The sequence below is a fragment of the Vicugna pacos genome, chromosome 18 (assembly GCF_048564905.1).
Source record: "Vicugna pacos chromosome 18, VicPac4, whole genome shotgun sequence".
In the NCBI taxonomy this organism is placed as follows: domain Eukaryota; kingdom Metazoa; phylum Chordata; class Mammalia; order Artiodactyla; family Camelidae; genus Vicugna; species Vicugna pacos.
The window spans coordinates 13,766,397-14,335,975 of record NC_133004.1 but is presented as its reverse complement, the minus strand read 5'-3'; the positions used below and the strand labels follow the sequence as shown (position 1 = coordinate 14,335,975).

Genomic DNA, 569,579 nt, shown 5'->3' with positions numbered 1-569,579 from the left:
GAGAGGGCTAATGTGCCCTGGAGGCTCTGGCGGGATGGAGGAAAAGGGTAGAGAGGCGGGAGCCCTGTCTGTGGGGGTGCAGGCTGGGCGGGGGATAGGATTTACTGTATTGAAGAAGTGAAGAAGTTCCAAAACAGGGCCGCAACATATTACAGTATATTTTTAAGCTTTTAATTTGACATATTATTTGCACACACCGCAAAATATAAGGCAATGGACCTGTGCCAATAACAAAGGAATTAGAAAGCCTTTTCAGAAACGCTAACTTGTTGCGTAGTAACTGGTCTGGCTGGGACACCATGCATGCATTTTCTGATGCCAGTGTTTTTTCAGTCCTGTTGGGGGGCTCTGCAAGGGAAGAGCCTCCTTGGGTCTAAATTAGAGATCCTTCAGAGATTTGAGGCCCCTTCCAAAGGACCACTCCATGCCCCAAGTCTTGAGGTTCCCCAGCTGGACCGGTGTCTGACCTGTCTGTCACTGCTCTTTTAATTCTGAAATTCTATGGTGAATCAAGACTTTCATCTCTCAAGGAAGAGATTCTTTGTAGGGCTGGAGAGGGAGCAAGACGATGTTCATTTGAACTAAAGCCCCGCATAAAAGGGGTGGGAAGTGTGTTCTGGCTGCTTCAGAGGAGGACCATGCAGGGCCCACCCACTAGCAGGGACAATGATACCTGCTTATGTCATGGCCACCGGGAGGACAGAGAAAACCCAAAAGGCTCTCCCAGAATGGACAGTTCAGGTAGAGGCTGGAGCAGGTGGATTTCTGCCCTTTGCTGAGCCCTCACTCTATGACAGTTGTTTTGCAAACATTACCATCAGTGTAACACTACAGCCCACGAAGAAACTAGGGCTCAGAGAAGCTACCTAAGTAACTTGTCCAAAGGCCCTGTATGAGTGTTGAGTGTTGGAGCATGGATTTGAACCCAGACCGACTGTAGCAACCCCACTCTCCTCTTCCCATTATACTGCTATTTACAAAATGCCAGCCAGGGTCAAGCCATGACTTCTGCCATAGTTACAGGCCACCTGAACTAGTGTTCACTTAATGTTTTTCTTTAAATCAACTCTGTTTATTTAACTATATTTATTTTTCAAAAGGAAGCCCTGTATCATCATGGTAAACAGGAAACCAATGCCAACCACCAAAAACAGAGGACAAACTTACAAATGTAAACACTATGCAGGGAAAACAGTGTTAGTACCTTCTAGCCAGAGACTATTGCTTGAGAAAGTCCATGAACCTAGGGTTTAGATTGTTTTAAAAAGTAAGGTCAGCAAGGGTACGAGGTGTCAGAGACACACTAGCACAGAAGACTTTCTCCTTCTTGTAATCAGAACTATTGCAAGATCACTGGAAAAAGGAATTACGTTCTCATTCCATGATTCAAGGCTGAGCGAGGCCGCCTCCCTGTACCACCTAAAATCACCTCCCATGTGCCTGCTGGTGGGGTGTGCCTCACACTGGGAAGAACCTGGCCCGACATCAAGATGCCTCTCTAGGACCCAGAGAAAGGAACGGATTGCCTCTCTCACTTGTTTCCAAACCTTCTTCAGAGCCCCACCTACCTGTGCAATTCACCTGCTACTTACACCCCTTGGTTTCCTCTCTATAAATACACACTTATCTCTCCAGGGAGATGGAGGCAGAAACCTGCCTGGTTTTTCAGTAATAACTGTTTCAGTAATAAAACACTCCTGGTGTTTCAGTAATAAGTTTGAAACCTCAACATGATGTGAGTGTGTTTGATTGCGTTCCGAGTCCCAGTTCTTCACCCCGCTATAGAATAGTGTATATCCACACCGCAGCTGTGGTCTCATGGCCAGGAGAGCACACTGGCCCCCTTGGCGTTGAGCTAAGCCATGTGACTGGTTTTACCCAATGAAATATTAGTGCGTGTGACACATGCTAAGGCTGGGAATGTGCTTGGGCAGTAGGGCTTGCCCTCTTGTGCTTTTCTCATTAGCATAAGCAGAATATACCTCCCATAGCCCCTCGGCCCCAGAAAAATGAAAGACACAGAGAGCAGAGCTTCCCTCCATGATGTGCAGAGCTTCCATCTGGGACGCGGAGCTGCTCCAGCCAGGCTGCAGACACATGAATGAGAAACGATGTCTATTGTTGCCTGTCATTGAGGCATCCTGGTTGTCTATTTCACACCTGTAGCTGGCGGATAAAAGGATTTTCTCATATGGGGAGAGAGAGGACTGTAAGGAAGGTGCTTGAAGGCATGGAAGGCCATGGAGAAGGCTGGGAAGTTGGTTCAGGGTTGGAAAGGGAAGGTAATTAAGAACTCAGTGATCTCTTGTGTGTTCTTTCTGGCTTGAACATTTTAAGGTTCTGCCACTTTCTTATGACCTGTTCATGTTGACTCTTTTCTGTTCTCAGAAGGAATGACTTGGAGTGTGCATGCCTGGGGGCAAACCTGGTCCCCAGGCTTAAGACAGCCCGAGAGAGCTTGGAGTTGTAGCAGAAGAGGGGATAGAGAAGAATATGTGGGCTCTGGTCAAAAAGGATGGACCTCTAAAAGAAAATGTGATCTAAATGCATAAAGTCATGATGGGAATGGATCAAATATGAATGTGATTCAACCATCGAAACCTGCTTTTGGTTAGTGGGCCAGTTTCACAGATGTCAGAAGTTTCCCTAACATCCATTCAATAACCATTTCCTTTGAAAACAAACTGGTAGATAAGATGACCCCATGTGATCTGCCTCCTGGTGTTTGCACCTTTGTGTACTCCCCTCCCCTTGAGAGTGGGTGGGACATAATGACTTCTAATGACTAGAATAAAATGAAAAAATGATGGGATGTCACTTCCATGGTTAGGTTATAAAAACTGTGACTTCTGTCTCAGCACATTCCATTGCCCTCTAGGCTTGCATGACTTCATAAAATAAGCTATCATGTTAGAGAGACTCACATGGCAAAGAACCAAAGGAAGTTCTGGCCGACAGCCAGCCAGGTACTGAGGCCTTCCGTCCAACAGCCCCCAAGGACCAGAATGTTGCCAACAACCATGTGATCTTGGAAGTAGATCCTTCCTCAGTTGAGCCTTCAGATGAGACCAGAGCTGTGGTCATTACCACGATGGAAGCTTTGTGGGAGGCCCTGAGGCAAAGAACCCCATTAAGCCAAACCCAGATTCCTGACCCACACACATTGTGAGTTAAATGTGTGTTGCTTTAAGCTGCTAGATTTGTGGGTTGAGGGGCTGGGTTCTATTGTAGACCTTGTATCAGTTAGGATAGGCTAGGTTATGGCGTGGTCCCTCAATCCCACAATCGCTGTGGCTTACAACACAAGAATGGATACACCTTGCGCATGATATATGTCCATCGTGGGTTGATTTTGACCATGTGTCCCTTTCATCTTTGGGATGCAGGCAGGTGGAGCAGCCTCTCCATGGACCGTTGCTGGTCTCAGAGAATTGGGAAGATAAGATGGTAAACCACCCACTGGCTATTAAAACCTTCTGCATGCTCACATTTCACTGGCAAAGCAAGTCATGAAGCCAAGCAGCGAAAAAAAAAAAATCTCCCACTAGCCATGTTTTCTTGGCAAGTCACTTCATCGCTCTCGGTCCAAAGCAATCTTTGAGATTGGCTTACACTCTGAATGCTGCTGGATGTAGGGATATAGCCAGCATATCCAAAGTCCTCACAAGCAACATTTTCTCTTGGCTGCTCCTCCAGATATGCAGTAGGATCCTCCAAACCACAGTTCCTGCCATCAGCACTTCTAGACGGTGCTCAGCTGGCTGCCCAGCTCGCCATAGAGAGACATCTGGGAAAGCCGCTGGTGCCTGCTGTGTAGAGGGTCAAAGAATCTGAATTCCCACAGTGGGATCTGAGAAATACGCTCTCTTGAGACCATCTCCTCCCTTGTCGCCCACCTCCACAGACAAGGTTGGGGGTGCGGTGGAGACAATGGTTCCCAGCAGGGGAACAGGCCCTGGTGTCCTCCCATGTAAAGCTGAGAGCTCTGGGTCCTACCACTTCTCTCTGCCATAAAATGTCCTGCCGGGGCAAGAAGAATTCACAACACAAATATTGTCCATTTGACTTCTGACTGATCACCAAAGACAACGGCCACAGAATTTCCAAGCCTCCGGAGATGCAGCCCGTAACCATGATCTTTGGGGCTTTCATGTCCCCCCCCAACCCTGTGTAATGAACACAGATGTGCTGTGAGCAGAACCTGAGGGCTGAGTGTGGGTTTTCCCCATTATAGGAATGTTTGGCATTGAGACTCCAAACATCTGGTTGTTTGACTAGGGTTCCCAGTTTGCACCAGGATTTTTGGCACCACAGGGACAGAGCTTCAGAGCACTCCCAGATTTGGATTTCCCCGAAATACAGTCAGAAAGAGTAACAGGAAGCAGGGGAATTTGCTCCCACCTCCAATGTCATTACCACCCAAATGTCTAGAGGCCAGGAGTCCTACGGGATGTTCTTGGCAAGTCGCAGAAGAAAGTCCCCAGGTGTCTCCCAGCACACAAGGTGAATAGAGGCCAGTTTTCTTGACCCATCTTCTGAAAAGACCAAGTACAGTTTGGCACTGAGAAGGGGAAGGAGAAGAAAAAATTTCCCATTGTTAATAGTGTCTCAGGGTGTGTTCTTATTTTCCTGGGATCTTAAGCACAATCATAAATATTCCTTCAGTCCATGAGAGCATCCTTTGTACTTTTCTGAATATCTTTAATTTTTCAAAAAAAAATCTTTTCCTTCCTTCCTTTCTGCCAAACAATTGCTCAGGGAAATAATATTTTTCCAATCATCCATTTAAAGTATACTTGGTGTGACTGCCCCGTGTGCCAGACACAAGTTGAGACAGCAGTGAACAAACTTGTCAAAGAACTTCTGCCCTCTGGAACTTCCTAACCAACTCTGGCCAGTTCTACTCATTATCTTGCTTGACCCCAATACAGGTTTGATTTTGCTTTGCTTTCTAAGACTCCTGGATATGTTTGTGTGCGCAGGTTGTCTCTTAGGCTCTAAGACCACGGAAGCATCCCCAACCAAGCGACTCTCAGCCAAGGAACCCCAGCCTCAGGACTCAGGCCAGACTCATAAAACCTTATGAATCTTGCTGTAATAGGGAAATAAAGAGGCCTTCTGTTTCCAGTGGAAGACACACACACACACACACACACACACACACACACACACACCCTCATGATCCCACATCAAAATTCAAAGAATGACAGGGCAGGAGGAGACTTAGAAATTCCTGTGCATTCTATGCCTCTGTGCAAGAAGGTATTTGAACCATTCCGGGCAAATGAGACTCTTGATCTTAAAGTCCTTACACCTGAACAGTCTGGAATTTCCTCCTTATATGGGATTATAATCCTTCTGGACACAGCCCATCTCTGTTTGCTCCCCTGCGTGACATCCCCTGAGAGGTGGTAGCTCTGGATAAGAGAGCCTTGGCCTCCAGACTCTGGCCTCTGCCTCCAGCAACCAGCAAGAGGAGATGCTCAGAGGAGAGGCTTTTCTCCCATCAGGCTGTTTACGATCTGTAATTGTATTTGTTAATTCTTTATTTCTGTGCTTTCTCATTCACTGTCTTCACTCCCCAGTAGAACACAGCCTCCCTAAGAGCAGAGGCCCCCTCTATCTTTCCCATGGCTTTTTCATCCATGTCTGACATGTAGCACATGATCAGTCGGGGTTTCTGCTAGTCTTTACGATGCCTTTATGAAAATTAGTGGGGGAAATGCCCCTTCCAAACAGATGATTTAGAAAAAGATGTCCTTTCAGCACATAGAGCTTGGTATAAAGATGGCACCTTCATGCAAAGAAAAAAAAAACGCCCCTTCTTCCGAGCAGACACAATCCCAAGCCAGGCATATGGCTTGCTGGATAGTCTGTAGGCTATAGATTTGACCCCCTTGTCTCTCAGCTAGGAACTCTTTTGCCCAAACTACATTAGAGGCAGGAGCGTTGGAATCAATAAATATTTGATGGATGAATCAATGAATGAAATTCAAGTCTTTGAGGATGTGTGGTGGTCTTAAGATATATCTGCAAATTCTTTGACACTCAGCTCATTGAGAGTTTGGGCTCATCAACTAGTGTCCAGTAACCAATGTAAAAGGGGGGAAGTGATGCTATGTCATGTTCAAGGATAGGTCCCAAATAGCCATGTGGGATCTGCTTGGTTCTCTGGAGCCAGGTGCTGGGAATACAAAGATGAGCAGTGTCCTCATAAGCTTACAGTCTGGTGGGATGGGCCCTCGCCATATAATTTATCACCCACAGTAAGACACTTTTAAGTGAAAGGGGTGCTATTAATAATTGCAGTGGGACAATAATCTTAAATAAGAACTGTTCCAGGGAAACAGGGGTGCACAAGCACCCCAACTGTAACAAATTAATGAATTTAATTAATTACTCAACCAAATGTGACAACTATGCTATGAAGGACAAGGAAACCAGTGTTCTTTGAGCCTTCAGTGAGGGAATCTGACCCAGGTAGAGACATCATGGAGGGCTTCTTTGAGGGGGAAGTGCTGAAGGATAAGTAGGAGTTGGCTTGGCAAAAGGGAAAGGCAGAAACAGCACATTCAAAGGCCCTGTGGGTGGGAACATGGTGGACAAGAGGGTCTGAAAGAAGCCAGTGTGGTTGGAAAGGGGAGCATGAGGATGAGGGTAGGGAAGACGGTTGGGCTAAGATAGGTTGGCGACTTCACTCCAGAAGTGATGGAGCAATGAAGTAGCAACAGGGCCTGATTGACTGTTGTGTGAAGAAGGTTGGGAGGGCCAGAGGGGGCTCAGGCAGAGAAATTAGGAGGTAAGACATGACAGTGACTTGGAATCCAAGATTCTATTCATCCTTTAGAATGATGAATAACCCAAAGGAGGCTCAGAAGTCCCTTCAGGGAGCTGCATAAGGGAAATAACATTATACAGAGGTCTGAAGGGTCTGGAGGTCACGTGTAATGGCAACTTCTCTTGGGCCAGTGTGAAGGGCTTGGCTGGTCCACTGGAGTGTCCGAGGGTGCAGGTGCTTTCTGAAGAGCTGGGGGTGATTCCTAAAGACTCGGGGACCAATTGGAACAACTTAGGTACTTGAGCAAGTGTCATTGGGCAGCTTCTGTATGAGCTGTGCTTTGATGGTGAGTTCACGGACAAAAGGAACATCAAAGGGGCAGGGGTGGTTCCCTGGGGCACCCAGTCACGTTTGAAATCTCATGTTATTTACTCTACTATCTGGCTTCCAAACGAAGTTAAGGCAACTTGGGATCAAAGACATGCACACAATAGAGCTGACACAAGAGGAAATAAAAACTACAGAGACTGAGGAGGAAGCACATATAGGAGCCCAGAGATTTTGAAAGACAACAGCACATATGAATCACCTGGGGGAGTCTACTAGCCATGCAGATTCCTGGGCTCCCTGTAGGCCCAGGGTGGATCCCAGGAATCGGCACATTTAACAAGCTCTTTTCCACCACACCCCAACTGCAAAATGTTTCTAATGCTGATGGTGTGTGGACCACATTTTGAGAAACACTGCCTTAGTCCTTTAACCTAGCATAGCCATAGTCACTGAGCATCGAATTTAACATTGGATTTCCTGACACCCTGGGCAGGTGTGAGTTGACATCCTACAAGATGGCTAGTGGAAGACCACCTTACTATCCCACAGAGGTGGGTCCCAGGAGAGCATCATTTTAACCACCTGGACCTGCAGTCGCATCTCTCTGCTGCTATAGAGGGCTTTGCATGAGCGCTCAGGTGGGTGTGGGCAGGTGTTGTCACCGAGGCAATGTGGAGCACCTGCCACTGGAATATCCAGGCCAGGTGTGTTCAAGTGCTGGGATGTGCGTGGTGAACTTGGCATTGAGAATGGAGACAAGCAGGCGAGGCAAAAGGGCTAGGTTTTCTGGCCCTGGAACAACTTTTCTCCTTCCCAGGAGAGATCCTGGGCAGGCAGAGTGGAACCATCTTTGTCCAGCTCCCCCAGGTCTAGACAAACCAGCTCATGTAGGCTGTGAAACCTCTTGAAGCCCAATGTGCTTTGCTCAGCTAAGCTCCTGCAGCATTTTTAATTCTGCGCTCCTTTGCAATTTCTCCTACTTCTCTGTTAATCCTTTCTTGGCTTTCACTAGCCACCTCCTTGCTTCTGAAATGCTTGAGACCTCTCCTCAGGTATTGAGCAATGAGAAAGGGTAGGCTGGATGGCTGATTAGGACAGACTTCCCTTAGGTCATTGCTGCTTAGGGTGTGATCCACAGACCAGCAACTTCAGCATCCTCTGGGAACCTGTAAAAAATACAGACTTTCAGGCCCCAACCAGACTTATTGAATTAGAATTTGCATTTTAACAAAATCCCCAGTTGAATCACATGCATGTTAAAGTCCTGGTGTCATTATTCCTTCATCCAACAACTATTTATTAAGGGCCTCCCGAGGGCCAGGCTCCATACAGTGTCAGGAGATGCGTGAAAGAAGGATGAATGAAAATCACATGGTCCCCAACCCAGTGGAAGGTACAATTTGGTGGAGGAGTCATGGGATAAAGAGGTAAACAAATAAACATATAATTACAAGTTGTGGCAACTGCTATTAAGAAAGTGGAAACATATCAGTGATCAAAAAAAAGTCCAAAAAAAAGTTATAAGACAAACAACAGATTTGGAGAAGGAGTTGTATGAGACAGAAGAGTCAGAGGGATCAAAGGGAGGAAGGCCTCTCTGAAGAGGTGTCTTTTGAGTTTGGAAGTTGGGTGATCCTCAAGGAAGGAGTTGGAAGATTCTAGAATGGATGCCCAAGTCTTGTCCAGGATCATGTGGTGAATTGGAACCTGGGATGTCAGAGGTCAGATTGTATGATTGCTGAAAAAAGAGAAGCCATTGAGATGGTTTGTTTTTTACTGAAATGGACTCTAAACATTCCCACTCCCAGGACTACCAACCACCTCCCCGATCACTGGGTTCCGATGCATGGTGGGGACCCATAGCATCCGTTGAAGTCTTCACATGAGCCCAGCTCCTGAGTCAGTTTCCCTCCCTGCTGGCAGCATCAGCATCCCCTGGGAGCTTGTGAGAAGTGCAGCATCTCAGGCCCCACCCAGACCTGCTGAATCAGAAGCTGCATTTTAACAGGATCCCCAGAAGAGGCACATGCACACTAAACTGAGAAGACTTGTCCTACATCATGAGGTCACATAGGGGTCAGTCCACATGTCGGATCCCAGAAGACGGCTTACGGTGGTCAAATCCACACAGATCAGGAGAGCTAAGTGCTGGCCTGGAGAATCTAAAGACACTCAGCAGTCAAGCAAAGGCCTGTGAGAGCTGACCGCTGGGCAACTGGGGACTATACCCATAGCCCTGGGTAACTGGTCCAGTTTGTATATTTCCCAAAGTGAGGGACATACACCCTGGCAGTCCTGGAGATGGTTTCAGGGGACACATGGGCATACACTTAGTAACACTAAATTATGGATTAAGAATGCCGTTCTCTCTCCAAGTCCTGTTCAGTCTCTCTGATGACCAGGAGGAGGAGGGCTCAGTTGGGTGCTAGGATGCCTTCAGCACCTACAAATGGAGCTTGGTTGTTGACAGGAACTCCAGGCTGCCTGTATCCACGTATCCACGTGACAGGAACTCCAGGCTGCAATAACAAACGGGCACAGATGGGTGACTTATACAACAGAAACCGAGTGTCTCACAATTCTGAGGCTGGTAGTCCAAGATCACGGTGTCAGCAGGGCTGGTCTCTTCTGAGGCTTCTCTCCTTGGCTTGTCGATGCGCATCTTCTCCCTGGGTCCTCACATCACCTTCCTTCTGTATGTGTCTGTGTCCTAATCTCCTCTTCTCCTAGGAAAACCCAATGGCCTCATTTTTACTTTAATTACCCTTCTAAAGACCCCATCTCCAAAGACAGTCACATTGTGAGATCCTGGGGGTTAAGACTTCAACCTAACCTATATGAATTTGGGGGATGGATACAACTTAGCCCATAATCATCTTCCTAGTTGTTGGAATTTTCACAAATTTATCAACCTCTCTGTACCTCAGTTTGCTCATCTGATAAAAGGGGATAATGGTGCCCATTTACAGGCTATAGAGGGAGTTTGACACATTAGTACAGATGAAATGTTTAGAACAATAATTGGCACCAAGGAGGCCCCCAAGGGCAACAGCAATTATAAGGCATGATACACTGTAGGCAGCCAACAGCAGTCTGTTGTATGAATGCGTCAGGGAGGAGGAAATTCTCCTCTACCATCCTAGGTCCTTTTTGCTGGTCTAGGAATTAAATTGACATCAGACAGGTTAACAGGAGAAAATCAAACAAAAGTTAAATAACATGTCTACATGGTAGAGACCCAGGAAATCTGAGTAACTCCCCCAAATGGCCAAAGCCCCTCACCTTAAATATGATCTTCAACTAAAGGCAAAAGAGGATGTTGAAGGTGGTGAGAGTCAGTTCTGGGTGGTGACCAGGGAGAGCATAGTAAACAAGGGTAAGGTTGTTATGCAAATTCAAGTCACTGCTTTCTCCACTGATAAGAGTTTCTAGAGATTTGGCCATTCTTCTTCCAGGTACAGAGATGCCCTTACAAACAAAGATTTCCCTTCCAAATTTTTCTTGCAAAAGGGTAACTCTTATTTGGTTTTCAGAGTTTTCCCCATGTCTTCTGTTTTCACAAAAAAGAACTAGCTTAAAAAAATTAATATGCCAAAGAGACAGATTTTAGGGTGGCAAATTCTGCTCATTTACAAATGAAAGAATACTAGCCCTTGGCCCAGCATGTCCATGGCTCCTGGAAGGATGCCAGGGAATCTCTGGGCTTCTTGGGTTGAGGGTCCCAAACCTAGAGTCGGTGCTGATGGGGGCTGGAGAGACTGTGAACCAGCTGTCTCCCTGGAGTCCCTACCCATCTCTAGGGTGGGGTCGTCACAGTTCTCTGGCTGGCACCCTTGCCAGCCCACACCCTGTCCTCGCCCAACCAGTCGGACCACACCGCCCACATGCCAGGCGATGTGCCTCAGACAGGCACACGGCAGGACCCAGCTCGCTGGCTGCCTGTCCTCCCATCCCCCCACCTCCCAGATGCCTCCAGTCTCCGTGTTCAAAGCTTCCTCCTTCCACGCATGTTTGTCTCAAAGAAGAGAAGCAAAGACTTCTTCCTGGAAGCTCGGGGAGAGGAGAAAGGGAGGCTTCTAGATGGGGATTCCTTGTCCTCGGGCTCATGAGTGTGGGAAGTGACCCCAAAGCCCATACAGGCGAAGTGGAGAAATTCTGCTCCCGCAGGGAATGAAGGCCAAGTGGACTGAGTTCTGACATGGCCACCTCTTCTCTTACTGGGCCCCAGTTTTCCCGTTTGAAAACAGAACAAAGAATTCCCTCATTGTCACATTCCTTGAAGTATTCCCTATGGGAATTCCCTGGGGTTAGACTTAACCCATGGTCCCATTCATTCAAATTCATTCAAATTTATTCAAACTTATTGAACACCAACCAAGTTCCAGGGGCTCTGCCAGGCCTGGGGTGGCAGTGGGAGGTGAGATACTCAGAGACGGGCTCTCGTGGGACTGACCACAAGTGAGAGGAGGCAGAGAGGAACAAGCCAACAAGTAAATCAGCAAAGCAAGCTGAGCTCTGATGTTGTGTACCATGAAGAAATCACAGCCGGAGAAAGTGGTAGACGCTGACCAGCTGGGTGGTGCAGGGTTCACCCTGGTGATCTTGGAAGGCCTCTCTGAAGATGCCTCTGATGGAGGCTGAAATGATGAGAAGAAGCCAATCGTGTGACGGAGCTGACTGTTTCAAGTGGCAAGAACAGCAAGTGCAAATGTCCCTGGGGTGAGAAGAAGCCTGGCTTTGTAACTGAGGAGGACACTCTGGGGCCTTCCTGGGACAGATCCGTCCCTCATATCCTCTGCCTTAGCTCCTCTCTGAAGCCCATAGATTATAGGCATGTTTCCTGAGTTGTTTTACAGATGCTGAAACCCCCCACCAAATGGAAGATGTTAACTACTTGATGACCGTGAGCACACAGCCTCCAGACCTACTGCGGTCTAAGGACTGGTAACATTAACCCCCACGACGCCCACCGCCTTTTACCTCACCATCAACCCATCAGAGAATCGCGCAGGAGCTGATCGCATACCCTGGGACACCCTTCCCTCACTTGGCCTTTAAAATGCTCTGCTGAAACCCGTTGGAGAGTTTGGGCGTTTTCAGCACTAGCTGTCCTGGGCTCCTTGTACGACACCTCACAACCAGCGCTGCACTTCCCTTCCCACAGCCCGGGGTCAGTGGACCCCAGTTTGGCTCCATAACGCTTTGCCTGGGGAGTAGAAAATTGACAGCGCTGCCGGAATACGGCAAGTGATCAGGAAGCGGAAGGAAATGAGGTCAGACGGGGAGGCAGGGATTTCTGAGGATCATGAGTGCAGCAGGGGGCTCCCCTGCCACGGGGGATGTACACGCTTTGGGCAGAGTCTGGAATGAGCAACGCCTTCCTCCTTCCCTCCTGCTTCCCTGAGTTGGGGTCCCTTGTTTGGAGAGCGGATTTGATTGGCTTCGGTTGGGTCACACGCCCACCCCATGGCCAGAGGACGGTGGGGCACCTTTTTGGACAGCCCCCTTCCCCCAACCTTCCCTCCACCCCTGCCAGGGTGTGGCTTCTAAATGAGAATGGGTGCTGGCAGCAGAGGAAGGGGGCCTGGACACTGTGCGAGCAGAAACTAGAGGTGTGCACCACACTCCACATCCCAGGTTCTGACCTGGATCTTCCTGCCTGTCCCTGCCATCCGAGCCCCACTCACTGTCATCTCCCCTGCCTGTCCCATCCTCTTTGCACTTTGGAAATGGGGAAACTGAGTCTGGGGTGCAGGAAGCAGCGGGGCTTCTGATTCACCCCACCGTGAGATTCTGCTGCTGCTTTTAGGAAATCCCTCATTCCCCTGCCCCCAGCCCTCTGCAGCCTGATTACACCCTTGTAGGGTGGCCACCTGCAACAAAATGGGTTCTCTCTGTCTTGTGCAACCCATCTAAGTGATTTGCTTCACATCTCGTAGATGGTACGTACGGCATAGAGAGCTGGCTATGCCTGGGTTTGACCAGCTCTGTGGCCTTGGGAGTTTACTTTCTAGGGGTAGAGACAGATCATGAAGAAAAAAACCAAATCAATGAAGAAGACACATATTTAAACTGAAGTATAGTTGATTTACAATGTTGTGTTAGTTTCTGGTGTACAGCATAGCGATTCAGTTATACACATATATGTTCTTTTTCATTATAGTTATTATAAGCTATTGAATATAGTTCCCTGTGTTATACAGTAGGACCTTGTTGTTTATCTATTTTATATATTGTAGCTTCTATCTGCTATTCTCAAACTCCTAATTTAGCCCTCCCTGCACCTTCTCCTTTGGTAAACATAAGTTTGTTTTCTATGTCTGTGGGTTCCTTTCTGTTTTGTAAATAAATTCATTTGTATCATTTTTTTTAGATTCCACATATAAAATGATATCATGTATTTGTGTTTCTCTGACTTCACTTAGTATGATAAACTCTAGGTCCATACATGTTGCTGCAAATGAAATTATTTCATTCTTTTTTATGGCTGAGTAGTATTCCATTACATATATGTATACCACATCTTCTTTATCCAGTCATCTGTGGATGGATATTTAGGTTGCTTCTATGTCTTGGCTATTGTAAACAGTGCTGCTATGAACATTGGGGTGATTGTATCCTTTTGAATTAGAGTTTTAAAGATGTCTGAAGGATAACAGGTACAAGAGAGGAATGACCAGCCAAGGGAATAAAGAGCAAATGCAAAGGCCCTGGGGGTAGGGGGGGAAGCCAAGTGCGTCTGAGGAAAAGGCCAGGCTGGAAAGAGCAAGGAGGGTCGAGGGGAGGAGAAGTCAGGGACCACACTGAGCAGCTCTCACAGGACATGGGAGGAGTCTGAATTTGATCTTTGGGACAAAAGGAAGCCCATGAAAAATTTCAGCAAGGGAGCGATTGATCCAATTCATATTCTGCGAAGGTTCTTCTGGCTGCTGTGGGGAAAACAGATTGAAGGGGACCAGGCTGGAAGGGGAGGGACTAGCCATGTTGAGATAGTCATCCTCAAGTCCCTGCAGAGCATAAGACTGGCACCTGGGCTGCTGCCATCGAAGAGCATGGCTCACCGGCCAGCAGGCTGGTCCTTGTCTGCAAGGCTGTGTTATTCCAAGACAGAAAGAGAACTCCCTACCTCCTGGGTGCCCTGGGCAGACAGCTCGAGCTGCAGTAGCTTTGCCAGGAACTCCAGTCCAGGATCAGCCCGCGGTCAGTCCGCCCTGCCAGGGCCACATCCTCTGGTCCTTCCCACCTCCAGGGAGTGCCCAGGGCAGAAATCCGGCCCTGCCCACTTTGGAAGTGGTCCGATAACCTCCCTGAAGGGGAAGCCGTTTGTTTGGAAGGAAATGGTGCAGAATGAGGCAGTGGCGACCCTGAAAATAGGGCTGCGGCACGTTTTCGGGACTGAGCTGGGAGAGTGAGGGCTGAGAGTGCAGTGGCTGAGAAATCAGAAGAGCTTCCTGGTGCCGGGGAGGTCTGATTCAGCTAGGCACCTGCTCCACCTTGCCCCAGGGAACTTCCAAGAGTTTCCGTTTAATGCCATTTTGGGAGCACTGCGCTAAGCAATCAGGGACATGACAACTTTTTAACCCTCAGTCCTGTGAAGTGGGCTCAGGAGGAAGACTGTGATCCCACAGAGGGGTCTTCGGGGCTGACCCAGAATGCAGATTTACCTCTCTGTCCCTGTCTCCTCCTTTAATCTGGGGTTTTCTTGCCTCCATCCTACCCAGTGTAGAGCAGAGGGAAGACAGAATGTGGGGAATTACAATCACCCAACTGCACTTGGCAGCCCCTGGGGAGATTTTAAAAGATGCAGCTGCCAGGACCCCACCTTAAACCATTCAGTTCGGCTCTAGGGTGTGGCCTGGGCCCTGGTCTTTTAAAAAAGCTCTCCCCAGGGGATCCTAGTGTGCCACCAGGGTTGAGAACTTCTGCTTTAGAAAGCCTCTAATTCCGTGCTTCTCAGCCCTGGCTGATCCTCTCAATCTTCTGGGCAGGTGTTTTTTTTTTTTAACAAAGCCGTGTCTGGGCCCCACCCTGGACCCATGAAGCCAGGACCACAGAGGATGGGATGTAAGCACTACAGTTTTTAAAAGCTTCCCCAGGTGACTCGAAAGGGCAGTCAGGATGGAAAGCCGTTGTTACAATCCTCCTGGTGTACGGATAGGGAGACCAAAGCCCAGAGAAAGGTGATCGGTCTGAGCTCACACAGCCAAGTAGTGGCAAAGGCAAGCTCTGAAACCAGGACACCCAGGGGTGGGGGGCAGCTCATCTATAGAGCACATGCTAAGCGTGGAACTGCTGGGTTCAATCCCCAGTACCTCCATTAAAATAAACAAATAAATAAATAAACATAATTATACCGCCCTAAAACCAAAACAAAACAAAATAAAATATACACTCTGAAAAAGTTAAAAAAACAAACAAACAAAAAACCTAAGACTCTCGAGTGCCATGCTAGCGCAGCTCACCCTGACGGGCGGGTCTCAGATGAGGTGCGCGTGGTGCGTCTGGGACCAGATGGCGGCAGGTAGGCAGACTCAGGCAGACTTGGGCAGAATTGAAAGAACGGCTCCCAAGGGCACTCACCCTTGTCTAACCCTTTAGCTGTGGGGGGGGGGCCTGTGGATATGATGAGCTATGACTCGTGTCTGTTACCTCACAGGGCAAAAGGAATTTATCTTTTTTTTTTCTGTTTAGAATGGAAGTATGTTTATTCAGGGAGATGCACACTCCATAGAGTGCGGGCTTTCTCAGAAGGCGAGAGGCCCGGACTTTGAGTTTTGAGTTCCTCAAAAGGGTGATTATCCAGGTGGGACTAATCTCATCGCACGAGCCCTTTAAAGCAGGCAGTTTGCGCTGGCTGGTGGCAGAGGAGGGAATCAGAGACTCCAGAAGCCCACAGCGCACTGCTGCTGGCTTTGACCACATGAGCAGGAATGTGAGGGGCGGGGGGCTCCAGGAGCAGAGGGCAGCCCCGCTGACAGCCAGCAAGGAAGTGGGGCCCTCGGACAACACCCACAGGGAACCGAATCCTGCCAGCAACCAAAAGAGCTGGGAAGCAGAGCCTCCCCTCCAGAGCCTTCCGATAAAAGCCAACACTCTGATTTCAGCCTCATGAGACCCAAAGCAGAGAACCTAGCCCTGCTGTGCCTGGACCTCTGACCTGCGAAACTGGGAGCTAATAAGTGCATGATTTTGGCTTCACAGTTTGTGGGAACGTGTTATGTACACAGAGGGAGAAACCAATTCACTTGCTACAGCTGGAGAAGGAGCTGCTGAGTCCTGACCCTCAGCCCTCACAACCAGGCTTCTCCCAAAGCACATGGAACTAGGGAGACTCCAAGAAGAGAACGAGGATGAGGTTGGAGGCCTGTTGCCAAAGAGACCAGGCAGACAGAGCAGCCAAGGGGACGGGTGCAAACAGGTGGGCAGGAGCATGGCCAGGGTCCCCCTGCCAAGACCACCCCACTTCCTGCTGCTGCCGCTCCCTGTTTCAGTGCATCTCAGAACTCATGTGGGCACGTGCTCAGAGAAGGCGCTCAGGACTGCTGTGATCTGCAGGTAGGAGGGGATGGCGTGGGGTTTGGGACAGATCAGTGCCATTCTATAGGCCACACCCCACACCCAGGGCGAGATCTGGGGGCCCTGGGAATGTAAGCGGCTGTGAGTAGGGCCACTTGGGAGGTGGGAGCAGGTCAGAGGGGGAGGTCCCCATCGTGCCTGTGGCTCTCCTCATAGAGGTGGCTGGGCTTCTCCAGGGTTGGGAGCAAGCAGAGAAACCAGGCTGAGCTTGAACTTGGGCAGGGCAAAGCCCCCGGCACTCAGTTCCTCATTTGCTGCCTGTCACATGGTCCTGTTTCATTTCTCCCTGAAATCACCTGGTTCACCCACTGATTTGTGAATTGCTGACACCTGCCCCAGCCATGAGGGCAGGGGCCTTGTCTATCTGGTACCTAACGCAGCTCCTGGGTCAAATTTATGGGACTGAATGAGGGAGTCACAGGGAGAGCCCCCATGAGGCTCCAAGGGGAATGAAAGGGGCTACTGGTAAAGAGGAGACCCCACAGCTAATTGCCCTCCTGGAGTCCCCTCTGTATCCTACCCCAGGCTCCCGGAGCTCGGCCCTGGTTCCCCAGACTTCAGCCGAGCCGTGCCCACTCCCCACCCTTCGGGGGGGAAGCTCTGGAGGGTCCCGATGCTCCCAGGGATCTGAGCTCAGAGACCAAGGGAAGGAGGGCAAGGCCAGTGGTCTTGCTGTCTCCCAGCGGAAGCTTTTTCCTGCCCTGTGGTACCCGGAGCTGGTCGCTTGGCAAATCTATGGTGAGGAACCATTTGGCTTGTTTGGTTTTGTTTGGCGATTCATCACCATCCAATACTTTCATAACATGGGACAATAATCACGTGCCTGCAGGTCGCAGCAGTGAGTATAAAGAGTTGGGCTTGGCTCTTTGAGGGCTGGTGTGAACACTTTGGGGACTTGGAGCACACTCTGAGCTGGGTAGTTCTGGACACACTGATGACAGTGATGACTGATGGTGGCGGGGGCTGTGCGCCGCTCCAAGGTCCCAGAGGCTGGGTGTTCGGGTGCTCGGGGGGCCAGCGAGGAGAAGAGACCAGGGGTGGGAATGAGGGGAAAATCTCAGGGGCAAGGCTGGTGGAGGTGGGGAGGGCTCCCCCAGGCCAGCCAGCCTCCTGGGCCCTCCCACGGTGCAGGGAAGCTTCTTTGGAGGAGGGAGCAGCTCTGCCCTGTTCTGTGCCTGCTGCCACCACACCACTTTGGTCTGGAGTCCTTACACTTCTTTCAAGATGTTTGTTTTATACCTTTTGGCTCAGATTCCAGCCCAAGAGGAATGCACACTAGTGGCAGGGCCGAGGGACAGCTGGTTCCAGTCCGTAGGCATCAGGGCGCCCTGACGGGGTGGGGTGGCCATCCTGACCCAGCCCAGCATTCGTTTGTTTGTGGAGATGGCAGCTCCAACCGCCCCGCCCTGCCCCTCCCCAAGCTCTCTAGGAGCCAGAGAGGCAGAGGAGAGGCAGGATCAAAACTCTCCCCACTCCTTCTAGAGGGGGCTGACCCCGCACCCCGCGGGCTAGCTGCCATGGTTTCTGGTCAGGGAGCTCAGGAATGCCTCTCCCCCGACGTCTTGCACACAGTAGGCACTCAGAGTATTTGCGAAGGCCACTACAGCTGGGCCTGGATGGAACCCTGCCCAGCATCACCTCCCTGCCCTGGGCCCTTGGTGACGCATTGTTCCGATTCCTCCATTCCTCCAGGTTTGGAATGTCTCTGTTTACCATCAATGTCAACCTGACTCAGAGAGCACCCAGCTCCGAGGGTCTGGGGGCAGGAGGGACATGGGGCTGAGTGATGGGATCCGGCCACACATGGAGCTGCTGGCGTCTTTCATGATCCGCTGTGTTGGAGAAGCCAACCCAGGTGTGTGGCCACTCCGGGCCCTGGAATCAAGGAAGCGATAGGTGTCAGGCAGCGGGAGTTTGTGGGTCTCTAAGCTCTCTGCCAACTCCCAGGTGCCCTCTCATTGCCCTTTTCAGCAGAATACTAGGAACAGCGTGTCCTCCTCCACGGAGCGGCCCTCTCCTGTACCTTTGACCACACAGGTCTCTCGGTGGGACACGACCCCTCCCGTCTCCGCCTGTTCCCAACCCTCGCTGTCCATATGAGCTCAGCTCTGCCACGAGACAGCTGGGATTTGAATCTAACCTCTGCCATTTCTAGCTGTGTTGCCTTGGACAAGTCCTCCAACCTCTCTGTGCCTCTGTTTTCTCATCTGTAACATAGAGCATTGGAGCCATTTCTCCTATTCGTGGTGCCTGGCATCTTGCAATCACCTTCTGTCCCTGGGGAAATACCCACAGTATGAACTGCACTCACCAACGCAGAACTCAGTTTCGAATGAGTTATCTAGGACCCCCGCTCTGGATCATAAACCAGATGCAGCCTTGAAAGACTTCCATGCAAACGAGGGGTGGTCAGCTTGGGCACCATCTGCTTTTGATGCACATGGGGGCAACAGCAGCTGGATCTTTAGGGACTGTGATGGCCAGGCTCGTGTGTCTGCCGGAGTTCTGGCATCAGGGCCACTGCGTGTTTGTCAGTGCAGCCCCCCATAGTATGTGTTATCTGTCACTACTATACAAATTCAGTTTTGTCTCCCACCCTGAATACAGAGAGCAGCCTAGTATTTCTTAGGAAAAGCTTTTCTGCCTAAATGAGCCAGAGTAGATTCTGTTATATGCAACCAAAATCCTTAACGAATTCATGGGGCCATAATAATATGTACCTCAGAGGCTTGGGGTGAGGATTAAATACCCCTACAGCCTTGGTGGGAAACCAGGAGGAAGCCAGTCCAGCAGTATGAGGGTCTTCCTTGTATCTGGGGCATCCAGCTTCATGGTTTGGGGACAATGTGCTATGCCTGTGTCCCAGAGCACACCTCCCTCACAGGCAAGTTGCTTTTCCCCTCCCAACCCATGCGTTCCTTCTCCCTTAGGAAGCCCAAGAAACACATCTGGTCCCAGGGTCATGCTGACCTACACTTACCTCCCAGTAAACCTGGACATCGGGCCCACGTGCCACAGGGCCCCACTCTGAGTCCAGCATTGAAATAAGACGTGTCGGCCGCAGAGGGTACTGCAGGCGCCAGGACTCCTGCAGCTGGGAGCAGCCCCTGTCCCCACGGGGACTTTGGTGCAGACTGGGCGGCACTGAGGCTCCTGACCTGGAGGCACGTTCCCAGCCCCTGAAATGGCTGACTAGTACTGGGTCCCAGCTGGTGGTTCCCACGCCCGGGTCACTGCCATGGAGGTCTGGAGGAGGCAGGTCTCAGAACCCACTGCCTGGCAGTCCCAGAACTAATGTCTCCCAATTTTCCATTCGTGGGGAGCTGCCACTCTGGGACTGAGCTGGCCTCCCTAGCGCCCTGAGAGTAACCTATTGGTCCCTGAAAGAGATGATGCAAATCCATTAGGGGCCGTGCCCATGATGCGGGTTTTTTCCCCTTTTGACTATTTTAGTCATCAAAACAGTCACCTTGAAAAAGACTTCATTAGCCCCACTTGAGTAGGTCCCTGTGCTAGGATGAACAACACCCCCTCCTCCTAATTCAGGTGTACCTGAAACCTCAGAATGTAACCTTATTAGGAAATAGGGTCTTTGCAGATGAAATTAGTGTTTAAGATGAGGTCACACTGGATTAAGGCAAGCCCCAATCCAATGGCTGGTGACCTGGTCAGAAAAGGGAAAGTAGGACGGAGACACACAGGGGCAGGAGGTCAGGGGACATGTGAAGATGAGGGCAGACTGGAGTAACGCAGCTACAAGTCTAGGAACGCCAGGGATGCTGGCCACTCCCAGAGCCTGGGAACAGATTCTCCATCAGAACTTCGAAGGAACCAACCCTGCCAACCCCTTGGTTTCTGACTTCTGGTCCCCAGAACCGGGGAAGAATAGATTGCTGTTGCTTTCAGCCACTTAGGGCTGCTGTAACAAGTTACCACAATCCAGGAGGCTAATGCAGTTCCTTTTTTATTAGCGTGGTTATGAGCAGGAAAGAGGGCATGGGAGCAAGTGCTAGTGGAGGTTCTGATCTGTGCTCTGTTGGCAGATGAAGAGGAATCACCTCTCCTCCTCCTGCGGTGTTTGCAATTTAAAGGTGGCTCGGATACAGTTAGGGCATTTTGATAAGAGACTCAGGGGCCATCTGAAAGGGAAACGATCGAGACACTGTCCAATGGGCACATTTAATTTTATATTTTCTAGTGGCCACATGAAAAAGCTGGAGAAACAGATGAGAGTAATCGTAATATTTCTTCTCTAACCTGGTATGTCTTAATATCACTGCCGCATGCAGCTGAGATAAAATGGATCAATAAGATATTTTATATCCCTCTTTTTTTGTATTAAGTCTTCAAAACCTGGTGTGTATTTTGTACCTAGAGCACTTTTCAGTTCTCATGGGCCACCCTTCTGGCTTGTGGCCCCTGTGTTGGACGGTGCAGCTACCATTTGGTTCAGTTCAAAGCTACTCAAACCTGCTGGGACATCCAGGGTGGTTTGACCAAGGCTGGGTGTCAGGGAAGAGAATGAGTCTCACTGAGACATGAGCCTTCATTCCCTTAATTAAAAATCTAGCACCACCCCCTGCAGGGCCTCTGATGAGCTCTGAGCCTCCATTTCCTCATCATGTGATGGGGCTAATTGCAGTATCTCTCTCAGGATGTTTACATGGAGGTCAGGATTAGGCGTAACACGGGTACTGAGTAGTGGAGAACAGAACAAATGAAATTTGTTTTATTTGTGGTGGGATTTATGTCTGAGCATCCAAGAGTGGCTGGAACAAGAGAAGCGTTAAGGAGAAGTGGCCCTATGACATCCTCATTCTCCTTCCCAGCTGGTGGCCAAACCCCGTGCCCAGGAGAGCAGTTCCTCATCTACAGAGGCTTTCCTCCTGGTACCGAATGGTGATCACACACCGGAACCCTGATGCCAAGGGCTGATTTGGACCTTCAGGGAGCAGAGTGTGTGCAAGAGCCCTGCCCCACCCCTTGGGGAGCTGGCACTCTGGGATCCCTTTGCTCACATGCCTGATGTGACTCCTTGCTGTAAACGAGGTGTGTTTTGTCCGGGGGTGGCTGGGACAATTCCTTGGCCCTACTTGTCTATGCGATTGCCCCAGATACCTGGCAGGGCAGGCTGGTACACCTGACTGCTTATCTGCAAGACTTTGTATGTGATTACACACCAGCCCTTTGTGTCACAAGAGGTTGGAGTGGGCTGCACGCAGGTTCCCTCCTCTAAAACCCATCCCATCCCAAAACTTGTTTCATCCAAACCTGCACGACATGCAGGGGAACAGGTTCTGCACATACCCGGCACCTTCAGCTGTCGGTGGGAGGTGGGGCAGGTAGAGAGAGTAAGGATGGGGAGGGGCTGAGGAGGCCTTAGAGCCTGAAGTCCCCGGAATGCAGGTGTGTGAGCCTGGACTAGGCAGTCTGGGAAGAACAGCCCCATGTACGGCTTTGGTGTTAGAAGATGTTTACACTCAGTAAGCTGAAGGTGGATTTGTCTGGGGTCACTCAGGATAAAACCTGAGGCTTTGGACTCCTGTTTGCTAGCGCGGCATCTAGTAATTCCGAGGGCCCAGGGACTAAAGCAACGTTTTCTCTAAGTATGGTCCCAGGCTCTCCACTGAGGGAATCCCCGCTGGGTGTGTGGTGGGGGGGGACAGGGGAGGGGGCAGCGGGGAGGGAAAGGTGGAGCAGAATGCCTGTTAGAACAGATTCCTGGACCTCGGGAAAGACTTACTGAATCAGAGCCTCTGGGGAAAAGGCGGAGGAATCTGCATTTTAACTACTTTCCAGGTGATTTTGAGAGGCAATGACATTTCACAGATGAAAATGCAGATTCTGTGTAATTTTTTAAATTGATACAGAGTTGATTTAAAATATTATGTTAGTTTCGGGCGTACAACACAGCATCACTGTGTTTCTAGAATGTACTCCATACAAAGTTATTATAAACCATTGACTTTACTCACCGTGCTGTACATTACATCCTTGTAACTTGTTTTAACCCGATCGTTTGTACCTCTTAATTTCCTTCCCCTGTTTTTCCCCTCCTGCACCTCCTCTCGCCTCTGGTGACCACTCGTTTATTCTCTGTACCTGTGAGTCTCTTTCTGTTTTGTTATATTTGTTCATTTGCCTTATTGTTTTAGACTCCACATATAAATGAAAACATGCCGTGTCTTTCTCTGTCTGCCTCATTTCACTAAGCATGATACCCTTTACGTCCATGCATGTTGTCACAAATGGCAAAATTTCATTTTTTTAAATCACTGAGTTAGACTCTGTTGTATGTGTATCACGCCTTCTTTATCCGGTCATCTGTTGCTGGACACGGAGGTGGTTTCCACATCTTGGCTATTGTAAATAGTGCTGCTGTGAACATTAGGGTGCACACATCTTTTTTTTCTTTTTTTCCCCCAAGGTTTTTGTTTGTTTGTGTGTTTTTGTTAGGGAGAGGTACTTAGGTTTATTTCTTTATTCTTAGAGGAGGTACTGGGGATTGAACCCAGGGCCTCATGCATGCTAAGCATGCACGCTGTACCACTCGAGCTATACCCTCCCCCCCATATATCTTTTTCAAATTAGTGTTATTCTTTTCTTAAATACTCAGGAGTGGGATTGCTGGATCATATGGTAGTTACGTTTTTAATACTTTGAGGCGCCTCCATCCTGTTTTTATAGTGGCTGCACCAATCTACCTCCCCACCAGCAGTACACAAGGGCTCCCTTTTCTCCACATTCTCACTAACACTTGCTCTTTCTTGTCTTTTTGAAGATCCCCATTCTGATAGGGGCGAGGTGACATCTCATTGTGGTTTTGATTTGCATTTGCCGATGACTAAGGATGCTGGGCACCTTTTCCTGTGCCTGTTGGCCATCTATGTGTCTTCCAGATTCGGAGTAATTTGTTGTATGACCATTGGTGGTTGCCTTCCAGGGACTCAGTTTCCATGTGTGTAAAAGTGTTGAAGCCAATTTCTGAAGGGCTTTCTAATGCTGCTTTCTATGACTGTATTTATCCAGTGTGTGTGTGTGTGTGTGTGTGTGTGTGTGTGTGTGTGTGTCGTGGGGAGGGAGCAAACGCAGAGCCCCTACCCCTGGAGCAGGCAACCACCGTGAGTGTGGGACCACGTGGTGTGCAGCCAGCTGGGGGAGACCTTCCCAGTAGCTGTTCTGTCCAACCGCTGCCACATGGAGATGTGGGTCCAGGGTTCCCACACTTACAATTTTCCAAGAGGGAGCCAGGAGCCGGATTTTTCTATAAATGGAAACGCTGCATCTAATTTCTAAATGTTAAAGCGTTGTGTGGTAGAGCTGGAGATGGCAGCTCGTGTCCTCTCATTTTTATGAAGCATGTGGCCCCAGGCTGTTGGTATACCTGCTTGTAGGTAGCTTTCCTAGTCTGTTCTCAGCCAAAGGCTCCCTTTCTGCTTTATTTGAGCAGTTCAACCTGTGACCTTGGGCCAGTGACTTAGCCACTTTGTGTCTCCGTTTCCTCATCCGTAGAATAGATGTAGTAGTTCCTACCTCGTAAGATTTCTGTGACGATGAAGTGAATTAATTTTGTAACGTGTGCGTGGAGTGAGCGCTTGGGATTTGCTCTAGTATTATTGTTGTTGTTGTTGTTGTTGTTAGCAGCTTGAAGGGGGGGAATATCTGTGTCTCAGGATGTGGCCAGCTTAGCCCACTCTGAGTCCCTGCGTTTCCCCTTACCCGCCATCTGATGGCTCAGCCAGGGAGACCCTGCTTCCTGATCCATTGCCACCAGCATGTGGGGAGCCCAGCAGGGCAGGCGCTGTCCTTGCAGAGACAGAAATTACATCCTACTTTCAGTACAGTCAGGACACAGCCTTCCCAGACTCTGTGCCCAAAAGTCACGTTTGCAAAGCGATTGTTCAAGACCAATGATGGGGAGGCTGAACAGTAGATGAGAAGGGCCCCTGGCTTCCCAGAGGAAGGGGGAAAAGGACTGTGAGTGAGGGACCGGAGAGCAGCGGGCAGAGGTGGGGGGCGGGGTGGGGGAAGTGGCAGCTCAGCCAGGAGCCCACTCGCCACTGTGGTGAGCAAGTTAAAATTATCCTCCTCTCCTTTGCTTGACATCATTCCATGACTCTTGGAACCCTCAGGGACCTTCCTCGAATGCCCCCTCTTCTCCCTTGACACCTCTGTCCCCTGGCTTTGAACTTAATGCTTAAAGCTTCCATTACAAGATACCCCGTCTCTTGCCCAGCAGCTTGCACCTGTTGTTCTTGTGCTGGGAAAGCTCTTCCCCAACGTCCCCACTCAGCTAGGATTCTTGTCCTCCTTATGATGCCTCCTCCAGGAAGCCTTCCCGATTCTTCCCAATGGGGTCAGCACCATTCTCGATAAGCGGGCAATTTCTGTTCACTTGGCCATTTCCCCCAACTGGGGCGGCAGCACCACACGGGGTACTGTCGGGGAGGACCCTGCAGGGCACCTTCCATCCTCTACTCGCAAGTCGTTCCCCATCCCCCTAACCTTTTACCAAAGTTCATCTGAGGCTCTCTGTTGAGCCAGGCCTGTGAGGGGTACAGGGGAAAGAGGCTCTTCCTGCCTTTGAGGGGTGTTATAAGCTGAATTGTGGTCCCCAGATTTGTCTGTTGTAGTCCTAACCCCCAGTGCCTCAGAATGTGACTGTATTCGGAGACAGGGGTCTTTGAAGAGGTAATTAAGTTAACATGAGGTCACCTGGGTGGGCCCTAACTCCAGTAGGACTGGTGTCCTTATGAGAAGGGGAAATTAGGACACAGACACGTACAGAGGGAAGATGATGTGAGGACGCAGGGGAAGACCAACAAGCCAAGGAGAGGGGCCTTAGAAGAAACCAACCCTGCCAGCACTGCAGTCTTGGACTTCCAACCTTCAGAACTGGTAGAAGACACGTTTCTCTTCTTTAAGCTCCCCATGTGTGATACTGAAACTTTGTTACAGCGGCTCAAACAGACTATTACAAGGGGCTTTTCGTTTTCTGTTTCTGCCTTTGTAGAATGAAGACACTCGTGGTCCACACCTTGAAAGGCGGCTGGGAGGACTGAATAAGTTAAATGCATTAAAGCTGAAACTGACAAATGCCAGCTGCTGTTTATTGTTGCTGTCATCGCTGTCACCCAGTTGGGACAGACAGGGCTTAGTGAGAAATAAGAGGATGTCGCAGACAGGAGCTTTGAGGGGCTGATGTTTAGGAATCAAAGGATCCCTGAATTAAAAAACTGAAAAGGCCACTTGGTGTCCCCCCTCTTTGTTTGATGACTAAGGAAACCCCAAAGAGGGGAAGGGACTTGCCTGAGGGGTCTCATGGTGATGGGAGAACATCAAGGCTAAAACACAGCCTCCAGGCTACACCGTCCTGCTGGTTGTGGGTTTGGTTGCTTGGCTCGCATCGGACAAGCCTGCTCTGGGATACAGGGTTGACCCTTCCCTGATGAAACAGACTTTGGGTAGGAAGCTAGCTGGCTGATGGGGCGGGGGAGTCAGCTGCTCCCTGTTCGCATCTGCTAAGATACTCACTCCAAGGGCCTCTCCACGTGTCCAGGCAGCCAAGAGCTCCTCTCATGTGGGAGATTTGCCCAGGATCTGGATCCGAGTGGACAGCAAGAGCCCTCCCTCTAGACAGTGTCTGGGAGCAGGAGAGAAGGGAGACCTCATGGACTGACCTTGAGCTGGTCTAAACCACAAGGACACAGAAAGCAGTCAGGGCCACGACCTTCCTCTGGCCAGTCGCTGCCCCCTAAGCCAACAGTGTGTCATGCTGGCCTCCTGTTTGGAATAGCTGAGTCTTGCAGTGCAGGAGTGAGGGCTGGTTTCTAGGCCACCTCCAGACAGACGGTCAGCCAGCCAGCCAGGCGCTGAGCTGTAGCCCCAGAAGCCCCTTGGTGACGAGGAGACTCAGGCTGAAGAAACCCGCAAGTCCCCAACTCTGAAGTCCTCATGTGCCGCCCCTACTTCCCGATCACCCATCTTCAGCTTGGAACACTCACATGACAGGGAGCTCACTACTCGACCAAGCATTGCATCCCATTGATGCAGGGTTCTGAATCAGTGCTGTCCAACAGAAATAGAATGTGAGCACATTCATGTTACTTTAAAAAGCAAAAAGAAATTAATTAAAAAAATTTTTTTATTGAAGTGTGGTTGACTTACAATGTTAGTTTCAGGTGCACAGCAAAGCAATTCAGTTATACATATACATATATAAATATATATATATATATAAAAGTTTATATTCTTTTCTATTGCAGCTCATTACAAGAAATTTAATATAATTCCCTGTGCCATACAACATTCCTTGTTGTTTAACTATTTTATACATAGCAATGTGTGTCTGTTCATTCCAAACCCCTAATCTGTCCCTCCCCAACCCTTTCCCCACCCTGGTCACCTCAGCTTGTCTTCTATGTCCATGAGTCTATTTAACAAGAAATTAATTTTAATGATTTATTTCCTTTAACCCAGTACATCCAAAATGTGATCCTATCAGCATGTAATCAACATTAGAAATTTAGTGAGATGTTTTACATTCTGGTTCTTGTGGGGATTTTTTTTTTTTTTTTTTTTTTGCAGTAAGTCTTGGAAATCCATCATGTGTTTTACTCATCAGCATTTCTCAGACGAGCTACTTCGGTTCTCCATGACCACGTTGGGTTGGTGGCTGTAGTATTGGACAGAGCAGCTCTTAGTCGGGGAGTTTTTTCCTTAGGCTGAATTAAAACCTAACAAACACCCTGCCATTTTTACATGTTGGTTTTGATTTTGTCCACTGTTTACAGACTTACCAGCTATTCGGTAATAATTAGCAATTGCAAATAAATAATTTTGTTACGTTCTTAACTCTGCGCCAGCCAGTGAGCTGAGCACCGTTATATGGATTCCATTTAAAACCCAAGCTGGGGAGGGGACAGCTCCGTGGTGGAGCACATGCCTAGCATGCATGAGGTTGTGGATTCCATCCCCAGCACCTCCGTTACAAATAAATAAATACCTAATTACTTAGCCCCCCCCCCAAATTTTTTAAATTAAAAATTAAACTCACACAAGCCCTATAGCACCATTTTTCAAATAAAGACATGGGAAACCAAAAAAGCCACACAGCTAGCAAGTGAGAATGCCAGGACATGGCCCCAAGTCTGTGGCCCATTCTCTTAGCCTCTAACACCTGGCTGCCCAGTATGGTAGCTGCCAACCATTTATGACTATTGAGCACTTGAAATGTGACTGGTTTGAATCGAGCTGTGCTGCACGAGCACCCCTGGGAGATACTGCTGGTTCAGCTCCAGACCACCTCAAAGGAAGCAAATATTGCAATAAAGCGAGTCACACAAATGTTTGGTTTCCCAGTGCATAGAGAAGTTATCTGTATACTAAGCTGTACTCTATGAAGTGTGCGATGGCATATGTCGAAAAAAACAATGTACATACCTTAATTTTAAAATACTTTACTGCTAGGGGGAGAGTAGAGCACATGATTCGCATGCATGAGGTCCTGGGTTCAATCCCCAGTACTTCCTCTAAGAATAAATAAATAAACCTAATTACCTCCCCCCGCCAAAAAAAGAAAAAAGAAAATAGATAAAAAGACTTTATTGCTAAAAAATGCCAACCATCATCTGAGCCTTCAGTGAGTTGTAGGAGTAACATCTAAGATCACCAACCACAGGTTACCATAGCAAATAAAATCACAATGACAAAGTTTGAACTACTGTGAGCATTACCAAAATGGGACACAAAAAGACAGAAAGTAAGCAAATGCAGTTGGAAAAATGGTGCCAAATTTACTTACTGCAGGGTTGCCACAAACCTTCAATCTATGAAACATGCAGTAGCTGCAAAGGACAATAAAATGAAGCACAATAAAACGAGGTATGCCTGTTCAGTGTAAAATACACACCAGATTTCCAAGACACAGTCCCAAAACCCAATGAATAATTTTTATTTTGATTACATGTCGACATGACGCTATTTTGTTTCAGTAAAATATATTATTAAAATTAATTTCACCGGTTTCTTTTTCGCTTTCTTGAAAGTGGCTACTGAAAACTATCAACTTCATACACGGCTGGTGTTATATTTTATTGGACGGTACTGCCCCCATCTATTTCCTTCTGGGCTAAATATTCACCACGCCTTCAGCCGCTCACACGTGACATCATTTCTAACCCCCTCCCGGAGCTGCTCCTTCTGATCAGTGCTTCTAGGAGTGAACAGCGGTCTGGCTGGCTGTTCCTCTGTGATTTGCTCGTTCATGTCCTCTGTCCAGTTTGGGTCTGAGTGGTTTTTCCTTTGGTCCTGTTGTCGAGCCTCTTTGTAATTAGAGGTATTTGCATCTATTTGTCCGTTGCGGTGTTGCAAATATTTTCTCTCGGTTGTTGTGGGTCTTTCCACCCTTTCTGTGGTATCTTTGATTATACAGGTTTCTGTTTCTATGCAGCCAGCCTGCAAATAGTCTCCTTTGGGGGTTTCTGGATTTGGTGTCAAGCCTAGGGGTGATTGTGCCCACTCCCAAACCCAGGGGAAAATACAATCCTACATTCACTTTTTAATTCCTTCATCTAACTGGAGTCTATTCTGTGATATGAGGAAGGGAGCTGACTTAATTTTCCCCTAAATGTGTAGCCAATTGTCCCATTTAGTGAACAATTCATTCTTTCCCCACTAATTTGAAATGCCACTGAAAAAATCCTCTTTCGGCTCTGTTTTCCCTCTGTTGGCTGGCAAGTCGGCCATCAACAAGTCGCAGTTTATGGCTGACCAGCTCAAGAAGCTCCATAAAGAGAGGTCTCCTCTTCTGTCGCTGTCCCAGCACAAGTCCCAGGGCTGGCTCTCGGTGGGCAGCTTGAACCAACATGGTGGCAGGGAGTGTGCCAACTGGCCAGGGCTGACCTACCTGTCCCCCTCTGGAGTGGAGGGGTGAGGTCACTTGAGAAAGTGGGGAGGGTGGTTCCTCAAAGGGAAATTGGGATGCTGGTCAGGCAGGTGTCTACCACAGCGTGTATTCTTCTAGCCTTTTCCTGGGTGCCTCACAGCCCTAGCTCTGTAGGCATTTAAGAAGGGGGGGGGGTCCTCAAATCCCCTCTGTTCTAACCTGCTTGTCCTTCAAAAGACCAGCTAGGGTTGTGTCTGCCCCAGGGACTCAGGTCTGACCCCAAGTGCCCTTGTAGGGGAATTCCTGCAGGCCTGGAAAGTCAGTCTAGCGAGGTTGGGGAGGACCGTCCTGCCCACTCCTGCCCCAGGACCCTTGGCCAGGTCCCTTCTCCCTGCCAAAGGAGGCAGAGCTCATGGCGGGAGGGGGCGGAGGTGGGAGAAGGAGGCCAGCAGGGCATAGCTACTGTTAACAAACAGAAAGTGCTCCATCCTGCCCTGAGAATGAGGCTGTCTGGGCTGGCTCAGGCAGCGGAGCTCCTGCAGGGAGGGTCCCCCAATCGCCTCTTCGAAGGCCACCAGGGAACAGCCTGAGAATCCAGAGGCTAGGCTCGTCTGTAGAGAGGTTTTGCAACACAGGCTAGAATGTTGACCTTGCGGAGCTGACGCCTATGTTTCTACATAAGGTGCCCCAGCCCTCGAACCTCACGCCACAAGGCGGCACTGCAAGCCCCTCCCTCTCGTTCTAAGCCAGCGGGGAGCAGGGTGTGATTTGGGGCGGAGTCAGCGGGTGAGACTGGGATCCCATTTCTCGTTTGGTGGCACGCCATCTCCATCAGCCCTCCCAGAGCCCCGCCCCGCCCCGTAATAATACACCGAGCAGAACTATAGTAAGTAAAAAGGTCACAGCAGACAAGAAGCAATGTCTCTTTATAAAACTTTGCTCCGCTCTTTGACATGGAATGGGACAACGGCAGGGAAGCAGGGTGCTCGCCACACAGAGCGAGGATGGCTGGGTTCAAAGCTCGGCTCTGCCGCGCGTGGGCTGTGACCTGGGCGGCTTTGAACCTGCTTCGCCTTTGTAGATGCCCCTGTAAAAGGAGGCTGAGGACAGTCCCCACCTCACCTCATGAAGCTGTTACGAGGATTCAAGAAACAAATAACTGTAAGAAATGACCAATAACAGCAGCAATGGGCTGAGCGGTTGCAGCACATGGAGGGAAATGAGTGGCAGCCACGTTGTAAGGAAAGGGCGGGAGGAATAGGGAAAACCCTCTGAAGCAGTGTAGTGCTATTTGAAAGTGGGCTCAGATTCGTTGTAATGGATACTGCAAAACCTCGAGGGCAACCACTAAATTTTTTTAAAATATATATATAATTGATAGGCTAAAGGAGGAAGAAAAAAAAGCAATCACATAAAACATTTAAAAACAGAAGGCGTAAAAAGAGGGGAAGATTTTTTTAAAAGGAAGAACAATGCACTGAATGGAGTTACAAACATGGTAGATATCAGCCCAACTACATCATTATATTAAATGTGAACAGTGTAAATACACCAATTAAAAAACAGACAGTCAGAGTGGATTGAAAAAAACAAGACTCAACCACATGTTGCCTACAAGAAACCCATTTTAAATGTGAGCAAATAGGAGCTCTGGCAGAAGGTGAAGGGCCGTGGAGCCAAGCCCAGGATTGATGGGGCTGCTATTTAAACCTCGCTGAGACTCAGTTTTCTCTTCTGTAGAATGGGGGCATAATAGTGATGATCGTGTGGAGATGTTGTGAGGATTCAATGAGCTAATTCATGTAAAGCATTTAGAACAGCGACTGGCACATAGTAAGCGCTGTAAGAGCATGCCATTTTGTTGTTATTTTTGTTATGATTATGGTATCCAAGCATAACCTCAGGACCAGTTGCTCAGCTCTTACTTCCAACCAGGTTTTCACTTCCAAGCTTCCCCTAAATAGAAACTCTAGAGCCACCACTTTTTCCTTGAATTTTAAGACCAAGATCACCTACTTAATTTTCAAGGTCCAGTGCAAAATGAAAATGCAGGGTCCCTCACTCAAAATACTTAAGAACGCCAAGCTGGGCCTGGCAGAGCATTAAATCGGGTGCAGGGCCCTTCTGTGTGTCCGCGTAGGTCTCACACCCATGAAGCTGGCTCTGCTTAAGATCGACAGAGCAAGAGGGCAAAGTGAGAATCCAGGACACCAACCATGCCACCCCTCCCACCCTTCCCTGTCCCCTGCCCCAGCCTGTTCCACCCACCCCTGGGTCAGGAACACCGTCACCTCCTGGCTGTGAACACACCTTACCCCTCCAGACACATGCAACCCTGGCCCAAATATGCTCCTTGCCAAAGAGACACTTTGCTGCATGCTTCCTTTTGAAATCCTGAACCCCAGATTCCTAGGAGACCTCCTTTCTAGACCCACCGGAGTTGGGTGCCAGGTTTGGGAAGGGGAATTGGGGAGCTGACACTGATTCTGGGAAACCTTGTTCAGGAGTGGGCTGAGTGTTCCTGCTTTCAAGGGAACACCTGCTCCAGGGAGCCCCAGGCAGGAACAAGTCATGGCCCGTCCACACGCTCCCCTCTCCTGTCACCCAGTTGGCCATACACAGGCCCCCCGCCAAGGGGGGGTTGGTGAAACTGGCAGAGACTTCTGAGTTTTTCTTTCCTCCCAGGGGCTATTTACCAGGCCTGGCGACGTCCAGAAGCTCCAGTCACTCTGATCCCTCCCTGCCCTGCCCCAAGTTCACCCGGAGGCCCTTGCCCTTTGAGTCTCTCAGAGCTGCCCCTGAGGATGCAGGCGGAGGCCCTTGCCCTTTGAGTCTCTCAGAGCTGCCCCTGAGGATGCAGGCGTGCAGGCAGGGAAGGGGAGGGACAGCTGACTGGCACAGGCAGTGGCGTAAGTGGCAGCCCCAGGGTGCCTAGCCATGCGGGCAGTTCCCAGCGAGTGTGGGCAGCAGGCGAACAAGCCTTCAGTGTCAGCACAGCCCACCCAGCTCTGAAACGCTCCTTTCTGTCTTCCTGGGGTGGGGCCTAATAGTAACCCCTCGGGGCCCAGTGACTGTAGGTCCCCGCCCCCTCCCCCTCCCGCTGTTTTGCATACCCATCCCTCCTCTCCCTCATCAAGGGAGAGGGACTCCCCGCCAGCCTCGGCGTGGGCCAGCTGGTTTTTTGATCTCAAAGATCCTGTCCGCCCCAGCCTGGGCGGGGCCCAGGGAAAGCCTCTAGCTCCTCCCACCCTGTCTTTCCATTCCCTGCCCCCTCAGAAATGAACCTTGCAGGCATCCTGCCAAGATCAAAATCCTGAAATACAAAATGCAGCCTCATGGATGCCCAGACTTGGGGTGGAAAGAGCTGGGATGGGGCCTCCTCCCCTAAACCCTACACTCCTCACTCTCGCATCAGACCGAGGGGCCCCACCACGACCCACACCCTTCCTCTAGGGCAGTGGCCATGTTTTCAGAAGCCAAAGTCAAGACCGTGGTGTGAGAGGCAGGCATGCCAGCGTGGAGAGATTGGGGAGAAGAGGGGATGGCGTGAAATCCAGGAGCCGGCAAGGTGGAGGGAGGGACAGAGCTGCTCCAGTTCAGAGCTTAACACTTGGTGGGAGTTGAGGGGGAGGAAAGGGAGAGGGGGCAGGGCAGGAAATCAAGGTACTTTCTCTGCCCAAATAGCTACCTGATTGCATGAGCTAACTTGTGCAACCTCAGAGCAGGGCTGACGCTACAGGGAAGCCAAAAATGCATGTCTTCATCATGATTACTATTACTGCTATGGCTCTGTTGTTCCCCTGACCTCTCTCTGGGGCCTCAGTTCCCCACAGGCCCTAAACCATTTCTCCACCTCCACCTGTGTTAGGGGCATATTGTCTTCCAGGAAAAGGGGGTGGGTTTAGCTACCTCAGGAGCATCTCCAGAACACTTCTGTCCTCTGCTGTCACAGCATGGGCAGGGTCCCCTGCTTGGGTTTATTCATGTCCTGTTCAGGCTCTCAGCTCGGGGGCACATCAGCCCACCTTGGGCTTCTCCTAGTGTGGGGGTCTTGTATAGGCAGGGTAATAAATACTCTAGGAATTGAATTAAAATTAGTCACCAGAATTAATCCCATTTGTTCTATAGTCATCCATTCATTTAACAAATATTTCTTGAGGCCAGTCGTGGACCAGACTCTGTGCTGGAGGCAGGGTTGATTGGAAAACGAGGTTGGTGCCCACCTCCGGGCCCTCAGAGCCAAGCGGGGGAGGGTGTACATGTATCAGCCAACCACCCGTGGTGATGGGGAGAATCACCCCTGGGGGCTTGCTCCTTAAACAGCGCCCAGTGCCCTTCTCCTGGAGTTGCTGTCTCTAAGGCTTGGGAAGGGCCCAGAAAAATACTTTACAAGGTTCTAATTATTGAGCGAGTTTGGAAACATTGCCCTAGAGAACAGGATTTATACACAGAGCTGGAAAGGAAAGGAAGCTGAGGACCCATCAGAGAGATTACATAAGGCTTTCCTTGGGGAACTGACTGAGAGCCGCGGACTAAAGCACAAGGCTGTTAACTGGGTGGAGAAGGAATGGGCTCATGTTCCTGGAACAGCATGTGCAAAGGTCCTGCGGTGGGAAAGTGAAAGACCAGTGTGGCTGGAGGCAGGAGGGAAGGGGAGCTAGAGAGGTGGAGCTTCTTTGAAAAGATTTTTCATTCTTCAGATACACACACTGAGCCTTACAGGGCCACCTAGCTTCTGGCAGAATCAGGCTTCTCTCCCAGCTGCCTGCTACGTGGGGCCCCCTAGCAGAGGGAAGAAGGGAGCACAGATAGCCTGGAGGCCCACCTTGGCGGGCAGGAGGCTCTGGACTTGGTTTCTGCTCTCACAGGCTGTGCCTACCTCTGCATCCCATCAGGCCTAGCAGTCAGGGGCAGCTCTGGAGAGAGGGAAGCTGTTTTCCAGTCCCTCTGCCAAGATCCACCTCTGGCTCCCTTGCCCCTCAGAAGGCAGTACCAGAACATATCCCCCCCCTCCCCATTGCACCCACCTCCTCTGCCCTCTGAGGTCACCTGCCAAGGTGCTAAGAGAGGGGCGCAAGGGAATGTGGAAGAGCAGACATTCAGGCCCTCAGGGGACCCTCCTCCCCAACCCAGCATCTGACTGAGCCAGTTCTCCCACCACCTACACACCCTACACTCTGGCTAACAGATGGGGAACGGAGGGGGGGGTCCTCAGCCCCTCCTCCATCCCATAGAGGCTGCTGGGTAGGAGGCAGTGGGAGAAAGTGGACAGTGCCCACAGGGGTTGGGCTGCCAAGCACGCTTGGCATGGAGCTGGCCTAGTGCCCTGACATCCACTCAGGGGCATGGGGGGTGGGGCGCGGGGCATGGGGCGGGGCTACGGACTGTGCCTTATTTGCCTACAACTCTGTGAGGTGGGGCCAGGTGGCTGTCGTAATTATTGATATCATCTCCCTACATCCACAGTAGCTGGACTTACCACCCCTATAGCCCAGGGGACACTATCACCCACTCATCCAGTGTCTTTATCTCCTCTTTGACTAGATTTAAAGTCCATGGACCAGTTCCTGGAATCCAGGGAGGGTAGAAGGGAGGAGAGAAAAGATGCCCATCTTTCAGATGGATGAAAACACTCTTGGGAAGATTTCTGGGAAAAGTTGAGACCACTGAGGTTTATGAGAAACCAGAATGGAGAGGCAGGGCAGGGCTGAACCAGCGTTTTCTGCATCCTTCCACCTCAGTGGTAAGGCACCCCCTTCATTTCCCTGCTGCAGGCCTCCGACTCTTCCCCCTTCTTCTGTTCCAGGGAAGCATGCGCTTCCCCAGTCAGCAAGCTCACTCCACACTTTGCTAAATTGGCCTGTGGATCATCAAGTCCTGGACTGGCCAGGCCTCTGAAGGATCCCCTGTGTTTGCAGCTCTCTGCCTGGCCGAGGTCACTAACAGATATTGGGTGAGCAGGACCAGCCTAACAGTCCCGACCAGCTAGGAGCCCCTGCAGTGTGCCAGTATCTGTGGCCTGTGTTTCATAGACATTTTCCCAAATAGCTAGCTAAGCCCCCGTGAGTATTTGTTGTTCCCATTTTACAGATTAGGAAACTGAGGCTCAGAGCAGTTAAGTGAGTTGTCGGAGCAGTTAAGAGACTGAGCTGTAGTGCCTGGTTTTAAACCCAGGCAGAGGGGCTTTGGACCCCTCACAAGGGGTGCTTTTACATGCTGACCCACAGAGAACGTAGAAGTTGTCCATCTCACTTATACCCAAGGGGAAAAGGGGTGACAATAGCCCAGAGCACTTCAGGAAGTGACTGGGGGCAGGGCCAGGACAGATAAGGCAAACCAGGAGCAAAATCTAAGCAGGCACTGGGGCTCCTGGGGGTGTGGACCCTGTACTTGTTCTTGTACTTGCAGGTGCCTGAGCCCGATGGCCCCTTATTAAGCATGTGTATTGATTTAGTACATAAATTTTCAAGATATTTTCCAGTTTTTCGATTAATTCATGTTCTTGTATCTAATGGAGATGTCCCAGCGTCCACACAGACATTTACTTGGGGGATGAGAGAGAACAGGGTTGGAAGGAGGGAACGGGCTGGGCCACACAGCTGTAACTGATTCTCTCTCCTTTCTTCTTATTTTAAATCGAGGCAAAATTCACATAACATGAAATGAACCATTTTAAAGTGTACAATTCAGTGGTGTTTGGTGCACCCCCCATGTTGTGCAGAATCACATTTCTAGTTTCAAAAAGATAACCTAAGCTCACTAAGCAGCCTTTGACTCCCCATCCCCTCCTCCCCCAGACCCTTAAAAGTGAGGAGACCCTGCGTGGGGGAGCACCTCCATAGAGCCCTGCCCTGCTACGGTGCGAGGTTCCCTGGCCTCCTTCGCGGTTCCCCTCAGGATGGCCCCTTGTTGGGATGGGAGGCTGCACGCCCCTTGGAAAGGCCAGTTCTCTGACTCACATCCTCCACTGATGGGTCTTCCTTATCTTCTGAGACCACCAACAGCCTGGGGCTGAGCTGTGGGGACCCCCTCCCAAGACACACACACACAGACACACACACACACACAGACACACACACACACACACACACACGGGCATGCACACTCTGCCAGACTCAAACCCCCTAGGCATGTGGCAGGGGAGGGGCCATGCCAGGAGCCCCTCATTGCCCCCCCAGCTCAGGCTATCCTGGGCTCCTGGGCTCTGCTCCCCATGGGTGCCCACACCCATGCCTGCCCGCGGAGGAGCGCCAGGAATCCCAAGCAGCATAGCTGGGTGGGGAGGAGGGAGGACCGGCTGTCTCTGGGACATAGAATTCCTCCGGGAGCCTGTCTGCAGTCACAAGGGGCCGGAGAAGGTACACAAGAGGCTCAGAGCCCAGCCCCCAGCCCAATATAGAGACCAAGAATGTTGTGTGTGTGTTCAGGGGAGGAACAGAAGGACTCCACATAGCTCCTTAGGAATTTTAATTGTGTGTTTCGAACCTGCCTCCCATGCCTGCCCCTCCCCCCTCAGCCTGTGTGAGGGGACACTTGTCAAGAGCTCCCCGGGAACCACAGGAACAAACAGCCAGGACTTTGTGTGATGGTGACGCACTGACATTTCTGGGCAAGGCGAAAAATGCAGCCGCCTCCCTCCCAGCGCCTTTGGTCTGATGCTGGCCCGGGTCGGGGGAGCCACCTGGGGGCCAGTGCCAGCTTGTCCTAGCTGGGCCACTGTGGACACCCCATAACATGTGGTCGGGAGCACGGACTCTGGGCCTGACTGTCTGGATGTGAGTCCTGGCTCCACCATCTCTGTAACCTTGGACAACCTCCCTAACCTCCCCATTCCTCAGTTTCCTCATCTGTGACATGGGACTAGTCACAGCAGCTACTGAGACAGAGGGGAAAGCGTTTGGCATCTCAAGCATTCAAGGTGTTATCATCAATTATAATTATTATTATTATTATTGCTATTTGTGAGCAGAGAACGGAGAAATGCTATTCCCCCAGGTCAGCTGCTTGGTGAGTAAGGCTGTAGGGGGCCTCTGTTCCCCTTCGACCACCCTGCAGGGGGTGATTTGCCAGCAGCCTTGCTAGGCCCCTCCGGGACTCTAGGTCCACCCTAAACAATAGCTTGTCCTTGATTTGGGAGGCTGGGGTCAGCAGTTCAGCCCCTAACATCACACACCTGATCTTCTGTACTACTGCCTCAGCCATTTATTCACTGTGTGACTGTGGGTGAGATTCTTAACCTCTCTGGGCCTCAATGTCCACTTCTATAAAATGACATGATAAAAAGAATCCATGTTCCAGGGCTGAGTGATGGTGAAAATGAGATAGTACTTTAAACAATTGCCTGGCACAAAGCCAGTACTCAATAAATGTGAGATGTCATTTGAAAAATACTACTGAATACCCTTTACAGGCAGAGTCATACTTAGCCCTAATAATCACCCTATAAAGGGGTGTTTGGGTAACAACAGTGAAAGAGTGTTATTGACCCCATTTTAGGGATGAGGAAACTGAGGCTCAGAATGGCTAAGCAGCTCTCCTGAAAGTAACATGGCTGGCAGGGAGTAGTGGAGTCCAAATTAGAATCCAGATCTAATTCGAAAGCCCTGCTTTTTACCGTGACATTATCCCACCACTCATTTTAAACATCAAAAGGCTCTCATCCCCCCATGAAAGAGTCTTTGTTTTCAGAATTTATCAAGAAAAATCTGTAGCAATGGAAGGCCAGTACCAATTCCATAATGTATTGGTTCAACACAATGGCATCGACAAACATTTAAATCGTAGTTTAAATGCTGTTTGAGATGTATTACGTATTTTTTCTACCCACGTCTTCATGTTCACTGGGCTCAAGGGACTCTCTTCTGATAGTGTGGAGGCTTCCCAAGGGATCTGCACAAAGGTGGACCATTATACAGATGAGGAGACTGAGGCTCTCTGAAGTTCGGGAATCTTCCCAACTCAGATCTCTGTGACTTCCAAGTTTATCTTTTCTGAAAGATGACCAACTGAATGTTCGCTGTGCCCTGTGTTCAGGCTCTTTCTCTCCTTGTGGCACCTGTAAGTCATAGGCAGAGGTGACTCCTCTCCATCCCCTATTGTACCCGTTGCCCAGGTGAGAGATGATGAGTGCTGGTGCAGGATGGTAATGCAGGAGGTGAGCAGAGGTCAAGTGCAGAAGAGGTTATGAAGGCAGAGCCACTGGGACTTGCTGATGGATTAAATGTGAGGCGTGAGAGGAGAGGAGCCCAAGATGGCCCCCAGGTTGTGGGGAGTGAGTTGGGGGAGGTACTTAGGGAGCGACAGGTGGTGGCACTGGTTCTGGACAGGTGAACCTGGAGATGCTTTCAGGCGGGGACACGGGTGTCTGGGATGAGGAGACTGGAATCTGGGAGTCAGTAGCGGGTGAATGGGATTAAAGGGGTGATACAGTTGAGATCACCCACAGAAAATGTGTGTGAGAAGGAGGACAGAGCAGCTCCAGGGCCTGCTGCTGTCAGAGGCTGGGAAAAAAATGTCTGAACAGACTCTAAATAGCCGGGGTCCCAGTTTCCCAAGTGGTTGGCTCTGGCTTCCAGAGTGGGAAATGAATCTTTTCACTTTGATTGACACCTGTGTGGGCCACAAAGTGGGCAGCATCAAACCTACAACTGAGGGAGAGCGTGGAGGTGGAGCTGGGGGTCCCAGGAAACGGATCCTGGGGGCACAAGAGCCTCATTTCTGGGATCATCTCAGTGGAATGAAGCCAGGCCTTTTGAGTACAAGACAGCCAGCAGTGGGACTGAATAAAGCCCTAGAACTGGGTTTGAGTCTGGGGAGGGTTCTGGTCTTTGGTTACTGCTTCCCGAAGTGGGAATTAAAATGCACGACTTGGTTCAAGTGTGGACATCTAACTAGATGTTCTGAAGTTTTTTCAAACTCTGTGGTTGATGGTTAATTCCATCTTTGTCTTACTGAGATTGTACTGGAGATTTTTTTAAACCTAAACCCAAGCATCATTCATTCATTAAGCCATCCTGCTCTTGTGGATTTCAAGTGGTGGTAAGTTCTGTGAAGTTTGGAAAATAAGGCAATGGGGCAGTCACAGAGATGGGAGGTGAGGTAGAAAGGTCAGGCAGGCTTCACAGAGGAAGCGGTATTTGAGCTCAGACCTGAATGACAAGCTGGAGCCATACACACAAAGAGTATTCCAGGAAGTGGGGACAGCAAGTGCAAAGGCCCTGGGACAGACATAAACTGGATGTGTTGAGGAATGGAGAAAAATAGAGGATGGTCAGCACAAAGTGAAGGGAGAAATGGGTAGGAGCTGAGGCTGTGGAGGGAGGCAGGGGGCAGATCATGCAGGATGCTGGAGCGACAGTCGGAGACTTGGGTTTTATTCAAGTCACAATGGGAAAGACAGTGGGCTACTCAACAATAAAAGGGAACCAACGACTGATGCATGCAACAACATGGACGAATCTCAGGACAAATATGCTGAGCCCAAGAAGCAAGGCAAAAAAGGAATGCATGGTGTATCATTCCATGTATGAAAAATTCTAGAAACCACAGACTAATCTATAGTGACAGAAAGCAAATCAGTGATTGCTTGGTTAATGGAGGATTCCCCAGGGGAGCGACGAAACTTTGGAGAGTGATGGAGTCATTCACTATCTTGATTAGTGGCTGTGGTTTCTTGCGTGAACACATATGTTAAAACTATCATATTGCACTTTAAATATGTGCATTTGCAACTTGTCAGTTACACATCCGTGAGGCTGGGAAAAGTTGTGTGGGAAGCTGCCGGTGGATTTCAGCGATGAAGGGGCGTGGTGTGGGCTCAACAAATAGACCTGGGGCAGAGCCTGGGTTGGAGCGGCGCCGGGAGATGCTGCCCAGGCAGAGCAGGTGGTGGATGGGTCCCTGTGGAGCAGGCAGAGCTCAGCTTCAGGGAATTTCAGAGCCAGGTGCCTCTTCTGACCCTGCCCGTTGAGTAAAAGAAAGGCCTTGCAAATTCACCTTTTCAAGAGATGAGAATACATTTGGAGCACATTGTTTAAAATCTCATTTGATTCCTCAGTGAAACAGAATTGTTTTCCCCTGGGATGTTTGACAGACAACTGTGGCTGTGAGTTCCATGAAGGCAGGACGCGGCTGGTGGGAGTCCCTGCTGGGGCCACGATGCCCAGCACAAGTGTTGGCATGCGCCAGGTGCTCGGTGAGTATTTCAAATGAAGATGTGAGTGAATGAATGAATGAATGAATGCAAGCTCATATCAGGTAAGGCAGCTCCCAAGGCCTAAGAGTTCTGAAAAGAACAGAGGACCAGCTCCACCTCTAACTTGCTGTGTGACTATGAGCAATTCACGGTGCCTCTCTGGGCATATGCTCTTCTGAAAAATGAGAGGTTAAAAGGCCTTGTGAGCTCCACCTATTTGTTCATCCATTCACTCAAGAAACATCCTGTAATTCTAAAGGTTAAAACCAAAAAGGGGTCTCTGATTCACCCTCATTAAGCAGAAAATGAAAAATCCCCAGGACTTTCACATCCCTAGAACATTGCTATTGAGGTTTTACTGTACTTTTCCTGGACCTGGTTTTGCTGAATTAGCGAAATGGGATCGGAAAGGAAAATACAATAGCGTTCAAATTAATAAGCATCTTGGCCCCCAACAGCTCCAGCCTTTATGTCTCAGACCCCACGCCCCTTCTTTTAATGCACCCTGATTGGGAAGTAGACTGACTGCGAGGACAGAGTCACTTTTGGTGTCAGGCCCAATAATAAAGCATTCTGAAGCATTCACATGGAGAGAAGCCTAGTGTCATAGAGAGTCAACTGGTCAGGAGTCAAGTGATCTGGTCCCTACCCTAAATCTGCCTCCTCTTTGGTTGTGTGGCCACACTTGAAGTTCTTCTCCTCTCCACCCCCTGGATCTCAATTTTCTAGGCTGGATCAAAGGGTCTTTCAGGAGCCTCAACAAGGTTGAGCAACAAAGTCAGCTGCCTAAAGAGTCAGTAGGTGACATATGTGAGTGAAGCAGGACTAGTGGACTAGTGTATGACAATAGGGAGTGGTGTGGACTGTAGCAAAATGACTGCTGCAAGCTCAGTATGTCAGCTACAGGGGGAGTGGGTACAGGGCAGCTAGATAATCCCATCTTTAAGAGAAGTGTATATATATATATATATATATATATATGCAGAATGTATTATTTAAATGTTGGCAATTAATTCAATACATTTTTGAAGACTTCCTATAAATTGAGACTCGGGTCCACACCCATCAGCCTTGCCAGTATTATGTCTTCAATTTCATCTCCTTTCTTGTGGTTTCTCACTTTGTCTCCAAAGCCTACTGGATTTGGAGCACAAGTCTGGTCTCTGAGAAATGCTGAAATGCTGGCTGAGGCCATGTAGGCAGGAGATGGCTACAAGTGTGAGCACATGCTAACACGTATGCACACACACACGCACACACACACACATACACACACAGCCTGCGTGGGGAGTGGTGTGTTCTGTGGAGCCAGCTGGAAAGCATCCCTCCGGAGCCCCCAGGGAAAGCAAGTTGATTGGGCTATCCTCCAAGTTCTCCCAATTTGTTCTCAAGCCTGGCAGGGAGCCAGCAGTGGGGGTTGTCTCCAGGATTTCCTGCCTGGGCTACAGCAAAGGAGCCACCCTCTGGAGCCGTGGTCAGTGAGCCAGCTTGTGAGAGACACAGTGAGATCCCACATTACTGGTCCCTCAGCTGTAAACAGCAGAGGGGTCAAGAGGCTTACCTTCCCCACATCCAAATGCAACTATACTTTTTCTCCTAAAACTCGAAATAACTCCCTTGTCCAAGATAGATACACATGCAATTTGTACACACTTGTTTGGCCATTTACTATTTGTCCAGTAAAATATTTACAGACACTCACTGTGTACAGGGACTGAGGGCACAGAGGTGACTAATCTCTCAGGGCATCCCCATTCCTTCTACTTTGCTTTCTGCCCCCATCACTCTGCCAAAAAAAAACTACTTCTTACAGCTCATCAAACCCAATAGTTTTTCTTTTTTCTTATTAAAAATTTTCTTAACAATGAGGATATCCAATATCACTAATCATTAGGGAAATACAATCAAAACTACCATCTCACACCCATTAGGATGGCTACTATACAAAAATAACATTTTGACAAGTTGTGGAGAAATTGAAAACCTTGTTGACGGAACTAGTATGTTGCTTCCTCGAAATATTAAAAATAGAATTACTATATTATCTAACAATTCCCCTTCTGGGAATATACTCCAAAGAATTGAAAGCAGGGTCTCAGAAAGATATCTGTACACCCATGTTCCCTGCAGCCCTTATTCATAATAGCTAAAAAGTAGAAGCAAACCAAGTGTCCGTTGACGAATGGATAAGCAAAATGCAGTATATCCATATTATGGAATATTATTAAGCCTTTAAAAAGGAAATTTTGCAATATGCAAAACATGGATGGACCTTGAGGACATCATGCTAAGTGAAATAAGCCAGTTACAAAAAGACAAATACTGTATGAGTCTGCTTATATGAGGTACTCAGCATAGTCAAAATCACAGAGACAGAAAGTAGGATAGTGGTTGCCAGGGGCAAGTGGGGAGTCTGCACAGTTATTGTTTAATGAGTATAGAATTTCAGTTTTATAAGATAAGAAAGAATTATGGAGATGGATGTGGTGAGGGCTGCACAACATTATGAATGAATTTAACACCAATGAACTGGATACCTTAAAGTGGTTAAGATGGTAAATTTTATGTTATATGGATTTTACTACAATAAGAAAAATTGGGGAAAAAATGTCGTAATGAGCATGCCCACCACCCAGACTTTGGTTTATAAATACCATTCTCCAATAAAAGGAACCAGTGCTCCTTGGAGAAATAGCTGATTCTAGCTCTGAAGCAGGAAAAAAAAAAATTCAAGATGAGCCTGGAGCATCTCATAGGACCAGAAAATAAGGAAGTGCTCAAAAAAACAAAAAGATGGGGATGGACGTGTCAAAGAGACTCAGGAACCAACCTGAAAGAGCTCCCAATGCCCAAAGCTGGAACAATCTGAGCAATACAACAAATAATGTAGTGTTGGATTGTAACCCAAAGTATAAAATAAATACCCATGAGTCATACTGATACAAATAAGTACTAGAAAAAACAAGGGTGAAGGGACATACTTTTCTTAGAAAAGAATTACAAATACTGTATCACCAAGAGGTAGAGCTTAATGACCCCTGTCCTTGATTGTGGGCTGGACTTAATGACCCAATTCTATAGAATGGAGTATGGAAAGAGAAGAGGAGTAAATGGGCAGTGGAGAAGCCTGGAAGATGCCACGTTAACCATGTGATCGTGTTAACATCACCAGGGATGTCATGCGGTCATCATGAATGCCCTCATGGCAGCAGATGAGAAGGGCGCTTCACCTCTGTGGTCTTCCCCCTCAAACCTGTAACCCCGCACTAGTCATGAGGGAAACAACAGACAAGCTCAAGTTCGGAGACATTTAACAAATACCTGCGATTACAAGTACTCTTCAAAACTGTCAAGGTCATGAAAAACAAGGAAAGACAGAAATGGTCGCAGAAAGAGGAGGCTGACAACTAAGTGCAATATAATACCTGGGACTGGATCTTAGAACAAAGATAAAGGGTGGAAAAACAAATTCTGAAGTTTAGTTAATAGTAATGGACTAATGTTAATTTCTTAGTGTGAATGAAAAATCTTGCCAGCATATCAGTAAACAGAGGATGCTGTAGCCATCGAGTCATCAGCTGCACCCTTCTTCCCACCCAGTGAGCGGAGGAAATTCAGGATGCAGATAAGCAGGTAGCCCGCTCTCTGCAGCCACCTCCAACGGCGCCCCCTGAGGGACCTCAGGATGTGAAAGAACAGGATACTGGCCCTAGTTAGCCAGATGCATATCAAAGGAATGATTTCAATGAGCCCAGACCTTTGTACCTTCCTATACATAGAAAGGCGCTGAATTCCTTAACTTGAGATACCTGGTTTTCCTTAATTAACAGTAATCTTTTGATGTTCTATCTGGTCTTTGTGGCAAAAACTCCTATATATCCTGGCTTCTACCTTGCCGCTTTGGATCAGCCTCTTAGAGCCATCTGAGAGGCTCTGTCCTGGGCTTGAGTCCTCAGGAAGTCTGCTGAATAAAACATCTCTCAACTTTTAGGTTGTGCAGTTTATTTCAGTCAACATTAGTTTTGACAAATACACCGTAACAAATGGTTTATATAAGATGTTAACATCAGGGGGCAGCCGGTAAAGGATACATGGGAACTCTCTGCATTGTCTTTGCAACTTTTCTATGAATCTAACCCTATTGCCCAATAAAAAGTCTATTTAAAGCAGCATTTCCTTCTTATTAAAAAGAAACACATGTTCACTGTAGATAACTTAGAATATAAACAAATAAGAAACCAGCAGTTACTTACCATCGACTCTGTTACTCTATTAACATTCCAGTGTATTTCAGTGCAATCTTTTTTTCCTGTGCACAATTTTGTACTCTGCACTTTTAGCCTCATAAGCATATTCCTTCAGCATTCAAGCATTTGATGAGCATGATTTTGGCAGCTACTTAGTATTCCATGACTTGGTTGTGCTATATTTTACTTAGCTGTTCTCTCTGCTGTTGGGCACAACTTTCCATGGTACCTATGATAAGTAACTCCTTAATGCATAATCTGGGTCTGCATTTGGGATGGTTCTCCAATGATAGTCTTCTCTATGATTCATAAGTTGAAGGGTGTGGATATTTTAAGGTTCTTGGCACTTACTGACAAGTTGCTTTCCAAAACTGTACACCCATAGGTATCCGGGTCCATGGTATGCTTAGGATGCCTGCTTCCAGAGGACTTTCCTTATGAAAATTCCCACTCTTGTAATTCTGCAATCCCCTTGACATTGCTTCTTCCAGGCTCTGTTTGCCTCTCTGTGTGCTCTCTCTGTCCCCTCTTGGTCCTCTGTTCACCTCAGCATCACATTACTCCAGTGAACCTCTTTCCCACTTCAGCATCTCCTGCACCAGCCCATCTGTTCCTGAGGCTGCAGATCCCCAGATGACTGATCCCAGATCACCAGCACAGCCTCGCTAGCCTCTCCCTTGAGCTCCAAGACCACATTTCTACTTGCCTGTCAGATATGTACCCCCGGACATCCCTCAGGCAATGAAACAAACTCCACACATGAAGGGAAGATATCAGTATTTCTCTGCCTCTATCCAGAGTCTCCACTGGATGCTAAGTGCTCCTTAACACCTCTTCAAGACTTGCTTATCTCCCTTTTGAACAAAAGAAGGCTTCAGACATACTACCTTGGACAGACAATAACTCCTAACCAGACACCATTAGCAGTATTTTGTTTCTTCAACAGCTGACAAAGCAGGTTTCCTATTTGCAGTCATGCTACATATTTGCCTTTAAAATAGATTTAAGTTTTTAATTAAGTGCAAAAATCTAAGAGATTGAGTGAATAGCAGTAGAGGTGGTACAGGCAGACCTCAGAGATACTGCGGGTTCTGCTCTGGACCATTGCAATAAAGCCAATATCGTGATAAAGCAAGTCATATGATTTGCTTTGGTTTCCTAGTGCATATAAAGCTTATGTTCACGTTACACTGTAGTCTATTAAAGTGTGCAATAGCATTATGTGTAAAAAAGTACATACCTTATTTAAAAAACACTTCATGCTAAAAAAAAAAATGCTACCTATCACCTGAGCCTTCAGCAAGTTGCAGCAGTAACATCAAAGATCGCTGATCCCAGATCACCACAACAAATACAATCATAAAAAAGTTAGACGCGCGAGAATTACCGCAGTGTGACACAGAGACACAAAATAAGCAAATGCTGTTGGGAAAATGGTGCTGATAGACTTGCTCGACACAGGGTTACCACAAGCTTTCAATTTGTGAAAAACACAAAACAAAAACAAAACAAGAAAAACGTAGTATCTGCAAAGCACAATGAAGTGAAGTGCGTTAAAACATGGTGGCCTGGACTTGGTCACGGCAAACACTGCAGAGGTGTTATTTGAGTGCTACTCAAAGTCTGATCCCTGCACTATCAGCATCATTAGGGAGCTTGGTAGAAATTCAGAATCTCAGGCTCCACCCAGACCTACTGACTCGGATTCTGCGTGTTAACAAGATTGCCAGGTGATCCGAGCATGCTCTTTAAACTTTGGGAAGCACTGATGTGAATAATGAAGTTTGGGAAACATTGATCTCGGGAAAAAAGTTGAAACTATTTGTCCTTCGTGATCTGGCCTCAGCTGACACTTCTAGATGATTCGCAGCCTCTCCAAGACTTCCCCATCCAGGACAACAGCTCCCTGCCTTAATCCACGCTGTTCCTCTCACTCTCTTCTGCCTCAGCCTCCTCATCATTCAAGACTCAGCTCCAACAGTACTTCTTTTTCCTCTTGTTTGAGATGAATTTCACATAACATAAAATTAACCACTTAAAGTGAACAGTCCTACAGCATTTAGCACATTAACAATGTTGTCCAACTACCCTTACCTCGTCCCAAACACTCTCATCACTCCAAATAAATCCCTGTACCCACTAAGCAGTCACTTCCCACCCCCCCTCTTCTTGGCAACCGTCAATCTGCCATTTCTATGGAATAGTCTATCCCGGGAATTTCACATCGGTAGAATCAGACACTATGTGGCCTTTTGTGTCTAGCTTCTCTTAGCGTAATGTCCTCGAGGTTCATCTGTGTGGTAACAGGTGTCAGCGCTTTGTTCATTTTTATGGCTGAATAATACTCAGCTGCGTGGATGCTGCGTGGATAGGCCACATTTTGTTTACCCACGCACGCACTGGTGGACATTTGGGTCGTTCCCACTTTGTGATGACTGCAATTAGTGCTGCTAAGAACGTTCGTGGGTAAGTATTTGTTTGCATATCTGTCGACAATGTTCTTAGTTCTATACCCGAGAGAATTGCTGGGTCGAATGGTGTCCATGTTTAACTTTCAGAAGCAGGGTTACATCTCCCTAGAGCTTTCCCTCAACCCCAACCTGCTTCCTCCTGCCCCACCCATAGGATGGATTTTGCCACCTCCCTCCCCCTACTGCAATTTCTGAAACACCCCAAAGCTAGGATTCAAACCCAGGACTTCTGTCTCCAAATCCTGTTTTTTTGGCACTGCCCCTCATGGCTGACAGCCACCTCCACCTCGAACTGACTTCATTTTCTATAACACGTGCAGGTTGGAAGCTTGTTCAAGGCCACTTGTCACCTAAGTGACAACTGGTCTCTGATGTCTAATCTTTGGACACCACAGTCTATGCTGTGCTTCTAAGTGGACAAACAGGTTTAAAAAATGTGGCCTCTTTCATTCCTGGGGATGCTGACAACCTTGCCCTGCTCCGTCCCTAAGGGAGTCCCACTCTGTCTCCTCCTGGGATCAGCCACGAGGTGGGTTCTGCAGCAAGGAACTCGAACCATGGTTTGGGCACGTTTATTTTGGCTCTTTATATATATATATATATACACATTTTTTTTCCATGATAGGAGGAAAGGGAGAAAATGACACTTTCTTTTATTTTGTTTTCCCACCTTTTCAAATTCTATGCTGCATAAGGAACCTGCTTGGAGCAGGGCGCCAGGGGCTGGTGGCAGCTCAGGGGCAGATCCCCATGCACGGGGTGCTGGGGAAGGTCTTTCTCATGCTCATGCACTTCTCCTTGTCGATGCAGAGCGTGTTGGCCTTGATGGCCAGCTCGTGCTCCAGTCGGCACTTGGTCATGACCAGCAGGTGTAGTGTGTCCCGCGTCTCCCGCAGCCTCAGCTTGAGGGTCTGCAGGGTGTCGTCAATGGTGAAGACCTCATTCACAAGCCTGCGGAGAGAGCAGAGCTGAAGGCACGGTTCATCCGGCAACACAGAGGCACTGCCTGTGTGCCAGGAACTGTGCCAGGCGCTGGGAGAGGCGGTGAGCTAGGAAGGCAAGGCTCAGCTGGCAGGGAAGACACAGGCGAACATCCAGCAGAGCTACCGAGGGTGATGAGCACAAAGGGAGAAACAGATGAGATGTTCAGGAAAATGATCCAGTGGTTCCTCAGCTAAATGCAGACTCACCACAGGACCCGGCAATTCCACTCCCAGGTACGCACCACGAGAACTGAAAACAGACACTCAAATACTTGCACAAATAATTGTACATCACTAATAACAAGAGTCAGGGGGCTTCAAGATGGCGGAATAGAAGGACTCAGCGTTAACCCTCTCCCACAAATACATCAAAAATATATCCACGGGGGGAGGATATAGCTCAGTGATAGAGTGCATGCTTTGCATGCACAAGGTCCTGGGTTCAATCCCCAGTACCTCCATTAAAAAAGAGACAGAGATCCATCCATGTTACTGCAAATGGCATTATTGTGTTTTTATGGTACACCAGAAATTGACATCTTGTAACTGACTACTGTCTAATTTTAAAAAATGAAAAATTTGGGGGGGAAAAGAGAAATACATCTACATGTGGAACAATTCTCACAATACCTTCTGAACTCTGGCAGAGCTTGTACAAGTGGAACTACAGGGAAAATCTTCACAAAACCAGGTAAACAACAAGGTCCTACTGTAGAGCACAGGGAATTGTATTCAGTACCTTGTAAGAGCCTATAATGAAAAAGAATAGGAAAAGGAATATATGTGTGTGGAACTGAATCACTGTGCTGTATGCCAGAAATTAACACAACATTGTAAATCAGCTATACTTCAAATTAAAAGAAAAAAGAATCAAAAGGTGGAAACAACCCAAAAGCCCACTGATGGATGAATGGATAAACAATGTGGTCCAGCCCCACACTGGGATGTTATTCACATGTAATAAAAAGGAGAGAAGCCTTGACGCAGGCTACGACATGGATGGACCTGGAGGCATCATGCTGAGTGAGAGATACCAGACACAGAAGGTTATATATTGTCCGATTCCATTTATATGAAATGTCCAGAATAGGCAAATCCATAAAGACAGAAAAATCCGTAGATTAGTGCTGCCAAGGCTGGAGCCGGGGGGGGGATAGAGAGTGACTGCTGATGAGGACAGGACTTCCTCTGGGGTCAAATGAATGAAAATGTTTTGGAGCTAGTTTGTGGCGGTGGCTGCACAGCATTGTAAATGTAGTAAGTGTCACTAATGGCGTGTTATTTCATGCTGTGTGTATTTTATCACTTTTTTTTTAAAAAAAAACCAGATGCCTGGGCCAGCCTCATGCAGATAAGATGGGCAGGGGTGGTATCTGGTCTTGGTCCTCGGCTCGGGTGCCCCAGATGCTGTGACCATTGGTCCACACGTCTCCAGGGACGCCAACGGCTCCCTGACACAGGGGTGTGAAAGGCCATCCCCTGTCTCGGGGTGGAACCAGCTCCGAGGTGTAACTCACACTTCAGGGGTCAGGATGAAGCTAGGCTCCCCTTTTCTGCCTCCCTGCACCCCTTCACCTGAAGCTCTGCTTCTTTGAGACCTTCCCAAGGCACCAGGAAAGGCCTGTCTGAGGAGGGAACTTTCGAGCTGAGAAAAATAGATGAGAATGAGCTGGCATGTGAAGACCCAGACGAAAGTGGTCCACAGCAGCTGTTCAAGAGAGCTCCATGCGATGCTGGTAATGGTCTACACCCGCACCGCCCGATCTGGTTGCCTCCAGCCACGTGGAACTCACGAGAACTTGCAAGGCGGTGAGATCAACTGAAGAGCTGAATTTTTCATTGTTTTTCACTTTAAATCATTTAAGCATAAATGGGAGAGCCACGTGCAGCTGGTGGCTACTGAACTGGACTGTGCCGTTCTGCAGAGACGCACACGTGTGATATCGACTGGGTGGGATTTTGTCCTCAGTGCGATGGGAAGGCATTGCGGGGTGTTGACATAGGGGATGAGGTGCTGATTCCAGTTTGGGGATGACCTCCAGGCTGCTGGGGTAGGATTGGATTGGACAGGGACAAGAGTGGAGGCCGGAGAGAGACCAGGGTTCTGTTGATATCCAGATGGAGTAGGTTGAAGAGCGCCCCCTCAAAGATACGTCCGAGTCCGAGCCCCAGTACCTGTGAATGTGATGCTCTTTGGAAACAGGTTTGTTGTTGATGTAATTGAGTTAAGGATCTTGAGATGAAATCATTCTGGATTTAGGATGGGCCCTAAATCCAACAACTGATCTCCTTGTAAGAGAAAGGAGAGAGAGATTTAAGACACAGAGAGACACACAAAGAAGGAGGCCAGGTGAAGACAGAAGCAGATGCAGTGATGCGGCCACAAGCCAAGGACTGCTGGCCACCTCCAGAAGCCAGGAGAGAGGCCAGGAAAGGATGCTCTCTCAGAGCCCCCAGAGAGAACCAATCCTGCTGACACCTTGATTTCAGAAGTCTGGCCTCCGAAAGTTTGAAAGGACACATTTCTGTTGTTGTAAGCCACCCAGTTTGCAGTAATCTGTCACAGCCGTAGGACATGGATAGACCTGGTGAGCTGTGATGGTGGACTGGTTGTGGGGCTGCCCTGGGGGTCCCGCCTCATGGGGGAGGGACAGTGAAACTGGGCTCAGGACTGGAGGACACGCTGCTGGAAGGACTTGGGTTGGTATCAGGGTGAGCATCCCCTGTGACAAGCATGAGCCAGAGAGAGGTGACAGGAGCAACTTGGAAACGGGTCCCTCCTTGGGGCTCTCTAGACCAGCACCATCCAACAGGACTTTCTGCAGTGATGGAAATACTCTGTTCCGTGCTGTCCAGTACGGTAGCCCCCAGCCACACGTGGTTCCTGACCACTGACCCATTTCCAGCCCAGAGGTGGCAAAGGAGGGGGTAGGGAGCAAGGAAGGTAATTTGTGGAAGAGGAAATTCAGCTGCTGGAGAAGGCAGACAGCTTGAGTCCTACTGCCTGCTCAGTTCCCAACACACATACACAACATACATATAGTTGTGCAGATACACACATACATAAACATAGTACACACACACGTACTGTACTGCCTGGGGCTCCAGAGCCAAATACGCCCCATCCGTGCTCTCTGTCTACGCCCCTTCGTGGCACAGCTGGTGGATAAGGACGCCAGGAGCGTGTCCCAGGCTAGCAGGTCCTCCAGGACAACATCTGGCCAGTCCCCTAAGCTCTCCCCGGGGTGGACCAGTGCGCTATCAGAGCCTCTGCCCAGGGGTCGCTGCAGCCCAGCCTGAGCATCTAAACACAGGGGTGTGGGTGGAGGAGGGGTCGGGAGAGCTCCCCTAATCCTCACCCAGGACTGGCCCCCCTTCAGCCCAGGCGGGGCAGGACCCGGGCCACCCTGCACCCACTTCCAGGGTGAAGACCCTCCAGGCCAGCAGCAGGCTGAGGAGCAGGTGGCCAGACCTTCAAGCTCAAAGCCTGGGGTTGCTTTGCACCCACCACACCCCCACCCCAGCCACACCCAGCTTTTCTGTTTCCTAAGTGATCATCTCGGGCGGTAACTGAGGCTGTGCAAACACCAGCAAGTGGCACCGCGCCGCATTTTCTCTCGGAACCTTCTTCCTCCCCCCTTCACTCCTCCAGCTCTCTTCTCCACATCTCAGCTCAGGAGGAAGACAAGCTGTGGGGGAATTTGTTACGCAGCAATCGAGAATGAATCCAATGCCCCTTGCATGGAGGGAACAGAGCAGCCGAGTGGCCAGCCCCAAGTCACACAGCACTGTCATGAGAAAATAATACCCTAGGTCTGATGACCATTTCCTTCCTTGCGTGGCCATTGTCCCACTCCCTACCCCAGGCACACACAAACCCTGCTCCTGGGCCCGTGCGAGCTTTTTACCCCTCTCCTGTGAGGAGGCCCTTTGGCAGCAGACGCAGCCCCTCCTGAGCTAAGCAGGGTGGACAAGGTGAGTCTGTTCCAAGGCTTGCAGAGGAGAACTTCACAAAAAGGGTGACGGAGGGAGAGGGAGGTGTGGGCTAGGCGCCTCTTTCATGGGAGTCAGGAGAAAGGTGGGGTGAAGCCAGCGAGGGCAGAGGCCACGTCTCTGGTCTGGGCGGCTCCTCTTGTTGACCTTTAGGGGAAAGCTGGAAGGTTCCCGGAGGTGAACAGAGCTACAGAACCACCCTCACATAGGCAGGGGAGAAGACTGCCGTGCAGAGGGGTGGCCTCCATCATGGGCGGCTATCGAGGGCAACCCCAGAACCCCAGTGACCTGTGGAGTCTTGGGCCTGGATGCCCTGATTGGCAGTGGGAACATTTTCCAGACCCAGGTTTCCTGGGAGCTCCTGAGACCCTCCCCCACAGCCTCCACCACTCACTTGAACTGTGGGATGTCCCGGCACAGCTCCACGTTGGGGCGCCGGGTCCGGCATTCCAGCCTCGTCTGTGCCACCTTCAGCGGGCACTCCTTAGCCATGATGGACCTTTCCAGCAGCATGATGGTGTTCTCTGTCTGGAAGATCTCCTGCAGCGTCTGAGGGAACATGTGTGGTATCAGAAGGAACCTGATCTTGCACTTAGCCAACCCAGAACTGAGTGTACTAAACAGACGTCACTTCACTGTGGCTGAAACATCCATTGTCCTCCCCACCGTCGCTGGCAGCCCTAGATCTGTGAGCAGTTCTGCTCTTCATGGTGTCCCTCCGCTGCAGGAAGGTTCTTTGTGGTGGGCTGTGCTGAAGTCCCTCCCAGACTTGGCAGGACCCAATGGCGAAGTGATGCATGCTCTGCTCCTGACAAGCCTAAAAGCGGTGCCCTGCCACAGTGCCCCCCAAAATCCTTCCTTTGGCTCTTTCTTTGCTTGTCTGTCTCTCACTCGCATATAAGCTCCAAGAGGTCAGGGGCTTTGCTTTGTGCGTGCTGTATCCTCATCTCCAGGAACAGAGCTTGGTGCAGAGTGATGGCTATTGGATAAAATACAGGATGCCAGTTAAATGTGAATTTCAGACCGACAGCAAAGCCTTTTTTACTATATGTCTCCACCACTGCATGAGACACATTTAGATGAAAAAATCATTTGTTGTCAATCTGAAATTCAAGTTTAAATGGACATCCTGGAGTTTTGTTTGTTAAATCTGGCAACTCACAGTAGGAGCTCAAGGAACATTCAATGAAAGTATAAGAACCAGTCTTGCTTTCAAGGACTTTACAGTCATGTTTTTTTCACTCTTTTCCATCAGCTATGAAATATTCACAAATCAAAACAGGTACTGGGATGACTATTTGGGGTCCATATTTTATGGGCACCTAGAAATTGCTTAAAGGACACTTTTTTCCCAAAGAAAGTCATAGCTTCCTCGTTAGCTCAAGGAAAAAACTAGAAAGAGAACATTTCACGACTTCGAGAGAACAAAAGGACGCCCTTCTCCTACTGGGGTTGAGATGGGGAGCCAGGGGAGCTGCACTGCCTCTTTCAAAGCCCACAGAGGCGGAAGGCTGGCCCCCTCACCTGGCCCCCAGTGAGCCCAGCACGTCGGAACGCAAACACATCAGTGAGTGGGGGGAATACCTCTCTTAGAAGCCCCAAGGATTTTCCTTAGAAACCTGCCCTTTGGGTATGTGGATATGCGAAGCTCAGAAAGCAGCACCCCAGCGTGACAGAGAAGGAAATTAAGCCTTCTAAACGCGAAAAATGCGTCTTAGTGCCACATTGCTCTGTGTGGAGACAGCCCCTGGATCTACCATCTAGATGCCCCCACTGGGGGTGGGGGGGTTACTGAGGGTGGGGCTGCTGGTGGTACCCAGCCCAGGATGCTCCGCTCACGCCAAGAAGGCTGCTTCTGGGAGAACCTGAGGTTGTACTTCCCCTTGGCTGCTTCTGCTTGCTCTCTCCACCCGCCCCTCTGGCCCCCAGCTCAGGGCCTGGCCAGCCTCACCGGGGGCCTGAAACGTTACCAAAATCCTATTTCTTGTCTGTAGGGAAGGGGCTGACACTCATTCACGAGCTCAATCATTTCTTCATTCACTCTCTCTTTAATTTATGGGTTCGTTGATTCACTCATTGACTTAAACGTTCACTCGGCATCCGTTGGGTGCCGAGCACTGTTCTAGGCGGTGCAGAACAGGCAGGAAACCCCATCTTCGCCAAGTTACAGCCTAGTGGATTATTTGCCCTTTCCTTTGCTCCTTTATGCAACATTTACTGAGTACCTACAAGCCCTTACTATGCTTGTGACCATCTTTAGCATCACAGAAGTTCAAGTTCTTTCCTCTCCGTTAAAAACAGGCATTGAGGTCCTACTGTCTAGCACAGGGAACTATATTCAATATCTTTTAATAACTTATAAAAAGTATGAAAAAGAATATATACATGTATAACTGAATCACCATGCTGTACACCAGAAACTGACACAACATTGTAAATCAACTATATTTCAATTTAAAAAAAAAAAAACCAGGTACTGGATGCCTTTAGTGTGCAGGACTTTGGTGACAGATGATGCCACCTAAATGGCATCCGATACATACTCATTTCAGTCTTCCAGGAACTCTCGCGGGAGAACAGCGGAGGGACAGGGACACAGCAACACAGTGAACGGGAGCTTCCGGAGAACTAGAACTCACTAATTATGTTTCAAGTCTGCTGATCCCTTCCAGGAGTGCGGTGGGGGCCTGTCCTGAGCACCGCCTCTCTAGCACTCATTCCTCTCTCTTGACTGACAAAGCGCAGCTGGGGAATTAAGAGCTCTGCAGGCAACAGGTTCCGGCTACCCTTTAACAAGCCTGCCCTGCTGTCATTTCATGGATCTTTCTAGCCGCCCTCCACGTACGGCAAGTGCTGCTGGTTTTCCATCTGTAGAAGTAATATAAATACATTTTCAACAACTTGATTGAAACAGCAACGTAAAGTAAATAACAGCCCAGGTGGCGCAGGAATATGGCAAAATCAGGAAGGCAGCTCAGGAGTGACTGCATCTGGGAAACAAGTGCGGCATCTCCCAGGCAGCCAGATCCAGCAGGAGAGAGAAGGGAGGGGAAGCTGGGGAGCTCAGCAGGCAGTGACAGCGGGTTGAGGATGCTAAGGAGTGGGGGCCACTGTGAAGTCCCTTGCCCCCACCCCCATCTCCTCCTCAGGGCTGGCTTCTGGTGGTGCTGGGGGAGCGGCTGGAACAGACTGCTGCTTTTTCTCCATGCCACCATGCCCTGTCCCGCGCCTGGCATTTCATGAGCAGGCCTGCCTGTGGGTTTTCCAGAACAGTAGGGGTTTTCCAGAACTGGCTGCTCTAGAGCCCACTGATGACTCACACCCAAGGCAAGTCTGCCCAGGCGTGTGCATATTCTGCCAAACTGGTCCCTGCAACCTCCTGTCCATCCTCTGTCACTCACAGCCAGGATCCTCTTCGCTAGAAAGTAGAAAAAAGATACACATACACATACACACACACTGTCCTGGGGGCAGCCCCTGACACCCACCCCACTCTTGCCAGCCTGTGCACCTCCAGAAGCCCCGGGAGTAGTGACTCAACCTCCAGAAGTTTGAGGAATGTGACCCCCAGGCGTTGGGAGGCAGAGAGCACGTGGGCTGACCAGAGGCAGGGGCTAGAGGCAGAGCAGCTTTGACCTTCGTGCTCAGAAGGAAGGGAAGGATTTGCTTGGTGCCAACACTGAACTCTGAGCTCCAGGTCTGTCTGGTCCCTAGACCCCAAATTCTAGGACACCCCCTAGGAGAAGAGCCTGAAGTCTAAGAGGCTGACCCGCATATCCCAGCACGCCCACTGCGGGTCTGTACTGTAGGAACCGAGGACCACCAGGGAGCATACACACTAAGGAGGTTCAGTGAGCTGGCAGCACCTGGGTGCCCGTGACCATGAGACAGACACGTAAGAGAATATAATTGAGCAGGTGGAAAATTTCAGCAGCCAAGAGATGAAGGATTAACGTCACCTAGGAACAAGGGTGGGTCTTTAAAATGATGCAAGGTGAGAAAACCAGGAAAGAGAACGAGCTACTTTACACAGTCCCTTTTGAGCAAACTATAACTCCGTGCACATAAACGGCCGTCCACCTTTTGTGAGAACACATTTAAATCAAGAGGCCCATATTCATTAAATTAACAAGGTCATAGTCATTCATTCAAATGGTCGTCTATGGGAAAGTCATCTATGGGAGAAAGGGAGTGACCACAAAGTTTGGGGATAAAAAAGGATAAACAAAGAAATGTGCCAGGAACTGTGGAGTGTGATAAACTCACCTCTTCACCAGGGTCAAAAAGAAAAACAAGTCCCCATAACCCTACCAGATCTAAAGTTTCCTTTTAAAATAATGTTTTTCGTTTTTTTTAAGGGAGAGATTTGATTAAACAAAAAATACTATCTAATAGTAAAGGATATTAATTCTTAAATTTGGTTGCATATCGGGATCACCTGGAGAGTTCTTAAAACTGCAGATGCCTGCCCCCTCCCTCAGAGGGTCTGATTTCACTGGTCTTGGGAACACCATGGGTGCAGGACGTTTTAGGAGCTCCCTGAGTGTTCAAAGGTGTAGCCAGAGTTACAAACCATTGGTACGAGTGATACAGAGATGTGTAAGTGTTAAAAAGTCTCAGAGGACTGCGGTTAGGGAGTTGGTTTGTAAATCAAGGCTGTCTGGGTTGGCAGGAAGCCCCAAGTGGAGTCAAGAGAGTAATTTCATCCCTAATCCTGGCGGAGCAAGTAGAAGATATTTTTGGAGATGTGCACGCGGGTGATCTGTTTGCTGCGGGCTTGAGTTTCCAGGAAGGGGCCCGGGGAAGGGGTAGTTGCCTCCTCACAGGGTTTTCAGGTTTCTGGGGGAAATCTGATGTCAGCAATTTGAAACCATGGTGCTCCAACCCCCAGGCCCAGAGCTGTGCCCTCATCCCACCATGGCTCAGGCAGTCCAGCCCCTGCCCCAGCAAAGAGGAAGCTCAGGGCACAGGCAGCCTTCCAAGGTGGGAAGGCCTGGGCAAGTTTGTACACGCTCCCCAGCTCAGGAGCCCTCAGACTCAAGGCGCCTGTCATATGCAAGTACGCCCGCGCACGCACATACACACACACAAAATGACTGTCTCAGACGCCTCCACCTCCCTTTGCAGTCACCCATCCACTTACCCATCACCTACCGCCAGAGCTGATGTATCTCACACATCCATATCAAACCCAGCATGCTCCCACCGCAGGACCTTTGCACAGACTATCCCCTCTGCTTGGGATGCTCTTTCCCCAGGTAGCCACATGACTCACTCCCTTGCTCCCTTGCAGTGGTGGCTAAAATGCCCAGAAGACCTTCCCAGATCATTTCCCTTAAAATTGCAACCCCCTTAAACTGGCCAGCACTCCCAATCACCCAAACCCTGCTTTATTTTCTCTATAGTCCTTACACCTCCTGAACACTGTGTTTCACTCATTGGCTCATCTTCCCCCACCAGAGAGTAAGCTCTGTGCGAGGAGGGGTTTTTGTTTTTCTTACTGCTGAATTTCCAGGGCCTAAACCAATCAATGCCTTCAATATTGCTATGTGTATGTATATATTACTGTACCGTAATAACAACAACCATAAGACTATCGAACACTTAAACTAGTGCTTACTGTGTGCCAGGCATTTTGCTAAGGGCTTTGCATACATCAACCAGTCAGTAAGTGCTCAATGAACACTTGCTCCCTGGATGAATCAATACAAGCCCCTGGTTAAGAAGAGACTGCCTGAGTGTCTCCAAATCTCAGTCCAGCACGTCCAAGCTGGGTGACCTTAGGTAAGTGTCTTAGGCTCTCTGAGTCTTTCCAGTAAAACGGGGATCACAACCATTCTCACCCCACAGAGTGGAGGTGAGGCGATTGGTGCCCGGCCTGGGAGGAGGAGCGCCTGGAAACCTTAGCAGGTGTATAAACCCCTTTGCAGTGAGCACGCAAAGCTAGTGACATTCACACCCCTTTGCAATCATGTGAAGAGCACCGGGGAGCCGTGTCCCCCTCTTCCCAAAGCAAGTGTGTGCATGTGTGTGTTTGTGTATGTCCCAAACACACCCTGGAAAGTGCCACAAGAAACTCATCGTGCCCCTCCCCCATCTTTCCTTGGCCAGCTAGAGAGAGGTCTCTCTTTCCCTCTCTCCCTCCCCAGTCTCTAAGCTGGGGAAGGGCCACCCTGAGCCAGAGAAGCACCGTCCCCTTCAGTCCCCAGAGGTGTTAAATTTCCTGCTCCCACAAAGCCAAAGCAAGGAAAAAGAGGCCCCTCCCCAGGGCAGGGCACAGCCTGGCTCAGCTCACTTGAGTGGCGGGGGGGTTGGGGGCAGGGTCGGTGGGTGGGGAGTCACCCCATGAGCGGAGTCTCAGCAGCTTTGGCTGGAAGCTGGAAGTCAGTTCGGAAGGAAGGGGTGGAAGTGAAAGGGCCCCTCACTCCGCTCCCTGGGCCCCGGCTCTATGCTCTGTGTGCCGCCGCCCGGGCATAGGGGGCGGGAAGGGCAGGTCACTTCAGCTCACTGAGCCCCTCTGCGGTCACACAGATCTAGGCTCAAGTTCCTGCTCCTGCTCTCCCCTGCTGTGTGACCTTGAATGGGTCACTTAACCTCTCTGTGCCTCATGCAATCATGTACTCAACATCTACTGAGCCCCATCTATGAAGCCAGATACTGTGCAGGGAACTGGTTCTCGTCTGTAAAGCCAACATGATAACTCATCCACCAGGTTGCCGTGAGGCTTAAATAAGATAACGTGAACAACAAGTTTAATCCGGTGCCTGACGTGCCGTGGGGCTATCCAGCCTCCCCACCCTCCTCCCAAACCCCCATCCTGCAGTGTTCAGTCTGCTAGGGGAATTGTCCTTTCGGACCACTGTTTTTTTGGGTTTTTTTTTTCTTTAATGTAGGACAGTAGGAAACTCAGATTCATTTGACAGAATTTGCCTTGGCAGGCTACTTAAATTCCCTCAGGCCTCCAGGGCTCAGGCTCAACCGCCACCAACCCACTTATTTGAGCATAAGGGGTCAAGGAAGGGGTCGCCCTGCAATGGAGGAGGACTGTCCTCTCGGCTTCTGGAATGCAGCTCAGAGAGGGAGTCAGCTCAAAGGGGCCACATCCCTCCGCCTGGGGAGCCAAAGATCTTTTTGTTACCTAACCGCTCCTCCAGGCAGATTCCCAGCCACAGGGGCCTCCATTCAGGGTGTCTTGGAGGGACGAGCCTTGAGTGGGCAGTCGGGAGACCAGGTTCCCATCCAAGCCCTAACACAAACCAGCTGCGGAACTGACACCTCTACTGAGAAACCTGGGCTGTGTGGGGCCTGATTTCCTTGTCCAGCAAATGAAGACTTGAGACCTGTGCTTGCTCACTGGCTGGGGCACTGCGAGTGATCTTGGACCATGTACATGGTCTAATCCATCATCCACCGCCCGCTCCATGTGCCCCGAGCCACTTCCTCCGAGCTCCAGCCTGAGAGCTGTTAGCTGCCGGTATGCCTCTGGGCGTGTGTGTGTGCGTGTGTGTGTGTGTGTGTGCGCGCGCACGCGTGCTTTTGTTTTTAAGTCCTCAGTCAACCCCCTCCAAATAGCCAGGAGTCCCAATACACATCCTTCCAGAGCACTTTGAAGATGTTGTAGACAGTGGACACATTTTTCTATAAAGGTCTGGGTGGTAGATAGTTTCAGCTTTATGAACCGTATGGTCTCTGTCACAGCCACTCAGCTCAGCCATTGCAGTGCAAAAGTAGCCATGGATAATACATAAACTATGGGAGGGGATCCGTGTTCAATAGAACTTCATTTACAAAAACAAGTGGCAGGGGTATACGTGGCCCGGGGGCGTAGTTTGAGGCCCCTACTATGCTGTCACGGAAGTCCTGATTCCTGTAAGCTGCCCATCTCACACAAAACTGCTGCTCCTCCGAGGTTTCCCGCCTTTAGAGAAGAGAATAATTTCTCTAGTGCCTTGCTACTCAAGGTGTGGCCTGTGGACCAGCATCACTGGACCCTGAGCACTTGTTAGAAATACAGCATCTCAGGCCCCACCCCAGATCTACCAACAGAATCTGCATTTTAACAAAATGCTCACGTGATCATATGCATGAGACGTTTTAAGGCAGGAGGAGGACGGGCTCAGGTTTGCAGTTGCAGCAAGTCTCTCTGGCTGCCATTTGGAGAGTGGACAGAGCGCCAAAGGCAGGGAGCAGATGGCCAGTGGGGGCCTGAGAGAAATGAGGGCCCACACCAAGGCAGGATAGACAGATGCAGAAGGAAGGTCACAGAAGTCTACAAAAGGCAAAATGCGGAGCACTGGGAATGGCTGGAGTGTGCTGAGGAGATAGCAGCCCCTAAAGTCAGGACGTGCTTCCTATTAAAGAGAGTCTGGGGAACGCCAGCTGGTGTGCAAATGCCAGCACCACACTGCGGAGCACGTGGCCTTGGCAAATTGCCAAACCTCTCCAAGCCTCAGTTTGCTTATCTATGTCATGGCGATAAGAACAGTGTCGACCTCAGAGGGTGACAGTGAGTACTGCTGTAGGTACTCTATGTTTAGCACAGTGGCTGGTACGTAACAAGCACTCCAGCCATCCGTCCATCCATCCTTTCAGCCATCCATCCATCCACGTATCCATCCGTCTACTACCTTTTATCCTTTCTTTTTCTTTTCTTTTTTTTAAGTCAAACCTTAATGCCAGAAGACCAAGGCTTTTCAGCCTTGGCACTATTGGCATTTGGAGCTGAGTTGGTCTCTGCCGTGGGGGTAGTGAAGTGCACGGTAGGGTGTTTTGCAGCATCCCTGGTCTTTATCCACTAGATGCCAATAGCACCCCTTGCCAAGATGTAACAATCAAAAGTGTCTCCAGACATTGTCAGACGTCCCCTGGGATAGAAAGTTGCCCCATTGGAGGGCGATTGATCTAGATATTACTATTGTTGTTGTTGTTGTTGTTGTTAGGCTGTGGTGGTGGGAGGGGGGAGATGTTCACATTAACTTGAAGAATGAACTCAGCAGGACACTTACATTCAAATCCCAACTCTGCCATTTACTAGTGAGGGTGGGTGGGGAGCTTGAGGAGAAACACGTGTCCTCAGTTTCCTCATCCGTACAATGGGGCTAATAGTAACCCCTTCTTCATGGGTTTGTAGGAGGGAAAGATGAGTTAAAGTTAGAAAAGCACTTGGCGCTCTGGCTGCACGGAGCAAGGCTAAGAGTCTTTTGTGGTGACGGCGAATTGTTTTCGCTTTCTCCTTCCACTTGCAACAGGACAGCAAGCTAGACCATGACCGTCCACCCTCAGCCCTTGTAGGGGACCAGCTGAGGGCAAGGCCCAGGCCCCAGCATGGGGAAAGGGTGGGTTCCGTGCTGGAGATGGTCTCTGGCCCTGAATGGGGAGTGAAAGGCAGGTGCCAGATTTGCCTCAGACGAAACCAGCCTCAGCTCAGCGGAAAAGCACGCTGATATTCCTGGCTAGAACAGAAATCCACCCAAAGGCTTTGAAAAGGGGGATGTGTTTGGCAGGGCTGTTTGCCATGTAAAACTATCTGCCTGCATCTTGTCTTGTGACAGTAGAGAAAGCCTCTGGGGCCAGGAAATTAGTTTGAATGTGGAGAGGGGAAAAAATGGATCTCGCAGTTCTAGCCGGCTTTGGGCTCCTGGATAATATGTGCAACTTTGCAAATGTATTGTTTTCCGAACTGTATGAAGCCAAGGGGTTTCCAAGGAGATGCCTGGCTCAGTGCAGCTTCTTCAGCTCAGGAAAGGAGAAGGCAGCTTGGAATTCTTTTCTGGTCAAATGGTAGAAGGGTTTCAAATACAGCCAAGCCCGGGAGCAGGAAAAGCAAGTTGGGGAGGGCTCCAGGGGGACCTGGCCAGAAACACAGGGCATGAATGCCCCAAAGCAGGGAGTCAAACTCAGCACTCTCGACGTTTGGGGCTACAACGTCTTCGTTGTGGGAGGCTGTCCGGTGCGTTGCAGTCCTTAGCAACCTCGCTGGGTTCTACCTACTGTCTCTTAGTAGCACGCCCCTCCGCCCTCTGCCCGCAATCTGCAACAACCCAAATGTCTCCAGACACTGGCAAATGCCACTGGGTGAGAATTACTGCTCTGGAGAGGAGACGTTGAGTCAACCCTGCTCACAGTTGTTTCTGTCCAGAGGCGGCCAGCTAGCTGCCTTCAGACAATGCCAGGCCAATACAAACATCGGCTGCTCAGAGGCCGTCTGGGGTCGGCTGTCCTGAAAGTTCTGGAGGGATCTGGAAAATCCTTGAGGGGTGGGGGCTCCCTGCTACAGAGGACATGTGTCTGATTCTGGGAAAATTCCTGGGAATCCACTCTCTCAGGCTCTCGAGGGGCTCCTTCTTAATGCTTATCACAATTTTTAATTAATTGTCTGTTTACTTATTGTTTTAAAATGTCTCCATCATGAGAACATCCTCCCCCTTAGGATCTAACTCAGAGTCTAGCACACAGGATGTGCTCGGTAAATACCGACCTCAGGCATTGGGGGAGGGGACTGGCAACCATTTGTTGCATGTCTACACCTGGAAGACACACCTGGAGGACTGGTTAAAATTCGGATGGCTGGGCCCAGAGTTTCTGATTCAGAAAGTCCGGGAGGGGGCCCGAGCATGTGCACGTCTAACAGGTTCCCAGGTGCTGCTGATTCTGCTGGTCCAGGGACCACAACCTGAGAACCATTAGCCTGAGCTCTGAAACTCTGGTTCTCAGTCTTGGCTGGGGAGTTTGAAAGGCTGGATACTCAGGCCAAACCCCAATCAATTAAATCAGAATCCCTTGAGATCGGGGTTGAGAACTGCTCAGCTGCACCTTTTCACTTGATCCTCGCTGCTGGTAGGATTACTCCTCTCTCAGAGATTAGGAAACTGAGGCCCAGAGGAGTTAGTTACTTGCCCGAGATCCTTTAGCCATACCAAGTTCAACCCTGGTCTTTTGATTCCAGGGGCCGTGTTCTTTCAGTCACTTTGCTTGTCCTTCTCCAGCAGCAGGTCACCAATCAGACCATGGCTTTGTACCATTTTTATAGCTAACAGTCACTGAGCACTTGCGAGGTGATCAGTGTGGATGGTCGTGTTCTCACAACGAATATTTGCCAAACACTATTGCTCCCACATGACAGAGGGGAAACTGAAGCACAGAGAGTTGGGGCAACCTGACCTTGGCCACATATTCAGGTGGTGCTAGAGCCAGAACTGAACCCAGCCATCCACACTGCACTTTGAGGCTCAGTGTGGGAGATGAAGAGTGTTGAGATGGAAGGGGAATCTGGACCAGAACAGGGCAAGCAGATGTAAAAGCTGGGAGTGTGAGGCTGGGCAGCGGGTCCCAAGCAGGCAAGGAGCTGAGGACCCAAAGGTAGACAAGTCACAACTTGGGAGAAACTAGGAGACTGCTGGGACACACCCATACCCAGGAGGTGCCAAGGCAGCCCTCTGCCTCGGCCAGGCTGCATCTTATATTCTTCTGGTGTCAGCAGTAACCAATCCCAGTGATTGTCTCATGCAGAGCTTCTGGTCAAAGCATATGATTGGCTACCCCGTTGCAGGGTGCAGTAATGGCTTCCTTGGTTTACAAAACGAACTCAGAACAGCTTCATCTGCACTGTCCCCAGTCCCTGCCCGTGCCATGCTGACCTGTGCTCATTTTCTGCCCCCTCTCCTGTCTGGTCCCTCCAACTTCCTGCATTTGTTGGCTACCTTCCCAGCTCTGAACCTTGGCTCTGTTTTCCTGATTCCAGCAGTTCCTTTCCCACTTGGCACTGTGTCATCGTGGACAGATAACTGGTGACACAGCACCCTCCCATCACCCCACCATTCGGCAAAACCCTAGGACTGCCCACATCTGAGCTCTCGTGGACCCCTCGTGCTGGGTGTCCCCAGGCACACACTGCCCAGGTACAGTGATGAGGCCTGAGCCCAGGTGACACGGGAAAGCCTTTGATTCCTCTTGGCGCTCAGTGAGCATCAGGCAAAGAGACCTACTGTGTGCAGCCCTGAGATATTTTTTTCCTGAGAATTACTCTGCCATACCTACATACCCACAAACCCGCGTATGTCTGTATAATTATTTAATCTGTTTCTTCAAATCAATTCTTTTATCAGCGTTGGACAAATATATTTGACATGGCATCTTTATATTATTGCCACATGTGGAAAACGAGAATGCCTTGCCACTAAGAGAGGTTACCATCATAATAGAGAAGATGCTAAAAAAAAAAAAAAAAGGGAGACGTTAATTCTAAGTTCTGTTGTCTCTCAAAGGTTCAAAGCCAGCCTGAGGCTTGGGGCCCGGCTGGCAAGGGGATCTCAAACCAAAGAGAGACAGCAAAGACAGGTTAGCATCATATCAAGTCTTGCTTGATGGAGGGAACTTGGAACGAGAACTCTCTCACTAGATGCAATGGTGTTTAAGGCCCTGTCCTGCCCCCTCCTCACCAGACTGTCCACTGGGGCGCAGGCAGGCTGGCTCCACGTCCCCTGGGCTGGGCCAGTTTTAGAAACCAGCCGTCAGGAGCTTGGCTGCGGGCACTGGTGCTGGAAGAGATCTGGCTGCTTGCAAAGCACAAAAGCATTTCCCACTCCACAAAGGGTTCCAGTCCTCTCTGGACAAACAGACGGGCTGACGGCAGGCACTGGGGCCCCCAGATGGCAACTGCAGGCCCTCACCCCGGGACCCCACGCCTTCCTGCTCTGGCGCTGCCTTCCAGGGGAGGGTGGTTCTGCTGGTGTTAAGGACCACTTGGAAGTCAAAACCCCAAAGAAATTTCACAATAAAAGCAAAAGCTTTCAATGTGGAAACTCAGAGGCCCCTCTGTGTTCTCTTCAGCTCTTTCCAGGCCAGACTGCTTTCCTGCGTTTCCTCCGACGCACAGAACAAAATGGGCCAAGGCACAAGCCTGCTGGAACCAGGCAGGGGGTGCAAATAAGCCAAGTGGCCCACGGGGGGTGGGTACCGAGGCCAGCTGGAGAGCCCGGGCCCTGGCCAAAGGGAGGCAGTGGCCACTCAACTCCTGCCCCCTGCTCCCCTGCAGAAATGTGGGCTCAGAGCTGTGAGAGCCACCAAGTTTTCAAGAGATTCTAGAAACCTGAACTTTTACCTAAAATCTCCACTTTTTAACCAAAATATTTTTTTAAAACTCTGCAAGTGCATAGAAATGGATGTGCACAAATCTTCAGAGCAGTTTTATTGGTAACAGCCCCAAACTAGAAACAATCCTAATATCCATCAGCAAGAATTGGGCTGTATGGACACTTTCCACACTAGGGTTGTCTATGTACAAGACTGTATCCATACAGGACATACAAGGCTCCCGAACAAGGGGGAGGGGATAGCTCAGCGGTAGAGTGTCTGCTTAGCATGCACGAGGTCCTGGGTTCAATCCCCACTACCTCCATTAAAAATAAAATAAAATTTAAAAATAAACCTAATAATTATCTACCTCCCCCTCCACCCCAAATTAAAAAAAAAAAAAGACTCAGGGATAAGAAGGAGGAAACTAACAATCACAACCACGCTGAATGAACAAAGCCCAGTGAGAAAAAAAGAAGGCAAAAGACATGGTCCCTTTATATAATTATTCTAGAAAATGAAAACAAATCTGTAGTGACAGTAGATCGGTGGTTGTGTTGGGAACAGAAAGGCAGGGACAGGAGGGAGAGAGGACAAGGGACACAAGGAACCCCCTTCATGTGTTCACTTCCTTGACTGAGGTGGTGGCTTCATGACATATGTACATCACAGCTGCTCCAAGTCTACACTTGAAATACCTGTCAAGCTAATTACATGTCAAGTAAAAATAAAGCTGTTAAAAGGAGAATGCCAAATAACATGTGGGCCAAGTTCAACCCCACGGACTACAAGTGTTTATCCTCTGACTTAAAAGCCACTCCATCCACATTTACTTAGACCTCACCGGGCACCACGCATTTCGAGAGGCGCTGCAGTTGCAAAGGCGAGGGGTGCAGAGAAATCCCCACGGGAGCACCGCCTGGCCAAGGTGAAAGTCGTGACCCAGGGACACCGACAGGGAGAGCCTGTCACCTGCCTTCTCCAGCTAAACTCTTCAAGGTTTTCTGAAGAATCTAAAGCAATTGAAATTTTTCCTCTCTGTGAATCTAGTCGGCCAACTCAAGGATCGAATGCCCTCTTAACAGGCTACCAGCTCATCAGTTGGCAAACAACAAAAACAGAGCAGTCAGGAGAATAGCAGCGAGAATCCAGGCAAGAGATGACGGACGGAGGCCCGGGTCAGGGTGGAAGCGGAGCGGAGAGTGGGAAGTGATGAGATTCTGAAAGTAGAACCAATCGGATTTGCTGATGGGGTGGATGTGGGGTGGGAGAGAAAGAAGCGTCCACGTGGACTCCAAGATTTGGGATTGAGTCCCTGGAAACTTCTGGAAGAATCTGGAAGTGAGAGCCATCCACTGAAATGGGAGAGGAGGCGCCAGGTGGAGTAGGTGGGATGGTGAAAGGTCTGGCCCCTCCTGTTCGCTCCCTCTGGCTGCAAGAAAGCCTTGCACAAAGGTGAGAGCAGTTGAGAGAATGCAGAGAAATCTCTCCGTCTCTCCCACAACCTGGTCGAGGCTGTGCTTCTGGCTTTTCCTGCTCCCCCAGCTCCTAATGTCATTTGCTCTGACCACATTCATAACCAAGATGGGAAAACGAGATTTTGACTCAAGGGCAGGCATTGCTGAGGGGTGACAGAAACCGCGGAGGGGCGTTTGCATCTGTGTAAATCGGACACGATCCGTGTGGTGGGGTGAGTGGGCCTGATCCCTCGAAGCTTGGCTCGGAAGCTTGGAAGCAAGATGCAATTAGAGAAAATCTGATTCAAATGGGAGGACTGAGCCTTGGCCTGTGGAAGGACTTGGTTCCCCCCATATTTGGAAAGGAGGAAGACAGAGAGGGTGGAGGACAAGGAGGAGGAGGGAAGGAGACGGCCACTTGGTCAAAGCCAACTCGCTCCACAACCTACACTCTGCCTGCTTCCCACAGCAACATTGGCAACCCGCTCAGGCTGTTCAAAATGCAGGTTCCCAGGCCCAGCCTCAGACCCGCTCAGTCAGAACCTGCACGTCGATGCAGCCCCCAGGTAACACGGGGGATTACTGCATACGCCGTAACGTTGGAGACACATGGGTTGACATTGCTGTTTTCCAAGAGTCAGGATTTCACCTACCATCCTTTCCACGCTGTCCACATCCCCTCACACCCCTCGTAACACGATTAACAATCTTTTCAAAACCATTGGCTTTAAAAAAAAAAAAACACCTGAAATACATTTGTTTAAAAACAAAGCATTATATCACTATTACCAGTGGAAAATCAGCATCATTTGCCATAATGGAAATAACCAAAAAAATGCGTGAACAAGATGAAGGTAAAACGGTGTGATTTAAACTCTGGCGGGATACAGCTGCCCACCCAAAGCTCTCAGCCTTTTCGGTTGAAAACGGAGATCAGCTGGTGTTAAAGAGGTGAGGAAGGCATTTCAGCATCTGACGGAGACTTTCCTCTTGAGAGCATCACAAGGCTTGAAAAAGGATTGAAGGAATAACTTCCTCCCTGTGTGATGCGATGCTATTAACGCTGCATGCATGTAACTAACACACCTACTGTCGTTTCCCACAACTTTAGAACAAGTGCTACCCTACAGCAGTGTCCCTGCCCCCATGTCTTCTCCCCCAGGATCCTCGCATCCCTTCCCCCTCCTCGAGTCTCCCTCTAAAAGTCACCTCCGACTGGGTAACTGGCTGCAGGCAGGGACTTATGATTATCCAGAAGACACGCCCCTCCCCCGGGCGCTGGTTCTCAGGAGCAATCAGTTTTCAAAGCCCATCAACTCAGTGGCCATCAACTGCTTCAGCCCAAAGAAGCCACCAGCCCCTCTTTAAGCAATCTGACAGAAAAGTACAAGGACCCAGGACAAGTTACAAGGTTTGGGGTGTGGGCTTGTGGACAGAACCCCAGGATCAGGGTGAAGAGCTAAGGCTGTCTATGCAGCCCTAAACCACAGGGGCATTCAAAGTCTGCGTGGGGAGCACTGTCGACCTGGTCTTTCAGAGTGGATTCCTATGGCACGTGGGCAAGAATTGCTTTGCAGCACAGGTAAGGATAGGGGCCTAGAATTTTCCAGAACCATCTCTTGCCAAGGGGAATCAGGCCAAGCTCAACAATTAACAGTAGACATTTAAAGGGAGCATTTCAATTCCTCTCGCTGAAGCGAGCTGTCAAAAGGCGAAATGGTTGCTATATGTTGATCTTCATTACATCAACTCCTTCGTTTACTATCTGAGAAAAACACCATGTGAGGTAGTCACCAACCAGAAGACACATCAAATGTCAGTCGGGTCATTTTGGGGTTTGGTACATTTCAAATGGGTTATGGCTTATTTGCAAAGCAGCTGGTGATTCAATGGCGCCTATTAATAATCCACGTGGTGGCAGAACACTCTGATCAGCAGTGATGAGGCTGTTAGTAAGCGTTCAAAACTTCCCTAGAGACGTGTGCAAAGGGAAAAGGTTTTGCTCCCCACTCCCACCCAAAAGATCCTTTTTCTCTCCATCAATAATAATGTTAATACTTACAGTTACCTTTTATTGAGTGTTTACCATGTGCCAAGCATGGCTTTAAGAGCTCCTCAGAGCTCAGCTCACGAATCCTCACAACAGCATCATCAAGTAGGAGTTCCTACTCCCCGTTTCCCAGGGAGAAACCAGCCGCCAAGACCCGCCACAGGAGACTTCCCAGGTCACCCCCAGGCCTCGGGCTCCAGGCTGTGAAACATGACGATGAACTATACTTCATCCACCACACGAAATGCCTCATGAAAAGAAAACACTTCGGCGACAGTCAAAAGGTGAAAGCAATCCAAGTGCCTCTGGAGGGACGAATGGATTCAGGGCATACACATCCATGGAGTATTGCTCAGCCTTAAACAAAGGGAGGACATTCTGACATGACCTAAACCAGCGATGAAACCTGAAAGATGCCGTGCGGAGTGAAATAAGCCAGACGCGAAAGGACAAATACCGCACGATTCCACTAGTCTGAGCAGTCAGCTCATAGAGACAGAAAGCAGAAGTGGTGGGTTGCCAGGGGAGAGGAGGATGGGGAGTCATTGTTTCATGGGCACAGAGTTTAAACACAAGGTTCTTTGCAAATGGGACGATGGGAAGTCCTGGAGACGCGTAACGGTGATGCTCGCTTGCTCCACCCCGTGAAGATGCGGAACCCTTCGGCGCGGTGCACTCAGTAGTGGTTGCTATGGCCTGAATGTCTGTGTCTCCCCAGATTCAGGCATTGACACCTCACCCCCTCTGTGACAGTATCAGGAGGTGGGCTCTGTGGGAGGGGATTAGGTCAGCAGAAGGCCCGTAAGTGGGATTAGTGTCCTTATGGAAGAGACCTCGGGGAGCTCCCTCACCCCTTCTGCCACGTGAGGACGCGGGGAGAAGACAAACCACATCTGTGAACAAAGCAGCAGGTTCTCACCAGACCGCTAATCTCCCAGGACCTCGATCCCGGACTTCCCAGTCCTCGGAATTGTGAGAAATAGTTGTTGTTGATAAGACACCCAATCTATAATGTTTTTTGACAGTAGCGCAAATGGACTAAGACAATGGCAAATGTTTTGTTATGTATAGTTTATCACAATAATAGAACAATTTTTCAAGAAAGGAAGGAAGGAGGGGAGGAAGGGAGGACCCGTGTGACCCACCGAGCCGGCCCCTTCCTCCAGCCTCACCCCACTCACATCCTCTCGGGAACACTGGTTGCCCACCCGCCCCCGTCCTTTGGCGACCCGACTCCCTGTCCATCTGCTCTTGATGTAAATGTCACCTGCCTGTCTCATCCGCCTGGTGTAAGACTTCCAGGAGAATCTCCGGTGAATCTCCTTGCTTCTTTTCTCTTAACACTTATTACAACCTTGCAGTTAATTTTAGAGAGACTTCTGTTTTATCTGCTTCCTCCACATCCCAGGCCAAAGGGTGGCCTGGGTGGGTGGGCTCAGCCTGCCCCCGTAATTTCCATCAAACCCTGCATGCAGCCCACTAAACCTCCCTAAATACAAACACAATAAAAAGGGGTACTGTTTTGCAAGTTCAAGTTCAAGGCTAGTCCCCTGCCTCCCCAACCCCTGCCAACCAGATTGTCATCCCCAAGTCTTTCCTGCACCTAAATTTCACAGCCGCCACTGCTCCCCAACCAGAACATAAATCCCCTGAACACAGGGACCAGGGAACTGTTTGTGTGGCTCCTCTTTTCATGCCAGTTCCTAGCACAGCATCTGGCAGCCAGTGGATGCTCTAAATTGAGCAGAGAGGATAAATTCCACGCAGAGAGGACTCCCCCGGAGGTGGGAAATGGTGTGACGCATTCAAGCATGGGAGTAGGGAAAAGGGCACGTTGGCGTGGGAGCAGCAGGAGAGACTGGCAGGATTAGGCTGTCCTTCCGGCTCCTCAAATATAAAAAGCACCCACCCCTCCCCAGGGGGGTCCTGATGCTGTTGAAGCCTTTGAAGGTCAAGGGTTTACACTTCAAAGATGCTGCTGTGGGTGGAGAAGGGCTGCTCAGACCCATTTCCTGGGGCTCCGATATCGACACGCACCCTTGCTGGTCACTCTCAGCCACTTGGCCCTCAGATGGAGTGAGGGGCTCTGGGGCCATGAGTAGCATCTTTGGGTGCTGCTGTGACAGGCAGGCCAAGCTCCAAGCTCCATCATCCAGTGAGCAAGGAAGATGTACCCCCAAGATGGCTCAAAGCATCTCTAGGAAGCTCAAAGCCTCTGCCTCCTTTTGGGGTGGACAGGTTCATAGACCGTGGGGTGGTGGGACCATCTTGGCAGTAACACGGTGAGTGGCACCTTGGCCGGGAGGTGCTGAGACCCCTGGGAGCAGGACGGGGGTTTGGCGGCATGGACCACGGTCCTCACACACATCTCGCTTACCTTAGCCAACTGCGTCTGCAGCTGGTTCTTAACGTCCGTCACCTCGGCGATGCGAGCACTGAAGGCCAGGTTGGTGTTAGTAAACTGCTTCCACATCTGGTCTGACAACACCTCGAAGAGGTTCTGGGCCTCCTCCCGCAGCCGGATGCAGTTGGCCCGTGTGTTCTGCGAGTGCCTGATGTTGTCGTTACTGAACTTGGCCCAGGTCTCGGGCACGGAGATCCTGCAAGAGGCACAAATGCGATTTAACCCAGGCGAGGAGCCCAGGGTTTGTGGCAGGACTTGGAGAGCTCTGAATCCAAGCTTTCCCAGCCTGGGCACTTTTGACATTTGGGTTGGATAATTCTCTGTTACAGGGGGCGTCCTGTGCACCGTAGGACGTTTGGCAGCACCCCTGTCTTCTGCCCACTAGAAGCCAGTAGCAATGCTTCTCCAGTGACAACCAAAAATGTCTCTAGACAGTACCAAATGGGGGGGGGGCACAACTGCCCCCAGTTGAGGGCTATTGAGTTGATCCAAACCCCTCACTTTACAGACGAGGCAACTGCAGGCTAGCAAGGACAGCTGATTTCCCCGAATGGGCACGTGGTGAGCTGCAGGCAAGGAGAGATTCACTGGAAGAGCCGTTTTCTCTAACCCTCCACCACCAGCACCAAAAACACAGAGACAGACCAAGAAGAGGACATTGGGCATGATGCTAGATGCAGGGCTCCTTCGATTCAGAGATGAGCCTGGGGCCAGGCTACTTGCACTGACATTCATTCTGTGAATGTTCTTTGAACACCTACCACATGCCAAGCCTTATTCTAGACACTTGGGATAGAGCCGGCAACATCCCCATCCTCATGGTGATAAATTTCCGGGGGATTGAGGTAGACGATAAATAAAGATGTTTACGCGAGGTGTTATGTTCTATGAAGGAATTTAGAAGCAGGGTGATGGAAGAGAGACAAATGGAGTGGGTCATTATGCGTCAGTCAGGATCGCAAAAGGAAATCAGTGGAATTTATACTCGGAGAGTGTTGAGATGCTCATGGATTTGCAAATGCAGAAAGCTGTCACCACCCTAGCTGTGAAAGGCAAGAGAGGGAACTCGTAAGAGAGGAGGAGCTGTGGAGAATAAATCCCCAACATCTTTCTCCTCCGTCTCCTGCTGGTGACCCTCCTATTGGCTGAACCCATCTGAGAACCAGATGGCAAAGAGCCGGGAAAGGCAGTATGTAGAGGGCAGACTCCCCTAGAGGACTCATAGCTGGGCAGCTGGGGAATGGATCTGGGAGGACAAACGCAGCTCAGGCTACATTAGAAAGGGCAGACTGGGGAAAGGGCAGACTAGGAGGGCTTCTTGGAGGCGGTGGCACATAAAGGATTCGGTTTAGGCAACAGAAAGTTGTTCCCGGCTGAGTATGTAAATCCCTGCAACAAGCAACCAACTTTTGTACAGGAGCTTCCTCCTCTGGGAAGCCTTTCTCTGAGCTGGCTTCAGTCCCCAGGGAGACCAGATGAGCTAACTTTTCCAGGTCTTTTCTAGCCGAGAAGTCTCTAGTTCTTAAAATAAAGCAGATTTTTATTCTCAGGCAGTAGGAAAAAAAGAGATTCAATTATCTGAAATAGAAGACTCTTTTAGGACATGTTAAAGCACCCTCAGATTGCAGGGTGAATAGAAATATGTTTAAAAACATACAAAATGTGGTTGTTTTGTCTGGCTTTTGCAGGAGTTAAAATTAAGCTTCTGGAGAGTCTTGGGGTTCTGGAGACGTGAGAGGGCACTGAATGTAATCTGGAGCTTTCATTCAACAAAGACCTGAGGCTCAGAGAGGTCAAGTGTCTTTTCCAAGGTCACACAGCTACTCACCATGGATCAAGGAAGGAGGAGGCACCAAAGGCAGCAGGGAGCGACCTGTAGATTTACTCTGAGGGTACCTCCCACTGCTCAATGGAACAATGTCAATGTCACAGGCAGCAGCCCCCAGGCCCTCCCCTGGAGCAGACAGCTGAGCTCCCCAGGGAAAATAACTCCTTATCACGCTCTCCCTGGGGGGAATATGCCAAGGCAGCCGGTCTCCTGGCAGCTGACATGCCTCAGTAGAGGGGACGTGCTTCCTGGAGCCCCTGACCTCTGAAAACAGAGGACACAGCAGGCTTTGCTGGCGAGGCAGGAAGACATCATGGCAAAACATAGGCCCAGTGTCCAATGTGGGCTCAGATGGAGACTCTGCCACTTGCTTTGTGAGCTTGGGCCAGTCACTGCACCTCTCTGAGTCTTAATCTCCTCATTGTAAAATGGGGATAAAAATGGGGATAAAAACCCCTCTGGGGTTGTTGACTGACTAAATGTGGAACCCCCATCACGGCACCTGACAATAGTAAGCATTTGATAAATGTTTATTATTCACGAGATGCTGTATAAGGCCCCAGCACAGTGCCCAGCCTACATCAAACATCAGGTACAAGGCACGGATAGCATTGTTATCCTCATCAGCAGTTAATCCACGGCAATGAGAACTGTGAACAGAGATCTGGCAAAGCAGAGTCCCCAGACGTCCTCTTCCCTGCCCAGACGTGGCCCCGCTTTAGGAAAACCCCTGATACAAAGCCCTGAGCTAGCACATCTTTGGAGCGATTAGTCGCCACAAATGGCAGCTCCAGTTCTCCAGCTGAATCACTGGACAGGGGGCTTTAAATAGCCAGCCCCTCCTGGGCATGGAAATCGGAGACTCCGCCAGCCAGCCGGGCTGCCCCACTTTCAGGGAGGCACCTTTTTGGGAAGGGAATTCCTCTTCCTCCTGTCCAGGTGGGCAGCTGGGGCTGAGGGGACTGGGTCCCCGGGGCCCACGACAGTGCCAGGCAGACAGAAGTTCTCCACCTTCATAGCCACTGTGACGAGAAAGTGAGGTCACACAGCAAGCACTCAATAAATGTTAGCCATTGTCATTCCCTACACGAGGCTCTGTGCTCAGTGCTCCACGCCCACCTTTCCGTGCTCACGGCACCTCTGGGAGGTGGCTGCTATTTTTATTCCAGCGGTAGAAGTGAGGACACGGGGCCCAGAGAGATGAAGTCCTTTGTCCCAGTATACATGTGGAGCCTGGATTTGAAGGCAGGCAGCCTGGCTCCAGAACCCACCACCAGCCTGGTTCTCCCCACTGAACCTGGATTCCTCCTCCTCCTGGTCACAGCTGTTTTGTTGTGGAACTTGTCTGGTGCGCCCAGCAGTAGTGGCCATGGGACCGTCGCAAACCAATCACTCATGCTCTCTTGCTGGAATATGGGTCTTGGGCAAAGTGGGGTGAGAGGGGAAAGACAGCGGTGCTCCAACCACAAGGCCGATTAGCTCCCTCACCCTGGCTCGTTCCGGTCACCGGAACCTCCTCCTCCAGCCTTCCCCTGGAACCTGTGGCTCCCTGACAGCCTTTTAGGAAATTCATTTCCGTCCTGTCCTCCGTTAGCCAGAATCGGATTCTGTGGCTTGCAACCGAGGATTTCCATTCAACCAGAATTGAACGAGAAGACAGAAGGAATAACTTTGAGCAGGTTGATGCCCCTTTGTGGTTCCTTGGCGGGAGCAGACCCAGAAACCCCATTCCCATCAGGCATGGCCAGGTGGGGGCCGAGAGCCGGGTACTTACGTGCCATCAATTTTCTCCACGCCGTGGAAGAAGCTGATGCAGTCTGACGTGTTCCTCAGGTTAAGGCACTTCTCGTCAATGAACTCGGCTGAGTTTTTGTCCTCAAGGTCCCTCTCCAGGGCGTGCTGAGCATCCCGGTTATCCCTGTGATGGCAAGGACGTGCCCCTGGGTTGTGCACTTACCCAGAGTCCCTCACCCAAGGTCACACAGGCGGTCAGGGCAGAGCCACTGCTGGAAGCCAAGTCTCTGGCCCCCCAGGAGGGTGCTCTGTCCACCCCCAGTGGCTTCCAGCCTTCTTCCACCTCAATGCCCTACCACATACCCAGGGCCACCCGCACTCCCCACCCACCCCCCAATCCAAGCACTGTTGTCACTTAGAACAGGGCTAGGCAAACATTTACTGTAAAGGGTCGAATGCTAAATATTTCAGGCTTTGTGGGTCACACGGACTCTGCTGCCACTACTCAGCTACGTGGGAAAGCAGTGCAAATGGTAACGTGTAAATGAGTGGCTGTGGTTGAGTTCCAAGAAAACTTTATTTCCAAACACAGGTGGTGGGCCAGATCTGACCCTCCCGCTGCAGTTTTCTGATAGAGAAGATATGAATTCATACTTTGGGTAAAGCCTGGAGTCAATTTAAACCGGTTCACAAATCACTGCGCCTGACCCTATGCCTGGCACAAAGGGAAGGAAAACATGAATAGGACCCAGCCACTACCTTCAAGTTGCTCACAGATTTGTGTAAGTAAATACAGTAAAAACAAACAGCCTAAAGAATGATACCCGGGACAGCACAGGTTTGAAAAGAATATAAAGTAACCCAGAGGAAGAAGCCATTAACTCAGGGTGAGGGGTGGTCAGGGAAGGCTTCCTGAGGAGGTGTCCGAGCTCAGTTTTCATAACACTAGGAGTAGATTATGGACAAAGTTGGGTGTGGGGTGGGCAAGGGCTGAGAATTCCAAGCTGAGGATGGGACATGTGCAAAAGCAGAGAAGCAAGAGACATCCAGTTGCTTAGGGACCCACAAGTAGCTCATTAAGACTGGCAGAAGCAGGGATTGGGCAAATTCAGGGACTGGGCGGGATCAGGGACTGGATGGAGTCAGGGACTGAGCTGAGAGAGGGGAGGACAACTGAGTGGGGCCAGGACTTGAGCCTGCAGGGCTGGTATCTTGGCTGAGACACTTAGACATAAAGGCCACTGTTGGCCAAACTCCAGACATTGGAGAACCACTTTCGTGATTCTTGCCATGTTCCCAGAGGACCTGTACTACTATTATTTACTTGCTACTTTTCTTTTTTCAATCATAAATAAATAAGTAAAACACGTAAATAAATGTATTTTAAAAGGAAAATCTACATCACAGTCTTTAAAAGAAAACCAGTAACCCTTTTTCCATTAATAGACGGTCACCTGAAACGTAAATACTAAGTGAACGCTAACAGAATCCTAGCAAGAATCTCTTGTCTCCAGGGGGTTCTAAGCCTGAACCTTTCTCTGTTCCTCTTTTGGTTGAAAAAAAGGAAATTAGGGTTAAAGACACACAAGCATCAGCTGGGACTTCCGCATTGGCGTGCTCAGAGAAATTGAACGAGAAGACAGAAGGAATAACTTTGAGCAGGTTGATGTCCAGACACAACCAAAGTGATCGGTGCACATCCCAGGCTGGTCTCTCTCTTTCCTCTCCTGCAGCTTCTCATTTTCTCCTTCTCTCCCTTCCCCTCTCTCTCTGTCTCTCTGTCTCTTTGATCTTTGTCTCTTCCTGCCTCATCTTGCTTGGTTTCTCTCTGTCTTGGGGCCTCGGTGTATGTCTCTTCTTCTCCCCTATGTCCTTTTTTTTTTTTTTTTTGCTACATTATTTTTCTGCTATGGATAGTGGCAGCTGGTGAGGGGTTTCAAACAGGCCAGGAGCAATGAAATTAAATCCTAATACTGGGTCCCCTCCCATCAGGATGCCCAGGGGGTCATGTTGGGGCAGGAGGAGCCATCCTGGGGCCCTTGGGGACTTCGGAATTGGCAGAGCCATGGATAAACGAGGGTCCATCTTGCCTAATGAACTGAAGTATGAAGCAAGACCAGACTGTGGAGAGAAACCTGCCAGAGCATCAGAGGGCAACCTGGAGCCCCAGAATCCTGGGTCAGCCGGTCCAGCACCCTGCTCATGAGGCCCCCGAGAGAGAAGGCGGCAGCCCCTGTCTCCCCCAGCTGGAGACCCTGGTCAGGGGCAAGGTTCGCCCCACTGTCAGCCCACCAGGAAGAGCCCGAACTTGACTCCTGCCCAGTCAGGAAAGCCCTATCTGCTTGGCTGGGGCGCCTGGTGAGGTGAGGACACAGCCTCACCCAGATTCGGGACTCAGGCCTCAGCCAGAAAACCGAGTATCAACAGCCCAGCGCCTGCCGGGGCCAGGGCGGCTGCCCAGGCGGGTCAGCGGCAGAGCCTCCCCGCAGGGCAAGGGCACTGACCTCCTCCCCTCTGCTGAGGCTCTGGCCAGCCCCAGGTCCATCAGGCTGCCCCAGCGGCACCAGCCGCCTCCCTGCAAGATGACAGGCATCCTCTGACAAACGGACCACTGCCCAAGGTCAAACGGCCTCTCTCCAGGGTGCCTGGGCCTACGGTCCTGGGAAAGAGGGGTCCCCCCTCCACCTGCTCTCAAACCCTCCCCACCTTCTCTGCCTCAGCTGGTTTCATCCCAGCCTCTCCTGCTCTTCCTCTTTCTCTGTGTCTGTCCTTCTTCATCTCTCTGTCTCTCTCCCCTCTTGCTTTCTCTCATTGTCTGCCATGTCTGTGTCTCTCTCTGCCCCTCACGTCTCTCTGATTATGGCTTCGTGTCTTTCCCTTTCTGTCCCTCCCTCCCTCTCACATCTGTGCTCACTCTGTTCTGTCTCCCTGTCAATGAGACTGTCTTGGTCTCTCTAGTTCCCCCAACCCTCCCCCTTCTTGCTTTGCCACCTGGGGTCACACAGGTAGCCCTCCACCCACCTCAGGTTCAAGATTTCTCTTCCAGAGTCCAGCGCCCCGATTTCAAGTCTGGGCTTTTGCTCCTTCTTTGGCTCAAACTGTCCCAAACTTCAGCCCTCTCATCACGCCAACACTGAGCTGTCATAGCCCCATGACAAACACAGATGGAAAACCATTGTCTTTTGCCAACAGCAGGTGATCATAAAAATAAGGGCAAGGAAAGTACAATCAAGGCATTCGCCTGCCCAAAGAACACCCTTTGTTAAAACTTTCCTGCTTAAATACAAGTATTTAAGGGTTTTTTTTTAAGTGAATTAATTTATAGACCAATATTAGGCAAACATAGTCCAAATGATAGGTTGAATTTTCAGAAATCAGGACAGAGGCATACAAATGATGGAACTCAACCCTGCTTTCATCCATTCAACTGCCACCTCAGTCACTGCTGTATCTGCATCTCATTTCGACAGGTCTGCACCTCTCGTGTCTCCCTGGACCTTCCCAGCTCATCTGCCCCCTGGCCACGCCCTTAGATCTGCTGGGAGCTTTTCAACACTGCCCTGGATGCTGTTTTACCTGGGTGATTCTCGCCTATCCCTGCTACCCCTTGTTACTGCCTCAGTGGAGTTGAGGGGCTGCTGTGTGTGTGTTGGATGGGGGTGATTGCTGTTTCCAGGGTACAACCAATCAGGGCACCAAGCCCCCAGAGCCTCTTTGCAAGCTTCCTGACCCCTTAGCATCCCTTGCGGGCTGCCCACACGCCCCACACAGCAGGAAGGGGCAGCTCTGGCAAGGTTGCCAGCTCGTCACCTGTGATCTACATCTTAGTAAACAAAAAGAAGAAACCAGCAGAGCAGTTTGCCCTACAAGAGTAAAAGGCACGCAAATTCATGAAGCATTCCACATTAAAAAGGAGAGAGAGAGAGTTAAAGGCCAGTACCCAGCTCAAAGGCCAGGAGGGAAGGCTGCTGCCTCCAGGGAAGCTGGGTGCCAAGGGCTTAGCAATGGGTCCCAAGCCCTTTAAAACTTGAACTTCCTTTTAATTACGGGGGGAGCCTCCTGGCTTGTCATGATACCAGTTACACAATCTTCCAAGAACAAAAAGCCGATTCCTTTGAAGACCCAAAGGAATGGCGGCTCAAGGTGTCCACTGGCTCCCCTCTGGAGATGCCCAGGCCCCTCATCTTGGTGCCCAAGGCCACCCACTCTCTACCATGTTCCAAGGTTCAAAACTGGCTTGGGGAAGACACCGGTTCAGAGGAGCCTCAGTGAGGTCAGTTTCTTTTGCCAAAACCCTCACTGCAAACAGGAACAACCAATAGTGTTTTGACTCAGGAAAATCAATCATGCACATCTCAGCAACACCATGTTGGCAGACTGAGATCAGTCATGACGGGAGCATTTACACCACTGAAATTGGCAAATACAGCAAATCAAGATTCTTTTCTTTTCCTGGCGAGCTGGTTGTTAAACACTTACCAGCACTGATCAAAAGAACCACGTGGAGATGTAGGACCCATCTGTCTTGCCTCCAGCAACCTGGGAGACCCCAAAACAGACTCGAAGACAGAGGAGAGAAAGCAGCTCTTACCGCATCTGGAGATCAATCCTTTGAGCTAGTTTTCTCATCTGTTCTTGGCAACATTTTAGCAAATCTACTTCCTGCAATGAAAAATGTCAGAGACAGCAGTGCCCTTTAGAAACTCACAGCATCCTGTCTCCCAGGCCAGCGCCCCCATCCCCATCTCTCTCTCCCCACCCTCCATCCCACAAGGTGAAATTCCATTTCCTGCCTCATCTCAGTGATCCTTGGGCCAGGCAACAAAGAGTCAATGGTGGAAGCTGCACCTTCTTTGCCCTACTTTCTTTTCTTTTCCTATCCCTCCAGATCAAAAGAAAATGCAGTATCTACTATGTGTCAAGTGCTCACTTATGCCTTATTTTATCACTAAATTAAACAATGCATGTGAAGCGGTACCGTATGTGACTCACAGTAGGTGCTCAACAACGCTAGCTTTTACTATTGTTTATTGGGGGTATTATTACGATGATGCCCATTTTGGAGATGAAAAGACTGAGGGTCCAATGACCTCATTTCTCACTGTTTCTGAATTGCAACCCAGGCCCCCACCCACACTTTCTGACCCCTGACTTTGCTCCTGGCAGGCAGCTCTGAAGCCTCTCTCACCTGCTGACCTTCCCTCCTCCCTCAGGGGGCTGGCCAGACCCAAGAGGCACCTTACCCGGATAAGATTTTTCTCCACGTTGTCATGGACCAAATCAATCCCGATCCTTTTCTCTCGCTGGTACAGACACTCCAGGGCCATCTACAGGGAGCAATGGGAAATCCTATGTTTTCCCTGCGGCTGTATGTAGACCCCAAGCAGAGGGGTGACTCACGTCTGCCTTTGCCATGGTCTGTTTCATTCCTGGGAAACCTGGATGCTTCATGTGGCCTCATCACTGTGCATTTGGGGGTGGGGGTGGGGCTTCTGCCTCCCCTTCTTCCTCAGTCAGGGCTGTGGGATGCTGAGATGGCAGATGGAAGCAAAACTGGTGCACATCTCCAGTTTGCCATGGCGGTTAAGTCAGCTTGACAGGTGTCAAGCACTTAGAATACTGTCTGTAAGTATTACCTATGAATATTTGAAAATCCTTTTTTGGAGATCTCTAAATGGGGGGAGAGCTTTGGAAAGTGGTCAGGAACAAGTGAGACCCAGGCAGCCCTGCCACATGGCCATGGACCTTACAACCATCAGGGGGACACAAACAGAGTAGAATAGATGCTCAGTGGAGCTCAGCTGAGAAAGAATGGTGACAGGCCATTAGCCTGTGATGTCACAAAGAGCAGCCAGAGTGAGAAGGAGGCAGGGGAGCAGAACATCTGGTGTCAGGATGCAGATGCATCTGGAAATTCAAAAAGGAGGCAGGGTCCATTGATTCACTTAGAATTTACTGACCTCTTCCTTCTCTGTATCACACTTGATCAAGGTCCCTGGGATAATGCTGTGAACTACACAGTCCCCATTCTTCCATCAGAGGAGAGAGGACACACACATGTGAACACAGGAAGAAACCCCATCATTTCTGACTGTGAAAAGGGCTGTGATGAAAATAGGGTGATGTGGGTGAGTGGGGAGGAACCAGCAGGGGAGTCAGGGAGGATTTCTCTAAAGAAGTGACAGACTGAGACCTGAATTGTGAGCTGCAGCAGAAATGAATGGGAATGATGTGCCAGGAAGATGGAACAGCAGGTGCAAAGGCCCTGAGGTAGGAGAAGCAGCAGCCAGGAAGTCATTGGGACCAGAGTGGAGAAAGTGAGGCCAGAAGCCATGACAGGGAATTCAGATGTGAACTAGGGGGCACTGGAAGCCACTAATGGGGTTTTAGCGAGGAAGTGCAATGATCTAGTTTAATATTTAAAATCATCCCTCTGACTGCTGTCTGGAAAATGGGTTGGAGGAGGCAGAAGTGAGGAGGCCAGGAAGGAAGCAGTCACCATTGTCCCATGAGAGGCACCTGGACTGAGGTGGTGAACTTGGAGTTGGAGACAAGTGGAGAGAACTGAGATGTCTGCAGTCCCTGTGCCAACATGTGGCTATCAGAGGAGGCGACACGTGATGAGGCAGAGCTGGGCTTTCCAGAAAGGTTGGGGGAGTGAGGAGAGAGCGAGGGTAGCTGCCATGGGTCTCTGAGAAGCAGCCCTGCCCACTTGCCTTCCCGGGGAGAAACCTGGGGACGGAGGGGAACAGTAGGGACCCCACCCCATAGTGATCAGAACCTGTCCCATGTCTCCTGCAGGATCTGGAGGCAGGACCTGTACTGTAGAAGTCCCCACACCAGACATGAAGCAGAAACAGCTACAGGAGGTTTCCAGGCAGGCAGTTCTGAGCCCTGACGTGCTCCAGGCTGTGGCAGAACATCAATCTTGTGTGGCCAAGATTACCTCCCATGAAGCAAGGCAGATAATGCCACTTCCACACCCAATGTCCACTCCAGGACCCAGTGAAAGATGCTCACTTACCCAGACTCCTCTGCAGCCAGGGAGCCCACGGAAGTTCTGGCAAATGGGCTAAAGATGGAATCACATAAAGGGCCTTCTGGAAAAGTGACAGTCCCTGGTAAAAAGGGACAGATACAGTAGGCACCTTGCCCCCCACCCCGCCCTACCTCCCTCTTCCTGCCTCAGATGAGACTATCCAACTGCTCCTTAGCAGGCGGGAGTTTGCAATGTGAGATATGAAACATCCTTGAAAGCAGTTAAGACAAAAGCCACACGCTAAAGATGGCCGAGCAGAAAGCTAGGAACCTGGGTCCCTTCTGGAATCAGGCAGAGGCTGCAGTAGCCTCATCTCTTTCCCTCTGGAGTTCTCATTAAGACAGTAAACAAAACCCCTATCAGACTGAGCCGCTGTGGGTCAGATATCTGTTCGCATGCAGCCCAAAGCCATTCCAGCTGCTGCAGGATATGACTGGAGACGAGGAGACCAAGGAAGGGTGGAGGATGTCCACATTCAGATATCCACCACTTATTCAGCAAGTGAGTATCTACTCTGTGCCACACCCTGTGCAAGACTGGGCGGATGTTCAGAGCATCAGTCTAGACAACAGGCAATCAGCACGGACACCGGTCCTTAAGGACCAGCATAGACGGACTGGTCCATCGCAGCTGACTAGCAGTCCTTGGTAACAAAACAGGCAGAAATCCCTGCCGTCACGGTGCTTATATGCTAGCGTGGGGAGAAAAACAATAGGTAAACACAAAAATTACAGAGTGTGTTAGCAGATCTTAAGGGCTATGAAGAAAAACAAAGCAGCTCTTTGCAGGACATCCTCTAAAGACCATCATATACACACATGCACACGCAAGTTTGTAATGTCTTATGAAACCCCTGTCATTTTGATGTAACTCCAAGGAGACAAGGAAATTCCATTCAGACAGAGGAACTGATTGCACTGGGATTATCTTGAGTTGACTAAGATTCTATATGTATAATCTATGTATATATATTTACTTAAAAATTGCTTATAGATGATGCTGCGGTTCAATCTGAACTGCAAAGTGCCTGTCACCTTGCTCTTCACCCAAGGGGAGGGCATGGGCCACCCTGCAGGGGTTGGGTGGCAGCGGCCGCCAGGCCCCCACCCCGCCCCACACTCACCTGCAGGGGACAGGTCAGCTCCTCGGCCGCGCACTCCAGCCGCCGCTTGACTGCGTCCATGCTGTGGCTCTCGTTCAGAAGCCTCTCCAGCTCGTAGCTCAGCTCCGACTTCCAGAAGCCGATGTCCGACAGCCTCTGGCCCAGGTTGCGGCAGGTCCCCTCCTGCATCTGGCGCGTCAGCTGGTCTTTGTCCTGCATCAGCCGCAGGGAGTCGCCGGTCAGCCGGCCGGCCCACAGCCGCGAGGCCTCTGCCCCGTGCACCTGCAGCTGGTTGGACTGGTCCCAGTCGCGGGGGCTGTAGCGACAGAAGAGCGTGGAGTGGACGGCAGGCAGGATGGTGGGCGGCCGCAGGGCGCTGCGGCACGTGGCCCCCTCGTCCCCACAGGTCTGGACATTGGAGATCTTGTAGAAGAGGCTGGGTCTCCATGAGTTGAGGTAGCGGTACCCAGGCAGGTAATAGGGCTGATAGCACTCCTGGATTACTGGGGCTGGCACCGCCGGAGGCGGCGCATGGACGCCACAGGCTTTCTTGGGGCCACAGTAACTGGCGGTCTGAGTGGTTCCAAGAAACTCCATCTTCCCCCATCAGCCCCGCTAGGGCAAAACTCCGCCCAAGGGGGCCAAGACATCACAGGAAGGGGAAGAAGCCTCTCCTGGGGACGGGCAGGACCTCTGTGACTCAGCACTGTTGTCATAAAGGCTGGGGGCCCGCGGGGCCATACTGGGCCCCTTGCTCACTTGCTCCATTTGGGGCCCAATTATCACCATCAAAACACACACACAAAAATGAACAAAATGAATGTGAGTGTTTCAATCCACAGAGCTGGAGGTGCAAGAAATGGCATTTATCTGTTTTTCCATAATAATCGAATCTGCCTTTCCTGACCTAACTCTGCCTCCATTGGGAGAAGATTTAATGTGCTCGGCTCCAGTAAACTCAGTCAGTTCGGGGCCAATTTGGTCACAGTTGTCTTCCTTCTCTTTTTGTCCCCAAGATGGCACCAAAGTGGTCCGTCCACAGCTGGGGATACTACTTTGCAGTAAAAGGGAATGAGTTCTTGGCACACAAAACAATGGGAGTAAATCTTAAATGGATTAAGCTAAGTGGCAGCAGCTAGACTCATGCATCCTGTACGATCCCATTCAGAGGACATTCTGGAAGAGGCAGATCCATATGGGCAGAAGACAGATCACTAGTTTCCTGTGGGTGGGGGGAAAACAGAAGACAGTTCACTGGTTTCCTGGGGGTCGGGGGAAGACTGACCGCAAAGGAGCAGGAGAAACTTTGGGAATGGTGACAGCGCTGCCCTACATCTTGATGGTGGTGGGGGATTGATTACATGACTATCGGCATTTGTCAAAACCCATGGAATGGCCCACAAAAAACGTGAATTTTACTTTGCATAAATTATACTTCAATAAAGCTGAACTTAATAAGGAAGGGGGAAGGGACTGAGAGCTCCATGGAAGGGCTCCGCCACGTTGAATCGGCTCTCGGACAAGTCCCAGCACCCAGCACAGTACTGAATGGGTGAATGGGCATCTAGAGTAAGGGTGTCATTATTCCAGAAAAAGTATTCAAGGGGGAGAGAAATAGCTCAATGGTGGAGCAAGGTCCTGTGTTCAATCCCCGGTACCTCTGTTAAAAAAAAAAAAAAAGAAAAAACAGAAAAAGTATTCAACCCTCTATTCTACCAGTATTTTTATCCCATCAGGAAACTTGCTCCCCTCCTTGGCTTGTGGGAGTGGCAACAAAGTCTCAAGATACAAAGCAGGCGGGGTGCTTAATGCGGGATGCCCTTCCTCCCTTTCGAAATGGGAAAGAAAATACTCTAACCCTCAAATGGTCCTTGTTAGCGGAGCGTGATGGTTAATGTGAATTTTCTCCCCAAATGCCTAAAACCAGGACTGCAAAATGGAGTGGGTGTGAGAGGACTAAGGCAGAGAAAAATAACGTTATTAAGCACCTTCTGTATACCAGGGGTTTTACATAGACTCATTTACTTAAACCTATAAAAAAAAAAGCAGCTTGACAGCCCATCTTACAGGGTAGGCTCTGGGCTCCTCTTTACCTACAATGTTCACCTTGCAGGATCCTTTAAGGGGCAAAGTCCCACACAAGAATTTCTTGCACATTGAGGCAGCCAAGAAATGGTCCAGAAGGACTCAGGGTATTTTTTAAGCACTAAGTGTTCATGGGAAAAACATTAATGTGAGAAATACCTAAGGGTATAAAGTAAAATTTGGATTTTCTCATTACTCCTAGCTACTTCCAGTCTTTCCAGATATAACTACTATTATCAGATTTTTGTATTTTTCTAGAGATAGTCTATGCATATACAAGCATATATAAATCTATATCTTTTTTATTAAAGTGTAGTTGATTTACAGTGTTGTGTTTCTGGTGTACAGCATAGTGATTCAGTTATACGTATATATTGTTTTTCATTATTGTTTATTGTAAGTTATTGAATATTTTTCCCTGAGCTATACAGTAGGATCTTGTTGTGTTTATCTATTTTATATACAATAGTTTATATCTGCTAATCCCAAACTCCTAATTTATCCTTCCCTCTTCCCCTTTGGTAACCATAAGTTTGTTTTCTGTGAGTCTGTTTCTGTTTTGTGAATAAGTTCATTTGTATCACTTTTTTAGATTCCACATATAAGTGATATCATATGATATTTGTCTTTCTCTTCACTTCACTTGGTATGACAATCTCCAGGTCCATTCACATCACTGCAAATGGCATTACTTCATTCTTTTTCATGGCTGAAAAAATACATGTGTGTGTGTGTATACACACACACACACACACACGCACATACATATATATACCACATCTTCTTTATCCGTTCATCTGTCAATGGACATTTAGGTTGCTTCCATGTCTTGGCTATTGTAAATAGTGCTGCTATGAACATTGGGGTGCATGTGTCTTTTTGAATTAGAGTTTTCTCTGGTTATATGCCCAGGAGTGGGATTGCTGGATCATAGGGTAACTCTATTTTTAGTTTTTTAAGGAATCTCCATACTATTTGGTGGGAAACTGCATTCCCACCAACAATGTAGGAGGGTTTCGTTTTCTCCAAGTCCTCTCCAGCATTTATCGTTTGTGGACTTTTTAATGATGGCCATTCAGACCAGTGTGAGGCGACACCTCACTGTAGTTTTGGTTTGCATTTCTCTAATAATTGTGATATTGAGCATCGTTTCAATGGGCTATCTAGATGTCTTTATTGGAGAAATGTCTGCTTAGGTCTTCTGCCCAGTTTTGGATTGGGTTGCTTTTTTGTTATATCTATTTTACATAAATGATAAACACCATACACACCATTTCCCTCATAACTGTAACTCTCGGAGATCATCTCATTTTGATACATAAGCATCTCTCTCTTCCATTGAGTAGCTGCACAGTGCTCCCTTACATGGAGGTGGATTTATTCGATCATTCTCCACGACCGGGCATTGAAGCTGTTTCCTGTCTTTTTTAATACAATCATCTCTGCAGTAACCATCCTTCCACCTGCCTTCTTTAAGCCAGGCTCCCGGACGTACGGTTCACCCTCAGTGCCCAGTCTCGTGGGTGCTCATGAGGGCATACAGACCCACTGCCACCACCAAGACAAGATCGTTCCCGTCACTCAGGAAGACCTTGGTGCCCTGCCCTCCAGCCCTAACCCAGCAACCACCAACCGGCCCTCTGTCCCCACAGAATGCCATGTAAAAGGGACCATGCAGAACACGGTCCTTTGAGCCCAGCCTCTCTCCCTTTGTGTTCTGCGTAAACACAATCACCATCTTCCACATACATTTCTGGGCATGTCTGAGCATAACTTCTAGAAGAAGTTATAGGATGGAAGAGCATGCATTTGTTTTTTTCACTTGAAAATATATTGTCCTGAAGATTTCCCCATCTCTGGGTCGCTGGGGGGAGTAGTGCCCTGGAATGGCTTCCGATTCAGACACAGACGGACATTAGTGGTGGCTCCTGGCTGTGTGAGGGAGCCCAGGCATGAACATCATGGGCCCCCCGCCTCGCACCACTTAACAGCGCTACTGCGGAAGGGGGTGGGGCCTTAGAAAAACCCAGACAGGTGGCGAAAGTGTCCCTTGGTGACTTCGAGGCTGGACAGCTTGCCGCAGGCTGGGAGTGTCTGGGGCCTCGCTCACCTGGGCTCTGGGTGGCTTGCTTGAATGATCTGGGGAGGAACCCCGCTGATACCTACCATCCACAAAGCGAAGCTGTCACTGGAGGAACCAACCCACCTGCCTGTCGGCCATTGAGGCTCTGGCTTGATTTTCCTAAGGCGGTGGGGGGGGGGTTCCTCGGAGAGAAGAATTCATCTCCAAGTCCTGAGATTTGACTTTGTGTGTTCTATCTACGTGTTTATGTGTATCATATATGCATGACCCATGTGCTTTTTTTTTTTTTTTCTGTAAAGAGAGAGAGGAATCTATGTCGGGGTAGAGAGTTAGGGAGAGATCTTATGTAAACAAATCATGTGCTCGGACCTGCGGAGCACAGCCTGGGCCCTCCTCTCCAGCCTGCATACAAACATGCCAGCCAGTGACTGCGATGTGACCAGGAAGCGCACATGTAGGGAAGTCTGTTCAGTGCTGTCAAGGCAGAGGAGGCCTTTCCCTCGAGTGGAATGCCAGCTCTGCCCCCTCGCCCAGCCTGAAAGATGCTGGCGATTGTGCATCCCTCACATGGAAGCTGTAAGAACCAAGTGAAGGTGCAGCAAGGTATTTAGCACATAGTGAGTATTCAACAATTGTTATTGGTGTTACTATTATTGTCATAGGCTGCTTTGCCCCATCATTTCATGTAATCCTTTTGATAACACTGGGAGGTGAACGTTATTCGTACCCTTCCTTTCCAAGGGGTCAAACGGAGGCTCAGAGAGGTGAATTCATTTGCCCAAGGGCACACAGCTAGTCCCAGAAGTGGCTCCAGGGATGCCCTCTGTTTCCCGCTGAGGAAAAAGAGAGATAAAAACCCTAGATGTGCTTCCTGCAGGGCTGACAAGGCGCTCAGGGAACATCTCAGTGAAGTCCGGTTCTATTTCTCCCCCAACATTTTTAAATGCAGTAGTCTCAGAACACATTCTCTGGTACAGAAGGTTGTCTTCAAATAAACTGTCCCACAGAAGCAGGCCACGGGGCACAAAGCCCGGAGGCACTCTGGCTGGAGGGAGTGGGAGGTGGGCGGACCCTTCCCCATGAGTCCCTAGGGCTCCACAAAGCTCAGAGGGAAGCCCCTGATTTAGTCCCCCACCCCCACCTCCCTTTTTCACAAAAGAAGAGGCACAAAGGTCACCTCACCAGGAAGTGGAAAAGCTGGACTCAGGTTTTCTAAAGTCACACTAATCAACTAGAGAAATAGTTCAATTGTGATGATAATCAAAAGGCATTCTGGGGGTAGCTCAGTGGTAAGAGTGTCTGTCTAGCAGGCACAAGAGCCAGGGTTCAACCCCCAGTACCTCCACTTAAAAATTAAGTAGACAAATAAACCTAGTTACCTCTTCCCCTTAAAAAAAAAAAAAGAAAAGGCATTCTTTCTTCTTTGGATGCACCACTTACTGTGGTGATCACTTTGCTGAGTATACAAATACCGAGTTATTATGTTGTGCATCTAAAACTAATATAGGGGGAGGGTGTAGCTCAAGTGGTAGAGCACGTGCTTAGCATGCATGAAGTCCTGGGTTCAATCCCCAGTACCCTCATTTAATACAGACTTGTGGTTACTGGGGTGGGGGGCGGGGTAGAGGGTGGGAAGGGATAGACTGGGATTTCAAAATTGTAGAACAGATAAACAAGATTACACTGTATAGCACAGGGAAATATACACAAAATGTTATGATAAATCAAAGAGAAAAAAATGTGACAATGAGTGTATATGTCCATGTATGACTGAAAAATTGTACTGAACACTGGAATTTGACACAACACTGTAAAATGATTATGAATCAATAAAAATGTTAAAAAAAATTATTAAATAAATAAACTTACTTACTCCCCCCAAAAACAAACTAAAAATAAATAAATAAAACTAATATAATGCTATATACCAATTTTACCTCCAAAAAATTGGAATCATGATGACTGTGGTATATTGGTTTCCTATGGCTGTTGTCACAAATCACCACAAAGTCAGTGACTTTAAACAACATAAATATATTCTCCTACTACTCAAGAGGTCAGAATTCCAAAATCAGCCACCAGGAGCTCAAATCAAGGTGTGAGGAGGGCTGGTTCCTTGCGGGGGCTCCTCGGGAGCTTCTGATTCCTTGCCCTTTCCAGCCTCCAGAGGCTGCCTACATCCTTTGGCTTGTGGCTCCTTTCTCCATCTTCAAAGCCAGCAGCTAGCATCTTCTCTCCCCCTGACCCTTCTGCCTCCTTCTCACAGGACCCTTAGGATCACCTCAGATTCACCCAGATAATCCAGGATGATCGCCCCATCTGGAGATCCTTAACTTAATCGCATCTGCAAAGTCCCCTTTGCCACATATCCACAGATTCTGGGCATTAGGACATGGATATCTTTGGGGAGCTATTATTCTGCCCACCAAGGTGAGCATTAAAAAGAACACTGGGTGATAAGAAAGACAGACAAAAGTACTGTGCTGTGGATTGTCCAAATGTGAAAGGACTCAGGGTTGGGGGTGAGAACTGGAGCATCTCCCAAACCATTGCTTTGCCCAAGGTCTCATTAATTTTTGGTGCATTTGTTTTATTCTAAAAACAATACTGTGTCTCACCCAGACTTAAGTTCCCATGTAGTCCTTTCAGTCTGCACCTCTCCCACAGGAATGGGTTCACAAACCGTGTGAGGGTTGTGTTCAAATACAGATTCTGATTGAGTAGACCTGGGGCAGGGCCAGAGATGCTGCATTTCTTACAAGCTCCCAGGTGAGGCTGGTCCACAGACCACACCTGGAGTAGCGAGGCCCTGAAATAAGTTCTATGAGGGAAAGGACCTTGTTTGATTTTGCTCATCTCTGAATCCACAGCACTTAGTAGAGTACCTGGAATATGAGGAGGTGCACAATTTGGGTTTGCTGAATGAATGAAAAATGGACAGATGGTTGGATGGATGAGTGGGTGTGTGTGAAGGTGTATAAGTGGATGGATGGGCAAGTGGGTGGATGGATGGATGAGTGGGTGGTGGATGGGTGGATGGAGAGATGTGTGAGTGGGTGGATGGGTGGGCAGGTGGGTGGATGGGTGGGCAGGTGGGTGGATGATTGGATGAGTGGGTAGGTGGTTGGATGAGTGGGTAGTTGGGTGGATGGTTGGATGAAGTGACAGAATTTCAGATGCCATTAAATGAGAAAGGTAAATTCAAAACAGCCGGCTATGGTTCAAAGAAAAATCAGCAAAAGGAATAGTAAAACCTGACAACTCAGTCCAAAAGACTCAAGGAATCAAATTCTAAAATTTGAGAAAATGAAAATACCCAAAGTAAGTCCCTTTGAGTATGGCTGTGAGGGAACCCCTGAGCGCTGCCTCCCAGAGGATGGGGCAGCAGGGCTCTGGGGTTCACCGTGTTGTCTCAGGTGTCACTGCTTCATCCCTTTTTATGGCTGAATGCTATCCCATCATAGGGCCAGACCACATTTTATTGATCTGTTCATCTGTTGATAAATATTTGGGTTGTTTCTACTTTTTAGCTATTACGAATAATGCTGCTGTGAACATTTCTGTACAGTTTTTTTTTTTTTGGACATAAATTTTCAATGTTCTTGAATCAATACCTAAGAGCAGAACCACTGGGTTCTGGTAACTCTGTTTTGGTAACTGTTGAGTTTTAATAAAATGCTTGCAGGTTTCATATCAGTGCATTTTATTACTTATTTATTATTTTTGTTTTTGTGGGAGGAGGGGAAGGTCATCTGGTCTATTTATTTATTTAGTAGTAGTTTGTTTGTGTTTTTTTGACGGAGGTACCGGGGTTTGAACCCAGGACTTCGTGCATCCTAAGCACACACTCTACCACTGAGCTATACCCTCCCCCCTTTTATTACTTATCTTTAAAAATAAATACTGTATTATCCACAGAAGTTAATTCGCGGAACTCTCAACTACACAGTCAGCCCCGCCATTCGCAGGTTTGGTCAGTCAGTTCCTCAAGGCCGGGAATCTCTCTGGGTGCAGTTCGTGTCTCCAAGCCCTGGGGCTGCTTTGTCTCCCAGAAGTAGACTCAACACACACAGGTGGGCTGTGATGGGAAGACGAAGGAACCAGAACACAGGCTACTTCCACTCGGTCATTCTATGTGACACTGGAAGCTTTTATTTGTGTCTGGAATGTAAAACAGTAAAGCAGCGTATATGGGGCCTGCGAGGCGTAATATTTTTGTTTGGACAGCAGACGTTTTAGTTCACACAGGAAATCTTTTACTGAACTCAGTATCTTTGACATTGAAATTTAATCTTCGCATCTGTCAGTTTTGTATCAAAACTAAAAAACGAACCAGGAATATCATTGTTATTGGCAATATTGTTGTGTAGAGGAGGAAGGTGTTTTAAAAAATTGTCTACATTTGGTGTCAAATACAGGAGGCGCACCACTGCTTAAAGATCCCTCATCCATCACTGAAAGATCTTTTTTTCAATCTCTTGTAAAGTGCACTGATGGAAAACTCATTCTCTTTCTGAAACCTCTGTGGGAGGTGGAGTAGGGGAGGTTGGGGAGATGGGGAAGGGAAGACCGGACTGACCCCAGGCGTGGGGTTCCCAATCCTCCACCAGCTCCACCACCCAACCTTTGGAGACTGCAGAGTCGGCACTGCACCATTTTCCTCTGCCTGGACCTTGCTGGTTTGAGATGGCTGCCTGACTCCCACAGGCTGTGAAGGGACCGCTCCACGTCTGTGAATTTAATGTGAAACCCATCTGCCTGCAGAGGGCAGGCAGGGAGATTGCCTTAGGTGATGGCCAGAGCAGTGCTGCCCAGGGATAGAACTTTCCACAGCCATCACATCGACTCAGCAAGCATCCCTTGGCTGCCCCCTGTGGGTGGGTAGGCATCTGTCACCTGTGCCTTCCCAGGGGCCAAAATCAGTGACTGGAGGTGGCCTCAAGCAGTGCTTAGGAAACCAGCAAAATAGGGAAACACGCAGGAAGGACAGAAAAAAGTCCAGAAAGAAGCTAGTTTCTTTCTTTCTTTTTTTAATGGAGGTACTGGGGTTTGAACCCAGGACCTCGTGTACACTAAGCACACGCTCTACCACTGAGCTACACCAACCCCTGAAATCTACTTTCCATTCAGCATCCACATCAGTTTGTATTATTCAAGAACACAAGTTACATTTTACAATAAAGCTTTTTTTTTTCCACTTGGCATTTCAGAAGATATACATTTGGGGCTTAGAGCCCTGGCCCTGGCTGGTGTCCAATGACCCAACAATCTTTCTGGAAATCTCCCTGTGGATACACACATACATGTGTGCTCAACTACGTGCATGCGTGTGCTCATGGATTATAGCAGTGGAAAAAGTGGAACGACATGTTCCTCAGTACAGGATCGCTAACCCAATACAGAACACCTACTGTATAGAGTTCTCTTCATCCTAAAAAGAAGTCAGGCCTTTATTTGGTGACATGAAAAGATTTCTAAGGTACAAGTGAAGAAGGCAACGTATAGAACCGTTTCTGTGCTATGATACCACTTAAGCAGGCATACAGGTAAGTGTAGACACACAAACACTCCTGGAAGGAAGCGCAGGACCCAGCGCCAGGGTCATCACCTTTGAGCTGGGGTGGGAGTGGAACGGAGACATGGAGGTAGACTTTTTTTTTTTTTAATTAAAAATTTTGTTTTCAGGAGAAGTAAGGATGCATTCCTTTCAGCAAGCAAGGAGAACAGCTGGGGATCTTTCCCAAAGTGTGTCACAGGCTTTCATTTTTGGATTAAGACTTCCTTACTGATGTATATGCATTTGGCCCTTGAACAACACCTGCATGAGGGGAGCTGACCCTCCACGTGGTTGAAAGTCCGAGGATGACTTAGAGCCTGCCTGTATGTGTGTTTCTCTCCATCTACGGAGTCAACCCACTACGGGTGCTGCAATGCCTTAGTATTTACTGTTGAAAAAAATTTGCTTGTAAGTGGACCCACGCAGTTCAAAGCCCGTATTGTTCAAGGGTCACCTGTAATTTTATTTTCGTGTATATCTATATATTATATATAGCAATGTATGTAGGATATGTAGAATAATATATATGTAATTTACTCATTTATATAACCTAATAGGACATCTACTTCTGGCCAAGACTGGGTAGTAGGGGTTGGCGGTACCCTCCCAACTGAAACAATTCAAAAAACACTCAAAATACATAAAGCAATGATTTTTGGTTTTTGCTTTCTTAAGAAGTTTTTTTATTCTAATTTTTTTTTAATGGAGGTACTGGGGATTGAACCCAGGACCTTGTGCATGCTGAGCACACACTCTACCACTGAGTTATACATCCCCCCCCATAATACAATAATTTGAAGACACCGGATATCAGGCCTGAAGGACAGTCCTCCACGAGAGATGGGAAACAAACAAAGTGAGTCCTACGACTGCCCCAGCTCACTGCCGGGACTGAGTTTCCAGTGCAGGGACGGGGAACGTCTCGTGTTTAGGAGATGGAGCTGGGAAGGTGGGTGTCGGTGTGTCTAGAGTCTGCGGGACAGAGCTGCCCAGAGAGAGAGCTCTGGACACTGGCAGAGGCCCCCCTCGGTCTCCAGCTGAGCAGGATCAGGGCACACCTGCCAGGAAACAATCCCGGGCTGGGAAAGAGCCACCGAAAAGCGTCAGAGGGAAGAATCCCCACGCCTCCCCCGGGCTGGGAACACCTCCTGTCACACCAACCTCAGGAGATTTCATTCTTTGTGCAGCATCAAGCCAAACACCCAGAGGGTGTGGCTCAGTATTAGGGCAAAATTAGCCCCGGACTTAATACCACTCTCGTCCTACCTAACAAAGCAAGACTCCAAAAGACTAAAATGTTTCCAGTCCATCTGCTGTGCCTCAGAAAAAAGATCTAGGCTATTTGTAGAAATACAAAAACTTTCAGCAGAAAATAAGGTAAAATTCACAATGTCTGACATCCCATGAAGAATGATTGGGCAGGGCATTGTAAACCACAATGGGCGTGGGGGCGGAATCCATCCATTGAAACCAAACCAGAAATGACACGGATAACAGAATTAGCAGACAAGGTCATTTTGGAAGTTACTACAGCTGCATGCTGTGTGTTCAAGAAGCGAGAGGAAAGACGGGACAGGTTAAGTGGAGACATGGAAGATATTAAACAACCAAACAGCTGAACTGAACTTCTAGAGATGAAAACCACAGTGTCTGAGGTGAAAAACACACAGGATGAGATTAAAGGCATGTTTTAGTCAACCCGGGCTGCCATTCAAAATACTATAAACACCGGAAATTTAGTCCTTACTGTTCTGGGAGCTGGAAGTCCCAGATCAGGGTGCCAGCTGGGTCAGGTTCTGGTGAGGTCTCTCTCGCCAGCTTATAGACGGCCTCCTTCTCATTCACTGTGTCCTTACAGGGCCTTTCTGTGGGTGGAGAGAGAGCAAGCTCTCTGGTGTCTCCTCTTATGGAGACACTAATCCCATCAGGACCCCACACACACCCCCACTCCCACCAATGACCTCATCACCTCCCAAAGGCCACTTCCCATACTATCACGTGGGGAGTTAGGGCTTCAACATGTGAATCGGGGGGCGTTGTGGGGGTCGGGGGCACATGACCATTCAGTCTATAATAAGGCAGATTAAATATTGCAAAAGAAAAGATTAGTGAAGTTGAAAAATACAGCAATAGAGGCTCCCCAAAATGAAACAGAGAGAAAAAAATAAAAAGACTGAAAAACAGAACTAAAAAATGCTCCCAAGAGAAATTGTAAAGGACTTAAATAGATATAACATGTGTGTGAAATGGGAGACTTAATACTGTCAAGATGTCAGTTCTTCCCAAATTGAAGGTTAGGTTGAATTTAAACCCAGCTGAAATCCCAGCAGGCTTTTGGGGATAGAAATTAATAAACTGATACTAAAATTCAAATGGAAAGAAGAACCTAAAATAGCCAAAAGCAGCTTTGAAAAGCAGAGTTGGCGGACTTAGACTTTCTGACTTCAAGACTTATGTTAAAGCTACAGTATGGTGTTGGCATAAAGACAAAGATCAGTGGAACAGAATAAAGAATCCAGAAGTATACCCACGTATTCATGGTCAATTGATTTTCAGCAAAGGTGCAAAGTTAATGGTGTGGAGAAAGAATAGTCTTTTCAACAAATGCTGCTGGAACAATTGGGGGTGTGTGTGTGTGTGTGTGTGTGTGTGTGTGTGTGTGTGTGTGTGTGTGTGTGTGTGTGTGTGTGTGTGTGTGTGTGTGTGTGTGTGTGTGTGTGTGTGTAAATATATATATATATATAAATGTAAAGTCTGAATCTATGAAAATCCTAGAAAGAAACATAGGAGAAAATCTTTGTGACATCGTCTTAGGCAGATTTCTTAGATACGTTTTCCGAAGTACAATACATAAAAGAAAAAAATCTGATAAACTGGACCTCATCAAAACTAAGAACTGCTCTTGAAACGACATTCTTAATTTTCATCCTTAAGTCACAGACTAGGGGTTACATTTAGAATATATAGAGTATTCTCAAAATTCAATACTTAAACAACCAAAAAATTTTTAAATGGGCTTAAAATTTCAACAATTTGGCAAAGAAGATATGCTGATGATAAATGACCATCTGAAGAGATGTTCAACATAATTACTCACCAGGGAAATGCAAATTAAAACCACAATGAGCTATCACTACGCACCTATTAAAATGGCAAAAACCCAAAAGACTGGTTACACCTGCTGCTGGTGAGAATATGGGGCAACAAATTCCTCAGACACAGCCACTCTGGAGGACACAGTGGTTTCCTACCATTGCACACCTAGGTATTTACTCTGGAGAAATGAAGGTGCGTGTGTCCTTACGAAGACTCACATAACGACACTCATAGCAGCTTTATTTGTAACATCTCCAAGCCAGGAGCAACCCAGATGTCCATCCCCAGGTGAATGGATTTACAAGCTGTGGTATAATTATACAGTAGAACACTACCCAGCAAGCAGAAGGAATGACTTCATACATGCAACAACACGGGTGAACCGGAAATCAGTATGCGGAAAGAAGCCGGGTGAAAAAGAGCACACACTGTGTGATTCCACTTACGTAAAATTCTAGAAAATCCACAGGAATCTATGGAGACAGAAAACAGAGCAGTGATTGCCTGCGAGGGGGCAGGGGGCAGGTCTGCAAAAGGTCATGAGGAAATTCTGGGGAGTGATATGTGTGTTTACTCCTGATTGTGGTGATGGTTTCACAGGTGTATACGTAAGTCAAAAGTTTGTACGCTTTAAATATGTGCAGGTTTTTTTCTATCAGTTATCCCCAAAAAAAGCTGTTTAAGAAATAAACTAGTAACTGCTAACACCTATGTACGGCACAAATGTGCCAGGCAATTTTTAAAAACTTATTTTACTCATATTAACATATTTAATCCTTCCAACAATAACCCTCTAAGGTAGTTAACATTATTATTGCCATTTTACAGAGGAGGACACTGAGGCATGAACACAAGATTTGAAAGCTGGTTAAGTGCAGAACTGGAATGTGAACACAAGACACTAAGCATTCAAAAAACCATGTTTTTAACCAGCACTCGAGTCAACTTCTCCATGTGTAAAGGATCCGAACCTTATTTTTTGACTCAATTATGTTAAGTGCCTGCAGTGTATGTAGTCCTTTGTTAGATATTTTTGGTGGATTCAAGGGGAAAGGTAAGAAATTATCTTTAAAATGTTTTCCAGTTCCTATTTTGATCATAAATAGGGGAAGACTGTCATCTAGTGGTAAAATACAAAACTGCAGGTACCTCCTGAGCATGTCACAGGGTCGTGCTTTCACCACCGGCAGTGTGTTTAAAACGCTCCAGCCCTGCTGAATCAACATCTCAATTTTTAACCAGTTTGTCCCAGGTGCTAGTCTCATTTCGTCCACTAGCCTGCTATGTGATTAGGGGCAACTTTCCCTGTCTAGTTCTCCCATCTGTAAACAGGGGTGCAGATCTCACCTCTGCAACTCACCTGCAACCCTAAGTTTACTTAAACACAAGTGCTTATTGGGTCTTTGCTCTCTGGATGCTCTGCGCTTGGTGCTTTGCATAAATTATTTTATCCCCACAGCAACATCATGGTGCAAATGCTCTTATTATCCCCAGTTTACACGTGAGCAAACTGAGGCTGGCCACGTGAAGGGAATTGCCTAGTGTCATTCAGCTCGTTAGTCAGGATTTGGAGATCCTTGGAATTTGCCAAGTGGTGAGAGCGATAAGGGTGTTTCTTGTTATGTAAATTAGGTGACTTTTAAACCTCACGTAAGGACGGTCAGGGGAACCAACCCAGTGATTGGAGGGTTGGAACTTTCAGTCCCGCCTCTCCAGCATTTGGGGAGGGGAGATGACCTGGCGGTTTAACCAATCGCCGATGAGTTAATCAATCGTGACTACGTAGTGAAGTCTCCATAAAAACCCCCAAAAAGACAGAGTTCAGAGAGCTTCCAGGGTGGTGAGAACTCGGAGGTTTGGGGGAGAATGATGCGCCTAAACAGGGCTTGGACTCTCCGCTCCCTTTCTTCATGCCTTGTTCTCTGCACCTCTTCCGTCTGGCTGTTCCTGACTCACAACCTTTTATGATAAACCAGGATCTGGTAAGTAAAATGTTCCTCTGATTTCTGCGAGCCTCTCTAGCAAATTAATCACATCCAAAGTGGGAGGAGGTCATGGGTAGCTTTGATGTATATAGTCAGTGAGTCAGAAACACATATAACCACCTGGGCTTTTGCGACTGGCACCTGGGGGCAGGTTGCAGTCATGTAAGACTGTGCCTTTAACCCATGGAATCTGATGCTGTCTCCAATAGTGTCAAAATTATTGAATTGTAGGACACCCAGCTGGTACCCAGGGCATTTTTTGTTGCTTTGGGGAACCCCCCGCATCACCTCCCACCCAGACTGGAAACTAGGTTCAGAACCTCTTTACATGCCCAGGCCACAGGCATAAGATTCTAATTTAACTGGTGTGGGGGAGGGGGGCCAGGCATAAAATATCCCAGGTGATTAGAATGTGTAGCCAGGTTGAGAATCCCCACTGTAGGAAGTATGTACATGGCGTCTCAACAGTCTTCATGCAGATTTAAGCTCTAATAATTTCAGAAGTATAAACAAAGTTTGTTTTTAGAGCAGTTTTAGGTGTACGGAAAAAAAAAAAAACAACCTTTCAGGAAGTTCAGAGTTCCCATATATTTCCCCGACCCTGTTGCCCCATTAGTTAAATCTTGCATTGGTGTGGTACATTTGTTATAATTGGTGCCCAATATTGATACATTATTAACTAAAGTCTGTTTTTTTTAATTGAAGTACAGTTGATTTACAACGTTGTGTTAGTTTCTGGTGTACAGTGTAGTAATTCAGTTATACATGTATATGTGTACTCTTTTCTATGTTCTTTTTCATTATAAGGTATTACAAGATTTTGAATATAGTTCCTATGCTATACAGTAGGACTTGCTGTTTATCTGTCTTATATATAGTTTATCTGCTAATCCCATACTCCTAATTTATCCCTCTTCCCTTTCCTCTTTGGTAACTGTAGTTTGTTTTCTATTTCTGGTTTGTAAATTCATTTGTGTCTTCTTTTTTTTGGATACCACATATAAGTGGCATCATATTGTATTTGTCTTTCTCTGTCTGACTTACTTCATTTAGTATGATCGTCTCTAGGTCCCTCCATGTTGCAGCCACTGGCATCATGTCATTCTTTTTTATGGCTGAGTAGTATTCCATTGTGTATATTCAGTCATCTGTCGATGGATAGTTCGTTTGCTTCCACGTCTTGGCTATTGTAAATAGTGCTGCTATGAACATTGGTGGGGAGTAAGGGGGAGGGGTGCATGTATCTTTTTGAATTAGAGTTCCCTCTAGATATATGCCCAGGAGTAGGATTGCTGGATCATAGGGTAACTCTTATTTTTAGTGTTTTAAGGAATCTCCACACTGTTTTCCCTAGTGGCTGCACCAAATTGCATTCCCACCAACAGTGTAGGAGGGTTCCCTTTTCTCTACACCCTCTCCAGTGTTTATCATTTGTGGATAAAGTCCATAATTAACATCAGGGTTCCCTCTTAATGTTGTACCTTCTGTGACATTTGGCAAATGCATGTCATGTGGCCACCGTTACAGTATTATACAGGATCGTTTCACTGCTCTAAAGTCCTCTGTACATGACCTCTCCTTACCCCTCCCCAACCCCTGGCAACCGCTAATCTTTTTACTGTCTCTGGTTTTATAAATTTTTTTTGTGTATATATATATATTTTTTTATTGAAGTATAGTCAGTTTACAATGTTGTGTCAATCAAATTTCTTTTTTAAAATCATTTAAAATTTTAGCTATTTAAATCTACATTGAAAACAACACATTTTAAAATTTGAATTTTGTTGTTTTAGTCATCATGGCCATCTTCAATCAGAGGGACTGAAATTTAAAAAATTAAATTTACAATCTATTGTTTCAAACTCACGCAACTGAATACGTGTAAAGGAAATGTAAACTTTCAAGTGCTGATTTTTGAAAGTTTGTAGCATTCACACTTCGGAAACTGGACTCAGACTTGCCAAACGCGCTGTACTTGGAAAAGGACCTGTTGATTCCACAGGCCAGGAACGGCATCTGTGAGAAGACAATGCTCGGAATTGTCTCCCGGAGGACTGGGTAATGGCTGGGCAGGCGAGGGCCTGGGAGGGGCGGGAGGAGGACATTCCTGGCTTGTGTGAGTGACGGAGTAGTGGGTTGGGGTCCCCGGAGAAATGCCAGCTGTTCAGTGGTTAGGGTCAGCATTCACACTGGCCCAAGGCAGAAAATGAGGCAGGAGGGGTAAGATGGGGCATAGAGGCCACTGAAAACCATATGAAGATTGGGTGTTAGGCTGTGGGCCATAGGGAGCCATTGAAGGTTTAAGAGCAACAGAGTGACACGGTCTGATTTGTGTGGGAAAAGGACAGCAGACTTGCAGAGAAACCACAGGAGGAGCTATGGGAGATGGGCCACTGGCCACCACTGTCCCCTTCCCTTCCAGGCATACATGACAGCACTGCCTGTGCCTTTCTAGGTGTGACCACAGGACTAAATCTCACTAGTGGAAAGTGAGCAAACAGGTGTCACATCTGGGTGGAAGCATTTAAGCAGCAGGGCACAGTTCACGCTCTGAAGCCTGGTGTTCAGACGGTGGCCACGTAAGGTGGTGGAGCCTCTGTTGTCTGTATCCCCGAGGCTTACAGTAAGCAGGGACCTCTGTCAATGAAGTGCTATATGTAGCAAGAGCCAAAAATAAACCTTGCTGCCTTGAGCCTCTGCACTCTGGGGAATGTTATTTTTGGCAGCCTAGCCTAGCCTGACTGACACAGAAACTTGCAGGCCCAGGAAGATGCGGGCCTGAGCCAAGGATGATGGAAGGTGCGACATGTCAATTGTGGGTGGCTGCCCCAAACTCAGTGGCTTCAAACAGTATGTGGTTTTCTTGGTTCTGTTTTTAGCTTGTGAGTCTGTGGGTTGGCTGGGTGGTTCTGGTGGATTATTCACTCACGCATCTGTGTCATCGGTGGGTCTGCAGCTCTTAGCTGGATGCTCCCATGTGTCTCAGGGTCACTGGGTGGGGATGGCCATGGCTGGCAGCACTGGGGTGTGGCTCGGCTCAGCTCCGTGCCTCACCTTCAGCAGGCTAGCCCAGAGAGGGTCTCCTAGCCATGGCAGAGGTCAAGAGTGAAAACAGGCGAGCACTTTTACAAGGTTTTTCTTCGGTCATGCTTGCTAACGTCTCATTAGCAAAATAAGTCACGAGCCTGAGCCAGGAGTCAAGGTGTAGAACAGAATGCACCACAAAGCCGGACAGCAAAGGGTACAGATGGAGAGAGAGGCGTGAAGACTGGGGCTATGACCCCCGGAGGTGCAGCTTCAGCACTCAATGCCTGATTGGATGTAAAGGGAGACATCACGTTGTCTCCAAGGTGCCCAGCAGTGTTCACCCCCATCTGTGTACCTGCCTGCCACTCCACTCATCAAGACAGGGCATCTGTTTCCCCACCCCCTGTGACTGGCTCTGACCTACAGAATGTGAGAGCGTGACCCTGTGCCAGTTCCCAGCCTGGTCCAGCTGCCATGTAAAGACCACTGGATAATGAGCGGCCATGTGGGGGCAGGAGGGCACGGGGAATCCAGGCAGCCATGCGAATGAGAACCTTGGGTCGCCTAGTCGACTCCTGTCTGAATGAAGCCACAGGAGTGAGTCCAGATAAAACCGGAGGAGTCGTGAGAAATAATAAACCACTGTCATTGGAACCACTATGTATTAGGGTGATGGGTTACGCAGCAACTGCTAAGTGATACAGGACAGGTGGAGGGAACTTACAAGGCTGGTGCCCAGACTGATGCGTTCTTCAGCTGTGGTGGCGCCACTCTGAGAGCTCCAGAGGCAGGAAGAGCTTCGAGGAGACAAGTTGTGCGTGTGAGTTCTGTTTGTGGGACCTCCACGCAGTGAGACCTACTAGGCGTCGATTGGGGGACACAAGTCTGAACTTACGGAGAGATGGGGGCTGGAGATGGGAAAACATTTCACACTGGACAACAGGATGCCGTGGACATAAAACTGCTCACAGAGAGGATGTGGAAAGTCCGACTAAAAGTGGGCCAAGAACAGAGTCTTGAGGAGTGCTCATCTTAAGAAGTCCTCAAATCTTATCGCGTGTAATTACTATCTGGTGAGAACGTGAAGATGCAGAGTCCCTGGCCCGACCATCTGCTCTCCGACTCAGGAGGTCTGGGCTGTGCCCGCGAATCTGCTTTGCCACCTGCTCCCACCCTTCTTCTCCCAAATACAACAGATGGAAAAGTCCCACCCCAGGTGAGACAGATTTGGCTGGGAGAGTAGGAGAGAGACCTGGAGCAAAGTTAAGAGAAGGTTGATCTGAGTTTGTTTGACTTTTTGGTGTGAAACATGATCATGTTTACAGCCTCATGAGGAGGCGTGTGTAGGGAGGGGAAGGTTCAAGAACAGCAGACATTTCTCCCTGCCACTGAGTGGGAGGGCCATGTGCAGTTAGAGACAGAAGAGCTCTTAAGGGACATCACCGCTGAAAACAGCTGGGAGGAACATGCAGGAAGTGTCTTAGGGGACATCAGTAAGGGACGACCTGAAGTGGGCCAGCTTCAGGCCTCTGCAGTGTGGCTGGGGGAAAAAGAGCTTGTGGTCAGAAGAGTTCGGTGGAGCCTGCTGGCTGTGAGACCCTGGGCAAGCCACTTAACTTCTCTGAGCCTCACTTGCTTCAGTGAGAGAATGATTTACATCCTGCCTCCCAATGTCATGCATAGTAGTTAAGAGCCCAGGCCCAATACCAGACGGTGCTGGAATCCCAGCTTTGCAGCCTCAGGGCCCCAAGGCCTGGGGCAAGTCATTCTCTGTGACCCTGTCTCTTCACCTGCACAACGGAGATCATGACAGTCCCTACCTTGTAAGGGAACTCCTCTGACCTCCAGGCTTTGCTCATGCTGTTTGCTCAGTTTGAAGTGCTACTTGGCCCCCACTCCAACCCTGCCCCAATCTGGGTGTCTTCTACTCAGCTTTCAGGAATTCTTCCCTGACCCCCATCACCCAGGTCCTCTTCTGTCCTAGCATTTATCACACTGTAATTACATAATTCATTATCTGTTGTCCCAACCAGGCTGGGCTCCAGGAGGCTAAGAACCAGGTCAGTTGGGTACCACTAACACCACCTGTGTGGATGCGAATGAAGGCTCTGGGGCCAGACAGCCTAAGTTCATCAGTCTGGCTCCCCCACTATTAGCTATGTGACCTTAGGAAAGTAATTTAACCATTGTGAATGTCAGTTTTCTCATCCCAAAATAGAGGTAGTAGGACCTAGAGGATAGGTTTGTTGGAAGAACATAAATTAGGTAATTTACATCAAAGCACCAGCAAAGAGCTGGCAAATAGTAAGCATTCAACAAATGCTAGCTACAGGTGCTGGCAGTAGTAGGCAACTGACACATTACTGTCTAATAAATCAATTTCTATATCCTTAGTGACTGAGGCTGGGGAAAATTTGTTCACTCATTAAAATTTGCCCCAAACCTATAAGCAATGATAATCTAGTAGCAATGAGCACACTTAGCATCCACATCTTGAATTCTCAACACCATTCTCCAGGAAAAGCAACCAGGGGTCCTTGGAGAAATGGCTGTAGCAAAGAAAGTAGAACTGGAGCCTAGAACATCTTACTGTGTCAGAAAGCAAGAAAGTACTCAAAAGAAGTCAGATTAGTGTCCAAGACACAGGAGCTGGCTTGACAAGGCTTCGCTGGCCAATTTGGAGGGAAATTAACCAGTAAGAACAATGATAATTATAAAATACAGAACTGGGTGGAGAGTATAGCTCAGTGGTATAAGCACATGTTTAGCATGCACAAGGTCCTGGGTTCAATTCCCAGTACACCTATTTTTTAAAAAATCCATGAGCCGATAGTGATTCTATAAAAAAGCGGGGGTGGGGGAGACTTCTTATTTACTGAGGGGTGCCAGTTAATTAATTGAGATAATAAATAATGGCAAGACTGAAGAAAAAAAGCAAAGTTTTGAAAACACCTATGTAACTGATACAGGTAAAAATGATGCTAAAACTACTGAGTGAAAGGTTGGTTGAGAACAGGATATGCACATGATCTCAATGGATCACCCCAGGAAGTCCGTCTTAATTACAAAGGGAAAGTGGTCCCATTCACTGGAGGAACAGGGCAGACACCACCTTTATCAAATGATCAAGCCCTCACACCTCCAATAATGGGACCAATTGGCATTACCTGCTTCCTGCTGTGATGCAACTGGTGTGTCCTGCCAAAAACTAACCTGAATCAAATTGAGGGGGAGGGCTCTTCTGGACTAAAAAGAGACTAAAGAATAGAGAGGGAACAAAAGGCCAGGTGCAACTGGATCCAGGATTGGGGTGGGGTTTTATTTGGAACAACTGAGTAAATTTGAATATTAACTGTATATTAGCAAATAATTTTGCATTAACGTTAAATATCTTGGATATGAAAATGGCATTTAAGTCATGTAGGATAACACTTAGTAGATACATGCTGAAATATTTATGCTAGATATCTGCAGCTCAGTTTTAAAAGGAACAGAAATCAATCCTAAGCTCCCGCCACATAGTTCGCGCGTGCGCACAGCCCTCTCTTTCTGAGACTTATTTCGCGAGGCTGGAGGGTTAGATTGGGTGCTACAGGGCGGAAATACGCAACGGGGGCTTCCGGTGACCGCGCAGCCGCCCAACGCAGCGGAATGGAGGAGGTCCCTCATGGTGAGCGCGAGCGGGGCGTGGGTGGTGGGTCTGAAGGGACAGGGGCGACTCTTAACTGTGACTTTGTCTCTGCGCAGACTGTCCCGGAACCGGCAGCGCCCAGGCGGGCCGAGGGGCCTCATGTCAGGGGTGCCCCAACCAGCGGCTTTGCGCATCTGGAGCTGGTGCCGCTCCGGACCCGGGTGAGTAACGGGCAAGGCTTGAACCGGAAGGGGGAAGCGCTGGCCCGGAAGAGGAGGGAGGTGCGGGGTGTGTTCGTGTGATGATGGTGATGGGGTAGGAGCCTAAGCGATGAATGACAGGGGCAGGGGCCAAAGGATACAGGACTTGGAAGCGGGGGTGTAAGGGGCGGGGCTTGAGGAATGAGTGACAGGCGCGGGACCCTGAGGGCCAGGGCATTTAAAAGGCGAGGAGCGGAGAAACCTGGCAGGATTGGGGTGGAGCCTGTGACTGGCTCGGAGTCAAAAGGGGTTTTAGGAGGGGCGAGGCATGGGAGAAAGTCGGAGGGTATGAGGGGTGGGTGGGGCCAGAAGTTTGACAGTAACTAGGAGTGATTGGGAGGAGGCCCTCACCAGAGGGAATAGGGTATAAATTTTTAAGTCAGGGAGCTTGGGCTTAAATCCTGGCTCCGCCAGCTGCTTTCTTTGGACAAAATTTTCTTCCTTTGGGAAACAATTCTCCAATTAATTCAACACAAGTATGTATTAATCACTTCCAGGCACAGTGCTTTGTTCTGTGAATGAGACAGATGAGGTCACTGCCCTACGGGAGATTAGTTGAATAGGAGAGACCCACAATAAACAAATCATCACAGTAGTAAATACTATGAAGGAGAAATTGGAGGTTGGGAGCCTGCGAAAAGGATCTTTAAAAGCAGAAGCAGGTTGGGAGAAGACTTTTGAAGGAATTCAAAGAGAAACTTGGATTTGGTTCTTCGGTCCACTGCACACAATGTGGCCCTGAGCAAAAGTCTTAACCTCTCTGAACCTCCATTTCCTCATCAAAAATGGGGGAAAATAGCTACAGTGTTGTTTAAAGGATATGAAATAGGATGAAATATTGAAAGCGTAGTAAATGTATAATAACTGATAGTTATAGTTAACTGACAGTAAGTGCCTGCAGTTTGTCAGTTTCTCAGTCTTGGCACGATTGGCATTCTGGGCTGGATAATTCTGTGTTGCACGGTGTCTGCCCTGTTTTTCTGCCCTGAGCACCACAGGACATTTAGCAGCATCCCTGGCCTCTACCCACTACATGCCAGTAGTGTCCTTCCTGTGACAACCAAAAATGTCCCAAGACATTGCCAAGTGTGCCCTGGTGGGGATTGCCCCCAGGCTGGAAATCGCTATATTCACAGCTCTGTCCTGGAGCTGGGAATATCGTGTGAACCCTCTCATGGAGTTTATTTTCTAGCTGGGGAGACAAGTAAACCAGTAAGTAAGGGAGTGTCAGATGTGCTGGCAGCGTTTTTTTTTTTTTGCAGCACTGACTACCATTGACAAGGTGCTCTTTCACTCAGTATTCCTTAAAATAGCGGGAGGACTTAGCTTCCCAAAGTGACAGTCGAGACTGACAGGGGCTTTGTTGTCTGAATTGCTTTCTTTGCAGCCATAGAGGAAATCAAAGAGAAGATGAAGAGTGTGAAACACAAGATCTTGGTGCTGTCTGGGAAAGGTGGTGTTGGGAAAAGCACATTCAGTGCCCACCTGGCCCACGGCCTAGCGGAGGATGAAAACACACAGGTGGGACCTTGGGGAAAACTGGGAGAGGCTCCTGTCTGAGGGCCCATGATGGCTCGAATTCATTAGAGTCAGTTGAGCTAGCCTCTTTGGAATCTAGGTCCCTGCAGAGAGAATGAGGAAGTGCGAAGCAGTCGAGCAGTGACATGCAGCGTCTCATTGGGTTCTCTAGCCACGCGCAGGAATAGCAGGTGTACATCTCTTTTGGCTTCTTGGTTATTCATTACGTTAAGTTCACACTTCTTGCTCTTTATTAACCCCCTTCTGCCTTTTTCTAGGCCAGGGGTCTGCAAACTGTAGCCCTTGGCCAAATCCAGCCCATCTCCTGTCTTTTTATGGTCTGTGAGCTGAGAATGGTTTTTACATTTATAAATGGTTGCTTTTAAGTTGTTATGTTAGTATCTACCTGTTATCCTTGATTTTGCCCACAAGGCCTAACATACTTGCCATCCGGGCCTTGAAGAAAGTGCTTGCCGACCCCGGTCCTCAGCCATTCATTTACACCCACTCCCCAGAGGAGCACGAAAACTCAGATTCCCCACGGCTGCTCTCGGGATTTCAGCTTTAGTAAAAGAGGTGGTAGGGTGAGGAACAAGAAAAATACTTTTACCAAAACAGTAAAATGGAAATTTGCAATACCTGTGACTTTAAAAACTACAGGTTATTCATTGGGACTCATGACAGTTTGGCATTGATCTTAGAAAATGACCCCAGTATTCACTTTGATACCATTTTATACCTAACAAAATCAAGAGGACTATGGTTTTTTATTTTTGTTAAACCCAGAACATTCAACTTTTTTGTTTTTGCCAAAATGAGGTTTTGCTCAAAATTCTAATTTAAAAAAAGAAAAAAAATATATATATATATATGCATGCAGGGTGGAAGATATAGCTCAAGTGGTTGAACACATGCTTAGCATGCATGAGATCCTAGGTTCAATCCCCAGTACCTCCTCTAAAAAAATTAATAAATAAACCTAATTACTCCCTACCCCCCCCAAATACATATGCATACCAGAAATTGCTAGAGAGACATGGGTGTCTCTCAAAACCCACTTCCCAATGCGTCGAACCCTGAAACGAGAGACCTCACGACTTGTGTGTGTGCGGGCTGGGCGAGAGAGCCCACCGTGCGTGATGCAAATCTCCAGCTCAGTGCTGGTTTTCCCTCAGAGCGCTGTTCGGGGCCTGCAGTGGAGTTCTGTGTAAGGTAGAAACGCTTCTGTTGTGTTCATGTGGAAAGCCGTTCCTGACCATTCCAGTTCTTTCCATGGTGGTCTTGCTATGTGCCTTCTTTTGCACATTGATTTATTTTTGAAAATTAGTTTTTTCTTTATGTGTTTTGAATGTTGGAGTTATTTTTGTGTGAAAGGGCTAACTGACTTTTCAGTTTACATTTCTGTTATACTCTTGACAAATGACCCTTCACTTTCGTTTGGCGTTTTTTTTTTAAGACAGTACTGGAAGGAACTGTAGAGGTATGTTTAATATGGAAATTTCAGAACTGCCACATGTTGCTGGTTATATTTTTTAAACTCTCAAAACTGGAGAAATGTCAATACTCTACTTGTGTGAGGTAAACCATTCTATTCCAGTATGAAATAGCACTGTAAGTTCTTAATAACGTAAAGACTTTATTTCCTCTACAGAAAACCAGCAAAGCTAGCTACAGTGGGCAGGTGGAGGGGATCGAGCCCACCATTCTGACATGCCCTCCAGATATGCACACGGATACACACACGTGCGCACAGAGACACGCTGATACATACAGATGCACACACAGATTCACAGGTGTGCACACATAGATACACAGATACACAGTGGCCCCTGAGAGACCTCACCTAGGACCTCCAAGGGTACATTTTTTTAAATCATTGGGTTAAGAAAGTAGAGTTGGCTTCAGGGGCAGCAGACTTTTTCTGTAAAGAGCCAGGTGGTAAGTGTTTGAGGCTTTGCAGGCTGTATGTACAGTTTCTGAAGCAGCTATTCAGTTCTGCCCTTGAACATGAAAGCAGCCATAGACAGCCTGTCCACAGATGAGTGTGGCTGTGTTCTAATCAAACTTTGAATTTCATATAATTTGAATTCCATGTAACTTTAACATGTGAAATAAAAATATTCCTTTAATTTTTTCCCCCAACTCTCTCAGAATGTGCTAACCCTTCTTAGCTGGGGGCTGTAGAGAAACAGGCGGCAGGCTGGATTTGGCCCCCGGTGGTAATTTGCCCGCCAGGAGCACTAGGACTGGCTGGGTAGAAACTTTTTGGAGGACTGAGACTTTGTGGAGGCCGAGGCCTTCTTGGGACATTGAAGAGCTGGTTAGGTGATCTGTAAAGCTTGGTGTTTCTCTCAGTCGCTCAGGCTCTGAATTCCTCTTGTAACTCACTTCTCTTCTGATCATTGCGTAACGTGTGGAGCTGCTCTCGTTGGCCTCTGTGACTGCTGTGCTCGTCTCTGGAATCCGGTGTCCACAACCCAAGATGTGCTCTAAGGACTTGGTAAAAGGGAGAAGTCCCCGGCAGGGGGCAGCTGGGCAGGCTCCTGGGAGAAGGCGGCCTGTGGACTACGCTGGGGGCGGTGGGTTGTGGCGAGGAGGAGGCGGAGGCCGAGGTGCAGAGCTGGGACTGCCTGGGCAGGCGTGGACGGGCCGGCAGTGAGGTGCCTCTGCCCCAGGGAAGGAGCGAGGATGAGGCTGAGCCAGACCTGGAGGCTTGACTGCTCTGGGAGGACGACGGGGCAGGAAAGAGGCACGATTGGAGCATTGCTGTAGGAGTGTGGCTGCACCAGCAGCCGAGTGCATGATCGAGTGTCCTGAAGAGGCGATGGTGAACCAGCACGAGGTGTTGCTCTTGTCTCCTTCAGAAGCCACGAGGGCACCACCAGGGCAGCAGCTGGAGCAGATGGCAGGGAACAAAGCTGGGGAGATGAAGAAGCAGGGCATCCATCTCTTGGAGAAGAGGGAGGGGTCAGAACTCCAGCTGAGCATGTAGGGCAGAATGTGGGTGCAGTCTGCCCACAATCACGTCCCAGCTCCGCCTAGACCAGCGCTGTGACCTTGGGCCTCAGTTTTCTCATCTGTAAAATGGGACACGGGACTGAGATGATGCACATAAATATAAAATGCTTAACTCCACACCTGATGCGTGGTGCATACCCAGTAAACGCCCCTGAGTTCCATCATTACTGTTACTTTATTCCATTAACTGGAATGTGGAGGGAGGATGATTATTTCTAATTTAGTGATCACGAGTTTGTAGCCTACCCAGAGTACAGTGCCAGGCAGATTCACAATACACTTGCGGATTCATTTTTCTGTTAGTCAACAATCTCTTACCATTTGAGGGTCAAACTTGTATTAGCCAGTGGGATCTGTTTTCTGAGATCATCCATGTTATCCAGAGTAATCTTTGCTTTTCAGAGCTGTCAGGCATTTTCTTAAACAGCCATCTGGAGATGTGTTTTAACCAGGCCAGCTGCAAGGGACCACTTGTGAGTAGACAGCTGTTTACCTGTAGTCACACTTCCGTGTGGTTCTGTTCTGAGGTCCCGCTGCACACACGTCAAGACTCTGCAGTGAGCTGAGGGGAAGCACATCACCTGTGTGGAAACATGGCTAGATAAGCCAGATTGCTTCTTGTAGTGGGGCTTTTAAAGGGTCAGCACTCAGGAAACTGTATCTTGCACCTACAGACCTGCTCATGACAGAAAACACCGGTGTCTTCAAACAGTGCCTGGTGTGGGCACAGAGTAAACGCTGAATGTCTTGCTGATTAAAGTCAGGTGGCGCACTTCCCTCCCTGCCCAGAATTCAGCAGGATGATGGAGACGACCCTGTCCTTTTCTCCCTGCCTCCTGGTGACAGCTCGTTAATAACTCCAAGCAGGGCTGTTCCATGATCACACTCTGAGACAGGCAAGTGTCTGACAGTCTGCAGAGGGCCCTGAGTCAGTGGGGAGCCCCTGAGTAATCATAGGCGGGCCCGGGAGTATGCATGTTGGGGTGAAGGGAGGAGGAGGAGCCTGAACCCTGTAGACCTGAGCCTGAGACATCCAAGGATCACACAGCTTCTTTCGACTGCAAAAGTCAGCAGTTCCCGCAGGTACCAACCAATCATCTTGCCGTGTGATCTGGAAGGCAAACTGTGTCATGAAAAAAGGTGCACACTGGGGGCTTCAGGGCTCTGTTGTCTGAGGCCCGTCTCGGGGGCTTGTAGACTGGAGGGCTGGAAGGGGCCTCATGACCTCCTGAAACCCTTGTTTCACAGACCATATTCTCAGACAGTTGGGAGGAGAAGCAACTGGTATGAGGCGATGTGGCCTCGGTGTGCCGAGTTAGGACAGAGCCCACTTCCCGTGACCTCTTCTCAAGGGGAAGTGTGGGGCGCTGGGTAGGGGAACGTGCAGATCCCGGCAGCCCTGCAGCACCTACTCTACCACTTTCTGACTGGAAGAGGTGTAGCCAAGCCTTCTCTTCCCATCAGGCTTCTAGCACCTTCCACAGAGACCCTGGTGAGGATTGATGCAGGCGTCTTTCTCCCAGCTAGGATTCTCTGGCTTCACTGGAGCAGAAAGGAGATTGATTGGATGGTTATGGGAATAGCGGCCAGTATCAGGAGGAAGCATGGAGGGGACAGGACACGGCCGCTGGGAGATCTGGATGGCAGGGGCGTGCTGCAGCCTCTTTGGTGCACCGCCGGAGTGAGTGCACGCCGTCTCTTTCTTGCATCATTTCACTCAAGACACTCCTTTGGTTGTGGGGAATGTAATTCCTCAAAAGGAAACTTATTAAATTGTTCTCCAGAGACAGTGAGACTTCCTAGACTGAGCGACTAGAAAGTGTTGATAAAAGTCTCTGTTAGGGTCGTAGTGATGGTATAATTTCCCAAGTTGTGAGTCTCTGCTGTAAAATGCCTGGATCATTAACGAACATCAGCCTGAAGCATCAAGAAGGGCAGGGAAGTCAAGTCTGCAGGATGAGCGTCATCCTGTTGCACTCTCCTCGACGTCCATTAGGGGGCGAGTGAGGCAAACAGCGATGTGCTGTATGACTGCTTTCCTGACCGCAGTGTGAGGTCATGTGAGGATTGTAGGAGGTCGGGGTTTGTTGAGAGGATTGAAGAGGAAAGCAAGAAATGGATTTGGGGCAAGTTAAAAAGTTACCCAGAGGGGCTGCACTTTGGATCTAAGACGTGAGAGCTTTCAAGATGAATACCAGCCCTGCTCTTCAGAGGGTTTCTGAAGGCTGTCTCAGACCTTTTCACTTCTCAGACGGGGAGAGCAGGGTGCAGGGGTGGAGGGAGTCATCTGCACCCATGGTGGGCTGCAGTTGTCACTGGCAAAGAACTTTTGTAGAGTTCCTCATTTTCAGTTTCTTTTTCAGAAGCTGAGGCTAAGCCATGATTAACCTTCAGCATCACGGGAGAACAGGGCTTGGTCAGAGCTCAGCTGGGGGTCTGCCCATGCTCTCCTTGCCAGGCCCCAGGGGCTAGTGGGAAGAGCCCTGGTGTTGGAGTCCGGAGACCTGTTCTATGTCCCAGATCTGCTCCTTGCTCAGTGAACAAGTCTCTGGGCCTCTCTGAACCTCAGTTTCCTCCTGTAAAGCAGAGATAATGAACTCTAATGACCCCACGCAGCACATGATAAGGACCAAGTAAACAGTAGCTGGACCTGAATCTTCAAGTGACCTGACACTCAAGTCTATAAGATCACCCTGAGCTAGACCAGACCCGGGGTGGCGGGACGGGGCAGCGGGGCAGGGAGGATCGCCAGTGGTGTGTCCTCCGCCAGGGTCTCATTAGGAGTCTGAAGGTGTCTGTCTGTGGCCTGGAAGCTGAACGTTGTAACCTTCCCTCACGAGGTTCCACTTGGTTCAAGTTTGACCCGGGTTCTCTTTGTCTTCTCCCCTCCCTCCTTTTCCCCAAACCCCATCCCCTCCCAGTCGTGCACACCTGGAGGGCTGTACATCCAGTGACATCACAGCCTGGTCTCTTCTTTTTCCCTAGGTTGCTCTTCTAGACATTGACATATGCGGGCCGTCAATTCCCAAGATAATGGGATTGGAAGGCGAGCAGGTAAGTAGCTACGTTATAAAACGCAGGGAAAAGCATTCTTCCGGCACGCTGGCCCCGTGCTCCTAACCCAAAGCCACGGGGTCCGCAGAGCCCATGCATTTTCACCTGGACTTGATGACAGCAGGTAAACGTTCCCTAGTCCATTCGTCCACTTTTAACAACAGCCGTGAATTTTGGAGGTGGCGGAATTATATTTAAGTCCATCCAGACCATCTGAGAAGTGTTAGTTTCAGTGCCTTCTTAGAAGGGAAGGGAAACAACACGTAAAATGCAGAAGTCAGACACAGAAACTCGGTCCTGACTGGGGAAGCTCGACCAGAGCTGGCTGGGGTCTGTACCCTGGAAGCAAGGGAATATTTCTACCCCTGTGGTCACCAGTGGGGAAGTGAGACTACGAGGCGGGCTAGTGACGCAGTGGGGGCAGGGCCACCGCGGTCTCGCAGGTGCTGGTCTCCGCTGTAGGCGGCACGAAGCCTGCCAGGAAGGGGTTCCACTGGGGTGGGGATGGCTGGAGGGGTGCCCTGAAGCCGAGCTGGAGGGCTAGGCTCTTCCAGGGGTGTCAACATCAGTTCATTTTTTTTTTTAATTTTTAAATTTTACTCACTTTTTGAAGCAGGGGAGGTAATTAGGTTTATTTATTTCAGTGGTGGTACTAGGGACTGAACCCAGGACCTCATGTATGTTAAGCATGCGCTTTACCGCTGAGCTGTACCTCCCTCCTTGTCAGTTCATACTCAACTGAAGCGCTGGGCACTGTTCTGGGTGCTGGGGTTCAGAGGGAACAAGGCAGATACAGACCCTGCCCTTGTGGGAGGGGCAGATGGGAGATAACAGGACGCTGAGCCGGGTCAGGAGACAGGCAGGGCAAGCTGCTCTTTGGGAGGGGGTGCTCCAGGGCACCCCACGTGGAGAACCCAGAGAAGAGCACCCTGGGCAGAGGGAGTGCATGCCTGAAGCAGGAGAGGCCCGCGGGGCTCAGGCAGCCGAGGGAAGCCAGAGGCAGGCAGGGTCAGTCCTGGAGGCCTCCGCTCAGGACTTGGGATTTGCTTCTGGGGGGCTGGGAAGGGGCGCAGCACCATCCAGGGTGGAGGCGAGACGGCAACCCTGACCGCACACCCATAGTAATGGTCTCGGTAGTCCTCCCCCAGCCGCATGTCCGTGCCCTGCCGTCATCTGCACGCACACCTTCCTGTGCCGGCACTTAAGTAGACCATAAAAATCAGAGCATTTAAATAACAGTGAGATTAAGCAGAAAGTCAACTATTTCCTCCTTCTGTGCCATAGGGTCACCATGTTTACCCCTCTTTTAAGACCAGTGATTAGAGAATGAGCATTAATAGGAATGAATGGTTTTTGTTTTAAAGTATGATTTCAAAGTCAGTGACAAAGAACCACATATTACGTGATTGCATTTCTGTGACGTGTCAGGAACAGGCATGTCCGTAGACACAGCAGATCCATGGTCACCGAGGTCGGTGGGGGGAGTATGAGGATAAGGGGGTGACACTTCAGGGTGCAGAGTGTCTAAAGAGTCACAAAAGTGTTCTTAAATTGGTTGTGGTGATGGATGTACAATTCTGTTGTGAAGCCATTTAATTGTGCACTTTAAATGAGTGAATTGTGTGGCGTGTAAGTTAAATCTCACTAGACTCTAAAAAAAGATTTCATCAAGGATAATGGGCTTTCTGTTTTGGCTCCTGTGTTGCTTGAAGCCTAATTTCTAAGATTGATATGTAGTTGGAAGTTGCATAAGTTCCAGTTTCATAATAAAGAGGGTGCAGAGTTGAACCCTGGCAGTTAATGAACACCAGCTGCAAGGAAGGAGCCTGGGTCTTGAAGGAGCCCTGAGCTTCCTGCCGACACCCTTCCCCCAGTTCTTGTCCCCTGTGGGCAGCTGGTCAGCGCTGAAGCTCAGCCACTGATGCGCAGGTTCTGTGTCCCCCGTTTCACTAAAGGTAATCCCTCCACGCCTGGACTTTTACCAGGACCAACTCACTGCTCCACAGTCACCTGCATTTTCTCAGCAACCCACAACCGATTTCGGTCACACTTTTCAAATACCCCAAATTATATTTGGACTCCAGTAACTTTGGTTCCCTGACCTGATGTCTAAGCAGAGTTTCAAAGTAATTGGGAGGGGAAAAAGCATATGAATTATATTATCCATAACCTGTCCCCCGGCCCCCAGCTCTCCTCTCCCTGTGGAGAGTTCAGTGGTAGTGTTTAGGTTGACCAGTTATATTCTGTACAACTGTCCTCTCACTGCATGAACTTTGTCATGTGTGACATGTGACCAGGGTGCACGATTTCTCACCAGCCAGGACCCGCTCATGTTTTCGCAGGTTCACCAGAGCGGCTCAGGCTGGTCTCCAGTGGTGAGTGCCCGCCTCTTTGCCTTCTTTTCAAGGTAGCGTGTTATGGGTCGTGTGCACATAACAGGTACGGGGTGGGCTGGCAATATTTCTCTCTACCTGTTTATCAGGCAACAAATATTTATTAAGACACTTTTCTAGGCCCAGGGAATAGAGTTATGACCAGGAGTTAGCAAACTTTTTCTGTAAAGGCTGAGATTGTAAATAGTTTGTGGGCTATACTGTCGCCACCATCATAGCTCAAAAGTAGTGATACGCAAAGGAATGCCCACGACTGTTTTCCAAACTTTATGTGCAAAACCAGAAGAGGGGACCACCCCAGGTTAAGGGAAAAAAGGCAGCGACGTTCATTTATTTCAGACGCATTCACTGTCATTGCTGCATAGGGCCATGGGGTGCCTCTTTCAATCCCCCCCCAGTATGGTAACCTTTTTTTTTTTTCAATGATTTCTTTTGGGGAAAAAAAAGGATTTGAAGACTCAAAAGAGTGAATATACTCATAGATCACATAGTAATTTTGTCCTCCAAATTTTTTCAGCCAGAGTTCAGACAAAAGACATAGGGAAGCACCTGGCACTGTGGTTTTAAGTAAAATGTTTCTCACGTCATCTTTTCCAGTTCCTGGAAGACAACTTGGGGGTGATGTCGGTGGGTTTCTTGCTCAGCAGTCCCGACGACGCTGTCATCTGGAGGGGACCAAAGAAAAATGGTTTGCCACTCTGCTTTCTGTCTCTTATCCCGTCCTTCCAAGGGCAGAGCGGCGCCCTGTCCTGTCAGGGCCGCCTTGGGCTCATCCTGCCGGGCTTCGCTGAGTATTATTCTTAGCATTGGATTGTATCTTTCTTCCCTGGGTGAAGGGAGCGAACAGAAATACCAGTTTTATTTAATAAATAGAATTTGGTAACTTTTCATATCTGTCATGGTACAATATCATATCGTGATACTATCTCTCCTGAAAGCCTGCATAACCCTGGAATTACTCCCGCTGTGTTTTGCGTTCTGACTTGTCAGAGAGAGAAGTGTGTGGGGTGAAATCAGTGCCAGACTGAGGGCACTGAGGCCGCAGGTATTGATATGAAAGTGCCACTCCGGGCCTCCTCAGCCCCGGTGCTGTTGACATTTTGAGCCAGACGATCCCTTGTGAGAGAGGGGTGGGCTGTGCCCACATCATGGGGTGTTAGCCGGTCCCCAGCCTCTACGCACTGGAGGCGAGTAGAACCCGCACCGCAGTCCTGACAGCCAAACCCGTGTCCAGACACTGCCAGACCCGGCTGACCTAGAGCACAGACCAGCTGTGCGGAAAGGTCACAAGCGGTGCTTCTGGAAAGAGCGTGGTGGGGGCAGAGGAGAGAGGAGGCGTGACTGCGATTTCTCTTTGCAGGCATGATCAAGCAGTTCCTCCGCGACGTGGACTGGGGTGAGGTCGACTACCTCATCGTGGACACCCCGCCCGGGACGTCGGACGAACACCTGTCGGCCGTCCAGTACCTGGCCGCGGCACACATCGACGGGGCGGTGATCATCACCACCCCGCAGGTGAGCGAGGGCCCGGGCGGCGCTGGCTCTCTCTCCCCGACGGCCCCGGGGCCCGGTCTCCGCGGCTCTTCAGGACGTGGGCTCCACAGCAGACCCGAGTTGGATCTGCACAAACCTCATGTTTATGTTCGCGCCGGGCATTTTCAGTTGACAGGGAGGCAGTCCACAGTTGTTTGGTTTTTTTCATCCACATATTAAGCAATAGTGGTTCAAAATCGCCTTTTTAATTCCCCTTCACAAAGCCTGCAAGCCGCCTGGAGCTGTTATAACTCAGCCAGTTCCCCGCGCGCTCGTCACCAGGCCCTGCGTCCACACTGCTCCTCCGCTTACTCTCCTGAACAGTTCAGGCACCCCCCCGCCAGCTTTCCACAGAACCAGCATGGGCCCAGATGGGGGTTTCCCGATGGGCTGCCATGGGCCTGGCCCCTTCCTTGGCAACGTCCAGCTCCTTCGAGACAGTCACAGGGGCCGTGCTGAGCCCAAGCTGAGGAGATGACATACTGTCTGGGTGAATCCAGCTTGAACAAGTGCAGTCAGGCCTGTGTTGTGCTTTATTATTATTTAATTTTTTTATTGAAGTATAGTTGATTTACAGTGCTGTGTTAGTTTCAGGTGCACAGCAAAGTGATACAGCTATACATAAACTTTTTTCAGATTGTTTTCCATTATAGTTTATTATAAGATATTGCATATAGTTTCCTGTATTACACAGTAGGACCTTGTTGTTTATCTGTTTTATATATAGTAGCTAGTATCTGCTAATCCCAAACTCCTAATTCATCCCTCCCCACTCTTTCCCTTTTGGTAACCATAAGTTTGTTTTCTGTGTCTGTGAGTCTAGTTCTGTTTTGTAAATAAGTCCATTTGAATCATTTTTTAGAGTCCACATATAAGTGATATCATAACAATATTTGTCTTTCTCTGTCTGACTGACCTCACTTAGTATGATAATCTCCGGGTCCATCCATGTTGCAACAAATGGCATTGTTTCATTCTTTTTTATGGCTGAGTAAATATTCCGTTGTATATACATACCACAGCTGCTTTATCCAGCCATCTGTCAGTGGACATTTAGGTTGCTTCCATGCCTTGGCTATTGTAAATAGTGCTGCTATGAGCATTGGGGTGCATGTCTCTTTTCAAATAGTTTTCTCCAGATACATGCCCAGGAGTGGGATAGCTGGATCACATGGTAACTCTATTACCTCCCTACTGTTCTCCATAGTGGCCCCACCAGTTGCTTTATTATTATTGCCATTGAGCTTAGCAGGTCTCAAAAAACCAACAGATTATTCTCTTCAGTTATACTTTACTTCTCTTCATTATAATCTCCTTTGCACCTAAGAAAGCACAATTAACAGGGCTTTATTTTTGTCAGCCTCTGAATCTGTCAATATCATACCTTGAGCAGTCAAGTCTGATTCAGATGAGGGCTGAGCATGTACTCCATGCAGGCCCTGGACCAGCACCAGGGCAGTAAAACAGACCGGACCCCCACCACCCACCCCATCCCCCCGTGGCCTATGTGCTTCACTGAGGAACGTGGGTGCACACGTGTGACACTGTGTCAGTGGGGTGGCAAGCTCAGTGGGCCATGCGAAGGTGCCCGGGTCAGGGAGGGAGGGGAGGGGGTTCATGCCTGTCAGGTCCCTGTGGTGCTCTGTGGGGAGGGGCCTTGGGGGCACGGAGAGGAGCAGCACACTGCTTAGGTGGCAGGGGAGGGGGCACTGGCCCCGGGGACGGGGTAGAGGGAAGATGGATTTGTTGTTGGGAATGTTTTCTGCTGAATTTTTAGAGTGGCTGGGGCCCACCCTGAGACCAGCGGTCCTCTCAGGAGCAGGTCCCCGAGGAATGACCTACAGGGGGACAGTGGAGTTGGCCCGTCCGCTCTGATGCGGGTGCTGCCAGTGGCCAAGGCTTTCCATGCAGGGTGGGGGCATATGGGAAACTCTGCCTTCTGTAAACCTAAACCGCTCTACAGTCTTCCTGGCACAAAGACGGCCTCTCCAATGTCACGTTTGTTGTGAAAAGAAACGCAGAGTCCCCTTGGGTTCAGGGAGAGGGGAGTGGCCGGCAGATGCTGGCCCTTCTCCAGGGAGGCGGGTGGGTGCGCTGCATTTGTGTACCTCTGTATGTAGTTTCTCTGGAAAAGGTGACTCCAGGCTGGGGACACTTTCTTGGATCCTCGCACATCCAGCAGCCGGCTTGCTTTTGGGGTCGTTTTGGCAAGCAGCAGGGCTTTTATCTGGAGGACGCCAGGAGAGACCCAGAGGTGCACTGAGGCGAGACGCTGAGTCACAGGCAGTTTACCTTCTAGCCAGTTGCCTTTTGGTCTGTACCCCATCCTCAGAGAGGTCCAGGGCCAAATGTGTGCCTCAGGAGGAGAGAGGACACAAAGCCAGGAGCCTGTGGGGGCCCTTGACTTAAAGCCACAGGTGTTAAGGAGTCGCCATACTTGACGGCAGCAAGACACCTGGACACATGTCTGCAGGAACGTTAAGCGGGGGTGTGGGGTTACTGGTGAGGGTGCTAAGTGCTAGCTGTCCCCAGTCCTTATGCCGTAAGATCCACATCCAGAGTCCAGAAGTGAATTTGAAGCAATCTGTAAATACAGTAACATTCCTCATATCTTTTTTGTCACTCAAGTTGTTTGTATTCGTGACAATCAAGGTCAGAGGTGAGCAGACCTTTTCGGGGATGGCCAGAGAGTAAATATTTTAGGCTGTGTGGTCGTACACTGGTCTCTGTCACAGCCCCACAGCTGACCCCCCATGGGGCGACGCAGCCAGCACGTGTGAAGGAGTCGGCCAGGCTGTGCTGCAGGGGAACTTTACCCACGAAAACACACAGCCCACAGGCCGCCCCGACCTAGGATGAGGTGGCCGCTTGCCTCAGCACAGTACGTTGACGGGAAGGCAGAACACAGAAATGCATTAAAGGCCACTTTCCCGTAGTAACTGTACACGTCATACTGGGTTGTTCAGGTCTGTCCTTTGCGGGTTCTGCGGGATGTGAACAGCACCCAGAATGGGGCTCGCACGTGGACGGTGTGAAACGAATACAGAACAAGGGGCCCAGTCCCTGAAGCATCAGGGTGGTGACGCGAGGGCACAGCAGCCATCCCTCCACCACACAGACCTTCTCTTTCTTTTGCTCTGACTCTGAAACAACCCATCTTCTTGAACCTTGGCAGGAGGTGTCGCTCCAGGACGTCCGCAAAGAGATCAGCTTCTGCCGCAAGGTGAAGCTGCCGGTCCTCGGGGTGGTGGAGAACATGACCAGCTTCGTCTGCCCCAAGTGCCAGGTGCGAGCGCGGGCGGCTCAGCTGGGTCCCCGCCTCCGGGGTCGAGGGGGTGCTGCGCATGCACCTCTGCTTCCCCATCACCTCGGGAAGTGGAGCCACACTTAGAGCCCGCTGCTGCTGATTTAATGAAAATTCTTTTCATATTGAAACCACCGTTTTTTAAAAATGTATTGTCTTTGGTGGGGAAGTGGTAATTAGGTTTATTTTACTGGAGGTGCTGGGGATTGAACCCAGGACCTCTGCATGCTAAGCACACGCTCTGCCACTGAGCTGTTCCCTCTCCCCCGAAAATACCATTTTTTTTTAAGTTTCTTTAAAATGTGATCCATTCATATGATTCTGAAACAAAATCATGATTCCTCCCCCTTTTACTTTGCCTCCCAGAAAGAGTCTCAGATCTTCCCACCAACGACAGGGGGCGCGGAGGTCATGTGCCAGGATCTACAGGTCCCGCTCCTCGGCAGAGTGCCCCTTGACCCGCGCATAGGTGGGTGAGTCCCCACGCCCCATCTCAGCCGCACAGTGCCACTCAGGACAGCGGGGCACTGGAGCCAGAGCCTGCCCTCTAGCCGAGAGGAGCCGAACAGGCAGGTGTGTAGCCAGGGAAGCACGAAGATCTTGGAGAGAAGGGAAGGGCCTGGAAGAGTGGAGGAGAGACTGGTCAGGGAGATGCTGGGGTGCAGGGAAGGCAAAGAACTCAGCAAAGAGAGGGGCCAGGAAGGGGCTGAGCTGGGGGAGGATGCAAAGGGTGTGCAGTTGAGTCCTCTTTACACAGGGCTTAGGTTCTGACGTGAAAATCATGGACAGAATTAGCCTTGAAACCCCTGAGGAAGGTAGCCCTGTGTCCTGTCCACTGGGAAGCCCAACATAGCCCTCTCTGTGCCCTGCTTCTCTCGGGTAGCATGAGATGAAGTCACTGGCCTGCCTTCAGGGGCCACCCTCCCCTCTAAGTACCAGAGTCCCCTGGGTCCCTCAAACTGCTGGTGGGGCCTGGAGGAGGGGTGGCCGACCCCATCTCCACCCCACACTCTCCAGGGCATCAGCTTGCTGAGTGGATGGTGGGGAGGGCCACCCACATCCTTTCGATTACAGCCCGCCTCCAGTCTTAGTTTCCCCTGGGGAACAGGGCTGGACTTGGCTGCAGTCAAATGTGCCTGGGCCGCGACCCCACCCGCCAAGTGGGGTGGTTCTGTTTAGCAGAGGTGCCCGGGCTGGAGGGAAGATGAGAGAGAGAGAGAGGTCCGGGCTCTGACATCAGTTGAGAGGAAATGAGACTGTGGAGCGTGGGCACCATGTGTGCTTAGGGGCTGAGGCCTGTGGGCCGGCTGCCCTGGCAGGGGGAGGAAGGGAGGACTGGACCAAGGCCTGGGCATTGGCTCGGAGAAGAAGGGACACACGAAGTGGGAAAGTGACAGGATTTGACGGGGAGAAAGTGGTGTCACACACGTGTGTGCTGCACCCTATGAGCCACTGGGACCTAGGGACACCCTCCAGAGGTGGTGAGCCCAGAAGGCACTGTCGAGGGAAGGGCCAGCTCCCTCTTGGGTGCTGGGGGTCAGGCGGGGAGGCCTGGGTTTGACAGCAGGCTTGGGAGAGCAGAGCCGGCAGGAGTGGAAGGGCCGTGCCCCTCCACATGCGACTGGGGCAGCCGGTGTAGCGAGGAGGGGCCTGCCTTGAGGAAGAGGGTGGGAATAGCCCAGAGAGTCTCGTGAGATCCCACTTTGCTTGTTCCCACGTCCAAAGGCACTTCTGCTGCATGGTTTCCCCCACAAAACTAGAGCTACTTTTCCAGCCCTCCCTAGTGTTGGCATTGTCTTCACGCTGACTAGAGTGGCACTGAGTTTCCCTCAAGGTTGTAAGAGCAGGTACCTCCCACTCAGAGGCAGGCAGGCCCCATGGAGCCCGCCTGGGAATAGTCATCACCGTTAGCTTCAGCTTGTGCCGCCACCGTAGGCCTCAGAGCGCTTTACAGAGGTAACAGCAAAGCGGAGGCAGCTGCTCCCAGGCTCAGTTCTGAGCTCAGAAGATTATGTGCCGTCTCTTGGGCACAGTCCTCTGTGACAACGTACGTGTCCCCAAACCTCATCTCTGGTGGAAACCGCAGAGAGCCAGGCTAGTGAGCATAAAAGGACAGGTGGTTAACACTGTCATGTGATGTGGAAAGGTGGCCAAGAGCTGAGTAAGGTCACCATGACTTTCCGGAGCCACTTCTGTCCAGTGAGGTGATAGCCACGTTACTGGGAGCAGACGGTGGGTGGGAGGCATGAAGGCATGTGCTCAGCCCCTTGTGGGAACTCGTGGCAGAAGGAGATGCCTCTGGTGCTGTGATCTTCAGCCCGTCCCGCCCCCTAGGCACCTGAGAGTCACATGGAAGCTTCAGACCCTCGCTGCTCCACTGCCAGCTGGGGCCTCAGGCAGGTCTGTGCACAGCTCTGAGCCTGGAGGGCCTCACCTGTAAGATGGGGTGATAGTGGAGCCAACTACCAGGGAGCTGCACGGATGGAATGGGGTACGTGCAGGGTCTTGGGGCAGGGCCCAAAGGGCGCTACCTAGGAGAGGGAGGAAAGAGGAGGTTTTGTGAAGATGGCGAATCAACCAGAGCACGAAAGGGCACATTTGAGAGGGGAGGGGAGGGGTGAGCCCTCTGGGAAAGGGCGGACAAGAAGCCCGTGGACACTGGTGGAAGAGCAGAGGCCAGTGGCCCCACGAGCCTGCTGTGGGACCTGTGACTTCCCAGACCGAGTCCCGCGACTGTGAACAGAATTTCCCCAGCTGCTTCCACCACGTTCCCACAGCGCCTGTGTTGCAGAAAAGTGTTACAGCTTGGTGTTACAGCTCAGCTGTGACAGCAACCTGGATCCGGGCGAGAAACCAAGCAGCACTCAGAGAGTTGGAGAACTCAGGTTTATTATGCCAGCGGGCCCACAGGAGTTAACACTCCAAGCTCTGGACCCTGTCTGTAGGTTTCAACAGGTTTTTATAGGCTACCAGTCTAGACTTTGCAACATTTTGTAACATCATATGCAAATAAGGTATAACAAAGGTGACTAATTAGGAAGAAGCTTTGTAGAAACGGACCAATCAGGAGTGAGCTCCATGCAAATGAAGCACTACAAATGGACCAATCAGAAGTTAGCTCAGGGAACCAATAGACTCTTAGGGGTAAGTTCCTCTTTCCTAGAAGTAAGCCGTTTCAGAATTTAAAAAGCGAAATAATGCTGGGCCAGGGAACCAAATGTGCTGGCAGGAGGGTAGTGGCCCTGCCTGGGGGGGTCCTGCCATCTTTTTCATGGGGCTTCCCACCTCACCTGGGCCATGGGGACCCCTCCTCTGCCGTCCCCCTCTCAGGTGTCCCTGTCCCACCGGGCGACATGCTGGGGAGCTGAGGAAACCAGGGCTCACAGTTGGCCTGGCCAGGGTCCACCTGGAGCCTGGGGAGTAGCCATGGGTCGTGGAACCACTGACCCTGCTTCTCCGGCCAAGCTCAGCATCCAGGGAACAGGATCAGAAGGAGGAGGGGAGCACACCGCCTGCCTGAGGCCCCTGTCTCATGCTCCCCTGGACGCTGCGATGACATGCAGTCCTAGAGACAGCCTGCATGTCCAGAGGCACTGGAGTGGACAGGCTTGAGACAGACTAGCCAAGATCGATGCCACTGTGGAACGACCTTCCAGATAGTTACACACGGAGGTGGCAATGGCTGAACGTGTGCACCGTACACACCCATTCGTTGCTTTAAGTGCGTGAGTGTGTAATGTGTATACGTGCCATGTTTACATGCATATACTATTTCTAGAAAGACACCTGAAACACTGGTAGCCTCTTTTGAACTCACTTTTCTTTTGAACTCACTTTTCACGTGTGACCTTTTACATCCCATGCTCTATTCCCGTGTGCAGTCATTATCTTTTACCCAAGGAATAGGTTGATCTTTGACCTGCAGGTTCCTGGGCCCACCCGGGAGCTACCCAGTCCATCCTTCAGGGGGCCTGGAGCTTGCATGTGCTGCATATTCCAGGTGACTTACAGGGACACCACAGGAGGGCAGCGGCCAGAGCCGCGAGGAGATGCGAGCCAGGTGGAGGGAGGCCAGCCAGGTCCTGGAGACGCCAAGCGAGGTGGGCTCACATCGCCATAGCGCCCCAGGCACAGAAAGAGCCCCGGGTTCATGTCCCCGTGGTGGCTCCTTCATGGAGTTAACTTCCTTTCACTTCTTTAAGGTAAAAGTTGCGACAAAGGACAGTCTTTTTTCGTTGAAGCACCGGATTCACCAGCTACTGTAGCCTACAGAAGTATAATTCAGAGTAAGTGTTCAAGTCAGTCTGTGAATCCAGATGGCCACCGGGCCAGGGCGTGACATGAATGAGCAGTGGGCTGGGTATGAGGCGATCCCACTCAGGATCGTAAATGGCACTGCCGTGCAGCCTCGGCTGGGGACAGTGGGGGGAGTGGGGTCTGGGACGACCCCCTCAGCCCTGGAAGCCAGGAGCCTGTGAGAAATCTTCCAGTACGTCAGCATCGTGAACTGTAGCACAGTTCAGAAAGCACGGTGCAAGTGAAGACTGCGGTATAGGAAGGAGACCTCAGTAGAGCTGTAAAACAAAATTAAGGGACAAGCACAGTGAGCCAAACCAAACCTGTGCGCAGGCCTGACTCGGCCAGCAGGGTCCTGGTAGAGGCCTCGAATTGAAGGCAGAGGTGCTGGTCGGTAAAACGTTAGGCTCCTGGTTTACGGCTGAGCTCACCTGGCCCGGTGAGACGGTGCGGAGGGGAAATGACACCATCTCTGGGAGTCCCGATCTGCAGGACGTGCTGGCGTGAGGCCTCCCGTGTGTGGTGATGACCACGGTGGGCAGCCGGCAGTACCCCGCTCGCTTTCGAAGGTTCAGGGCATCAGCTGAAACAGGGCTTCTTGGGGGATTAAGCCCTCTGGGGGCCCTGCCCCACCCAGATGCCGCCTCGCCAGCCCAGGGCAGGGCCTCCTGAGAGGCTGACGAGCCGTCTGTGCTTCTGTGCCTGCGTCCTGTCTTCCAGGAATCCAGGACTTTTGTAGCCTGCGTCAGCCGAAGGGAGAGGACCACGTCAGTTCCTGAAACACAGGAGGACGCGGAGGACACAAGCAGCACGTCTGTCCCACCTGAGCAGCTCGGGCACGAGGTGGGGTCACAGGCAGACAGGGACCAGACCCGAGCCTGGTGTGAAGTCACTTTTTCAGAGACGCTTTAATCATCTAATGTTTGTTCACTTTTCTTTAGAACATGTATGTAAAGGGCGTTCTTTACAGATGTGCCATTTTAAAAATAAAAACACCTCATCAAACCTCTGCCCCGAAACCTACCTCACGTGGAAAACCAGTGGCCTGCGGGTCATGTAAGAAGCTCACCTGATTACAGAACCTCTCACTGAAGCCTTCACTGCCTCGGAAAATCAGCCTTAAAAAGAACCAAAAGGATGAATGCGTGGCTTCGCTGCAGATACATACAGTCAGGGTAGTGCAAACCGTGTCCTCAGATGGAGGAGAAATAAAGGCGGCGCTGGAGCCTCACGCTGGGGCTTGTTCTGAGCTCAGTGCACACGATGCGGTGGGGCTGTGCTCGGAAATTTCCCCTGTGAGCAGACCTGGGGGGATGCGTTGACACCCTCTATCTGAATGTGTGTCCACTGTATCCAGTCATTTCCAGTGTCGGACGAGACAGTTACAGGGTTCTTTAAATGGAAGGAGGGAGACGCAGACTCTGGGACGATTCTCGTTGCCATGAGACGCTCACTCGGTGTTTGAGACACAGGAACCGAGACCAGCTGAGGGAAGAATAAATTCCTGTTTCCCACCTTGTCCTGGGCACGGAAGTGGAAGGGCAGGCAAATCCCCTTGTCCTTTCCCTCCCAGCCTCTTAGCGGCCCCCCACACCTCCCCCAAGCCTGCACAGGGTGGAACCTGCACGTGTTCAAGGCAAGGAAGTTGGGATCCCTCTGAAGAACCTCCGGGCTGCACAGCCTGGGAAGGCGCGGTGCACAGGCTGGTTCACCGGGCTACTCGCTCAGCCATGCGGGGCCCTGGGGGGAGCCCACCCACACCACAGGCGCAGTTGAGCCCAGGGGGAGCTGCACTTCCAAAGCCCCCAAGCCCTGCACCGTCAGACTGCCACCTCCATCCCACCTCTTACCTAATGCTTGTGAATCTCCAGGCCCTCGAGGCCAGGCTTCTGAAAGTCGCCTGGGCTGGCCTGCAAGGGAAAGCGTCAGTCCTGACTCTGTCTCACCTGTGAGTGGCCTCGTCCTGCCGATTCGAGGCCAGAGCAAACCCACAATGAACTGACGGCCTGCAGGGCTGCTTCTCCAGGTCTTGGCATAAAGCCGCACCGTTCACATTTAAGTCAGTTCAAACCATTCCAGGATGAGCTGGGTCAAATTTAAAAGATCTGTTTCTTACACCTAGAAATATAGTTGGTGAAAACATTTTGTTTATGGTTTACTGTGTGATTCCACTTATGGGAGGTCCCTAGAGTAGTCAGATTCATGGGGACAGAAAGTAGACGGTGGGGCTGCCAGGAGCTTGGGCGCCAGGGTGGAGAACGGGAGTTCAGTGGGTCCAGAGTTTCCGTCTGGGAAGATGAAAGAGTTCTGGTGACATGACAATGTGGATCTACTGAACCATATGCTTAAAAATGGTTAAAATGGTAAATTTCATGCTGTGTATGTTTTACCACAATTAAAAAAAAAAAAGCCAATAGCAGCCTGGCTAATATGAAAAACATTAAACTGCAGTTGCCAACAGGCCTCCTTGACTTTAAGTATCTAGGGACCAGGGGTCCAGGAGTTAGACTTCAGTAGCTTACCGTCTGGAACACCGTCTGGGACAGGAAACTGGCTGTGACCTTGCTGATGTCACTCTCGCCTCCCAGCTTACACAGGACGTAGCCGTACAGGTTCGCGGCTTGGAGAGAGATCCCAGCTATCACAAGGGCCTGCACTCGGACAGAGGAAAGGTAATTTTTCTAAGAGCATATATCGAAATGTTCCTCCCAAACCAAGTAGGAGTGGCTCTGACCCACGCCTAGTAGTAACAGCCAACCCTTAGGGAACACACTGAAATACTCATATTCAAATATTTAATCACCAGGAACCCAAGACGTTGGTGCCATTATGGTCCCATCTTACAGGGAGGACATGGCAGCCCAGAGAAGCTACAGCTGCCCGAGCTGGTGTGAGGCTAAGCCAGGATCCAAGCTCCAGAACCCACTCTTAGTTATGCTATTGCTCACACTATCTGGATATTTTGTTTTCTCATTGACTGAACCAGATCATGGCAGTGAAATTTGATAACTCCAAAACACAACTCCAGAACTCTGAGGCTAGCTTATTGCTACTGAGGAGGAGTTCCCTATTCAAGGCAGGATGTCATCCACCTTTCCTAAAAACTCCCAGCAACTATTCATATGAGCCAAAAGGTAGAAACAACCAAACGTCCATCGGTGGATGATGGATAAGCAAAATGTGGCACATCCAGACGATGGAAGGTTATTCAGCCATTAAAAAGAGAGAGAGCCCTGATAGGCTACAACATGGGTGAACCCCGAAAACATTGTTAAGTGAAAGCAATCACAAAAGATCACATATTGTATGATTTGTTTGTAGAAAATGTCTGGAATAGCCAAATCTATAAAACCAGAGAAATCGGTATGTGGCAGGGGCTGGGGGAACAGGGGCGAGGTGGTGGTGATGGCTATCGGGTGGGTTCAGGGTTTCCTGTTGGGGTGATGAAATACCCTAGCATTGTGGTCATGGTTGCACAACCCTGTGAAGAGACTAGAAGCCACTGAATGGTACCCACCAAATGGGTGCACTGCCTGGTGTGTGAATTCTGTCTCTAAGGCCGTCTTGATCAGTAATAACAAAAACCCACTCCTGCAACCGCTGGTTCTGTGCAGCCGTCAGAGCGAGCGCTGCCTTACCAGCCACTTGAGCTTCAAGGAAAATAAGGAGCTAAAGAAGAACACGATCCAGATCATCGGGCAGATAATGAGGCCGAGCCAGAAGACCCTTGCTTCCGCTTCCGTGGCAGCCGTGTTATTTGGAGAGACCTGTAGCGGGAAGGTGATTTGGTTTTAAAACTAGCGAAAACGAGGGTGGAGGTATAGCTCTGGTAGAGCTCGTGCTTAGCATGCCCAAGGTCCTGGGTTCAGTCCCCAGTACTTCCGTTAAAAAAAAACAAAGAAAAGCAAGTGAGGCCTTCAATCCACAGTGCCTCTGTTACGGGGAAGAAAATGAAAGGAAAAATAGAAGGATGAACTGTATAAAAAGTTGAAAATGGTTGCAAAGGCACGTGCTGTCATTTTCATTCATGTTACACATGTTTCTGCCACGTGCGGCTGTGGAGCGCCAGCAGCGGTGGGTTCTGCATACAGCGGGGGTCAGGTCGCACACAGCTCAAAAGGAACCCACAGAAACTTTCCACGGCCGTTTTCCCGGTTCTGGCTTGACATGTGTTGCAGAATACCTTTCTGGCTTCAAAAATCCAGTGGCTTTTCCCATCTTCATCTATCTGGTTCCACCAGCGAAGGCCCACCATGAGTCGTCCGGTTACATTCTGAGGAAAATGGACAGGACACCTCTAGGCCACGGATCCAGAAAGAGGCCTCATCTTTTCATCGATGAATAAAATAAGTCACCAGTTCATGCTGAACTTGTACTGGGAGCAGGAGAAGGGGGCTGGTTTCCCAAGACCAGTTTTCCAGGCTTCTAATTTTTAACTAAGCTTACCCTAAAGAAGGGACAGATTCCCCATATATATATATATATATATATATGTATGTATGTATTCATACTATATACAGATTTTAAATATATTATTTATATATATTATATGTAAATTTTACCAAAAAATTCAAAGCCATATGGGGTTGTCACCCTTGTATGATACATGTTTGCAACCATGACAGTGGACACCAAAAGCCATTTATTGACCTAAACAGTGTATTTTTCCTCTGATTTTAAGTGAAATGGGCTCAGCATTCTTAGATACGTATCAGCAGTTTAAACCAAAGTGCCTCTTGGCCCAAATCAGCCACCTGCATCCAGAGCGTGACCTTCCAGAAAGGCAGCCCGTGCGTTTCAGGAGCGAGGGTGTCACGGGCGAGGGGGCCTTACCTTCACTGACCAGAAGTCGAAGGACAGGAGGAGAAGCACGGTGACAAAACAGCCCACAAAGCTTCTGCTGAACCAGTCACAGCACACGTAGGTGACAATGGCGCTCACCCGGAAAAACAGGTGGAAAAAAGTGGCCAACGGGTGCCTAGGAAAGAGCCCAGAAGCCCCTCACTCTAGGGCCCGAAAGGCTGTGGCTGAACCCACTCTTTGGTTTGGCTGCTTCGTGTTCCCCCCACCCTGTGCATTTAAGCCCAAACTCACTCAGGCTGCAGCTCCAAGGAAATGTCCCTACATTAGAAGGCTCAAAACAGTCATTACCACACTAGCATTTTTTTTCCCTTCCTCTCGAAGAATCCAGTACTTTCCCCTAATTTGATTCCAAATATTACTTGTCCTCTTCAAAACTTTGGAGTGAAACACGATGGTGATCGCTGCCTTCCCACCTGGCAGGGACAGTGACCAGTTCCCCAAAGGGAAAGGTTGGGTTATTCCGCCAGTCACTGAACATCCACGTGCAGCCCACGGGTGCAGAAGCCTCACGTCACTGGGGGGCGCGTGCTCCTGGATGGAGGGAAGTGTGAACAATGGACCAGGTCAAATCCACACTGCCGGTGAGGAGCTGCACTTCAGTGATGGAACAAGGCAGCCATGGAAGCCCCGTGATGGGGGATGACGAAATGCCACCCGGTGCTGGGGAGGAAGGGGAGGTAGGGCAGGCAACTTAGCTCTGCAAACCTCACCCAGGACTGCCAGGTCCCAGGGTCTTCACAGGAAGCCAGAAATCCAGGTTTGCAAAGGGAAACCGGATTTTTAAATGATGGCGACTATGTTAGTAGAACATTGCAGGCTGTGTTTCACACTGGCCTGCCAGCGTGCCACATCTGGGGGAGCCGAGGCTGCGGGCAGGCCTGCAGGGGACAAGCCCGCTTGATCGTCCAGAGAAGGACCGTGGTCAGAGTAAGTACACTGGAGGCTCCTGACTCCCAAGAGAATGTTAACTGAGATACAGGCGCAGGGTGTAGAGTGACATCTGCATTTACCCTTCATGTTCCAAAGGAAGGCGGGGCTGTGCCCAGACACCAGCGATTCTGCAGAACGTTCTCACCTGCGCCTCGCAGACGCTGAGTTCTCCTGGCAGCTGTACCTGGCATTTAAGAACTATGTGATCACACAGAACTCGCAAACCTGGAATGTTACAGGAGATAAGACTCTTGGGAGTCTCTTAACACCCTTTCCACCTTAAACCTTACGGAGGAGCTTTCAACTATCTTAACACAATCTTTCCCTCTTCACCCTGAAAATAAACGAGTCCTCTTCTAGTGGCTGAACATCCCTCAACAGCACAGACCACGTTTGAGATAATTTTGTATCCCCGGGAGCACCTGGCATCCCGGTTCTCGGCAAACGTCCCCTGTATCGGGCCGTGTAGCCCAGCCCGCGCAGGCCCGCTGGGAACACCTGTCCTCGCTGTAGGACAGCATAGACTGAAGAGGTGTAGGACGGACCCAAGAGTACACTGACCCAGGGTGAAACCTGGAAGGTATGCGTTCGAATAAATCCCCTGCCCACCCACAGTTTTTCTTTTTCAGACTGTGGTTTCCTGACAGAAAATGCAGAAAAAATTCCAGTTGTTGGTAAGTTCTGTTTAGTTGGGTCCTGGGTACCTGACTGTTTCCTTGAGTGGAAGGTATTACAGTTTTTGCTGCTGCTGTTCAAACCAAGCCGAAAGCAAGCAGAAAAGGATGCTTGTTGTACTTTCAGATCCTGCTTTCATCCTGTTTTATGCAGGTTGCTCTCTGGGCAACCCTCCAAAGCCTGACTCAGTCTCCCTCTGGAGTTTGCCTGGCCCGTGCCCCCGGCGAACACGGATGTGGTCTCAGATCGGCTTTCTAGTTTTGGGGGTTTTGAAGGCTGTGGCTTGAGCCTGCCTACCCTTCGCTACCATGGGGTCCCCTGTGCCCCCAGCCTTCTCTCCTGCCACCTCCATAGCCACAGAGCACAGATGCACCAAAGTCCCCTCCATCCCTCAATGCCACTGGCTTCCAGCTCCCCCCCCCACTGGCACCTACCTGGTCGCCCCCTTGAGAGGCAAATGGTACAGAGGTGCCTGACTGCCAGGGTCCAGATCCTGGCTCCAGCCTCTGAGTAGCTCCATGGCCATCCCTAAGCTATGTAACCGCTCATCACCTCAGTCTCCACTTCTGTAAAATGGGAACGCCAGCCATGGCCACCACCTAGGGTACTCAGTGAAAAAAGACCAAGTGAAGGTGGCGTGTAGAAAGTGCCTGAAACACAGACCACACTCAGTAACTGAACAACTGTTATCTCAGCTTCACAGTCACTCGAAACTGTTCCACCTCCAAGGAGCCAAATGGTAAAATTCCCCCTCTGACCACAGCTTACTCTCTCTCACTCCCCAGGGGCTGACTTTTCATCTGTGCAGGGATCCCCCAAGACTCCTGATCTGCCCTATTCCCCCAGCCCCTCTGCTTTCACCGAGGAACCTTCCTTACCCTCAGCCTTCGTGGGGAGTGTTTGCCGGTCAGTATCCATCACGCTCCCCCAAGCCGGCCAGGCAGAAGCCTGTTACCTCAAGAGGAGGAGGGGAGAGTGACAGACGGTGAAAGGGGAGATGAGATTACCTCATTCAGTGTTAAGGTAGGGAGGGGCTTGCTGGGCTCTTGTTGAAGTGTGAATCTATTTTCACAGTTTCTGGGCCGAGGACACATGTTGTCTCCCCCTTGAAGGGAAACCCAGTAGGTTCTCAAGCTGACCTGTGCTTCACAGTTACCTGTGGAGGCCTTGAAATGAGCACAAGGTTGCCCCAGTCCCAGAGCACGCAGGTTCAGATCTAGAGTGGGGCCTGGACGTGAACTTCACCAAGGACAAGCACTGCTCTATCCTGGAATCACAAACTCTGGCCCAGGGGCCAAATCTGGTCCACTTCCTGTTTCTCTAAATAAAGTTTTATTGGAATTCACTCATGCACTGGCCAGCACAGCCGAAAATATTCACCCAGAACTTGTGCCAATCCCTGTTCCTGACCGGCAGGAAGAATTTGGTGATGAATTTAGGCTCTGTTCAAAACAAACCAAAATGAAGCAAACTGCCACTAATGGCCTCTCCCCTTCAAAAAAAATTTCCTTTCCAAAGCTGCAGGCTGGGAGCTGCCTGACTGCCAGAATGGGTTGTGCTGGAAGTCAGAGCAGTGTTCTCTCTGGGATGGTAGAGGGGGCAGCGACTGGGAAGGCCCACAGGGGGCCTGCTGGCTGCTGGAGATGCTCTGTATCTTGATCCCTTGTGTGCACACATATTAAAAATTCATCAAACTGTGCATTTAGGATCCGTGCACCTAATTGTATGTGCACTACACCTCAATTTAAACATTCTGATTGAAGCCATTGACCAAAGAAAAATCTTGGCAAGTCATCCTAAAAATTCTACATGAGATACAACCCAGCCGTTGTACTCAGTACTTGCTCACATGAGCTGAAAACTTATGTCTGCACACACACACACAAAAACACAGAGATGTTTATAGCACCTATATTCATAATTGCCCCAAATTGGAAGCAACTAAGATGTCCTTAAATAGGTCAGTGGATAAACCACAACACACCCACACAGTGGAGTAGTATTCACCACTAGCAAGCAGTGAGCTACCAAGCCAGGAAAGGACATGGAGGAAACTTAAACGCATATTGCGCAGTGAGAGAAGCCAGTCTGAATATCAGCTGTAGGAGTCAAACAATACGACATTCTGGAAAAGACTCAACTATGGAGACAGTAAAAAGATCAGTGGTTGAAAGGTTAGAGGAGAGGGAGGGTGGATAGCAGGAGTCCAGGGGATTTCTAGGGCAGTGACACTAGTCTGTATGACACTGTCACAGTGGACATATGACACCATACATTTGTCAAAGCCTGTAGAACATATAAAACCAAGAGTGAAACCTGATGGGAAAAAAAATAATGTGTTAGTTCATAACAAATGTATGATACGAATCCAAGGCGTTAATATAGGGGGAACTTTGGGGGGGAGGGGGATCATGGGAACTCTACTTTTGCCCAATTTTTCTGTAAACCTAAAACTGCTCTAAAAAATGGACACAGGTTGGGGGTGGTGCTCTGTCTAGACAGCAGAGTCAGATCAGGGTAGGGAGAACAGCGTCCCAAGGCACACACATCCCCTTCCCCACGAACTTCTGGAGCACATTTGATTTGGGGGGGAAAAGGCTGATTTAATCCTAAATTCAGCAGTGATCTAACAGTATCTTTAAAAGTTGCCTTTTGTTTGTTTATATTACTTTGAAAACTGAGTTCCTCATCCAACATCCTATTTTAAATTCTCTAGTCATCCTACAGACCCTCTGGAAAGCTGCTTTTCACCTTGGTAGAGGAAAGACAGTATCTTTTCTCCTTGGTTTACTTTGCTACTAAAATAGCATCTGAGAGGATGTCTAGAATTTGCTTCAAAATAATCCGGGGGCGGGGAGTGGAGGTGGGGTGAAGACGAAATGGTCATGTGTTGAGCATGAGTGAACCCAGGCAGTGGGAATACCAGGGTCATTATTCTCTGTGCTTTTATGTAAATTTGAATGAAAAAGTTAGAAAAATAAAGAAATCAGCAGAGGCAGCCTCAACTTTGCATTGAGGCAACATGCCTTTCAGAATAAGCCAAGCTCATCAATTAATATTCTGGGGGCCACGTGTGATAAAAAAAAATTCAGACTTAAAAATCCCCAATTGAGTAATTCGTCATTACAGCTGGGTGCATGAGGAAAATTCCAGAATGCAGGTCCTTTCTTCTAGGCTTACCAGTCCCTCTGCCCCCCAAAAACGTGGGAGCACCCCTGTCTATGGGTGGACTGTGGGTGCAGTGAAAGCCAGAGAGCCCTGATCCACATTCATGCTCCATCCTTGCTGGGTATGTGGCCCTGGACCACGTACTAAACCTCTCAGAGCCTCAGTTTGCTCATCTTTAAAATGGGAGAGTAATATTTACCTCAGATGCCCCAGGCTTCTGGGAGGAAAAAATACCAACGATGCCAGACCAGAGGGGGCCTCAGGTGGCTGTGGTTAATATCACTGTACTTATCATCTGACTCATTCATGGTCAGGATTTTTGAGAACGGAAGAAAGTGAGAAGCAGCCTTGGCCAGTGACGATCATTTTGCATCTTCCATTACGTGTTTCTCCCCACTGTTAAAAGCAAGTAGCATGCTGCTATTTATTTCTTCAGCCCCAACATCCACTTCGAGTCAGGTGGCTCTTCTGCTCCTGAAGATGTGGGAGGAAGGGGAGCCCAAAGTGTGAGGGGGAGGCAGCTAAATCCGCCTCTGCCCGCCCCTCGGCCACTTCTGGTGGCCCCCGACCCAGACCTCCTGAACCTGGATCTCTACTTTAACGAGACCCCAGGTGATTCGTGTGCTCGTTGCCAACCAGGAGCCCTCCCTCTATTTCCTTTTCAAGGTTAACTCAGTTCGAGGAACATAGCAGGAAGGAACTCACACCTAACAAAGCAGAGGCCCCTATGAGCCCTTCAGAAACCCCAAGAGACTGGCTGATTCAGGGTGTGAGCCGTCAGGGCTGAGCTGAGCTTTCTTCTCTAGAATGACCAGATGTGCTGTTAGCACCAGCATCCTTCCAGCTCCAGCTTCCTGCTTCAAATGACAGCACCTGCTCCACCTCCTCCTCCTCCGTCTGGGCCCACGATGGGCAGGTTTGGGGCTGCTGGGACGTCTGAGTAGATTGCTGATTGCTCAGCCCTCACAGCTTTGATTCAAAGGTCAGCACAACAGAGGTCTGAGTGTGGAAGTGAATAAAAGAACAGACTTCCCTCTGGTCTCCACGGTTTTCCCTCTTGTTTCTGTTCTTTATTTCTTTTTAAAGAGACACCCCAACTTTACCTGCTGCGTATGCAAGGCAACAAAATGCCAGCCAACCCCCAGGGACAGGTCAGCGGGCCCCTGGCCACCTAGCCCCGGCTGGGCCCTGTCCGAGGGTCCCTACCTTTGTCTGTGGGGCACCCAGAAGGATCTCCCCCAATCCCGACCCCCACACAGCTGCTGCCACCCACTCCCTCCTCCTGCTGCTGGACCCAAGGACCAGATTCCTTAAGAAATGGGAAACCAAAAGAGCTAAAACTGGTCTTCAAACAAAAACTTTCACATGCACATTCACAGCACTAACATTCACAATCACTGAAAGGTGGAAACAGCATTCAGATGTCCATCAGTGGACGAGCAGATGGACAATCGTGGTCCGTCCATACAATGGGATATTGCTCCGCCATAAAAAGGAGTGAAGCACAGATACCAGCTACAGCGTGGACGGACCTTGAAAACATCAGGCTAAGTGAAGGAAGTCTGGCACAAAAGCACAGATACTGTTTGATTGCACTTCTGTAAGCTACCCAGACTAGGCAAATTCAGAGACAGAAAGCAGACTAGGGGACTGAGGGAGGAGGAAATGGGGAGTTACTGCTTAATATGCACAGGCTTTCAGCCTGGGGTGATGGAGAGGTTCCAGATATGGATGGTGGGGATGGTTACAAAACGTGCGAATGTACTGTCACTGAACCATACATTTGAAAATGGCTAAAATGGTAAAGTTTTTGTTACTGTCTGTTTAAACACAGTTTCTAAAAAGCTGAATTGAGTACTGATGCGTGCTACAACCTTGAAAACAAACTAAGTGAAAGAAGCCAGACAGAAAAGGTCACATTCTAGGATTCCATTCTTGTGAAATGTCCAGAATAGGCAACTCCATAGAGACAGCCAGCCGATTTGCGGTTGCCAGGGGCTGGGGGGACAGAGGACAGGGGGTGGCTGCTTAATAGCTGTAGGGTTTCTTATTGGGGTGATAAAAATATTCTGGAATTAGATAGTGATGATGGTTGCCCAGCAATGTGAATGTAGCAAATGCCATTCAATCGCTCACTTTAAAATGGGTAAAATGGTCAATTTTACATTATGCGTATTTTACCGTTTAAAAGAGAAGATATACAGCAGAAACTGACACATTGTAGCCGACTGTACTTCAATAAAAAATAATAAAATAAGTAAATAAATGAGAGAGAAGAAATGGTCGTGGGGAGCCGTGCCCTCACAGGCTCGCCTTTAGAGAGAAGGCGGTGGAGTGGCGATGGGGGCAGTGAGTAGAGGTTTCCAGGTAAGAGTTCAGACACAAATTATCAGTTGCCTGGATTCAAATCCCAGCTCCACCACTGAGGACCTGTGTGACCTTGAGCAGATGACTTAACTTCTCTGTGCGTCCCAGGTTCCTCACCTGTAAAATGGGGTGATAAGAGTCAGGGCTCCTGAGTTGTACAACACCCGGGGGCGGGGGGCGTTCAATCACAGTTGGTGTGAATTGTGTTCCCTGGCACAGAACAGCCCACGCGCCAGGGAACACTGACTTCGTGGAGCTGCTGGGAAGACTACGGGAGACTAACAGTGCACACGGAGGGCTTCGGTACGGCTATTATCAGAAGTAATGGTGCATCTGCAGTCACTCCACTGCCCTCCTATTGTGCAACGCAGTGCTGCTCCACGTACGAATCACCTGGGTCTCTTGTTAAATGCAGATTCTGACTCGGGAGGCCTGGCGTGGGGCTGAGAATCTGCATTTTAATGAGCACCAGGTGATGCTGATGCTGCCAGTCCAAGGACTACCCTCAGAGCAGCGGGAACAGAGGAAAGCGAGCACTGCTGGATGTGCTTCCCAGGGCTGCTGGAACAAAGCGCTACAAACTGGGCCACTTAAAACACCAAGATCATAGTGTCTTCAGGGTTAGTCCTTCCAGAGGTCTTTAAGCGGGCATCTGTCCTGACCTCCCTCCTACCTTGTGATGACAGCTGGCGCCCTTGGCGTTCCTCGGCTGGTAGCCGCACCACCCCAGTCTCTGCCTGCGTGGTCTTCACGTGTTTGTCTTCACGTGGCCACACCAGTCATATTGGACCAGGGACCTACCCCACTCCAGGATGGCCTCATCTTCACTAATTACATCTGCAAAGACCCGATTTCTGCACAAGGTCTCATTTTGAGGTACTGGAGGTTAGGACTTCCACACACCTCTTTTAGGGAGGACACAGTCAACCCATAACACCGCCTTGGGACACATGAGCCCAAAGAAAATAAGTGAGGTTGGAAAGGGACAGAGAGCTGTCCTGCAGACGCGGGTCGGAAGGTCAGGGAGGTGAAGTGAACTGCCTGGGGGTCGGAGCAAAGAAGCAATTCCACAGGTGAGGCGCTGCTGGAATGGGGCGCACGCTCGGCTCTCCAGCTGCAGACCCTGAAGGGAATAGACCACCCACTCAAGGAAGGGTCGTGCTTTCTGATTAGCACGGAGGCCCCTGTGGGCCAGCAGCTGCTCTGAGTGGCAGAATCAGCACCAGCACCAAGGGCCCCACTCAGTCTCAGCCCAGTTTAATAGCTGCCCCACCTGTCGGCTGCCCCCGTGAACTGCAGATCAACGGAAAGGGACATGTGACAACAGTAACCCTTCTCCCCCTAAATACATCAATTAAGACGCTATCAGCCCTGCTTGATGCACCGTCTAGCTATAACCACAGAGCCGGAAAGCTGGCGCAGGAGATGATCTCAGGTCTCCTTGGAGAAACAGCAGTTCTGGCCACAGATGGAGAAATGCATACATGCGGCAGGGACGTGGGAACATCCCAGGTAGCAAGGAAGCTGTCAGACTGCAAGAGCCAGGTCAAAAGACTCGGAGGACAGTGGGTAGAGGCTCCCACTGGCCAAAGGTGGGGCCACTTGAGTAGCAGGAAGAATGTCTTAATCCATGAGTCATGTGATACTTAAGCAAAACCCTCAGTGATCACTTACAGGGGTTCCTGGGCAATGAACCCATCGCTTGAAAATGGAAAAATGAAAGGCAAGCAACAAGCGTTCATTATGCCTTTTCTCCGTAAAGTATATGTTGCCGTGACTAAATATTTGGAGAGGGGAGTTTCTCTTTCTGGATACACTGCTTCACAAATGGGGAATGACAGCATTAGAATGCCATCCTGCCCCAGCCACCAAGGGATTCTGGAGCAGCAGCTGAGGACAAGCAGGCATTTGGAGCCCCTAATGGAAGAACTCACCCCCCTTACCCAGCTTTGAAGCTGGCTGTGCCAAAAAAAAAAAAAAAGCCCAAACAAATCATACTCATCAAGCCTCCAGTTCCAATTTACAAGAAACATAGGGAACAAAGGCAAATATTAAAAGATGCATCAGGGTTGCAGTCGGCAGTTTCCAGACTGAGAGCTCTATGGAACAAATCCATTACAAAGAGCGAAGAAAATGAGAGAAAGGAGAGGACTGGGAAAAGTACAGACTAAGAAGGACCTAAGAAATCCAGCCACCAATTGCAACATGTGGAAGTCATTCAATTGCGGTTCCAACAAATAATGAATAAAATTATGAGACAATCAAGGAAATCTGGACATTAGCTCGATATTTCATGAGATTTGGGAATTGTTAATCATTTTAAAGTGAGAAAATGCTACTGTGGTTTTGCTTTTAAAAACAAATTCTTGTCTTTTAGAGATAACATATCAAAATATTTACATTTGAAGTGATGTGATGTCTGAGGTTTGTTTCAAAATAATCAGGTGGAGGGCCAGAGGCAGAGTATAAATGAAAAAAGACTGGTCATGAGTTGATCATTTCCGAAGCTGTGTAATGGGTACATGGGGTTCATTCTGTTATTCTATTTGGTACACGTTTTGGGACTCTCTTTAATAATTTTTTTTAAGGAAGCAGACTACTGCCTTTCAAATTCCAGTTCTGCCATTTACTGTGTGACCTTAGACAAGTGACTCAACCTTTCTGGTCCAGTTTCCTCACCTGTAAAATGGGGATAATCACATCCACCTGATGTCAGGGCCTGGAGCACAGTGGGCACTCTAAGACACACATGCATTTCTTCGTTCTTCAGGCTGCCTCTGAGATGGGCCCCAAGGATCCCAACCTCCTGGTAGTCACACCCTTGTATAGTCCTCTCCAACAACGAACCACCAGGGCCGGTCTGTATGACTGACAGAATACATCAGAAGTAATCCTAAGTTTGGTTATAACACATTGTGGCTTCTCATCTTGGTCACTCTCTCTTGCTCTCCCACTGCTTGCTTTCCCTGGAGGGAGCCAGCTGCCATGATGGGAGCAGCCCTATGGAGAGGCCCACGTGGCAAGGAACTGAATCTTCCAGCCAACAGCCACGTGAGGGAGCTGTCTTGGAATCAGCTCCAGCTCCTACCACCCCAGTTGAGCCGTCCTATGACATGAAGGCAACCTCATGAGACCCTGAGCCAGAACACCCAGCTAAGCTGCCCCCAGATCCCTGACCTCCAGGTACAGTGTGAGAGCATAAATATTTGTTGTCTGAAGCTGCTAAGTTTGGGCTTGTTTGTTATGCAGCAATAGCTAATGAATACAGGCTCGCATGTTGAAGAGCTCTAACTCTGTATAACCTGTACTGCGTTTTGTCAGGTGATTTCAAAGGGCAGGGAGAGTCAGTTTCCTCTCAGAATCCATGTGGTGAAATGAAAGGTCCCAGTCTTAGCTGAAGACAGCTAGGGGTCAGGGGAGACCAGGAGGGCAACTGCAGTTACACTCACCTCTTCTAAACAGGAGACTCAGTGTTATCAACTGAGGGAGAGAAAGAAGCAGAGAGGCCAAGACTGATTTTCCAGAAGACGAGAGCAGAAGTCAACCAGCAGGAAGACGCTTAGAGCAGGTGGCGCCACAGAGAGTTTGAGGAAGGTAGGAAACCTGTATTTTTGTTTGTCTTCACCCTCGCTCTGAGTGGGATGCTTTTTGTTTGTTTGGTTGGTTTTGTATTGGAAATAGAAAGTAGAATTCACCCATTTATGTGCTCTAGCTACTAGATTCTGCTAGAAAGTGGGCAGGATTTGAAGGCATTGAATATTGCTCTTGTGTGAGCTTGGATCTGTTACCTGGCTCTTGGGAGCTTCAGTCTCCTCATATGCAAACTGGAGAGAATCCTGTCTTTTCTTGCATTTTTTAAAAATTTTGACCATTTTAATGTGTCTGTAATCAGGATGCATCCACTTATGTTTGCAAATATCAAGATGGTACATATTCCCGACCCCTAGGAACCATCACTGGGCCAGTGCACCTTAAAATGATAGCATCTTAGAAGCAAAGAGCCTTATAGGTTATTTAATGGGAGAACTGAGTAAAATCCTTATTAATTCATTTAGCAAATACTGAATCACTTTTGTAGCCTGGCCTGTGGGAGCCTCATTAAATTGGTTTCTTTCTTCTTTAGAACAGCCTGTGACACTTAAAAAAAAAATCTATGTTTTCTGGCAACAAAAGGATGTTCCAGATGTGGTCTGACTTGTTTCTGCCTCAAGACTTGGGGTTGGCTCCTCTCTAAGGAGGCCTGGGTTCTTGAAAGGCAAAGAAAATCAAGGCCCAAAGTCTGGGGGCCGGGGTGCAGGTATGAGGTGGTGGAGGGCAAAAAAAAGTGCCACATCTGGGCCATCTTTGGTACTGACAGAGCTTGGGGAAAAATGCCCTTTTAAGAAGAGTGATTTTTTTAAATTTGGGTTTCTTTTGGTGGGGCAGGAGGAAGGTAATTAAGTTTCTTTTTCTTTCTTTTTAGAGGAGGTACTGGGGATTGAACCCAGGACCTCATGCATGCTGGGCATGCGCTCTACCACTTGAGCTACACCCTCCTCCCCCCAAAAAATGTCCTTTTAGAACACAACATTTCTGCGTATTTCTGCCAAAAATCATGACCTGTTACTTGTCATGAGTAACATCAAACAGACCCAAGTTCAGATGCATTCCTCAAAGTAGCTGGCCTGTACTCTTCAAACTGCCCGTGTCATGAAAGACAAAAAAGACCTGAGAATAGTTCGATGCAACTGAATGCAATAGGTGATCCCGACTGATTAGTTTCCAATTTAAAACACATTTTGTTGCTGTGTTTTACAATTCTTTCTTCTGGGGTTTCATCGACCACTAAAATTCTCCATCAGTCACACTGAAAGCAGTAAGTTTTGTGATTGCTGTGCATGGGCGTTTATTGTTTGCAGGTTAATTTGGCACTCAAAATGATGCTTAAAGCTAAGATGGAAACTGTGATTTAAATTGTCCAACGACATAAAATTAAGTTCATAATCAACATGTAGATGCTTTACATTGATCCTCAAAATTGTTTAAGAAATAACGGAGTTTGAGAAATTGGGCTTAAAGCAAAGGCACCACATTTACTGAGCACCTACTGTTTCTCAAGCACCATGTCAGATCCAAGTGAAACCAAGTGGACCAAATGGACCGAGCCCTACCCTCATGGACGTCACGAGCCTTGGGGGTTGGGGGGTGGGCAGGGAAGCCAAGAAGCAAATAGGCAATTTGAACTCAGTCTGAAAAGTATCATTAATGGGATAAGCAGAGCCACAATCAAAATATATAACCACTCACATGGCACAACCACTGTCCAGGCAGAACAGTGATGCGGGGTCCCCCCAGCTGTCCTGCTGTTCCAGGTGCCAATCCTTTAGTTATGAGAGCCCCCCACCCAGGGCAGGGTGTCCACGAGGCTCTTGGCTATGTACTGACATTTTAACAAATCCAAGAGGTGGACACATCAGCTGGCCCCCAGGCTGGGGTAGACACGGGGGCTGCAGGGACTGAGAGCAGGGCACCTAGCTCAGAGTCGGGGATGTTTCTTAGCAGTAGTGAGGATGAAGATCTAAAGGACATGGGACAGCTCATCCAACTGCATAACAAAAAAACAAACAACCCAGTCCAAAAACGGGCAGAAGACCTAAACAAGCAATTCTCCAATGAAGACCTACAAATGGCCAAGAGGCACATGAAAAAAGGCTCACTATTGCTAATTATCAGAGAAACGCCAAATCAAAACTACAATGAGGTTATCACCTCACACCAGTCAGAATGGGCATCATTCAAAAGTCCACAAATGATAAATGCTGGAGAGGCTGTGCAGAAAAGGGAACCCTCCTACATTGCTGGTGGGAATGCAGTTTGGTGCAGCCGTTACAGAAAACAGGATGGAGAGTCCTCAAAAAACTAAAAACAGACTTATAATATGATCCAGCAATCCCAATCCTGGGCCTACCTCTGGAAGGAACTTTAATTCAAAAAGGTACATGCAACCCAATGTTCATAACAGCACTTTATACAATAGCCAAGACATGGAAGCAACCTTAAAGTCCATTGACAGATGACTAGATAAAGAAGTTGTGTTATATTACACAATGAAATACTACTCAGCCATAAAAAAGAATAAAATAATGCCATTTGCAGCAACATGATTGGACCTAGAGATCATCATTCTAAGAGAAGTAAGCCAGAAAGAGAAAAATACCATATGATATCACTCATATGTGGAATTTTTAAAAAGTAAAAAGAGGACACTAATGAACTCATCTACAAAACAGAAACAGACTCACAGATTCAGTAAACAATCTTATGACTACCAGGGAAAGGGCGTGGGAAGGAATAAATTTGGGAGTTTGAGATTTGCAAATGTTAGCCACTATATGTAAAAATAGATTTTTAAAGTTTCGTCTCTATAGCACAGGAAACTATATTCAATATCTTGTAATAACATTTAATGAAAAAGAATATGGAAAGGAACATACGTATATATGTGCATGACTGGGGCATTGTGCTGTACACTAGAAATTGACACACTGTAACTGAGTATACGTCAATTTAAAAAAAAAAGGACACAGGCTTTCTTTGGGGGGCAATGAAAATATTTTGGAATTAGATAGTGATGATGGTTGTACAACCTTTGGAATATACTAAAGGCCAGTGAGTTGTAGCCTTTAAAGGGGTGGATGAATTATATCTCAGGTAAAAATAAATGAATTTTAAAAAATGTTTAAGATCTAAATTTAAGCAGCAGAGAACAAAGCATGTAACAGGCCAGGGGATGAGCCCGGGCACTGGGGCGCTAGGTAAAAGGGCTCAGACGGCCACACCAGCCTGAACCCCCAACGCAGGGCCACTGCAAACAGGCCCTTCGATCACCTGGTGGTGACTTCAAGAGGTTTGGGGAGAAAAACACAGCATTAGAGAGGAATTTCAACTCACAGCCTCTTGCACCTCCAGGAAGTATAGTAGAAACGCTATTGTTGGAGTAATGTTTCCTCCCCACTGTCCTTGACGGGTGGTGATGGGGGGTGAGGTGGGGGCTGCAAATTCAGGTGCTTATAGGGCTGAGCTGGGCTGGTAAATAAGTCAGTCTGGGTGAGAGCTGGGGCTCACCCAGAAGAGGCAGGTCCACTCTTTCAAATCTAACAGCCACTCACAAGAAGTCAGCAATCCAGATTAAAAAAAAAATTTTTTTAATTGCATAGTAAGTGAAAAAAGCCAGTCTGAAAAGGCTGCATACTGTATGATTCCAACTACACAACATTCCAGAAAAGGCAAAACTAGGGAGGCAGTAAGGAGGTCGGGGGTTAGGGTGGAAGAAGTGAACAGGTTCTTCTGGGCAGTGAGATTACGCCGTCTGACACTGTAATGGTGGGTACGGGTTGTTACATTCATCCAAACCCACAAAATGTACAACACCCAGAGTGAACCCCAGTGTAAACTACGGACTTTGGGTGATAATGACGTGCCCAGGTAGGTTCACCAACTGTAGCAAATGTTTCCTCTGGCAGAGGGGATGTTGAGACGGGGGGAGGCTATGTGTGGGAGGGGGCAGGGGGCAGATGAGAATCTCTGTACCTTCCCCTTAATTTTGCTGTGAACCTAAAACTGTTTAAAAAAAAAAAGTCTAACATATAAAGAGAATAAAAATAATACAATAATACAACAAAAATTTTTATTTAGGTGAAATTCATATCACATGAGATTAACCGTTTTCAAGTGAACAATTCATGGGAGAAGTTATAGCTCAGTGGTAGAACACTTGGCATGCCCGAGGTCCTGGGTTCAATCCCCACTACCTCCATTAAAATAAGTAAGCCAAATTACCTCCCCCACCCCCGAAAAAAACCACCACTAACAACAACAAAAGAATTTTTTAAAAATCAAAGTGAACAATTCAGTGACATTTAGCACTTCACACATTTCCATCATTCCAAAGTAATCCCCATACCAGTCGGGCAGTTTCTCCCCACTTTTCTCTCCCCACAGCCCCCGGCGACCACAGCTGCTTCTGGGGCTCACTGTGTGCTCTGTGACTTCTGTGCACTCTGAGCAACTCAGATTTCTTATGGGACCCATTCCATTTTTTGAATTTAAATTCACATTCATTTAAAATACCTCCCTGGCCTAAGGGAGTATGTCTGAGGGTTGGAGTGTTTGACTGTCTCTTTGCAATTTGTAAAGTGTTTTACAATCTGGGGAGAGAGACATTTGTATTGTAATGCAGAAAAAAAAAAACAAAACAAAACGAAAACCAGGATCCATTAACATGATTTGTGGCTATTTCTGGCTCATTCTGGAAGCCTCCCTACTCCCGTAATGAGTGAGGAGTGAGTAATTGGCCATGCAACACCCAAGGCTGAGCCCGAGTGAAGAGAATTTCCTCAGTGCTGGAGTAGGGCCAGCCCTGGGCTTTTCCCCTTGGATTCCAACTCAGATTTATTGAGTTGGTCTTTATTAAGGAAATGTCATCAGCATGACTTACTAGAATATATGGCTCAGGCTTGTATCAACACCTACCTCACTCTAATGAAGATGAACACACACACACACACACACACACACACCAGCGTCACTCTAATGAAGATGAACACACACAGACACACACCCCAGCGTGAGCACTCCTTGCTTATCCAGAAATGGACAATCTAGAAAAATACACCAAGTCACTCAGAGTAGAGCAGAATCAGAATGCAGGAGCCTTTCACATCCATTTCAACACTTACTGAGTCAACATGTGCAGGGATGGAGAACCTGAAGTTTCGGCCCTTTGTTTGTTGAGTTCCCTGGGGATGCTGATGAAGTTGCATCCTGGGATTGCAAGCCCCGAGACCTGCATCTGGGACCCACTGCCTTCGGCCATCCCTCTCCAATCTCAGAAGTCCCAGCAGCTGGCAGAATTTGGACAGAGATCAATTTGAGCCAAGTTGCCACGTGTGTCCCTGGAGTTCAGCCAGTTCAGGCCGCCAGCATCTTTCACCCTGACCCTCCACCAGCCTCCTTACAGATCTCCCTGCTTCTGTTCTTGCCCTACGGGCCACGCGGCCGTCTCGGGCACCTTTCTCACGGGTCAATAGATCATAGCTCTCCCCTGCTCAAATCTCGCCAAAGATTGCCCATCAAGGCAGACAAAGTTTCAGTTTCCCATCGGAATTTTCAAGGCCTCCACATCCTTCCCCTAATGAATCTCCAACTGTCTCCTCCTCCCACTGTCCCACTTTCTACACACCGGCACGGCTCTAACAATCCTTAGACTACACTCCCACCTTAGGGCCTTTGTAGAAGAACTCCCTCTGCCAGAACTCTCTTCCTGTGGATCTTCCCATCCCTGGCTCCTCCTTGACATTTGGGTCTCAGTCCAAATGCGCCTCCTCAGGCCTCCTGAGCCCTCCAGGACCTAACGGGGCCCCTGGCCCTGGATCCCTTTTTCATGGCACTTGGGACTCTCTGATGTTATTTTGTTTAGATATTTGTTTATAGGTTCACTGTCTCTCGCCAGTTAAAATGTCAGCTCCGTGAGGGCAGGGACCAGGCCTGTCTGGTGCTCTCTGTGGCCCTTAGAACAGTGTTTGGCACACAAAGGGCCTTGAAACCTTTTGTTGATTTAATGAACAACAGAGTGAGCGAAAGAATAAACCCGTGGCTCTCAGATGAGAAGTGATCTGCGGTTCCCCTGCCCCCAGCAATACCTGGAAATGTTTTTGGTTGTCACAAGTTGGGAAGGGGGGCTGCTACTGGCATCTAGTGGGTAGGAGGCCAGAGATGCTGCTAAACATCCCACAGCGCACAGGGCAGCCCCTGGAACAAAGAATGCCCAGCCCCAAATGTCAATAGTGTCAACTCTGGAATAAATGAATGAGTGAGTGAAACACTCCAGGCCCACGAGGTCAAGCTGGTGTCCAACATCAAACATCAAGGAGTCCAACCAACGTCCCTTTCTGGTCCCAAATGCCTTCCCCAGTTGTGTGGGTCCTGGTTCAGAAGAAATCTCTCTTTGGTGATCCTGGTGTTGGCCCTGCTTAGGCAATCAATTTCGTGTTAACAAGAAATATAAATAAGGGGAAGTGAAGCGGCTGGAGATGGAAGGGGTTAATTTCAAAACATGTAATTCCGTGCCCTGATCAAAGAGAACTGAAATTTGTCTAGTTCCTTGATTCTGCGGGTTATTTTCCTTGGTAATCATGAACCTTCCTTAAAATTGAACAATCAGCTCTTGGTGGGACCTGCTTGTGTGTTGTTATTTCTATATTTTTTTGAATAGATTTTAGAGTGGGGAGAGGGTTGGTGTGACTCCTTGTCCAAAGTCACCGGGGACAGGGGTCTGGGCAAGGGGGTCCTCACTTAGTGAGGCAAACAGACTTCCTAGAATGACAACAAAGAAAAACCAAAATTATTTTTCTCATCTATGTGTTGTGTAGCATGATGTGTGCGTGCGTGTGTGCGTTCGCAGCCATTAGAGACGCACCTGTGTTGATTTCTGGAAACAAAGGATGACCACGCAGGCGCATCTGTACCATCACCTGCCCCCTCCTTTCTTACCCACACCTCACCAGCTTCGCTTGGGTCAGTGTCAAACAAAGAGGCTTCAGGAATGCTCTGAGTTCCCGCAAATGCAAATGTGATTTCTCCAGTTTGAAACCCCAGAGAGCGAGAGAATCATCTAAATTGGGGTTCTCAATAGGGGACAGTTTTCACCCCAGGGGACATCTGGCAATGTCTCGAGTCATTCTAGGTTGTCACAGCTGGGGGGGGGGCAGTGTCACTGGCACCTCGTGTGTGGAGTCCAGGGATGCCACTGAAATCCTACAATGCACAAGACAGCCCCAACAAAGAATTATCTGGCCCCAAATACCAACAGTGCTGAGGCTGAGGAAGTCTGCTCTGAAGAGTGGGAGCAACTCTGCACACTCATCTACACGAGGGAAATATCAAGTACTCCCCAGAGGAAGCAGGAAGCACTTGCTGAAGACCCGAGGATGCTGTTCACAGGGCAGAGCTTGTCTGGAGGGTCTCTCCCTGCGTGAGCGCCTGCTCCCCGAAGCACAGCGTCATGTAAGATGCGACTCCAGAGCCAGATCTAAAGGCTCAAATACCCACCCTGCAACTTAACAGTTGTGTGACGTCGGGCCAATCCCTCGACTCTTTCCCTCAATTTCTTTAATCTTGAAATTGATAAAAAATCATAGTACTTACTTCATAGATTTGTAATACAGGTTAAATGAATTTTATGAGTAAAGCCCTTAGGACAGTGCCCATGTATAGTAAGTGCTAGGTAAGAGTTTGCTATTATTTTTCATTCAATATAACTTCCCTTAAAGAGCAGCCAGTACCTTCATCTGCAGCTTGTTTTGAGGAACAGCTTTTGTACCCAACATGGGAAGACGAATAGATGGAAGACAGAAGACTTCTTGAAAGACAAAACGCTATTCTACCTGACGGGCGAGTTGGGGATTTGCAGGGTTAGTTCTGATTCCCCGTGATTTCTGCCCTGGGACCCAGCCCCACTAACATGGACTCCCTGTGGCCCCTGAGACCAGAGGACAGCCAGCTCCCCTCAATCTGATGCCCACTGGGCTGAATGAGGACCAACCAGGGAACAACAACCAAGCCCCACCAACAAACCAGCCCTGAAAACTAAGACCAAACTCAGATCCGATAAATCTGCCTGGAGCAAGAGTTGATCCCCGACAATGGGAGGGAATCCACTGGAAACCACGACCTTTGTGAAGACAGAGCCTCGAAAGCATAAACAGAACTTCCCACAGCATGGACAGTCCCCAGCTCCAGGGACAACCCCAGGGCAATGACCTGTTGCAACTGTGGACATGACTCCACCTGAGCCCTGCCCAGAGTCAGGACACAGAAGTTATCCTTATGGTCAGATTTTTAAAGGGTACCATTTATGAAGGATAAGGTGTCAGGGGTCCCACTGGATTCACTGTATACATTCACCCAATTTAGTCCTCCCTTTACACAAACTTATGATGGAGCTAATATCATCCCCATTTTACAGATGAGAAAATGGGGGCTCTGGAGGTGCCCTGACTTGTTCAAGGTCACTGTGAGTGAAAGGTTAACATCAGGCTTGCCTGGGGATGACCTGGGTATCCCACGGAGGTGTCGTATCTGCCTGCTCATGCGTGGAACCTGCCCCCTCAATTCCCCGAGTTGGAGGAACTGTGAGCTAGAAGGCAGGCCTTGGACTTCAGTGTAAAGGGTCATAGAAAACGCTAGCAGGAAATAGAGCTGAAGCTTCTCCACCTCCACGTGACTCACACAGCGCTTGGGCTCTTGTCCCTGAGAGCTCAACACAGCCCACATAGTAGAAAAGAAGCTGCGTGTGAGGGTAGAGGCTGGCTCCCTCTCTGAGATGAAGATGCAGCCTCACTGCCTTGCATCCTTCCAGAGAGCCAAGTACACAGTTCTATATGAAAGCCTCTTTGTGTCTTGGGAGGCTGTCTGCCAGGTCGAACCCACAACCACAGTTAGTTGGCTGGGGAATGATGGAACCAAGATTCAAACCTGGGATCTGCCTGACCTCGAATCCAGGCTCCCCCTGCTCCCCAAGACAGCTGGAAGCCCAGAGTACTCACTACAAGTTGCTCTGCAATACAGCATTGCTAAAGCACAGAGTTACCATATGACCCAGCAATTCTGCTCCTAGGTTTATGCCCAAGAGAATGGAAGACATATGTTCACACATCAACTCATACATGAACGTTCATAAGAGCATTAGTTACAAGAAGCAAAAAGCAGAAGCAGCTCAAATGTCTATCAACTTATGAAGGATAAAGAAAATGTACTCTATCCACCCACTGAAATATTATTCGGCCATAAAAAGTATTGAAGGATCTGCCAAAACAAGGATGAACCTTGAAAACATGATGCTCAGTGAAAGAAGCAGGCAAAAGGCCACATATTGTATGATCCCCTGTATATGAAATGTCCAGAGTAGGCAAATTCATAGAGACAGAAAGTAGATTAGTGGTTTCCAGGGGCTGGGGGAGAGGAGAAATGGGAAGTGACTACTTACTGGGTACACGGCTTCCATTTGGGGGGATGAAAAATTCTGGAACTAGATAGAGATGATGGTTGTGCAACCTTGTGAAAATACTGAAAACCACACTGAACTGTATATTTGAAAAGGGTGAATTTATGATACATGAATAATAGTTCAATAAAAACATATACATGCACAACATGACACCAAAAGCAAAGACAACAAAAGGAAAAATAGGTAAATGGGACTACATGAAATTTAAAAAAATCTGTGCATCAAAGGACACAATCAATAGAGTGTAAAGGCAACATATGGAACTGCAGAAAATATTTGCAAGTCATACACCTCATAAGGGGTTAATATCCAGAATATATAAAGAACGCCTACAACTGAGCAACAAACAATCTAATAACAACTTTAAAATAGACAAAGGATTTTGGATAGACATTTCTCCAAAGATGATATACAAATGGCCAACATGCACATGAAAATATGCTGAACATCACTAATCACTTGGGAAATGTCATTCAAAACCACAACGAGATACCGCCACACATCCATCAAGATGGCTACTATGAAAAAAACCCAGAAAATGACAAGTGTTGGTGAGGATGTAGAAAAACTGGAAACCCGTGCATTGATGACAGGATTACGAAATGGTACAACTGTTAGGAAAAATAGTATGGAAGTTCCTCAAAAAATTAAATATAGAATTACCATATGACCCAGCAATTCCACTTCTGGGAATATATCAAGAAGAATTGAAAGCAGGGTCTCAAAGATATTTGCACATCCATGTTCATGGTGCTATTCACAAGAGCTAAAACGTGGAAGTAACCCAAGTGTCCCTTGACAGATGAATGGATGAACAAAATGAGCTAAATACATACAATGGAATATTATTCAGCCTTTAAAAGGAAGGAAATTCTGCCTCATGCTACAACATGGATGAACTTTGAGGTTAAGTGAAATAAGTCAGTCCCAAAAAGACAAATGCTCTATGATTCCATTTACATGAGGGAGCTAAAGTTGCCAAATTCAGAGAGACCTTAAAGATGAAGGATGATTGTCAGGAGCTGGGGTAAGGGGGAGGTGGAGAGTTGGTGTTTCATGGGGACACAGTTTCAGATTTTCAAGATGAAAAAGCTCTGGAGATCTGTTTTACAAAAACACGAATATATTTAGTGCTACTGAACTGTCCACTTAAAAATGGTTAAAATGGTAAATTTTATGTTGTGGGTTTTTTTGCACAATTAAAAAAAGTAAAAAAGAAAACGGGAAAACACACACACAGCAGCACATAACTAACAGTTCCTCCACCTGCCCCGGTGTGCTGTATCATCCTCCACTGATCCTGCAAGGTGCCCTCCCCACCACTCTGCACCTCACTGACCTGGAACCAGGGACAGGAAGGGCGGGGACCAGGTCTCTAACCCCAGGGCTTAGCCAGCACTTGTACACAGATGTTGCATAAATATGTACTGAACAAACTGTAGAGCAACCACGTGGTGAGGTCAGGTTGGTACAGCTGCCCCATTTTACAGATAGGTCAATGGAGGCTCAATAAAGGCAAGGAGAACATGGCTCAAAATCACAAAGCCAGTAAGTGGCAAAGGAAGAAATGGCCCCGATATCCCAGACTCCTGTTAATAGAGCCCCTTCCATAATTTCACCTCCCTTCAAAGTCAACCTGGAATCTGTTTCAACGTGGAATTTACAATATCAATTCTCACCCTACAGTAGTGATTCTCAACTTGTTTGGATCATGGACCCATTTGATAATGTAATTAAAGTTTGAGTCCTTTTCCTAAAGCAGCACACATATGAAACCTAGATAATAGTTTCCAGAGGGTTCCTGGACCCTGTGAAGTCCATCCACGGGTCCCAGTTACAAACCCCCTTTCCATCCTGCCAACTGGGTGACTTCATTTATGCTCAGGATTTAGAGCCTTCTCTACAGTCTTGAGCATCAGAATCAACTAGGGATGCTATATGAAATTCCCCGGCCCATCCCCTGTGCCCTGGTTAAGTAGGTCCTGGGCTGGACCAGAAATCTGCTCCAGAGGATTCTGGGATCAGCAGCTCTCAGACACACACAGGTCCATGGGCTGCTGCCTCCCAGATGACCTCCCCGGAGCTCCCAGCCTCTTTTCGCAGTCGCCCACCAAACCTGGCCATTAAAACATTCCACCACAACCCAACAAAGGCAACCCTGGGCTCAACATCTTCCCCCCATAAGTGCTGGGTTACGAGGCCAGAAGCCTGGGCATCACCCTTGACTATCCCCACCCGCAAACTACATCTTGATCATCACCAAGGTCGGCTCAGTCTGCCTCCTCTGTGCCTATGGGCCCCTCTAGTTCCTTCCATCACCCCTGCCAATGCCCTGGTCCAAGCTGCCAGCTTCTGCTCCCTTCTGCCTCTACAGTCCACCCTTCATCCTGCAATTCTGACCATGTCACTGCCCCATGAAAACCCAGCTCTAGGACTGCACTGTCCAATATGGTAGCCACATGGGCAATTAAAATTAAAAATATCCAAATCTCTGTCCCTTAGTCACACTAGCCACATTAAAGGGTTCAACAGCCACATGAGGCTGGTGGCTACCACACTGGATAGCACAGATGTAGTACATTCCCACGCGTCCTGGTGGACAGCACAGCACCAGAACGTCACTTATAAGCCCTGCTGGGTGTGGCCCAGCCTCTGCTCAGACTACTTCCCAGTAAAGCAGTCTCAGCTCCCTAAACTCATGATCTCACCTTTAAGCCTTTACACGTGACACCCTCCCCGCTTCCCTTAGCTAACTCCTACCCAGCCTTCAGGTATCAGCTTGGAAGCCACTTCCTCCGCCAGCCAGGATAAGCGCGCCAGCTTTTGCCGATCACTGCCTTTAAAGCACTGAATAATAACAGCCATGGGAATCACTACACCACTAGCTTTCAACCGCGGGCAAGTCTGCCTCCCAGGGGACTGGCAGTGACTGCAGGGATTACTAGTGGGGCACCACTGGCATCTGGTGCGGAGAGGCCAGGGATGCTGCCAAGCATCCTACAGGGCACAGAACAGCCCACAGCAAAGAGATATCCGGCCCAAACTGTCAGCAGTGTCGAGGCTGACCATCCCTGCCCAGACCAGGTAACTCCATGGAAACAGGGCGTGTCCTGTATACTGTGTATTCCCAGCCACCAGCCCAGAGCTGGGTATACAGGAGGTGCTCAGTAATGACTGAATATATAGTGAGTTTATATGTTCTAGAAAATTCTTTCCCGGGATTCCTGTTCTCTTACAGTGTTTTTCCCTAAAGCCAGTCATTGGTCATTATGGTAAGCTGAATAATGGCCTCTCAATCGACAGTCATCCCTAGAACCTGTGAATGTTACCAGATACGGCAAAAGGGACTTTGCGGGTATGATTAAGTGAAGGATCTTCAGATGGGAAGATAATACGGGTGGGCCATAAATGCAATCACAAATAATCCTATAAGATGAATGCAGAGGGAGATTTGACACAGAGGAAAATGCAATGTGAAAATGGAACAGAGATATTGGAAGATGCTACAGCTGGCCTCAAGGATGGAGGAAGAGCCCTTTGGCCAGCAGAAGCTGGACAAGGCAAGGAACAGATTTTCCCCTAGAACCTCCAGAGGGAGTGTGGTCCTACGCACACCTTGGTTTCAGCCCAATAAAACTGATTTTGGAGTTCTGTCCTCCAGAGCTGTGAGAGAATAAATTTCTATTGTTTTAAGCCAATACTATGTCTGTCTGGCTGCAGCTGAAACAGAGATAAGAATAAAAATTCAAGCCCTTGTCCACCTCTCCAGCCTCCTGCCAAACCCTCTCCCCTCCCCTGCGACCCTCCAAACGCAAAGGCTTTTCTCTGACCTTCCATCACAGCCTCCAGCCCTTGGACCTGCTATTCCCTCTGCTTGGAGTGCTTCCTCCAGTCTCCCAAGGCGGGGTGCTTGCCATCATTCAGGGCTCAGCTGAAATTCACCTCCTCTGAGAGGCCCTCCCTGGTTGCACTAAGGCAGCCAGCCTCTGCCAATTACTTTCTCTTTCATCACCTTGTTGATTTTGTCCTCAACTCTCCTCACGCTAATTATCTTGTTAACATCTTTGTTTGCCTGTTCAATGTTGTCCCCTCTCCTTGGAGACCACAAGGCTCCAGGAGGGCAGGTCCTTGTCTGATCTGTCCAAGGTGTGTCCCTAGCCCCATGCCTGGCACAGGCCACATACTCAGTACATTCTGAAGGAATGACTTAATGAATGGGTGAATGAATGTGAATAAATTAAGTTGCAGCTTTGGGAGATGCTTGCCTATCGCGCAGTCCCAACACACCTGATCTTGGCTTTCCGAAAGGCCAGCTCCTCTTCGTTGCCAAAGTCCAGGGACACATCCTCAGTATCGTCCACCAGGGCCTAGGGGACACCAAAGGCAGGTGAAACATCCCTCTGATGTGCACAGGCCCTTCTGCCCTAACCCTCTCTGCTAACGGGACGCCTCCCCTTCGGCCTTCTCCACCCTCCGGCCCATTTGGCGTCCTTCGAGGCCCAAGCTCCGGCTCGCACACCTCTCCCCCTCCCCGCTTCTCCCAGCGCTCCCGCAGGCCTCTCTCGTCCTTGCCACCACCCTTCCATCCCCAGCATCCCCGCGGTCCTACCTGCTTCATCCTTCCCAGAGCCCACCTGGAGCCCACACCCCAGCCTCCGGCTCCGCCTCTCCGCCGAAGGGCTGGGATGCCCGGCGGGCAGCGGCAACCGGGGCGATGCGGTCGAAGCCTGAGCCCCTCCGAGCAGCTTCAGCGCAGGACGCCGGTGGGGGCGGGGCGCGCGGGGCCCAGAGCGCAGTCGCGGGCTGGGGAGGTGGGCTCGGCTGCCCCGGCGAGGGCGGGGCTTGGGAGGGTCTCCCGTCCACCGAGCTCCCTGGGGACCAAGCCTAGGCGAGAAAGAGCTGACGCCAGTTGGAGGGATGGAGGGCGAAGACAGAACGGCGGCAGGGAGGGGACGATTAGGGCTCGGAGGCGGACTCGGGAACCGTGACCAGTGATCCTGAGGGGAATAGAGCGGGTGGGTCAGTGAATGCGGTGGATGTTCCGTAAACAGCAAATAAACAAATGAACGAATGAATGAATGTCAGTGCTGGGCAGCCTCATTCAGGGCTCAGAAAAGGTCAGTGTTTCCTCAGAAGCGCTGAGCTCAAGAATTCCCCAGGGCCCACATTAAACGCAGTCTCCCAGGCCCCACGCTGGAGATTCAGAAGACCTGGAGTGGGACCGCGGATTGTGTTTTAAACCCATGAATCTGCTGCAGCCACGGCTGGACATCTGCACGCATCTGGGTACCAGACACATATTGAGCACAAAACAACTATTCTTAGCGGGAATAGTACTGTTTCTGGATGTAAAGGCCTTTCCAGGTATCTACCAGGAAAAAAGGCTTGCCACCTGAAAGTTTTTCCTTTCTTTCTGCACTCTCCTCCTCCTGGCCACGCACCAGGGGCAGAGGGCCGAGAGTCTAGGGGCTAAGGCCCCTAGTCCTGGCCTTTGCCCTTCTGCCACGGGCAATAGGGATCTATGCCCCATCCCTGGTGACCCAGAAAAGGGCCAGGGGTCCACAAGATCCTGACACAATTGGTCCACTGCGGGCCCTCGCAGGAGTGGCTGCCTGGGGTGTGCCCAGGTGGAGAAAGGGGTAGGGAGCAGAGGACGGACGTACCTAAGCTCTGGGCCCTAGACGGGCCTCCTCCACCCCCACCCCATTGCCTAATCTGATCCTACAAAGGGTCTGCCAGGTGTGTGTGGAGGGAGAATATACTTTCTCCTGGGGACAGGATGCCATCTTCAGCAGTCAGGGGATCTGGCCGGGGCCTGAAACACTGCATCTCTAGCAAGCATTCAGGTGATGCTGATTCTGCAGGCCTCTGGACCACTCTTTGAATTGTAAGGATCTAAACCACCAAAGCATGGCTTCCTAGAAGAGCCTGTTGGCTCTTCCAGCCCAAAGCTGGCTCCAGGCACAAAAGCATGTCACACTGAGAGGCTGGGGTGCCCTAAGCTCCCCTCCCCTGCTGGGCCCCATCTGCCTGGGACAGATAATATGGGGAGGGGTGGAAAGGGGCCACAGCAGAGGGCAGGTGGAGGTGAGAAGCCGTTACAGAACATTTAGGGACTTTTCCTCTGAGAATCACCAGCTGTTGGTATCTGTTAAGTTGGGGCTCAGAGAATCCCCACGGGGGTGAGGAGGTAGGAAACCCCCTCGGAAGCCCCATTTGGGGACAAACTGTCATTCTCAGCCACTGAGCTGGGGATACCTGGAGCATAACCCCAGCTCCCACTGTGTGGAGGTCACACGCCACTCTCCCCTCCTGAGCTGTCCTCAGGGGGCACAGGCTGAGGGTACAGGGGTTGGGGCCACATCTGGGGCCTCTGGCATTCCCTTCCCAGGAGAAAGCACCCTCCCTCTGCACATACCAGGATGGCTCTCTGCAGGGTCTGGGGAGCAGTATGAGAACCTGAGGAGTCTGCAAGGAATTCATCATTGGCTTTGAAACCAGCGGTAGTGGTTTCACCTGGGGCTGCTGGTTAAATGCAGACTCCAAGACCCCACTCCAGACTTCTTGAAACTCCAGGGCTAGTCCTGGGAAATTCTTGGGTCCAGAGACTTTTGGGAAACCCTGACCTTCCCGCCTCACATCGGTGCCACTGAATATGGTCACTGGATCCTCAACTGGTTGTGGCCTAGGAGGGACTTGGGGAACAGACCTTTGAGAAGCAGCCCCATCTCTGATCCCTGTAGGGTGGCTTCCAGCCCTGAAGCCAGAACAACTCAAGGGAAGGGGCTCCAGGCTTAAGACAGCCACTGGCCTCTGGATGGCCCTCAGATGTCAACCTCAGGAGTCAGGCAGCCCTGGCTGGGAACATGGCTCCACCACTCTCAGGCTGGGTAGCCTTGGGCAGGGGACGTCACTTCTCTGGCCTCAGTCTTCACACCTATAAAATGGGACTGTACGTCCCCGCACCTGGCAGGGTCGATATAAGGACTAGAGAAAACATGTGAAATGTTCTCCTCAGAGTAGGGGCTCAAGAAACAGTGGCCCTGGTGAAACTGGCTGCAGTCATCAGAGGGGTCTGGGGTCCAAGGAATCCCTGGGGGCTGGCAGCACACAGGACCTGAGCCTCACGCCAGAGTTCTTCCTTCTGCTCGAGCACATCTGCCTTAATGGGGAGACAGGAGCTGCATATCCAGCCCCGCCAGCAGCTTCCCAAGCACCAACTGTGGGCTCCACTCTGCATGTACCCAGAGCACATGGCAGCCAGGACAGAGGACTGTGTATGGCCCTCTCCCCAAGACAGGACCCTGGGAGCCCTAGACCAGAAGGCAGAGGCTTGATTTGGACTAATACAGCTGGCCAGGGGGGGCAGGAGGGGTCAGGCTGGCTAGATTGTGCCAGCGCCAAATTGGGTTGCCAGATCTAGCAAGTAAAAATAAGAAAGCCTGGTGAAAATGAACTTGAGGTAAGCAGCTTTTTAGTACGTCCCATCCACTACTTGGGACAGACTTGTACTAAAAAATGATCAGTTGTTTAGCTCAAATTCAAATGTACCTGGAGTCCTGTATTGCATCTGACAACCCTATGGCTTCAGGCCAGGCTGCATCCAGGCCCCTGAGGCCCGGGGCTCCCACCAACATGCCCCTGTGCCTCTCACCTTCCTGCTTCCCCACAGAAGCTGCACCCACTCCACAGGGCTCCTCCCGCCTGACCCAGCGAGAAGGGCCCCGTCCTTCTCCATGCCGGCAGCCATGGCAGGTGCCCAGGAAGGCAGAGCAGAGGGCCCAGGGAGGAAGTTGGGTCCCTCCTGTGGGCTGCCCTTGGGGTCCCCATCCACCTTGCCAGGGGCAGGCAGTGCACGAGATGAGCCCTGGACTTCTTCCCAGAAGGACCTCAGCTGTGCCTGGGCCTCTGTTTCCCCACCTGTGAGATGGGCAGAGATTCACTGTCTTGCATACTCCTCAGTTCTCTACTTGCTCACTCCTCACCTGCTCTGGGCTTGATTCACTGGTCTAGACACAGGGACACGGTACTTAGTGAGACACATAATGTGTTTGCCCTTTGTGGGCCAATGTTCTAGTTGTAGACGGACTAAAACAACCAAGTCAAAAAAGAAGTCACAAGAGCATTTGAAAACTGCAGTAAATACTCCAAACGGAGCTGCCCTATCCAATCGGGGAGCCAGGAGTCACTATGGAGTCCTTGAAATGGAGCGAGACCAGATGGAGATATTCTGTCAGTATTCGGGGTTTGAAGTCCTAGTAGGAGAAAAGGAAGTAAAATGTCTTCTCATAATTTTTAAATTGCTCACATATTAAAATGATCATGTTTTGGATATATGGAGTTAAAGTACAAATCAACTTGCCCTGTTTCTTTTTACTTTTTTAGATGTGGCTACTAGAAAATTTAATGCGACGCATGTGGGTCACATTACGTTTCTTGTTTGTTAATTTTTTTTTAACTGAAGTATAGTCAGTTTACAATGTTGTGTCAATTTCTAGTGTACAGTGCAATGTTTCAGTCAGACATACACATACATATATTTGTTTTCATATTCTTTTTTATTATAGGTTATTACAAGCTATTGAATATAGTTTCCTGTGCTCTATAGTAGGACCTTGTTGTTTATCTATTTTATATATAGTAGTTATTATCTGCACATCTCGGTCTCCCAACTTATACCTTCCCACCCTCTTCCCCTCTACTTTGTTTTCTATGTTTGTGAGACTGTCTCTGTTTTGTAAATAAGTTCATTTGTGTCTTTCTTTAGATTCCCCACATAAGTGATACCATATCATGTTATATTTCTGTACTAGAGAGTGACTGGGTGGGAATTTAAAAAGCGGACAGGGAAGCCCTTCTGAACTGAGCCTCAATTTCAAAAAGAACGTTTATGCCCAAATTTAAACAGATAAAAACAGCGTAATAAACCCTGATGCACTTGCCCTGCTTCCAAATTCAGCTCACACAGCCTGTCTTTTTGCATCAATACATTCCCTGCTTCCTTCTTCCATGTGATTTTGAAGCAAACCCTAGAATTTTATCATTTCACTCTAATATTTTGATATGTAGCTCTAAAAATGGACTCTTGAAAAAAAGCCACAGGAATTCTACTCCCAGGTATATCCCCAAGAGAACTGAAAATATCTTCACCAAAAAACCTTGCACAGAAATGTTCGTAGCAGCGTCATTCACAACAGCCTAAAGTTAGAAACAGCCCAGATGTCTGTCAGCTGATGAAGGAATGAGCAAAATGCACCATATCCTTACAATGAAAAATCCTCGGCAATAAAAAGGACTGACATGCCCATACACGCTACAACGCGGGTGAATCTTGCAAACATCATGCTCAGTGAAAGAAGCCAGATGCAAAAAGCCGCACGCTGTCTGATTCCATTCATATGAGAAGCCCAGAACAGGCAAATCCATTGAGACGGAAAGTAGATTAGCAGTTGCTGGGAGCCTAGGGAATGACTGGTAATTAGTACGATGTTGCTTTTGGGGGCGATGAAAATGTTCTGGACTTCGATAGTGGTGAAGACTGCCCAACTTCGGGAATATCCTAAAAATCACTGCACATTACACTTTAAAAGGGTGAATTTTATGGTATTTGAATTATATCTCAATTTTTAAAAGCTGCGGTGTCATCATCACGCCTTAAAAAAGCGACTAGTAATCCTTAGCATCAGGGATCGTATCCCACACCCCATCAGCATTCATTTCCCAGTGGTCTCATAAATATTTTTATTTCTGAACCATTTGTTTGAGTCGCATCCCAGTGAGGTCGACCCCCTACCCGTGATTAACACACAGCTAAATCTCTCCAAACCGGAAGCTTCCTCTGCCCGGCTCTCCTCCAGCGATGTGTTTGTGGGGGACCCAGGCCCTCTGCCTTTTGCATCTTCCCGTGGTCTGTGTTCTGTTGTCTCCCTGGGGTGGGAGACCTCACATTCGCAGGCGGCCAAGTGGGCCACCCCACACCAGCCCACCTGCAGGGGCAGCTGACTTACTAAAGAAATATCACAGCAAGGGAGGGCCTGGGACAGAGCCAGGGTGCCAAGTAAGTAGCCAGGGCTGGGCCTTATCTGCAAATGGTTACAGGAATGTTGTCAGAGAGACCAGGGCGTCCCCAACAAACAGGACTTTCCCACGGCCCTCTTAATCTTTCCACTCAGATAACACAGGGCCCTCTCACCCCTCCCACCTCTGCAGCCGCAGCTGTATCCTGCCCTGTGCAGAGGTGGGAGCTGGTGACTGGGTCTCTGTCCTCAGCAGAGGCCCCCACCTCCCGCCTCCCATCAGGTGGACCCCAACTCCCACCCTGGCCCATAAGGCTTTGCAGGGCAGAACCAGCTGGCTCGGAGACTCACTCTGCTGCGTATGCCGGCCAGACTGCAGCCATCATCACAACACATCCAGGTCCTTCCTTCCTCAGAGCCTTTGCATGTGCTGTTTCTTCTGCTTCAGTGCTCCCCAGCACTCACACCGATTTTCCACAGGGCTGAAAACGTAAGGCTCCGAGCCACCCTTCCTGACCTCCCCCACAACGTCCCACCCAACCACTGTCTCCACACCTTTGCTCTGTTTGAGTTCTCAACAGACCTTTCATGTCCCGCCTGACTCTTTTCTTCTGCTGGCCATGTTTAGTCATTCTTGTTCTCTCTTAACTAGAATCTCAGCTCAGTGAGGGTAGGAACCTGTGTCTAGACTCAGAGAGGAGGTGAATAAGCACGTAAATGAAGGACCCAGGAGTGTGCAGGGCAGTGAATCTCACCCATCTCACAGGTGGGGAAACAGAGGCCCAGGCACAGCTGAGGTCCTTCTGGGAAGAAGTCCAGGGCTCATCTCATGCACTGCCTGCCCCTGGCAAGGTGGATGGGGACCCCAAGGGCAGCCCACAGGAGGGACCCAACTTCCTCCCTGGGCCCTCTGCTCTGCCTTCCTCGGCACCTGCCATGGCTGCCGGCGTGGAGAAGGACGGGGCCCTTCTCCCTGGGTCAGGCGGGAGGAGCCCTGTGGAGTGGGTGCAGCTTCTGTGGGGAAGCAGGAAGGTGAGAGGCACAGGGGCATGTGGGTGGGAGCCCCGGGCCTCAGGGGCCTGGATGCAGCCTGGCCTGAAGCCATAGGGTTGTCAGATGCAATACAGGACTCCAGGTACATTTGAATTTGAGCTAAACAACTGATCATTTTTTAGTACAAGTCTGTCCCAAGTAGTGGATGGGACGTACTTATACTAAAAAGCTGCTTACCTCAAGTTCATTTTCACCAGGCTTTCTTATTTTTACTTACTAGATCTGACAGCGCAACCTGGAGGGAACATGGGACCATTGCCAGGTGCCCAATGGGCAACCCTTAGGGACTAGGGGGAAGGCCAGCCTGAGGGTGAGAAGTGGCTGTTGGCCTGAAAATCACAGGCTGCAGCTTTCCCTGTGCCTGATGAGGGGGCGCGGGCAGCTCAGGGCCTTTTCCAGCCCTGGGTCTGATCACACACACCCTCCCTGCCACTCACGACTTAACCCTCTGTGCCCGCTGCCCTTGTCCCGCCGGATAAGGAGCAAGACGTTTGTGTGGCTTAGAGCCTGGCATGGTCTGCGACGTACTTATCTGCGGTGTGACTGTTTCCCCAGTGGCAGGGCCCTAATGGCCCGAGCCCCTCCCTGGTAGGGTGCTGTGAGGATTAACAGACACACCGTGTGGAGTGCGGGCAGGGAGGAACTGCACGCTGCCCGTCCTTCCTGCAGCTGCCACTGTGCGTCCCCGCCGGGAGACCCCTCCTTTCTGTCCCCCCCCCCCCCCCCCCCGCTGAGGCCTCCTTCTCTGAAGCGCCTGACACTGCCTGTCTGTGCGGGAAGCTTGTTCCTTGCTCCGGTCTGCCCTTACTCGGCGGGGGAGGGCTTCGCTAGGCCAGCCAGGCACTCCCCCAAGAGGGGAAGTTCCAGACTAGGGGCCAAAAGAGATAGCCAAGCTTTGATGTGTCCTGCCTGGCCTCCCAAGCACTCTGACATCTCGCCAGGCCGTGGAGGAGTCGGCAAACAGGACTGAGAAAACCTCTTATCACTCAAGGGCTGGGTCAAGGGCAGAAATGTCAGCTGCACAGCAGGGCCGCCTCAGGAAGCTGGGAGAGAGGGAGGTGGTTGTTACCCATCTTGAGCTCTGGCCTCCTCTTGGAGCAGTTGGAGCTTAGTAGGTCCCTCCCAGGGGTCCAGTGCCTGGAAAATCATAATGCTGGTCTCTCTCTCAGCAGCTGAAGGTCTGGTTTGGGTCATCCCCTGATAGAGAAGGTGGCCTCCACTGCCATGCACCCAGTGGCCCTGCTGAATGGGGACCTACTGCCCTTTCCCACTTCATCATGCTCTGGTAACCGTGGCCTGACTCTAAGATTTCCACAAACCCCATTCCCCTTCCTGCCTCAGGGCCTTTGAACCTGCTGTCTCCCCTGCCAAGAGCACCCTACTCCTCCAGATTTTCTTAGGACTGAAAATGTGAGGTCTCTCTCCAAGAGGCTTTCCCTGACTCCCAGCTCATTTTCCCCAATCGCCCAAGGATCTGGGATCCAGACATGTTTTGTTTTCCTTCTAGCACTTTCCATGATCTCTAATGATCTTGTTTTCTTATTAGTTAGACAACCTTTTTCTCTCCTTTCCCCACTAGGATATTATCTCCGTAAGATCAGGCACCCCTTCTATCCAACTAGCACCCCATGGACGTCCGATGCGTTTGGTGAGTAAGGGAGTGAAGAGATGAACAAGTCTGGAGGCTGTGCCAGGCAGCGGACCTCTGCCCATCGTGCGGAAGAGGGCGTCTCAGGTCAGGGCAGACAGAAGCCCAGATTCCCCCGCTACCTGCCCCAGTATATTCGATCTGGATCAGGTTTTTCTCAGAAACACACACATCACATACACAGATTGGAATGGGACAGGCAGTGGGGACCTGGTTGGCCCAAGCCCCCGTTTGGAGGGTCAGAATTCATGGAGAAGGAGGCCCTGGGAGATCTGAGGGCCAGCAGTCAGGGAGCCACCACTTACGGGAAATGCTCTGCTGAGGAAATGCCCTGCAGTTTGTTTGGGTCCAACGCTGGCCCTAGTCCAGACGGGATTAGAAAGTTTGCCACTCTGTCAACCCATGCTCAGTTCCTCCCTGGAGCAGCTGCCGCCTGACAGAGAGCTCTGTAAAAAGGCCAAGGGGCCCCATCCATCCATCCCCTCCTTCCTATTTACAGAAAAAAATTAGGCAGTTTGTAAGGCATTTTAAGGCGTCCTGAGAGGCAGTCAAGCACACTGACTAAGAACACAGACTTGCCGTCAGCTTGCCTGGGCGGAGGCTCAGTTCCAGTACTCATCAGCTGGGAGATCGTGGGCAAGTTACTAAGCTTCTCAGCCTCAGTTCTCTTGGGTGTGAAATGCAGATAATTGTGGTACCTATTTCCGAAGGCGGGTGGGATGAATGAAAGAGTTAATCTTTTACTACGTGCTCAGAACATTGCTTGCCACCTTGTTTGCTAAATAAATTATGCAGCAAGGTCATGAAGGTCAGTCACAACCACCCTGGGAGGTGAGCAAAGTGTATAAGACGGTACCCATTTTATAGGTAGGGAGACTGAGGCTCGGAGAGGGTTTTTAAAGCAGGTGCACAGCTAACACGTGGTAGAGCCCCAAGTAGATCTCAGGTCTCCTGCCTCCTGCCCAGAGTTCTTCTCATCACGTAAAGGTGGGGTGTGCAGTCCTGACCAAGCTCTTGACCCTGAGTTGCAAAGCATTGGCCCCAGGGGCCAAATCTGGTCCCCAGACATGTTTGGGTCAGACCTGAGTAGTTTAAAAAAGCAAACAAATGGAGTTCGTGGAGTTAACCACCAACATTTAAAAATCAAATGTCACTTTAATTTTTTGGAAACCACATTTCTGGTTTCTCTTGAGAAACTGGAGGCTCAGGTGCTGTTGAGCCTCATCCCTTGTGGCAGGGGCTGAGCTGTGACTGGGACACTGCCCCCAGCAGCCAGTTTGCTCATTTCTGTCCTCTGTCTGCCCCTGGAAACTTTGTCATCGCTCCTCAAAACCCAGTCTTAGGTAGGACTCCCCAGAAGCAGACCTTGCCCGGTGACAGGGACCTATGTGACCATGAGGTATTAGGCAGTGTCCTGGGGACGGGAGGTGCACTGGGAGGGAGGACGGCCATGCAGGCGTGAGACTTTAGGCAAAGTCCCACAGAAGATGTATTATCTTCCTGGGGCTGAGATAACAAAGGACCACAAATCGAGCAGCTTAAACAACAGAAATGTTTGGTCTCACAGTTCTGGAGGCCAGAAGCCCAAGATCAAGATGTCAACAGGTCCCTGCTCCCTCTGAAGGCACTAGAGAAGGACCTGTTCTAGCCTCTCTCCCAGCTTCTGGTAGCTCCGAGGCTTGTGACAGTATAACTCCAACCTTCACAAGGGCATGTCTGTGTCCAAGTTTCCTTTTTATAAGGACACCAGTCATGTTGGACTGAAGGCACACCCCATGCCAGATGAAGATAACCTCATCTTAAATAATTACATCAGCTGCAACTTTATTTCCAAATAAGGTCACATTTTGTGATCCTGGGGGTTAGGACTTTAACAGATAAATTTGGGGAGCTGGGGGGACACAATTCAGTGCATCACAGAGGGTGACTCAGAGTCTTCCCCCCCGGGGAGGGAGTGAAGCATTTATACTCCCTCATGCATCAGCCACTGGTTAAGAGCTGCTCCCAGCAGGAATAGGAATCCCCAGGCGCTTCTGGTTGCGGGCACACACAGGCAAACCAGGATCTGGCAGCGTGAGGGCTGTGTGCCAACAAAGAGGAGCAGGTGATGCTGTTGGGAGCGAAAGCTCACAGGGAGCTGGTGGGCACGAAGGTGGGGGAGGGATCTGAGGCATGTGGGCACCCGCTGCTCACCATCCACTGGGCGCACTAAAAGCCGAACCTTCAGCCCGCATCTGCCACCCACCTGCTTGGTGTGACTTGGCCTCTCAGTGCCTTCTTTTATCTACACACAGGCCACATGAGCTCGACTGGAGCTGCCAGGGCAGGAGTGGACACACTCCCAGTCTATGTGGACCCTGACGGGGCTGGCACTCAAGGACTGTCAGCAGATGGAGATGTGCAGAGCCCTCATACCTGCCGGCCTCACCTACAGAGAAGCTGAGGAGCCCAGGGAGAAACAGGGGCCCCACCTCTGAAACTACTCCTCCTGGGCGCTCAGGGACATCCAAACACAGCTCATGAAATGCAGCATCTGCGCCAGAAATGAGGATAACTGTGAGGAAATCGGGGTCCTAGACTGGTGATTTTGACTCAGCACTGAAGCTGGGGGTCAGGGAGGAGTGATGCTCCAGGCGCAAAGGTGCCCAAATTGGTCCCCACCCCAGCCACCTGGGCACTTAAGTGCTTGTGTACAGTGTTCCTGGGGGTGCAGGCAGACTGGCTGTGGAGCACTGGCTAGAAGCATAAGTTGAAGAAGGAGGCAGCAATGCTGCCCAGGAGACGTGCGCAGACGTCCCCAGGAGGGAGCTGGAGACCTGGTTGCCGATGGCAGCCTTGACCTGTGAGAACATCAGGGTTTGAGCTAGAAGTCCCAGCTTGGCTAGCAACACCACCAGGGACAGCTGTGCCCTCTCCTGTTCCACGGGTGGTGGCAGTAGTGAAATGGCCCTGACTCCACCCTCTGCACACCTGACTCTAAACCCACTAGCCGCTGAGGGTGGCTGAGGCCAGCAGATGTGCAAGGATGAACCAAAGCTGATGTGCTGGGGCAGGGAAATGAGGGTCCTAGAGTGCTGAATTTCATCCAGTGTGACTGGATACCTGTAGACATCCTTGGGGTTCTTAGATATATTTAGGGAGGAGAACCATGGACAAGGCTGGACCTCCTAGCAGCCAGGAGGCATTGGGCATATGGGGATTCAGGGCATTAACATGACCACACTTGGACTCCGCTTAGGGAAACCCACACATCTGCAGCCACACAGCTTTCTCAGAATTCAGTCCAGCTTTCTCCACGTTCAGATGTGAATGCTAAGTAAGCATCATGTTGTCAGTTACAGAAAATAATCTGCCTCAGCGCCTGCCTTCCAGAGCCCTGAACGAGATGACCAGCCTCCCCAGGGCTGGCTGGACGTTGCCAAGATACCTCAGAGACTCAGTCTTCATTTCCCAGACACACTGGGTCTTCCTGCCTCCAGGACACAGCATTCTTAATTCACAACTTGAGCTCAGTTCCCCTTTGGAAAAACCCAACCACGCAGCAGAGACCTTGAGAAAGGCTCCACCCTGAACTTGGCCGCTTCTGCCTGAAGGGCTGCGTCAAGACCACTCCATCTGCTACTGACACAACCAGAAGGCCTGGGACTCCTGGGAGGGACTTCTGCTCATGGGACCTCTGATGGAGTCAGCAGATGCTCTTCTGAAGCAGACAAGACTTGACTTGCTGGCTTCATTTTTCAGATGGAAAGCTGAAGCCCAGAGACAGGAAGGCACTGGCCTGAGGCCACACAGCTGTGTGAGACCCTGCATAACTCAGGTTCTCCATTTTGTTCTTGGCACCCTTCCTGCAACCCACCCGAGGTGAGACTGTTGTCAAACAGTAACTGGATCCTGTTAGACTCCTACTCAAAACTCTCCAAAGGCTTCCCATTGTCCACACAATTGGACCTCAGCTCCAGACTCTGCATGACTCTCCCTGGAGATTTCCCCACCTGGCTTCTGCCGCCTCCCCTCCTCCAGCAACTTCAGCCACACCTCTATCCTGGCTGTTCTTGGAGCCAGCGAGTTTGCTTCTGCCTCGGGGACTTTGGCCTGGCTGTCTCCGGTGACTGGTGTGTCCTCCACATGCCCCAACGTGCTCATCACAGCCCGGCTCTTGCACATCCTTCAGGTGGCTGCTCAAGTGTCACTTCCTGGAACAGCCATGGTTGGTGTCCCACCAGGACCTCTTGGCACTCGTGGTTCCCACATTTGCAAACACCTTCCAATCTCCGCTGGGGGCTTCCTCTGTCCTCCAGAAGCTGCTAAGCCCAGCGGTGGGTTGGTAAAGCCTCCAGGAGCCCCCCACACCAATGAGTTTCAGGAATTGGTGTCTAAATGCCCCAGTCGCCCTGCAGGTGGCTGGGCCACCCTAAGGCTGTTCTATGCAGCCTCCCAAAGGTCCCAGCAGGATGGAGTCCCCAGTGTCCACTGCTCAACACCTCCCTTCTCTGTCTCCTGCCATCCCCCTACTTCCTTGCTTTGGAGTCAGCTTCTAGAATGATTCACACCAAGACACGTGCTCAGAGGCCTCCCCTGCCCACTGTGTCTGTAGGAGACTGACTTGTAGTCAGTCTTTTCTCCCAGAAAAGACATGTCCACGTCCTAACCCCTGGAACCCAAGAACATGACCTTATTTGGAAGAAGGGTCTCTGTGGATGTAATTAAAGGTCTGGAAATAAGATCATCCTGATGCACCCCAATGTTCACAACAGCACTATTTACAACAGCCAAGACGGGGAAGCAACCTAAATGTCCATTGGCAGATGACTGGATAAAGAAGTTATGGTATATTCCAAAAAAGGAAATTACAGACCAGTATCATTGATGAACATAGACATAAATATTATCAACAAAATGTTAGCAAACAGAATCCAACAACACATAAAAAGCATCATACACCATGATCAAGCTGGGTTCATCCCAGGACACAAGGATGGTTCAACATATGCAAATCAATCAACGTGATACACCCCATCAACAAAAGAAAGGACAAACATCACATGATCATCTCAAAAGATGCAGAAAAAGCATTTGATAAAATTCAACACCCATTTATAATTTAAAAATAAAAAACCTCTTACCACAGTGAGTACAGAGGGAACATATCTCAACATAACAAAAGCTATTTATGACAAACTCACAGCCAACGTAATGCTCCATGGTGAAAAGTTGAAAGCCTTCCTGCTAAAATCTGAAACAAGGCAAAGATGCTCACTCTCACCACTTTTATTCAACATAGTATTCAAAGTCCTAGCCACAGCAATCAGACAAGAAAAAGAAATAAAAGGGGTCCAAATTGGAAGAGAAGAGGTAGAATTGTTGCTATATGCGGATGACATGATACTATATAAGAAAACCCTAAAGGCTCCACACAAAAACTACCAGAGATGATAAAAGAATTCAGCAAGGTAACAAGATACAAGGTTAACATACAGAAATCAGCTCATTCCTTTACACTAACAATGAAATATCAGAAAAGGGAAGTAAAGAAACAATTCTTTTTTAAATTGTATCAAAAAAATAAAATAAAATACTGAGGAAGAAACCTGATCAAGGAGGTAAAAGGTGTACACATGGAGAACTATAAAACACTAATTAAGGAAATTAAAGATGATTTAAAGAAACGGAAAGCTAGCCCATGCTCTTGGATTGGAAGAATCAATATTGTTAAAATGGCCATACTGCTCAAAGTAATCTACAGATTTAATGCAATCCCTGTCAAATTACCCAGGATATCTTTCACAGAATTAGAACAAATAATCCTAAAATTTATATGGACTCACAACAGACCCAGAATTGACAAAGCAATACTTATGAAAAAAAACAAAGCTGGAGGAATAACTCTCCCAGACTTCAGACAATACTACAGAGCTACAGTAATCAAAACAGCATGGTATTGGCACAAAAACAAGACTTATGGATCAGTAGAACAGAATGGAGAGCCCAGAAATAAACCCACACTCTTACGGTCAATTAATCTTCAACAAAAGAGCCAAGACTATACAACAGAGAAAAGACAGTCCTTTGGCAAGTGGTGTTGGGAAAACTGGACAGCAGCATGTAAATCAGTGAAGTCAGAACACTCCCTCACACCATACACAAAAATAAACTCAAAATGTCTTAAAGACTTAAATATAAGACAAGACATGATAAACTTCCTAGAAGAAAACATAGGCAAAATATTCTATGACATAAATCTTAGCAATGTTTTCCCAGGGCAGCCTACCCAGGCAATAGAAATAAGAGCAAAAATTAACAAATGGGACTAATTAAACTTACGAGCTTTTGCACAGCAAAGGAAACCAGAAACAAAACAAAAAGGTAACCTACGGAATGGGAGAAAATATTTGCAAATAATGTGACTGACAAGGGCTTAATTTCCAGAATATATAAACAGCTCATACAACTTAATAACAACAACAACAAAAACCCAATCCAAACATGAGCAGAAGACCTAAACAAGCAATTCTCCAATGAAGACATACAAATGGCCTATAGGCACATGAAAAAAATGCTCAGTATTGCTAATTATCAGAGAAATGCAAATCAGAACTACAGTGAGGTATCACCTCACACCAGTCAGGATGGCCATCACTCAAAAGTCCCCAAATTACATACTGTGTAGCACGGGGAACTATATTAAATATCTTGTAGTAACCTATGGTGAAAAAGAATATGAAAACAAATATATGTATGTTCCTATGTGACTAAAGCATTATACTGTAAACTAATAACATTGTAAACTGACTATACTTCAATTAAAAAAAAATATATATAAAGTCCACAAATGTAAATGCTGAAGAAGGTGTGGAGAAAAGGGAACCCTCCTACACTGTTGGTGGGAATGCAGTTTGGTGCAGATATTTTGGAAAACAGTATGGCGATTCCTCAAAAAACTAAAAACACACTTACCATACGATCCAGCAATCCCACTCCTGGCATATATCTGGAGAAAATTCTAACTCGAAAAGATACATGCACCCCAATGTTCATAGCAGCATAATTTACAATAGCTAAGACATGGAAACAACATAATGTCCATCGACAGATGACTAGATACATAAGTTGTGGTATATTTATACAATGGAATACTACTCAGCCATAAGAAGAATAAAATAATGCCATCTGCAGCAACATGGATGGACCTAGAGATCATCATTCCAAGTAAAGTAAGTCAAAGAAAGACAAATATCATATGATGTCACTTATATGTAGAATCTAAAAATAATGAGACAAAGGAACTTACAAAACAGAAACAGACTCATAGAAAACAAACTTATGGTTATCAAAGGGGAAAGAGGGGGAGGGATAAATCAGGAGTTTGGGATTAGCAGATACACATTACTATATATAAAATAGATAAACAACATGATCCTACTGTAGAGCACAGGGAACTATATTCAATAGCTTGTAATAACCTATAACGGAAAATAATATGAAAGAGAATATATATATATAATATATATATATATAACTGAATCACTATACTGTACATCTGAAACTAACATAACATTGTAAATCAACTATACTTCAATTTAAAAAAAAGCCATCCTGGATTACCCAGGATGGGCCCTAAATCCAGTGACTGGTGTCCTTATAAGAAGAGGAGAGGACACACAGAGAGGGAAGAAGGCCATGTGAAGACACAGACGCAGAGGAAAACACCACGTGGAGATGGAGGCAGAGACTGGAATGATGTATGTACAAGCCGAGGATCCCCAAGGATCGACGTGGCCCCCGGAAGTTAGGAGAGAGGCGTGGGACCAGCTCTGCCAACATCTTGATCTCAGAGTTCCGGCCTCCAGAACTGTGAGAGAATCAATTCCTGTTGTATTAAACCACCCAGTCGGAGGGAATTTGCTACGGGAGCCACAGGAGACAAATGCAGGGCCTCAGGAGCGCTGCACCCCACAGACCCCAATTCACTCAACACATCACCCAATGGAACACCTTCACTGGAAAGTATGCAGGTGACCGTACCCCCACCAGAACAAAAGCGGGTCCTAACTGTCCTCTTCCCCAAACCCTGTTATCTCCAGCCCCCAGGACAGCACCTAACCCAGGATAGGCTGTCTAGACAGAACTGAGGAATGAATGAGCCACTGAACCCCAGTCCAGTGGTCCTTGTCCACTCCTCCTCAGCCCCCACCTGATCTAGAAGACAGATATCCATCCCCAGCTAAACTGGCCTCATTCTCTCCAGGCCCAGAGCTCTCAGCCTGCGGCACGTCAGAATCCCCTGGAGGTTTTTCTTTGCGCAAGACCCATGCCCAAGCCCACCCCTGAGGCTGCATAAATTGGTCTAAGTTGGGTCCCAGGCAGCAGCGTTTCTTGAAAGTCCCTCCAGGTGATGCCAATGGGCAGCCAGGCTTGGGAAGCTCTGGGTTAGGTGGGAGGAAATGGGGTCCAAACTAGAGTCAGAGTTCTTAGGGTGACCCGCCTGCCCAGTTTGCCTAGCCTGGAGGGGCTGGGGGTCCAGGGATGCAGGACTTGCAGGCTAAAGCCATGACCATCCCAGCCAACCAGAACGAGCTGGTCTAAGTGTTCCTCCAGCCCCGTGAATGATGCTCCAGCCAGGCAGCCACATGCTACCCTGGCCACTTTTAGAGGAAGGAATCCCCACTGTCTAGAGGATATAGGCTCATGCTTGCCTGTTCCAGCCACATGGACATCAGAAAAGAGGGGCAGGGCTGCAGCGTGGGTGTGGGGCGGGGCCCAGGGCTCAGGCAGCGTGGGTGCTGATGACAGATAGGTAGGCCCCCGTTCCACCAGGGAGGCACAATTCTAACAGAAGGATTTTCCCATGTGGCTTGTGGGCACTGCAGACTCATTGTGAGAGTTTTTTTGGTCAGGCTGGGTTTGTTTCCTCCTCAGTGTCCCTCACTAGGGCCTGGCTCATAGTAGGTACTCAAGAAACAGAGGTTGCATGAATAAAGGTATGTAAGAAATTGACAATGGTGTCAGCTGGGAACAACCAGGCCTCTCCCCACTTCCTCCTGCCCCGGAGCAGCCCCATGATGGAGGATAAACGTCCCAGCTCCCTCACCCTGAGGTGGGGCTGAGCCTCGGTTACTCATTGCCTGTTTCAGCTTCCTTTCCTTCCCAGGATCCCTTCCCAAGTAAACTATTTCCACCCATATCCTCATCTCAGAATCCCTTTCTGGGGGGCCTACAGGTTGGGCCCCATTTTGTTTCTGTTTCCTGTGTTCAGGATACCCGGCCCCAGTTTGTGACCCCAAGTCTTCCTGGACCTGAAAACCAACAGACCAACCCATGTTTGCCCAGTGTCTGGGGTCACCTGGTAGGCACCAGTGTAGCCCTGCAGGTGTGCCCAGCCAGTGTTCATTCATTCTGATGGTCTGGTAACCCTTCTAATGCTGATGCCCTACTGAATTATTATGCCAGCTCTATTGAGATGTTATTCCTATCTCATAAAATCCATCCAGTTAAAGTGTACAATTCAGTGGCCTTAGTATATGAACTGAGATGTCCAACCATCACCATGGGCAGCTTTAGGACCTTTCCACTGGTCCAAGATACCTTGTACCCCTAATTCACTACTCCCTAAAACCTTCATCCTCCCTGACCCTAGACATCCACTAACCTACTTCCTGTCTCTATGGATTTGTCTATTGCGACATTTCATGTAAATGGAATCATACAATATGTGGTCCTTTGTGTGGACCACTTTGTGTTCTTTCACTGAGCATGATGCCTTTAAGGTTCATCCACACATCAGTGCTTTACTCCTTTTTAGGCCTGAATAATATTCCATTGTGTGGCGAGATCACATTTGATTTATCCATTTATCCCTGGATGGACATTTGGGTTGTTTCCACTTTCAGGCTATTACGAATAATGCTGCTATGAACACTCTTGTACAAATTTTCATGTGGACAGATTTGTTCTCAATTCTCTTGGGTGTATATGTAGGAGTGGGAATGCTGGGTCATGTGGTTTCTCTATACATCTTTTGAGGAACTGCCAGACTGTTCTCCAAAGCCTTACTGAATTAAAAAAAATTTTTTTTTTCTTGCTGGAAGAACATAACGTACATACAGAAAAGGTGCAAAATCATAAAGGTACAACTTAGTGTGTTTTCACAAACTGAGCAATCCCATGTTACCAGCACCCAGATCAAGGAGCCGGCTGCTTCGAACCCCCCCAGTCCCCTCATGGTCCCCTCCTTCAAGGGAACCACTGTTTTGCCGTCTAATAGCTTACTTTCCTGTTCCTTTCTGGATTTAAATTGTTCTCCATCCTGGGGAGGGTTGGTGGCCCATTGTTCCTAACCATGACCTCATGCCCCCTTCCAGGGTGGGGACCTGTAGCAGTCCAGGCACTGAGGAATCCTCCCCCCGCCCAGGTCAGAGTGGGAAGAGCCAGGCAAGCTTCAAGAAGGTAGCGGCTTGCCCCACCTCTCAGGAGCCCCTTTTTCTGTTTTCTAGCGCCAGAAGAAGAAGGCAGGAAGTCCCGAGGAGGCTGGGTGACCTCAGGCTGGGAACACGCCAGGAGGTAAACCACACCCCCAAATCTGGAGGGAAGGAGGCTGTGGGTGGGGCCCACGGGCCTTCCTTCTGCGGCCCCCGTGCCTCCACCGCTGACCGCCCCGCTGGGAGTTTTAGGGGCTTTCCTGAACTTGCAGAACCAGGAGATGTTTCCTTAAGACATTTTCTTGATCTCAGTTTGGCCTTAAGCTCCGACACTCAGCCTGAAACCGAAAGCCGGGCTTGGTCTGGGCTGCTAGTTCTCTTGTCTGAGACAGGGGCACAGGCCAGACAGTAACTTCAAAGCTGTAACGTGTGTGGCCTGAGGGCATGGGGGAGTGGCTTCATTTGTCTGACATCAGTAGTCCCCCCCACGAGAGCCCGATGTCAGGGGTGAAACGACTGTTGTTAGACTGCAATGAGAGGACCCCAGAGGAAGCAGAGTGTGCCCTTCTGTTGCCCTCCAGATGGACCCTCCTGCCTTCAGCATCCTCTCCACTTGCTCTCTGCGCAGGGTGCTGACCCACAAGGACCACATCAGCAGGCAGCCTTCAGAGCTCTCCAGCTTTCATTGGCCTCCCGGGGACCCTGACAGGAAACTGGAGGGTTGGGGAGGCAGCTTGAGATAGTTATTCCCCTGGCTCCTCCATCAAAGGTCAACAAAGCCGGACACTCATTAAAGTGACCAGGATGGGTTTATTTAGTGATGCTATTTCAATAGTGAAGAGTCCCCAGTGTGAACAGGACTCAACTTCCCCGAGATACAGAGAAGGCTGGAGACTTTTAAAGGCTGGGTCTCCTAAGGGAAAGGCACTGCATGGTGGGAAGGGGGTTTGTCCATGAGATTAGGTCACCTGGATCTGTTAACTGACACCTGTCTGGAGGAGAAACAAACTTCTGCCACCTTTATGGTAGGAGGCAGTGGTGCAGTATGCACTGAGGTGCCCACAAAGTTAGGTACTTATCCTCCCACAGGGACTAGGAGAGAGAGTGTTCTTGCCTGAATGTTTGCATTTCAAAGAGAAGACACCCAGTTCCTGAAGGAAACGGTTTGGGTAGTAGATTTACATTGCAAAGGGCATAGAAAGGATTTAGAAACAGCTCTCTAGCAAAAGATCCCAGTGACCCTCTTCAGGCCCCAGATCTTAGGGATGGTCTGCAATGCCCTCTTCAGCATCATCTGGGAGCTTGTTGGAAATGCAGAATCTTAGGCCCCACCCCAGACCCACTGAATTCAAATCTGCATTTAACAAAGTCCCTGCGCAGTCTGTGTGTGGATCAATATTACTCTCAACACTCTCCATCAGTGGGTCTCACCTTGGCTACCCATGGATGCCCAGGTCCCACCCCTGAGAGTGTGATGCAGCCTGGGTATCAGATGTTTTACAAAAACTCCCCAGTGGGATTCTAATGTGCCGCCAGAAGTGTGAACCACTGGTCTAAGTCAATGTTCAACCTCGCCACTGCTGAAGTTCAAGGCCAGACAATCTTTGTTGTGGGGGTTTGTCCTGTACCCTGTAGGATGTTTGGCAGCATCCCTGGCCTTTATTCACTAGATGCCAGTATCACCACCTCCCCCAGTTGTACTAACCAAAATGTCTACAGAAATGGCCAATATCCCCTGAGGGCAAAGCCATCCCTGATTGAACACTACGCTTCTAAATTCTCTACTAAACGCCCTCCCAACACACCATCTGGTGGCTTTCCAGCTCGTTCCCTCCCTCCCTTCTCTCTTAGCTCTTCTTGGTTTCTCTGGGGTTTACTTTTTTCTTATTGGCCGGTTCTACAGCAGTGATTCTCCATTTGCATTCCCAAGACCAGCAGCATCAGCATCACGGAGAAACTTGTTAAAAATGCAGATGCTCAGGCCCCACTCAGACTTACTGATCCAGAACGTCTGGGGTTAGGGACCTGGAATCTGGGTGGCAACAAGCCCTCCAGGGAATTCTGCGGCATCCTAATGTCCACCTACCCTGTGAGAGAGGTGTCCTCATCTCTGTTTCCACTTCAGGGAGGTGGGACTGAAGGTGTCTACAAGGAGAACGAACTGCTCCAGGTCACACGAATTTGAATCTAGCTCTATGTTTAGCACCCAGAGCTGCTGGAACAAATTCCCACAAAATGGGTGGGTAATAAAAAATTACTGTCTCATAGTTTTGAAGGTCGGAAGTCCAAAATCAAGGTGTCAGCAGGGCCTCACTCCCTCTGAAGGCTCTACGAGGGAAGCTTTCCTTGCATCTTCTCATTTTTGATGTCTGTCTGCCAGAAATCCTTGGTGTCACTCGGCTTGTGGCAGCATAACTCCAGTCTCTGTCTCCACCTGTATTTGGCCTTTGCCTTTGTCTCTGTGTTTCAGATCTTCCTCTTCTTCCTCTGATAGGGCACTAATCATTAGATTTAGGGCTCACCCCAACTCTGGGCTGAGCTCACCTGCAGATCCTTCATTACATCAACAAAAATCCCATTTCCAAACAAGGTCACATTCACAGGTACCAGGGGTTAGAATTTGGACATACATTGTTGGAGGACACAATTCAACCCACTACACTCTCCTCTCTCTATTTCTTCCCATCATTCTGTTTTCTATGTTGGACAATAGAGAGGTTGGGGCAGAACACCTGAGCAGGTACATAAGACTGGTGGGCCTCTTCACCCATTCTCCTTCTGGGAAGGTCTCTGTGAACAGGCTTTATCAGTACAGTGTATACTGGAATAGATTTTTTTTTTTAAAGGATAGGGGAAGAAATGGAAGAGGAGATAAAAGAGGACAAGAGAAGTCAATGCATTTTTGGAGCATAAAAGCTGATAGAAGGTGATTCTACCTCCACAAAATGGAAATGGACTTGCCAACCAGATCAATCAGGCAAGAAAAGAAATATGTATCCAGATTAGAAAGGAAGAAATAAAATTAGCTCTGTTCACAGATGATATGCTCTGATATGAGGAAAACCCTGAAGATTCTGCACTAAAAAATATGTTAGAATTAATAAGTGAATTCAGGTAAGTAGCAGGATATAAAACCAACACACACAAAAAAAAAATCAACTGCATTCCCATATGCTAACAATGACTGACCCAAAAAGGAAATTAAGAACACAATGCCATCCAAAGGAATAAAATACTTAGGAATTAATTTAAGCAAGGAGCTGAAAGACCTCTACAATCAAAACTTCAAAACATTGCTGAAGGAAATCAGAGAAGACATCAATAAATAAAAAATGCATCCCAAGTTCATGGACTGAGAGACTTAGTATCGTTAAGATGTCAGTGTTACCCAAAGCAAGCTACAGAGTCAATGCTATCCCTACCAAAAATCCCAATGGCCTTTCTCTGAGGAAATAGAAAAATCCATCCCAAAATTCATCGGGAATATCAAGGACCCCAAATTGTCGAAGCAATCTTGAAAAAGAACAAAGCTGGAGGACCTACATTTCCTGATTTCAAAACTTCCTACAAAGGTACAGTCATCAAAAGTGTGATACTGGCATAAAGACAAATATGTAGATCAACAGAATAGACCAAAGCACCTAGAAATAAACCATTCTAGGGTCAAATGATTTTTGACAAGGGTTCCAAGACCATTCAATGGGGGAAAGACAGCCTTTTCAACAAATGGTGCTAGAAAAACTGAACATCCACATGCCAGAGAATGAACTTGGACCCTTACCTAACACCATAGGTAAGAATTAACTTACAATGCATCAGAGACTTAAATGTAAGACCTAAAACTACAAAACTCTTCAAAGAAAACATAGGGCAAACGCTTCACAACATTGGATTTGGCACTGATTTCTTGGATACGATACCAAAGGCACAGGCAACTACAAAAAAAAAAAACCCACAAAAAATAGACAAATTGAACTTCAGGAAAGAAATTAAAACTGTGCATCAAAAGACACTAACAACAATTATAAATCAATAAAAAATGTTTTAAAAAAAAGACACTAACAACAGAGTAAAAAGCAACCCACAGAACAGGAGAAAATATTTGTAAAGTATAGATCTGATAAAAGATTGATATCCAGATTATACAGAAAATTCTTAAAACTCAACAACAACAAAAAAAACAAACAACCCAATCCAAAATGGGCAATGAACAGCTATTTCTCCAAAAAAACATGTACCAGCGGCCAGTTAACACATGGAAAGGAGCTCAACATTAGTAACCATTAAGGAAAAGCAGATCAAGGGTACAAGAAGATCGCCTTTCACCCATTAGGATGGTACCTATTTAAAAAAAACAAAAACTGTTGCCGAGGATACAGGGAAATTGGAACCCTTGTGAATTGTTGGTGGCAATGTAAAATGGTACAGCCACTGTGGAAAACAGTATAGCAGTTCCTCAAAAAAGTTAAAAATAGAACTACCATATGATCCAGCAATTACACTTCTGGTTACATACCCAAAAGAACTGAAAGCAGGGTCTCAGAGAGAGATTTGTACATCCATGTTCATAGCAGTGTATTCACAATTGCGGAAACATGGATGCAACCTGCGTCCCTTGATGGATGAGTAAATAATCAAAATGTGGTATATATTTACAGTGGAAGATCATTCAGCCTTAAAGAGGAAGGGAAATCTGACCTGTATGACAACATGGGTGAATCTTGAGGACATGATGCTAAGTGAAATAAGCCAGTCACAAAAAGACACATACTGTATGATTCCACTTACATAAAGTACTTAGAATAGTCAATTTCATAGAGACAGGAAGTATGACAGTGGTTGCAGGAGTTGAGGTAAAGGGGAGAGTAGGGAGTTATTGCTTAATGGGTATGGAGTTTCAGTTTTACAGGGTGAAAAGAGCTCTGAGATGGATGGTGATGAAGGCAGCACAACATTGTGACTGTATTTAATACCACTGAACAGTATGATTAAAAATGATTAAGATGATAAATTTTATCTGTATCTTACCACGATAAAAAAATTGGGAAAAAAAGGAGCTATCTTTTTTTTTTTAACTTCCTACAAGTAGCCTTTTAGTAAGTATAATTCAAACACTATCAAGAAAAAAGTGGCAATGTAAATGAGTAAAGCAGTGTCTGGCAATAGGGAATGGTGGGGACTGTGTCCAACTGAAAAGGACATTGCCTCTGTATTGGTTTGCTAGGGCTGCCATAATAAAGTACCATAGATGGGTGGCTTGAACAACAGGAATTGATTTTCTCACAATTCCAGGGTTACAAGTCCGAGATCCAGGTGTCAGCAGGGTTGGTTCTTCTGAGGGCACTCTCTCCTTGCCTTGTTGAAAGCTGTCTTCTCTCTGTGTCTGCACTCTGTACATGTCTGTGTACATGTCTAATCTCCTCTTCTTACGAGGACACCAGTCACATTGGTTTCAGGCTCACCCCAATCACCTCATCTTAACCTGATTACCTCTTTAAAGACCCTATCTCCAAATCTAGTCACATTCTGAGGTACTGGGGTTAGGACTTCAATATATGAATTTGGGGAAGGTGTTCAGTTCAGTACATAACATTCTCCATGCGAATATTCCCTTTCACATTAAAAAAATTCATTTTACATGCCAATTATTTTTGCCTCCTGCCTATTTACAGGGTCTGCTGTAACATGTTTGTTGATTGAAGAACAGTGGGCATTAAATGAGGTTTCTTCCTAGATGAGGAGAAGCTGGACTTTGCTGGAATGGGGGTGATCTTTGTCTCCTGCACAGTCCAAATTTGGAGAAGCAGATTCATGTATTCATTTGGAAAGAAGAACTATGGCTTTTCCATCTTAGGAGGAAGTTCTGTGAAAAAAACAAAACAATACAAAACTTGCTTTTGAAATACTTTCTCCCCAGATATGTTGGATATTTAGAATTACCACCCCCTGTCCCCAGTGGGGACATGGAGGAACACGAAGAAGCCTGGCTTAGGGACAAAGAATTTCCAGGGTTGAGTGAATCTAAGGCAGCAGCTCATCCCCACCCACCTTTCTCCGTGTCTCTGTAGTTGATCATCACACACGTTTATTGTGACCCACTCTGAAGGTGGCAGCTTCAAATAAACACCAATAGAGCACCTGCTGAATGTAGAACCTTTTGGTGGTAGGAGACAGAGGGGGAAAGAGAAGGTATGCGAGTTTGTAAGGGGCAAATGCTAGGCTAGTTCTAATGATGTCTGGTCTGCTTTTTTGCTGTGAGGTCATGAGCAAGTAACTTTGCCTCCCTAAGCCTCAGTTTCTTCCTGTCCTCAAAATGAGGATGTGCCTTGCCCTCCTTGCAGGGTGGCTGGGTGACTTAAGTGTGAAAACCTAGATGAGTGTGCCTTTGAAAGTCATGGAGGCCCAGGAAGCACGAGACAATGTCGTCACCGTTGGGTGAAATTCAAAATTTGAGAATGAGACACATGTCAGTGAGTGTCAAGTGAAGTATCAGAGGCGGAATCCCCGAAAAGATGTGAAGTAGAGCAGAAAGGCAGGAACTTGGGTTCAGCTCATTACTGTGAGCTGCACAACTTGCTCCGTCCTTGTGCTCCCTGCATCCCTCTTCTGTATAATAGACACCAAAGTATCTACCTTTCGGGGCCATTTTGAGATCATAATAACCAATACTGATCTGTCCTGGACCCTTACTATGTGCTAGACTCAGCTGTTCCGTTCACCATGTCTCATTTTAGCCCCACGGCAACTCCAAGAGGTAGGGACTTATTTCTACTTCTATCTCATGGATGAAGCTCAGAGGAGTCAATTAACTTGCCCAAGGTCACACAGCTTGGGAGAGGTTTACCAGGCTCCCCAGTGTGTGCTCACTGATCTGTGAAAATGCTTATGAGAGGTCAAGCTTCAAACAAAGCTACAGTGTTGTCAGTGACTGCACTGGGGTCAAGGAGCAGAGGTAAGGAGAATATGGAAGTAGTAAGCAGTAAGCGGGTTAATCTGAGAAGCCGTCCTGGAGGAAGCAGATGTGAAGTCAGGTCATGAAGTGGATTAGGGCTACTGCCAAGTAGAGAAAAGGGTGAGGGAACTCCAGGTAGGTGGATTGACAGCGGCGAAGGCAGGGAGGGGGGAATTAGCAAGCTCTCTGCCTCGGTGGGGAAGCAGATTGTCTCTGTTTGGAGGGTCCTGGCGAGAGGGCCAAGGTGAATTTAGGTGGGGTTAAAATGGTATGTGGGAAGAAATAATGAAAACAACCACAACTGCATTGGTATTCATTGAAGGCTTGCTCTCTGCTCGCTGGGTACTCTGCCAAGCACTTAGCTCTAAACTTCAGTTTTCTTATCCAAAAATAGGTTGAACAGTTGCCTATCTCACAGGGCTGTTATGAGGATTATATGAAAAAATCAGTGTTGAACTCTTGTAAGCCCAGAAGCATATTCCACACTTGCAGCTTCCTAGTCCCCAACTTCTTGGGGATGCTCCTGAACACAAGCTGCGTACATTTCACTTATGCATGCATTCAACAATTCAATATTTACTGAGCACTGAGCAGGTGCCAGGCCCCGGGGATTCAACAGTGGACAAGACAGGAAACATCCCTTTCCCTGGGTAGCTCACATTCAGGTGGTAGACACATGCTGTGGAGAAAAATAAAGCAGAGTAGGAGGGTAGGGAAGGAGAGAGCCATGTGGATAACTCAGAGGAGAACATTCAAAGCAAAGAGAGCAGCAAGTGCAAAGGCCCTGAAGTGGATCACACCTGCCATAGTTGAGGAATTACAGGGAGGTCAACAGGGCTGGAACAGAGTGGGCAGGGGAGGTTGGGAGTGGTGAGGTCAGAGAGGTAGCAGGGGGTCAGAATGTCAGGCAGGGTCTTACAGGCACAATGAGGAGCTGGGCTTTTGATCTGAGTGAGACAGAAGCCATAAGAGCCATGGGTAAGCAGAGGAATGACCTACTCTCATGGGTGGAGAATACACTGAAAAGAAGATTTGAAAAGATAAATGCATCCCAATGTTCATAGAAGCACTATTTACAATAGCCAAGACATGGAAGCAACCTAAATGACCATTGACAGATGACTGGATAAAGGAGTTGTGGTATATTTATACAATGGAATACTACTCAGTCATAAAAAAGAATAAAATAATGCCATTTACAGCAACATGGATGGACCTGGAGATCATCATTCTAAGTGAAGTAAGCCAGAAAGAGAAAGAAAAATACCATATGATATCATTCATATGTAGAATCTAAAAAAAAAAAAGAGACACAAATGAACTTATTTACAAAACAGAAACAGACTCACAGACATAGAAAACAAATTTATGGTTACCAGTAGGGGAAGGGGGTGGAAAGGGATAAACTGGGAGTTTGATATTTGCAGATACTACTATATGTAAAATAGATAAACAACAAGGTCCTGCTGTATAGCACAGGGAACTATCTTCAATATCTTGTAGTAACCAAATGAATATATGTATGTATGTGTATGACTGAAACATTACGCTGTACACCAGAAATTGACACAACATTGTAAACTGACTATACTTCAATTTAAAAAAATAAATAAATAAATAAGGGGGAAAACATCCATGCCCATTCTTAAGAGGAATTTGTTAGGTAAATAATGATAATACCCATTCTGCACAATATTACAGAAATATCAAAAAGAAGGAAACATACACGGATAGAGAAAGATGTCCAAGATACATTAAATGAAACATTTGAAAACCTAGCTGCATAACAGTACGTGTCGTATGAACTGGAAAACCTTCCCAGATTGCCTCTAGGGAGAGGGACAAGCGTAGCCAGCAGGATTTATTTTTCATCAGTTTAAGGAAAAGAAAGGAGGCAAAGACAGTGTAGGAACTGATCCTCCACTTTGCAGATGGACTTGTTAGTTCCCAGGAGACAAGTCGAACTTCCTAATCCTCTTTAAGAAGCCTGGGGCTGAGAAGTGCGGGGCGGGGCGGGGGTGGGGGGAGTTGATTCTTAGCCTCCGGGCACCTTCCAGGGGGCAAGGAAGGCGGCTTCACTCAAACTGGGCTTTTCCAAACATACCACTTCTAAAAATCCCCCAAGCTGTCTTCACTGATTGTGGGGGCCAAGAAGGGTATGTGGGCAAAATCACCTGATTGCATCTGCTAAGAGTAAGCAGAGTGTATCCTACGGGCAGGCTTCGCATCACCTGGGGTGACTTTGGTTACATCTAAAAATCAGACCAAGGTGTTCAGAAGAAACTGGCATGACCCGGCCCTTCCCAGGGTTTAGCTGTGCCAGGGCCAGATCAGAAACTCAATCATCTAGTCCCTTTGTTCACGTCTTCATTCATTTATTCATTCGCATTACGTTTTTATCAAAGGTTTAATCCATGCCAGACCTCATAAATGGGCACTGGAAACAGAAAGATAAATACAAATCCATTCCCAGCCATTAAGGAGCTCACAGTCCAATGAGTAGTTAAGTAAATCATTGTAGTTAAGTAGTTAAGTAAATAATTATAGTTTCATGAAAGAAGTTAGTGAAAACTCAAGTATTCAGTGAAAACTCCTACTCCCCACCTGGTGATGAGGTTGCCTAGGAAAGCAAAAGTCATCATCGCAAGAAAATTTTAATGAAGTATCTGGTCCTCTGTAAGTCTAATTGATAAATTTAGTTCTCATGTTATTTAGTCTCCATATTTCCCTAGGCTCCTCTTGGCTGTGAATTATTTTTACATCTGTAAACTTTTATTCTGGAATAATTATAGACTCCAAAGCTGTTGCCAAAATCAGATCAAGCAGCGAGGTGCGTCCCTCACCCAGCTTCCCCCAATGGCAACATGTCAGCTGAGTACAATGCATTATCAGACCCAGGAAACTGACATTGCCCCAGAAGAATCAACCAGGGTACAGACCTGCTGACCCTCCCTGCTGAATGCAGCGTCTGAGTGTTTGCCACCATTTGCAAAACAAAACTGCTATTCTTGCTAAGTTACAGAATTTCCTGAAGTTGATGTAAGTGACGTTGGGGAGCTATTCAAAGCACCCCCAAAGATATCGACAGATGAGCATCTAGCCAATGTGATTCCTAGACCAAGATACAACTAAAGAAGAGGAAATGATGAAAAGACAGGACAGGTGCTTAAAAGAGAGTAATTTCATTATGAAGGAAGACTTTCTGGGAAACTGTTAGCATCTGATAATAATTTTTGCAGATATGACTCTCTGTATGATCATGGTGTGAAACTTGTAGAAAAGTCTGTCATATCATGCTCTCAAACAAAATTTTGTCAGGAAATTACCCCAAAAAGAAAAAGAAATATCAACTCTGGCTTCATCATTGGTTACTCTAAGAATCAGTACAGAATTGTAACTGTAATCTGTCAGTTAAAGATAGAATAATGCCTGTAAATTGTAGTTCCATTTAGTTTCATTTTTAGAGGTAGAGTCTCAATCAAATCCTTCTTTTCTTCTTGATATTTACTATGAAATTTTAGTTTCATTCTAACTGGATTTGCTTCTATTTGACTTTTACTGGTACAAATGATCCTTAAAGATCGAGAATTTCCTGACAAGGTATTATAGGGCAAAGGACGCAGTGACTAGTTCTTCCGGGGGGAGGTCAGGAAAGTCCTCCATTAAGTAACATTTGGACTGGGTATTGAGGGATGTGTAGGAGTTCACCAAGAAAATGTATGTAGTTAGAGAACAGTATGAGCTGAAGTCACAGACAGATGGGAGAGCATGGCTTCCCTTCAGATACTGGGAATGGGCCATGAGATGGCTGCAGCAGCTTGGGATGGGGAAGGGGTATTTTTGTAGTAGGAGACAAAGCAGTGGAGACTGCGCACATCAACCTGATTGAAGAGCTGATGCTCGATCCCAAGGCAGTGGGGAACCACTGGAGGGTTTTGAGCTGAGGTAGGATGTGATCAGTGTTTGCAGTTTAGAAAGATCCCCCTAGATGCTGCGACTGTGAATTAGAGGAGGTGAGGCTGATAGTAGGAAAACAAATGTAGAGTGATGGCTAAGATGTAGGCTTTAGCTTAGACCACTGCATGGAGTCAGGCTCCACCACTGACCAGCCCTGGGACCATCACTTAACCTTTATAAGCCTCAGCTTCTTCATCTGTATAATGGGAATAGTAACAGTACCCACCTCATAGGACTGTCAGGAAGATTAACCATCAAATAATGTTCTATTAGATGAGGATCCCATTGAAGGCTAGATGAGAGATGATGGGGAGGGTTAAATTAAGGATTATAATTTAGGCTGAGTACAGATGGAGGATGAAGATGGGTGAGAAACTCCAGAAATACATGGGCCATATCATCAAATGACTGGGAACAGGTTGCATGTAGGGGGAGAACGTGGTACAGGAGGAAGATGGACTTCAGGTCTTTGACATGGCTCCCTGGGTGGAGGGAATGTCATTCACTGACTCCAAGAGTGAAGACAGAGGAGCAGGTTTTGAGTTCAGAGTCAGTGGGTTTGGTTTTGAGCGTGGGTAGAAACATGAGATGTCATATTATTAACTGTTAACTTTGTGTCAAATGTGCTTTCTTTTCATGCAAGTTTGTGTAAACAGTTCATAAAGAGCAGAGCAACTATGGTGTCTACTCAACTACTACAAATTGTGCCAAACTTTTATAGTCTAAAGAACAATGGATTTTGTTCAAAGATGGAAAGGATTAAGAAAAAAATTCTAGGAAATTTCACACACCATGAAGTCATTTATATATTAGAAGTAATATAATGTATGCATATGCATGACTGGGACATTGCTGTACACCAGACATTGACACATTGTAACTGTACTTCAAAAAAAAAAAAAAGAAGTAATATAGAGACTCCTAATTCTGGCCCTATGGAGGATTAGACACCCTTAATACTCTGGCCACTGAAACAACTAAAATACTGCATAAAATACTTGAATGCATCTTTTAAACACTTTGCTGATCTAGCACAAAGGTAAGGAATCCATGGAATCTCCAAAGACATGAGGTCAGGGATATTGGGTGGTGAGCATCCATGGAAGTCAGATTTTTCTTGAGGGTTTCTTTCAAACTCTGTAGAATTTGAGCCTCACCTTTAAAGGATGCAGAGGGTATAAGGGCAGGCCCCAGTCTAGGGAACCCCGAAGTTGAGAATTTAACAGTAGATCCTGTGACAGAGCTGAACCCCAAAGGACTATACCCTCTCTGTAAGGATGAGTAAGAAAAAAACCCTGCCAGACAGAGGAGACAGCTACGAAACTTGCCTGTCTCAATCTTAGGGGTGAGTGGAGGGGAAAAAAATCTCAACTGAGAATTTGTCATCACAAAGCGGTCCTCACTTGGTGTGTGTCCTGAATTCATGCTACATGAGTAGTAGTAAAAAAAAAAGAAAGAAAGAAAGAATTAATTTAAGATGTTACAAGTTGAAAGTAGAGTCCCCAGGGATTAGCAGAAGCAAAGTTGACTAGTCACTCGTGGAACTTAACTTTACACCAGAACTCAAGTATCACCTATAATAAAATTCTAAAGAAATGAATAGTTCGCGGTCAAAAAAAAATCACACACAGAGAGAAGGAAGTACAGCACCACGAGTAGAAATGAGCAGAAACAAAAGACAATAGAAACAGACCACCAGACTTCAGACACCAGAAAAAATACAAACATGTTTAAAATCAGTGATGTGCTTAAGCTAGTTCATGCCAGCTCATGACCAACTCCATGTTCAGTAAAATATTGGTGTTGCTTAAAATTGGCCACGGTGTGAGTATAAATTAGGGTATCTATCCATCTATCTACCTTTCTATCATTGTTGGAGAGGGAGTCAGTTGTCAAACATTTACTGGAAGACCACTGAATATATTTAAAGATAAAAGAAAAGCTTGGAAAAAAAATAATAAGGGAGCTAGCGACTATAAAAACCCAGGGTTCCTGGCTCTCTTAGAGACCCCAATAACTACAGGTTCTCAGGAGCAGTGGGCACAATGAACAGTGGGGTCTCAATTCGTGGATTTCTTGGTGGACGCTGGAGCCACCTATTCTGTTCTAAATTGTAAATTAGCTTCTTTAAGCAAGACCATCATTCCTTAAAAAAATTTTAAAAGACCATCATTCCCATAGTGGGGCTAACTGGCCAATCACAGCACTGAAGTCTCTTTAATGCAAAAGGCTTTAAACGACAGCCAGTGGAGCCTGTCTCTGCTGAATACGAAGGTGTCTTCAAGGAGGAAGGCGGTATCACGGGCTTAGACATTGCACTTGCTGCATAAGGAGGAACCTGTGCTGTGATTCACGCTGCCTGTTGTACTTCCACACCTGAGGGATCTAGAAATGTCACCTTATTTTTAAATGACTTGAGGTCTCAAATTCAGGACAAAGGAGACGCAGAGGTCTATGTGTCAGAAGTGAGTATCAAAATCTCCCGCTGGTTTTCAGATGCCCCAGATGATGCCCCAATTCAGCAGCTAGAGGAGACACCCGTTTCCCTGTTTCCAGAGAAATGGAAGAAATGAACTAACAGTGGGGATTTGAAGGAGTATAAAGCAAACTAACAAACTGACTTCCCTGGAAAACTGTTTGCTGATTCATTCTTCAATGAGAATAAATTTAACCTAGCGGCTACACTCCAGGAAGGAGATAACAGGCTGATAATCTCAGAAGAATGGACAGACCTTCCGGAGTTTGTCCTTAAGAGTCATTAGGTTAAGATGAATGTAGCACCCTGTGAAACGTCCTGATTGTTATCACCCTGTCTATAAAACCTCAAGGCCCCAATGCCATAATGGGCTCACAGTCTTTAAGGCTGTGACTTCCTTTGCCTGGCAAAGCAATAAAGCGGTTCTTTTCTAACCTCCCCTGCCCACCCCCCCCAAAAAGAGAGAGAGACAGTATAAAGAATAACTGAACACAATTTTAAAATGGGCAGAAGACCTAAGTACACATCTCTCCAAAGAAGACATTCAGATGGCCAACAGACACATGAAAAGATACTCCACATCGCTAATTATTAGAGAAGCGCAAATCAAAACTACCATGAGTTATCACCTCACACCAATCAGAGAGGCCATCATCAAAAAGTCTGCAAATAATACATGCTAGAGAGGGTGTGGAGAAAAGGGAACCCTCCTACGCTTTGGTGGGAATGTAAATTGGTGCAGCCACTATGGAAAACAATATGGAGATTCCTTAAAAAACTAGAGTTACCGTATGATCCAGCAATCCCATTCCTGGGCACGTATCCAGAGAAAACTCCAATTTGAAAAGATACATACACCCCAATGTCCCTAGCAGCACAATTTGCAATAGCCAAGACATGGAAACAACCTAAATGTCCTTTGACAGATGACTGGATAAAGACGATGTGGTCTATATATACAGTGGAATAGTACTCAGCCATAAGAAGAATGAAGTGATGCCACTTGCAGCAACACAATGGACCTAGAGATTATTACACTAAGTGAAGTAAACAAAGACAAATATCATATGTGGAATCTGAAAAAAATAATACAAATGAACTTATTTACAAAACAGAAACAGACTCACAGACATAGAAAATAAACTTACAGTTACCAAAGGGAAGAGGGTGGTGGGAAGAGATAAACTAGGGGTTTGGGATCAACAGATACACACTACTATATATAAAATAGGTAAACAACAAAGACCTACAGCCAAGCACAGGGAACTACATTCAATATCTTATAATAATGTATAATGGAAAAGAATGTGAAAATATATATATATATATATATATCATACGTGTATACTGAATCACAATGCTATATACCAGAAACTAACACAGCATTGCAAGTCAACTATACTCAGTGAAAAAAAATTTTTTTAAATAAAAGGAAATAATTTATTTATAGGGGATAGTGCCTCCAAAAGATAAAGGGGAGAGAGAACAGGAAAAGGCAGGCACTTTTGAAAAGAGACAGGGAGGACAAGAGGGTTGTGTAGGAAAAGCCTCAGGCTGGTGTAGCTCTGAGAAGGCTCAGCCAGGTCAACAGGGAGCCTGGGCACTTATAATGCCCAGAGGAGACCCCCACACTGCCCAGAAATGGCAGGACCTTGTGGCACTGCCATGTTCAGTCACTGGGACGCACCTGTCATGAACTTACCAGCTGAGGCAGAGTCCTGAGTCATCCACGACTGGACGCTGCCTGCTGAATGCACACCCTGTGGCAGGTTCCCTCTTGAAGAGGGCCAAGTGGCATGCTTCCATGGCTGTCACAGCCTTGAGAGTTTGCAAAGAACTTGCATCACCCCAGCTCTGTGACTGAGGCAGAGGTTAAGCCTGTGATCCTGTCGGCTTTGACAGCAGACACCCTCTGATTAAATCCTGGCAGTTACTGGCTGTATGACCTTGAGCAGGACACTTGATGTCTCTGAGCCTCAGGTTCCTGTGATTCCCAAACTCCTTTCGTAAGTATTAACCCTCTTGTAGAGAACTGTTTGCTCCTCTCTACCTCTCCAGAATGGACCCACTGAAAGAAACAGCATCTCCATATTGGGTCAAATTCCATGTTAACAGGTGGTCCCAATACCTCCTTGTTAAGGGTATCAAGAGGAATCACCTGGACCTAGTTTTGACTCTTCCTCAAGCTTCATTATATAATGGTGATAATAATACCCACCTGATAGGCTGGTGAAGCAATTTCTGAGTTGAAGTAGATGATGCACGGTGCCAGAGTAGTAATTATGCTGTGGGGGGAACAGTGCTTATCATGATGGAGGTGTGGAGCTGGTGGAGGTGATGGTGATTGTGAAGGTGGTGGTGATAATGATGGAGGTAGTAGAAGTGGCAAAAGTAGTGGTGAAGATGGTAGAAACTGATAGAGATGGTGGGAAGATGATGATGGTGGAGGTGATGGTGGTCATGGAAGTAGTGGTAAGAATAATGGAGGTGTTGGAGAGGGAAATGATGGTGGTGATAGTAGACATGGAGGAGGAGAAGATAGCGGTGGAGAACGTGGAGGTGGCAGGGAGCAGATGATGGTGCTGATATTGGAGGGGGAGATGGTGGAAGGGATGGTGGCCGTGAAGGTGGGGGTGATAATGACAGAGGTAGTAGAAATGGTGAAAGTACAGGTAGAGACGGTAGAAATGGTAGACGTGGTAGCAATAGTCATGGTGATGATGGAAGTGGTCGGGGTGGTGGTGATTGTGATCATGGAGGTAGTGGTGGGAATGATGGAGGTGATGGAGGGGAAGATGGTGAAGCTGACTCCAGCACCCTACATGGCTGGGTCTCCTGACTCCAACTTCTGGCTTCCATGAGCCTGAGTGGGCCATGTGATCAACCCTGTAAACTTTCTGTCAGTCCCCACCCACTCGCCCCACTACCTCTGCAGTCACGAGCCAGGGGAAAACCCAAGTGTGGGAGCCCATGATTGGGTTAATACATTCTAACAGACCCCAGCTGCTTGTGACCTTTAGGAAGAACAAATGTGCTTTGCTAGCAGGCGCCTGTGCATCTGCATTCCTTGCCATAAAAAGCAGAGACAATGTCTTGCTTGCATAATTGAGGTTTTAGCTTAGGGCTGCGCCCACAATGGCAAAGCCATTGTGTGTCCCTTGCTATAAACGCAGGACACGGATTGTTTATCGTAAGCATAGGTCCATAGTTCAGGGTTTACTCATGACCCATGCCCTCAGCTATAAACACTGGGGATGCTTTCTGCTGTTTAGGCAGTCTATAGCCCCCAAGACTAGAAACTGGAGGTCTGGTGGTCTGTTTTGTAATCAACTTCTTACATCTGAAGAATGTACCTTGTTTCCCTCCCTCCAGTACTGTCCTGAGGATAAATTAAGCCTTTGAACTCATTGTGAAATTTGATCTCTAACCTGATCTCTAACCGTTCCTGTTTTTCCTTAAGCTCCTGCATTCCGTGACAATTGTTTGTGATCTATTCTTTGATTGTGCATAATCAATATGGGAGGGGTTTGAGAGTCTCGGGGAGTTGGTCTCAGACTCCCTCTCGCTCTCTTGACTTTCCACAGAGTCTTCCGTCGCGGTGGGACTTCTGCCGGACAGAACCCACACCCCAGAAGCGAAGGCAGCTGTCCACATCCCCGCGCGGCGGGCAAAGTGACTCAGGCTGCGACGCGGCAGCCCGTTGCCCTGGTCTGCTGCGGGCAGTCACAGGGCAGCCGCGGGGCGCAGTCCTGCCATGCTTACAAAGCCCACGGACCCAGGAGGCTGCCCTCCCCGGCTTCTCAAGAGGAAGCAGCCAGGACCGCTTCTCCATTTGCAAACCTGTAGAGGGTATTTCTCCTCAGGTTCCTGCTCGGGTTCTGCGACTTCACGTCTCTGGGCCTCATCTGTCTGTAAAATGAGACGATTAATGTCTACCTTGCGGGGCCTCTGGTGATGGTGAGAGCATATACAGAAAGTGTCTAGCTCCCCACTATTCTCACTCAGGTTATGGTATCTGAATCATCTTTGGTCTCTAACCTGAGGAGCAGGAGGTAGAGAGAAGGCAATTGCCTCTCACTCAGCAAACAGGTGACCTTAAGGACTACCCGAGCCCTGACCTTGATCTGGCAGCCTAGGGCGCGAGCACCTTGCCTGTGGCCTGGCTGCACTGCCTCTTCTCTGCAGCCCCTACAGCTGCACCCTCTCTTTCCCCTGTTGCTAGTCTCAGGCCACAAGTTTCTCATCCCCAAGGCCAGACCACAGGTCTCAATTTATGACAGAACCACGGCAAACTTTACTAAATCAGTGCTTTCCAAAGTGTGACTCCCGCACCGCCCTGCTGGTAACGAGAGAACTGGAGAGGAGGGGTTCGCCTGCAGGCTTGAAATGCCAGTGAATCACACGACAAGAACGAGAGCTCCCTTTCAGTTCTTTATCATCATCACCATCATCATTCTATGAGGTCACACCATATGAAGTGGCTATTTTGTCGATTAAAGCAAATAGCAGCAACGCCATATGACTCAGCCTAATAGGGTATCTTAGACATCCAAGCAGATATAACAAATAAGAGTAGGAGTAGTTTTGCAGTCGCAACTCTGCTAATAAAAGAAACATTAAAGTTTTCTCTAAGTCCCCTGTGAATCCCTCCCTGATGCAGCTCCCCTTCATCCCTCTCACTGCCACAACGCTTTGCTCTAGAAATGGCCAGCCTCCTAAACAGCTGATCATTTTCCTGCACATCTTCCCCCAACCCGAGGCAGTACTTTGCAGACTGCAGCTGGTTTTCTGCTGGTTAGGTTTCTGAGCTTGGCGCGTTCACATACGTAGCCCTAGTTCATGCATTTTAACTGTTGTGTAAGATTCCATTGTAGCGATATATTGCAACTTATTTACCCATTTCCCCTTTGGAAGGATATTGATGTTGTCTCTAGGTTCTTAGGGTGATTCTTTTTAATGGGCCAATGAAATGACTAACTTCTTTCATTGGTTTTTGTTTATACATGTTAAGTTTCTACTTTCAATAATAAAATTCAGTAACTTTGATTCTATAATCATAAAACCTTGCTTTACGTATCATTTTCATGTCGCCAAAGTCTACAGCCACACAAAACATCACAAGGGCTAATTGACTCTCCTCTGGGTAACATCACACAGGATGGAGCTAATCAAGTCACAAACACTGGAAGTTGAAATTATAGATACGCACAGTATATTTGTCACTGTTCATAAATATAATGCCTATCTCTCTGAGACAGACATTCTGAAGCCTTGGACAGACATGGTATATAGAAATTTGCCATTAGCATAAAAAGCATCCAACTTTGTAATGATAATCAAGTAATTTTAAGAAACGTAGAATACCCCCAGAATTGGGCTAGAATTCAGATTCTCCAACATCTTTACTGTACTCCAAAGAACTGCCATCCACCAGGCAGGTTTAACTTGGACATTTTACCATTGTGGGATTGTCAATCGGAAATCATTTAAAGACATTATTCTTCCACACACACAAAGATGAACAACACTTTTTGCTAATATTACCATTTTTTTCGTGGAAGTGCAGTCAGATAGCCTTAATGACTCATCACTTGTGGTGATTCTGAAAGGAATCACTGATAGGCAGTCATGAATGACCAATGCCACAAAAGGTGTGGAGGCTGTACAATCCACTGAGCTCGTGAGAAGAGTCTGGAATGCCTATATCTGAATTCAGAGCCCTGAATAACCTGTTTTAAGATTCTCTTCTTAGAAATATAACACTCTCACGGATTTAGCAGCTTGTGGATTTACTTTTATGTGTGACACCATGCTATCACAAAACAGAAGGAGTGGAAATTGTAGAGACTCAACCATTAACCCTTTAAAGGGTGTGCTATATCCCAATGTGTAATTGATTTGACCGATTCCATTTTAAACAGCCATTAAATTCCTTCCCTTTAATTGGGTCCATTATGTTTCATCCACTAAAGCCACACACGTTCTAGAATGCTTGTAAAATACATTTATATCTATTCTTGCCTTGATTGTAATTTCTCATTTTTTGCTATTACAAATAATGCTGCTTCATGTGTCATAATGCACATGGGTAAGAATTTTCCTGGGCTTTATAGTGAGGAGTGAAAATGTTAGATGTGTACTTTTTCCCATTTCAATAGGTACTGTCAAATTGTCACCCTAGGTGACCACACCATTCTAAGTGCTCTCTGGCAGACTAAGAGACTTCTTGTTTTTCAACATCCTTACTGGTAGCTCTTAAATTTTTTCCTAGTTTTCTGATGCAGACAGCTTCAGCTAGTTGCTGGTCCATCTTTAACCTCTCTGGAACACCTGCTACATGCCCTTTGTCCCGCAGAGAGATTGGACCTCGGGATCAGAAACTCCCACAAGCAGAAGAACCCAAATACCATTTTACTGTCCATCTGTCACTGTCCTTGGGCAAGTGATAGGACTGTTCCAACTGTGATAGGAATAGGAACCTTCCTTTTACGATAAATTAAATAAAATTTAAAGGCCAGATTAAATCAAAATATTAGGTAAATAATAGTATAGATTGCATGTGATTACAAGGGAAGAAAATCATGCAGGGGGGACTTGAAATGACAGTCAACAGGGGAAATGCTGCAAGCATGACTAATCACAAGGGAATACCATGAGTGTCTGGACCAGTGGGTTCTGCAGCTACATAACACCTCCCTGAAAACAGCAGCATTTCGGATCGTGTAATCCCACCCACTGTTTCACAAGTGACGAAACTGTGGCCTAGAGAGAGGAAATGGATTGTCTGTGGTGGCGAAAAGTCAGTGGCACAGTTGGAGGCTGGCATCCAGGTTTTCCTGACTAAGCCATGACCCCATAGTGGCTGGATTAATAGGAAAGAGGAAGGTAGCCTTAAAAATGGCTAGGAAACCCACCCTTACCCCTGGTTCTGTGCACCCAACATCTGCTGCTTCATTTTCCATTATCCCCACCCTGGATTCTTGGGGACAGATTCTCACAGCCTGGTTCTCATTCCCACCTTGGGGTGTTTGATGGGTTCTCATGGCCTGGTCTTCAGCCACATCTTGGATGTTTGCGGATGGATTCGCCTGGTCCTTTCTCTCAAGTGCCTCCAAGTTGAGGCACTCAAGAAGCATTTCCTTATTCCTCTCAGCAACTGACCCACCTGCCAGCTTCTCCACAACCATGGCTGAAGATTACATACCACCTACTCCATCTGCTAAAGTTCTCTTTGGGCCCCCTTCTTTCCTAACTTCTAAGTTTTGAGCTTTCAAATCTCCTTTTCTCTCTGAGATAATTGATGGACGTTATCACCTTGTCCGAGAAACTATGTGCTCTTCCAACTGCTGGGAAAAGAAATCTCAGAAAGGGGAAGTGGTGGGAAACTTTCCTCTTCCTCCCTAGCTGCAGTGAAGCAGACACTGCTCTGCACCACAAACTTAGTTCCGATGAGGTTGAGAACATTGGCCCAGGAATCCATCTCCTTCTGCTAAAAATGGGGGAAGACCTGTGCAAAGACGTAAAGCTTTGTTTCATGATGTAAAACTGTTCCTAAAAGTATTACTGGTACCAAGAAATGTTTAAAGATACCCAGCCTGCAAAAATTTTTGATCTGCTCTGTGAATTAACAACCTTTAATACCTAAAAAGGATGCAACTTTGATTATCTTAATTGATCATTTGTTGCCCTGGGGATAATATTTACATCTACATTTGCTTAAAAGTATAAAAATTTTGTTAGGTGAGAAGACCTTTGGAATGTCTACCTTCTGCCTTTATACAGAAAATTTATAATGTCATGATCTCATTGGACTGCTTATTCAAGCCAAGAGTTCAGTCCATCTCATTTAAAATTCTGTATTAATTTCAAATTGCTATATAGCTGTACCTTCTTGCATTATGTTTTAGTGGCTGCCCAAGGAATTATAATATACGTCTTCCATTCACCCAGCCTACATGAAGGTAATATTGTGCCACTTGGTATAAAATATAGAAACTTTGCAGCCATATATGTCCAACAATCACTCTGTGCTATACCACCCTTTATACGATCATATCTATTATTACATATACTTGAAACTCACAAGACAATACTGTATCTTTTTCTTTAAGCAGTTGTGTGTTTAAACAAATTGAGAGAAAAAACCAACCTTTTCTATTTCCCCAGAGATGACTATTTCTGATGCTCTTCAATTCTTATAGACCCCAGTTTCTAACTGTTGTCATTCTCCTTCCACCTAAAGAACTTACGCTGGCATTTTTTGTAATGCAGTTCTGTTGCAACACATTCATGTTGCTTTTACAATCTGAAAATATTTATTTTTTTTCCTGCATTCTTGAGGGATATTTTCATTGTATTTAGAAATTTGGGCTGGGACGATGTTTTTCTTCTCAATCCTTCCAAGCTATTGTTCCACTGTCTTCTGGCCTCCATGGTTTCTAGGGAGAAGTCAGTGATAATCACATGCAGGTTCTGTGTTCCTTTCGTAAGTTTGTCCTCACCTTTGGGCAGTTTGACGAGGACGTGCCTATGTGTGGTTTCCTTGTATTTGTCTTGCTGGAATTCATGGTTTTCTTCTCACCAAAATTAAGAAGTTTGGGGCTTTGCTTCTTTAAACCTTTTTTCTATCCCATTCTCTCTCTTCTTCTTTGACTCTAAAGATGTATAAGTTGGACCTTTTGACATTGTCCCACAGATCCTTGAAACTCATTTTTTTCCCTTTTTCTTTCTGTTCTTCAGATCAAATCATTTATATTGCTCTATCTTAAAATCTCTCTTTCTTCCATCATCTCCACTTTGCTGTTAATCCCACCCACTGACTTTTAAGTTTTCATATATTATAATTTGCACTTTGAAAATAATTCCCATTTTGTAATTTTAATAAGGGGTTTCTGTTTTCCTGCTGAAATTTCCCATCTTTTTATTTTCAGGAGCATATTTTCCTTGACACTCCCTATTTTCTTCATTCATGGTTATAGCCAGTGCTTTAAAAAAAAATCCTTGTCTGCTAATTTCAACATCTGAGTCATCTTGGAGTCGCTTTCCATTAACTGTCCTTTTCTTTTGAGAGCGGGCCCCCTTTTCCTATCTCTGTAGCCAAGTAATTTTGGGTGTGTACCAAACACCATGAATGATACGTTGTAAACACTCTGGATTCTGTTATAATCCAAACAAGGTTAATTTTGCTGTTGTTGTTTCAGCAAACTCATATATTGCCTGGAATTAAATGCATAATCTCCTATCCCCACCCAACCCCAGAGTACATTGTGACTGAAATCTCAGCTCAGTTCCTTTCGCTTTAGTTGAGCTGTCTGGAGTCTGCTCCTGAATGCATGAATGAACATGAGTCATGAATACAAGGTTCAGAGATTGGCCAGATCTTTGGGCAGTTTATACACAGAATTTGGAGCAACTTCTCTCTGTCTCTCTCTTTTCTGGAATTTCTACTCCCACTTTTCAGCAGCTATTTTTTTTTTCACTTGTTAGCTTGTTTATGTCTTTCTTTGCATCATTCCAAGTAAGAGGTGCCCACTCTCTGGAACCTCCACTGGCTATCCTTTCCTAATTTCTCTACTGTACCCCAGAACCTGGTAGACACATCCGCCCATTTCTTGCAGCTGTAGACACCTCCTGGCTTTTTCTACTTGGCCAAACTCTGATGCTCTGTCACCTTCATCTGCAGCTCTCTCCTGGTGCCTTCCTCCCTCGGGTAGCAGTGCAGGGGATTGGGCCACAGGTCCTCGCCGATGATCTCAGCAATCCTGTTAGACCCTGGGATGTTGTGGTCTGACAACCAGCTGAGGAAGTTAAGGCTGATGGTGTCCTGCCTGTGGCTGGGGGCTGCCTGTTCGTAATCCCAGAACCACTACTAGCCTGGAGTGGAACAAGACACCTTATATCCAGCAAAGCTAAGCTGATACTCCTTAACGACCAGAAGCAGGGATTCATTCCAAAAGTAGGGGTTGTTCTGAAAGAAAAACATCAACCTGCAGCAGTACTTGGGATGGCCCAGTTCCTGCACCTCCAAATTGATCATGTAGCTGAGCACACCTTTATCTTGGTCCCCGATCATGGCTGACATCCAGGGGTGGTTGGCTTTGGCCCAGAAGCCAAGGATGACCTGGATGACAGCCCTTCTTCGATCCAAATGAGGCTTCCGTCTCTGACCAATTTTGCGCTTTGGCCGAGATTAGGCCCTGCTGGCTAAGGCATTCACAGTGCTCAGTTCCACCTGAAGAACCAGCAGCGCCTCCAGCAGGGGCGGACGGTCCTGGGTCCCCACCCTGGCTCTGCCGGCCCCTGCTCCTGGTGCTCGTCCTCCTCCTCCTCCCCCACCATCTCCACCACCTCCATGATGCCCTCCATCATCAGCACCAATTCCTCCCCCATCCCCTCCCCACACCCGCTGCCGCTGCCACCTGCAAGGACGCCATCCTGAAGATGGTGGCTTCCTCGGTGGTCCCACCAGCCAGTGCCTGCGCCATACTCAGCCCCGCGAAGGCACCAGGAGGCCCGCCGGCCCCTGCCTCCCACAACTAAGACAACCCAGGATTCGTGAGGAGCCCCGCCTTCCCCAGGCCCTGCTTCCCCCGAGCCCTCCCCACCTGGTGGCCCTGGCCCTGAGCAGGGCGGCTGCGAAGGAGGAAGGAGCCGGAGGTGCACGCGCAGCACGTGGCCCGCGGAGCAGGCTCAGCGACCGTGGCTGCCTCGCGCTGGCGCTGCGGGCGGGGTTCTTCCCAGGGCCCCTCCGGCAGCTATTATTATCCCCAATTCTGTCCTCTGGTTATTCAGGGCAGTAAAATTTTGCGTTTTTTATAGAGTTTTAGTTGCCCCTGCACAGCACTGATGGAGACCGCTGAACTGAGGAGCGGGGAATTCACCCGCGATATTCTTGTCTTCCACACGCTGACTCCTTCAAGTATCTGCCTGCTCTGGTCACTCCCCAGTTTCTCACAGTTTAGAGTTGTCATCTATGGTCGAGTTGGTCAGATACAAGCTACTCAGTTGTACTGGAAGCGGAAATCCCTATTTGTCTCACTGAAATAAACAATGTAAATGGTCCCATCTGAGAGATGGTAAAGCTGAGGCCAGGAGAGGAAACAAGGTCACAGTGTGTTTCAGGGAGAGCAATCAGCTATGAATTAAAAAATGAGTTTGGGTTTGTTTTGTTTTGTTTTTTAAGGTAGAATCTTACAATAGTCTGGCTTCTATGCAAAGCTTCTGTTTTGTGTGTTGGTAAATTGGGGATAGTATTAATACAGAGTCAATAGTCATTAAGTGCTTACTAGGTCCAGTGCTAAGCCCCTAAAATGCATTACCTCTTTTAATCCTCCAAACAACTTGATGAGATGGAATTACTTTTATTGGGAGATTTTGCAGAGGGGCAGACTGAGGTTTAATGAGGTTGAGCCCAAGGTGACAGTTGCTTGCATGATTAATTAATAATAATAATGGCTCAGGCTGAAATAAGGTGGGTGAAAATGAATTTATGAGAGAGAAATCTGTTTAGCTTGAGGCAAACACTGAGAGGTGAAATAGTGATTGAGGGCATGGCCAAGGTGATATCAGACTGCCTAGGCCTGATATAAATAAAATTGGACCTCCACTCACCAGCATTAATAATTTGGTCCACTTCATACCATCTTTGCATCTCAGCTTTCCCATCTGTGAAATGGTTCTAATAACAGTACCTCCCTTATAGGGTTATTGCGAATATGCAATGAAATAATCCATGTAGTGTGTTTAAAACAATGCCTGGTGTATCATAACCACTCAATGGAGCTGTTCTTTAAAAAGTAGTAATAATATTTATTATCATATATTTTAATAATTATATAATTAATAATAATAATGGTGGGTTATATTTGTTGAACTCAAATTTGTTGAACTTTTATCATGTTGTAGATAACTTGCTAGGTGCTCTACATACATTATCTCATTCAATCCTCCTTCCAACTCTAAGAGGTAAGTGATATTATCACTCCACCTTTTCAGATGGAGAAGTGGGGGCAAGAAGAGGCTAAGTAACTCGCACAACATCACATAGTCTGAGATTTGAACCCAGGCAGATTAGCTCCAAACTCAGTTGCTTAACTTCTATGCCTCATTGCCTTCTTGTTATGACACAACATGAGACCTTATAGGTCCTTAAAGAAGCAAGTCCCCTTCCTCTTAGTAAATACTGGATTGGCTCTAAAGGAATCCGCAAGGCTGTGGGTTTCTGTGGCACATGCACACAGGTGGAACCAGCGAATATCTGTGGGGTCTAAATTGGCCTCAGAATGCACTTCCATCAATTCATCAGACACCCCAGCGTACCACGCAAATGAGGAAATCCTCCTAAGCAGGGATAAACTGCAATAAACTGCAGAGGTTCCCTCATCCTGTTTTTCACTTCATATTTTGGATGCTGCAGGCCGGGTGAGCAGAGGTCCCAGGCTCTGGCCAGGGCAGCCGCCCTGCCTCCGAGCGCTACCATGAATCACTTCCAGACCATCCTGACTCAGGTCCGGATGCTGCTCTCCAGTCATCGGCCGAGTCAGGTGCAGGCACTCCTGGACAACCTGCTGGCAGAGGAGCTTCTCTCCAGGGAGTACCACTATGCCCTGCTCCAGGAGCCCGATGGTGAGGCTCTGGCCCGGAAGATCTCCTTGACCCTGATGGAGAAAGGAGACCCAGAGCTGGCCCTCTTGGGATGGGTCTGGAGTGGGCTGCCGACCTCAGCAGCTGAGAAGGACCCTGGCTACAAGGACCTTGGTGGTAAGTTGGCATCTCCTTTGCGCATGGACAATACCTGGCTGTAGGCAGCTCAGGGATTTTCCCTCTCCTCTCTGAAAGAGAGATCAATGTCATCATCCCTGCACCAAGTTGGGAAGGCAGACTGGATAGGAACCGGGGTCTCTGGTTGAGCTGGCAAGACAAGTGCTTGGAGAACTCAGTCTGTGATGCTGAACGCGCTGGAGAAACACAGGGCACTTCCCAATCTACTTAGAAGCAAAGCCTCCTGGAGGCACGCAGCCAGATGCCCACTTGGGTTGTTCTCTGAGCTGCCCTAATATCACAGGCACGGTGCTGGGCACTGGTGCGGGACACAGATGGACAGATCAGCTCCTGCCTGCAAGTGGGGAAGGTGGATGCAGGCACGATTAGCGTGTTTGAAAGACGGAGAAATGGACCCAAGAGCTGGAGAGCAGAGGTTGCAGTGTGTGCACATGTGTGCGTGTGCATGTGAGTGAGCGTGTGTGTTGTGCATGTATGTGTGGGTGTATGCAAGCGTGCCTGCCAGCACGGTGTGCATATGTGTGGGCGTATGCGTGCATGTGCAAGCATTTGTGTGCGTGCGCAGGCATGCACGAGCGTGTCTGCGCATCTGTGTCATGGAAAGAGACAGAAACTGAAACACTGACAGAGAGGGAGAAAGGAAGGGAGAGACAGGAAAGAAAGAGACAGAGACAGAGATGCAGAGAAGGAGGGAAGGAGGGAGGCAGGATAGGAGGGAGAAAGGAGGAGACAGAGGAAGGAAGACAAGGAGGGAGAAGGTGGGGGAAAGAGAGAATGAAAGAGAGACAGATTAGGAGCCAGACTGCAGGGAAAGAGTGTCTTACTTTTTTTTTAAAGAGTATTGATGACACTTGAATCTTAAATCAGAAAAAACAAGCCTATATCACACTATCTTCACTCATACCCTTGGCTCTGCAAACGTTTTAAGTCTTCCTTCCGTGTTACAAAGAAGTTTCTCACTTTGTTGCAAACAACGTTCTTCCTAAAGACACAGGCTTGTTGAGTCTCCTCGTCGCAAATCTCTGCTTTTCCAATTTTATGACTGGGTGGCTTGGTCCTGCTATGGCTTCAGAGTAACTTGAAACTTGAGATAATAACAATGATTCACATTTACGGAGTATTTACTGTGCGCCAGGCACCATCTAAGCAGGTGGTTCTCACATTCACCCTAAGCCCTTTGATGGTCTCCAACCTTACTTCACACACAAAGGAAAAACAGAGCCTGCCCAGAGGTGACCAACACTGGTCCCCAGATAGCAGGTGGTGGAGGCTGGATCTGAAAGCAGACAAGTTTTTAGCTTCAGTCTGAGGGGTAAAAAGCCTCTTGATGGCCTTGCCATGAACACCAGGGCGGTGTAGGTATTCCTCCTGCTCTTCTGCCGAGATACAAGTTTATGTGGTGTTGGCTGTCCTCGTGGTTAAATTCTCATCCAGGTGGTCTCTATCTGTCCCTTGGACGCTTCCTCCTAACAGACCCCGAGGGGTGGGGGGGGTGGGGCATCTTTACCACCTGAGTGACCTTCCTGACTTCCTAGTGGGAGTGCAAGCAGCTCGTGTGGTCTGGATGGAGCTGCAGGTGCCAGCCTGGGGGGATGTCAAAGCGATTTGCTCCCTGCAAAGTACAGCCTCCTTCACACCGCTCGCTCCTTTCCAACACCTCTGCCCCTCCCTCCTCCTCTCTCTGCTACGGCTGGTTTCTGTTCTTGAACTCTGTTTCCTCCCTGGGGATGTAATATTTTTATTTCTGATCCCATGTGATTCTAGAAAGGGAACTGGGCTCGTGGCAGTGTGGTCTCCAGCAGGCAGGGAGACAGGGAAGGACAAATCACTTCCTTTCCCTGCTGCTCCCCACCCTCCAGGTCAGTAAGACTCAACCCAGACTGGGGCAGGTGTGCTGCTGCGGGGCACGGGGGCGAGCAGCCTTCAGAGGGGGAGAAGGAGAAGGGGAAAGAGAAACACGTGGTTTGTGTGTAAAGGGCACTGTCTGTAGTTTCAAAAGTGGTTCAGAAAAGGAAATACATGTGTGAAGCTTTGTAACTCTCTCTGCAACCCTGTACTGGTCTTCACCCGCCACTGCTCCAAACCCTGCACCAACTCCCTGTGTCACTGCAAGGAAAGCCAAATTGGCACGGTTTCCGCAAGGCCCTTCACCATCTGCCTTTCATCACTGCGCTGCCCGCAGCCTGTGCTTCTGCCTTCCTGTCTTCTCCAGACACGCTGGCACCCTCGCTGTCTCTGACACGGGCCTGGGATGCTCGCTGCCACAGGACCTCTGCACGTGCTGTTCCCTCCACCTGGGACACTCTTCTCCAGGGCCAACCTCCTTGAATCCTTTAGCTCTTTTCTCAAATGACACCTTCTCCAGGAAGCCTACCTCGACCATCCCATTTAGAATTGCAACTCCCCCTCTGCATTCTGAGTGCCCCCCATTGACGTTTTCACCTTCTATATATCTTATTTTTGTATTATGCTTGTTGTTTATTGTCTGACTCACCCACCGGAAAATAAGCTCCCTGTGGGCAGGGATCTGTGCTGTCATCACAGACGCATCCCAAATGCTTAACACAGTGCCTGGCACAAGATAGGTGTATGATCTGTGTTTGTTGAATATTAAGTTGATAGATGGATAAATGGATGGATGGGTGGATGGATAGGTGGATGGGTGATAGGTGGGTAGATGGGTGACTGGAGAGGTGAATGGATGATGAGTAAGTGGATGGGGGATAAGTGGGCAGGGGAGTGGATGGATACGTGGATGCGGGATGAGTGGGGGGTGGGCGGTTCATGTACCGCTATTATTCTCACTGTACAGATGAGTACACAGAGGCTCAGGGAGATTAAGTGGTTTGCCTCGGTTATTGCCTGGGGATGGGAGGTTATTGGATCTCGTGAGTCCAGACCTATCACTGTACTTTCTGCTTGGCTGCTGTTTCTGAGTAACTCAAAGGGATATCGTAAGTCTACCCAGAATAGGCTGGCCATCTTCAAACTGAAACGCGGCTGATGATTCAGAACTCATCTTCAGATATTGCAACGCTTCAGTTGCAATTGTGCAGAAACCCACTTCTGGAAACGCGACCTTGAGGGTTGACTCCATGCTGCACGGAGCAGAACGTGTGCATCCAGCCCCAGGCAAAGTCGGGGGAGGCCCAGGAGTCCTGACAGCCTCAATGAGGAATCAAAGCAAACACTCAGTCACACCGGGGGGTGGGTGGCGGGGGCAATCAGAGGCCAGAGAAGAGAGAGAATGGCAGTGCTGGAAAAAGAAACAGGCTGGAAGCTAGACAGCTCTGGTTCTGAGACCATGCTCTGCTACTTACAAACTGTGTGACCTTGGCCATGTGACTGAACTACTCTGACCCTCGATTTCTTCATCTCTAAAATGGGAGTGATGACATAAACCTCCCAGGGCTATAGCAAGGATTAGATGAGACGGTAGCTGGGAAGCTTTCCAAGGCAGTGCTTGATGTTAAACAAATAACTCTAGAGGGGGGTTAACAGCAAGGAGAATTGGATGGGGAGTGGGGAATAAACCAGAGGTTTGAGTCTGCAGTCTCATTGGGGCCCCACATCATGTACACACCTACCCCAGGGCTGAGTTCTTGGGTGCTGTGTGCATCTGAGAAATGAGCCAATGTGACCCCCACCCTCGGGTTGGCACATGGGTTAAGCACATGGGCTGTGGCCTCAGTGCCAAGTTGTGACCCCCTGATTCCAAAGGGTATGACTGTGAGCACTTCCTGGGACCCCTGTTTGCCTCAGATTCCCCATCTATAAAATGGAGGTGATACTGGTACCCAGAGTGGCTATTCTGAGAATTCAGTACCATCATCCAAAATAAGGAACATGTATTCCTGGCAAAAGGAAAGCTCCCCATTCTGATTCATCAGCCTAGAGGGCGCTGTTTGGTGCAACCAGAGGCTGAAGGTGAACAGAAGGATGACTAGGGTCAGGCCCAGCCGGCCTCGGATTTGTGTCTTTGGGGGACACTTCCTCAGAGGCTGTAGGATGCCCCTGCCGCGGTCTTACATATTGTTGTTTTCTTTGGCTTTCTTTTGTTGTTGTGTAACTCTGTGTTTTTATGATGTGGGGTTGTTTTTGCCCATGAAGACTGTTCTAGGAACCACAGAACAAAGTCTCCTTCTAGGATGTTGCTAGATTTCTTGGAAAGGGAGGGACACACCCCAGGCCGCCAAGCTCTTTGTCCAGCTTCCTTCCCCATTTGGTTCTTGGGATGAGAGTCACCAGAGCCCAGACAGGGAGATGAGAGGGGCTGTGCCCCCCTCCCTCCTCCGTCCTTTCCCCAAACCCAGCCCTGCTCTGAGCTGATCGGGGAGCCTCCTTTGACTCCCAGAAGGAGATGCGTCAGTGTTTTTCCACCTTGAGCGGCTGCCAGCCAGCCAGCCCCACTTCACCTTCACCCATAGGAGCCGCAGAAGGAGAAGCACCTGCACAGGAAGTTGGCGGGTCCCCACGGGTTTTCCTGGGCTGACCAGTCTGTACTCGGCTTGGCTCCAAGCCTGGGGCCTGACCCAGCCAGGGACCGTTTCTGTTCTTTGTTGTTGTTACCTGGAGCAGCTCACCTGTGTCCTTCCTTAACATCTGCTGGTCTCTCCAGCTACCTGCCCATCCACCCACCTGCCTGCCTTCATGCTTACCTGGGCTACCTAACCACCTACTAACACTGACTTATCAATTCCTCAACTTACAACTACTATCTACTTCTATCTACTTATCAATTTATCAGTCTCTCTCTTTGTCTAATTGCCTGTATATTTATGTACCACCTAATTTACCTGCCTTCCTACCAACTAATCCACCTGTATATTTACTCATGAGTTGCTACAGTCTCATGTCTCTTCCCACATGCCCAACTTGCCTACATACCAGTATCATTCTGTGTATTTATCCACCTGTCCACCGATCTCTTTTCCTTCCTTTCTCACCTCCTTCCTTCCCTCCTCTTTAATCATTTATTTAGCATCTGCTAGGAACCATGGGAATCGCAAACAATCATAAGAAATATCACTTACAACCTAGTAAGGAAGGATTCTGTGCATTTGGAACTGAGCCTGCCTTGCTCATTCAAATCCCAACCCCATCCATTTGCTCAACCTGTCTTTAAGTCATGTGTCTTTTCAATAAGAAAATAAAACACTGGGTCCCAGACAGTCAGGACTTTGTGACCTAATCAGAGGCAGCAGGGGCTGTCCCCATGAAATAAGAAGTTCACAAGGTATTGCCAAATCCACGGCAGCAGGTTTGATGAAAATGAGTAAAGCAGAAGATTGCTGTTAGCTGGAAGGGTGATGAAGGTGGGAGCTGGGGCCGTGAAGGATGGCTAAAATACAGCCAGATGGGAGGAGGCAGGAGTGCAGTCCCAGGGAGGGCTGGCAGGGGGAACACTGCCTGGGCACAGGGGGCACCGAGCAAGGTCTGTTTGGGGACTTACAGCAAGGGATGGCAAGCTTTCTAGAATGCTAATCCTATCGCGCTGGATCCTGTCTTGAGACAAATTCAGATGTCCAGGGCAGGGCTGGCCTCAACAACGCTGAGGTGGCCCCTCAGTCAGGAGGGGATCGGCTTCATCTAAGGCAGCCCTGGGCTCTGGAGAATGGTCACCATCTCCAGGGGAGGTTTTGAGGGGGGTAATTAGGTTTATTTCTGTATTTATGTTCTTTTAGAGGAGGTACTGGGAGTTGAACCCAGGACCTTGCACATGCTAAGCGTGTGCTCTACCACTTGAGCTATACCCTCCCCCACACCTCTGGGGGAGTTCTGAAGAGGGACATCATCAGGAACGCAGGATGCTTTAACAGGGAGAAACCCCGGGGTTGGCTTAGCCTCTCTACCGCCTCCTTGCCAGGTCCACTCAGTCCACGAGCTTTATCTCTCTACCTCAACGCCAGCCCGCCCCTCTCCTTGTCTATCTCCACTGCCTCTGCTGAAATCCAGACCCCTATCAAGTCCTGGCAGGGGCCCCACGGTGGCACCTCCCCGGTCTCTATACTCACAGCCTCCTTGTGCCGATTTACAGCCTCTGTTGTCAGCATAATACACAGGCTGGCACATGTCACCAGCCTGCTCAGAAACCCATGTTGACACAGGAATGACCAGATTCAGGTCTTGTGGAGCGTGGGTCTGGGACGAGGGGAGGGGAAGGAGGACAAAGAGAGACCAGGTAGCAGACGGCTGCTGTGGTCCAGGTGAGAGATGCTGGCATCCAAACGGGTGCATCCCAGGCCTGAGTGACTCTCATTCCAAGCTCTGCCCTGCCACAAAGCTGATTCAGAGCTGCCTTGGCCACGGCCGTCAGAGCTGGCCCCCTCTGAGGACAGGAAGAGATCCCACAGTTGGCCCCAAAACACTGAATGGCCAGGTGTGCCTCTCCCTGGGCATCAGGGCATAGGAAGATGAGACCACTTGGGATTTCTAATATTCTGTTTTGTTAGCCTAACAGAGCAAGTCTTTGTTTCAAACTGACTCTTAGCATTCTCATTTGTCTGCCTACTTACCCCCCTGGGACCTCTGAAAGCAGCAACGGCTTCAAAAATAATCACCATACAAATATAGCACCATTATCCTCATTTCACACATGGGGAAACTGAAGCACACTCAAGGGAAGTGAAGAGTCCAAGGCCACCTCTCTGCTAGTCACCGCAGGGGCCAGACCATGGCCCTTGACTCCCAGTCAGTGTTCTCGCAGTAAAAATGCTGGAGGCACTTAAGTCACTGTTTCCCAAATGTTCAGTACCACCCTCATGATTTTTCACCCCATCTACACTGTTACTAGCTTGACAGATTTTTTTTTTCCAAACCACTCACATTTTTCATTCAACTTCATTTGCCAAGGAGTTTATGTCCACCATAAATGAAAAAGAAGGCCATACAAAAAAGTAACCGTTAAACAGGAAAGCAGAGCAAGGTTACTCCATTCTAGCCAGATACTTCTGTCTACGGAGGGCTTGAGGCTGAGGGCTGCTCTCTGTGCAGTGAGGGGACCGCGCGTGAGAAGAGGTGTTAAAGATACTTTAGCCCCCAAACTAAGACTTTCTCCTCAAGGCTTCCAGGACTATGGGCAGAGACTTGAAAGGGCACTTTCTCCCTGCATGAGATGAACTGTCTCTCTGCCACAACTACATGTTACCCCAAACCATCTGGCTATGAGTATGCTATCTTTGGGGTAACAATTTTTGGTGTATAATTCATGTTTCAGTCGAACTTCTTAGAATAAAAACAATGAGTGGACCACTCGTGTTCTTCAGCGCAATTCGGGTCAGTGTGGTGTGGGGCTGGGGTGGTAGGTGACAGCTGAATCTAGGAAGTCTGCTGAAATCCAGCAGGGGCTTTCAGCTTGTCTTGAGGTGTCTGTGGGGCTCTGACCCCCGACCCCATCCCTCAGAGGATGGTAGATATTGGCAGCTGGCACCAGCATGGCTCCACTGTGGTCTCTTACCATTTCAGAAAGTCAGTATGTTGAAGACCCCTCAACAGACGATTCACAACCTTCTGTGGTCACCCCGTTAGATCCACAACAAGGAACTGAAATTAACAGCAGGCACAGGGAGGGTTTAAGGGAGCGTGGGCAAATTAGAACATGTCTAAATGTGAAAAATCTGACAACTCAGATCACCTCATAGCGGGAGAGTTTTCTGCTAGTCCCTTACTTGCTTCCTTTGCATGTTTGCTTAGTCTTGGTGGGCTCCAGTCGGGTGTGGGGAGACCAGCCAGAGATGAGGCTACCTGCTCTTGAGTTGGACATCCGAAGGCATCGCTGGGCAGGCTGAGGGCACCAGGAAGGGCTGCCAGAGTCCAGGAGCTGCTACTTCACTGCGTTTCCCACATCATGCGTTGCCTGGCTCCACGCCCTACCGGGTCCTACCTGCCAGAGCCCCAAGGTAAAAAGGCGGGTGGAGGATATTGGGGCTGAGAATGCTTCTTCACTTAGGGTGAAGTCTTAGCTGGTCCCACCATCCCAAATAAACAGGGACATTGCTCTGAATTGGGAGGTGAGGGTGGAGAGAGGGGTCTGTGTCCTGCTGGGGCTTTTGGAAGAAGTGGGGTGGTTTGTCATTTCCTTCTGTGGAGGGACTTTCAGGTCCACCCAGACGCCTGGAATGTGAGAGGGCTTTATCAGCCTGGAGAGCACTAGAGGGCTGACTTCCAGGAGGCGTGTCTTTAGTTCTCAGCATTGATGGCCAGACTCGGCCAACCACAAGGTCCTGTTTCTGCCAGGTAAACACTGAGGTGCCCTCGAAGGATGGGGCCACCTGCCAGACCCACCCCATCCCCAGGAAGCAGGGAAACCGAAGCCAGGGTCAGCCCCTTGGTGTAGATGTTAAGCCCCAGCGGATGGGCAATAGCCAATCACCTGGACAGATGCTGCCCTCCCCTCAAGTTTCCAAACGGTGTTTTGGGGAATAACTGGGGACAGGGGACAGACGATGAGAGACAGCAGAGCCCAGACATCTGATACCAGCTCTGAAGGCAGTACGACAGGTTTGAATCCCCGCTGCACTGTTGGCTGTGTGTGAAGCGACCCTGAACATGTCCCCAGCCTACTCCAAGGCTTTTTTCCTGGGCTGTAAAACGGGATTAGGGGAAAACTCTTATTACAACGCCAAGGCCAAGAATCAGAGGGTCTAGCCGAGCCTGGCGCGCTGTCGGATCCGAAGCTCAACACAGGACCCCAGCGTTATTGATGTTGCTGTTGTTGTGTGGTTGAGGGGGGAGGGACTCCTTTTCTCAGATGCTGCTGAAGTGTGCAGCTCCCTCTAAATCACAGATTGAGGACAAGTCAGCCAGAGCTTGTTAAAGGAGTTTTCCAGGGGATGAGAGAGGTCAGAAGTCACCTTGACCCACCCCTTCAATTCTTGATGAGGAAATGCAAGCCTGGAAAGGGAAATGACCTCCCCAGGGTCTCACAGTGGGTGGAGCAGGGATCCAGGACCTCCGGACAAGGGAGAGCAGGAGGAATGCCAATAGTGGGTGTGTGGTGATGGGAACTCAGAGTTGCCAGGGCTGAATTTCCAGCCAGTGAAGGTCCCTGAGGAATTTTCTTTTCCTCCCAAGGGCATCTGGCTTCCCAGGATCAGTGAATGGCTCAGCAAGCAAGCCTCTGAGTCCTTGTGCTCTGCAGGTGTCGTTTGCCACCTTCAAGGTGAGGCTGAGCTGCCGAGAAATCCAGGATCAGCCAGGGGTGGGACTGAGCTCTCTGCAACAGGGCTTGCATATCACATGTCCCCAGGCAGGCTGCCTCCCCCAAAACCAGGCGCTGGCTATTTCCAGGAGCTGACTGGGCGCTTTGGGAGTGCCCAGGAGTGTAACGGGTAGGCTAGGCGCTTCTGAGAAGCCACGTGGTGGGCACAGCAGGAGGAAGCCTGGGTGCCTGCTTACTCCCCCGCTTGGTTTGGCCCAAGCCCCATGGAGCAGAAAGAAAGTGAAAGAGAAAAAAGCTGGCCACAGGGGGGTGGAGGTGTGGTAGCCAGGCAGCTGCCAGAGCTGGAGGGAGGGAGACGCCACCGGCAGCACAAGTCGCAAGTCAGGGGAACAACGGTAGGTAACCAATTCCCCCTCTGCAGCCCCTAAAGTCGGACTGGGAATAGAGGTAACTACTTGCCAGAGGTCACCCAGCAAGGCTGGGAGGAGGGGGGTAGTAACGTGATGAGTGTATGCTCTGGAAACTCCTCGTTTCCAGCATCCCTGGAACGACTCCACGCAGGGAGCAGGGAACCGGGAGTTGGTCTGCTGAGCCCACGGCACCGCGACCCAGGGGAGGCGATGGGAAGAGCTGGCGGGAGGGGCAGCATCTGCAGAGAGACTGGGACACAGAAGGAGGGTGCAGAGTAGAGAGGCAGCGGGCTCAGTAGACAGACACTCTATGCGTACCAGAATCTGTAGAGGGGTGCAGGGGTGCACGCAGGGGGCACAGGCTTTCCCTCTACCTGGGGACCTTGGACCAGGGTTGCCCTTCTCTGAGCCTCAGTTTCCCTGCTTGAGTCATGTTCCCACTCTGATTCTGGAGTGTGGGTATCCAGCCCTCCTGATGGGGTCCCCTGCGCAAGGGTGGTTATAAGGAAACCATTAGCCAGCAGATTGGAGAAATCCTCACTTCTTTTTTACTATCTTGGGGAACAGGGGTTTTCCTGGATGTCTTTGACCGTTGACTTCTCTACTGCATGTTGGGGTCTTGAGTCACACCCTTTAAGGAGAGAAACTAAGAGTCCCTGGAAAGGGGTTGAGGTGGGGCGTTCTGGGGACCCAGAACATCGCAGCTGGAGCCACCATGTCTAGCTCTGTCCTGGACCCTTAAAACCTGCAGTTCTCCTTTGAATCTCACAGCCTCTCTCCACCCAAGGTGACACAGGGGAGGGGCCATAAGCTCCCCCCCTCCAAGTGCAGCCAGGAGTTCCTAATTTGTCAGGGAGTCTTCCATCTACGTGTCACTTCCCACCCACCAAAAGAAATACAACTCCCAGCCAATTGGAGGGTTACAGAAATGAGTGCTTCTTGCTTCAGGGCTTGGTGGGGCTGAAGGGGGAGAGGAGGAGACCCCAGCAAATTGTCACTTTCCAAACCGCAGACTGCCTTAGGCAAGGACTTAGTCTCCAAGATCTCAAGACATGGGGTGGGAGGGCCCTCAGAGATAATGAGCCAGGGAGTCCCAGGCTTCCCATCCAGAAGGATCACGCAGGAGGCTGTTTAGTGTGCAGGTTCCTGGGCTCCACCCCCAGGCCCCATTGGCTGGGCCTGGGTGGAGCTCCCAATGGCAGGTTAACCAGCTCTGGTAGGGGCGGAGGTGGGAGGCTGTGATTCCTATGTCAAGGTCCAGAGATCACACATACTTTGAGAGGTACTTATGTGGTCCAACCCCTGTACTTTCTCCATGTTACAAAACCTCTGGGGATTTCCCTGGGAGGTTTAGTCATAGGCCACATAGCCAAGCTATTAGCAGAGTCAGAACTTGAACTCTGGTCTTCATTCAGTGCCTGGGCGGGGCTTGTGAGCCTCCACAAACACAAGACAGGGCCTGGATGTTATAGAGTCCAAACTCGTTCTGCTGGCTGCATGACAGGCCAATAAATTGGGAGACAAAGAGTTGGGCAAGGAATAGCGACTTTATTCGGAAAGCCAGCAGACCAAGAGGATGGCAGACTAATGACTTGGAGAACCATCCTGCTCCAGTCAGAATACAGGCTCCTTTTACACAAAAACAAAAAAACAAAAAAACAAAAAACAGGGAGGGGGTGTTGTTGGTCGTTGCAAACTTCTTGGTGTAGGAATTCTTTGTTCCTGGGGCTGCCCACGTCCACGAGGGCCAGGTCATGGTGCTTCTGCAAAACCTCCAACAAAACAAGTGTTATTCCCTGCTCTGCAGCCTTGTTATCTTTACCTGAGTGCAGAGCTAGCAAGACTAAGCCTAGAAAACAGGACACAGTGATTAAAGCTAAAGGAACAGATCTAACATAGAATCAGATTTGTTCTTTTCCATTACATGGACAGTCAGAGGGAGACTTGACACGCACAGCCTGTCTGATGGCACGGACCTGGCACTGGCCCCCGCTGAAGAGCAGAATCAGCAGTGAACACAGGGACACTGCACTAAGGCCTGGTGTCAGTCGGGCAATCAGGGACGTGGCCTGAGGGAGACGGTGAAGCTTACGGACTTGGCTTTGAGACTTGGCATCAGTCACCCTGGGCAAGTGACTTCCCCTCCTCTGAGGCACATGTCTAAGATGGATAAAATGTGATCTTTTTTTTTGATGATTTCCTGACCTGCACAGAAGAAGCACTTTGGAAAAACCACCAAAATCAGGAGTAACTGTTATAGGTTCTAGAGGGATTGTACAGACGAGCAGAAGTCATGGGCACAGGGAGGTTTCCAAAGACTCTGACACAAACAGGATCTGTGGTCCAAAGACAGTTCTCAAAGAGGCCTTGATTGATACTGATAGGGAGGACATTGGTGCTTTTCTGACCCTCTCTTAATTTAAAAAAAATTTTTTTTTCATTTTTTAAAGAGGTAGTGTCATTTATTTATTTATTTGTTTGTTTGTTTGTTTGTTTACTGGGGGGTGGGCTTATTTATTTATTTAACGCTGGTTGGTCCTGGGGTTTGATCCCTGGACCTCATGACTGCTTTTGCACACTCTTACCACTGGAGTGCTACCTTCACCCACTCTGATTCTCTTTTATTCCATCTCTGTTTTTGTGTGTAGGCATCATTAGCAAATACTAATGTTTCTTTTCAACCAAATGGGAGCACAGCTGACATTATTTTGATAACATTGTTTTATTTTCAGTGACACCTGATACTGTGTTTTTTCCCCCATGCGAGGTAGTGATAAAAAGTTTTCTTTAAAAAAAATAAATAAGATAAAATAAAATAAAATATACCAGCATAATTATTTTTGAGTGTACAAGTCAGTGGCATTAAGTACATTCACAATGTTGTGCAACCATCACCACCATCTGTCTCCAGAATTTTCATCATCCCAAACTAAAACTCTGCCCCCATTAAGCAATAACTCCCCATCCTCCCCTTCCTCCAGCCCCGGGCAACCACCATTCTACTTTCCGTTTCTATGAATTTGACTTCTCTAAGTGCCTCATGTAAGTGGAATTTGTTCTTTTGTGTCTGGCTTCTTTTGCTTAGCTTAACATCTTCAAGGTTCAACCATGTTGTAGTATGTGTCAGAACGCCATTCCTTTTTACGGCTGAATAATATTCCATTGTATGGAGTGACCACATTTTGTTTATCCATTCGTCTGTTGATAGACCTTTGGGTTGTTTCCATCTTTTGTCTTTTGCGAATAGCCTTGGTATGAAGGTTTGTGTGCAAGTATCTACTTGCGTCCCTGCTTTCAATTCCAGGCAATTTTCTTTTAAAATAGATACATTTGTTTCTTTAAAAAGTTAATTTAAGGAGAATACTTGGGTGAATTATAGAACAGGTGGCTGCAGATACCACACACACACAAAAATTTGTGAAGGAGGCAGGTGAATGCCTGAAGTTTGGGAGACTCCGAAATAGTGGACAGATCTGGTAGCTCTTGTAACAGCCTAGGCTAGGGGGCTCGGGGCTCCTAGGTCAAGGGATGGCTGCTGAGGGACTTTTGGAAGGAAAAAATATAGGAATAGGGGAGGAGTCCGATCTGATTCCAGGGTTTCCAGCTGGGGGAGAAGTAGAACGGTCTGAAGTCTCCCTTGGGGGAAAGAAAGCCATGCAAACTGGGAGACCATGTTTTCTTGGCAACTGGGAGACTCAGGTTGTCCTGGAAAAAAAGCCTACGTTAGCTCCCAGAATCACCACAAGGCAAGTGCGTGTGTGTTGGGATAGGGGTGAGCAAGGGCAATGCTCCCTGGAAAATGCAGATTCTTGCCCCGCCCCAGACTGACTGAGTCAGAACCTCGGGGCGAGGTCCAGGCTGCTGTGTGTTTAGCGCCCGCTTCAGGCTTTGTGTGCTGCAATTCCCAGACAGTTTATTTCCTAACCTCTTTTCACTCTGAGCTGTCACCAGGGCTGCGGAGACCCAGTCGGCATACTGGATACCACAACTTCCCTGATGCCTGCTCCTTCCTTTGTGGAATGGGCCAGTTTGGGCGCTCAGAGCCAGTCCCCTCCAAGCCCTTCTATCGGAAGACACCCTCCTGTGCACCCCAGTCCCACTGTGGGGCAGGACAGAATTCAGTCCCGCCTCTCCCTGCCCCAGTCACCCATCCATCCCAAGCCATCATCTTTCCAGCAGGTCAGAGGTAAAAGCGATCCTAGAAGGCCTCTAAGCAGAGGGTTGCAAACCCAGATGCCTAAGGGGCCATATTTGTGGGAAATGGGACCAGGCAGAATGCAATAGGGCATAGTAGGGACTTCGGCGACAATCAGTTGTATACTCTATATGGAGACGTTGCCATGGTAATTAAGACACACACAGACACACTCAGATTGTCTTAGGAAACAAAACACCTAAGCCCAAGGGCCTGACTCACCCTTCATTTTCAATCCATACAAGCCAAGCCTCCTTTGGCACAGAGAAGAAGCCTGTGGTCAGAGTCAGGCACCAAAGCCAGCCGATAATGGTATTTTCAGACCTCCATCTCCACTGGCCTGCAGACCCCTATTATACGCTCATACGCATGCCCGTGCGCGTGCACACACGCACACACACACATACCCTTTCTAGTTTCCCTGCCTGGAGAAGTGACTAGACCTTCCAACTGCCTTTCAGCCCCATAGCCCGTCAGCATTGCCACATACCTTAGTTTCGCCTCTGTCTCTTGTGACCTCCTCAAGCCCTTCCAGGAAGTGAAAGCCTTGAGACCATCAGATTCCAGAAGTCCTCGTTGTCTCCTTTTCCGGGGTCGCCCACGCGGGGCTGGCAAACAGGGCCGAAGTGCAGAGGCTTCATCCTGCTGAGCCTAGCACAGCGGTGAGCATCCTCAGACGGGTGTCCTTGTGAAACTGTGGGGGCATTTCTTTAGGATGCTTATCCCCAAGAAATGAGTTGCTGGATTGTTGGATCTCTGCATCCTTGGGTATCCTGAGTGGTGCCAGGCTGTTCTGCAGGTGGCCACACGCGTCCACTCCCACCAACCCCTTGGCTTGGCCCAGGTTTCTAATTTTTGCTAGCTGTATGGTGTCAAGTGACACTTTGCTGCTTTCAATTTGGAGCTTACATCTCAGTAGCTCTTCCTGGATATGTCACTTGAGGCAAGTCACAGCAACCTAATGAGGTAGACACTATGCCAACTAAAGGCAATAGATGCCACAACTCAGAGAGGCTGAGTAACTTACTTGAGGTCACACAGTGAGTGTGGAACTGGAATTTGAACCCAGAGCTCACACTCTTAACCACTATACCATTATCATCACATTTGGTCTCGTTTCCAAAATATCATCTGGGCTTACACTGCAAGCCTCTTGGCAGGGGCTGTGTTTTAAACCTCTTTACCCCTGGAGAACTGAGCCCAGTGACTTTCTTGTAGGAGATGCTCAGTAAATCATAGTTTTACAGGCTTAGAGAGAAAAAAAGTGCCAGACATCTTGTAGGGTTTCTCTGGGGGACTATGGGTATAAGAAGAAAGGAGGAACTTGTTTGAACTATAAGCTCCACAAAGATGCTGACTGGGGGCTGGCGATGGCAGATAAGTGGTCCTGGGCTCCCAGCTTCCCACCACCGTGTCGCCTCCGGAAGCAGCTTGTCATGAAGTTGGGGAGCAGAGTGGTTAGGAGGCCTTGGGGGAAAGGAAGGGGAGAAGGCTGACAGCCAGTGAGGAATCTAAAATCCCCAAATGCTTCATCTGAGTGGGCTCCCACACCCAGTTGGTGGAACTAAAGCTCGGAGGAGTAAAGAAATGTCCTTAAGATCAAAGGTGGAGCTGGAACTCAAACTCATGTTTCTGGACACAGAGTTCAGAGACTTTCCATTCCTTCCTCAGGAGGAGAAGATCACGATCAGCAGGCAGGGAACTATGCCTTCTCATGCTCTTTTGTCACAGTGCAGAGCTGTGCTGAAGGCACAAAGGAGCCCCTTCCTCCCTCTCAGTGCCTCCTCAGACCCCCAAGGCTATACCCACTCCCTTTCTGGGAAGAAAGCCGCTGATAAACTGAGGCTAACTTCATTGTCAACATCTGTACGATGGGTATGATACTCATCCCCCAGAGCTGCTGTGACGATTGAAACAAGATAATAAACAGAGAGCATCCAGCCCAGCCCCAAATGCAAAAGAGTCTCCCCAGCAGAGACAGAGCTGTAGAAACTGAATATCAAGGTCTGAGCTAGAACATTCTGGTGATGCTTGATTTCCCTCAGGGGAGAGAGAGAAATGAACTTTTATTTCAAAAACCATTTTGGTGCATATGAGCTTTCAAAATCTGCAGTGTGGTATGAAGTGGGGATGGAAGCAAATCCCCCTAAGGACTTTTGGTGGCAAAAAGATCAGGAACTTTTTCTCAAGTTGGATGTGGAAGATGGTGGTGCAGGAGGAAGGGCGGGTCCAAAGAGGACCTTCTAAAAATACTGCTTGTTTACCCAAAAGACATGGCCCACTCTTCTGCTGCACCCCTGACAGCTCCTCAAAAGGAGAAATCGTCTTGCCACCCATGCCTCCTCTCGCCGGCTGAAGGCACCTCCCCAGGGTGGCCAGGGGCCAAGAGCCAGGAAGAAGCTGAAACTTGGTGCCAGGCAGCTGGTTCAGATCTCAGCTCACTACTCTTCTCTATGAGCCTGTTTCTTCATCTAAGGAATGGGAATACAAATAGCTAATGTGTAAGTTCGACTAAAGGGGATAATATCTATCAATCATGTCATTTGGTGCCTGGCACTTGGGGGCACGTATGAATGCTAGTTGTGTGTCATTCCTATTGATGGAGAGAGCCCACCATGTGCTGGTGCCTAGGGGTAGGTGAGCTAGATGGGGGGTGTCCTGCCCTCACAGGGCTCCTGGCCTATAGGATCTGCTCTGTGCTGGGGCAACTGAACAGCCTCCTGCCCCTAGTTCCCTCTGAAATTGCAGGTGCAGGGAAGAGTCCAATTAGGAGCCTTTGAAGCACTTCCTGAGCATCTAGAGACACAGGAAATTTGGTTGTGGGAACACCGGGAGATGCCAGGCCAAGATGCAAGGAGATCTAGGCATGAATGGGAGGCACTGCATCCCTGTGGGGGGCTCTAGACTGAAAGCCTAGATTCTCAGCCTCCCAATGCAATGGGCTTCCTTTGACTGTGGGCCTCCTGTGTGCCTGGGGCACCACACAGAGCCTCTCTCGGCCTTTCGATGATGCCACAAGATAAGCATCGTTATCCCAGCCTAGTGGTGGGAAAGCTGATACTCAGAGAGGTTAAGTCACTTGCCTAAGGCCTCCCAGCCACGATTCAAACTCAAACTCTCCAACGAGGTGATGTGCGACAGGCCATTTCAGCAAGGCGTGAGTACCTTCCTCTGTCAAATGGCTGGAACTCTCCATCCTGCCTTCTCCAGAGGGCTCTTTGTGAGCTCAGATGGGCAGCTGGAGGCAGAAACCTGTTGTGAGCTGCAAATCCATGTCTATTCAAGAGGAACTGTGCAAGGCGCAGGCTTCATCTTGGGGATGCAGGAGGGTCCTGAGGCATATGCTGGGAGTGTCTGAGAGCAGACCTTTCAAGCGGTACTGCTGGTTGTGGGGCTTACTTCTTCCTGTGGAGGCTGTGGAGTCTCCTTATGCAAAAAACCCAGAAAGCTCGGCTTCACAACGTGGTAATTCAGGAATGGAAGAGAAAAGGTCCCTTTGTCAACCTCATAGAGGTAAGAGGTGAATTAATGAGAGTAAGAATGGCCATCAGCCATACTGAGCTCATCATGTATGTCTTGAATGCTGTCCTGCGTTTCCTTCCATGCATTAAGCACTTACTAAGTGCCAGTTACCTTCCTAAGGGGTCTACACGAATTAACTCACCTAATCCTTATGAGTTATCAAGTATTATTATTTCCATTCTACAGATGAGGAAACTGAGGCTCCAAGAGATTCTCATGTATATCAAGTTGAATTGTATCCCCCTACCCCTCTGCTGCAAAGATATGTCCACATCAAATCCCTGGACTCTTTTCTGGGGTTTTTGGAAAAAAGTTCTTTCCAGATATAATTAGGTTAAGGGTCATCAAATAATATTATGAACTTGCCCAGGCTGCGGTGACTTGGTAGATAGGCATGGTTTTGGAGTCAGGCAATTTGACTCTAAAGCTCAAGGGAGTTGCTTTGTTTCTGTACTGTCAGTGTATTTCCCTGGTGTTTGACCAGATTTGGTGATGCTGTCCAACGTTTGAAGTGGAGCTTGTCAATCAGCTAGACTTTTTCAGGCCCCTCCCCTCTATGCCTCCCTCCGTCACCCACCTGTGATGGGACCTGGCGCCTATTCCTGAGCCCGGATAAATGGGGGTGATCGTTTGAATGGAAACATTTTGATTGGCAGGAAAGAGCGTGGACTGGGAGTCTTGTGCTTGGAGATCAGGTACAGGCTTGGGCACTGGCAGACTCTGGAGCCTTGCGCAAGGTAAATCCCCTCTCAGGGTCTCATCTTCTCCTCTGTAGAATGAAGGAGATTGAACTTGAAGGTCCCTGGCAGATCTCTTGAGAAAACTGAGAGTCTGCGTAACTTGACCAAAGTCACACATTTCATTCATGGAGTTGCTGGAGTTAGTCTGGAGCTGCTGTCATTAGATCTCACTGTCTGGGAAAAGAGACAGTGTGCCATAATGTAGGCTCTCAATAAAGACCTCAGATTGAAAATGGGAGGCAGGCAACAGGCAAGGTTTGGGGCAGGGAGATCTTCTCTCACCACCCTGGAGAGAAAAGTAGATTGCTTGGTTGGCTACCAGGGAATGTGTTGGGAGAGGTGGAGCCCTCCCCTCTGCCTGCCAGCCTTGGCCCCATTCCAAGAACAGGGGGGCCGTCTTGTCTTTCAGTTCTGTTTCCTCCAGCCACGGTTGGCTAGACCTTTAAAACAAGCCTGCTATGTTTGGGTTCCTGTGGCCCCCACCCAACCCGTCATAAAGAGTCAGCCCTGGTCAGGGCCCCTGCGTTGGAGTGGAAAGTTCATTCTCTGTGATATCCAGTTGTGTGCTGAGACCCTCTGCGGCTAGTGAGAGCAGTTGATGACTGAAAGGAAAAGAAGCAGCTGGGAGGTGGTGGTGAGTTGTGTCTGTTTCTCACAGCCTTTCTCTGCTTTGATTCCATTTTCTTCTGGCCTAGGCTGGGCACTCAGAAAGCTACCTTGAATCCTCTAGACTTCACAGCCAGCTCTCTTCTCACTTCCTCCAAGAAGGTTCCTATGATTCTTTCCAGTGTGTGTCTGTGTCCCATGTACATCAAGTTGAATTTTGCCCCCTACCCCTCTGCTGCAAAGCTATGTCTACATCAAACCCCTGGACTCCCTTCTGGGATTTTGGAAAAAAAGTTCTTTGCAGATATAATTAGGTTAAGGATCATCAAATAATATCATCCTGGATTATCTGGGGAGGCCCTAAATCAATGTCCTTTTTTGAGTGGGTAATTAGGTTTTTTTAAATATATGTATATATTTTTAGGGGGCAGGTAATTAGGTTTACTTATTTTTATTTTACTTTTGGAGGAAGTACTGGGGATTGAACCCAGGACCTTGTGTATGCTAAGCATGTGCTCTACCACTTGAGCTATACCCTTCCCCCAATGTCCTTTTAAGAGAAAGCCAAGTTAGCAGGTGATGTGACCAGCAAGGCAGAGACTAGAGTGATGTGGCCACAAGGTCACAAGTCAAGGAATGACACCAATTCCCAGAGCTGGAAGAGGCAAAGAATTCCCCGCTAAAACCTCCAGAGGGGCCATGGCCCTGCCAGCACCTTGACTTTTGACTTCTGGCCTCCAGAACTATGAGGGGATAAGACTCAGTTACTTTAAGCTACTAGGTTTGTGGTACTTTTGTTGTGGTAGCTACAGGAAATGAACACATCGTAGGATCATGGACTATCTGAACGAGGGATTCATTAGCCATTTGAGCCATGTGGATGAGGCTTTGTACTGGCTCTCGCCAGCGAGAGCTGCTGCTTAGCCTCTCTAAGCCTCAGGTTACCCATCTGCAAAATGGAGAGAATAATGCCTACCTTCCAGGGACTGTGGTTTGTTTTAACAGCTTTATTGAAGTATAATTCAAGTATCAGACAATTCACTCATTCAAAGTGTACAATTCATGGCATGTTTAGCATATTCACTCAGTTGTGCTCCATCCTCACAGTCAACTTTACAACATTTCATCATCTCCTCAAAAAAAAACCCATATTCATTAGCAGCTGTTACCCATTTTCCTCACAACTCTCCCCCTACTATAGCCAAACACTAATTTACTTTCTATCTCCAAAGATTTGTCTGTTTTACATATTTCATATAAGTGGAATCATACAAAATGTAGACTTTGTGTCTGGCTTCTTTCACTTATGTTTTCAAGTTTCATCCATATTGAAGCAGGTGTCAGTACTTTATTCCTTTTTAGATCTGAATACTGTTCACTGTATAGATAGACCACATTTTGTTTATCTTTTCATCCACTGATGGCCATTTGAATTGTTCCCATATTTTGGCTATTATGAAGTATGCTTCTACATGCATTCGTATGCAAGTTTTTGTGTGGATACGTCCAGGGTTGTTTTGAGGATTAAATGAAGTAGTACCTAATGTCTTTGATACGTTCTCCAACAAATGATAATAAAAGATCTTAGAAAAAATCTGCCCCAACTCCTTCAATTTACAGATTAGGAAACTGAAACATGGAGAAGAGCACAGATTTGCTCGAGATCACCCAAGGCAAGAGAGCATAACCCTAAAATACAGGTCCATGAGTCAGACTGCCCAGTACCAAATCCTGGTTCCACTTGGAGTTGCGTTACCTTATGTTGGCCACTTTACCTCTCTGAGCCTCAGTTTACTCATGTGTAAAGCAAGGTTAACAATTGTTCCTAGCTCATATGGTTGTTGATGTGAGTGTTAAATGTGCTAGCCCATGTGTCTGGCACATAGTGGGTGCTCTGTACATCTTAGCTGTTATTATTCATGGCAGCAGCAGCAGCAGCAGAACTCAAGTCTCCTAGCTCCCAGGTGTGAGATATCTTGAATCTACACTTCCCCAGTTCCCTCTTCTGTATCCTGGGCATCTTTCCAGTGTGATTGTAAGTTCCTTGGAGGAAGGATATAGGGCTTCCTCTCCACATAAGAGGTGCTGAATGAGAGCCTTTGCTCACTTTCTTTGGCTCCCACCAACCCTGGCCTTCACGGAGCGACCCACCTGGGAAATGTGATAGATGTTAGTTCTCTGCATCTTTCCAACACCTCATAATTTAACTAGGTGTGTCTCCCTTCCAGGCAGTGGACAGTGTGCCACCATGGAGTTGGGACCTATAGAAGGCGGGTACCTGGAGCTTCTCAACAGCAATGCCGACCCTTTGCAACTCTACCACCTCTGTGACCGGATGGATGTGGCTGGAGAAGAAGAGACAGAGCTCTACTCAGGTGGGCTCTTCTCCCTCTGGCCCCTTCCAAGCCCCTCCCCACCTCCCTGCCTACAGTGGAGATAGCAACCAGGAAAAGTGCTGGCCACAGAGCTCCGGTCAGCACTACGGACAGCTCCAGCTCGGTGCGAGGCTCTCTCCCAGCAGGGACATCTCCCAGCCCGCCCTGCCTCTCCCTCCTTCCCCACCAGCCCTCTTCCCAGATCTTTCCTGCTTCATCCAAGTGGCTTTTCCTCCCAGAACCCGATACGGACACCATCAACTGCGAACAGTTCAGCAGGCTGTTGTGTGCCATGGAAGGTGATGAAGAGACCAAGGAGGCTTATGCCAATATCGGTGAGGAAGCAGTCTGAGTCCAGAAAAAAATTTTTGAAGGGAAAGATTCTTCTTTCTCTTCTGTTAATCTCACCCATTCACCAGGAGCCAGCAGGCTCTTCAGAAATCAGGGCAAGGGGGATGGGGAGCGAGGGCTAGAAGGATGGAGACTTGGGGAAAGAAGGGAGATGGGACATGGCAAGGGAAATAGAACCCTTCACTAGTGAACACCAGGCAAACAAACCTCACTTTTATATCCTCTGCCTCAATTTCTATACCTTTTTCTATTTGTTGCTCTTCTTCCTTCTTTCTCACAATGCACAGAACACATACTCCTCCGTCTCTTTCTCCCCCACTCCTAAGTCAAACTACTCTAGTATTTGTAATAACTACCTTTTAGGGGGCACTTGTAGCATGCTAATCACTGAGCATGTTTTATCACATTGAATCCTTACAAAAACAAAGAAAGTAGATACTAATAGTATCTACTTTCTGTCAAAGATGCAGAAATTGAGGTTTAGAGAGATAAATGGATCTACCCAAGGCTGCATTAGAGATAGTAATGGGCAGGTCTGAAATTCTAACCTAGGTCTTTCTCATTTCAAAGTCCTTATTTTTAACCACAGAAAGGAAAGAATCTAGGGTAGTGGGGAGGTTTGCTAAGGCTTAAGCCAAGAGGCTGGTTTGCAGCTTTAAAAAGAGCTACAGCTTTCAGACAAGGGCAGAACTCCTTGGGGAGAGGTGTTTCTGTTGTTGTGTTTTTTTGGTGGCGGTGGGGGGTAAAGGGTGCCTCCTCACCAGGGTCACCACTGTCTCATACAGAGGCTTCATTGAATTAGAAAAAGATAACACTCTTTCTGGAGGATGCAACTCCCATTAAGAAGTAACAGCTTGGCTGTTAAAGTGCAAGCTGGGTTCTTGCCCCCCATTTGCCCTCTTGGCTGAACACCGTTGGACAGTGAACAACCTGCACAGATGTTCTTAGTGGTCCCTGTCCTGGCAACCCAAGAACATCACTTAGAAGGTCTGTGCTCGACACAGAATGTGGCCAGTCTCTCCCTAGCACATGGTTCATCCAGCATTATACAAGGGCAGAAAACAGAGAGGAGCAGAAAACGTACGTGTCTCAAAAATTACAGAACTGAGAGCCTGCCTGCTTCCTTTCCTTTCTGAGAATTTACTTGGGGGAAGCAGAAATGCTTGGGGCTGAGGATATTCACATTTAATCACAACTAGGGGGAGTAATGAGTAATTTGGGCTTTTTCCCCTTAGGGGCATCTACACAGAAGTGGGAGGAAGCGGAGGAGGCAGCTTCACCCAAGTCTGTTCCTCAAGTCTGTGCTCCCAGAAGCCGTTGGCATACAGTCATTTGAGGCATCCTGAAATATTACCCATTGGCTTCCATATGTATAAAATGGGAATAGTAATCACACTTGCCTCATGGGGTGACTGTGAGAATTGAAGAAGTGTCTGCGGAAAGTGTTTAGAACAGGAATTTGAAAAGAGTGAGCATTCAATGTGTGAGGTACCACACCACCACTGCCATCAACACCATCATCATTATCACATTCTTCATCATCATCCTCATCACCACCATCATTGCTACCCTCAGCCGTTCCTCAGCTCAGAAGCTTTTTATGGCTCCCCATTGCCTATAAAATCAAGTCCTGCCTTTCCCCAACGTGAAATTCTTACTGCAGATACCCATCTCTAGAGTTTCCCAAACACCTTACTAAACTCTGTTCCTACTACCCAGAAAGCCCTCCACTTTGCCCCCAGACTCTGCCCCCATCTTTCAAGGTCTCTAGGATTCCTTCCTCTGGGAAGCCCTCCCTGATTGCCCCATCCCCCTAGACAGTCTCTCCTCTTACCTCTTGTCATCATGACTGTCTTCCCATTGGCTCCAAGCCATGTTCCACTTCATCTAATTAACCACCATCTATTGAATGTCTACTGTGTACTGGCTACTGTGTTGATTGCTTTAAATGCAGAGCCTCTAATTCTCACTACCCATCCCTGGGTTGTAGGCATTATTTATTCTTATTACACAGATGAGGAAGTGGAGGTCCAGAGAGGTTAAGTAATTGGCCCAAGATTGCATTGCTAGTAGGGCTAGTGAAGAGGGCGTGCATAGAGCTAGAATTTAAGTTCAAATCCAAGACAACTCTGCTATGCTGCATTGCACTACTTTATAGCAGTAGATAAGTTTTCATGGATATAGATCAAGAGCCCATGAAGCTTCAGTGTTCCTTCATTAATGTGATCATTCATTCAGCAAACATTGACTGAGCCCCACTGTGTGCCAGGTCTGGGAGGTCACAGTTCCCTGCTGCCCAGCTCAAGGCCAGGGATACAATAAGCATTCGGTGAGAACTTGGTGATTGACTGCACTTTTCCTTGTCTGGGCAGCGGAACTGGACCAGTACGTCTTCCAGGATTCCCAGCTGGAGGGCCTGAGCAAAGACATTTTCAGTAAGTTGGGGGCGGTTCTTGGCTCAGTCTACATTTCCTTCCTTGTTCCTTGGGGAGCACTGTAACACCTGACGACCACCTTTCAATGAATGGTCAGATCCCTCTTCAACGCAGGGACAATGGTGGCTCACCAGTCCACTGACCGTGTATGTTGCTGTCTTTGGCTCTTCTCCGCAGTCGAGCACATAGGACTGGAAGAAATGATCGGTGAGAGTGTGGAGGTGCTGGAGGAAGCAGGACAGAAAAGTCAGAAAAGACGTGAGTGAGCCCCTCCCTGATGTGACCTAGACTTGCTTGACGCCTGGCCCTGTCTTGGCTCTAAAATCTGTTGTGGCTTCCAGTTGCTTCCCTCCTGTCTTCTCCACCTGGGTTTGGGTATCCCACTCACCTCTCCCCTCCCCACTGCTCCCTGGTGACCCTGGGAGGGAGCAGATGGCCCTTCTCCTGGTGGCTCTCTGTCCCTGGCTGTTTTGATTGCCATTGCCAAAAGGACCTCCGGGCTCTGGCTTCGCCTTCTACTTTAGTTGTCACCCCTGAGTTTATGGGAGATCTCTTTAAGCACAGTTTCTGGAGTCAGCAAGAACTGGGTTTGAACCCTGGATCAACTATTTATGGTCTGTGTGACCTTGGGCAAGTACCTGCATCTCTCTAAGCCTTCTTGTCAGTCTCCCTGCCTCCTTAATCTGTCCTCACTTGGCAGCCAACATGGGCTTTTAAATGTAAATAAGATCATTTTGCATCCCCTGTTAACCCTCTAATGGCTACAAAATACATACCACAAGCCTTGTGTGATCGGGCCCTTCCCACCTCTCCAGATGTGCATGAGTCACTATGCTCCAGCCATCCTGGCTTCTTTCCATCCCTGTAACCCATGTATATTTCCAGCCTCAGGGCCTTTGCACTTATTGTTCCTTCTATCTGGAATGCCCTTCCCCTGCTTCTTTCTCCTTTGAATCTTTTAAGTCTTGTCTAACATGTCATCCCCTCCTGAAGTTCTTCTTTGACCACCTTTTCCATATAAATTACCTCACTTATTTTTATCTTGTTGGTGTCTTTCCTGGCACTGTAGCCCTTGTCATAATCTGGGCTTATTTTACTTAAGCATTTTGCTTAGTCCCCCTGCTATGAGGATAGGGATCTTATCTTTCTTACTTATCATCACACCCCCAGCATCTGGCACATGCCTGGATGCAGTAGCACCTCAGTGAACATCCGTTGAATGAAAATTTCCATAAAATAGGCAAAATAGTTAATCAAGTGTTTATTGTGTACTTACTCCGTGCCAGACCGTGTGTCAGCCCTGTACCTATTTATTTAATTTGAACAGGTAAACAAGTGCATGGTATAAAAATTCAAAAGGTGCAAAGACTATTCAGTGAAAAAAAATCTCCCTCCCACCCTTGTCCCCCAGCCCCTCCGTTTCCCTCCTGAAGACAACCTATGTTGCCAATTTCCTTTTTGTCTTGTTGGAAATATTCTATTTGCCTAAAAGCCAGCTCTTTTTAAAAAAAATCCATATAAATGACCACATTTACCTACAGTCTTCTATACCTGGCTTTCTCCATTTAACATGTGTGGTAGGTCATTTCTGTATCACTGATGGAGAACATACGGTCCTACTGCCAAAGAATTTCCCTTCCTTCTTTTATTTTTTCCCTTCCTTCCTTCCTTCCTTTTTATTTGATAAATAGTTTCCCTAAATTTTATTATGAAACTTTTCAACATACAGGAAAAGTGAAAGAATTGTACTGCAAACAACCACATACCCACCACTTACATTCTACTGTCAGTGTTTGGATATATTCACCTCACACATCTCTATCCATCTGTCCATCCCTCTATTCATCCACCAACCCATCCATTTTATTTTTAGCACATTTCAGACAAGATCGGGCACGTTCAGGGTGGTATGGCCGTAGACTATTTTTAGCACATTTCAAAGTAAATTGCAGACACCAGTACTGCCTCATACGTCCTTCAGTATCCGGATTATTTTTAGGGATGCGTGGTATTTCACTGGGTGAGTGAGCTGTAATTGGTTTCATCAGCCCCTTGCTAAGGGACACATAGGGGTTTTCTCTGTTGATGTGCTACCTGCTTGATACTCACTCACTGACCTCCAGTGTACCCCTGCAAAGTGGGAATCACCGACCCATTTCACAGATGAGAGAGCAAAGGCTCAGAGAGGCTGTGTTGCAAAGACTCACAGCTAAGAAAGAACCAAAACCAGGTTGTTTTATTTTTATTTAATTTTTTTAACTCAAACTCATCTTGTGTGCCCTCTGTGGTTCTGCCTCTTCCAGTGCCTCATTGCCCTGGGTGCTTCAAGTTGGGGCTTGGGCTTAAGCAGATGAGTTGGGGGAAGAAGTGGTCGGAAGCAGCAGAGGGAAAGGGACCTGAAGGCCACTTCCTAGCCATGTAAGACAAGGTTATACAGCCTGCTGGAGTCCGTGAGCCCCTCGTGCTCTGGGACACCCCTTCCCTGAAGCTGCTGACTCTGGTGTTCTCTCTGTAGCCTTCCCAGAGGAGCTGCCTGCGGATCTGAAGCACAGGAAGCTAGGTGAGCAGGGCGGGTGGGCCGGGAGATTGCCAGGCAGGAAAGCGGGGGCCTCCACAGGTGCACACAGAAACCGGCATTTGACTGGGATTTCAAAATGTAGAATAGATAAGCGAGATTATACAGTATAGCACAAGATCTTATGGTAGCTCACAGCGAAAAAAAAAATGTGACAATGAATATATATATGTTCATGTATAACTGAAAAATTGTGCTCTACCCTGGAATTTGACAAATTGTAAAATCACTATAACTCAATTAAAAAATGTTAAAAAAAAAAAAAGAAAGAAAAAGAAAGAAACTGGCATTTGAAAGCTAAGACTCAGAGAGGTGAAGCCACTTGTCTGAGATCACACAGCAAGTGGGAGGTGGAACTGGGATTCAAACCAAGATCATGATTCCGTAGCAGTTCAAGGACTGCTGGGAGAGTCAGCTCCTCTTCCTCCTACAAAGCCTCTCCCCAACCCCTCCCTCTTCTTAATTCTGAGTCAGACCTGAGACACACCCGCCCCCACCCCACCTAGCTCCACTGCCTCTCCAGGTCCCACCTCTCCTTTCCCAGTGCAGAATCACCTGGAGTCAGCTGGTTACCCAATGCCTTCCTGCCTTCCTTAGAGCCCCCATGCCTCAGTAAGCCTCTTCCCCCAAGCTCACCATCCCCTCCCCAGATGCTTCCTTCCCTCCCATCTTGTCCCCTCCCCTTCCATCCAATTATTATTGCAAAGGTGGGGAGACCAGCCTCTCTGTGGGGAACAGACTGAGAAATGAAAGCCGCCTAGTCTGATGGAGGAAGCCTGGTCGCTGCCCTCAGAATGTTCTCATCTGATGAGGGAGAAAGGGGCCCTGCCCATGAAGACCCCAGGGTGATAGAGAAGCAGTCCCTGCCTTCAAGAAGCTCCCAGTCTGATGGGGGAGGCAAGTCTCCACCCTGCTGGACCTCCCAATAATGGAGGAGATAAACTCCTGCCCAGTCTGATGGGAAGTACTTTGTTGGGGGTGGGGGGCCTGGCCAACAGCCTATTCATAGGTTTGTTTCTATTTCATAGGGCTTTTTTTTAATTTCAAGTTGACATTAGCACCCTTTTCTTTAAAAGTTTATTGTTTGTTTATTATGATGTTTCTCTCTCTTTTTTTTTTTCCCCACGCGGGGAGGTAATTAGGTTTACTTATTTATCTATTTTAATGGAGGTACTGAGAGTTGAACCCAGGACCTCGGGCACGCTAAGCACACACTCTACCACTGAGCTATCTATACCTGCCCCTAGCTCACCATGGCAGGAAGCACTCAGGACCCAGTCACAAAGGGGAGGCTGTGAGTGGGGGGACTACCTGGCACAGAGCAATTGCTGATCAAACCAGCTTCACCCAGGGCTGAGAAAAGGACAGGAGTTTCCTTCCACTGCCAGCAGAGAGATCCACTCCCAGAGTCCTCCCCACGCCAGGGAGGCCCCTCCAGGCACCCACCCACATCTCACCCAGCCTCTAACACAGCCCTCTTCCTCACAGCCGAGCCCCTCACCATGCCCATGGTGACTGACACTTTCCTGGTGGGGCCAGTGAGTGACTCCTTGGCTCAGCCCTGCCCGGCACCACCTGCTCTGTTCAACAAGGAATCAGCATCCAGCCAGACCCGGCTGGAAGACACTGTCCTGATGCCTGGTAGGTTAAGGGCTTGGAGAGGGTGGGTTTCCCCCCTCCCCGGAGGTGCCTGAAGTGTAGCTAAGGCAGGAGCCATCAGGGACAGGAATTTCCCCCCTAATAATGTAGACACCCATGTCTGTCCCAGCCCACCCCATACTCAGGGTCCCCATCCACTCAGTCTGTGCCGGACAGCATGCCCAGGAAGGAATCGCAGCCCTGGAAGACACAGCAGGGATTCCTCGCCAATTAGGGAATTCACCCACCAGCCCGATGCTTTCATCAGCTATGAACTGAGTGCCTTCTCTGTGCCAGCTACGCTGTTGGGTGCCAGGAACACCACCATGGGCAAGGCATCACAGTTGTTTTTCTCAGGGAGATGGGAATCCTTTAGAAGGGAGTCAGATGTTAATTAACCATGAAACAGGATTACAAACTTAGGTGCTCTGGAGAAGCCTATCTCACTGCCTTTGTCTCTTGCAGGGCCCCCTTCCAGTTCATTGTTGAGCTGCTTCAGTCTCCCTGCTGGATCCATCCAGATCATCCCCACTGTTTCCACTCTGCCCCAAGGGCTCTGGCAGATCTCAGGGGCCGGGGCAGGGCTTTCCAGTATAGTCATCTACCGAGGTGAGTGTGCTCGGCCTGGCCCCCAGCCGCCTCTGTCTGTGCCCTGGCTGCTCCCTGACCCTGCCCTCCCCCCACTCCAGGTATTCGGCAGTTGTAGCCTAGTGCCTTCTCATTATCCACAACCCCCAGAACAGCCTCCTCTGTCCCTATTTCCCAAAAGTCAAAGCAGAGGGGCAGAGCTCCCTAACATGGTCCAGGTGGGTGACCCACCACGGGGCTATGTGGCCTTCTATTTGTCACTTTCCCCCACTAAACCTTTGTTTTTCCTTCTTTTTCAAAAAAAATTAAACTTTATTATATTTTAAAATCAGAACATCAATAATGCTCATTAACAAGGCAAATAGTGAGATACAAGAGTTACTGGGTCTCTTTCTCACTCTTTTTTAGTATACCATTTTGAACAGTTTGGTATGGATCCTTGCACAGCTTTTTCTGAATTGCCTTGTTTCCCTGTTAGTAAAATGGTCCCTGCTGACCTGCCACATTGAAGGGTTGTGAATTTTCCCAGGGAAGGCATGTTAAGCTCTCAGGGATGGGAAAGAGAGTGGGGCTAGGGGAATACCTTCACTCAATTCAAGAGCACACTTTCAAGATTGCATGCCAGTTTTTATATAATGCACTGGTGCCTCAGGAGCAAGGAAGCATTCTGGACATCTAGGAGAATGAGTACTGACCACACAGTGGGAAAAGTACTGTAGTAGCACTTGCCATAAGCTCTCTATGAGCTGATTGTGTCCATTTCACAGATGGGGAAACCAAGGCTGCAGGAGTTAGATGTAACTCCAGAGCCCTTTCCGCAACTCCACCCTGAAATGTGTTCCTTTGGAAGTTTCTTTCTCCTCTCTGCAGACTCCTAGCCTAACAGCCTAATTTGGGGCAGGGGTGACCCAGGTGGGTTCCTGGTTGTTCCTACACTCTTTTCCCTCCCAATGTAGGTGAGATGCCCCAGGCCAGCCAAACACCTACTTCAAGTGGCCAACCTGTCCACAACTTCCCGAAGTCCCCAGACCGACCTGGCTCTACCAGCCCCTTCGCCCCATCTGCAGCTGACCTTCCTAGCATGCCCGAACCAGCCCTGACCTCCCGTGCAAACCTGACAGGTAAGAACCGGTGGGGCCAGGGAGAGTTCTTGGCAGCAGGATTGAGACCCTGGGGAAGCAACTGCCTCAGACAATGAGGTCCACCTACAGAGCTGCCTGCAGGGACAGCCAAGTTGTGTTTCTGTAAAACAGGGCAGGGAGGGTCTCCAGGGAGTGGAGGGCCCGGGAAGGTGGGTGAGGGGAACAACTGGAGAATCCACGTCCCACCTAAATGGGGCCACCAGCCTTCACCAGTTTATCACTCAACAGGAAAACAGGCTCTGTGCGGCCAGATCTTCTGAGGTGTCAGCAGAATCTGGAGATCTTGATTTTCACATAGACACTGTGATTTTGAAAACACTGGTGAACATTTTAAAATTTACAGCAGGCCAAAGAAAGCCGTCTTTGAGTAGGATACAGCCTTGGGTCATCACCTTGGAACCTCCATCTCGGGGAGACTCAGCCCTTATCAGCTCTGCTCTCAGGACATTTAGAGGACTGGATGCCGCGGAGGGAGGGAAGCCCCGGGGGCACCCTTCACCCTAACTCTGACACTGGCTTCTTCTCTCCAGAGGATGAAACATCCCCCACCCAGAGTCCGGCAGCTCTCAAGCCCTCCAGCCAGCTTCCCAGATGGCCTGGTGAGTTGTGGCAGGACCCCTCCGCGTCGGATGAGTAAGGGAAGGGAAGCCAGGTTTGGGCTTCCATCTGACACACTGAATACCAGCATTCATTCAGCCAGTTGTGCTTACACTTAAGCAACATTATGGAGGACCCGCCCCTCGTAGGCCCACACCAGGAGGGCTTGTTTGCAAGGCCGAGAGAATGAATGAGGGAAGGGCAGGTAGCTGAGAGAGTGGATGAAGGCAGGAGTTGATGGCGAGTGTGGGAGAGATGGAAGGTCGGGGTGAAAGGGTGGCTGAGAGAATGGCCAAACTGCCGAGTCTGACTCTTTTCCAGGTACCCTTCCAAGCACACAAGACACAGTAAACCATTAAATTTGCAAACAACCTGAATATGATCCCTGTTTTGCAGATGAGGAAACTGAGGCATAGTGGGGTACATAGCATGCTCAACATAACACAGATTAGTGGTGGGGGCTGGGTATAGCTCAGTGGTAGAGCCCTTGCTTAGCCTGCATGAGGTCCTGGGTTCAATTCCCAGTACCTCCATTAAAAAAACTTTTTTTAAAGTGGTGGAGCTAGGACTTGAATCAGACACATGGATTCCACTATCTGAACACCCCCACAATGGCCTCCCCATGGTGAGTGAGCCAAAGAAGGTTAGTGAGTAAATAGAGGAATGAGTAAATGGGTTTAGGAAGAATTGAATTAATGAATGAGTGTCTGGGTCACTGACTGAGGCAGCTAATAAAGAAAGCAGTCAGGGAAGACTGTGGTGAAGGGACGAAGAAGCTAGTGATGGTGGCTGGTCCTGCCACAACCATCCTCCCCTCCCCAACCCTGCATCCTCTGACCTGTGCAGAGAGCGTGGAGCAGTTCTGCCGCTCGCTACGGGACAAGTACCAGGCTAAGCCTGCAGGCCCGGAAGGCATCCTGGTGGAGGTGGACCTGGTGAGGGTACGGCTGGAGAGGAGCAGCAGCAAGGGTCAGGAGAGAGAGCTGGCCACCCTGGACTGGACAGAGCGGCAGCCGGCCCGAGGGGGTCTGGCCGAGGTGCTGCTGGCCACTAGTGACCGCCGGCGGCCACGAGAGACGCGGGTGATCGCCGTGCTGGGCAAAGCAGGACAGGGGAAGAGTCACTGGGCTCAGGCCGTGAGCTGGGCTTGGGCTTGCGGCCAGCTGCCACAGTATGACTTTGTCTTCTGCATCCCCTGCCACTGTTTGGACCGTCGAGGGGACACTTACCTCCTGCAGGATCTGCTCTTCTCCCCGGGCCTGCAGCCCCGGCCGGTGGAGGATGAAGTATTCAGTTACATCTTGCGGAGGCCTGACCGCATTCTGCTCATCCTGGATGCCTTCGAGGAGCTCGAAACCCAGGACGGCTTCTTGCACAGTGCGTGCGGGCCCGGGTCGGCAGAACCCCGCTCCCTCCGGGGGCTGCTGGCGGGCCTCTTCCAGCGCAAGGTGCTACGAGGCTGCACCCTGCTGCTCACGGCCCGGCCCCGAGGACGCCTGGCCCAGAGCCTGAGCAAGGCTGACGCCATGTTTGAGGTAGCCGGCTTCTCCGCCCAGCAGGCCGAGACCTACGTGTTGCGCTACTTTGAGGCTTCGGGGGCCGCTGAGCACCAGAAGAGAGCCCTGGCCCTCCTCCAGGCCCAGCCGTCTCTCCTGAGTCACAGCCACAGCCCCACTGTGTGCCGGGCCGTGTGCCAGCTCTCTGAGGCCCTCCTGGAGCTGGGCGATGAGGCCGAGCTGCCCTCCACACTCACGGGCCTGTATGTTGGCCTACTAGGCCCAGCCGCCCACGACAGCCCCCCGGGGGCCCTGGTGGGACTGGCCAGACTGGCCTGGGACCTGGGCCGCCGTCACCACAGCAGCCTGCGGGAGGACCAGTTCCCGTCGGCAGAGGTGAGGGCCTGGGCTGTGGCCAGGGGCTTGGTGCAGCCCACCCGGGGGGGCCCAGAGACCGAGCTGGCCTTCTCCAGCTTCCTCCTGCAGTGCTTCCTGGGGGCCTTGTGGCTGGCTCTGAGCAGCGAAATCAAGGACAAGGAGCTACCACAGTATCTGGCCTTGACCCCAAGGAAGAAGAGGCCCTATGACAACTGGCTGGAGGGCGTGCCGCGCTTTCTGGTCGGGCTGGTCTTCCAGCCTCGCCCTCGCTGCCTGGGAGCCCTGGTAGGGCTGGCAGCGGCCACCTCGGCGGACAGGAAGCAGAAGGTGCTCACCAGGTACCTGAAGCGGCTGCAGCCGGGAACGCTGCAGGCGGGGCGGCTGCTGGAGCTGCTGCACTGCGCCCACGAGGCGCTGGACGCCGGGCTTTGGCAGCACGTGCTGCACGGGCTCCCGGCCCGCCTCTCCTTCCTGGGCGCCCGGCTCTCGCCTCCCGACACCTATGTGCTGGGCAGCGCCCTGGAGGCGGCAGGCAGAAACTTCTCCCTGGACCTCCGCAGCACCGGCATTGACCCCACGGGACTGGGGACTCTCGTGGGACTCAGCTGTGTCACCCATTTCAGGTGGGGACTGGGGACAGGAGAGGGGGCTTCTTTGTCCTGGGCACTTGCTGTGGTCTTGGGGCTGTGTCCCGTGCTGGCTGTGTGGGGTCTCATTTAGTATGCATTGCAGCCAGGCAGGGGCAGCAGTGACTCTATCTATTTTTTAAGATGAGGAAGCCAAGGCTCAGAAAGGGATAGTAGCGTGCCCAAGGTCACACAGCCAGTGAGGGGCAGCATCATTCTTTCAACCAGTATTTGCACACCCACCATGTGCCAGGCACTGGGCCACATATAGAATCTAAGACTGATTGGGGTTCAAATTCATTTTCTTCTCTCCATCCCCTAATCAAGTCCCCATTTTGTCATGGTTAAGTTAAAGCCACAGCCTCCCCTGACCTCCCTGCCCCCACTCTCTTCTCTTCCACTCCACTTTATATTTAACCATCAGAGCAATCTCTCTAGAAATTGCATCTGATCATATTCCACTCTGCTTACAATCTTTAAGAAGCACTCCACTTCCCTTAGGATGAAGTCAAAATTCCTTAATTTAATTAAGGAATTTAGATCCTTTAGCAATCTGTTTGATCACTTAAGCCTGATCTCCAGAGACTCTCTCTCCTTTTCCCCTAAGCATACTTTATCCAAGCTGTAGGATCCTACACCACTGTAATGGTTCAGCTGAGAATTTAGCACTGAGCTTCCTGGTAGCCAAAGCAAAAAGGAAATAAAAAACCACTGGGAGAATGGAGAAGGAGGAATTGATAAGGGCTCAAGTGGTCATGGAAGGCTTCCTAGAGGAGGTAGGCGTGAAGCTGAGGGAGGAAAGTCTCTAAATAGGTAGGAGGTCCCTTCATGGAGCCACCCCTCCGTTATGGTCTAGCCCAGTCATCGTGCCTGGGTCTGAGGCCCTTCCTCCACAGGGCCACCTTGAGTGACACGGTGGGGCTATGGGAGTCCCTGCAGCAGCGTGGGGAAGCCAAGCTACTCCGGGCAGTGGAGGAGAAGTTCACCATCGAGCCTTTCAAGGTCACGTCCATGAAGGATGTGGAAGACCTGGGCAACCTCGTGCAGATCCAGAGGTGAGGGGGAGAGGGCATGGGAGGCGGTCCAGATCATGAAAGACCTAATACTAAGTTTGCTGTTAGTGCTTCCAGTGCCTCCTCTTTTGGGGGCATCCCATGCCCTCCCCCTGGGCAGTGACCACCCAGAATCTCATTGTACTCCCCTCTCCAGGACTGATCACTTGGTGCTGTTAAAAACTTGCCACCACGTGCCCAATTCTTTTTCAGCTAGAGCCAGGGAGATATTCTCTCCTGTGAAGGCTTCATGAACTGCCTTCTGTATCTAGTAACAGAAGTGACACCTTTGGCCGCCTCTCCAGGACCAGTATCATCTCCATTTTATAGATGGTAGAAGTCTAAGGTCCAGAGGGCAGAGGAAACTTGACCACATAACTGTCTTTCACTCATTCCTTCATCATACATTGACTGATCACCTACTGTGCGTACTGTCTGGGAGGGGTGAGGATGAGCGCTTACTCTGAGGCGCTTTTCCATGAAACAGACAGTAATGGATTAACATTGTCCTGAGGTTTTTCTTTTTAACTGTGGGGCAACAGTAGCCCTGAGGAAGGCAGTCCTTCCAGGGAATTTTGGGCCTCCTGGGACACACAGGAAGAGGCTCAGTGACAGGCGAAGAGCCTGCTCTCCACTAACATTGCCCCTTCTCTCCAGGACAAGAAGTTCCTCTGAAGACACAGCTGGGGAACTCCCTGCTGTCCGGGACCTAAAGAAGCTGGAGTTTGCGTAAGCAAAGGGGTGAATTGTTTGGGGTCCCCTTGAGGTCTCTTCTCCAGCCTTAACTGGGCTTGTGACACCAGGATGGAAATGGGTCTTCAGAATCATTCTTGCCCTTTTGCCCCACCACTCTAGAAGCCAACTTCCAGCAGCTGGGGCATGGCCGGTCCAGTCCTGGAGTATCTTGGGGGTGAAGTTAACTGGCCTATTTGCCAATAAGCATGCTCATTCACATCCACTCATTCAACAGACCTACTTCTATGACGGAGGCCACTGTTCTCAATGAGTTTGCAGCCCAGTGTAAATAGACAAGTACCACCTGCTGTGATTAGTGGCAGGAAAGTCAAGGATGTGAGAGTGCAGACATGGAGGAGGTCAGGGGGACTTCCCGGAGGAGGTGACTGAAGCACTGAAGCTTGACAAAGGAATAGAAATGAACCATGCTGGAGATATTATTATTTTCTCCCTATTGTACAGAGGCAGACACTGAGGCCTAGAGAGTATAAATTGTTTGTCCAAAGTCACAAACATCAGGTAAGCCTGGCTCTTGCTCCGACAAAGGAAAAAGCTATATTCATAGTTGGTTCTTCTTAGGGATCGAAAATCTAAAATCTCCTAGCAATTCAGTAGGAATTATTAAACACATCCAGTGTACCCAGTGCCTTTTATATATAGCCTCATTAATTTCAAGAGCTATTCTGGGAGCTGGTCCTTATCTTCCCCATTTTACAGATAAGGCAGCTGAGGCCTAGTGAGATTAAATAAGTTGCCCCACAGTCCCTAGCTTGTCACCCACAAGCTGCTCCTCCTGATCACTGCTACCGTCGTACCCCCAGAAAAAAGCCAAGCATTTCTTCTTTTGAACAGAGACAAGGTGCCAAATTTGTGCAGTGATAAAAATGTTGCTGAAAAGAGGAAATGGATGAAAACAATTACCAAGGGCCCCTTCTGGCTTTGAATTATTTTCAGCTTAAAAAGCCCCTAGTTGGACATCGGAACTGTGCCCCAGGAGCCAGCAGCTGTGGGGTGGAACAGCCCAGAACCAGGAGACTAGCCACCTGCAGCCCGGAAGCCCCGAGAAAGTTCTGAGGAAAGAAGGAAGGAAGGAAGGCATTATTTTGGGCGTGTGACTGGCAGCCACTGGGCCAGGCATCCTGTAGCTCTCATCTGCCTGTAGCTCAGGTTGCTTGGCCACTCAGTGCCCCGCAGGCGCTCTGCTGGTAGATGATTCTTCCTTGGTTCGGCCCCCATTTACGTCTTCACCCTCACTCCTGCGCTCTCTCCCATGCTTACTCCACGCCAGCCACATGGATCCCCTTGATGGTTTTCAACCTCACTAGGCAGGGTCAGGCCCCTGGGCCTTTGCATGGGCTGTGCCTTCTGTCCAGGACGCTCTCCCCCAGATATCTGCATGGCCCATATCCTCACTTCCTTCCAGTTTTCATTGAGAGAGGCCTTTTTTGACTCCCACATTAAAGGTACAATTCTGCCCTGCTCACCACTGGCCTTTTCTCTGTATCATTTATTATCCCCCACACCAGATAATTTCCCAATGTCTTTGATCATCTGTGTTGCCCCTTGGAATGTCAGCTCCATGAGGGCAAGGATTTTTGCCTGTTTTGTTCACCGCTTTCTGTGTGACAGTCTTGTCTGGTCTGGCACACAGAAGGCAAGCAATCAGTATCTGATGAATGAATTCTTTAATCCTGCTAACAACCTCATAGGATTGGGGCTAAATTTGAGAAGACTGAGACTCAGAGGTGAGGGGATCTGCCCCAATAGATCCTACAGAAGCTCAGTGGCAGAACCCAGACTCAAATCAGATTTCAGATGCCCTTCACTGAAGCAAATGTTTCCCAGACTTTGGGGTTTCAAAGACAGAGTATTTCAGAGTGAATTTGAGTGACTACGGGCAGTTACCATCTTTTAATTAGTATCAAATATGTTCATCCAAATCACTGCTGGTGCCATAATGAACATTTTAGTATCATTTAACTATATATTAACCAAATATGGTACATTTAACCATATTTTAAAAACAAAACAGCCCTATGTTGTCTTTTTCTCATTCCCACTAAGTCTGATCTAAATGTCAATCCGGGCTGTGTGATCTTGTGTGAGTCAGTTAACCTCTCTGTGCCTTGGTTTCCTCGTCTGTAAAATGAAGATAAGAAGCACTTTTAGCTCAGTCATTGTGAGGATTAAATGAGATCTGACCTGAGTGAGGGACCCAGTGTGTTCCTAGCATATAATAAGTGCTCAAGAAGTGTTTCTATTTGTTATTAAAAAACAATGGCAGATAAGTAAACCATCTGTCTCAGGACTGGTGGTGATCCTCAGGCCAGCATTTGGGAACCACTCCCCTAGGCCAGGGTGGGAGAAGGGTACCTGGGGATGTCGGCAGGAGTGAGAACTTGCTCCCCACTCAGAGATGAAAGTTGGGGAGCCCTCAGCGGGAGCCCAGCTGACCTCTTGAGTGGGCTTTGTGAAATCTGCCTGAAGCAGAAGGGATTGGGGTCCCACCTGGTGGGGTTGGGGGGATGTAAGGCAATGGGGAGGCAGAGAAGGGGAGTGGGCCTCAGATGGGCGTGGCTTTTGTGGGGCCGAATTGAGGGGCCATGACTCTTTCAGAGTCTTAACCTCTGCTGTTTGCCTCCTAGGCTGGGTTCTGCCTTGGGCCCCCAGGCTTTCTCCAAACTGGTGAGGATCCTTGAGGCCTTTTCCTCCCTTCAGCATCTGGAGTGAGTATAGCCCCCAGAATCTCTCCCAGAGACCTCGGGCTTTGACAGCCCCAGAGCCTGGCCCTATTTCTTTGGGGGGGGGGGCGGGGGGGCTGGTGTGAATGACCAGGTACCCCCACCACAGGGAAGGGACAGCAGCTGGAAATCCCCACTAATAAAAATAGGTTGAATCCTTTTGTCACCTTTGAAATTCTTTCCCCCTCATGTGCTGCTCCCGGCAATCTCGTGGGGAGACAGGGTCAGGGAACATGACTCCACTGTACAAATGAGGTCTCACGTCATTAAGGAAGCTGTCCCAGCTCCTGGGGCTCCCAGGAAGGAGAACAGGGATTCAGGTTCACGGGAAGTTAGTTAGAACCTTGTCCGCTGGCTGGCCAGTTGGCCCCCCAGGGGGATGAAGATTTGCTCTCAAAGGCTTGGAGCTGTATCTGCTGTGTTGTGTCCAGGGGTGGGGGGTATGGGAGGAAGCCGCCTGCTGGGTCGGGGTGGGGGAGGGTCGAGTGGCCTCCGGGGTGCTGGCTGATGGCCCCCCATGTGATTGCACCTGCAGCCTGGACTCCCTGAGTGAGAACAAGATTGGAGATGAGGGGGTCGCCCAGCTCTCAGCCACCTTCCCTCAGCTGAAGGCCCTGGAGACGCTCAAGTGAGTAGGCTAGGCCTGCCCTCTCTGCTGGATTTGTCCCCCAGAGTGCAGCTGGCTTTTTTATTCTTTCAGTCACACATCCATTCAATCGTGCATTCATTTAATCATCTACCCATTCATTCATTCATTTTTTCATTTCTTTATTTAATCATCCAATCAACCAATCATTTATTCACTTAATCAACAAATATTTAAGGAGCACCTACTATATGCAGCCACCATTCCAGGCCCTGGAGACCCAGCTTTAAGTAAAACAAAAGCCCCTTGCTGGGGAGGGGATAACTCAGTGGTAGAGTACGTGGCTAGCAGGCATGAGGTCCTGGGTTCAATCCCCAGTACTGCCATTAAAATAAATAAAAAATAAATTAAAATTAATTACCTCACCCCCAAAACAAACAAATTTTTAAAAAAATTATCATCAAAATCTAGCCACACTCCACTCCATAACCAGGATCGGAGCAGCCACAGAATTCACCAGAATTTACTTAGGGATTTCCTTAATGGTAGGACACTGAAACTTCTCGAGCAATTTACAGCATCTTAGGAAACAGCTGTGAATAGGCCAGACTTCCCTCCCTTCATCCCTCCTCCCTTTCTCCCTCCCTCCCTCTCTTTGTCCCTCAGTCCCTCCCTCATCTTCCTCCCTCTCCTCCTTTTCCTTCCCTTCTTTTTTTCCCCACTTAAATAATTTATGAGCACGAACTATGTGCTTGGCACTTCTGTAGCCGCAGGGATACAGTAACAAACAAAACAGACCTGACCCCTCGCCTCGGTGGACCCCACGTCGTTAAACAAATTATGTGAACTCTTATGTAATGACGGTGCTGGAAAGTGCTCCAAAGGGAAAAGAAGGGATGCTACAAAATCATAAAATAGATGTTGGGGGAGAGCCATCTCCCTCATTTGCGTCCTCACCCCCATCGTCCCCCTCAACCTCAGGTCATAACTGCAGTCTTTTGTTAACCATTAGCACAAGTCTACCCGAAGCACCACTCTTATGCAGGTAAACTGTCTGTGCTTGCTGCTCTGGGCCACCCTGTGAGGAGGCAGGAGTTTCCAGCTCTGCCCGAGCCTGGGACGAAAGATGCTGATGGGGAGGGGCATTCAAGTTTGGTCCTGAGCCCTACCCCCCTTGTTGTACCCCTGCAGCTTGTCCCAGAACAACATCACCGACGTGGGCGCCTGCAAGCTGGCCAAGGCCCTGCCCTCACTGGCTGCATCCCTCGTCAGGCTGAGGTGAGTGGCCCCCATGGGTCAGGTGCTGAGCTGGTGGGCTGGGGGTGGGCAGAGAGCCCCCCTGATGCCAACTGTAAGGTCGCACACTGAGACCCTGGAAGCAAAAACTACAGGCTGTTCTGTGTCGTCGTTGCACAACTTGGTGGGGGTCGGGGTGGAGGGGCACCAACCTAAGATCCAATATGAACACATCCCCTGGAGTAGGGCAATGCCACCGCCCCGAACAAGAGGATTAGTAGCACTTGGGGGAAAGGGGCGCCTGGCAAACTTTGGGCAAGTCGATTAAGTATTCCTAACCTCTGTTTCCTCATCTGGAAAATGGGTACCATCCTAATGGCCTATGGAAAGGGCTTGGCGCAATGCCTGGCTCTAATGCTCAATAAATATTGATATTCCTTCCCCAGTGGATGGCAGGACTGAGCTTTTTCTGGAGTCCAGGGGTGGTGGTTTCTAGAAGGCTGACCACCATGCACAGGCGGACTTGGCAGGCTTTTGTCACTCACAGACTGGTCTTTGCCTGCACTGCCACCTTCTGGTCGTCTTTGGCATAGCAGTTCTTGCTTTTGATTACTTTCAGCCCGGCCCCTGGTGGGACCAAGGGGTCCTTCCAGCCCATTATCCTTCCAGCCAGGGTCCTTGCATGCAGCTGCACAGGTTGTGGGCTGTACAGGTTGTAGTCTATGTGATTGGCATCCCCTAGAGTTGTGAGGGCATTTAATATTCTCTAAAATCAACCATAGGCCAGAACCTGTGCTAGGAACTAGAGGTACGACTATGAACAAAACCAGTGCGGGTCTTGCTTTCAAGTTCCTTGCATAATAAAAAAGCACATGCATAAGCAAAGTATTTAAAACAGTGATTCATACTGGGAAGGAGGAAACTAACAAAGGCCCCGGAGGGCAAAATAGAGAGCGTTGAATTCACCAAGGAGGGGGGAGACCTCTGAGGAGGTGACCCCTTACCTTCTATGGGAAGCTCTCAGGGAAAAGCATTCCAGGAAAAGGGAACAGCAGAGGCAAAGGCCTTGACGTGGGAAAGAGGTTGGGTCTTTGAGGGTCGTAAGGGCCACTGTGGCTAGCTGCAGGGGATGAGGGACACAGGTGGGAGATGAGGTGAGAGAGGTCAGGGAAGGCCAAATCATGCAGGGAGGCCCATGTAGGTCAGGAGGGGGTTTTGGAGTTTTTCCGTTGTGAATGGAGAAGTAGGTGGTGCATGTGCGGGTGTATATGATCTGACTGACACTTTAAGAAACCTTATATTTTATGAACTCTAAGATGCCATCTGTCATAAGTCACCATTTAGAGGACAAAACACTGCTAATTAAACTATGACGTTCATTGATTATCAGACACACCCTGATCTCAGTGATTTTCCAATGTGAACATGCACATCTTGGCATCAATGAAATATGGAAAGAAACCTCTGCCTGTGGCAGGGAGGAAGGGCCTCCTGGGTTCTAAGATCCAACCCAGGAAGAAATTATAAAACCTCTGCCTGGTTCCTGCCCTGGTACTGGCCGACCCATGACATCAGTGGATCCTGGAGTTTAGCTTGAATCCACTTTGCTGCAGTGCTTCTTTGACCTGTAGCCCTTCAGTGTAGCTCTGAGGCTGAGTCATGGCAAAGTCATAGCCTTAAAATTAGAACCATGGCCATACCTGGCTTGTTAAAAGGATGCTGGTTAATAAGTGTATAGCTTAAGTCAGCACCAGCAACACCCGTTGTGCTATTTTTGACACTGCTGTTGGTGACTGAATACACGATTGAAACCCAAGCCGGCCCAGTGACTCTGGGTTTCTCTCTCCCCTGCTAACCCCAGTGCTGGACACACCCCCTACGGTAACTTGTATAACCTTCACAAACCCCCTTGGGAGGTAGTAATAACCATAATTAAGATGTAGTTCGTTCCAGGTGTTGGACCCCGTTCCGGATATTTTACCAACATTAACTCATTTACTCCTCCTTATAATTACTCTACTATCTCCATTTTATGGAGGAGGAAACTGAGTCACAGAGGAGTTAAGTAACTTATCAAAAGTCAGACAGGCAGCAAGCCACAGAGCTGGGATTTGAACTCAGAAAGTCTCAGTTAGGAAGCTACTTCCACTCAGTCCTGCTGCTTCTCCAGACTCACTAACTGCATGACCACGGAGAAGCAGCTCAGCTCCCTGGGACTCAGTTTTTATCCTCTGTAAAATGGGGCAGTAATCCTGGCTGGGTGGGCTCCCCGTGGGTCCTGACCCCCCAGCGACCCCAGCCCCTGCCCTGACCTCTGTTCCCGGCAGCTTGTACAATAACTACATCTGCGACGCGGGAGCCGAGAGCCTGGCGCACGTGCTTCCGGACATGGTGTCCCTCCGGGTGCTGGAGTGAGTGTGGGAGCCCAGGCAGCAGGGGGCGGGGACCAGCGCTTGGGAGGACCAGGGGTCTCCTGCTGGCCCCGTGGGCAGCGCTGGGCTGAGGTCTGCTTGTCAAGAGCGTGGTGATGGCCTTGGCCTGGGACTGGTTGGTCCCCAGGGCCAGGATCCACAACGGGTTTCTTTCCCCAGTGTCCAGTACAACAAGTTCACAGCTGCTGGGGCCCAGCAGCTCACCGCCAGCCTGAGAAAGTGCCCTCAAGTGGAGACGCTGGCGTAAGTCTCGGCAGTGGTGGAGAGTCAGTGTGAGGTTCATTGTGTGAGCCCTGAGCCCAGTCCCACTCTGCCCCTTACCAGTGTGCAACCTTGCAAGCAGACATTTCTTCCCTCTGGCCTCAGTTTCTTTGTCTATAAAATGGGAGCAATAATAATATTTACCCCCAAGCAGTTTTGTGGGGTTTAAATTAGTCAAGACATACAAAGCACGTAGAAGAAGGTCTGGTACACAAAAATGCTCACTATATTAGGCTGGATGATATGAAACCGCTTATATTCAACGGTTTGTGATTCACACAATTGGTAATTACTTATGGTTCAAACTTATTTAGTATTATGTCACCATGATGCTTACTGTCCAATATTGTGCTTTATACTCTTCCAAAGCACTTTCATCTGCATAATCACTCATATCTTCTAAGAGGAATAGAGTCGATCTTATAAGACCTATTTTACAAATGAGGCAAATAAGGCACAGAGAGGTTAACTAATGCTTTTGAGGTCACACAGCAAGTCAGCAGCAGAACCAGGCCTAAAGGAAGGGGTCTTGGGGCTCCTAGGCCTCTGGTGTCCCCACAACCCCACACTAGGCTGGGTGGGAGGAGGGATTTGGGGGCAGCTTGCGTTGGGGCTCCAGTCCACACTGTCTCCTTTAACCTGGCCTCTTGGTGCCATGCCCTCATCGCAGGATGTGGACACCCACTATCCCATTTGGAGTCCAGGAACACCTGCAGCAGTTGGACTCACGGATCATCCTGAGATGATCTGGGCTGTGCCTGGGACAAGGTAACTGAGGTGGGCGTGGAAGGGGAGAACCACGGGGCCCCTAGGGTCAATGTCCTGTGAAATCAGAATCCATAAAAAGTGGGCAGGCAGGGGCAGCGGTCACCCAGCTCCCACCACTGGACCGTGCTCCACCCCGTACCCTCCTGTGCTGGGCTCGGCAGGGTGTCTTCTAAAGGCTTGAGGACTTGGGCCCTGAGGGTCCTCTCTGTGGGCGGTTGTGGAGGCGGCGGGGAAGGGCAGATGGGTCAGCTGTGCGTGCTTCACAGCCCTTAGCATTGGAAGGTCTTCCTCCGAGGACCTCCCAGCCAGGCCCGCTGCTGTTTCAGCCTGTTGGTTGCCCTAATGCCTGGCACCGTCCTCACAGGACTTTGCTCTACAAACTTCCTGCCTCTCTCTTTGCAGAGGACTGTCCCCTGACTTTCGTGTTCCCCTGACCTATGACGTCCCCCTCCACCATTCCTCCCCCCAGTCCCCACCACACTCTATCCATGTATTGAAATGCCCAATCCGAAAGCTCCCTGACCTCCCCATTCTCCTGACCTCCTGCAGCATGTTCTCTAAGGACACAGACCACGCTGGACCCTGACCTGGCTGTTTGTGGACACAGCTCTTTTGGGGCCATGTCCCAGGAGTCTCAGTGCCCTGGCACCCAGCCCTGGTGGCTCAGGGTTGGCCCCTGCCCAGCTGCAGAAAGGACCCACGTCCGGCTCTGTGGACAGACCCAGGCCTGGCCCCAGGCTCCTCGGGGCCCAGGTTGATGTCAGCCCTGCCAGACGGCTGTGGTCCTGCCAGACGGGTGGGCGTCTGTCTGTTGGCAGCTGCTGTCCAGCCGGGAGCCCTGAGGCCTTCCCTGCAGGACACCGCAGGCAGCCGTGGCCAGGCCAGAGCAAAGGATGAGGTGGCTGCATCTCCGCCTGCCCGGGTCCTGCCGGCCGGGGGAGAAAGCACTTCTCCACGCTGCTCCCCTCCCAGGGCACACCCGGCACTCTGATGGTACCAGCAGGCAAGCCCGCACTGCTGATTTCCCAAACCATGACAGCTGGGATTCCATGGCGCTGCCTTCTGTCTCTGGCACTCGCTGGTTTGCACTCACTTTGTTTGCCGAGGCCAAAGCTAGTCCTGGCCAGACATGCGGACTTGAGCAGGAGAAGAGCTGACGATACACTAATGGAGAAGGGGAGGGGTGATGGACTGGAGCCACATCCACCTTTTTGCCTTCATTTCCTGTCTTTTTTCACTACACTATAAATGGCTCATTCAATCTCACAGACAGGTCCGGTGTTTGAGTTTATACCATGATTTGCATTTTGGGTGCCCACTGTTCTGGCTACCTAGAGCCTCACAAACCACCCCAAAATGTGATGGCTCGAAACAGCATATTTATTTTGCTCACACAGCTGTCTTTGCGTCAGGGCTTGGTGGGGACAGCTCGTCTCTGCCCCACTCAGTGTCAGCTGGGGTCATCCGGAGGGCTCAGTCACATATGTCCAGACCCTGATGCTGGCCGGTGGCTGGGGGCCTCGGTTCCCCCAAGGAAGTGTCAGAGGGGACTTCTCCACCTGGGCAAGCTTGGGCTTGCTCACAGCACGGTGGCTGGGTTGAAGGGTGATCATCCCAAAAGGAAGACAGGTGGAGTGGGGAGACCTAGACCATGGAGAGAAGTCGTGTCCTTTCAATAACCCAGCTTTAGATGTCACACAGTGTCACCTCTGCCATATTCTATGGCCAGTTGACAGGGGCCATTACCTTCCTACCCTCCCCACTCCCCACCTCGTCAGCCCAGCACAGAGAGCAGAGTCTACTTTGGCCCAAGACCTGTCTTTTGGGAGAGGATTTTCTTTATGGCTTCCTACAATTCATTGGAAAATTCATTATGTGGGTGGGTCAGCGAGGCTGAAGGGCCACGAGCCTTGCAGAGTGTTTTCCTCTCTTTCTGACCCTCCCCTCTATCCTGGGAATCATTTCTTAACCGAGCTGGAATCTGGCCCTGGCCATGCGAGCCCGAAAGGGACTTGGCAGCTTTGCTGTCTACACAGAGAGCTGCCAGCTCGGCTGTTGTTTCTGTATGCTCAGTCAGAAGCCCCTGTTTGGGACAACCTGGCTCTCTTCTGGTTGCCGTGGGAGCTATCTGTTTGGCTCCAGTGCTCCAGCCCTGATGCCCAGTTCCCAAACTCTCCTCCTTTTCCCAGCAAGTGTGACTTGAGGGGCGGGAGGGTCAGAGAGATTCTGACCCAGCTGTCTGGCTGGGGAACCTGGCCAGAAGGCAGCGCCTTCCCCCTTGGCCCAGCAGCTAAGGGCATCAGACCCTATAGCTTAAGCGTCACTCCTTAGGGTGTCCCAACACACGTGGACTCGGTGTAGTCCACAGGGTTCCCATTTGTGCAGCCTCAGGAGTGAGCACTGAGACAGTCCCCCAGTCTAGGCATCACCCGCACCCTTTAGCCAGGCGGGGGGGCACTATGTCCCCCTCACTTTTGGTCCATTCAGAGGTGACTAATGAGGTCAGAGGCTGTAATCATTCGTAGTAGTGACTTTAAATGATAGTTACCACTTATGAAATGAGTTGAAACATGTAAATCACCCATCACAACCCAAGGAACACAGTAAGTGCTCAATAAATATTGGCAATGATTATTACTTTGGGCCAGGCACTGTGCTAAGCTCTTCCTCCTCAAGACCGACCACATTGTAGGGTCAGCAGCTCAGACTCTAGAGCTAGACTACGTGGGCTTGATGCCCAGCTCACCACTTACTTGTACAAATTATTTCTCTGGGCCTCAGTCTCCTCATATGCAAAATGGGCACGATCACAGTGCCTTCTTTGTGGGTTACGTGGAGATTCAATGAGTGAATATGCTGAAAACAAGAGCCTGGCACACGGTGCAATACCTGTCGGCTGTCATTATTACATACATTTGTGTGTTTCATTCTTGCCTCTGCCTGGAATGTTTCCCCAGCTCTTCACGTGGCCTGTGGGTCTCAGTTTAAAGGACAGCTCCTCAGGAGGGTCTACCAGACCACCGTACCAAACAGAGACACCCCCTCCAACTCCATCACTAGTTCATCTTTTCACACTTACACATTGTGTTGTCTGCTCTTGTCTGAGGATGTAAGCTCTCAGAGGGCAGGTAACTTATCTGTTTGTTCATTGCTGTACCCTCTGCACACAGGGAGGTGCTGCATGTATTAAGTGCTCAATGTTTGTGAAATGAACAAATCATCCTCGTCACAACTTTGCTTTCTTTATTTGCTGTATGCATTCCACAAGTATGTAGTGAGTACACAGTGGTATACTCAGTAAGATGCTCAAGGTCCCTGCTCTGTTAGGTATTGCATTTTAGTAAATTAAAAGAATTCCCTGGGCAGGGTTGTCAGGTGTGGTTGGGCAGGCTGTGCACTGCACAAAGGCACCTGGACAAGGGGGCAAGTAAAGGCTGTCATTCAGTCTGGGCTCTGCTTGCCAAGCTGTGAATACTGGTGTGGAGCATGTCTGCCCAGAGGGGCACCTTCATCATTAACACAAAGTCATCTTATGAGGTGGGTACATGACTGTCCCCATTTCACAGAAGATATGAGTGACTTGCCTAAGGTCACACCCCAATAAACGAGGGAGTCAAAGATGCAAACTCTACTTCTGACTTCTTTGGAGGGTCTCTCTGTGGGCACAGGCACCAGGTGCTGGAATTGCTCCCTGAGCCCCATTTGCTGGGTGGGAGAAGCCATGCCTGGGGGAATCAGGGCATCTGACGTCCGGAGTCACACTGTCCACTGACAGCATGATTCCACTTTTAGTGGCTATCAAGCCTGTGCATCTTTTAAACCCTGGCCCTTCCCCTCAGGTCTCTCTCTCACAGAACAGGCCTCATTTCCCCAGTTCCCCCTTTTCTTGAACGTCTTCCGTCCTCACCTCTCAGCATCCCCTTTCTTAGAATCACATGAAGACAGGTGGTGCTGTAGCTGCCTTCTCTTCTTCTGCCGGATCTTTCCTCTCCCACACCTCAGTCTCCTCACCTGTGAAATGGAGCTAATCACCTGCTCCTTGTTAAACATCGTGCATAAGTGAAGGTACTCTGGAAAGCACCAGGTGTTCTGCAAACTGGAGAGAACTACCACAAGGGGAACCAACTTCACTCATTCGTTTGCTCCTTCCCTCGCCCTCTCACCCACCTCATCTTCAGGGGAGGTCTATCATGCACCCAACACGGGGTACCCCCACCCCCAACAGCTCTGGAATTCAGGCCTGATTTCCAGCTTGGCTAGCAGGCCTTGTCCACCACACCCCGAAGGCGGGCCCTGGCTTGTCAGGCTTGTGGAAGCTGGGAGGGGGCCGAGTTGGGACTCCCACGCCTGCATATCTTGGATCAACTCTCCAAACCCGGCTGCTTCTCCAGCTGGGAAGACCTGGACTCTTCTGCCCTTTGTCAGTCACGAGGTTCTGCCTAAGGGCTCCTTTTCCAAAGCTCAAAGGGGGAAACAAACAAACAAACAAAAAAGGCAGGGCCCCCAGGGGTTGGAGTTGCATACATTTTTTAATTGAAAGAAGTCAGCCTCCTAAGTATTGCTTTTACAGGTTTATCGAAGTCAAGTATTTATACCACTCACATTTTCGAAAAAAATATTTCTGGCCGGAAGAGCGCTGTCCCCCGGCGCAATATATCATCAGTTCTGGCAATCTGATGGAGAGCAAACAACTTGAATGAGTCAAACCCCACCCTCGGCCCCCAACATGTTCTTCTTTTCCTTCTGAGTCACCCTCCGAAACAGTTGCTGCATCTAAGACCAGCCTCGGGCCAAACCTTGCCGCTCCGCTGGCATCAAATAGAGCTGGGAGACGCTTCTGTGTGTGAAGTGTCCTCTCCGAAGTTTAAGTGGGGGAAGCAGGTGCAGTCAGGGGTGAAGAGCAAGGAGGCAGACTCTGGCTGGGTTCCTGTAAACATCCATCGCAGTTGCGAAAGGTGGGAAGCCAAGGCAAGGCCGTTTGCGTGATGCTGCAGGCAGGCGAGGTCTCTGGGCGCCCTTTCCTTCCCCCTTCTGCAGGGGCCCGTGCCTTCTGGACCTCGGCGCTCAGTCTCAATCTCTCTATCACTGTCCTGGGTCAGGACCGGAACCTCTCTGTTGGCACGAAGCTTTTGAGGGGCGCAGGCCTAATGAGAGGGACAAAGAGTGTTACTGGCATGGAATCACTGCCCTGCCACCCAGTGGTGGTGGTGGGGGTGGAGATCTGGACCTGTCCACCCGCTGCCCTCAGGTCTTCCTCCCTCGCTTTTGGGGAAACTCTAGAAGCCCTAGATTCAGGCTAGAGATGTTTTTCTGTAATTTTTATTAAAAACTCCTTTTTATGAATTTGCCTGACTTCTAAGGCAGTTGCACCTGGGAGATAATCCCCAGAAGACCTGAGGGAGGAGGGCAGCCCGCTCCGAGGGCACCCAGGGTCTGCTGGCTGACGAGCTCCAGGGCAGCTGAGCAAGACCCGCGGAGTGGGTGGGGCTTGGCGCAGCTCCCACCTTGCCGGGAAAATGCTTTGCAGCCTACAGGAAGGCTTCGGCCAGAGCCAAGCTACTCAGCAGCTCTGCTTAGCTCGACTCCCCAGGACACTGCATCAATCTCATGCCTGGCTCCCCACAGGCCCTCATCTCCCATTCCTTTCTCTCTTGGGGTCCAGCTGGGTGCTTGTGTGTCTGCAGCATCTCATAATCCCAGGCCCACCCTCCTTACAGCCCCCACAAGTCCTGCCCCCGTTCTGAGCCTCACCTTTGCCAGCTCAGGCTAGCCCTTCTGCAAACGTCACTGAGCATTGAACAAAACATATGTTAAACACGACATGTGCTATTGTTCATCAGAGCACTATTGACCTTTCAGGCAGGACAATTCTCTGATGTGCAGGGTGCCATTCTGGGCATTGCGGGGTGTTTAGGGATCCCTGATCCCTGACCACCAAGTGCCAGCAGCACTCCCAGTCACTGTGGCAACTCAAAATGCCCCCTCACCCCATTTCCAAGGCCACCTAAGGTGGCAGAACTGCTTCCACTGAGAACCATGCATCTTGCCATTTTATCGGCTCAGAAACAGAGGTTCAGGGAAGCCAAGTGGCCTGCCTAAAGCTGCACAACTGTGACAAGCAGAGCTGGCACTGGACTAGTGACAATGATGGAAACAATCAGGGCAGCTACCACTTCCTGAGTTGTACTATGTGCCACAAGCCCAAGGCAGAGCTGTGGGTGCCTCACCACATTACATCCACTCACCCTTTCCAGGCACACTGACCTGGCAGCTGCCACCTTCAGGGACCTGCCTCTCTGCCTCCAGGGCCTACCTGGGCCCCAGGCCACAAGTCCAGGCAGAGCCAACGTCTCCCCACAGCTGCCTTCCAACCAGTGATGGCCAGCAAACTGGTAGATCGATATTCCAGCTCTTACCTGGCAGCTGGGACAACTCTGAGGCATATTCTCCACCTACACTGGTTCCCAGAGCTCCTGAGCAGGACTAAGCCCAGGGCCACAGTGGTGACCTACACGAGGACGCATCCTTTCCCCGTCTCACTGCCCCATTCCCCACCGCTAGTTCCTGGGATCATCTCCCAAATAAACAGTTTGTACTTGAATCCTTGTTCCAGGGTCTGCTTCCTGGGAAAGCATGACTGAGATGGAGTGTTGCACGGGTCATTTCATTCAAACCTCCCAACAACCCCGTACTATTACGATTCCACGATACAGATGAAGACACCTAACTAAGGTTAGGAGAGGGTAAGAAACTTCTCTGAGGATGCTCAGCTCTCCAGGGCTTTGTCCCACTGGAGATTTTAAACATATTACATAAACTCATACCTCCCGTGTGCCAGGTCCTGAGCTGGGTACTGGGGACCACGCAATGAGTATAGCCCCTGCCTTTGATACACAATCTAGTCAGCAATTTCAGCCCAAGGTAGTACACTGACCCCGGGAGGAAGCACAGGGGATGGATAGAGCCTAGAGTCTGGGGAAGGCTGTGCCCAAAGGACATGCCAGGTAGGCGGCGGGCTGGTAACCAGGTCCTGGAAGCTCCTGTATTTTGTTAGGGGCGGAGAGAAGGGGGTTGAAGGCTGGCCATGGGGGAGGCATGGCTGGAGAGGTGAGCAGGGGCCAAATCAGCCAAATTTCTCATGTTGTCTGCCAGATTCATCCCCTGGAGGCCAGCTGGGAGCATACCCTTCCACCGCTCAGAGACCTTCCCCAGCTCCCACTGATGACCAAGGCAAGTCCTCATGTCCCCGGACCCCATCTGGTCTCCCACGTGGACCTGGCAGGTGAGAGCAGAAGCTGGGGATGCAGCTAGAGCATCGGAGAGCTTGGCCCTCCAGAAGGGTGTTCACAGGGTCCCCTCCCATCCCACCAGGAGCCCACCTTCTGTGGACCTCCCTCCTCCAAAGAGACTCCGGGGTTCCCTGTGGTGCTCTCGAGGGCCCTGGTGTCTGGGAACCTGGAGCAGAATAGTTTATTCTGACTCAGCTTTAGCAGGGCTCACTGAGCGCTCTCCAAGGCAGGGGATCCCATTTCAGTCTTGGGTGGGAGGGGTTAGAGAACCCCCCTTGGAGAAGGGACTCACTTCCCCCCCAGTCCTTGCAAACAGCATCGAGTCCCAGGCAAGTCTGGCTGGCGCGCTGCTGTCACGCGCCCTAATCCCCCGTCTGAACAGACTCAGGGCCTTGCAGGTGCCGGCTCCAGCTGGAACTCACTAACTCGTTCTGTTCTCCTTCTTTATCTGTAGGGTCACCTTCTATTTTTGGCAAGTGATGCCAGTTTTCCACTTCTAATAAGAACACTACAAGTTCCCCTCTTCACAACATTACTTTCACTTTAAAAAGAGAGCCAGTTTAAGGACAACTGTGTAAGTAACAGTTCAGGCGGTGGGCAGACAGAGCAAAAATTGCTGGCAGCATCATATGAGGTTTAGGAGACCCTGATCTGTGTTGATCTTACTCACTCCACAGAGTAAGAGGGACCCAGAGAGGGCGGTGACCTGCCCTAAGTCACACAGCCAGTTGCGGACAGAGATGCGGCCCCAGGCCTCTGTATCTGTGCCTGGAGGATGTCTTGGTTCCTCTCTTCTGTGCCACACACCGTGGCTGCTAAGGCTCAATCCCCTCCTTCCTTTGACTTGCAAGCCTGGCCTCACAGCAAACCTGCAGACATTTATCAAGCACTTGGTATTCCCCTCGGACTGTCTGCTTCGACTCATGGCTTAACTCGTTTATTCCTCAAAACAATCCTAGGAGGTGGGGCAAGTGGGACCATCGCCCCTGAATTTCACATGGGGCTCAGAAAGGTTAAGCACACTGAGCAAGGTCACACAGCTCGTAAATGGCACAGCCAAGATTTGAACCTCCATGTCTGATCCCAACGTCTGTCTCAGCTCGTCCCAGCATCTAGTTCCCCATTTCCCTTGGGCATCAGAAGTCCTGGGCGGAAGAGCATCCTAGGGCTGCAGCTTAGAGTCCAGTCAGTGGGTTCTCCAACCCTCTAACATCAGTAGAACATGACTGACAGTTCAGCAGCCATTGGCTTTGGCTTTTTTCCCTTTCTTTCTAAACTGCAACCTTGCACTCCAGGCCACTCTCCAGAGCTGGCCAGAGGGAGTGGCAGGCTGACTCATTTCTGTCACTGGAATGACATTTGGACACCTGATTCATTTTAAGAAGCAATGTCTCAGTTTGATACCTCTGTGGAGAAGCTGCCTAGTTTGAGGTTTGGCTTAAGTGAGAAAATGACCCAGTATCTTAAAGGTGTTGGTGGGGTGATGCTCTGGACACACTGGAAGGGGATTCTTTTTGCATTTGGGACCTCCCACTGTTCTGCTCCTCTGGGTGGCCAGGGCACGATCTGGAATTGGCTTATCTCTAGTAATTCTGGCTCTACCCTTTCCCAGCTGTGTGACCTCAGGCAAGTCACCTAAACTCTCCGGGCTTGTGTTCTCCTCTGAAATAATGTCTACCTCATCTGGCTGTTTGTTGTGAGGATTACATGAAGTCGTGTCGGTGGAATGCCTGCAATACCCAGCACACATTGCCCCTCCCCTCCACGTCCCCACCTATTCCCAGCTAGAAAACACTCAGGGCCGGGGCCAGTGGGGGGCAAGGGTGTCTCCTCAGTGCTGGGGGTCTTATGAAAGGGGCAGCCCTGTCCTCCTCCAAAGACCCTGCCTGCTAGAAACCCGTTGCTCGTTCCTCTTTCTCCACCAACCAAACAATTAAAGTGGCTAAAGACAGATGCCACCCAGATATGACTTGCCCAGTGTCTCCCTTGTCATCTCAGCGCCAGGCCACGCGACAGGGAGGCCTCGGCCTTGTCCGGTTGACCAGTGCGTGGCCGGAAGGGGTTGGGAAAGGGGGTGCTGCCCGGCTGCCTGGGTCTGGGTCCCCGATCGAAGCCAGTGTCCTGGCCAGTTTCTCCACTAGTTCCCGGATTCTGGTTTACATGTCGGCAGCCAACGCCAATCAGCTGTGGGTTCTGTCAAGATTCCTGGGCCAGCACGTGTCTCCAGCTGGCCTGTGCCTGAGACTGGGTGAGGCCTTCAGAAGGGCAGCGTGTGCCCAACACCTTCGTACCACATCCGAGAGCCACCTGGACTACTAGTCGTTTAGTATTTTAAGTTGATGCACTTTTTTCTCCAAGTCCAAACTTTTCTGTCACTATCATGAATAAAAAACAGTACCATTTGTCATCAACAGAAAGCAACACTAAAAATGAATGATGCAATTCATTCTAGCCAGATACGTCTGGCCTGCACAAAGGGAGCCTGCGCCTGGTTTCTCTGCTCAAAAGGCCAAAGTAGCACATGCCCAGGAGGCAGGGCACCGGCAGCCTGGTTGAACTAGGCTTCGGTGTATTCACTGCCTCCTGGGGACGCCTATGACAAGGACTTCACTTGGGGAAGAACTGGGAGTGTGGTCCCTTGGCCACCTCATCGTTAGGTGTCTGGGGAGAGTCCTTGAACCTCCCCAAGCCTCAGTTTCCTGCCCTTTATAATGGAGTTAATGAACCCTGCCCTGCCTGCTTCCTGGGTGACGCTCAGGGGAAGCTATGGAGATGTGGGAGAGCCGGTTATTTTTAACCACCTAGCCAAGTCCCCTGCCAGGAAGGCATCTCAGGAATGGAGCCCTCCCCTTTGGGGGCGCCTGGAACTGAAACTAGCTCCCAGCCACCCGAGGCTTGGGGCAGGGATTGATGGCCATGAGGACGTGAGCGATCGCCACCCTCAGGCTGCTTCAAAGGCTGCCCGCACACACACACCCTCCCTGGTAAGTGGCGCCTGCAAAGGAAGGGTGCTAGAGGAAAGGGGAGGTCTTCCTGGCCTGAACCCTCTCTGGGTCTGACGCACCATCAACCCTGATGGCGTCGTTTATTAAGAACCGACCATCTCATCTAATGTGCACAAACCCTTCAGCAGGTACTATTATCCCCCTTTGACAGGAAAGGAAACTGAGGCTTGAGGAGGTGAAGTCGCTTATCTAAGGTGTCAGTGGAACTGGGATTTAAACCCCAAGCTGACTGCAAGCCCCTGGGCAACGACCTTCAGGGTACACAGAGATGGCCTGATAACAGAGTCACACACAGCTAGCCAACGCCTGGCTTTTCTGTTCTCGGTCAATCCTTATGACTACTTGGAGAAGAAAGGTCCTCTTTGGTGCCGGAGTTTACCTGTGACAGTTACTAACCTGAATTGCCGACAAAGAGCCAGGGGCCCCACGCCTTTAGCTGGCTTTAGTATTTGGTCAGAGGTTAATGACTTTGGCACTTGGTATTTTTATCCATGCAAGTGATGCTGGTTTTCTCCTTTCAGTGACATAAACAACCTTATAAAGACAAACTCAAAGTAGATTTTAAACAAGTGAAGCACTAACACTAGTGTACTTAATCACAAACTATAAATTATAAAGGAAGGAACAGTAACTTTGTAGTGGAGAGAGCCAGCAGGCGAGACCTTAGCCAAGTGGTCAGAGTCAGTATCACCAGTAATAGGGCAAACAGACATCACGTGCCTCCTGATACGACATACTCCGGACACACACTCACTTCTCTGTGGTAGTCCTGCCAAAAGTGCACCATCTGAATCTAATTTCAAGACTAAACATCAGACAGGCCCAAACTAAGAGACAATCTACAAAATACCAGACTCGTATTCTTCAAAAATGTCAATGTCATGAAAGATACAGACTGAGAGACTGATCAGATTGAAGGTGGCACAAGGAATACGGCAAGTGATACCAAGAGTGATCTGGGATTGGATCCTGGGCCTCAGCTCCCCGTCCTCCTCCTTATTGTGAAAGGACACTATTGGGACAATCGATGAAATATGAATAACCAGAGATTAGACTGGTCATAATTTTTTAATCCATGTTAATTTTGCTGATTTTGACAGCTGTATTGTGATTAGGTAAGTGAATGTCCCTGTTCTAAGGAAATACACACCAAAATATTTAGGAGTAAGGGAGCATAATGTCTGCCATCTGTTTTAAAAAGTTTCAGCCGAACATTTATCCATGTATGTATATGTGTATAAATCCATGTACACACACAGTGAGCATGCTGTACCCATGAGCAAACGTGGCAAGTGTTAATTGATGCCAACTTGGGTGACGTATATACAGGAATTCTTTGCAACTTTTGTGTAATTGTTAAATTATTTCAAAATAAAATTTTTTTAAAAACTCATAAAAAAAAGGAGCAAGAGTATGTATGACGCAGGCCTGACAGAGCCAGGTAAGTGGTATTCCAAGGATGGGAGCCAGGAGCCCCTCTCTGGAGACCCCTGCACCCTCCCTCTGCACTAGGTCAGGAAGTTCAGCTGTCTTAGTCGGCTTTCTTTGTTCCCCTGGCCCCTCACTTCCCCTTTCTGGGTCTCAGTGTCTTTATTGGAGAGATGGGGATGAGGATGCCTGTCCTTTTCATTGTGATCTTGGTTTCCCAAAAGTACACTATGCTTTCAAATGTCCCAGGGGAGGGGGCTGGAGACAGCAGATAAACCAGGAACACGATCCATCAGGCTGATAGGAGCCCTTCATATCTTACTTAGTCCAAAAAAACAGATGCAAGGGCTGTGAGGGCTTCCCTTAGATGAGACCTCCAGTTTGCATAACGCAGACACAAGGGGGTGGGACCCCTGGCTTCTCAGTTGTCTTGAGACAACATATTGGGATCTTTTCCTGTCCAAAGGGGCAGCCAGCACACTTCTGAGGGAGCCTCATCTCAGGACAGAGATGGTCAGCTGGGCCTGGGGATGCACCTGCCTCCCCTCGTCACCACCACCCGTCTCTCACCTGGATGACAACCACAGCCTCCCAGCTGGTTCCCCTCATCTGCCCTGAACCTGCCTGGAGCTCCACATGGGATCTCCCACAACTTGAATCTGCTGTGCCCACGTCCCTGGGGAAGGTTTGTTTGTGAGCAGGGGAACCATAGGCCCAGGCGGGGTGTCCTGCTGAAGGCACAGGCCGCAGACTGGCACAAAGGGACCAGGGCAGGAAGATCAGGAAAGAGCAGCTGTAGCACCCAGTTGGGACCCTGAAGCCTGGGGAACCCTGTAATAAGCAGACTGGGTCTGGTTACCCTGAGCCCCAGATCTGGCCTCCACCAGGCCAGGCTGACTCTGGCAGCAACATTCTCATCTCTGCATTTCCAACGCAGAGAGGTTCCTCTCCCCCAGCCCTCCCTCTGTGCCAGGAGAGGACTGGCAGGCACCAGCTGCCTTCATCAGGAACCAGGACAAATCAATCCAGCTAAGCTGCCTCCGCAGTGGAACTGCTGGGACATGAGGACTCTCCCGGCTCCCAGACCAGCTGCAAGCCCTTTCTCCCGGGAAGGAGGGAGCTCCTGATCCCCGCTCCCTGCTCCTGGGCCTCCATTAACCCTCTAGGAAAACCACAGAGTGGCGGCTCTCCAAAGCTCTGGAGCTGGTGGGAAAGGTCACCTGAGGGTCTCGAGATGGGAAGGCAGGGTGGGAATTCCGTCCCGGTTATCCAGACTTGCACTCACCCAGCACTCAGGCAGCCAGTCCTCTTTTACTCATCATGGCATATAAATATTCATGCGTGAGTGTGTGTGCAGGTTTATGCATTTCCAAGGGCCTGGGTATACACGCTTCCCATTGTATCTGACTGTTAACAATAATAGTTAATTTGAATATATCACTTATACACAAGGGAAGATCTAAGAGCTTTATATCTATCTCACTCAACCCGCAGAACGAGGTAGATTTTCATCATCCCTGCTTTACAGAAGAATGTGATGCACAGGGAGTTACGGAGTATGCCCAAGGTCAACTAGGATTGGGATTTGAACCCAGGTCATCTGAATCTAGGGACTTGGCTCCTTATCATGACCCTAATACTGCCTCCTTAAATAGGTGCTCAACCAATGTTTGAGGAGCTGAGTTACGTGGGTACAGACATAAGGGAAGAGAGGGAGGGAGTGAAAGAAAGCACACCTTTTATCTTGAGATCCACCCCAGTCCCCTCTCTGGCATGCCCATGAGCTCAGTGTTTCCTGGATTGGCCAGTGGGTCGCATGATACTGTGTCTACGTGGGAATGAGCCAGGAAGAGTGAGATTTGACTACCATTGTTCCTCTGCTTATGGAAAGGAGCCTAGAGATGAGGTGACCATCTTTAATCCTTCCCATGGGCTTTGCTTTCTGCGAGCCACCTCGCCCCGACCGGGTCTGGGCTTCCCTAGTCCTTGGGGCTAAGGGCACTTAGGCTTAGATCTGGGAGTGGGCAAGAAGGAACATGGTGCATGGCTCCCACCATTTATTTCTCCAGGATGAGTATGTCCCACAGCCCCAGGCCTCCCCACCTCGAAAGGTCAGGTTCTGTCACTTTGGAAGTTTTGCAACGTTGTCTCCAAGACACATTTCCTAGTATTTCTGCTCAGACAGCATGTGCTGCAAAGCATGTTGAAGCATTTGGGCTTCAGCTTTTGGTTCAGAGTATGCCAATGTTTTCATTTGGAAGGGGAAGTGTTTCTGTTGATGTGGCGAAAAGATAAAATAAGACATTCTGCACCAAGTTACATTGACTGAAAGTCAAGAGCTTAGCTTGGGGGCATTTATCTTGGGATCCCCAAGGCCTGGCACAAGAGCAGGCAGGGCTAAAGTTTGTTGAATGACCCAATGAGTGAATATGCAAAGGGCATGGAACCAGGCATGATTTATGATCAATACTCAGTTCAAGTTCTCAATGGATCCCATAAGTTCTGCTTCTAGAAGGTGCTCTTGGTCTGATTGTGTTTCTCCATCTTCACCAACTTTGCCTCACCCAAGCCTCCATCACCTGAGCAACAGCTCCTAACTGGCTTCCCTATTTCTGCACTTGTCCCTGAGGCCCATCCTGCCCACAACTGCCAGTCATCTTTGTGAAAATGCGGACTGGAATTGTGTCATCCCCTGCCTAAAGCCTCCTGATGGCTTTCCACTGCTCATGGCTGTGGCCTCCCAGGACCTGCATGAGGCCCTGCCCACCCCACTAGCCTCTCTGGGGCTGCTCTCCTGTCATGCTGGCTTCTTTTCAGTTGCTGGAAGAACCAACTCTCTCCCAGCCCATGGCCTGGGCACTAGTGGGTCCCTCTGCCTAGACTGCTCTGCTCCAGATCTTTGTGTGGCTCCTCGCATCAATTCGGGGCTCAGCATAAAAGGGTTATCTCTTCAGAGAGGACTTCTCTGACCCTTCTATGTGAAGCAGCCCATCTATAGTGTTCTGTGTTACTCACTCAACAGGCATTTTTTGAGCACCTGCTAGATGCCAGGCACGTTTCTAAGTGCTGAGGACATAGCAGCGAACACAACAGGGGACTTCTTACATGCCTTTGTAGTTCTCAAAATATCCGTCTTGTTTGGGAACCCACTTTTCGTTCTCACAAGTGCCAGGAGGTCCGGGGCTGAGTCTGTCCTTTTCACTGCGTTCACGCACCAGGCACATTAGGCAATCTGTAAACATTTGTTCAATAAAAGAACAAACTGATGGATGGATCGACAGATGATGTATGGAAGGCAGGTAGGCAGACTAAGTAGGTATGCAGACCAGCTGACGCACACCCTACCTGGCCCTTGGCTCTTCCTAAGGTCTTCCTGAGCTCAAATGAAGCTTTCTTCAAAGAAATCTCACTGTCAGGGGAGCCCCTGCCCCCCAGCACTACTGCCAATAGGTCCTGCCCCATCGTGCACCACTCTCAACTATGGTCATCTTGGCTCAGACAGGCAACAGAGGAGGGGGCAACCTTAGCATGCCTGAGGTGAGTGGCATTAGTGTCTGTTTTCCAAAAGGCCCCCCACCTCAGTATCTCCCCTCCACTGCCACTCAAGACCTGTGCCGGGAGACATGCCAGGCCTGCCCAGCTGAGGGGCTCAGCCAAGGAGTTCCTGTATGCTCTGTGAACCCTCACAGACCCTCCCTCCTCTAGTCCAGCTGCCTCTCTTCATGCTGTGTGACTTTGGCCAAGTCTTCCTCCTTTCTGGATCTTCATTTCCCTCCCACCAACACACAAGGTGGGGCTGTACAAGCTTCCTGGTGGCGGCCCAGAGGCAAGACTTTCACACCTCAGTGCAGTGATCCTGTGGTCCCTTCTGCTGACCCAGGAGCCCCTTGAGGCTTTGCAAACACTGCAGACAAAGCCACCCTGGCACCAACCCCCAGCCTGCCTGGTGTGCGAAAGCAGCCCGTGAAACTGGCAGCCTCTGCAGATTCGAGCTGCGGAACTGATGAGCCGGGGCACCCTGAAACCTGACTCCCAAACAGCAGCAAAGCCAAGGCCAAAGGAAGTGCAGGGTTCTGTGCTGAAGGAGGTTTCTCCTCTCAGCCTCAGCAAGGAGTCCTTGCTCTCAGTCTCCACCCAGCCCCCTAAGAGTCCACAGGGCAAAGATGATCAGTTCCTGGCTTCCTACCTCTTTTAACACAGCAAGTCTTTACCCTTCCAGGACTAGGAAGAGTCCCCAAAAAGCCAAGGTCACCATCAAACCACGCTGAGGATGTGGGGAGGAGTTGACAACTCTGCCTCAAATGGATTTGGGTGCAAAGGCTTTCCCCACAAGCTGTAGCAGTTGGTACCATGGCTAACCCAAAAGCCACTCAGGTCCTGCTTCCCTTCCCTTCTTCAACAGCTGTCACCTTCACTAAGGGGAACGTTTCCTGCCCAAACTAAGGGCCTGAGAAGAGTCCAGCCATTGCTGGCATCCGGAAAGACCTGGAGGAGGTGGATGGAGGAATAAGAAGACTGGGGGAGGGTGTGTGTCCAGTTTGGGATGCCTCCCTCTTCCTTGCCAGCGCCCCAACCCGCCCTCATCCTGCACAGAGAGGGCACTTACAGGCCTCGGAGGCCGGAGAGGGCCTCGTCCTGGGGGTCCCATCCCTGGCCAGACGGTGCCCTCAACCAGCAGCGGTGGCATGATCTGGGCGTTGGTCCGGGCCGAGGGTTGCGGGTCGTTGAGGGAGCGGGAGATGGCAGCCAAGCCTACTCCAAGTAACCATCGAAGACGTCGAGCTCCGAGTCGGCATCGTAGAGGCCCGAGCCGGGGTCGGAGAGCACGCCGAGGTCCACGAGAGCCTGGTCCATGTCCTCGGGCAGGAAGACGAGGCCCACGTTGAGGACGATGTACTCCATGAGGAAGGCGTAGTATAAGATCAGCACATTGACGAAGAACAGGCCCACGTAGAACATAGAGGGCAGCAGCGGCGGCGGCACGGAGGGGACCAGGGGGCCCAGCGAGTCCAGGTGGGCCGCGACTCGGGCACCGGGCATGCAGGGGGCGGCGAGGGCGGCGGCAGCCAGGCGATCCCAGCGAGTTCAGCCGCTGCGGCGCCCGGGCGGCCGGCGAAGGGGCAGCTTAGCCATCCAGGGGCGCCCCGGGGCTGGCCGAGGGGGCGCCGGGCCCCGGCGGTGCGCCCCTGGGGATGTGCGTGGGCCCCTGCGGACGCGCCTCGGCCTCCGAAACGTACCAGGCGGGGTCACCCCACACCCAGAGGTGCCCACACAGCCCTATGGATCCGCCCAGCCGTCAGGCAGGCCCCCTTGCAGTGGCCGGCGGCTGCCCGGCTCCTCCGATACGCCGCGCTCGCGCTCACCGGCGCTCGCAGCTCTTGGAGGGACCCCACCGCAGCTCAGCGTTAAGGGCCAGTCCCCGCGACGGTCTCTTCAGCCCCGCCCGGCCGTTTCTCGAGCCCCCTCCGCGCCCCCGGAGGCGCAGCGCCCATGGCTGCTGCCGCCGCGTCGCCCTCCTGGTAGCGTTCCGAGCGCCGCCTCCGAAACAGCCCCGCGCTCATTGGTCCACCACCTCTTGCCCGCGCTCATTGGCTCGCCCAACGCCCGGGCTCATTGGCCCGAGCCGTCCGGGGGCGGGTACCGTCTCGCTCCGCCCCTCGGGCCGCTGGCGTCTGAGTTGCTTCCTTGGTTCCGGACTCGGCGCAGATCCCGAATCCAATTCGGTCTGCAAATCCCCGACGGGGTAGGGGGAGGGGAAAGAATCAGAACACAATTCAAACCTAATATTGGCGCCATGCCTTTTTGGGACTCAGTTTACCTGTTAAAAGGAGGCAGGGTAGGAGGGCGGTAGGCTTTACCAGTGAAAATTTTGGACTTTCCTACAACAGCAATTTTCCACGCTGGAGAAGATCAATCAGTGCTGCCTTCATCTATCCAAATTCTGCCTGCTGGAAGGTCTGCTCCCAGCAGGTCAGACCTTCAGCAGTAGGGTTGCTTCTTGTTTTGTTTTTACTTTGTAAACCATGTTTTAAAACAATAATAATACACGTGGTTAAACAGTCAAACAACTAAGAAGTACACAGAAGTGAGTCTCTTCCACTCGCTGACTCACCCTCTTCAAGAGACTGATCTTGCCCAAAGCGCCTTCTAGAGCGGTTCAACAGACCTTTAAATCTCAGGCCATACTGGACTGTATTGCTTAATTGGAGCCAGGTGGAGCAGTGTAGTATGTTACCCTTTTTTAACAGATGAGGAAACTGAGGCCCAAAAGAACAGAAGGACAGTGGAAGCTGCTGGGCCTGTGTGTGTTTGGAAGCCAGAACCTGCCTTTTTTCCTCCATGATTGTCTCTTGCCCTTTTAGATGAATTGCAGAGCAAACCATTAACCCTCCAATTGCTGAAGGTGAAATAAACCTTCATTCATTCAGCCAGTCACTCTGCCAATATTTGTTGAACACCTATTATGTGCCAAACCTTGTGTTAGGAATTGGCGAAAACATTGGCCCTTAGCCCAATTCTGTCCTGAGCACAGTTAATGGGACTCAGTAGACCTCTCATAACCACGAGGTGTAGAAATTAATGAATGAATGGTGAACAGGACAGTATCACCTCCACTGAGTTTTCGACTCCTAATCCAGGAGAGAAATTCAGATACATCTTCTTGGCCGGTGTTGGAAGCTGGGTGTTGCCTTATTTTTTATAATGTGGTTGTTTTAAAAATGGAATGGATTTTGGGTGAAGACCAGAGAAATCCTCTAAAAGTACAAGACGTTCAGTTTTGGTATATCGTGGCTTGAAGGTCTTTCAATATTTATTTTTTAACTGAGGTAGAAAAGGAAAAATGCTGTGAGGACAAACCAGCCCGTTACCGATTTGGTGCAGGTTTTTATTGGGGGAATGAAAATAAGGGTGCCTAGGTTTGAACCCTGGCTCTGCCACTTACTAACCGGATGACCTTGGGCAAGTCAACCCCTCTGTGATTCACTTTTCTCCTGGGTATAATGGGAATAATAATAGTACTCACCCCATAAGGTTGTGAGAAGTAAACATTATATGTAAAGCACTTAGGGCAGTGGCATTTAGCAAGTGCCAAACAATGGCTATTCTTATTCTCATCATAAGCTAATAATTGTTAGCACTGTGGTAATTTACTCGCCCATCTTCGCCAATTCAGTCCTCAGGGCTCCGCCCATAGGTTTCTCATTCCCGCCCACCCCGACGAAACTGCGGACTCTCCTCCTCTCGCTCCGCCTCATCTCCAAGGCCGCAGGCCCGCGGTTGTGTGATGCACGCCGGGCCTTGTGGTTCGTTTGCAGAGTCCTGTCAGCAGGGGCCTCGCGGGCGAACTACATTTCCCAGCGTTCCTCGTGGCGGCGGCCGTAAAGCGCGGCGGTCGAACGGCCGGTTCCGGCTGAATGTCAGTGCAGGGCTGTGGGCCGGGGAGGAAGGTGGTTGGCGGTCTCTTCACCACCTCTGCTGCTGCCTCCTCTGCTTGTCCCGCCGCGGCGCCTGGCCGCTGGGCCGCTGGGGCATGAGACCGTGAGGCGAGCGACGGGCCGGGACCGCCGACATGTTTGGCCGCTCGCGGAGCTGGGTGGGCGGGGGCCATGGCAAGTCTTCCCGCAATATCCACTCCTTGGACCACCTCAAGTGAGTGTACTGGGGGCAAAGCGGGGAGGCCGCGGGGCTGGACATGGGGATGGGGGCGCATAGCGCCGGGCCGAAGGCGCTGGGAAGTGTGAAAGCGGAGGCGGAGGGCTGGGAGAGCGCCCGGGAAAGGCTGTATGGTGGTTAAGAGCTAGGGTTCTGGACTTAGGGCGCCCGTGTTCGAACCCTGACCCCGTTGCTCCTCGCTGTGTGACCTTGGGCAAGTCTCTCCACTTCTTAGAGGCTCAGTATCCCCATCTGTAAAGTAAGGAGATGAGATTTCAGTTTACGGATGTAGATTTCGTTCTTGCTGATGCCACACGGTAGGCACCAAGCTTTCCCGGGGTGTTACTTCTCAGGCTGGACAACCTAGGGGTCAGAAGTCTGGATCCTGGAGTCAGACAGATGTGAGTTCAAATCTAAGTATGTGAATTTAGGCCTCAGGTTCCTCAATTGTAAAATGGACATAGTGACATTACCTGCTTCCTACGTTTGTTCTGAAGACGGGATAAGAGAATGAACATAAAGCTGGAAGCTTGTACAAGTGCTTAATAAAGGAAAATAATTTTTTAAAAACCTAGTTTCTTGCCGGAGTCTAAAGAGAGACTGTCAGAAGTAGAGCTATGGGGGAGGATAGGTGGCAAAGGTGGTCCTGAGAAGCAGAAGTACACAGGATGGCTTTGCAGTCAGACCTGCATTCAAATCCTGTGTGACCTTGGACAAATTGCTTCACCTCTCTGAGCCTCTGGTTTCCTATCTGCAGATGGGCATGGTGAACATTGTGCAAGGATTCAGTAATGTTATGCCGGGAAAGAAATTGATCCCACTGTCTGTTACACAGTAGGTAGCCAATAATGGTAGCTGTGTTTATCAGCTGGCTAAGGCTTCCCAGACCACCCCACCTAAATAAAGTGCTTCGCCTACCACAGTTCCTTTCCATTAGATCTTTCTCTTAATTTCATTCATTAGTTTCATTTCCACTATCTGCAGTTATCCTGTTTGTTTTGGCTACTTTTCTGCCTGTTCCTAAACTAGTACTTCCAGGAGGGCAGAGATGGCTTGTTTTGCTCACTGCTATAGTCCCAGCATCTAGCAGTGTGCCTGGCAGATAGGAGGAGCTCAGTGGCTACTTAAAGAATGGAAAAAAGTGATTGAACTGGGGAGAGGTGCAGAATATGCAGGCAGAGCCTAGGATTTTGGGGGGGTGGCGGCGGGGGGAGTGATGGAAAATTGAGACCTTTGAGTAGGGAATGACTTCAGGGAGGAAAATATAGTGTTGGGGGAAGGAGGGAGTTGGGTGCTGGGGTAGGCAAACCTTTGGTGGTAAGAAATTGGCTGGTTTCCAGAAGTATCTCCCAAGATTACTAAAGGGAAAGAAGGATGATGGTGTGGGGGGTAGGCAGGGAACAGTAGGAGGAAGACAGGGTCCCCTGGGAAGGATGGGTAGGAGGGAAGTGAGATGGGGCTTCTCATTTGGCCAGGGGTAGGGGTGCTGTAATTCTCAGCTGTGTCCTTTCTAGCGTGGTGCAGGCATTTAATAAATGTTAGTGGGTCTCAAAGAGTAGGGGGCAGGAGGGATCACTGTCACGTGAGGAAGGGTTTTAGGGGTGGTGATGAGAGAGGACATGGGGAGGAGAGAGGCCTAGGACAAGGATGGGGGTGTGTAGGGAAGCAAAAATCTTAAATGGGAGGGCAGCTGGACGGGAAAGGGAGAGGCTGAAGGATTTCAGGAATTTAGAGAGTGGGTGGATGAGGCTGAGAAGGGGAGGATGGTTATCTAAAGGAAGTTGGGCCTCCTGCCAGCATCCAGTTACCTGTAGGCTCTCACCTAACTCTGCCTGACTCTAGCTCTTTTCAATTACTTTAGTAATTATCGAATGCATTTTCGGCACCCGGTGCTTGTCAAGGACTTCCTGTGTGTTACTTCCTTTAGTCCTCACAGGTCTGTGCATTATGGGAACTAATATTGTTTGCATTTTATAGAGTGGAAACTAAGGTCCAAAGAGGTTAAGTCATTTGCCCAAGGTGACAACAGCTGAAAAGTGTCAAAGCCAGAATTTGACTTCAGTGCTTGCACTTATTACACTATCTTTTTGAATAAAATGTCTCTAGAAGTCAATCCCACTGCCCAATGGGGCATCTTCACCATCTAGCCAGCCAGGAAATGGTAAAGGTTCTCCTGTTCCTCTGAAGTATCCTGGGAACTGCCCGGGTTCATTGTTTCCCGGGAGCTTTTTGGAAACCCGAGCTGCCTGCCCTGGATCAGGCAGATCCACTTAATCCATATTATGACCTAAAGGACCTGGCAATTTGTGTATCCGTGTGGGGCTTAGCCGATCCCACAGTGACTTGGGAAGGAGTGCCGTAAACAGCTAGTGCCCACCCCAGCAGTTGGTTCTGATGGTAGACATCTTGGACCTTGGGTACAGAAGAGCCCATTCCCTGAGGGAGCTCACAGGCTGGTGGGGGAGAGCCAGGGACTGTGTGGTGTGACCCGTGCTGGGATCGCCATAGGTTCCGGGCTCTGTGGGAACCTTTCTGGGAAGCTCTCTGGGGGAGGCAACAGCAGAGTGGAGTTGTCAAAGATGAGCTCCTAGGAGCTACCATGTGGAGCAGTGGGATGTGGGAGGGGGACCCTGGGTTTTGTGGAGTGTCCAGTTGGGGCTGGTAGTTGTGCGAAACAAGGAAAGAGGTAGAACAGGGCCTGAGCTTCATCCGACACTCAGGGTGGCCAACCGTCCTGGGATGCCTGGAACTGAGGGGTTTCCCGCGATATGAGACTTTCAGTCCTGAAACTGGGAAAGTCTGGACAACTGGTACAAATCGGTCACCCTACCAGTGACAGGTGACAGTTCCTAATACACTCTTGCCCTGGCTAGGGCAATGTGGGTAGAGAGGAGAGATTAAGATATTTAAACAAATTTAGAATTGACAATTTTTGGGGGGTGGCACACAAAGCATCTGGGAACCCTCTTCCTTTTCTTTTTTTTTTTAAATAGACTACTTTTAAGAATAGTTTGAGATTTACAGAAAAATTTAGAAGATAGTACAGAGCACTGGAAACCCTTTTTGAACCACATTATTCTTTGTAACGTTCCCAGACTTCAAACTGGAAAGGACTCTTGCTATGAGACGGGTTTTACTTTTGCTAAGTAATGGAAAGCTGTGTACTACGGTCTTTGTCTGCTGAATGGAGTTAGGGATTTAGTTGAGGCAGACTGAAATAGTAAGAGGTTAGTCGCTACACATCATGGGTGGTTTATTGCCCAGAATAGTGGCGAGGCTGCGGCACTGACGGGCAGAACCTTTACTGATGGAGGTGCCTGATCGCTACTGAAGCATTACCTTCACTAGGGACTGCAAGTCTGCAAACTGCTGGAACTTTCTTGGTGCTGTGTTGTGTTGTTGCCTTAATTCTGATCACCTTTGTGTGTGGGTCAGGATTCTTTGTTGCAAGTGACAGAAACCCACCTGGAATTGCCTTCAGCCCCACATGGAACTGATCGGCTCTTGCCGCTACACAGTCTGTCCTAGCTAAGCTGTGGCTGAGTCTTGGTGTTCAGACGAAGCTGTCATATCGGTATCTGCTTCCTTCCAGTTCTCGTCCCTGGTTCCTTATGGGTTGGTGTCATTCTCAGCAGGCTCCAGGCTTACATCCTATCTGCTTAGCAATCCCTGGGAAAAAGAGAATTTCTTTTCTTAGTATTGCCAGCAGAGAAGTCCAGAAGTGAGTGTCATTGAACCACTGGGGTCTCATGCCCGGCCCTGAGCTAGTCACTGTGGCAAGGGGCCTGGTGTTCTCTAATAGGCTGTTCCCTAGAGCCAGGGTGGCATCAGCTCCTTCCAAGCTAGTGGACATAGAATGAGAGAAAGGAGTGGTTCTGCACAGTAAAATCAGGGGTTATTACCCAAAGAGAAGAGGAATGCCTACCAGCAGGCAGGCGCTCACCTACTCTTGGTATATTCAACTTTTGTCGCAGATAGCACTGATTAGTTTTAGAGCTTGGGGTAAATATTGCCGAATTCCTTTTCTTAGAATATATTCACTGTATCATTCATAGTGAATCTGAGGCACCCATTATGTTGAGTCTAAAATTCTTCCAGGCCTTCAGAGTGCTCCAGACTCTGTCCCCACCCATCTAGTTTGGGAGCACAGATGAGGGCCCTCTAACCCCGCTAGGGGGCCAGGAGCATTCGTGGTGGGTAGACACCCTTCTATGTGAGGATATAAAGGAGGAGTGGTTGTTACAGGCTGAGGAGGGCAGGCTGGAAGGGGGTTGCTGCAGGCAGAGGACATAGCATTTGAGAAACCTGCAAGGGAGAGACACAGGTCACTCAGTGAGGGGTGCACGTGGGGCGGTGGGGAGCAGAGCCATGAGGCAGGAGAGGTCACAGAGCCCAGGTCCCGCTGGGCCTTGTAAATCCTGTTGCGGAATTTGGACATTAGGCTGAGAACAGTGGGGAGCCATTGAATAGTTTTTTAACCAGAGGAGCGCTGTGGTCTGGCCGAAGTTTGGAGGAGGAAATTGGAGGAGGGTCAGACTGGAGGTGGGCATCCCCGCAGGGGCTTGTGCCCTCTTCTAGTAAGCAGCTAGCCTGCTGTATCCCGAGGAGGTTTCTCACGTCATTTCCCATTGACGGCCCTTTTCCTATTCTCTCTTACGCACACCTCGCCTGAGTGCACCTGGGCTCTGTCCAGATGCCTAACTATATCCTTAAAATACCAATTCTTCCATAAAATGTGCCCTCGTGTCTTCAGCCAACAAACCTTACTGTGGTCTCTGCCTGCATTTGTTCTTGGTCCCGCCGTCCCCCCCAACACGTTGTCATACAGTCTTCCCGTCGCCTGTTAGACCAGCTGCTAGGCGCTCTGGGCTCTTCAAGCTTTGTCCCGCCTGTGAGTTAGAGCCCCAGGAAGTGGCCAGGGTTCCTCAGAAATGGTCTTACTTGGATATATGACTGTCTGTTTCTCCCACATTTGAACGTAAGCTTCATGAGGACCGAGACCTGTGTGGCTTGTTCACCTGGGAATTGTCAGATGCCTGGCATCTAAGAAAGGGTCACCAACTCTTTGTCACAAGATGAACGAAAGAGGCAAGTTCTGGCCAGACTTTCCTTAACAACAGTTTGCTCTTGCCAGTTTGGTCACAGTGCCTGTGCTGGAGCTGTGACTTTTTCTAGGAAGTCCCACCCACATCCTCACTGTGATTGCCGGCTCCCTGGCGTCTCAGACCCCGCCTCACTCACTGGCCCAGTTTGACATCTTTCAGGGGTGATTCATCAGAAGCACCGCGTATAACCCCTAATCCTCTAGTTTCATTCCACCCTGTGTGGAGAGCTTCTCCTTGTCTGCTGGCCCCAAGGCTGGACACTGACCAAATGGAGCTTTTCACGACACAGAGTGGGAGCCTCTGGGAAATGTCTGCTCTGGTGCTGAGCAGGCCAAACAGATACAGGCTGCATGTCCCCCACCCACAGGCATTTTACCTGGGGGCGTGTGCTTTGGGGGAGTGGATTTCTAGTCCCCCTTGGCCTCCGTCACAGCTCTTACCCTTTCTCACTCTAGCTTGTGGATCACTTTCAGTATTTTCCACAAGGAGCATCCTAAGAGGCATAATCTGACACAGGTCATAAAACTTGTATGAGCTTGAACTTAGTATGTCTGTCTCTGAAGTAGACATAATTGTTATTCACTTAATGGTTTAACTTGTGAAATGAGTGACTCTCTTGAGAAAGCAGGGTCTGTGGAGAAGGGGTTGTTTACAGGCCGGAGTCCTTGGCGATGAGCCTCTAATGTGTTGGTTGCATGTTGGTAATTGGAGGCAGTTTTTCCATCTCCAGGCATTTCAAACTCCTAAGCTCGTCTCTCAAAGTAGAATTTGCTCATGTGCAAGAGTCTGAAGTTGGGATTTGACATTCTGCAGAGCTTCCACTGGAGATATGATAATGCTGGTTCTTTACCAAAGGAACGGAACAAGGGTCCCTTGTAAGGACTTACCATAAGATCTGCTATGTGTTTTCATGCCTTTTTGGTTTGTTGTTTATCTGTTTGGTTCTCTTGTATGCTAGGCATTCATAATTTCATGTAAAATGCTTGGCCAATAAAAGCGTTTAACTCATTGTTTGCATCTTCTATACTATAATGATTATAAGTGAGGGGTTACTGCCTGGGTCCCCTGTCCCTGTGTTGGAACTCTGGGCAGGTCCTAGCCTCCCAGAGCCTCAGCTCCCCGGAGCCTCAGCCCCTTAGGAGTCTTGAAAGGGTTTAAAGAGTAAATACATCTGAAGAATTCAGAACAGGGCCTGGCAGCAGGAGGCCACAACTGTTTTGGTGATGATGATGATGATGATGATAAAAATGTGCAGACACAGAGTTTGAGAGAAAATGTTACCATTGTAACAGTTATGATCATTGTAAGAGAAGAAATCTGTCATTTTGTCCTTGGAAACACATCTGAGATAGGGAACGCAGTCTTGCACACAGAGATGGCCATCGTAACATTGTTGAACATCTAAATAATTAGAAATCCTAGTGCCCAGTAGAAGAGTGACTGCTGTGTACTATGTAGCCATTACTGATGCTTGCAAAAACTTACCAATAACAAAAATGCCTTTATTTTAGCCAGAGGTGGGAAGAAAGATGGACAGACAGCATCAGCTCAACTATGTAAATATCCATAGCAAAGAAAAGGACCCAGGGAAATACATTGCAGCCCCATCAGTGATCATCTCTGGGCAGTGGCATGACTGACAATTGCCATTTCTCTTTTTGGTCTTGTTGAAGTTTCCAACCTTTTAAAAATGAGTGTTACATTTAAAACCAGAAAGTTATTAAACTAAATTAGTATCTCTGAGGTAGTTGAATTAGTTGATCTTCGAGAGCTCTGGAATTAGATGCAGCATTAAAATATTAAACCTTAACCAATTCAACTTTCTTTTTTCCCTGCTACATTTAAGCAAATATATATATATATATTTTTTTAATTGAAGTACAGTCAGTTATGATGTGTCAATTTCTGGTGTACAGCACAATGTCCCAGTCATGCTAAGCAAATATACATTGAGGGTCTTTTCCTGAAACGTTACCTAAAACAACATGCTAGGGCATCGTGGGGGCGAGATGAGTACATGCAGGTATGATCATCAGAGAAATTTAGCACTTGAGATCTAGTGAGTATTTCTACCTACCAACAACAAACATTTAGAAAATGAATATTTTAAAACACTGCCATTTATAACAGCATTTAAAAAACCGTCAAATACCTAGGAATAAATCTAACAAAAGATGTGCAAGACCCCTTCCCAGCAAACATTGAAAGAAATGTAAATGTCATCATGTTACACTTTCAAAAAGATGTCAGTTCTCTCCATATTTAGCTATGGATTTAGGGCAATCTTAAAGGAAATCGTAGCAGGAGTTTTTGTGGAAACTGAGAAGGTGATTTTTAAATTTACATGGAAATGCAAAGGGCCAAGGATAGCCAATATAATGATGACAAAATGAAAGGAAAGAATTTGGAAGACTTGCATTATCACATAGCAAGATTTATTATAAAGCTGCAGTAATCAGACAACGTGGTGTGGACACAAAGGTGGACAAATGTATCAGCGGAACCAGAGCATCCATAAAGAATCTCACCTGTTGTTGTCACTTGATTAATGACAAAGGTGACATTGGAGTGCTTTGGAGAAATGAGAACCTTTTTAGTAAATGATGCTGAGTGAACTGAATAGCCATATGGAAAAAGTGAATTTTGGCCAGTAGCTTACGCTGTACACAAAAATGAGTTTCAGAGTTACTCTGAGTCAAAATGTGAAAGGTAAGTGTAACTGTTTTAAAGAAGAAAACAGCATTTCTTCATGACCTTGTGGGAGGTAAGGATTTTTTAAGGTTGATGCAAAAAACACTGTCCAAGGGCTAGATTGATAAATTGGACTACATCGAAATTAGGAACTTTTGCTATCAAAAGATCACTGTAAAATGTGAAAAAGCAAGCCACGTTCAGAGAAAATATTTGCCATATGTACATCCAGTAAAGGATTTGTATTCAGAATATAGAAACTCTTATCAAGTTAATTAGAAGAATATACACTGCCTAGAAAAAATGGGCAAAAAACTTGCCCAGGCACCTCACAAAAGAAGATATTTTAACGGCGCTGAACTAATGAGAAGACCCTCAGCCTCATTCGTGATCAGACAGCGAAACCCCAGTGCAGCATCACCACGTGCCAGCAGGTGGCGCCACTGAGAAAGGCCCAGGGCAGCAAGTCGATCAGCAGGAGCCCTCAGACCCCGCCTCCCGGTTTGACTGTGGGTGAGCTGCTGAGTGTCCCTCAGTTCCCATCCTGGCCTGTGCAGTGCCATCGATGTGCCAGTCCCCAGGTTACTGTGAGCACGAGGGTCCCGGGAGGCGCCCGCCCAGAGCCAGGCATGGAGGCCATGCGCCGCACGTGGGAGCGCCTGGAATCTTCTTTTCAGGACTTAACACCCTGCCCCTTCCCTTGGGATTGTATGTAAGGGCCTCCTTATGATTACTGCAGTTTTTTTAGGGACTGGTAAATGATGGCAGTGGATAACAGCGGTAACACCTGGCGCTGTTACCGGTGGGGACTGCCAGCTTAGTTTTCCGTCTTTACTTGTTTACTCCTGACGGCACCACAGCCGGGAGATACTGAAGTCTGTAGGTGCTACTGCTGCTCACATTTTACAGGTGAGATAACTGAGACGCACAGAGACTAAGTCCCTTGCTTGACATCGCACAGCTAACACCACGCCACATTTGTTCCTCATTGGATATTATCAGAGTTCTTAATTGTTGTCAGTCCTAGTGAGTATGAGATGTGTCATTGTCATTTTATTTGAATTTCCCTGATTACCAACGTGGTTAGGCTTGAGTATCTTTTCAAACTCTTATTGGCTATTTGTACTGCATGCAATATTTAATTAATTAGATTAATGAAATGATTAAATAACTGATTTTGCTTTGTCTTTAAAATACAACAAACAGCAAAAGTACTCGTAAAAAAAACCCAGCCCCCTAAAGCCACAGATGGCTCCTTATTGTTCCGTTTGCAAGTTCTACCTGTTTAAATCCTACTCATTTTTAGACATTTTCAACGGCACTGTCCTATCTAACCTTTCCCTGCCTTGCTCTCAACATTCTGCCATCCCCAAGCTGAAGGTGGCTGTAAAAGAAGTCCGGAGGTAACACTTCCTGAGTCACTCCCTTTTGCTGTCCCCTCATCCTTCCCAAGCGATGACAACTGAAGTTGCCTCAGTCTGTGGGTCCTGGGGACTCCGTCTCTTAAAAGCTGTGCCAGGTGGCACTCCCAGGTCATGGCCAGGCTGCTGGTCCCCACGCTGCACAGGGTGGCCTCTGCGATCCTTTCAGTTGCCCTCACCAGCGTCAGAGGGCCTCGAGGCCTGAGCTGGGCCCACCTGTCTCTGCGCCAGCAGCTGGCACAGGTCTGAGGCATCGCAGGCTGCCCAGCACATTTGGGTGGGTGATCAGGCACAGCGCCAAAGCCTCTCAAACCCACTTCCCTGTAATCTGTACTCAGCAAATAAGATCGGTGCCCTTGAACTGCAAGCCACTCACTTCATTTGAGCCGTCAGTTCTGATGGGCATTCTGCACATCATGGGGGATTATGGACATTCCAAGGGTAATCGTGATTGCACATGATCTTTACCCCAGCCACTGGCTGTAGGACCCACCCTCCCTGATCTGTGACTCCACATCTAACCTCTGCATCAGCCGGGCTGTGGATCTTAGCCATTTGGTGCTGAGCAATGTCTCCACTCGTTCCACCAGCATCAGAATCACCTGGAGTGAGTGTGAAAAAGGCCGATGTCTGGTCTCCCCTCAGTCCCACTGAATCTGAGTCTCCGGTGGGCTCTGTGGCTCCCCTTTGTCCAGCCAGCCAGGTGGTTCTCTTGCACACACTGGAATTTGAGGACGCTGTCTTCAAAAGCTTGATGGTCTTGCCTCAGTTTGGGTTGGTGTGTGCCTGGTTAGTTAACACTTCAAAGCATTGTCTGCCATTTTTCTTGGGTAGTGAGTTGTGGCTCACCCGATGGGGAATTGTGCTAACAACCGAGTCTGAAGAAGGCACAGCCAAATTGTCCCCAACGTGTTGCTAATGGTCTTTGAGTCTGGCGTACATTTTGGCTGGCCTTTAATTCTCTTTACTTTCCTTTCTCTCAGGTATCTGTACCACGTTTTGACCAAAAACACCACCGTCACAGAACAGAACCGGAACCTGCTGGTGGAGACCATCCGATCCATCACCGAGATCCTGATCTGGGGGGATCAGAATGACAGCTCTGTGTTTGAGTAAGGGTTTCTGGTTTCCTGTTTTTTGATTCTTCTTTTTTGAATATTTTTCTAAGTATGTACCATGAGTCATTCGGATGATGTCAGGGTTTGACGCCAGTTTGGTCCTGCACAGATATCTGTCTCTGTCTCTCTCTATAAAATGTCCTTGAAACACAGTAGAGATGCCTGCTGAAAATGGGAAAGTTATGGAAATGAGTGTCTCTAGAAAATCTGAAAATTTCATGGATAATTTTCCAAATAGTATCTGATTATATCCCCAAAGGAAGGACAAAATGTCTTGGATAGTTAGATTCTAAGTGAACTGAAAAGACCTTGCCCCAGGGGAGACACTAAGGGCTAACATTTCTTGTGTTCACTGATGGGCAGGCACAGCGCTGTGCTCTTGAGAGAGAACCCTTCTCAGTCTCCTGACTACCTGAGGGTGGAGGCCCCTGTTGCCATCCTCATCTCCATCCCCACTCCCACCTCCATTCCCGTCCTCATCTCCATCCCCACCTCCACCCTCATTCTCATCTCCACCCTCATTCTCATCTCCATCCCCATTCCCATCTTCATCTCTATCCCCATCTTCATCCCCATCCCCAACCCCATCTCCATCCCCATCCTCATTCCCATCTTCATCTCCATCCCCAACCCCATCCTCATCTCCATCCCCATTCTCATCTCCATCCCCATCTCCATTCCCAACCGTATCCCCATCTCTATCCTCATTCCCATCTTCATCTCCATCCCCAACCCCATCCTCATCTCCATCACTATCCTCATCTCTATCCCCACCTCCATCCCCATCCTCATCTCCATCCCCATCCCCAACCCCAACCCCATCTCCATCCCCATCCTCATTCCCATCTCCATCCCCATCCTCATCTCCATCCCCAGCCCAGCCCCATCCTCATACCCTTTTATGCTCCAGGTCACACAGCTGGTAAGTGAAGAAGCAGCAGCTCACAGCCAGAGCCCATGGAGGGATTTCTCCTCACCCTCATACATCCTCGGTGAGCAGTCTTAGGCCCGCTTTGGTTTCCTCATCTTTAAGTGAGAGGGAGCAAGTTCCTGCCTAGTGCCTGGTACAAAGTAGGCACTCAAGGAATATCAGCAAGTGATCATTTTAAAAGATGTCCCTACTGACCAGTTGAAAAGCAAAGGCTGCAGACCATGAGCTGCTTTCCCTGACAGACCTGTCCAAGTGTCTGAGTGCAGAAGGATTTGGGTAATGACAACTACCAAACACGGATTTTATTTTTATATAAAATAATCTCAATTATAAGTACTGAGGCCACTTAAAAAAAACCCATCTAAAACAAATACAGGTGTTCCATTTCCAACCTGGCTTCTTACTAGACATCCTAATTTTCTGGATGGCTCTGTATTTTCATCAGTAAGGTTAGCTAAGATAGTGCTACTTGTGGAAGATGCAGATTGTTTAAAATGCAGACCGGTGACACTGGCTATGACCCCCAAAGGAAAACATGAGTGATAAAGTAGGTATTGCTCATAAACGGGACTGGTTGCCTTTAAGGATCCAGGGAGAATTTACTGTTTGTTGATTGGCATCTGCTTATGGAAATGAGAAGGACCATGTCCCCTTTACTAGAATGGACGTTCTTAGTCCGTTGTCTTAGAAAAACTGCTGAGCTCTTAGAGGCCCGGTGCTTCCTAAATGGCTGCTCCACAGAGGCCCCGAGAGAATTCATTTTTAATCCGTTTTTAAATTTGAGGATAATTTTAGATTTAGCTAGTGCAGAAAGTTCCCATTTACCCGCACCCTGTTTCTCTGTTAGTATCTTACATGACCAGAGAGCATTTGTCAAAACTGAGAAGCTAACATTACAATTACGTCAACGCCAGACTTGGTTTGGATTTTGCCAGTTTTTCCATTAGCATCCTCTTTCTGCTCCAGGATCCCAGCCCAGTCTCCCACAATGCATTAGTTGTCACGTCTCCCTAGTGTCCTGTGGCCTGTGACTTTTTTTTTAGTCTTCTCTTGTTTTTCATGACCTTGATAGTTTTGGGAAGTGCTGACCAGCTGTCCTGTAGGATGTCCCCTACTCTGGGATTCTCTGATGTTTTACTCTGGATTAACCTGGAGTTACGGGGGAGAGTGTCACAGAGATGAAGTGCCCTTCTCATCCCATGATGTCAGCATTCGTGATCTCCACGATCCCTGGTGGGGATCACGTGGCTAAGGCGGTGTCTGCCAGGCTTTTCCACTCTACAGTTACTCTTTCTCTGTCTACACTATTCATTGAAAGTGAGCCATTAAGTCTAGACCACCTTGGGGTTGTAGGAATTAAACCCCACCTTCTGAAAGCAGAGAATATCTACGTATACTATTTGAAATTTTTCTGCATGGAAGACTTGTCTCTTCTCATTAATTTACTCATTCAGTCATTTATTTACATGCATCCCTCGAAGATCTTGCGGATTTGGTTCCAGGCCACCGCAGTAAAGTGAACACTGCAGTAAAGAGAGTCATGTGAATTTTTTTGATACCCCAGTGCATGTAAAAGTTATGTTTACACTCTGCTGTGGCCTATGAAGTATGCAATAGCGTCTAAAAAAAACAATGTACATATCTCAGTTAAAAACAGTGCTGTTGGGAGAATGGCGCCAATAGACTTGCTGATCACAGGGTTGCCACAAACCTTCAATTTGTAAAAAACAAGTATCTATAAGGCGCAGTAAAGTGAAGTGTAATCAAACGAGGTACGCCTGTATATGAAGGTAGACTCACGGGTATTTGTTTTATACTTTGGGTCATAATCCAGTAGGACGTTACTTATTTTGTTGCTGGCACTGTTCCAGCTTGGGCGTTGCGAGCTCCTTTAGGTTGGTTCCTGTGTCCCTTTGACAACGCCCCCATCCTTTTGGGTTTTTGAGCACTTCCTTCCTTTCTGCTCCTGTAAGGTGCTCCAGGCTTATCTTGTATTCTCCCTGCCCCAGCCCTAGAATTGGCCACTTTTCCAAGGAGTCCCTCATTCCCCTAGGCAATTCTAAAAATCCAGGCTCCTGGATTTCACACTAGACCAATGGAATCTATCCCTTGGCAAGATCTAGGTACAAGGGTCTTAACAAGTTCCCAAGCTGGTCATTGGGCTGCAGTGAGCTTTTTGGGTGGTACTTGGGAGTCACTGATTTATACAACCTAAAGCAAAGGAAGATAAAATGGGTCAAATGATAGAAATATTCTAGGGATCAACACGGATGACATTTGTAGGCATACAGGCTCCCAAGAATCAGAGCTGGAAAAGATTTTGGGGGTCTTTTTTAGGTCATATTTATTCATTCATTTACCCTTTCTTTCATGGATTCAGACAGAAAGTATACAGCACTGAGAGAGCACCTGGCCCACGATCCTGCCACCGTGGCAGTGACAGCAGAGGGATGAGAGACACCCCAGACTGTCAACCAGCAGACCCACAGGACTGCTGGTATTGGCCCTGAGTATCCCAGATGAGGTTCTCTGGTCTTAGCTTGAATACAGAGAACACATAACTAGAAACATCATTTTCCCCCTTTAAAGAAAAGCATTAGGGGGTCTCCTTTTCAAGACTAAAAGAGCCAAGGCATGCCCCCAAAAGTCAGTGCCCCCAGGCTGTCTGCAGACAGATGTCCCGGCCAGGGCAAGAAAGGCGGAGCGGACTTGAGGACTGGCTGGGCTCCCATCCCCACGTCAGCACCTTCTGTCTCCTCCCTGCTCTCTTTCCTTCCCTAGATGTGGACACTACAAGCTTGACAACTTGGAAACCCAGGCTCTTTTCATGTCCAGCATAATCTTGCCCCTTTGCAGGAAATTATTCTGGTTCCCAAGTTGTTGGTGAACACTTAAAGATATGAAAGCAGAGGAAAGAGGTTTAGTAGGAAAACTCAGCTTATGAAATATTCAAAGGAAAATGCTGATGTTAGGTTTATACGCGTAGCTAGATTACTGGGTAATCATTTAGTCAGGAAGGAGTTTTCTCCTTCTATCAGAAACCCAGCAGTTCACTGCCTCCCAGGATCAGCACTGTTCTCTCATTCTGGGAAGGGAGTCTGAAAGGCTGCGTTTTTCTTGAGGGAAGATGGCATCGCGGGAGCCGGGTAGCGTGGAAGCCGAGGCCGCACGGGTGGTGGGACTGGCTGCCCTGCGGACATGACTGTCGGGGCGCACACGTGCACCGTGGGTGCAGCCCGGGGACGGCGTGTGTTTCCACGTGGGGAAGCAGACCACTGACGCTTTCCCGTTCTCTTCCCAGCTTCTTCCTGGAGAAGAACATGTTTGTTTTCTTCCTGAACATCCTGCGGCAGAAGTCAGGCCGCTATGTGTGCGTTCAGCTGCTGCAGACCTTGAATATCCTCTTTGAGAACATCAGTCACGAGACCTCACTTTGTAAGGACAGTCCCGACACTTGGCTCCACACCTCTAAGCATGATGTTTGCCGTGATTTTCGTGTTGCTTTTCGAGTTGCTTTTCCAGTGTCTGTGCTTACTGTGTGTCTCGGTGCGTTTGGGCTGCTGTAACAAAACACCCCAGCCTGGGCGGCGTAGGCAGCAGAAGCTTACTTCCTCACAGTTCTGGTGGCTGGCAGTGCAAGATCAAGGTGCCATCAGGGTTGGTTGCTAGTGAGGCCTCCCTCCCTGGCCTGCAGATGGCCGTCTTCTCGTTGTGCCCTCCCGTGGCCTCTCCTCTGTGCACGTGGAGTGATTTCTGGTGTTTCTTCCTTTTCTTGTCAGGACACCAGTCCTCTCAGATCAAGGCCCCACCCTATGACCCCATTTAACGTTAATGACCTCCTCCAAGGCCCCATCTCCAAAAATAGCCACATTGGGGTTTCGGGCTTCAGCATATGAATTTTGGGGGTGCACAGTTCCGTCCCTAACGCCGTTTTTATCCCTGCGTGGTAGGGTGCTGTAAAGGGCTGAGAGAGGGCACCCCTCTGCTGAGTGCTTCTGGGGGTATTTGCAGTTCTTTATAACCTGTTCCTGAAGAGCTGGGGTCGCTAAATCATCAGCCAACAGAATAAGCATTGGCATCGGAGGGTGAGTGAGAACTTGGCCACGGAGCCTGCAAGGGCCTGGCCGTGGCACCTGCCCTGCCCGTTTCAGTCCCACTGCCTAACTGGAGAGGGCATGACTCAGAGCCGACTCCCTGCCCCCACTTAGCCCGGGGCTCTTGCTCTGAAACAACCACCCTGAGAGGCAGCTGGCATCAGTGTCCTCATTTAATACCCGGATTGTGAGTCGCTGGCCCCAGGTGACAGCTCTGGCGAGGCCAGAACTGAGAAGGGGTTGCAGCCCAGGTGAGTTAGCTCAGCGACCACCCGTGTGACTGTGCTCTCGGGGGACATTTGTCAGGTCTGGAGACATTGCTGGCTGTGGTCATGGGGGCCAGGAGCTACTGGCATCGAGTGAGTAGAGGCCAGGGACGCTGCTTGACATTGTACAACACGCAGGGCAGCCCCACAGTCAAGGAGTATTTCGCCCAAAATGTCAGCGGTGCTGAGGGTGGGAAACCCTGGTTTAACTCCTAATCTATGCTTGACCCCTACCTGGCTTTATTATTCCAAGATGACTGCACCCAGCCCCAGGCCCTGCCCACAAGAAGCAGGGAAGTGATGACAGGTGACCAGATGTCTGTGTCACAGGCAGGCTCTAGGTCCCCAAGATGGGTCTGAGAAAAGTTTCTGGTGGGTGGAAAGAGGTGGAGATGGTGGCATTCCTCCTGAGGAGGACGGGGGAGGAGGGAGAGGTAGGGAAGAGCTGCTGACTGGTGGCTCTGGACCACTAGATGGCGCTGCTGTCCCAGGAAGCGGCCACTAGGTGGTGCTGCTGTCCCGGAAAACGCCACTGGGTGGTGCTGCTGTCCCAGGAGACTCCTTGACGTGCTTCCCCATGAGTGCGAGTTGACAAATGAGTTGACTCACTCTCCCTAAGTGGTTTCCCTTGTTAACAGCTTTTGTTACCCTGGATGTGAATTGCATGCGGTTTCTGAAAACTCCAAGAGGGGAAGACGCAGCTCAGTGGTGCAGGCCATGGACTCAGAGCCAGCCAGGTCCCAGGGCCTGGTTCTACCACATGTTCCCCACGTGTTCCGGGGGGTGAACTCTCCAAGCTGCAGTTTCTGCATCTGTGAAGTGGAGATCATACTAGTACCTGGTGGATAGAGTGCTCTGAGAATTAAGTGTGACAGCATGTGTGCAGAGTGTCGTATGGGGCCTGGCAGATGGAAGTGTCCAGTAGAGTTGGTTTTATTATTAAATTCATTGTTCCCACAAATGTCTGTTCTCCGGTAACCCAGCTAACCCCAAGGCTACTGGATTGAAGAGGAGGGTTGGGACAATGGAAAATACCGGGGTTTCTGGATCACATGGCCTTTCTTGTACTAGGACCAAAAAGGGTGCTGTGCTATGAGAAACCCAGGCAGATGTTGCTGGCCTTCAGGGGAATTCACCAGAGCACTTTTATAAGCCCTGCAAAAGCAGCAGAAGTTACTCCGTCTTTACAGAACTTGGATGCATGGGGAGGGAGAAGGATAGGTGACTTTGGTTTTATTTTTATTGTCTAATTATAGAAAGGAAATGTCCTCATTATAATACGACAACAAAATGTCAAACATGACCAAACTATAGAAAGCAAAAGTTCTGCGGAGTCTCACCCTCACAGTTCAGTGGACATGTACCGTTTTGCTCTTTGCTTTAATTTTTCCAACTGACTCGTGTATCTGAGGTTTTCATATTGTCCGCTCATGCATCCCTACCTTGTTTGGTTTAAGAGCTGCATCTTCCTGGGCCATAACTTACTTAATGTGACCATGGGCGTCTAGGTGGTTTCCGGATTTTCACTATGACAAGCAGCCATTTCACAAGCGCACCTGTTGCCTGTTGGGTTTGGTGATCTAAGTGACAGAAGGCGCAAGAGACTGAGATTACTTGTAGACTCCTGGGTTTATTATGAAGGGACACCACAGAAAGTTGGCCACACAGTGAGGGGGCAGTAGAAAAACCCCAGTGGAATAATAGAGGCACCTCTGCTGCCTCCAAGGTGGCCCCGCCGCCCACAGAGTCACGTCGTGGGGGCCCTGGAAAAGTCCCCGCTGGGAGCGCGTGGCTCTTTCGGCTCGAGTGCAGCCAAGGGGCCCGCGGTGGCTCATCTGAAGCTGCTGGCATAGGCATCTGTGCCTCTGGTGGCCCAGAAGGCACGGATCAGTCACAGCGGGGCTGACAGTCCCTTCTCCTACCAACGCATCTGTCCCCAACCAACCCCAGCCAGAGTGCCAGAATGAAAAGAAGCGCTCGAGGCATCAGCATCAGCTGGCTACTTGTTACAAGTTCAGGCAGACTGTGGACTGTACAAAGAATAGAATTCTGTATAGCAGAAAGGAAAAAAAAAAGGAGCGCTATTCCGCACACATGCAGCAGCGTGGGTAACGCGGACCTGGTCATGAGTGAGAGAAGCCAGGCACCAGGTGTGGGCTTGCAGCACGATTCCATGCTTGGGAAGTTCAGGAGCAGGCAGAACGAGTCTATGGTGCTGGAAGCCAGGCTAGGGCCTGTCTCTGGAGAGAGGATGTGGATGGGCCAGGGGTGTGAGGGACCTTTTGGGGAGCTGGCAATGTCCTGTGTCTGATCTGGGTGGTGTCTACGTGGGGTATATGTTCACAAACATTCATCAAGCTGGACACCTGAGATTTGTGAGCTGGACACCAAGTATGTAGGTACGTGTTCTTAAGATTTATATACATGTGCTGTATACTTAAGACTGGTGATATGTGTGAGGCCTTGTTTTTAAACACATTAAAATTCTTACTGGAGGAGAGGGTATAGCTCAGTGGTGCTTAACATGCGTGAGATCCTGGGTTCAATCCCCAATACCGCCATTAAAAAAATTAAAATAAATTAACTTAATCACCCCCCCAAATATAAACAAACACGTTAAAATTCTTAGGACTCCACCCCAGACCTGCTGCCTCCTGTCTTGGAGCAGGCCCCAGGATTTTCATGAGGAATTGTTACAGTCAGGAGATTTGGAAAACTCCAGACTTCACGTCCTACCTGCAAAGCCCCTCTGAGAATATGTTCTGAGGAGGACCCAGCAGGGGTCCCCGTGTCCCTGGATGGCTCTTCGTGTTGTGTTTGGTGACTCCAGCCTTTTCAGTAATCCTTCGATTGGCCTAAGTTAGGTACCAAATAACTTAATGGTTTGTTTATTTGTGATTTGCCCGAGAGCAGCTGTGATCTGGCCTTGTGACTGGAGGGCTGGTGATGGAGATTAGGAATCTCCAGATTATAGTGAGAAGAAAACGGAGTGCTTCCTCCGCGCCCTGCACTGCCCTCAGCGTTTTTCCTGCCTTCCCTCCTCCAGTCCTCCCAGTGCCCCATGAGGAAGGTCTTGTCCTTCCTGTTTTCAGATCCAGAAGCTGGGGGGTGGGGAGGGTGAGTGGCCTGCCCAAGGCCACCCGGCTCGGAAGTGGCAGAGGCAGCGAGGATCCAAGTCTACCTTTGGACCCAGCACCTCTGAAATAGGAGCCCGACCGGAAGTCCTGCAGTGCTTCTTAACACAAGGCGCTGGGCCCACCAAGAGATCTGAGCAGGTGGGCCGTCAGGGCTGGGGCCCAAGAGTCCCCGTGTCTGGCAAGCTCTTGTCCAAGGACCAGACTCTGAGTAGCGAGGCTCTGAACCACTCTGCTCTCCTGCCTCCCCGTTTCTGCCCAGCGTGCAGGTGGGATGTCCGGCCTTAACTGTTTGTGGGGAGGCAGCTGGGATGGTGCAGAGCTTACATGCCAGCAGCCCGAGGGACAGACAGTGCCTGCTTCACGGTGCTTGGTGAGGACTCGGGGTAACATGTCTAGCAGGGGCCCAATGCCAAGGTTGCCAACAGCAGGCCCATGGGCTGCAGCTGGTCTGTAGACCTGTTTTTACTGGTTAGCACAGCTTTCAAAACCAGTTGATCTGGTGGCCGACACTTGAAAATCTGAGACCTGTGTTTTCCAGCTTCCCTTGCCCAGTTGGATGTTCTCGCCAGGCTGGGCCTGCACTTCTGCGGAGGACAAGCCTGGGAGCTGAGTGAGGGTGGCCGTTCCCCAGTGGCCTCAGTGCCCCCAGGCCCTCGTCACCCAGTTTTCATTAGTGGCCTCCATTAGCACATGGTATTAACATAGGACATAGAACTTGAATTTGATTCCATCTCTGACTTACTGTCTCTGTGTCCTCGGGCTTATTAATCAACCCGAGCATTTTTTTACTCACCTGCAAAATGGGAAGGAGGCCTACTCTGCAGTATCATGACAGTGAATTATAACATACAGCAGTCGGCCCGGCACTGGGCAGGTAGTGGAGGGGCAGCCTCACATGGCCTTTGTGAAAACATGTTACCTTGTAGGGAGAAAAAACCATGGGTAGCCCTTTGTGGCAAGATGGGGCAGCTTTTTATAAGATAGAGCGCTGCCTACCCTCACCCGCGGGTAGTCTGTCAAATGCCCACATACCAGCTCGTCTGCCCCACCCCTGGCTCTGCCGAACTTTGCGAGCAATGAAAGAAAATGCTCCAGCGTTCTTTTCTCTGGTGTGGGAGGGAGGGGTGGCCCGGGCTTTCCCTGGCATTGCTCTTGAACTTTCTAGTGACTTCTCGTGATGGCTGATTTCTTTGCTGGTTAAAGGTTAAGCTGCTCGCTGTGAGCTTGCCTGGTTCAGGAACATTCACGTGGTTATCAGCTTGTTCCCCGACTTTCTGTGCTTGTCTTTCCTCCAGCGTGAATAATTAACCCATCTGTTTTCTTTTTTCCTCTCCCTCTAGATTATTTGCTCTCTAATAACTATGTAAATTCTATCATCGTCCATAAATTTGACTTTTCTGACGAGGAGATTATGGCTTATTATATATCGTTCCTGAAAACGCTCTCATTAAAACTCAACAACCACACTGTCCACTTCTTTTACAACGAGGTAAGTAACTGCCAGAAGCACACACTTGGGTGGAAAGCTCTCTGATCAGAGCAGTGCCTTTGGTCCTGGTGGCCTTGTGTCTGTTTACAAAGCCCTTGTGCATTCACTGTTTCCTGATTTTCATACCAACACTGTTTGACCTTCTCATGCTTTAAATTTTTTTTTTATTTAACAAATTACCTTCTCTATTTTTAATGTAAAATTCAATTTGTGCTACTTGAGATCACTATACTCTTGTTTGGGAGAAGTGCCCAGAAATAACTTGAGTCGTGTTGCTCTATTGGGAAAACAGGAACTCAGGTCAAGCCCAGCTTTGCCAATTCTCTGCTATGTGGCCTTAGAGAAGTTCCAGTCCTCTAAGCCTTGGTTTCCTCATCTGAGAAATGGGGATGATAGTTTCTACCTTGAAGGGTTTTTCAGGGATTGGGTTAAATGAGATGATGTCGTCAAAGTAACTAGTATGTACCTGGCTCCCTAAAATTATGGCCATTGCTGTTCCTTATAAGCTAAAATCCTGATATTCCTTGGGAGAATTACTAGCAGTTTAAATAAATAAATTGCTATTGTTCTCACAATTAAGAGAAGCTTAAACAATTAAGTCAATTTATCTCACCAAACAGTACAGATGTTGGCTGTCCTGAGGCTGGCTTATCCCATGGCTCAACCACTTCATCAGCAACCCAAGCTTTTCTGTCTTCTGCTCTGCTGACCATGCAGTTGACATCTGTCCTCAGGCCCAACTCCTCATGGGCCCAGGATGGCTGCAGCAGCTCCAAATGTCACATACTCAAATGCCATTGCCAAAATGTCTGATGAGATGATGTCCCTTCTTGTGTCCCTTCCTAACTTCCCCAAAATCTTCTTTCCCGGAAGCCCCCCAGCAGACTTCCTCTTCAGTCTCCCTGGGCAGAATTCTGTCACATTTCTCTCACAGTGGGTCTGGAATTTGGGAGCAGCCTGGTGGGGTAGTTCTGGCTTGGTCTCTCATGAGGCTGCAGTCACCTGAAGGCTGAATTAAGTTTGGAGGATCTGCTTCCAAGGTGGCTCACTCATGGCTGACCATTTGGTGCTAGCCATTGGCAGGAGGCCTTGGTTCCATGGGCTTCCCCAGGGGGCTGCTTGAGGGTCCTCATGGCACAGCAGCTGGCTCCCCCTGGAATGACTGATCCCGAGAAATCTGTACCGCCTTTCCTGACCCAGCCTCAGAAGCCGCACAGCACCGCTTCCACCATGCACTTTAGGCCGCACAGGCCAGCCCTGACTCAGGGCAAGTAGAGGAGGCGAGGGGCGTTAGGCCGTCTTAGAGGCCACTTGCCACACAGCCAGGTGTTGTTTGCATGACAGGTGTCTTCTGATCGGTGGTCACATGCACAGCCTGTGTTTGAAGTCAGACCATAGTCACAAACATTTCCTCTGAGTTTCTGCAAAATTCATCCAGCTGTTCCCACAAGATGTGGTAACAGCATCCTGCACCTTGATTTTCTTTGTTTAGATTTGAAGTGGGGAAGAGATGGTCTCAAAGGGAAGAAATACTAGCCTGGCACATAGTAGGTGTGCATTGAATGTGCCCAGAGCCCAGAGGGATGCTGTTTGCATTCTCCTCCCAGAGGCTCTCCAGGTGAGATGAAACCCAGACCAGAATAGGGGGCAGCTTCTCCCTCCACTCAAGTGCCACTGGGCTTCTGTGTATCTAGTGGGGAGGGCAGAACCCTGGGTTCTGGGGCCAGAGTGATGCTTCTGGAAGAACATCCTGCTGGTCACCCGAGGAGTGGTGGGAGGTGGGCCAGTGCAATAGCCACCGCTTGTTACGTGTTCACCTGCTTCTAGTGCTCAGAGTGGCGCTGCCCTTGTTAGACAGGTGTCACCTCGTGGAGTCACAGGTTCCCTCTTCCCCACACCCTCACTGCCTGGGGGTGCCCTCCAGTCTGATCCAAGCTGTGTGGGAAAACTGGCCAGAAGAGGGCAGCAGAGCACGCCCCTGTGTGCTCCAGCCCGGATCCTGTGTGCTTTTCCCTCCAGGCTCCGTCAGTGGGGGTTCTGAACTATTTTGATCTTTCCCGATGACCCCTTTTTAATGGCAGAAGATTCCCAAGTCTCTCTGCCTCCATGATAATGTTTACACTTTTAGTGTTTCCAAATAGAGAAATATATAGTAGCTGAAAGATTCTGAATGTAGTCACACTTTGCACTGGCCTTTTATTAGTTGAAGCAGCAGCTAATCGCCAGAATAAGCATTACTGCCGAGGGCTGGGTGTCAGGTGCCAGGGTATGCACTGTACCCGGAATAATCTCGTTTAATATTAGCAACTGTGAAGTGGGAATTACTGTCCTCACCTTACAGATGAAGAAACAAAGGCTTAGAAAGATCACATCACACAGCTAAGAAGTGGAAGAACAGATCATGAAGCCAGACCTGGCGTTGCGTGGATCTGCCTCTGTTTCTTCCATGGTCTCGCCTTCCTGTCCCTTCCCACATTCCCCAATGGGAATGAACCACTAGCTTAAGGTTCACATGGGTACCATTTTTGTTGTTTTTTGTTTGTTTGGCTTTGGCTTTTACTGAGGGCTCGGACAGGGTGCAGAAAGCTGGGGTGGAGGCAGGCCTGCATTCTGGGTCTCTAACTTTTTTGATACTACTTGTGTTTTAGCACACTAATGACTTCGCCCTGTACACAGAAGCCATCAAGTTTTTCAATCACCCCGAAAGCATGGTTAGGATTGCTGTAAGAACCATAACTTTAAACGTCTACAAAGGTACGTTTCTGTATGAGCTCCTGCCTCATCGGGCTCCTAACTAGACAGCTGATGGTTGCGCTCATGAGTCCCCACAGACAGGTCTCATTTGATGGTAACAAGAGGCTCATTTATCATAGCTTGGGTTGCATGTCTCATGAAAGCTTGTCATCATCGGACATTTAGCTACCCTCTTACATGAATTTTTGTTCCACTGCCTTCTCAGTGCACGCTTAGTTCTGCATGTTAAAGTCTTACTCAGCGCTGACACACAGAAGTCGTGATGTCCTAAGAGAGGCTCACGTGGGACTCAGAGTGGCCATGTGATAATTAGATAAGGCAAAGCTATCTTTGAAATGGGAGATGTACATTTTTGCCTTTTGGCCTGTTAAATATACTTCTGTACAAGCCAGGGGGGCATGTTATCTGTAATATTTAAAACCATTACATTTCACCACCAGCAGGGGGCAATATTGTATTCTCAGCGGGCTGCGAAGCCCAACAACAGATTCCTCCTTTCTCTCGAGAGTGCTTATTGCCCGGATCATTGCCTCCGGGAGAAAGCCCTCCTGTGGCTCCCTGCCCGCACTGGCACAAAGGCTGGCTGGACGCAAGTTTCCTGACCTGGAGTTGCCTTCCGATGGCCCCTCTGCCTGTTTCCCATGTGGTCATCACGCTGAAGCTGGGACCCGGTTTTCTCAGGGGCCAAATGATTTGACCTTCACAAGTTACCATGTTGTTACTTGAGATGCCCCCTAATTGGTGGTGGTGGGGGTGCTAGGCAGCTCCTCGTGGACTCACTCCAGTCTGGTTCTGGGATTGCCTTAAACTGAGGAGCCTTTCTAAGAACCTAGGGGGCCCAGTCGAGGGGTCACAAACTGAGGGCCTGAGGGCCAAATTCAGCTTTCAGACAGGTTTTAATTGGCTTAGATTTTTATCTAAATATATATAGTTGAAAAATATATATAGTTGAAAATATATATATAGTTGCCAGTATTTAAAACTTGGGAGCTCTTGGGTGACAGTCTGGATTTCTGACTTGGAAGTGTAGGTGTGACTGTTGTGGGCCCACAGCCCTGCAGGGCAGTGGTGAGCTGGCGCTGAGAAGCAGCTGCCCCCTTTGGGGTTGAGGCCCATGCTCCCCAGATAACCTGCTGGGCCTGCCAGCTTCACTCCTGGAGCCACTGTCCAGCCCGCAGGCTCCTGAGTTTGCAACCCAGTCTGAGCCCAGTCCTGCCGCCTCCTGTTCCCCGGTTCTGTCCTCTTCTAACCAGTGTCTCTCCGTTTAGATTCCTCTGCCCCTCTGAGCAGCTGTCCCACCCTCCCAGTTCCTAACCCCGCTAACTGTTGTCTGTTTTTGCCTTTCCTTCAATGACGATTCCTGTGTTCCTTATTCCAGTGTCATGTAAGTTAATAACTTCTGGTTTTCTGCTTTCTTAACTTACCCGTACATGTAAATACAGGAAACTTGCTTGAGAATGGTCCAGTTTTCACTGTAGCCTAGCTAAACGTACTGCTGACAAGTGGGCTTTCTAAGGCACTATTAATGTTTAGCCCAACTGATTGTTCTCATTAATTGTAAAAATAGCGTAAGAACTGCCTCGATGAGTATAGTTTTCTGAATAAAGTATCCATTTTTAAGTATTTCCAGGAAAGACAGAAAAGATTCATTGTAGAGGGCTTTTTCATTGTGGTTTGTTTTTTTTTTTTAATCTCCCCCAAGTTATTTTTGGTAGCTTGACTTTTTTTTCCCCTCTTCTTTTGTGAATTTTCTCAGTGGATAACCAGGCCATGCTGCACTATATCAGAGACAAAACTGCTGTCCCTTACTTCTCCAATTTGGTCTGGTTCATCGGGAGCCACGTGATCGAGCTCGACAACTGTGTGCAGACGGATGAGGAGTAAGTGGCCTCCCAGGGCGCTTATTAAATAGAGTGCTTCTAGGAGAATTGTGTTTCCATTGAGCAAAAGCAGGCAGTAGAACAAAGCTTACTCACCTGCGTGTAGGTGGAATATGGACTTCCCTGCTCTGAAAGGTTCCACCCACCTTTCCACTTTTCCTAACAGCGCAAAGTTGGAAACAACTCAGAAACCTCTCGGAGGGGAATCAGGAAAGTGAGTTCACTATGGCCGTAGATAGGGTGCTAGGCAGCTTACAGAAAGATGAAGATGGTCTTTCACTGGTGACGGGATAAACAAAATGTATTTACGTGCAGTGGAGTAGTATTCGGCAGAAAAAAGGAACAAAATGCTGACGCATACTAAACCACGGATGAACCTTGAAAGCATTATGCTCAGTGAAAGACACCAGATGCAAGGGACCACGTATTGTATGACTCCATTTATAGGAAATGCCCAGAATAGGCAAATGCTTAGAAATAGCAGATTAGTGGTTTCCTAGGGCTGGGTGGATGGGGCGTGTGGGGGAAGTGACTGCCTAAGACTATAGGGCTGTTTTTTGAGGGGAGGGGATAAAAATGTTCTAAAATTAATTGTGATGATGGTTGGACAGCTCTGTGAATATACTAAAAACATTAAATTGTATACTTTGAGAGAAGTTTCTGATTTATAAATTGTATCTCAGTAAATTTATTTTAAAAAGATAAAAAGATTGAGATGGTGATGAATGGGATCCAGAGCAGGGTTTCTCCAAGTTGGCACTGTTGATCTTTTGAGCTGAGTAATTCTGTGTTGTAGGACTGTGCTGTGCTTTGTAGGGTGTCTGGCAGCCTCCCTGGTCTCCACCCACTAGATGCCAGTTAGCACCTCCTTTCCAACTATGAAAACCAAAAATGTCTCTCTCAAGGGAAAATTGTATCAGCTGAGAACCGCTGCTGCGGAGTGACAGCTTTGCACAGGTCTGGTGAGAGGAGGCACCCCTAGATGGGGTCAGGATGATAAAGGGACCTGGAAAGGAGGTCTCCTCGGAGGCGGGGGTGAGAGAGAGAGCATGTGAGCTCCTGTGTTGGGAAGGAAGCAGGGCAAGGGGGATGACAGATCTGCAGAGCATGTGGGAAAATAGAGACCCGCATAGATATGAACAGTCATGGATACGAAACATGCAGAGACACAACTCCAGGAAGGGCAAAAAGTTACACAAGGGAGGAAGCGAACTCCTAATCCTCTGTGTGGCTCTGCAGTGAATGATTACAATGTCCACACCAATCGCTGATGACTGTGGGGGACAGAGGGCACACAAAGAATTCTGTCGTGACAGAAGGTCATTATGTGATACGTAAAATGGCTCGATTGCGAAACAGAGGTCCTCACAGATTTTAGAGAAATATGGGAGGAACTATCCACAGAAACAGCTAAAAGAGTTAAAAACTGCTTCCTCTGGAGAGTGGGCAGGGGTCGGGGAGGCTCGGCCAGGAGCTGCCGTATTTTATTATCAGCTTGTCAGTGCTATTTGGTTCTTAAATTTATCTGCATATATTACTTAGGTATTTTTTAAACTACAGGTTTAGAAAGTGAAGTGCATGAAATATTCTGCTAAAGGAAAATGAACACAGTATCTTATTAAGTAGGGAGAAGGAGGCAGAACGTTATACATAAGATCTCATGGGTGGTGGGTTCATAGATCCCCATTATACTGTTAGGCTTCACAACGTGTATTTGCTGTAAATACTTACAAGTGTAAGAAGGAATAATTATCCAAAATTAAGTAAAAGAAGCAGAGTTGATCCTGCCCTTACTTTATTTTAAAGCATGTGTGATTAGCTGGATAGATACGTAACACCAGCCGTTTAGATGTGACTGTAGGCAGACACGGAAATGTGAAAAACGGACCATAGGGTCCCAAGTCCCCAAATATTAGCTATTGGTGGTGGGACTGCAGGAGACTTTGATTTCTTTTTGCTTTTATTTTCTTCATTAATTTTGCTTTCTAAAATGACTGTTACTTGAGTAATAATCACCATGCTAACAAAACATCCTACCCTAGCTAGGTGGCTCTTTGTGAAGGATGCCGCTTTGAGGGGGTGGAAGGGTCCCATCTGCTGTTTTAGGGTGTCGTCCTTGGTGAGCTTGACGCTGGTCCACTCGTGGGCCGTGACCAGCGTGCCTGCTGCTTCCCGGGAAGGAGGCGGGGGCCTCCCGGGGCCAGGAGTGGGAGGTCACGTCCTTGTGTTGAACGCCCCATGTGGTCGGGGCCAGTGGCTCAGAAGGGCTGCTGAGGCCTGCTGCTGCCTTCAGAGCTCCTCAGGAGCATTTTAATCAGCGAGAATTTATTGTTCCGTTAATGCTGCTTATCTTCAGAGCCAGGGGATCTTGCCACTTTGGTTAGTGGCTGCTCTTGTGTGAAATGGCTTGCTAAGAGCTTCGCTGGGTTTTTCTTTGTTTACCCATTTTCTTTCAGGCTGTGGTGGTGGTGTGAGTTGTGCTCAGGGCTCCAGAAGGTGGGGACTCCTGAGTCCCCTAAAATCTATTGCAGTGGACCTGGCTGTTTTCTCTTTCTGTAATCCAGTGGAAGGACCAGGATAGGTATCTCTCAAGACTAGCTCAAATATTTGCTGTGCGAGTGAAGCACCGCCAGCAACCTGGGTCTCGGGCCACCAATCCTCGGCTCTGAGCTTTGGCGTCTGGTCTGAGGCCGGCATCTCTCTTGCAGGCACCGGAATCGGGGGAAACTGAGTGACCTGGTGGCGGAGCACCTGGACCACCTGCACTATCTCAATGACATCCTGATCATCGACTGCGAGTTCCTCAACGATGTGCTCACGGATCACCTGCTCAATCGGCTCTTCCTGCCTCTCTACGTGTGCTCACTGGAGAACCAGGATAAGGTGGGTCCGGGGGCCTGGCGCCTGTGGGCTCAGGGCCGTCTTCAGAAGGGGAAGAGCAGTCACCCTGAATAGGCCTGGGCTTTGCAAGGTTCCAAGGCTTTGAGCCTGAGGGAAGTGCCTTTCAGAGCACACTGGTTTTCCTTTCCTTTTATTTCCTGCGAGGGGGTAGAGGGAGAGGGTGGGAGAAAGAGACAGAGGGAGAGGGAAGGGGGGAGGCGGGGGTTGGGGTGGGGGGACAGTGTGTATGAGTGTGTGTGTCTGATTACTGACATCAGAAGGAAACAGGAAACCTTTACAAATTTAAGTTCTTGGTTTCTGTGCGTCCTTCTCTTGGGGTGTTCTCATCCCTGGTAACTTTTTCGGATAGTTGCCAGAGTTAATTGATTTGGAGAAGATCCAGCCAGCCACAAAACTGGCACAGAACGGACGGGAAGGGACGGAGTGCACTTAGGAGAAGAGTCCGGATAGCGCCTGGCCACAGTCACGGGCTCAGAAGCCCCTGGGCAGATAGCGCCTGTTGAGGTGCACATCCTCGGACCTCCTCCCTCCTCTCAGAGATTCTGGCTCAGTGGGTCTGGAGTGGCCCCTGGCTGATTCAAAGGGTGGTCTCAGGTCCCCCAGGAGAAGTGCCACTTCAGGGAGAGAAGACCAGTACCGCCCAGAGTTAAGGGCCAGAGCCCTTGACGGGAGGCAGCACAGAGCCAGCTGGTTACACTGCAAGGGCTTCAGCCTCCACACCTGTGTCCCAAGGGAATATAGCTTTCCTTCTGGTGATGGAACACGGGGATTCTTGCTAAAAATTAGTGAATGAAGAAAATTGCAACCCTAACGAGATCTATAGGCAGAGAGAAAGCATGGGAATTGGAGTTTTCAGACCTTGTTCAAATCCTGCCTCTTCCCTTTCCTCATTCTCCACCTCGGACAAGGCAGTAACCTCCTGAGCACAACGAGGGTCCTGAAGACCCTCCCGGGGTTGGGGTGAGATGGAGCCACTGAAGCCTGTACAGGTGAGGGGCTTCTCTGAGGCCAGAGCACCCAGCCTGTCCCTGCGCCTCGCTGTTCTGAAAGCTCCTTCCTGAGAGCGGGCCTCCGGGGCCTCACCTGCTGGGCTTTGGGCTCTCGGTGCCCCAGCTGGGGGCACTTTACATTCTTGGTCATTTAAGGAGCTCGTTCTTCTCCTGGGTCCAGCCTCTCATCCATAACTAATGGTGAAAGGTTTCTCAGGTGGAAGGACAGCGGCCTTGCAAATGGTGGTGGATAGGGTTAGGTTGCGAGTTTATTTTGCAGGGTAGACTTTGCCACCAGCAAAGAAGAGCCTCAAGGTCTTGGAGGAAGTCGGGGTACTGGGTGCCTCCCCTTCAGACAGATGGCATTTGGCTTCGTTTATCTTGTGCTGCTCACATGTGTAACCCAAACTTCTCTCTCCTTCCCCCAACCTTCCCTAGGGAGGAGAACGACCGAAAATCAGCCTGCCGGTTTCTCTCTACCTTCTGTCGCAGGTGCGTTTGATCATTTGCTGATGTCCCCACACGTCGGGGGTCCCTGGAGGGCTCCTGCCTTTCAGAAGTTTCCCAGGCCACATGGCCCCATCTTCTCTCTCTGGGTCCCCCATCTTGAAATAAAATAACAAAAATGAAAGGGGATTCTATTTTCCTGACATTAAGTAGAGGTGCTGTGTATCTGCTTCATGGTAGTACTTGGAAATTTAAGGAGAAATGAAAAATAAATCAACCCTGGCACGTGTACTGTGGAGACCGAGGTTTCCAAAACAACCAAGGAGTGTTCCAAAGACCCTTGAAATGTGGGCTGTGTGGGTCCTATTCCTGGCCATTTTGAAATAAGCCCCAAACTGTGGGACCCAATATGTGTACACACACAGCAATTTTGGTTTAACAAACTTCCCCTAATGAGGCCGTTTTTTAAGGCTATTGTCAGGGTTCTAGTTCCCAGATTACCTTCTGGAAGGTATCTTGTGGCAGCCTCAGTTCCCAGATTTGTGTCTTGAGCCAATTTGTCTGCCTGCCCCTCTTAAACAAGTGTGTTTCCTTCTCGTAATTATGTAATATTTACAAGAAGGGAAAAACTCCATGGTGACCCAGTTACATAACTTTAAAAATATTTTTATTACAAGCAGTCCAGACTCTCAGGCCATCTCATTAGACTGTCAAGTAGTCCGATGTTTGACCAGAGCTCTGTTCCCACTTCTGCAGTGGCCCAGGTATTTATTTGCTTTGCTGAGAGAACATCCTTCTCACCGGGTCCCTGGGCCGTTTCGAGTTTGAGGTGGGTCTGACTCCAGTTGGTCTGAGAAGAGAGGTGCAGACCCAGCCTCTTTTCAGCGGGCCCGGCCAGCCGGGATCTGCACGTGGCCAGCTCCCTGTTACTCCCGGAGTCTCGTTCTGGGGACTCTGTTTGCCCGGAGCTGTGCGCCGGTGTCGACTCCTTCTGAATGCCCCTCTGTGCTACGGGGCTCTGTGCAAACCCCAGCCCCTCCCGGCAGCTGTTTCCGCCGCCTTGTTACAAATCTGCCAGCTTCTCCTGCTCGGGATTCTGGGAGTCTGGCAGGGCTGAGCGGGCCAGGTCTGCACCCACAGGAATCCCGTGGCAAGCACCCTCAGGACCCTGCCGAGGAGCAGGGGGTCAGGCCACACTTTTCCCCTGAGAACCCTTATTTCTCCTGTTTTCCTAGTGAAGGGCCAGGGGCTCAGGCACCTAATTACTTGTTTCAGTCTCTCACAAAAAGCATTGTCATGGGTGTCCCTCAGCTTGAGAGTAGAGCTCTTGTCCCACCGCATTTCCACATAGCTTTGTCAGAACGTTGCCTAAATGTGTGAAAACCTCGAATCAGGTATAAATCCCAGTCCTTGAGCTCTACATCAGAACATCCTTGCAAATGATTTTAGAAGCATCCATGTTAATTCGCTGTGACGGGGGATGCTGTCCAGCTGAAACTAAGCTACCACTCCCAACAAGGGTGTAATAGGGGCAGGCCGGCCCAGCTTTTCAAGTCTGGCCTGCGCACGGCTCCACGTACCCTGCAGTGACTGGTCTCCCCCACTCATCTGTCCGGACCCAGGAAGGAACGAACACCATGCATGTCCACAACAGCCTTTGTCAGGCGGGCCTTAGTAGGTGCCCACTGAGTGTGTGTGGCCTGAATCCGCTCATCCTCATGGTCACTAGCATCTGAATGCCGGCCACAGCCCCGAGCACGTGGACTCCTCTGATCATACTGTGCAGCCTACGATAGTCAGTGTCTCCCCAGTGTTTTTAAACAGGTGTCCTTTTTTTTTTTAAGTAGGTACTACATTTGGTTATTCTGCCTGTACCTTAAATCTGAATTGTATTTATAGTTCTGAACAGTATATCACCCTATTCAAACAGTATAATACAACATTTAGGGAAAATCTTCTTACCCCTGGCCCCCAGGCACCCAGTCCCACTCCTCAGGGGCAGCCAGTGTTTTAGTTTCTGCCTTTACTTTCTTTTTTTAGAATATACTTTTAATATACGTCTATATTTTAAGTTACAAAGTTTGAACAGGTGAAAACCAAGCTGCCTTTCTGCTTTTACTCAGTCTCCTGATTTCTGTCCCTGGAGACAACCATGGTTAACAGGGTTTTCCCACGTCCTTCCAGAGCTGTTCCCTGCCAGGGGCTCTCACCTGGCAGCAACTTCACCCCCTCCTCCCCCCGGGGATGTTTGGCATTGTCTGAAGACATTTCTGGTTGTCAAGACTTGGGGAGGGGGTGTGACTGGCATCTAGTGGGTGGAGGCCAGAGTCGCTGCCAAATAGCTTACAGTGCACACGACAGCCCCCCATAGCAAAGAAGAATCGCCCGACAGTCGTGCCAAGGTTCAGAAACCCTGTTCCACATATACATAAGCAATCACAAACGTGCACACACACCCTCTTATAGACAGACGGTAGATACATCCCAGCTTGCGCTGCGGTACCGGTGTTGCCTTCACAGTTTAAAACAAACCGGCAGGTGTGTCTGAGCCAGCCCTGCAAGGCAGTTTCGGATACCCTGATTCCTCAAGCCACTCCTCTGAACGTTGGGCAACAGGGTTGGGTGGCAGGGCCGTCCCAGACAGCCCCGCGCCTTCTGATTTTGCATCCTGGCACAACTCTTGTGCTGGCTCGTGTGGCTTTTCCTCCCCACAGTTTCCACGTCTCCCGACACAGCCCTGGAATTCTGGTGTGCTGAAACCCACTGTGAGGGTCAGCACTCACTCCAGGGATGGGATCTCTGCATGGCCGAACCTCTGCCAAGTCCTTGATTGGAACAAGACTCGCTGGCCCTCTTTTCCACATAATTTAAGTATTGGGCTGGGGCCTCCTGGTCTTATCGTAATCGAATTTGACACTGACATGCCTGTGGAGAGGAAGGAGCGTGCGGGTTTGGCGCTCCTTTCCCACATTGCTCCGCTGCAGCCGGATTTGGCTTCATCCAGCCGTGAGGGACAGTCTCGCTTTAATTCACTTCCTTCCGCTGAAGAGCAGCCAGCCAAACAGGCAGCAGTCTTGAGTGAAGGAGGGCCCAGCCCTAGAAGGAGAAAAGCGTAACCAGTTTCTCCCAAACGAGACCCATTCTTTGGATTTTGCATCACAGGGATTGCCGCTTAAACATGGGACTTAGGGAGCCCTGCCTAGTGGTTTCAGACTGAGGAGGAAGAGGTTGAAAGTCTGCACACTGTAACACAAATTCTGTTTTTCTTTTTCTTACCAGGTCTTCCTAATTATACATCACGCACCCCTGGTGAACTCGTTAGCTGAAGTCATTCTGAACGGTGATCTGTCTGAGACATACGCTAAGCCTGAACAGGATGTGCAGAGAAGCTGCGTAAGTCATTAGTGTTAGGACCATTTCTAGACCCTGATAAGAAGCCATGGTTCGTTTTGTTAATGTGTGTTTCTCTAAAACCAGAAATCAACATTTTACTTACACAGCACTGATGATGCATAAGCTGGTCTGGGACTCAGAGAACCTAATCAGAGTACTGACACGCATACCCAGAAAGTTCTGGGGTCGAGCACTAAGAGTGGACTTGACTGATCATATGTTATTGAACACGGGTTTGGACCATTCTGGGCCTCTGGTTGTATATCTGTGAGACACTGTTATTGGGTCAGGATGAGAAAATGCTTTGCCTCCAGCACAAATGTTTATGGAGACTGGACAGGGAACACCTGCGAATGACAGGGACCCTGTGAGACAGCAGTAGGGAGCAGTGGGGACTGTGACAAATTGGAGGGTGTACGTGTCCCTTGTTGAGCAGCTGCTGCTCCACCTGACCCTGAGGTTGTTCTGCAAGAGTATGGATGCAGTAGTGCCAGGTTCTCTCATGCTTCTGGACAAGCTGGAAAGCTGCATCTTTTTTTATTTTATCTTTTTAATTTTTTTTATTTATGAGGAGAGGTAATTAGGTTTATTTATATATTTATCTAATGGAAGTACTTACTGGGAATTGAACCCAGGACCTCATGCATGCTAGGCATGCGCGCTACCACCGAGCTATACCCTCCCCCCTGGAAAGCTGCATCTGAAGGCAAATACTCCCAAGTGTTAAACGATCGCCCAGCTGTGGCCTAAACAGAGTCTGTTTGCGGTTTGTGCATATTTGTGCCTTTTGTGCTCTGCTAGAAAGAAACCCCCAAGGACCAGTGTGATGACATCTCCCAAGGTTTTCCCCGCTTGGCCTTGTCTACATTGCCTGCCTTCCCTCCTACCATCCTGTTCACACATGCTGAGCTCCAGGCCACCTTGGTACTGGCCCAGCTTGCTTTTTCCCCCAGAGTAGCCTGTGTTTTCCCTCTGTACCTGTGTCCTTACCATACCGACCGCCTGGCAGGCCCTCGCTGCTGGTTCCTTCTCATCAGAGGTCTTACCTGTCGTTGGCTCTGCTGCAGCCTGGGTTCCATATATGGGTATGAGATGAGCTAGACAGAGGCTGTTTCATGAGGGCTGTGTCTCTGCAGCCGGGTTCTCAGGCAGTCAGCACACCGGTATGCGGACAGGGCTTGCCCTGGGGCCTTTGGCTCTGTTGTCATATCTGAGCATGTGGTGGAGTATGAGCCCGGAGTGTGAAAGGCCAGATCTGCACGGAGCACAATGACAAGAGTCTCCCGCCCTTCTGGTTTTTCCAGCGTACAGTGTCTTGGCCGGACCACTTTGCTCTTTGAAGAGAACATTAGAGCCTCTGAAAAGGTTTCCGGAAACCTTCTGTCCTTGATGGTGGTGGTGGTGTCAGTTCAGCTGAATTGAATGGGGCCTTTTCATGGCCCCTGTCCGGCCTATCCCTTCTGGATCGAGCATCGTGCTAGGTCTGGGGATATTCAAAATCCTAACTGGTCGCTGTCACACTGGGGCTTTACAGTCCAGCAGAGACAGACATTGCTAAAATACACAAACAAATGTGCTATCTGAAGTCTTGTAAGTGCTCCAAAGGGGAGGGGTAGTGTTGGCGAGAGGATTTAACCTAAGGTGACAGGGGTAACAAGTGCTCTACAGGAAAGACTTCCCTGGTGGTCCATGTTGTGACAACACACAGTCCAGAAAATGTGGAGCTGACTTAGTGTTTATGCAGCTGGAGATATTTCTTTGCAACTTTCTTAAACTCACTTTTGCTGAATGAATGCAAGTAATGGAATGCTGAGTCAGCAGAATCAGTGGGCGGGGGTGGGGGTGGGGGGCCCAGGGGGCTGCTGAGGACCTTGCCAGCTGGTGAGTCGCCTGGGGCAAGTCGTTTCACTCCATTTAGAAGACAGTGAGTGTAAGCCCCACTCTGGAGGGCTGTGGTGAGGATGGGGAGAAAATATATTTAAAGCGCCCATTAAGTGCACGATAGACGGCAGTCTGGCCCTCAGAGCTGTTTGACTTGGTCTTCACAGTGTTTAAAAGAAAATTTTACGAATTGCCAACTTTAAAATGTAGGAAGTTTCACAGAAAAGTCCCAGCATCAGGATTGTCTTGAAGATCCAGTCTGGGTTGTGCGGGAACCTTCTCAGAGGCCGCCCCCTTCGGGTGAGGCATGTGTTAGCCGTCAGATTTGCCCAGTCCCTGCCCAGCCCGCTGCTAACACACCACATTTATGTTACTAACAGGTTGAAATGTAGTGGGTCCTTTTGGACTTCATTTTGTCGCGTGATTTCCAGACCCCAAGATCGCTGCTAAGGCTTCATTGCAGAATGTCTACCCATAAGAGCCCTACTGCTGAAGTTAGACTTGATGTTCCAAGAGATGAACCCAGAGATTGTTGGGGTGCTTGGGTTTGCAGACTTTTTCCATTGAAATTGATCGGTGTACAGTTGCAGGAAATAATAGAGAGAGATCCGTCACCCTTTCCCTAGTTTTCCCCCAGTGGTGACATCTTGCAAGACTCTAGCACAATGTCACGAGCCGGATATTGACATTGACACATGGGGTTTCCAATTAGAGCAAAAGCAAATTGCAGGAAGTTCCTGGTGACCTCTCAGCTTAGGATACTCGCTTTAGTTGAACACCCTCCAATCAGAGGGAGCATTTAGGAGATCTGTTCTTTTTCCCAAGGACCTCCTCTTGGGATGAGTTCCTGCCTCCATTGTGATGGACACATAACCGCTCATGTGGAAGCCTGAACGAAAATGAGGTTCTTTTCAGTGTGGACGGAATTGCCAGCCCCAGTGAAAGTGTCAGCTTTCTACTTTCGGTTCTTGCCTTTCCCTGGGTGCAAAATCGAAGTCCGTTGTGATGACTGCAGTCGAAATTCGGGAAGGGTTTATCTCATTTGTGACTTGTTTGACAATAGTCCTGGTAAGATTTACCTTCCTTCCCTCTGAGCAAGAACAGTCTCCTATTGTTTCCTGCCTAACTCGGATGTGGTTTGATCATACTTGTTTTAAGTTTCTTGGTCTTTTTTAACCTACTTTCTCCTTCCCGTAATTTGTAGATAAGTTACTGGTATTGCTTCATTTTACCAGCAGACCTTTCACAAAACCAAACCAAAATTGAGGAGAGAGAAGCAGAGCGGAGAGCAGAGTTATTTGAAAAGTCTGTAATTTAGGGTTAAATTTAAAACACATCAGCATGGCTAGATAAATGTCTAATTGAAATTCATCTGTGCATTAAAATCATATGGTTCCTGCTAGGGGATAATTCTTGCTGTAATTCTAATGCAGAGCAGATAATGTTTCTCTTTGGGGGAAGTAGAGGAAGAGAACACTCATTCTGAAACTGCCAACATCTCATTACTTGTGCAAAATGAACGTATAGATTAGATTATGGGATATGCCTTGCTACCTGTAGGTACTTTTGTTTTTGAAGGGACTTTTTTCATCCTGGGTCTCTGTGGAATGGCTTCCTTCTTTTTTGCATTCATTCATTCATCCATTCCCTCAGCAGAGATCCACTGGTGCCCAGGAAAGACACCACCCCTGCCTCCACTGGGCTTCCCATCCCCTGCAAAGGCATAGCACTGTGTCTTGGAGACGCCCACATCACCTGTGCTGTCACGGGGCTGTCCGGAGATGCCTGGGGGCACTCACTGCAGGCATGAGTGACTCAGTGGGTGAACTGGTGACAAGGTCACGAGGGATCTTGTGATGTTCTTCAAGACTCTCAGAACAGAAGTAGCCTCAGAACCTGACTCTCACATGCCGCCTTCTCTCTGCTCAGGCGTGGGGATGGAGCGTCAGTGGGGATCGCTTTGGTGCTGTTCCACATTCCATCTCAAGACGCAGTCTGGTGGAGTGGACTCGGGAGCCAGGCTGCCGGGGCCCCTTGAATCCTGGCTCCTCGCCTTACTGGGTGTGTCCCCGGACAAGTTAGTCCACGTCTCCAGGCCCAAGGGTCCTCACCTCTCCAATTAGACTAACAACCATGGGTTTGCAGAGAGGATTACATGTTGTGTAAAGTGCTTATTCCAAAGCCTAGTGCACAGCAAGGCCTAAACGTCAGATGTTAGCATCATGATGACCTTAGTTTCTGAGGCTTCAGCATCACCCTGCATCCCCTTCTTGGGATGATTAACATAGAGGCACACGTAGTGCACCCCAAAGGGAGGTGCCTCATGACCAGGCGCAGGGCGCAGTGGTGACAGTAATGACAGCACCCATTGTAAACATCGCCATCTGGTGTCAGCAGGCTGGGCCTCTGTGTGCAGTCTGGGCCCCAGATTCCCTCTCTGAAAAGTGCAAGTGCTTAGCCAGCTAACGTGCATTCACACTTGGCTGTCTCTGAACTCGGAGTGGGGACTGAGAAATCTGGGGCAGAATAGGCTTATTTGCCTCAAAATGAGGACATCAGCCGTCTCTCTAGGGGCATCAGTTCAGCCAGTTGGGATGGTCTCTAGATGATTCTTGGGGGATCCAAAAGATTGGGCACACATATAGAATGTTAGCTGTTCACTCTCCGTGGGTCACCTGTCCTTCCTGGGAGCTGGACCCTCTGCTGGCAGAAGGCTCTGAGAGGACATGCCACGTGGAGCCAGCAGCTGAGAAAGTAGCAGCCTGGCTTCTCTGACTTGTGTATTTGTGGAAGCAGAGCGTTAATTGTTGGCTTGGGTCGCCTGGTCGCCACTGCACTGCTGTCTTTCCAGACCAGGCTTGAGTCAGACAGCAGCGGAGCCTCCCAAGTACTGAAGGCAGAACAGCCCCCTGCGCGGTTGGGGTTAGTGTTCCCCCACGTCTTTCAGTGACCCTGACCTTACTTGTGACCCCCAGGGTAATCAGTGCTGTTTCTGAAGTCGACATATTCTTCTTCCTGAAAGTCGTCATTAGCTTCTAGGAGAGGGTTGATAGTGAACGCTGAAGGAAAAGAATAGACATCAATCAAGGGCCTTAACCAGTTGCAATCATTCCCACAGAGAATGAGAAGTCATATGTGCCGTCCCTTTTTGCGGGGCTGCTGCGGTCTAGCCTGTAACCCCTCAACAGGCAGGATTACAGTTCCAAGGCGCCACCGCTGCCTACAGAGGACTGAGTGCAGCAGTGCGAGTTGCGGGTAAGGGTTTGACCGCATCAGAGAGAATCAGACGCAGCGTGTCCCACAAACCAAGCAGAGCATCGTGGTAGATGAGAGACCTCTTAGAAACCGTCATCTCTCCCTTTGTCCTGCACAGCTGTCCAGCACCATGGTGTGGAGGCTCATGGAGGAGTGGCCTGTGGCCAGGGCTGCGGGTGACTGACCCAAGGGGCCGGGGTGCTGGTCCTGGTCCAGTGAGCCGGAGAAGGGCCAGAGGTTCTCAGAATGGCCACAGGCCGGATGGGCCAACAGGGCAAAACAGTGGGCAACTCAGGAGTGGGGTTGGGGGTGGAGAAGTTTCTGTGACTCAGGCCTGAGCTGGCTTTTCTGTCTGCCTGGCAGCTTGGCACAGAACAGGTTGGGGCAGCCACCAGGCTGGAGACTGCTGCCGGGGGGGAGCCACGCCCCTGACTGAATGGAGACCTCTCCTAGTCTGCGTTTAGTCATTGGTGACTTTTTCCAGGTTTTGGCTAAAATCAGGAAAACCAAAGGTGGGGACAGAAAAAGAGGGCACCTGCCACTTCTGGTATCTGTGCCCTAGGGCTTTGTGAGTTCTCATCACAGCCAGGCCCCTTTGGGCATTGGAGTTTTCTAAGACTCTTGAGTCCCTTGAAGCTGAGTCATTATTACTTATTCATCTGTTCAACACACAGTTACCGAGTGTGCGCAAGGCACTGTTCTAGGCACTGGAGACACACCATGAACAAAATGAAGACCTCTGACCTCCAGAAGCTTCTCTTATAGTGAGGAGAGGCAGAGGGACAATAAAACTGTTAGTGAACATCAAAGCATGTCAGAAAATGAGGCGTGCACTAGAAGAGCAGCTGTAGTGAAGCTGAGAAGGAAGAGGGCTGTGCCAGGAGGCTTGGGAGGGTGCACTTCTCTATAGGGTGGCCTCATGGGGAAGGTGGCATTAGAGTATAGACTTGAAGGAAGTGAAGGAGCGAATCATGATATCTGGGGGAAGAGCATTTGGGCCGGAAAGAACAGCCAGTGCAAAGGCCCCGAGGCAGTAGTGTGCCTGGTGTGTCAGAGGAACAGCAAAGAGCAGTGTGGCAAGGTGGAGTGTAGTCAGGGATGAGGTTGGGGGAAGAGGGGATGGGAGTCTAAAGTAGGTGGTGCCTTTGGAGCCATTGGAGGACTCAAGAGTTTACACCAAGGGAAGTGGGAACATCCTAACCCTGGGATCTGGAAGGTTCTTGCAGTAAACTTGGCATGTCTTGAGATAATGAATCTTAACAGGGAAGCGAGCACCATATATCTAATGAGTAAGGAAATCCTTTCCTGGTCAGTGCCACAGTCCTCCAACTGGGATACTGGATTTTACTGCGGGGGTGCTTTGCCTGACGGGAGACAGCACGTGGATGAGAAAAGGGCCACTCCGGTCACTTCCCTCTGTCGTTGCTCTAGTGATTTAACAACAGTGGCTAGGTGGGAAGTGGTGTGCGTCACTTACTGCCTGACTGAGGACAGTCAGCGTGGCTGGTGGGCGTAACGCATCCCAGGGGCTGAATAGTGGGGTTGCCCCTGTGAATTCTGAGTCCTGGCTGGCCTGAGACTGACTGCCTGCTGACCACTTGCTGTGCTGGTCATAACCTTCCCTACCCCAGGGGACCCCTGGTAACTTCAAGCTGGGCACGGGGCAGATTCCTGAAAGCTTCATGAGCAGAGAAGGGGGGGAAAAAGCTGAAAAGGCTGTATTCACTCAGTCAGTATTGTTCTGGGTGACACTTGGGGTATGGACAGCCCTTCCCTAGCAGGAGCGACGCCCCCTCGCTCTCTCCCGCACCCCCCTCAGCCGCAGTCTTTGGGAAGCACCCACACATTCCAGACCAGTGCCGTGCTGGCCTCACAGGCTGCAGGATGAGCAAGACAGACAAGGTCCCTGTCCTGACACCCTGGTGGGAAACATGGTAAACAAGCACGTCAACGCAGGTTTAAGGTTTGGATCTGGAAAGAAATGGAAAACAGCTTCAGGAGATGACGGTGAGGGAAGTCCTCCCCGAGGAGGTGACGCTGGATTTGAGGACCAAAGGAAGGAAACTCTCCCTGATGAAAGTGGAAGGGTAGGGCGTTGGGGTGGTCAAGGCACAAAAAATGGCGAATCAGAGACCTCGATGGTTGTGAACTGGCTGTCTGGGATCGAGGAGAGGCCGGTAGGCAAGCAACGTACTGACTGGGTCAGTGCGAGTGGGGGACGCCTTCACTTTCCAGAAGAGGAGCACACTTGTTCCCCTCCTCGCTGTCTCATCTGAGGCTCCTGACAACCCAAAGAGTGAGACAGTATTATCATCACATTCTCTGCGTGAGGAAGCCAACGCTCACCTAACAGAGGTTAAGGGATCATTTTGTTGTCACCCAGTTGTGGGGGGTTGCAGGCCGTCAGCCCCAAATCCCCGTGCTGCTGCATTTCGTGCCCTTCTGCCACTATCCACAGTGATAGTCACTTGGTGCAGCGTGAGATGTAGGGTTCCGGACCGAACATTGCAGGTGACAAGAGTCACCACTGTTTCACAGTTCATTACCTTTTTTTTTTTTTTGAGAACAGAATGTAGTAAAACACTCCTTCTAAAGAAATGCCAACGAAATGCTTTGTCGCTGTTTAATGGAAGAATATAAGATATTTTATTTTGCAAGAGCATGGAACATGCCTTTTTAATCATACATGGCTTGGGATTAATACCTTGGGGATTCATTCATCCTGCAGGAATTCATTAGTTGTTGATCAAATGCCCGACACACCATCAGAGGGACGGACTAGGCGGTGCCGGGCATTGAGGGGGACAGAGAAGGTGACAGGGTGGGGAAGGCCAGGGGATGAGGCTGGTCTCACAGACCCAGCAGCACCCAGGGGGCAGCTTTCTAAGAAGTCCCAGCACCATCTTGACATGACCTGCTGGTTCCCGCAGTCGGAGCGTGAGGCCTCTGAGCTCTGAGACCGCTCCGATGCCAGATAAATGGGCGCTGCCTTGGGTTATGCCTCGGCCGCTGCCTCGCTCCCTGATAATTGGCCAATCGTGGGGAAGAGTGCCATGCTCCTCTTGTTAATGGAAGTGGCCTGTTACCTCTTCATGCTTCCCCCACCATGGGTTAGATCTTCCCTGTTCAGTTTGGCAGCAGTGCCCCGTTGTCTCGCTGACGTGGTCACAGTTGTGCTTTCTGGATGCGCGCATGTGCTCTGGCTCGGCAGCCCCACGTCACTCAGGGTTTGGCACGTAGCACGCATACCCATACATCACCCCGGAGCTTACGCCGCCTGATGTTTGCTTGCTGATCACCTCGTTCTGGAATGAGAATGGGCTTGCTCTGCAGCATTTATCCGCCTGGCTTCCCTTCATGGCCAGTTGCAGAGCTACGTGCTGCAGTGCCGTTGGTTACGGTGGGTATAAACCCGGGTCACTGTGACCCCCGTGACATTTGGAGCTCTGTGCACATGAAACGGAAATGGGAGATAATCACAGCCTGTGCTCGTCCATCACGCTCATCAAGTCAGAGGGCCACCTAGTGAGTGATGTGTAGACTGTCGCAGCGCTTTTGCTCCCCAGGCTGCCTTCTCCACCGCCCCTCCCCGCATCACCAAGTGGTACCAAGAAACCCTCTCAGCAGGTGCTATGTGCCGGGACAGGGTCACGCTGACGTCCCTTCTTAGGCCATGAGTGTCAATGAACTCCTTCACGAACAGCTGACGGGAAGCGCCACTTGGCCGGCCCAGAACCACCCCCTGACTTCCTTCCTGTGTGCCTGCTGCTACCTGGGAGCTTGAGCCAGGCACCTTGTGTCCCAGGGCACCACCGCTGTCACCACGCACACCAGCTCTAGGTGGCTCTGGCCTTGACAGAATTAAGGGTGACTGTCCAGAACTCTGAGCTGGCCTTCCTCTCCTCCTAAGTGTTGTGAACTGTTAATACTGAAAACTCGGATCAATCATTTCCTTCTCCACGAAGCCCTCCTAAGCTCCCCTCCCAACCCGCCCCCATCCTGGCTCACTTCCCCACTCCTTCCTCCGTGCCCTCAGTTTCCTTCGTCTCCTAGTGTCCGTGTGGGACACACAGCAGTATACCGCCGGCTCCTGGCTGCACTGTGAGCTCAGTGAAGGCCTGCCCTTGGCTTCCTCGCTCTTAGCCCAGTGTTGGTGCTTAGTCGGGGCTCAGTGAATGGTCAGCCCTCCGGCGACTGCAGTGAAGCCAGCTTCCCGAGTTGTCTAATTTGCCCCTAGCTCATATTTAGGGCACTGTGACGATCTGAATTTACTGGAAACCTTCTAGGTTAACAGTTTTTTTTAAATTGAGAGGTAACATAAATGAAGTGCATAAAAGTGCAGTGATCTTCACTGTACTGCTTGATGGCTTCGTACACATGGTTACATTACTGTGTACAGGTGTCCCCACTTTTCAGAAGTTTGCTTTAAGCCACGTCTCTATTATAGAAGACATTTTTACAGAAGGCTGAAAGAAATCCAAAGAGGTTTTTCACTTTGACGAAAAAAACTTGGAAAGTGAGAACAGTGCACAGCGCAGGTGCTGCCACCGCGGTGACAGGGACAGTGCGAACCCCGAGCAGCGGGAGCGGGGCCGCCAAACCCCTTCCCTGGAACCACACTCAGCACCTCAGCATCACGTCCCGTAGCTCTGAACTGTGTCTGTGAACATCTGTGCTTTATCTCCATTCATTCTGTGCATCTCTGAGCAAGCCATGTCCTAAGGTGACTGCTTCTCTGCTTCACACCCTTCAGGTTCACAGGAGGTTTCGTAGGAACGCTCTACTTTCAGATCACAGGGGAAGCTTGTAATTCAGGTCAAGACAGAAAACATCTCTGGCATCTTGTGTTCCAGGGCACCACCACTCCTGCTCAGTCTGCAACCAGTTCCTCCCCCACTCCTCCCCCCAGCTAATCACCATTCTCACTTTTAGGGGTGCTTTTTTAAAAGTTTTTTTTTTAATGTCAAATACTTGTAACAAACAACACTTACAGTGGATTAACCATTTTTAAATGTATAGTTCAGTGATATTAGATATGTTCTTTAAAGATTTTTTTACATTTAATGGCACTGGTAATACTTTCTTGGGGTAAAACAATTGAATGATATAGAAGCAACTAGAGTAGAAAGTGAAAGTTCCCCAACCTCAGTATCTTTCTCAAAAGGAACCACTGTTCTCAGTTTGTGTATCCTTCCAGGCCTTGCTCTGTGTACCGTCATGCAAATGCCTATCAACGCAGGAAAACATGATGTATATGTACATGTTTTAAGTCAATGGTTTTGTTTTTTAACCATGAACGGAATCCTTGATTGATCGATTGGTCTTTCTTATGCAGTCTGTGTCAGGATTTTTCTAAGGGGGCACACCCAGACCTAACAGAGGACATTGTGTTTGACCTCTGTGGCATCAGCAATGCTGGGCTTGCATGTTTGCATCCTTCCTCCTGAACCCCTGCTCCTGACACCTCTCGCAGTCCTTGCAGAACCTTTTCTCAGACCCTGCCACCCTTGAAAGGCCTTAGTTATCGCTGACCCCTGGGGGGAGTCACCTTCTCGAGTATGTAACTTTGAAGCCAGGCGCAAAGGTTGGAGGCATGAAGGCTGATGGACGGTGTCCTTAACCAGCAGGTGGGGGCAGACACTCTAGGGAGTACTTAGACCCCTAGACCACCCCTGAAAACACACTGCTGTACTGCAGCTGGCTCTGACCCCAGAAGCCAGGCTGCCTAAACGTCCAGCCACAGAGCCCAAGGCTCCCCTCCTGCATCCCCGACTCGGGTGCCTGGCAGAGTCTCTGGAGGCAACAAGGAGGGCCCCGCACCTCCACTCTCCCCTTGCAGCTCAGGCTCCGGATCCCTGGGGGGGTGAGCCCTTAGGGAAACCCAAGCCTGCGGCGTTTGGGAAACTAGACCTTATTTGCAGGATTCTTTTCTCTGAGGCGTGCGTGAGGTGCTTTCTTTATAAAAAGATAAACCCAAAGGCCTTCTGATTTTTGACTCTGAAGTGGGTTTTCCCGTTTCTTCTGGTTGGTTCCATCCTGCTAGCTCTTCCACTAAGTTTGGCTCCTGAGGGTGTTAGGCCCCTTTCTCCATCCACCCTCTCTTTTCTTCTGTTTTCTTCTTCTTCTCTCTGTCACGTTGGATGTAGTATGGATGGGACAGGCCACTAGGCAGCAGTCCATCAAGGCCTGCCCTGCTCCAGGCACCTGGTTTAGTGTCAGGAGCACAGCGGGGTATAAGATGGCACTGCCCGCGGGGGCTTTCCGTCTGGAGCATCCGGGGTTGGCCAGTGTAACACAGAGATTCCGGGGGAGCCGGCAGCCGGGAGGCAGGAATGATAACGAGTCCCTGCCCACATTTCCCAGCCACGCCCTGTCAGCAACTCCATGGTAACTATGGGATTTTTGTTGTTGTTGTTGTTAGTATTTTTTTTTAAATAAGACTTTTTAAATATAGAAGAAAAAAGGGGGGAAATAAACATCATAATTCCAATATCCAAATGATCCCTGTTGAATTTTTTGAGAAGTTTATATGCATATACAATAAGAAATTTCAAACGGAGGAAAGGTATAGAAGTGAAAATCTCTTAAGTGCACTTTTGGGGGTGTGCACACATAGTACCACCTGCCTTTTTTCCTTCCCCAGACATGAAATGCTAATATATCCTTGTGCAGCTTTCCAGGAAAAGTTGTGTTTACACCATCATAAGGCTTTACCCCAAAGGGTCCCAGCTTTGTTCCTTGTCCTTCCTTTTTTATCATGGTACTGTTTCTGCATCAGTATATCTAGGTCTAAAAAGACCCCAGTCTTTTTAACATCTACGTGGATTCCCGCTCTATGGACAGACCATAATTACCTAACCACTCCCCTATTGATGGACATTTAGGTTATTTCCAGCTATTTACTGGGTAGGTTGCATTTTAAAGGTTTGAAATTTCCCTAGTAAGCATGCCTTCTCTGCCTCCCTCCCTAACACCTGATCATTGACAAAAGAATAGCCCTTGGAAAGTTTTTAAATTCATTTTCACAGCTGAGTTTTTCTTTTCTTTTCTTTCTTTCTCTCTCTCTCTCTCTCATGTATGCAGGGAAGGGAAGGTAGCTGTCTATATATTGGATGCTTCCTATATCACCAGGCTCTGAAGGAACTTTCTACCCATGATTTTGTTTAGCTCTAGGAGGCCAGAATTACTTCTCCCATGTTTTAGACAAGAGGCTGGAAGCTCTGAGAGGCCCCACAGCTCATGTAGGGTCCGGCTGGGCTTCACACCACTCTGACCAGCCCTGGACCTCATGCGTTGCTTCACTTCCCTTACTACTGCCAGTTGTTCTGTGTGTCTGAGTCCATGCAGAGCTCAGGGAGAGGTTTCTACATCCATCCATGTGAATTTCTACTCATAGCTTCTAACCAGTGGTGTGCTCTGTGTTTGGTCTCAGTTTTCTGTTCCTGAAAGCTTTGACTGCATGTGGCATGCTCCAAAATTCCCTGGAAGTAAGTGGTGATCAGAGGAAGCAGTCACTTCATCTTGAGGCCCCAATTTACCGGGTTTGGGTCCTTCAGGAGAGGATGAGGCGGGCGTCTGGGGCTGCGTTCAATCACACAGCATCCTAAGTGGGCCCTGATGGATGCTGTCTGTCAAGTGCTGCAAGCTCAGAATGCTCTCATCTCTGGGCTCTTGGTTGTCGGCATCTGTAATGCACTATCTGGGTTTCCTGGACAGTAGAAGCTCGTCTCAATTTAGCTGTCATTTTTGTGGATGAATAATCCAAAGGAGGTAAATAAAAATTAATGTTTGGATTTGGATGCTAATTTAGCTTTCAATTAGGTTTTGTTTTGAGTGTTATTGAAATTAATCTGTGTTCCTTGAGCGCATTTCACTTATTGGCAAGGTCCGGTAGCCCCCAGAATATAATTGGCGGTTGTATGGGGTAAATTCAGAAGATGGATAGACTGTATCAAGATAATGGAAAAGTTTCCTTTAAAACTTTCCTTTTCAAAGACAAAATGATGTCTGAACGTCATCTGGACCCTGGAAAGAGAAAAATACTTCAATCAGAATCCTACCTCAAACAAATCAGGAATAGTTTTGTTTTGTTTTTGTTTTTGTTTTGTCTTTGCTTCTTTCTAAACCTGATTCGTTTGCACGTACATGCTTTTCAGAGAGTACCAAACATGAAACTGAGTTTGAGCTCCCGGTGAAACACTGATATTTTAGGAAGAGCTTGGCCTTTGGGATTGGGCAAGTTTCGATTCAAATTCTGACTGCAGCTCAGTAGCTGTGTGGCATTGGGCATGTCACTTAACCCTTCTGAATCTCACTTTCCTGTCTGTAAAATGGGACAGATAATCCCTATAGCTCATGGTTGCTCTAAGAACTGAGATACAGCCATGTTTTCCACAATGTGGGATATGAACGCACGGGCCTTTCTCATTTCTCTTAGGCTTCTGACTTTTTAGGGAAAAACGTTTTCCTTAGGGGCAGGCTTCTTTTGGGGATGAGCTTTAGAACTCATTGCCAATACTTGCCAGGCTCCCCTTCTAAAGAGAGCCAGCATTTGGTTACACCCAATACACCTTGCTTTTTCTTTTCTGTTTTTTATTTTTATAATAGCAAGATACGCTGGTGTTCCATTTCCATAGTGATATACAGTTCCTTTTAAAATAAGTGTATTTAAACTAGAGGTTTAGCCAGCACATCAGTGTGCTGTGGTTAAGATGTAAATTGTGTAGATGATAAGTGGTTTTGAATCCCAGCTCTGCCACCTCCTGGCTCTGTGACCTTGGGCAGGTCATTTAACATCTCTGAGTCTCGGTCTCATCACGTGTACAGTGAGCGTAACAGCAGTACTATCTTGTGGGGGTTTTGTAAACTTTAAGTGAGTTAATATAGTCAGAGCCCTTAGAACAGCATCTGGTGCGTAGAAAGTACCATAAAAGCATTAATCAGAAGTGTGTTTTTGACCTTTGGGAAGCACAGAGCTGGTACTGGTAAAGTGTAGATGACTTAGGACCGTGGGCAATAAATAGTAGCTGGTGCTGTTGTTTAGATTATAATAATGATGATGTTCATAACAGTTACAGTAATCAACTAGGGGTAGCATTTGTTGTTTTGGACAGGAATTTCTTGGGGCAGAAACTCTCGGGCAGCTTAATAGGATGCAGCGTGAGTCCAGCGCTCAAATCTGCCTGTTGTCTTGGTTCGACTTTCCTAGGCCAAGCCCAGCATTCGGTGCTTCATTAAACCCACCGAGACGCTAGAGCGGTCCCTTGAGATGAACAAGCACAAGGGCAAGAGGCGGGTGCAAAAGAGACCCAACTACAAAAACGTTGGGGAGGAAGAGGACGAGGAGAAAGGGCCCGCCGAGGATGCCCAAGAAGACGCCGAGAAGGCTAAAGGTACAGAGGGTGGTTCAAAAGGCACCAAGACGAGTGGGGAGAGTGAAGGTGAGTGCGCCTGCAAACGCCGACCTGCGAGCCAGGCTGTCCTGTGTGTGGTCCCCTGTGTGTCAGTGGGTGCACCTGTCGTTCCGGACCCCAGTGTACCTCACTCTGCACAACCAGCGGTTCGGAGGCAGCTGTGGGCAGCTCCGGTACAAGGCCTGCCCTTGTCGGATGGGTGTCCTGGAGCACGGTCCTCTCCTTTTAACAGAGGTCCGTGCTTCCGTTTCCCCAGCTGTAAAAAGAGGATAACACGTAGAATTCACTTTGTTTTTAAGAGACCTAGACGGGTTAACACGTGTATCCTGCTGGGGACAGGGCCTGGCCCACGGCGTAAGGCTCTGCTGCTGCTGCCGCCTGTCCTGCTGTTACTATTATTATTATCATCATCTCGATCATTATTGCTGGTCTTATTACTCCCGATAACCTGGGATTAAGATCTTCGACAGAAGTCATCCTTTCCAGTGCATTGCAGGAAGAAGAATGCCCATGCTTAATGAAATGATATGCTTTTAAAAATGAGATTATGGTTTGTTGGAATCAAATGGTCAAATATAATCCCCTGGATTCTGACATTAAGATTTTTTCCAAGTCCTGACTGTGTTTAGAGTGAGGTGCACTTGTGTTTGGTGCACATGTGCTCAGTAAACAGAATCACTGTGTCCTCTTTTTGCCCCTGTCGGGGGTGATTCTGGTTTGCTTTCCACCCTCCTCTCATTTAAATGCTAGCACCTCCTCCATCTGGAGAGCGTTGTCCTCTGTGGAATGAAGCACGCTTAAACTGTCCAGTCGCTTGTGTCATGGGCTGGGCTCGCAGCCACACAGATGGGGTCACTGGCCATGGCCCCAGGCACTCGGTGGAGGAGGTGATGGGGCGCAGGTGGGGTGGGGGCTCTGCTCGTGAAGGCGAACTCCCACCTCGCCTCCTGGGACAGACCCAGGTGCTCCTCAGCTCCCGGCTGTGGGCTGCTGGGGGTGTGGGGAGCATTTCCTGCAAGCCGTCCTCCTGGGTCCTGGGCTAGCAGTGGCTGCTCTGAAGCCAGCTCCCCAGCCCATCAGCCTGGACTGTGAGTCCAGGGCATCTGAAGCTGGAAAATGGAGCGGCTCAATAAATCAGTGACTGGAAACTCGTATGTTTTGGGGAGTTTGCTGCAATTATGTAGCCGAAACCCACCCCTTCCCCCACCCCGCCAGCCCTGTTCTGATTTTCTTGGCACTTCTCAGTGAATGTCACCATCACATTTCGATAAGTAAAACTGAAGTGTCTCCCTGGTGCCACCGGCTCATTTTGAGGCTGAGATCTCCAGCATGCTTTTATTTCTGTTCAAAGTGCGCAGTAAGCATTTTGGTTTAGGAATTGCTGTTTGGCTTGGGAAACCTTTGCCAACAGATACCACTGGTGGGGAGGTGAGGGGCAAACACAAGGTAAGCCATACTTGTTTGCTTATTTGGATCATTTTGGTTTTTTTTTTTTTTCTAACTTGGTAGAAAATTGCCTGCTTAAACCCTAGATTTAGCTGCCCTGTAGCCACATAGTGGAGAAAATGGACAACTTCACCCCATTTTGTACACTGCGTTCTTGTCAATTTTGTTTTGGAAAGATGCTACCTCTTTTGTTCCAGCCCTTTTAAGGGCTGCTCTCTAACCAGGCCGGGGCCATGACTAACCATGGTGTGGACAGGGGCAGGCTTGGCCTCAAACACACAATCAAATGACTCAGCCAGGCAGCCCAGTCCTGGCGCATGGGGGCTGCAGTGCCCAGACTGCCGTCCCAGCTTCCTGTTAGGATTGGGGCGAGGACTCACGACAGGCTGATCCCACCTGCCGCACGTGGGGGGCAAGGGGAGAGATGGGCGGATACTCACCTGACTTGTGCCAGACAGGGCCCAGCAGTTTCCATGGAGGCTTTCTTGGACAGTCGATAATGACTTCAGGGCTCGGTTGAGCATGGCTCTCCACAACCCCCTCGGCATCTTAGCACCCTCCTGTTTTCTCAGGCGCTCACTAATCTTCCCGCCCGGCTCACCATAAATCAGTACAACTTTCAGGCCCGTCCAGCAGAGAGATGCCTAACTGGGCATCAGGAGCTGTATTCTGGGGCTTTTTGAATCGTTTGTTTGATCTCTTAGATATTCTCTTGTTTGAAGGTACGGCTGGTGGGTGTCCTCTCCCTCGGCTGTATCTGTGTTTGGGCATAAATTCCTGTGACCAGGAAGGGTGTCAGGCACATTTCCTCATTCAGTTTCAACCCAGAGAACAGTGTAGATGGGGGAGGTGCCTAGGAGAAGGGAGAGCTGCCTTGCAATCCTGCCTTGACAGCTAGGCTTACTGTGTGCCTTGGATGGTCTCCTCAAGCTCTGGACCTCATTTTCCTCATCTGGAAATTGTGACTATAGATGTAATTCATGTAATGACCTTTTTTTTTTTTTAAATAAGGATATGTTAAGTATTCGTGCAGTTGCAAAATTTAGAAATTCAACTCAGGCTGACTTAAGCAAAAAAGACAGTTATTGTTCACGTAATTGGGAGGCTGGACATAGGGGCACGGATGACCACTGGCAGTGCCAGACTCACACCCTGCCAGTTTACTGCCAAGTGGAGAGGAAGCTGCTCCTTCCCCCCTGGCTGCAGTGAAGTCTGGGGGCCAGTGATGCTTGTTGGTGAGAATGGGCCTGGCTTGCCCAGCCCTATAGAGGGATGTTCTGTGCTGATTGGCCGGGCCTGGGTTATGCATCTACCCTAAGGTGACTCCCTTAGTAAGAAATGAGGTACGTTCATCAGAAGAAGGGGATGTAAATGTCGGGTCAGCAGAAACAGCAGATGCTCCATTAGGAAGCCACGCTATTTCTGTTTACGCCTCAATTTTCCTTAGGGCTGTCTTCTCTCTTTCTGTTTTGAGGTGAATATGTGGCCATTTTCTCCAAATTATTCCTTCCCTAGCCTGCTTCTTGCATTGTCCCTAAATCTCGGGGCTTGTTGATAGCCTGGTGATTCTTGTGTAAAGAGATGCTGGCACCAGCTCCTCCCTGCATCCCCTGGTACCCCCATTTTAGTGCTGAAATCTTTACTGAAAAAGGCAGCACGAAGCACAGAAGTGAAAAGGCATGTGGTCACAAGTCACAATTCTGCCATGACCTGATTTGAATGTGGTATTAACTTGTTTTTTTCTACAAACGCAACACCCAGAATTCACACCTCCTCCACATTTAAGCCCAGACAAGGAAGTTGTGTGAAATGATTGTGCACCCCTGGACCCTCCACTTCCATCCCCGGTTTGCAAAGAAATGTTCCCTGCCTCAGGTCCCAAGTAATGGGCAGCTCATTCTGAAACCAAGAAAATCACAGGGCTCCTAATTTTTCAGGAGCTGAATACTGAAAGGAAGACCAGGGACGCCCTGGCCCCTCTGGCCAGAGGAGTGTTCACCCAGATGCACGTTCATGTCCTATCCTGCTTTCCAGTCTGAGAGGGTGGTCGCCTCTTTTTGGATTCACTTAGAACGGTTACTTGGTGATCCTGGGAAAGTCATCGCCCTTCCTGTGCTTCTCCACCGATAGAGGGGCCTGTGTGAAGCCCGGCCATTAGGGTGTCAGAAATGAGAACATCAGTGCCTCAGCATTTAGCATGTGACCCGTGAGCACTGGGTAGGAGCCCTGGCAAGTCGGAGGGCAGAGCGGGGAGCCTGGAAAGGGTGCTTGAGCTTGGCTGTGGGGATTTGTCCTTGGGCACGCTGGCAAGTTTCTGTGGGGCCTGTTTCTCTGTTAATTTCTATAATGAATAGTGAGGTGGGTAGTGTGTGTGTGTGAGAGAGAGAGAGAGAGAGAGAGAAGAGAGAGGGAGGCGGAGAAGGATGGGTTGGCTGGTAGAGAGATGTAGGAGCATCAGCTTTTCCAATGGGCTTAACTAATATGAAGAGAAGGATTAGAGGTCAGTTTAGACAAATCCTCTGCAAAGCAACTTCCCAGAAAAATGTTCTGAATTCAATCTCATGCTATCCAGTAAACAATAATTAGAAAACAAACGAAAGGGTACCCCAAATACTCAGTGTATTCACATCCTGTCATTGCCAGGCACTGATTGAATCTTGAAATTCTGCTCCAAAGCCAGCCAGTAGCATGCGGTTTTTCCCCTATTTCCTAGGTAACCAGCAAGGGCATCTTTCTCCTCCTTCCCTTAACCTCCTCTTTAAGGCTTTCTCATGATCCCCGTCTTCTCTGTTCGTTGTCTGTCCTTGCCGTGATTACTGGACGGTAGAACACAGAGGGCAACTGAGAAAATCCTTGAATTTCTCAGTCAAAGACTGTCGGGAGGTCATGCCCGCCACTTCCCCGAAAAGCACTTCATTTACCAAATATTAATCAGATGAGAATGTACATCATCCCGGGCAAGTTGATGAATTATTGCCGTTATTTAAAAAAGTCAAGAGTGTCAGAGTGCTGGGGGAGCTCATGGACTTGGCCAGAATTGTCATATCCAGGGACAGAAGTTGATGTCCTTGGGTGGCAAGGGTCCTCAGGCCTCTCCTGTGCACTCACATCGTGTGCAGCCATCCCCACCTCCCGGCCCCAGAACTCTTCATCCTCCCAAACTGAACCTGTGCCCCTGAAACAACTGCACTGATGCTCGTTTACACGACAGAGCGGACGGGCAGTGCCGGGCGAGGAGCCCGCGGGCAGCTGGGGCCAGAGGCCTCCCTCCTGATCTCTCTGTGCCTCAGTTTCCGTTCCAGAAAATGCAGAGACTGCAGTCGATCAGCATCGCCCCAGCTGTGAGGTATGGAGATGGCTTTGGGTGGGACACAGAGGGCCTTAAAGACCATGGTGAGAGGATTCTTGCCAAGAGCTCAGCTCCAGGGAGCCTCGTGGTTGGTGTGTGCATCCGACACCTTGTCACATTCCCCAGTCTCCCCCATTTCCGTGCACACGACAGGCCTCAGCACCTTTTCATTTATTTGTTGTGTGTGTTTTCGCAATTACTTTCTAATTCTGTTGGCTTTATGCTTATAGAAGTAATTTCTAAAAATGTTTAATTTGAAAATGATTTCAAATTTATAGAAAGTGAAACAAAAACAAAAAAAGTATAAAGAACATCTGTTTACTCTTTATCTGCTTTCTCCTTTTAACGTCTTATACCCCCTTTGCTTTCTTACTTGCATATTCTTTCTCTCTCCACACGTCCACACTCTCTCTCTTTCTCTGTCTTTCTCTCTCTCTCTCTCTCACAGACATTCCTACTCTCTCACACTTTTTTTTTCTGGGTAGGGTACACCCATCATGCCCCTTCCCTCCTAAATTCTTCAGCCTGCATTTGCTAAGCACAGGGCATCTCTGTTGTGACCACAGCACAGTTACCAGCTTCACCATAGTTTCCTCTGTCCATGTTCCAGTTTATCCGTTGGCCTAATGGCGCCCTTTGCAGCATACTTCCTCCTTGCAGTATAAAAACTGGGCCAGACTCAAATCGTGCCCTGAATCACCATGTCTCTTTAGCCCCCTTCCTCTGGACATTTCCACAGTCTGTCTTTCTCTTTTACAACTTTGACATTTTTGAAGACTACAGAACCTCTCCCTCCTTTGTTTTAGTAAAACATTCTTCATTCTGCCTTTGATGTTTCTTTGTGATTAAATTGAGGCGATGCATTCTTGACTGAAATATGGCCTAGGTGACATGTCCTTCCGTGGGTGTCACATGTGGAGGCACATAACATCCTTCTGTCCCTCATGGGCGATGTTAATTTTGGCCACCTGGTCAAGGTACGGCCCAGTTTCTCCACTGTATCATTCCTTTCTCTTTTCTTTGAAACTGATTAGCAATCCATGGGGAAACACTTTGAGATAATGCCGATATTCTGTGCCGCATTAAAACTCTTGCCTGATCCCGTCTTTACCAGGATGGTGGTAGAATGTTGGTTTTCCAATGTCTCCGTGTTTAAAAGTCAGTCCTCAGTATTCCACTATAAGCAAGACTCCTCCGTTCTTCCCATTCATTTATTTATCCGTCTGTCTATTCTTGGCACAGAATCATGGATTCTGGTTTTTTAGTGGTTTATATTTCATTACTGTAATGAATTTGATGCTCAGATTGTCCCAGATTTGGTCCTTGGGAACCCTTTCAGACTGGCTACGTCCTTGTGATATCCCCCGTCATTTTTTAAGCAGTCCTTACACTTTCTGTCATAACAAGGTTCGTTTCCCACCTACTCTGCCTCCCTTGGGGTTAGTCATTTCTCTGAAAAGCCCTGGTTCCTTTCAGTGGGCAGCAGTACTAGAGGCCAAGATCTGAGCACTAGCTGTGCTCATCACCACATGAGATGTCTTACTTTTGGGCCCTTTCGGTGGACAGAGCTAGAAAATATATGCATGTAAAAGTACGCATTACCAATATCTCCAATTCCAATGAATTCCCAGAGAGTTCTTTCTTGCCTTCCTTCTCCCACTCTAGATTTGTATGTTTCTTTGATAGCGAGAGCTGTGGCTCCCACTGACATCAAAACATTTAGTATTTGCTCAGTCCTGTAATACGTCTTTAAAAGTTTCAGAATCGTTTATTGTATGATAAAGAATTCAAGGTCATTTGCAGTTCCCCGCCCCCACCCCCAAGTATTTTGCCTGTATCCAAACTGAGCATACAGAGTCGAGTATTGTGTTCATGGACTGTTTGAATTCGTCTACTCTTCCTTTCTTTTCCCCCTTCAGGGTACGTGTGGTATTCATTTGAAATATATTTTAGCCCTTTTTTTTTTTTTAAAGTTTAGGATTCTCCCTTCCCATTCATATTGATTTAATTTCTTTAAAAAAAATAATTTGGAATGTTAACAGACTCAAACTATTCAAAAGGGTTTGTACAGAGAAGCGTCCTTCCCTCCCATATTCCTTCCATCCTGTTCCCCCGCCTCTTATACATAACTAACATTGTTTTCTGGACTAGCCCTGCTGTGTTTCTTTGTGTAAAAGGAAGCAGATGTATGTATGCTTTCTCATTTTCCCTTCTTTCTTACACACGGCGTATAGCCCACGGTATATGCTGTTTGGCACTTTGCTCTCTTCACTTAGCACTGTCTCCGGAAATAAGTCCGTATCAGTTCCCAGCGATCTTCCTCATTCCTTTCTACAGCTGCACTGTGTGTGTACCATAGTTTATTCAACCAATCTTTATGCTTGGACATTTAGGTAGTTTCCAATATTTTGCAATTACAAATAATACCACAGTGAATACCCTTGTGGGTGTGCATTTTCATATCATAGGAGGTGTATCTTCCAGATAAATTCCTGTAAGTGGGTTTGCTCAGTTGAAGGGTATAGGAATGATTTATTTTTAAGTTTTCTTTTAAAATGTATTTAAGTAAAAAAAAAAGGTTCAAATAAAATGATTAAATAAATAACAAATAGTGGAGGCAACCCACAGACACGGCAGAAACTGTAAAGGCAGGCAAATGGGTGAATTTGGGCTAGGGTGTTGCTGCAGTCCCCTTCAGATTCCAAAACAGAAACCTCGTCTAGGTGGGGGCTCATGGTGTAATAACTGAGGTTCAGATGGCGCCCCCTGGGGATTCATCATCAGAGCCTGGGTCCTTGCTTCAGTGACCATCAGTGGAAATCTGTGTCCATGTGAGCCCACTGACGTGCTCTCCCTGGTGGCAGCATGGTGTGTGCACCCTGGGAGGGGATCTAGGCCGCACCAAGGCAGGCATGGTGCCAGAAGGGAGATGTGGCAGTGGGGGCCCTGAAGGCTGTGCAGAACCACGCCGGACGTCCCGGAGTGGCATAAAGAGGGTGCACTTTGACCCTCAGTCACTAAGACAGGCCAGATCCTCTTTGGCACCCACTTTTAAAGATGGTTGTGGAGTCCATTTTAGAGTGACGAGAATCTGGTGGGACCCTCTCCCCAGAAACCTGTTACCCACTCCTCACATGGCCACGGAGCATTTTGCATACAGTTTGAGGGAGTTGGCCAACCTAAGAAAGAATTGCTAGTTTTAAGAGTTGTGTGGATAAAATTTTTAAAAAGAAGTGGGGAAAAACCTGTTTGGCTTTGGAAGAACTGTTCAATGGAAAATGAAGTGGAGCAGCTCATCCTGCAGCTGTGCTGGCTGGAGCGGGAGGGATGGGGGTGCAGCTGTGAGAAGCGGGCTGACACAGCCGAGGTTCGGAAACCTCGTCGTGCAAGGAGAGGCCCTTGTGAACCTGGTCCTGCCCGAGTTCTCCACATGCGGGATGCGAGGGGGCAGGCTTTGGCTTTCGCCACTGCTTCTCTAGCTGTGTTAACAGTCATTACGCTTGTGAGTTTCTGTTTCCTCATATACAGTCTCCAGGACCCAACTAGCGGTCTTCAGCCCATTTTGTGTGAAGCTCCAGAATCCCAGAAAGGAGCTTTAGGGGCCTCTGTGGAGTGCGTGAGGGAACCCGAGGTTGGAGACGATGGGACACCCACCCGCCCTGGACCTGGAGCAGCTCCCCTCTCCCCTCTTACTGTGGTGGTGCCCTGGGAAATAGTCATTCAGAATTAACGTGCACCCACTTAACACAGCTTGATGAGCACCAGACTGGATTATCTTTAACCCCGCCCCTACTCCAGGATTCTGATCATGTCCAGGGAGTTTAGAAAGGCAAAAAGGGACAACCACATCACAGCAGGTGGAAGCACTCCGGCTTGGGCCCCATAATCATGGGGAGTCCTTGGAACTGACTCCCTGCCAGGTCAGCCAGGCAGGCAAGGAGGAAGTGGGGCTGCAGCAGTGTGGGAATCAGGTCAGAGGTCACGGGGCAAAAGCCAGTGGCTGGCACCTCATCTCATTTGGTAGTGTTCAGCTGTCTCTGACGGCACACCCCATCCATAAACACAAATAAATACATAACTTTAGCATGCATCTCCCCAGTATGTATACATTTATTATGAACTATATACATGCTTGTATTAATGTGCTAACATTATATGCATCATAACATGAACAAAATAGATTTTTAAAAGACAAGGATAATTAAAAATAAAAGAGGTACTCCCCAGTGAGGTGTCTGCATCCCACTTTGGAGAAGACGAGGGTAGTTGGGAGGTACCTGAAGGAGGCTGGTGGCGGGGAAGATGCAAGGACAGGAGGGGAGGGTGGTTCTCAGACGGCAGTCCGCATCGTCTCCTGCCCTCCACCATGTCCCCGTGCGTTCATTGTGAATTGACTTATTTTTTTCTTAAATTTAGCTTCATCCTAAGCAGTAACATCCACAAAAGAACAGATTTTCTGTGCAGTTAGAATTTTCTCCTAATGCATTTCTAATGCCTTGGATGCAATTCTAATTTATTTTAATGAACAGATATAAAACTAGGCAAACACAGAACACTTAAAAATCACATGTCAGCCCCCACCTGTGTGCTGGGGGATGGCCCTGTGGGGGCCACTCTGATCTGTGATGTCTGACTCCAGACCACTGGGAGGGAAGGGGCTAGTGAGACCGAGCCTCGCCCCTCCCCCCAGCTCTAGGCCCCTGTGGACATGTGGGGGTGCACTCCTCCGTGTCAGAGGACAGTCTCAAGCACAGTCATGTTTTAACAGTCCGCATGGGGGCGGGGATGCGACACCTCCCTGTGAGGACACTGTGCACACACTGATCACAGGCTGGGGATGCGTTACACATTACAGCTGCCATGCATCACTGCCAGCCCTGCCTGCCACCGAAACCTCCCATCCATTCATCCATTTCAGAGATGTTTAATGAGCATTTGCCTTGTGCCAGGCCCCAGGCTAGACGCTGGAATTCTGGGGGAGAGCAGGACAGATAAGGCAGCTATTCTTAGAAAGCCCACATCCTAGTGGGGGAAGGCCAGCAGGAAACAAGCAAACCAATACGTAGGAAATATAAAATCCAAGTACAGGTTTCCCCCGTGATCCGAAAGTAGAATGTTCCTATGAAGCCTTTCGTTAAGCCAGAATGGCGTAAAGCAAAGAGGCAATTGTCTTAGGATACGTCTTGCTAACAGATGCACAGAATAAATGGAGATAAAGCACAGATGCTCACAGACACAGTTCAGAGCTACGGGACATGATGCCGAGGTGCTGAGTGTGGTTCAGGGGAAGGAGCCTGGCGGCGCCGCTCCAGCTGCTCGGGGTGCGCGCTGCCCCTGTCACCGCAGCTGCAGCACCTGCGCTGAACGCTGTTTCTGCTTTTCACCTTTTTTGTGTGTGTGAAAGGGAAGATCCCTTTCAGATTTCTTTCAGTTAGTGAAAACAGGTACTGACGTAGGTCTTTCATAAAAGCGAAGTGGCCTAAAGCGAACATTTGAAAAACAGTAACAGTTATAAATACTATAAAGTAAAGATAAGGGGGGAGGGGACAGATCTCTACAGAAGAATTCCAAATAATTCATGTAGCTGTTCCTCCCTCAGGAAGATAGAACACAACTCCCTACTCCTTAAATGTGGGCTGCGTTGAATGGCTTGCTTCCAAAGGGTGTGGGGTGAAAGGAAGGAAAAATCACTTTCCCGTGGAGAAACCTGACCGACATTCGCTTGGCCAAGTCCTGCAGATTAACACCCACAGTTACAAGCGATGTCGATAGCCTGTACCCTTGATAGGAAGTGATGAGAAGGGCACTTCTCTCAGTGGTCTTCCTCCCACAAACCTACAACCCCAAGTCTAACTATCAGAAAAGCATCTGTCAAATCCAGATTGAGGGACAGTCTACAAAAAGTCTGACCAGTCTCCTCAAACTGTAATGTCATCGAAAGCAAGGGAAGGCTGAGAAACTGTCATGGTCAAGAGAAGCCTAAGGAGACCTGTAACATGGCACCCTTGATGGGGTCCTGGAGCTGAGAAAGAATGTTAGGGAGAAACTAAGGAAATCTGAATGAAGTATGGCATTTAGTTCATAAAAGCTGAAAGAGGTAAAGGAAAACCCAGTGGAAAGAGTGTCTGAGAAGAGGACTCTGAGGTGGTGGCATTTGAGCTGAGCCTTGAATGACATGACTGAGTCATGCCTGGATAGGGAGGACCTGTGAGAGCGTCCCAGGCAGAGGAAACAGCTGTGTAAAGATCCTGGGGCAGAAAGAAGCTTGGGTAATGGAAGACGAGTGAGAAGAAAACTCGGCACAGCTGGTGTGGTGCCGGCGGAGAGAGCCTGGCGGTGAGGCCAGAAGCCAGTGGGGCCAGGCCATGCCAGGCCTTGATGCCGTGGACGGCATTTGGATTTTGTCCTGGGTATGATGGGAAGGCAGAAGGGCGACCTGAGCTAATTTCCACTTAAAATCACTTGAGTCTGTGCAAACAGCAAACTAGGAGGCAAGGAAAGAAGCAGAGGCCAAGTGGGAGGCCCCTGCAGGAGACCAGAGAAAGACATGGCGAGGCCGTGGCAGAGCCCGGGTGTGTGCCCGTCCTTCCCAAACAGAAAAATGGGTTCACATCTCATCGTTGTTGTTCCCTCATCATGTCTCCCAAAGATGGGGGGACAATACCTGAACTCTGGGATCCAGTATTTGGAGGTCCACACTTGCACGTCAGGGAACTCTGTAACAGGGACACCTCACAACTCAGCAACTGCCCATCTCTAACTCAGGACGTTTCCTTTGTTGATTCAAGGGTGGAGGGTATAGCTCAGTGGCAGAAGGCATGCTTGGCATGCATGAGGTCCTGGGTTCAATCCCCAGCACCTCCTCTAAAAATAAATAATAAAAACCTAAGTATCTCCCCCCAGCCAAAAAGAACAAAGAAAAAAGCCCTTTGTTGGTTCAGATTTTTTCTTGCAAATGAAAATGTACACCGTGCTTAAGCTGGGGGCTACAAGTTGCCCCTATTTAATTGGGAAAAATAAAACGAGGCTCCTCCCCTCTCTGCCTGCTGGGAGTTGTAAATGGGAAGGGAAAACGAGGGCTTCGTCACTCACATCAGAGCCTTTTCTACGGTGTAAACAGTTTCAGAATATTTTCAGTGAATTTGGTTATGTTTTATTAACCACATGTCATTTCTTCCACGCTCCTCAACTCCTCTGGGAAGGAAGTGTGGTATCAATGAAGTAGAATAAATAACTTTTTTCTTTTAAATCTTGAAATAAATCATTGCAATCTGTGCTCTCTTGTTAAAATCAGGGCCACATTTCTTGGTGTTGCCAGAATGAAGGGCAAGAGAGGTCTGGCTTCCGTCTTATTTCTCCCAGCATGCGTGTTACTGATGCTCCTGTCACCACTGTCGAGCATTTGCTTGACATGTTTGGAGCGGTCTACAGGCTCCATCTTGAGCCTGAGCGTGTCTGTCAGTCTCGGTCTGGAGCTGTGTGGGCTCACCCCCATGTCTGTGTTTGCTTCCAGAGATAGAGATGGTGATCATGGAGCGCAGCAAGCTCCCGGAGCTGGCGGCCGGCTCCTCGATGCAGGAGCAGAACACGACGGACGAGGAGAAGAGCGCGGCCACGGGCCTGGAGAGTGTCCAGTGGAGCAGGTAGCGCCCGCCTGCGCTCGCGGCCTTCGGAGTGGGGGTGCTGCTCGGTCTCTGGGATGAGGCAAGGGGCTCAGCCGTGGGGAGGCGGGCCTCGGTGGGTGCCCACTAGGGATTACCCAGGGCCTCTTCCCGACACCCAGATGAGCTTTTCTGCCCTCAGCCAAGCCAGCCTGCTTCTCCAGCCCCTGGCCACCAGAGGCACCGTTCCTCTCCAGAGGCCACAGGGGCAGAGCTGGCCCTCAACCCTTCAGGTGTCACATTTTTTTCCCACCAAACATAGGGTGGTGCTCACCCCTTTGGAAGAATGACCAAGATGCGGGGCCACCACCCCAAGCACTTCACTGCTGCGCCCCATCCTAGCGGGTGTGGCCCTGTCCTGGCCACACTCTGCTGCCCTGAGAAAGGACTGACCCCCTTGGGGGCAGCGTGAGGATTTCATTCCTTCACTGCCACGCCCACTGCTGGCACCATTTAATGCTGTATTTCACGCTGCTGTCCCCCTTTACTTTTTGCTTCATTATTCATTTCAGTGATGGCCGCCCAAACTACACCCTCTGAACCTTGGAGATGCCACATTTCCTGCGCCCTTGCTGGAGCACCACGCCTTTCAGAATGGGATTGGGTGCAGGGCTGCTCGTAAAGTTGCAGCAAACTGTTAGGAGGGCTTCTTCGTCTCAGCGTTATTTCCTTATCAGGTGGCCCTCCTGCACAGACGCCTGCAATATCCTCCTAATCCCGTTAGTGTTAGTAAATGCCTACAAGGCCTTCACTCCCGGAACACTTACAGTGGGGCAGATGAAACACACACACACACGCACACACACCCATCCTATTATTAATCCAACTTAAAATGAAGAGTTGAAGCACCATGATTTTTCCCTCCATGTCTTGTTTATCACTTTGCTTGGCAAATGGCTCAGTTATCTGACAGGATTCATTTTTGTCAGATACACAGTGGAGCCATTTTTAGTTTTGGTTAAATAAAAAACATTGCAGCACAGTGTGGGCTGTCTGTTGTACTGACAAAGACCTTTTTGATTTTGTTTGGTGGCCAAAAAAAAAGTGATATCTGAAGCTCTAAAAATTAAGGAAATCTTATTCTAAACACAGAAGAGGTGGGGAAAACAACCTTTAGTTGTTTGGCACAGCATTAATTAGAATATGAATAACTGAAAAACCAAAAATGACTTGTCATGGGGAATGTTTAAGCTGATGTAGGTGCACCTGCTTAATAGAATATTAGCTGCTGCTTTTAAGTGAATACTGTCATAACGTGTTCAGTTTCTTAGAATCTAGTAAATGGAGACAGCATGTATTTTGCCAAGTGTGGTAATATTGTAGCTTTCCCAAAGGAAGAAACTATACTCATGTATTGTCAAAAACAAAAAGTCAACAAGACCAAAAGGTTCTGTTTACCAAAGACTATTCAAAACATTCTTTCTGTTCTTTAAAAAAACACTTTAAAAATGTAAAAAGTAATGCACCATTCAAAAAAATGTAAAGAACCTTGATAAGTATAAAAAAGGAAGAAAAGGTCTCCATAGTTCCAAGGCAGCTGTTCCTAACATTTTGGTGTTTCCTGCTAGTCAGTTTTCAATGCCAATATAGAGGGAATTCTGCCCTCTTTCCCCCCGGTAGCTTATACCAATACCATGTCTACCATTTTTTATTCTTTTTTTTCTGTCTAATATCAAACCCCAAGCATCTTTTTCAGTTTATTGTACCCTTAGTAAACAAAATGCTAATGTCTTCATAATACTTCATCTCAACAAAGATGGTACATCCACCCAGCCCTCCCTCTGCTGCTGGGCCTTGGGTTATTTGTATTATTCCCAAATCAAAATACAATCCAAATTCCAAGCAGCTGGTTTACAAGAAAGTGTTTCATACTTTATCCTGCTCTTAAATTGGGAAGTATGATTGCTGGGGGCTTAGAAAAACTCAAATCCACACATGGCAAAGCTCTTCATGCATCTGAACGGTGATGACCAATCTGTGTGGGGAGGATCTGGGCTCCAGAGCATCAGTGTTCCCCTTCAGGTTCTTTCTTTAATTTCTATGTGTTACATGTCTGTTTGAAATGTCATGACCAGTGCATTTCACTGCTTTCTTTTTTGCATTTTTCAATACAGTATTTTGAGTCGGTGGTACAGTTATGGAGTTCAAAATTCAATAAGTATAAAAGGTGTAGGCAGTGAATAGTCTTCCTGTTTCTCTGCCACACCATCTCACTCCCCCAGTCAGTGATATTGACAGAGGCTTGTGTCCTTCCGGTGAAGTTCGCTGAGGTGCTCTGCTCTCTTGGCTTCAGCCTGGCATCCAGGGCAGCCGCAGACGGTCAGGGGGCCAGAGCCTCCTGCCTATAGGCCAGACCCATGCAGATTCTATTATCTTCGTGTTGAAGAGTCTTTCCGGGCCAGGCCCTTCACCTGGAAGGCGGCATTCGGGGTGTGTGGTTTGTGATATTTGCAGCCAGTCTGTGGATCTCACCCACGAAGTGTCAGAGGTGAGAGATTTCCTGTCGATCCTCACCAGTCCGGGGAAGCTGCTCCAAGAAATTGCTGGGCCAGGACCTGCCGCAGTGAGATCGTGGAGAAGTGCCCTTGGAATATTCAGAGTAGAAACTGGACAGCAGCTCGTGTGTGTTCCATCATGTGCCGGGGCCTGTGCTGAAGGCCTTTCAGTTGTCATTCACTGGAGTCTTCTTAGTAACCCTGGAGGATCTTAATCCCCAGCTTACGGATGGGGAACAGGGGACGGTTTTTAGGTAACTTACCCAAGGGTTTGCAGCTCAGAAGAGGCAGGCTCAGAATGTGAGCCCTAGCAGTGTGGCTCCAGGGCCCACATTCTGAAATTGCCCAGGCTTTTTGATGCCTTCTTCACTCTTCTTAGTCTGCCACGTTATCCTGTTCTCTTCGTTCTCTTGTCACTCTTTGAAGTGATGACTGGTGTGTCTGTTCTCTGTCTCTGCCCCCAGGCGTGGGAGTGCCACAAAAGCAGGGACTTTGTATCGTTGATCCCCAGTGTCTGGGACAGCAGGTGAACGATTGTTGAGTTCCTTAGTCGGTTTCCCCTGGAGATAGCAGTTTCTGGTGGTAGAGCCTGCCTCTCAATCATCTTTTGTCCCAAGTGCCCAGTGCTGGACAGGGACACGGTGGACACACCGCATGCTGGTGAGGCAAAGGCAGCCAGCATCCCTCGTGCAGGTGAGAGGAGAGAGGCATTCCCCGACACATGCCACGAGGTTCATGCAAGCCCCTCCTCTTTTCCAGACCCTTCCTGGATATGGTGTACCATGCCCTGGACAGCCCAGACGACGATTACCACGCGCTCTTTGTGCTCTGCCTGCTGTACGCGATGTCACATAACAAAGGTAAGCTGCTCACCTCGCCTGCCTTCAGAGAAAAGGAAAGCTGCTTTCCTTGAAGAATTTCCTTTCTGGTTTTGGCAGACTCCCCCAGAACTTCTCTTCTGCCTCGTTCCAATTTCTCAGGTGCTTTTCTGCAGACGAAAGCCACAGGAATTGGTTACTCAGGCAATACAGGGTGGCGGAGAGGGGAGGTTCAAGTGTTGACTGTCCAACCCAGCATGACTGTGTTCACACCGTGGTTTTTCTTCGACCCCTTGGTTTACAACTGACTTAGGCTTCCGACCTCTTTCCTAACATCAGAACTAAAATCAGTCAAATTGTAATCTTGGTTTTGCTATTTTTAATAGTTGATGTTCTGCTCTGGGTTCAGAGCTAAAATAGGCTCTGAGTGGATTGTGTGGATGCGTAGTTTCCTTTCTGAAGAAAGGTGTGGTTCTCTGGCTTCCCCTGTTGAGGCTGAGTGGTCAGGCCCAGGCTCCCGCCCAGCTGACAGATTTGAGTGGGAGCCATTCATTCACTTCCTCTCTGAGAACAGCCGCTGCTGTGTGCTCCACCTGGCTCGACGCAGGGCAGCCGAGTCCTGAAACCGCCGCATCAGAATCCCTTTGAGGAAGAAATCAAGGATATTCCTTCTGGCCCCTGTCAAGCACCGGGCTTGGCACGGACGGGACTTTGCATCAAGTGATGTTTTCGTAGGTTTTTCATAAGCTTGTTGGGAGGTAGTTGGAGGTGGGTTCTACTAAGACAGCCTCTGGCTGGAGTCGTTTAGAAAGCACTCAACGTGACGAAGTATGTATGTATTCTTAGATCATTAACTGTGATAAGTAAGTTGATTAGTGGCAAAGGAAAGTGTAGTGAAAAGGCCTCCCCTCCCGTATTTGTCTCCAACTCTCTTCTTCAAAGGCAGTTCATGTTAAGTTTCTTTTTAAAGATACCCAAGCATTCCCGAGTACAAGTCTGTATGATCTGATTTCTGCAGCTGCCCCCCAAACATGAATGGAGGTTCATCCCTCGTTGTCTGTTCTGTGCCTTGTTTTTCTCACACCGTCAGGTATCAGCATGTCATTTCCCGTCCCTAAAGAACTGCCTTGTCCTTTTTAATCCTGTGTCTGTGCCATCGTTTGTTTTGCCATCCCCTTTCTGAGTGACACTGAGGCTACTTCCGAGCGTCTCCTACTAGAGACAGGGCCGACCGCACTGGCTCTTCTCCTGTGTAAGTCGCTGTGCTCTCATGCAGGTGTGTAGATCCAGCCCGAGTCTCTCCTAAAAGAAGCATGGCAGGCTCCGAATCCTGCTGCCATTTCCCTCCCAGTCTTGTTCACTCCCTTGGCCTCTGCGATCTCCGTGCCAGCGCATGGCATGCTGGAGACTCCTACTTAGGTATTTGAGCACCACCTTGAAACAGTCTGTCTACACCACACTGACCTCATCACACTTCCTGCCATTTCTGATGCAGTTGAAATTGCCTGCCAGGGTTGAAACTGCCATGACCTTTATTAGCTCTTTCCCTTCTTTGATCCCAGCATTTAGTCATCAAGTGTTGTCATTTCTCCCTCTGCAGCCTATCCGATGAGCAGAATTTAACCGAGTGCCACTCCATGCCTGGTTCTAGGCTCCGTGCTGGAGGCGAGAACCAAAGGCATGAGAGCCAGAGAGATCTGAGCACGTCGTTCCCGTGGCCATTATCACAGCCTCCCCGAGGGGTCAGACATATAGCCGTTGTGTAATCCATCTTCTGTAGCACTGCCAGGTGGTTCTCTGTGAGACTGTTGACTGTGTCCTTCCCCTATTCAGAAATCTCATGCCTCCTTCTCTCTCTCAAACTCCACCCTCCTGTACCTGTCACTTTGAACATCCAGGTTGCACCCACCTTTCTAACTTGATCTGATTCCACTGACTTCCCTTCACAGACCCTTGGCTTTGGCCCAGGGGATCCAAATTCTTATGTAGTAATTGAACTATTTCATAGAGATAAACTTATAGTTGCTTTCGTGGTGCTCACTGAACTCTTTAATACTCTCTTGGTTGCAGAAACCACCTCATGTTAACTTAACTAGAAGAGTCTTACAGAAAGGCCCCTGGGGCAGCTCATGGGATCCCAAGACGTGGCTGAAAAACCAAGGGAAGGGCAGGAACCAACCAGGTCCGGGGACTTCCTTTAAGGTAGATCGTGATTCGGGCCCAGCTAATCCCAGGCTGGGAGTCTGTCTCCAGTCAAGTTTCAGACTCTTGGGCAAGAGATCTGATGGTTCCAGTTTGGTGATGTGTCTTACCTCTGGAACAGTCAGTGAGGCTGGGGCATCAGGATCACACAGCACAGAGCTGGCCCCAGGGGTTTCAGCTCTTGCCTGGGTCTGTTTCCAGGGAAGGGAGCTGGTTTCTTTGGAAGCGCGGCAGTGCCCAGTCAGTGCCAACACTCCTGCCTGTTCCTGACTGGTCTGCTGCTTCTTGTATTCATCTGTGTTTTTTCCTGCCATTTTCTCTGCCCTAACATCACCACCTATTTAAATGCTACTTACCTCTCAGGGATCTGCTTCAGAAGTCACTTTCCCCGGGAAGTTTTCTCTGATCCCTTCAGGTGATTGATACTCACTCTGGGTTAGTACTGCCTAATGTGGCAGGCACATTTTATACCTTGCTGGATTTGATTTGCTAAAATTTTGTTAAGGATTTTTGCATCTGTGTTCCTGGGTGATACTGGTCTGTGGTCTTCCTGTAATTCTCTTGTTTGCTTTCGAGTTATGCTCACCTTATGGAATGAATTGGGAAATATTCCCTCCTCCTAAATTTCCTGGAAGAGTTTTTGTAAAACTAGTATTATTTCCTCCTTATTTGGTAGAATTCACCAGTGAAGCCATCTAGGCCTGAAGTTTTCTTTGAGAAAAGATTTCAAACTACTCAATTTCTTTAGTATATAGGGCTATTAAAGTTGATCTGTTTCTCCTGCTCGAGCTTGTGTCTTTCAAGGAATTTGTCACTTACCTAAACTATTGAATTTATTGGCACAAACTTGTTTATTATGTTCCTTTATTATCCTCGTGATGTATGTAGGGCCTATAGTGATGTCGCCTTTCTAATTCATGCTATTGACAGTTTAGGTCTTCTTTTGTTTTTTCTGACCAGTTTGGCTAGAGATCTATCAACATTATATTAACTTTGTTGATACTCTCAAAGAAATTTCTTTTGATTTCGTTAACTTTTCTCTATTGTTTTTCTGTTTTATATTTAATTAATTTCTGTTCTTTATTTCTTAAAAATAAAGAGCAGCTGCTTACTTCAGATTTAATTTATTCTACTTTTTGTAGTTTCTTAAGATGGGAGCTTAGATCATTGTTTTTTTTTTAAGCTATTCAATTTATTTCATTTTACTTTTTAAATCAACATACAATAAAATCAGCTCTTTTGTGTGTAGTTCTATTAATTTCAGTGTATTTATGGATTTGTGTGAACACCACCATAATCAGGATACATTGTAGTTCTACCAACCAAAAAAATTCCTTCCTGCTATTCCTTTTCAGTCATACCCTCCTCATACCACTCATTGGTTTTTATACTTTTCTTCACTTATAAAATCAAAGTTTAATGCTGTACATTCCCCTCTAAGCACTGCTTTAGCTGCATGCAATAAATTTTGATATATATAGTTTAATTTTTTTTCAGTTTAAAATATTATATAATTCCCCTTCTGATTTATTTTTGTCTGTTCTATCATCTGTGTAATTTCTAGCCATATTTCTATTATTGATTTTTCTCCTGGTTTGGTTTTGGGTCATTTTTTCCTTTCTTTTTTCTTTTTGCATGCCTGTTATCTTTTGATTGGTTGATAGTTACAGTGAATTGTTGGATGTGAATTCACTGTTGGATGCTGAATTCTTTCTGCCTTTCAGTATTTTTGGATTTTGTCCTGGGACATGGTGACGTTACTTGGAATGAGTTTGATTCTCTTAGAAGCTTGCTTTTAAGCTTTGTTGGTGTTAGTCTAGAACAGCCTGTAGTCTTAGGCTGACTTGGCCCTGGTACTGAGGCCATCCCCTTCCGAGGACTCTGCTCTGTAAGCCACGGTTGGGTGCTGGCCTGGGGAGCATGAACTCCCCTCAGCCCTGTGTGAGCTCCAGGGGCTGTTCCGCCTGCCTCCTCCCAGTGGGCCTTTCCCTTTCCTCACCTGCGTGCACAGGGCACAGCTTAGTGGAAGCGTAAGAAGGAACCCCCTGTAGATCTGTGCAACTCCCTCTTCCCTGGTCCTCTAGCCTGTCAGTTCTAGTCCCTTGGGTTCTCTGAACTGCAGGCTCTGCTTTCTCATCTCAGAGACCATGGGCTTTGTCTGGATTTTCTCTGTCTGTGCCCGGGCCTGGAAGCTTTCTAGACGGTGACCTGGAGTAATCACTGGGCCCGGTGCCTTTATTTCCTCGCTCTCAGGGTCCCTCTTCTGTGCTGCCTGTTGTCTTGTCCAGTGTCTCATAATCATTTTTTTTCTATATTTTGCTTATTTTTTCAGTTGCTTGAATCAGGAGGGTAAAGCCAATCCATCTTGGCTAGAGGCTGTAGCACCTTAAAAAAATTGTTTATTGAGGTGTAATTGATAAACAGTAAACTGCACATATTTGAAGCGTACAATTTGCTAAATTTTGGCATACGTATACGCCCATGAAACCATCGTCACAGTCAGGACAGGACTCCAAATGTTGTCTCCTGCCCCTTTCTCACCCCTCCATCCCTCTCTTCTTCTACCGATGTCCTTGGGCAACTCCAGACTGCTCCCCGGCACTATAGATTAGTTTGCATTTTCTAGAATTTTATATAAACTCATGCAACATGTATTCTTTTTTTGTATGGGTTCTTTCAACCTGCATAATTATTTAGAGATTCGTCCATGTTGTTGTGTGTATCGGTGGTTCCTTTCTTCTTACTGTTGAGTAGTATTACCCTGTATGAACGTACCACAGTTTCTTTACCCTTTCATCTGTTAAGGGATGTTTGGGTTGCTTCAGTTTTTGACCGTTACAAATAAAGCTGCCATGAACATTTGCGTCTAAGTCTTTGTGTGGACATGTATTTCCATTTCTCTTGAATAAATATGGAGGAATGAAATGACTGCATCGTACATGGGTGGATATTTGTTCTTAAGAAACTGCCAAAGTGGCTGTATAATTTTACATCCCACCACCAGTGTACGAGAGTTCCAGTGTCCACCAGGAGTTGGTATAGCCACGTTTCTTATTTTAGTGATTTGAATAGGTGTGTAGTGGAGTCTTACTGTGATTTTAATTTGCATTTCCCTAAGGACTAATGATGTTGAGCAGCTTTTCAAGTGCTTATTCTGCCACCTGCAAATCTTCTTTGGTGAAGTATCTTTTCACATCATTTGCCCATTTCTTAATGGATTGTCCATTTTCTTATTGTTGGGTTTTGAGAGTTCTCTATATTCTGGATACAAGTCCTCTATCAGATGTGTTTTGCAAAGATTTCCTCCCAGTCTGTGGCTTATCTTTTCATTTTCTTAACAATGCCTTTTGAGGAGCAGATGCTTTTAATATCCATGAAGCTCCCATGGCACTTTTTTATGCTGCTTTTGCTCCGCATGTTTTCTCTCCCACGCCAGGGTGCCAGACCTCTGAAGACAGAGGCCGTGTCTCTCCCGGTGGCCTCCTGTGGTACTCAGCTTTGCGCCTGGCGCCCAGTCAGTGTGGTCCAAGTTTGCTGACTGATTGCCTCTCAGCCGTGTGGCCACTCCCCTGCGCTGCTCTCTCCTGGCAGCCCGGGCTCCTGGCCTCTGCAGGGAAAGTGCTGTCGGCAGGGGTGGAGATGCCGGGGTCCGGAGGGCCGGGGGCACGTGAGTGAACTCTTCGTCTTACGGGTGACTGGCTGTCCCTATGGGCTTCCTTCCAGGAGCCCTGGCGTATGCTGAGGAGTGGAGAAATCGTGGCTTGCCCGCCATGCCCCTTCGGCCATGATGTGAAGACAGCCTTGCCAAGCTCCCGCCGGGGAGCCTACCTCTCTCTCTTCCTGAACAGTGGGACTGTATATTCAAGGGAATTTAATTCCTTCTTTCATTTCCTGCTAATGCTGTTCATTTATTCATTCATTCACCCTTCTAACAATTTCTGAAGCCCTTCTTAGATGCCAGGCAGTGTGGTTAATATTGAGAATATAGTAGTGAACCAAATGGAGATTTTCCTGGAGGTGAGTGTGGATGCTGTGGAGAAAGCAAGGCGAAAGTGGAGAGATGAGAAGGCAGCCTGACAGGCATGATTTGTGATTGTGGAATAAACCAGTGGGGGGCAAGGCAGGGGTTATTAAGTAGGGTGGTCAGAGAAGGCTTCTCTAAGAAATGAACATCAGAACTGAGGCCTGAAGGGTGAGAAAGAGACAGCTCTGCAAAGATTTGGGGCAAGAGTGTTGCAGGCAAAGGGGACAGTATGTGCAAAGGCCCTGAGGTGGGAAAGAGCTTACAGGTTTGTGGAGCAGAAAGCAGGTCAAGGTGAGGCTGACCAGGTAAGCAGGGACCAGATTGTGAAGGGCCTTGAAGATCACAAAAAGGAATTTAGATTTTATTCTAAGCATAGTAGGAAACACTGAAAGGATTTTCAAGTAGAAGCGTGACATGATCAGATGGAAATTTTTGGAAGAATACTCTGGCTACTGGATGGAAAGTAGGTTAATGAGGGTGAGGGAGAGAGTTGCAAGGGGGAAAGCTGGGAGGCTTGTTAGGAAGCTGTTGCTAAGTCCAGGCAGGGATAATGTGGATTGAATTACGGCATGTTGGCTGTAGAGATGGAGAAAATTGGAAGGTTTTACAATATATTTCAGAGCTAGAGCCAGGATAAGCTGATGGACTAGATGTGGGGGCTGAGTGAAAGGAGCACTTGGGCAGCTGTGTGTGGCCATTTACTAAGATGAGGAGACAAGGGGAGGAGTGAGGCTGGGGAGAGGGACTTCTGCTTGATTTGGTGGCAGGGGGCACCACAGGAAGAATCTGGGCGATGCCAAGGGCCCTGCCTTCTGCTGCTGTGTGTCTGGTAGTGCCATTTCCAGAACCAGGGAGTATGGGCTATGGAACCGGTTTGAAGAGGAAGCTGGAGAGTTTAAGTTCAGCACCCTGAGGCCCAGGTGCCTAGAGGACCCCCAGGGGAAACCTGCCTAGTGAGGGAGCTGCCACTTGTTTTATGCTCTGGTCCTGGCCTGCAGGGAGCCCAGGGTCTGCATTTGGTGGGAGTTGTTTGGTGGTGGTGATGGTGGTGGTGGCTGGTTGGTTGGGGTCTGGGTTAGGCAGCAGGAGGTTAGCTACACTTAACCTTCAGCCTCTCTTTTCTAGATTTGTGCCCTCCAAGTAGGGCCCCTAATGAAATGGTCTCTTTCCGATAGATTTTTCATCATAAGACAATTTTAACATAAAAGCGATGTTAATAAAGCCAAATGTTAGCTCAGGCCTTCCAGTAAATCATAATAGATTAGATGCTGCACCGAAATGAATATCCCACAGTGGAGAGGGTTGACTGGTTAGAGGAAGGCGCTTGTTGTGATTCACTTGGGCCCCGTGATGAATTCTTGTTCGTATCTGTAATAGCAAATGCAGCCTTCTCTCCTTTGTCAGGTCTGCAGGGCCCTGGCCCAGGGGCGTGGGCTGCATTTCGCAGCTTTATCTTCTTAAAGGTTCCCCCACTCCACCCACTACTCTTCTACTCCTGCTCCTCCATTTATCATTGTTTACCCAAGACGAATCTTAGGCTTTTTGCTGTTTTGTTTTGCTGAGAAATTACTGGAACATGGATGAGAGGTATAAGAAAGGTTGAAAGGGAATAGGATAAAGGGGGGCTTTCGCCATGCAGAGAGCTGACAAAATATCATCTTGGGTCTCGACTGACACATAATCAGAACTGGAAGTACACTGGAAATTGGCCCAACATCTGGCTAGCTTTCGAAATAGCTGATCTATAGTTTTCCAAAGCTGGTGATGCTTGCGGGACTCCAGCCAAGGAGACCAAAAGAAAAAAAGTTTTGACCATAATTTACCTGGCACGACAGTAGTCTCCTTGTGCAGGTTTGTCCGTCTGCTTCTTTTCATGTAGCTTTGGTCTGAGTCTCTTCCACCCCTGTCCTGAATCCAGAAGCCAGAACACAGAGGGGAAGCTCAGGAGCTGGTTACTCACATTGAGGGGCTACACCCGTCCCTTCTGCTTGGGAGTCTTTGAATTAGTTAGGGAGAAGTTCTGCTCCCGCCTGCCTCCAGCCCTGTGCCTGCTGGGTGGGAGTGCTGGTAGGAGGGACCTGTTCTGACTCACTCGGGCAGAGCGGATCGGACGCAGACGGGAAGGGAGCGAGGAAGCATGTGGTCTGCCGAAGTCTGGATGTGCGTCTTCCCAGGCCATGTGAAGTGCCTCTGGGTTTCTCTGGAAATTGTCTGTCACCCGGCACTTAAGGGTTGAAGCAAATAGGACAATATATTATCTACAGTGTTTACCTTAGTCAAAGGGAAATGGCTAGTGAAGGAACTCTGTTGGGTTTGCAACAAAAGCTGCTTCTCAGTGACTGGAAACGCGTGTTGTGTGTGTGTCGGGGGGTGTCTTTGTCTGTCTGGCTGTCCGTCCGTCCATCTGCACACATGCCATTTCCTTTTCACGTGCTTTTCACATCCCTTGTTATATTAGCATGTTGACCTTGTTCATTCACAGCTGTCAGCCACTGTTTTGTTTGGACCCAGAAGAATGTCTGGAGCTTTTGAATTGCTGCACAGGCCTTGAAAGCCAAAGGCCAGGATAACATTCAGAGTAATAGAGGGGGTGTTAGAGACCGTGGTGGGAGAAAGAGAGAAACGGGGAAGGAGATGAGGCACCAAGCCCAGGAGGAACTTTGGGGAAAGAGCAGACATGTTTAGAGGGGTTGTTTTTACAAAGCTTTGCCTTGTGTTGTGGGGAGTGGACCCTGTTCTCTGTCTCCCCTTGGCCGGTGGTAAAATCCACCTCATGTAGAATGCGTTGCCGTATGGAGTCTGTTCGGGGAAAAGTGCTAGAAACTTGGAGATCACCTCGAGTGGCCAGGGGAATGGAGACCACCCCAGAGTTGGCCAGAGCACAACCAGACCATGTCACCTGCTAGCTGCCCTCCAGGGACCCTGGTACCCAAGCTGTGCCTGTCCCTTCCCCCCAGTGTCTGTCTCATCACTTCCTCCCAAAGCCCCCCGCCCCGCTCTCCCCAAGCTCCTCCACACTTCCTGCCCTGCCCCTGAGCCTGGCAAGCCCTGGCCATCCCTGCACAGCTTATCCTTCAGATCCAGCCTGAGCTGCTTGTCCCTTGAGCTGTCCCCAGACAGCTCAGCAGGCCTTCTTTGGCTTTCTAGAATAGCTTGATGTCAGCTTTAGTTAGGTGGGTTCACTGCACGGGTGGTGCCACCCCCTCCCCATCTCGATCCTGCCCACCTTTGAAATCAGTACTGATCCTAACTGTGCCTCTAACTTGTTCTGTGACCTTGGGGATGTGATTTAACATCTCTGAGCCTTCATTTCCTCACTAAAGAAGAGGTTTTGTTGGAATCTGGTCCTGTGAAGTTGTGGAATTGTTCCAGCCCCCGGGGTTCCCTCACTTCACAGAGAGAGGAGCTGCCAGCTAAGAAAGGTCAGGATAACCTGGGCATGTTTTCCTTCCCATTGAGAGAAGATTTTGCAACCGATTTCCTCATTTTTGACAAATTCTAAGGGAGTCGGGGCAATAATAGGAAAGAGACAAAAAAAGGGAACTCGCCGTGGAAATCCAAGAGCTGATCCTTGTCTGTGTCTCCCTGGTTCTGCCGGTCATGGCCACCTTCTCGAGGAAGCCAGCAGCTGGGTTCCTTCCTCTGTCTTCTTTGAAGGGGGATGATGGATGGCGGGTCATCAAGTTGGGCAAGGAGCCATTTTTTCCCCAGAACCACTGCCTGACAGTTCCCAGAGGGCCAGGAGCTAAAGGGTAGAGTGATTCGGCCGGTATTGACGTCTCTAGGGGAAAAACCCAAATGCCAGAAAGATTCCATTGATGTTCTTCTTGCCACTTAATAAACCAAAGTGCTTCAGAGTTAGACATTCAGCATCCAAGTGGGACATAGAAGCTACAGATTAAATTTTCATCACAATCAAATTTTTTGAGGAAGCTGCATTGGCAAGGTGTGAGAGAGGGAGCTGCCCAGCTCCAGACCTCGGGCCGTCCCTCAGCCGTGTCGTCTCCTTGGCATGACTTCGCCTCTGGTTTGGAGCTGGAAGGAATTCAATAAAGCAAGATATATTGTTATGGTTTATTACGTCAACGTGTGAGTGTAGGAGTTACTTAGAATCCAGACAATCAGCTCTTCAGTGCTATCCTCCACTATTTTGTCAAGGTTCTAAATGAAGCGTCATCTCGTACTCAAGGGGCCGTATTTCAAGAGTTCCGAGAAGTGCCACCTTCCCCCCTTTCGTAGAATAACAGGAAAAGACGTGCTTCAGGCATAAACAGTCCTTCCAGTCTCCCAGCTTGAATCAAGCAGAATGTTTGTTTCTTCAAATGTAGTTTTCCAGAGCCAGGCAAGATGAGGGGATAAAGGTTTGGAGCACCTCTTGTCCCACACCCAGCCTGGTGAAGTGGTCCCAGCAGGTCTTCCTGTCACCCCGGCCCCCAGGTTCTGCTTTAAGAAAAATGACACTCTAGCATGACTGGGACATTTTGCTGTACACCAGAGATAAACACATTGTAATTGACTGTACTTCAATTAAAAAAAAAGAGAGAAGAGAAAAAAGACACTGTTCGCAGTTAGACTCCAAGCGCTCTCTCTTTCCTTTCCCACCCACCTCTCCCCTGCCATGTCTTTCATCTTTTCAATGCTGTTAGATTTCACTGGAGGAAAAATGATTCCTCTGCCTCTTAAAGACAGATCCACTCTATTGGTTTCGTTCTATTTGCGCCCTTCTGTGTGGCCCAGCGCGGCACCTGCTGCCACCTGTGTGCTTGCCAAGTGGCGGGCCCAGCTCCCCCAGTCTGGTATGGAGAGCTGGAGGTGCGATTGGTGGGTCTGGCTAGAGTCCCCTTTCTGTCTGCTCTGTTTCCCCCATTGTGCGGGTGGCCTCAGGTGGCAGGCAGACCTGGCACGAGACAGCAGGAGCGCGCTGTGCAAAAGGAACTCCCTTTTCTTGTTCCCTTTCCTCTCTTTCTGATAATGCGCCGGAGCATGTCACCATTCAAGCTTGCATGACTCAGCACCTCATGTTGTCCTTTTTAACACGGCCAGAGCAGGCCTCGGGCCACGGTGGCCACAGTGAGCAGCCAGTCAACAGTCTTCAGCTAAAATGTAAAAACACTGTTGCTGTCAATATTGTAGCAGTGCTGATTTCCCATTTACAAGTAGTGATAGCAAATGTATGTTTTAGTATATTTACTTAAGTTCCATTTACAGAAAACGCTGAGATGAGGTCTAGTACAGGCAGTGCCCAGTCGTGGCAGGAATCACGAGGGTGGCGCCTCCACTTACGGCTCACCTCTCCTGTCTGTTCCAGGCATGGACCCTGAAAAGCTAGAGCGAATCCAGCTCCCAGTGCCCAGCGCAGCCGAGAAGACCACCTACAACCATCCCCTGGCGGAAAGGCTCATCAGGATCATGAACAACGCCGCGCAGCCAGGTGCGTGGCCATGCTGGCTGTTCACGGGGATGGCAGAGCTGCAGGGGCCAGGCCCCCACACTGGGCACCAGGAGCCTTGGCTTTCTAGACTCAGCCGTTGTGGGGATCCAGGCAGATCTCAGCCACGCCCTCTGCCTCACACATCTGTGTCCTGGGCCTCCTATCCAGCCATGTCTTCATCTCTTTCTCCCCCCTTCCACCCTGATAGTATTTGTGCCAGACCCTCTCTTTCTTCCCATGTTATACTCAACCCTTCTTTCATCAATTTTGCCAGTGTCTGCAGCTGTCCTCTCTGGGTGGCCCAAGGTCACATTTGAGCATGAACTGGGCTGAGGGTGTGAGCAGGCATTGAAGTTTGGATTGGGTACTCTTGATTATGTAAGACTGCTTAGTGCCTGCCACCTGTCAGCCTAGTTCTGAGGTTTTGGCCAACACTGACCTGCAGCCCAGGCAAGAGCTGGAATGACCTAGCACAGCAGTTCTCCACCGGGGGCAGCTTTGTTCCCCAGGGGACATCTAGCAATGTCCAGAGATGTTTTTGGTTATCACAACCTGGGGAGATGGTGCTCTTGGCATCTAGATCTAGTGGATAGAGGCCGGGATACTGTTGAGCATCCTGCAGTGCACAGGACAGCCCCACACAACAGAGGATTGTCTGACCCCAGATGTCAACAGTGAGAATCCCTGGTTGCAAGGCAGGGAGAGAAGCCATTGGGGTGTGAGTGAATACACAGAAAAGGGCCTGACGGAGATGCAGCCTGGTGGAGAGGGAACCGCTGAGCTGAGCAATCAGGAGAAATCCAGGGAGTGGGCCCCAGTCAGTCTCAGGAGAAGGGCAGGGCTGGGGGTTGTGATTGCAGATGAGGACTTCAGAAGTCAGGGGAGTGGTGGCCAGAAGCACAGTGTGACTGCTGGGGAGTGAGTACAGAGGCTTGGAGAAACAGGTCCACTGCTTCAAGGCTGTCACCAGAGTATCAGTAAATTCAACAAATATTCACTGAGCACCTCCTGCATGCCAGCCTGTGTGTGCGAGTGAAGGGCATCTAGGAAGTAGGAGGCAGATGTGGCTCCTGCCCTCCAGAAGGACAGCCTGAGACTCCATGTGGAGGTGGAATCGAGAGCTCAGAGTGGGATCAGGGCCAGAACTAACACTGCGGGGCTCACAGATGGTTTCTAAAGTCACAGGAGGGGAGATGTCTGGAGGGGAGGTAGCACTGGAGCCTGGCCAGGCTCCACGTAGGAAGAAGAGGGCCAGGAGGTGGGTGTCTTGGGTGGCTGAGGACCATGGGGTGCTTAGTGGGGTCAGTTTCTGCGAGAGGTCCAGTCGGGGGAGGCAGGAGCTGTGAGAGCCGGACGTGGCTCAGTGATGGAGAAAGCTTGAAAGTGGCCAGGGTGTCTGGGGGAGGAACCTCCAGGCTGGGGAGGACCAGCCAGCCCCCTGAGGACGATGTATAAAGCAGCCTGGATTTTTGAAGAAAAGAGGTTGGGGCAGCTCAGAGAGACAATCTAGAAACTTCAGTAGGGCCTAAGGAGCTTGCTGCTCCCTCTCTTTCCCTTGAGAGAAGGGCCAGTGGGAGGAATAGTGAGCAGCTTGGCAGGAGCTTGCCAAGGACGAAGGGGCTTGGTGGAAAATCAGTCCCCTTCCCTGGAGGCAGCAGCAGGGTGTTTGTGACCTGGCCCACAGTGGGGCTCAGTGGAGGGGCAGGCACGAGTGAGACTGTGCTCTGGAGAACTCCTGAACTCAGAGGAGGGTGGGCAGGCAGGTGCCGCCGGCCCAGGGCAGCTGCTGGGCCGGGTGGGGCTGGGGTAGGGGCAGCAGCCTCGCTGAGACTGACCAGCCTTGTCCCTGGCAGCCCCCTGGCATTGTATCGTGCTTAGGGAGGCCCACTTTTACTTCTGTACAGCCGGTTCATTTTGGGGCCAGCAGATTCGTGACACACAAGGCATTAAAGGACAGGCAGAGAGGTGTGCAGTGGTGTGTCTGCCTTGGGTTTTTCCCTAGTGGCTCATCCTGGTCCCTGGAGTTTCCCAGGCCTCGGAGGTGTTGCCTAGAGACTCTCCCTTCTCCTGGCCCCTCCTTCCACATGGAGACCTCTCCCCAGAAATGAACTTAAGGGGTGTCCTGCAGTCAGGCAGCCACAGGTGTTTCTAGGGATGATGCCAGATGTGCGTTTTGGCAGTCAGGGCACCTGGAGTCCATCAGGGCCCAGGGTGAGACTTGGGGCAAGTTGGTTCACCGCTCTGAAGCTTCATTCTTTAGAATACTCATTGCAGAGGGTTTCAGAGGGACTCCTCGAGGGAGCGTCTGTAAAGCCCAAGAGACTGTTCAAGGGCGTGAGGCCCAGGCTGTGTGAGCTTGACCCGGGTGTGTTCTGCAGACGGGAAGATCCGGTTGGCGACACTGGAGCTGAGCTGCCTGCTCCTAAAGCAGCAAGTCGTGACCAGCACGGGCTGCATCATAAAGGACGTGCACCTGGCCTGCCTGGAGGTGAGGGCCCTTCCCCCCACCACCTGTGCCCCAGGGAGAGTAGGGGGAGGTTGGGGGGAGCTCCTGGATCCAGATCTCCGCAGCACCAGCGCGAAGAAGCTGGGCCCGATACCCCAGAACGCCACCCCACACGCTTGTTCCCGTGGGTCTTCCCTTCCACCGAGGTGGGCTTGAGGGTCCTGCGTAACTAGGGACTTTCAGTAGTTTTTCTTACCATTATTTTTGGTTCTGTATTTGTCTCCAGGATTTTTTTCTTCTTCTTTTTGTTTTATGAAAGTTTTATACATGTACAAACACACATTTATTTACTTATGGTTTCTCATGCTTCTGTATACATTTATTGTTTTAAGTAGCTTTTATTGTTTCCCCTCTTGTTTTCCACGTTTATTTTAGAAAACTTAGTACAGAGAGATAGAAAGTGACCTCTTTTACTTTTAACACTTTGGTGTGTGTCTTTCTAGATAGAAACATACACTCACACACACACACATAAATGAATTTTTCTTTTTATAAAAAGGGAGTCATCGTGGCTGTATTTCAGAACCCCCCTCCCTCATATCACTGTATATTAACAGCTTTCCATGTCATCACATTGAACTGTCCTTCCTTTGCCCGTTTTTATTTTGAGCTCCTCCTCCCACTACAAGGAGGGAACTGCTTTATAGGTTATGGATATCAGCCCAGCATCTGTCTTTCATACACTCAGATTTTAGAATTTGTGATTTACCCAACTCACTCACCTCCGGGGGCCCTGCCTCCCTCACGCCCTCCCTCTCTCTCCACAGGGTGCCAGAGAAGAAAGCGTCCACCTCGTGCGGCACTTTTATAAGGTAAGTCGCTGGCACACAGTGGGCGGAGGTGTGTGTGTGTCACATAAACAGGACTGCAGTGTCCCCAGTTATTTCTTACACCCATGGTTGCTGAGTAAAAACGTTCTATGTCGTCATCCCCAGAGCAGTGGTCTCTGCACTTTTCTGCCCATGTGCTCTTATCAGTGCAGCCTCTGAGGTCTCACCCCTAGTATGTGAGCTTGTTCATCAATTATATATGAATTTGTTTATTGATGTGTTTACATGTAAATTGCAAGTTATATACAGATAGACATATGACTAACTTATGAACTTACGTGTTCATGAATTATATTTGTTTTACATGTAAAATTACTGAATTACATGTGAATTTATGAACTATATGCATGTGTGTTATTTATACGTGTACAAGCAAACCTCAGGGATATTGTGGGTTTGGTTCCAAGCCACCGCAATAAAGTGAATATTGCAGTAAAGAGAGTCACACAAATTTGTGGTCTCCCAGTGCACATCAAAGTTATGCTTACACTATAGTCTGTTAAGTGTATAATAGTTTTATGTCTAAAAAATGTACATACCTTAATTAAAAATACTTTATTGCTAAAACATGCTCACCATCATCTGACAACGCAGGGTTGTCACAAACCTTCAATTTGTTTAAAAAAAATGCAATATCTGTAAAGCATAGTACCATAGATGAAGTGTGCCTGTATGCTGAGAAATCTCACACAGGCTTCTAAACAGTTATCATGAATTTAGTGACAGTCTGTAAAGGACCACCATGACTTCCAGTATCCGGAAAATTTGTAGATTCCAGGTTCCGGGTGATTAGTTTTAAGATCACTCCTTGTGGTGGTTTTGTTTAGCTCTTTTCTTAAGGCATAATATATTCTTAGGCAGGGCTCATCGTTGTCAGCAGCGGTGGATTAATCCATATGTCAAACAGTGATTATTACCTGATTATTTGGCCTCCACGTCAACTCTCACCAGATCCAGTTGGTGACGGCTCCCCCTGGTAATTTGGCTGATGAAGAGATCCTCCTGGGAGGAACCTAGTTGTCCGTGCTGCTGTTTTCTCATTCACCTGCGCTTTCATTGTTTGTACTCTCTCTGAGCTGCTGTGAATTACATATATGCACAGGAATCTTCTTTGCAAGAAAGTTTTTAAGCCACTGTCCATTACTGTCAGTGTTTGTTGAGATAAAACCAGGTCAGGTAATCTGGAAATGCACCTCGCTGGGCTCAGATGACCCCATTCAGCTGTACCACGGCGGACGTGCCCAGACAAAGGTGCACCACTGCGGGCCCCCACGCACCGGGGCGGAAGTCCCAGTCTCCCTTGACCCACCCAAACCGCGCTTGGCCTTGAAGTGAGGATACGAGTCCTGAGCAAAGTCATCTTTGAAGCTCTTTCCATTATAACTGCACTTAGTTTGTTTCCCCCTGGAAAGCTTCTGGATTGCAAAAACAGGAAGGCACACAGGTAGACATCTTCCCAGAGCACTTTTCTTTCTCATAAACAAGAGGAGAACTGGATCTGAATTGCAGCTCCCTTCTCCCAACCCAGGTTTTTCTCTCTTTTATCCTGTAAGGTTTGCACCCTAAGTGTAATATCTCAGCAGCTTTTGGATATTTTCAGGGGTCGTTATTGCATAGTTCTTACACCACAGAAGAACCTTCAGATTTATCTGTAGTTCTAATAACTGAAAAAATAAATAAAGGTCCTGTCGCTTTCCCCACCCTGACTCTGTGTGTGAGTGAGATTCAGGACTTAGAGGGCAGGACAGAGGCCAGTTCTAACAGTCCAGATGCATTCAGCCAAGCCTGCCCTATCCTCCCGAGCTGCAGGCCCATTCAGCGGCAGTCACGATGACCATACACTCAAACTCATTTCGTCTTCTCAACGACCTGCACAGACAGGGACTGTCATCCCAGTCTTGTGGTGAAATAAAGAGAGATTCCGAAAGGTACAGCTGAGATTGGCCCCTAGTTTACGTGTCTCACAAGGAGCCAGTTCCTCCTTACCTCCCTGTTCTGAGGGGGACCTCCTAGCCAGAGTCCTCAGGACTGCAGGAACCCCAGAACCCCAGGCATGCCTCAGAAACAAGGGGAACAAGACATATAATTGTAGCGTTAAGCATATTTAATTATACTCTTCCTTTCAGAAGTGCGCAGCCTCGTCGTTTTAACACGACAGCGTAACCAAGAATCTTATTTTCTCCAACCATTCTCAACAAATAGACAATGTTAAATACTTGAAATATTAACCATTTTTATATTTTAATTATATATGAAGTGATTTTTGTTGTTTTAAATTAACCGCCTTGACACTAGAAATCGAACTACATACGCTTGAAAAAAAGGAGAAAAACATTGAGAGGTGCAATTTGATATTTGGGCTTTTGTTTGAATGTGTGTTCGTGTTCATGTGTGTATTTTACTTCCTGGTGATTTACGAGAATTCGCTAATAAAAAACAGATGGCCCCAAAAGCCGCGAACTGAAGTTTACAATACTGTGTTGTTTATGGAAAAAAATATACATAATCTTCTCTTTCCTTCCTTTCTTTTTAGGGAGAGGAAATCTTTTTGGACATGTTTGAGGATGAATACAGGAGCATGACAGTAAGTGAGGGGCCAGAACGCACCAGTGGGTCTATGAAGCTCGCCCTGCCGAACCCCGAGAGAGCTCGTCTAACCAAAGGACAGAGATTAGTGGAAAAGTGAATTGAAAACAGGGCCTCTGGATCCCCGTCACTGAAATTTCAGATGACATTTACCACCCCCCCCCCCAATTGGGCTGAGTCATTAGATGGGTCAGAAGGATTCACTTGGACGTGAATAGGACTTGATTGAGGTCTTAGTCCATGTCAGGAGTGTAAATCCCATCGTGCAGGTGAAATCTCTTAATCCCCACGTCAGCCCGATGGGAGTAGCTGCTATCGTGGTTCTGCTTTTGCCGTATAAGAAACCGAGAGAGAGGGAGGTGCCCACGCGTGCCTGGTCGTTGAGGAGCAGAGCCAGGATTCCAGGGCAGAACAGTTCACCTCCCAGTGCCCCCACCTCCTTTGCCACCAGAATGTTCGTGCATGTGGCTCTTCCTTGAATCTGCAGCATCAGCCTGGGATCTTCCCTGTCCATCCAGCAGGCAGAATCGTGCAGAAAAGATAGTTGCAGAAGATTGCAGCTTGTTCCTCTGTTTTGTTCATTTGTCTCTAGGTCCCCAGCACCTGCTCCTTAGTTCACACTCAATAAATAGATGATAAATTATGCTTTTCATAGGCATTCCTCACCGAATAGTGAAGTGATTCGGGAAGTTTATAATAAATCCAAGTGTTTAAAGTGTCAAAAAGAAAGAGGCAGGCAGTGTGCGCTGCGTAGCCCCCTGGCTCCTTGGCCCGTCACTGGGTGTCTGGAAGGCTGGGCCCTCACCACGTCCTCACTCACAGCATGTCTGAGGCCTCGCAGAGCCTTTTGAAGGGAAAGATGTAAGTTGGCATAGTTCACCTCCAGAAATGCCCCAGCAGCAGCCAGGCCTCCTTGCGGTGCTGCACGGGCTGCCCCTGTGCTCCCCACACCTTTGCTTGCCGCACGCCCTTATCCCCCTTATGCCCCCAAAGAGTGTCTTGGCCTTTAGTCTTTGGACCGTGAATTGGAGCAGAGTGGAGTCGGGTCAGCTGCCATGCTACTTTACCCCCGTGACATTCCCTTCTGCAACGTAATTCTCCAGAGTTTGCTTCTTGTTTGGAAACATAAGGCTCGTGTGTCACTTAACGATGTGGAAAAGCTCGGGCTCCTAAACCCCGGTTCAGTTTCCTCTTTTGCTGCTTACTAACTGCAGCCTTGGGTGGGTGGCTTATATCCTGAGCATTGATTTTTCCATCTGTAAAAGGGGGCCCAAACCACATAGCTTTCCAGCCCGCATGTGAACTACCTAAGGGCTGCCTCCGGTAGACGTTAGGCACCACGCACATTCGGTTCCTCGCCCTCCCTCCACAGGGAGCTTCCTGGGTCTTGCTTGCTTGTCTCAGTCGCACATTTATTGTGTATCTTGCACAATGCCTGGCACTCTGGAGAAATAAAAGCTGACCCACGCCCAGCCCCCATCCCTGAAAGTCAGTTGTTAGCTCAGACTTTGTGAAAACCAGCTGCTAAGCTCAGTAAACTGCGGGCGGGCCCAAAGGTGCTGCCAGAGCCAGGCCTTCACTAAAGCCAGGCCTTCACTTCTGAGCCTTCCCTGTTTCTCTTGTCACCTCTTGTTTAATGCGGAGGCGTAATGAGTGTGGCCGACCTTGAGAGGGTCTTCCTGGGAAGGTGGTTGAGAGCAGAGAGAGCTGCCAGGGAGTGAAAGGCAGGCTGCGAAGGCCCTGCCGGAAGGCTGGTGCCACGGGCACCCTGGGTGGGAGACTGGGCTCTGCCTCCCCGGGATACAGGGGTTGGGATGGTGGACCTCAGGCCTTTGGAGGAAGGCTTAATGGGTCCAAAAGGAGGAGGCAAGCAGCATGTGGTAAGTGGCTCCCTATACACCAGATCTCCACATGGCTGGGCCCTCACCCAGCCTTGCCCTGTTTAGTCAGCTTTATGTCACAGGAGGGAAAAATGTGTGATATGATTGAGACCCACTTTCTATAAAGAGGAGACACACAAAAAAGCTCATGGTGCTTAAGGGAGTAAAATTAATTCCATAGAATATTTCCCTTTGTGAAATGTCATTCCTTTATGATGCTAGGTAAAAGAAGTGTCAGTGATCAACAACACATATACATTAAGTGGTCAGTACTGATGCGACACAGTTCCACGAGGGGAGGTAATGTTATCATGCGTCTTCGTAATCAGAGAAGGCTTCCTGGAGGTGGTGTGGAAGGAGGCATACAGCTCTGTCCCTGACTGGTCCGGTGGCTGTGGGCATACACCCTTCCTTTGAGCTCAGTGCTCCCCTCTGTAGTATAGGACAGCACCAGCACCTGCGCAGTAAGTAGGAGGCGAGCCTTGAGGGGGCCGGCAAGTACTAGGTGCTTAATAAGTGGCTTGGTTCTGTTATCCCAAGTAAGAAGACAAAGAAGGGGAAATGCTGGCTGTGTGGTATAAATCAGGGGGTCTAGAGCCACGCAGGCCTGGGTCCATATTTTGGTTCTGCCACCAGCTGGCTGAGTGGGCCCAGATCCGTTCTCAGTTTCTCTGAGCCTCATTTTCTTATTGAGTGAGGAAGCCTCCTTTCTAGGGTTGTTGGGGGAATTAGACAGTCCACCTCCTGCGCTGCAGTCCAGTCTCCTTCAATGAAAGCTGCATCACTACGCCTGCCGTCATCGTAATTGGAAGTACAGGGGAAGGAGGCTCACACACAGAGGGCCCCCTATAGGGACCACCCATAAAGGGGCTGGCCTCCTTACTGAGGCTCCTCTCCATGCTGGGTTGTGGGTGGGATGAGAGGGTACGAAAGCAGAGCTTTCACAGCAGGAGGCAGCTTCTCCAGTGTCTGAACTGTCACTGCAAATGAAGGGAAAATCTGCAACTCAGAAAACAAAAAAGGCACATCTCTCACTGGCCTGGCGGCCTCGAGGCTTCTCACCTCAGTCTCCATCGGGGTTGATGTGGTCACTTACTCTGTGCGGGTGGAGGTGAGAGGCCGCTGTGACCTGCCCCAGCCCCTTTCTCCCTTCAGTGAGGCTCCTTCCAATGTGTCTCTTCTAGATGAAGCCCATGAACGTGGAGTATCTCATGATGGACGCCTCCATCCTGCTGCCCCCAACAGGCACACCGCTGACGGGCATTGACTTTGTGAAGCGGCTGCCATGTGGTGACGTGGAGAAGACCCGGCGGGTGAGTGAGCGCTGGAGCTGGCCTCTCCTGGGCAGCTGTCAGCCAGGAGCCCTCCCGGGGCAGGGAGGGATGGGGCTCTGATCACATCCAGAGCCCACCTGGCAACACACATTTGGATAGCCAGGGACAGCATCTCCCTCATACCCTGCCACCCAGCCTCACTTTCCAGAGCACTCGGCCCTTTCTTTAAGCAGAGATTGACATTCCATTGCATCTGGCACCGGATGTCAGTTGCAGGCAGGTTGCCTTTGCTGGTGCAGAGCTCGGCCCCAACCCCAGGGCTCTGTGAGAGGAAGGAGGGTGGGCAGAAGGAGCGTGGGGGAGTGAGCTGTCGGTGCAGCGCAGGTAAGGCTGCTGGGAGATCTTGGCCCAGAGAGGCTTGGGACCCAGGACCCCCAGAGGTGGCGTGGCGTTAAGGTATCTGAGTGATCTTGGGGCGAGGCACACGCAAGTGAAGTTGTGATTCTGGCCGGCCTGCGGGAGGGAGGTGTGTAGAAGCAGATTAGTTCTCAGAACTCAGCTGCAGCTTCCGTTATCAGCACTTTTTTTCTGAAGCTGTCTCACAGGGCTGTTCACGGTATTTTATCTCACTCGTACGATCACAGTTTCTTTCTTAGAAAGCACCATAACCTTTTCCTAGAAAATCATTCCCTGGAGGTGTGCAGGTTGGTGAAAAAAATTAGAGGAATTCATTTCACTCGGGTGCATCATCAGCCTGTCCTCCTCTGAATTAATCCAGGTGTAGCCAGAGTGGCAGAGGTGTTTAATGTGGATTTTGAGAAGCAGGATTGACCTGCTGGATCTGCCTCAGAGGATTTCGTGGCCTTCCTGCTGGCGATTTTGCCTTGGAAGCCTGGGGGGTGGGGTGGGACAGGGTGGAGGCAGAGGAAGTTGGGCCCATGTGTCTGAAGTCAATCCACATTCCCTGCTGTCTGACCAAACCCACAGACCTCACCGCAGGACCCACCCTGCCTGAGCCAGTGACGCCTTCCTTCCTTCTGCTCCTGGCCAGGGTTGCAGGCCCCGTGGCCCGGTGCACGGTTGTATTTGTGGGTGACAGTGTTTACATTGGGCATTCTTGGTGTCGGCTTTTACTGGGGGACTGGTTCTGACATGCGTGTTGTGTCTGCGACTCCTTCACGGAGCGGGACGCTCACCCTTAGCCTTTGGTTGGCCTGGGAGATGCTCCCCAGCAAGGTAACAGCGAAGCCACACATCCAGTTGGTCTGTCATGTCCCCAGGCCAGAGAGGACCCTGTCCCCCATGTCCTCTTGCCTTCATTTTGGCCCATAGTCTGTCAGGTCTTACTAATAGTTATATGAGCTCATAACCTTTGTGATAAAATGGATCATTCATACCAGTTCTTTACATGAATTTCCTCATGTGATTCTACAACTGCCCTCGGAGAGTGGCACTAGTATTACCCTCACCTAACAGGAAGAAACTGAGGCACGAACAGGTCAAGTGATTTGCTCAATATCCCCCAGCTAATAAGTATCAGAGCCAGGATTCAGCCCCAACAGTGTGGCTACTCTGACCCCTGCCTCCCACCGCTGCCTTCATTGAGTTTATTAGCCCTATTCAGCGCTAGACACCAGGGACACAGAAACCCAGCCCCAGTTCTCAAGGAATCAGAGTCTAGAGGGCAAGGTGGGAAAGAGGCAGCATCAAACCATGGTCCAGGACCGTTCCTAAAGGAGCATGGGATCAGGTCCCTAATCCTACCTGGAGGAGGAGGTGGAGCAGCACAGAGGGATGGTCCTTAAGCCCAGACTGTGGAGAAGTCTGGGCAGCTGGAGGTGTGGCACATTCCAGCACCTCCCAGGAGGGGACCGTGGCTGGAGCCTAGCGTGAGGGAGGCTACGTGGGAAGTGATGGGGCTGGAGGGGCCGGAGGAGGCGGATCTCCAGGGTCTAAGAGCCCGACAAGGACCGTGGCATTGTTAGCTGGTTCCGGAAATCATGCCCTGCTGGCTTGAGGTGGACGGTCCTGGTCCACAGGAGAAATTCAGGGGCGAGGCGTATGGCAGAGGGAGGGTTGCTGGGGCTTTGGGGTTCCTGCTGCCTTCTGAGCCATTGTCTCCTCACCTAGAAAGCAGCAGGGCCTGTCCCGCCAGAGCTGTCGCGAGGACATAGCAAAAGGCAGAAACACCCTGGGGCAGGGATTCTTCTTCCCTTGCCCTCACATCTCAGTTCAAGTGCCTTGCCCTTGTTGGGCTGCACGGCCCAAACTGCTAACTGAAGCACGGGCAGAGCACCTGGACGCCCAGGCTCCCCGGGGTCTCTCACTCAGCCTTATAAACTTAAAAACAATGAGTTTATAAAAGCAACTCTCAAGTCCCAAGGCCCGGGGGTTTAGAGCCAGGGAGATAGTGGCAGGATGAGATAAAACAGGGCTGGCCACCTCAGAGCAGAGCCGTCCACCTTGGAGAGGCTTCCCTTTGTGACTTCCAGACTCCCACTTATAGAGGGGAATTTCAACCCCTCATGTCAGTCCAGTTCCTGATGCAAGGCAGCTGTCTGGAATCCTCCAGAAGCTTAGCTCCTTAGCCATTTCAGACATCAGAACACAGCAGTGTGCTTTGAATTTGAGCTAAAGGAAGTGTATGGTTTAGCAAGCAATTGAGGGCTTATGTGGTTTGTTTCAAGTTCTCTGCTTGTATCCCAGAGAACATTCCATTTCGTCCTTTTGGATTCAAAGATTTTCTTTTCCTTTTTCTTTTTCCTTTTTTTTTTTTTTTTTTTTTTTTTGCCAAGCGTAGACTTTTCTAACTTTTAGGAGGCTGACCCTTTTCAGAAATCCCACCCTTTATTTTCCTTAAAGACTTGTCAGAGAAGATCAGACCACCCTTACTGGTAAGTCATTCCTTCATACATTCATCAAAGAGCCACTGGACCCCTACTGTGTGCCAGGTGCTAGGCCTGAGGGTGCAGAAGTGAACGGGGTAGATGGCCTAGCCTCTGGACCTCACGTTCCACGGAGGGAGGAAAGTTTGTCAACAAGTAAGCAAATGACAAATCTGATACCAGACTGCAGGGAGGGCTCTGGAGGAAACAGGGTGGCACCGCTTTAGAGGTGATCTGAAGCTGCTCTGCCAAGGTGACATATGAGCAGAAAGGTAAAGAGTGAGAAGGAGCCAGCTGTGCAGAGACTTAAAGGAGGCACTTTCCAGACCAATGGAGTAGTGAGTGCAAAGGTCTGATATGCCAAAGAGTAAGTCGTGTCCGAGGAGCAGGGACCTGGAGCAGAGTGAGGGACAGGGACAGGAGGGAGGGCCAGGGACTTCCAGGCCATGGGGAGGCATCTGGCAAGAGAGTCATGCTTTCCCCGTTGCATTTTGCAAGTTACACTGTTTATTCTTTCCTTCGACGTATCTGTTGAGCATTTTCTAGGTGCCATGCACCGTGCAAGATGCCTGAATAGACAGAACAAATAATGAAAAATAAAACCCAGGGAGCAAGAGTCCCACTGAGCCATCCCGGCTGAGAAGGGAAATCCATGTTGAAATGAGGTCTTGGAAACTACTGGGGTCTGATGAGAACATGCAAGCAGAACCTTGGACTTGAGCTGGACCTACCCCACATGTAAGGACAGCTGAGAGAAGCAGTTAAGAAAGAACACAGAGGAGGAGGGTGTAGCTCAGTGGTAGAGTTCATGCTTATCATGCATGAGGTCCTGGTTTAATCCCCAGTACCTCCATTTAAAGAAAAAAGTAATTAAAAAAAAATAAACTGAATTGCCTACTGTCCCCCCCAAAAAAGACAGAACACAGGCTCATGATTCAGACCAACCAAGGTTCAATCCCAGCTTTAGCTGTGTGACCTTGAGCAAGTTACTTAACCTCCCTGAGCCTCAGGTTCCTCATGTGTCCTGCCTCTCAGCTCTTGCCCAGAGTAGATGGGACCTGCTGTGAGGTGGCAGAACCATGGCAGAGCATTCTGGCATCTTAGGTGGGAAACAAATCAAGTTTTTAATTATCTAAATCTACTTAAGCCAATGCTAGAGAAAAGAGAGGGAGAGGACTTTCTGGTGAATACCAAAATCTAAATTTAGGCCACTAATCATCTTTATGGAGTAGCCGTGGAAGCCATTATGAAATAAAGATATTTGCATGAATATCTTGTCCCTGCATTCTGTGTGCGTGTTGCCTTGTAAAACCACAAACAATTTTTATGTTTATCACTATTGACCTTGAGGAAATAGAATATTTTGCTTTTACTTTTTGGATGTGTATTACACATTAAAGAAAATACAGTAACATCTCATAAAGTTTCGAAAGTTGAGGGAAAGAATTTCCTGCGATTTCATCAGCCTAAACCAACAACACAGATGTTTTATGTGTCTCCTCCCACCTTTGTTTGCAAACACGTCTTTTCTTGCATGCAGGGGGCGTGAACCATGGACTTGCTTTCATCCTCGCCACTTTTCTCTCTCCATGTAGAACAGGAGGTTTCTGACATTGTGATACAGTCTGAATAGGTCAAACTTCTTAACACTGCAGGAAAGTTTATCTCGTGGCTTCTGCCGTAATTTACTTAGGCATTTTCTGGCTGGTAGACATTTTGGTTGCTTCCAATATTACATTATTTTCAACTAAACTGTAATGAGCAGCTTCACGAATACAGTGTTTCCTTTCTTTTGGCTTATTTCTTTAGGATAAGTTCCCAGAAGTGGAATTTCTGGTTCAAAGGGTATGCACATTTTTTTTGTGACTCTCTACATATTGCCAAATTGCTTTCCCAAAGGGCTATGCCCACTTTAAACTGCTTCAGCACTCTTTTAAGAATGACTGACTTTCACAGCCCCGTCTGTGGCCTCAGTGCGCTTCTAACCTGAGTGACTGTCGCCTTCACTCCTCAGCTTGCAAGTGGGGCAAGGGAAGTGGGACAGAAGGCATGGACTGAGTGTTTGCTCCAGGGCCGGCCCCAGGGCTCAGGGTGTCCCCTGAGCTATCTCATTGCACCTTTGCAGTGGCCTCGTGATCGGGGTGTTGAGTACCCCATTTCCAGAGCTCCAGCCCGGGTTCAGGAAGTTCATGTGGCTCACTTGACCCCAGGTTGAGCCAAGGTCTGTCTGACTGGGAAGCCGTCCTCCTGCCCCACTCCCGGGACTCATTCCGCAACTCTCCTTGCCGGTGTTTGCTCCCAGCTGTGTAGAAGCAAACTGGACGGGCCTCTTCTCTATATTTGGGCTTGCTCAGCTGTCACCCTTTTCCAAATCTAATCTGTTCTTCCAGAGTCAGTCTTCCTGGCATTCTATAGAAGCACTTGAAAGAATAAGAATTCCTTTTTCCTTTTCAGGAATACTTTTTTTTAATTTGTACATTTATTTAGCGAAGTCAAGAAAAGCACTCAATAAAGCCTGAGTCCCAAGCCTTCAGTCTTTTGAAGGCAAAGACACGTGGTTGGAAGAACACAGACTTTGGAGTCTGGTTATTAGTTGAATCACCTTCGGGCAGGCTGCCTAACGTCTCTGGGCTTTGGTTTCCTGTCTATAAGATGAGAACCATGCAAGGTTGTTAAAAGGCTTGATTGAAAAAAAAAAAAAAAGGCTTGATTGAGGTGACATGGTGCCGCCCCCAACCCTGGCAGGCCATGGGTAAGCAGAGGGGGTGGTGGTTGTCACAAGGGGTAGTGGGATGATTTGATGACCCTTGTCCTGGTATCTGTTCTTTCCTTTGTGGATTCTCGGAGTTGTGGGGCTGGTCAGCCAAACACTATAGACACCCACGGAAGCCTGGCTTGTGCCCAAGTGAAATACCTGGCCTGTGGGAATCCGCCCTCGTGTTCATGGGCGCGGGCTGCTCGCACATCCCTCCTTCTCTGAGGGTTGGGGCAGGAACCAGGAAAAGTATGGAAAACCAGAAAAACCCGGGGGGGAGGTATTTTGGTTTATATTTTTAATTATTTTATTATTATTATTTGTATTTCTGGAAATATCTTCCATTTGTTGCTTGAAGAGCAAAAGCAGATGTTTAACCAAAAAGGTCTATGACATTAGAAGCCAAATTCCAAACTCCTTTTATGCTGGGAGGTTTCTGGTTTTCAGAGTGATGGGCTGTAGAAAGCCACATGCGTTTCTCTTTTCTCATCCCCCAGCTTGGGTTCTGCTTGATTGCTTTGCCTTCAGAACCCCAAGAGGAAGGGGCTTTTGAGGCAGAAATGAAGCGTCCTCTCAACGTGGACCTGACTGTGATGGGCCTTTTTCTCCTGCTTTTTCCCCTCATCTCCGAGGTCATGACTCCTTATGTGGGAGCTCAAACTGCCAAAGATTTCAAGTGACCACTCACATCTTGGGCATTCTGCACTTGGGCTGGCATGGGTGTTTGAATTTCCTCATGTATTTGTTTAAGTGACCCAAGTATCAGACATACCTGGGTTCAGACCCCCGCTCTGCCTCTCATCAGCTGTGTGAACTTGGTCACTGTGGCCCTCTCAGCTCCATTTCTTCCTGCGTAAAATCTTTGCATTGCAGCAAGCTGCCCACAGCGCCTGGCCCCCAACTGGGCTTAATAAATAAATCACGTTTTGCTGTAATCTGTCCCCCATCCCCTGTCTCAGGAGGCACCCTGTCATATAAAGGGCAGCCTCCCCTCTCCATGGGCCAGGCCTACAGCCTCAGAACTGGAAATAGGAGGCCAAGAAGTGGGCTGTGTGGCTCCCCAGTTGCGACAGTGGTTTGTGCCCATGCCCTCCCCGTGCTCAGCTCTGGAGTGGCTGGAGTAAGGGGTGGTCACCCCCTTACTGAATATGTGCACACTGCTTCCCTGCCAGCACCATCTCAGAACCTCTTAGCAGCCCTGAGCGGTAGAGGACCCAACCCCCATTTCACAGGTGAGGAAATTGAAGCTCACGGCCTTGCCCAACGTGGTAGAGCTGGGAGTCCAGCATGGACTTTGTATGTCTGACTCTCAAGCTGTTTCCCTCAGGCGGGCCCTCCAACTACGGGTTAGGGAAAGTGACCCGGAGGCCACCTCCCCTGTGGCTGCCCCTCTGCTTCCTGGCCTCTGGTTGGTGGACAAGTCAGCCCCAACCTAGGACTCAAGGGGAGGGGACCTCCAGGCCAGGCCAGCCCCAGGATGAAGGCTGCTTTCTGTACCAGCTTCTCTGGCTTCCGGGGCCTGGGATTCTGCCTTGTCTGCTCTCTGGAACTGCCTGGCTACACTCAATTCCACTGAGACTGCTCTTTAGTGAGCCAGAGATCCCTGTGCTGATGGGGCCACCTCTGTCCCCAGAAAGCTACCTGGGGAAGTCTGAGGGGCTCTCAGGGCACTGACTTGCTGCACACCTTTCAGGTGCCAGGTCCTCTGGCCCGTCAGCAGCACACCCCCTGTGGTACAACCCCTATTGTAAGGCCAAGGGGCCTAGGCTTCCAGGTGAAGGGCTCGGCCAGGAAAGAGCAGGGTTTTGATCTAGTCTGGCTAGCTCTGAACCCCACCAGCATCTCACCTTCTGTCCTCCCCCAACCCCCACATTCAGTAGGTGGGACCTTGAAACATTGGTGATTTGGATTTCCAAATTCCATGCGGTTCAATTGGAAGAGGCCTGGTTCTTGCCCTGCCTAGATGTGAGCCTGGGGCACATCACTTCTCCTCCTTGGGTCTCATGGCATCATCTGTGAAGCAGGGCTGCCTGCTGAGCAGGGGTGCTAGGAGGTAACACAACACTAGAGGAAAGGTCCTGGCAAATGACAGGTGCTCAGTGAGGTGAAGTGGCCCAAACTGGAACCTGTGGACAGTTGAAACAGGCTGTGTCCTTCGTTTTCTTATCTTGCTCTGAAAGCACCCGAACCACAATACTGGGAGACGTGGACTTTGTTTTGTTTTGGTTGGTTGGTTTTAAAGCAAGAGTCACTATGTGATTTTCCCATATGGAACATCTCACCGAAATGACTTCGATTTCACTCTTCTCTGCCCTCTGAACTGTGCACCCAGGCCATCCGGGTGTTCTTCATGCTCCGTTCCCTATCACTGCAACTGCGAGGAGAGCCCGAGACCCAGCTGCCTCTGACACGGGAGGAGGACCTGATCAAAACAGACGATGTCCTAGATCTGAGTGAGTCGATCGTCCTGAGTCCTGGCATTGGGGGGTGGGGAGGGCGGGTATGGTGCAGGGAGGACGCCGCCAGGCTGAATCACATGTCACTGGGAGGGTCGTGTGCGACCTGCATGTTGTACTGGTGTTGATCTGTGATGGTGAGCTAATAGAGCGTGCATGTCACACAAAACTTTCGGAGAGAGGGCCCTAGATTCTAGGCACCGTGAAGTCAGTCTGTGGTCCTGCTTTCTGGAGACCAAGTGGAGCTGTGCAGGTGTTTTGCTGAAAACTCTGTGCACGGTGGTTGGGGGTTGGGCACAGCTCCAGGATCCCTGCCCTCCATATAGTCATAACAGCACCAGTTTGATTGGTTTTGTGTATAAAGGTTTTCCGTATGATTTTAATGACGAAAGGATTCTGCTGCTAAAAAAAAGGAAAGCTTTCAAAAATGCAAATCACCAGCATTTAGGTAAAGATGAAGACTTTGGGGGCCAGAGAACCACGTGCTCAGCCAGCAACCTTGGGCTACTTACTTAACGGTGCAATGCCTTAGTGCTCTCCTCGGCAACATGAGGCTGAGATTTAAAGGAGACAGTGGGTATGAATCCTGGTGATGTTCCCGTAACCCTTCTTATATGTGTATAGCTGGCTCTTTCTTGCATTTGCTGTGGGGTCGTGCACACTGATGGGCAAAATCGTTTTCAGTTTCTTAAGGGCATTGTAATATATTAGGACTCTTTGGTTATAAGAGACAGAAAACCCAACTTAGACTAGCTTAAGGAAAAAGAAAGAGGAATTGGCTGATATCACTGTAAAGTCCAAGAGTAGTTTTGCCTTCAGGCATGGCTGGATCTAGGTACTCAAGCAGCAGCATTAGGAAGCTGCCACCCTCCATCTCTCAGTTCTGCTTTCCTCTGTTCTGGCTTCATCCTCTGGAGGATCTCATCAGGTAGTGACAAGACGGCCATCAGCACCTCCAAGATCTGCTGAACTAGCTGAACAGCCCTGGCAGAAATAGAGCTTCTCTTTCCCTGTAACTTTTATAGAAGTCCAGGGCAGTACTCTCATTGGCCTGGCTTGGGTCACATGACCATCCCTGAACCAGGCAGTGGTCAGGGGGATGTGATTCACTGATTGGCTAGGCTGGGGTCACATGCCCACTCTGGAGCTGGGAGGGGGAGAGCTATTCCTTTTGAACCCCATCACCAGGGAATGCAGAAGCAGGGGGCCCTCAAAGGGAGCTCACAAGAGAAGGGAGCTGGAGAGGCAGAAACAGCAGATGGCCACTCTTTGTAGTGTACAGTGAGGAGAGGACCCTTGTTTTAAATTAGCTTTATCGAAATATAGTTTACATCTAATAAAACCCACCAAGTTTTAGTGTTCAATTGAATTTTGGCATAACTATTCATTTGTGACCAGCGATTGTGATATAGGCCATTGAGGGTTGGATTTTGAGCCAGATACCCGTGCCCTCCTCTAGACTCCCTTGAGCAAATGGTCGAAACCACCACAACTTCCGTCTCCTCCCATGTAAAATGAAGATGATCTTCCTTATATTATTGGGATGTTTTGAGACTTGAGTGAAATATAATATGAAATAAATGTGACTAGGCATCGTGCCTTGCGTGTAACTGCACTCAGGAAACTGGAGTCACCGTTGCCCCACAGTCAAATGCGGTTCTGCATATAAATAGCAGAGCTCACCACCTGATAATTGGAAGATTCTCGGTAAGTGATTATTACGAGTTTTACCTGATTGTCTAACACCTTTTTCTAGCCTCCTTGTTGTTTGTGCTCTTTTTTCCTTCTCTCTCTCTCTCGGAAGAACACAGACGCTCCATCTCCTCTGTGCCCTATGCTCATCTTCTTTGGCCCTTTCCTCCTTGAGAAGTGGCCACAGGGATTTCTGTAAAGGTTTAAATTGATGGAATTGGCTGGGGAGACCCATAAACCAGTCTTTCTCTGATTTGATTCAAGGAAAGAGAAACAGTTTGCTTTAAAGGGGGCCATTCCGTCAAGGCAGCAAGAATGTTTGCATCCGTGAAATGGAATTAAATTTTATGCTGGGAATTCGCATTTCTTCCCCCCTCCCCCTCAGAATGGCCTGCTGAAACAAAGGTTAAAAGTATTTCACTTATCAATTTTAATTGATTAGATTGCTAGTTGAGATCACTTAACTGAGCCTTTTTGGGTAGTTGGCCATTAAGAAAGTAATGGCTGTCTGTCTTTACCCAGCCTGATTGCAAATTATGTCTTTGCTAAAGAGGGGGCCAACCAGAAAGTCCTAAGAATTATGGATTTTAGGAGCACATGGTACTAGAATAAGATATGCATGTGTTGTTGGTTGATTTTTTTTTTTTGGTGATTATTCTTAAATATTGGAGCTTCTCACCTCCCATTGGGGAAAAATTAACATGCCTTGCACTTCATAAAATGCCTTCTGTGTACACAAAAGGTAGGAAGCATCATAATGGAGATAAAGACATCCATGTTTGCTGAATGTTGGGGGCTTGGCATGCTCCTGATGGGGTAGTGTGTGGTCTCCCTGGAGTTTGAGGAGGCCGTCTCAAGGAGAGGTATTTGGGGTTGGTCAGCTTTTATATAAGGTGGTACGGAAATGCCAGCTCCCCATAGCAGGAAGAGGTGACTTTTTTTACTTTAAGTGTATTTACTAAACTTGTCACACTTTGATAAGAAACCACAGCATAAAAACACTCATGTCTGCTGACCAGCAGCCGGCCCCTGGGCCAGGTTTGGCAGGTGAGCTCTGGCCAGGTGGCTTCTGACAAGGAGCATCAAAGAGACTGACACCCCTTTGGAAAAGCAGCAAACTGTGCTGACAGCCTGCTTTGTTTTCACTGGAGAGGAAAGGTCAGGGACTGGCAGCCATGAAGGAAGGAGAGGAGGGCGGAAGGGAAGGGGAAGGAAGGGGGGATGGGAAGGGGAGCCAAGACTAGACTAGATAAAATAGATTAGATTTCCAGAGAGAATAACACCATGAATCTATGTACCCAGCCTTCAGCTTCAATAGTTATTACCCTTTTGTTCAGCCTCATTTCATGTGCACCCCCACCATTTCTCTTTTTAACCATCATCTCCCCACCGCCCCTAGTGGATTAAAGCAAATGGAAGACATATTATTACATCCATAAATACTTCTCTCTAACAGATAAGGACTTTGAGTTACTCTTCTTGATTGAATTGGTTGCCACCATCACAAACTGGGAGCTTCCCAGCCCAGCTGCTGCTCTGGTGGAGCGCAGAGATGGGGCCTGTGCTCCCCTGTGTCCCACCAACCTGGCCCCATTGACATGTGATTTTGCAGCCCCTGCTGTAGTTATTGGAAGTCAGTGGCATTGTGACCTTGCTCGGGGTCTTAATGCTTGTGAGGCTCAGCAGCCTTGCCTTTAAAATGGTTCTAAAAGACTTTAAAAAGAGGGCTGTTGAAGATCAAATGAGATCACGTTCAGGAAGCAGGCAGCGCCCCGCTTGGCGCATTGCAGGTGCTTCCCCGCCGCAGCTGCTGAATAAGCGAGACAAAACTCATACTGTGGGGCTCTGGGGTGAGCACTCTCTGCTTTGATAATGTTTTGAGGGGCGAGTATCCTGAAGTATTTAAACAGTTGGTCACTTGTATGATGACACCGTTTTGGGGGATAAGAAAGACAGTTCTGGCCATGTGGGCCCGGATGAAGGGAGCTGTACCGTGTCCAGGTGGGGTGCACCGGCATGTCTACCGACGGACAGCACCAGCACTGCTCTGAGGACGAGCAGAGGAGAAGCCAGGCTCCTGTCTGTCTCGCCTGTGTCCAGATGACATGGGCAGTTGCAGCGGGGGAAATTCTCCCATTACCAAACACCCTAAGGGGATACCAGGCAACCAGGCATCCTCAGGAAACTTTCCTTCCCAACCTTATCCACATGGGCACTTGACATTAACATAGCTGTGGCCATACCGCATGCTGCCCACACCTCATCTTGTATTCTGATTTTTTTTTTCAATCCATTCATCAAAAACCCATCCATTAATTCAGCTACTCATTGGGCACCTGCTGTCTGCCGGGCACAGTGCTGGGAGCTGGGATGCGATAGTGAACTAAAGCCAGACTTGGTCTCCGCTCTGTGGGGCTTCCACCACTTGGGGCAGGGGCGGGGGGAGACGACAAACAGGAAAGGAAGTAAATGGTAAATGAGCAATCACAGGTTGATTGAGGTGGCTCGGTGGAGAGGATGAGCAGGGTCCAGTGGTGGAGAATAACTAGGAGAAGAGACCTCGTGTGCTGATTAGGGAAGCCTCTCTAGAGAGGCACCGTGCAAGGGGGCCCAGAAGATTCCACGAGAAAATGCGAGGATGAGGCCTGCCAGTTCGAGATGTCAGAGGTGAGGGTAGAAGGTGGGAGTGAGCTCAGTATGTCCCAGAATCCTAAAGGAGGCCGGTGTGGCTGGCAGGTAAGGAGCAGAGGGGAGAGGGGCTGAGGTGAACTAGATCTCAACTCCAGTGCAGTGGGAAGCCATTGAAGGGTGCCCGTGGGGACAGCAGTTCTAGAACCAGAGCTGCCGGGTCAGACGGTGCCCACAGAGGCCCGTGAGCTGTGTCCAGGGACTGGAGAGGCCTCGTAGCCTAGTGGTTCTGAGCGTGGGCTCGGGAGCCAGACTGTGCCGGAGAGAAATCCCAGCTTGGCCCCTTGCCACCTGCCGGCGTATGACCTTCAACGAGTAACTTGAGCTCTTGGTGCTTCTGTTTCCTCGTGTGTAAGTGGGAGTTGTTGGGAGGAGTCAGTGAGTTAATATATGTGACGTGCCTGGAATGGTGCCTGGCACAGTTGCAGGGAGGCCAGTGGCAAGGGCACAGGGGCCAATGACAGTGGGGCAAAGGGCATGGGGACGCAGTCTGAGGGCAGCATTTTGTGGCTGACTCACCAGGGCGGTGCTGGAGATCCAGCTTGCCGCTGGTTGCTGAGCTTGGGGGCAGTCCTGGCAGCAAGGGCTGGGGGCCAGTGATCCCATAATCTGAGGGGCCAGCCCTGGAGGTGAAGCGAATCCAGACCAAAGATGAGTGGACAGAGAAGAGGTGCCAGGAGGCAGCTCAGCCGAGATGTCCAGGGAGCGGATCAGAAACCTCTTCACATGCTCCCCTGAAGCGGTTTTCCATATTGTCTCATAGAGTTCAGAACTGCCGTGTTTAGTAGCTTGCATAATATTCCACTGACTAAGGCATCTCGTGCCGCCCTCCCACAGTTATTGGCATTTCCACTTCTGCTCTGTTACAGCCTAGATGACTGTTCCTCAAAAGAGCCTTGCAGCAGTTAGAATCCTAGATCAAGTGGTCTGAGAGAGAGGACCCGAACCCCCCAAAGAAATATCCACAGATAAGCAGATTTCTGTGCTCTCTTTGTCTGAGTCCTCACCTGGACTTGGACTCACCCCCAGGGTCCAGGAGCCTGGAAAGTATGCATCGTTGTATAGAGCAGTGGTTCCCAGACCTTGGGACTTCACAGCCCAGTAAAAATGCCAAAACAAAAATAAAACCCAACAAAGCCTCTTGGGATAGGATTTCCAACTGTTTATTTTACCAAGTTGTCTTTTTTTTTTAAAGCATTTATAAAGTATCATTTCATAAAAGAGAGGATACTGTTAATACTAGTTAACTAGGAAGGGGATCATTTCAGAACGAGGGACAGACTTTCTAAGAAGCAGCAGTGGCAACACACTGCAATAAGGCATGTACCATGCTTTATTGCAGTGTGTTTTAAAAAAAGAAAAATTCAAGTGCAGACCAGCCACAGGAGCAAAAGCTAGTGTCTCTCTAGCTTAGTCTTTTGAGAGAGGCGAACCCTGATCACAGCATCCCACAGATCAAAGTCAACTGGCCTCTGTGCTAAGTGCTAAGAGAGCACGTAACAGGGGTTGACCTGTCTGGAGGACAGAGAGGCTTCTAAGGGAAATCTGAGGGTTGCATGTGGACATGGGCACCAGGAAGGGGCCTGGCAGGAGCAAAGGCCCTGGGGCTGGTGGGGAGTGGAGGAAGATGAGAAATGGCAGTGTGGCCAGAGGGCAGAGCAGGGGGAGAGGTAAGGCGGTGGTGAGATTAGAAGGAGATTGCCTTGGGCCCATTGTGCTGGCCTTCTGGTTGTATCAAGGGTTTAGGATTTTACCCTGAGAACAGTGAGAAGAGTTTTAACCAGGTGGTGTGACCAGATTTGTACCTCAAAAGGTCCTCTCGGACCTCAGGGTGATTTATGGATCGGGATCTATGGTCTCAGTAGATTTGTGGAGTCGAGGAGGGGGGCTCAGCATTACAGCAGGGAGCTCTGTTGGGAGGTCAAGCATGGGAGACCCACCCTGCGGTAGTGGTCCAGAAGGACTGTGTGTTTCTCAAAGACTCTGGTTTGCCTCTCCACTTCTTCCCTAGCACTGCTGGGTCCTGCGCTATGGCCTGGATAGAGGGACACTTTACTGCCTAGAGGCCCATCCTGTTTGATCCAGTTTGTTCTCTGGAACCCAAGCCTTGGAATCATGCCTTCGAAGCTAATTATTAACAGCAGTAATACGATTTCGGTTGTCTTGGTCTCCTGGCAAGGCAGGCTGCTGTGGACCTCCCCTCTGCTCTCCTTTGGGCTGTTTCTAGCCCAGTACCTGCCTCTTTAAGAAGATGGCTGAGGGGATGGAGGAAGCCTTGGGTCTCAGAAAAATACAGACTTAGGAGAAAACAGATCTGGCATCTGGATCCCAGCTCTGCCTCTTCCTTGCTGTGTGGCCTTGGACAAGTCAGTTTACCTTTCTGAGCCTCAATTTCCTCATTGATAAACTGAGAGCAGTGATGCTCACCTTTGCAGGATTATTGTAAGGCAATGCAATAAGGTATGTATAGAGGTTACAAACCGCTGGCCTTTAGACAGGCACACAGATGTAGTTCAGTATCTAGTAGAATGTTTGCAAGCAAATTTTATGTTAATTGTCAACATTTTAAAATCAAGATATTTTATTGTGCAAACCTAGATATCTATCACTTTGAATTTGTGACGGTCTGGCCCTTTGGGGCCTGCATCCCCACAGGCAGCAGTGGCTGCCTCTCTTCATGGGCGCGCCCCCTTCTCACCAGCTCACTCTGCCTGCAGCCACAGGCCTCCAGTTACCTCCAGACCCGAGTACCACAGTGGCCTGCTCAGCATCTCATGCTTACTATAAACACAGTGGAGTCCAATCTTACTCGCAAACCTGCCTCCCCTCAGCCTTTCCATCTCCCACTCGGTAGCTGGCAGCTCTATCCTGGTGGCAAAAATCGGGGGCTCATCCTTGATTCTCCTTTTTTCTCTCAAACTCAACTTCCGGTTGGTCAGCACACCTAGTCAGCTCTTCCCTCCAGATGAATCCAGGATCTGACCATCTCTACCAGCTCTACCCCTAGCACCTGGCTTGCCTGCCGTCATCTCTCACCTGCATCATTGCAGCCACCTCTTAACCAGTCACTGGCTTCCGCCTTATTCCCTGCAGTTTATTCTTAACACCGTGTCCAGTGTTACTCTCTTAAAATGTAGGTCAGATTGTGTCCTTCCTTTGCTCAAAGTGGCCTCCAATCCCTCTCTGACTAAAAGGGGAGACGTTTACAGTGGCCTACGAGGCTGAGCATCACCCAACACCACTGAGCTCTCTCTGCATCCTTGCTGTTCTTTCAGACACACAAGGCATATTCTCACCTCAGGCCTTAGCGCTGGCTGTGCCTCCCACCTGCAAACCACTCACGCCCCCAGAACAAGCACCGCTGTGGGTGCTCACAAGGCTCAAGGCAGCCCAGGTGTGGCAGCCATACTCCAGAGTCTCCATCCACCTTTCAGGTCTGGACCACCTCCCTTTCTTATCCTCTGTTAATGAATGTGAATGTTATGAGTGAGCCTGCAGTATTCGCTGTTTGCCCTGTTTCTAGCACTCACCCCAGTGCTGCAGGTGAGAGCTTTCAGACAGAGTGGACATCTCTGGCTGTGCTCATCTGGATGCCTAAAGAGTCGTTTCCAGCAAGAGTATTATGAAGCTCCCTAAGCAGGTTATGTGGTTTGATTTTAAGTCCATGAAAATGTGAGCTCATTGATTTGCTTCTCCTGCAAGGCCAGTGATAGTTTTGTGGTCCTGTCAGTGCTGGAAAGTCCTCTGTGTTGCCTCATTTTGCTGATGGCCCAGTCATTGTCATGTGCCTCATCTTGGCAAAAATGAGAAAAGAGCATAAATAATAAAGACTTTGAAAGACAAACCTAGAATGTGAGACATTCTAGGAGACTACCAATTTGAACTTGTCTTGAATGTTGAGTGTCAGGGAAAACCAAACAGTGGAGAGGCCCAGGGCGCTGTTGTAGATTATTGCAACAGGACATGATGACTGTTGCCACAGATTGGCTCTTGGATTGAGGAATAAAAACAGAGTCACTTTAGAGGACTTCTTTGTGAAATTGGAAAAACTTTGCATGTAGATTGTGATTGGATAATGTAATTGAGGTCAGTATCACATTTCTTGTGTGTGATAATGGCATTGTGATTCTGTGGGAGAATGTCCTCATTCTTAGGAAGTAGGGCTGAAGAGTTTAGGGGTAAAGTGCCATGCTGCTTGCAATTTTGGAATGATTCACAAAATAAAAATGTGGGAGTGTTTAGTGAGAGAGGAAGCAAATGCCACTAAATGTTAACCATTGATGAATCTAGGTCAAGGGCACATGTGTGTTTATTGTACTATTCTTTAAACTTTTCTGAAAGTTTGAAAGCATCCTTTTAGAAATTTAGTTTTGTTTTTGTTTTGGGGTTTTTTTTGGGGGGGTGGGGGGGAGGGTAATTAGGATTATTTATTTATTTAGTGGAGATACTGGGGATTGAACCCAGGACCTCATGCATGCTAATCACACAGGCTACCACTGAGCTACACCCTCCCCTCCCTGAGAGTTTTTGAAACAAAAGCTTAAAGAAGTGGGGAGTGATCAAATTCTTGAGAAGCCAACATTTAATTAATGAGGAGTGTAATGTTTAGGATTCAGGGCTCTGGATTCAGAAAAACCTGGGTTTGAATCCCAGCTGTGTGACCTTGAGCAAACTGGTTAACTTCTCTGAGCCTTTTTTCCTCACCGGTAAAGTGGGGCAATGATACTGTCTCCTTCAGGACTGTTCTGTAGATAAAAGAGTGAATCCATCAAAAATGCTCAGCATCACTGTCAGGGTGTGAAGGCTTTCCTAGTAAAAACAGTCATTAGCATCCATGGGCTATACATGGGCATTGAACGACTTCTCTGAAGTAGTAGGAGTTCTGACAAAACAAAGCCTCATGACTGTTTCTGTCCAGGCGCTACACTGAGAAGTGGAGGGCACACGGGCTTCTTAATTAGATAAGTTTCTTGGAAAGATGACTTTCAGGAAGGTGGGTACCAGCTGATTGGAGAAGAACTGAAACCTTCAGTAGAGGCTTGATTCAGACCCAGATATCTTCTCAGGGGCCATTTAGTTCAAGCGTTCAGGCCTGGGGCTCCAGAGAAGTGACTTGTGTAGTGCTGACACTGAAGTGGACTGATGTTAATGTGAAACCGAAGAGGCAAGTATGGAGATGGCATCTGAAGCCCCATCTCAGGCAAGTGTGGCTTTATGGCTCTTCGGCCTGCACTCCCCGGCCGTGTTTTATCTTTAAAGGGAATATGGTCCACACTGGGTCTCTTCACATCCCCACCTGCTGACTTGGAACCACTCCTGATCCTGCTCTAACCCCAGAGTCAGAGGGTCACTGGCCATCCCACATCTGCAGTTCTATCCCCTCTCCAGCCTAGACTCTCTGTGCCCAGTGTCCGCATGTGGGATCCCAGCCCATGGCTCTGCCCCACACTGGTCCAACTACCCTGCAGCCAGTGTCTGAAAAGCAAGTCTAGCCCACACTTGTAGATTTCAGAGCTCCTCTGCTCTCGCCTTCTGCCTTACGTCTTGCTGCATCTGAGCCCACTCGGCTGTGCTGCTGCTGGCAGGTCCCTAGACACAGCCTTCTGGAGTGCTGTTCCCCACCACTGGGCCTTTGCCCGAGTGTGCCCTCTGCCAGGCTTGCCCTCCCAGCCCCACTCCCAAGCCCCTCCTCCTCAGTGCGGGATTAGGTAGCCCTCCTCTCCAGTCTTCCCAGGCACACCTCAGACATGCCCTTAGCACTTTGCTTTTCTCCCCCTAGTGCCTGGCACAGGGCCTAGCACGTAGAAGGCACTCAAATAAGGCTTGGATTGAACTGGTTAAAGCTTTACTGGTCACTTTAATTGTTCATGAAACTTAAGGCACTTTCATTAACATGAAAAGTGACATTTCTAAAGGTTGTCACGAGTAATTTGAGGCAGTTGGATTATGAGGAAGAGTGATGTTTGTTCATCATTACCGTAATATTTGAATAGCCAGGTTATACTGGTGCAGACTTTTTCCCCCTATTGAAATATCCCAAGAATCTTAAACCCACCTTGGTATTTCCTAAAAATGTAGATTGTCTTAACTTCAGCAGTTGTGCTGTCTCAAATCATTTTACCTAAAGGCTAAAATGCTGGGGTAGGGATGTTTTCTGCCCCTCTTTGAAACTAGGACCCTGGACTACACCGATCAGAAAAAAATCATGTTTGAATTAAACCACCAATTCTCTAAGGAAATGGAAAACGTGGAATTAACAGCATTTCCCCCTCTCTATGAATTAGGCTACTTCTCTGTGCTTGATGAATAATGTTGCTGGCCCCTTTTCAGAAATGAAATAGAAATATGGAGAAATGAAATTTGTATCTTATAAAGTGACTGGAAATGTGATTATAATACAGCTGTCAGTTTTGTTCAAGTGGAAAATTTTAAAGTAAATCCAATTGCAGCATTATTTGGTTCTTTTAAAGCAGGGTGATGTAGCTGTTTCCTACGTATTGATTATTTGATTGGTACCTGTCTGCTGGACCTTTTTTTTTCTCAGTAGCGCTCATTGATGTGGTTTAATGTATATTCCTGTAATCTTTCCCTGTTTTATAAACTTACAATCATAATTGAGCTACATTAGAGAGACATGTTCTGCTGAAATCACAAGGTCACCTAATGGCTGTGCCCTCTGCTGTTTGTTATGTATTAGAGTAGTCCTAGATGGTTCTGGAAAAGACAAAAATTATTATTTTTTGACTCTACAGAGCAGAATTTCTAGATCACATTCTATGCATTGGGGAAGTGAGGTGTCTGAGTGGTAGAGACTGGGTGTTGAGCCTTTCCCTTCTTTGACTATTAAAATGATCGTTTCTGCTGAAGGCACTCTACAGTTTAATTTTTTTTTTCTCCAAACCCCAGTCCTTCCATGTGTTTGAAAATGGGGCCACGTTTTTTATTTCTCTGATCACAGAGGATCTGGTGGCTTAGATTTCTCGAGGAACATCTTCTGAGGCACATCACACCCTTGAGAAGTAGACGGACTCTGGATATGGCTGCATCTCAGAGCAGCCAGGAGAGTGGACGGGGGTCCAGGTAGCGGTGGGGTCTCAGCCCCAGCACCCTCACACTGTGACATCAGTGTGTCCCCCTGACCTCAGATCTCTCTACCTCATGTTGCTATTGGGAGGGAAAGGCACTGCCCACCGTGCTGAGCACAGTGCCTGGCACGACTTTGTAGGGCCCAGCCAGCAGAGGCCAACGGAGAGGCACCTCCAACTAGACTGTCTTTCCCTGTCAGCAAACAGAAATTCAATCCTTGTATTCACTCATGCCAAAAGCCCTGGTGTGTCCTGTCTCCTCTTGTCCCACAACCAAGCTGTCTGTGCGTTCTGCCAGGCATCAGCTAGATCCAGAATCTCACTCCAGCTCAGCGCTTTCAGCACCTCCACCCTGATCTGGATTCTGGAAGCTGCCCTCTGATGGGTGTACAGCTTCCTCCACTGCCCTCTCTCCGCATCCTTCAAGTGGCCCTCAGGGCCTGCAGGACGAGTGTCCCCGCCCTCCTCCCCATCTGTCCCTCCAGGCCCATGGGAGAGTCCCGCCCCAGAGGACCTCCCCAGCCTCCACCCCGCCCCTGTGCTGCTGAAGCCAGCCTCCTTGATCACTTCTTCACTTCTGGCTGATGGCATAGAGCAGCAGTGAGCTGCCACAGGAAACAGGAATTCGTGGGGTAACGGGGTTGAGGGTTAACGCTGAGTTTCAAGACATCCCTCACTCCATCCCACTCGGTGCGGTGCGGCTGTCTGGGGCTCTGCCTACACAGGGCTCCTCACTCAGAAGCCGCTGGTTTCCCGCCTACCTCCGCCACCCAACCTGGCCACCGGGGACGACACAGGATCCAGTGACTGCTCATGCCTCAGGAGGGGAGGGTTGGCTTCTGGCCCTGCTCTCTGACTAACCACAGAACACCCAAAACAAACCTCTGGGGGTGCTGATGCAGCGACAGACAGCATGACCTTTACCAAAGGCCTGTGACAGGAGCAGGCGCCTGCCCTGAGCCTGCTGTCTCTCCTGGCCCAGGTCACTGGTGCCACTGTCCCCAGTGCCCATCCTGCTGCTGACCCTGCCCTCCTTTCAGCCGGCCCACCCCAGTCCCCACTGAGAGACCAGGAGTAGGGGGCCAGCACCTTCCTCTGCCTCTTACGTAGGAGGGGGGTGTGTGCCATTCACATTAGGCAGAAGCACTAGGAAGCGTTGTCATCCAGAGTCCTAAGTAAGGGTCGGAGTCGAGGCATAAGAAGCACCTGGAATAGCGTAGAATGGCCACTGAGTCTCTGACTTAAGAGGATTCCTGACTGAAGACAGAGGGAGTTCCGTGAGGAGGATCGCGGTCTTCCCGGCACAAGCAGGCCGTCCGCACTGATTTTTTAATGAATGTCATGTGAAGTTTGCTGTGCTTCACTTCCAAGAAATGTACTGATCTTGGGACATTTAAACGCTTAAATTGTCATTTCCACTTCGACCTGCCTGAAAGTAGAAGTGAAAATTGGTTTGCCACATTGCCCTCCGTGGGGCTACACGTCAGAGGAGCTGAACTGCTCCGGGGGCAGTTCTAACTTGCCCCTAACTCCACAGGCCGGGGTTGGGGAGGTCTGGGGGTGGTCTCTGGCCTGGGCCTCCCTGTGTTAGAAGAGGATGGTCCTCAACCCGCCAAGTGCCTTAGAATCACTTCAGGAGTTTCAAAAACTATCTGTGCCCAGGCACCGCTCCCGAAGGTTCTGATTCACTTGTTCTGGGGATGGGCCCCGGCCTCTCTATTTGTAAGTGCTCCCTAGAGAATTCCATCGTGCAGCAGTGTTGCAAACCATTGGGTTAGGCAGAAAGAGGAAGTTTCTGAAACTTAGCACTTGGTCTCCACTTTGCTGCGGTCCATGAATTCCAGTTCCCTCTTGGAGCGCTCTTTGCTCACCTCCTAATCAACTGAATGTCACCAGGGAGGCTGGCATTGTGGCGTGATGCAGCAGCCACATCTCTCTCTAGGCTCTGAAGTGGAAACCTTGTGCCGTCCAAATCACCCTTACATGTCCTTTGGGAAGGTGACATGTAGGAGAATGACATCTTTTAATGAGCCAAACACAGCCCAAGGCTGAAACTGACCTGTCCTTGAGCAGCGGAGGAAGAGGAGGTTGGCCTCCGTATATGAGAGCGCGTGTGTTTACCTGGGCGCATCTCACTGGGCACTGTGAGGGGCCCTGAATGCAGTTGAGCTTGTGTAAGTTAACTTTGCATTTCACTATGGTTCTGCCTTAGTTGAAGACAGATCACTTCTCCTCTCAATCCTAGGGTGTCTTACTGGAGACAGGAAAGGGCTGAGTGACAGGCTGGGCCTCCTAGACCACCATCCCAGCCCAGTCTTGAAGCTTCCCCTCCCCCCACCCCTCCAGAAATGCATGTGGGCTGGGCCAGAGCTGGCCATCTCTGCAGCAGTCAAACTCCAGCCCGTTCCTAACTCTCAGATTCTCTGATTCTCCCAAACCAGCTTCAGGCAACATAGTAAAAATGTCTCAGGAACAGACAGCCAGACCAGAAGGCTCAGAAGTCAGTGGGCTGAGCTTGCCTTTCCAGGTCTCCCCACTGTTTAAACTATTTTGCTTTTAATTGAGAGCTCAGGGTTCCCATTCCCATCTTCCCTTCCTTCCTCCCTTAGTCTGCTCAGGGCCACCATTTTTTATACCAGGTTCAAGGTCGAGTAGACCTTTCCTCTTCCTGCCATAGCCTCGTACAGAAAAGCCCCGTGCAGCTTCCTGGTTTTCAACTTGGCACATCCAAATTATCTTTTTCATTCATCTGTTTCATCACCCAAACCCAGACCTTTGAATTTTATAATATGCTTTACATTTTTCTAAGTGCATTCGGGGTTTTCCAGAGCTGTGCAAAGCCAGGAAATATGCATGTCATTTAAATAACTCCAGTTAACCTTTAGCCTGTAACTGGTGCCTCATAAAACACGCCTTCCTCCCAGTGACGGGTTGCATTCTCCAAAGCAGAAAACTTGATGAAAATCTACAGCTTTCTTCATTCCATGCTGGGCCCCCTGCCCTGCCCTTTGCTGCCTTCACCACAATGAGCTCCGGTACCAGGCTCATACAGAGGAAGCTTGAGATGGAAACGTGAGTCCCAGGCAGTGTCTAGTGAAGGTTCTAGACTACATTTATGCAGCCTTGTTGCCATTCCCTGAGGTCTCACTGGCCCCTGGCTTCAGCTCTTCCCTTCCGGCTCAGCATCCTCTACTGGATCCCACAGTGATGATTGTAGGTACCACCTATTGACCCATTTCTCAGGCCAGGCACTGTTGTAAGTATTTTATGTGAGTTAACCAATTTAACCCTCACAACCTGGCCAGGTAGATCTTGTTATTATCCCCGTCTTACTGACGAGGAAGCCAAAGCACAGAGAGGTAAAATAACCTGCCTGAGGTCACACTCTGCCAGGAAGCGGGGGAGCCAGCACACAAATGCCAGATTCAAACTGCAGAACTTGTACGCTTGGCTCTGGGCTATGATCCCTCCATCCATTTACTTACCGACTAACGCGCCCATCATTCATGGAGTGGTGGGCACTGCCTGGGTGCTAGAAATGTGAAGAATAAGACATAGCCCTCCCTCCAGGCAGCTGGTGGTGCCCTGACAGGAGTTACAGCACCACATGGATATGGGTGCTTTGATGGAGCCTGCAGGGTGCGGTGGGGAGAATAGAGAGTGTTTGGGCCTTGGCTGGAGCTGGGGGTAAACAGGGACAGGAATTGCTTCTGAGAGCCCTAGCTGTTGAGCTGAGTATTATTCTGAGTGGGTGTTCAACAAGCAGACAAGCGAGGTAAAGAATGTTCCGGACAGGAGTATCCTAAGTGAAGACGTATCGGTGGTGTGGTGACCCGGTCAGACGCTGCGTCTAAAACATCGGGTGGTGTGTTCGTTTCTGATGGCTGCTATGACAAATTTCTACAAATTTGGTGACAGAACAACACACATTTACTGTCTTACAGTTCTGTAAGTCAGAAGTCTCCCTGGGCTAACGTCACTGGCCTGCTTTCCTTTCTGGAAGCTCCAGGGAAGAGTTGTTTCCTTGTCTTTTCCAGCTTCTAGCTGCCTGCATTCTTTGGCCCCCTCCTCCATCTTCAGACCAGTAATGGTGGTCAGAACCATTCTGATTTCGCATCACTCCCACCTCCTCTTCTGCCTCCCTCTTCCACTTCTGAGGACCTCTTGTGATTAGACAGAGCCCACCTAGATAGGTTCAGGATCATCTCACCATCCTTAATTTAGTCACCTCTTTGACATCCCTTTTGTAAGTAACCTTCACAGCTTCCAGGGACTCAATCATGGACACCTTTGGAGGCTGCTTTTCTGCCTACCATGGGGGGGATGTGGAAACCGGCAGCGACAGGGTGGAGGCCCTGCATGACACCTGCAGTTAAGAAGTCCCCAAGAACCACGGGCAGACGCACCGGCTAGGGACAGTTACCCCTCAGGCGCGCCTGGGCTATGTGACCGTGGTGGTCTCCCACCATGTCCTTGGCAGAACCTACTGACCCTTCAGCCCCAGACAAGGCTGAGGCCTATCCCTCTGGACCCCACTTTGGTGGTATAGGTTAAGACCCTTCTCTCTGTGCCCCCCTGTTTCCTGCCACCATCCTCAGGGTGTCCCTGGTCTCTGCCCGCTGACGGTCCCCCAACTGCCTCCCCCAGTTCCAGCACCCGGCCACTTCCTGCCTTTCTTGCCTGCCTTTTCCATCCTTTCCCTGGGTTCCTGCTGCTGAGGCTCTTCCTATGGCTGGCAGCTTGGGCTCCCTTCTCCCCGCAGCTCTCCTTTTTAACCTGAAAGGCTCAAATGCCACCCTCCGTGGCTACCTGACCCCATAGTCCTGGACAACCTCACACACACACACACACACACACACACGCACGGCCCCATTCCCTTCCCTTGGGTCATCAAACCACAGGGGCCCTCATGGTTTCTTCTCACACTCTGTTAGTCTAGGACTGTAGTGTTCTCTCCAGCCGATTGAATGGGGTTTCTCTCCAGCCGATTTTGGCCAGGAGGAATTTTAATCCAAAGCCCCCATTTGGTTTTGAGAGGGACCTTTCTCCAGGAAAGGACTAGAGGGTTTCAATCATTACATGGTCTGTGGCAGAACGTTAGTCCTTGACTAAAGTGGCTAGATGTAAAAAATGAAATAAAATAAATGTGTTCTTGGGTTTTGGTTGTTGGTTTTTTTTTTTTCCTCTCAAGAAATGAGAACATTGTTGACCATGATGGAAAAACATCCTGATTCAGGCCTTTAGTATATATATGTATGAGAATTGAGATTCTGCAAAATTCTACAAATACTTCCCTCAATTTTGATGGCCGTTATTTAAAAAAGAAAAAAAATCTACCACAACCTTAGAAACTGTGTGTGTGTGCGCACACACGTGTGTTTATGTGTATGTACTTGTGCACGTGTGTGTACGTAACAGGAAAGCACAGCGACTTGCTTTATGGAATCCAGATGCACTGATTTACAGCTGCCCTCCCCTCGGTGCCGGGGACTATGGGTGGTGCCACTTCCCCACCCAGGCCACGCCTCCCCTAGATCCAGGTCCAGGCTTTCACTTCTTCCTGCTGGGAAGAAAGTATTTCTCTGGAAAACAAGCAACAGCCCCCAGCCAACTCCCTAAATGATATTGGGTGACACCAAAGATAGGAACTCGTTTGGGTGAAAACTTCGGGATTTTAAAGTAAGTCTTGACAAGGCTTAAATCCTGATGGGTTTATGGGAGAATTGGGGATGAGTCGTGTGTCCAGACGGCCAAAGGAACTTTGCGCTGGTTGGGCAGCTGTTGGCTGAGGCGCCACTATGTGCCAGCCGGGCGTGGGCTTGGCAGTGGGACCAGAGATAGTTAGGCACTGCCTCTCTAGTCTCTCTACAACCTTCTCTCTTCTCTTGAAAAGAAAAACACGCTATCTTTCTAAGGCCAAACTCACAGACAGGTTCAGGGTAGCAGGTCCCTCCCACCCGGTATATAAAGTTTTAAAACTTCCATATGTGGTGAATCTGTATTCTGGGTTTGTTGTTTGGTTGTGTGTGGATGTGAAATTATATTTACCTCTGATAATTGTGGGAGGTGGGGCACCAGCTGCAGTTTGACGGCTTCTCTGCCCCATCAGGGAGAAGGTGGGAGCTCCCCATCAGGGTCTAGGGTTGCAGCTCCTCTCCAGCAATTCCCCAGACTTACCTTCCTGGTCCCAGCCTCCAGCAATAGCGGTGACCCCTGGAGGGCTTGGTCAAAGGCTCTGAGAAGTCCTGCAGACCCAAAGCTGCTGAGCAGATGGGCGTAGTGGGAGCTGCCCCTCAGCAGCGGCTCAGTGTACTCCAGGCACTGTCTGAGGATCTGTCATGGGGGCCCCCCAGCCTGGAGGGGCTCAGCCAGCACCCGACCCCCAGGCCCATTCTCCTCCAGTGCCCATTCTCTCAACCACCAAACCCCACCACCTCCTGTTCCATCCTAGCATCACCCAACTGTTTTTGGCCTCCTCAGCACATATAATCACATCTCGTTTCCCCAGTGTTGGTTTTGGTTGAAGGTGGAACTTGGAGGCCAGAATAAACACAAGGCACTAGCCCTGAGCCCCAGCCCTCTCTCCTGATCTGGGGAACCCTCTCCTACCAGCCGCCCCTGCCAGTCGAGTTGCTCTGCCAGCTGGGAGGGCCTGGAAGACTGTCTGAGGGGGACCTGGAGTGGAGTTTGTACAGGGAAGGGGACGGGATGGCCCTGAGCTGCCTTTGCCTGTGTTAACGTACCAGGATGGAAACCAGTGGTGGGCTTTTGGCCTGGCTGGGGAGGGGGCTGCAGGGAACATGGGCCCCTGGCCTCTGTCAGCAGCCACATCTAAGCTCAGCTCTCCCTTGCTGCTCTCTGTTCACCAGCGAGGTCAAGGCCTGAGCCCTCCAGGGCCACCAGGCCTGCGCAGTCAGACCCTCAGCCTGCTCTCCAGCCGCACCGCCCACCCTGGGTCCCGGCCACACCGCCCTCTTTCGGTTCCCTGACCCTGCTTCTGACCCTTACACGGGCCAGGCCCTCTGCCTGGGGTGCTCTCTGCCACCATGGTCCCCTTTGCTTGGCTAACTCCCTGATGTCCTTCAGATCTCTGTAGACAGCTCACTCCCCAGCAAAACCTTTTCTGGCCACCAGATCTCTCTCTTCATGACATTGGCTATGTGTAATTTTCTATTTTCATGTGGCTATTTGATTTTTTTTAACTTTTTTTTATTGAATTATAGTCATTTTACAATGTTGTGTCAAAATTCATTGTAGAGCACAATTTTTCAGTTATACACGAACATACGTATGTTCATTGTCACATTTTTTTTTCGCTGTGAGCTACCACAAGATCTTGTATATATTTCCCTGTGCTCTACAGTATAATCTTGTTCATCTGTTCTGCATATGGCTGTCAGTATGTACAAATTTTGAAATCCCACTCTTTCCCTTCCCACCTGGCTATTTGATTCACGTGAGCACCCAGCTGCTTGGAGCAGCAACTCCGACTCTTTTGTTAACACTTGAATCCAGGGGCTGACAGCATAGTGAGTCCTGGTGAAGGTGCATGTGAATGAATGGAAACAAAAGAGTGGCTTAGAATCCATCACAGAAATGAGGACATTTATTTTGTTTTCAAAAAACAGACAGTGATTCCAGGGCCCCCAGGGCATACTCGTGGGCTTCATGGTTCTGACAGCATCTGACATTCATCTTCACTTTGGGTTGGTCCCTTCTCTCACTTGGAAGCTGGAATGAGATGGATTCGACGGCCCTGCATTAGTCTGCTGAGCTCACCCAGCTATATGCGTCATCTCCATTGTGGAGGGAGGCAATCTGAAACTCTAAAGGTCAATCTGTCCATCCAAACATGTAGTAAATCACACTGCGCTGTACCTGGTGCTCCTTCCTGTCCCTTGAAATGTGCGCCCTTGTGCAGCATCTCTGGAAGACGCTGCTTAGGGCGAAGCAGCCCCGGCACGGATGGTGACTACCTTGAGGAAAATTAATACTGTGCCATCCATTCCAGAGGCAGAAAGGGCTGGTGGCCAGATGGCTGCACATGGGCTGGAGTAGCTCACGCCATCGTGGGCCCTGGTTTGGGGAAGCCTCTCCTGGCCCTGCTTGTAAATCAGCAGTTCTTCTGCTGAGAGCGAGTGAACGGGTACCTTTGTCAGGGGTCGGGGAAGGGAGCCAGCTCCAGAGCCCCTTTTCCTGGGAGTCTGTCATCTGTCGTCATCATTGTCATTGTGTGGGGTGTCAAAAGGCTCCAACACCTGTTCTCGACTGGGGCCAGGCGCTGGACTCATTCGCGGATGGGGCTGAGAAGCCCATGTCCTCGTCCCTGGCAGGGTCACAGGAACAGGCTTTCAGTGTGGCTGTCAGAGCGTAACATGACAGACCCATTTTCATGCCGCGAGCCTTAATTGGATGGTCAGAGGGCACATCTGTGGCTTATAAAAAACAAATGGCGATTTTAGCCAAGGAGAGAGAATGCTGGCCTCAGACTGAGTCCCCAGGGAGGGGGTGCTGGGAGGCAGCAGGCTGGAGATCGCAGTGGGACTCGGGCCAAGTCCCAGCTCGGTCACTGGCCGTGAGGCCTTAGTTGCTCTCTTTATCTTTACAAAGGTCTGTTTTCCCATCTGTAAAATGAGGATTATGAGGCCCAACAATGTAACATAAGGCTGCAAAGATTTGGCGAAAAAAACGCATTTAAAACTATTAAGTGCCTGTGTGTTCCAAGCCCTCAGCTGTTACCACCCTGCTGTGGCCTTGGGTTGCCAGACCCAAGATCAGCCTCACGGTTTACTCTTCAGTGGCTTCATCTCAGGGTCCATGGGACACTGGTCCTGGGTGTTGGGTGCTACATTCTTCAGTTCTTGCTCACTCTCCTTGTCCCATGTGGGTCAGCGGGGTGCCCTGCCCCTCAGGTCACTCCAAAGCTCAGCTGATGGAGGCTCCGCCATCCTGCAGCCACACCGCCCGGCACACACGCACCTCCTCACGGTGAAGGGCAGGGAAAAGAGAGAGAGCTGGAGGGCCAGGCCTCAGCTCTTAAATGCTTCAGCCAAAAGGGAGAGCTTTTTGCTCACTGCCCCTGTGGCCTCACCCAACTGTCAGAGGGTGGGAGAATGGGGGAGGGCTTGACTGCTTAGTGCAGGGAGTGTCTGGGCACTGCTGGTGAATACACATCCTCCACCTCGTCCCTGAGAACCTCTTAGTTCAGCAACAGGCATTTGGGTGTTTGGGTGATCAGGAGCACCCAGGCCCGTGCCTGACTAAGCCAGGAAGAAATCTGAGGGACTGACAGTGAGGGAGGAGCAAAGACTGAAACTGAAAGGGAAGGGAAAATCTTAACGAATCAAGCCCTGGACTAATTTTAAGATGTTAGGCAGATTCTGGGCTGGGCTGAGATGGGGCAGGCCCCTTGGGGGAGTGGAGTTAATTTGCGAATGGTCATGTCTCTAAACCATCACTGTTGCTGGCCGACCATGGGGCACAAGAGGAGGGTCCAGAACTGCCCTTGGCTTCCCCCAGAACCACCACCAGAGAGGAAGGAGGCCAGCAGAACATGGACACAACTTGACCTCTTGGTTGGCTGCCCTTGCAGGGGTTCACAGGCGTGTGGACCGAGGGAGATAACAACACGGGTGGCAAGGCTGAAGCCTGGGAAGCAGAAGAGGCTGGAAGTGGGTATGAACATAAGCTTTGAGGCCTGGCTGGCCTGGGTCCCATCCCAGCTCTGCCACGTGGTAGCTGTGTACCGTGGAAAGCGACCTCACCTCTTAGGCCCTTAGGTGCCTCCTCTGTGATGCAGGGAGAATAATAAATACTGGCTACTGAATGGGGGTATCATGAGGGTGAAACAGCGTGTGTACAGCACAGAGCCACCATTTATTGAAAGTGCACTGTTTCTATTATTGTCGCTGTTGTTGTCGTGCTTGGCTTTTTTTAATCGAAGTGTAGTTGATGTACAGTGTTGTGTTAATCTCTGGTGTACAGCATAGTGATCCGCTTATACATATGTTTGTGTGCTCCTTTTCACGTTCTTTTTCATTATAGGCCGTTATGAGGATTGAGTATAGTTCCCCGTGCTAAACAGTAGGACCTTGTATATGTCATGCTTGTTTTTGATGGAGATTTAGTCTGGGGAACTTGGGCTTCTTCGGTTTCTGGGGTGTGCACACAAGCACCAAAGCCGAGGATAAGGCTTAGGTGGGGGTCCCTGAGCTCATGCCCTGGGCCATAGATGTAGTGGTTAGGAGCATGGGCTGGGCCAGCCCCGCCTCCCCACCCAGCTCAGGTCCCCGCTAGCTATCTCTGTGCCCTGGGCAGGTTACTTAATCTCACCTATAATATGGGGAGAGTAACCATTCCCTGCTTCCGGCGGGGTAGGGGGAGCACATTACGAGGATTCAGCAAGAGAATCCTTGTTGTTTCCACAATGCTTTGCAGCAATAAATATCTGGGATTGTAATGCAAAGATAACGCATTTTCTGGTTAAAGACTTAGCGAGACATGTGGCACTGGCGCTGGCGCTCAGATGGTGGCAGGGGCCGAGTCACTTTATACCACCGCCACAAAGAGACAGCGTGATGGCCTGAGTGCCTGGGCACTGCCCCAGTCCTTGCCTCTCCGGAGCCTGGAGTCATCTTTTAAATCAGTGCTACCCCGTCTCTTCCGTTCAATTCCTGTCCACCTCCTCTCAGCAGAGACAGTCCCTCCCCGTTCCTGAGTACCAGTGCTCCCCACGCAGGAGATATTCAAGTACCGCCTTGGAGATGTTTGCCATGACAAAGAACCAGCTGTATTATCATTTGATCTTTTTCTTTGAGTCTGTGTATAATTACTCCCTCTCAGGGCCAGGTGGGGTAGGTTAAACTAACCCTAACTTTTACAGGAAATCTTGGGATCCATAGCTAAGTATGTAGTTTTCTCACTACACACGAAGATAAACAAAGCATGGAATAGAATAAAAGTAACTATTCACATATGTACCTTCTAAAACCATCTCACATCCCCCAGGGTCTGCACATACAATGTACTTTTAGTCACCTCCAGGAGCCCCCCCTGCCTGCAGAGTCCGGACTGGCTCCCAGGGTATCCAGGACAAAGCCCTCCCTCCCTCGGGCTTGGCTGTGATTTTCATCCTGCAGCGGTGGGATGGCGAGGCAGTTTGTAAAACCACACTTAATATTCCCCATTGTTATTTTTAATTTATGAAATGCACCTAAACTACTTCTTGTTTTTTTTTTTTACAGTCACCTATAGATACTGAATGTGGACAGTTGTGCTGGGTGGAGCATTGGTTTAGAAGGCTGGGTTTGAGTAATAGTAGGATTCAGTCCCTGGTTTCTTTTGGCCCCAAGGAAGGAAGTTCTATTCCTGTCTCAGCACTTCTTCCAGGGGAGCAGGGGATGTATGCAAATTATGTGTCACAATCACCAGGGATAGATACTTAAAATCCTGATAAACTAGTGCGGAAGCTGCATTTGTTACCAAGTTCCCCAGGGCGGTGGAGGCCACACCTGGATTCAGTGGTCCCCTTTCACGTGGGTGCACTGAGGTGAGATCTGCGGGAGGATTTTTGTGGAATCTTCCTGCACCTCTGAAGAGGTAACATCTTCATTTTACCTCTTTGAGGACTGAGGCTTCCAGAGGTCACCTGATCGGCCCAGGGCTGCGCAGCCAGGACCTGGCAGAACGAGCCTGGGAGCCCCGGCTGCCTGGCCCCCGAGGCCCCGGGGTGTCTTCTCCACGGCCTTGGCAGAGTCAAGCTGTCCTTGGCCAGAAGGGCGGGAATGTTTCCTGTTCAAGTACTTTTTGCTGATGCTCATGGGCTGTTCTCCATGTGCCGCTTCCAGCTGGGCTTGGGTAGGGCCTTGATGGGGAGGAGGGTGGGCCCAGGAGAACACCTGGGTCACGTCCAGAGAGAGCTGCTGAGAGAGCCCTGGCTGCGCAGGCTGAGGACGCTCAGTGCTCTCTGGGGGTTTGCCCTCTGATGCACAGCCTTGGGCTCGAGCGTGCGCTCGTGACCCAGCCATGGCTGAGACCTTCTCCAGAGGAGACGGATGGGCTGCTGGCGTCAGTGCTCTGCAAACCTGATCTTTCCAGAGGGCCTGGAAATGATGTAGAACCACAGGCTTGGCCCTGGTTGGAAAACGGGCTCCTACTTAACTCTGTCTCTGTCCTTCACCCACCCGCAGAGTGAGCACCCATCCTGAGAACAGGCAGGTTGGGGTCCTACCATTGAGTCAGTAATTTCATGTTTCTTCTTTGCTGTTTAAAGGTCACCCAATAATACAGAAACGCATTCTACAGTGTAAAAAGCTCAGACAATACAATGTGTAGAGTAAAAAGTGAAAGTACACTTTCAACCCTCTCCAGGCGTCCTGCACCCCTCCCTGAGCCCGCCAACCGCCCCAGCACTGCCTCCCAGCTGAGTCTGGGTGTGTCTCCTCCCAAACCCTGTTCTCTGCACTGGCACACATATACGGAGGCACAGATTTCGTCTTGTTTGTCACCATCACCCAGGCACAGGGCCTGGCACTTAGTAGGCATGTGACAAATAATATTTGTCAAATGCACGACTATCCTTGTAGTTTTTACACAAATAGGGCCATGCACATCTCAGTCCACACCTTGGTTTTTGCAGTTAAAAGTGGGGCTTTCCTGTGTCAGAACCCATGGATGGAGCTTGTCTGCACTTTATTGCATTGAATGGACAGGCCCAAAGTGCCACCCTCGTGCAGCCACTCCCAGTGATGGGCATTTGGTTCACTATCCCAACAACCCAGGAGAGCCATGCCCACGAGCAGCTCTGTTCACAAGTGCCGTGCTCCACTAGTAGGAGTCCTTGCTGTGAAATCACTGGGGTAGAGTTAGGTATCTCGACATGTACAACCACGTCTATCAAATTGCCCTCCACGGAAGCAGCCTTACCCCTCGGGCCTCTTGCTGAGTGTAGGGGAGGGTCCATTTCCACACCCCTTACCCTTGATGATCACTGTCAGCCCTTTTCATTTGTGTCAGCATGATGGGCAAGTGCACATCTATCTGCCGAGCACTGTCAGCCTGGTTAAGTAGTCAGAGGGAGCTGGAGGAATTCCTCCTTCCAGACCCCAGGTGGCCAGGCTGGTGAGCACAGCAGGACAGCTCTGCTGAGAAGCTGTGGGCTCAGCTCCGTGCTTGGATTCAGCCCACCCGGCCCCTCGAGGCACCACCCAAACCAACTGACCCGGCTCTGCTCCTTTTTTTCCCATCCCTATCTTTGCTCATCAAGGAAGTGCCAAAGAGGACTTCTGGCACTTGGAATTCCTGCCTCCTTCAAGTGTGCTCAGAGGACACGCAGCTGTGTCCTCTCAAACTGCCACCATCCTTCACACTCGGAATATCTGTTTAGACATTCCCAACCCTCTGCTTGGCAGTTGTTTATTTTAAAATAGTGCCAGAAATATGCTGGCTAAGTTATATGATTCTCTGCCAAATAAATCTCCATCTCATGAAACAGCACATCCCCGGTGTGTATTCTGGTTCGTCAGAAGAACCACAGAAGGGGACCTGCGCCATAGTCCCACCAGTAACTCGACGTTCTCTCATCTTGAAGAAGAGCCTTAAAAATGTTTCCTCTTTTTCCCATGTTTGTGGAGTCACTGAGTGATTCTTAGGGGTTGGTCAGAAAGGAGACCCTGGGGGACTCAAACTGGAATTCTCACACGGCAGATGTCCTCGGGAAGCAGTGTGATGTCGGTGGGCATCTCAGATAGTGCCATGAGCCTCTGCCTCTCTGCCACAGACCGTTTTATTACTCCATCTCTTCCAGTAACTCTTCCAGTAACTCCCCACCACCTGCCCACCCTGCCCCACTACCACGGAATCTGTGTCTGTGCTGTGTCTTAGGAGGGTCCCATGGATTTTGTTTCTAAAAGCTCGCAACCTGCTTTCTCAGTGAAGCCCTGAGTCACACGGTTTTCCCTCCAGTGTTTATATCTGCCCCGACTCAACACTGTGAACTGCTTCTATTAAAAGACACAAAAGATTGTTAAGTGGTGTAGAGACAGGTATCACTTATTCCAGAGGGTGAATGGGAAGTTGTGTGTGGCTTTCAGTCAAAGCTCACTGACCTCTTCAGCGTCAGCCACTCGATGAAGAAGACCTGCTTTTAGGGATGCTGCCGGGTCTGAGAGAGCTGGACCGAGAGGCAAGAGCGTGCCTCTGGAGGCTGGAGTTCCGGCCCAGCCACTTGGGGCGGGCTGAGCCGTGCTTCCCAGTGGCTTCTGCCTCCCCACAACCCTGGGTCTCAGAGCTTCCCACCCACCTCTGCAGGGCTGTCAGGAGGCACGGGCACCACATGGGGAGGGGCCCTGGCACCGCAGCAGGAAGAGGCACGGGGTGGGCAGTGTGCCCCGAAGGCCAGCCCCCCAGCCCTCAAGCCTGCTCTGCCGCTGGTCAGCAGGGTGACTTTGCAACAACACTGAACAGGAGTCTGAGCTTCCCTTCATCTGGAAAATGAGACTTGTCAGGAAGGCCCTGAGCACAGTGCCTGAAACACAGCAGGCTTCTATGAAATGTGACCAGAGTTCTACGACTGAGGCTGCAAAATGACCTGCGAGGCTTGTGGTAACGCAGCTACAGCGAAGGCGGGGCCAGAGTTGTCACTTCTAAAGCAGCACCCCACTTCTCTCTGCGGGGTGGGGGGGAAGGCGTGTCTCGGCAGGGGTGCTCTGAACCCCTGGGGGCAGGTCTAAGCAGTGGCACCCCCATCCTGACCAAATGCGCTTGCTTGGTCAGGATGCTTCCTCACCAGCCTGCATGGACTCCCTGAGGGTCTGCTTGGGCCTGATTTTCAAGAGCCCTCCGTCTTGATTGGGAGTGAGTGCTCTAAAAACATGCTTAAACCATCCCTGGCTCACAGGCATTTCCAGCATTTCTTTGAAAATCCTTGAAAGTTGATGTGCAAATACAAATTTGATTTCTGTTCTCACCCCAAAAACTTTTGGTTTCCTTTTTTCCTTTTTCCTTCCTGTCTTTTGTTCCGAGCCCAGTGGTAAGAGTGGGGGCTCCTGTGTCAGGATACATCAGGGTTCGAGCACCAAGTCTGTTGTCTGTTAGCTCCGTGACCTTGGACAAGTTCCTGAAACTCTGTGGAAAGGAATGTCCTCATCTGTACAATAGAGTTGTTGTGAGAATTAAATTATTTAATATACCATAGAAGGTCTGGTCCAGTGCCTGGCTCATAATATAAGGCCCAGTACCTGTCATCTGTCATTATTGTCCTCATTGTCATGACTGACCCCAGTCCAGAGGGAGACAGGCCAGGAGGCAGAATGCTGAGGTGCCCAAGGAGCAGGAGGAGCCAGGACAAGGACCGTCTTCGCCTGGACCATCCCTCCAGATCCATCCTGGGATTCTCAGTCTCCTGAGTTCCCCCTACCCCCAACCCTGTGCAGTTTTGGGGGCATTGCCCAGAATGCACCTTTATCTCACGTGAGTTCAGCTAGACCTGCTCAGCAAAGCAGAGAGAGGGAGAGAGGCGGCGGCCCAACTTGGATTGAGCAGCCCTTTCCTGCCATCCCTTGTTGAGCGCCTGGACCCCGGAGTCAGAGCCTCTCGAGAAGGAAGCCAGTGTTCCTCAGCCAGTATGCATCCAGGTCTCAAAAATGTGTATTTTGAGTGCGTTGTGGCCTCCTGGTGACCAGCCAACACAGTGTGTGGTGCTCAGCCAAATAAACCGCAGGCCATGGAGCACGCCCCCCGGACACTTGGGTGATTTTGCCCAGACTTGGTTGTCTCTGTTCTGCTCCCCTGGGTGGAAGGCGGGCTTTTTTCTCTGTGGCCGTGCTTCCTGGCAGTGAGAAGCCACCAAGTACATATCTCTTGGAGCAAAGTAAACTCATTTTTCAAGAAGTAAATATCAGCCAGGCCTCAGGGGTGAGTGGAAGTCCACCAGGCAGAGGGCACAGATGGATGGAGGGGCGGGTGTGCACAGGACTGAGTGGAGGGTGGGAGGGCAGAGTGTGTGGAGGGTGTCGCAGGGCCAGGGAGGTCCCTCAGGAGGAAGGAAAAGCTGTGCCTTGAGCACAGGTGTGACACACTGGGATGTGTGCTACAGAAAGGGCCTGCCACAGCCACGGCCACTCACGGGTGACAATGAGGTAGCAAGACTGGAGGCGGGCAACTGGTGGATGGCACCTTCCCTTGGACCTGGAGTGAGAGGATGATACCATGAACCAAAGCAGGCTGCAGGGATGGGGCCGAGGGCCCAGCGGGTAGAGAGGGTCCTTGGCCTTATGACCCATTGGAGAGGCAGGGGGCGAGGGTGAGTGTCTTTGGATAGTCAGGCAGGTCTCCTCAGCCACGCCGGGCACGGCAGTCTAGTTCAGTCCTCCTTTATCACGGTGGCATTAGGAAGCAGGACTGACCCGGTCTTCTAAGTGATGCCTGGTGTCAACCTTTTCTCCGGGGTACTTGCTGGCTCTGAGGGGCCCCTTCCAGCCTGTGTCCTAATGAACCACCTCGTAACAGGCCCTGTTGCTGTGTCACCTTTTGGTGACAGCAGGTGCACCCTCCGGGGGCTCAAAGGGAAACTGAAAGGTGATGTGAGTCAGGGATTCCACGGGCTTGACCCAGAAGCTCCGCTCCTGTCCCAGTCAGGCCTTGCCTGAGAAGTTTCCAGCCCTCCCGTGTGATTGCAGTAAACAGTCTGGAGGCCCCTGCCCTCCACGAAGGCCAGGCTTCACTTACAGATGCAGGGTTGGGGGGAGGAGGCAGACGTGCTCTTGTGGCTTAACGGGCCCTCTAGGCACTAGTTGCTCTGGCGGGGACAGCTGAGTCCTGCAGGAGATCTCACCCTCTGAAGTTTGAGGCATTTGCAGGCACTGTGTCACCCACCCAACCCCCAGTCCAACTCTTGGTTACCACAGCTGGCTGCATACACCCGGCGTTTCCCTTCCTGAGAACTGACCTCGTGTGTCCTGTTAGCATCTGAGTTCTTTAGAAAGAATCTTTCCCTTTTTCCCTTTGGGCCCCTGCATGCCTGTCGGGGCCTCCACTGCCCAGACCTGCCTGCTCTCATTTCCCTATCGCCTCTGCCATGCAATTCACAGTATAACTCAAATGTGGTAAATGAACTTGCTTGAATTTTACATAAATCATATTTCAATCAATAAAGTCTGTAGAATGGATCCAGTCATCACTATAGTGAAGAAGTAGGGGCCAATTTAAAGGGGCCGTGAGCCTTTAAACACACCACCCCTGGTCAGGGGTGGAAAAAGTTTTCCCCCAGTGGCTCAGCCACGAAAAAGCAAGTAACCTTTCACAGTTCTGGGCTCCGTCAGTACCCGGGATGCCTTTGAAGTTTCTACTTTCTTCTTGGGAGGTGTGATCAAGCAGAACAAGAATGAAAGTCAGATTTTCCATGACTTGTTTCTTCTTTGAACAGTTGCTGATCTTTTTTTTTTTTATAAGTTGGTAATCTTTGAAATGACATTCGGTTTCAAATGTGTAAGCTTGGGATCTTTGATGTAAATAGCAGGAAAAAGTGGGCGGTAATGTTATGGAACATGGAAAGCCTGCCTTTTCTAGGCTGTGCTTTAAGAGCAAAAACCAGAGAGCAGAGAGACAGGAAGGGCAACAAGTAGCAGAAAGGAGAGTGGAGAATGAACAAGAAAGGACAAGAAAAAACCCCCGTGAGGGATCTAGGCTGCGTGGGCTCCAAATCCCAGCCCGGCCACATGGTGTTCTCATTGTGGGTCTGGGGCTCTCCCCACCGTCCATCTTTTTTTTTTTTTTTTTTAATTGAAGTATAGTCAGTTTACAATGTTGTGTCAATTTCTGGTGTACAGCATAATGTTTGAGTCATACATGTATCTACATATATTCCTTTTCATATTCTTTTTTATTACAGGTTACTACAAGGTATTGAATATAGTTCCCTGTGCTGTACAGTAGGACCTTGTTGTTTATCTATTTTATGTATAGTAGTTAGCATCTGTAAATCTCAAACCCCCGATTTATCCCTTCCCACCCCCTTCCCCTCTGGTAACCATAAGCTTGTTTTCTGTGTCTGTGAGTCTGTTTCTGTTTTTAAATAAGTTCATTTGTGTCATCCTTTTAGATTCCACATACAAGTGATCTCATGTGGTGTTTTTCTTTCTCTGTCTGGCTTACTTCACTTCATATGACAATTTCCAGGTCCACCCATGTTGCTGCAGATGGCATTATTTTATTCTTTTTTGTCCCTCTGCCCATCTTCACCTCAACGGCCCCTGGCTTCTCTGCATAGCCAGCTCTATCTTGGTGGGAGTGAATGAGCCATGTGGCAGGCAGGAGCATTCCCCCAGCAGAGGCCTGGCCATTGGCCACACACCTCTCAATGGTCAAGCAAGATAGGGGCCAAGAGCATGGCAGTGGCATAAGATTGGCACCAAATGGGGCCTTCTCTATAGAAGTTAATGTTGCTCATTAACTTCTAATTACACAAATACTGTACAAATATGCTGTCCTTGTAAGGAAACAAAACTTAAATAATTCATGCCCTTCTCCCTCGGCCCCTCCTTCCCACTTCCCCAGAAGTAACCCAGTTCCATTCAGGCCTGTGTCCTTCCAGACCTAATCTCCAGGAAGCACGTGGGGACCCATGGGAGAAACAGAGGACCACTGAAATGTTTATAAATTTATTTTTTTTGATTATTAAAGTGTTACCAGTTCACTGTGGAAAATTTAGAAAATAGTGATAAGCATTTTATAAGTCACTTAGAAGTGTACCGTAACCCAGAGACAGCCACGTGTTTGTTTTATAGAAACGAGGTCTTTCTGTGCATGCTGTTTGGTAACCTTCATTTTTCATGTCAGGCCTCATCAGCCGTTCATCTCAGCAGGCTTTTCAAGAGGGGTTGCCTGAGATGGTTTTTGGTGGTGGGTGTGTGAATATTTTGTGCCTATAAATGGTTATGTCCTCTATTGACAGATGATGCTCTTATATAAATGATACAAAGTTTCCCTTTAAAATAAAGGTAGAAGGGAGGGACAAACTTAAGGAAACTAACAAATAAATAAATGGTACAGATGGTGGTACAACCATGGAAAAATTCTGAGGGTGGTTAATGAAATGACTGAAGTGTAGGAAACTCTATTTTAACAGCATTTTTTAAAACTGCTTGTATAACACCCCATCACAAGAGTCTGCCAATTAGCTTCCCCTTATCCATGAGTTTTTCCCTACTTAAACCCTCTCCTCCTACAAACACACACACACACGCACACGCACACACACGCACTGCACTCTCCTCCCCAGTGTGAGCTTCCCTGTAGCTGAGTCTCTGTGAGGCCGTAGCGTACAATTTTAGAAGAGGACTTGCAGGTTCAAGCTCAGCGGAAAGATTTCCTTTACTTATTGCCAAGTTTCCCTTCAGAAAGACTGTACCAGTGTAGGCAGCTGGGTGAGTAACCAAAGGCTGTTTTCCTGATTTATTTAAATCACAGCTATAAGTAAATGCCTCTCATCACTTACCAGTTCCCTTATCTGAAGGATTTAATCAGTGCCTTCACCCCTGACAGATTTCACTGTCTCTCCCTGTGTTCTGGGGGCCTCGGTAAGCGCCTTTTAATATTTCCATTGTGTGTGTGTTAATCTTTAATTAGAATCTGATGTATCAGAAATATTTTTAAAAGGCTTAGCTCAATTAATTTCATTCCCCGCCCTATTATTTTACGTCTTTCTTTACCTGAATCATTAATGACAAAGAGTGCTGACATATAGGACTGAGTTCAGGGCCCTTCTAATTAACTCTGAGAACGCCGGAAGCAATCCATCAGACCTGGGATGGCATTACAGCCCCATGTATTTACTGATGTTTTTTCAGCATACGCTGAGAACCTCACTAGCTTTCCGGCCCTGTTGGACATCTGTTTTGTGAGGGGCCTGAAACATCTTACCCCAGTGTCTCAGAACAAGATGAAGAAAAGGATTTTGTGACTTGTTTTGCTTTGAATTAATGATGGGCTGCAAGTTCCTTGCATTTTAATAGCAAGATCATAAGCCTCTTCATCAAGGCTGGGTTCACTATTGGTCAGTGTGTGGTCTTGGCCAAGTCTGTCTCCTCAGCTGCATCAGGGGGGTGGGGGGGGGTGTCTGCCTCCTCAGTTGATGCTGGAAGGCAGTGGTCTGCAAACTTTGCTGCAGAGTTGAGTCACCTGGAGAGCTTTTAAGAATCCCAGTGCCCAGTCACACCCCATACCAGTGAGATCAGATGTGTGGGGTGGGGGTGGGAGCCGCATCAGTGAGTTTAAAGATCCCGAAGTGACTCCACGTGCAACAAAGTTTGGGTGCCACTGCCATAAGGTTTAATTAGGCCTCCGTAGCAGGCTTGAGACTTAACAGAAATGTGCTTAGTGCCCACCCCTCAAAAAAAAGCTGGTTTGGGGAGAAGGTGAAGCACCAGAAATCAGGTCCTGCCCAGCCCTTCTCCAGAGAAGGGCTGGGTGAGCCTGCATGCTGGCGAGTGTGCAGGTGTGTGCCCGGGCCCAGCGGGGCGGGAGGACCGAGGGGCGCTCAGCCTCGTGTTCTAAATTGCCACCAGGCAGCTCTATGTCCCCTCCTCCTGGGAGAACTGTCAGGCTCCTCAGTCCGGAGAGTGGGCCTGGCTGCAGCTTCTTCACAAAGACTCCTGAGCACTGAGCCTCCGTGTGACCACCTGTAAAGCTGCCTAGGCTCTGACAGGTCTCCAAAGCACGAGTCCCTAGGCCCTCCCAGCCCCACCCCGAGTCTGGAGTCCTGAGGCCTGCACTGACCACCGATGCCCAGATGCCCAGACCATCAGTGGCCCTCCCTGTGAGCCACCCTGGCTCCCACCCAAGTCAATGTGGCTGAGCTGCAGCTGTTTCATTTGTATGACCCTCCCCTTCCAAGTGGCAGACGAGTGGGAGTAACTTTCCAGCCTGTTCGTTCCATGAGACTTTCCTGCCCCTACGCTGTGCCCGGCCCCACAGAATGTGGAGAAAGCCAGGCAATGAATGCCAGACCCTGCTTCCCCTGGGAGGCCTGGCTTCAAAGAAGCAGGCGGCCCGTGAGGAACCCCTGCCCAGACGCGAGAAGAAAATGCAGTGCCCGTTGGCCCTGGTGTCCCTGGTGCTGCAGAGCACTGTGCGGAACGTGTCCTCTGCAGGATCTGCAGGGGCAGTGGCAGCTAAGGTGACTCGTGGGCACTGGACTCCCACTTTGAGTGAGCCGGGAGCCCGGAATGCAGGTGGCCGGAGCACCCCAGTCCTTCCAGGTCAGGGAGTGCCCATCTCCAGCATGGGTCACACTGCCTCGTGTCCCCAAGCTTTCCTGAGATAACTCATTCTCAGTCGGAGTTCCTGGCCAGAAATGAAGCGGGGCAGTTTCCCACAGTCTCATATGTGGTCAGCTCTGTGCTTTCTCTTGGGGTCCCTCTAGCCATGGGCACACCTGACTATCTAGATTTTAAATAATGAAAATAACATTAAGCAAAGCTAAAGATTCTGTCTATCAGTCACACTAGCCACGTTTCGGGTGCTCAGCAGCTACATGTGGCTAGCATGAGAGAGAATGAAAAACTTCATTTTATTTTCATTTAAATAGCCTCACATGGCTGGTAGCGCCCATGATAGACAGCACATATGAAGGGCACGTCCAGCAACGCAGAAAGTCCTGTAAGGCAACACTGTCTGACTGGCGGGGCTAGCGCCAGGAAACGGGGACGGCACAGGCTTTGGAGTCTTTCAGAATCCTGGCTCGGTGTTTTCGCCCTCTGAGCCTCAGGTGCTCTCACCTGTGGCCTCAGAGCAGGTGAAGCAGTGAAGCTATAACAGGATTAGTGGTGCTGACTGGGCACTGACCCTCTGCCCGTTTATTCTCCAGTGCTTGGGAGCTAAGGGCTGTTACCACCCCATTTACAAATGGGAAAGTGGAGGCCAGAGCCCGCATTGGGTGTGAGCACCTGGCATGTGGCAGGGAGTAGAAACAGTGGGACCTGTGATTCTCATTCAGCCAGAGCTGCTCCCGGAGCTCAGAGCCTGGCCCCTGCCCAGCGTCCAGGCAGACCTCCACAGCCTAGCTGTCTCCTCCCTTCCTCAGCCTGTGGTCTATTCTTATTTCCTAGTGGTCAGCCTGACCAGCTCCCACGTAAAGAAAGCAGTGTCCGCCTTTTCTTTGCCTTCCTTTTGCCTAATTTGATTCCTGGCATCCTAGCCCCGCAAACGTGCTCTGTGCGTCACTCAGGAAGGTGCAGGGTTTTCAGCGCCAATCACACTAGCAAAGAGGTAGGTGTGCGGGGCGCTCAGCTCCTCGGAGTCCGGGCTTCCTTGCCACCTATTACTCCCTCCTACCATCCTGCCAAATTTCTGTCTCTCTTAACCTTTCCCTTTCTCTCCCTGTTGGTGGATTTCCTCTGCCAAGAAATCACCAAAACAGCCAAAGGCAATGACGTTCACACAGCTCAGCCAAAGTGAAGTCACTTGGCTCTTGGTCTAAAAGCAGCTGTGTGAGCACAGACAGTCAAATGCTGTTTCCCCGGCTGGTCTGGATTCATGTAACTTAGTGTAGGGTGTGACCCACACAGTCTTTTCATGAAGTTGAAGTTTGGTTTTAAGTGGCTTCAAGTGTATTGAGGATCTTGGACTCACTGTGGCTGTTTCCTGCCTGGGGTCCTGGGAATTGACCTTACTGATAATATAGCCACACACCCTTGAGCCCTGAATAACTCTGGCGGGGCCTCACTTTTCTCATCTGTAACCTGTAGATGTTTGTACCTTCTTCGTTGGATTGTTTCGAGTGCTTAGCACAGGGCCAGGCACTTTGGGGTTCTTTTTTTTACTGAGTTTTATTGAGCTGTTGATTATTTTAATAACACTCAATGAATTTCAACTGTTGTTACTTGAAGTTTGCGCAGATGGGCATTTGCGAGTGGAACTTTGGAATAATCTGTTTGCAAGATTTGCAAATGAACTTTTGTTTTGTTTGGGGGGAGGTAATTAGGTTTTTTAATATTTTATTTTTTTAGAGGAGGTACTGAGGATTCAACCCAGGACCTCATGCATGCTGAGCATGTACTCGACCACTTGGGCTATACCCGCAAATGAGCTTTCGAAGAGTTTCTTTGTAGGCAGGTGAAACACCGCCTTCCCATTGTGTAAGCACAATGTATACTAACAGGTTTATTTCACTTATTTGTTTATGGTCTGTCTGCATCCACCAGACTGTGAGCTGCATGAAGGCGGGGACCTTCTTTTTCACCCCCTGCATCCTTAGTACCTGGGATGGTGCTGGGCTTGTAGCAGATGCACAGTAAATATTTGTTGAATTATAAATAAACAATTGGGGAATCTTGTCAGTTTTTTTCTCATATCCTTAATAAGCGCTTGTTTTATGTGTAAGTTCCAGACTGGGTCTTAATTATAGACTTTCAATTAAATTCCTGAATTAAGTTTCAGTAAATAACTACAGGCAAAACCTTCAGTTGACATGACAATCTTCCCTTAGTCCTCGGTTCTGGGCATCTGTTTACACTCCTTGGTATGGCTTTAATAAACAGCCCTTTCTGACGGGCCCCCAGCTTCTGCAGCCCCACCCTCCAGCAGGCCTCGCTGCCCTGTTCCACGTAGTCCAGCCCCACTGAAGGACAGACTCCCCGTGTTCTCACGTGTCTCTGACCTCACAGCTCACGCACTTCCCTGCTGACTATGACATATACTTCAAAAGCCTGTGAGGACCCACCACCTTGAGAGACTCAAGTAAAAGGAAAGGTCAATGAATGAATGAATGAGTTCCCTTCCTTGTTTTGTTCTTCGTGAATTTAATAGAGTAGTTCATGTTCAAGTTTACTTTTAAAAGGAGGAAAAACGCAGAGAGGAAAATAGTTGAGATTCTTGATTTTTATCTCATTTGAAACATAGCTTAGTTATTTAAAAGATGGGCATCTGATTGGGTGCATAGGATTATACAGAGTTAGCAGATAAGATTTAGTTTCACATTAACGGTATCAGTTTAAATCATATGCTTTGGAAGTGTTGTTCTAGCGCCAAATGTTTATTGATACTCAATTTGAGCGCTAGAGGTTAAAAACAGAGAGCAGGCAGTTTGGTGTGTGAAGGATACAGCTTTTGTTTAAGCCCAAAGGTATGGCTTGTCTCCACCAGAGGTCTCCCATATTTTACTGTTAATGTTTGAAGTATACTGAATTCCCACCAGCTAATTAAAAATCAGACTGCGATGCCGGTAAGCATTCACTCTGTGAACTAATTTCTGCCAAACGGCCATAAATGTGTCCCCTGGTGTGAAATTTAGACGTTCTTTCCCATCAGAAAAGAGGCATGTGGTTTAGTCCCAACCTCTTCATTTGAGGGAGAAGGAAACCGTGGCCCACCCGAAAGGTCAATTGCCCCAACCGAGGCCACGCAGCCTCATAAGTGCCCAGCTGGGATTCCGACCCAGGCCTCTTCTCGCTCTCAGCTCACTGTTCTCACCAAACCCTGCGTGCTCTTGCCGAGTGGAATTCAACAAGCTGATTCTATTATTCCTAAGTGCCAGGTGCTCTTCTAGCACTGGATGACTATCGCTTATTCTCCACAGCAGCCATGTAGTACCCTAATCCTATTATCACCCCATTTGCTGGATGGGGCACCTAAGGACTAGCAGGTGGGCAGCAGTGTGCCAAGGTCCCACACCGGCTAGTCTGGCCCATTACCCGTGCTCTTCAGCATGAAACTATACTATCCCAGGAGGCTAAGACTCAGAAGGGACAGACATAGAGGGAGGACCCAAGCTATGAACCAGGGAGGGCATGTGGAGCCCCTCCAGCCGTTCCAACCAAGATCAGGCAAGGAGCTTGAAACCCCAGAGGACGAGCAAAAAATGGGAGGCTAGCGCTGGGCCACGAGGGTCAGATGCAAGAACGAATCAGAGCCCTCCAGAGAGGAGCAGCAGCTCTCCTCGGCCCGAAGCCGGGCTCTCCTCCTCCGCTTGGTCCATATCTGGGCTTCTTTCAGGGTTCAGCTGAAACTTCGCCTCCTGCAGGAAGCCTTCCCTGACCGCTGGGCTGTGTCGGGGGGCCTCCATCTGGCCTTCTACAGCCCCCTAGTCTTTCCCTGCTGTAGCCTTTGTCACATGGTAATGTAATTGTCACTTGTTTGATCTCCCCCACAGATCACAGGAGCTCCTGAGGGGTGAGTCTCTCCCGTCTCTGTGGCCCCTTTGCCAAGCACACGGTCCAGCATGGAGGAAAGTACCTCCGAAATATCAGAATGAAAAGTCTGAAGTAGTGAAGGGGAGAGGGTATAAACGGTTCTGTCTACAAAGCCGTTTCCTTCTACCACTATCCTGTCTCTAGAGCAGAGTCCTGGTTGGATATTAGCAAGATAGAACATTCCCTACCCAAGAAGGGCCTTGAAGGTCAAGCTCAGAGCCATTGACCAGAAGAGCTCCCTGAAGTCTAGCCAGCGTCTGTTGGGTGCACAGATCGCCCACACGGTGGTGTTAAAGTCTAAATCCCAGTGGTTTAAACACTTGGGGGAAACACTCTAGCTGATGTTCTCTGCCAGGAGGACTCGCCTCCCCACCACCTCACTCCCCACCCCCACCCAAGGAGGGGCAATTCCCTGGGCCAGGATCTGCTCTCTAGAATACCCACTGTGTACTTTTCTGAGGAAGGATCATAAAGAGGAAATCTGAGGGAAAGCGAAGATTTGGCCCTATCTTCAAGAACCTTCTATCCAGAGGGAGAAAGGAGATGTGCTCACATGACCCATGTAGAGAAAAATCACAAGCCTTTTCTGTACCTCATCTCGTCTGCTCCTCACAGAATCCCTAGGAAGTAAGCAGTGTATCTATTTTTCAGATAAGGAAACCGAGGTTCAGAAAAGTTACCCAGAGCCGGGACCTCCTTCATCCTTGTAGCCAGGTGCCTGGCAGCCAGTAGGCAAATGCTGAGTAGGGAGACTGGTGGAGGAATAAAAGAAAGGGAAAGACAGAGCCTTGATGTGAGCCCAGGGCAGCCTGACTGTGTCCTGGGGAGGGACCCTGAGCAGAGATCTTGTGGTGGGGGGCCTTAAAGGCTTGGGGACCCTCCCCCATCGGCTGCTGGGCTTCTGATTCTGAGTAGGAGGAAGGAGGGAGCCCGGCTGAAAGTCCATTCTGTGTCAGTCTGTCTTGTTGTGCATGGTAAAGAACTTTGGTATTCAAATCTTTTCTTGGAAATCTCAAGTATTCCATTGGGCTGCCTCCGAGTTAGGTAACTTTATTTACTCATGCTAAACAGGGCCATTTGCTGAGAGGAAATTACACAACATACTATGCAAATGTGGCATTCTGGAGAGTGAGTGTCGAGATAAGTGTGGTCGCCAATGCGTTATACAGATCAGATCACCACCGTGCCGCTGGTGGCAGGCTGCAGGTCGCTTGATAAGGGAACGTGCCATGCTCTACTTGGAATTGCTGCTCATTTGGATTCTGTTTCTGGTAATTACGTTTTCGCTGAGTTGTTTGTCTGTGAACTTTGTTTAGTGCAAAGAAGGAACAAGGAATAAAGCATTTGTAAGTTGCCTGTTCTCACGTACACTCGAGCAGTCAGAGGGAGCTGCCCCACACATGTCCCGACATGTGGGAACAAGAAAAGTCAAATCCTCACTCTTTGTTCTCCCAAGAAAAGAGTTTCTTGAAATCTCCCAAGGGGGAAAGATGAAGACATGTGACAGATGTTCTTGGCCACTTTGTGAAAATCAGTCACATTAGTTTACTAAACATGGCATGTGCATTTCAAGCAAGAGAAAAACCATCCTCTGGAAGCAGGTAGAACTGAGCCCCAGCCCAGCACTGTCCCCAAACTGTGGGCACTGGGGACTGGGTGTCTGGCCTTGAAAATGGCACCAGGGCCCTCCCATCAGTTAGTTATTGCTCCTGGGTCTTTTAACAGTTACCAAGACACCAACCATCACACAGTAACTACTTGAATTGCCGAATGAGCAAATGACAGACTTATCCAGCCATGTCAATAAAGTGAGCATTGATGTAGTGTCCTTGGTGGCCCTGGAATCCACTGGGTGACCTTAAGATTCTAAAATGTTAGAGGGTGGATATAGCTCAGTGGTAGAGCACGTGCTTAGCATGCTCAAGGTCCTGGGTTCAATCCCCCGTACCTCCACTGAAAAAATAAAAAAAGATTTTACAAGGTTAAGAAATGCTACAAAGAGCACTCAGAACAGCACACCACTCACATCCAAACTCATCCTATTAAATTCTTGCTCTTCAAACTCAGGAACCAAACAGATTTTTGTAATGAGAATTAATAAAAACCTTTGATTGCACAGCCCCAAGGTGTCACACACACTTCTGCATACTTGTGTGACTTTCACAACAACACTTGGAGGTCAGTTTTTCCCCCAACGTTTCCTTTTGAAAAATTTCAAGCATACAGCCAAGTTGACTGGTGCAAGAACACCCCTTGTACCCACCATCCACATTCTACCACTAACAGTCACATTCCACCACTAACAATGTACCATATCGTTGACCCTTGAACTGCGTGGGTCCACTTATACATGGGTTTTTTTCAGTATAGGACCTGTATTTTCATTTTACAGGTCTTTAAATTAACTAAGTGTGGGGGAAAGTTTGCGTTAGATTAGAGATCACAGTATGTGGAATCAAAAGAAATAGGATTTAAGTCCTGATTCTGTCCAAAGTGTTTCAGCGTCCTGCCCTTGGGTGAGTCATTTATCAGTGCCTTTGTTTTTGAGGCGGAGAGAGCGGTCTGTGAATTTTCAACGGCACAAGAGGTCAGCACCCCTAACTCCCTTATTGTTCAAAGATCAACTGTGCTTCTTGTATCACGTATCTACTCTTATTCAGCCATCAGTCCATCTTTTCTTTCCTTTCTTTCTTTCTTTTTTTTTTTTTCAAAGTTAACTGCAGACTTCGGTACCCACCTCCCTAAAACCATCAGCATGCATATCATTGAAGGTGAGCGATAAAGTCATTTTATTACCCTGGCCTACAGATGAGGCACCCAAAGCGAAGCCACGAGCTCAGGGTCAACACAGCTAGAAAGTGGCAGAGGCAGGACTCCTCTGCAGACAGCCAGCCCCGAGGCCTGGCTCCTGACTGTTCCCTGCAGCCGCCCCTCCCTGTAGAGCTGTGGTTATGAGGGGGAGCAGAGCTGGGGAGCCTCAGCAGTTCTCTCCATAGTGTTTCTTGGGGGAGGAGCGGGTGGAGCAGAGGCTGAAGCCCAGGTCATCAGTGTGGGTTGGGGTAGCCCTGGTGATCATGGATGAAATATCAGAACCTAGCACTGGGTCACCCTTTCCCTGGGTGATTGCATCTCAGCACCTGCATCCCTAATTGCTGCACCCCCTTGCAAATCTGAGGAACACCAGTACCTTCTTCCCTGCATTCTTGGAGGGACCAGACTCATATGCCTGGCAATCGAAATTGCCAAGACCTGCTCTCCATCCAGGAAATATCGCACTTTACAACTGCCCCGTGCCGTGCTGTGCTGGGAAGGAAGGCTTTAGGGAGCTTCAAAGAAGACAAAGTAATTGATTGCTACTTGCAGCAAATAACCCATAAGCTGTTGCTGGGTTGATGGAGAAATGGTTACTTAATTTTCTTCAAAGGATTGATTTGACTGTCAGGAGAAGCAGCCAACCTAATTGAGTGTGCTAGTTCACACCCTTAGTGGGAACAGTCAGATCTCTTTCTCGTTTTGGCTTCAGAATGTCATGGGCCATGCATGGAGTCTCCCCTCGGTGTTAATCAGGCTTGAGGTGTGGGTGTCACCCGTATGGGATCATTCACCTTGGATGGGTCTGAAGAATTAACCAGGGCCTGATTCCCTGTCGCCCCAGCTCTGCTGGACTATGTTTGAATCAGTGCAAGACTTCCTTTCCTTGGCACTCAGAGTAGCTCCCCAGGAAACGTGTGTAACTTTCTTGTGCCCCAGAGCGGCTATAGTTTTCAGTTTTATACTGGATGTTGATAGACTGGTGACGCTTGGGAGATAGATTGCACTTTCCCACTGGGCATCTGATTGACTGCCTTGTACCACCAGTGCCTGCCTCCTCCCTCCAGACCCCCCGAGAGAGCCAACTGAGGCCCGGTGATTCATCAGTCGCTTCCTAGCCATGCATTACTGGTCAGCTAAGGCCTCCCCTCGGCTACATTCCATCATCAGAGAGCCACGTGAGGCTGGCTTTCCCTGGAGTCACTGTCAAAGCTGAATTCAGTGCCATAATACCTTCTGTGCCTCAAAGGGTGACCATCTGGCCACTAGTCTCAAGGCTCCAAGGGTCTGGGGCTCGGCCCAGTTTGCTCCCACTGTACCTGAACCCCAGGAGCGGCAGGTACCCAGCATGGCAGAAAGGGGAGGGCCCGGAACTACCCCTGGAAGGAGCCACTGAATGCCTGGTGAAGGAGGACCTCACCAAGGGCAGCCCAGGGGCACACGGCAGCTTCATACTGTCAGCCCCTGGGGCCTGCCTGCTGTCATTTGACTGTCCCCCTCCCGGACCCAGTCAGCATCCTCCACCCTTGAGAGCTATCCTGAATCGCAAATGCCCCCTTTTCTAAGGGAAACAGGGTGTTATGTTTGCTCTGGCTTCATAGCGCACCACTTTATTTGCATCAGTTGTGTGTCCTTGGGGGTGTTACCTGACATCCTGTACCTGTGTCCTCGGGAATCAGTGAACCCACCTCCTAGTGATGCAGGAAAACGGATGTGGGGCCTGAGGAGGGCCGTGTCCCAGGTCTTGGCTGAGCCCCCGGGATGTGCCCTGCCAAGTGTGGGTCCTTGGCTTTGCGCAGGAAAGAATTCAAGTGCGAGCCACCGTTGAGTAAAGGTAGATTTATTTAGAGAGATACACACAGCATAGAGTGTAAGGTAAGAGAAAGGCAAGGAAAGAGATGTGGGAATTGGGTGCTCAGGTTAAAGTAAAAGTAGGTACACACTCCACAGACAGAGTGCGGGCAATCTCCGAAGAGGAGGGGAAAAGGCCACTAGGCGTGGTGTTGTCAGTTTTTGTGAGCTCAGTAGCTTCACACGCCTGCAGGTGGGACCATTCCAACTGCCCTGGGGAAGGGGCTGGGATTTCCAGGGATCGGGCCCCCGCCCATTCTTTGGCCTTTTGCGGTTAGCCTTGGGGCTGTTGTGGCGCCTGCGGGCATGTTATTTATCAGGCTGTTACAATGAGCATATAATGAAGCTCAAGGACTGCTAGAAGTCAAACCTCTTAATCCTCAAGGCCAACTAGGAGCTGAATCTTCCACCATTTTGGTGTTAAATTGCTGTCATTCCTTGAGTGGCTGTGCCCTACCCCTTCCCTCCTGTCTCACTAGGATCCCGGAAACTTGTCAAATTGGAGCTCAGCACCTGGTCCGCAGGAGCACTCCATAAAGGCTGGTTGTGGTGTCAGCAGCGTCATAGAACTGCTGGAGGCAGGGGATGGGGGTGTCCCTCTCCAAAGACTCAGCCCTGACGGTCTTTAAGCGCATGGCTTTAGAGGACCAAACTCATGAATGGCATGGAATTCCCAGCAGACGCAGCCACCAACTCCAGGGCAAGTCAGCGATCCCCTTAGCTCACCCTGCAAGAGCCCACAGGCCACTGCGGTTTCTTCCTCACTGATCCCCGGCATACTTGCAGATCTGGAAGAGAACCCCAGTCTGCACTAGAACCCGTATAGGGGCCAGGACCACGCATTCCTTGCAAAAGGAGTCACGTGCCTTTCTGCTCACAGAGGAAATCCCGCTCTCCTGTTGGCTATGAACTTTCCCTGTGGGCTGATTATCTTTGGAATCCCAGGGTGAGTCTGCCTTTCTCAAGGAATTTGTACCTCCTTCCCAGCCCTTCCAGACCTCTGATTAACAACACGTGCCTGAAAGACTTGGTAGTGTTTACAGAGTCAGTAATCTAAACTCAAGCTGTGATGGTGTTCCAAGAAATTGGCCCTAAAGCCCAGGGCATTGGATTTCAAAGCGCTGGAATTCAGCTAGCCTGGAAATCCTACCGTAAGGATAAAGGCTTCGATTTAAATGTATTTGGAGGCACCAACGCCAAGAATTAAATTATGGTATTGGCATCCATATTTTACCAGGAAGGGATTATTTAAATACAGCAAAAGTCAATCAGCCCCATTTATTGCTCAGTAATGAGCTGTGACCTGTCAGAGGGAGCTGTGGAGGAAGGCTTCGGCCCAGGGGCTAAAAAAACAGCTGTTGAGAAGGGAAGGCCTTTGCCTTCAAAACAGGAGGACCAGAAGATGTTAGCATCCCTCCATCCAGTGGATAAATACTTCCCCAGCACCTGCCACTGCCCAGTCCCCTCCTGGGGGTGCAGCAGTGAATGGGACAGGTCAAGTCCTGCCTTCTTGGGGCCTGCAGCCCAGACAGGGGACCAGGCAGGAAGGAGTAAAAGGGGTCATTGGAGACTGGCGGGCAGTGGGGTGCGGTAGCGGGCTCAGGTGGGTAGATGTGGTGGAGAGTGGCTGGGTGGGCGGGGCAACCACGGGCGAGGGCCCATCACCCCGCAGGAGTTCTGAGAACCGAAAACCATGATTCATTTTCTCCCTCTGAAGAGCCTTGCTTAGTCTAGAGCCAGCATCCAGCAAGCGTGACTTTACCGCAGGCAGGCCAGAGAGTCAGGGCGCTTCCAGGCAACAACCACTGCTGCTGAGGACCAGGCCCACGCTTATAATGGGGATGGGTGCTGGGCGTGGCCCCAGGCGCTGGGTCCTGAGGTGGGTTATAATAACCTGAGCCACAGAAAGGGAGGAGGCTTGCCTGGGGCCACACAGCTTTTAGTGGCAGAGCTGAGATTTAAACCCAGGTCTATGTGGCTCCAAAACCTATACTGTTTTCACCCGGCCACATTGCCCTGATTCTGAACTTCATGGCAAGGGGGCTCTTTCGTGTTTTTTCCTTTCCTTTCCTCTCCTCTCTCCCAACAACTTAAACTTCTGTTGGAAATAACTACACTCCTTTCCCTTCATTCTGCTGAACACTGCAGGACCTTTTTACGCTTCCCAAGTCAGCAGCCCTGGGCTGTTTCTCCAGGCTGGTCTTCCACAATATGGTGTGCAGCCCCTTGGTACTGCTGGAAGAATTTTAGTATTTTAAGTGTGCCTGGGTACAGCACTAAATTACAGTAAATCACAGCTGCAATCATCTGTTGCTGAGTAACAAACTGCCTTAAAATTCAATGGCTTAAAGCAACTGCAGTCATTCATTTTGCTCACGGTTCTGTAATTTGCCCAGGGCTCAGTGGGACTCGCTCATCTCTGCTCCACGTGGCATCAGCTGGGGGCTGTGGGCCTGGGGCCTTGGTTTCTCCAGTCGGTGTCTCATGGCTGCTTGGGCTTCCTCATGGCATGGTGGAGAGGTTCCAAGAGCCTCTTTATGACCTTGCCTCAGAAATCATACGGGATCACCTCCAGTGTACTCTGTTGGTCTAGGCAGTCACAGAGGCCCCCCCAAGTTCAAGGAGAAAGGACATAGATGCCACCACTTGATGGGAGGCAGGTCAAGGTCACACTGTAAGAGCATGTAGGGTGGGAGATACTGCCCTGGCCGTCTTTGGAAAGTATAGTCCACAAGAAAATCCATTTCAGTGCCCCTCAGGTCCTTTCTGTTACAATCAGGGAGAAGGTCTCAGATCGCTATTAGTTTGTCTTAGAACTTCTCTAACTCTTGGAACTCCCTTTTTATCAAAAGAATAGTCTTTAGGCTATAATTTTAAAAAGGGTCTTCTTGATCTATTTTCATGGCCACCTTATTTATTGTAATTAACTCTAGTTTTCCACTCATGGTAATGATACGAAGTTTCCCTTTAAAATAAATGTATTTTAGGAACACTACAGGTGCTTTCAAAGAAGAATCAAACACAAGTTCTACTTTCTGCTATAGATTTACCCTCCCATGCTCATATGAATAAGGATGCTCCTTTGCTGTAGCAAAAGCTTATAAGCTACCCGCATAGCCATCAGCTGGGGAGCTGTCAGAGTATCCAGAGTCATGCCTACAGCGGGAGAGAACGCAGCTGTGAAAAAAGATGAGGTGTTAGTCTATGGGTGCTGCTGTGTCACCAAGATGCGTGCTTCAATGGCAAAAGCACAACGCGGAGGGAGTGTGTGGCATGGCATGCTACCATTTGTGAAAGGCCAGGCGGCGAGGATGTAGCTACATGTACACTTGGAAATGCACGGGGGACGGATAACAAGAAATCAGTAGTGGTTGCCTCTGGGGCAGGGGACGGGAGATTTACCACCCGCTGTAGAAAATTTAACACCTTTGTAAACACGTAAGAATGTGTTTTCTATTCAAAGAGATTGATGAGCTTAGTATTTGTGAATAACATAAAATGGCAAATCTACCCCCCTTTCAAGTAAATGAAAGGCAGTGCCTGACAGTAGGAGGAACATGTCCCCTCTCCCTGGAGGGAGGCTCTGCTGGGGGGCACAGAGCACCGTCATGGTTTTGGGGTGAGATGAAGCATCTGGCATCCCACCTGCTCTGCCCGTAGGGTTCGTCCCTCCCCAAGTGAAGGCTTGGTCTACATGATGTCGTATGGTCCCCAGTCCGAGCATCCCTGCCGGCCCTTGAGCCCCTTGAGGCAAGGCCAGGCCTCATTCTTCACGGTCTGGTTCCCTAATACAGGGTCTAACACCCACATGTTTGTTGAACTGGACGCCAGAGTTCTTCAGCTCACACATTTGGCCGCTTTGGAAACGTGCACACCTGTGTACCAAGAGGTGCTGTCAGAGAGCCCTTGGTGTCTTGCCATCGCCCTGTCCTCGATGATCGTCACCGCCTTCAGGCTCAGGGAATGTTGGACGGCCGACATCTGGGCCTGGAGCTGCTTCCCAACCCTGCCTGGGCCCCAGACAGACCTGAGGCCCTGTGTATACCAGTGTGGGAAGAGAGTCAGTTTTCTCTTTACTTAATTTTAAGTACACAAATAACATACCTCTTTGAAAAATCGGAACATTGCATATAAACTAAAATGACCTGACCCCGCACCCCTAGTCCCACCCACTCCCCTCCAAAGAGGTAATCACTCGGCACCCTGCCAGACGTTTTCTTAAATTTTTTTTACATACACATGCTCCAGTCCACAGAAAATATACAGTATCATTTTGTGTGGTTTAATTCTACACAAATTGTGTCTTACTGCATGTGTCATGCCACAGCTTTTCCCATTGAACAGTACGTTCTTGAGACTAAACCATGTTGAAATAGCTAGAGATCTCATTCATTCCTTATCATTGCCTTATGATCTTGCACTGAATAAATGTACGCTTCAAGGCTTCCTTTTCTTACTGGACACTTGGGTCATTTCAGAGCCAAATCCTGCCGTCAGCATCCTTGTTCCCGTCTTTGGCCCACACGAGTGTTTTCCTGGGAACATACCAATCGCTGGGTCATATGGTGTGAAACTTTCAATTTTAATAAATAATGCTCATTTGCCCTTCAAAATGGCTGTGTTAATTTATTCTACTAGCAGCATTTGAGAATGTCTGGTTTCCTATGGCCTCACCAATACCTGACATTATCAGGCATCTTTATTTTTGCCACCCTGGTGCTATCTTGTTTTAGTTTGCTTCCTGATTTAGCGTGAGGGTGAGCCCCTGTGTGTGCGTCTGTCAGCTGGCCCCGTTCTCTTGTCTGTGAATGGACTGTGGGAGTCCTTCATATCTGCTGCTTTATTCATCTTTTGCCTCTTAGAGATACTTTGCAAATATTCCTCTGGTCTGTTTGTAAAGTTGTTTGTTATCGTGAGCTGAATTTTAATTTTGATGTAGTCAGTTTGTCAATCTTACATTTATTTATTTCTATATATTGATTCTTATTTTTGTTAAAAGAAATCCTTCCCTGCCCCTGAAGTCATGTGAATATTCTCCTACGTTTCCTGATAAATTTTTGTAAAATTTTTTTAATAGAGTCCGAGGTTTTACCTCTTTTGAAATAAAGCTAGTGGGGGAAGGGCGCAGGAGACTCAGGTGGGCTGTGAGATTTGGACAGCGCCAGTACACAGGTGACCTGTCACTTCCACTGGCCTCCGCTGGCCACAGGCCAGTCCTGAGAGGCAGGCAGGGAGGCTCATGAGGCTGCCATACACCCCAGCTGCCTGCCGCGGAGTCCTCCCCACGTACCTGCATCCCTCCCAGACCTCGGTACCCAGCACGGCTCCCCCCGGCTCAGAGTGAAGTCCACAGGTGCCTGCTTGCAGGCAGCAGCAGCAGGACTTAGACTGTGGGCAGAGTCGGTTCCATCAGCCAGGAATGCCCACAGCCAGCGTGCAGAGCAGCCGAGGGGAGGGACGAGGTGGCGAAGGCATTTCCTAAGATGACGCCCCAGAGACCCACAAACGCTCGAGTCACCCCAACCAGCCCTACCTTGATCTCGCTAAAGGATGCCCAGAAGCCCTTCTGTTTAGTCCGCAGAAGCCGCTTCATTTCTCCTTAACTGCCCCCGCAGCTTCTGAAAAGCCAGGGGCTCCCTCCCTCTCAGAGCTGTCCTGTCTCATTGGTGACGGTTGCCTTTTAGTTTTCTTATGAAATCTCTCACGGGGCTTTGATGTCTCAATTGCGTTTCTGAAAGTTGTTCCGCTTTGGGGTTTTGTCCTTCCTTTTTTGTTCTTTGCGGCGGAGGTGGTAGGTCTTTTTTTCCCCCTGAAGCCCCTAAGGCCTCTGGGCTTTATGAGGGGGTTGCCTGCCGACAGACCTCACTGCCACCAACACCTTGGCTGTGCCCGCTTTCCCGGGCCTCACGCGCAGAGGAACGTGGGAAAAGAAGAGCCAGGTTGTCCTGTTTGCAGGGGGAGGGGAAGGGAAAGAGGGGAAAAGGAAAGAAAAGGCGTCTTGTATTAGTTTTCTATCTTTAAAAAGTTAAAGATTCTCATTGGGAAACAAGTTTCTAAGTATTGAATAAAGGAAATAAACCCTGCCTACCACAAAGAAAATGTTGGTAAGAATGAGTATGATGACTTGCATTTCTGATAGTGCAGAGGACCAGATGTCTTCTGTATGGAACTAAAGATTGTGGATAAAGTAATTTTTAGAAATCTTTTTAAATACTTGGCTGGACTTTTGGGAAAGGGAGGAAGTTTCTTGCTCTAGATAATGGGAACGTGCAATCCCAAGAGTCAGGCCTGTCTGGTGCCGGTGTTTGCTGTGGGGTATCTGGCTGTGCTGGGGAGAAAAGACAGAAACACAAGGCCTATCTGAGCTGAGAGGATGGACTGGAAGACATCCCGTGAAGCCAGGATCCCAGATGGGTTATGCTCTCAGGGGGTTAAACTGAGCTGGAGCGGGAGGGGGGCAGGGGGAGAGAGGAGGCAGAAGAGAGGGAAGAGGAGAAATGCACCTTAGATCTAAATGAAAAGGAAACATAGAAGGAGGGGGACTTTGGCAAACATCTGAGTCCACGTTTATCACATGTGTTTGGGGCCAGAATTTTTACTGTCGGTGTTACCATCCCCCCACCACCACTGCTAATAGATTGAAGCCAGGTTTTAGGTTACAGAACGTATTGGGGTGATGAAGGTGTTCTACAACGGGAATATCACAATGCACAGCTGTAAATTTACTAAAACTCAAACTGTATGCTTAAAATGGGTGAATTTTATGGTATATAAATTATACCTCAATAAAGCTGTTTAAGAGGAAAAAATGCGCCCACCATTCTTCTAATCAGAGACATCTTTTAATGTTTTAGTGTATTTCTCTGCACTTGTATTTCTTTGTGGGGATACTTTCTTTAAAACATGTCAAAATCATAGTAGTAAAGCTTTTAGTCTCTTGTTCTTTTAAAATTATAATGTCTTGTCCAATGTCATTGCAATTATTTCTAAATAGGATTTTTTACTTGGGTTTTTAATACGCATTTCAGAAGTACATCTCAAATACCTTCTCATTCTAAAATAATTTGAAACAATATAGTGGTATATAGGGCAAAAATTAAAGTTCTGTTGGTACTCCCTCACACACATACACACACACACTTTCCCACCCCCAATTCTCACTTCCCTCCTCAAAGGTAACCACAGTTCACAGTTTGGTTAAATATGATTTTTAAATGGGTATATAATTTTCCATATGCTGGGGAAAAAAATCATACTCAAATGGTTCCCCTATTTGGGGGCATTTAGGTTGTTTCCTGGTTAGTTCAGCTTTTCTTTTAAAACAGACTGCCAACGATCTCGTGGGAGGGAACTCAAAGCAGACCGTAGATTTAATGGTCCTGTATTACTCTGGTGATTTCAGAGCTATCAAAGACAGGCACTGAATTAAACATCAAATCTGGGAATAGCTTCCAGGTAAGAGAAGGGACCACGCAGAGGCTGAGGACCCCATGCTAAATGCTGTACCTGTCTGTTCTCACTGAATGCATCAAACATCTCAAGCTAGGGGACATTATTCCCATTTTACAGATGGGAAGCCGTGGTTTAGAGGGGCCAAGTGCTTTGCCCAGGATCACACACCATCTAGTGTAGAGCTCAGCTCTAAGTGGCCAGACACCAAGCTGAGGATTTGGTGATTCTATAACCGATCAAGGGACTCTTCCTTTCCCATCTTCACTAAATTCAGACCCCATCCACCAGCGGCCTGCAGGGAAGCCCTAAGTGTTACTGGGATTCTCAATTTGTTGGTTGTTTTTTTTAGCTACAGTTCACCAGTGCCTAATATGCAAGTTAACATTGTACTGATGCTTTATGTGCTTTCTGTCAGTCAGTCCTCACAAGCAGTGCTTTGACATGGGATGGGCATTAGCCCCATTTTTCAGATGAGAAATCTGAAGCCCAGAGAGGTAGAGTAAATTGCCCAACATAACTCAGAGGAGGGTATCAGACCGGGTGTGTGTGACTCCCAGCCCGGGCACCGACACCAAGCTGTGCTGCCTGGCAGAACACGAGTCAGCTTGAGCGTCTCCATCAGGCTGGACAGCGGACTGCACCTCACTCTGCTCTCTGTCCCCCTCCTCCCAGACAACAGCGACCTGATCGCATGCACGGTGATCACCAAGGATGGCGGCATGCTCCAGCGGTTCCTGGCCGTCGATATTTACCAGATGAGTCTGGTGGAGCCCGATGTGTCCAGGCTTGGCTGGGGAGTGGTCAAGTTTGCGGGCCTTCTGCAGGTACGATGGCCGAGAACTCCGGGAACTCTTCTCGGTTGACTGTGTAAACACCCACAAAAGTTATCATCTTTACAGTTAATTTCTAATGAAACTGGGGCTACATGAACAGGTTATCATAGAAAAGGGTTAAAATACTTCCCAGATAAGGGCTCCCTTTCGATTAAAACCCATTCTTACTCCCCTCCTGCATTATCAGTATGATCCTCCCAGATACGGTGCTCTGCCAAGTGCAGAGAGAAACATAACTCAAATACTGTTTTTAAACATTATACACATCTCCTGGAGAGGTGGGGGGTGTGAGTGTGTGTGTTTTTTACACTGTCACATTGAATGTATTCTAAACTTCGCTTTTTTCACTCCATGACTATTTTGGAAAGCTGACTGTGTTAGTATGTGCAGACTGGTGTCCTTTTAACTGCTCCCTGACCACACCAAGGCAGGGTTTACCAGTGCCCTTTACCCATTTCTAGCTTTTTACCTTTACAAACGGTGCCGCTATGAACAGAATTGTCCTTACTTCCTTGTGCACTTGGGCCAGGGTTTCCCTAGGCAGATACCAAGAAGCTGGGATACACCTATTTCCTCTCTAAAATTCCTCTCTGAAATGATTATTGCCACCAGTGATTTATGGAAGTTCCCTTACCCTCCGCCACTCCTACAGACCTAGACTTTAAATTGCCAAATGCCAGGCTGGGGTTTGGGTTTTCTTACTGTTTGTCTAAGCAATGGGTGTAATGCCAGCTCGTTGATCGAAGAGAGCATAAAACCAGATGAATTGAAAACAATCTTGCAGCTCACACCCCGTGCCAGACCCCGAGGCCCTGGACGTTCAGCAGACTCTTCCAGGCCTGATTTGTCCTGTGCTGAGTCCGTTTCCTTGCTGGGCAGTCCTGGTTGCTGGCAAGGCTTGGCCCGGGGCTGACCCACGTCCGCCGCTCCAGTGTGACCCACTCTCCGAGAAGACCACCCACGTGTTTGAAGATGCTGTTGCAACCATTTTCCAGCCTCCTCTTTTTCAAGATCTTTCCATTCAAAAAAAAAAAAGTCTTTTTACAGAAGGTGATGTGAGAAGCTACTATCTGAAGAATCTCTCATTTTAAAAAAGACTTCCACGTAAGAGATTGTCCATTAGGTGAACTTAGTATTTCTTATCTATCTCGGCTTATGATCCATTTCCTTTAGAATTTAGTGTCAGGGAAGTGTTTTTCTCCCTCAGAGGATTAACACATGTCGTCCATCAGATAACAAAAGCCACATAAACCTCTCCTTTTGGTCATCTTCCACAAGCTGCTGTTTGTCAGGCCATTAATATATGCCAGACGCTCCGTTTTAAAAGCGTAGTATCTCATCTAATCCCCACTGCAACGTTTCGGTGGCGGTATTATGTCCAGAGAGCTGGTGCCAGGTCTGATGCCTGTGAACAGTAACCATCTTGCTTCATGGGTTTTTTTCAACGTTTTTCCACCTCCTCTACCATTTGTGACCTTCATGTCCCTCTCTTTTTTTTTTTAACTTTTTTTATTGAGTTGTAGTCTTTTTACAATGTTGTGTCAAATTCCAGTGTAGAGCACAATTTTTCAGTTATACATGAACATACATCTATTCATTGTCACTTTTTTTTTTTTTTTTTTTTTTTTTGCTGTGAGCTACCTGTGTCCCTCTCTTGTCTCCTGCTTTTGTCTCAAACCTTAGTGGGAAGCTGATTTTTTTCTTTCTTTTGGGAGGGAGGAGAATTAGGTTTGTATATTTATTTGTTTGTTTATGTATTTATTTAATGGAGGTACTGGGAATTGAACCCAGGACCTCATGCATGCTAAGCATGCCCTCTGCCACTGAGTTATACGCCCTCATCTCCCTGGGAAGCAGATTTCCTTACACAGAATCCATTTGAGGCTTTAGATTGGAGTTGTCTTTACGATACTTGCTATCCGTGAGTTCTTCTCCACTTTTCAAGTATAACTTTCTTCAAATATTTGCCAAGTGGCTTCCCCCAACCCTGTCTCAGAGTTAGCGTTTACCTTTAGAGACCAGGAATTCTTGAGAGATGTGCAGATGGAAGCCAGCGGAGCCCCCTTCCTAGGAGAAGCACGGGAGGAGTTGTTAGTAGATGAGTGACTACATGGAAGCTCATGCCAGAGGGGACTAGGAACTTCGATTTGCCATCTTGGGTTTTTTCTCAGAAGCAAGAATTATTGGAGTTTGACTGCTGGCTTCCCCAAAGCCCCTTGAAGAGGCCAATGTCCCGTGTGTTCACTTGCTGACCCAAGTCCTCACTGGGACAGGACCAGCTACCATAGTCAACATCAGCAACTTGAACTCTCCGTGCTTCCCACCCCGTCTTCTCCCGCCAGGCCTGACCTGGTTTGTGTCCATCTTTGACTCTCTTAGACTTGGGGCAGGGTGGGGGGCAGTGGTTTCTTTCAAAGCAAAAGCAAAGTACAGTCTGGGAGGCCTCTCTCTAGATGAGACACGGGTCCATAGCTTCTGAGCAGCTACCCACCCCTAACCTAACGGACACCCTCTCTTTGGCCTCCTCCCCCGGCAGGACATGCAGGTTACCGGCGTGGAGGATGACAGCCGCGCCCTGAACATCACCATCCACAAGCCTGCGTCTAGCCCCCATTCCAAGCCCTTCCCCATCCTCCAGGCCACCTTCATCTTCTCGGACCACATTCGCTGCATCATCGCCAAGCAGCGCCTGGCCAAGGGCCGCATCCAGGCGAGGCGCATGAAGATGCAGAGGATAGCTGGTGAGTGGTGGCCCCGGCAAAGTGTCCCCCAAGTCACCAGGGCAGAAGCTGTTCGAGTGGTTCTCACGTTGACCTTTGGAACCCTCAAGACTCCTCTAGAGGAGGACACATGCAGTTCAGGAATCAGTGGTGTTTTAGGGAGAAAATGGAGAATTTTCTCAGAATTTCCCATTTCCTAAATGTTTGATTTCTAGAGGGTCTCCAGGGCTGCTTGGAAGCGAAGGTGAGCCCTCCCTACCAGGCCCGAGGCCGTGAGAAGGTAGCCGTCAGTGTGGGACAGTGGTTCTCACTCCTGCGCATGGAAGTTCTCTAGCCAATGTTTTACAAAGTGCTTTTCATTCCTCTACCACCTCTGATCCTTAAACCCTTGAGATAAACAGAACCTGTTCTGCCCACTTTATAGAAGGGTAAACTGAAGCTCAGTGACTTGCCCAAAGCCACGTAGACAACATAGTCGGCAGAACCCAAAGCAGAACTTCCTCCACTAAAGACCATCCCTTCCCTCCTCTCCATTCCCCGCTCTCATAAGGGGCAGCCCTGCTTGGGAAGGGGGCCAAGAACCAGCACTGAATTTGGAAGTGTCATTTTACATTGTACAGAGATTGTAGTAAACTTGTGAAGAGGCCCTACGCTGCCCAGTGTCAGGAAGGCTCCAGCTTTCTTAGAAGGGAAGGCACTGAAACGAGGGCATTCCCTTCGTCAGGGAGGAAGACACAGTGTTCTTGGGGGAAAATGTATTCTATCAACTCCTAAAATCACAAACAGCCTTTCTTAAAGAAACCAGTGCCTTTCAGTTCAAGCACCAGTGGTCATTCTGGTGTGGTCACTGGGAGGCTTTCCACCCCACGGTGGGAGATGGGGAACTTTCTTGAGGAGTTACCTAAAAATAAACACTTGGAGGTCGGGGTTTCTGGGTATCGCAGATTCAGTTATTTCCTGCACATGCCCTGTGGATTTGCCCAGGCCTGCATCCCACAGTCCTCATCTTATTTCTCACTTAGCTGAAACTTGGCCTCCAGAATCATTACAGAAGCATTTTGTAATGTGCAAAGTGACTTAAATCATTCAGTCCTTTCCTTTAAGATTTATTTCCAGAGGGTTTTTTTTGTTGTTGTTGCTGTTTAATGTAAAGCAATTTCTCACAGCTGGCATGAAGGCTAAATATTTCATCTGAAAATTGAGAATTATGCTGTAAAGTGGCTGTTAGAACTAACGCCTTAGGTATTTCTTAAATTGATTTTAAAAAGCCCCTCCAAATTGCTGTATCATGAGATTTGTATGTGGAAGGGAGGACAGCAACAGTGACAGATACACACACGCTTATGAATACACAGGCACAGTGCGTGTGCGTTCTCTCTCACACACTCCTCCCCACACGCATCGATGTGAACTTTCACAGCAGAAGTGGCCCCATTTGCTCTGGGGTCTGAAACTATACCCAAGGCTAAGCCTTCATAAGGGTCTTCTGTGTGAAGCCGAGAATCCGAAGTGAAGAAAGGCCTGGCATTCATCTTGAACCCCTCACTAGGCACTGCTTGGGTTTTGAGCCTCAGGCAGGACCCTTGGTGTCACGCTCAAGGCTGCCAGCTGCCTGCTTAGCATCACCCAAGGGATGTGCCTGGCGGGGCCACAGCCCTCCTGCCACCCAAAGTCTCATCGCATACACTCCCATCCCATATGCTGAGCACAAACCACGGGTTTGTTTGAATGCAGCCCTCCTGGACCTCCCGATCCAGCCGACGACTGAAGTCCTGGGGTTTGGTCTTGGCTCCTCTTCCGCCCAGCACCTGCCTTTCCGTTTCTATGACCAGTGCCGCCGGGGCAGCAGCGACCCCACAGTGCAGCGCTCTGTGTTCGCGTCTGTGGACAAGGTGCCAGGTAAGCCGGCCCCACCCTGTGCCACCTCCTGTCCCCTCCAGCGAGTGGGAGAGGGGTGGCTCCAGGACTTTCTCAGTCTTAAGCGTGTGTAGGCTTCCCTTCTCCTCTCAGAAATCCAGTCAGTGGGAAGCACCAGTTTCTTAGAATTTATCCACACCTAACACAAGATTAAACACAAGCCCCAGAAAGAAATCTTGGCTTTCTCTTTGGTGTTCTGCCTCCTGGGTTTGGTTTTCCAGAGATTTGTTAAAGATGTGGAAGCACTTCTCAGAATTAAGATGAAAAGATTTCTTAGAAATTTCTTGGAAATGCTTAGATTATTAGTAATGAGTTTGTGGGAGAGTAGTTTCCTTCTCTACATAGGATGACTAGAAAGAGCTAGTGTGTGTGGCCCCTGTTACAAACCCTTGAAGAAGTGAGACTTCAGAAGAAGGTCCTGCTGCCCACGGAGCGGCTGCCACTGTCTTCTTCCAGGGAGCCTCTCTTCCTACTTTCACCAAAGCGCGTCTCTAACTTTCCTCCCCACCTCTCCAAAAGAGAAACATGAATAGAAAGTTCAAGGTTGGCTTGGTGGAGCGGAAAGTACTGCTTCTCCAGAAGGGCAGGCGGGCTGCCCTTCCCTGTTCTGGCATGTCTGCTTCAAGTAAATCCATGTACACCCCAATTCCTCGAAACAGAACCTTGCTCTTGGTTATGAAACTCCAGAAACTGGCCAAGCAGTCCCCTGCACCTTCACCCCTCCACCGTTAGGGCTTCGAACTTCCGCTGTAAGGGTTGCAGAACGTTTTCAAAAGCAGTCATTCGTTTGAGAACAAAATGGGGTCAAGAGAACCTGACCCAAATCAGGGTCGCCTTTTCCCTTCCACCTCATGATTCATTCTATTTTTGTTCTTTGATTGGATTAATTCATTTCAGAAATACAGTATATACTATATAAACATGCGATTTTTAAAAATCCAAACGGGAAGTGATAAAATGAAAAATAAGTCCACTTGGCCCCAGAAGTGACCATGGTTAACAGTTTCTCGCATATCCTTCCAAAACCGTTTTGCCTGTCTGTTTTTACGCCCGGGGTTATGCCGTGTATGTGATTCTACCTCTTGCCGTTTTTACTTACTGACAAGTCAGTGTTACATGTAAGCAGGTGCGAGTCGACTTAATAGCTCATTAACTGTTTATTGCATTTTCTCCTATGGTTGGACCAAAAACAAATCTTTCATAACATTTCGTGTTGATGGACATGGGGGTCATTTCCAGTGTTTTGCTCCCCTGGTGTCACAGTGAACATCCCCAGGGTATCTTTGTGTAAGTGTGCAAATCTCGTGTGTCTGTGGGATAAATTCCCAGCAGTGGATCTGGGAAAAGTACTGAGGAACCCGGCGAGTCAGAGGGGAGGTTTACATCCTGATGTGTGTAGTCCCAGCATGTGCTCTAGAGAAAGCGTGCCAGTTCACACTACCGCCCGCAGCCTGGGACTGTTTTCATTCTTAAATCCAGTCTTGGGCTGCAAGACTGTTTGTAGCCCTGCTTCTGTTTTTAACTGTGGAATGTGAGTTGCTTCTGCCTGCTTGTGGGTCCGGAGGGCTCTTTTGTTAAAAATTCTCCAGATTGCTTCACCTTCCGTAGAGATGGTTTTTAAGTAAATATAAGTGATGACCATGAATCTAGGTTAACTAAATACGGATTGGCCTGGTAAGAAATCATTTCTTTTTTCCTTTCTTTTCTCTCTCTCCCTCTCTTTTTTTTTAACACACGGTTCTAATTTTATTATATGTCTATAAGCACTGCTTTGTAATTTTTTAAAAGTGAAATGTAACTTATATATAAGATTGTATTAGTTAAGAAATCATTTCTTCTGGGTCATCAGGGCCTCTGAGCTCGGGAACTAATGGGTTAAGGAGAAAAGCCCAGTCCTTATTTCCGCTCCATCATCTTTGGAACAAGGCAAGTGTAAATTCCAAATGTCACATTCTCTGGCATCGGCATAATCATCTCTCTGTTTGCAGGATGCTTTGCAATGATTTATTACTTACTTCTCCCACCTTGCTTGGGCTCCAGGGGTGCTGACAGTGTAACGCTGCCAACAATAGCCCAGGCCTGCCTTGCAGGAGGGTTGGTGCAGCTGGAATGCCCAGTGTCCTCTTGCTCGTCCCAGGGTCGGAGTGTATGAGGTTGGGCTAATGGAGACTGTGGCAAGTCAAAGGTAGCCCCTGAAAGTGGCCGTCTGCCCCTCGGCTGTGTCTCTGCCCTGACATCCCCCTGGAAGTGCCACTCAGGTGGGGAGCAAGGCCAGGGACATTTGTACAGATGTGCTCCCCGGGGTGACTGCTCTGGGCCCTTGGGTGGAGAGGCCTCACTGGCTGCCCTCCAGGCCTCGTCTGAGCCAGAGATGTGACCTAAGAGCGAGTTGAAACCACTGAGTCTTAGCGTGACTCCGAGAGATGGGAGGGAACTCTCCTGCCCCTGGTCCTGGCTCCTCACCACCTGTAGACTCAGTAGAGGGGGCCCCCACAGCCACCCAGCATCTTGGAATCATCCTTAATTCTCTTCCCTCTCCCACACCCACTGGCCTGCTCTGCATCTGGAACACACCCCAGCTTTCCTCCCCTCCTGGCCGCCAGCCTCTCCCCTAGATCGTGGCAGCCGTATTCTCGGTATTCCCAGCTTCCAAACTCATCCCCTGCCTTCCATGCAGCCAGAAAGATCTTTCTAGAGCCTAAATCGGAACATATCATGCCCCTGCCTGCAACCCTCCAGTAGCTTCCCATTGCACTCAGCACCAAATCCAGATGTCTCACTCTGCCCTTGTGTGATCGCTGTAGAAGGGCCCCAGCAGGCCTCTGAGACACAGCTCCCCAGCCTTCACGCCATCCCCCACCCCCGCCGTACCACCCCTGCTGCTCCTCCAAGTCAGCGCTTCTCAAGAGTTTTGGCCTCAGGACCCCTTTATTCTCTGAAAAAGTATTGAGGAACCCAACAAGCTTAGTTTGTATGGACTCTATCGATATTTCGGGTATTAGAAATTAAAACTGAGAAATACTTTGAATATTTACTTACCTTAAAAATAATAATAATCCATCCCACATAAACATAAGAAGAATAACTGTTTTCCAAAACAAAAGAAGTTAATAGTTATTATTTTTGCAAGTCTCTGTAATATATGGCTTAATAGAAGACAGCTGGATTCTCCTGTCTGTTTCTGCTTTCAATCTGCTGTGACAGATTATGTTGTGTGGCCTCTGGAAGACTCCTCTGTATACTCCTGGGAGAATGAACGTAAAAGGAAAATGCTGTCTTCTTATTTTTATGGAAGTTCTGACCCTGGGAGGCCCTCCGGGTTCCCCCGGCCAAGCTTTGGAACCACTACTCTAACTCACTGAGCTCTCTCCTTCCCCAGGGCCTTTGCACGAAATACTCTTCCCCAGACCTGTGTGTGGCTACTTCCTACTGATTCCTCATGCTTCAGTCTGCATGCCGCCTCCTCAAAGAGGCCTTTCCAGATCACCCCCCTAACAAAAGTGACCCCCGTCACATCAGCCTGGTTTGCGTTCTCCATGATCCTGGGGCTCCATACATGTCTGACATGCTTGTGGACCTTTCTCCTCCGTGGAGAATGTCACTTCCGCGGGGACCTGAATTGTCCCATTCACTGCTGTACCTCAGCACCTAGCGTGGTGCCTTCGTTCAACATTCGTTGAATGAGGAATGGGCCTTCATTCTTACCCTCTGCACAGCCTTAGTGCGGACCCCACCTGCTGCCTTCTGCCTGCGCGCACACTAGGAAGATGAGGAATTCCCGCTGGGGCCCTGGACTTTGGGTGGTTTAGGCCGCAGCACTTTGACAAGGGAGCATGAGGGAACTGAGACCCTGGGAAGGTCTGAAGCAGCTTTCCTCTGTTCAATTTCTGTCATCAAAGTGAGCAAGATGTGCGTCCCAGGCACCCAGGTGACAGATTTGGGTTGGTTGCGGGTCAGTTTCACTGCCCTCACCTTACTCCGAAGTTCGCAAAATCCAAAGAGCAGTGCTATCAGAAGCACTGCCAAGGTTGCCCCCCGATGCTCTGGCATCCACAGCCACCACCCCAGCCCCTCCGCACAGCAGGTTCTGCTTTGTGTCCCTTGCCACAGGCTGCCCTGTGGCAACATCCCAGGCTGTGTGGGGTCCCTGCTCCTGCTGGGGATCGTTCACCAGGGAAAAAAGAATGCTGGCCACCTGCCTCGGGATGACTGCTGCAGGGGCTGGCTCTGTCGTGTCACATCTTCCAATTTTATCAGCAGGCACAGGTAATTGTCACAGAGCAGTCTGCCTCCCCCTTTAGAAGCTCTAAATGATGATATTTGATGAAAATATACCTTTCATTTCCTTGGAAGAGATATTAAAGTTGAATATAAATCTGGGCTAATAGACAACTGGCCACTTTGGTATATTTTTCTTCTTCCATTTGGCTTGGAAAGAAATTACAAATTCTGTTTATTGGCCTGTTTTATGTTTATGGCTCTCGCCCCCACAGAATATTCAGCTCCACAAGGGCAGAGGCCACTGTGTGTGCCCAGCCAGGGAGGGAGGGGCCAGCAGGGACCGGTGTGTCTGGTGGGCAAGTGAGACTGGGTTTAGAGTCTGGCTTTGAGGGGCGGTGCTCCATGGTTGGTGCCCTCGAGGACCTGTTCCACTGACCCATGGTGACAGCTGATTGCCAGAATCTGCCAAGGGAGGGGGGATGTCCAAAACTAGCCTACAAGGGCAGTCTTTCCATCAACACCCTGTGGAACAGCAGACCCCGGAGCAGAGGCTGTTCCTGGAAGTGACCCTGGGCATCAGGGGAGCAGTGGCCTCCAAAGGACCAGGGCTCTGGCCTCCCTGAACAGACAACATCCTTTCCTGGGCTCCTTGTGGCCCAGAGGCTGCTCCCACATGCTCCCCTGAGGGTCGGAGGGTCGGTGACAGAACACCATAGTCCCTCTTGCTCAGGTTCTCCCCAGGCTCTTCCTATTTCTTACCCCTGTTACAGGCTCACAGTGGCACAGGCAAGTGGACACCCAGCGGCCCTCACTGTTGGGGTCTCAGTGACATGACCCAAAAAACTGACCCTCCCCCAGCTGAGGATAATTATCAGCCGCCCCCCCCCAGCTTTTTAGTGCCAGGGCAGGGACCGAGTCTCCCTCTTCACTGCTCTTACCCTGCTTAAAACCCCCAGCACCTCCTGTCGCAGCCCCTTTCCAAGCCCCAGTCTGGCCCCTGCCCCCTTCCCACAATCAGCTCCTGTCTCTTCTCCCTCAGCTGTCTTCGCAGGTAATCCAACCCAGCATTTCAGCCGTGCCTGCACCTCTCAAGGGCCAGGCACATCCCATTCAAAACCTGGAACCCTCTACAAGGCTGGTGCCTTCTCAGCATCCAGAGCTCTGCTGGGATTCCTCTTCCGAGGCCTTCCCCAGGTGTCTTGACCCAGCCCCCAGACTCTCCGTGCAGCAGCTGGGTTTTATTTTTCTCAGTTGAGGTGGAATTCATACCGCATAAAACTAACCATTTGGAAGTATACAGTCCAGTGGCATTTAGTGCTTTCACAGTCTTGTGCCACCATCACCTCGACTAATGAAGACAAAATATCTTCATTACCCCAAATAAACCTGTACCCATTAAGCAGTCACTGCCCATCCCCTCTTCCCCCTAGCCTCTGGCAACCACTCATCTGCTGTGTCTCTGAATTTATCGATTCTGGGTATTTTGTATAAATCCTACAACGTGTGATCTTTTGTTTCTGGCTTCTTTAATTTAGCATCATGTTCTGGAGGTTCATCCATGTTGTGGCCTATGTCAGAGCTTCATTCCTTTTCATGGCTGAATAATATCCCATTGGTGGCCATGTGGATTGTTTCCACCTTTTAGCCAGTGTGAATAGTGCTGTGTGTACGTGTTCTTGTTTGAACACCTGTTTTCAATCTTTTAGGGTATCTACCTAGGAGTGGAATTGCTGGGTCGAACGGGAATTGAACTTTTGGTGGGGGGGTTGAACTTTTTGAAGAGCTGTTTTCCCACAGTCTCCAGGGCCCTTAACATTAACTGAAGTTGCCTGTTTTCTCGTCTGCGTCACTGCCGTGCACTAGCATGGAAGGTTCTGGGGCCCCATTCGTCCTGCACTCGACTGCTGACACTTTGTGAGTGAGCAGGGCCCAGTGACCGTCAAAGGCAGGTGGGGGCGTGGACTGGTGGCCGGAGACTGAGCTGGATGAATTGTTCCCAGCAGACTGTGAGTTCCTGCAGCAGGGGCGTCGTGGCCTTGCTCACGCCTGGATCTGGCTCCCGCACCAGTCGGTGGGGGCTCGGGGTGCCAGCGGGAGGGGTCAGCGTTCCTCCCTTCTCGTCCTGCTGGATGCGGGACACCGTCTGTCTCTGGGCAGACACTGAGATCCCTGAGCACGGGTTGGGAGCGGGGGCGGTGGGGGGGGGGGTGCCGTGCTTTCCCAGGTGTTATCTTTATCAAAGGCAAACAAACCGGCCCTATCAGTCACTGGCCCGGGACACCGAGTAGTTCTATGGAAAGGCAGCACGTGCAGTTACAGAGCCAGCCTTTGGCAGCTGAGTAACTGAGGAAGAATGCAGGGTTACAGTGTGCCCGGAGCCAGCCGAGCTGACCACAAAGCCTCAGACTGACATCCACAACGAAAAAGAGAAGAGGAAAAAAATCGATGTTTAATTCATAGACCTCAGCCCTGACTTCTCCCCTGGGGAGAATGGACTAGGTGCTAATGTCATCTCATGGCAGTTTTTCCCAGAAACTGATTTTTTAGGCCTGTTATTTTTCTTGTTTCTGATTGTAAAACTGGAACCAGTTCTCTCCTTCCAGCTCCTCAAGGCAAAAAAAAATACCCTTTCTGAAGTCACAGGGGAAAGAAAGCCGCCCTGCCACCTTCCTCCAGTTCCCCACACCCTGTGTTAACCCATCAGCTCCCCAGTCAGAGACTCTGGCCACTGGGTCAGTGAGTTACAGAAACTTGATTCTGACCCTGAGGCCTTTTTTTTTTTTTTAAAGCAAAACATATTGAGCTGCTAAGCACTTTATACAGTATTCTCATTTAATCTTCCTCAAGAAGGAAGGTTTTTACCATTTGCCTTTTCTACATGTAAGGAAGCCACCTGACCAAGGTCACACCAGAGACCCCTCCTCCAGCAAAGCTTTGAACTCAGGTCTGCCCAGGTCAGACCCCTGAGCACCCCCAACCATGCCCTTTAATTCCTGACTCAGTTTTGATGCTTCCAAAGTGAATTCTTGCCACCTGAAGCCTCCGTGGTATCGGGCACCGGCATGTTTCTGACAGAAAACTCATCAGTTTCTAGAAGTGTGGAGTAGAGTGTGACCAGAAGAATTAACTGTGCCAGGCACTTTATAAGCATTAATTCTATCCTCTGCCCAGATCTTGAAGCTGGCATCACTTGCCCTGCTGTACAGATAGGAAACAGAGGCTCAGACCAAGGCCACAGAGCTCCTGGGGGTGGCCGAGATCCACACCTCCGCTTCCTGCCTCTAAATCCCATTTGCTTCAAGGTGATGGCCGAGCAGCTTCACGCGACGGCTCTGCCAGCTGTCTCTGAGTGAGAGGTTGGCAGGACAGAGCCTCTGTAGCTAGAAGACTCAGGTGGCCCTGGCACAGACAGCGCTCCCCACCCTTGTTTTCTGTATGACGCTCACACGCTCCCGAGTCCTCTCGCTCCAAGCCAGCCTCTGTTGGATCAGGGACAAACCTGCAAAGCTGTGATACAGAAAGACACTCTTCTCCCAGAGCCACCACTTCCAAACCAGGCTAGGGGTCAGGGTCACACAAAGGCCATCCTTGTACAGATTTGTTCCTGGTCTCTCATGAACAAAAAGCAGAAACGAGACTTCAGAATCCTGCCTGAGCAAAAGCAGCAGGATTCATGCTCCTTTTAGAGCTCTCTGGCAATTGTCTCTAAGAGCTCAACCTTCAAGTGGTGGGGTTGACAGTGTGGGGACCCTGAGCCGAGTCCACGGGGTCCCTGTCTGCCAGGCTGCTGCTTCTTGGAGTCCCCAGGGCAGCTGTGAAGAGGGAGCCTGTGGACATTGTCAGACTGGGAGCACACAGCCCCAGAGGGAACCCTATTCCCAAACCAGGGCCAACGAGGTTCCCTCCCCTGGAACCTGCCCCCGAAGGACACTTCCCCAGAAGAGCCACCAGCATTTGTCCGAGGAGCCCTCTTGTGAAATGGCAGGCAGAGCCAGCTGTCAGGCCCCAAGACCAGCTTGTCCTGGGGGCGGAGGCTGGAAGGAGAAAAGAATTCCTAAGAATTGTGTTGCTTCACTTTTCGGGGTCATTACTCACCTCAGACTGCTGAAGCGACAGTGCGCCCTGGAGCCTTCTGGCAATGGCAGTGAGTCAGAGAGCAGGGAAAACTCCCCAGGTTGCCAGCGGAGGAGAATGTGGAGAACCCGTGCAGCAGGTTATGGGAAGAGACCCAAACCCGAGCTTCATCCTGCCATTCGACCTTGGCTATGCTTCAGAATGTTCTGTAGGTCAAGCGGGCCCGCCCCGGGCGGCCTCGCTGGCCACACAGGATAGGACAGCATGTGCCAGAACAAGTGGCCCTCGTGGGCGCACGGCACATGCCAGTCCCGGCCCCCAGGACGCAGCTCCTGCCACTTATCACCTCCCGACCTCTTAGTACAAGTCAAGCACTTTTAATGCAGAACAATTGGAAAGATGGAAAAGCATCCAGAAAAGATGGAACGTCCAGGGTCCTGGCCCCTCGTCCTTTCTGTTCACCCTCCGTGGAGGTTCTTTTCTCAACAGCAGTGTTTGCCCAGGTGAGACTCAGCGGTGGAGGTGGCTTAGCACAGCCCCAGAGCAATCAGTCAGGTTCAAGGCCTGGCTCCACCTCATACTCGTTACATGGCCTTGAGCCAGTTAGTCACCCCTCTGGGCCTGTTTATTCACGTGAAAAATGAGGGTAATGCACGGCAGCGTGTATGTACTCAACACAGCTGAACTGTATGCGAAATAACAGTTCACTTTCTGTTATGTGTCTTTTACCATAATTAAAAAGGAAGAAGAAACTCGAGATGGAAATGTCACCTACCTCATTAGGCTCTAGTGAGCTAAAAGTGAGTTAATCGACGAAAGTGCCTGGAATGGTTCCTCCGCGTGTACAGCGCACAGTAGAGGTTATCCCGGTGTTCTTTATGGGCGCTGTTATTAGTCAGGGCTGACCCTTGGGACCCCAAAGGATAAGTTCCCTTTCTACACATTAAATCAGTTTGCACACAGTTAATAATCCAGGAGCCCCTTCTGCTGTAAATAACAAAGAAGCCCTGCAGTTGTCCAGATTTGCTTATTTCAGAAAGGCTTTCTCCGGTGCTGATCAGACACCAGAGCAGAATCTGCTTCCTCCTGCAGAAGGGCCATGAAGATTCTGGTTACGTGATTTGCCCAAGGTCCCACAGCAGAGCCGGGGCCAGAGTCGAACCGAGATCTGTCCCCTTCGGCCCCCTGCCCAGCACATACCCTCTCACCCGTGACACTTGACTGCCACTGGGGAGTCCATGCCTGCCTGGGTCGGGCAGTTTCCACTGAGCCTTGCGACACTCTGGGAGGCTGACCCCATTCCTCAGTATGCAGACCAGGAAACCTGAGCTCGGAGAAGTGGGGGCACCTGGCCCCATGTCACACAGCTCACAGGTGGCCAGCCTGGTTCCTGCTCCATGAACCACCGTGTCTTCAGTTCTGAAGACTGTTCAGCGGCAGAACACCTGAAGATCAGGTGTGCTTTGGGAACCCTGTGAACTGTGAACGATTGCTGTGTCCCGCTCCACTGTGTGAGCCAGGAGCACAGAGACCGGCAGAGAACGTGCCTGTGTTCTGTGGGTGCAAGTATCTGTGTCTAAAAGAAAAGTCTGTAAAATGATTGAAGAAAGTTTCAACCCCTCCTTAGGAGACAAGTGATAGCAAATGCCAAGGATTGAAGGCTTGTCTGTGGGATAAAACCCAGAAACTGAGAAAATTCTAGCCCTTAATTGTTTATCTATGAATTGGAAAAAGACCATTTTGATCTGATTTTTTTTTCCTTAAAGTACCTCTGACTAGCTCAAGGAACCCCAGGGTGCCCCTGGAGCAGGGTTCGAGAACCACTTTACCACTTCCCAAGAACCAGTCATAGTGCCCACCTTGTGATCCGAGAGAATGCGATGCCCAGCAAGCGGCATTGCTGAGCGTGCAGGTGGCTGGAAGGAGAGGTGTTAATTCACAAGGACCTGCTAAGCATGAGACGAACCAAAGCAGAAGGTGGGGATGGGACACAATAACAGTGCTGGAGGTTCACGGAGGCCAAAGTCATTGGATCTCCCACATGTCCTCTCCTTTATGACCCAGATCCCTCCTCAAAGCTTGGCAGCTCCTAGGAGCAGGGGTAGGGGACCACCAGGAGGGGAATGGAGGGTGGGCAGGTGAGGGAAGAACTGGTAAAAATTTCAAGGAAGTTACATGACATATACACTCTCTATGGTCAGGAAAGTAGGGATGCTTTCTGAGGCCTCTCATGAATCAAATAAATGCTGTGCCCAGCGTACAGAGAGGACTGGATAGGGGAGACAGACTTATAAACAGGCCGTGCAGAGCAGAGAAGCAGGTGTGGTGGGGACAGCATGTGCAAAGGCACAAGGGAGCAGGTGACATTTGGTGGCATGGCTGTGGGGTAGGGAAGTGACTCAAGACATCCTGGAAAGCTAGGCAGGGTCAGATGGCAAAGGGCTTCCAGGCCTGCTGAAGGGTTGAAATTTTACCCTGAAAGTAACAGGGAGCCCATGAAGGTTCTCAGGATGAGGCGTGATGAGTCAGGAGGCTTGGGTTTTGATTGACAGAAGTCGGAAGCGCAGGGGAGAAGGAGGTGCACAGAGAACCCAAGGCGCCCTCAGCCTTTCCCTTGGTGCTCTCCACCTGGGGAGTTTGGTGCTGTGCCCATCTTATGGCTGAGAGCAAGTCTCTGCAGAAATACCCTCTTCCTCAACTTGGCATGTATCCTTCGATATGTTTTTCTGGGCATTTATACACGATACTTTACTATAGTATTATATTGCTTTTTTTTGTTGTTTTTTTAACCTAAATGAGTGCTACGTTTCACTCAACAATATGTCTTGGATTTGTTTTACGTTAGTTCCCAAGAGTGCCCTCATTCATGTTTGACTGCTGCGGAGCAGTCCATCATGGGGGCAAACCACTGTTTATTTAGCCAATCTCCCGTTGATAAATGTTTAGATTGTAGCCAGTTTTTTCATCCTTAACAAATAAGAGCTCCTCCACGCCCTCTTGCGCAAGGATTTCCCTGGGGTAAGAAACACGAAGTGAGTCCAGGAATCTCTAGGCTGTGGACCTAACAGGATTTGGTGACCAGTGAAGCATGTGGGCGGAGGGAGTGGGAAGCCACCAGGCTAATTTAAGGTGAAATATTGAGGAGCCCCAGTTTCTCTCTGAATGTTCTCTGTGTCTTCAACAAGGGCATTTTGATGATCCCAACTTCTGACCCAGCAAAACCCTCATTACTTGTGGATGTTGTTCTGTCCAGGAGGCCTTCAGGAGCTGTGATGATTGGAAAGGTTCCCAGGGACTGGCCCACCCATGGCTAGGCTTGTCATCGCAGAGTCTGATGGCATGAGGGAGCCACCAAGGGGTTCTGCTCCTACCTCCTGGCACCTCTGCTGAGGGTACCCCTCTCTATAACTCTTTTCTTTCTGTAGCCAGCATCCCATGACTAAAATACAGCTTCCTTTACTTGTGGCTCTCCAGCCATGGCATTTTGTATAAATATACTTTTCTCCAAAAACACACACAGAGTATTATGTTTCTAACATCTCAAACTCCCAAAGGGCCAGAAGTCAATATTATCTCAGTGTAACAGGAATGGCTGTTTTGTGACAGCTTTTGCACTTAAGCAGCCTGCTTCCGTAAGCCCCAGAGTAATCACAAAAAGAAACATTCCAAAGCCCATGAAACTGCGGCTGGTGAATTGTTTTACTCTGTCTCCATCGCTGCCTGCTCTGAACTCAAGTCCTTGAAAGCCGAATCCTCACAATCTGATTTCAAGAGTAGATGCTTCAACTGTGTGAAAAACTAAGTTTGGACTGTAATTTTGCAGTGACCCCCCCGCAAACGCCGCCAAAGTGCTTGCGAGTTTATAAAAATTGAGGTGCATGGCGTATGTGGTGTCTTTCTAGCGTCTCGGATTTTTTAAAAGCCCCAGGATAAAAGTCCCTTTTATTGAGTGCCAACTATGTGCTAGGCACCAGGCCAGTTGCTTTACAGAAAGTAAAGAGGTAAATACGTGAACACTGGCACATTACTAATCCCGCTTTTGCAGCTGGGCAAGCAAAACTCAAAAGCAGAGTCACTTGCCCCACGTCCCAGAGAGGCCGGGCCTGGTTTCAGACTCCTGCTCTTTCTAATGCTTCTACCAGCTTCCCGAGAAAAAGGTTACCTCCTGCTCAGCGAGCTTTCCTTTCCTGCTAAGTTGATCTGAAGGCTCCGTGGCGCTTCTGGGGTAAAGTTGCCCTTTGTTGTGGTTTTCTGAGCGTGTTGACTTCATAGGCAACAGTTGGGCCTCCGATGCTAGGTCCCACGCACCTTCCAGCTCATAAGTCTGATGCTACAAGCTTTACTCTTAATAACCTGGGGAATGTTCTGAAATGGTTGACATTTATAAAATCTTGAGGATTTTGGAAAAATGCTTTGTGTGTGTGTGGTGGATTTTCTGCCCCATGCCCCGGGGAGATGTCCACTTGCTCAGAACAGTGTTCATGCATCCTATAACAGTGTCTGGGCCTGCGAGAGGCCAGCATCCCCTTTCTGACCTCTTCACTCCACCTCCAGCAGAAAGCAAATGCAGAAACCACCCTGTACCGACTCCTGGCCCCACTGCATCAGCAGAGGGGCCCTCCGTGCCAGCCAGAACACCAACAGGAAGCTACTGGCCTCCAACAGCTAAAGGCTACTGGCATTTGGGCACCAGTGTGTGCCACCATGCTGTTCCAGCCATGCCATATCCCTGCCAGGGAGCTCTTGCCACGGGGAGGTCAGGGGCACACACATTCCTGGAGTCAGCCTATCCGGGTATAAGTCAGCACCTGCCCATTGACAACTGTGCGATTCCAGGAAGTTCTGTAAGGCCCCCAAGCCTCCGTCTCCTCTTCTGTAAAATGGGGATGATAGACAGAGGGGAGGGATAAATTAGGAGTTTAGGATTAGCAGATACAAATTACTATATATAAAATAGATAAACAAGGTCCTAATATATAGCAGAGGAAACTATGTTCAATATCTTGTAATAACCTATAATGAAAAATAATACATACATGTATAACTGAATCACTGTGCTGTGCACCAGAAACTAACACAACACTGCAAACTAACTACACTTCAGTTTATATGTATACATATGGGGCTGATGCTAGGCCCTGCCTCACTAGGGCAGGAGCCCGGCCCTGGCCAGCACTCTGTAGGTGCCTCCCACCGCCCCGGTGTCTTACCAGCCACTCACTGAGGTGGAAGGAGCAAGGGCCCAGAGGGCTATAGCAGCCTGCCCAGGTCGCAGCTCAGGGGTGGCAGGCCAGCGCCCCCTGCCTCCTGACCAGGCTTGAGCCCCAAGCACCTCTCTGGGCAGCTGGCCCAGCCCCTCCAGGCCACTTCACAGGGCATTTGCAGGGGTCCTAGCCGGTCCTCTCCGGCCCCGCCAGCCAAGGGGACCTCTGGGCAGCTGCCTTGATGGGGCCACAAAAGAAGGCACCCCCTCAGGCGTCGTGCATTCTTCCAGCGTGTGCACACCCAGCATCTCCCACAGCCCCATTCCAGACCCTTATGCAGCTGACGGTCCGCGTCTGGGAGGCAGACAGAACTGGGGTGACCACCACACCAGAGACCACGGGAGCAGTCACTGAGTGTTGCCTACAGTACCTGTGTGCTGGAATGCAGGAAGTGAGGGGCGAGGGTTGGGGAGAAGGTCGCAGAGGCAGGAGGGGTAGGCCTCGGAGCATGTGTGGGTTTCATCTTGAGTGCTCTGGACTTTACGCAGGGGAGGGCTGCACCTGATTCGTGTTTGTCTGAGCTCATGTGGCTGCTGGATGGGGAGTGGTTTGGAGCCACTGGAGTCCGCCCAGAGGCCAAGATCTGGGCAGGTGGGAGTACACCCTTGGCTAATGTGGTCAGTGCTGGGTTTTGGGTACAGCTTGCCTGGTTGTGACAGATCTGCTCCTGAGGATGGCACTGTCCCCTCATGTCGTGTAGCACCTCAGGGTTGGCAAAGCATTTCCCATTCATGATGTCAGTCACCCCATGAGGGGAGGGAGATGGGGAAACTGAGGCTAGAGAGGCAAGGTGACCAGCCAGTTCACATCTCCAGGAAGCAGCAATGTGCTTTGACCTCTGACCGTCTGAGCCATTCTGAGGTTGAAGTGTCTGAATGGCTCTGGCACCACTGAAGAGGGTTTTTCTTTTTTCCTTTTTTTTAGCATTTGTGTAATTTTTTAAAATTGAAGTATAGTCGATTTACAATGTTGTGTTAATTTCTGGTGTACCAAAGAGGGTTTCTTGAGGCCCACCACGTTGCCAACCTTAGGCTGAGTGTCTCCACGATCCGGAGTCACAGCAACCTGCAGAGGAAGGCCCTGTTACTACCCTCATTTAACAAGTCAGGAGGTTGAGGCCCAGAGAAGTTAAGTAACTTGCCCCAGGTCACGCAGTAGTACATGATGTTGCAGAAACCCACTCCTAGGCCATATCACTCCACAGTCTGCTCAGTCCAGTGTCCAGGGATCCTGCTCAGGGCCTGGGGACCTTAAGAAATTCTTGGCCTCACCCTGGAGGAGTCACAGTTGGAAGCTGAGACACCATGATCTCAACTGTAGCCCCTCACATGTGGTTCCTGAGCTCCGGTCTTCAATGCTGGGCCCAGAAGGACTTTCTGAGCATGCCTGTCAGAGCTCGCTGATAAATCAGGCCCGAGATGCCTGTGCATGGCTGGCAGCACTGAGTGGTTGTCTAGGTTTCCCCAAGCCAATTGACATTTGCCCAAGAGGTGTGATGTATCAACAGCTCTTTCTCCTACTTTTTGCAGCCTGGACTGGCTCTCTGCCAGAACTCTTTTAAAAATATATAATAAGGTGCTGACCTGCAGTGGAAAACGCCGGTGCACCAGCCAAGCGCGGGAGCCTCTGCAGTAGAGATTTAAGGTCTGCTGGTCAAGGATGAATTTAGAAACTTTCTGGAAAGTTCTAGGGCTGGCAGACTAAAGTCAAGCCCTGCAGTGCTGTGAGTCTGCGGACTTCTTTAGCTCTTTGCCTTCGTGGATCTGCAAAGATGGGCTTTGGGGAAAGCAATGGAGTTTACCTTTTCATCCATTCCTTTGTCCTACAAGCATTTATTGAGCATCAACTGCATACCAGGCGCTGTGCTCGGGTGTGAGGTGACAGCAGTGAGCACATCCAATATTCATGGCCCTGCCACATGCAGCTTGCAATCTTGTAAGAATAGTAGGCGTTATTCCGATAATCATACCAGTAAATAATTAGTTGATAACGGGGAACCTGGTCTTCTCTAGTGGAGATCAAAGAAGCCTTCCCTGCATCGATGATGTGGGCTCATAGTAGAAGGATTCATTGGACAAACTGGGTGGGGAGGGGAGGTGTTCCAGGCAGGGACAGCATGTGCAGGGCCCGAAGTCAGGAAGGAACTGGGCACAGAGTGAGGAGGGCAGGCTTCCCTGGCTCCCCATCAGCGAGCCACCTTCTGTGCTTCAAATTCTGTTCCAAGCATGTCCCATGGATTCATTATCTCACCTTCAGAACCTCCTGGGGAGAGGCAGGCACATGCTTATTTTGCAGTGGAGGTTTTCTGAGGCTCAGGGTGGTTAAGGAACTTGCCTAGACTTGCACAGCAAGTCAGCAGCAGCGGTGTCCATCCTCTGCCTGACTCTGACCCCAGCCCATAGCCTCCCTCTCTGTGTTCTCATTTTTATTCTTATTCCCAAGCCTGTGTTATTACTGCCCTGTCTCAGAGGCCTGCCAGATGTGGCACTTTCTCGACAAACCATTTGGTTGACTTGACTTAGCCAGTTCACGTCATCCACCTTAGTGTAAGCGTGGCCCTGAATCTTGGTCAGGAATTGCATCCAAATGAGGCACAGCGGTGCCACCCGTGAGGAGCAGAGGGGCTGAGAGCGCTGTCCGGCTCCCGAGGGCATCCCTCCAGCCTCAGGCTGGAGAATGGTCTCACTCTCCCGCTGCAGAGGGTGACAGGGCCTCCTCAGCTCAGCATAGCCCTCGGGTCAGCTTGTGGCTCCTCCAAGCAGGCAGGCTTGTCCTTCCAATGGTCCCGAAGCTCCAGGGCTTCTGTGGGGCAGTGGCCACCTAGGTGATCAGGAAGCCAGTCAACTAGAATGCCTTCACTCAGCCAGAGAGGCACATAGGACCTGCGCCCACGGTGCCCAGGGGCAGAGGAACAGCCCTTTCGGAAGTGTGGAATCCTGGTCCATGGGAGATCTTCTCCAGTTTGAGGCCCTGGGCTGAGCCAGCCTAACCCTGTGGCCCTCAGCCCTGGCTTTGCATTTCTAGAATCGCCTTGAGAGCGTTTGAAAAGCCTGATGTCCATGCCCACTTAAGCCCAGTTAAAACAGAGTGAGGAGAGGGTCACTGGTGTTTGTTGAAGCTCCCTGGCTCATTCTAATGTCCATCCAGTCTTGGGAACACTATTAGGGATTGAAAGATCTCACTGAATTTCTCTTCGGTGGCTTTACAAGGAGTTGTGGGTGACCATTGGGATCAAATGCAGTGGCCCAATTGTCATTCCTTTAATCCACAAACACCCACCAAGCACCTACCATGGGCTTGTGTGGCATAGGGCCCAGCATGACTGAGGTCCCTTCTCCGTGGACCAGCTGCCTTGATTGTAGCCCAGAGATGGAGTGACAGCTTGGCGAGCTGGGGCGTGCTCAGTCAGTAGCTCTCCTGCTTCAAGGCAACTGCTCCTTAGAGGGTTTGGGGAACCAGGAGATTCTGATACAGGAGCAGAATGCATTTGGTACCCTGGGCCCAGTTTCAGGAGAGGCCAATTCTTCAGGCTTGTCCCACTTTCGGGAAACCTTATGCACACATCCCTGCGCCATGCTCTGCCAAGACTGAGGAGGGGAAGGTTCTGGACAGGCCCTGCCCTCAAGGAATTCACAGTGTCTTGGGGAAGATGCCGCCTAGCCCACTATTGCTACATAGTCTCGTTGTGCGTGATGATGTCGGAGCCCAGGACAGGGGCGCCGGCCCCCCATCCCCAGGATTGGAGGGCAGGGAGGGCTCCTGGAGCAGGTCTTGGTGGATGGGCCAGGCTAAACATGGGGCATCCCGGGCAGGTGGCGGACCCAGGCTGTGAAGACCATGGTGAGCAGGTGAGTCCTGCAAGCAGCCTGAGCCATGTGGGCGGGAGGCAGCAGCAGATGAGGCCATGTGGGGATGACCCACTGTGCCTGTTGACCTTCCTCAACTTCATTGGAGGGCCCGGGGGGAGCGTGGATGGGCTTCAGGCAGGGAGGCAAAAGGCCGCCCTCCAGATGACCACACGCAGCCCTCAGAGCAGGACAGCAGCCGTTCACGGGCTGGCCCCAGGCTGGGCTGCCCGTGGGGTCCAGTGACCCAGGCTTAGTCACTTGGGAAGAAGACGCCGCTTGACTGAAAACATGTCCTCACGCAGAGCAGCTGGAGACCAACTCCCTTGTCCACTCCGGGCCGGGCCTTCCCCAGCCTGCCAGCGCTCCCTGGAAGTGCGGCCTGAGCCCAGTCCCCTCTCCCCGCTGCTCTGGTCTCCCAGGCCAGGGGTTGGCTGACTTTAATTAAAGGGCCATGTGGTCTCTGTCACAACCTGACTCTGCTGTGTGGCCAAGCTGCAAACGAGCAGGCGGGGCCGCATTCCAAACTTCCCTCACAAATCCAGTGTAGGATTTGGGAAGTTGGCCTACAGGATGTTGTTCGCTGCCTCCTGACCTTGGCCTTCAAAATCGTTTCCCCTGTTTCTCTGCTTGGCTAATTTGGTGTTCTCAGCACCAGAGCTAGAGAGATCCTTTTCAGGCATAAGTTAGAACATGTGTGTCCTCTGCTTAAATCCATCACCAGCTCCCATTTCACTCGGAGTGAAAGCCAGATTCCTTACAGTGGCCCCCAATGTCCCACACAGTCTGATCCCTCTGCTCCTCCTAAGACTGACCTCGCCTCTTCCCACTGTCCCCCGGCCCACTCCAAGGCAGCCACAGGGGCCTCGGCTGAGCCTCGACTGTGCCAGGCACCCCTGCATTGGGTTGCCCTCTGCTTAGAACAGTGTGGTCCCAGATACCTGCCTGCTCTGTCCTCTGTCTCATTCCTCAGGCCTCTCAATCTCAGAGGGTTTTCCCTGAGCATCCTGTGTACATCACAACCCTGCCCCACTCCCAGCACTCCAGATGCCCCCGCCCTGCTTAGCTCTCTTCATAGCCCTCATCCCCTCCCCATATTTTCTGTTTCTTCATTGTCTGCACCCCCTCACCCCACCCCAGTCCTGCCCCATCCTGTTACTGAGCTATAAACTGCAAGAGGTCAGATGCTGTGTTTCATTTATTGCTAAATGCCCAGCAACTGGAGTTGTACAGGGAGGCATATAAGTAGTGCTTGGAAAGCACTGGATGGATGGGTAGATGAATGGATGGATGGAGAAGGGAAGGAGGGAGAGAGGGATAGACGGATGGATGGATGGATGGATGGATGGATGGATGGAACCAACAAATCTCCAGTACCCCTATATATGCTAGACATTGCTTACTGTAGACTCGGGTGAGCTGAACAGATCTGTCCCTTTGGAGCTCCCAGGCACTGTGGACATCATAGATAGTCCAGGACTGCTGACCATGATTGGGGCCCCAAAGGAACTGGCCGAGAGCTGGGATGGTGTGCGCCAAAGGGCTCTGACCTGGACAGGGAGTCCAGGAAGACTTCTCTGAGGGCAGGAATCCATCCGTGATGGGAGCCCACACAGACAGGAGAGCCACTGGTGCCTGGGCCCACAGGCTGCCCAGATCCTCAGGTAATAACAGCATTACTGTCCACGTGACACCTGCTGCCAGACTGGCTGGGCACACAGTTCCCCTGTCATCAGTTTCCGCCCTGGCCGGGTAAGTGGGGCCCAAGATCTCGGTCCTCCTTCCTGGGAAGGTGCTTAGCCCAGGGTTCCCAGCAACAGCCCAGGTCTCCTCCCCTCATCAGTGAAAAACACGGAAGAAGGAATTGGACCCAGGACATTTTTCTGAGGAATTCTATTGAAAGGGAAAGTTCTTGGGCTCAGGCCTGATGTGAAGAATGAAATCTTTTAAAATGCCACTCACAGAACAAATGGCAGAATCTGGAGTGGGCCATTCTAGAAAAGGCCAGGTGATGGGCTCATTCAGCATAGCTGGGGATACATGTGTTTGTAACCCCCCAAGTTGTATTCAAAATAGATAGCAAAGAGATGAAAATGTTCTAAAATTGATTGTAGTGATGGTTGTGCAATTCTGTGAAATCAACTAAAAATCACTGGGTTATCCCTTTCAATGGGTATATTATATCTCAAGAAAGCTGTTGTAATTTAAAAAACAGTTCTAAACTAGTCAGACTGTCACAAAACTGTCATCTTTTTCTAAAGACCAGATTATCATATTTGTGTCCCTTTTCATCATAAAACAGTCCAATTTATGCAACATTTTCCTTAAAGCAGTCCAAGTGTGAAAAGAGAAATTGGAACCTGCAACGTAGTCTGGAATAATTTGGAAACCTTGATGCAGTCCAGACTCACCTGGCACCCTTCCTCTTCTTTAGAATTTTTCTTTTTCCATTTCTTTTTGACTTTGAAGAAAAGACTCTGTTCTTGCTGGTAAAATAGCCTCCTGTTCCTTTTTCTTTCCTGTAAATTACGAGATAAGTTTGCATTTCATACCTTTCCAGAAATCTCTGTTGATTGTGGTCTGACCTCAGTATCATAACTTCTGGGAAAGAAAGTAGGTATTAGAGTCAGTGCCATGAGCATTTGTTGGAAACCTCTGTAGTGGTGAGCGTCCACTCATGTTGTGGATCTGAGACAGAAAGCAGGTCGACGCTACCTGCTGGTCACTCTGCAAGTTGACTCCTGGTGCCGGTAGGCGATTTGTCTGCCAGTCTGTCCAACTCGCTCCACTGACTTTTAAAATTTGATCCCAAATGCTCCGTGTTATTTCTTGGAGATGATTGGGGCTAGTTGTGCTTCTCTTTCTTCATGGTAGAAACTGGTGAAGGGGGTCTGGAGATAGATGCTCAGAGTGTGGCTGGTGCTACGACTTAATGATGCCAGCTCCTGTTAATTGAGCAGTTACCATATATCAACCCCTGTGCTAAGCATGGCTGCGTATGTTCTTCTCATTTAACTTTCACAACAATGCCTGAGGTCGGGATTATTTCCTCCATATCGTACCCGGGAATCCCAGGCTGAAGTCAGCATCACAGGGCTGGGATTTGAACCTGTCTGTTTCCAAAGCCCACAGTCGAACTCTGATGCCATATCTCTGTTTCCCTGTCCCTACTGTGGCCTTGGACCCCCAAGCCACTGCTCCACCCTCTCCGTCCCTTCTCTGGAGGACGGCTGTGAAGCACAGCAATCTTGTAGAACGGAGAGCAGCTCAGATACCGAGAACACCGTTGGCACGCTTCCCCCAAGCGCAGTGATGGACCAAAATGCTGTTCCTCTAGTGACAGGTGATGTGCCCTTCTCAGGCCCAGAGGGGCCCCAAAAGGGATGCTCCAGCAGTTCTGTTTAAGGAGGCAGGATGTGCTTCTGTCCAAAGAAGTGCTCTCACGATTATTTATTAATTGTGAAAGGGAAGAAAAAAAAGAATAGGGTTTCCTGGAAAGGGATAAAAGTTCAATATGATAAACTCCCGAAAAGCAATCAAAGGCCAAAGAGGGCAGAAAAATAAAGGACAGAGAGAGTAAGAGAGATGATGAATCAAAGCGGCAAGTGTATGAGCAGCGCCCCGGGAAGGGGCCATATTTCATGGCATCAGAGGTGCAGCGGCCACGCGGATCAGGAGCCAACGGGGGCTGGGGGGGGTACTCAGCCCTGCCATCTCCCCCAAGGCCCTGGGGATGAGCTGGCGATGACGAGAATGGATGGAACCAGTCATGTGTCCCACTGCTGCTGCAGGCCCTTGTATTCACTGGTGGTTAATACATGGATGTAGAAAATTATCAGTGGAAACTGTCAAGCTGCAGGAAGAGGAAATCACCACAGTCCCACCACCCCAGAAAAAGCATTCTGCACGTTTCAGTTTACTTCTCATCCATGTCTTCTCTGTTTTTCTCTTTCTGTTTTTTTCCCTACTTTTTAGGTTACTCTCAAAATATATGAGTTGATTCTTCATTTGAAAAACAAAAAATGTTACAGACAGGTCTTAAGTCCCCTTCTACTACCCCTCCCCAGTTCCCCCCCCCTTCCCCAGATGTCCGTCCACTGTTTGGCTCATCTCCTTCCAGACCCTCCTCTGTGCAGTTGCATCTGTGTGAGCCCCCGTGGCCAGTGGGCAGCCCAGGGCCTCAGTCCTTCTCTGCACTTCTGAAGTCCAAATGGCACTGAGCGCCAGAAGAGTTTGCATAACTCACTTGGTGGCAAAACCTGCCCTAAACTATTTATAGACTTTTTACAAGAGTTTTCAGATGCCATTTATTGTGAATAGACTTGGTTTTTTCCCTGCAGAAATTTAATAGGTTTGGTTTCAGCTGCCTGAGGCCCAGCTGAGGATGTGACCTAATATACATGTATGCACCTCATGGCCTTTTAAAAAAGCCTTAAAGAGTCTAAATTCCAGAACACATTCAACCTCAAAGACTTAAGATAAGGGGTGAGGGATCTATAGTTATCTTATGGTTTGGGCTGCCCTTTTTTTTTTTAAACCTAAACAGAATCATCTTCCTGCATACCCTTCTGCAGCTTGACTTTCAAACACCACTGTGAATCAAAGGTCTTTCTGTGTTGATGTGTACACATTTCGTTCATTCCCTTTTGTGGCTGTGTAGTATTCCACAGTGCAGATCTGCGTGTTTTTTGGCTGGGCATTTTGGTTGTTTCCTGGTTTTTGCCATCACAGTGCTCTAGGGAGCATCCTTGGATGCACATGCAGCCCCAGATCAGAACTGCTGGATCTTGGGATTTTGTTTTTCATAACATTGCCCTCATGTCAGAAGCATTTCTCTATGCTGCAGGATACCTCTTCCTGATACTTCATTTTTAATGTCTGCATAATATTCCATTGTCTGAGTATTTGCTTAATGGCTGCTGTAACAAAGTACCATGAACTGGGTGGCTTAAAACGAACAGAAATTTATTGTCTCACAGTTCTGAAGCCTGAAAGTCTGAGATCAAGGTGTCTGCATGGTTGGTTCCTTCTGAAGGTGATGAGGAACAATCAGTCCTCCCTCCTGACTTCTGGTGGTTTGCTGGCAATCTTGTTGTTCCTCAGCTTGTACATGCATCACTGTGACCTCTGTCTTCATCTTCATGTGGTGCTCCCCCACGTGTGCCTCTATGTCTGAATGTCCCACTTTTATAAGGACACCACTCACACTGGATTAGGGCCCACCCTAATCTCAACTAATTACACCTGCAGAATAACCTTCTTTCCAAATTAAGTCACGTTCTGAGACGGTAGGGGTTAGGACATCTGCGTGAGAATTTGGGGAAGACATAATTCAACCTGTAACAGTCTGGAGTTTAGCCAGTATTTCCTTAGCCACGCCCTTTATATTGGCTACTTAGGTTATTCCTACTGTGTTATGAATCACGCTTACACAGAAATCTTCGTCCAGGTTTCCAGTTATTCCTTGAGAAACCGTTCCTTAGGATCAACGAGAATGCCCCTAATTAAGGCTCTTGATAGCACCTTGCCAGGTTGCTTTCCAGAAAGCAAGGTGAGGGGGTTGCCAACCTGGCCACACCCAGACCCCATATCTTCATTCACGGGGCTCTCCCGAGACACCGGCCTGCTCTCTGCTTCGAGGCCAGACCCTGTCCACAGCGTGTGTGCACGTGCCTGCCAGCAGGGGCGTGTGCGTCCTCTCTCTCAAGGCTCACTTTTATTTTCTTTCTGATTCCTGCCCAAAAGAGAGAGAGTCCACAGGTCAACAGCAAAATAGAAATGGTAGCTCAAGATGCTAGTTTAGGGCATGTTCTCTTGCAACTGCAAATATGAATAAAGATTTCAGAACTAACGGGCTCTCTGGGCATCAGGCATTGAATCAGTCAGTGAAATTTCACTTACAGGGCGGCTTGCCAAGTGAGACCAGGAGAGAGAAGTCAGTTCTCTGGTCAGTTCCGTCTGTAAAGCCCGCAGCGGCCCACGTCACCCTACTCCGTCAAATTCCTGAGCACTTGGCCACTGTGGGGGCAGGGGCTGGGGCTGGCTGGGGACGGGGTGCTCAACAGCCGTTCAAAGCCAGCCAACCCGATGGCTTTTCAGGGTAGATTTTGATAGCTGGAGCCAGGTGAGGACCTCGAGAAGTCAGAGCTTAAATTCACGGGGACTTTAGAGAATGAGGCAGCAGAGGAATCTCTGAGGGAACCAGGGAGGGGGGAGGGGGTTCTGTGCATGATGAGCAGCAGGATGGGGCTGGATGCTGAGCTCCCCCAGCGAGGAAGGGGCGTCGGAAGACAGACACTTCACTCAGCAAGACGAGGGCCAGCTGAGTGCAGAGACCAGCGTGCAGGATGCAGGGAAGGATAAATTTAGCTGGCGTTTCAGGGGAAAACATCGATCTCAAATGTAGTACCATCTTTTAAAGGAAAGTAGAAGCTGCAGGCTGGTCATTTGGGACAGTTTCACCTGAACAGATAAAAGCCCAGGAAAAACGAACGCTTGTGGCCAGCTTACCCTCCTGGCGGCCCCGAAGGATCTTCTTGTGACGGGAGGGCAGCTGCTTTCTGCGTGGGCATGGCAGACCCACCCCTTCCCTTCCTTGTTCCCCAGAAGAGGTGCTGCCTTGCTTTCTGGAAAGATTGGACGTTTCTATTTCCAATCCCAAACGTTCATCTTCACAAGGAGCAACGCCAGGCCCAGGCTCCGAGCTCGCTTGGCTGCCAGCCCGGGCTGCTGACATCTGAGGTGCCTCCTGTGTCAGAGCGGGGCCACTGCCGGCCCCCGTCCCGGCTGTCCTGGACATCTGGTGGCTGTAGACAGATTTTTTTTTTTTTTAACCAGGCTCTTGTGACAGTCACATAGCATCCTAGGCATTGTTCCTACCTGGGCGAAGCTGAGGGAACTGCAGTTCCTTCCAAACAGCGGAGCTTCTGTCTGAATGCTGTTACCGCAGACTCCCTTGTCCAGTGGCAACAGCATCTTTCACGCAGCCTCACGCCGACACTGCTCCCTTGTTTGGAAGGGGAAGAGAGTCTAGTCTGTCAATATTTGGGGCACTAATCATCTGCATTCGGGCGCCAGAGGTCATTGAAAGGCTGAGACATTTCCAGGAATTCATGGCTGTGAAAATGTGGGGCTGACCGGAAAGGATTTCCAGCGAGGGTATGAAAGAAAGAACCCAAATCTCAGCCCCACCCCCCCTCACTGGCCCCGAGCACTGTCCATTGTGTCTTGGATTCTTGGGAAGAAATGAAGTCAATGTACACAGTGATGTGGGTCCAAGTTAATAATGAATGTGGAGGAAGGAGAAAGGATGTTCAATATTTAAACATTTCAGAGCGCCTCATTTGGTTTGCCAGTTACTGTCCTCCACCCGCTTCCTGAAGGGGTTCTGTAAAACCGAGCGTTCTTTCCCTAACTCTGCGACTGGCATCTGACACTGGTAGTTTAGAGATTCGGAGAAATGGAGCGTTTTCCTAGGCAGCCCCAAATCGGCAGTATTTCTTCTTGGTTCTTGTTGGCTTTCTGGAGGGCAGGAAGAGAGGGGGCAAGGTGGAAACTGAGGTTTCTGTGAATCCTCTGGCACGTGTAAGGAGTTTTTAAGTTTTGGGGTCATGTCTCAAGTTGTCTTAATTTTCCCATATTAGCATCTCTTGGAGCTACCTCATATTTGAATGTAAATTTTGTGCTTTGGTTCTTGCTTCTGGCTTAACAGTGAGGCACTGTGGTCATGTTTAGGAATTGTCTGTCCAAGTACCCCCGACTAGATATGTTCCTTCAAAGTTGCCTGTGATGCAGAATTCTGTGAATCAATTCCTTTTTTCTTCTTGACACACATTATATAAAAGGAAAGGCATTCCTTTGTGGGGAGGAATAAAAAACATTTGGCCCCAAGACATAATAAAATCATGCTTAAGGATGCAGCAAACTTTAAAGTCTCTTAGTTAAAGGAAATCAATACTTTTATGATGAAATATTAATAATACTAAAAAAAAAAGTCAAAACTACAAATGCAGACTAGCTGGGGTGATTTTAACATTGAACACACTAGCTTAGCATTTACAAGGAAGCACAAAGGGAAAATAGATCCCACCAGATCCCATCTCAGAAGCCCCCTTTTCCAGTGTTTTCCGCCTAGAAGACACACACCTCTCCTTAAGTGCCAAGATCATTTGCAAGCATTTTGTTGAAGCTGCTTGCTGCCTTTTGGAAATAAAGGATAAATCTGAGCTGGAGAGGAGGACACATCCACCCACCCACACACACACACACACACACACACACACACACACACACGGGTGTAATGGGAACTGAAAAGGGAGAGCTGGGAATACACAGCTGGCTGTCCCTTCCTCCAGGAATGACTTCAGTGGAGGGCTTTAAGGGAGACAAATTCATACTAGGTTGAACTGTATGAAATGGCCGATTTCATTGGTCATGTTGGTTGAATACAGGCAGTTCACATGATTCTACTTAATGCAGTCAACTCTCCAGCAGAGAAGCCCTGACAAACAGAACACAGTCATCTGCGTCTTGAACCCAAACATAACAGATGAGCTTTTAAGATTCTAAATGAAAATAACAAGAACCTCATTTTCTCATGTTCTGTTTTCATATAAATCCCTTAAACGTAGATATTTAAGGTTTCTTTGGAAAAGCTCTGTCTCTGTTAACTCCTAAAACCTTCAGTCCAACAGCCAACATGAAGAAAGATTCTGCTTTGTGCTGTGTTGTTTTCTCCAAAGAGCTGAACTGTTTCTTCTGTTACGTACCCCAGGTGTCAAGACCCTCAGAAAAACGAAAATTCCCAGTTCTTGCCTCAGTGGACCTAAATTCCAAGTACCATAAATGTCGGCTAAGTAGTGAAGACAGCTCGTGCTAACAGAACACTCAGACCATAGCAATTTGGTCAGCCCCCGTGGTCAGCTGTTGTCACTCCTCTTTATACCTGAGAACCACAGGCTTGGGACGCCCTCGTGGCCACATGCGAGTGCAGGGTGGCCGGACCCCCCGGCGCTCTCTTCCCTCCTGTACTTTGTGCCCCGGCTGGGAACTTCAGTACCAGGGTCAAGTATTTGCTCTCAACACTTCTCCCGGGTAGATGCTGGAGCCATGCATACCGTCGCCTGATGGCCTGTGTCCCACAGCTCTGCCAGGACAGAAGGTGACAGTCCCATCTACCCGGTGACCTCAGTCATGGCTTTTGAAGCTTGTTCTGGGCTGATACCCATCGTGGTCTTCATGTGGCTCCTCACACACTCTCTGATTCTATCTGCCCCACGTCGTTCCAGATAGCATCTCCAGTTCTTATTGTAGAGGATGTGTAATCAAACGTCATCGTCTGTTGGTCTGGCCTAACCCCTATCTATTAAAACACACGGTCAGAGACGCTCTGGTGACGTGGCCCCACTGCCGGAGTTAGCCACCCACTCTGCAGAGCCCCAGTCCTGCCAGACACACAGGCGGAACCAGGGCCTCAGGTGTGTGGGGCCGCTTTGGGAGTGAGTTAAATATGTGTCGACTGCATGTGCAGGAGCTCAAAACTGGTCCCCTGGCCCTTTTATGAAACACACGGGGCAGGGCATACGTTTTGGTGTAAGATGAGCACTGTGTGGCCTCACCCTCTTCTATCCTGAGAGACAGAGCAGGGCTGATGGGCTGAGAGCCTTATTGGAAAGAATCGGTGGTCCTTGGGCCAGTGAGAACCTCAGGAGGTTGTCTTTGGCAAGCAGAGCTGTAGCTGACCCACCCCAGCCCTGGCTAGTGGTTCCAGGTTTGGCCCTCTTAGGCCCTGGGGCCAGAGGAGCCCAAGGTCCATGCCCGGCTCCCTGTGTCTGGAAGTGCTTGCTGACAGCTGTGTAACCCACCTCCCTCTCGCTGCTCTTTCAGCCCTGTTTCCTGCCTCGGTAAAGAGGCAGCCGAGATGGCCAGTGATCGGCTTTCTAATGCCTTGGCTGAGAGACTGTTGTGGAGCTCTTTGCTTACTGTTGTACAGACGGTAATGCCATGGGAGGAGGGCAGGGGCTGGGCAAGGCAGGGACCTGGTCCTTGGGAACAAAGCCTCAGTCCCGGCAACCTTCAGGTTAGACTCCTCGAAGAGAGTCTCAGAGACCCAGTCCAGCCGTGACCCCCACATGCCAGCCTTCTGTGGCCTGGAGGGGGGCTCATGTCCAAGGCAGCACAGGGACACCGGCACAGCAAGGTGCTGACATTCAGACAGCCCCGGTGCCCCCTCGGCAGCCACAGGGCCACTTAGACCTTCGACCTCTCCCGTGGGTGGCAGTGCACTCACACAGGCTTCACCTAGAACAGGAACATTTTGAGGGGCAGAGCTGGGACAGAGATGGCACAAAGGAAACAAGATACTGAAAGACCGTTTTTTCTTTTCTGCAGGTTTTCAAGTGTAGTCCTTAAAATCCACGAGGATTTATCCATGGATAAACAGCTGTAGGCTAAAAGATTCCGCAAGTTCCCAGCTATTTTTGTATGTTGGACCTGTTATCCCTTAAAAAGCAACCAGAAATAAAAGTCTTTAAGCACTTGGAGGTGCAGCCAGTCAGTGATCTAGGGAGTCGCCCATGATGACGTTGCTCAGGCTTGGCCGAGGAAGGTGATAGAAACACCCTCTTACCAGATGGCCGATTTGCAGATGTGCCCCTGGGGCTGGACAGGAAGTGCACGTGAGGAAAAGCAGAACTCCCTCAGGGTCAGTCGGGGGAGGCCGTGTCTTGCCCTGGAAGCCCAGAGTTCTGTGCACTCAACCCTGGAGCAGTAGGTCATGTGACTCACTAGGGGACACTGGAGGAGGATCCCCCTGCAGACATCTGGGTCTTCTACCTGCACCAAAGCCTCAGAGTCCTGGCAGGGAGCGAGGGAACTGCAGGGAGCCCCCAGGGTCCTGCCGGCCTGTAGGGTTGCTGCTGTTCTGAACCCTGCACCTGTATTGGTGGATTCTTTCATTTTTGTGCGAATTCTTTAGAGGAGACCCGTGTGAGCACCTGGCCTCACCTGGCCCAGTGGGTCCGCCGCTGCTGGACTTGACTTCCTCAGTTTCGCGCACACACACTTTCTTGGAATAGTTGTGGGTAATTTGGCTTTTCAGGTGTGCTCCCAACTCAGTGGCTCCCATCTTGGGGGGGTGGAGGCAGCAGGTGGCTTCAGAGCCAGCTCCTCAAGTCAGAAGTGTGGACGAGAAAGCTCTGTGTCACTTGTAGACCCTGTGGGCTGCCATCTGCCCAGAGACACCAGCAGGCTGAAGTCCCAGTCTCAGTCTCAGCCCAGCCCCTCCTCTCTGGCCCCAGGGCCCTGGCAGACCGCACTGGGAGGTGAAAGGGCAGAGCCGAGGAAGGAGCCAGCGAGGGGAGAAATGAGGCCACGGCCGCACTTGCTGTCTTCGGCTTCGTGCACGAGGTCACAGGGCCAATTGATTTTTTCCTGTTTCCCAGCATCGAGGAGCGGTGAGAAAAATATGAACACTGCATCCTCACAACCTGAGCTGCAGCCATGGAGCAAATGCGCTAATGAAAGGCAAATTCAGGGCGCCCCTGCCCCACTCTCCTCATTGCTTCTCCTGAATCAGCCCTCAAGCATGAATCAATGTTGGTTTTTGTTAGGGCGGGCAACTCTCCACCCCAAATCTTAGAGGTTTTTCCTCAAGGAGGTCTCTTGAAAACTGGACTTCTTTGAAGCACATCTGTGTGAGCCTTAAGCAGCTTGGGGTCGTGTACTTCAGACTCAGGACCTGCGCACATCAGGAGCTGGGCAGGGTGGCCTCGACGCCCGATGCTCCCAGTCTCAGCCTGGAGCAGAGGCCCACGCAGACAGAAGACACGCTTAGTTTGCCTTGCCTGGGGTTACCAGCTTCTTGTTTAAAAAAGGAATTTGAGGAGGCTGAGGATATAGCTCAAGTGGTAGAGTGTGTGCTTAGCATGCACGAGGTCCTGGGTTCAATCCCAGCACCTCCATTAAAAAGAAAATAAATAAATAAACCTAACTACCTTCCCCTCAAAATAAAAAGCCGAAACAAAAAAAAATAATAATAATTTTTTAAAAAGGAATATGAAGTAAGTTGTCAACAATTTAAAAAATCAGGAGGCTTTAACCCCAAAATCCAGATAATCCAGCTTCTCTTGAAGAACATAAAGCTGTGGTCACACTAAGGCAGCAGTCGTCTGGCTAGGCTGCGGAGCTGCTGTTTCCAGTTTTCCCCAGTCTCCACCAGCCCCTATCGTCTCCCTGACACAGGCGGAATATCCCGCATACCATGGTTATTTTCCTGATAGAAGAGAATGGTTTCTCAGTGCCCGTGTCCCAGTCAAACAAGGGAAAACAGATGGCCAGTTTGGGGGTGGGGGGGTGGGCACTGTCAGCCTTTCACCCCTGGTCTCTCCTTTTTCACGGATGTTACCCATCCAGCCCTTGGTTCTCAAGTTTGCAGCCTGAAGGTTTGAGGCTTTGAGGTGCCAACCTGCCATATCTGATTCTCAAAGGTGGGATCTGCAGAGATTCTGGAAAGGACAGAACAGGCCTGCCCTCGATCAGGCACCATGCAGACGGAGCGTTCCGTTCTCGTCTCGTGTATAAACCAGAGTTTCACTGTTGAGAAAAAACGTTTGGAAAGCACTTGAATGTGGCATGAACTCTCCAGTCAGGAGAGAACAAGATCCCTCCAGTCAGGTAGCTGGATCTTCTGGGCCGCCCGCTTCAGGGACACTAGCCAGGAAGGTGTAATGGACAGGAGTCATGCACGTGGATGGGGGTATCACAAGAGCCAGGTCACCTGGACCATGTTCCTGGAGATCTTGGCTCCCAGGAAGTGCAGAGCCCAGCAGTGACATCAGCTTCCCCTCACTGGACGTCATTCTGGTGTGACTTTTCACTTTCCACCCACCTTTCATTGTTGGACTCTCATCATTTAGTTTGTGTCTTAGTGGCTTTCAGTACTTAGCATCTGTGGCATTTGGGCTTTAAAAATAAGCCACCTCGAATCCTTCCTAGGAAGCAGCAGGTGATACGTAGGAGCGTCTGTAGGGCGTGAGGCTGTGGGGTGGGGCTAGTGCCATTCAGCAGTCAGAATCCCTGAGATGAATTCTAAGCCAAAGGCTTCCTTCCTCTTCAGCTCTCTAAAAGGCCCCTGTGGAATCCCCCACACGCTCAGGTAGTTTTCACATCTTCCAGTTTTCAAACTGAAGCAGTTGCACTTCAGTCACATAACCAGTATCTTTGGAGAAATTACAGTGTGCAAGACAGCACAAGCCCCAGGCCGACCGCAGAGGTCAGCCAGGGACTCCCTGCTCCTTGGAGGTTTGGGAAACCTTTGGCTCAACCCCTCCGGTTCTCTAGCCCGCACATGTGCATCCTTTACTCTCTCATGGTCCATGCTGTTCCCAGGTCTTGGCCCTCGTGGGTAATCTGTGGCCTGGTGTGAACCCAGATGGAAGCTCAGTCTCCCATCACTGGTGTCCACCAAAAAATGTCCACTCACACCACACAAGGGAAGAGTTGAAGGAGTTTTCCTAGAGATTTGGGGGTTTGTGGGGAAAGTCATCTCCCCTATCTCAACTGCCCCCTCCCCTCTTTCTCCTCACTCCACCATTCCCAGATTCTCCCCAGGAAGTTCAGGGTAGCTTTCCCTACACTGGAAACTCTGAGGGCCAGCCAATCTCTTGTCCCCACGGAATTCAGCTCACATCCTTGAATTAACAAAGCTTTTTTACAGCTGTCAGTTAAGATTCGGTTCAACTACATAGTAAAGAAAAACCCCAAAGTATGTACTTCCCTCTCAGGTAGAGGAAACATAGATGAAGGTAGTCAGGGGCTTCACAAAGGCATCAAGGACCCAAGCTCCTTCCTTCTCAGTGCTCTGCTGTCCCTAATATGGGACTCATCCTCATGGTCCACGATAGCTGCTGGAGTTCCAGCCATCACATCTATGGTTCATGAAACAGAATGGAGGAAAGCATACCTCTTTTCTTTTAAGAAGCCTTCCTAGAAATCCAACATGTCACTTTCATTTCTATCTCATTAGCCACAGCTTAGTCACATGGCCATGCCTAGCTGCCAGGTTATGTAACTGCAGAAGAAGGGGAGCATGGGTATTGGAAGATAGCTTACAATATCAGAAATAATTTCCAAAAGCCCCTGAACCCCAGAGGATTCCAGGTGCTAGGTGTTAAAATAATGATAGTCATTGTACAAAGTAGCAAAGCATCTTTGCAGTCAAATTTCTTATGCCCTACTTTGCAGTCATACTGGGAAAGCCAACTCCTATACAGCTCACAAAGCCCCACGGCTGGATAGATCAGGCTGCAGGAGCACAGGGGAAAGAACAGTTAACCCCATGAACTGTAGAAACTCTTGCCCAAGCCGCCCTAAGCTGCATGAACCTTAAAAGATGGGGAAAGGATTTGTGAAGACAGAAAAGAGGCAAAAGGGAATTACAGACCAAGGGAACGGCCCAGTTAAGGCCAAAAGCAAGTGATTTTTGTCACTGGGTCTGAGACCTGCCTGGGCTGCTAGAGGCAGCCAGCCCCATCTCCACAGGCCCTCTCTCTCACCCCCACTGGTAGGGTTTGAAGAGGGAGTTGACAAAAGGTCTCTAGGGCTTGGAACTTCCCCGAGTCCTATGGATTTATCAAGAATCCAAGGATAAATAGCAGAGATTAATAACCGAAATGCCTACGAGCACCAGGCATGTCAACGTGGAGAGGGGAGGAACCAGCTCTCTGCCTCCCTTCAGTTGCTGCCCCGTGGCAGTGGGGCCCAGTGACGCCAGATCTTTCTGTTTTCTAAGAAGCCAGAAACCCAGACTTGGATACAGACTCTCCCAGTGTGTGAATGGTGGTGCCTAAAACAAGCAAACACAAACATGATGTAAGCAGAGCAGATCACATCTGCAAACCTCTGGGCTGGGATTGGCCAGGGCTGCTGCCTGCCTCCGACAGCAACGTGGTTCTCATGGGGAAAGCTTGGTGAGTGTTCCCTCCAAAGACAAGGATGTGTACAGCGTACATTCAGGGCGCACTTTTCCATGTCTTTTCCCTTGCCTGCCTCCCCAAAAGGCCGTGGGGTTCAAATCAAATTCAAATTTATAGGTAGAAGGAAAACTGCTGACCATTTAAGTCAAGAACTCCTCACGAACTGTATTGTGTTTCACACAAAGACGTGGAGGCCCCGAAAGGAGGGGGCTTTGTCCAAGGTCACAAAGCCCTTCGGGCAGAGCTTGAGCTTGAACTTGGGGTTCTGATTCCCAGCCCAGTGCTCCCTCTGTCAGTGGATCTAAAATAGAAAGATGACCTTTTTGTGGTATTTTTGCTCTTGACAAATGCCAGAGAGTTCCTCTTGAGTTCATCCTCCCAGCATAACTGTCAGAACAGGGCCAGAGGGCAGCAGGAAGACCCCCGCCTGACCCCGTGAAGCCCGGGGCCCCTGAAAAGTCAGGGTGCGTTTCACCGTTGGCCCAGGTCTGCCTGCTACAGAGCATGGCGCCTGCTCCCAGCTTTAAGGGGGTTCTTCGTGAGTCCAGGCGAGAGAGCCCCGGAGGCCAGAACAGATCGCAGGGATGTGTTAGGGACCTGGCGGCCTCAGCCTGTCCAGCTCCCAGGCAGCTCGTGGGTCTTCCTTCATCCTCCATTCTTTTTCTGTTTTAAGAGAATATTCGTAGTAGGAGTCTTGGAAAATTCAGACAAGCACAGAAACTAAAACTCAAGCTCACCATTGTGAACCACTGGGTTCTCCCACGACCTCAGCTTCAATCTCTCCAGTGTTTGCTCCCTGAACAAGGAGGGAGGCGGAGCTTGGATTTTTTTTTTTTTTAATCTTTTTATAACAATGGGAGCATACAGGACGTGCTTCTCCTAACCTGTTTTCATTTACTATGTCTTGAGCGTTCCCCTTCACTCTTAATCTTCTTTTACACCAGCATCTTTAACAGCAACCAACAGTTTCATCGTCTGGGCGTTTTAGGATTCGTTTGGCCTTTCCCTGACTGTCGGCTGTTTCGGGTGCCTCTAGTTCCCTGCCACACGCACCAGTGCTTTGAACATCTGTGTCGTTCGCTGTGTGGACCCACCCACCCACTGCACCGTCCACAGCATACATTTCTAGATGTGGAATCAGCTGAGCGATGTGAAAATCCATATGGCCTTTGATATACATTTCACAGGCTGTTCTTGAGACACACTCAGGGAGGGCCAAGAATTTTATCTACTGGAGAAGTGCTCAGGGAGGCCGGCTTGCCTTTGCCCTTGTCCCATCATCTCTGGCACATCTTTGCATTTGCAAGTACTTGGCAGCCCGTATGTGTTTGACTCACGCCCAGAAAGCCCCTTGGCACCTCCGCCAAAGCTAGTTCATCAAGAACTGCCTTCCCAGGATGAAGCAAGAACAGGGGGGCCGGCGCTCCGGCCACTAGTCTTGTCCTGCGTTCTCTGCAGAGCCCTCCTGACCCTCTGACACATCAGACTGGCTCTCAAAGTGTTGCCACATTGATTTTGGAAAGAACCCCATGAAATTGCAAGGGGAGTCTGGGCACCTAGCTTAAAAATGAGCAAACAAGCAAACAAATAACATCACTGAGACGTTCTGGGTCCCCGTGCCGTGGAAAGAAGGGAAGTGGGCTTTTAGTAGCAGCATACAAGGGAAAGAGGCATTCGGTTGCCTCTGCTCAGCTGGACCCCCAGACAGGTGGTGTCAGAGGTTGGTGATTCTTTTTTCTGTTTTAACTCCTAGCACCTACAGAAGGTGCACAATATTTTTTGTCAGTCTCTGGCTTGACCCCTAATCCGTTCCCAAAATGGAGGAACTTTAGTATCCCGACTGCTGTCTCAGCATCTCGTCTGCTACCCCACACGCCCCTCCCCAGATGTCTTACGGCAATAAACCAGGGCTTAAAAGCGCGTGAGAGAGAAGACGTGTGTCTTAAGAGAAGGAGTGGGTGACCACCTTGGTGACAGCCACATCATTCATCCGTTCGAGCTGGGGCATTGTCAGAGCGTGAAAGGCTTAGTCCCAACTCTGCTACCACGCTCTCCAGCCCCTCTGTTCACACTTCTGATAAATAAGCAGCTCAGGAAAGTCCATCCTGACATTTTGATTTGTTGAGGAGTGATTCATTTTCGAGGCAGGTAAACAGCTTGTAAACTTGGGGGTTTACCACTTGAAGTGATTAAGCAGTAAGCAGCTATTAAGCTGGCTCTGTGAGGCTGTGGCTGCTCGCCCCCTGGGAATCTTCCTGACTGGTGTTTGGACTTGCTTTGATGTTTGCTGTAGTTAATATGAGAGCCCCAACCCCCTCCCCTGCAGCCACACACACAGTCAATCACATGATGCCTCTTCCTGAGAAGTCCAGCACGTTAATCCTGCCCTCTTGGCAGACAGACCTCCGGGGTAGGTGGGGGTGGGGAATTCACCCACCAGGCTCCCCCCAGGTCTTGCATCCGCCTGCTAGCCCATCACCCAAAACGAGGGGGGTCTGGCCGGGGGTATGAATAGAGACCCAGTTTGGAAGGAGCTGGTCCTTAGACAAAAATAACTTCACACAAACTTAGTACAAAGTAACTCCTCCACGGTGGCCAGATGTAGGTTCCCCTAAGACTTGAGATGGGGACAGAGCAGCGAGTCCTCCTGCATGCCCCCACCCGAGGTCTGCCCACCAGGGGTTAAAGGGAAGGAGGCTCAGGGAAGTGGGGAGACTTGCCCAGGGCCCCGCAGCTGGTAAGTGAACAGGTCAGGACGGAACCCAGGCTTTCCTGGTGCCAGAGCCGGTGCCCCCTCCTCTTCTGGGCTCTGCGCACTGTTTCTGTCTCGGGCCAGGGAGTGAAATATCTCAGGCTTGCAACAAGTCAGCATTGCTAGTGCAGCTCGTAATGGCCACAGGCAGAATGTAAGCAAAGGGCCTGGCTCTGTTCCAGTAAAACTTTATTTACCAAACAGTCAGGGGGCTGTAGTTCTCCAACCCTTGGCGCCTTCCCGAATTCTGAGAAAGGCGTGGTCAGGCCTGGAGAACCTGCTGGAAGAAGTGCCAGCAGGAGCTGGACCGTGTGAGGCTCAGGCAACGCAGGTGGTGAGCGTAAGGCTCGGGGCTGTCCGGGGTGAGTGCGCTCAGGGTGGGGAGGTTTGCGGTGACTGGCCAGGAGGGTCAAGGTCCCCGCTCAGGGAGGAGGACTTGCTCCCCCGTCCCCACCCCGACTTGGTGCAGAGGCAGCAGGGGGGGCACAGGGCTCCTGAGGGCTGAAGCCGGAACCACTGAGGTCTGCACGGGCTCCTGGGATCGTCGACGAGGGGTTTGTTCCCCGAGGGGCTCTGCTGTGTTCAGTGGCTCAGATCAGAAGCCGAGGCCCTTTGGAAAAGCAGAGGCGGACGTCACTGTCTGCGGGAGGCACATGCACCCTGAAAGAGGGGCCCCTGGGCGGCTCGTTGAGAAGGGCCTCCTTCCTCCACAGGGAGCACCTCGCTGTCACCATGCGCCAAGCCCTGCGCGGGCTGGTGGCCGTTCTCCCCCTGCTGCTCCCCTCCTAGCAGTTGGGGAAGGACCCTGGGCTTGTGTTCCAGAGCTTCTGCTGGTGAACAGGGTTTGCCTAGGTCTGAGTGTCTCCAAAATGTGGGGCTCCTCCACTCCCCAGTGCTGGGAGGTCGCAGGCCCCCAAAACGTGTGGGCCCCGTCTCCAAACCTGGAATTGCTCTGAAGGCCAAGTCAAACTCTGTGATTGCTAGCTTTTCACCAGAGCTTTCGTTCCTCCCACCCCAAGCTCGCCAGACCCGCCAGGGCAGAGCAGACTCTCTGGCAGGGGGTGTCCTCAGGGTCTCCCCTCCCTTTCAGTGTGGCTTCAGAGCTGGGGTCCAGCGCCCTGCCTCTGGCAGAACTCAGGCACACGAGCAAAGGCCCTAAGGTTTGGCCATGAGGATGTCCCGTGTCCCTGTGGAAGCTTCCCCAGGACGCCTCTGAGCCCCGAGGCTGCGTGCTCCCTTCAAGGGCACAGCCAGCGTGGTGCTGAGCCAGCATCAGGCATTCAGATTTATGGCTCTATGGTTGGCTGCACTCTTTTCCTTGAAAGAGCTTTGAGGTGTGTCCAGGTTAGTCTGGTGCCTGGCGAGCTTGGCTAATTCCAGGGAGCAGACCCAAACTTTCAAGGAGCAGGGTTTGGATCAGTTGGTGTAGCTCTTACACTGAGGCCCCCAACTTGCCACAGGGTCTCACACACAGTTGGGGAGGGTAGTACCCCTCCCACCAGGCCGGCTTATTCCTACCACTTGGGCATGTCACCACCTTGTCTTGCAGGCTTCGCCGTGGCCCAGTGCATAAACCAGCACAGCTCGCCATCCCTGGCCTCACCGTCACCGTCTGCCAGTGGGAGCCCCAGTGGCAGTGGGAGCACGAGCCACTGCGACTCAGGAGGCGCCAGCTCGTCGTCCACCCCCTCTGCTGCCCAGAGCCCGGCAGGTATTGGCCGCGAGACACAGTGCGGCGGGGCGGGGGGGACTTGGGACCTTGCGACCCCTCAACCAAGGCCCCTGACACCCAGCTGCTCCTCACCACCACGTGTGGGGACACTGCCACTCGGGGTTCTACGTCCGCTCCAACGTGACGTTGCTGGTTAAGCTCTCAGCGGGGAGGAATCTCTCCCTTTGCAGGCGGGCCCACTGCAGGGGGCGGGTAGCAGGCGGGTGGAGACTGAATTCATCCCGTTATCACTCCAGAGCCTCAGGTGTCACGAAGAGGGGTCTCCTGCACGTGACTGTTTGAACTCTGGCAAAAGAATTGTGTCTGCTAATTTTTTTTCCTCCATAACATACCAGTTTCCTCCCTAAATGTTTGGTGCAGTCCAGTCATCCATAACCAGCGGGTGCATCTTGCCGCCCTTTTGAGGGTCTGTCAGGATGTACTGGAGGCATGCCTTGCCCTCCTGTAACTTACACAAGTGCAAATGTGGCATGGAGAGCCCCCGTGAGCAGGGAGCCTGGAGTGAGACGCGTGAGTGGTCCCCCGTGCTCTGAGCTGCCGTGAGCCCCTCACTGCAGTGCGTAAGATCCCTGCGAGAGAGATGCCAGGCTTGTTTCCTGAGCAACGTGGCCCCAAAATGCAGCCAGAGGAGCAGGGCCTCGCGTGGACGATGCTTCACACCACACGGCATGACCTCTGGGTCTTCAGGGCCCCAGGCGTCTCTGATCTGGACGGCCCTCGTGACTCTGGTCTGCACTCCAACTTGGGGGCCATCGGTGTCCTTTGCTGTTCCTTAGGGTCCCATCCAGAGTCCTCACCCATCATATTTCAGGGACACCTGTCCAAACTCTTGTTAAGTGATGGTTTGATGGGTCGTGACAAAATCAGTGTGCCAGGGCGTGAGCTGCCTGGTGCCAGGAAACTGAGGGCCCCTGGCCACCATCCACTCAGAGGCAGAGATCCCTTTGGGTGCCTGCACCTCTGTCTGTGGTTTTCAGCTTCCACCTTTCCCAGCAGAGGGTTAACCCCGCCTGGCCTCCATGCCTGCGGCTCAGGGCACCGTGGCTGCCAGCACCCCCACCTCCTCCCACCAGCATCCATTACCTCCATCTCTGCTTGACATTCACAAGGCCCAGGAAGCAAGGTCACCCTCAAGCCACTTCATTTAGACCCCTTTCCACTCAGCACCTGCTCCTCTCCCTGCCCCAGCCCAAGGGAAATGACCGCCCTTTCTGAGCTATTTCTGAGCCCGGCTGAAGGTCGGCTGTGCATCCAAGAAGCTGCTGCTGCCGTTCCCAGGCTTGTAGCTGGGAAATTCAGACAGAGCTTTCGCAGAAGCCAAGAACAGCCCTGAGCCTCCCCCTGAAGACTGGTCTCATGTTGGCTCTGGGGGCCGAAGTGCAGGGTTGTGTGTTTATGTGCTTGTGCGTGTGCCCGCGTGCTGTCTGCTTGTGCACGTTCTGTGTCTGCATTGTGTGCACCCAAACACACATATACTCACAGCTGCATTTTGGGTGAAAGGTGTCTCCCTGGTGTCACGATGTGTGCCCGTCTTTCATTTTTAAGGAGGCACAGCCAACAGCCAGGCAAACCTATGAGCCCTGCACTTCTTTCCCTAAAACTGAAACCAGCAAAGACCCACATTATCAAAGCCAGGCCTGTATGTACAGGTGTTCACCAGAGCACAGCACCTGGGACACTGCACCTCGTCTCCCTTGCACCGTGTGCTGGTTTCTTTGTTCTTGGCCTCCTCTGTCCCCACCCCCACTATCCCCTGCACGGTGCCAATGACATGTCTTCTCATCTCAGAAGTGCAGGGGCTGTTAGCCTGGCTGTCAGGTAGATAAGTGATGGTCAGGCCCCCCGGCGTCTGCTCCCGATCAGTGTGTCCCCGGCAGGCCTGCGGAGGCAAGTGTGCGGGGCCCCATTTTTTATGCTGCCTGACAGTAAAAGCCTGCAGCCCAGCCTGCCTGTGCAAACCTCTGCAGACACTGAAATAACTTACCTCCTGATGAAGGGCCGGCCTGTTGGTCTGCTGGTGCTTCACTCTCAACTGAGTAGCCAGCTGTAATCCCTGTCACAGGTGCCCAGCCACAGGAGCCAGCTCCATCTCCAGGCCCATGAGCTGGGGTGGCAGCTCTCAGAAGGACCGCCTGTCACTTCCTCTTGATGCCAAACTTCCTGGCCAGCCTTTGGCCTCCTGGGTCCATCCAGAGAACGGCACTTGGGGTTTCCATGTTCCCCAAGTCTACCCAGATGGTTCCAACATCTGCGTGGTGTCCTACCAGCCACGCTGGACAGAAGGGAGGCAGATTTTGTCAGGACAGGTGCCCTCTGCCAGTTTCCTGGTTTGACGTCAGCCCAGCATGGTGGCCCAGTATTCAGACTTCTGATTTGGAAAGTCACCAGACTCTCCATCACAGGTCCTGGCCACCATCTGCCAGAGGCAGCATCTTTGGAGGGCCAGCCGGGCAGCAAGATGAGCCAAGGCCTCTCCCTGCAGCGCCACCCAGCCTGGACCCAGCCCAACCAAGGGACCGCTTGTCCTCAAAGTGGTATTTGAGGGCACAGTGCCTAATCAGAAGCATTCCTGCCCCTGTGTTTCCAGAGCCTCCCAGAGTCCGGGAAGTTCTTAGTGTGGAGAGCAGCCTCCAGGCCCTTTGCAGCCGGTATCAGCAAATTCCAAGGCCTTCTTTGCTCTTGAAGTGCAGGCCCTCAAAGAGATACCCCAGACTGAAGGAGAGGCCCTGGAAGGTCCAGTCAGGTGTTTGGTTGGGAAAGCACACAAGAGATGCCATCTGCCAGGGCATGAGACAGACCCAGTTTTCCATGTCTCTGCTCCAAGGGGTTGAAACCTGGAATTGCACAAGGATATCTGTAGAAGCCAGGGGTGACCCTGGCACTATCAGCTGTCAATATGGCCTGGGCCCCCATTGTCCAGCCTTCTGGGTGTGCACCCGCTGTGGGACATCCCCGTAGACCCTGCTCCCAAACCCTTGTGTCGGGCATAATGCTCCCAAGAACACTGCAGACACCCCCTTGTTGAATCCTGCTGCACTCCACCTCCCACTGTGTGCAGTTGAAAACACGGGGGCTCGGAGAGGTCACACACCTTGGCCAAGATGCTGCAGCTGGTAAGCGGAGGAGTCCGGTCAGGCAGCTCCAGGGCCCGTGCTCCACCTCCTGCAACAACCCAGCGGAATAGCTATGCGGTTCCTAAGTCTGGCTTAGGTGCCTCCAGGAGGCAGCCTGGAGACCTGGGCCCCCGGTTCAGTATCCGGTTGGGAGCCGTCTATGAAGTACACGCGCCTTTCCTTCCAACGCGCATGGTTGCTCTAAAGCCAAACGGAAAGCCTCAGCCCGTTCGAGAGGGCCAGGCACAGCCCCACCCGGTGGAAGCTGGGCTGTGCGGCTCCTGTCGCGGGAAGAACGGACCCCAGGTGGCCACATGTCCTCTGCCAGCCCAATGGGTTCACCCCAGGTGCGGCATCAGTCGTGTCTTCCGCCTCCACCCTCTGCCCATCCCAGGAAACCTTACGTTTCCTGCCTGTGTTCGAAAGAGGCCCACGTTTATCTCAAGTACAGATTTCCTCAGCTTCCCATGGGGCCTTCAGTCTGAGCGAGTCAGGTTTTGTGGATGTCAGACCTGATCTCAGTAGGGTCCCTCCGAGCGTGGCCCTCCACCAGCCCGGCCCTGACACCCAGCCCAAGAGGCTCATCTCTTACTCCCTCAGCCTTGGCCCACCATCCCCACCACATTAACTTCTTCTAAACCATCAGATTTTTGTTGAGTCCCTACTGTGTACAGGCCCTGGAGACGGAGGGGAGCGAAGCAGGGGATGCACAGACTGGCAGGGGTGGCCGTGTCCATCAGGGGGTCACACAGATAAGAGCCCAGTTACAGATTGTGCAAGGCTCCAGGAGGAGCTATCACTGGAGGTGAGAGCCTGAAAATGAGGGGCTGACTTGGGCCAGGGCTCCCTGAAGAAGGCGGCCATCGGGTCTCACACTGTCCGCCAGGGCCCAGCCCAGAATCTGACTAGCGACACATTGACTCCTTTTCCCCATCTCCCTGGGATCTACCTATAATTTCCGCTCTTCCAAATACAGACCTGGGGGATGGTGTGTCTGTGGGAAACAGCCCCCGTGCCCATCAGGGCAGAGGCCCACGCGGTGGCTACAGGCCCAGCGCAGGCAGAGGGGCCGTCACCAGAAGGGGGAAGGGAGCTACCTGGAGTGTCACGCATTTGCCGGTTACCCAGAGACACCCTCCGTGCTGCTTCTGAGTCTCCTTCGTGCAGCAAAGACAGATCGTGGACACTTGAGAGTGGCTTCTTAGCAAGTGCAGGCCCTCAGATGGGGGCTGAGAGATACCCCAGACTGAAGGAAAGGTCAGCTGAATTCCCTGGTAACCAAAGGAACAAACCAGAAAGCGCTGGGGGCAAGAGGATTTTATTTTCATTGTCAGTTATTTATCTGTTAAAGCTGTGCTGGAGGGGGCTTTACTGTCTGATTTTAATACCGGATGCATGATTTCACCTGTTCCCACTGTCCAAGCCTTCACCTTGTCGTGTTCCGTGGCATGAATTTTAAGCTCTGCTCTAATCCCGAGTTTGTCTCAGAGGTGGCGGTTCCTTCCCAGAGACACGTTCCTAACATTTTTGTTGCAGCCGATTAGAACCCGCCCCTTGGCCACTTGGCACCTGCTCTCGAATCTGGCTGCTGTGGTTCAGCCTTGGTTTCAAGGGTTTGCATCACCAAGAACGTGGCCAGAGGGCATGGCCTCGTTGCTGGGGAGGGGGTGACTGGGGAGGGGTCACGGGAGGCTCTCCCGGAGCCGCACTGGTGGCTTTAGCTGCTGACACTGAGAACCCTTGGCCTTGTTGGTTGGGGTGAGAAATCTACTTGTTTCCCTAAATGGTTTGGCTCCAAATCCCCCAACCACACATCCTTCCCTCCTCAAACTGGCCCAGGGACGCAGGGTTTTCGTCTTAACTGCTGCTTCGCGTTCTTCGTGACAGTTCTGTTCCTCCACCCCGGGACCAGATGTGGCTGATGACCCCAAGTCCTTCCTTCGCAACAGGACCGTCGCCATCTCTACCCTGTTGAGTCCCATGAGCGGACAACTTGGCGCTTAGCTGTCTCAATCCCGCCTCGTCCTGTGGGGGGGAGAGGGGGGTGTCCTGCCTGCCTGGGGGCTGTGCCCCACGCCCCGCTGTCAGCAGCACCCACCGGGGCACCACCCCCTGCCCGCGTTCTCATCGATGCTTCACGTCCGTCACTGCTGTGTCCCCTCTCCGTGTCACCCTTCTCTGTCCCATTGTTAAAGGCTTTCTATGATCTGTCGCTGTGTTTCCCTCTAGTCAGGAGTGGCAGGAAAGGACGCCGGCGAGTGTTCAGCCTGTCGGAGGCCGACAGTCACGGCGGCCACTGGGTTTAGTGCTTCGATCGGCAGCTGGCACGGCACCTCTGGCACGGTCACCGCAGGCAGGTCTCCTCCGTTAGCCTCCTCGGCCCACGACGACCCCTGCACGCTGCATTGCCACACCAGGGGCCCCGAAAGGCTCGCCAGGCACCCCAGGACACCGGGCAAGGGCACAGGGAGCCCAGACTGCTCACCTGAGACATCTTCTCAGCTCCCTTCCCTTTCTGGCCTCATCCCATCTGAGGACCGAACCCTTCTGGCCCTTTAACCCTGTGTCAGCTCCTCCAAGCCAGACCCAGGCAGGCTGGAAATGCCAACCTTCTCTGTGAAACACCACACCAGGCTCGGCACGGGCCCTGAGCTAGAAGGGGTTCTCCAGTCCTATCCCCACAGGGCCCCCCGGTTTAGGCCACAAGGGTTGGGCAGTAGAATTTGCAAAAAGCCACAAGGAAGTCAACTCATTGCTTTTTTTTTCTTTTCCTTTCCCCTTTCTTCCCCCGACCTTGCTCAAAGCTAAGTGGTAGATTCCACCATGTTCCAGCCAGGAGCCAAGTCGCCACACTTGTAAGCGTGCTGGTGGATGTGACTCTCCCCTTCTTATGCAGAGAGCTCCCAAGTTGCAGCCCCAGGTGGTCTGTGGTCATGCTTCTCATAGGGTTTCCCACCTGAGCCCTCCCGCTGGGTGGCTGCACTTGCCAGGAGGGAGCCTCTGCCTTCTCTTGTGTTTAAAAGCTGCTTCCTCTGAGCTTTGCCCTCCGACTCGCTGCGCTGCCCTTTTCTTCCCCAAGTCACTCCGTCCACCTCCCCAGCCTGAGCACATCAAATCCTCATTTTTACTGGAAATTGTCACTCACTCGACAAGGGTCAACTCAGCCCCTGCCCCAGCGCCACAGATCAGCTTCCAAGAGTGCTGGCCAGGGATGACGGGGCCCCGCTGCCTTGAGGCAGCCCCACAGCATCCCTCACGGAAACCTGGACGTCAGGCTTTCCCACTTCCGGCTTCCAGTCGTTTCCTGGTCCAGGCCCCAACCTGTGCCCTCAGAGCTTGGAAACACCAGCAGGCGAGCGAGGCCAGAGGGTCAGCGGTAACCACTGACCAGAAACTGTGTTCTTGCCAGGTACCTTTCCCCAGTGAAAACCTGGCAGAGTTCTCCTCCCCCGACTCCCCTTCGAATGCATAAATTTGTAGCTCCCAGTCGGGAAGCAGTTTTCCGTTTATAAGTAAGTAAATAAATAGGAGGTTACTTTTTCCTATCAAAAAAAAAAAAAAAAACCAGGAAGAAGCTATTTTTAAGGGGAAAAGGCTGACCCTTTTATTAAAGCTATTGGTTCTTCTCGTAAAGAAGAAACCAGTTCTGTGTGTGTGGCACTGTTTGTTTGTTTGTTTTCTGATATATTTGATGGCACCTTTCCCACACCCTTGATCACTCTCATCACCAAAAACCCCATCAGGGATCAGGGAAAGAGGTTTGCTGGCCCTCGTGAACATCTGCGTGCAAAAGGCAGAGCAAAGAGGGAGTCCTCCCGGAGAAAGCTGGGGAAAGCGTGAAGGAGATGCTCCGAAACGCTGTCCCCAGACGGCACAAAGGTGCAGAGGTGCCATTTGGAGAATTCATCATTTCTGAATGGCCTCGTCACCTGCTAAGCTGACACATGGGCCCTTATGTACATGAAAGTTCCTGGACACGCTCATCTGAAGCGAGGTGAGGCCGCCAGAGCCGGTGAGCCCAGTGCTCAGAGCCGCACATCCAGATGGCGTTGGGTCAGAACGTGAGCCCGGGCGTTGACACCAGCCCGTCGCCACAAGGCATCCTCACTGAGTGGAGCAAATGTGTCAAAATTCAGAGAAACCAGAATGTGTGTGAAGTGCTTACTCAGCATCTCTGGCCTCACATCACACCTCATTTTTTCCACTAGCACTCACCGGTGTCCCACTGCCACCCTCCCACAGCCAGGACAGACCCAAAGCCCCATGCAGTGGTTTTCTCTGGGCTTTAGTTCTCTTTAAAAAAGAAAGAAAGAAAAGAAAAGAAAGGCCTCGTGAAGAAGTGAAGTGGGACCTTTCAGAGCTCACCGTGTGCGGGAGTCCGGCGGGAAGAAGCACAGCGGGTCCTCTGGGAGACTGGACCTGTCGCTTGGCCCCGTCTCCGTGCTGGAGATCCTCTTCCTCTCCTTCACCCCATTCTGTATGCCCTTTGGTTTTATTTTGCTCTTGGTTTTGCCATTCTTTTGCTCTGTGTTCAGTTGGAGGTTCTGTTTTGTTTTGGCTTAAAAAATAACAAAACCGAATTGGAATCCCGTTAAACCAAAAAACCTGTCTGTCACCATCCCAGGGCCCAGAGTGCTTTCAGACCTAACGGTCCACACAGTGTTGTCAGCGCCTTGTTGACCCCAAGATCTGTACAGAGGAGACTTGCTTTCCAAGTGAGATGCCCACAGACTCATCAGTGTTTCCAAATCACTGGCACGTGAAGTCTGGGAAGATGTTTCCCACGGTGCCCCCCATTCACAACTGGTGTCTCTGCCCAGGCCAGCTCATCTTTGGAAAGCAAACAGGCCATTTGCCTGTAATCTAATGAAGGATTTTGGAAAGCACCAAAAAAAGAAATTGCTCCTCCGAAAATAACTGCAAGAGGTCGAGCCTTCCTCCTGACGCGGTTTCTCTGCGTGGCCCCCGTGGGGACCCCTGGGATAGGACCCGCCTGGGCAATCGCAGCCCCTCTCTGAGTACTAACTCAGCACTTAGAGGAGGAGCAGGGAACAAAAACACAGTCGGAGGTTTTGTTTTGGTTTTGCAAAGCCAAAAAGTTCTACGGAATTCCTTTTTCTTTTTTTATCATTGCAGTGAGTTCCCTCTTGGGTAAATGTTACCAAATATAGACTCTGGGAATGGCCTGAGGTGATCAGCACACCCAAGCCCTGCTCTCCCCAAACACGTACTCATCAGATAGGTGGTTCATACACAGACCCTGCCTGGGCCGTTTCCCAGTACCCAGGAACCGGGCTTCCAGAATCCACTCACTGATTTTGCACAAGCCCCTGATGTTGCCTTTGCATCACAGGCCAGGGTGACCCTGGGCCCTGACAGATTTACCCCAGGCCTAGGTAGGACTGAATTTACCAGCTTCTGTGTCCCCAGAGGGAGGAAGTGGAAACAAGTTGCTCCCCCAGTGCCATCACCTCCCACCCAGACCTCCCTGGGCCTTTGTTCAGGATGCGAGCAGAGGGCGCTGGTGAGGGCAGAGTATCTCGGGGCTGAGCATACTTTTGTTTTCTCTCCCCCTGCCCAGATGACCCCACAACTACGGAACAGCCTCAGCCTAACTTCCCTGACCAGCTGGTGATCGTCAATGAAACCGAATCAGATGCCAGGCCCAGCAAGAGCCTGGTAAGGAGCGCGGACACAGAGACAGTCCACCTGTCCCCCAGCCTCATCCCCGCCCAGCAGCCCACCATCTCCCTGCTCTGTGAGGACACTGCCGACACCCTGAGCGTGGAGTCGCTGACCCTCGTCCCACCTGTGGACCCCCACAGCCTCCGCACCCTCGCCGGCATCCCCCCGCCGCCCACGCCAGCCGCAGTGGGCACGGGGACCCCGGACGAGGGGGCTGAGCACCCGGAGCCAGCGGGCCCCACTGAGCAGTGAGTCGGCCTCCCTTGGTGTGCGTGGCCCCGCTGGTAGGGACCCAGTGCCGCTGACTCAGAAGACACCTTGGGGGCATCCACGGTTCTCTGCAGCCCCCAGGAACCATTTCAAACCATCCTTGTGCTCCTGCGCTCTGTTTAAATTGCTCTTTTCCTTCAGAACTCTTTGAGAGCAGGCTGGACCAGCGGAGACACCCCAGTAAACCCACGCAGTCGACTGAGGCGGCCGCCTCAGGGGGAGGTTGGGCTCCTGATCTCAGAGCCCACGGCCCCGGGGTGGCAGGACCCACTGGCAACACTTCATCAGCCAGCCCCTCCTCAGTCTCGAAGGTTCTCTGCCACCATCTCCAGTGTGCACAGAAGAAGCGGACATGGTCACTTTGTGTAGAAATTTGTAGAAAAGCAAATTTCGATAAACATTTCCTTTGGATATTTATTCCTGCTTTTGGCAGCAGATGAGTAGCGTCTATTTAAAAACAAACGTTAAAAAAAACAACAACAAAAAATCCTCCACCCTAAGGTTGGATGTCGTGTTAAAAGTGTAATATTACTGTTAAGATTTCATTTTTGTTTTCCCTTGAACTTCCCACGGTCTGGATTTCAAGTTCTCAGTCTGGCTTTCTCCATTGTCTTAAGGGATTCTTATTTCTTTATTACTCACTAATTCTGCAAGCCTGTGGAATGATAAAAGTCCCTTCCTGGAAAGTTTAGAGTATTTTTTAAACAAAAATAAGGGAGAGACACATATTCTCAGGTACACACAGAGCTGAGAGGGACGAAAGTTTCTCTGCCGTGGCAGCCCTGGAGGCTCGCGACACCCGGAAGATCTTTCCATGAAAGGGGACAGTGCGGTCAGCTCCCTGCTCAGGACCATTCCTCATCTCTCTGGACTAAAACCAAACAGGATGGTTTTCCAGCATCACCCTCAGTTGTTACCATCTCTCTATCTGTCAAAGAAAGGACCATTTGGGACTTCAAAGACTCTGGCCCCAGTGGCCACGATGGAAAGAAAAGGCCATGGAATCCGTCCTCTGTGTCCGTCACCTGCCACCCAACTGAGGGGGTGCCCACGTGCAGGGAGACCCCGGGAGCCAGCCCCTAACCAGTGGCAAGGGCGTGATATCTGAGCTCACAGAGTTCACAGGGATTGTCCTGGGAGCTCGGGGTTTGTCCCTCTTCCTCTCAGCTGCTGCTGTAAAGATGCAAGCTCATTTTTGAAATGAAAACCCGCACTTCCTTTTCCATTGGGTCTGGATGTGTGCTGGCCAGGCCTCCACCGTATCCGACAAAGCACCCAAGATGTTCTTTCTACTCGGCCAAGCACAGCCAAGCGACCGTCACTTCTCCCTGGTCAGTAGTCAGACCTTCCAAAACTCACCTCCACGTGTCCCTCAGGAGTGTCAGCACCCACAGTGTCAGTGTCAACCCGGCCCAGTTATCAGGTGGCCTCAGGAGATACTCCACATGCTCACCTGTTAGAGGATCTCGGTCCCCATCACCTCCTCCCACCCAGCTGCCAGGCAGGGCCTGCCCAGGCCAAATTTCAACCTCCTGAAGGAGACGCACTGGTCCCCCGAGGAGGGGGAGTGGCGCCTGCCTGGATGGGTCTCTCCAGTTTTCAGAAGCCCTCCCAGTAGGTGGGCCCAGCCAGCTTCAACAGGAAAAAGACCCAGCTCAGAAAGGAGGCCTTTTAGGAAGAAATTCCAGGGGCCTCATCAAGGAGGGACTATCAGCAGAGCTCCCCACCGCCACCCCAGGAAGGAAAGGCAGCGGGGACGGAAGAAGGGGAAAGCCGGTCCGTGGGGAGAAAGGGCATGTTGCCGGGGGCCGGGCTCCACTCCCCCAGCAGCCACTGATCTCCTGCTAGGATACTGGAGCAGGAGAGCCCCAGAGCCACTCCTGGTTTTGAAACGACTCTGGAGCAACAGAAATGAGAGAAGGCCAGTGACTTCCCAACCAGTGGCACTGTAAGGAACAAATCCATGCAGGTGGACTTTCCCCCGAGACCAGTAGCCTGTCATCCAAAATCCAGTGACTCCAGGTGGATTTGTGACTGCGGAGCTCTACAGTAGAAAGGTCTCGGGGCAGGGGACAGCATGCCTGAAGGACCTGCGGCAGCATCGCCCAGGCCGGAAGAGCTGAACGCGCCCCAGCCTCCGTGGCTGTTGAATGAAAGGTGTCGGTTGGGCCAAGCTCCTGCCACACGCCTGGCCCAAGGGCAGGCTTCTCCCCAGGTGGGCCTGCAGGATTGGCCCTGGGGCAGCCCACAGCCAGCTGGCTGCCAGGTCTTAGTGGCAGTGAGCAAAGCTGTGTCTTCAAGAGCACCCTGAAAACCTGACAGTAGGGGCACCCCAAGACAGGCCAGTCCACACAGCGTGCACTGGGTCTCTGGGGCTGGGCAGAGAGGTGGAGTCAGGAATCCTCAGCGAGCTCAGGGCAGGGGCCACGGCATGTGGCATGCAGGTACCAGACCAGGCCTGCCACCTCCACGTCTCTACAGAGAGAGGGGGTGGACCAGTTGGGTTTGCCAAGTCAGCAGTAGAGCCAGCCCCATGAACTCCCAGTCATTGGCTTTGAAGTTGCTGGGGAGAGGCATCTGTCCTTCTGGCTGAGGCCAAGAGCGCCCAGGAAGGAGCGGGAGGACCAGCCCCAAAGCCAGGGTAAGAAAGCCAGGCGGATGCCCCCACCCCCGGGAGAGTCCTCCTGCCACCAGCAGGCCCTCTGTGCTGCCCCTCCCCCCCACCAAGCCTGCCCGCTTGCTGCTCTCTGCGGAAGGCAGCTCCCACCTAAACACCCGCATCCAAGCGACCCGAGGGTGAGCGAAGAAACGCGCCTCTTTACAGACATACACTAGATTTCTCTAAGGTTTCAAGATGCACTGTTAAAAAAGACACGGGGTGAACTGATGCTCATCTTTTCTAGACGCAATAAATAAGAAGTATTTAATGTAGTCATGATGGCATTGGGCATAAACTGTAAGAGTTCCTTTATGTTCCACTGAGCTGAAATTATGTAAATAATTTTTGTCCCAAGGAAGAGCAGGGGTTGGGAAAGCTCATGCTACTGGGCTGTGGGGACCGTTCCTGGGAAGTACCTGCCCTCGCCAGCATGACTCATGCTTCGTGGGTACTGAACACGACGGTGGAAATGAAAATTGGAACTTCCTTGTAAATTGAACTTGGCAATAAAATAGAGAACGTTACCAGAACACGGCTGCTGCTCCCTGGCTCTGTGGTGGGAAGGCCACGGCCCAGCAAAGGGAAAGGTTCTCTGCTGCCTGAGCCCTCGACCTGCCACAGCGGCTCGGGGGTGTGGCAGCCAGGCCCCTCCCTACCCCCCACCCTGGCCAAGTATTCCCCAGTTCCTGATTGGGTAGCTGGGAAAACCTCAGGTGCTCCCTTCAGAAAGGGCCCCAACCCTAGGCAGGTGCAGTGAGCCTGGTGTGTGTTCTGCATTTCTCAGCTCTCCAGCTCCACCCAAGCCTCCAGTTCCACATCTAGGAAACAGGCTGGTCACAGCCCTACCTCAACGGACAAGCGCAGGGCCCGGCTCACCAGGGCGCAGGGAGCCTGCGTGATGCTGCTGCACCTGGGGCAGCGAGACGGGCTCCCCACCGAGGGTGGAGGTGGGGGAAGTCGCCCTGGGCCAGGTGCCATTCCAGAGCACACCAGCGTGCACTGGCGTGAGCTCCAGAAATCCCTGGAAATGGGCGCACGGGGCCTTCCAAGAAACTTCTGATGCACCAGCTCGAACAGCCCAGAATCAGCTGGACCTGCTGGGCCTCCAGGTGGAACCCACGCTGAGTGCAAAACATAAACAGGGCACCCCCCTCATGGGCGGAGGCGGTGCCGGCAGAGAGTGGGGTCCGCTGCTGAGGGCGGGGCCTCCCTGGGTGGCCGACCTCGCACTGGCCGCCGGTAGGGCTCCCTTTCCCATCAGGCCCGGGTTCCTCGCTGGCCGGTTCCTCCTAAGTCTGCCCACAGGGCCCGAGGCGGCGAAGGCGCTGGGGCCCTCGGGCTGAGGTTGGACCCTGCTCTGCACCGGAGCCTGCTGGGTGCGTGTGGACACACGTGTCATGATGACTTCAGTCTAGACAAAGAAACTTGCTGGAAGGATATCCCGTGAGAAAGTGGAAGACAGGCCTCAGGGCGGGCAGAACCAGGGGCAGCAGCTGCTGCGGCCCGGCTTCCTCCCCACCCCAGGGCTCCTTCCACAGGGTCTCAAAGCCTCGCTGGGCCAGGCCGCGGGTGGGAGACAGGCACCGGGAGCGAGGAACTGGGGCCTGCGCCTGCCTGCAAGGCCCCTCGAGACTTACGCACAGATGAGCTAACTGAGGCCCAGCGGGGCTCCGCGACCTTCCCAAGGGCCCGGAGGGCAGCCCAGGCCTGCAGTCATCAGACACGAATGGGTGGTGTTGGAATCATCTGGAACACTTGTCCGCAGTCCAGACCCATGCGCCGCCCCGACCTGGTCAGTGAGAGCCCGAGAAGGTGTCCGGTGGAAAGCCCTTGCGCAGAGCACCACGGAGAGTGCTCCGTGGATGCTGGCTTTTTCCCTCTCTGCCTCCCAGCTCTTAGGGAGATGCCCGCTTCTCTGCAAGGGGTGGAGTCTGGAGCCAGGGGCCAGGTCACCGCCCTGTTCTCGGGTTTCCTGTCTGCAAAGCAAGCAGGCTGCCTCTCAGTTTGTTAGGATGGAGGGAGTTGCAGGGTCGGCAGCCTCACCCAAAGCTGGCAGTGTCCCAATGCTTCCCCAGGGGTCTGCCCTGGGGGGTCTGCCCTGCAGGCCTGGCCAAGCCTCCTCTGACCGTACCTGGAAGGTGGAAGGGCAGGTGAGGGCGGCAGGCCGCGTCCTGCCAGGAGTGACACTGTATCCCACCCGGAGAGGACCACTTCCCAGCCAGCCGCCTGCTGGAAACCCCCTTCCGGCCTCCTCATGGCCCTTCGGGGTGGTGGGAAAAAACCCTCAACATCTAAAGTGCTTTTCTCCAAAGGAAGAGAGGCTTGAATCACCGAGCCAGGAACACACGGGGCTTCCTGGAAACTCACTAGTTGCAGATGGGCTGGTATGAGGCCTCCCCGACCCTCGACAGGTGGCAGGGGTTCACCACACTCCCACCCCCAGAACCTCCACTCCACGCCCCTTTGCCCAGCCTGCCCTGGCCCTGCCTGGCCTCCTCCGGGGCCACACGCCACCCAGCTCAGCCTGGATTCCCTCCAGAACAGCAGCACGTGCCCAGCTGAACACGCTGTGCTTCACACAGACCTGAACTGTCAGTGCCTTGACTCGACTAACCTTACAAATTTATTTATAAGGGAGACTTGACCGCTGGAAACAGCAAACCATTACCACTTTGCTGCATTTATTTCGCAGGGCTGCCGTGTCAACTTACCACCGACTGGGTGACTTAAAACAACAGGAGTTTATCCTCTCACAGTTCTGGAGGCCAGAGGTCCAAGATCAAGGGGTCAGGCGGGTTGGTTCCCGCTGGAGGCTCTGCGGGGGCGTCCCTGCCCTGCCTCTCTCCTGGCCCCCGGTGCAGCCGGCCATCCTCGGCCTCCCTCTGCTCATAGGAGCATCACTCCAGTCTCTGCATCTGTCTTCACACAGCCTTCTTCCCTCTGTGCCTCTGTGTCAAATCTCCTTTCTCTTTTAAGGACACCAGTCCCTGGATTTGGGACCCACTCTGATCCAAGATGATCTCATCTCGAAACCCTCAACTTCATTACATCTGCAAAGACCCTATTTCCCAATCAGGTCACATTCCCAGGTACTAAGAGTTAGGGTGTGGACGTATCTTTGGAGAGAGGGGTCACCATTCAACCCAGTCTACTTGCCAGAAGTGAGAAATACCAGAAAAGTAAATACAACAAAAACAAATCCTGGTAATTAAATTTTAACCACGTCCCATTACCTGCCATGGGCTCCGGGGCCAAGGCCCACCTTCCCTCTGTTCAAAAGGGAGACAAGCTGGTGTTAGAGACCTGTTAGCAAGCAGACAAGACTTTCTCTTTGATGGAATCAGAAGGGCTGACCGAAGGGAAGCAGACAGTTCATTCTGGGACTCAGTTATTCACGTCTGTATCCCTGCATCCCTTAAAATCATCTCAGGACCGCCAGATTGGAGGTGCTGCTCTGGTGCACACAGATCACCACTCACGGGGTGGTGCCAACTCTGGGGTGGTTTTTTGTTTGTTTGTTTGTTTGTTTTCAGTCTTCCTTCTCCAGTAGACTCACCGGCAGGCAAGGATTGTGTCTTATTTGACTCAGTCTCCCCGCGGCTGAGTCTAGGGCCTGGCATGCTTTGGGTTGGGCGCTCCGTGAATGTGTTGAGTGGATAGAAGAATGGGTGGGTGGAGGATGGATGGCCATTCTCAACCACAGTCCCAAGTCCCCAAAGCCAGAATTCCATCCACGTGTCTGTGCCCATGACCCTGACCTTCAGCTCCACCCTGTATGACTTCACTCTGGTGTCTTTCAGGACTTCCCAAGGTCAGCCAGAGACCTTTGAAAGCATCTGCCAGGGTCAAGGTGACAAAGACAGGAGAATTTGAGGGCCACCATCAAAAATTCTGTGTCCCCCAACCCTCCCCAGGTATCTGAGCTGAGACAGCTACTACCCATATCTCCACATCCACTGAAACCCCATACAGGACCAGGTAGGCTTCTGAGCCGGCAGACCAGGTTCAAGTCCCTGCATTGTTACTCCCCAGCCAGGTGGCCTTGAGCACGTGGTTAAACCGGGGCCCTCCCTGGTGGGACCTTGGTCATGTAGATGAAGCGGGGACAGGTCAGCTGAGCACTCGGTGCCCAGCCTAGAGCAGCATCCCTCCCTGGCAGCCCAGCTGGAATCAGGAAGGGGCATCAGAAAATAAATAACACTCAGGCCCCTCTCAGATACCTAGATCCAGCGTCGCTGGGCTGGGGCTGAGCCATGGAAATCCTGTGAGGCCCCTGGGTGGTGGTGATTCTGGAGGGCAGCCCAGGTGAGAATCAGCCCCGGTCACTCCCCCGCCCCTCGCCGCAGTCATGCCCTGGAAGACCCGGGCTCTGGGCCAGGACAGGCCCTCTGCACCCGCCCCTCTTCCTCTGGCACCACCCCGACCTCTGGGCCCCCAGCTGCAGCTTGCTTGTCGCCTTCCAGAGGCTGTTCTAAAGTCGGTCCCCTGCCTTCTTCTGTCGGCACCCACTTGTGTCCTTCCTGTTTCTGTTTGTTTGATGCAGCCAAAGTCTCATTTTGGGAGCCCAGAGAGCAGAGTTGAGGACGTGCTGCGGCTGGTGTGCTGGGGGAGGATCCCAGGAAGCGGGGAGGGACCAGGGAGACTTAGATGGAAAGGGAGAGGAAACCTGGGGCGGGGCCTCACCTGTCTGCCCGCCACCCTGTCCCCTGATTGCTGAATGAGCTAGTCCCTATGTAGCTGGTCTAGCCCAGCAAGTAAACCGAGGTCCCCCTCTGGGGGTCTCCCCACTGCTGCCCCTGTGTCCGCTCCCCAAGAAGGCAGCTAAGATATCCAAGCTGCTGCCCTTGGGGGACCCAGGGCCTCTCCTTTCTGTTATCCTGCCTCTCTCCTGGCATTAACCAAAGTCACTGACAGCGAAAAAAAATAAAGAACACAGGCCACAGGAATGTTCTCTGACCAGGGTGCTGTGCAGAGGGGCCATTTTCAGCCTGAGGCGGACGCCCAGCTTCCCGGCCAGGGAACCGGCAGACGGCCTCATGTGCCTCTACCTTCCTGCTTCTAGAACGTTCGAGAGGAGCTATGAACCCGCTGCAGCCTGTTCTGGGACAGAGTGGGTGTCAGAGGAGGCAGCTCTTCCTGCAGCTTTTATTTTATTATTGTTATTATTATATTATTATTATTAATTGAGGCAAATTCCCATCACATAAAATTAACCATCCTAATGTGAACTGAGTAGATTTGTTCACAGTGTCGTGCAACGACCACCTCTGTTTAGTTCCAGAATGTTTTGACCCCCCACAAAAGGAAAGGAAATCCCAGACCCCCTGAAGCATCGCTCCCCGTTTCCCCTCCGCCACCTATCCCTCTGTGTCTGTGGCTCCGTCCGTTGATCCTGGAGATGGAGTCCTGCCATATGTGACCTCCTGTAACTGGCTCATCTTGCTCAGCACGAAGTTGGCCAGGTTTGTCCTGTGGCAGGCATATCCGCATCTCACTTGTGAGGCTGGATAATTCTCCGCTATGTGGATGGACCGCGCTTCGTCTGCCAGCTCAGCCGCTGGCGGATACCAGGTTGTGTGCTGCCGTGACTGTGAGCGGGGATGGGTTCTCCTCCAGCTTTTGAAGTCCAGTTTGATTGAGCAAGCACTCGACCGAGAGCCACCCAAGTGCACTCCTGGGCTCCGTGCTGGGGACACGGAGGTGACCTGGCACAGTTGCTGCACTCGGGGAGACTGGGTCCACCGCAGACAGATGGGCAGGCAGATGTTATGTCCCAGCTCTCCCACTTCTCAGGCCTCAGTTTCCTCACCTGGAAAGTGGGTCTTTTGAGAGTAGGTCAGCCCCCTTGTGTCCCCAGTTCCCTCTCCCCACGCACTCCACAGGTGAGGGTAGGAACCACCTCCTTGGTTTGTTCAATCTGCGTATCTGTGCCAAGACCCCCATTCTACTGTGGCTTCTGTGCCGAGCTAGGCTCAGCATAGTTAGATGATGATGGTAAGGTGGACAGAAAAGCAGGAGGGCGTCCTGATGTGAGCCTGTGCCCAGGGGACCTGCCTGAGTGGCTACTCTAGGCCACCGAGGCTGCTCTAGGAACTTCAGCCTTGGTGCTGAGAGCAGTAGATGCAGTGGAGGATTTAAAGCCCAGACGTGATGTGATCGGACATGTGTCTCAAGAGATCGCTGGGCCTGCAGAGAAGGATGGTCAGGAGTGGCCCATTGCAGTAGGGAGGGGTCACTGGGGAAGTGGGTGGCCTGTGACATATTTAGGTTGTAAGACCTACAGGTCTGTTGGACTGGCCACGAGGGAGAGAGCTCAGTGTCCCCCTGAACAGCCATCCCCTCCTCTCTCCACTCCTTTCTTCTTTGATGTATTTGAGGTTTCTCTATTACTCTGTTGCTTCCACTGATAGCTAAATGGTTGCATAGGTCCCAGGGACAGTTTGGCAAAGTATAGAAAAATAGTATTTTCCACATTCCCGCCATGAAGGGACAACCCCTGTCAGCACACTGGCAGATTTCCTTCCAGTCTTTTTCTATGCATCTTAGCAACTGAAATAATACAGTGGGTGTGATTTCATGTCCTGCTTTTGACACTCGGCCCCTGGTCTCAGCTTTGTCTGTGTTCATGGAATCTCCGTTTCCAAACAGTGAAAAGTGCCGCGGTGAGGGTGAGTCCCTCAGGTTCCCCGTTGCCCGGGAGGTGGACCTTAAAGTTACTTCCACTTTCATTATTTTAAATGACCCTGCAGTGAACACCTCGATACACAAATCTTTGTCCAAAAGAGGTTTGGAGCCTAGGTCGTAGAATCATAAATCACTTTAAGGCTTCAGGCTGGTTTTCTGAAAAGGTGGGACCATCGACCCTCCCACCAGCAATATGCCGTTTCACTGCCACATCCTCAGCCTGAGTGTTGCCAGTTTTTAAACCCTCTCCACTTTTACAGCCCAGGTCAGAGCTCACCTCCTCTGCAAAGCCTCTTGGGATGTCCCGTCTGCATCCTCCACTTTCCTGTGCCAGTCGCTCCCCTCCCTCTACTTGCTCCAAGTCCATCCCATGGACTTTGACTCTGGTCTGGTGCTCCCAGGCATCGGGCGCACGAGCGCTCCACCCCTACCCAGCTTCCCGGCCGCAATCAGCCAGCACATTTTGAGCTTCTATAAGATGCCAGAAAGCTTCCCCAACAACCTATGAGGTTGCCATTATGCGCTTTTACAGAGAAGCAACTGAGACCCAGCCCAGAGAGGCCAAGTGACTTACCCAAAGTCACACAGCTGTGAGGTGATATGGCTGGGGCTAAAATAGCAACATCTCCCACTTAACGGACACTTCCTACAGGCCAAGCCCAGCTAAGCGATTTACATGTCTGGTGTCAGTTCATCCTCCCAACAACCCTCCTGTGCTGGTACAACGATTATCGCCATTTTACAGATAAGGAACACAAGACCCGAGGTCGCCCAGCTCAGAAGTGGCAGAGCCTCGAGCCACAGTCTGTGAGGCTCCCAGTCATGCCCTTCGCCTCCCAGAGAGCAAGGCCAGGGGCCCCCACCCAGCGCACGCCCAGCAGAGCAGGCCCCTCACCGGCTCCAGCGAATTCGCAGGAACTGCTGGGAACATGCCCTATCTCAAGGTCTTCTGTCGAACCTGCTTATCTCCTGCACTTTATTGACTCAGCTTTCCTGCCAATCTGCCTGGGCAGGAACAACCCTTCTTGGACCACTGCTGCCAAATACCTGGGAAACTGCACCCTCTGCCTGGCCTTGGTGGTATCTGACAAAGAGAAGAGGTGACTCAAAGCCCCACCGCCCTCCAGCCCCTCCTTGGGCAGGGAGGAAAGATTCTGCCTCCCTCATCATTTGAACATCTATTCAACTAACACTGATTGAGCACCTTCCAGGTACCGGGCCCTGGGAGGCAGCAGTGAACAAGTCACACAAGATTCCATGACCCCTGGAGCAGACCTCAGGGAGGGGGAGGCAGGCAATAAAGCAAATAAAGACATAAATTCCGTAGTGACTAGAAAGTGCTGAGTGCAGGAGAAAATACAGTCAGAGCTGAGGAAGGGGGCTCAGGCCGGCCAGTGAGGAGAAGAAGGGGCTGCAACTTAAATAGGAGGGTCAGGAAATGTGCTGAGGAAAGACAGGTAAGCAAAGATTAAAGGAGGCGGGGGGGGGGGGGCATCTGGGATAGGCAAGGGAATGGCCAGTGCAAAGGCCCTGGGGCACATTGGAGGAACTATAAGCGCTGGTGTGGCTGGGAGGGGCTGGGGAGAGTGAGAGCTGAGATGAGTAGAGAGATGATAAGATAGACTGTGGGTCCTGGGAGGCCACGGGGGGACTTCGACTTTTCTCTGAGGGGGATGGTGAGCCCTGGGAGGACTGTGAGGAGAGGAGGACCATGCCATGACCTGAGTTTTAACAAGGTCACCCAGACTGCTGCGTGGAGAATATTCGGGATCAGGGTAAGAGTGGAGGCAGTTTGGAAGCCGTTGCCAAAAATTCAATTCACCCATCTGACAGGGCCCTGTAGCTTTGCCCCAAGGGCGCCAACATGCATGTATACACATGCATGCATATAAACATGCACACGTACACACATGCACTTGCATACACACACGCAGAGACCCTGGGGCCAGACAGACCCAGGCTCTACCCCTGGCTCCACAACCAAGTTTCCTTGTGACCAAAAGCAAGTGATTTCCCATCTATGAGCCTCAGTTTCCTCTCCTGGTAAATGGAAGTTCAGATACCTTCTTCCCAAAGCGCCCAGTGGGCAAACTTTGCAATTTGCCAAGAGGAAGGGTGGCGAGCGGCTGGCCCCCAGTGGCACCCGCACAATGACCTTTCTCCTTGAGGTGCCATGGGATGGTGGACCAGGTACCCTGGTCTCTGTCTCTAGGGAGTGGGAGCTTCTGGGCAGGATGGTCCCAGGCTGGGTAGGGGGCTACAGGGACTACCTCTGCCCTCAGGGAGCACCCAGCCCCATAATCAACCTACCACGGGGTCCAGCCAAGGGTCTAGGACCCTCCAGATTCACACATCCTCCTTGGATGCTTCTAAGCTGTGAGAAGCTAATGATGAGAAATGCATGTGGGACGCACGTTCTGAAGGTTGAGCCTACGCTTCCCTGCCCTGAGTTATTCCACAAATGTGTATCGTCATTGTCATCATCTTTGTTTTCAGCAGCATCATCTTCATCCTCATCTTCCTCTTCATCACCATCATCACCTTCACCCTCAGCATCATCTTCATTATCATCTTTATCCTTGTCATCATCTTCTTCGTCCTAACCCTCATCCTCATCACCAGTATCTTCATCCTTAGCCTTTACAAAGCACCACCTCTGCATCAGGCCCTGTGCTAAGCATATTGTGCTGCTCCATCTCATTTAATCCTCTCAGTAACGTTGTGGGGCGGGTGCTAGCATCTCCCCATTTTCCAGATGAGGAAAAGGACACAGACAGTTTATAAGACTTGCCCAAGGTCACAGATCTGGGAGACAGGGACTGATTCCCACCCTGACAGGCCTGCTCCGGGGCCCTGACCTTGACCCCAGCCCAGCAGGGAAGCCCATCATGGGCCCCCGTGGCGGGCTTTGCACTCAGGTCCTGCCCCTGCTGGGACCACTGTGCCTCGTCTGCATCTGCACAGAGGTACACTCACATCCGCTCTGCCTCTCCCACAGCGGTTTCCTTTCCCCTGGGTCAGCGAGGGTCAGAGGGGACAACTGAGGGGGGAGAGGCAGACTCGCTGCAGCAGTAAGTGTAGGATTCGAACACGGTCCTCTTCCCACACTTCATCTCTGTGGCGGAGCTGGTGAGAGGGGACAGCCTGTGAGTCTGGGGACAGTGTTACCATCCCCAGAACACGGCCCCCTCCACTCCAGCCTCTAGAGACCCTCTAAAATCACCCCACCTGCCTCAAAGTCCCTCAGTGGCTCTCGACATCCTCACTGGGTCCCCCAGGTGAGAGAGATGCCTTGAGGGGATCTCAAATAACCTCAGATCACAGGAGAGAGTGATTCCCACTTGTTTATTCCCTTCCGGTCCATCAGGTGGAGGCAAAGAGAAAACCCCCATTGGGTGCTTGTCTGTCTTTAACAGCCATTTGAACACTTGCCAGTTTCCTCTTTTTGCAAAAGAAAAAAGCCTCCTCCCCCACTCCTCCCTCCTCCAGTCTTCAGCAGGCAACCTCTGGAGCCAGAATGGTTTTATTTTCATCGCACTCACTTACAGTTACCTGCTACTCATGAGAAACCGGACTGGTGTTCCGCAGGTAGCAATATTGTGAAATGTCCTTTTCAATTAAAATTAGCTTTTCAGAGGGTTGGGTTTAAAATAAATTTGTTAACCTTAATGAGCTATCACCTCCAGCCTGTTCAAATGGCCATCATCAAAAAGACAAGAGAGAGCAAGTCTTGGCGAGGACATGGAAAAAAGGGAATCCTCGTGCACTGATGGTCGGGATGTGAACTGGTGCAGCCACTGTGGACAGCAGTACGGAGGTTCCTCAAAAAACGGAAAATAGAACTACCATATGATCCAGCAATTCCAATCCTGGTTATGTATCCAAAGGAAATGAAATCACTACGGCAGAGAGAGATCCGCACCTCCATTGTCCCTGCAGCATCATTCACAACAGTCAAGACACGGAAGCGACCTCAGTGTCTGTCAATGGATGAATGAATAAACAAGGTGTGTATACATACACAATAGAATGTTATTCAGCCATTTAAAAAAAGAAAGAAAGAAATCCTGCCACAACATGAGACAACGTGGATGGACCTTGAGGGCATTCTGCTAAATAAAGTATGTCAGAGAAAGACAAACACCAGGCTGCCTCATTTATATGTGGAGTCTAAACAAATAAACTCATAGAAACAGAGATCAGATTTGTGGTTACCAGGTAAAGAAAGGGAGGCCAGCTCTGGCTCAGCCCTGGAGGGTGGGGGTGGGGCTGCGAAAACCCAGAGACGGCGGGGGATGAGGCTGGGGTCTCAGAGGAACAGTGTGGGCGTGCCCACGGCTTCAAGACACACACGAGTCGCGAGTCGCGGGCCTGAGAGGGGCCCGCCCTGGCACCCCCAGCCTGTGAAGGGCCTGCAGAAAAGCCAGAAGTTCCTGTGCGCCTGGGTCCTGAGGACTCTGGAATCCAGCTGGAGGCTCGAGGGTCTGTGTGTCCACCTAAGGCCAGGTGTCAGGGTGGCCTGGATACGCAGACAGCAAGCGGCCCAACACAGACAGGGTGAGGTCTCACTCAGCCACCATCCAGCTTCAGAGCCCAGGCTCCCACCTCCTGACTCAGCAACTTGTCACCGGCAAAACCAGGACCATCAGTGCTCCGCCCGTGTGGCCCCAGCCCAGAGCGGCTCCGAAACAGAGCCCTTGGCGCAGCCTGGGGGTGGCCGCGATGGGCAGGGCCCGGCCCACTTCTTTGAAGGAAACCTCCAGGCAGCCTGTTCCTAGAAGGGAGGGCCTCACCCAGTCTTTACCTGCCAGCACCGATGCCCATGGCCAGGTGGGTACTGCCCCATCTGTGCTTCTGGAGGAGGGAGGGATGGAGTGGTCGGGGCGCCTCAGGCAGGGCTCCCGGGTGTGCACCCTCCTGTTGGTGCCCAGGAGATGGGAGTAGCAGGAGGCATCAACTCCAAGCCCCCCGCTCCCCCCGCAATCTGGCCAGTTTCTTTCTGCCCCTCAGTTTCCTCATCTGATTCATGGACACAGTAATAACTTCCTTCCTGGGCTTGTGCCAATCAAATGAAGTCATGTGCGGGGCTGGCAGGGCTGTGTCAGGGAGCCCGGACTTCATAATGTGTCCGTGGGAAGCCCCAGTGGAGTTTTCAGGGGATAAAATAAAATAAATGGAATGAATTTTAAAATATATATTGATCAGCTCAGAGGAAAGAAAACCAGATCCCAGGGGCTGGCAATAAAGAGGGAATTCAAGATTGAGTGAATGTGACCTAAGGTGGGCGATGGACTTCCTGCCCACCGGGGGCCAGAGGATGTGACCATGGAAAGGAGCATGGCGGTGGGCAGGGACAGAGAATCAGCAAGCAGGGCCCCCCCCATGAAAGGGGGCTGTACTCTGCCCACCCCCCACCCTGGGATGCAGCTGCCCATGAGCTCACAGTGAACCTGAGAAACCACCAGAGAAATCCCACCTCACAGACAGAGACTCACCTGGGTGGTCCCTCCCCGCAGAGCGGTCTGCAGCTCTGCCACCCGCTGTTTGATGTCAGCACCACCACCAAACCCCCTCCTTGTCTACCGAGCTTCTCACCAACGCCTCGTGGGAGTGTGGGGTTCGTGTTGAGGAATTCAGGGAGGGCTGAGTTTCTCGCCTGTGTCCACAAGGTGAGGACAGAGGGAGCCTTGTGCAGCAGGGGGATGAGGGGACACTGAAGTCTCTGGAAGTCCTCCGAGAACTGGCGGCAGGCACAGGCCTCCCTCAGGGGGCAGAATGCAGGTTTGGGGATCTTGGGTAGCCTCAAGGGATAGTGGCCATCAGGAGACAAACATCCAAGAGCTGAGCGTGAAGATGCCTGTGATGGGTGCAGGGACCTAGGGGTCCCTCCCCTCACGCTTCACAGTCTGGGAGCGAGACTGGGAGCTTCATCCAAGGGCCCTGGGGCTGGTACAGGAGCGCAGAGGAGGGGTCCCCTACCCAGTGAGGGAAACGTGGCTTAAGAAGGAATGGAACATTTTTTTCTAGAGATGGTGGCAGGCCTGGATTCAAATCTTGACTCTGCAGAATAATGCTGAGTTTTCTTGTGCCTTAGTTTTCCCCTCCGTATAATGGGGATAATAACAGCCATCCTCCTGGGCCCGGAGGTGGGGGGGTGGGAGGAGATACTGCCCTTGGTGGGGCAGCTGCTGGGAGGCAGGCCCAGAGAAGGATGCCTGGGCTTATTACTAATGAATGACGATGAGTCACCCAAATGAGCCACCGTGATCGATCTGATGCGATGAATGGGCAAATGAGAGAAATGAATCAATGAATGAAACATTTGGTACCTGCCTGCAGAGAGGGGATCTGGCCCCAGGGAGGGGGAGAGGCCAGCCTTGAGTCAGAACGAGGCCAGAGGTCAGGTGACGGCTCCCCACCTCGCAGGGCACGCACCCATGACACCCAGTTTATCACTCCCCGGGGATAACGTGCCAAGGGGCTCAGTGGGATTCCCCGGCATCACCCTTCCTGCAGGCCAGGCCTCCAGGCCTTGCAACTCACAGCTCTGCTCTCCCCCCACCCTCCCCCTAGGGCCTGGCTGACACTGAATTGGGCTTTTGGGGGGTGGGGAGGAGTGAAAATCCAAACTCAGCAAGAAGTAAGGGGCTGTGGGCGAGGCCGGGAAAGGGTCTCCTGGCCCCTCTCTGGATAAGGGGACCCCGCCCATGGCTGCAGAGCTTGGAGATTCCTAGGGTAGGACTGGGTGGTCCTGTCCCCACCTGCTCTGGGCTGAGCTTCTGAGTGCCGAGCTCACACCTCCCAGTCAGCCCCACTCACCACAAGAAGTAGTAGCAATGGCAATGAGAGATTTATGGAGCCGGGCACCGTGCCAGGGGCTGCCGTTCATCTCCCCATCTTACCCATCAGGAGCTAGAAATAGGGAGCCCTGCGGCACAGCCGATGGTGCACTGATTTTCACCTGTAGAAACGACAGTCCCGTGTGCCCTTCATCTCGTGGTCTCGATATCCCCATCTTACAGAAAACTGAGGCTCAGGGTGGCTGAGCAGCCCAGAGAAGGGGATGGGAGACCCTCGGGAGCGCTGGGGGAGGAGGAACAGAAATAAGGAGGCCTGAATGAGGACTCTGGGGACAGCCAAGAGCTGCCTCCGGCGATCCCCGCAGGGGAATTTGGTGCTGGGGATTTGAGCAGTTGGACTCTCAGGCTGGGGCTTTCTGGCCTCTCACTGGGGCCCCTTTGGGAGTGGGGTGGTTGTGACTCCATCCAGCTGTCCGCCAACCCAAGCAGTGGCCCTCACCAAAGCAGTCTGCAGAGCCTTCCTGGGTCGTTAATTTGCACAAGAAAAGGGGACCAAGGGAGAGGGCAGTGCCAGCCCACAGGCAGGACTTGGTGACTATGGTGAGCTTCAGGCAGACTTGAGCCCGGTTTCCTCTGAGGGTGGGGGTGGGAGGCCTTTCTAGAACCCTGTGACCCTCTGGACAGAGGGGCACCCATGTCATCGGCCTATGGGCCAACCAGCCCCAGACGGGTCTGGGAATTTGGAGCCTAGCCAACCTCGAAGAGATGCAGATGTTTTCTGTGGAAGAGGGTGGGGAGGGGAGGAAGCAGCCCTGAAGCAGTTTCTCCCTCTGCTTCTAAATGTGGTTCATCACAAGTGAACCCTTCCCTCCCCAGACAGTGAACTCAGGGCTGGCTTAAATACTCCCAGCGACATCTCTGACCCCATGGATGGGGGGCATCTCGTGTCTGTGTACAGGACACTGTGCTTAAGTAAGTACTTCACACACAGGGTCTCCAGGAAATCCCACCACAAGGCATGAACAGAAGCTGCTCATTCCTCATATTCCAAGAAGCCAAGAACAGAGAGGTTGAGTAACTTATCCTGAGTTACACAGCTCAAGGAGATGGAGCCAGGATCAGAATGCAGAACCAAAAGATTCTGGGCCGTTGTTCTTTTGACCGCACACACCTCAGCTGCCTCGAGAAATATTTGCTGAACTTACTGACCTGGTTAAGTTTATTACAGTCTGTCCATACCATGGACTCTCCCCATTAAAATGGTGATTTGGAAATTTTGCTTCCGCTGAGAAAATGCTCACGGTGTTTAGTTAAAGGAAAAAGCAAGTTGCAAGAGTTTGAAAAGTACAATCCCATTTTCGTTCATTTGAACATGTTTGTAAAGTGGGGTGGGGGGAGGTAATAGCTCAGTGATAGAGCGCATGCTTAGCATGCACAAGGTCTTGGGTTCAAGCCCCAGTACCGCCATTTTTTAAAAAAAGAGTTTACATAGAGAAATGACCAGAAAACAGTTGTATATTACAATGCTGGCAGCAGTGACCCTGAAGGAGGGACAGCCAGGTCCCACAGGGAAGGATGGGGCCCAGCCTGCCAGGCATGGTGCCACCAGTCTGTCCTGCCTCATTTGTGATGGAAGCTCCTATGTCCTGGGATAGGGGACATCCTCATTAATGGGTGTCTGAAGACCAGTGACAGTATCCAGGTAGGGAGGCCCAGGGGCTCTATGGCTGAGGTGGGAGGGACTGGGGGGAGGTACATGGGTGCCCGGGCTGACTCTTGGACTGACTCTTCTGCCTAGGTTGCCTCCCCTTCCACCCTCATTGTCAAACCTGTCAGTCCTTGAGACCAGCTCAGACATCCCCTCCTCCAGGAAGCCTCCCTGGATGTCCCCAGCAGGCATGTTCCTTCCTTAGCTCTTCTCTGGATTCCTCATATGGAACTTAGTGCTTCTGGCCTCCTGCCCTCAATCTTGATCTCTGTGAGAGCTAAGGACACAGCCATGTGGGATTCATTTCTGTAAACTCAGCCTTCCCATGGGGGCTGCCACAGAGTGGAGCTTAACACCCCCTTGGTGGGCTCATGGCCACCTGGAACTGTACTCCTCCTCCCACGGGGCCCTTTTCATGCCTTATCTCATGGAATCCTTACCACTGTCTAAAGGTGGTGTTTATTCCCATTTTACAGATGTAGAAACTGAGCCTCCAGGAAACTAAGGAGCTCCCCTGGGGTCACATAGCCAGCAAGTGGCAGAGCCAGGATCCAGACCCAGGCTGGGCTGTGTCTGCAGGGTGTCTCAGAGGGGGCTAACCTTCCTCTGCCATGCTACATCTTCAGAAAATGTCAGAATTTGGTTTCTCTTTCAATAGTTGCCACGAAGAGGTCTGAAGCATGGTAACCTGAGGCAGATGTGAGTACTAGACTTGCAGTAACTCCCACGTCCATAGTGCCTGCCCTCACTTTCTCCTCTGCCAACCTTGAGAGGTAGGCACACGCATCCCCATAGTACAGATGGGGAGACTGAGGCCCAGGAGGTCCCAGGCTCCAAGGCTGTCTCGGAGGAGAATAAGCCCCAGCATGGCCCCTGAACTCTTGGTTTCTGAGTCCAGCCAAGCATGTGGAGTCACCAAGCCCTGCCCAGCACCTACTAAGGGACATCTGAGAGACCGGCTTCCAGCTCAAAGCCTAGTTTGACTTTCCGGAAAGGAGTTGGGGGAATTGGGAAGGGATGGGAAAGGGGTTAAGTAGGAGATGGGCATACTTCCTGCAGGAAGAAAATCTACCCTTCACTTCTGGGAAACACAGTGGCTCAGCGATAGTATGGTGCACTTTGACCCCCAGTGGAGCACCCAGCTGTCACTGTCGATGGCACAGCTGGCCTGCTTGGAGTCTGCATGCCTGAAATCCAGGTGTGCCTATCCGGCCACCTGTCTGGCCGCTGGACAGGGCACTCAGCTGGGGCTTCTGCCAGGTGTCTGGGGAGTGGGGAGCTGGGGTGGGCAGCTCGGGCCGGGTCATCCCAGCTGAGCCCTGAGCTGGCCTTGCTGGGGCCCAGCCCATGCTGATGAGGCAATGTGAGTCCTGTTTCCTGTTACTGTGGCTATGCAAATGGGGGGAAATCAGGGCCTCTCCTGGAACAGTCTTCCCGGAATGACGGCATCGATTGTCCTGAGAAATCTGGCCCCAGTGGGGCCCCCACGGGAGGGGGAGGGTGTAAATGGCTGAGATCCCTTTCTCTCCTAGTGCAGCTCTTGAGGAGGAAATCTGTGTACTGGGCTGCTGCCCTGCTGGGAAAGCGTCTTCAGCTCAGACCTGGGCGGATTAGTCACATGTCCTGCCCACCTGGCCCAGGCTCCCCGGGAAGCTGGGTGGCAGCTTCCACATCACATCACTGCACCCTCAGCTCCCTGGGTGGGGAGCAGGAAGCAGAGGTGGCCTCGCTGGCTCTCGCTCCCTGTCCCAGAGACCGCCACACCCAATCCCCTCTATATACAAACGAAGAAACTGAGGACACCAGGCTTGGCCAGGGACTTGCCCAGATCTGCCCCCTCTCCAACTCACCTAGACACACCCAGCAGCAGTGGCAAACCCCTGCTTGCCACCAGAAGCCTGCTGGGCCTCCAAATCCCTTTTCTGGTCCTTGCTACCTCATCAGGCTCAGGTCCCAGGGTGGACCTGGAAAGCAGGGATTCTCACCACACCCCTGGTGAATCTCCCCCACCCTGGTCAGGCTGTCCAGAAGGTCACTCTCAACAGCCCTGCAAGGAAACTGACTATTTCACTCCACTGTCCTGCCATCAAGTTTTGCTCAAAGTCAGGCCCCACTGATGGCCTGTCATCAGGCCCCTTCCACCTGGTATGGCCTCATCTCTTGGCATTCCTGCTTCATGCATACCCCAGGTGCTGCCAGAACTCCTTCAAGCTCCCTCTTGGGCCTCCATAGCTTTGTCTGAACTGTCATCTCTTCCTAGGATGGCATTTCCTCCACCATTGCTTCTCTAACTTCTATTCATCCTTTAAGACAGCATTGCCACCTCCAGGTAGCCTTCCCAGATACCGCCAGCAGGACCAGGCGCCTCCTCTGGGCTCCCCTGCACCCTGCACATCTCTCCATCACTATATGTGTGACACTGAGCTGTCCTGGTTTCTTTAGCTCCTATCTCTTCCCCTGACCTGGGGGCTTCTTGAGGAGTTGGCAGAGAAGGTGAGAGGCAGACTTAGGATTTTCAGCTGACAGGGTTGATGAGGGATTGGACATGGGGTGAGTCAGAGGGAGGTGTCAAGGAGGGAGTGACCCGATATGGCACTGTGCCTTTCCCAGAATACTGGGGATTGGGAAGATACCGAAGCTTTGGTCACTTTTGAGCCCCCACCCTCTGAAGCCCCTTCCCACTTTAGGAATCTCACGCCCTGCCACCATGTGCCAGGTCAAGGCAGAGCCACCTCCCACTGGAGGAGCCCAAATGAGCCACATCTACTTTCCCATCCTCCCTTGCCACTAGGGTTCTGCCATGTGACCTGTGTTCAGCCAGTCAGAGGCACCTGCTCTGGAATTTTAATTAGGAGCTGGTCGTGAAAAGAATGGAGCTGGAAAGTCTTTCTGGAGGACAGCCTTGGCCACATGGAATTCCCGGAGCAGCTGTGAAGGAGCATCGGCATTGCCAGGCTGGCTCTGTGGCAGAACTGTGGTTGAGGTCTTGCCTCTTAGTGCTGGAATCAACTCGAGGGAAGAGTCAGTGTTTCTGGAAAGACAGGAAGTGCGTTTGGATGCAGGAACAGCTGAGCAGGGTAAAGGTCAGGTGGCAGGGACATACAGGCAATGTTGGAGTTGACCACTCATCTAGGTTTAGAGTGTAGGGTTCAAGGTGGAGGATGAGGATCCAGGACAGCCCCGAATGCCAGGAAGAGAGCAAGTGTGGTTGCTATCTTGCAGGCAGTGGGGACCAAATGACTGCCTTAACTGGAAGTGTGCTGATCAGATTTATGGGGGGGGTTAATTCCTTTTTAATGAAGGTACTGGGGATTGAACCCAGTATGCTGAGCACTCTACCACTGAGCTATACCCCCGCCCCAGATTTGTGTTTTAGAAAGCTTGCTCTGTGGCTGGGGTGATGCTAGACCCATGGGGAGAGACTGGAACAGCAGGAGACCAGGTGAGAGACTACTGCAATAGTCCTAGCCAGAAAGCCAGAAAGAAGACTGAGGCAGTGGCAATGGGCAAGGGCAGAGATGGGATTCAGTGTGACTGGCCGTGGGGAGCCACCCAAAATTTGGGTGACCTGCCATGACCAGGGTGAAGTAGAATTTGAACTCCATGGCTGACTGGACTTAGGTTCTAAATATTGTCTTGCCTTCCAATAGCCTTTATTACGTCTCAGGGTTTCCTCATCAGGGATGTGGTGCTGGGTGCTGATACAGGCTTTCAGACATGCCTCAGGAATGGAAAACAGGTCTATGAACTCCATACCAATGACAAGGCATGCCGCTCAGCCACGGGTTCCGGAGGAGGGGCAGAACCAAAAGGAACCTCTGTTCACAAAGAAGGACTCAAATGGGACAGCTGATGGTCTGGGAACATGTGAGGTAAAGTCAAAAGGGTTGAGGAAATGGGGAGAGGGGGTACAGAGCACCCAGCTGCCTGCTGCCAGGCCAGGGTGGGAGTGCAGGGGAGGAAGGTGGGGGAGAGTGGCAAAATCTCTAGGTCAGAGAGCAGTGAGAGATGGATGCCAAGTCCAAGGTTTACCCGCTCTTAACCCTGAATAGCACTGGCCTCGTCCCTGGGGGTCCCCCATGCCTTGGAATGGGGAAGAATATCTAGGCTTCTTTTTCCATTTTACTGATGAAAACTTGGAATGCAGAGTTATATAAGGTACTTGGACTTTTTTCCCTTCCCCAAATTACACAGTTTGAAAGCCAAATGGGGGCTCTGGGACCCTAACAGGCTCTCTCTCTGAGCCAGTTTCTCAAATTCACTGTGCCTTGGTTTCCTCTTCTGGAAAATGAGGACACATACAGCTTTGGCTGAACGCCTGGAGAATGGCAGGTACATCCTCGGGAGGCCTCCTCTGCGTTCCTTCCTCTCCCACTGTCCAGAACAGCCCTGCAAGGAACCCGACCTCCTTGGGAAAGACAGACACGCAGTCTCACTTTGGCAATCAGAGCCAAGTCCTGCAAGATAAGGGTAAGGAAAGACCCTGCAGAGGGGTGGTGGGGCAAGTTTGCTGAAGGTGAGGGCAGAGGGGCTGGTCCCATTGGGGCAAGTGAGAAAAGAGTGTGGTGCTAGTGGTGGGTGTCATACCTGCCCTGGAGGTCACATCCTCTGCCCCCTGCTGGGTGGTCTTGGGCATGGCCCTCCCCCTCTCTGAGCCTCACCCCGCTCCCTACTTTGTACCACCTTGCAGATGAGTGAGCAAACCCAGGGTAGGGCCCAGATGTGGACACTGGGAGCTGTTAGGGACTCCATCCCTTCCTGGATACTGAAGGGCTTTCTGGACCTTTAACCTCTTCCTCCTCGTCCCCACCGCTGCACCCCAGAACATGTGTGGGACGTGCCCGAACTTAGATTGAACTGAGCCTGACTCCCTCCCACCCTCCCCTAGGGAGCTCTGGGACCACCAGGAGTCTTCCTTGCATGAGCACCCCAAGGGCTCCTGGAAGCAACGGAAAGGAACATTCCGGGATGGACAGTCCCAACTCTGAGCCTCCAGCCTGCGTGTCCACACAAGATTTAGCAGTGGCTGCTCTCCATCCCAGACCCAGTCCTTCAGTAAGGCTGGGTCCTGGCCATGTGTGTCCAGCCCTCTCGTCCCTGGGGCCACCGCCCTGGTCCAGCTGCCCCTTCTCTTGCCTGGACTGTCCATGGCAACAGCCTCTGACCTGGTCTCCTGGACCCCACCCTTCCCACCAACAATCCTGACTCTCCCCTCGGCAGCCAGCATGACCTTTTCCAAACCCGCCCCAGATCATACTGTTCCACTCACCAAGCTGTCTCGCCTGCTGTCAGCATGAGGCCCAGACCTGGCCTGCAAGGCCAGGAGGAGGAGCCCTGCCCGTGGCTCCCCTCCCCATGCTCCTGCCCCACCTGCCTCCCCTTTCTGCCTCTGCCAGTTGTGTGACCCTCCTGCTCCCTCACACATGCTGGTCTCTTAGAGCCAAGCAGGGGCTTTCGGCCTTGAACCCGCCTGCGCCCTCTGCCCCGCATTGCTCCATCCCCCGACCCCCACCCTGATCTATCATGGAGTCAGTAGTCTTGTTGTCTTCATCAACTGGGGTGTCTGGGGAGGGCAGTGGGCTTGTTCAGGCCACTTTTGGTTCATTCGTTCATGTCTCCTCCCCAGGAGGCTGCAGCTGAGTTTGCAACATCTGAGGGCTAGGAGCCACCCGAGAGGAGGGGGCTATCCACCCAGCTCTGCGCTGACAAATGCACTGTGTGGACAGCGGGGCTGGAGGGAGAAAGGGACCCCAGTCACGAGGCCCCTGGGCGTCCCAGTGAGAGATGAGGGCAGCTGCAGAGATGGAGAGAAGCAAACATTTTCCAGAAACAGAGGTCAAATCAAGAGCATTCAGCAGCTGCGGCAGCGGGCGCTGTGGGTGCCCCACCCACATCCCCCATCCCTTCCTCGCCCTCTCGGGCCTCTCGAGTCCTCTCGGGGAACTTTCTCTGCAGCAGCTCCACCTGCTCTGCTATCAGAGCACCATTCACTGCTGGTCCCCGCTTTGCCTGCGCTCGGGAGAGCAAAAGAGCCTGGGAATTCACTTCTGCAAGGGAGGTGCCCATACCAGTCATGGGGACATGAGGGTATAAAATTTCTACCTCACTGGTCCTGATTAGAGCCCACAGGGGATGGCCTCACTACTCCAGCGTGACCTTCCTCCCCCACGTCTTTCCTCCTGGCACACAGCAGGGAACCCACACTGAGGACAGTGCTGATCAGAGCTGGGGGCTGAGCGGAGAGGCTGAGTCCAGGCTATAAGGGCGGCCATCCTGAGACAGGGTGCACTGGACTAGGAGCCCCAGATGGAGGTAGGGGAAGGGTGCAGGATTTCTTTGTGGATAAGCTGCTATAGTGGTCATGTGTCAAAAGTGCACCGGGCAGTTCACCACCCAGAAAAAAGGTACCCCAACCCTGTGAGGCTCCCTTCCCAGTCCAGGGCTGAGCAGCCTTTTTCCTTGGCCTCAACCGGGCAGGCACAGCTAAGCCCTGGACATCTGCACAGAGCAGAGGGGGCCAGAGGGAGTCTTCCCAGAAAGTGCCTCTCAGGGGATGAGGCTGGTCCCAGAAAGCGTGAGTCATGAACAAAGCAACCAATTGAGCCCCTACCCTCCCAACCCTGGGCCAGAGGAGGGGGCGCTTCCCAGGCTCTTGCCCCAAAGGCAAGAAGCCTCCTGTCACCCTCCTCATCCCCAGAGTCAGGATGGGTGTGGCTGCCCCTTCTCTCATCCCTGCACTGCTCCCAGGCAGCCCACAGACTCCACAGGGCCCAGAGGATGCACCCATCAGATGGGAGGCTGTGTCTCAGGACTGGCGGTGACCCGGAACCTCAGCCGGCTTCCTGACACCTTTCTGCTCCAGCAGGTTAATGCTGAGGTTTCCCTCGTGGGAATTCCCCAGGGCCCCTCCCCGCCCCTGCCCCAGCACCCTGTAGGGTCACATGGCATGTGGGTACCAGTCATTAAAATGCCTTTCCTAGCACAGGACAGGGACAGAGTCCAGCTCTGGGTGGACTGAAGCCCAGGGCACCCCCACCTCAGGGCCCTTTGCCCCTCTCTGCACCCCTAGACCCTCCCACTCCTTCAAGTGATGCCTCGTGTTTGTCAGGCCTCTGCCCTGCCCCTCGCAGCTGTGAGTCCTGGGGAAAGGCCAGAACACCCACAGGGAAGGGTGAGGGCTGGGTGGGTAGGTGACCCTAGAGTGGGAGCTCTCTCCCTCTGGCCTTCAGAGCCCTCTCACCCAGCTTCTGCCCTAGAAGGCTGGCTCAGCTGTCCTTTGTGGGCCACCTACCATAGCCTGCCTCCAGAATTGGGAGCAAGGGACTCAGTGCGTTCCTCCCGTCTTCTGGCCCAGGGTAGGATCCTTGAACCTTATTAATAACAGCCAAACCTATTAAGACTTACCCCATGCCTGGCCTTTGGCTGAACACCAGGCCTCTATCATTGTACTGATGACCCTCGTTTTTCAGATAAGGAAACTGAAGCTCAGAAAGGTTAAGAAACCTACCCCCAAGGCTGGGTCATAAAAGGCTATGTGCTTCCCACCTTGTTTGCTGGAACGCTTGCTCTTGGAGCCCCGCACTGCCATGTAAGGCCAGCATGCCGTGAGGAAGCCCAAGATACATGAAGAGGCCATATGTTGGCACATCAGTCAGCAGCCTCAGTGACACGCAGCCTTTGAGTCATGCCAGCAAAGATGCCAGTCATGTGAGTGAAGAAGCTTCCAGACATTCTGAGTCACCCCTAGCTGAGGCCTCAGACTTCACAGAGCAGAAATAAACCATAGAAAACTGGAATAAAAGATATGGACCTTTTTTTTATTGGTGCCAGGCCCTTACACCCCTGAGTTAATTTCATCCTCCTAATAATCTTTCAGGGCAGGTGTTATTATCCCCGTTTTACAGATTGGGAGTCTGAAGTTCAGGTTCAGCCACTTGCCTAAGACCCTCACAGCAGGTGAGTCCAGGAGCTGTGATGTTAACTTGGGTCTTTCTGATTCCAGACCCACCCTCTTATCTGGGCACAGGGCTGTCTGTTGAAGGAGAGAAGCAATTCACTGTACCAGACTTGCAGGCTCAACCGTGTGGAATTCCTAGGCCTGAAGAACACACTGGGTTGGATCAGAAGTTCCATGTCAGGGGCCTCTGGAGCTATTTGCAGCAATAACCCCTTGGAAATTGTGTGTTGACCCTCCCGGTGTAGTTTAGTCAGGGAAGACCACGTAAGCTGTCTGTTATTGCCAGGAATTCGGCACGTTGAGAATCTGGACGGGCCGGGGTTCTTACCAGCAGTTAGTGACCCCTCTGATTAACAAACAATGAAGATAAACGTGAGATTCTGTCAAAGCACCTTGCTAGGAAGTAGGTGGGAATTCCTTTGCTTCAGTCATTTCTCCCCTACTGGCGGTGGGTGGTATTGCAACCCAGCTCTATCAGCCCACAGGGAGGTGAGAGCCGCTTACACCCGAGACCCACTTCCACGGAAGGCTCCTCTAAGAGGCAGCGATGCCTCACGGTTAAGCCTGCTGTCTCAGGAGTCAGGTGATCTGGCTTTCAATCCCCGCCCTGCCTCGGGTCCTGCCTTGGGCACGTCAGTCAGGTGTTTCAAACAAAGGAAAATGGGCACATGAAGACGAGGTTAATCAGGGGATGATGCACACCGGCAGGATGGCACTACAACCTGCAGCGCTGACAGGAGAGAGGCGAGGAGACGGCGTCCCAGAGCCCAGGAGCTGGGCCGCCCGTGGGCGTCGGAATGGCCGCGGAACTGTTCGGAGGAGGGACTCCCACGGGCGCTGGTGCCACAGAGAAGCTCCTGCTGCTTCCAAAGATGCCACCTGACGCAGAGGGAGGATGCCCCTGCGTCCCCCACCCCTGCCACGCGCCCTCCAGTCTCCCCATGGCCGAACCCAGCGGGAAGCCGGGGGTAAGGCTGCCGGGGGAGGGGCACTCCTGGCCACACAGAGGTGAGCGTGGGATGCTTCTGAGAGCGAACAGGCTCATGCCTGACACAGCCTCTCCCTCAACACCACCTCGGGCCAGAGACAACAGCCCAGGTGACTTCCTGCTCTGGGCTTTGGTTTCCTCTTCTGTGAAAGGGGGCTAATATCTGACCTCCTGGACTCATGGGAGGGTCAAGAGGAACAATCCAGGGAAAGCGCCTGGCCCGGAGCCTGGCCTGGGGTCAGGGAGATTCAGGAGTATGTATACGTGGGTGATATGTGGGTGGGTGTGAATGTACTTGTGTGTATGTGTGGGGGGAGGGTGTGAGTGGTGCTGTGGGGTGAGGGTCAGGCACCCCATGCTTCTGAAATTAAGCTCCAGAGGAACAAATAGAGACACCCCCAAACCATGCTGACTGGGCCCTAGTCTCTGGACAGAGTTGGGGGAGCCCAGGTTCTTCTACTTAAGACGTAGCTGCCTCTTGCTGGCCATGTAACGGCTCCTGTGCCTCAGTTTGCACATCAGTGAAATGGGAATAACCATACTTCATAGGATGGCTGCGAGGATTCTGTGGGTCAGTCCTTAGAAAGTGCTTGCCCTGGGGCGTGGGAACTTGTGGGAGATGTTAACTGCTGTTACTGCCAACACCTCAGTTTTTTTTTTTAATTGAAATATAGTCGATTTACAATGTTGTGTTAATTTCTGTTGTGCAGCATAGTGATTCAGTTATACATATATTCCTTTTTATATTCTTTTTCATTATAGGCCATTACAAGTTATTGAATATAGTTCCCTGTGCTCTACAGCAGGACCTTGTTGTTTATCTATTTTATATACATTAGTTAGTATCTACCAATGCCTCAATTTTAAAGCTTACTCTGGAAATAGTTGTCCATTTGCTCAGGGAACATCCCTGGAGACAACCCACATATGAACCAGCAGAATAGAATAAACAGTGTGATGGAGCCATCAGACAGAATACTATTCAGCAAGGAAAAAGAACAAACCCCTCCCCTTATGTAACAGCATGGATGAAGGTCAGAGACATTGTGTGGAGTGAAAGAAATAGGATATAAAACCTCACACACTGTATAATTCCATTTATCTGAAGGTAAAATTCATCAGTGGTGGCAGAGCCAGTGATGACCTCTGAGGAGGGGTAGGGGCAGGGTGGTCTGAGGGAACCTTCTTGGGTACCAGAAATGTCTTGTATCTTAACCTGGGCAGTGGTTCCACAGGTGTACAGCTATGTCAAAATATATCAAGTTGGACACTTTGTGTGAGCACATGCTATGACTGTATGTTTTACGCCAATGAACACTTTCAAAAATCATGTTTAAATTAGTCGACGAATTAGAGGAATCGTAGGAGATGTAAAGGCACACGCTACAACATGGATGAACCTGGAAATTGTCCAGCTAAGTGAAAGAAGCCAGACACAAAAGGCCATGTACTGTATGATTCTATTTGTATGAAACTTCCAGAATAAGCAAATCCGCAGAGAAGAAAAGGAGACTAGTGGTAGCTTGGGGCTAGGGGCAGGGAGGAGTGGGGAATGACTGCTAACGGGTGCAGGGTTTTACTTGGAGGTGATGAAAATGTTCTGGAATTAGGAGATGATGGTTGTACAGCTTTGTGAAGGTACTAAATGCCACTAAACTGCACACTTTAAAATAGTGACTTTTATGTTATGAGTATTTAATTTTTGATAAAGTAATTGATGATAAAGCCAAACATCTGAACTTCACTCTTAGTCCTCACATGTGCCCCTGAACGCAGTGCCCTATTTTCTCTGTTTAGCAGGTGAGGAAGTGAAGGCTCAGAGAGGCGAGCGACTCATCCGGGGTCACACAGCCTCCCAGAACTTGGCTGTGAGCCATCACCCACCATTGCAGGAAGCGTTCCTGGAAAGTAAGCTGCCCCGAGTTCCTCGTAGAGATCAGAGGAGCCACAAGATCCCCAGGCCAGGGCAGAGGTCCCCACCCTGGACGCTGGTGACACTTCCCCTCGGTGGGCGGGGTTGGGGGGGTGCGGAGGACACGAAGGTCTCAGCCCTGAACAGCGTGTCCTCTCGCCTGTGGTTCTCGGTAGGCTGGGAACAGCCTGTCCTGACGAGTTTCCGGTTGCCTCTCTCACTGCCTTCTGGCCCCATGGCTGCCACCCTCTGCCTGGCCCCGGAGAGGCTGGTCTCTGGGACTCCCAGCTTGGAGGGAGGTGCTCTTGGGGCCTTCCTGAGCTGAAAGCCATCACAGCTTACAAACGACCTCCCCTCTCAGATCACCTTGAAAACATTTTTTTTTCAGTCCAAGTGGTGCATGGCAATGTGATAAAAGCATGCAATACAGAGAAGCAGAATAGATGCGCCATACCTGGAAATAACTCCCTCCTTCCTTCTTTCCACACACATTTATTGAGCATCTGGTGTATGCCAGGCACCACTGCAGGCACTAGAGACACAGTAGTAAATAAAACCAGTCTCTGCTCTTGCACCATTTACACTCTGGAGGGACTTTCCGTGTGTGTGTGTGTGTGTGTGGTGGTAACTATAGTCGGAGATAGTGGAGAAGACAAGCTGATATGTTTGTTGAGCACTTTCTCTGCTGTTCCATGTGCTTTACATATACCCACTCAGCTAATCCTCAGGACATCCCCATGAAGTAGGTGATGTCAGCAGAGGCCCAGAGAGGTCAAGTGACTTACCTAAGGTCACACAGCCAGCCAATGGCAGAGCCAAGATTGAACCCAGATGCTTAACCACTGCACTGAACTGCTGTTGGAGACAGTGGCAGCTGATGGTGGAGATATTAATCAACAGGTTTCTCTTGAGAGCACAGGCTGGCAGTTCAAAGGCTGTTTTGTCTTGATGGGTTTTGCTGGCCCCCAAATCCTCTAAGCTCATTGTAATGGGTACAAGTGATGTCTGTGTGAAGCCAGCTGTGAAATCCTCTCCTCCCTCAGATAACCTCTTCTCCCCCAGTTCCATTCCCACAGTTTGGAGCATCCACCCAAGCCCGCCAGCCAGGTGGGGGCTGGGAGTGGACGCCACCCTCTCTCTGGGGCCCAACCTGGTTTCTCTTTCTGGCGTCATCTGTATCCCCCGCTTCTGTCACCCGCAGCTATTCTCGGCCTCTGGCCCCTTTCACTTTCTGCTCTGCCTCTTCCTGCCTTGGTGGTTCCCCGACATCCCCTGCTCCCCTCTGCCTGCCCTAGCCTTCCCTCCATGCCCCCCTCTCATCGTGGCTGGCCCCAGCTCAGCCTAAAAATCATAGAGGAGGCCAGACGCAGAGTGCAGTGAGGTCTGGGTTCGAGTTCCCACTCTGTCCCTTCCTGGCCGTGTGGCCTTGGCAGACCTCTTCTCTGTGAGCCTCATGTCCCCACCTGGAAAGTGGGGTGCTGCTTCTGCCTGCCTCACAGCGCCATGGGGAGGATGGCAGCTCCCAGGAAAACTTCCCAGGAATCTCATCCTAGCACAGGACCTGGCGCATAGTAGGAGCACAGGTAGCCCTGCCAGCCCTGGATTGCCATGTCCCACCCCCTATGGGCTGTGGCCCTGAGGAAAGGAAAGCAGCAAAAACTTCAGGAGGGGCAGCCGAGACAGCCCTGGGTGGGGCTCTAGCTTGGCTCTGCTCTGGGCAAGTCACTTCTCCTTTCTGGACCTCAGTTTCCATATCTGTGAAGTGAGGCAGCTAGACTGGAGGATAAAGATTCACACCGCAGAGTGATGGAGACAGGACTAGAGGAAGCCTAGGGGATTGTGGGAGCCCCACGGGGACTCTTGACTTAAGCGGGGAGTGATTCTGGGAAGGCTCCTAGGAGATGGGACACCTGAGCTGAGTCTCAAAGGAGAAGAGTTTTTGAAAATCATTGAAGGTGGGCCAAAGCAATCCAGAGGGAGAAATCAGCAGATGCAAAGGTCCAGGGGCAGAGGGTTGGGGGGAGGGGGGAGGAATGAGGCTGGTCTGCAGGAACCTATCACACAGCCTGCTAAAGCTGGGTCAGATCCTGCTCCCAGGCAGTGGGGAAGCATGGGAAGGCTATAAGCTTCAGTTGACAAGGCCATCTCCCACCCAGTCTAGGGACTTCCTGAGGCAGGGGCCAGGCCTCATCAGTCTTTGAGTTGACTGCATTTAGCACAGAACCTGCACAGCACAGGCAGGAAGATACAATCAATCAATCAATGACATTTCCTGCTCCTCTGAAAGGACTAGCCTCCAGGGAGTAGTTAACTGTGTAAGGTGGTCCATTCCCTGTATTGGTTAGCTACTGCTGCATAACCAACATCCCCAGAACGAGTGGCTTAAAACAATCAGCATTTACTATTGCTCATAGTCTGTGGGTTGGCTGGATGGTTTTTCTGGTCTGGGCAGGGCTAGGCTGATCTTGATTGGTGTACTGTTGCATCCACGGTCAACTGGTGGGTCAGCCAGGTCTGGCTGGTCTTGGGTAGCCTCAGCTAGAATGGTTCTTCTCTGCTTTGCGTGGCTTCTCATCAGCCAGGAGGCCAGCCTGGGCTCCTTCTCATGAAAAATGCAGAATCCTAAGACAGCAAGTAGAAGCCAGAGGCATCTTGAGCCCTAGGGTAGAAAGCAGCATGTCCCTTCTTCACCTACATCCCTTCCTGTTGGCTAAAGCAGCCCAGGTTCTAGGATGGAGACACGGGTTTCTTAATGAGAGGAACAGCAAAGCCATATCGTCAAGGGCATGGGTACAGGGAGGGAAGGAAAATTGGGGCTTTTTTTTTGCCAATCAATCTGACACCCTCTCCAACACTCATTCCACATCAGTTAAGGAAGTTACGGTCCCTGGTCAGTGATTGTTTCAACAATGGAGAGATGACCCAATTCTGGCTGATGAGACAGGAGGAAAGCCCACTGGGGGTTTCTGGGAAAGGTTTCCGTGCTCCTAAGGGGGAGCCCTGGGGAGAGATGGTTTCTATTTTTCTTCTGGATGGACACCTGGAACTGCACCTGCCATCCAAGGACCAGCCTCTGGTGAAACAAATGCCAAGATGGCAGAGCAGAATGATGAAGGAACCTGGGTCTGAGGTGTCCTTGTGGGGCTGCCGAATCAACCAGCCCAGAAACCTACCTCCTTCTGGACTTCCTATTGAACAAGATATTACATTTCCAGCTTATTTAAGCCAGTTTACATCAGGCTTCCTGTTACTTGGACCACAGGCATCCTCAGTGATGCCCTGGGGTGTATTTTGGTCTCTGCAAACCTGTTCTGCCTGAATGAGCCAGGTCAGAGCTGGGGGCTCCAGGCTTTTCTCTTCAGTGATGTTCTAGGCTCCCAAGTGCAGCTCCCAGGCTTCTGCCTTTCATTTTGCACCGGGACCACCACCTGCCCACTGCAGCAAGGACTCTCAGCCCCAGTGGTCAAACCAGCAGTCATCAGCCTGGATGCAGAAGACCTGGTATCTGGTGAGTAGGGCTCTGCCCCTTTTCACTGTGCAGTACCAGGCAAGTCTCATTACCTCTCTGAGCCTTAGGTCACTCTTCCACAAAATGAAGAAATGAAACCTGCCTTTTGCATGGTTAATGCTTAATGAGAGCATTTGAAAACATTTTAGAAGCTCTGTCAGGCAATGAAAATTTGCATCCCTCTAGCTTTTTATAGTTTCCAATTTGCTTCCTAGTACCTAAATAATAATAACAACAGTAATAATGACAGCCAGCAATTATGGAGCCCCTACTGTGTGCCAGGCACACTACTGAGTGCTTTATATGAATGTCTCATTTAATCCTCCTGGCAGCTCCTCTGCTCAGAACCCTTCCATGCTCCCTTCTCACTCTGAGTAAAAGCCAAAATCCTTTCAAGGATCCACCGGTTCCTACCTGATCTGATCCTACCCCCATGTCTCTGACCTCATCTACTCTTCAGTTCCTCACTTACACTGTACCAGCCACACTTGCCCTGTTCCTTGAACATGCTGCCTCAGCGCCTTTGCACTTGCTCTCACTACTGCCCAGAATGCTCTTTCCATATCCAAATGGGTAACTCATTCACCTCCTTTAGCTTCCTGCTTCTCAGAGAGGCTTCCCTGACCATCCAAATAAAATAGCAACCCATGCTGGTACCTCCTAGCCCCCCACCTGCTTTTTTTCACTCCATCTGACATATACCTTAGCATGGTTTGTAGTTCTGGTCTGTCCCTCCACCTGCTAGATTGTAAAGTCCGAGGACAGGGGACTTGGTCAGTTTTTGTCATTGCTGAGAACCCAGAGCCAGGAAGAGTGTCTGGCACATAGTAGGTGTTCAATAAATACTTGTTGAGTGAGTGAACAAAAACATGCCCCTATAGGAGGTAGATGCCAGTGTTACTCCCCATTTTCTATCTGGAGTATATGATCTCAGGGAAAGACATGTGCTCTGGTCACGCAACAGAAGGAGCCATGCCAGGGCTCTAACTCGGAGCTGGCAGAACCCAGGCCTTGAACTTCAGGGCTGGGACTCACTCCTAGCACCTGCCTTAGGTCACTCCCCTCCTCTCCTGACTCTGCTCTTGAATCTATCAAATGGGCCCTGACACAGGGCCAGACTCCACCCTGCCCTTCCTGTTGGCACCTCTGCAGTCTTGTGTCCTCTAATAGTGGCATGTGACAGGGAGAGCCATGGAGTCTTGGAGCAGAACCAGGGATCACCAGGGGCCACCCAAGTGGACAAAAACTTTTCTGAGCATCAAGCAGATCACAGGAGGGAGGGGCTGGACCAGCTTCAGAGAGGACAGCATCCCTCACACCTCAGGGATCAGAGTGGAGACTGTTCCATGCTCAGTTTAGGCCCCAGACCTTCCCTGATTCCCAGCTCTGGGCTCCTCTTATTTGGGTCTAAGATCTCAGGGATGATTTAGACTTGCGTATTAGAGTGGGAGATGGAGACAAAAACAGGATTCCTCAGAGCCATGAGATGCGTGCTGGGTCCTGCAAAGGCTGTTATTTTTATTTCATCTCAGCTTTATCTCATTCTTATTCTTCTGGTGGAGAGTATCTCCCCATTTCACAGATGAGTAAAATGAGGCTCAAAGTGGTTAAGGAACCTTCCCTGGGTCACTTTGGCCAGAAATAAATAGATTTAGGTTGATGACAATGATAATAACAATGTGACTCCCAAGGCCAGGTCATAGAAGGCATGTGGCTGCTATGTTGCCCCCTCTTGGCCCACTTGCTCTGGGGGAAGCCAGCTGTCATGTTGGGAGGGCACCCCAACAGCCCCACGGCGAGGTCCTTGTGGTGAGGAACTGCGGCCTCCTGACTGCAGCCGTGTGTGTGAACCCCCACTGAAGTGGGTCCTCCAGCCCAGGCTGACATCTTGACTGCAGCCTCCTGAGAGACCCTGATCCAGAGCCCCCCAGCTGAATCGCTCCCGGACTCTACACCCACAGACACCGGTGTGAGATAAATGTCCGTGGCTTTATGCAGCTCTATGGGTTTTCCATTGCTGTGCAACAAACTACCACAAAACTAGTGGCTTCAAGCAATGCAGATTTATTATCTCACAGTTTTCACAGGTCAGAAGTTTGGGACAGCACAGTGCAATTCTCTGCTCAGGGTCTCATTGCGCCAAAATCAAGGGGTCAGCCGGGGTTTCAGTTCCCACCTGGAGGCTCTGGGGAAAAATCTGCTTCCAAGCTCATTCTTGATTTTGGCAAAATTCAGTTCCTGTGGTTGTAGGTCTGAGGTCCCCGTTTCCTTGCCAAATATCAGCCAAGGGCTGTTCTCAGCTCTAGACATGACCCACATTTCATCCACATGGGGCCCCTCCTCCTCCACTCCAGCAGCAGAGCAGCAAATCTCTCCTGTGCTTCAAATCTCTGACTTCCTCTTCTGGCACCAGCCAGAGAAAATGCTCTACTTTTTCAGGCTCATGTGATTAAGTTTGAGCCTCTGGGTAATCTCCCTTTTGCAAAATCAACCATATAAAATAACCTAATCACAGGAGCGAAATCTATTATATACACAGTATATTATAAATCTTAGGGATTAGTCAGGGTGACGGGAAATGATGGGGCTATCTTAGAATTCTTCCTACTGTAGCATGAAGAGCTGGGGTAATCTGCACACAGAAAACTAATGCAGTAGTTGATAAGCTTTTGCAATATGGATGCTAATATCCTTCAGTTTTAGGAAAAATTTTCCCTCCGTTTTCTCTGTTCTCTCTTTAACGCCGATGAGCCAGATGTTGTATCTTAGGGAATGATCCTGTAACTTCCTTATCTTTTATGTCTTATTTTCAGTCTCTGCCTTTCTGGGATATTTCCTAATCTTTTCTTCCGAAGCTAATCCTGCAGTTTCTCTTTCTGGTCTCACCTCTCTAGTTCTTTCTTGTTCACTGAATGTCCTTTTATGCAACCTCTTGCTCTTGTTTTACAGATGCAACATCTCTCATTTCTCTGAGGGTTTTTGTTGTCTTGAGGTTTCCTGCACTGGCCCTGTTTTCTAGGAGTTCTTCTCCTCTGCTGATTTTGATCTCTGATCTCTGACTGTCACTGTACAGACTTGCCTCAGGTGTCCAGTGATCCTTGGCTCTGAGTCCATGTGGAAGACTGGCAAACTGAAAACAGATCATCAGAAGCTCCATGCTTGGGTCAGGCGTGTGGGCAGGTGAGTCTCATCCGGGTGACTGGGCAGGATCTGACGGTCATGGTTGAATCCTAGAGTCAGCATCTGAAAGGTCCTCTGCTAGGCAGGTCAGTTTCTCCAAAGAGGATCCCCCAACCCCCTGCCTAGGGGAGGGAAGCGGAGTGGCCAGCTTCCAGGGACCACGTGGAGGGATGTGGAAAGGATTGTCTCACTGAGGGCACATGGCCTCTCCCTTTACTGCTTGTGGCAGCCTGACCCCACCCCCAGTTCAGGCTACTGTCCTCAAGTTCCAGGCGTCCAGCACAGTTTTTATATAGATGGTGTGTTTATCAATGGTGTGGAGCTACGGCCTCCCAAATTATCCAGATTACCCCTTGGCACCTCCGCCATGCCAGGTGGTGGGCTATAAAAATGAACAAATCAGGGTTGAAGACCTACTAATTTCTAAGCACCTACTATGTGCCAGACACTGCATCTAGATCAGGGTTTTGTCCCTCAGGGAATATTTGGCCATGTCTGGAGACATTTTTGGTGTCACAGTGGGGGAGGGGTATGGGTACTCCTGGTGTCCGGTGGGTAGAGGCCAGGGATGCTCCTTAACGGCCTACCGTACATAGGACCATCCCCACAACAGAAAAGTCAGTAGTGCCGAGGTGGAGAAGCCCTGCTCTAGAACGATGAAAAACACGTTCCCTGGCTTCGTGGGAAAGAAGCAAAGAATTTCTATCTCCTCAGCACCTACTGTGTGCTTTCACAGCAACCCTCGGGCCCAGGGGTCCTCCGCTCTCAGCGCCAGCAGGTGTGCTGGGTGGGAGCGCGCATGCCTGCCTTCCTGCCCAACCCCCGCCTCCCCGCCGGGAAGAGCAAAGGGTGGCAGCAGCTGCCAGGGTGCGAGCTGGCCCAGACCTGTGGCCTTGCTTGACGTTGGTCCCCACCAAGCCATGTGACGAGACCAGGCCACAAGAAAGAGGTTTCAACAAGCGTTATCGCTTCCTGGAACTCCGACTCGGCGACTTCCCCGAAGACCGGCTGTGCCTGGCGGGCGGGCTGTGCATGGTGGGGACCAGGCTGCTCCCTCCTCCTCCGCTGTCCCCGCAGCTGCCACCCTCTATCTCTGTCTGACTACCTGGAAATACTCCACCCCTCCGGGCCCAGCGCCCCCTCAGCTTGGCTATTGGTTTGGCAACATCTCCAGGAGTGGCAGGGCAGGGCTGATCCAAAGCATCCTTCCAATAGCCCCTTGGATGCCTGGGCTGAGCTGGGCCAAGCTGGGACCCCAGATGTCATGAAACCCACCCCCTCTTCTCTACTCCTGTTTAGGGCAGTTGGCAACCAGGCTGAGCACAGATTTGCCTCAGTGTTACTGGCAGCAAAATGGACATAAATCTCCCACTCCATTTCATCTGCCCACCAGACAGGGGATACTTGGTCAGCAGATGCACAATTTCTGTTTCTGTCTTACTGGTTTGAGCCTTGGAAATCCAGAGGAGGGAAGAAAAAGTCCCATATTGGCGGGGGCGAGGGGGGCAGTCAGAAACTGAAGGTTTCTGAGTGCCATTATCTCTGGGTGTCTGTGATGACTCTGGAATAAGTCACTTCCTTGAGTCTCCACTTCACAGAAACCCAGGCTGTAAATATAGACCTGGCCGCAATGGGGCGGGGTGGTGGGGGCACGGGTAGCCAGAATGAGAGGGTGGGTGAAGAGAAGAGAGGAACCAAGGACAAAAGTCTGCATCCTCTGAGCAGGCAGACACCTCCACGCCCTGCTGGCCAGCGGGGTTTACTTAATCTGTAGAAATGAAGATGCTGTTAGGTTGAACGATATTGCTGATACTCTTGTGTTTTTGACCCACAATAGCAGCAATTTCATGTGATTCAGCCTAACACGATCCACTCACAAGACTGTTGCAAGAATTAAACGAGTTAGTGTCAGAAGCTGAACCCAGTGCCTGTATGTAAGCAGTGCTCAGTAAGGAGTAGCCCTCATGTCATAAGATAGTACGTGTTTTATATCTCCTATTTAATAATATTTTGCTGATAAGAATAGTGATCCTAAATGTTATCCATTCTCTTCCCAGTCCTCCCCTCATCAAATCCACAGCAACTGCCATTTATTGAGCATGCAGCGTGTGCCCAGGATGGGTGGAAGTGTTCTTCGTTGTCACCAACCCTGAATGTCGCCTGTGATTTCTGAGCATGTGCCATGTGCAGGCATGAGGCAAGGGCTCAACATGCATGTACACAGGTGCGTAAACCAACACTGTCACTACGTGTCACTTCTCATCCCGGACACCCTTGCTGGGAAGGTCCTATTGCCAACTTGTGCAAGCAGCAGCCAGCTCAGGGGCCGTCTTGAGTTTCCACTCAACCATGATATTAAGGCCAGAAGTCATCCTGCACTGGAGTAATTGCTTTTCATAACCCCAGTGTAGGACTTTACATTAATGTCTTAAATTTCACCTTGGCATTCACTCAATGTCTTTATCCAGGGCTCATTTGAGATCCTAACACTTTTGCACAGTGAGTTCACCATCCTTGCAATAAACAGGTCATCTGGATTCTCCTGAAAGAATCTGGGAGTGTGGAATAGGATGTAGCTGAGGCCAGAGCCCTGTAGCACACCACTCAAGACCTCTCAGCCAGTTGGCGTGCATGCGTTGTTAACAATTTACAAGGTCAGAGACCCGACTGAGATGTTGATGCTTCTGTCTGGATTCAGAACTCACCGAGATCCCATTTTTGTTTTGCCATATGTCAGCTGTGTGGCCCTTGGCAAGTCATTTCACTTCTCTGGGCCTCAGTTTCTTCATCTGAGAAATGGGGATACTAACAGTCCTACCCTGCCGGGTGGTAAGAAAGGTGCATGTGGTGCCCCCAGCAGTGTCCAGCACACAGCAGGTACTCGGTATGAGCGCAAGCATGAGAATTAGCCAGAGGCACAAATGGTTTCTGCACCAGATGGACCCTGGAAATTTCAGGAGCTCCAGCTGAGGCAGGGGTGAGGGAAGGCTGGAGGGACACCTCAAGGGCTCCTGGGAGTGTGAGCCTCCCTCCCCTCACAACAAAGCTCCCAGAGCCCCTGCTAATGTCCTTGCTGCTGGCGAGTGGCCCCTCCCCACCCGCCCAGGGATTTGGGGCCCTTGACCAGAGCAGCTTCTCCTCTCTGAACAGTAGTTTTCCCATCCATGAAGAAGGAACAAAACTTCAGTGGACAGTAGAGAGCATCCAATGGAATGTGGATCACAAAGTCAACATGGGCCCCTTCCCTGCTCCCGCTGGGCCTCGGCTTCCTCACTGATGAAACAGGTACCATCATCCCTACCTTGTCAGCTGATGACCTGGAAAACTGCTCACAAAATTCTCAGCGGAAAAGGTGGGTTCTGATATGGGTCATAAAGACCCATACATGTATCTTTTTTAAAGACCAGATACATATATCTGTAGAAATCAGGAAAATAATATAATGTATTTCATACTAAGACTATTGGTACATTCTTTTACAAATTTAACAACAAATACGGAGAGTTAAACATGTGGACTGATGTGGGCTGTTGAGAGTGGAGCAGGGAGGCTGTATGTGTGTGGGGGCAGCGGGGATATGGAAACTGTGCTTTCCACTCAATTTTGACGTGAATCTAAAACTGCTCTAAAAATAGTCTCTTTTAAAAAAGAATGGGAAGGAAAATTTTTTTTAATGTGGAATTTTTTTTTTCCAGTGCAAAACAAGTCAGTTATTAACAACCATGAATCAGGAGGTGTGAAAATGCCCACATTCCAGCTTTCCTTGAGGGCAGACGTCAGCGAGAGAGGGGATCACCGTGGGCCCCAGCTCCTGGCAAAACTAGTCTCACCTCTTTCAGTGGGAGAGTTATTTTGCCTCTTCGTAGGATGAGTAGTTCCATTTCACTCGCTTGCCCTATGTTCCAGTCAAACCTGACCCCTGCCCCTTGCTGCTCTTCAAATTCTGATTCTCAGGACTCTTTGGGTTGCAAGTGATAGAAACATAACTCAGACAAGCATAAGCAAAAGAGGAAACTTGTGGTATGTGTAACAGGTAAGTCCAGAGGTGGATTTCAGGCATGGCTGGATGCAGGGGCTCACACAATGCATCAGGGCTCTGTCTGGTGCTCCTTCTCTGCCACTCTTTTGATCCAGTGGGCACAATGGCTACCTGGGGGCCTCTGTTTAGAGGAAAGAATTCCTGTTTGTTTCAGCAGAAAAGTCCCAGGAGGGTCTCAGACCGGTCTAGCTTAGGTCATGTGCCTCCCCTGAACTGGGGCATGGGGAAGTCTGATTGGCCAGGTCTGGTCCACATCCACCTGTGGCCAGGGCTCTGTGACTGGCAGCCCCTTCAGAACCATACAGAATGGGGCAGAGAAACTCCTGAGAGCAAAGCTCTAGCTCACAATACACCCCATGTGGACCCTGCTTTCCAGCCACTGAGGCTTTGTACTTGCTGTCCCCTTCATCTCTTTAAAACATGGGGACAGAGACTGTCAGGTCAGGTCTGTGTTCTGCGAGGGCCTGGATGCTTCATATAGAGGAAGGAGGGGGCAATTTGGGGTCCCACAAACCTGAGTGTGAATCCCTACTCTGACCTAGCAGGCTGTGTGATCTAGGCAGGTCACTTTACCTCTCTGAGCCTTATTTTTTTTTCTCCCTTCCACATCACCCTACAGAGCTGTGCTGAGAATTTAAATGAGGCAGAGGGAGCACTCCAGTGAGGATCCATGGTTCTAACTAAGGCTCACTTAGAAGAGGCTAGGCATGGGGGCTGCATTCAGATCTCCACTCTAGCTGTAAGGTCTTGGGCAAATAAATCACCACACTTCTCTGACCCTTAGTTTCTTCAACTGCAAAAACCAGAGAAACATGCGCACTTCAGGAGCAGTTACACAGATTATAGGAGATAACAATAGGTCACTTTGCACATGCTGTTCCCTCTGCCTGAGATTCCGTTCCCCACCTTGGCTGCTGAGGTGAATTCTTTCCTACTCGCTCTAAGATTCAGACAGTGACACCTCCAGGGAGCCTCCCCTGACTCACATTGCCCACCCTCCTCCTCATGATTCCTAGGCTAATTAGCTATTCTTTTCTTGGTGCCACACCCCCCCAACAGACCCTCCAGCCAGCCTCCTGGTGGGGCCTGGATCAGGCGATACTGAAACCTACCTGAGTCCTTTTTCTCCTAACTCTCTGATGGATTCGGATTTCTCTCTTCCCCTGGCACCTGGCACACGGCACACAGGAAGGGATGAATGCATGACCCCTGAGCTTTCCGGGGGCTCCCCTCAACTCCAGCACAGGCCTCTGCTCCCGTCTCTGTCGACAGCATGGCACCCACCCAGGGCGGCCGTCAGGTGAGGGAGGAAGTCCAGGCTGCAGCTGACAGCCCTGGCAGCTGATTTCTAAGAAACCAGCTGAGGGACAGGAAGGCTGGGGCAAAGCTCAGGATCACTTTTACTTTCAGTTTTCTGGGGCTGCAGCGGAGTAGGTGCCCAAGGTTCTCGGTTGGGCAGGGAGGGTGTTGCCTGCATGGCATTGCCACCACTTCAGGACGAGGACCAGGCCCGGAGCCCAGAGAGGGACTGCACGGCCCCAGCCACAGCCATTAGGGTAGGAATGGGGGCTGCCTGGGACAAGAGCCTGCCACGCAGCCCAGCCACCGATACTTCCTCTTCATTCATTTGCCCTTTATTTTGTACGTACTTTGGGTTATTTATTCCTTCACCCACTCATTCATTTATTCATTCACTCATTCATTCATTCACCCATCCATCCATGTGTCCTTTTTCTCATTCCCACACCCTTGCTGTTTTCTTTCCTTCCTATTTTCCCTTCTGTCTTGCCTCTCCCCTCCCCCCTTCCTCTCCCCTCTCTCCGTCTCTCCATCGCTGTCCCTTGCTCCCACTCTCTGCCTCTGTCTCCATCCCTTTCCTCCTCTCTCTGACTCTCTCGCCCTGTTTGTGTCTCTCTCTCCCCTTCTGCATCCCTCTGGCTTGGCTCCCATTCCTGCTCTGTTGCTCTCATTTTCTTTTCTTTCATTAGTCCAGCATTCTTCAAACATCATCATTCACCTAAGACAATTTTTGCCACCTTTGCTAACCAAATGCCCCTCTCCTAACTTTTGAAAAATCTAAATACCTACTTTAATGTCATCTCAAGCAATCATAGGCATATCTCAGGTTTTGATGTGATAAGTTTTCCCTAACGCATGTTGAAATAAACATGTATGAGAATTTTTGCCAGTCTTATTCCTCCTATGGCCATTGGGGAGGAGTGGCACACCTACACCTCAGGGAGGAGCTGCACTAGAACCTCCATCACCCGTGAGCCCTGGTACATCCTGCTGTCTCCCCTGCTCCTCTGTTTAGCTCATCATCTGCACTCACCATGGGACTGCTATTCCATTTCTGGAGAACTTTGTACCAGGCATGCTTCTAAGCGCTTTATAGATATTAACACCTTTACTCCCCCTAACAGTCCTGGGAGATATTGATGATAATAATGGGGAAACTGAGCCACAGAGAGACTAAGTATCTTGCTTGTATCGCACAGCTAACAGGATAGTCCCTTGCCCTCCTGGCACTCAGTCTGGAAGTCAGAGCCTGCCTCTGACTCTGATGGGCTTGAACAGAGGCAGTGGGGGCCCAGCGGAGTCAAAGAGGGGTTCCCAGGGCAGGTGACAGCTGAGCTGGGAGTTGAGTAGGAGTTTGCCAAGTAAAGAGGAAGCAAGAGAAACATCAAAGACTTTCCCAGCATTGCTCAAAACGCCTAGGGAATGATGAGAAATTGGGGATGATGGAAGCAGATGAGGAATGTGAAGGAAATGGTGAGAGGCTAGAAATGTATATTGGGGCCAGGCAGTGAAGGACCTCAAATCCCGTTAGGCTAGTGGTCATATTTTAGTATCTAGCAGCTGAGGGCTGCTAGAATGCTCCGGGATCATCTTGCTCAGTTCATATATACTTTTATCAGCTATGAGATCATAGACAAGGAACGTAACCTCTCCTGGCCTCAGTTGCCTTATCTGTAAAATGAGACAATAATGGGCTAGATAAAGGGGAGCCAATGACAATACTCATCTGCAGTGGGAGCTAAGGGGTGTGTGTAGTAATCAAACTGGCAATTCAGATAATCACACCAGTTCCCTCTAGTGCCCGCAAAGGGGCCCAGAGCCCACATCCTCAGTTTCCCTGTCTCGAATCCAGTGAAGGGGAGGCCTCCTTTAAGGCTCAAGCATGCTTTCCCCGCCTGGCCCCCACGCTCCTGGAGGGAGCCTGCCAGGTTGGACATGAGGTAGTTTCGCTTTGACCCATCTTCCAGAAACCGTGGCCCTTCCTGTCACCAGGTTAGCACAGAGGAAACTTGTCAAAAAATAAAATAAAGGGCACATCTGGGTTTCATTTTCAGTGTCCCCAGCCAGGGATGGGAGCAAGACCCCCAACACGGCCCAGACTGCCCTGCCAACATCATGCCTCTTGCTGAGTATATCTGTGTGCGTGACAGTTTATAATTACTTCCTTTTAATATTCTATACCCTGTGAGATCCAGACACTTCCCCCATTTCACAGGTGAGGAAACTGAGGCTCAGAGTCAGTGCCCACGGCACGCAGCTGGCAGCCAAACTGGGCAGTGCTTCCCAAGCATGGGATGGAGGGTCCCTGGATGATGGTTTTAGGTGGGACACAGGGACATTCTGGATAAAACATTGAGCCCACCCCCTGCTGTGAAACAGTGACTTTCCTATTTTCCTTCTCTTGTGGTCTTTCTGTTTAAGTCAAGAAGAAAGTCTCATATGGGCGCTATTGTGTCTTAAACACCTCTCTGACACTTAACACGTCTCTCTCTCTCCCTCCCTCCCTCTCAACCAAACACAAAGCAGACCTCTCAGAGCACAGCAAGACACTGATCTCTGCCTAGAACTTACTAACAGTGTTTGAATTTCATTGCATTTTTTTAGGTTACCTCTTTATGTCAGATGATTCTGGCTTTCTTTGTATAGTAATGATATGTTTCCCTCTGAATAAAACTTACTTAAGGAAACCAAGTAACTTGATTTGAAAAATACAATTGAATAACATAACAGCTGGCATTTGGACAGAGCTGGCAAAATCGTAAAAGTGGAGCTCTAGGGTCTGATCGTTTGACCACCTCAGCTTAAGAGCTTAAAATGAGGAAATCGCTGTAAAATTGGGCTGCCTGTATTGGAACCTGCTTCGTTCTTCCACTTATCTGCTGTGTGACCCTGAGCACTTTATTTAACCTCTCTGTGCCTCCGTTTCCCCATCTGCAAAATGAGTATAATAACAATAATACCTGGTTCACATGGTTCGTGTGAGGGTTAAATGCGATATTATGCATGAACTACATGGAACGATGCCTAGCGTCTAGCGGGCATTTGGCATGGATGAGCAGGTAGCTGAGAATGGAACCCAGTCAGTCTGGCTTCATGGCTACTCTGGTTCAAATACCTCTAGGCAGCCCGGGTGATGCAAAATAATAATTATTATAATAATTCCTCTGTTTGGGTGGTGATCCATTTTGTTTCCACTTATATTCAATCATTTGATCCTTGTGTCTCTTCTGAAGCAAGGCAGAGTGGGTCTAATTGAATCCAATTCTCATTTTATAGATAATCTCATTTTATAACAGTCACACAGTTGACAGTCAGGACTCGAACCCAGGTCCTGAGTTCCAGCTCTTTCTGCACCTCTATGCTGCCTCCCACAGTGAAATGTTGGCTAGGAGGGGCCCTCCAAGGCTGACTTATCCAGGCCTTGCCCCCTCCCCTCCGTCATGCCTCTGTATGCCCCTCCCAGCTGCATCCAGGTGTGGGAGGTATGGGAGGGAGTGTCTCACCACACAGGCCTCTGCAGTTCCCCAGGTGGGGCCAGCCCTGAATGCCAACCTCCCAGCCCTGCACCCGCATAGAATCCAGCTGTCTGGTTCACACTGTCCTTGTCCTTGCCCATCCTCATTTGCATCCACAGGCCTCCACCAACTGCCAAGGCTGCCCTGGAGCCACTGCCCCAGGGTCCTTTCTGATCAAGCAGCCTGGCCATTCTCTTGGCTGAATTCTGGTGCAGCCTTGAAGGTAAATTACCAGCCTACTGTCTTGCCTGGCTTCCCAGTCTGTGTTGGGGGGAAAGGATAGGCTAGTGAGGTGCTCTGAGCCCTGGCTGGTTCTATGCCTCTGAACATCCTTCAGGATGGTCCTAAGTGTCAGAAGCACATCAACCCTTGAACCCTTGAGCATTGTAGTGGGTAAGATGACCTTGGGCTTAAACACCTGGATTCTAGGTCTGGCTTTGCCATTTACACATTGTGGTGGCAATTCCTTCACCTTTCTGAGCCCATCTCCTCACGATGCAACCTGGGTGAAGTATTAGCTCACTTTAGATGCTCAGTAAATGGCATTATTTTAAAACAGCATCAATGGAAAAATCAAGGAGCAGAGAGGCCAGTCCCAATTACTGGATACCTATCATGTATTAAGCACTGTACAGACACTCTCTTACTTAATTTTGTCCATGGGGTGAGTACAGTGGTTAATCTGATTTCCAGGTGAGGAAAATAGGATTCAGGACCTAAGGGCTGTGTGAGTTGGGGCAGCAGGGGTCTGTGTGGACTGGGATGCGGTGGAAGCGCTTTTTGGTCTCTCAAGACTGGAGGGGTGGGGAGAGCCAGCTATTATGGTTTTGACCTGACATGTCCTTAGGATGTGCGCTCTCTGCGCCAGGATGGAGGCGTTTGGAAGATGGAGCCTCCAAGCTGGCAGCACGCACGAGGCGGCTTAGAACCACGCGGAGGCCAGAGGGGCCAGGCAGCCCTCAGTGGCTCAGCAAGGCCGAGGGGAGGGGAGCCGAGCACGGGCCGAACGGAGCCGAGCATTGCCGAGCAGCAGGAGAGGGCGGGGTGGTGACGTCATTAGCGCGCGCGGAACGTGGCGGCACGTGGCGGCCTGGGCGCCCAGCAGCCGCGAGGAGCGGTGAGGCGCTCCGGAGCAAGGGCAGTTGTACTTGTGTAAGCCCTTCACCTTGAAACTGCATGAGGCGCGGGAACAGCATGTGCAAAACCCCAGGGGCAGGAGGGAGTACGGTGAGTGCTGAGGCCAGGAGCGTGGCCAGGGGCCCCGTGCGGCCTCGTGGGTCCTTGTGGGAGGTGAGCCTTCTCCTGAGTGTGGCCGAGAGCCATTGGAGGACTGGGGCTTGGCGATGCCGGACCTCCCACGGGGTGTGTGTGTGGTGGGGAAGGTAGGGGGTTGTATTGGGGCCAAACATTGGGTGTTGAGCATGGAACCCCAAATCTTCTGAAGGCTGTGTGTCAGGTCCCAGGTCCAGGACCAGGTGGGAGGGGCAGTTGAATGCCCACACTGGGCACCATTGTCGCTGTGTGAATTTGCTTTGTTGAAGACTGCACTCCCCTCTCTGAGGGATCTTGAGACACCTTCCCCTCAGTTAGGCCAGGTCCATATTATTCCTTGGAAGCCTCCAGCTCTGGGAAGTCTGTGGATGATGGTGGTGAGGGGGCTGCCCAAGTGAGGCGGATGCAGAGCAAGCCTCCAGGTGGTGCAGGTCACACCCACCATGTGTCAGGTCCAGTCTACCTCCATTCAGGTCCTGTGCATCCTTCCCCAAAGTTGAGGCCAGCTCTGCCCTGCACAGGTGACCACTGCTCCAAGAAGCCTTTCACTGGAGTCTGGGGGGCCATGCCCTGGGGCTCTGTTGAGACCAGAGCTTTGGGTCTGGTCATAGTTGTGGTTTCCTGCCCCAGGGCTGGCCACTCCAGGCCTGCCTCACATTTGGTCCCAGCATTGGGCCAGGCAGGTCCTGTGGCTGGCCCTGCCTCGCTGTTGGCCTGATTGGCTGGAGCTGAGGGGTCTGGCCAAGAGTGAACCACCCCTTCCATCCCAACATACACACAGAAGGCAAGAAGCCTAAGGCCATCTCACCAGGCCTACCTGCCTTAGTCCGTCTCTACCTAGCAGTCAGAAGATCTGGTCCTACAGATTAGATCAGGTCACGCCCAGGCTCCCAAACACTGCAAATCCACATTCTTCTTCACAGCCTACAGGGCTCTGTAGGGCTCTGGCCCACAGCCCACCCATTCCATTTCATCTCCTGCCACTTGCCTCCACTCAGTCCCCTCCAGTTTGAGCTGACCTCATTCCCCGCTGTTGACCTTTGCACTTGCTGTTCCCTCTGCCTGGAATGCCCACCTCCCAGGCTGGCTCCATCCTGTCATTCCAGGCACAATTTCAGTGTCACCTTAGAGGAGCTTTCCTGACAATAGCCCCACCCACTGTCCAGCCACCTTGTTGAGTTTTCATCTGAGTACTGTCATTACTTGGAATGTTCTTGTTCCTTTAGTTTCAGACTTAAGTTATTTATTTACTGCCTTGGGCCCTGAATGTGAACTCCATGCGAGCAGGGACCAGACTCCCTCGATTTTGTCCATTCCTGTATCCTTTGCACTTAGAGTAATGCCTGGAATATAGTAGGTGCTCAGTGAATGTTTGTTATATGAACCTCATTACCATTTATTGAGCACCACATCATTCAGAGATATATTGCCAGGCTCTGTGCTAAGTGCTTTATGTGCATCACCTCAGGAATAGGCTCAGCTCTGTACTTCCTGGCTGTGGGACAATACCAGTTCCACTCATTAAACTGGAAGGATCACACAGGCTGAGCTGAGGCCTGGGACTGTGCATCTTCACGGGATTTCGCCCTCTTCCCGCCTCCACTCTTTAAAAAACCAATTGGTGTAAGTCTTGGCTACCATTTTTGAGCTGTGAGTAAGTGACTGCACGTCTCTGTGCCTCCATTTCCTGATCTCTAAAGCAGGGTGCAGAGTCCCAGCTCAGGAACGGCTCTGATGCTGGTCAGAGGCTGTCCTTGCACCTGCATGCAGTCCCCATTGTTCAGAAGAGCTGCCCCTTTCCCATTCTGCATGCCCTACTCCCCACTGCCCAGCTCACCCGCTGTCAGTGGAGAGGATACCTCAGGGGCACCTGGGCCCCCAACTCAGTCTCTCACACACACACACACACACACACACACACACACACACACAAACCCTCCTCTCACTTTTCATTCTTGTAAATTGACGTCAGCGCTGCTGAATCATGAAGCTGAGGTTTGAGAGAATCTGTATCTCAGGGAACCCACACGGTGCATACTGCTCCCCCCACCCCCACCCCAGTGTGTCTGCACTGGTGTGTGCCTAAGATCTGTCACACAGGACCTGGAGTGCAGCTCCCGGGGGGCTTTTAGGTCACTGTATGTGCGTTAGTATAGATTTCTTTTTAAATGACTCACAAAGAGAAGGGGCCAGCACTGGGGAGTGATTAGAGGAGCCTTTATTCTTAGCTGTTTTGCTAAGGGGAAGGGGTTTGTGTATGAATTTGTGTAATGAAGATGTGACTTTTGAGCGTCTTTTGAAAGGAGGAAAAAACCCTGAAAATACTATAAACTAACTGCTAATTCGTCCCTGTTTAGATGAGGACCTGTTTCCTCATCTGCAAAATGGGGGTGTTAGTAGGACCTAATCCTAAGGCTAGGGTGAAGGTTAGGTGTTTAAATATAGGTATCTAGGCACTTGGAACGGTGTCTGTACAGTAACGCGATATATAAATGTTTGCAGCTGCTGCTGTTATTATTATTCAAATATTATGCCCTCTTGAGTTGCCCAGTGGTACCCAGCCTCTGAAGCAGTACTGTCCAAGTTTGAAACTCCGGCTCCACCACTTGCTGTATGCCCTACTTTGCCTCTCTGAGCCTCAGTTTTCCCATCTGTAAAATGGAGAGGTTTTTTAACTCAGGCTGGTTGTGAGGATTAAACAAGGTAGCACAGGCCCAGCATACAGTAAGCACTCACGAAGTGTCTGTGGTATGCTCAAGCACTCCTTCTTGGATTTCTGCCGGCACTGCCCAAGCTGGGTAGGAGACAGGAAAGTCAGAATAAGAACAGGATCTGATCCACACAGCAGAGAACAAAGGGCAGGGAGATGGTTGCAAAAGAAAAACCAGTGATTCCTTGGAGGCACAGAGACAAGATGTCACCTCCTTCCCTCCCACCCCACTTCATTTAAGGATGAAATTGCCAAAGCTCTCTGAGATCCTAAATCTCTCCTGGCCATCCCTTACCTTGAGACCTAGAACCAATTTAATCCCCAAGACAAGCCTGGGCCTCTCCAGCTCTCTGACTATCAAGTTAATTTTATACGGCACTTTCAAGTCTGAAAGGTATTATTAAAAATTAGGACACTCCATTATAAGCATGTCCAAAGCTGCAGAGGGCCATCCTAACTTCTAAAAAGAAGTGTGATGTGTCTGCGTGGCTGCTTAACCCTAAACCTGAAAATGACTCAGTTTCACCAGGTGCAGCAACACAGCCCTGAATAGCCAGCAGGCTGGCCACTGATATAGGAGTAGCCATAAAACTCTGGCATTCTCTGGTGATGCTGGCTCCTGAAAACATCACCTCCTCTATCCACTATGCATCAGTGCTTACTAGTGAGGGTTACAGCAAAGCACCTCTCCCAGCAAGCCCATTTTAGAGGTAGCCACTGAGGCCCCGAGAGGCAAAGGGAATTGCCCAAAGCTGTCAGCAGGGCCCTCCTGCCACCACAGACCACAAAGCGTCTGTCTCCAAGTTGTGGGTTCACCAGAAAGTCCATGAGACAGAACAGGGGAGGAAGAAGTCAGACCCAACCCTATATTCCCATCCCATCTAAAATATGCCTCCCTAGATGCTGAGTTTCAGAATGTGCCACTCCTCCTTCCAAAAACTCATCAAGCCCCCACCCCCACTCTCTTCCTGGAAGAAGTTGTGGTCATAGAATGAAAGAAGTTTCCTCTCTGTCATCCATTTCAAACAGATTTCTGGGAAGACAGCCAAAAAGGCCCAAGTGTCTTCTCTGACACAGGAATGACCACAGGCAAATTTACCCTGCCTCAGTTTTCTCTTCTGTAAAGTGGGGATAAGAGCCTTGCTTCATAGGGTTGTCTTTATAGATTAAGTAAATTTAAGCACAGAATAGGGCCAGGCACACATTAAGTGCTCAAATATGAGCTGCCATTTTACCAAACACACCATACCAAAACTAGACTGACGGTTCCTCTCTCCCTAAGAACTGTGAGTGGAGCCATTCAGGTTCCCATCCACAGAACATGGGCCACACATCACCTTCAGCCAAACGTATCAGTCTTAGGACCCTGGACACACTCAGAACCATGGAAAACCTTTGACCAAAGCACACTCTCTAGAAACCTTTTCTTAAAAAAAAAACTTTTATAATAAAGTTTATTACCTAAACTGGTGGTAAAAAATATAAAATAGGATTCTGCACAGCAGAAAAATAAAGCCAGAGACCCTCCCCCAACCCCTGGTTTGTGCAAAGATACTGGGTATATGTAAACATGAAGAGGTAGGAGGTACGAGTTCAGGTCCTGGCCCCAGACACAGTTAAGTTAAGCTGCTACGACAACCAGGGAAACCCAGAGGGAGCACCAGGAGGGGGCATCCCCACAAGAGGTGGGGAGGGGTCTGCAGCCCTGTCTCCAGCCCAGAGCAGGAGGCGTCTCGCCCCCTACACCAGCTCCCTCCAACCCAGGTGGGGAGGGCACCCACGTGGTTCCAGAGAAATAATAATTAATAATAGAAAATAAGAAGGCGCCCCAGTTAATGCTGCGTGCGCGGCGGGCGCGGCCGGTCAGATCTGGAAGGGGAAGGAGCTCAAGTAGTCACGGAGGACGGGGTTGAGAGGAATGCGCGCCAGGTTCTCGCGGCCCACGGTGGCCACGATGCGCTGGCGGCACAGCTCCTGCAGCGGCCTCACGCGGCGTTGGCGCAGCGGGGCCCCCAGCATGCGGCGCGGCGCCGCCACGTAGTGCTCCAGCAGCTCGAAGAGGCAATCGAAGCTCTCGCGGCTGCCGTCCAGGTGGAAGCGGCCGGCCTGGAAGTGCACGCGGATGCTCGTGGGGCCTGAGGCCATCTTCACGCTGAGGGCGAAGAAGCAGTTCCGCTGGCGGCTGTCCCGCACCAGGAAGGTGCCCACGGGCTCGGCGCGCAGCCGCTCGTGCGCCCCGTGCACGCTTAGGGGCCCCCAGTAGAAGCCACAGGCGTCGAGAAGCGCGCTGGCCCGAGTGATGCGCCGATAATCCGCGTGCGAGCGGAACGTGCGGAAGTGCGTGTCACCCGGGGCCGGGGCCGGAGTCGGGGCCGCCGGGCAGGGCCGCGGGCGAGCCTGTGCCGCGGGCGAAGAGGAGGAGGAGGAGGATGAAGAAGGTTCTGGCCGCCGTCGGGGCTCTGCTGTCGTGGAGATTGCATTGTCGGCTGCCACCTGGTTGTGTGCTACCATCCTACACGCAGGGCCGGCCGGAGGAGTGGGCCATAGCGTCCGGGGGTGCGCTGATGGGGTAGACAGGCAGTGAGCGAGGAGTCTGGGTGGGGCTGGGCAGGTGAGGGCCCGGAGGCAACTTGGAAGGGGTGGGGCTGGGGCTGAGCCGCTCCTAAAGGGTGAGGGCGCAGGATCAAGTCGGCGCGGCCCTTTGAGCCTCAGTGGGCTTATCTAGAAAATGGGCTTCCCCATCCGCGGAGCACTTCCAGGTGGGAGCTTGGTGGGGCAGAGTGCAGCCTTGGGGTCTCTCGGAGTTTGGGTAAGAGAAGGGGGCGTGGAGAGAGGTGCTAGGGAGAAGCCTGCCCCAACTCAGGCTACCCGGCCTTTGGCTCACTGCCCCGCGGCCGCCGCCTGCTGGCCAGGCCGGGGACTGGAGCATCGTCAGGGAGATTTGGGCAAAGGCAGAAGAAAAGCTGCGCTGCGGGAACCCCACGCGCGCGGTCTGCTTTGGTGGGGCCAGCGGGGGCCAGGGGCGTGGCGGCAGCGAGCCCACCACGCAGCCCCGGAGCCCGCCCTGACACCCGGCAGTCCTGTGCTTTCCTCCCCTCTCCCTCCCGCTTTCTCACCCACTGCCCCGCTCACCTGGCGGCGGGGCGCGGGGCGCCGCGGGCGGGGCGGCTGGGGTCTCCGGGGCGGCTCTCGCGCATGCTCCGGGGCCGTGAGCCTAGCAGCTGCCACGGCCGCAGCTCGCTCTGCTCCGCGCCCGCCCCTGCACCAGTCTTTTAAACTGGCTTGGAGGCGTGGTACGCGTAAGGCTCCGCCCCCACAGGCTCCACCCCCCCGCAGGCCCGCCCTTCCGCGCCACTTTCGGTTTCTTTTTCTGCGCGCGGTGGAGAGACCAGGCCGGCTCGACCTTTTCCAGAAAATCGGGGAGCCCTTCCCGGGAGGACCCCTACCCTGGCCTAGCCTCTCACCTGTCCTAGGACCCCCTCCATCAAGGTCTCTAGCCCCACCCCTGAATCCTTTGGGCCCTTCTCAGACTCCCCCTTCGAACCTGGCGGCCCTACTTTTGCCCCCACTACCCTTGGTCGCAGAATTCTGCATCTAAGCCCTTTAGGATACTCTGGACTGACCCTGACACACCCCTCTCCCCTGCACCCATCTCAAGTAGATTTCTGTCCTCTACCATGGAACCAGACACCTCCACCCGACTCTGGAGTCCCGCCGTGGATCCTCGGCACTGCTCCCACCATTGTCCTGCCTTCGTAGTCCTGGGGTCTCTAGATGGACGCCTCTGCACCCCTCCCTGCCTGTCTTGGGCTTCCCAGGAAGCAGCATCCTGACCACAGGCTTCATAGGAACCCTTTGGCGGCACGGGAGGGGCACCTCGACTGCAGGCCCAGTTCCTCAGAAACCGGGCGGGGCCTGGTAAGGTCCCCGGTGGCCTTGACTGGCCCTCTCCACTATACAACATCTGGAGAAACTGAGGCCCGGGGCTGAAACTGAGGGGCTGTGATTTGCAGTGACTGGCAGAGGGGGAGCCCTGAACAAGACGTGCCCTCTTCATTTTTATTTTGGGAAGAGGAGCAGCTGGGCGTCTCTAAACACAATTTGGAACCCAGTGAAAAGATGGTTCATTTTCAGATTTGATAATTCCGAAAACCTACTTTGAGTTTTCCTGCTCAGCCCTCCTTTCTCCCCTATCTCTACTACTTAAGATTCCCCTCCCACTGATTGAGTCGGGCCCCCTCCCCACATTCAAACTTCGCGCTTGGGATGATGGGGTACCAGCTATGACTTGTACATTTGTGTGTGAGCCTGTCTGTCGTGGAGAGGTACGGAGTAGGTGCCTGGCTGCTACATGTAGTTTTGAATGAAAGAAACAACAAATGAGCATTGGGACTGGTTAGTGGTGAGTCTGAGAGCCTGGAGGGGTCATGGGAAAGATGCCAGGCTTGGAAGCTTGGGCCACACACTGGCACACACTGCCCTCTACAGGCAGCTGTCAGACTGCAGCCCAGCTAGGTCTGCTCCAAGCCTTGGCACCAGGTCCTCCTGCCTGCCTCTCTGGTGCATTCCTTCCCTAGCCCCAGAGAGCCCGGGCCCCCTGTGTTTCCTCATGAACACAAGGGGGTGGCTCAGAACCAGCCTTGCTTAGGAACCCATTGGCTGCCTGAATTCATGTTAATAACAGCTGGTATTAGTCACTGATGTAGTGGTCCTGGTGTGTGTGTGTGTGTGTGTGTGTGTGTGAGCACACAGGGGAGTGAGAAGATGCAGAGCCATGCGTGTGCCAGGGGTCAGGTGCTGTGGTCATTCTGGAGTCACAAAATACAAAGTAGCAGTTAAAAGCTGGATTTTGGACCCAGAATTGGTTACCAATTCTGCAACTTTCTGTCCTTGTGACCTTGAAAATGTGGTTAACTCATTCGCCTTGGTTTTTCCATCTATGAAAGAGGTAATAGTAATATCTCCCTCATAACGCAGGGATTAAATGAGTGATTACGGGTCAAGTGCTTAGAACAGTCCCTGGGGCATAGTAAGCTGTCGGTAGGTGTTTGCCATTGTTGCCGCTCTTCCTTAGCTGCTGTCTGTGGGTGTGGCAGGGTATTGGAGTCCGCAGACACGTGGCTTCATTTGAGAAGCCCTGGTCCAAGGAGTGCAGGCCATAGAAGGCATGGGTAGAGCAGAAGGAGAGTTTCACGGAGGTAAACCAGGCCCCTGGATGCTGGCAGTGAGAGGCATAGCACCTCCTCACTTGAGCTGGGAGCGGGTGGTCCAGACCCAGCTAAGGAGGCCAGGCCAGGCTGGCTCCTGCATGACTTGTCTTCCTGCCAGCATGTCTCTTTGACAGGCCTCTGGGCAGAGGGAAATCTATAAATAGCTGATGGCCCATATCCCCTCTGCACCCCCCACTGACAGCCCAGATGGCTACTTAGGAGAGCCACCTCTTTTCCCCAGGGGCTAGGGCCTCTTCTTCTCCGCCCCCCACTTGCTGGCACACTCCCATCCATCCGCATGGAGCCCCCTCCTTTATTTCATTTACTGACATCTGTGATGTATTGGCCTAAACTGACTGTATGCTAAATGCTTTATACTTAGACCATTGGGTTGAACACAACAGTCAATCTGCCCATTTTACAGATGGGGGCTAGAGGGGGAGTCACTTGCCCAGGGGCACATAACTCAGAAGGGGCAGAACAGATATTCATACCCAGGATGTAGGACCCCAAAGCTTTTGCCCTTATCAGGTGTGCTATAAACTCCCTCCTACCCCCACCCCCAACCCCCAAGATCCCTGGTGATCTCAAATCCCCATCCACGTTCTAGAAAACAGTAGATGCCAAAGAAATCAGAGAGATTCATTTGTGTCCTGAGCCTACCTGGGGAGGAATAAGGACAGTTCTGCCGACTTCCCTCTTCTTGGTAACATGGGGAGGCTCCAGGTCTTGCCACGCAAGTCTCTGTCTCACTCTCTGTGGCTCTGGGCCCTTCGGCATCTCAATTTCCTAGCCTATACAATGGGCCTGGCCTCATCCTCCACCCTGACCAAATCCTGGTTGTGCAAGCCTTGGTGAGTGAGGCACAGTTGCTGAGAACACGTGGGTTTTCCTCACCACCAGCAGTGACAATTACTATAGCTTTGGTTTCATTTTCTGAAATCCTGAATTCAAAATGAAACCAAACCCAGATGCCAAAAGGGAATAAGAAATATGCTGATTGACAAGCATCTGTCTCCTTGCCCTTTCTCCCTGGAGGAGTGGCACTGGACTCATACAAAGCTAGGGAGCATGGGAGCCCTGAGGAGCTCAGACTCGATAGATGTGGAGCTCACAGGCAAGCAGCTTGCCCTCTCTGGGCTCATTTGCCCCATCTGCAAAATGGGCTTTGGACGTTTTGTGCCTCACAGAGCAGCAATGGAAGCAAAGCCAAAAGTAAAGTGCCAGGCACAGAGAAGGTGCTTAGCGTAGCTGACTTCTTGTCACAGGGCAGCTGGGTCAGCAGTATGTCCACAGCTAGACATGTGGGCTAGTTCTTCACCCCCCCCAACACCTTGGCAGCTCTGGCAGCCCAGATGTGAGGGGCCCAGCCAGCAGCTGGGGGGAATCAAGATCTTGACCCTTGGCGCTGGTTTTCAGTTTCTCTTTCCAGCTTTGGCAAAGTCCTGCTGGGAAAAGCAGCCCCTGGTTAGGTCGTGTAATCCTGAAACCGCCCTCTTCCCCAGTGCTCCTCCGTGTTTTTCATAGCCGAGGCTCCCAGGGGGGTGTGCACCTCTCAGGAGCCCCAAGCTGCGGGGCTTAGCACAGGGATTCTCCCCTTAGCCAGCCTGGGTTTAAGTCTGTCACTTAATAAGCACATGGCCTGGGGCCTGCTTTTTAGCTTCTCTGTGCCTCAGTTTCCTCATCTGCAGAATAGGGGTAATAACATTTATTTCACTCTTTCAGTTTTTATTCAGTAGATAATTATTGAGTGCCTACTGTCTGCCAGGCACTGGGAACTCACGGGTCTTCAAGTAGACATAGGGGAAGCAGACAATGAATTCATAGGATCATTTCAGATCATGGTTTAAGTGCCATGGGAAAATAAACAGGGGGAAAGGGAGCAACACGATGTTTGTGGGTTGGGGGCAGGTGTGAGGTAAGGCAGTCAGGGAAAGTCTCTTGGAGATTAGAGTTGAGGCCTTTCTAAAAGTGGGATGAAAAGGATTCCAGGTAGAGAGAACAGCCACTGCAGAGGCCTTGTGGCGGGAGTGATCGGCATACTTGAGGATCAGAAAGGAGACACATGCAGTTGGTGTAGAGAGCAAGGGCGTGAGTGCTGGGGTGAGGTATAGAGGTTGATAGGGGTCCAATTGATGGGGCAGGGCTTTGTTGGGATGTGAGAGGGGTTAAGAGTACATCCTGATTGCAGGAGACATTCCTCCAAGCCCAGGAGACACTGTAAGACTGGGTGTGGAAAAAACCCTCTGGCTGCTGACTTTCCGGACAGCTGGGGCTATAGCCACAGTGACCTATAGTGGGGGCCTTGGGACATACCTCATGACCGTCCCTCACACACGAGCTCCCCACCGCCCCCTGCCCAGTTCACCACACTAGCCCCTGAAATGGGTGCAAAGACAGTCCCAAGGGAAGCCAGGACATTCATGCTTTGTCGTAGAGAGCACTGCTTGGGGAGCCCAGGGCCTGAGTTCTGGGGTCAGCCCTCACTCCCTGGAGACCCTAGAAGAAGAGTCACCATTTGCTGAGCTTCCTCTGGGCCAGGTCTTGATCATTGTCTCATGTGAGGTAGAAGTTGTGTGTTGTCATTTACGAGATGAGAAAAGTACTCCTTGGGGAGCTGGCGGAACTTGGTGAAAGCAGTTTGGAGAGCTCCGGGGCTTGGTGGAATGCCAATTAGAGGCCTCTGTCCAGAGAGGTTGCTTTTTTGTGTGAAGTGGAACCTGGTCCCAGCTGGTCCCAACCGTAGGAAAGATAGTGTGTTTTGGTGGTGGGAAGGGGTGTGTGGCTGGGGACACTCGAGCCCAAGGACAAGGCCCTCGTCGGGGGCAGAGGGGGAGTGATGACCTAAGCCGGTGGCCGGACTCCAGAGTCCTGGGGAGACTTGGTGAGAACATTCCAGCAGGCCTATTATCCCCATGTGACAGGTGAAGAAAGGAGAGATTAGGTCAGAGATTATGTGAAGTATCCAGTATGAACCAGCTTTCAGAAGGCGGCCGCTGGTATTGTGTTAGTAACTCCAGAACAGGAGGGGCATGAAAGAGGAGCTCTGAGAGCCCTGGCTGTGGGGTCCAGACACACCAGATCCAGGCCCAGCTCCCCACACCCCCTGCTCCCACCCTTGCTGTGGCCTCAGGCAACTTGTCTTAATCCAGTGGCCAAAAGAACTGTCAGAAGCCCAAATACGGCAGACCCAGCACCTTTCATCAATAAATCTCTCAGGACCTCGCTCAGAGCCCATTTGTTCCGTTTTTCCACACTGTTCTAATAGGCCAGTCTGGTTCCCACCCTGCCCCATCCTGTAACTGGCAGAGTAGGTCCCAGCAGCTAACAGCAAGCTCAGTAGCAGTCACCTGCGGCAGGTGACGTGGCAGGGAGAGGAACTTGCAGGAGCTGTGAAACTGACGTAGGAACTGACCAACAGCGGGTGGGCGCACTGAGAGCAGGGGCAGGACGACACCCCTCCCCTCCAGCCCCGGCTGTGAGAACGCTGTTGAGAGTGGAGGTCAACTGTGTCCCGCTTCTCTCGGCTTAAGGCCTGTTGTTTCAGGGCGCACAGACCAGAAGTAGGCTTGACTGTGGCCCAGGGCGTGGGAAGCCCAGTGTCTGCAGGCTCAAGAGGAGGCACCTACCTGGCCAAGCTGGCAGGGCTGAGCAGGCTCTGGGAGGAGGTGACACCTGACCTGAATTTTAAAAAGCACGTGAGACTTAGCCCAGGAAGGACAACAGTGTGCACTCCTGGTAGAGCATGGCCCCAGGAAAAGCCTGGAGACCAAAATTTGAGGGCCCGAGTGGTGGGTGGCAGGAGATGACGCTCAAGGAAGTAGGGGTGGCCCTGGTGCCGCCCTGATGGGGAAGGCATTGGGCTGGCTGTAGCCTCCCCTTGCCCCAGGGCAGTGAGTCCCTCTGGAAAGAGCCTTCTGGGTCACCTTGCCTGGACCAGCAAGTCCAGAAAGGACGGATGCCCCTGAGAAAAGATAATAACAGCACTTCGCTGACAGAGTTTACATTCAACACTCTTATACTGTATTTTCAGAGTCAACAGAGCTTTGCTGAGCACTTATTAGGTACTTCACTGATGCACATTCCTTTTCTCCTTAATATACTTTTTCCTTTCTTGATAAAAAATCAAGCATTTCCCCTCCCCAGACATACCCCCAGGAACCAGCTTAGTCTATGTCCTTCTAGATTTTTTTTAAGCACTCACATAACCTGCATTCTCCCACATAAAAGTATCATGTTGCTTTGTGCAGAATTTTTCCCTCCATCAATGGTCCATCTTTCTCCATCTTTTCCTTTTCACCCAACAACACATCCTGGCAATCTGCAGAGATTGCACAGAGATCAACCCCATTCTTTTAAAAATGGCAAGATAGTCCTCAGTGAACCTGTGGGTTCATTTAGCCATCCTGTGGATGGACACATAGATTGTTTCCAGTTTTTTGCTCTTGCAACCGTGTGGCTCTGAGCCCTGGCACACATGTGTGAGAAACGTTTTGCACACTTTAAATGTTAGACACTTCCACTTGCCTGCCAACACGCCTCTGCACCTTTGCCCCCTTGGAAGCTGCATATGACCATGTCTGCCTCCCCGTGCACTCCCAGCACATGTTATGAACCCTTTTCTGGTTGTGCCCATATAGTGGGCACACGAGTGGTGTCTCACTGTCACTGTGATGCCTGTGCATTCTTTCATTTATTCAGCAAATATTTACCAATCTCCTAATGTGTGCCAAGCACCGTGCTACGTACCAGGGATGCGGCTATCAGGAACAGCATGGCGCCTAGGACCTCTTCACAAAACCCAAGATGCAAATAAGGCTCTGGGAGGTTAAGAGACAGGCCTAAGGTCACCCAGCGAGGGAATGAGGGAGCTGGGAGGTGAATCTACAGAGTTTGAGGTATTCTTCTTCCTAAATCGTGCCTCAAATGGACATCTCAACGCAGGCTCTGTCCCCCCTTCCCTGGCTGCTTGCCCTCCCCCCAGGACTGCTGGGTCCCCTCAGTGACTACTAGGGCTTGCAGGAGTGACAGCTGAGAGAGCAGCCCCCCCCACAGGCTGGGCTGTATTTTTCTCAAACCTCACTTCACACCAGTATCCCACTGAGATTAAGTCTCTTGGCCAGAGAGGCAGGTTAGGTTGTGTTCAGAAGATGCAGAGCCTCTTGGTGGCTGAATTTAGCATCTATTTCTCTGTGTTTCCTGAATTTGGGTTTCCAGCAGGCCTGTCCCCAAACTACTGCTGCCCTACCCAAAACTAAGGAAGTGAAAGAATGAATCTGTGGTTTGATTTTTCTCCTCTTTTCATCATGTGTCTGACTGCGAGAGGGGAGCTGTGTGCTTGTAAGTGCTTGCTTGTGCGTGTCTCAGTGTGTGGGAGGGGAGGCGTGTGAGAGCCTGTGTGTGTATATGTGTATATGTGGTGGGGGATGTCTGGGAGTCCGCGCCTGGCCCTTGGGCTTTGTGTCTGAGTGGGTTTGAATGGCAGTGTCTTTGTATCTGTAACTGGGTGTCTGTGTGTGTTTGTGCCACTCTTTTCTAAGTGTTGGTTTCAGGGAAGCATGGGCTTAAGGATGGGTTCATAAAAAACACAAGTGACCCAGTCTGTCTGCTTCCCAGTTCACTTCCTGTTACAGAGATCGTGTCTCCATAGTGGAAGTGCTCCTACCTTCAGTGATCATATCATAAAAGGACACTGTCCAGGGAATTGGGAAGTCCTTTGGTGAGTGGGTCTCAGAGTCGCTGACTTATCCTCTGACCCTCTGTCTCCACCTCCTCCCTCAAAACATGCTCTCTAGAAGCACTTCCCAAATTCTTTTGTACTGAGGTGTCGGTGCCTATCATGGCATTATGTGGCCTTATGTTTTTAAACAGGGAACCAGGAGGTTTGGGGCAAAGCATGAATCTCTGATCTCAGAAGATGATTTCTGCCCTCCAAGAGACCTTGATCAAATCACTTCACCTCTGAGAAATGCAAATCAAAACTGCAATGAGGTATCACTTCACACCAGTTAGAATGGCCATCATTAAAAAGTCCATGAACAATAAATGCTGGAGAGGGTGTGGAGAAAACAGAACCCTCCTACACCGTTGGTAGGAATGTAACTTGGTGCAGCCATTGTGGAAAACTATACGGAGATTCGACAAAAAACTAAAAATGGACTTACCATATGATCCATCAATCCCACTCCTGGGCATATATCTGGAGGGAACTCTAATTCAAAAAGATACGTGCACCCCAGTGTTCATAGCAGCACTATTTACAATAGCCAAAACATGGAAGCAACCTAAATGTCCATCCACAGATGACTGGATAAAGAAGTTATGGTATATTTATACAATGCAATACTACTCAGCCATAAAAAAGAATAAAATAATGGCATTTGTAGCAACATGGATGGACCTGGAGATCATCATACTAGGTAAAGTAAGCCAGAAAGAGAAAGAAAAATACATATCATTCATATATGGAATAAAAAAAAAGCAAAACATAAATGAACTTATTTACAAAACAGAAACAGACTCACAGACATAGAAAACAAAGTTACAGTTACCAGCCGGGAGAAGGGGTAGGAAGGGCTAAATTGGGAGTTTGAGATTTGTAGATATGACTATATATAAAATAGGTACCAACAACAAGATCATATGTATACAGCACAGGGAACTATATTCAATACCTTGTAGTAACCTATAATGAAAAAGAATATGAAAACAAATACATGTATGTATACGTATGACTGAAACATTATGCTGTGCACCAGAAACTGACACAACATTGTAAACTGACTATACTTCAGTTAAAAAAAAAATCATTTCACCTCTGAGTCTCAGCTGAGTTTCCAGGAGGTCACAGGACCCACCAAGGGCAGACTGCATGCCAGGCTGTTGATGCGTGCATTATTTCAGTGACCCCTCAAGGGAGGCACTTCAGTCTCCCATTTTACAGAGGAGGAGACTGGGGCTTGGAGAGGAAGTGACTTGCTCAGGCCCCATCAGCTGAGATCTGAAAGAGGACCTTGTACCACACGCCATTGCTCTGGGGCCAGCTCTGCTGAGCGTAGAGTCCTGCAAAACTCAGCCTGCCTTTTTTGTTTACTTGAGATGTAGTTGACCCATAACATATGAGTTTCAGGTGGACAACTCAATGATTCACTAGTTGTGTATATTGCAAAATGACCATGCAATCAGGCCTTCCTCCAAGGCTCCCCGGCGCTGTTTCTCATTCCCCTCCCCTCCACCGCAGATACCCATCATTTCCTCGAGTTCCACCTACTCCTTTAGCCCAAGTGCGAAGTGTAATACAAAAGGGAATAAAAAGGCCGCTGAGCCCTCCAAGGTTGGAATCATCACGCTGTTAGACAGAGGAGGTTCATGAGTCTCGGACATGACTAGTCCCCCAGCAAGGAGTGCAGGAGCCAGTGTGAACTTGAGTCTGACCCTAAAACCAAGGCTTGTGGGTTTGAAGATTGAAAGGCAATTTACCTGGGACCCTGACCGTTCCCTAATCCTGTTATCTGACAGCTGGAGTTCCTTCAAAACAATCTAGTACTTTATGTGACATATTAATAACAAAGTGTCACTGAGTGCCTGCCATGTGCACTGGGCCTTGACACCACTTCACTCGCATGACCTCATTGAGCTTTCCCAGCCCCCTGCAAGAGCACCCATTTTACAGATGATAAGACTGAAGTTTGGAAGCTGTGTGGGCCCAGGGCTCTGTCCACTGTTGTCTTCCCTCTTGGCCTTTAGCACAACGCCCATACGAGTAGGTACTCAGTGTTTGCTGGGGGAGGAACTCTGTCTCGGAAGATCTTTGCCACCCTCTGGTCCAGGCCACACTCCCTCCTTGCTGGCCGTACTCTGCCCACAGCTTTTCCTCTTGTCCCTTCTGTCCCCATGCATCAGACACTAGACCCTCCTGTCACTTGCCTGATTAAGACCCTCCCGTGACTTATTGCACCAAATAAAATGTCCAAGCTCCCCATGGCCTGCAAATCCTGTGTGGCCTGGCCCCTGCCTGGTGCTCCCATCCCCTGGCTGGCCACCTGTGTGTCCTGTGCCAGCCACTCCAGTGTTTGGAACACCGCAAGCTCTTTCCCTCCTTGGGGCTTTCATACATGCTGTTCCCTTGACCTGAAATACGCTTCCCTCAGGTCTCCACTGGGCCTTCCTTTCCCTCCCTCCCCAACCCCAGTCCTGGCCCATCAGAGTTACTCTGCATTACATCATCTTGCTCCTTTGATACCACTCATTGTGACTGTCAAATCTCATGCTTACACATTTGTGTGTTTTTTCCTCTGGACAGAGCCTGTGTGTCCTCTGTGTTCCCAGAGCCTAGCACAGCCTCTGAAAACATTTGGTCTCTTATTAAAGTTTGTTGAAATGACAAGTGAGGCTCAGAGAGGCTGATCACAAGCCCAGGATGACACAGCAGGGAGACAGGGTGAGCCAAGATTCAAATTCAGGATGCTCTGTACTGCCAAATGCACATTCCTAACCCCTCTTCCTGCCTATCTCCAGCCATGCTCCTGGGCTGCCTCCTGCGTGTGGATCACATGAACAATGTGTGGGCCCGTGGGCATCCCAAGTGTGTGTGCACACTTGTGTGCACAAATATGGGAGCATGTAGGGCAAAGGAGGGCTCTGCTCCAGCAGAGTGTTGCCTGTCTACTCCAAAGGCTTCTTTGTGGCTCCAGCTCCCACCATTTCTGGCCCTGTGCCAGGACTGTCTCTTTACACTTTCATGAGGTCCCATCACAAGGTGTGTCCTTCCTCCCTACTCAACCTCTTCCCTGCTTTGTGCCTCCACACCAGGCCCCAAAACACACGACACCTTTAGTGGAATCAAAATGCCGACTCAAGAATAAGTCATCCAGTGTACAAGCTTTAATCAAGGTTGCATAGAAATCACTGTAGTAACATGTTCCTGCAAAAGGTTTGACTTTTCCTTCTAGTATTCCATGTTCACCGATGGTGTTTCTCATCTGGGTGAAACTGACACAGGAACGAGCAATGGGGTGCCATCTCAGTTGTGTTTTCGTCCTGGGATAGGAATGGGAAAGGGAGCCTTTGATAGCTGAGTGCTTCATGAAGCTACTTAACCGGCTTCTCTGGGTTTTGGACTACTCATGTGTAATTGAATATAGGGCGTGGATATAACTTAAGACAACCAAAGTCCTTATGACTTGTGAATCCATCCATTCATCCCATTCATTTCTCATACATCCATGAATTCACCCAATCCAACATTCTACCAGTCTACCAGTCCAAACATCTTTCTTCCATTCATTGGTCCAGTTATTCCATTCATCCATCCAGTTTGCCATCCATTCAGTTCATTTTCCCATTTATCCATCCACTCATGACTTGATCATTCATCCACCTCGACAACCATTATTTAACCAGTTCATCAAACCAACCATCCTCTCAACATTCATATCTTTGGATATCCAACTGTGTTCAACCAATTCACCATCCCTTCACCAACCACATCCTTCCAACCATATCCAACTAATCTACTCAACCATCTACCCAGCCAGCTGATTCATTTACCCTACCAGTGCATCAGTCCATTTCAGCTAATCACATCCATTCTGCTTTCCAGTCATTTAACTGATGGATTCCATCCCTTCATCCTTCCTTCCATCCATCCACTCAAGCAACCATCTAACCCTTCTATCACCCTTCCCTCTACCTAACCAACCTTCTATTTAGCCACCCAGCTCATCTTCCCATCCATGCTTCCATCCAGCTAATCTGCCATCTGCCCATCCTTCCAATTAACCTGTCCAGTTTATTGGAAGAACTAATCATCAGTGCATCATATGTACAACTGCTAGAGTTTCTTCTCCCTCTCACCCTTGCCTGTCCTTCCTCTGTGCTCTGGCTTAGAGGCTGCAGTCTTCACCTCACTGCCCCTCCTCAGGGTCCAGCTGGGCTGCTCTCCTTAGTCTGGGGGCCCCTGTGGCCCTTCCCCACTAGCTTGAAAGATACCTGAGCTCCGCCTCTTCGCTTTGCACACCTGCTGGCTCCTCTTGACCAGTTTCCTCTTGTTTACCTTTCCTTCCAAGTTCTTTCTGTTCTTGGAGTGGCTGCAGGAATGGGTGGTGAGCCGCATGGGGCAGTGGTGGGAGTGCATGGTGTGTTTGTAATGCCTCACTGGTGGGCTGGGGCTTGGACTCTGGCTCTGGTAGCCAGGTAGGCTGCGGTGGCCTGTCGGGCTCTGGCTGGAGGTCCGGCTCTGGCTGGAGGTCTGGCTCCGGCTGGAGGTCCGGCTCCGGCTGCAACTCTGGCTCCGGCTGCAGCTCTGGCTGCAGTTCTGGCAGTGGTGGCTGCAGCTGCACTGGTTGCAGGTGTGGCTTTGGGGCCGAGAGTTGCTGCGGGGCTGGGTGTGGGTGTTGGAAAGGCTCTGCGTCTTGGTGTCCATGGGAGGACACGCTTGCAGAGGCAGAGGCCTCCTCCTCCTCCTCCTCTTCCAGCACACCCAGCTTTACAGAGGCCCCGGCAGCCCCTGGTTATATAGTTCGGACCGATTGTGATGGCATAGGCCACAGGGGTGTAACAGATGTGGCCCACCTGGGACAAAACTCCTACCCTTACCCTACCCTTCAAGGTGGGGCAACTTTCAGGGAGCACTCTAGGGTAGTCCCATCTGTTGGTTGAGAGTAGGGACCCCTGGGTCAGATCCAGTTGGGTCCACCTCCCAGATCTGCTGTTCCTTTCCTTCTGGTCACTCCCCTGGACATTCTCCTCTCCAAGTCCCAGTTTCTCTATTCTTTGCTGAATGCGGATGTAAAAATACCTACCCCCACAGGACATTGGACGAAGTCAGTGAGAGAATCTATGTCCAGCAGTTGCCTCAGGGCCAGCCCACAATGAGAGTGCAATAAACATTGTCCAAGCATCCTCAGCTCTTGTTCTTATCCCCCACAGGCAGCCTGGGAGCCAGGAGCACAGCCCTGACCCCAGCAGAGTTGTCTGGGCGGGTGGTCAGCAAGGCAGAGGGCTAGCGCGTGGGTGGGTGTTGAATGACCAGATAGCTTATCGGATGGATGAATGATGAGAGTAACCATATGGACTGATGGTGGTCCTTCCTGGCAAGCCCAGCTCCCCAGCAAGATTTAAAGCTGGGAGATTTAGAGCCAGGTTCAAATTCCACTTTGTGCTGATGTCCAATCTTAGGGAGATCATTTAGGTTTTCGAAGCCTGGTTTCCTTATCTGGTAAAGGGATGTCACTCCTTCCTTCCTGATATTCTTGACAGCCTGAGATGCCTGTCAAGCTGCAGGAGGCCCTTGAGAACTGTCTTCCTGCCTGCTGACTCCACTCCTCTCCCTGCTAATGAGGCCCTGCCATGCAGTGGGAATCACACTCCATCCCTGCTCGGACCTCCCAGCACATGTTGAAGAAAGTCTACACCTGGGTGTGTGTATGAGGCCAGGTCGGAGCGCCCTGGATTCAGGTGTTCTCTCCACAGCCGCCCACCGCTCCCCACACCTTAGCCAATGCCCTTGGTCTTAGCTCTTGGCCACTCTCAGCCTGCCCCTCCCCTCATCTACCCTCAGGAAACTCCATCTCCATCTCCCCTCCGCCGACAGTCTTCCCAGCCCATTTCTATGTCTCAGTCCCTGTTGCTCGTGCACAACTTTGCTTTCATCTGCTTTTATTGTAGTTTATTTCTTAATAAATGTGTCATATTGCTCACGGTGAAAACTGCCCTCATTTGCAGATCGCTTCCTACATGGCTGGGCTCTGGGCCCCATATTTTCTCCCTGAGCCTTGCAGTGATCCTTTCTAGTGAGCTGAACAGTGGCCCCCCAGAAGTTGTGTCCACATTCTAACCCCTTGAAACCTGTCCGTGTGACCATATTTGGAAAAGGCCTCTTTGCAGGTGTAATTAAGGATCTTTAGAGCATCCTGGACTACACAGGTGGGCCCTCAATCCAATGACAAGAATCCTTACAAAAGACAGGAGAGAAGGCACAAGGAGAAGAGACCATGTGAAGGCAGAGGCCGGGGTTAGAGCCATGTAACCACAAGCCAAAGGGCACCTGGAGCCACCATGAGCTGGACAAGGCAGGGAGGATTCTCCCCTAGGGTGTCTGGGGGAACTGTGGCCCAGGTAACTCTCCCTGATCTTACATTTCTTGCCTCCAGAGGGTGAAAGGATAAATTTCTGTTGTTTTAAGCCCCCAAGTTTTTATAATTTGTTACAGCAGCCCTGAGAAACTAATGTACTCTATGAGGTAGGTACAATTGTTACATTTTACAGAGAGGGAACTGGCTCAGAGAGGTTGAGTAACCAGCCCAGAGTACCACAGCTACTCAGTGTTGGAGCCAGGATTCACCTCCAGGCCTGGCCCCCTCTAATCCAGCCTCGTGGTCACTAAAGGATCTGCGGGGGTTAAGGAGGCACGTGCGGCCCTGCCTTGTGTGGGCTTAGTAGGGCTGGTGGGGGCAACACTGTGAGGACTCTCTCTGGGTCTCCAGACCCTGGGCCCTCTCCCCCACCCTCCCCCACCCCTCCACTCTGACTCCCCATTTCCCCACCCTCAAGTGCACTGGGGGACAGAGACTGTGTTTTATGAATTCTGGGACCCATAGTGACTGGCACAGTGCCTGGCGTATGTCAGGGACCCGACGAATGTTTGCCAGGCAAATGAAGGGATGGGTGGATCTGTAGGACTTGGACAAAAGGACAAAGCTGCTGACCAGGTGGTTTGGTTGGGGTCGGGGAGGGTGGTCACAGACAGCTGGGCCGCCTCCTGTGGACCTCATCTGCCCTGTGCCTCTGCAGACCTCAGTGGTGGCCTCTTCTTTGAGTAACCCAAGGCCTCTCCTCACCCCTTACACAACCCCCAAAGAAATGGAGGCTCCCCTGGAAATGCTGCCTCCCTGCCCCTCCAAGCAACCCTCTTCAGGTTCCTTCCCAGATGGCCAGTGCTTAGCAGTCTATTGAGGGAAGAGGACGGGGACCACAGTTGTTATTTCTGTTGGAAAGAAATGGACTAAGGGAGCCAGGCCCAGGATGGGCAACAGACACATTATGATGCTTCTGGAAAGAGGCCAGACTGAGTGGACACAGGGAGGGCCTGGGTTCCGCATCTGTCTCACCCTTTCTCTGGGCTTCCTTTGCTCCTCGCTCTAATGAGGGCATTTGCTCTGCTCTAGCAGCTGGACCGCTTGACAAGGCAGAAGTGAGCCTCTGGTTGGGGTACAGATGGTCACCCTGAGTGTGAGTATGGCAGCGGAGGAGTCAGTGGCTGAGAAGGACTCAGACCCCTCCACTTGCCCTGACCCCAAAACCAGGGCCCGCAAGTTGAATGGAGCCACCATGCCTCCAGCAGCAATGCCGGTCTCTGTTACAAACACTCACTGAGGGCCAGGCTTGGCCCCACCCAGCATTTCAGTTAGTTCTCCCAACCGACTGACCTGTGGGAGAGCTGTTAATCTCACCCTTAAATAAGGAGGGCAGGTTGAGGTCCAGAAACAGTGACTCACTCAGTGTTACACAGCTAGCACAAAGAAACTGGAAGCAGGTCTGCTGAGCTCCCAAGCCTGTGCTCTTTAAGACTGTCCATGGGAAATGGTATAGCTCAACAGGCAGAGCACATGCTCAATACCCAGAGGTCCCAGGTTCAATCCCCGGTACCTCCTCCAAGCCGAAATCAATGAAGAAATCTAGTTGCGCCCCGCTCAAGAAACAAACAGTACCAGTGAGAAAAGACTATCCATGGTTAGAGCAGGAAGATGGGGGTTTTACTAAGGGAGGTTATGCTGGTCCATTGGGTGCTCTCAGCCTGTAGGCTCAGGCTGGGAGAGGAGTCTTTCCAGAGATGGAGTGGCTAAGATGACTTTCTAGCCCAGACTACCACGTTCTCCACCCCCCGAAGCAGGGGAGGGCAGCTGAGAAGTCGTGGGGAGTGGACCTTGTCAGATAAATAAATTTGGCCAGAATTCAGAACAGAGGTCACTGACTCCTGCTTTTCAACCTCTACATGCTCATGCACAAACACACACACACACACACGCACGCATGCATGCACGCACACATGCACAGTACCCCAGCCATGGGGATGGGGAGACCAGACAGGAGGAGAAGAATTCCTTGGAGACTTTTTATTGACTCTTTTCTGAAAGTTCTTCTCTTTGAAACAGCGGCAGGCACCTCTTCCTGGGCCATCGTCATGGATCAAGAGTGTGTCTGCTCGGGCTTGGGGCCCTGCTGGACCACAGCGTCATCTTCGGCACCTTCCTCCTGCCGCTCAGGCTCCATCAGCAGCAGCTTGCCCTGCACCGGGAGCTCCTCTTCCTCTTCTACTCCCTCTCCCTCCTCCTCTTCCTCACTCTCCGACGACAAGGAGAAGTTGTCCTGACTCACGCAGGCCACAAGCTTCTTCATGGAGGATTCGTGGCCCCGGCCGTGGCCTGTGCCGAGCTTGGCACAGCGGGAACCCATCACCTGCTTTGGCTGCCTCTCTGGGACTGGGAGGAAAGGCCACTGGTGGGGAGCAGAGGGGCCACTGAAGGTGGTAGGCAGGATGCTGATGTCACAAAGCCCCTCCCACTATGGAGCCTCCCACCCTCGGATACCTGAGTCTGGGCCGACACCCAACTCAAACCTTGGCCACCAACTGTCCCACAGAGCCCCCTCCACCTACAGGGTAGGCAAAATGCCAGGCCTGTGCCCAGACAGCCTCATCCTGCTGTGTTGCCTCCTCCATCTGGCCTCATTTGCCCTGGCAAAAGTCCCCCTTTTAGCTGAGATGAGAGTTGGGGATAGAATTTCCAGAAGTAGGAGAGTACACAGACTCCTCCCCACATCCCTGTAGTACACAGCCCAAGAGCTATTGACAGTGTGTGTGAAAGGGGCCCACAAGGGAGCCTTCCAGGGGCACTGGAAATGTTTGGTTTCTTGACCTGGGTGGTGCCTTCTCTAGCAGACTTAAAACCAGTGCACTGTACTTTTATAGAACTAAAGAAAACCAACCCTACTCACTCTTCCCTGTCCTCCAGAGTCACCCTTTAAATGCAGTGGATCCTAAGCTTTTGGGGTCCCTAATCTCTTCAGCCACATGTGCCCATACAGCACAATTTCAGCCTGAGAGGGGGACTCAAATGCCCTTGGTCATTTCTGAGCACTAGGAATCCATTTTCTGACACATAATTCAGATCTTGTCCCAAATCCTCAGTAGCTGAATAATGACCCTCCAGGGACCCTGAGCAGGAGAATATCCTCGATTATCCAAGTGGGCCCTGAAGCAATCACCAGTGTCCCTACAAGAGTGGGGCAGAGAGACTTCATACAGGAAGTGGAGATTGGAGATCTGGCCATAGCAAAGGAACACCAAGAATTACAAGGAGCCACCAGAAGCCAGAAAGAGGCAGGACTGGCTTCTGCCCTAGAGCCTCCAAGAGGGAGCATGGCCCTGTTGTGACAATGAGGGTCCTACCTCAGAATTCTAGCAGCCCACAAAGCCTCACCAAATTCAGCCTCTTGCTGGAGCATGCCAGACCTGCTTCCCATCTCAGCGCAGTTCGCACCTTGCCCAGCTTCTTCAGGTTGAGAAGATGGAAGTGGGGCCAACAAGGAAATAGGAAGGTCAGAGTAGAGTAGTGTGGCCTCTGGCGTGATGGCTTCAAGTGACAGGACGCCCAAAGCCCACAATGTCACAGGGTGACACACCAGCACTGTACTTGAGGATGAGCCCCCTGACCTTGCCCCCCCCCATGTTTGTGCCGTTTGAATAAAGATCACCCTGACAGGCCAGCAAGTTTCTTATCTCAAGCTTTATTTGGCAGATGACTTTTGCTCATTTTACCCAAGATCTCATGGGCTCCTTGCAAACTCGGGGCTTGAGCATCCGTGGAGGGTTGTCATGGTCTCGTGAGGTGGTTCCTGGCAGATGACTTTTTCTTTCCCTTAATTTCCAACCTGGGGTGTGATGGGCCCAGGAAGGCTTATGGCCGCCTTCTACATCTTCTCCTCCTCCTGATCCTTCTGCAGCCTTTTGGAAAAAGTTCTAGTTACTGAGCCATCTAGGGAACCTGGGTGGATATGGGGTGTGAGGGCTGTCGGATGGGGTGGGGTCCCAGCGCTTCACGAGCCTCCCGCTGCCCTTCTGTGCCAGGGCCCAGAGGCAGCGGGGGTGCCCAGAATGGGGGCGAGGTGGGGGCTTGCCAAACCTCTGCGGTGCCTCCTGTGGCTGCGGGCGCGTCTCCGGCGCCTTGGGCAGGAGCAGCGCCGTCTGTGAATCCTGTGTCTGTAGCGATAGCGGCCTCTGTGGGTCCTTCCGTAGATGCGGACGTCCTCCGGCCTCAGCTCCTGCTCCTGCTTCTGGGCGTCACTTTCTCGCTGCTGCCTGGTGTCCTGCTGTGGACTTTCACTGGGACTCCGTGGGCGGCACTGGACCATTGTGTTTGCAGGTCAGGAGGCTTAGGCTGAGGCTGCAGCAGACCTTGGGGGCTGGGGAGGGGGGCTCAGCCTGCCCACCTGCTCTTGCTGTTAGTAGTGTTGGCTGGGTCTGTCAGCCACTCCCTGGGGACTTGTATATAAAGGGGGCCCCCACTGTGACTTGGCAGCCCCACCCCACCATTGTCCCCACCTTGGTCCCTTCTGTGAAAGCAACACAGAGCATGGCAGCCACCTCGCACCTTGCCCGTAAAACGTGTCCCTCATCCCCCCCAGCTGGTGGGAATCCACAAGTCATTCCCAAATCTTCCTCACTGCCTTTGCAGCTGTGCTGTGATCTGGTGTTTTACAGAGCACAGGGGATGGGAGTGGGACTTCTCTGTCCGCAGTTATCTAGTGCTTACTCTATGCCAGAAATTCCATACATTTACTCATTAACTGAGGCCCAAGAGGTTAAGTGACTTGTTCATGGTCACTGCAAATAAGGAACAAGGCCAGGCTTCAGAGTCCATGCCCTTGGCCCCCTGCCCCCTTCCCAGCCCCAGGGACAGTTCCCTCCCCAAAATGAGTCGTCTTCCCTCCACCCATTAAAATCCAGAATCAGAATCACAGCAACTGCAGGGAGGATGTGGTAGACAGTTGAAAGCCTCCCTCCCAAAGACATCCACGCCCCAATCCCTGAACCTGTGAATGTTACCTTAGGTGCAGAAGGGATGTGCTGGATGTGAGTAACTTGAGATGGATGGATCATCCTGGATTATCTGTGTGTGTTCAGTGTAATCACATGGGTCCTTATAAGATGCAAGAGGCAGGCAGGAGAGACAGAAAGATGTGAAGATGCTATGTCACTGGGTTTGAAGATGGAGGCAGGGGCCCTGAGCCAAGGTTTGCAGGTGGACTCTAGGAGCCGGGAAAGATGAGGAAGATGCTTCCTGAGAGCCTCCAGGACTTGCCCACACCTTGATTTTAGCCCCATAAGGCTCATGATAAATGTGTTTTAAGCTATGAAGTTTGTGGTAATTTGTTACAACAGCAATAGGAAACTAACACAGAGGCTTCTTTATCAGTGTTGTCAGATTCCCCCCAGGGCACTTGCTAAAAATACGAAAGCCAGTCCTTATTCCAGACCCTGCTAAATCAAAATCTCATGGCTAGAGCTTGCCCTGTTTGTAAAAAGCCTGCCCGGGGGGTCTGTGTTCAGCCATCCTGCTGAACTGGGTGTGGAACCAGTCTAGTAGTGGGGTGAATGGGGGCATGGAAGCAAGTTCAACTCAATGTCCTCACCTGCGAAGACGGGGCCGTCAGTACTGGCCTCACAAGTCTGGTGTGAGACCTGGATGGGGCGCCCGCAGAATCCCTGTGCTCCACGGCGCTCACTAAATGGAAGTCGTGACCAACCACCACTCTTGGGATCTGGGTAGGTTCCTGGTCACTGATGAAATGCCCTGGGCTTTGCCACCATGTGATGATTGTGACCCAGGCTCATGTCAAAAACCTGAGCATTCTCTCTGAGCCAAGGGGTTGGAAGTGTTTTGTGAAACACCTTCACATCTCTATCATATGGGTTGAGTTACCTTGTTTCCTCAACGAGGGATGATATTGTACCTGAGAATTAAATGAGCTTCTGGTCAAGTTAACATCACTGTGCCCAGACAGAGCCATCTTTTTAAAGTGAGAATGTCAGCTTTGGGCACTTTGGGGATTGGTGGGACGTAGTGGACTGGTAAATTAAGCTGGTAAATGCTTACTGGCTCTCAGGGGTTAGGGGTGGTTGAGCAAGCCCTGGTTTGTAGCATTTGCCAATTTCTGTGGCCCATTTCAAGCTGCCAGCAGGAAAATCACCGAGCGCAGAGTTGGGGAGAGGTGTGTTCGGAAGCTAGCACGGCTCGGCTCCTGTGCCCACTGGGTAGGAATCTGTAAAAGGAGTGGCTGCGAGAGGCAGATTTGAGTTGGGACTTGGGAGTAGTCAGGAGTTTGGAACAAGATCCAGCGCGACCACCATCACTAACGTCCCCTCTTCCCAGCGTCCCCGAGCCCTCCTCTCCCTAAGTCCCTCAAGGCAAAGAGACGAGAGAGAAGTTTTTTTCCAACATTTATTGACAGGCGGCGTTGTTCGTTAGCAGGCTCCTGTTCATTTCATCGGAACGGTGGCATGTTCAAGGTGTGGCAAGAGGGTCTTGAAGGCTGGTAATAGTTCAGGCAGGAGTGTGGTGGTCTTGCTGCTGTGCGTTTACCTTCTTCTACACCTTATGATGGTGTAGCGGCGGCAGCACACTGCAGAGAACAAGAGAGGAAATTTCAGCAAGGGCTGAACCCCCAGCTCCACCCCAGCTGCCCAGCCCACACCCATGGGGTGGACCCTCTACCTCTCCTCCGCCGCCTCCGACAACATGGCCTCCTTCGTCTGCGACATCTTCGTCTCCGGGGGCGGCATCTGCTCCGGCTTTGGCTGCGGCAACATCTGTATCTGGCCATGGTGATAGGTGGATTCGGCCTGGATGCTCAGAGCAGGGGCTACCACCTTGGTCGAGCCAGCCAACCTGTGAGCAGGTGGAACTTTGTGGGCTGTCAGCCAGGGGCCGACTCCTGGGCCTCTTATAGACGCGGGGAGGGCCCTGGTCATTGTGAGGTCACAGGGGCCTGGACCTCACAGACCAGGGCCAGAGCTGGCCTGCATCATGTCCATATATGGGCATGTGGGAAGTCCTTGGCAAGGGAGGGAGGGGCCGTGACGCGCTGGGGCCTCCATGTCACCAGCCGAGGGGAGACAAGGTGATTTCTCTGTAATGACTCACTCATTCGGGCAATTTCCAAAGTACTACTGAGCACCTACTGTGTGTCAGATTCCAGGGCGGCCCCAGCATATAGTGATAAACAAGGCAGATATATTCCTGTCTAATAAATGTTGTAATCTAACTACAGGAAACATGACTGAAATGACCACACAAGAGTAATTATAATTGTGAACAATGCTGAGGAGAGAAACTTCGGGCTTTTATGAGAGTGTATGCTGGGGGGGCTTGACGTCAGGGGAGACCCTAGGAAAGCCTCCTGAGGAAGTGCTGGTGAAGTGAGGACGAGTCAGAGTTGGAGGAGGGAAATTCATCTGGGAAGAGGGAGCAGCTGGTGCCAAGTCCAGAGGCAGCACGTGGTGTGTGACTCCATTTATAGGAGGTATCCAGAAGGGGGAGTCCCTAGATGGATTGGTGGTTGCCCCGAAGCGGGTGGAACGCAGAATGACTGTTCAGTAGGTACGGGGCTTCCTTCTGGGGTGATGAACATGTTTTGGAACAAGAGAGTGGTGATGGTTACCCAATATTGTGGATGTACTCAATGCCATTGAATTTTCACTATAAAGCGAGGAGTTTTACATTACGTGAATTTTATCTCAATTGAAAAAATGTTCAGAAGCTGGACAGGGTGGCAGGAATCAAAGGGAGGCCCAGGGGATGGAGCCGAGGGCATGGGGAAGAGCGGGCCAGACCACTCTCAGCTTTGTCTGACCTTTCCCGCATTCCCATGAATTTTTGGGATAAAGAGGTTAAAAGTTAGAATTAGATTTGGTTGCTTATAACAGAAAACCAAGATAACTGACTTTTGGTAGAAGTTATGTTTCACTTAAGAAGTCAGGTGATTCGAATGGTCAGTAGATTGTCCTGTTTGGGGGATCTACACACTGGAGTATTTGAGGGTAATGGGCATCATGTTTGCCAACTGCTTTCATGTGACTCAGAGAAGGAACATTATCAATGGGTGCATATCTCCATAGAGCAGGAGGGAGAGGAGGGGAGGAAGAGAGGAGAGTGGAGTAAATGGAATAGAATGTTAATCGACCAATCTGGGTGAAGGAGAGTTCTTTGCATGATTCTTGCAACTTTTCTCTAACTTTGAAGGTTTTACAAGATAAATTATTAAAAAATTTTTTTTAAAAAGCAAAAGGGAAAGAAGTCAAGAGGAAGGCCTTCCTTGCAGGGCTGGTGTAGGGGCTCCACCCTTATCAAGGACCCAGACTTCTTTCATCTTTCACCTCTGCCCAAGGCAAATGCTTTCCATCCTCAAAGTTGCCTCGTAGTCCAGAATCAGGGCTGCCATGGACCATTGTGCAGGTCGTGTACTGCTCAAAGCTCTGAGCCAAGGGATTGAATGGTGTAGGCCAGGCCCAGCACCCATAGGCATGCTTCTGCCCACGGGAGCTGTTGTTTTTCTAATTAGACTGCTCACAGTGGAAGTCTTTTTCTAATCTGAACAAAGGCACACCAAGGGCTAGCCTCAGCCCTGCTGGAAAATCAGCTATATCCACTGTCCAAGAAGGAAGAAGAAGAAGCGGGGTGGGGGTAGGGGGGAGCAAAGAAGTCATAACCCTAGCGGGGAAGGTATAGCTCAACGGTAGAGTGCAGGCTTACTTAACATGCACAAGGTCCTGGGTTCAATCCCCAGTACTTCCATTAATATGCAAACAAACAAACCTAATTATCACCTCTCCCCCCAAAAGGAGTCATAATCATGTAAAGAGCTTTCCCAGAGACCCCCACCCAGCAACTTCTGATCGTTTGCCTTACAGCAAGAGCACCTGACCCAGATAAATCTGGGGTTCTTAGGAAGAAGAAGGGGGCCCGTGGCTAGTTTGTTAGTAGTCTTTGCCTCAAAGGGGATGTAACCAGAAACTTCCAAGACCCGCCCCCCAACCCCCAACAAGGTGGGAAAGCCATGATTTTGAAGCTACAGTCCAGTAAGTTACAAGAGGCCCACATCTGGCGCCTAGCAGGTTAGCAATCAAGTCTCACTTATTGACTCATGTCTTGATCGACTTAAAATTATCAACCCCCAATTCTATGACACTTAATACTTTTTGAAGATAACCTGCACAGTCCCGGAGGAGCCCCGTGAGATGACAGAGATGGGGATTTGCCCTGTTTTGCAGACGAGGAATCTGAGACATGCAGGCCAGATCCCTCCCTCACTCAGTTGTTTATTAAGACCTGCTCTGTGCCAGGCGCCCTTCTAGGTGGTGGGAATACAGCACAAGCAAGAGGGTGCTGTATTCTTGTCCCCACAAAGTTTGCATTCTTAGGGCAGACAGTATTCAAGTGAACAGACAAAGGAACAAAAGACTTTGAAGTTTATTACAAATATGCATAGAATCAGTTGATGTGACCCAGGCTGACTAGAGGGTTACTTTAGGGTGCTTGGGAGAGGCCTTCTTGAGAAGGCGACATTTGAGCTGAGAGCTGAGTGATAAGAAGGAGCCAGCTGTGCCAACATCTGCCCAGTGTGGATGCCCCCACTGGGGAGGGAGTGAGTGGCTCTGCTCCACACAGTCACTTGGGCGCAGGCGACCACAGCGCTGCCTTCAGGGTCACCTGGCTTCCAGTGCGTCCTGGACATCCCTATCCTGCCTCTGCACGGAGGGAGAGGGGATAAGGAGGGCGCCTCCGCTTATTAACTGCCTTGGCCTGGAAGTGACACACTCCACCCCTGTTCCCACGTCATTGGCGAGCCAGTCCCGTGACCCCGTGGATGCAAGGAAGGCGTAGAGTCCAAGCTCGTGGACTGCGTCTCCCAGCAGTGTCATGCTGTGGAAGGGACTGCGGCTCTATGGGGTGCTTCTCTCCCTCTGCCACAGAGCTGGAGGGACCACAGTGGCTGGCAGGACACTGATAAAACAGGGAGATCTGAGAAAACCGCTCTGAGGCGGGGACGTGTGAGCTGAGACGTGGCTGGTGGGAGAGGCCCGTTTGAGGACTCAGCAGGGAGGCAGGAAAAAGCCTGGGACAAAAGGAAGGCCCCTGTGGCTACAGAGGAGGAAGCAAGTCTTGGGCTTAAGGTTTAGTGGAGGAGACAGGCATTAATCAAATCATCACAGAAACGGGTTGTACGTCCTGGCAAGAGGAGGCCTGAGCTGGGGCGTTCGGCCCGGTCTGGAGTCGGAGGACTGTGGTAGTCCCAGCAATGCTGGGGTTTGTGGGTTCCAGCAGCTGGCTGTTACCCTAAATAATGCACTACTTGCCACTAACTCATACTTACTGCGTTTATTATGTCTCCAAGCAGAATATAAGTGCTGTGAGATCAGGAGCTAGCTTTGCCCACTGTGGCAGTCCTAGCCCTGCACGTCATCAGTACACAAAAGAAATCCAAATATTTGTTGAAGAACTGAACGATAAATGGACGCTTTGTATGAGAAAATGCTTTCATTGTCATCTTCCAAATAGGAAATCATGGTATCATATTATGATTTTTTAACATTTTTTATTGAGTTATAGTCATTTTACGATGTGTTAAATTCCAGTGCAGAGCACAATTTTTCAGTTATACATGAACATACATATATTCATTGTCACACTTTTTTTCGCTATGTATTATGATTTTTGAAATGTCACACACCCTCTCCCTGGCTGCTGCCCCAGGCTGAGAAATCTTTGAGACTTCTGCCATCTCAAACACACACTGACTCTCAGAGGGACATCCAGTTCTGTCCCCTGAGGTCCTGGTTGGTCAATCACATGGTGTGTCCTGCCCTCCCCCCCCCCACACACACACATCCATGATGTCACAATGGCCACCCATCACCTGGATCAAAGGAAGATGTCACCAAAGAGATGAAGGGAGGGGAAGTGGCTACGTGCTCCCCTCTGCCTTCGGGAAGGATGGAGCCAGGCAGTTGATCCTCAGGGTAATAACGATCGGCAGTAGGAAGACAGTGCTTTAAATGTGCCGCTGCAGCCACAGTTCTGCAGCCAGGGGTCTGTCCTGAGGGAATTGCCACACGTGTTCATGAAGGTGTGTGGAGGAGGGTTCTCATTGGAGCATTGTTTGTGGGAAAAAAAATTGCATTACATTACTGTTCATCTTAAGGAAATGGTCAGTTGTTACATCCATATTGTAGAACAGCTCTTGGCCGTTCAGAAGAACAGTATGGAGTGATGTGCGCACAGAGAGATGTCCACGATGTATCAACACTAAGCAAATCACTAAAATGTAGGATGTCATCTCATGTTTGTAAAAAGCTTTTTTATGTTCACACATGCATAGGGAAAAGTCCAAAATATAATATATTGACTTAGCGGTGAGGAGTGGAATCATGGAAGATTTCACTTTCTGTTTTATTCATTTTTGTATCATGGAATTTTTTACCTGTGTGAGGGCCACGGCTTTGCTAAATATTGAATGAGTTATTTCCATCATCAGAAAAAAAAATGGAAAATCATAATCCCCATTATCTTGTTATCTGAGCAACTGCTGTGATCCCATTGCGTTGTCAGGTTATTTTTTTCTTTAATAAACTTAACTTTGAGGAAAAGTGGAAAAGTTAGTTACAGAAAGCTCCCGTCTACTTCTCACCCAGTTTCCCCCACTGTTAATGTTCCACACCACCATGCACATTTGTCAAAACTAAGGAACCGGCGCTGGTGCGTTGCTATTAACTGAACTCCAGGCTCCATCTGGATTTTCCCAGTTTTCCCCCTAATGCCCATTTTTGTTCCAGGATTCAGTTCAGGGTATCACATCCAGTTTTCCTTATTAGCAACGTCTTATTTGGGATGGTGTGTTTGTCACAATTAATAAACACATTTTGATGCATTTTTTTTAGTAACTTTTTTTTTTTATTGGAGGCACTTGGGACTGAACCCAGGACCCCATGCATGCTAAGCACGGGCTCCACCACTGAGCTACATCCCACCCTCCTTGATGCATTATTATTATTAACTAAAGTCTATGCCTTATGCAGATTCCCTTAGTTTTTCCTTAATATCCTTTTTCTGTCCCAGGACCCCACCCACGATCCCATTTAATCATCATGCCTCCTGAGGCCCCTCTGGGCTATGATGGTGCTCAGACTTAATTTGTCTTTGATGATTTTGTGACAGTTTTCAAGAGTACTAGTCAGTTATTTTGCCGAATGCCTCTCAGGATTTGTCTGATGTTTTTCTCATGATTAGATTGGAGATTATGTGTTTTGAGGAGGAACAGCACAGGAGCAAAGGGCCATTCTCCTCGCTCCTAACCAGGGCACACGCTCTCAAGCCGACTCATCACAGCTGATTTTGACCTTGGTCACCTGGCTGAGGCACTGTTCCTCAGGTTTCTCTACTGTAGAGTTATTCTTTTTCTTCATCCATTTCATGCAATATTCTTTGGAGGGAAGTCACTCTGTGCAGCCCATATGTAAGGGCTGAGAAGTTATGCCCCACTCCCTTGAGGGCAGAGTATGAACATAAATTATTTGAACTTCATCCGCGCTGGAGGTTTGTCTGTGCTCTCTCGTTTATTTAATCATCAATTTACATCAGTGTGGACTCATGGGTATTTCCTACTGTGGGCCATAACCCAATACTCCTTTGTTGTATTGCTCAAGTTGTTCCTGCTTTGGCCATGAGAAGCTTTTCAGCTGGCCCCCGTGTCCCTTTGACACGCCCCAGCATTGTGGGTTTCTGAGTGCCTCCTTACTTTCTGGCCCTGTGGGATGCCCCAGGCCCATCTCGTATGTTTCCTGCTTTAGACCTAGAATCGGCCATTTCTCCAAGGAGCCCTGGTTCCTTTTCTTGGAGAACGGTGTTAGAAACCAAGACCTGGGTGCTGGGTGTGTGCATTGCTATGGAATGCTGTTGTTCTAGGCCCTCCGAGAAAAATGTGTGTCCGGTAATCTGTGTATGTATATAAACCTGTATTTCTACCTGTAGCCGTCTGTATCACCATTAAAGTGAACGTGAGTTCATGCTGGTGTCCCCAACTCTAATTCACCCCCTCATGGATCACTCCAGCCTCTTCCCCTGCTTAGCTGTAACTTCCCACCCCAACAATGGGAGACCTGGTTCCTATTATCCACCAGCCATTTTCTTTTCTTTTCTTTTTTAATTGAAGTGTGGTTGATTTACAATATTGTGTTTGCTTCAGGTGTACAGCAAAGTGATTCAATTATACGTATACAGATATGTGTTCTTTTTCAGATTCCTTTCCATCATAGGTTATTACAAGACAGTGAATATAATTCCCTGTGCTCTACAGTAGGTCCTTGTTGTTTATCTATATATAGTAGTGTGACTAGCCGTTTTCTTAATCATTCAATTCTGGTATACATGCATAGCGGTTTTAGGATTGTTTACCTTTACCTGGATACCTTTCCGTTTATGAATTTATTGAGTTGGTAATTATTGAATGCCCTTTGTGCTGAGCACTGTTCTAAGCACAGTAAACAAAACCAAGATCCCTTCCCTCATGGAGCTTATATTCTAGTTCAGGTGATAGAGCAGTAAGTATGATCACTAAGCAGATTGTGTAGTATGTTGAAAAGAAAAGAGAAGAGTAGAGCAGGATGAGGATGGCTGGGCTTACAGGGGGTGGCTGGGACAAGTGGCAGTTTGGGGTGATCAGGGCAGACCTTGCTGATAAGGTGACATTTGAGCAAGTCCTGAAGGCAGTGAGGGAGACAGTGATGTGGATATTTGGGAAGCGTCTCCTAGGCAGTGGGAACAGCCAGTGCAAAGCCCAGGGGTGGGGCAGTATCTGCTGTGTTCAAGGAGCAGTAAGGAGGCCTGCAGCAGAGAGAGGAGGGGTTAAGGGGAAACGAGGTCACAGAGGTGGGGGGACTGCCACATTATGGACGGCTTTGTTGGCCACACAAAGAATCTGGCTTTTACTCTGAATTTACTGGGGACCACAGGTGTGACATTCTCTGACTTAAGGGCCCCCCTGCTGCTGTTGGGAAGGGGGACAGGGGTGAAGGCAGAGGACCCAGTTAGGAGGTTGTGTCCATCATGCAGATATGAGAGGTGATGGTGGCTCAGCCCAAGGTGGTAGTGGTAAGCGTGGTGAGGAGGGGTCAGATTCTGACCCAGTTTTGAAGATGGAGCTGACAGGTCTCACCAGCAGCCCTGAATGAGGGGAGCAAGAGAGAAAGAAGAGACAAGGACGGTTCCGAGGCTTCTGGCATGAGCACCTGGAAAGATGGGAGTTGCCCCAGGTGCTCAGATGGGGAGGCAATGAGTAGAGGAGGCTTGAGGAAGAAAGTCCAGAATTCAGACATTTAAGCAGAGGTGCTGAGTGGGCAGTTCAATACCTGATCCTGTCATCTGGGCTGGAGGTGATACATCAGGGCGTTGTCAGTGCTTAAATCATGAGACTGGATGAGATCGCCGTCTTCGTTTCCCTATAGCTGCTGTAACAAAGTGCCACACACTTCAAAGCTTAAAACAACACAACTGTATTATCTTACACTTCTGCAGGTCAGATTTCCAAAATCGGTCTATGGGGCTAAAGTCAAGGTGTCCAGAGGGCTGTAGTCCCCTCTGGAGGCTCTTGGGGAGAATCCATTCCCTTGTCTCACGCAGCTCCTGGCCGCCCACTTTCTTTTACTCGTAGTGCTTTCTTTCCTCTTCTTCAAAGCCAGCAGCATAACGTCTTCAGATCTCTTTGACTCTACTTATCCTGCCTCCCTCTTCCCTAATCTGGTCCCTTGTGACTGCACTGGGCTCAGCTGGATCACCCAAGATAATCGCCCCATCTCAAGATCCTTAATTTAATCACATTTGTAAGGTAACACGTTCACGGATTCAAGGATAGGACGTGGACATCTTTGGGGACCCAATACAAGCACTGAGTGGGTGAGTGGAGATGGAGACGAAGGCCGTCCCAAGCACTATGCCTGGGGCACCCAGTGTTAGGAAGCTGGGGCTCCGAGGAGCAGCGAGGGAGGTCTGAGGGAGCCAGGAGAGTATACAGGGGCCTGGAGAAGGGGCACTGGGGAGGAGGGGAGGAGCGGCTGTGTTCTCCATCAGAGGCAGACAGAGAATTCGCCCATGGAGCCAGCAACGTGGCGGACGCTGGTGACCTTCAGAAGAGTTCGTGTGACTGGTGGAGTGGGGAGAGCCTGATGGGAGTGGGGTTTAGAGAGGGGAGGAGAGGAGTCAGAGAGTGGGTACTTCCACGGCCAAGGGGAACGGGAGAATTGGGATGGAGCTGGCGGAGGAAGTCGGGTCGGGGCAAGGCTTACTTGGGTTTGGTTTGGTTTTGAGATGGGAGAATAGAATATGATTGTTTTCTGGTGGGAATGAGAATGAAAAATAGAGACTGAGGAGAGGGTGGCTGGGGCCCTGTCCCAGAGCAGGCAGGAGGGAGGGGCTTCCGCAGGACACAGGTGCTGGGACTGGCTCTCAAGGAGCGGGAGGGAAGGGGCTGCGGTGGGCTGGTGCAGTGTGAGTTCCCTGCCAGAGGCCTCACTTGCTCAGTGAACGATGCAGATCGCAGGTTGAGCCTGTTAGCACCGCTGCCAGCCCTCTACCTGGCTTTCCAGCTTACTGGTCAGGAAGGATTACTACCCTCTTAACAGTCAAGGCAAATGAGGCTTGGGTTTAGGGAGCTCCCAGGTCTCACAGAGTCAAGGTTCAGGCTCAGACTGAGTCCAGCCCCTGCCCTTGGTTCTGCACCCACCTGTCCCTCCTGCCACCAGGACCCAGGTGCCCACCTAGATCTTCCTGCTTTGGAGCGGCAGGGACTCCACTTAGAGAACCGCTGCCCAAGACAGGGAACTCCACCACCTGTTAAATGCATGTATCTTCTAAGACAGTTGTTACTTAGCAAATCAGGACATCCTTGTTTAAATGAATTCATACCATTCAGAGAAAGGTGAAGCAGACAGCGGTGGTCCCGATTCACCAGCCCTTCCTCCTGGGGAGCTGGCTGAATAGTTTGGTGGATCCTTCTAGACCTTTGCTGGTGCATTCACGTTCTCTCTCTCTGTCTCTCTCTCTCACGCACGCGCGTGCGCACACACACACATGAAATTGGTTGTCTTTAGAAAGAATAAATAAGTAGACCCTACCCCATTTCTGTAGCTTACTTTTGTTCACTTTTGTTCACTTAACCACATATCTCAGCAGAATTTCCATAGGCATTATTGCCCTGAGCAGTTCCACATGCATAAACCCATCCCCTCAATCAGGGTCAGCCAACAGAGAAATAACACAAGCCACAAATGTGGGGTGTGTGTCATTTTTAATTTTCTAGGAACCACCTTAAAAAAAAGAAATGAAGAAACAAGTGAAATTCATTTTAATCTTTTCATTAACCCAGTATGTCCAAAATATCACTTAAACATGCCATCACGATAGAAATGATGAGATAATTTACATTCTTCTGTTTGTACCAAGTCTAGGAAATCCAGGTAGATTTCCCCTCCCTGCGCATCTCAGTTCAGACAAGTCACATTTCAGGTGCTCATCTGCCACGCGGAGCTCACGGCTCCCGTGTTGGAAAGTGCAGCCCGCAGTGATAAGCTGAGAGCTCTTATGGATGGGCAAAGACTAGGTGACAGTTCATCGCAACCCTGCTGGCCAGAGTCGAAGCCAGCCTCAGAGTCCATTGGCAGGGGCTGGCCGGACACTTAACAGCTGGTGAGTTGGAATGCTGTGCTCCGAGAATCCTCCCATGGAGGGTGGGCTCCGTGTGTTGCGAGAGCGGCTTTGCACTTAAAAAAAAAAAAATTAAAACATCCATCAGAGAAAACATTCATTTAGGGGTTAATTTATTTCTTTAAATTAATTGTTTATTTTTAGAGCAGTTTCAGGTTTATAGATAATTGATCAGAAAGTGCAGGAAACTCTCATATACCCCCTCTCCAACCCCTCCCTGCCCCCCCACTGCCTCAGTTTCCCCTGTTACTATTAACATTGGTGTGGTACGCTTCTTACAATTGATGAACCAATATTGATACATTGTTATTAACTACAGTCTGTGGCTTCTATTAGGGTTTTGACAAGAGACATGTGTCCACCACTACAGTATCACACAGAATAGTTTCACTACCCTAAAATTCCCCAGTGCTTGGACTGTTCATCCCCCCACCGATCCCTCACCCCAGCAACTACTGATCTCCTTACTGTCCTCAAGTTTTGTCTTTCCCAGAATGTTACATTATTTTTGAAGGAATACATAGACCCAATCTTGCAAGTATATTCACCAAATATTCAGAGTAGATGGGTTGAAATGAGGGGTCCTCACTTTTAATTTTGTGTGGGTGGGTCTCTATGAGTCACTTTTAAAGAGCACGCACTCATTAAAATGTTAAGGAAGTCTCTCAGGCATGCAAATTATCTCATCTCCAATCTCTGGCTTAAAACATAAAATATTTGAGGTAGATCAGAAGTCCTCCTTCAACTCCTTCTTTCCTCACCTTTCTCTTTCTCTCCCTGAATATTGGTGTCTCTCATCCCTGGGCCCATCTTTAGATCCGTACGTGTCTGTTCCCACCCAGAACATTTTTGGGTGCTGAAACTTTTGGCTGGCCTCATACCATATGTATCTCATAACTTGCTTTGTTTGAGAGGTTATGTGTGTGAGACTCACCCCTGTGGACACACGAGGGTGAGATGAGTGGTACTGAGCCCCCATTGCACTGTGGACACTGCCTTTTCGCTCCTGTCTTCATTTCCTCGTGATGGACACGTAGGCTGGTTCCAGTTCTCTTTGTGATCAGACTCAAGGATTACTCTGGAACGCATTCGGGGCACTAGCAGCTCTCAAACTTCAGCACACATCAGAATCACCTGGAGGGCTTGTGAAAACACCCACTGCTGGCACACAACCCAGGGGTCTGGGTTGGGTTTTTTTGTTTTTCAGTTTCTCTGGGGCGGAGCCTGTGCATTTCTAACAAGTTTCCAGGTGATGCTGATGCTGCTGGTCTGGGAGCCACAATTCTGAGAGGCCCCGCAGGGGAGTGTGGGGTTGCTGGATAGGCCGGTTTTGAACTTGACCCCAGGTGCTAACTGGTTTTGCAGGATACTTGTTGTGCTTCACACAGACACACACAGACACACACAGACACACAGACACAGACACACAGACACACACACACACACACACACACCCCTGCTGTTCTCCATGTCCTAAGAGACGTTTGGCATTATCGGTCTTTATCTTTTTTTACCAGTCTGATGGGTGGCTTGCTTTTCTCTCCTTTTTCTTTAGTTTTTTAAAACCAAACTTGTTAGATTTATAGGAAAGCTGTCAGGGTAGTACAGTGAGTTCCCATAAATCCCCTCACCCAGTTGCCACATTGTTCACATCTTACATCACCACATGACATTTATGACAGCTAGACACATAGTGTTGGGACATCCCTGTTAACAATACTACAGACTTTCTTCAGACTTTAAGTTTTTCCACCAATGTCCTTCTGGTCCAGGATCCAAACCAGAATTCCACATTGCATTTAGTATTCCTTTTAAAATTAATATTATAATAAGCAAACGTTGGGGAACCCCCACAAGTGCAGATGTGTTCAAGTGAGGAGTGAGGAAGGGGCAGTGCTTTGGGGCCAGGGGCTTGGCTTCCTTGGTCCTCTCCACCCAAGGGGCTCTTCCCGTGGCTGGCTGGCTGGGACCGGGGCTTTGTCATCCCCACAGGACCTGGGGTGAGTGGGCTCCCAGTAGACTAGAGGAATCAGCTTTTAGATCTTGGGGACCCAGGAGAGATGGAGGGAGGGGACTCAGGGTCCCCTGTGTAGGAAGCCACGGCGGGGAATAAGGCTCAGAGGGGCTGGACTTGGAATCCAGGTCTTTCACTCCTGTTATAAAGGTGGGGCCAGCACGGTGCTGGTGCTGGCGCCGGTGCAGGGAAGATGGCAAGGTGCATGGACCTCCCGGGCCTCCCATGTTGGGGGATCCTCGGTAAACAAAGATTCACACAAATACATACGTAAAATGAGTTACCAATTGTCTTAAACGTCACAAAGGAAAAGATCATGGTTGTAAGAGGGAGATTGAAGGGAGGACCCTCAAGATTGAAGGGAGGACCTAGTTTAAACTTGGGGGTGCAGTGTGGGAGCTGTCTCTGATAAATGACATTTAAGCTGAGACCCCACAGGGAAGGTAGGAATTGGCTGGGAAAACATAGAGAAATGTGTTCTTGACCTCAGAACAGCCCTGAGGAGGAAGAGAGTTTGGGGAGTCAGAGGACGTACAAGAGGACCAGCAGGCTGGGGTGCAATGAGGGAACTTGGCACAGGTTGCCAAGGGACCTTGGACAAGTCGACTGCCCCTTCTCTAGTCTCCCACTCATCCGGAGGTGCGGGCAACATCTTGGCCTCTTGGGTTGGACTTGGAGGTATCAGACTGCCGCTACCCAGAACTTCGCAACCCTAAGTCCCATGGGCCCCCACGGCTGGCCTGAGACCAACCGCCCCCCTGGCCCCACACACATCCACCTTCACCTCCTCCACTCTGCATGCTGCAGACACCCAGGATCCTGAGGGCCACCTGGCCAGCCTTCCAACACTGCAAGTTGTCCCAGCCTCAGGACCTTTGCACTGGCCATTCCCTCTGTCTGTAACACTCTGGCCCACAGCTTTGCCTGGCTGGCTGCTTCTTGTCATACAGGTCTTTGGTTCTTCAGAGAGGTCTTCCCTGGCCTCCCTCTCTGATGTTCTTCCTCCTCCTCATCTTTGTACATCTCCCTGTTTCATTTGTCATACCCCTGATATGATCTGAAGTCATCTTTATGTGTTTGCTGTTTACCCCTAGACCTTGTCTGTCTTGTTCACATCCCTGGGACCCAGTGCAGGGAGCAAAGGGGTACTCTAAATGCTCATTAAATGAACCCTCTCTGTTCCCTCCCTTGTTCTCCATGGTTACAAGTCACCTGTGTTCTCTCCCAGGGAACACTCCTTCCAGGGCCATCAGAGATTCTCCCCCTCAACTCTTTGGGGGTCATTGACAACTTCTCAGAGAATTAGAAGAAGGCCACAGCCTTTGCTGCTAGCACTAACATACATGTTCAAGGTGGTACCAGCTCCTCTGCCACCCAGCCCTGCAGTTCTGGGAAAGGGCACCCAAAAGGGACAAATCAGATCAACAAACGTGTGCCAGGCATCCAGGAAGGTATGAGGCAGGCCCTGTGCTCCAGACATAGGCTCCTCAGTGCACTGACTGTCATGGTGCTCAGGGCTCTCCTCCCATGGGGCGTGACATCAGGGTCACACAGCAGCCTCTGGACTTGGGGAGGGAGATGGAATGAGACTGCAGTTGTCTACACCTAGAGGCCTTCATGGAGGTGTGGACCTTTGAGTGGGGCTTTGAGGGGTAAATAGGAGTTCACAAAGCCAGTGGGGAAGGGAAGAACATTCATTAGGTGCTAGATGTATTATTCACAAAAACTTCACTGCAAATGAAAACCAGTTGTCTCCTTTGTCAGACTGCCCGAACATGATTGCTGAGGAACTCCGGCCGACCCCAAAGAGCAAGTGAGTTACTCAGAGCCAAATAATTTCAAAAAGCAGAATTAGAAAAGCCTCTGAAAAATTATTTTTTACTCAAAAAAAAATGTTTAATGTAGTTCACAGGTCGTTTTGTAGGCTTGCTGTGATGTGGAGTGGGGTCTCCTCAAGACGTCACGCCAGGGCCTCTGAGGTCTTAAAACAGCTCTGGGCAGCCAGAGAGGAAGACCTGTTGGCAGTCTTGTGTGAAGCTAAACATACACCTACCTTATGACCCAGCAGTCCCACTCCTAGGTATTTACCTAAGAGGAAAGAAAGCCTCTGTCCACCCAGAGACTTGTATACACATGTTCAAAGCAACTTTGTTCCTAACCGCCCCACGCTGGAAACACCCCAAACATCCATCAGCAGGAGGCTGGATAAACAAATTGAGGTACGTCCGTGACACGTCTCAGCAGTAAAACGGAGCAGACTCTCCATCATGCAGCATCTCACACGACCCTCACCCACGTCACACTGGGCGAAAGAAACCAGACGAGAAAGGCTCAAATCATGATTGACTGCTTTGCACACAGTTCACAAACAGACACAGGTAACTGGTATTTCTAGAAGGCAGGGCGGCGGTTAACTCTGCTGCAGGTGTAGTGGGAAAGGGCGCAAAGAAACTTTCTGGGAGGCTGGTTACGTCCTTGATTTTGATTCGAGTGGTGAATGTCTAAAAAAACTCATGGAGCTGGACGCTGACAGTTGGTACAGTTCATCCACTTCATGATGTAAATGTTACTCCTCAAGAGAAGCAGAAGCAGCCCTGGTACCCACTGCACCCGTGGCCCAGGACGATAAGGCACTTGTGTGGCAGGAAAGCGAAACTCAGCCGCCAGCCAGGGCTTATTTTCACTTTCCCGCCTGGTCTGCGGTGTGTGGCGGTGCAGCTGCTGGTGCGCCGCTGGGACAGGGGAGGCAGGCACGTGAACCAGGTCCCCAGGGGAGGGCTGCAGGGAGCCCGAGAGGGACAGGAGGTCCCGAGATCGCCTCCTCCGTGTCCTTCAGGCAGCGCCTCTGCTGGGACTCACTCCAGATGCGGCCTCCGTTTCCCCCAATCCCCTCCTCCGTGCTCTGTGTATCCACGTTGCGGACTGTCAAAAAAAGGACGCAGAAAACGTGAATGATTATGAGCCTCTGGGTTTTTTTTAATTAAAAATTTTAAAACATCAGCCATGAAAAAACGAAATTTTGCCATTTGCAGCAACATGGATGGACTTGGAGGGCATTACACTAAATGAAATAAGTCAGACAGAGAAAGACAAACAATGTATATCACTTATAGGTGAAATCTAAAAAATACAGCAGGTCGGGGGAAGGTATAGCTCAGTAGTAGAGTGTGTGCTCAGCATGCACGAGGTCCTGGGTTCAGTTCCCAATACCTCCATTAAATAATAAACACATAAATAAACGTGACTACCCTCCCAACAACAAAAATAAATAAATAAAATTCTTAAAAATTAAAAACACAACAAATAAAAATACAACGAATATATCAAACAAGCAGACTCACAGATACAGAGAAGAAACTAGTGGTTACCAGTGGGGAGAGAAAAGAGGGGAGGGGCAAAATAAGGGAAAGGGATTAAGAGACACAAACTATTATGTATAAAATAAGCTACAAGGACATATTGTACAACACAGGGAATGTGGCCAGTATTTTGTAATAACTATAAATGGAGTATAAACTTTAACAATTGTGAAGCACCATATTGTAGACCTGTAACTTATGTGATATTGTACCTTACCTATACCTCAATTAAAAAAAAAAAAAAGACTAGAAGAAACCCACATTAGGTCCAAATGTGTTCATCTGAGAAGAGAGAAAAGTGTGGAATTTGTATTACACTGAGCTGTTCCTCTTGCATTTCCCAGAAGTTTGGATTAAAAAGAGGGAGAAGGTGAGCCCTTCAGTGTAGCTGCCTGGTCCAGAAAGCCCTCGGGATCCTTGTCCTCATCCCCTGTTTAAAGGTGAGGATACTGAGGCTGGCCCACACTGTGTCTTTTCCCCAAAGCTCCCATTTTACAGATGGATCAGCTGAGGCTGAGGGGCATGAACTGACTTATCCAAGGTGAGGGCCAGCTAGGGGAATTTGGGTCTGATGTTCTTTTCATTCCCTGGGGGCAGCCGGGCGCAAGGGGAGCTGTGGCCCCACCCCCTCAGTCACTTCTCTCTTCCCTGCAGCCTGGGAAGGCATGGCCTGAAATTCAGATGATGGCCCTTTGGCTGTCAGGACAAAGGGGGGCCAGCAGCCATCCCTGCCCCTGCCTCCCAGACCAGCGGGAGGCCTCCCTTGCTTTCCTGCTGGGATAATGGGCGGGGGTCAGTCTGCTCTGGGCAGGCAGGAAGCCAAGTAAACACCGAGGCTCTGCTGCCTGGACAGGTACTGCCACTCGTCCCTCCCGGAATTTTGGACCAAAGGACGCTGCAGAGGGAAGGAGAGGAAGCTACTTATGGAGTCAAGTGGAAACTGGACAGGCATGTTCAGCCCTCTGAGCCTCAGTTTCCTTACCTGGAAACAGGGCTGATAAGAGCAACCTTTAGGTTCCTTGTAAGGATTAGAAACATCACCAGAGCAGGATCTGGCTTGTGCACTAAAAGGCAGTAGAAGGTCGTGGTTATAGCTGGGGCTTTGGAGCAGGGCTGCTCTGGTTCACATCCCAGCTCTACCCTAACCAGTCTTGTGAGCTTGGGCACAGGACTTAACTTCCCTTCTGGGCATCCAGTTCACACTCAGCAGATATTTACTGAGCGCCTACAGTATGTGCAGGGACTCCTAGGTCTTGGTTTCTCCATCTGCCAAATGGGGATAACAATTCTGTCTCACAGGGTCATGGGGAGGATTAAATATCACTGTGCCTGTGAATCCTGAGCATGGCTTCTGGACAGCGAGCACTTGGTGTGCTATTCCAGGAGCAGCAGCCCTCCCGCAGTGGTGGCCCAATGACCGGTGGGCAGGGAGCCTGGGCTTGGCCTGTGTGGCTTTCAGAATCAGGCCTCTCTGCTCCCTTGCCGGTCAGGGTCCTGAAACTCCTTGCTTGGGCCACCCGTGCCCTCTCATTGCTCAGCTTCCACCCCTCACTGGGGTCACTTGTCCAGGGATGCTTTCTCCGTAAAAAAGAAAAAGTAAAGCCATCTATTGTGGCTGCATTTGGTATGAAGATGGCTGTGATGCAGGCTGGAGTCTTTGTTACATATTCATTATCACCAGTTTTGTTTTTCCCTCTTACTTTAAAAACACTCAAATTTAAAACAGTTCAGTAGGCCCCCAAGAGTATTCTGGCCCCGGGTGCTGCTCCCGCTGAGCTCAGTGGGGAGGTCGGCCCTGCTCAGGCTTTTCCAGACCATAAATCACCTCCTCACCTCTTCCTGGGAGGCCTCCGTTGCAGGGCTGGAAACCGGGCCCAGAATTTTCCAGGGAACAACATTCCCTCTGTGGAATCCCACCCAGCTTTACGCCATCACCCCTGAAACGGGCTCTCTCCACTCCTTTCCCGGGGGAGCAGGGTCGAGGCGGTGGACAGGGCTTGCGGAAGCCGAAGCCACAACAGTAGACCTCCTAGCAGCTGGGGACGGAGGCCTCCTGCATGCCTGCTCGCGGGTCACCCTCACATCTGGTATTTCATTTAACCCACTGGTCACCTTGTTGGACAAATGAGGCAGCTGAAGCCAAAAACCAAAGAACTTGTCCAAGGTTACCCAGTGAGTGGAAGATTTAAAATCAGGCTGGCTAAGCAAGGGATCCCCAAAAGTTTTTGACCTCCGTCCCCATATCAGTATAAAACACTGGCAGGAGCGCCTGTGTGTACTTGGTAATAAATCACATGTGCTGTATTCTTTCCTCGGGCTGCTGTAACAAATGACCACAGACTGGATGGCTTCAACTGCAGGAATTTCTTCTCCCATGGTTCTGGAGGCCAGAAGTCTGAAACCAAGGTGTCCTCAGGGCTGGTTCCTCCTGGAGGCTCTGGGGGAGAATCCCCAGGTCTCTCTCCTCGCTTCTGGTGGCCGCTAGACATCTTTGGGGTCCCTTGGGTTGTAGATACATCACTCCAAGCTCTGCCTGCATCTTCACATGGCCTTCTCTTTTCTTATAAAGACACTTGTCCCTGGAGTTAGGCTCACTTGAGTCCAGGATGATCTCATCCTGAGAGCCCTTTATATTGTGTCTTTTTTTTTTTAAGTACAGTCGGTTACAATGTGTCAATTTCTGGGGTACAGCACAGTGTCCTAGTCACACATATACATACATTTGTTTTCATATTCTTTTTTCATTAAAGGTTATTACAAGATATTGAATATAGTTCCCTATGCTATACAGAAGAAATTTGGTTTTTTTTAATCTATTTTTGTGTGTAGTGACTAACATTTGCAAATCTCAGACTCCCAAATTTATCCCTTCCCACTCCCTTTTCCTAGTAACCCTAAGATTGTTTACTAAATCTGTGAGTCTGTTTCTGTTTTGTAGATGAGTTCATTAGTGTCCTACTCTTTTCTTTTTTTATATTCCACATATGAGTGATATTATATGGTATTTTTCTTTCTTTTTCTGACTTCACTTAGAATGATGATCTCTGGGTCAATCCATGTTGCTACAAATGGCATTATTTTATTCTTTTTTATGATTGAGTAGTAAAGTAGTCCATTGTATAAATATGCCACAACTTCTTTATCTAGTCATCTGTCAATGGACATTTAGGTTGCTTCCATGTCTTGGCTATTGTATCTAGTGCTGCAATGAACATTGGGGTGCATGTATCTTTTTGAATTAGAGTTCCCTGCAGATATGTGCCCAGGAGTGGGATTGCTGGATCATACTGTAAGTCTATTTTTAGTTTTTTGAGGAATCTCCATCCTGTTTTCCATAATGGCTCCACCAAACTACATTCCCACCAGTAGTGTAAGAGTGTTCCCTTTTTCCCACACACTCTCTAGTATTTATCGTTCATGGACTTCTGAATGATGGCCATTCTGACTGGTGTGAGATGATACCTCATTGTAGTTTTGATTTGCACTTCTCTAATAATTAGCGATATTGAGCATTTTTTTCATGTGCCTACTGGCCATTTGTAGGTCTTTGTTGGAGAATTGCTTGTTTAGGTCTTCTGTCCATTTTTCGATTGAGTGTTTTTTTTTGTCATTAAATTGTATGAGCTGTTTATATATTCTGGAAATTAAACCTTTGTCAGTCGCATCATTTGCGAATATTTTCTTCCATTCTGTAGGTTGTCATTTTGTTTTGCTTATGGTTTCCTTTGCTGTGCAAAAGCTTATAAGTTTAATTAGGGCCCACTTGTTAATTTTTGCTTTTATATCTATTTCCTGGGTAGACTGCCCTAGGAGAACATTGCTAAGATTTTTGAGAGCCTTAATTACATCTGCAAAGATGTAATTTCCAAATAAGGTCGTCTTCACAGGTTTTGGGGGTTAGGACAGAGACATATCTTTTTCGGGGCCACTATTCAACCCACTCCACGCGAGATGCAGACAAATGCCAAAAGGACTCAGAAGCAGCTGTCTGAAAAATGACGAGGCTATGAATAATAGTGATATCTTAGCATATTGCCCAGTGTCAGGCACAGAGTGGGTGCTCAAAGCTATATATGTTTATCTACTTAAGAGAAAATGTTTGTCTCAGAGAAAACATTCAAGTGTTCTGGTTTTGCCCAGTTGAGAAGTTTTAGCCAACACCAGCAGGTCTGAATGCAGCTGGGACCCTTTCTCATGGGACTTGGTTGAAAACACCTTTGGTCTCCTTTTCTGCTTGGCAAACAAGCACTGTTCCAGCTTCAGGTTGGTACAGGCCCCTCCTGTGACACTTTACCTGCAGATGGACCTTTGTTTGCCCAGCCTCAGGCCTCTACTCCTGCCTACACGGTGCCCCTGCCTTCAACCCACCGGCTGTTGAGAATGTGTTTTATAAAAACACTCGCTCTGTTCACCTGCAGCCCTAAGAAGACTTGGCCTGTTCACTGCCACATCCTCTCACCTAGAAAAGGAGCCAGACACAGACATTTGTCCACTGAATAGCTGAGACCTCTCCCCCTGCCCACCTCTCTGACTCTGGCCCCCACCCACCCCCTCACCCATTATGTGTTGCCCCCTTTCAGTTCCTGGAATTGCAATCACATTCCCGCCCCAGGGCCTTTGCTGGGCTATTCCCTTTGCCTGGAATGCCCTTCTAATCACTCAGATCTTAGCAAAATGTCGCAGGCCTGCCCTGCCCTCCCAGGCACAGCACAGCCTCTCCCAACCTACTCACATTCTCTGTCCGCCCCACACACACCAGGACCATCCAGTCTCCTCGCCTGCCCACCTGCACCACATTCCAGTGCCCTTGAAAGCAAGGATGTTGACATGTTCACGGCTGCAGCCCCAAGTCAGAAATGCTCAGAAAAGAACGTGTTCAATGCATGGTTACATTGTAACTGTGAACCAGAGGGCTTCAAAGGATGGAGAATTCCCTATAATTGTGGCAAAACATGGTCCCTGGGAAAGCATTTCGCACTGTGTCCATCAGATCTTCCGTGGGGTGGGCACTCCCCAAAGACTGAGCTGCGTCACTTTATTTAACCCGCTGATTAATGCATCACCTGCCCTTGTAGTCGCTCTTCCTTTCCATCCGCATTTCACTCAACTTGTGGTTAAACAGAGGCCAGGCTTTCTGTGCTGGTCCAGGACACTAAACAACATGAAGGCCTGTCTCGGTCATTGGGTTATTTGGATCTTATAGTGCCAGGCATACAGTGGTGCCTCATTAATGTTGGCCACTTGGAGGTAGGAAGTCACATCCTTTCAGCAGTTCTGTCTGTGGCACCCTGGGCTGGTGATGTTCCTTCTCTGAGCCCCAACTTCCTAGTCTATGAAACAGCGCTCATAAGACTTGCCCTGGAATCCTTTTATTTTTAATTTATTTTTATTGAGGTAAAATTGGCTTATAACATTAGATGTTCCACGCGTAAAACATTGTATTTCTATTTCGTTATATCCTACAGCACGCTCACCACCAAAAAATGTAGTTTCTGTCCCTCACAATTGATCCTATTTGCCCGTTTCTACCCCCACCTTCCCCTCTGGTAACCGCCACTCCATTCTCCGTAACAACGCGTTTGTTTTTGTTTGTTCATTGGTTTTGTGTGTGTGTTTTGTTGTTTTTTAGATTCCACATATGAGTGAAATCATCTGTTTTTCTCTGACTTACTTCACTTAGCGTAATACCCTCAAGGTCCATCCACATTGTAGTCACAAATAGCAAGGTTTTCTCTTCCCCCACCCCACATTGGAATTTTGAACGAGTGACAGCAGGGATTCTCAGCCAGGCTGCAGACAGCCCAGGCTTTACAAATCTCGTCCAGTCTCCACCCCTCCAACTAATTGGATCAGTCTAGGGTGGGGCGACCACATCTGTTTGTTTTAAAAGTTCCCTGGGTCTATGATAGAATATCATTTGGCGATAAAAAAATAAATGAAGTTTTGACACTTGCTACAACACGGATCAACCGGCATGGAAGAAGCCAGACATGAAAGACCGCATTTTGTATGATCCCATTTATAGGCAATGTTTAAATAGGCAAATCTGTAGTGACAGAAAGTAGGTTAGCGGTTGCCTAGTGTGGGGGAGGGGAGATGGGGAGGGGCTGTAAATGGATGCAGGGTGTCTTTTCGGGGTGATGAAAATATTCTGAAATTGATGTGGTGATGGTTGCACAATTCATACACTAAAACCACTATTTTTTTTCTGCAGACACTAAAAACCACTTTAAATGAGTGAAATGTATGGTATGTGGGTTGTATCTTAATAGAGCTGTTATTTAAAAAATTTCCAGAAGAGAAAAACTTCTCACCATGGCTGAGAACCACAGAGCTGGGGCAGGTGAGCACGGAGGATCCGGCGCCCACAGGCCCCCAGTGGCAGAGGAAGCTGGGGTGGGGTGGGTGCCGTGTAATTCCAAGTGTGGACTCTGGCCTCTCCTACAGTTCTATTAAAATACAGATTCAGGGTAGGGGGTCCACCCCTGCTCCGATGCTGTGGAGAAATGGGGCTGGGAATGTGAATTTTAACCTCCATGTGAAAGGACTAAACCCTCTGGTTTAAGACAACTGTGTGCGAGTGAGGGGGGCGAACTACTGAGCGTTACAGATCTTCTGCCCAGAAACTGCATGCTGCCGGGGGCTCGGGGGTCGAGGACCCCTGGGCCCTGAGGACACAGGACACAAACCATGAGTGACCCTGTGAGAAATCAGCTGAGTGGTAACAAAGGATTGGAGGAGAAATAAACTAAAGTTAAAACTGTCTCATTTTAAATGACCCTCAATAACTCACTTAGTTCCTAGTAAGGGGCTCTTCCCCCACTGAAAAAACAGATCCTAACATTTGGGAAAGGAAGGCAGCCTTTGCATTTTGGGTTTTTTGGGGGGAATTTTACACGTGTGCATGCTGGGGTGGAGGCCGTCAGACTGAGGCAGGGAACATGCAGTCCCAGAGGCTCCCACGGGCCCTGCACAGCCAACACCTCTCCATATATAGGTCCCCCTGGGATCAGACTCTGTCACCAGAGTCCCTCCCCTGTTCATCATATGAATAACGCTGATCTGAGCACTCCTGTACGTGCCTTTTGACGACCACACAACTGCATTGCTCTTGGGCGCCAGGACTCAGAGGTGGGGTTGCGGGATCATAGGCCATGCATGCGTCCAGCCTCAGAAGATGCTGCCAGACAGATTCCCTCAGTGTCATATCGACTTCACCCCCAGCGGCAAGCAGTGGCTCTCTGTCCTCAACACACAGGCCGTGGGGTGGGGGTTGGCACCCACAAGACCTTTCTCAAAGAATCCCTGGTCTCAGGGCCTTGACCACCAGCTCCCACCTACGATATCAGGAACTCGAGGTGGGGCCCAGCCCCTCAGGGGCTGCTGGAGCTTGTCCACGTGAGAGCCGCTGCCCACAGCTTCACGGTGAGGACGAGGGCTCTGCCCCTCACTTGCTGCATCACCTTGATGTGGTTCTTAACCTGTCAGACCTCAGTTTCCTCATCTGTGGTAACCATACCTACCCCACAGTCTGATTTCAAGAATTATAATGAGCTAATGTCCGGACAGTCATTGGAACTGGAAACGGTCCTTGGTGCCCAGCTAGCACTCAACAAATGGTTGTAAAACTAAAAGACAGATCTATGCCTGGCCCAAGGGAGTGGGTACCAACGTGGCCTGCTGCGTCAGTGCCCTGTGACTATTGGTTAAGTGACACACAGAGAATGTGCTGCTGCCTTCCTGGCCCTGGTCCAAGGGAAAGGTCAAGTCTGAGGGGCTTCAAGGGATGTGTGTGGGGTCGGAATGGGGCAGGGCCATCACCCTGGATGTTCAGGGAAAGGGCAGCTCCAGACCCTTGTCTCTGGAGAAGTAGCTGCACAGCCAGGTCCCTCTCTCTCTCAAGGGGCCTGAAGTGCCGCTAACACCTTTCTCTGGTTCCACTTCAGTTTCTTGGAAAGTACTTACCTTTCCTACTTTGGCCCCTCCCCTCAGCCCCACCCAGGATCTGGGCACCAGAGGCGCCAGGCATCTTGAACCATGTCCAAAGCTGACAGATAAGAAGTGCCCCTTGTATCTGCCAAGGCTGAAGTGACACACACCCAGGGCTGGACGTTCCACCTCTGGGTGGCATCGCTCATAGAAGCTCCAAAGAACCAGAGTGTAAGGGGACTTGGCACAACAATGCTGTGGTCATAAAAGGCTGAAGATAGCCAGTGTGCCCGGCAGTCTGGAAGTGGCGAGGTGAATTACAGGCAGCCCATACCATAACCCAGGTTTTATGTGCTGACAGGGAGATGAAGTGCGGGGTGAGAAAAGCAAGCGGCAGGTCTGGATGCAGAGTATGCTTTCGTTTGTATACGTGAGAAAAAACTGTGTGTGTTTCTATGTGCTGGTCAACGCAGAGCATCTTTCTGAAACGGCATAAGAAATTGATCACAGGAATTGCCTCCAAGGAGGACAGCTGGGAGGCTGGGGATGCGGTGGGAGGGAAGCCGACTTTTTTCTGCAAGCCTTTGGATGCTTTGAATTTTTGTTCAAATCATATGCATGCATTGTTATGGTAGTTGGGTTTTGTTTTGTTTTCTCCCAAAGGAAGAAAGAGAAGATAGAAGCTTGCTTTCTTAAACTAGGTTGCTGGAGGGACATCCTCTGTTCCTCATTTTCTGAATGATTTAGGTCAACATCAATTAGGGTTCTGGACTCAGACAGTCTGGGTTCAAATCTCAGCTGCACCACTTCATAGCTAACTCGGGAAAGTTGTCTGACCTCTCCAAGCCTTGGTTTTCTCCCCGTAAAATGGCCCATTATTGATACAATATGTTCATATCGACTTGGTTTTGATATTAATAATAGTTCCTGCCTTACACTCTTGTTGGCTTAAATGAGGCAGTGCACAGACATGCTTGAGAAAGTGCCCGTGGTGTGGCACAAGGCCCCAGGGTTAAAAGGTTCCCACTGCAGTGGGAGGCAGGTTGAGCAGAGATCATTACACCTATGTGCAGGTGGGTAAGTTGAGGCACAAAGTAGCAAATCCAGGGCAAGAAGCCTGATTGGGTGACTGGTGCCCTGCGCCCGTTAGTCACCTGCTGTGTGACTGACTCCCTTCCCTCCTCAGTGAATCCAGGGTAGGGAATACAGAGGGTGGAAGGGCTCTCTGAGGAGTCCTGAAATGCTGGGCCTCCCACTGCCTGGTGTGAGTGAGGTCCAGGCACGACTGAGCCTGCTTCCAGGCTGGGGACATGATCCCCTGGGGTCTTGTTCAGTGGAAGCAAATTCTCACCCAGGAGAAGCTGGTGGGGCCTGCAGTTCTGCATTTCCAAGAGCTTCCTGGAGAGGTGAGTGCTGGCAGCCTAAGGACCACGCTTGGAGGAGCCAGCGGCCAGAATCTTGATCTGGGTCATGGTTTACAAGTATATAGGTATGTGTAAAAATTCATCAGGCTGGATCCTTTACTGTATGTAGGTTGTATATACCTTGATGAAGAAGATCACACATACACACACACACACACTCACACGAGATTTTGGGTGCTACGTGGACAGGGAATCAAACAACATTAAAGAAGAAGAAAAAAATCCAGCCCAAGAGTGGTGTCAAGAGGAACTCAGAATGGTTAATGAACACTGCCTGAGCCTGGCCACCCACAGTGCCCCTCAAACCCTCCGCCTTCCACTCCCCCTTCATCCTCTCCACGACCCCCACCTCGCCTTCCCCCTCCATCGACCCTTCCCACCAGGTGCTGGGGGCTGGGCCAGGCCTCACACCCCAGCAGCCTTGCCTTTCTCAGGAAATGCGTGTGGTCCCTGGGCTGGCAGACAAAGCCACCCTCTTAGCAGCTTAGCCCCCAGGAGGAGGAAGGGGAGAATTTCCTTAGGAGAGTTTCCAAGAAGTGGGATTATTGCTTCGAAGGGAGTGCACAGTTCAAAGCGTCTGATAAGTGCGGTGCTGGTCTGATAAGTGCGGTGCTGGCTTCCGGAAGGGGCCCAGACACACCCTCCTTTGTGGCCCAGGTGCAGGCTGGTCCTGCAGCAGGGCCCACTGTCCCGCTGTCCTCCCCTCCCTTGCTGTTGGAGACCCCTAGGGCCTTCTGCCCACTCCAGTGCTCCCTGCCTTGGCCACCCTCGCTGTGTCCAGCTGGCTCCTTCCCTCACCCGCCCCCACTGCCTCTCTCTATTCCTTTATTTCCTCACTGAGTCCCTGGTCCCCCAGGGCTGCTGAGCTGAGTGGCGCAGAATGTGGGCTCTGGAACAAGCACGTGAGGTCAGAATCGCTCTGCACCGACCTGCTGTGTGAACCGGGGCCATTTATTAACTTCTCTGTGCCTTGGTTTCCTTGCCAGCAGAAACCCGTTTGTGAGAATGAAATACACAAATACAAGTGGAGCCCTTAGAATTCTCAACACATAGTAAGCACTCAGAAATCACCCAGCTGGTGTCCACGTGGTCAGGTGACCTGCTCCCCTGAGGTTTGGCCACGCCCCATCCTTCATCCGTAGTTCTGGGAAGCTGAACTCATCCCAGCACTTCCCTCCTACTGGTCCCAGCCCCACTCCTGTCTGTGGAGGCCAGCAGCTGCTTGACAAGGATGTCCTATTCCCAGGAGACGCCTGGCTGCATTCCCAGCACCCTCCCCCCGCCACCTGCCCGCAACCTCTGAGTCGCTCCACTGTGTTCTCTGGGGACCACAAGCAGAGACCAGAATGACAGTGGAATGGGCGTTGCCTTTTCTGTGGCTTCCTAGAATTCTGAGACTCCCAGGTCAGAAATGTGAAAGTAGAAGCCAAGGGCTGAGGGGTCTGCCACAGACCCGATAGACATGCCCTTCCGTCTCTGGGTCAGGGGACTGGCACTTGGTTATGTGTCTGAGACTGTTGTGTCTGGGTGGCCTGCCCAAGAATCAGATGGGGTGGCAGGACCCCCAAATCCCCCCTGTGATGGACAATGAATCTGCCGAGGCTCTGCCCCTCTCTTCTGCCTCCTCTGTCAGGTGGAGAGGGATGGAGGTTGGGTGTTGGGACCAGCCTGGTCAGGTCAGGGGTGGAGCTTTGGGAGTGGCAGCTGGTACCCTGAGGCCCCCAAAACCAGCCATGTCTGGGCTGTGAGGTTCCACACACCCAGGTTTGAATCCTGGCTCTGCCACCTAGAAGCTTTGTGACCCCAGGCCCCGGCTTTAGCTTTGAGCCTTAATCTCCTCATCTGTAAAGTGGGAATGTTCCCCTGCAGAGCAAGCGGTAGTGAATGGCATCTGCTATTTCTGCTATTACCATTGTCCTCATCCCTGTAGTGCCTCCCCAGACCCAAAGCCGGCTGTGTCCTGGCTCTCTGGGGGTTTCTTCTGCCCAGGTGAGGCTCCTGGTGTTGGCTGCATCTCCTGGAACTACCCTTTCCTTCCAGGGGCAGCTCAGGGAAATTTCCATGGAAGCCACAGGTTACTTCCTGTAGAGATGACGCTCCAGGAGAGGCCCAAGAACGAGCTCCCGGGGGAGCCTCGGTTTACACACTTATTAAAGGGCTTTACTGACCTTTGGCCTTAGAGCACCGGTTCCCTGATTTTAGGATTTCAGGGATCAGCAGACTTAATTGGTAAGATTAACACCGACTTTAAAAATGTATCAAGTATGGAGTTTTGGAGAAACCAACTAGTATCTACAGTTCTCATCCTTTCCTAAAAGAAAAGATGTTCCATGGGCATGTGTGCATACGCATATACACACACACACGTGCACACGCACACAGAAGCTCACAATGTCAGATGCAGGCTAGTCCCTAACAGAGAACAATGACAGTGATCAGCGCTTGCATGGTGCCAGGTCTGATCTCACTGAGGCCTCGATGCAGCCCCTGGAGCCAGACTCGACCTTCCAGCTGAGAGGTGGATGCCCAGGGATGTGAAGAGATGTGCCCAAGGCTATAGAGCTGTCAGGTGCTGATCCAGGATTCTACCCGAGAGGGGCTGGCTCTCCATCTGCATTTGCACCGCTAGGCCAGTGGTCCACCAGCTTCAGCAGGCATCAGTAGGAAAATGCATACCTAGCAAGTCCTCAGGTGGCCCTGGCTGGGGACCACCCTCTGGGAGCCACTGGTCTTCGTCATACTGGCCCTGTGGTTAGTTTTACCTCTAGGAAACACCTACTGACTTATCCTACTTTTCCCTTTTTGCTTTGAAGACATTGTCAAACCTAGTCTGGGAGCCAGCATGTGGGACCCTCAGCGGGGCGAGGACACAGGTTTAGGCTGCCCCTTCCACCAGGGCTCAGTGTTCCCATCTGACAAGTGGGACTGTGGTGACTTTCTCTGCCTCTCTCCAGGGGCAGGGGAGTCAGGAGGGGAACCCAGGGAGATGGTTGGTGAGGATTCCTTTTAAGTAGCTGCCCTCAGATGATAGTGTTTACCGAGCATTCACAGTGTGCCAGACGCGATTTTATGTGGGGTTTTTTTTAATCAAACATTTATTAAGAGCTTTCCAGGTCCCAGGCAGGCACTGTTCTGAGGTTCTATGTATATCAACCCATTCAATTTCCATTACGAGGTAAGGACTATCTTATCCTCGTTTTACAGGTGAAGAAACAGGGAGACAGAGAGGGTAAGTTACTTGCCTGAGGTCCCACAGCAAATAAGAGGTACAGTCAGGATTCCAAACCAGGCTCAAAGACTGCAGAATCTGTCCCTTGTCCCAACTGTGATCTTGGTAATGAGAGCCTAGATCAGGGCTGGGATGGAAGGAGGGCTCTGCCTGGCGCTAACCCTGGCTTACTGGGTGTAGCGGGTTAAATAGTGTCCTCCACAGAGACAGGTTCGCGTCCTAACCCCCAGAATCTGTGAATGTGACCTTACTTGGGGAAAAAAAAGTATTTATGGATGTAATTAAGTTAAGGATCTGGAGATGAGGACATCTTGGATGTAAGGTGGACCCTAAACCCAGCAACAGGTGTCCTTATAAGAGAAAGTCAGACGGAGATTTGAGACACACAGACACGGGGAGGGGGAAGTATGAGGCAGGTGGGCGGAGGCCATGTGAAGGTGGAGGCAGAGATTAGAACCATGCAGCCATCTTGATTTCAGACTTCTGGCCTCAAGAACTGTGAGAGAATTCATCTCTACTGTTTCAAGTCATCAAGTTTGTAGTACTTTGTTACAGCAGCCCTAGGAAACTGATATGCTGTGTGACCCCGGGCAGGTCTCCTCCCCTCTCTGGGCCTCTCTCTCCTCACCTCAATCCTACCGTGTAACTGCCAGGCCCCCAGCTCACAGGCCCCTGACGCCAGCCGGTCAGGGACCCCTTCAGGACCTGTGGGGAGTGTGGTGGGCCAGGGAGTTTCCCCTGGGACGGCACTGGGTAGGCCCCGGTGGGTTTGTGCCTGGACCTGCCTCCCGTGCAGACACGCGAGGCTGGGGCCAGAAGATGTGGGCTCTGCTGCAGACCTTGTGACTGGGACAAGATACTCTTACCCTAGGTCTCCTCTTCTGTGAGTTGGGAGCCCTCTGACCTCCTGGGGTTGCTGCGAGCGTTCGCAGGGCTCCACCTCGACATGGCAGCCCTCTATCTGCCATGAATGTTGTCCTCAGTCCTTTAATGAGCTTTAATTAAGCACCTCCCACCTGCTTGGCTGGCCACGTGCCCCCCTCAAGGGTGAGGGTTGTCGTTATGATTATAATCATCTCCACTTTAGCGATGAGGGGACTAAGGTCCAGAGAGATCACATCCTTTGTGGAAGGCACCAAACTTACAGAGAGAGACAGGACCCCAGCCCAGGTCTCCCCCAACTTCTGAGCAGCCGTGATTGCCGGAGGGGCTTCCTGGTGGGTGGGGGTGGTAAGAGCTGGCCATTTGGCTTGGGGATGGTTTGTGCAGAGAGGAGCATGTGTGCCTTGTGTGTGCATGCCTGGGACCATCTGTGTGTGTGCCTCTGTGTGTGTGTGTGTGTGTGTACATGTAGGGTGTGCATACAGGTATGTGCCTGTGTGCATGAGTTTTGCTTTCACATTCAGTGCTGCTCAGGGGCCCTGATTCCTGTAAACCCCATGGTCTGGTTTCCAGCAGACACTGCAGAGCAGCGGTGGTGGGCACCTGACCTTGGCTTGGTCTGATTTGCGGCTTCCCATTCTTACTGCTCTGGCTGCAGCATGTGGAAGGGATGTAAATGAGGGCAGGGCTTCTGCCCCCACTGCCAGCTGCATGCCTCACCGGCTGTGGCATCTGCGGCATGAACCCAACTGTAAGAGCCTGAAGGAAGTCACCCACTCCCCGGGGCTGGTGAGGGCAGAGCAGCCTCAGGAAATGTGGGTACATCTCGAGGGCCCCCAGGGCTGAACTGGCCAGAGAGAAAGATTGGTGAAGAAATTCACCTACAGTGTATCCAACTGTGTTGCCCCAGGCCTCAGTTTCCCCTCCTGTAAAAGAGGGATAGTAAGTCCCCCCGTGCAGGGATGCATGCAATCATTCGTGTGTCCATCGGTGAGACCTTGGAGACTCAACCATGAATGGGATGTCCTCGTGGGCGCCAACCTCTTCATATGCTCATAAGTGCTTCCCCGAGTGAGCAGAGGTCCGAGTGTGGAGCATCAAAGAGGGGTTGCATCCCCACGCCACTCTGTTCTACTCAGAAATAACTAATGAATTAGTGCTGCTTCGTTAATCTTGTTAACTACCTCCGCGTGGTGGGTACTTTTATTTTCAACCCAGTTTGTAAATGAAGAAGTTGAGTCCTGTTAAGGAATTTGCCCAGGATCCCGTGCTAGGAGGTGGTCAAGCTGGAATTCCAATCAAGGAGGGACTGGCTTTAAGCTGCTTCAGAGGCCTCCTTAGAGGCAGTGGGGCTTCCACTCAGCCCAAGGAGGAGGGAGGGCCCTCAGGCAGGAGGGATGGAGTCAGCAGAGTTGAGGAGGTAGGACCGAGCATGAGCATGGTGTGTCCAGGGAGAGAGTGGGGTGAGTGCCTTGGGGAGCAGCATGAGGTCAGGATGAGAATGGAGGGGCCAGAGGGGGTAGGAGCATAGGGGTCCTTGAATGCTGGGGTGAGCACTCTGGGCTTCTCTCCGGGGGTGATGGGAGTCACGGTGGGAAGGGTGGGTAATCAGTTACTGGCTGGGTGACCTTGCTCACATCTTGTCTCAGTCCCCCAGTTGCTCAGCCCCCAAACCAGAGCATCTTCCTTGACTCCTCCCTTTGTCACCCCTTATCAGGCCACCAGGGAAGGTGGGCAGTAACCAGCCACTGTTTCTTATCTCTTCATCCCCCCCTCCCCCAAGCCTCAGCATCTCCAATTACTGCAGCTACAGCCTCCTGGCTGGCCGCCCTGCTCCTCTGCCCCCACAGCCCATTTTCCACACAGCAGCCATGAGCATCTACTAAAAATGACAATCAAAGCACACCTCTCTTTCCTCTCTCTCTCTCAACCCTCCAGAGAATCCCCTTTGCATTTAGAACAAACGTGAATCTCTCCCTGATCAGGCCCCCACCAACCTCTTGACCCCGCCGCCCACTACCCCTTCACTCACCTCATTCACACACAGGGTCATTCCCACCTCAGGGCCTTTGCACCTGCCAATCCCTCTGCCAGGAGTGCCCTTCCTTGAATCACTGATTCCTTCTCATCCTTCAGGACTAAGCATCACCAGCTGACAGAGCCTTTCCAGATAAAGATGCTCTCCCCAGCCCTGTGCATACACCTCTCCCCAAACAGCCTCTATCTCCTCACCCTTCACAAGCTATACATTTCATAAAATCAGAGTCGCCGTTTGTTTGTTTACTACTGTATCCAAGTGCTGGCATGTAGCAGGCATTTGGTGAAGTATAGTTGATTTACAATGTTGTGTTAGTTTCCAGTGTACAGCACAGTGATTTGGTTATACACATGTATGTTTATTCTTTTTCATTATAGGCCATTATAAGCTATTGAATATAGTTCCCTGTGCTATATAGTAGGACCTTGTTGTTTATCTATCATGTATATAGTAGTGTGTATCTGCTAGTCCCAAACTCCTAATTTATCCTCTACCCCCACTTTCCTCTTTGGTAACCTTAAGTTTGTTTTCTACATCTGTAAGTCTGTTTCTGTTTTGTAAATAAGTTCCTTTGTGTCACATTTTAGATTCCACGTATAAGTGATATCATATGGTATTTGTCTTTCTCTATCTGACTTAATAGACTTAGCATGATGATCTCTAGGTCCACGCATGTTGCTTCAAGTGGCATTATTTCATTCTTTTTTATGGCTGAGTAGTATTCCATCATATATATTTATATGGCATATATATACCACTTCTTATTGAATGAAGGAATGAGCAAAGAGATCAGACTCAGTCTTCCTCTCTGTAGAATGGGGTCACACCAGACCTCCTGTTAGGGAAGTGTGGCTCAGAGGTAATGCTTGCACACAGCTAGGGTTCCTCTCTCCTCATCCAAGGGCTCCCCCACCATGCCTCCTAGAGCCTGGCTTCCTCCAGCTCCCTCAAGCTCTCTGTACTGGCAGCAGGTGCCTGGGCAGAAGGGCCATCCTACTAGATCCTGGACTGGCAGTACCCAGCCCCTCTGTCCACAGGTCCCTGAGGATGGCTAGGGGCTTGGCCCCCACAGCCCAGCCCCAGGCTCATGCAAATTCTGTCTCCCAGCACAGCAGCTGTGGCACCCAAATACAGCCTTTTTAGAAGAATCTCTTGGGGTTGACTCACACTTCCTTTGTTTCCAGCTGGGTTCACTCAAGAGTGTTGCTGTTTTGCAAGGCTGAGGTTTGAGTCCTTCAGAAGCGAGTGCCCGGGCGGGAGTGCCGTCTGCCTCAGTGAACCTATAAGAGGGTCACGCCCCGTGCCGAAAACCTCAGTCTCAAGACAGTTGGGAAACAACTCTTTCTGGCAGTTGGGGCATTCCGGTTTGGAGAAACTGCTTTGAGGCTTCCTCAGACAGTCATCATGTGCATCTCTTTGCCTCCCAGCCTAAGCCTGCCCAAAACCCGCCAGAAAAAGGGACCTGCTGCCCTTGAAGGGTCATTTTATCATCTTGTGTCCACCAGGTTTCCTTCCTGCCCTACAAAAGATGGCATTCCTATTCCCTGCCTTGCTCAGCAGGTTTTCCTTTCTGTGCACACATGCACAGTGGTGCTCAGCCTCATTTTTCTAGAACAGTCCCACTTTCACAGAACTATGATCCGTTTGGGAAAAAGGTTCATTACAGGTACAATATATCGGCCCAGGTTTCTTGTTTACAACCCTGGAGGAATTTTCACTTAAATCACGTCACACAAGGGAAAAGGAATCCTGGACTGGACTCTGTGTCCCCATTTTTGGTTTGAAAATATGTTCTTTGAAGCCACACATATACTGATCAGAGGTCATCTTTGACAAAGGAGAAAAGGTCGGCCAAAGCTTCTAGGTAATAACCAGCCACCTTTTTCGGTAATATTTAACCCATTTTATCACATCTGCACATGGAGAGGACTCAAGCTTTGGAGGCAGACTGATTCAGGCTCAGCCTCCTACTGGCTGTGTGGTCTTGGGCAAGTTACTTAACCTCTCTGAAGCCTGGGTTCCTTGAGGGTAGATTGAGGGCACAGTGATCCCTGGATACTTTTATTTTTCCTGGTTTGAAACTTTAAAAAAAATAAAGATGAAATTCACCTAACATAAAATTAACCATTGTAAGGTGAACAATTCAGTGGCATTTAATACATTCACAATGTTGTACAATTACCACCTTCATCTAGTTGTAAAACATTTTCATCAGCCCAAAAGGAGATACTGTACCCATGAGCAGTTACTCTGCACTCCTCCTGTACTCTTTAGGCATTAATCTGTACTGCTGGACTTTCCTGGGTCTCCTAGGCTGAGACCTCTGAAGATGAAATGGTGTTTTCCAGCAGGGCCACAGCCAGTGACAGCAGGGAACCTGCTGTTATTTGCATGGAATTGTCTACCCCAGGTCTGGGATTCTGCTCTGGGTGTGTGTGTGTGTGTGTGTGTGCGCGCATGTGCGTGTGCGTGTGCGTGTGTGTGTGTGTGTGTACAGTTCTACGAATTTTAACACAGGTAAAGACTGATGTAACTATCACCACAACTAGCACACAAAATAATTCCAGAACCCCAAAAAGTTCCCTCCTGATGCCCCTTTGTAGTCAGGCCCCTCTACCTCCCCCAGCCCCTGGCAACCACTCATCTGTTTTTGGTCCCTATAGTTTTAGCCATTCCAGAGTGTCATATAAATGGATTCCTCCACTGTGTGAACTTTTGAGTCTAGAGCTTCTTTTGCCCGTAATGAATTTGAGATCCATCCAAGTTGCTGCAATTTTCAGTCATCCCTCCGTCTTTATTGCTGCGTAGTAATTCATGGTGTGTTTGTTTCTCCATTCACCTGTTGAATGACATCTGGGTTATCTCCAGTTCTGGGTGATCATCAATAAACTGTCATAAATATCCGTGTTCTTGTGTGAGCCTAAGTGTTCCTTTCTCTAGGGTAGATACTCAGGAGTGGGAATGCTGGGTTGTAAGGTGAGTGTATGTGATTCTTCCTTGTTGGATCCTGGGTAAGTTAAACCACTCTGGGCCTCAGTCTCGCACGTCTGTTAAATGGGCATAGTAGCAGCACCTGCCTCATCAGGTTATTGTGAAGATGAAATGAGGTGACGTATGTAAGACAGAATAAATGGTCAATCATTATTGCCTCTAGCTCTTTTTTGGGGGGTGGGGGAGGTCATCCATGTCTTTGGCCATGTTTTTGCCTGCAGTGAGTGGGGGTCACCAGCCAGGGTTTTCATGAGAGGTGAGGTATGAGAATTTCCTTGGGACCAGAGGATTTCCTTTCTGGAGGTAGAAGCTGAAGTCCTGGGGGATTTATTATCAAATCTGGTGCAGACAGAGGTCCTATCTACAGGGGGGCTCTGCATTAGGATGACCTAGCTTTTTAATTTCACAGAAGGGGAAACTGAAACTCAGAGAGGAACAGTCTTGCCCAAGGCCACCCAGCCAGGCAGTGGCAGAGAAGGACCTGGCCCCAGGGTTCCTGATGTGTCAGCTCCCCACTTGACTGTTGCTCCTTTGGGGCAGGGGCTGGTTCTGGCTTGTAGGTCTCTATAGCCCCAGAGGCCGGCACAGTGTCTGCCAGATAGTAAGTGCCTGTTACATGCTTGGTAAGTGAACGCATGCGTGTCAGTGGGAACTGAATGTGGCTGAGCTGAACTGAACAGTCAGGAGGGAGAGGACAAATTGCCCGCTGCAGTGGCCACCTTGGTGTGTGCCTGGATCTGCCTTCTGGACTGAGGTGCTCACTCCTCAGCTGCTGAGAGAGTTGGCATCCAGCTGAGTCCCTTTCCAGGAACGACCCTAATTCACATACCCCATTCCAATGGCTGGTCCGTGTGGGGGACAAAGACCCAGCCCCCATTCCCCCAGGCAGGACATCCCTGTGGGGCTGTTCCAGCTAGACCAGCACTCATTCATTCAGTAAGTATGTACTGAACAACGACTGTGTCCCAGGCGTTGTTCTGGGGTCCAGCAGTGACTCCAAACAGACCAGCACTGTTTGTTTGAGGGGCATTGGCTTTCGCATTTTGGGATTTCACCGGGACCAACTCATCTCGCAGGCCCAACATTGCCAGCCCCAGCTCCCCTACCAGCTCCCTGGGCTGGCCCTTAGAGGTCTTTAGACGCTGTGGGCTTACATTGGGAGAATAAGGAAGCCGACCCAGGATGCTCAGGACTCTGGACAGACAGATCCAGGCTCAAATGCCAGCTTAGTGCTTCTTTGCATTTCTCTGATGACTAATGGTGTTGAGCATCTATTCATGTGCTTATTGGCCATTTGTATATCTTTGGACAAAATTCTATTCAAGTTCTTTGCTTTTAAATTGGGTTGTCTTTTTGTTGCCGAGTTGCAAGTGTTCTTTATATATTTTGGATACTGGACTTCCACCAGATATATGACTTGTAAATATTTTCTCCCATTCTGTAGACTATCTTTTCTTTCTTTATAATGTCCTTTGATTAAAATGCCAACATTTTAAATTCTGATGAAGTCCAGTGTATTTTTTCTTTGGTTACTTGTGCTTTTGGTGTCATTTCCAAGACTCCATCACCATATCCAAGGTCATGAAGATCTACCCCTACATTTTCTTCTAAGAGTCTCAGAGTTTTAGCTCTTTCATGTGGGTCTTTTATCCATGTTATGTGTGGTGTGAGGTAGGGGTACAATTTCTTTCTCTTGCATGTTGTTCCAGCACCATTTATTGAACAGACTATTCTTCCCCCACTGAATGGTCTTGTTGGCCCTTGTCAAACAGCAACTGGCCCTGGATATATGAGTTTGTGTTTGTATCCTCAATTCCATTCCATTGATCTGTATGTCTCTCCTATGTCAGTACCACATGGGTTTGATTACTGTAAGCTTAGTACTTTTTGAGCCTCATTTCGTCCTCTGTAAAGTGGAAGGTAGGTCCCTGGCAGGGGTTTGTGAATGAAATGAGCGGATGTAGATATAGCAGCTGGCAGCACGCCTGGGCTGGAGTGGTTGTGGCAGAAGAAGTTGCTGTTGTTATTATTATTCGCCTGGAAGGATGGCTCTTACTTCCAAAATGTGGGTTGTGCTTCGGGGCTCCCCTAGGAAGCTGGAAAGGGGGATGGGCACCTTGAGTGTGCAGCAGTGAACGGACATTACTGTTGGTACAGGGGGCCCAGCAGTGCCCGCCATTATACCCTGAGGCACAGAACTCCACATCTTCTACTGATCTCCTCTGAGCCCAGCCCAGGGCTGGCCTGGGCCTGCTGCTTCTGGGGCTGGGGCCTGTGGAAAGGAGAACCCCATGCTCTGGCGTAGAGTCATGAAAAATGGGCATCAGAGACAAAGAAGCAACAGTCTATCCAGCGACCTTCTGATCACATTCTGTGAATGAGAGAGTAGGACGCCTGCTTGTCACTGTGTTGGGACGGGTGTTGGCTGGGCCTCAGAATCACTCTAGGGTCCCACTCCCCAGATCCTATGTGGGGAGGCTGTGGTGCGGCCCTGGAACCTAGAATCATCCTTCATCATTATATTATTAACAGAACTGTGCACTGCCTCTCCATGCATCCACCACTTAGATTCTACAATGAAGTTTACTCACCTTATCACACATCTGGTCTCCTGTCCTCCCCTCCCTCCACCATGAATCTACTTTACTTTTTGTTGACCTTCAAAGCACACCCACTCATAATTCATCCTGCATTTTGTTAACCAAAGTTCAAGATGTGTCTTTTTTTAAACTGAAGTATAGTCGATTTACAATGTGACAATTTCTGGTATACAGCATAGTGATTCCTTTATACATACATATCTATATTCCTTTTCGTATTCTTTTTCATTACAGGCCATTAAAGGTATTGAATATAGTTCCCTGTGCTATGCAGTATGACCTCATTGTTTATCTATTTTATATATAGTAGTTAGTATCTACAAATCTCAGTTCTTCCCTCCCCACTCTCTTCCCCCCCATAAGTATACGTTTGTTTTCTGTGTCTGTGAGTCTCTTGTTTTGTAAATAAGTTCATTTGTGTCCTTCTTTTTTTTAGATTCCACATATAAATGATATCAGATGGTGTTCTTCTTTCTCTGACTTACCTCACTTGGTATGATAATCTTCAGGTCCACCCATGTTGCTGCAGATGGCATTATTTTATTCTTTTTTATGGCTGAAGGATACGTCTTTTTGATCGAACCTGTACTTGAAAACATTTCCCCAGGAATTCATCCTGGTGATGACCCAGGTTAGTGGGTAAGAGCCCACCTTACCTGGGGTGCTGATTAATTCAAAGATGGGAGCAGGACCTCCGTGTCCCCGGGTCCTGATACGCAACAGGGCTTACTGTGCCATCCAGCACATGCACAGTGGCCTGCCAGCCTCGGTCGGCAGGGGACCAGTTATCCGAGGCCAGTGGAGCCGGGTCCTGCAGCTCTGTCCTACTGCTCCACCTGGGCAGGATTCAGGATTCCCACAAATGGTGGCTTGGCCCCATTGGCTCCTCAGCCAAGCACATACACCAAATGTTGGAACCTGCAGTTCCTCCTACTGAGCAGGATTACCATGGCAACAACACATCGTCAGTGGGGTAAAACTAACCTGTCTCACGATGGTCTAAACCCAGCTCACATTCCATATTAGTGGGTGAACAATCCATTGCTTGGTGAATTCTGCTTCATAATGATAGGAAGAGCCAACATCAAAGGATTGGAATCCCTGGCCTTACCATATCTCACCAGCTGTGTGGTCTTGGGCAGATCACACCATCTCTCCAAGCCTCAGTTTCTCCACCTATAAAATGGGCTTAAGAAAAGCACTTATGTCATAGGGTTGCTCTGAGGAGTTGCAGACCCTGCACATGAAACACCTGGTATGATGCTTAGTATGTAGTAAGCGCTCGGCTAATGACAGCGTTTGCCATTTTGAAGATGCTACTGCATGGACAGTCTCCCAGAACAAACCCCTTTTCTTAGCCACTAGGGTTTGGTCTTTGTTCTTGGCAACCAGGAGCGTTTTTGGCCTGATCTGCCCGAGAACTGGTGAATAGGACGGTTGAGTGCGAGGCCAAGGCCCTGAATTCCCCTGGGCTTACCTTTGCCCTCAGTGGCAGGAAAGCCCCTTCCAAGGGCCTTTGATCTCACTTGGAAGCTGGGGCCCAGGAAGGCCTGCACAAGGCTGCTTCCAACCCAGGTAAGGGGGGCAGGTGGGAAGGGGGATGATGCTCCAGAGGGGAGGCTCACCCATCGTGTGAAGACAGACCCCAGTTGTCTGCTCACGACAGTCATTTAAGACGCCAATTTTGCAACTCCCGGAGCTGGCAAAACACGCAGCTTCCTGGATATTTTGCAGAAGGTACCGAGGTGCTTCCCATTAAGTATCACACAAGCTGCTCAGGCACCGGGACAAGAGCTCGCATTCTAGGGACCACACTTGCTGACTGGCTGCCCGTGGGCCAAGGTCACCCACAGGCTGCTTTCAGGGACACACAGCCTTCAATTATTTATTGATCTGAGGATTGAATCCATTGCCAACATGTTTTAAAATATGGAGGTTATAGGTCAAAATGTCTTAAAAAATCAGATCTGGAAACACTGGGCCCACATTCCCATGGGGTAACCATTGGCTGAGTGTGACTGGCTCCTTGATGCGGGTACACGAAAGCCAGTGTGTCCCTGCTACACCAGGGTTACCTGCCTGGCTGCCTGGCATGGTAGTTTGGACCCCTGGTCTGCTGGTGAGGCTGACTCAGACTCAAGTATTGATGGTTAAAGACAGAATGTGATGAGTATGTAGGTAATGACAGTGGCTCTCAGCAGGGGGTGATTACATCCTCCAGGGGACATTGGCAATGTCTGAAGCCACTTTTGGTTGCCACCTTGAGAGCGCTACTGACATCTAGTGGGTGGAGGCCAGGGATGCACATCCCACAATGCACAGAGGACAGCTTCCTCAACACAGAATTTCCCAGCCCCAAAGGTCAATAGGGCTGAGGCTGAAAAACCCTAGATTAGGGGTGTCGGCCACTTGGTCTGGAAGAGAGAGTTTAACTCCAGTTGTGGGCTCTAGAATGGCTCCTTGAAGAGAGGGGGTCTTGGCGGTGGCAGGCCCGTGGTGACTGAGGTAGGTTTCAGCTGGGAGAGACTGGGGGAAGGCACTGGGGGCAGAGAACAGCATGAGCAAAGGTATGGAGCCATCTTTGATGGGGAGGTGGGCGATAGTGTGGACAGTGAGATGGAAGGTGTGGTTCAAGGAACATGAAGTTTGGGGTCAGATGGACTTGGGTTGAGTCCTGGCTCCACCGCTCACTAGCCGTGTGACCTAGGCTTGTCATTGGCCTGAACCTCAGTTTCACACCTGTCAAACGGGGATAAGAAATGAGATTATGTAGGTACAGCCTCATCTATCACCACTCCTCTGTTTGTACTCTGTCCCCACCATTCTGAAATGCCAGCAATTTGCTGAATGCCTTCTGTCCTCTCTCTCCTCTCTGGGCCTTCCTCATATGGTTCCTTCTGCCTGGAATGCTTACATTCCAAGTGTATGGATTGCACCATCAGGGGGTTATAAACCAAGCACTGATATGTTTAGATTTGTGTTTGTTTATTTAATTGATGTACAGCCTATTTACAATGCTGTGCTAATTTCTGGTGTACAGCATAATGATTCATTTATAGGCATATGATCTTTTTCATTATAGGCCATTACAAGGTTGAATATAGTTCCCTAGTAGGACTTTTTTTTTTTTTTTTGGTGGGCAGAGGTAATTAGGTTTATTTATTTATTTTTAAAGGAGGTACTGGGGATTGAACTCAGGACCCTATGTATGCTAAGCATGCACTCTACCACTTGAGCTATACCCTCCCCCCGAACAGGGCCTTGTTGTTTATCTATTTTATATACAGTAGTTAGTATCTGCACATTTCAAACTTCCAATTTACCCCTCCCCACCCCCAGGCTTGTGTTTTGGAAAGATCAGTCTGCCAGCAGCACAGCTTGAGGGGTGTGTGTTTGTAGAGTACGAGAGAACGCATGTGCAAATTTGAAGGCCAAGAGAATGGTGGGTAATTCCTTGGCCTTTACTCCATCACTTCCCTGGCCTTCGGGTGACTTGGGGAAGGCCAGTGGGTACCCAGCAGGCTTGAAGGAGTGGGATTCTCTCTTGGTTAAAATCCCTACTTCCTTTTCAAGCTAGGACTGGTTACTCTATAGGTTAGGGTTGAGGCATAGAGGCCAGGACTCCACAGAAGCTACTGCCAGAGAGGCCATGGGCAAGCCACCTAGCTTCTGTGAGCCTAGTTTCCCCATCTTTGTAGAACATTTTTTATAGGGTGTAGGGGTACATGGGACACTCCCTACAAAGCTTTTAGGACAGAGCCGGGCTCAGTATGTCTTATCTGTTTTATAGAAATTGAGCTCTTGCTGAATACCTTCAGTAAGCCTCATACTACAGGAGGCCCTGGGAGTACAAAGTCTCCTCGAGACTGGTCTTGACTAAAAGAACTGCTTGGTTTAGGATTTGTGGATTTTACAGATTAGAGACATGCAATTTTTAAGGGGCAATTCCATTTCTAGAAATTTATCTGAAACATATGCACAAAGATTTAGCTCTAAATGTAAGTTCACAGTAGTGATTTATAAGGTGAAAAACTGGAAATAGCCTAATGCCCACCCACCTCTAGTATACTGGTTAAATAGGTGATGAGACAAATTAAATCTTGTGCAGTCATTCAATAGTAAGCAGGTATTTGCTGATATGAAAAGATGTTTATTATAAGTGAAAGCAATATACAAAACAGTATTTGTGTATAAAACACACATACATGTATATATATTTTGAAACTTGGACACTAATATACCCAAACGTTAACAAGTGAGTTGATATCCAAGTGATTTTTACCATTTTTTTCTTATTCTAGATTTCCTTCTCCAAGTTTTCTACAATGAATGTGTATGTCTTTTCTGAAAAATATACTAATGTATTTTATGAACTTTTAAGTTATTTTGTTATTAAAATGTAATAAATAAAAATAGTAATAAAAGAAATCAGTTTTATTGGCTGTCCCTGTCACTCTTTCCAGCCTTATCTCTCGACTCGATTCTTGATCACTCCCAATAAACATGGGCTTATCAATACTACTATTCATTTCAGTATTTTCTAGTATTTATTAGCTTCAGAGAACCGTACAATGCAAGACGATGTAAAGATGAATACTCACATTCTCCAGGTGATTTGCGTGCATGCCAAATTTTGAGGTGCGTGGAAACGGAGTTCTTTACCTCCCTCCTTCATTTGTTCTCTTTTAATTCATTTCATCCATTCATTCCTAGCTTGGGGGCGTTTATTTACTTTACGTACGCATGCGCACTCCTAGAGAATGGGAGGGGCCGCTCTCTTCAGCGGTCCCGCCTCCCGACGCTGACCATTGGCCGGCTCCGCCAGCGCGTCCCTGATTGGTGGTCGCAGGCCGAGCCTCGCAGATCAAAGTTGGCGGGAAAGGGAATGCCGGGCAGAATGGCGGCGGCGGCGGCGGCGGCGGCGGCTGCATCTCCCGCGGACTCGATTTCCGGCGGCGGCCCTGCGGCCGTAAGGCTCCCGCGGTCGCCGCCGCTCAAGGTGCTGGCGGAGCAGCTGCGGCGCGAAGCGGAGGGCAGCCCGGGCTCGTGGCAGCTGTCGCGGGCGGCCGCGGGCCGTGGGCCGCTGGAGCTGACGGCCGTGTGGATGCAGGGCACGGTGGTGGCGGCGGGCAGCGGCGAGGCGCGGCTGCGGGATCCTAGCGGGGCCTTCTCCGTGCGCGGCCTAGAGCGCGTGCCGCGCGGGCGGCCCTGCCTCGTCCCAGGTAACGGCCAGATTCATATCCGAGGCAGACCCTCGGTTTGTACCGCCCGAGGGCGGGGCCTGGCAGTCCCACCTCCCAGTCTTTGCCCAGCTGGCCCCCCGCCTGGATACCCTTCCTTCCTGTCCCCTCTCCAGTCAAGCGCCACCCAAGATGATCCGATGATAAGCATTACCTGCAGCCGTTCGAAATACACAGATTCCTACCACCACCAGCCCTCCCAGTTGGAATCTCCGGGGAAGGGACCACCAACTTCTGTATTTGTAACAAACCCCCGTCCCCACGGGTGACTTTTTCCCCCATCGAGTTTTGGAAAATACCGTGGGAAATTTTTGTTCATTCTTACCGTCTGGATTCAAATATACCTTCCTTAGACGAGCTCTCCCTGATCCCTGGGAATGGGGAGCCCTGCTGTACCCCTCTTTCATGGAATTGCCTTAGGCTGTAGTTCATTCTGTTTCCTTTTAAAACAATAGTGTTCAGACTTGAGCCTGTATCAGACTTACACTAAGGGCTGGTTAAAACTCACACTGCTGGGCCACAGCCTCAAAGTTTCTGTCTGTTTGTCTGGGTGGGGCTGAGAATTTGCATCTCTAACCAGCTTCCAGGGGCTGCTGGTGCTGCTGGCCTGGAGGCCACACTTTGAGAAGCCCTGGGCCAGACTGCAGCAGGGTGGGGACTTTGTCTTTCTGACAACTATTCTTAGGGTTAGGTTGAATTCCTGGCACTGGCTCCATCCGGCTGAGCTCTGTGGAGCACTTTTCTTAACCTTTCTGGACCTGTCCTGCCTCTTTCTGAAGGGACCAATAATTCCTGCCTGTGGTGTGGATTCAATACATTTTTTTAAAAATAGCTTTAACACAGCTCCTGGCTCACAGTGAGGGTTCCAAAATTTGTGACTTTTGTTTTTTACTATGCAATGCTCCTGCTCCCTTCTCACCGCACCCTTGCCCCATCCTTTCAGCCTCCCTCTCTCTGCCCTCCATTGCAATGTTAGTCTACTACAAAGTCTGCAAACTACAGGCTGCCAGCCCTTTTTCCATGGCTCGTGAGCTAAAAATGTTTTTTACATTTTCAAATGGTTGAAAAAAATCAAGACAATTTCATGACATGTGAAAATTTTATGGTGGGAGGATATCGCTCAGTAGTAGAGCGTGCTCAGCATGCACGAGGTCCTGGGTTTAGTCCCCAGTACCTCCATGAAAATCGATAAAATCAATCAATCAATAACTAATTACCTAAATACCTAAAACCTAATTACCTCCCCCCTCCATAAAAATGATTTTTTTAAAAAGTTTATGAAATTCAGTATCAGTGTCCATAAGTAGTTTTATTGGAACATGGTCATTTAGGTACTGTCTAGGGCTGTTTCCCACTACAGCCAGACTTGAATAGTTGAGACAGAAACCCTATGGCCTGCAAAGCCTGAAGTATTTAGTCTCTGGCTCTTTACAGAAAAAGTTTGCCGACCCTTGGCATAGATGTGGTCCCTGGCTGTTTGGGATCTCACCCCTCAGTGCTCTTAGAAGGCAGGCTGTGGGGAGTAGGGGGGGCTCCCATATGGTTGGCACCAGTAGGTATCCTTAGTGGGCATTCTGTGTTGGTGAACCCATCTGATTCACCCACTGGCCTGAATGCCTGCAGGCTGGGGTCTTTTGCCATTTCTTCTTGCTGCTTAATACCAAGGTCTGACTGACAAATTGGTTACTACCTTCAGGTAGGGAGGCAGAATAGTAAGCAGGCCACTAAAACAAAATAATGTCGTAGGCTTGGGCTTGAACACAGGGAGCCTTGGGCGCAGAAGAGGGACAGATAATCCAGGCCTGCTGGGTCAGAGGGTGAAGGCCTGATGGAAGGGAGGGCCGTGGCGGGGAAGGAGAAGGGGAGACAGTGGAGAGGGGAGGGTGTGGGTAAAATGAACAGGACTAGTAACCAGACTGTCTAATCTCAGGAGGAAAGAGCTCAGGCCTTTGAGTTCATCTGTCTAGTTGTGTTATGCGCTGTCGTGTGTGTGGATTTCCTGTGTGTGGATTGCGTGTGGATCTCCTGTTTACCGCTCCTGCTGGGATCTCCGTGGGCTTGTTCTTCCTTTCCTGGGTCTTCAGTCATTTTCTGAGGGTTCCATCTCCACCAGCAGGTTAGGGCCATTCACTGGGTGTGGCACGTGTATTTTTAGACCTAACCTAACCTAACCTGAGGAACCCCATGTTACTTGCCCAGGTAGAATGTAGAGATGGGTTCAGGAAAACCTAAGTACATAGTGCCAGACATTGAAGACCAGAGGGTATGGTGTCGGCTGGCCTGACTTCCTTCAGTCAGCGCCCCAGGGCCCGAGGGCAAACCCAGCCTTGCTGTTGGAAGCAGTATGATTAACGCAGCCTCACAGGGGCATGCAGTGGGGGCTGGCAGCGTGCCTGTTCTTCCTGCTGTGTTTGGGGTTTTTTACACAATTGAGTTTTGTGTGGTTAAGACTGGCCAAGTTTTGCTTTCAAGGAGAGCCACTTCCCTAAGGGAATGGGAAGAGAGTCGTGGTCAATATTTCATTAGATCACTGTGATGGCAGCCTGCCCTCTTGTTGATTTGCTTGCGTGTGCCTAGCTGGTGGCAAGAGGTGGCAGGGATCAGTCCCAGGCAGTTGGAACAGCAGGGTGGCATAGGGCAGCTCCCACCTGCCCAGCTCTTTTGGCAACATGAAGGGAAAATTGGATTTGCTTTGGGGCTGTCAGGGTGTTGTCTTTGCAGGAAGAGGACCAGTCCTGTGCACAGAAACCAGTCACAGACACTGACATTGAGCAAGGAACAAGAAGAGAAAAGCTGGGGTTTTCTGGCCCTGCCTTAGAGCAGTCTGTCTAATTACAAACTCATCCTTTGATGTGAGTCTCTTCCATTCCTTGGACATGTAGCTTTGTACGGCATCCTGTGGTGATTTTGTTCTAACATTTTAACACCAGAAACCAAAGAAGATGCAGATGTCATCCTCCAGGTTCAATGTGGAACTCACTTGGCATTTTGATATCTATGCTCCACATTTTTCGGTCTCCAGTTTGCCTCTCTGATAAAGTTCAGCCCTCTCAAGGACTGGGTTCTGTTTTGTTTTTTTGTTTTTATTTTCTCTATCAATGTGAACTTTACTACTGGGCTTTTCTTCTTCTAGGAAAGTATGTGATGGTGATGGGAGTGATTCAGGCCTGCAGCCCTGAGCCATGCCTCCAGGCTGTGAAGATGACAGACCTCTCCGATAACCCTCTCCATGAAAGCATGTGGGAACTGGAAGTGGAAGATCTACACCGGAATATTCCTTAGATGATGCTGGAGCCCTCGATAAAAACATCAACATTGTGAAGCAACTTAGGTTCTTACACCCTGTGGA

The 569,579-nt window shown here is 49.9% G+C and overlaps 11 protein-coding genes, 4 long non-coding RNA genes and 1 other non-coding gene across 31 annotated transcripts in view; 5 read left to right on the top strand and 11 right to left on the bottom strand.

Moving 5' to 3' along the window:
- Positions 1–48,038: 48,038 nt before the first annotated feature.
- On the bottom strand, positions 48,039–83,817 carry TEKT5 (tektin 5). The gene is made up of 7 exons (XM_006204201.2): positions 83,165–83,817; positions 80,246–80,329; positions 79,594–79,664; positions 75,043–75,186; positions 71,414–71,636; positions 52,853–53,007; positions 48,039–48,433 (listed from the first exon to the last, which is right to left on the bottom strand). Exons 1-7 carry the CDS (start codon positions 83,738–83,740, stop codon positions 48,217–48,219), a joined length of 1,470 nt encoding a protein of 489 aa, XP_006204263.1. The 5' UTR covers positions 83,741–83,817; the 3' UTR covers positions 48,039–48,216.
- LOC140687027 (uncharacterized) lies at positions 80,903–82,945 on the top strand. The gene is made up of 2 exons (XR_012061038.1): positions 80,903–81,272; positions 81,804–82,945. It is a non-coding gene; the product is annotated as an uncharacterized lncRNA (long non-coding RNA).
- Positions 83,818–91,109: 7,292 nt separating the features above from the next.
- TRNAP-AGG (transfer RNA proline (anticodon AGG)) lies at positions 91,110–91,182 on the bottom strand. Its single transcript has one exon. It is a non-coding gene; the product is annotated as a tRNA-Pro (tRNA).
- A 6,599-nt stretch (positions 91,183–97,781) lies between these two features.
- Positions 97,782–124,992, top strand: NUBP1 (NUBP iron-sulfur cluster assembly factor 1, cytosolic). 4 transcript variants are annotated; one of them, XM_072942216.1, is made up of 11 exons: positions 97,782–97,946; positions 104,724–104,828; positions 106,255–106,388; positions 112,389–112,457; positions 114,800–114,832; positions 115,448–115,538; positions 116,211–116,365; positions 119,559–119,669; positions 120,054–120,156; positions 123,890–123,973; positions 124,704–124,992. In XM_072942216.1, the coding sequence occupies exons 3-11, from the start codon at positions 106,278–106,280 to the stop codon at positions 124,760–124,762; spliced, it is 816 nt and encodes a 271-aa protein (XP_072798317.1). In that variant the 5' UTR covers positions 97,782–97,946; positions 104,724–104,828; positions 106,255–106,277; the 3' UTR covers positions 124,763–124,992. The 4 variants fall into 4 exon arrangements, 3 of the variants coding, with proteins under 3 accessions (XP_072798317.1, XP_006204261.1, XP_072798316.1); XM_006204199.3 differs by lacking the exon at positions 97,782–97,946 and adding an exon at positions 104,561–104,646; XR_012061037.1 differs by lacking the exons at positions 97,782–97,946; positions 124,704–124,992 and adding an exon at positions 104,561–104,646 and having other exon boundaries at positions 120,054–120,260.
- TVP23A (trans-golgi network vesicle protein 23 homolog A) lies at positions 122,560–153,777 on the bottom strand. 3 transcript variants are annotated; one of them, XM_006204198.4, is made up of 9 exons: positions 153,641–153,777; positions 153,319–153,398; positions 128,817–128,961; positions 128,167–128,256; positions 127,622–127,750; positions 126,506–126,634; positions 125,834–125,893; positions 124,415–125,468; positions 122,560–124,261 (listed from the first exon to the last, which is right to left on the bottom strand). In XM_006204198.4, the coding sequence occupies exons 1-7, from the start codon at positions 153,647–153,649 to the stop codon at positions 125,834–125,836; spliced, it is 642 nt and encodes a 213-aa protein (XP_006204260.1). In that variant the 5' UTR covers positions 153,650–153,777; the 3' UTR covers positions 122,560–124,261; positions 124,415–125,468. The 3 variants fall into 3 exon arrangements, with proteins under 3 accessions (XP_006204260.1, XP_072798319.1, XP_072798318.1); XM_072942218.1 differs by lacking the exons at positions 122,560–124,261; positions 125,834–125,893 and adding an exon at positions 125,930–126,101 and having other exon boundaries at positions 125,451–125,468; XM_072942217.1 differs by lacking the exons at positions 122,560–124,261; positions 124,415–125,468 and having other exon boundaries at positions 125,749–126,101.
- A 23,993-nt stretch (positions 153,778–177,770) lies between these two features.
- LOC140687026 (uncharacterized) lies at positions 177,771–205,861 on the bottom strand. The gene is made up of 3 exons (XR_012061036.1): positions 205,785–205,861; positions 189,389–189,457; positions 177,771–178,026 (listed from the first exon to the last, which is right to left on the bottom strand). It is a non-coding gene; the product is annotated as an uncharacterized lncRNA (long non-coding RNA).
- CIITA (class II major histocompatibility complex transactivator) lies at positions 197,956–244,829 on the top strand. Of its 3 annotated transcripts, none has more exons than XM_072942211.1 (20): positions 197,956–198,307; positions 219,190–219,336; positions 219,576–219,671; positions 222,060–222,122; positions 222,300–222,380; positions 224,638–224,682; positions 226,186–226,338; positions 226,801–226,944; positions 227,880–228,044; positions 228,596–228,664; positions 229,509–231,159; positions 232,059–232,217; positions 232,872–232,943; positions 235,595–235,675; positions 236,226–236,318; positions 237,468–237,554; positions 239,840–239,923; positions 240,104–240,187; positions 240,876–240,973; positions 241,523–244,829. In XM_072942211.1, exons 1-19 carry the CDS (start codon positions 198,025–198,027, stop codon positions 240,949–240,951), a joined length of 3,633 nt encoding a protein of 1,210 aa, XP_072798312.1. In that variant the 5' UTR covers positions 197,956–198,024; the 3' UTR covers positions 240,952–240,973; positions 241,523–244,829. The 3 variants fall into 3 exon arrangements, with proteins under 3 accessions (XP_072798312.1, XP_072798315.1, XP_072798314.1); XM_072942213.1 differs by lacking the exon at positions 197,956–198,307 and adding an exon at positions 206,051–206,226; XM_072942214.1 differs by lacking the exons at positions 232,872–232,943; positions 235,595–235,675; positions 236,226–236,318; ... (3 more) ...; positions 240,876–240,973; positions 241,523–244,829 and having other exon boundaries at positions 232,019–232,209.
- Positions 244,830–245,483: 654 nt separating this feature from the next.
- DEXI (Dexi homolog) lies at positions 245,484–257,735 on the bottom strand. 2 transcript variants are annotated; one of them, XM_015239129.3, is made up of 3 exons: positions 257,302–257,735; positions 255,801–255,927; positions 245,484–246,117 (listed from the first exon to the last, which is right to left on the bottom strand). In XM_015239129.3, the coding sequence occupies exon 1, from the start codon at positions 257,733–257,735 to the stop codon at positions 257,448–257,450; it is 288 nt and encodes a 95-aa protein (XP_015094615.1). In that variant the 3' UTR covers positions 245,484–246,117; positions 255,801–255,927; positions 257,302–257,447. The 2 variants fall into 2 exon arrangements, with proteins under 2 accessions (XP_015094615.1, XP_006204259.1); XM_006204197.4 differs by lacking the exon at positions 255,801–255,927.
- Positions 257,736–257,780: 45 nt separating this feature from the next.
- On the bottom strand, positions 257,781–260,267 carry LOC116284116 (uncharacterized). Its single transcript, XM_072942129.1, has 5 exons — positions 260,167–260,267; positions 258,808–258,842; positions 258,337–258,420; positions 258,058–258,251; positions 257,781–257,972 (listed from the first exon to the last, which is right to left on the bottom strand). The coding sequence occupies exons 1-5, from the start codon at positions 260,265–260,267 to the stop codon at positions 257,781–257,783; spliced, it is 606 nt and encodes a 201-aa protein (XP_072798230.1).
- Positions 260,039–455,461, top strand: CLEC16A (C-type lectin domain containing 16A). Of its 8 annotated transcripts, XM_072942208.1 has the most exons (25): positions 260,041–260,345; positions 270,549–270,677; positions 274,916–275,049; positions 280,452–280,600; positions 283,249–283,354; positions 285,111–285,234; positions 287,943–288,117; positions 289,563–289,616; positions 292,851–292,964; positions 307,309–307,540; positions 319,822–319,951; positions 323,224–323,324; positions 334,817–334,939; positions 337,318–337,427; positions 338,213–338,257; positions 340,809–340,859; positions 343,926–344,054; positions 348,710–348,745; positions 351,988–352,108; positions 401,547–401,698; positions 404,244–404,448; positions 406,162–406,326; positions 443,022–443,183; positions 448,547–448,670; positions 451,899–452,032. In XM_072942208.1, exons 1-24 carry the CDS (start codon positions 260,266–260,268, stop codon positions 448,621–448,623), a joined length of 2,904 nt encoding a protein of 967 aa, XP_072798309.1. In that variant the 5' UTR covers positions 260,041–260,265; the 3' UTR covers positions 448,624–448,670; positions 451,899–452,032. The 8 variants fall into 8 exon arrangements, with proteins under 8 accessions (XP_072798304.1, XP_072798308.1, XP_072798309.1 ...); XM_072942203.1 differs by lacking the exon at positions 448,547–448,670 and having other exon boundaries at positions 260,039–260,345; positions 451,899–455,461; XM_072942205.1 differs by lacking the exon at positions 448,547–448,670 and having other exon boundaries at positions 307,309–307,492; positions 451,899–455,461.
- A 46,482-nt stretch (positions 455,462–501,943) lies between these two features.
- SOCS1 (suppressor of cytokine signaling 1) lies at positions 501,944–503,759 on the bottom strand. The gene is made up of 2 exons (XM_072942055.1): positions 503,636–503,759; positions 501,944–503,064 (listed from the first exon to the last, which is right to left on the bottom strand). Exon 2 carries the CDS (start codon positions 503,012–503,014, stop codon positions 502,367–502,369), a length of 648 nt encoding a protein of 215 aa, XP_072798156.1. The 5' UTR covers positions 503,015–503,064; positions 503,636–503,759; the 3' UTR covers positions 501,944–502,366.
- Positions 503,760–514,574: 10,815 nt separating this feature from the next.
- Positions 514,575–516,195, bottom strand: TNP2 (transition protein 2). The gene is made up of 2 exons (XM_006204353.4): positions 515,704–516,195; positions 514,575–514,752 (listed from the first exon to the last, which is right to left on the bottom strand). Exons 1-2 carry the CDS (start codon positions 516,134–516,136, stop codon positions 514,736–514,738), a joined length of 450 nt encoding a protein of 149 aa, XP_006204415.3. The 5' UTR covers positions 516,137–516,195; the 3' UTR covers positions 514,575–514,735.
- Positions 516,196–519,812: 3,617 nt separating this feature from the next.
- PRM3 (protamine 3) lies at positions 519,813–520,243 on the bottom strand. Its single transcript, XM_006204352.4, has one exon. The coding sequence runs from the start codon at positions 520,165–520,167 to the stop codon at positions 519,901–519,903; it is 267 nt and encodes an 88-aa protein (XP_006204414.1). The 5' UTR covers positions 520,168–520,243; the 3' UTR covers positions 519,813–519,900.
- Positions 520,244–522,101: 1,858 nt separating this feature from the next.
- On the bottom strand, positions 522,102–523,977 carry LOC140687025 (uncharacterized). The gene is made up of 3 exons (XR_012061035.1): positions 523,405–523,977; positions 522,818–522,911; positions 522,102–522,253 (listed from the first exon to the last, which is right to left on the bottom strand). It is a non-coding gene; the product is annotated as an uncharacterized lncRNA (long non-coding RNA).
- Positions 523,978–538,864: 14,887 nt separating this feature from the next.
- LOC140686910 (uncharacterized) lies at positions 538,865–541,778 on the bottom strand. The gene is made up of 2 exons (XR_012060914.1): positions 541,731–541,778; positions 538,865–539,460 (listed from the first exon to the last, which is right to left on the bottom strand). It is a non-coding gene; the product is annotated as an uncharacterized lncRNA (long non-coding RNA).
- A 24,090-nt stretch (positions 541,779–565,868) lies between these two features.
- RMI2 (RecQ mediated genome instability 2) overlaps positions 565,869–569,579 on the top strand; it is a 4,640-nt gene continuing 929 nt past the window's right edge. The window contains exons 1-2 of the mRNA XM_031687230.2: positions 565,869–566,212; positions 569,364–569,579. The exon at positions 569,364–569,579 is cut by the window's right edge and continues 929 nt beyond it. Of these exons, the coding sequence (XP_031543090.2) occupies positions 565,876–566,212; positions 569,364–569,512 (486 nt within the window). The 5' untranslated portion in view covers positions 565,869–565,875 and the 3' untranslated portion in view covers positions 569,513–569,579. The remainder of the gene's footprint in view (positions 566,213–569,363) is intronic.

Excerpts from the sequence above, each read along its gene's own strand:
- NUBP1 (XM_006204199.3), top strand. Across the intron at positions 120,157-123,889 it reads GCCCCTTGACCCGCGCATAG|GTAAAAGTTGCGACAAAGGA; the intron begins GTGGGTGAGTCC and ends CACTTCTTTAAG. Across the intron at positions 123,974-124,703 it reads CTACAGAAGTATAATTCAGA|GAATCCAGGACTTTTGTAGC; the intron begins GTAAGTGTTCAA and ends CCTGTCTTCCAG.
- TNP2 (XM_006204353.4), bottom strand. The coding sequence starts at position 516,136 with ATGGACACCAAGACGCAGAGCCTTTCCAACACCCACACCCAGCCCCGC.
- CLEC16A (XM_072942203.1), top strand. The coding sequence starts at position 260,266 with ATGTTTGGCCGCTCGCGGAGCTGGGTGGGCGGGGGCCATGGCAAGTCT. Across the intron at positions 319,952-323,223 it reads GAGAGTGTCCAGTGGAGCAG|ACCCTTCCTGGATATGGTGT; the intron begins GTAGCGCCCGCC and ends CCTCTTTTCCAG. Across the intron at positions 334,940-337,317 it reads GAACAACGCCGCGCAGCCAG|ACGGGAAGATCCGGTTGGCG; the intron begins GTGCGTGGCCAT and ends TGTGTTCTGCAG.
- DEXI (XM_015239129.3), bottom strand. The coding sequence starts at position 257,735 with ATGCCCGGTGCCCGAGTCGCGGCCCACCTGGACTCGCTGGGCCCCCTG.
- SOCS1 (XM_072942055.1), bottom strand. The coding sequence starts at position 503,014 with ATGGTAGCACACAACCAGGTGGCAGCCGACAATGCAATCTCCACGACA.
- LOC116284116 (XM_072942129.1), bottom strand. The coding sequence starts at position 260,267 with ATGTCGGCGGTCCCGGCCCGTCGCTCGCCTCACGGTCTCATGCCCCAG. Across the intron at positions 258,252-258,336 it reads CCGAGGGGCGGAGCGAGACG|CGCGGGGCTGTTTCGGAGGC; the intron begins GTACCCGCCCCC and ends TGGACCAATGAG. Across the intron at positions 257,973-258,057 it reads CCAAGAGCTGCGAGCGCCGG|GGCTGTGTGGGCACCTCTGG; the intron begins TGAGCGCGAGCG and ends GCGGATCCATAG.
- TEKT5 (XM_006204201.2), bottom strand. The coding sequence starts at position 83,740 with ATGGAGTTTCTTGGAACCACTCAGACCGCCAGTTACTGTGGCCCCAAG. Across the intron at positions 80,330-83,164 it reads AGCTGACCTGTCCCCTGCAG|ATGGCCCTGGAGTGTCTGTA; the intron begins GTGAGTGTGGGG and ends TGCTCCCTGTAG. Across the intron at positions 79,665-80,245 it reads TGGAGAAAAATCTTATCCGG|GAAGTAGATTTGCTAAAATG; the intron begins GTAAGGTGCCTC and ends TTTTCATTGCAG.
- TVP23A (XM_006204198.4), bottom strand. Across the intron at positions 128,962-153,318 it reads TTTCGGAAAGCCAAGATCAG|GCACCCGTTGGCCACTTTTT; the intron begins GTGTGTTGGGAC and ends GCTCTTTCCTAG. Across the intron at positions 125,894-126,505 it reads CCCAGACGGTGTTCCAGACG|GCCAGCCCAGGCGACTTTCA; the intron begins GTAAGCTACTGA and ends TTTCCCTTGCAG.
- PRM3 (XM_006204352.4), bottom strand. The coding sequence starts at position 520,167 with ATGGGTTCCCGCTGTGCCAAGCTCGGCACAGGCCACGGCCGGGGCCAC.
- CIITA (XM_072942211.1), top strand. The coding sequence starts at position 198,025 with ATGAATCACTTCCAGACCATCCTGACTCAGGTCCGGATGCTGCTCTCC. Across the intron at positions 224,683-226,185 it reads TCTGAAGCACAGGAAGCTAG|CCGAGCCCCTCACCATGCCC; the intron begins GTGAGCAGGGCG and ends TCTTCCTCACAG. Across the intron at positions 237,555-239,839 it reads GCATCCCTCGTCAGGCTGAG|CTTGTACAATAACTACATCT; the intron begins GTGAGTGGCCCC and ends TGTTCCCGGCAG.